The sequence below is a fragment of the Phyllostomus hastatus genome, unplaced genomic scaffold (genome assembly GCF_019186645.2).
Source record: "Phyllostomus hastatus isolate PE091 unplaced genomic scaffold, TTU_PhHast_1.1 phas_contig_40, whole genome shotgun sequence".
In the NCBI taxonomy this organism is placed as follows: Eukaryota; Metazoa; Chordata; class Mammalia; order Chiroptera; family Phyllostomidae; genus Phyllostomus; species Phyllostomus hastatus.
The window spans coordinates 55,501,169-56,052,453 of NW_025333872.1; the positions used below are offsets into that span (position 1 = coordinate 55,501,169).

Genomic DNA, 551,285 nt, shown 5'->3' on the forward strand with positions numbered 1-551,285 from the left:
TGTGTGAGTTCTTTATTGACTGATTTCCCTCTGATTATGGGTCTTATTTTTCTGCTTTTTTAAATCTATACAGTAATTTTATTGGACATTAGGTATTGTAAATTATATTTTGTTGAATGATGAATTTTGTTTTCTTCCTCCAAAAAGTTCTAGATTGTTTTTCTGGGTTGTGATAAAGTTTCTTATGGATTATTCTTTTTACAAACAGTGTTGGATTTTGTCTTGCTAAATTACTTGAGAATGAGTGTAATGCTTTTAAACTTGTTTATAAGCTTCTTTTTTTTAGAGTGGATTTTCAGCACACTTTGCTCTGGGTTAGGTAAGCCCTTCTCCTAAAGTGTGGCCTTACTTTGATCTCTACTGAATGCCTGAGTATTTAACGAGGGCTCATCATTTTGGCTAGTCAGAATCTTAACATCTTTCAACTTATGTGAGCTGTGGAAATTATTTAGCTTACTGGTTGCTGTTTGGTTTTGGCCCTCTCCTGTGGAATTTCACCTCACATGTGCAAAGATTGGTACTCAGCAACAGACTCAAGGGACCCTCCCACACATATATTCACACACACATATATTATATGATATGTAAGCATAAATTTTTTTTCTGTGCAGCAGCTTCTTTTATAATTCCCTGCCCTCAATATCAAGACATTTCAGCCTCTTCAAAATCCAGTCTCTGTCCCCTCAACTAAGCAAGGCTTCTTTGCTCCTCTTAGGATCACCCACCTTCTGATGCCTTTCAGAAAGTGTCTCAAGGCAGAAGGCAAGTGCAACTGCAGTGCTTACCACATTTGTTTTCTTTTCCTCTTGATTCATAGTCCTGTGCTACCCATCACCCCAATATCTCTTAATATTTACTTTTCCATTTATTTTGTTCTAGTTCTTAGTTGTTTATAGTGAAGGGTCAGTCCCGTTCCAGTTACTTTATTATGGCTAGAAGTAGAATTTTCTTCATTGTTTTATTTTTGAAACTCTTCTGTATGGAGGTTCTCCAATATGGTGGCCTAGGTAAACATGTCTTGTTGTCCTGTACAACCACATCAGAACTGCAACTAAACTATAGAACAACCCTCACTCAGAACTGTCAGAAATCAAGCTGAATGGAAGTCCTACAACCTGGGGTCCCCAACCCTGGGGCTATGGAGTAGTACCAGCCCATGGCCTATAAGGAATCAGGCTGCAAGAAAAGCTCACATGAGCTCCACCTCCTCATATACCTGCCTTCCACGAAACCAGCCCATGGTGCCAAAAAGGTTGGAGACCACTGCCAACTGCAGAATTAAAGAAGAAACCACATCTACCCAGACTAATAGGAGGTGTGGAGATGTGGAATGGGCTCATCTCACACCTACATGTGGTAAATAAAAATCAAGAAGGATATCTCAGGAGCAAGAGGTCCAAGCCCCATACCAAGCCCCCCAGTCCAGGGTTCCTGTGCCAGAAAGATAACTTCCCATAACTTCTGGCTGTAAAAACCAGTAGGGATTGAGTTGGGCAAGAAACTGCTGGCTTCCCAAGCAGTTCCTCTTAATGAGCCCATGCATGGGCTTATTCAGACTCATTCCCTCTGAGCTCCAGCACCACGACAGCAGCTTGATAGGCACAAGTGGCATATGGGGGGAAACTGAAGTATCTGTCATCAAGGGGAGAGCTGGGGAACAATTTTCTCCAAGACAGAACTGCTGGCAGAGGCCATTGTTTCTTTACTGACCCCCGTCCCCCACAGAATTACAGAGCCAGCAGGCAGGTGCCATATCTGAGACTCCATCATCCAGGCTAACACTGTTTGCCCCACCCTGATGATTTTCTTACGCCCTGCCCTATCCAAGTTATGGGCCCTCCCAACTATTAATAGTGGCATTTCCATCTGAATAGCTTGTCTTGGCTCTCACTTCAGATCTTCCTAAATCTTCTCATGCAAGCATCACCTGAACTGAGTGAGCCCCTGTATCTCTTGCCAAGGGGCCCTAGGCCTGGAACTAGCAGCGGCTATCCTTGGTTCACAGCTTGGCCACACTTGGGCATCTCCAAGCTCAGCACAAGTAGTAGCCGTCTGCAGGTCTCTTTATAACTTATGCCAAGTGGCCCCAGATAGAACACAGGTAGAGGCTGACCTTGGCTGTACCTCCTGGGAAACTCCAGAGCCTGCACACCCAGTGGAGAGCTACAGACCACATCAGAGCACCACCACCCAAACATCTCCACAAGCAATATACTCAAGGGGTAGACTTAGCAGGTACCAGAGCTCTGCTGAAGTAAGCCCTGATCTGTGAAGTGGGCTCTGGCACAGCTGACATCCACTAGGGCAGAGGTTGGTGTACAGTGTTCACAGCCAGTTCTTGCAGACCTGGCCTGGGTAAATCCCTCCCATTGAACTGCCAATAGCAATCAAGGCTCAACTGTAAGAGAAGGGTACACTCAACCCACACAGAAGGCAAACCTCAAATACCCAGCTTGGGTGATAGGGGAGGCTGTGATATTGGACTATATAGGGCACCTACTACATTAGGCCATGCTACCAAGACAGGGAGTCATAGTAGCTCTACCTAATACATACAAACAAACACAAGGAGCCTGCCAAAACGAGGAGACAAGGAAACATGGTCCAAATGAAAGAACAGATCAAAACTCCAGAAAAAGAACTAAACAAAATAAAGATAAAAATTTATCAGATGCAGAATTCAAAACATTGATTATAAGGATGCACAAGGAAGTTAGTGAGGACTTCAACAGCATAAAAAACAGGCAGTCAGATATGAAGGATACACTAACTGAAATAAATAACAATTTACAGGGATCAACAGTAAAGTGGGTGAAGCTGAGGATCAAATCAATGATTTGGAACACAAGGAAGCAAAAAAACAACTAATTGGAACAGCAAGAAGAAAAAATAATCCAAAAACAAACAAACAAAGATAGTGTAAGGAGCCTCTGAGACAACTTCAAGTGTACCAATATCGTGTCATATGGGGTGCCAGAAGGAGAAGAGAAAGAGCAAGAAATTGGAAACCTAATTGAAAAAATAACAAAAGAAATTTCCCCAATTTTCATGAAGAAAATAGATATGCAAGTCCAGGAGGCACAGAGAATCCCAAACAAGATGGATGCAAAGAAGCCCACACCAAGATACATCATAATAATGCCAAAGATTAAAGATAAAGAAAGAGTCTTAAAAGCAGCAAGAGAAAAGCAGTTAGTTGTCTATAAGGAGTACTGTAAGATTATCAGCTGATTTCTTAAAAGAAATTATGCAGGCTAGAAGAGATTGGCAAGAAATATTCAAAGTGGTAAAAAGCAAGGACCCACATTCAAGATTATTCTACCTAGCAAAGCTATCATTTAGAATTGAAGGGCAAATTAAGAGCTTCCCAAACAAGAAAAAACTAAAGGAGTTCATCATCACCAAGCCATTATATGAAATATTAAAAAGACTTATTTAAGAAAAGTAAGAAGATCAAAGCTATGAACAATAAAATGGCAACAAATATATATTTATCAGTGATGGAATAAAAAAACAAACTAAGCAAACAAACAAAGCAGAAATAGAAGCATAGATGCAGAGAATGTTTTAATGGTTGCCAGAAGGGAGGGGGTCTGGGGGAATGGATGAAAAGAAGAAGGGATTAAGAAGTAGAAATTGGTAGTTACAGAACAGTCATGGGAATGTAAAGTACAGCACAGGAAAGGGAGTAGCCAAAGAACTTTTATGCATGACCCGTGACAAACAACGGCGTGGGGATTGCCTGAGCGACTGAGGGTGCTGGATGGAGGGGGCAAAGGGAGAAAAATTGGGACACCCATCATGGCGTAAGCAATACAATATAATTTTAAAAAGAAACTCTTCTGTGTGTTGGAAATTTTTCAAAATAAAACATTTTAGGGGATAAAATATGTAGCTAAGGATAGAAGATCCAAACAACTGACATTCTAAGTCTGGTGGTCTTGGAGTTTGTTTGGTTCCCATGTCTGAAGATTCCATGCCAGAGGAGAGACCCTAGGTTCAAAGAAAAATGGACCGAATGTAGTCTCAGACCCTTCAGGATCCCAATTTGCATAGTCAACTCAGTCCTTCTGTCCTGTATGATGGGAAGAAGGTAAGGAGAATTAATTCCTGGCCTTACTGCATTCCTTTCTTTACTACTTGATACATTATCTCATACAAAGTGTTTACAAATGGTGGTGGCAGGCCCTTAGGCAAGGCCAAAGTCAGCAGTGTTAATAAGAGAATTATGTTTCCTGCCTTTCATTGAAAATAAAGTATTTAAGTTCCATTATATGTTAAATTGACTCTTCTGGGCTAGTTTATGAAGGGACTTCTAAATAAATCTGTTTTTATGAGACAATGTATTCCAAATTTCATCCAATTGACTTACAAAATACAGCTAGTTTGTACTTTGGGGGTTCAAGAATACGACTTGACTTTAATCATAGTTGAAGAGAACAGCCTTTAATTCTCTATTATCTATATCAGTTTTCTATTGTCTATTGCTGCATAATAAATGACACCAAAATTTAGTGGCTTAATTCAATACTATTGTTCTAATATAGTAAAAGTGTACTATAAAAATGGTTATGATATTAATACTAGTTCAAGAATCCCTATTCCACTTATTAAAATTATTTTAAAGTACATTTTAATTTATTTAATCCAACTAAACACTTTGCAACTGATTTTGTCTAAGATACAATTTCTTAGTTAGTATTTTGAGCGTAATTAAATTTGCGTATAGTGCTCCAGTATTTTCCATTGCCTCCATTTACTGAACATCATTGAAGTTAAGACACAAACAGAGTTGGCTATTTATTGACCTTATGCCAGGTCAATGCTTTTTTAAAAAATAAACATTTTTAGACAAAAAAATAGTGGTTTAAAAACAGTACTATTTAGCTGGGTCATGATTCTGCTTGGTGGTTCTGGTCTGGGACAGTCCTACTTGATCTCTGTGATCTCTTTTGAAATGTGTCAGGGAACAGTTGGTAGCTTAACTGAGGGCTGGCTGGTCTCAGATGGTCTCATTCATACTTATGACGGTTAGCTACCTGTTGGCTGGGGGTGATGTGGATGGCTTGGCCACGAATCTCTACTATTCAGAAGGGTAGTTTAGGGAGGTTCATAGAGTAAGAAAATTCCAAGAGAAGCAAGGAGATAAGCCCACTGTGCGAGTTCTTTTCAAGTCCTGCGCATATCACACATGCTAATGTGTCATGTGCCAAGGTACGGTAAGTCACATGGTCAACCCAGATATAGGCAGTGAGAAAATAGACTCAGCTTCTTTATGGGAAGGGCAGAAAATCTGGGCATTTTTACACTCTACCACAATGTCAAGTTAAATTCAGATAGAAGTGTAGCAGAAGGCTAGAAAGAGAAAGCAAATCAGTGTAAACTGGAGGCAATTGGCCTTTTGGAAGATGAGTGGAGATTGCAAATGGACCTCAAATTGCTGGACAGAAAGAGAGGAGTGCAAAGTGCATTATATGGTAGAGGACCCCACCTCTATCTATCTATTAAAATCTCAAAGATAGAAATTACATGACATTGCCCAAGGGCTACACTCTGCCCTAGATACTCTCCTACGTATTCAGCTGCTATATCTTGACTCTGTTGTATGTAGGTTCTCCCTTATCAGCAAAATTCATGAATGTTAGTGTTACTCAGAGTTTTGTCCTTGCTCCTCTTTTATTCTTATTCTACACATTTCCTCTGGGTTATCTCATCCATTGATGATGTCCCAATCTACATATGTAACCCTGACCCGAGACCTGCAGAATCATATTTTTCAGTGAATTAAACATCTCTGCCTATGTAGTATCCAAGCACTTCAGACTCAATATGTTCAAAACCAAATTTATTTTCATGCCCAGAGAACTAGATTTTTTTTGTTTTCATGTTTTTAGTTAGTACTTTCACCTCCATCCATTTACTTAAGCTGGAAACCTAACCTCATAGTTCTATTAGATTGCTCCTCTTTCATTCACTTCCATTCCTGGTGATTTCATCTCCTACATGTATTTCAGGGGTGTCAAACTCATTTCCACTGGGGGCCACATCAGCCTCACAGTTGCCTTCAGAGGGCCGAAAGTAATTTTAGGACTGTATAAATGTAAGTACTCCTTAACAGTTAAGTGAAAGCTCGCCACTGCCACTATGTAGAAACAAGGTGCCAGGCCAGATAAAACAAGGTAGAAGGCCAGATTTGGCCCGTGGGCCTTGGGTTTGCCACCTGTGTATTTTGTATTTATACCCTCCTCTCCATTCCTACCCCACTGCCTTCATGTGGGCTGTCATCACCTCTCACCTGACTTCTTGTAGCAACCTCTTGACTGGCCTTACTTAAAGAGTTTCTCTTATTTTTCTTGACTCTACTCCATTCAGGGTACACTTTATAAAACCCAAGTTTTGTTCGTGTCACTCCTCTACTTAAAAATATAAGATGAGTCCTGCCCCTATTGCCCACAAAACTAAGTCCCAATTCCTTAAAAGCATGGCTTACCAAGTGCTCAGCAATCTGGCCCCACCTGATTTTACCAACGTCATCTTCTGCCATGCTGCCCCACCCCACCCCCTTTTCTCCAGCCTCATTGAGGTTGGGCCATGTTGTGATGTTTTGTGCTCTTCCTGGATTACCAGCCCTCTCATTTCCATCTGGTAAATTCTTATTCATAAACACAGCTCATGAACCTGTCACCTCCCTGCTGATGATGTCCCTGAGCCATCCAGAGTTAATCACTTCTGTGTTCCTGTAACCTTTTGCTCTTCCTTTAGCAGTGACCATTTCTCATGCTTTGGCTGCCTAGACCTGTGTTATATGGCAAAACCACATGTATTCTATCCCTCTGAGATAGAATCCAGAAAATTTAAACTTCCCTTGCAGCTGTTAAATGACTGAGTCTCCCCCAGTAAGATGTACCTGCATGGAACTTTCCGGAACAGGCCTTTTATTCTTGGGGGAGAATAAAAAGTGCCTGTTGGGGTGATACTACACAGCACAGCTGCTTGTGTGTAGCTTCTACTGCAGGAAAATGGTGAGAGTGGTGTTTGCTAGGTCAGCTCTGTGGGGGCACTGGACATGTTCGGGCTTCAGGATCTGTCTCTCTGGCTCTTGGGATATTCTGTGAGACACCTAATATACTGTGGTAAATGATTTTATTGTTTAAACAAGCCTGAGTGAATCTGTTTTTGCAATGACTGAAGAAAAAAACCACCTGATTCAAACACTTACAAGTGTTATCATACAAGTTGTATCTTATTGTATCAAGTTCTATTATATTTGGGTGTTTGTTTTACTCACTAGACTAGTCACAAGCACTGTAATCTTCTGCTTTTATGCATACTTCTAATTTTTTACATAATTTATATAAAATATGTATTGAGTGCCATGAACTGTGTTAGTCAGAGATCACATGTGATCTTTGCTCTTACAAAGTATACAGAGTAAAAGATCTCTGTGCCTGAAACATTCTAGGTGTTCAATTAAGTTAGTGTATGAGTTCACTTGATCAATTATTTCTCTTGATGGGCATTTATGTCCTGAAAATACAAAAATAAATAAGAAATGTCCTTAAGTTTCTCTCAGGCTAATAGGAGACACGGATTTGTAAATAAATAGTCTATGCAATGTGAACTGAAATATGTCCCAGATTCACTGGTGGCATAATAAGCGGTGTCATGAAGAATTCTGCTTGGAGGATTCAGGAATGAAAGACTGAATTACTGAACTTGTAAATATTTGAGCAAGTGTGTATAAGATTTCCTTTTTTTCCTCTTCCCTGTTCCCCCTTTGCTTCTCTTTTCCCTTCTCTTCTCCTTTTCTTGCTATTCCCTTTGCCCTTTAACGTTCAAGTCAAGAACCAGTTTTGTAATAAACCTTTAATGACCACTCCTCTTCTTCCTTTCCAAATTCTCAGGCTCTGTTAGTAATGTTTCCAAACTCCCATAATGCCTCGTACATACCTCTATTAATTCTCTCACCCTTTGATGTATATCACCTATGTATCTGTCAGTCATCCTCCTCCCCCACCCAAGTCGGGGCCTGGCAAATAGTAAGTACTCAATAAATATTCCTTTTTTTCCTTGTATTTTTACTTTTTTGTTTCTTTTTGTTTTCATGTTTTCTTCCTTTTGTGCTTTTTTTCAATAAATGTTTCTCAAGGGAAAATAAATTAAAATTCCAATGAGATACCACTAGACTCCCATCAGAATGACCAAAATGATAAAGATTGGTAACATTAAATGTTGGTGAAGATGTAGAAAATTAGAAATTTCAAACATTGTTGAAAGGAGCATAAACTGATACAATCATTTTCTGTATTTATCTTTATTGATTTTTAGAGAGAGAAAGGGAGGGGTAGACAGTGAAAGAGAGAAGAGAGAGGGAGAGAGAAAGAAATATTGATTTGTTGTTCCACTTATTTATGCTTCATTGGTTGATTCTTGTGTGTGCCCTGACCGGGGATCAAACCTATAACTTGGCATATTGGGACAACACTCTAACCGAGTCACCTGGCCAGGGGCAAAATTTTCTGAAGCTGAACACATAGATATTCTACTAGCCAGAGATTGAACTCTTGGGTATATATCTAAAAGAAATGAATGCTTATGTCTAAGAATGTTCATCATATCAATCTTATTTATAATAGCCCCCAAATGGAAACAATCTAAATGTCCACCCACAGTAAAATGGATAGATGAATTGTGGTATATTTATATTATGAAATAATACACAATAACTTTTCTTAAAAATGAAAAACTACTACATGGAACAATATGGGTGATTCTCATAGACTAATACTAATCAAAAGAAAAAAACAAAAACAAACACAAAAATTTACATATTGTGATTACACTTAAATGAACTTCCAGAAGAGGCAAAATTAGTTATTGGTGCTAGAGGTTGAAACAATGGTTAACTTCTACGGAACAGGCGTGTGTGTGGCAGTGGGGGGCACACAGTAAGGCACTGAATCAGGATAGGAGAGAGACGTTTGAAGTTTGGAAATACTCCTTATTTTTATAATGGTACTTTTAAAAGCCACATACTAAGGATTTTCTGGGACATGTCAACTACCCTTCATTCAAATCATTTTACACCTCCAACCACATAAATATGTAAAAATTTGAGTTTTATACTGATGATCTGTGCAGTTTTTACTGTATGTGGGTTATACCTTGATAAAATAGAAATGTAAAAATAATTAATAAAAATAAATGTTCCTTGCCCTGGCTCATTTGGTTGGAGCGTCATCCCGCGCACTGAAAGGCTGTGGGTTGTATACCCAGGTTGCAGGTTTCATCCCGGTCAGGGGCATTCTGCAGGCAACCCGTGATGTTTTTCACATTCATGTTTCTCTCTCTCTCTCTCTCTCTCTCTCTCTCTCTCTCTCTCTCTCTCTGCCTCTCTCTCTTTCTCTCCTCCTTCCCCTCTCAAATCAATGAAAACATATTCTTGGCCGAGAATTAAAATAAACAAATAAATAAATGTTCCTTGAATGAATGAGTCAATGAATGAATGCACTGAATCTTTCAAGAGAAAACTAAGATGGTGTTTATTACAGTGTAAAAGGGACTTTGTGTTGTACTGAATTTTTAAGCTGGTTCTCGATCTTTTTATACCCTAATAATGCCCAAAATAATTGTTCATGTACTTTCATTGCTTAAATATTAGTTGCCTTTGCTATTTAATCACAATTGTGAAGTTAATAAAGAAAATCATTAACAGTAAAGCAGATGACGGAACCTTGTGGTACCGGCATTTAATTCACTGTGAGTGACCTATTAAGTCCTTTGGGAACTAGGTAATATGCTTAATTACCTTCTGGTTTTTATTCTTTTGTGTTTTATGAGATGCAAATGCAAATTAATTTATTTAGACTCTTGAAGGGAGAGATGAGAAGTTGGCACCCTTGTTTACAAACAGAAATGGAAACCACCCAGTATATGATATTGCCCAAGCCACCAAAGGCCTGAGTGGAATAGTCCTAATTGCCGGGTGGCCAGACCATGGGATGCGCCTCTCCCATCCTTTTTCAGGCGGGGCTCAGGGTTAAGCCACTTATCCTGACGGCTTGCTCTTACAGGTCGCAAGCGGCCAACAACTCCGCAGGCGACCGATGGCAGAGGTACCGGAGGCGTTTTCGAAATCAGACCCAGTTCTGGTTTTCAACCCAGAAAAGGGGATGAGGCGCCGGGAGACGCAGTTCCCAAGGGTTCCAGTAGGTGACGTTGCCCCACATTTGCCGCACGCGGGGAGGCGGAGAACTGTGTGTGCTTTACCTGGGGCTCCTGCCGTGAGCGCCTCACCTGGGCTGGCGCCCTGTGCCTCCCTCGCCACGCTGGGGCGCTGTGCAGCGGCCAGGCCACCACCTCCTCTCGGAGGGCACACGCTGTGGTGCTGCTCCTGCTCCACTCTGTCTGCCTCCTGTAACTCCCTGCCGAGGGGGCGGGGACCGACGGCGCGCTGGGAGAGACAGGCGAGTTGGAGGCCAGGTATGTTCTTCCACAAGGGCCGGGCGGCCGACAGAGCAGCGTCGGACCAGCGGGTGGAGGAGGCAGAGGAGAAGATGCCACTCTCGCTGCCACCTCGGGACGACCCCGGGGAGTCCAGCCGGTCCAGGACCTCCAAGAAGCACACCCCTTTCCATATCTGGCGCTCCAAGAAGAAGCAGCAGCCTCAGCCGTCTGATTGCGGGGTGTTCATTCCGCACCCGCCCCCAGGGCCCCTCGGAGAGGCCAGGTAAGTTGCTCGCCCACGACCTCCAGCCTCACCTCCTCCTCCTCTCCTCTACTCTCGCAACGCTGATCCTTGAGTCCTTTCCACCGTCAACCTCACTCGACCCCACTTGGAGGAGGGCAAAAGCCCGGGATCCATTTCACCTGGCACGAGTGTAACGGGGTGCAGAGGGGCGCAGTCTGGCCTCTGCGGGTGGGTCCCTCGCGGTTTCTGGCTCAGACCAAACACCAGCGAGGAAACTTGTGCCCACCGGATGTGTTCTTTATTTTGACTGTCAACGAAGTTATGCAAGAGGCTACACTATCAACCTGCTAACAAGAGCAGGAGGATAGTGAAGGGGTATTAGCATAATGAATGATGGTAGGAACTCTACCCTGGGGTTATATAATACTTTCGATAATGGTGCCTTCATTGTGAAGGCCCACCATCTTCATTCTTAAGAAGTATCTACTGAATGGGAAAGTGGCAGGAATGGTTATCCCCGTTTTATGGGCAGAGAACCTGAGACCAAGGTTTGTTCCTATTGGAATCAGGGGCAGAACCAGGCATCTAGTTATTCAAAATGTAATTGTCATTGTGTTTTTTAATATTTATTATTATCTTGTGGTGGCTTTATTCTGTCTGTAATTATTCAGTTATACTATCTAAATTGATACGTTATTGAACAAAAATCAGTTTGAAATGACAGTATATCTATGTGTGGTTTGGACGTATAAAATGTTTTTAATGAGGGACAGTTAAGTAAATCCTTCTGTGTATTTTTAAGACACACCGTTATGAACAATGAGGACTAGAATAAAATTGTGCAAGATGTGCACTTTAGACATTTTTCCTTTTATTTCTAAAAATGTCTTAATTTTGCAATATATTTTTATTCATTTAGTATAAATTTTATTGAGCGCCTTAACTAAGTGCTGGGATATAAACGAACAGTAAGAGTGTTCTCTGTCATCAAAGAATTCTTGGTTTCTTCTGGAGACCAAAAAGCAAAGAGTGGGATAAATGCTTTGATAGATGTTAGCTCAGAGGAGGGGATCCAGGGAGGCTTCCTGGAGGAGGATGGATGAAGTGGCTTAGTCAGGTGGGAAAAGGGGAAAAGCAAAAAGTTCCAGGCAGAGATTGCACTATGAACATCACCAAGCCTCGGAATAGCATGGTACTTCCTGAGAAGCACAAGTAGTTCAGGAAGGTCTATGCGTGAGGGTGTAGGCAGAGGAGTGTTATGAGAGAAGGCATTTTATTTTTTCTAATATTTTATCATATTTTTATTTATTTGAAGACTTACTGTGCTTAATTATGAACTGAAATTTCTGACAAAGTATATTAATTATGATGTCCTCAATGTAAAAGTACTTTTCCTACTACTTCAGTAAATGTTTTAAACATGTCCATAGTGGTTGTTCTTATCTGACCTAGCCTCATCATTTCCTGGCTATCAAAATGTAACCGTTCACAGCTATGGACAATTTATTCAAATACAAGTGCAGTTTAGAATAAAACTTTAATTAGGAGCTGTTGCTCCTCTCCTTGAGCTCCTTGTATTTTAGTTCTGTCTTGAAGCACTCTATTCATTCCTTCAGAACTATGATGAACTTTACACTAACAAATGTTCTGAAAACTAAACATACTGGTCTGCTTTGGGGATGTTTTTCTAGTTAGATCATCTTTATAAATATTTTATTTACTTCTGAGAGAGTGTACCTGTTTCAAGTCCAAGGAGAGTGGTTAGAGTGCACTGAGGGAGGCTTCTGGCCAGTCATTGACCAGTGTGGCTCCATTCATTTCTGTCCAGGACTTGGAGGTGGTGCAACTTGGCTAGAAGGTGCAGAGCATACTGGGGCCTTCATGTCTACATAAGGATGGGACAGGCAGGTGGCCACACATGTTTTCTGAACATAGACAATTAATATTATAGGGTTTTAGAGCTAACAAAAACAAAACGGCTGTATGACCTTGGGCACATATCTTCATCTTTCTGAGTTTCTTCATCTGAAAAATGGAGAAAATAGTAATACTGACTCTATAGGGCTGTAGTGAACATCAAATGAGTGTTTATGTCATTAAATGTAAAACCTTTACCACAGTTCTGGGCACAAAGTAGAAACTCAGTAAATGTAAAACCACCACCATCATCAGTGCTATAAATGCAAAGATCTAATGGAAGAAATGAAAAAAATAGAATCAGATGGGGGAAAATGCTTTTCTTCCTAGAAGAGCTTAAAACTCCAATGATGATTCAAAGTTTATTGATGACAGATTTCTGTACTCTGCAAATATTTGTGATTTTTAATGTAGATGTTCTAAAAATCAATGATGATTGCTTGCTTTCTCTACATAAAATAATTTGAACATGGCTCCCTCTCTTCCTAGAATATACCCTTCAAGGTTTCTTCAGCTTGGTTTTGGTAAATGTGTTAATGTTGTTTTTCATAGAAATAGAGCCATTGGCCTCTTGAGTCAGCCCCATTTCTTGTCTAGTCCATTGGTCTCATTCCACCAGAGGGCCCAGTGGTGTGTGTGGAGAGGGCATGGTGAGCTCTGGCCAGACTTTCCTTAGCAGCCATTGATGGCACTATCATTTATTGAGTTTTGAATTATGCTCCATTTTGTAAGCAATTTATTCAAGCGTGGGTTCTCTATCTGGGGTTAAGTCCCTGTTCTTCTACTTACTGTATCACATAGCTGTGTCATCCTGAGCAAGTTATTTACCTTGCTGTACCTTAGTGTTCTTATCTACAAAAGGGGCATAATAAGAGGTTGTTACAAAAATAAACAGGTTATTTCCAGTCAAGATGGAGCATAGGTAGACACACTTCTCCTTCTCGCACAACCACCAAAACAAATTACAACTAAATCTCAAAACAAATAACACCCAGAACTGTCAGAAAATCAAACTGTGTGGTGGCCCGACAACCAAGGATTTAAAGAAGCCATGTTCATGCAGATGTGTGGCTTTTACAGGGAGTCAAAGCAGTTCAACCTAAAACAAAGAAACAAATACAGGGAAGCTGCCAAATTGAGGAGATAAAGAAATATGGCCCAAATGAAAGAACTGAAGTAAACCCCAGAAAAAGAAGTAAATGAAATGGAGATAACCAACTTATCAGATGCAGAGTTCAAAACACTGATAAGGATGCTCAGAGAACTCACTGAGTATGGCAGCAACATAAATGAATAAATGAAGTTTACACTAAGTGAAATAAAGAAAAATCTACAGGGAACCAACAATGAAGGGAAGGAAGCCTGGATTCAAATCAATGATTTGGAGCATAAGGAGGAAATAAACATTCAACCAGTACAGAAAAAAGAAACAAGAGTTCAAAAAAAAAATGAGGATAGTATAAGAAAACCCTGGGATATCTCCAAACATGCCAGCATCCCAATCATAGGGGTGCCAGAAGGAGAAGAGGAGGAGCAAGAAATTGAAAACTTATTTGAAAAAAATATTAAAGAAAACTTCCCTAATTTGGTGAAGGAAATAGATATACAAGTCCAGGAAGCACCAAGAATCCCAAACAAGTTGGACCCAAAGACAACCACAGCAAGACACATCATAATTAAAATGCCAAACATTAAAGATAAAGAGAGAATCTTAAAAGCAGCAAGAGAAAAGTAAATAGTTACCTACAAAGGAGTTCCCATAAAACTATCATCTGATTTCTCAAAAGAAACTTTGCAGGCAAGAAGGGACTGGCAAGAAGTATTCAAAGTGATAAAAAGCAAGGACCTACATCCAAGATTACTCTATCCAGCAAAGCTATCATTTAGAATCAAAGGACAGATAAAGAGCTTCCCAGGCACAGTAAAACTAAAGGAGTTCATCATCACCAAGCCATTTTTATGTGAAATGTTAAAGGAACTTATCTAAGAAAAAGAAGAAGACCAAAACTATGAATATTAAAATGGCAACAAATTCACAACAACTATCAACAGCTTAATCTAAAACAACCAGAACAGGAACAGACTTATAGAAATGGAGATCATTTGGAGAGTTATCAGCTGGGAGGGAGAAGGGGGAGAGTGGGGGAATAGGTTCAGGGATTAAAAAGTATAATTGGTAGGTATAAAATAGACAGGGGGATGTTAAGAAAAGTATAGGAAATGGAGAAGCCAAAGAAGTTACAGACATGACCCATGTATATGAACTAAGTGGGGGGATTGCTGGAGGAATTGGACATACCGGGCAGAGGGGGGCAAATGGGGAAAAATTGGGACAATTGTAAAAACATAATCAAAATATATTTTAAAGAGAAATAAACAGGTTAATGCATGTCTAGTGCTCAAAACTGTGTCCAGCATATTGTAAACATTCAATAATTGGGAATTATTTCTCTTTTTTCTTGTTAGTATCTAGCCAAACCTCCTTTTGAGTAGTAATTTTGTGTTTATTTTCTGCTATATGATGGAAATGGTGCTTTCTTTTTACTTTCTCTAGTTAAGGCTCTCAGTGTTGTTTTGATTAGAAATGGGCACTTAACCAAAGGTCAATGCAATAAACTAAAAATGATCACTCTGGATTGGAATTGAACCCCAAACTTAGAAGTAAGCATTAATGCTTTCTTCAGAAAAGCCAAACTCAGGTAGTCCGTGGGCCTGATAACCCTCTGAAAATCAGCAGACCTGGTTTCATTTGGACAGAAAAAAACGCAGCTAGCGCCAGAGGGCAGAGGCTCCTCACTGGGCAGCTAGAGACCTACCTCCACGCCAGGCAGTCCCTCAGTTTTTCTGTATTTGAACTGGACCTTTCCCTTGTACAAAGGGAAACAACTTATTGTTTACATCACTACAGCAGCAACTTTCAACTGGTGTGCCACAAGATTTTTTAAAGCATGCAATACCTAACTTTATTCAGGGGCACTGGCCTCTTTTCCTTTAGATTGCCAAATAAAAAACAACATCAGCCAACATAACAATAGCCATATGGTGTGAGTGAATTTAGATTATACGTACTTTTTGATCAGATCAGCAAAAAACACAATGTATTTTTTGGTGTGCCGTAGAATTTCAGTAATTAGTTTGTGTGTGTCATGAGATGGAAAAGGTTGAAAAGTGCTGCATTAGTGTTGTGAGGATAAACTATTGTTTTATTCTTCAGAAAAAGAGCAATCGTTTATATTCTAAACAGGTTTAATTATTTCTAGCATAAAGGACATAGTGGTTAGTCTATATTAGTTTTATCTAATGTTACATCTAAACAGGTTAATACTGGGTTAGTTCTCTTATTTGGCTTATGCCAAAGGCAAGAGTTAGAAATTTCAGGTTTATTTTGTTTCCCCACTGATACATGAGGAATTTAAATTTTAGCTCTGCCACTTACTAGCTGTCAGTTCCTGGGAAGTTTCTTTACAGTTCTAACTGCAGTTGCATGATCCTCCTCGCACTGTTTTTGAGGGTTATAAGTGTGTGTCTAAAATGACTAGCCCAGTGCCTGGAAGATAACAGATGTCCAGTAAACAGTACCTCTGAGAGCATGCTGCAGTGAAAAACACACAGACTGTGGTGTTGGACAAACTCAGTTTCAGATCTGCCTCTGCCATGTGGATAAGCTTTGTTAAACCTGTAAAATGGAAATTGCTTTTTCCTTTTGGAGCGCTGTGAGGGTTTGATGTTATATATGTGTAAAACACTTGGCGTGGGGCCCAGCCCAAAGCAGGTGGAAACAGGAGTGATAGAGGCAATGATGGCTGTAACTGTCGTTGTCACAGTAATGGTAGTAGCATGAATAGATATGTTTTTACTCTGTAAGTGGAGTCAAACAAGTTCAGAAGCCCAGAAGAAGTTGTAATCAGGTCTGTCCAGCCTTGAAGTACTTTGAGTATCTGAGCGTGCATGTTCGTCTACACAGGGTGTCCCCTTATGCATTCAGGGACTTAAAAATCTTCATGTAGCTGACTTGGGAAGCCACAGAAAAACTTTATACTGTAAGTTAGATAAGTTTCTCCTGAAGTGATTTGGAAGTCTTTAGAGTGGGATGATTCTTTGCCACTTATCTCTGTCATCATATCACTTATCCACCCTCTGTTTCTGTGCTCTTAGTCACTGTCCTTGTAGCCCATATGCAAATAATGTAAATGCTTGTGGAAACCTTTAGTGGAACTTCTGAGCTTGGGTTCACTTTTTCCTTGTTTGTCTTTCAGTTATAAATCTTATTTGTAAAGGTGAGACAGTGATCACCGCTTTACTATTTGTCGATGATTAAAGCAATACAGCACAGATATTAGCTACTGAAACTCATTTTCTAACTCCTAATATTTATTCAAAATATCCAGTTACTATGAACAATAAAAACACATATATGACCCCTGGCTGGGTAGCTCAGTTGGTTAGTGTTGTCCTGATGATACACCAAGGTTGAAGGTTCAATCCAGGTCAGGGCACACAGAAGAATAAACCAATAAATGCATAAATAAGTAGGAAAACTAATCAATATTTATTTCTCTCTCTCTCTCTGCCCACCCCCTCACCTCCCTGCTTCCCCTCTCTCTCTCTCAAAAAAAAAAATCTGTCTTAAAATTTGAGTTTAACTAAGGGGTCAGTTGCATTTCAGGAATATCCATGTAGAAAAAAGTGATTATTTAATAACAAAATGTGTCTGGTGAGAAGATTATTTGAAGTGTGCATTTCTGCCTGCTTTGAAACACTTTATCCAATAACTGCTTAACCTCCATTTCATGTTATACTTATTATTTGGAAGATGTAGAGATCCTGTTCATGAAAAGCAACGCAGTCTAACCTATACAAAAGCTTTTCTAGGATTAATGATAGATCATTCCATGGCCCAAATTTCTCTTAGTGTCTTATTGAAATGATTATCAATCAAATTTACAAGAGAAGTTTTTTATTGTTCAACAAACACTTACTGAGCACTTACTCTGCATCATATACTGGGAAATAGAACAATGGAATCAGAGGTAATCCCTAGGAAACTTGCAGTATTTTGGAGGGTAGGGGACATGGATGAAGATGAATAAAGTAGCATATGATGCATTAAATTCAGACATAGAAGATTTAATCAAACACACTGAGGTTAGAAGGATTATCCTGAAGAAGCAGAAATTTTTTCTGTCCTAAAGAAGTATTACCCATGTTGAATAATTAATGAGCAATTTTATTCTCTACTATGGAGATCAACAGAGCTCCAGATCTCTTGAAGTTAAGGTCATCTTAGACTATATCCGACACTGGACCAAAAGGAAAATCATGGAAAGTTTTATTTTCACAGTGGCATTTAAAACAAATAAAAAAGAATCATTTACTCAGGATTATGCATAAATCATTTTCTCCAATTCTTAAAATCTAAAGCCTGAGATTGTTTTACTTTAATTCTTTTGTCATATTTTGGTACCTGAGAGGAATGACGGCCAGGAATGTGACACACTGGCTCGAACACCTTGGCTGAAACGATTAGTCAACATGGTGCTGACACTCTAAAATTATAGATTGAAAAAGAATGATTCTTGACATTCTTTGGATAGATTTAAAGATCCAGAGAGGATCGTTCTTTTGTGTGTGTGTGTGGCTAATTTGGTGTCTAATCACTATTTGTCAAAATGGGTTTGGAGTCTGTGTCCAGGAGAGTCCAGCATTGCCTATGTTCTCAAAGCAAGGGGATCTTCAAATCAACATATCTTTATTTTTATACCAAATCACCTGGCACATCCAACAGGTGTCTTTCCATAGGTTCACTTTAGAAAAATGAATTCTGAATGTGAATTCACTCTCTTTCCCTGAGCTGAGTTTTCAAGATAAGGGATGTATGAATATCTGACACTTGTGGGGACTTTGGCCAGAAAGGCCAGTCAATTGTTTATGAGTCTCATTAGCTCATTTATAGCTCCCTTAAAACACAGCTGCATTGCGCCAACCCAAATTCCTCATCAAAGTACCTCTGTGGATTCAGATTTATGAGAAGTCTTCATTCTAGAGAATGAGCACTTGCTTAGTGCTGCGTTTACAGCGCCGTGCGTCTTCCCGGATGGGCCTGTTCAGTGGGAGTGAAGCAAGGACAGGGACCCTCCAAAACAAGGGATCATTTTGACAACGTGCCAAGGGACCCCAGGGACATACATACAGGTGGGACAGAGAATTCAAAGTTCACTCACGGTGTCCCCAGCTTCTCTCATCACCAATTCTAGACAAAGTGAATACAAGCTGAATCTGTAGCTAACGCAGAAAAATGAAACAATTAACAAGTGCCTTTTGTTTTTAACCTTCCCATAGATGGCAATTAAATGAGTAAAAGTAAGTTGTTGTTAGGCTTGCCATAATATTCTGCGGTGGAAAGAGTTGGCTGCTGGCTGTATTTATTTCTGCTATGTGCCATTTCAAGCCAGTGACACTAGCTGAGTCTCATTTATTAGAAATTAGGGTTATGATATCCTGAAGGTAATTTCAGCAGCTCAAATAAGAGATTTGTTCAACAGTTACAGAAAGACACCATGCACAATTTACCTCTTTATTTTTTCAAAGTAGTTAATAAGCAGTAGTATAAGCTCTTATGTTTGGAGTGGGCGGGTTTCTACCTGGATAGTTTCTTATCTTATAATTGGTGTCAAGAGGCAAAATAATATGTGCTATGAACAGATAAGCAAATAGAGGACGCATTTAGTGTACAATAAGAACGTCAGACCATGTCCGTGAAAACATTGTTTTCCTCCAAGATTTGATTGAAAGATGCTGTTTTATTTAGCATACACTGTTCTAAGTGCTTTACAAATATTAACTCACTATAGTTAATTCGTTACATACCAAAGAAATAAGTACTATTGTTATCTTAAATTGAGGAAAATGAGACACAGAGAGGTATGGTAATTGACCATAAGGCTCATAGGGGCTGGGGCTGGATTTGCACCCCCACCCCACCCTGTGGTCTTGAGTCCTGCAGTTAATCACTGCAAATTGGCATCACTGTGGTTAATCTGCTTTTTTTATATTCCCACATCAAGTATATTTAGGGTCTAGATTTGACAAGCAGAAATTATGATATATAGAGAAAATCAAGATAATTTTTGGTCCAAAGCGTTTCTGCCTATGCCTCCATCTTGGTCAGAACTCCAGAAAAAAAAAAACAATTTTAAAGCAGAAATTCTAAAGTGTATGCTATATACAAAAGTATTGTGTCTATATCCCAAGTTTGGGGCTTCTGCTCAAGCTTTTTCAGGAAACAGCATAACAAGAGGTGGTCCTATTTTGCACCCCCTCCTTCCTTACCCACAGTCTTGGCATATACAGCAGAATGCAAAGTCAAAAATAAGTGGCCATACAGGTGGTCCTGAACATTCACAGTTTCTGCCTGGGCTAGGAACAGCTCTGACTTTAGGTCTCTAGGACCCCTGCTGCTTGCATCTTTTGGTTTTACTTCCTGAGTTATCACTGACAATTCCAGGGCAATGAATGCAAGTTTCACCTTACGTTGATCTTACACTTCACGGATTATAAACCATTGCCGATATTTTATCTCACTGGAGGCTCAGAACACTCTGCAGTAAGCCCACACCCTCGTTTTGTAGATAAGGAAATTGAAGTTCAAGGAAGGCAAAGCAGATGGAGGAAGCGCAACCAAAACTCAGGTTTTCTGGTTTCTGGTCAGCCGTTCTTTTGGGTTCTCTTAGATTGTAGACTGTGCCTCTCCATTCCCGGCCTATATCAGCCTTTGACAGGAGCCCAATTGACTCATCTAACTTCCTGATGACTATTCCTCTGGAAATCTCCCTCTAGTTTCATAAACCAACGTCTATGAAACTGTCTGATCCCTCTATTGAGTTGCTAGTTATTCAGCAGGTGAATACACTGCAGACTGGTTATGACATAGCGAATGCTCTCATGATTCCTGCTTAATTAGGACTTCACCTACTAACCAAAAACAAGCAAACAAACAAACAAACAAATAAAAAAACCCAAACTAAATTCATGTTTTCAGAAGTTTAAAGCTTATACATGCCCTATTTTATAATAACAGAATGTCATTTATAATTGTAGCATAGATCCACATCGTACACGTGTAAAAACTCTCTTTACAGGGCTTCAAGTAATGCTGGTGCTATGACATGCAATATATATTTTATCTATGATTAAAGTGTTTTGATAATACCGATGGATTCTTAAGTATCCTATGAAAGCACAGCTTGATTGTGCTTGCATCTGCTGTTTAAATAAGATATGACAGTTGAAGCAAACTGTTGACATTCAGGTTGAAATACAGTGTCTCTTTTATCATGAATGCCATGTGCAAACCCTTCTCAAACCTGTGCAATGGAGCCTCCCCCAGGCCTTGCCAGCCCTTCTTGGCTCTATTGCCTGGCAAATGTTGGCTTGCTTCTCCACTGGTTAGCTCCTATGAACTAAGTGGTTGTTATTATTTGCAAAGCAAGAAAATATAGTTGCTCTAAGGTAGGATTACAAAACTATTCTTTTTAGTATTTAGTCTATCCAAAACAATTTTTTCTGGGGTAGACTCAGTTATTGATCAGGAATCCTCCATTGGAGCATATTTTAGACAGAAACAAGAGTGTTCATATTCTCCAATGAGTCAGTAAACATGTTTAAACAAGCTAATCTAAAACTAGATTTTGGATTTGTTTCAAGAGAAAAGCAAGGTACAACTGAATGCCTGGCATTTATTCCAAGTTTTGAGTTTTACCAGTTTTCACTTTGTGATTGTCTAATCTCACTCTGTAAGAAGTTTCAAGTACTTTGACCTAGAAGTCTTGGTAGCCAGCGCATTGTTGGCATCTAATTGTACCCTCCCTGTGATTTCACTTTCATTAAAAGTTATTTTTTATGCTCATAAGGGAACAACAGTCTTGGGTCTGGGTGATACTGTTGAAGATGCAGGAAGACTTTGTCTCCTTCATCATCAGGTACTTTCTTGCTACAGAGAAGCTCCTCAGAGTTTATACATCGAGTTTATACATGGACCACCAATTTTTATGTTTATGACACTTGATAACTGATCAGTCAGCAAAAGTGACAGCCAGTTAGTTGAGTTGGGGCACATTTTGTGAGGAAAATGGGTGTGGCATAGGGGAATGGAGAAGGAGGGATCTTTTCAGAGAGATAATTCCCCACCTGTCCTATAAGTTAACATAAGAAAGTTTTATCAAGAATAAACAGGATAAAGGGTACAAGCAATTATGCAGTACCTAGTATGTGACAGTTGCTTTCATATTCGCTATTTCTCATTTATTCACAATAGCTCTGCTAGAGCCAGTTGGCATAGAGCTCTGCCCTCTCCGTTTTTACATTTGAGAAAACAGAACCTGAAAGTAGCTTGTCCAAGCTGATTTAAAGACTAGATGACAAAACAGTATTTGAACCCAGGTCTTTCTGACCCCAAGGTTCATAATATTTTCACTGCACTATGAGAAAACTGAAGGTCATTGAATGAGCCATTGGTAGAGTATGTATGTTTGAGGAGGTAACTAGCTAAAGATTAGACACCTCCAATAGAAATGTAGTCATCCATTTATTCTCAGAGCAATTACCCTCTCAAAACCAAGAGGGAAGCATTATCTGCACCCTACCTCGGTCCGCTGCAGAGAAAGAGAATATGCAGGAACAAAGAACTCATGTGCATTGGGAAGTCCACGGGGCACCTTGCTTTCCGGGGAATCATTGTCTTGAGATCATTCTGCTGAGAATCAGTGACTCAGTCTGTAAAGTGGTAACTGAACTTGTTACACCTGATTTTCAGTCTACTTTCAAAGTCATAAAGCCTTACTACCTGCTGCTGGGATGATTCACAGAGTATGCAAAGGAACCTAAGGTGAAAAATGTGAGGGTTTTTCACTCTGCATGAAGATTCATCACAGCCCTAAAAGAGGAAAGAAAATGCTAGTGACCAGCATTTCAAGTTTATAAGAGATACTGTTGGCTTGAAAGGTGTGGGTCTAGAGACTTGGATATAAAAGAATTATGAAAACACTTTAAATAATCTCTTTCTTTATAGGATCTAATAAATTTATTTTTAGTGCCCATTTCTCTCAAAATGGTATTTTATTTTCACTTTTATGTATTTAAAGGATTTAATAATTTAAATTTAAAAATACTCATAAATTTCTATGAGTATTATATGCACAGGACTAACTCACAATAGGTCATAGAAGAGAGTAAATGTCTTTTTCCATTATACTAGCCTAAAAATGTATATGCTCTGGTATTTAGATTTAATGTATTATTTTATTTTTTTTTAAATTAGGAAATTAAATTTTTTTTAAATTCTTTTTTTAGAAATTTTTTAAAATTTTATTTCTAGGGAGAGCAGAAGGGAGGGAGAAAGAGGGAGAAAAACATCAGTGTGTGGTTGTCCCTTGCACACCCACTACTGGGGACCTGGCTGGCAACCCAGGCATGTGCCCTGACTGGGAATCGAACCAGCAACCCTTTGGTTCTCAGCCCACACTGAGTCCATTGAGCTACAACAGCCAGAGTACACTGTTATAGTTATTAGTGCCACTCAGAGTACAACTGAAAATTTACTACTTTATCTTAAACTACACTTTCTGCTCAACTCTGCGTATTATTGACTTTCTCTCATTTTATTTATTTATTTATTTATTTATGTTTTTTACTTTCTCAAATTTTAAAAACAATTATTGAATGATAATGGTAATGGAAGGATCAGGTTTGCTTCTTTCATCTGGGACTCCAGTCACTGCACACAGGTTACCTTTCTCAAAAGCAATCGTGACCCGTGGTCTTCAGTAACTGTGTCTGTCACACCCAGGAAGGTAAGCACGTGTGAGAGTGGAACTGCTCTAGTGTAATTTATTTATTAAACGGACTTTACAGGCATCTGCTGTGTGTGAGGCCCTGGGCGGTGGGCTGGCAAACCAGTTCAAGCCTATTATTGGGAAACTGTATCTCACTATTCTGTCTTCTGGAGAAGCCCAATATCCACCATTAAAATATTGAAAAGTTTCCATATTTACTGTTATAATCAGGAAGAAGATAAAATATTCAAACATGTCCAAGACAGAGGCTGAGAGATACAGAGGATGGAGGGTTGATAATTCATTTATTTGTATTTAGTTTTTGTTGTTATTTTATTTTGTTTTTTGAGGATTGATAAGTCTTGAGAGCTTTCAACACTGTTACTGATGAACGAATCCCAGAGAACACTCGATGACATTCGTGTATGTGCAGATACACACAGTCCAGTTATGTGCATGCCAAGTCTCTGCACTGATGGTTATATTTGTATCGGAACCTAAAGATATGTCTTGCATGTATGTGTGTATGTATGTATGTGTGCATGTATGTATACACAAACATACACTCCAGCACCAGGTACTTTATGTACCTATGTACTCAGTGCTTGAGCACTTACTTGGTAAATTAAGCATGTGTTTACAATGTCAGCAACACAGGAATGAGGGAGAGAAAAAAATCCAGAATACATCTAGAATTTTATGTTATTTCATTATATTAAGATTTTGTTTTAGTGTTAAGAGTTGTTTTTATTTTAAATGATCTATTGGGATGGGAGAGGTGTAGTCTTTTAGTGGTTAGGAGGGTCATGACCTTTTCATACACTTTGTTTGAAGAGCTGCTGGGGGAAAGGGAGAAAGAGAGATGTGGACTGTGGAAAGGAGCACTGTGGAAAAGAGAAATGTGTCCAGGTTACTTTTATGTTCCTCACAAAAGTGACACTCCAGGCTTGAAAGTACCACTTTACCTTTGAGGAAGCTTAATTGGTTAATGTTACTTTTTAAATGTCCTGTCCAATTCTATGCAAGTGACCAGGGCAGTGAACCTGCAGGGGACTGGTTTTTTTTTAATGCTTGAAGATCTCACTTTATTTATTGATGTAGTCTATATTTGCCTTGGCAGATTTACCATTTAGTTATAATAATACATAATCTCACAATTTATGGATAACAGTATTAACATGCTATGCATATTTTCATATACCTTAGCAATAAAGATGAAACTACAAAGGCAGCAATTTAGAGCATTTTGTATCCTGTTTCATTTAACACTATATCACAAACATTTTCTCACTTCATTAAAATATATAAAATAATTTTCTTTGTGCTAGACATTTAGATTCTTTGTAGTTTGTCATTATTATAAATAATGCTGCTGTGAACATCTCTGTTCACAGTCTCTGTGTGAACACAGAGTCTCACACAAGAAAGAGAGAACCTCAGTCTCTGGATGTTCTCTCTTTGCCCTTCCAGATCCACTCCCCCCACCCTCCTCTGTACTCTAGGAGCTGTATTTACAGACTGTATGGACAAAGCTCTCTGCCCTCTAGTTTCTAATTAGGTTCACCCAGTGGGGAATATTGGAGGAGGGGACAGGAGTGGGAGGTCATGCTGAAGTGTGGTAGTGGTTTTGTTACTGCCCTGAAGGCCACAGTCTCTGACAAGTGAACAGCTCTCCTACAGCTTGGGTCTTGCTCATTCCAGCACTCCCTCCCTCCCCTTGTCTCTGTGTCTTCCCGCTGTTGGGAGCCCTGGGCTGCTCTACCATTTCTTATCAATTTCCCCTCATCTGCTCATGTCTTGGAAATGGCAGTCAGTTCCTGAAACACTTTTGTGTGTGCCACATCTCCTGCTGGGATTCTGACTGACCTCATCTAAATCTAAGTGGGATGCTCCTTTCATTATATTTTATGTTTGAGTAATGCAGAACTGAGTAGGGGAGTTAAATCAGGTCGGGTCTGAGCTGGTGTTGGTGGAAAATGAAGAGAGATTAAGTTAAAGTACTCTCATAGAGATGTAAGCAAATTGCTACTGGAACAGAGAGAAGGACGCAACAAATTCTTCTGTGCACCGTGTTTGACACCTTCACATAAAAGATAAGGAGGATACCTTAAATATTTCCAGTTCTCTTGTTTCACTTGTATATTATTGGTTCAATTGTATCATTTCTCTTTGTATTCAGGGATATTTATGACTCACCCCTTATATTTTTTTCTTATTCTTGGCAGTTTGCATATTCACATATACAGTCCCTAAATCCATTATGTATTCCTTCTTCATCCACCTGTGTGCTCATGACCTCATCCTTATAGAAAGCATATTCAGGATTTTGCTAGCTAAATGGATACCATGTTTTCAGCATTCCTCCATATATGAGTACTAATTTTCTAGCTTTTAAATGAAAAACAAAACATATGGCAAACAGTTAACCTCATCTGCTTTTGCTTCAGTTCTAAATATCAGAGTCTATAAATTTTCAGAATAAATGGCAAAGCAGTTAACCAACTTACCAGGGGCTATAAGTGCTTCTCAGATCTCTTAACTCAAAAGATAATGTACTCCATGGCTACTGTGTCATCGCCCACAAGATCTCTGACTAACAGAGAGTACTGAGACTTATCCAAGGACTCCCTGGGTTGTCAAAATGTCCTAATGCTTGTTTTCTTTTTTCTTTTTAAATAAACTTTATCTATTGTAGGAAGTGTCTTTGTTGATCTAATACTCAGATTATGAATTACTATGAGTTTATTCTACTACAGATGTAAAATAAAGAAAATGCACTTAAAATCCAGTATATAAACTTCTTACCATTTACCAATGACCCATCATGACAGAAAAAAAAGAAACAAAAATAAAAACCCTCTGATGGAGAAGTGAGAGGGCTTGGATTTTAAGCCTAGATTTCTTGGTTTTGAATTAGATGACTTGAGGCAAATCATCCAAACTCTTGGCTCCTCAAGGAATTTAATCATCAATAAAATGGGGATGATACCAATCTGCCTGGCCCCCCAACCAAGCAGTTGAGAGACACCTTTGAAACAGTGTGTGAAAGTGCCGTGAGAACCGTGAAAACTGTGATGCCTTAGGCAGAGGAAGCACCTTCACCCTGTGACTCATCCCGTGGTTCTCACCACTTCTTTTCTGGAAAGCCTTGTAAATTCTCTTCTCTTGTCCTGTCGTCTTTTCAGAAATAAGTGGATACATGCCAGTATTCGCTTTTCCCTATCTTTATTCCATCTTAGTCTCTTCTCTATTTCTCCCCATCCCTGGAATTCTGCACTGAAGCTGGTACGGAACACTCCCATCCATGTCTTTCTGCAGAGTGACAGTGTGTAAGTGGAGGGCTCGGTGGATCCTGTTGCTGCTACCCTGCATGGCCCCCACCTTCTCAGTGTTCTACCCCACGCATCTCAGTCTTTCAACACCCAAATGCCTGTGGGAATTGCTGCAGCTGGACAGACATGCCCATATTTCCTTCTCAGCTGCTGCTACTATGATGCCTTTCTCTTACAAACACAACATAGGAAGCTCAAATGGCCTTCAAGATGGTTCAGAGAGGTAGTCAGGTTTGGTCTTCTCCACTGTGCAGATTCAGCTACTGAGGCACGAAGTTGGTTGATGAGAGTTGACTGTGTCCTAGGACCCTGAAATTTAGCCAGTGCTCTCTTTGCTCGAGCACCACAAATATCCCAGCAGAGCGAACAGAGAAAAAAAAAGTATTTTGTAGCTTTACTGGCTTACTGCAATGTCCTTCCTTCTGCTTTTCTTTTTCTCTTTTTTTTAAAATAAATTTAACATGGTAAACTTCAAGAAGCAAAATTGATATTGAAGTAGAAGAAGAAATTGAAAACTGTTTATTTGATTAGTTGAGTAAGATATTGATCTTTACATTCTAGTTAAAGATCACACTATGACAAATATTAGATTTCTAACAAAAGATTTCTATGAAAATTCTACATGTAGAAAATAATGGAATTTTGATAGTAACAGATGGTTGTCTATTGAATCCTGAAGTTTGACTCTTAACCTACTTTACACTCTTTTGAAAGACACTTGTCCCTAGGGCATTTCATTGTTTGGAGTTTGATCACCAAAGACACTGTTCCGACTTGTACCACTTCAGTGGAGTAAATCCCCAGAAGTCGGTACCCCACCAGACAGAGCTCCTCATGTTCAGGTCCTAACATGCACCTTCAGTTTTTTTTCTTAGGTGGAAATTTGAGTAGCATGAAACACAATGTATTTAGGAAATTCAAGTATTGAACAATTTAAAATATCCTTGGAGTAATTTCACTTGGGAACTTGTGATTTGAAAAGGTCTGTGTAATGAATTCTCAAAAGATTCTGGAGCCCCAAAGCCAGCGCTGGGGCATGGGGCAGGAACCAGGGTGGGTGCCTCCAAGTTCCCTGAGGTGTAAAAGCTCGGTGGTGGGCCAGAGGGCTGACGGACCGCCACTTACATGCACCTGATGGTTTATTAGCATGGAGGAGACTGATCAGACGACACAGCTGTTTCTATCACAGTCTTTGGATGTTTCTGCCACTAATGTGGATGAACTCAGAAAAGAGGATGAATAATAACAATTTAGGAAAAGAACTAAACCAGAAATCTGAAGACTTGGATCTCTCTATACTTATTAGCTGTGTTATTCAGTAAAACCACCTGACTTTCCTGAGGCTTAGTTAGATTCCTGGTTTATAGTAGGAGCAGTGAACCTGGTCTTCCTTCAGAAGGTTTGGTCTTGACTAAGTCCTCTGAATCACATATTTGTGTTCATAATTTTTTCAGAAAAGTTGGTCAAGGCATAAATACAATAAACAGCCATGTCTAATACATACGGAAACTGAATTGTGTCTAATGATGAGTAATCACTATGTCCACCCTTTTCAGTGGGCATGTATGTGCCTTGGTGAAAAGTAGAGAGCCATCAAAGTCACGCGGTAGGCTGGCAAGCACAGAGTCTCTAAACCCCACTGAGTAAAAACTTTGTACATCTTGGACAATTACAACAGGGAAAAGAAGAAAAGGGCACGAGTTACTCATTTAACTTAGACATAGCATGAAGGGTGAATCACATGAATGCTATTTTGAGGACTCTCTTAAGATGTATACATCTGTGTCTTTATGTTTGGTCATCATTTTACTAATTCAGCATAGAATCACAAACTTTAAACTGAGGTATTTGAAGACACTCCTATTTGTAGCCTAGAGGGCCTTACTAATGATGATAATTTAGAAAAAAACAAAGACTTGGAAATTTTCTGTCTGGTTCTTATGTGGTCATAATGTGTCTTTTGATTTAATAAAATAGCATACCGTTTTCTTTATAGGTTTGAGGCATAGTGTTTTCAGTCTTGAGCTTATGACCAAACTAAATTCTGCAGCTGGTGCAGTCATTGGTTGTCTGTGTTACCTTCTTAGGTAAATCGTGTCACTTCTATGCAGCTCAGTTTCCTTAAATAAGAAAAAGAACCAGTGGGAGGATGAAGTGATCTTTATCGATCTTTTTCCAGGTTTTATATTCTATTTGTCTAGAGATTCCAACTTGCTGTTGAGAAGATTGAAAAATCTTAACAAACTACGATGTTACCCCCAGCATTCACATGCCAGCCAATTCTAATTGTTGAAAACCATATGTGGTGAAAGACAGTGTTACTGAAGGGAGGTTCTCTAGCATATGGAATATTAGGTGGGTTCTCGCAGAAGCAGCCCCCATGACAAGGATTCAAATACAGATGGGCCTCAGTGGATTGAGTACTGGCCTGTGAACCAAAGGGTCACCAGTTCAATTCCCAGTCAGGATGCATGCCTGGGTTGCAGTCCAGGTCCCCAGCAAGGGGTATGCAAGAGGCAACCACACATTGATGTTTCTCTCCCTCTTTTTTCTCCCTCATTTCCACTCTCTCTAAAAATGAATAAATAAAATCTTTAAAAAAAAACAAATACAGATTGAATTTAGGAAATACACGTCAGGCTTGATGAGGTGAGCAGGAAAGGGAAGCCAGCCAGTGGGGGAGGGGAATTATCATGCTGGTTTCCATTGTTGGTAAATGGAAGTTAATCCCCTTGGGAAATTCCAAATGTTAGTATAGAAGTCAGAGCTGTGGCATCCCTGAGGGAGAGAGATTGGAGCCTGAGAACTCCAAGTTCTGCCAGTCACTGGGGGAGAGCTGCTCCTATGGGGCACTGTTTCTCTGGGGCAGCAAGGACTGCTACTGGGCAGAAAGCCCCTAGGTAGTTGGAAGTCCACTGGTCCCAGACTACACTATCCTGAGGGGTGAGGGCCATTCCAGTGCCTGCCGTGACCTGGTCCCAGAGGCCCTGCCGGAGCAGTGCATCCAGACTACTGCACCGTGGGGCGCAGGTGAAGGGAGATCTGCGCTCACTTTAGAAGGAAATACCGCTAAGGGACCCTGAAGCTCCAGGAAGTAACAAGCAGTCCTTCTGGGCTGTAGCAATTTCCTGTCTATGTCTAAACACAATGACAGTAGCAGCCAGGGAGGGGCAGGCTCCTGAGTGCCTATCAGCCTCAGATCTAGAAGGCAGACTGTGGACATTGCATAGAAAGAGACCTGGTGACAGAACACGTGCAGCCAGTGTTGTCAAAGTCGCAGGGCCTAATTTCGGGCCATGCCTAGGACTTGGGCTCCAGAGGGAGCAGCATCCTGGAGGACTTTGTGATGCAGAGGGTGAAACCCTTTGTTTGATAGAAAAATCAAATTCTCTGATGTGCTATTAAATAAAGCATGTTAGGAGGTGCAGAATTTTCTATCAGTTTCTGTTGAGAATCAAACCAGCTCTTAGCAGCATCCTTGACTGGTTTTGAAATATCTGGGATTTGAAATAGAAGGTTTGGCATGAGAATTAATGTTTTATTCCTTCAGCATCACCCAAAGTGTTATAAAAACATTGTTTTCTAGGCAAATTTGTCATTTAAAAATCAATTTTTCTACATGTTGCTAATTATACAGTGGAAAAATATGTGTTAGAAATGTAACTTTACTTCATATTTTTATAATAATTTAGATTTTACTTTTAATATGTAGGCCAGAATTAAAAGTTAAGTGTTTAGAAATGGTTTCTGTACTAGTTGTATACAAAAGCTAACAGAAGATCTTTGATAATCTATGTACTTGTAATTATTTTAAAAATGTGTTATTAGCCCTGGCTGGTGTAGCTCAGTGGACTGAGCGCGGGCTGAGAACCAAAGTGTCACAGGTTTGATTCCCAGCCAGGGCACATACCTGGGTTGCATGCCACAGCCCCCAGCAATCGCACATTGATGTTTCTCTCTCTTTCGTCCTCCCTTTCCTCTCTAAAAATAAATAAATAAATCTTTTTAAAAAATGTGTTATTGACAATAATATGACCTGGTGAATCATTGTCTTTGAGTTAGCCACATTGCAAAAGAAAATTATAATTAAGTCATCATGACTATATTGCTATTAAGTAACCTGCTTAAATTATTGATATCAAAATAGGACTAATGGAAATTCCTACATTTATTTTCCATGTCTTATGTCTCCATGTCCATGAAAAGCAGACAAGATAACGAGAGGGAAGTGGGGAGGGTTGGGTGGGTGGGCTGGAACGGGAGTAAATGGGAGAAAACTATACTTGAACAATGATTAAAATAAAACTTAAAAAAAAAGCAGACAAGAAATCAAGAGGACATTTGGATTACTTAGGTAGCTTTTGGGGAAAGGATGTTGAAAATTCAACTTGACCTAATCCTGGAACCAGAATTTCATGTATTCTTAAAAGTTACATGAAGAGGTCTGTAGTCTAGTGTTTCTCAAAGTGTATCACTTGAATATCCAAGTCAAAATCAACTGGAGAATAAAGTAGATTCCTGTCTCTACCTCTGGAAATTCAAATTTGGCAGGTTTGGAGTGGGGACCAGGAGTCTGCCTGTTAACCAACCTCTTATTAAAGTCATTGAAATTGAAAACCACAGATCTAGCCCAATGGAGAGTGGAATACAGAAATCTTGAGAGGATCTTACCAAGGGCACTCCGCTGCCTGGTGAAAGAGCTGGGGCCAAACCCAGGTCTTTTGAGTATAAGGATCTTTTCTTTACATTGTTCAAAATTTTCATAAATATTTGGGCCCATACCCCAAACTTACTCTTTGCATAAGTAGTAATAAGTAATAATTTACTACAGAATCAGCCGTGGAAAGTCTCAATCCTTTTATATATGTCAACATGTAAATGAAATGTGTGCAGACTAGAATAAGAATAGTTTTGAAAGGCTGGGCTTTATATCCTAAAAACCCACAAAACACAACAAATGAAAAGTTCTGGAATGAATGGATTTCTAACAAGGCCCTGACATGAATGCATTACGTGGTTTGTCACACATGTTTTTCCTCAGATCCCTTCTTCATTTCCACATCTATTATTCATATTTGGCAACTTTGCCACAGATAACTTCCTGCTGCAGGTTTTCATATTCAAAACGCTACGTGTTCCAACCACTGCATAGAGCTTGATAGTTGATGACTGCCAGGCTGGTGAGTTTTCATGATTAGTACGTGGGGTTGGGGAAGCTATAATTGTGGTTCTCATTCCTGTATGTGGCCAGTCAGCCGTGCCCGTAGAGAACAAAATGCTTCCTCGTTCATAAACTGCATTTCTCACAAGGTGAGTCTTGCTAAAGGTGTGCAGCATTGGCCATGCCTGCGCCAGGTGAGAGCAAGTGCATAGCTCAGCTCATCACATCACCTCTGGGAGGAGACAGCTTACAGGGCACTTCCTGCTACTGGTGGGTGGTTAGTGTCACCTTTGTTTAGGAAAGGAAATAGCATGAGTTTAAACTCTGACCCAAAACAAGACTTCAGAGACTCCTCTGTGACCCACTCGTTCTCCAGCAGACTCTCACAGGACAGCTGGGCACTGTCCTCTTCTTTAGAGGAGACAGAGTTGAGACAGGGTGGATTTTGAAATAGGGTTGATTTTGACATTGATTAAAGTAAAAACAGAATTTGCAGACAATAGCTCTACTTTTTCCTTCTTGCTTCCCTTTCCTTCTTATTCTCATGAATGTATCTTAATCTAGTAAGGATTTTATGGGACTCACCAGGGAACCTAAAATATGACGAAGTAGCATGATTCACAACTACAGTAAAACCACAAAGAAAAAACAAAGGTGGGACCCAAGTTAATAAGAAATGAGGCTAACCCTGCTGATCATAATGACCCAGCCACTCCTATGACAGGGTCTCAGGCATAGTGCTACATTTTCTAACACTCTCAGCAAAACGACAAATGGTCTAAGTCACACAGTCTGTCCTTAAGATAAACAGACTCATTGAGAGAACTACACTACTTCTTTCTATTAAGATCAGAATTCTCTCTGTGGCATCCCTACAAAGAGAATTCTGTGAGCTCAGGAAAAATGTTATTGACAATTTCTTAAAACAGACCTAACGGTGATTTTCTTGAGGATGTGTCTGATGGCTCCTAATATTGACTTGGAGCATAATTCAGTTAAGGCAATTCTGCAGGGGGCCAATACAAAAACAATCTAGGAATTGATGTGCAAGTTAATAAAATGTCAGTATGAAGTTATAGGGATTTAACAGAATGTGTGGAGTTACCAGAATTTCACAGTGAGGTTAATTATTATCAGAATTGCAAAATATTTTGAACTCTAAATAGAAAGGAAAATTTTGATATGAATATAGAGAGAAGAGAAAAAGAGAAAAGAGGAAGATAAACCTGCCTTTCAGGTGCAGGAGAGACGAAGGAGCTTCACTTCCCAAATGAGGACCAGAGTGTAAGGTGACTGTACCTTCCTCCGTACTTGCAGCTGACCCTACAGGCGCCCTCCCTGCTCTGACCCCCTGGAAATGTTCGTTGAGCTGTCGGTGTGCCAGTCACTGACCAGGCACTAATGGAATGGCCACGTGTCCTGATTTATGCACGTTGCCCCAGTATAATTATTGCTAGCACCGGTTTTTACTCTGAAAAGATCCTCATTTAGATGATAAGTTGTAAGTTCATTCTACTGTGAACCTGACTGTTCACCATGGCTGCTTTTTCTCAGTTAAACTCAAGCCGCTGCTGCTACATTGGCAGAGCAATAAATCCCAGTGTTCTTCTCTGTGTACGCTGAAAAATGTCCCCGGAAGTCTGAAAATCACTTTGTGGATATTCTCACTCTCTCAATTTTTGCACCTCCAGATATTTCTGGGTCCTAAACTATCTTGGGGCTAATGCAAGAGCACTGAGTGTTTTCACCCGGCACCTAAATGTGAGAAAGGAGGGGGACACTCCATCCCCATTTCCATTCTGTCCTTAACCTCCATCCCAGCCCAGGGCCTAATCATTATTCATGAATTGTTGGCAAATGTTTAACTGAATTACCTGCTTTTAGCTCTATGATTGGCGATTTAAGGGCAAAGACTTTCATGGTTTAAAACTATCTTAAATATGTTTTATGTGTATTAAATGGTTTTATTTTAAGCAGAAGTCCCTTAAAATGGGGAATACACTTTAATTCTAGAGTAGAATAACAATTTCTGGTACCACCCATCAGAACAGAGAAAAATAACATCTGATATATGGCCTTGTGAATTACACTTTTCTCTTTATAGGTTCATTTTTTAAAAAAAATTTAATTGTTGTTCAAGTACAGTTTTCTGCCTTCTGCTCCCATCCCAGCTCACCCCCCAACCCTCCCCACCTCCCTCCTGTTTCCACCCCCCTAGTTTTTGTCCATGTGTTCTTTGTACTTGTCCTGTAAACCCTTCCCCTTTTCCCTTGAAATTCCCTACCCTCTCCCCTCTGGTCACTGTCAGGTTCAGATTGGCAAGTTTATTTTTCAAGCTATTTCTTTCTTCCTTCCATCTCCATCTCTCTCTCTCTCTCTCTTTCTATCTTTCTCACTTTCCTGACCATTAGAGTAGGATGTCATGATATAAAAGGTAGTTTTTGGGTTATAGCCCCAAAACTAGGTGACTAGGTAGGAGAAAAATCAGTACCATGTACAGTTATAGCCATGAGAAAAAGTTGAGTTCTGGCACAGGATCTGGCACAAATAACACCCCTTTATTATAAAACCTTTTTAAATATATTTTATTTTAATATATGTTATTACAGTTGTCCCATTTTTTTCTCCCCTTTATTCCTCTCCACCCTCTACCCCTCCTTCCACCATCATTCCCCCACCTTAGTTCATGTCCATGGGTCATACATATAAGTTCTTTGGCTTCTCAATTTCCTATAGTATTCTTAACCTCCCCCTGTCTATTTTGTACCTACCATTTAGGCTTCTTATTCCCTGTACCTTTTCCCCCATTCTCCTCCTTCCCACTCCCTGCTTATAACCTTCCATGTGGGGTTCTGCTCCTGTTCTAGTTGTGAATCTGTTTCAGTTGTTTGCTTAGTTTGTTTTTGCTTTTGTTTTTCTTAAGGTTCATTTGTTGATAATTGTGAGTTTGTTGTCGTTTTACTGTTCATAGTTTTAATCTTCTTCTTCTTCTTTTTAGAAAAGTCCCTTTAACATGTCATATAATAAGGGCTTGGTGATGATGAACCCCTTTAACCTGACCTTATCTGGGAAGCACTTTATCTGCCCTTCCATACTAAATGATAGCTTTGCTGGATAGAGTAATCTTGGATGTAGGTCCTTGCTTTTCATGACTTTGAATATTTCTTTCCAGCCCCTTCTTGCCTGCAAGGTTTCTTTTGAGAAACCAGCTGACAGTCTCATGGAAACTCCTTTGTAGGTAACCGTCTCCTTTTCTCTTGCTGCTTTTAATATTCTCTCCTTCTCTTTAATCTTGGCTAATGTAATTATGATGTGTCTTGGTGTGTGCTTCCTTGGGTCCAATTTCCTTGGGACTCTCTGAGTTTCCTGGACTTCCTGGAAGTCTATTTCCTTTGCCAGATTGGGGAAGTTCTCCTTCATTATGTTTTTTTAAGATTTTATTTATTTATTTTTAGAGAGGGAAGGGAGGGAGAAAGAGAGAGAAACATCAATGTGCGGTTGCTGGGGGTCATGGCCTGCAACCCAGGTATGTACCCTGACTGGGAATCGAACCTGCAATGCTTTGGTTCGCAGCCCGCGCTCAGTCCACTGAGCTACGCAAGCCAGGGCCTCCTTCATTATGTTTTCAAGTAAGTTTGCAATTTCTCTTCTTCTTCCCCTTCTGGCACCCTTATGAATCAGATGTTGGAATGTCTAAAGTTGCCCCAGAGGTTCCTAAACCTCTCCTCATTTGTTTGAATTCTTGTTTCTTCATTGTGTTCTGGTTGAATGTTTATTTCTTCCTTCTGCTCCAAACCGTTGATTTGAGTCCCATTTTTCTTCCCTTCACTGTTGGTTCCTTGTACATTTTCCTTTATTTCACTTTTCATAGCCTTCATTTCTTCCTTTATTTTGTGACCATACTCAATTATTTCTGTGAGCATTCTGATTACCAGTGTTTTGAACTCTGTATCTGATAGGTTGGCTATCTCTTTATTGCTTAGTTGTATTTTTTCTAGAGCTTTGATCTGTTCTTTCATTTGGATCATATTTTTTTGTCTTGGTGCACCTGTTACGTAGTAAGGGGTGGAGCCTTAGGTATTCACCAGGATGGGGCAACCCACATTGCTGCTGTTTGTGAGGGAGGGATCCAAGAGGGAACAATGCCACTTGCTCAGCTCTCAGCCAGATTTTAGTCACTTCCCCCCCACTACCCACAAGCAAATTGGGCCCTTCTGGTGCTGATTCCCAGGGTGGGGGTGATTTTGTGTATGTTCTAGGACCCTGTGTGTCTCTCCAACAAACTCTCCTGTGAGACTGGGAGTTTCTCCTACCACTGCAATCCCCACAGATTTTTACAGCCAGAGATTTTGAGGCTTTATTTCCCTGCACCGGAACCCTGGGTTGTATGGTTTGTCTCACTCCCCAGTTGTTCCTCCCAGTTTATTCACTTGCAAATGTGGGACTGCCCACTCTGCCAGCAGCTGCCTTGCCTGGTCTGCCAGCCACTGCCTCGCATGTCTCAGTCCTCCAGCTGCCACCTTGCCACAAGTCCTCTCCGCCCCGGCTGCCCGTCTCCGTCCTCCTACTGGTCTGGGTGTATATTTCCTCTTCAACTCCTTGGTTGTTGGACTTCCCTACAGTTTGATTTTCTGGCAGTTCTGGTTATTTTTTAGTTTTGAATTTGTTGTTGTCCTTCTTTTGGTTGTGCGAGGAGGCAAAGTGTATCTACCTACACATGCATCTTGGCTGGAAGTCCCAATTAATTTTTATATATGTATGCACACATGTAACCACAACCCAGATAGAAATACAGAACTTTGTCTTCACCCCAGATGGCTTTCTTCTGCTCTGTTCTCACCCCTCCCCCATCATGAAAATAACTACCTTTCTGACCTCTCTTCACCATGGATTAGTTTTCCTGTTTTTGTCTTCATATCATTGGAATCATACAGAATGTATCTGGCTTTGAGAGTCATCCACATTTTGCATGTCAACAGTTATTGATGTTAAATGTTCCATTGCACAACTGTCTCATAGTTTATTCATTCTATTGTTGCTGCATAGTTGGGTTGTTTCCAGTTTCTCAATATTATGAAGAAAGGTCCTATGGACATTTTTGTGTGTGCCTTTGGGAAACATAAATATATACCCATTTTGTGGAAACATTGCTGGAACTGGTGGTTGCAGTTATACACCAATGAGGTCAGCCCTATGGCCTGTTCGTCTCTCCCATTTGTTTAGTTCCACCTCCTACTAGTCTCCTTTCCCTGGAAGTTTTTCCAAATTCTGACTCATTTACTTGCGAGCTAGTATTTCCCAAACTTGACTGTGAATGCTGATTCTGAGATGCAGATGGTAATGATGGGAACGAGGAAGGGGAGGAACAGCTGAGCCTCCAGGCACTGCTGCTCACAGCCAGCACGCCCACCGCCAGCCCCCTGGGAGGGACGCAGCTCTCTTTACTGCTGCTTTGGAAAAGTCACGGGGGGAGTCAAGGACAGTTTTCCCCTCTATGACTTTGGGCCTGGGACAGGAGGGAGTCCTGGCTCATTTTAAAATAAAATTTCATTCTAAAGTCAGTTTAATTCCCATGCAGAAATGGGTATACAATATTCATAACAGCATTATTTATAATTGCCAAAAATATAGAAGAGTGCGATGCCCATCAACTGATGGGTGGGTAAACAAAAAGTGGCTCACCCACACAATGGAGTATTACTCGGCCACAAGAAGGAATGAAGTGCTGACACATGCTTCAACGGGACGGACCTCAAAAACATCGTTCTAGGTGAAACAAGCCAGTCGTAAAAGACCACACGTTATGGAAGTCCACTTATATGAATGTCCAGCATTAGAAAGTGGATTAGTGGTTGTTCAGGGCTGAAGGGAGAAGGGAACTGCTAATGGGCATGGGGCTTCTTTTGGGAATAATGAAAATGTTCTAAAATTGTGGCGATGGTGGCACAGCTGTGAAAACTAAATAATTCACTGCTAACACCATTGAATTATACACTTTAAGTAGGTGAATTATATGGTGTGTGAATTATATCTCAATAAGGCTGCTACAAAAGACCAGTGTAATTTTTGAGTTCCATGTCATGATCATCGTCTAGATCATCTCTTAGAAGTGACTGCCACTTTGGCCACATAAACAGAAGTGAGAGTTAGATGGCCAGGCTAGTCCCAGGCCTAGGAGAGAGAAATACACTGTTGCCTTGGTGCCTGATACGAACTGTGCTGAAGCCAAGGGGCAGGGCTCCCCTCAGTCCTGCGCGCACACTGCCCTTGTTTCATTCTTTCACTTCACATTCCCAGCATTGGAAGTCTAGTCACTCGACCACAAAGGTGGGGCTGTTTCTAGAAGCTGATTGTTAAAGCATGTGTGTGCGTGTTTGTGTGTGTGTGTGTGTGTGTTTCCCAGGAAGTGAAGGAAAGTGGGGGATCTTAGTACCTTCTTTCCTGAATGCAGCTGTGAGCATTCAGATTGATTCATCATAGTAGCTGACGGCCACCAGAGAAAATGCCAAGACTCTTGATGGGGTGGGAGTTAGCCCAGGCAATCGTGTGGTTCTGGAAGTTATGACGGGGAATCAGATAGGCTGAGGAACTGGACTACGCCTGGCTCCACACCCCACCCTTCCGCCTGTTCTTGTGGTGTACGGCATTTCCCTGCACTCCCCAAGCCGGCTGCTCCCCCTGCACGCACCCAAAGTAGTAACAGAGAAAACCTACCCACCCTCTTGAAAAAGGCAACACCATGAAACAGAAATCTACCATTCCCTTGGTACCACATTCTCCACGGTCTAGTCTCCCTTCCTCTGTCTCATCGCAGTACAGAAGCATACCGAGTGAGGAAGTAGGAGAACAGAGTCCTGAGAAGGCAAGTGAGCATCACAGAGGGAGGGCAGAGAAAGAGAGGGAGGGGGGACACAAGAAAGAAAGGGCACGAGGAGACAAGATGGGAAGGAAAGTATTCTGAAATGAAATCAAGCACAATGTGTTTATGTAAGATTAAATTCTCTCCCTTTAAAATAAAATAGGAAGATGAGGGTAAAGGGATTATGGCAGTGAGAACTTCCACAAATGAACGTCACCCTTGTGCAAAGGGTAGCCTTGCTAAGACCCGTCAGAATTTTTGGCTGTTTGAAAGAGAAAGAAATTAAGTGAAGTTTGTTTTTGTTTGGTTTTGTTTTGGCTCACCAGGGATGTCTCTTTGCCTTTCAGCATGAAGTCTTCATTTGAATGATATCCTAATGTCTCTCTAGCTGTGCTGAGTGTAACTAACACATACACATTTATGTTGTGCATTGAGTGACTGGAGACTGTGTACTGGTCTCCATCATCACTTGTGGGATTCTTATTATATCACTTCTTAGGTACCTCACAGGTGGTATTTTATATAAGAGAAAGAAAAATATTTTATTGGTATTATTTTATGTGAAGGATTGCATGGATGTTCAAATTCTATTTGTAGGATGTTTTTGTTTCTACAGTTTTATTGTTGTTCATTGTATTGATTAAAAAGAATTATTGTATCTCACATTTGTAAAGATTATCCTGTATTATTGAGAAAAGGTTAAGTTGTCCTTTTTGAGAAGGTTAGAAATTTTTATGGAACACTTGGGAAGGATTTTCTTTTAAAATATTTACATTGAAAAATATCTTAAATACTTAGCTAAAAAGCTGTTTAAAAATAGCTATTCAGAAATAATTCTAGCCCTGGAAACTCTGACTAGCTGAGTCTTCCATAGTATTTATGCAAAATGAGTATATAATCATCATTCTTTTATTTGCTGAACTCTAGTGGACAGTAGGTTTTTCCCCCATTTCTTTATTATTGACTAAACTGTTTATGTTCACTGGTAATACTGCCATAGTGCTATTTAATAATACCATGGTTGAATTTAAAAATTCAATTATTACAGTATTATTTAAACTACACCTACAATTTTTAGATTTCAAAGCAGCAAAATATCTGTACTAGAATCTTGTTCATTTACACATACTGTTTTAGTTCCAGAATATACATGTGGTTTCTAAATTGTAGACGTTGGCCCAGCTCCTCAGAGTTCTGAGAGGGAGCCCAGCAGAGCTGGGGTACCTCTGTCTACAAGGCAAGGCCTGGTGGTGTGATGCACCATGGAGAGTGCAGGAGGAATGGCTGAAGTGCTCCCTAAAGCCTTTTTCATCGAGGTAGGTAGCACTGACCTGTATGCACCTGTGTAGCCTCACTGATGTTAAAATATTATAACAGTAACATGCAGGTGAGCAAGCAGATGCTGTCTGGAGCCTTCTGGGTGTTCCTTCTGCACCCTGGTTGCCCTGGCCCCCTGACTTTCTCTGACTTGGCCTGCAGGGTGTTGCGCGTGGGTCACCGGCCGGCAGTGACCACGGAACGCTGTGGATGGCTCGACGATAAACACGCAAGAAATAACAACATGCACAGAGACAAACTAGTTTCTGTGGGGAAGTAGGGACGAAATGGCCACCCCCCCTAGTGGGGAGTGCGCCGATTTACAGTCCATACCTGCTTTTATTGGGCTCATGCTGCATAATAATTCAGGTAAAGTACAGTACTCATTAGGGGAAGTAAGGAACTATAGAAAACAAAGAACTCTGCCGGTCTAGTGAGTTGGGGTCAAAGAGCTGTAAGACTGAGGAACAAAACTAACTTCCTCCTAAGACCCTTCTCATTCAACTGAGAGCATTCTAAACAAAGAAGGTTTCACAGTAATTTACATGTTCTTTCTTAGGCCTGATCACCCCGGGAAATCCGCACTTCTCAGTACCAAGCTGTACCACCCTGTCATTGTTTCAGGCTTAGGTGGAGCAAGGGAACTAAGGCAACCGAGAGATAAGGAGATTTTCTTCCAGACGCTGAGAACTCAGACTTTGTCAAAGCCGAGGAGCGAGGGTCCATCACCCCCTTTTTGCTGCAGCCCCCCCAAGTCCTTCTTTTGGGGGGCCTCCCAAAGTGATCGTGCCTGGCTTAGGTCGTTCCCCCGTGGGGAATCTTACCCGTCTTTGGCTAACCGACCAAGCTTTTGGGGGTTCAGTCATGAATAAAGCAGCAGAAGCAGCATTCCTGCCAGGAAGACAAGCTTTTGTCTCCTTGCTGGCTTATGGTTCCAAGGGCGTTCCCTTAGCTTTAGCCTAGGTGGGGGTTTCAGCCTCTGATACCAGTCAGGGCGGTTCCCAACAGCAGGGGGCACCAGTGTTGGAGCCACACAGCAGGGACTGGATGGTGCTCACTCCCTACCTGTGCTCAATATTTTGACTATTACCCCTGCTCTCAGTTCTAAAGGTTTATGGTTCTTTATTGACTGCTTATTCCATTTGTGGATTCATAAGGCTGTGTAATACCTCCTTGTTCTGTGTCTCCTTTTCCTACCACTAGGATATTTGGCTACAGATTTTTAGCACTTTTATCACATATTGTACAGAAGAGTATCTGGCCAATAGTAGGTTTTAAAACTGCCTGGCATAGTCTCTCACCTCTCATCTGTGTACTAAAAATTCATGTGGGACACAAACCCTTAGATACACTTCATCCAGCCTTCCTGACACCATAGTTCTTTGGCATCTTCAAACACAGCTTGTCAATAAATGTCTTTAGCATCCTTTATCCTTCTCTTTGTCCTCTTTACTCATGCTTTCTGAAGGTTCCTTTTTTTCTGTCCTACACAGATTAAACAGTGTCTTACTTTAATGGGTGCTCATTACTCATCCAGTGCTTACTAAATATCAATGTGTTCTGTGCCATGTACATTTCCATTTATGATAGATAATTGAGAATATACTAGTAAACATTGTTTTTTGCTTTCAAACCTCCAAGCTTCTTTTATGTTCTTGTAAAATTATCTTAAAGTTTGTTAGCAAGGGATTGTTTTAGAGGCTAAATTATAAGAAAACTGGACATCAAGACACCTTAATTTTCATTCCTAACATTGTTAAGCACTTTATCTAGCAAAAAAGAAGTAAAGGGATTTTGAGTTGTTCCCAAAACATGAGCTTGTTTTTAAAAGCAAAGCAGTTTCTAAACAAGTAAGTTAAGTTTGTTTCATAATAGCGCATCCAAATTCAATGAACCATATAATTTCTGCTTTTGAATGTTAAGTTAAGAACAAACATTGTTTTAAAGAAACTTGACAGTCTTAATCTTTAAAGAAGAGGGAGAAAAGTCTATTTCTTCATTGGCAGTGCAATGCTTCACAGAGGTCAGAGCAGTTGTGCGTAAAGTGCGCACAGCAGAAATTGGTATTAATCACGTTTTACACTGTTCTTCCTGAAAATGCTTGGACTTCAGATGCAAAGTGCAGAAGCAGTTGAGATCTTATTTGGAAATATTTTAAAGCTCACAGAAAAGTTGGAAAAGTAGTGCAAACAACTCTCATATCCCCTTTACTCAGATTTACTGATTGTTAGCGTTTTGCCTCATTTGCTTTGGCATTCTCTGTGTATATTCTACCGAATCATTTTAGATTATGCTGTGTGTATTATGCCCCCAACACCTAAATATTTTAATGTATACTTCCTGAGAATAAGAATATCTCTTATATTATCCCAGTACAGTGATCACCTTAATGAAAATTAACACAAAATACTTTATTCTGCTTCCCATAATTTTGTCCATTGACTAATGATATCCGGTATAGCAGTGTGATCTTCCCTGCCCAGACCACATGTAGCATTTGATTGTCAGACGTCCTCAGTCTGCTTTCATCTGAATCAGATGCTCAGCCTTTGTTTTGAAGAATATGTATAGTCCTCATGTTTTACTATGTTCTCCATTTTTTAGTTTTAAAGTAGTTAAATCTACTTTTCTCTGTTGATAGCCTTTTATATGGGTATTGGTTGTTTAAATTTCCTCTTCTGTGAATTAATTATGCACATTCTTTGCCCATTTTTCTAGTGATTTTCCTTATTAAGCTTTTTCTATATTCTCAATATTAACTCTTTGCTTGTTCTACATATTGTAAATAGCTCCTCTCAACCTATAGCATTTTTGTTATCACTGTTTAATGATTCCTTCTGTAACACAAAAGTTAAAAAAGTTTTAATATCATAATATTTATTAATATCTCCTTGTAAGAATTCTTCTTACTCTTCTTCAAAATTGCTTTGGCTATTTTTGGCCTTTTGCTTGTCCATTATAAATTAAGATCAGCTTGGTAAGTTTGTTGAGATCTAATGACATCTTTATTAGGAAAGCAGTGGGTTTATAGAATAATTGGGAGGAAAATTGACATCTTTATCATGTGAGTTATCATGTGAGTAATTCATAATTACATCTCTTCATTTATTTAGGTCTTTATTTATGTCCTTTAGGAGACATTATAATTTTATATTTCAAGACTTCTGTACTTGAACAACAATTAAAAATAAAAATAAAAATAAAGGCTTTGACCAGCTTTTAAAAAATAACTAGGTACCTTTAGTTTTTGTTGTTGTGATTAGGATATAAACTTTTTGCATTCTGTAATTATAGTTTTTGGTATATAAGGATACTACTGATTTTTATACATTAATCTTAAGTGTGACAACCTTGATAAACTTTCTTATTATTTCTGATAATTTGTAGATTGCCTTGGATTTTCTTAGATAATCAGTTAACCCAAGAATAATGACAATTTTGTTTTTTTTTTTCATTTAATCTTTATACAACATTTCTTTTTCTAATCTTTTGCTCTGGCTAGAAACTCCAGTTCAGTGATGAATAGATACAGTGGTAGAAGGCATCATTGTCTTATTCTTGGCTTTAAAGACACTGTTTCTAACATTTCACTGTTGTCTAATGCTTGCTGTATGCTTCTTGTAGATCCTCTTTTTTCAGGGAAGAACTCCAACCCTGTTCAGAATTACAAAAGGTAATAAGACTCCGAAAGAGATGCAAGCGAGCAAGCTGTCTTGCCATAACTTCATAGATGCCGAAGCTAGATAATGAGACTCAATGGATCGGAGCAAGGCAGTTTATTATGCGAATAGCCGGAGCATCAGCATGGCAACACCAGTTGTCCTGACCCCAAGTCCCCTGGTGCAACGTGATGGCTCTATGTACCATAGCTGGGGAACCTAGCACTTATTGTATCAAGCAGTGAACAAGCCAGTTTCTCCTGCAGAGCAAGTAGTTGTACTGTATTCATGTTATAATTGCTTTGACCTACGTGGCTAGCTATCACGTGATTGACAATGTGACTAGCTTCAGAAATGACTCGAGGACAGGCTAGTTAAGGTCTTAGGTTGTGCATCCTCAGAAAGGACATGTAAGAATGTTTGGAAGCCATGGCAGACTGCCTCTCTCAACAAGAATTTCTTTATTCGATTTTCTAGGGGATTTTGACATGAATGGTCATTGAGTTTTATCAAGAGATTTTTCTGTGTGTATTGAGAATACCATATAGTTTTTCTCCTTTAATCTGTTACTCTCCTATGTTTTGTTAACAGTAACACCAATGGTTTAATGTTAAACCAGGCTGGAATTTCTGAGATAAATTCTTCTTGGCAAGATACATTGTATTTTTAATACATTAATCAATTTATTTTGCTAATTTTTTTTAGCATTTTTATGGCTATGACTGTAATTGAGGTTGTTCCACAGTTTTCCTTTACTTTATAACCCATGTTCATTGTAGATATCAAGGATACATGAGCCTTATAAAATTAATTGGTAGGGTTTTCTTCTTTCTATTTTTTCTGGAACAGTTTATATAAGAGAGATTATAATCCAGCAAAGATGGAGGCATAGGTAGACATGCTTTGTCTCCTTGAACAATCATAAGAAGGATCACAACTAACTTCCAAACCAAACAACCAGATCTGCCAGAAAATCCAACTGTAGGGAAGTCTGACAGCCAAGGATTTAAACAAGAAATATTCATCCAGTCCAATAGGAAGGGTGGAGACAGGGAGCCGGGGAAGGGAGGATGCAGTGTGGCGGTGGCAAGGCAGCAGCAGCTAGGTAGTGGCAGTGGTGACTGGTGATATAGGCAGTCCCACATTCACATGTGGTGGATAAAAACCAAATGGGGAGCAAGTAATCCCAGCCCCAGGCCAGACTGAGCAACCCAGGGTTCCAGCACTGAGGAAAATAAAGCCTCATAACTTCTGGCTATTAACATCTGCAGGGGTCGGAACAGCTGAAGAAACTGCCAGTCTCTGAGGAGGGTCTATTTAAAGGACCTGCATGGTCCTAGAATGTACGCAAACCCACCCACTCTGAGATTCAGGACCAGGGCAGCAACTAGAAGGGTGCCAGTCACATATGGGAAAGTGGAGGAAGTGACTGGAAAAAGGGGCGAGAGCCGAGCAAGCAGCACTATTCCCTCTCCAACCCCTCCTCCACATACAGCATCACAAAGCAGCCTTCGTGGGTTGCTCTATACTGGAGAATACCTAAGGCTCTACCTCTTACAATGTAACAGGTGCTCTAAGACAGGGAGTCAAAGCAGCGCTACCTGAATACACAGAAACACACACAGGGCAGCTGCCAAATTGAGGAGATAAGAGAAAAATGGCTCAATTGAAAGAACAGATCAAAACTCCAAAAAAAAAAAAACTAAGCTAAATGGAGATAGCCAACCTATCAGATGTTGAGTTCAAAACACTGGAGATAAGGATGCTCAGAGAACTCACTGAGTATAGCAAATGTGTAAGTGAAGAAATGAAGGTTACACTAAGTGAAATAAAGAAAAATCTGCAGGGAACCAACAGTGAAGTGAAGGAATCCAGGATTCAGATTAGTGATTTGAAACATAAGGAAGAAATAAACGGTCAACCAATACAGAATGAAGAAACAAGAATTCAAAAAAAAATGAGGAGAGAATAAGAAGACTCTGGGATATCTCCAGACAAGCCAACATCCAAATCATAGGGAAGCCAGAAGAAGAGGAAGAGGAAGAGATTGACTACTTACTTGAAAAAATAATAAAAGAGAATTTCCCTAGTTTGATGAAAGAAATAGACATACAAGTCCAGGAAGCACCAAGAGTCCCAAACAAGTTGGACCCAAAGACAACCACACCAAGACAAATCATAATTAAAATGCCAAATGTTAAAGATAAAGGGAGAATCTAAAGCAGCAGGAGAAAAGCAGAGCATTACCTATAAAGGAGTTCCCATAAAACCATCAGCTGATTTCTGAAAAGAAACTTTGCAGGCAAGAAGGGACTGGCAAGAAGTATTCAAAGTGATGAAAAGCAAGGAACTACACCCAAGATTACTCTATCCAGCAAAGTTGGATATCATTTAAAATGGAAGGGCAGATAAAGTGCTTCCCAAGCCATTATTATATGAAATGTTAAAGGGACCTATTTAAGAAAAAGAAGAAGATACAAACTATGAACATTAAAATGACAACAAACTCACAACTATCAACAACTGAACCTAAAAAAAACAAAAACACACTAAGCAAACAACTAAAACAGGAACAGAATCACAGAAATGGAGATCACATCGAGGGTTATCAGTGGGGAGAGACGGGGGAGCATGGGGGGGAAGTTATGGGGAATAAAAAGCATAATTGGTAGGTATGAGATAGACAGGTGGATGTTAAGAACAGTATAGGAAATGCAGAAGCCAAAGAATTTATATGCATGACCATGAACATGAACTAAAGCAGGGAGGATTGCTGGAGGGAAGGGGGGTACTGTTTGGAGGGGGGCAAAGCAGAAAAAATTGAGACAACTGTAATAGCATAATCAATAAAATATACTTAAATATATTAAAAAGAAGGATTATAAAATGGAGATTACCTGAAATTTTAGTAAAGATTACTTACTGTAAAAATATCAGGACCTAATAGTTTTTGAGTATTTTTGGAGTACTATTTCAACTTCCTTAACTTAGGAGAACTTTGAATCAGTGTTTCTGTTTTATCTTGAGTCGATTTTGGTAATTTATAAGTTTACAAACATACTAGTGTAATACTTTCATGATTTAAAAAACCATTTCTGTTTCTGTACTTAGATTTCTGTTCTTATTCCTAATGTTTTTACTTTTCTTCTTCCTCTCAATTATTTTTGTTTTCCATTTAATTAATTTCTGATATTATCTTTGTATTAACTTTTTTCTCATTTGAGTTTATCCTGTTATTTCCCTACCTTCTAGAGTGAATGCTTTTATTTATTAATTTTTGGTCTTTCATTTATATACATATATATTTAAATTATAAATTGTCTTCTAAATGCAGCTTTAGCTGTATATCTTTCATTTGTTGTATAGTGTTTTCATCATTGTTTAATTCTGTTTTATCATTTCAGTTACAATTTCTTGGGTTGTGATTATAAATTTTAAAGATATAAAGTTTTTTGTTTGTTTTCTTTAAGTGGTGGGTTTGCTTTGCCCTCCCACCAGGACTCTCATCTATTCAAGACTAGTTTTTATGTTAATGCCTCAGCTTGGCATTACAAAGATACAGTCAATTCAGACCCCACATCTGATGGATCACAGGCTTTGGCATTCTGGTTTTCATGGCAAACTTTTTCCCTGTCCTGAGCCCTGGGCACATGGCACACCTCCTCGTTTCTTCCCTGGACCATTGGGGACTGTTTCTGCTTCCATTTTCATGGATCCAGCTTGATGACAGGGTCTTATTACCAGTTCTCTGCCTCGCGTGATCCCACGGCTGTGTCCCTCATCTCCTCAGGGTGGTTGAAGGAGCAATGTGTAGATATTAGAGCTCATTTTCTGCTATGTGCAGTAGGATGCCAAGGTGCTAGTTTGTGCACTTACTGTTTTTACTTTGAATTCTTTATTTATTTCTGATGTTGAGGTATTTGTTTTTCTTTCTCTTGAGCTCTTTTGAATTGTAATCTATTAAATTTTCTCTTACATTTCTATGTGTTTATAGTGAAAGGGCATCAACCTTTGATTAGCCTCCCAGAGTCCTTTCCAAACAGAACTTTGATCCCTGTTTCCGAGTAAACACTAAATTAACTCATAAATTCAGTGGAAAGCAAAGAGCACATCACAATCATTCCATATTTAACATCGAGTAACTATAATATTATCATCTATGTGTATGACCTCACTAATGTCTAGCAAAGGGGAACTCTATAACATTTTGTTGAAATATGTAGTTTCGTTTCTAGCATTTCAACTAGAACATTTATCCTCTTTGACAACTTTAGCTTTGGAGTCAGAAAAATCAGCACCTAAAATCTCTGGCATGCTACTGTTAGCATGGGTAAGTGGAAAGGTCAAATTTAATGGTATGGCCTCTTGACCAAACGTCCAGACTGTGGATTTACTGACACCCTGTTCATCCAGAAAAACAAGACCTCCAGGCAACAACCACTATTTGAACACTGACATTTTCAATTGATTACATCATGATATACAAAGACATCAAAAGTAAAGTTTCTGTGATATTACATGAAGTCATACTGTTTAATTTTTTAATTGATTGCTTTTTAGACAGGGAGAGGAAGTGGGGAGAGAGAGATCAATTTGTTGTTCCACTTATTTATACACTCACTGGTTGATTCTTTCTTTAAAATATGTTTATTGATTTTAGAGAAAGAGGAAGGGGGAAGAGAGAGACAGGGAGACAGAGAGATAGAAAGAAACTTCGATTCGAGAGAGAAACATTGATAGACAGCCTCCCAAACACAACCTGACCAGGGATTGAACCCAGAACCTAGCTACGTGCCCTGACCGAGAATTGAACCCAGGAACTTTCGGTTTATTAGACAGTGCTCCCACCAACTGAGCCACACTGACCAGGGCTGCTGCTTGATTCTTGTAAATACCTGACCTGGGATCAAACCCACAACCTTAGCATATTGGGCCATCACTCTAACCAACTGAGCTACTCAGCCAGGGTCTGAAGTCATACATGTATTTAAAAGCTAGGTTTTTCCAAATATCTTTTAACTTAATTCATTTTAATATGTATGTGACTATAAATTCAAGAAAACTTGGAATCACCATTTTAGAAATTGCCTCAAATAAGACAAACCTCAGGTCAGAGTTTAGGAGTTATAAGGATTAGGTACTTTTAATCAGCTTGATTCATTTCACAGCCTGCAACACAATTCCTCTATAATCCTCAGCTTTAGACACTCAGCTCTGATAAAGGAGAGGGTGTGACCAAGGAACACAGTTCAGGGGTCGGGCATTATGCCCTGACTGGGATGGTTTGGGGTCAGGGGAAGGCTACTGCCATGCTTGCCTGTGTGAAATCAGCAGGGCGTATCACCACTAACTCCCTGACCACCCAGTGATAATCTCTCCGTTTGGAACATTTCTAACAAAGGATTAGGTAAAGATAAATTTTAATAGTCACCTACTTCCTGTATAATTCCAGGAAATTTCAAGGTTTACCTTTTGCCGGTATAAGTGGGAATTTGAGCTGTTGTATCTCTGTGTCAGCAGAGCCTTTGGGTATTGACCACCTCCACATCAGATTTATACGGGCCCCCATTCCCTGGAAATTGGTGTCATCACGAGAGGTACTCATCTTGTAGTTCATTGTTAAGTACTAAAATACTGAGTCATAGTGAGCTATTATACACAATATTTTTTTAATCAAGAAGTACAATATATAGATGAAATCTTTGGCCACTTTTCCTACTTTTAAATGTTTCCAGGTCTGGTAGACGTGGGCACACTGAGCTGAGAGTATAGAATAGCAACAGCAAAAATCCAATAAACCAATAATCAGGGAATTCAGAAGCCATTTTAACAATTGATGGCAAAACTCTATTTCCCATAAAATATACAGGAAGTACATTCTTTTGAATATGAAAATATCTAAATATTTAAAGACTTCTGACCTTTAAGCTGTCCTGAACTTTTATGTATTCATTTTCTTACCCACTTTTCAGTTGCTGCAGTGTTATTATTTCTCAGTGTTGCCTCTTCCATGAAATATTGGTTTCCTCCAAGCAAAATTCCTTCCTTTTTTATATTGTATCTTCTAAATTCCTCTGTCACAACTTCTAGAACGCTTTCTTGAATTTGTTTGTTTACATGCCTCTTTCTCTCTACTGGAACATAAGCTCCTAAAAGGCTAGTGCCACCTTTTTTCTCTAGTGCCCAGAATGATATGTGGCACATAGCACACACCCCATAAAGATTGGTTGAGTGAACTAATGAAGAATAAGTGTTAGTGTATTTTTACCTGGCTTCTGTTAAATTCAGCTTTCCATTAAACTTTCTCAGTAAGGAAGTTGGCCCAGACAGCTGAGTTTCTACTATTTTGCATAGTAGAAACATCTGACAGCTGTATATGAATGCTTAAAACTGTTCAATTTAATTCCAACCAGAGTCCATGCATTTAAAAAAATAACTGAAGAAGCCCAATGAATCATCCTACTACTTTCTGTCAAAACCTCTCTCACCTCCATAAAAGCTTTCTGGTCAGCACTCTGAAAATTTTGTATGTAGCAAAGCCTGGCGTGAGCCAATAGGTCAAACACTGTAGTCAGCTTTTGCAATCTGCTTAAGGGGAATTTGTTTTCCACCTTTAATTTTTAAGTTATCATTTGTTGCATGCTTTGGTTTGCCCTTCTAACTTTCTAGACCAGAAAATAATTTGCTGCCACCTTACAACTTATTTGGTATCCTCATTGCATCTCAATTATTAAATATCAAGAACTCAAACCGTTAATGTTTCTGTTAGACAGTTTTGAACTTGCTGAGAGCCTCCATTTGAATGACATTTTGGATGTTTAATATAGTCATGGTAAAATCTGTACAGACTGTGTAGGTCTGGGGGCATAAGCTTCAAGTAATCTCTAATGGTTTGAAAGTAAGTTTCCTGTGTGATTACTTAAGTTCAGGTTTTGCAGATCTGCCCTTTAGGACACCATTAAATATGTTCCCCTGAGTATATAACAACAGACATCACTGAATCTTAAGTCAATGCCCTTTTCTTTCATTTTTTATATTAGTGTAATTGTGCTTGTGTTTTTTCCACTTCTTATTTTACTTTATTTGATCCTAGTAATAGATGGGAAGTTTTTTCCAGAAGGATAGGAATAGAAACAAGTGCAACTGGAGGAGAAGCTTGATCCACAAGGAAGGAAGAATACTTTTAGGTAGTCATGAAAGGATTTGCCTTGGTGTTGAAAGAAAATGAATGATTTAGCAGAGCCGTATAAGAGAAGACTCTTATAAATATTCAATAAATATTTATAGAACAAAGAATAACTCCTGGTGATGGCCAAGGACTGTGCAAAGAACCAGAAGGATATAGAGAAGAATGAATGCAATGCAATTTCTGCCTATGGACCTCTGATCCAGTGGGATGGACAGACACTGACCAACTACCTAAAATGCTGTATGAAAATTACAACGGCTGTGGTGCTTATGAGGACATAGAGGAGAGTGATCAGTCCTTTGAAGGAAAGTCAAAGATTCACAATGGAAACATGTGAGCTAAATCTCAAAGTAAGAGCAGGATTTTGCTCTGCAGAGAAGCGTGAGAGGAAGAGCACTTTAAGCAAGGAAAGCAATGTGACCAGAGATATAAAAGTGCATGGTGTATTGAGGAGCTGCCTTTACTGTTAACTAATTGAGATGCCGGTCAGTGGTCCAGTGCTGTGCTCTGACTGTGCCCGGCAGGCACTACCTTCCTCCTCTAAGCTCCGAGTTCATCTAACAACATCCTGATCATAACTGAGTTTTCAGGTGAAAAGAGGTGCAAAGGGAGGATCAAATTTTTTGCTGATATGAAATCTAAAATTGTGAAGATACTCTTTTTTATTTTAAATATTTTATCTATTTATGTATGAGAGGGGAAAGAAAGAGAAAGAGAGGGAGAAAGACATCAATGTACGGTTGCCTCTTGTGCGCCCCCTACAACCCAGGTGTGCGCCCTAGACTGGGAATGGAATTGGTGACCGGCCCTCTGCTTCACAGGCCGGCACTCCAGTCCACTGAGCCACACCAGCCAGGGCTAAAACTGTGAAGATACTCTTAACTTCTTTTCAACCTGCAGACCAAGTAATGGAATTGGATTCATTTGTAACAAGTAACTTTTAAGTAAGAACTGGTGACTGTTTTGAACTTCACTAGTATTTCGTTTATGTTATCTACTACAAAGAGTTTAACCTCTATTTTGCTTCCCTTTAATAGCACATTAGATTTTGAGAAATTTTCAGTCACATTTTCTATCACTGGTGATGTCATCAGTGTCTTGTCTCCTGAACAAATCTTCAAGGCTCTCTCAGGATCATTCAATGAATGGTGGGGACATGTCAGGGAAGGTGACTCTGAGGACAGGACACCTGAATGGTTGATCTGTAGCCTGAAGGAGTAATCATTATATCACTAGCTCAACAGGGTGTGGCACGGGGGTAGGGGAGCAAGGAGTGGGAGAAGAGTGCGGGTAGTGTGACCAGCACACTCACATCCTTGGCAAGGGCTGGAATGTAGCCTCCATGAGAGCAAGAAACTGGTCTGTCTTGTTCACAGTGCTAGCTCATGCATCTAGAACATTGTCTGGCATGTGGTAGGTTCTTAACCAAAAAAAATGTTTGTTGAAGGAAGAATTGAAGAGGTCCCATTGTGGCTGGGACACAGACAGCAAGGGGTTGTATGGACTAAAGTGATGCTGAGAGCAAGGTGGGGCCGTGCCCGGCCCTGTAGCTCACGTTAAAGATGAGGGACTTTGGATTAAAGAATTTTAAGCAAAGAGGTGACATAATTAGACTTGCTCTACAGTGTAGAGCAATGCTTTCCAACTTTTTTTAATTTTTATTTTTATTAATTTATAGAGAGAGGGGAAGGGAGGGAGAAAAGGAGAGAAACATCAATATGAGAGGGAAGCATAGATTGGTTGCCTCCCACATGCCCCCGACCAGGGGACCAAACCCACAACCCAGGTATAGGCTGTGGCCGGGAATTGAACCAGCAACCTTTTGCTTTATGGAATGACACTCAAGTAACTGAGTCACACCAGCCAGGATGCTTTCCAACTTTTTGATTGTGACCAATAGTCAAAAACAGATTTTATATTGTAACCTAGTAAGACACACACGTATACACACATAACTGAAATAATTTTATAATGAGCAATGCTTAGCCTCAGCAAGTGGGATTTGCTCCATTATTTTACATTCTTTTCAGTATTTTTAAAAAATAGTGGTCAAACCTAGTATGTCTCATGGGTCCTAAGTATAGTCAGCAAAACACTTTGATGGGGAATGGATACTCTAATAATGGAGGGTATGTGCATAAAATTACAGAAACCAACAACTTTAGGTGAGCTAAAAAAGGTAGATAAGAGGGGGACCCCAAAAACCTGGATTTATTTGTTTATTTTTAAAAGATTTTATTTGTTTATTTTTAGAGAACAGAGTGGGGAAGTAATGGAGAAGGAGAGGGAAAGAAACATTGATGTGTGAGAGAAACATAGATTGGTTGCCTCTCATATGCCCCCAACTGAGGACCTGGCCTGCAAACCAGACATGTGCCCTGGCTGGGAATTGACCCAGTAACCTTTCAGTTTGCGGGCCAGCACTCAGTCCACTGCAGGCAGGGCTTATTTATAAAACAATGTGTGTATATTCTTACACATTTAAACTTCAGTCACCTTCATCCCTGGCTGATGTGGTTCAGTGGATTGAGCGCTGGCCTGTGAACGGAAAGGTCGCTGGTTTGATGCAATACACCTATCAAGACATTTTTTCCACTGCTCACAACAGTTTCTAAGCTCATTGATGTTGGTGCCTTTTAGAGCTTCTGCTGGTTTTTGTTTCACCTCTTCCACATGGGCAAAATTTTTCCCTTTGAGGACTTTTTTTTTTTTATCTGGGGAAACAAAGAAATGTCAGTTGCTCAGGGAAGACTGGGTGAATAGGGAGGGCCAAGCATGGAAATCATGCCATTTTTGGTCAAAAACTGCTGAACACTTAGCACAGTGTGAGCAGGTGCACTCGTAAATCACCCATCATGAAATGGGCAAACGTGCTGAAACATCATAGTTCATCTATTTCATGAAAAAAAAAAAAGATTGTATGAGAACATCCAAATCCCAGTCACATAATATCTTTATTGATATCTTGGCTGAAAGAGTAGGAGGGTAAATTAGGAAATGTATTTATCAGAAAAATGCTAATTGTAGGAAGTCCCTGGGAGATTGAGTCTTCAAAAAAAATTCACTGGAGCTGAACACAGCCTCTCACAACAACGCCAGCTGGCTCACCAATGTAGATGGGTTCCTAGAACACTCACCTAGCGGAAGAACACTGTACTACAAGGGGCCCACCCTCCAGAAGACATATGCAAAACACAAATCTGGAGAGATGATAGTTCAGGGGAGCTCAGCAGAATGTCAGATATGGGAAGGATTTTAGGAATTGGAGAATCCAGATGACAAGTATCAGAGTAGAGGAGACCTGCTGAGGGACAACACAGGAGAGCACCAGTAGAGGAGGACCAGCTCCTGGGTTTCTCTCCTGTCTGTGGCCTCTCAGGCTCCCCTATCTGTGCCTTCACAATAAGCCATGAGGCATGGAGGTTTGGTGATGTTACCACTATTTTCTAAATCTGTAAACTGGAGCTTAGGGAGGTTATGTGACTTGCTTCAAAGTTAGATGACTATTAAGAGGACAGAGCAGGGCTGGATCCCAGGCCTCCTTATCACTGGTTGGGCAGTCTTTCCTTTATACTGTACTGCTTTACACATGTGCATGAAAAAAGAATTAGGATTACAAAGTGACAGTGCAGCATTTTGACAGGTATATATTTCTGTGCTAGAACTATGAGTTCTGTCGCTAATACTGTTTAATCAGTTTGGTATTAAAAATGAAAATTGAGATGTAAAAACTGCTTCTTTGAAAGCCTAGGAGCATCATAGTTCATCTATTTCATGAAAAAAAAAATGATTATATGAGAACATCCAAATCCCAGTCACATAATATCTTTATTGATATCCTGGCTGAAAGAGTAGGAGGGTAAATTAGGAAATGTATTTATCAGAAAAATGCTAATTGTAGGAAGTCCCTGGGAGATTGAGTTTTATCTTTAAGAACTGGGTGAAAAGATGAAAGATAAAGTGTGGTTAATAAGTAATGTATATACATTAGAAGGCATTTTTGTATGTTGACATGAGATAAGATCAGTTTGAGATGCACTTTTCTACCAAAAGCTGATGGCTTTCGAGAGGAAATTGGTTTTTCGAGCTGTCATGGTGTACTTTGGGCTGTGACAAGGTGTTCAGCCAATATTGACCTCCTTTGACTGGGAAAGCATTTCTGAAATGAGCTCGTCTATAGCAGGGGTTGATGTCTGTGGGAGTCCCTGTGTGTCCTGGCCGGTGGGGTATACCCAGGAGGCCGCTCAGCGTTTGCCCACTGGTCTCTCCAGGACTGGACAATTTATTGTTCGTTTAGTGTGTTAGCACAGAGCTCCTGCCACCACATACTTGCAGCTACATAGATTTAGGATCTTGGAGTTTAAATTGTTTTTGAATGATTTTTCCCCCACCAGTAGTTCTTTTTGCATCTTGTCTCCAGGCCTGCAAGTCAAATTCTTCTATTCCTTGTTCCCAGATAGAAAGTTTTCTCAGCATTCATACCCAATTTCACCTTCCCCACTGTCAGGCCAGGGGCCTCCATGCCCATCCTGGTGCTGGCATTAAAGACCGGTGACAAGGAGTGTATTTTCGGTCCCAACACCCGCCCCCACCCCATGCCAGGCAGCTTCACACTGCTCACGCAGATGGTTTGAGTTACCTCTTCATTTGTGGCACCTTAAAATTCTCTCTCTTGCTTTTGAGTGTATTTTAAATATTTTATTATAATTTATCCAGATTTTCTGTGTATTTGGAGTGGGAGAGTGACTTCTCAAATTGTATCATTTCATCACCTGAACTAACGTCCTTTCTATTACTTTGGAATTTGACTTTGTTAGGAAAAAATATTTATGCATTATTGTTGGATCACACACATGTGTAGGGTGGCGGGGCCTGTTGTAAGTTGTCACTGCGAGTGAGGGGCTCCTTGTTGCTAGGTTATGCTGTCCAGAGTACTTTGTTGCTGACAGGTACGAAGCACTCACGCCCTGCTCTTATGATTAGGGACATCTGTCTTTCTTTACACTGGCCTGACACAAGCTGGGAAGTGTTAAAGCAAAGAAGATAAGACAAATGGCGTTATCCCTTGTTTTCACCTTCAACTCTGAACCTGACACATCTCCAGATTTCAGTTCTTGTGTGTGGCAAAGTTCTTACTAGTGGACACCTGAGACCAGCTAAGCTGAAGGGGCGCCTTCACCTGCCCATCTAAGAGTGTAAGAGTGAGCTGGACTTTTAATATTATACATGACTTGTAAATACAGAAATACTTTCTCAAAAAAAAAAAAAAAAGGAGCAAGAGTGAGAGAAAGGGCTTTACTGGCTCACACACCTGAAAACTCCAAGGTGGTCCTGGCTGTAGGAATGGCTGGGTCTGGAAGCTCAAGCCACGTCATCCTCTCCTGGCTCTGCTTTCTTCTGTGAGGGAAACATTCTCAGGTAACCATGCCCCCACCCCCCGCCATGAAGTGCCCACCTCAGCTTTAGCCTTTCATCGGCTCCCAGCAAAAAGAGAACCCCACTTGTTCTGCAACACTGGGTCTTGTGTCTCATTGGCCTGGTTTGGGTTATGTTATGTATCCATGTGTGTAAAGTCAGTATACTCTGTTTTCCTGGCCACAGTGGTTGTGCCCACCCAGCAAAGCCACTTAGTCAGTGCAGTGGTGGGGCGATCACTCTGAGAGTGATGAATGCGCTGTAGCTGGAAGAAACACAGATGAAATTCGGGGTCAGCAAAAACGAACAGATGCCCGCTACAGATGGAGCAGATCTACATGAAGAAAGAGTACATTTTAAAAGGGTTTAACTGAATCCAAATTTGGATTCACTCCATCGCAAAAGCCCTGTCTTCAAGCATGGCGAAGGTTTACGTTGCGCTGTCGGATAAAAGAAGCCACACTTAGTAAGAGAGACCGAGGTGAAGATCAGTAAGATTTACAGGCTGTTTTGGGCTTGCTGTAGAGGAAGAGTCTCTCTCGGATTATTTTAATTCTAGAATTCCTGATATTTCTTCTAGTTTTTAAAGCAGATTTTAGAGAGATTGGCAATTACCTCATTTCCTTTATCATCCAACCGAATGAAATTGGTGAAGCTGCTCTTTGTACAACCTGCTCCTGGTTTTCCTCCATCCTGTGTGTGCTCTCTCACTGGACAAGAATCTCTGTGGTGTGAGCCTCTTTTGGACACGTCAAAGACTTCCATTATCTTTAAAATAACAAAACATTACTTTTCTGCACAACACTCCACATGGTAGCAAATCATGACTTTCTGAGCACCTGTGGGCCTTCACTCACGCTTAGCGCCATAACCAGTGTGCTCCTTTGGTGAGGGAGAAACTCTGTAAACCACGGCGACTTGCTGATTTCTGCACTGCCGTGGGTTGTCCCCACACCGCCACACCCCTGGCCAAAGAAAGGCTCACCTACTATCATCTCCTCCCCTGACCCAGAGGCTGGAATTACTTCTTCTTTGAGAAGTTTTTGCCAAGAACTGGGAGAAGCAGACCAAGTCTTTCTGTTTTACCCAGAGGGCCCTGTTCTGGAAGACAAGTTTGAAGTGTTTAATTGACTTTCTTCAAAGGTTTCACTTCCCTTGAGAGAGAGAGAAGGAAAGCCCACTCTCAGGGCAAACTGACTGGGAGCAGTAAATGTTTGCCTTGGTCCACCTTGGTGTGTCATTTTGGCTTTATCAATCAGGTGAACCTCGTCATTCAAAACCTCGCAGGCCATGTGGAGGATGCTGCTGCTGCAGCAGAGGTGAACAGCGAGGAGCTGGAGGCACACAACCACGTGGACTTCCCAGGACTGGAGGTGGAGCTAAGGGCGGCTTTCATCACTTTCCCTGTAGGCAGAGATCCCCTGGAAATACTATTGACCTCACTTTTCAACCGACTTAAAACTGGATTTACAATCCCTTCCTTTCTGAAAGAAGCAGCATCAGGTATGGAGACCTGGCCAGAGATGGCATTAATGACTTCAGGACAAAAGAAAGAATGCAAGTGCATTCACCTGGCAGAAGTTTGAAGAAATCCCAATGGTTTTTTTCACATCAGTTTGTCTTTAATCTGACAAAGTGAGAGATGAGGGATTTTTTTAAATTCTTCCTAGTTTTATTATTATATAATTGACATACAAAAAAAGCTTTGATTTTACCCATTGCTACAAAACTTTATGAGTCCAGATTTTAAGATGTGGTTGCCATTAATATGCAAAGTCAAAATTGACGGAACATCAAAGACCACCTCATGATTTCAACTTCTTACTTGGGCTAAGTTACATCAAGTATTTCATTAAGATGTTTGTTTATAGATTTTAGATGTATTTGTTTTCAGGAAATAGCCATTTTTTTTGCATAAAAAATAGTGGATGACATAATTCTTTATTCAAAAATGTTTTTAAGAAGCCTGTGCATATGAAAGTAATCTCCAGGGCTCCTTCTCCAGCTCTGCTCTCAAGGTTGGGCAGGGGGCGGTGGGTTGGCGGAAGAGGGGCAAATTGTACAACTTAGCTGGTACACTTTGACTGTTTCCTCTTGGCCTCTGTATGTGTCAGGCATTCAAATGCTGGCTGTTTCTCTCTTGAGGTGTTATTGTGGATTTCTTGGCAACACCTGATAGGTGTTCCCATCCTGCAGCTTTCCCTGATGTGGACAACAATGGGACTCTCCTCTTAGCACCATAGCCTCTTATTGAAGACTTCCCTTTGCCAGAGCACACAGGTCTTAGGAGGCCCAATCAAGACAAACATAAGCCTGGCAACTTTGCAGCGCCCCCGTGTATTCCATAAAATACTGCAAACTGATGAGACTGTCCTCTCTGCTGCCCACTTTCTTGGCCTCTCTGTGAGAGTGACTTCACTTCTCCTGGCAAGAAGCTAGCACTGCCCTCTGTGACCATGTATGTCGCCAACTCCAGGGCATTCTACTGTGGACCCACAGCTGCTCCAGGGCCCAGAGTTCACAGTAAACATTCGTCAGGGGAAGAAGTATTGCCTTTCCTTCTTGCAGGCATTCCTAATTTCCATTTCTGGTTTTCTTGGGGCTTCCCTGGCTTGGTGTGCTGCAGTGGTGAGAAGCACTCTCTCCCCACTCTTGCCCCAGGGGAGGGGAAGGACACCCAAGCATAGACATTACTTGGATGGTGTTCCTCAGCCTCCTCAGATTTCCAGTCAGTCTTACACAAGCCAGAGGGAAAAGATGGGGGCTGATAGTTGCTGGACTGGTTCTGCTGCAGTTTTAGAAAGTCTGGCACAGGGTTTTCTGAACTTTCTTCAGAACGTGTTGCCCCTTGTTCTTAAGTGCAGAGCTTCAGCTGAAAGTTTGAGAGAAGGAGGAAAGTTATAAACACTGAATAAGAAAATATTTATCTTAGAATGTCTATAAAAGCAAAATTCAGGCATCATCCTAAAGGTTCCTCAGTCAAGGATTTACTAGACAGATGATGGCATTCATGAAGCATATTATGGTTTTAGGGACATAGGAGATATTCATGATACATTGTTAAGTAAATAAGAGTGTGTAATCTAATCTCACTTTGTTGAGAATATGTGTGTGTATGTGCACTGAAAACTCTTTATGATGGTTATCTGTAGGTGTGACATTATGGAGATTTTAATTTCCAACTCATTTCTGTTGCTTTTTTTCCCTTCAGTTTTATTGAAATTTAATTGGCATATCGCATTGTAGAAGTTTAAGGTATACAGCATAATAACTTGACTTACATGTATTGCAATATGGTTAGTTAACATGTATTATCTTATACTGATCAAAAGAGAAACTTAAAATCTGCTTTCTTAGCAACTTTCAAATATACCATATAGAAGTGTTAATTATAGTCCTCATGTTGTACATTACATTCCAGTACTTATTTATCTTACAACTGGAAGTTTGCGCATTTAAACTACCAACATCCACTTCCCCTTATGCCACCTCTGCTAACCACAAATATATCTTTTTCTATGAGATTTTGTTTTCAAATTCCATATGTGATACACTGTGTTTCTTGGGCTGTCTTACACTGAGCATGTTTTATTTTAATAAACAGAGAAAAAGCAATAATGGAATTTATATTTTTTAAAAGTTGATTTTTTAAAATTTTTAAAACATTTTGAAAGGAGAGCTACATACAGACTGGCAGCAGAGACAGTGAAGAGTTAGGGAGAAGATGGGGCAGCAGAGCCGAGACGAGGGTGAGCTGAGAGAGGCACCCAGGCGGGCGGGAAGCGAGAGGAGATGCTCGCTGTCCGGCTCGTGCCTCTCTCGCCTCACCCTCATCCTAGCCCTGTGTGTCGGAAACAAACCCAGAAGAGCCAACTGCGGGAGGTATTGCTCTGTTTGTCCTTCAGACTACCAGTCTATACATAGGGGAACAAATGTGTGTGCCCCCAAATCTAATTTCTGTAAAGGTAATCAAAGGCTCTCAGACTTTCTTTGCTGCTTTATCTTCCATCATTGGGGTAAGGATGAAATGGATATCTTACCAATTCTTTATCATTAACAACTCAAATTTAATTCTAAATTCCTTTCCCAAATTCCACTTTTGTTTCAGCCTGAACGACCTCACCAACTAACAGCTCTTCTCCCAACCTGTTAACTGCTGTAATGACAACAAGAGTTTGGCAGTGATTTGGGGTCATAATTATTGATTCAGTAGACATTTATCACATGTATACCGTAAATATAGTGCCATGAGAAAGATAAAGAAATATAAGGATGCACATAATGTTCCTTCCAAGTTTCAAAGTGACAAGACAGTCATACTAGAAAGTCAAACATAGAAATGTTGCTCCACTAACTCCAAACACAGCCTCTAGTAAGCTCAACTGTGATTTATACTTTAAAAAAATCCCAAGGCAGGAAAAAAATCCTCTGAGAAGAAAATAGAGCTGTTTGAGAAGTCTCTGTTCCTTTTTGAACAAGAAGCAGAAGCCATCCCTAAGGTCAGATCATATAGAATTAGAATTGTGTCTCTATGAGTGCGGATCTAAGATCTTTGCTCTCCGATTTACTCTGTAGTTCCTCTGAAGTCTAACAGATTGGACATGTTTAACATCAACTCACAACAAAAGTTAACATCATACAGAGTTCTCTCAGCCAGCTCAGACTGTATAGTGTAGTCATTTTGTTCATTTCAATATGATTCCAAGTATTGAAGGAAAAGGTGAACTACTTTCAGCATACACCAAGGGCAAAAAGCATGTATGCCCTTTGGCAAAAATTGCTGTCAAAAATGATTATGTTTTTGATAAAGTTAAATTTAGGGGAAGCATCCATTTTCTGGTACACTCACTTATGGGGAAAGCCCTATTCGCTGATAATGCCAGAGACCAGTGGCATTACGGTAAGAGAAGGATGTGCCCACACAGCAGCGAGAAGAGTGAGAACCATAGACATGAGCAGAAAGGATTGCTCTCTGAGGAGGCTTCCTGGCACTGTGGGGAGACTTCACCAAGGGATGAGTCTGAGTTGTGATGGAGGCAGGAAGCCATCCCATTGGGAAAACCGAGGAAGTCAGCACACCCAGAGAGAAGCCGCAAAGCAGACTGGCGGCCAGGAAGGTGAGCAGGAGAGAGGATGGTCACTATTCAGGCCTCGGAGTACAAGATCCTGCATTGGTGAGGCTACAGCAGCAATGGAAAATATGAGTTATGTATCAGCCCTGACTGGTGTGGCCCAGTGGGTTGGGCATCATCCTGCAAACCAAAAGGTCACTGATTTGATTCCTGGTCAGGGCACATGCCTGAGTTGAGGGCCAGGTCCCTAGTTGGGAGCATGAGAGAGGCAATCTATCCATGTTTCTCTCCCTTTCTTTCTACTCCCCTCCTCTCTCTCTAAAAATAAGTAAATAAAATATTTTTTTAAAAAGAGTCTTGTATCAGCAAATAATGAAGGGAGAATCATTACAAGTTAGCAGTTGACTAGACATGGATAATGAGAGCACAGAGAATTAGAAAATGATTTCAGGGTTTCAGGTTTGAGCAATGAAGTCACCCTTGCCATATCCTTAAGGGAACTTGATATAAAATCATTTTTGTCAGTGAGAGAGATGGGTGATGAAAACCACACATTTCTATATGTGATGACTTCAAGATGGTAGACACCCATATCTGTGGATGTGCTTTTTGGGAGTTTGGGTATCAATTGTCCTGAGGACCATTGGAGCTAAGCCTGAGAGAGTGGAACCTCTAGCCTTCATAAGAGGCCCTCCAAAGCAGGGAGCTATGCATAGGACATCATCAGATATGTCTTATCTGTCTAATGTCTTAGCTTATGTCTAATCTGTGGACTAGGATCTCAAAATTCTTTTTTAAAATATATTTTTATTGATTATGCTGTTACAGTTGTCCCATTTTTGCTCCCTTAATTCCTTTATGCCCTGTACCACCCCTCTCACCCACATTACCGCCCCCCCCCCTTAGTTCATGTCCATGGGTCATACATATAAGTTCTTTGGCTTCTCCATTTCCTATACTATTCTTAACCTCCCCCTGTCTATTTTGTACCTATCATTTCTGCTTCTTATTCTCTGTACCTTTTTCCCCATTCTCCCCCCCTTCCCCTTCCCACTGATGACCCTCCATGTGATCTCCATTTCTGTGATTCTGTTTCTGTTCTAGTTGTTTGCTTAGTTTGTTTTTGTTTTTTTTTAAGTTCAGTTATTGATAGTTGTGAGTTTAATGTTCATAGTTTTTTATTATATTCTTTTCTTAGATAAGTCCTTTTAACATTTCTTATAATACGGGCTTGGTGATGACAAACTCCTTTATCTTGACCTTATCTAGGAAGCACTTTATCTGCCCTTCCATTCTAAATGATAGCTTTCCTGGGTACAGTTGTCTTGGATGTAGGTCCTTGCCTTTCTTGACTTTGAATATTTCTTTCCAGTCCCTTCTTGCCTGCAAGGTTTCTTTTGAGAAATTAGCTCATAGTTTTATGGGAACTCTTTTGTAGGTAACTGTCTCCTTTTCTCTTGCTGCTTTTTAATATTCTCTCCTTATCTTTAATCTTAGGTAATGTAATTATGATGTGTCTTGGTGTGTTTCTTCTTGGATCCAACCTGTTTGTGACTCTCTAAGCTTCTTGGACTTCCTGGAAGTCTATTTCCTTTGCCAGATTGGGGAAGTTCTCCTTCATTATGTTTCAAATAAATTTGCAATTTCTCTCTCTTCCTCTTTTCCTTCTGGCACCCCTATGAATCAGATGTTGGAATGTTTAAAGTTGTCCCAGAGGTTCCTCAGACTCTCCTCATTGTTTTGAATTCTTGTTCTTAATTTTGTTCTGGTTGGATGTTTATTTCTTCCTTCTTCTCAAAATCATTGATTTGAGTCCCAGTTTCCTTTCCTTTGCTGTTGGTTCCCTGTATATTTGCCTTTATTTCACTTTTTACAGCCTTCATTTCTTCCTTTATTTTGTGACCATACTCAATTATTTCTGTGAGCATCCTCATTACCACTGTTTTGAACGCTGCATCTGATAAGTTAGCTACCTCCTCGTTGCTTAGTTCTTTTCCAGGAGTTTTGATCTGTTCTTGCATTTAGGCCATGTTTCTTTGGGCACACCTGTTATGCTATAAGGGGCAGAGCCTTAGGTATTCACCAGGATGGGGCAACCCAATTTGCTGTGTTGTGGTGTATATGGGGGAGAGGTCAGGGAGAGAACAATGCCACTTGCTAGGTTACTTGGCTCTTGCCCCACTTTCATCCCTTCTCTCACTTCCTACTAGTGGATTTTGTGCCTTTTCCTGTGCTGATTCCTGGGTGGGTGGGCTTGTGTACATTCTAGGATCCAGTGGGTCCCTCCAATGGACTCTCCTATGAGACTGGGAGTTTCTCCCACCACTGCAACCCCCACAGGGTTTTACAACCAGAGATTATGAGGCTTTATTTCCTCTGTGCTGGATCCTTGGGTTGTATGGTTTGTTCACTCCCCAGTTGTTCCTTCCAGCTTATCTGCTTGTCCACTTAACTGCAAGCAAATGTGGGGCTGCCTGTCTGCCAGCCAGTGCCTTGTCACATTCCTCTCCAGCTTCCATCTGTGCCCTCCTACAAGTCTGCATGAATGTTTCTTAACTCTTTGGTTGTTGGATTTCCATACAGTTTGATTTTCTGGCAGTTCTGGTTGTTTTTTGTTTTTAAATTGGTTGTTATCCTTCTTTTGGTTGTGTGAGGAAGCAAAGCATATCTACCTACACCTCCATCTTGGCTGAAACTCAGTTGGTAAACTCTTGAGGGCAAGAGCCTTGTTTTTGAATCTCCAGTGCCTAATGTATTTCCTGGCACCAGAAGATCTCAAAAGAGGTTTGATGAACAACAGAATGGCTGAATGGCATCTAATAAGTCCACCCCCTATTTCCCTGTTTACTGTTCATTTCTCCACACTTCCTTCTCAGAGGGGATATTTCAGGGTGAGGTGGTACAGAGGCTGGGCTAAACACATCAGGGAGAAGAGGGTGAAGAAGAGGAGGCCAGAGAGCCTTGAGGAGCCCAGTTTGGAGATGGGAAATAGAAGCAGGGCAAGAAACTGAAAAGCCTAATTATCAGCAAAAGCAGACCATAAGCTAGGACTCACAGCATCGTGGGAGCCATGGGAGGAAAGAATTCTGAGAATGAAGTAAAAAAATTGCAGTGAGTTCAAGAAGAATGAAGACTGAGCAAAGACTTGAATATAGTGATGAAGGGATCATTGGAAACACTTGAGAGTTGGGTTTTCATTGAGTGATAGTGCCAGAAACTGGCCAGTGAGGAGTTAAGATGTGAGTAGAAGCTGAGGAAATGCAGGCAGTATGTGTAAATGATGCATTGTACAAGTTTGGTAATCAAAAGAAGACAATAAGGACTTTGGAGTATAATATAGATTCTCTTGTTTTTGGTAGGGATGTGTTGGAAGCCCTAATGACAGATCTTTTTATTTCCGCTCTTTTACATTATATTTTCCCATTAAAAATAACATGTACTTATTTTTTTAATTTTATAAATGCACAGAGATGAAAAGAAGAAATTCCTATTCTTCAGAAATAGTTGTTGAATTATTTTCAACATTTTGATAGGGTTTTTTTTTTTAGTTTTTCCCCCTATGCATGTTATGTTGTATATTTTTGGAGGGAAATAGAATTATTCTCTATGAATATATGCATATATTAAAAGGCCCTTCACCTTTCACTTAAAATGTATTATGAGAATTTTCCAAGTGACTAATTATTTCTCAAAGAAAAGGTTGATGGCAGTATATTATTCCATTATGTGCAAAATTGATGTATAGAGATGCCCACCAATAAAATATACTGTTCAACTTCCTTTTGGATTGATTCCTTATTTTAATTAGTTGGTATCTCATTGGTTGTTAAATATTTTTTAATATTATCCTGATTATATAATTAATGTCTACTTCGAGAACATGAATTATAATAACTAAATTTTTAAAAAACTATATGACTTTTAAATTTTAGTATAATACCTATTTCTCCTATTTCTTTTTTTAAAAGATTTTATTTATTTATTTTTAGAGAGGGAAGGGAGGGAGATAGAGAGAGAGAGAAACATCAATGTGCAGTTGCTGGGGGTCATGGCCTGCAACCCAGGCATGTGCCCTTACTGGGAATCGAACCTGCAACACTTTGGTTCACAGCCTGCGCTCAGTCCACTGAGCTACGCCAGCCAGGGCTATTTCTCCTATTTCTAAGTGTATCCCTATTTTCATGGCTTTAGAAAATTGGTGTTTCATATTTAATATTTTTAAAAAGTTAGGTAGAGCACTGGCTGGTATACCCAGTGGATTGAGTGCTGGCCTGTGAACCAAAGGGCCACCAGTTTGATTCTCAGTCACCACACATGCCTGAGTTGCGGGCCAGGTCCCCAGTAGGGGGCGAGCAAGAGGCAACCACACATTGATGTTTTTCTCCCTCTCTTTCTCTCTCCACACCCTCTGTCTAAAAATAAATAAATAATATCTTTTTTAAAAAGTTAGGTAGAGTCATATAAATATCTTCATGATTTGGCCCTTCATTTGCTGTCCTGTCAACATTATTCTTACTAGTGTTGCAAACTGTATTTTTATGAATTCAAAATTGTAGTAGTATTTTTAAAAAGAATTTATTTATTTATTTTCAGAGATAGGGGAAGGGAAAGAGAGGTAGGGAAACACTGATGTGCAAGAGAAACATCAGCGTTTGCCTCTTGCATGCCTCTTGCAGGAACCTGGCCTGCAACCTAGCCATGTGTCTGGACCAGGAGTCAAACTGGCAACCTTTCAGTTCACAGGCCAGCACTCAATCCACTGACTCACATTAGCCAGAGCTAGAATAGTAGTAGTTTTTAAAAAATAATTTTCCTTTTTCCAGGTAATTGTGCTCCCTTTTTGTGGCTAATCTGACCTATTCCATTTTTCTTCCATCATACTCTCCCTTTTTAAAAAAATGTAATGTGGAAGCTTAGAATCCTGAGTCCCTGTTTAAAAAGTATGTTAAATATTATCTGGGCAACATTGGCAAATAAAGCTCTTTAGGTGGTAGCATTGTCAGGAATCTAGTAGATAGATTTTTGTTTCATCTTTTCAAGAACAGAAAGCACATATTTTCAGTCCTTCCGTCACTCTAACTTGGGAGAATTCATACACACCTTCGTTTACTGTCTCTTCCATAATGTTTAATGTGTGGACTGCTGCAGGTGACGAAAGATGGTCCTTGCCTTCGAGCGGTTCTTTTCAAGGAGTGGGACTGATTCAACAGGTAGATAAAGATGTGAAAATGCTATCAACAGGGTGGGGATTAAGTTTCTAAAAATAATATGACTCACAGGATCACCCTTTTCAGGAGCTTCATGTCTGTGTAGTGGTGTTGAAATGAATGGTGAAGGAGGGGGAAAGCAGGTAGGTGCTTTTTAAAGGGCTTTCAAGGTGAATGGTGACTAGCATACTCTCAAAGTTGTTCCTATGGACAAGTTCAACAAATTCTTGGAGACCACAATGCCACCAGTTGGTATTTTGCTGCCCTACTGTAATTCTTGGTGTGTGGGTAAAACTCATTGAACTTTTAATGATCCCTGGATCTGTGGAAAATAATGAACTGATCTTGGAGAATCACAGACTGGACTGAAATAGTAGAGGGTCTTGATTTCACCTACAGCCTAAAAGGAGCTAGACTCATCAAAGTAAGTGCTGTAGTTGATTGTCTTTATGAACAAGACATTTCCATAACAAATAGATTTTGCTAAGGTGTCTCCCAGCCATAGTTCATTCAACTTCTTCCTTTATCTTTTTGGGATTAATTCTGTAGGAAAAACGTTTTAAGTATTGAGCAATTTTCGTGTAAAGCTCTGTAACAGAAACAGCATGCACGCCTATTCATCAACATGAGAGATGCACAGAAGCACTACAGCGATCTAAGTGTGGCTCTAGTGAGTCTTTGCGTCTGACCTATGGCGGTGCTGTTTGTAAAAAACTGGGAGGTTTAATTCACTTTAACTTTTCTTCTTCTTCCTCCTTTCTCCTCCTTTCTCTCCCTCCTCCACCTCCCTCCCATGCGATATGATTTAAGATAATCTAACATATCAAAAGCAAAACTACAGAAACAAGGTGATCCAGGACCATTTGTATTACAAAGGATTCTCCACTTTGCAATATAACTTTACTTCCTTTAGCTAGCAAGCTATAAATAATATTTGGTTTATAAAATTCCTTGTCCAAACAACTTTTCTAGGGACACAAAGTACAAGCACAATAAAATATGGGTTTTTTCCTCCTACTTGGTACCCTCTTTAAAGGATAATTAATCAATCAACTGGCTTTTCCTGAACTTTCAAATAAAAATACAAAAGTTAACAATGCACATTTTAGTAAAACTCTAATGATGACACAGACTCACATGACCATTCTACTCTAGTGAAAAGCCAGAATCGTTTCTATTCTTTCACTCATTAAACACATTTTAACAGCGCACAGGGAGCATGCAGCAGTTCCCTGTCCTCCTGCCCCCAGCCCCACTGCAGGAGACCTAGATGACCAACCCCACAGGAGGCTGCAGTGAGGTCTGAACTGATTACCTGTCTCTCCTAAAGAGACCAATTACTACCAAACCTGTCAGGCCCCACCCACCTGTCAGCCTTAGTCACCAACAGAAACCCAGCCCCTCAGGTCATCCTTCGTCATCGGAGCTTTCTCTCCATGCTGTTTGAACTCCCCCCAAGTTCTTCCATCATGTCCTCTGCAACTTGGGGTGCATCATCAGGGGGATAAAGTGCTTTCACAAATACCATATCATCTAAATCTTATAACAACTTGGTGGCATGTCATATCATCATCCTTATTTTATAGGTGAAGAATCTGAAAGTCAGATTAAGCGCCTTGGCCAAAGAGATACTAGATGTGGCAGAGATGGTATTTTAAGTAAGGTCCTCTGATACCAAATCAGATTCTCCTATCACTTTAAAGACGCAATGACACACAAATGTTTGGCATGCAGCAAGTGTGTCAGCCTTTCAGATCACTGTCCTTTGCACACATCAAAGCATCATCCTAAATTCGAGTGCAATTTGGCAAAGCTGAGAGGCTGTGGGTTTCTTTGTGGATGTAACAGATACGGTGTTCTGAGGTGTGGTGGCTTCTCCTCCAACTTCTTATCAGACAAGTAAGAGTATCCTTTCCCTTGATCTTTTGTGAAGTTGCTCATTGAGGTTCTAGAAGCAACCAAAACTAGCCATTCACTTGGTTTTAGAACAACTCTCTTGGGGGACTTTTACAGTGTTTTAGACTTTTTGAAATTAAAAAAAAACACCTATTTTGTACGGCTGACAGCATTGATAACCTGAAAACTTTACCCTTTGACAAAAAAATGTTCTTTTTATTCCCTTTCATTTTCTGGCTCTGGGGAGCATATATTGCCATCTATAGATTTGCTAACTGGGGTCTTCTCTGAATAATAAATGGATGACATGTATTTGTGTGAGGGCAAGTATGTGTTTTTGAAAGAAGTAAGAAAATAGGTGTGGTGGGCAGGGTCAGCTAAAGCAGAGAGTGACTTAAATGCTGAAGTTCACGGGAGGGCTGGTCTGAATAAATCAGTGGAGTCAGATGGTTGTGCCTCCATTGTCCCTTTTACATACCAAAGATCTTTTATGAAATAACAACTAGCAAAAAGACTCTGCCCTTACTCTGGATTGGGACATTTTCTATCCCCTGCCAGAACTGTATAACATAAATCTGACCAAATACCACAGTTATGATATACAAGCATGTCAAATTGCATATAAAATATTTTGAGTCACCTATTTCAGTCCAAAATATGGCTTCTATTTGCAGCTCTGATTACTGTGGGACACATTCCTCTCTGAACATAAAAGTATCTGAATAATGAAACTATTTTACTGTTAAAGTAGAGGCTGTATAATACATTAGATAGTTAAATGGCTTTTGAGTTAGGCCATCTGAGTTCAAATCGCAGCTCCACAACTTCCTAGCTATGTGACATTTGTGTTAGGCAAATTGTTTAATCTCTTGGAGCATCAGTCTCCTCATCTGAATAAAATGTGGTAGTAACACCTATCTCAAAGGTTTGTAGTAAGGATTAAATGAGATAATAGATGTAAAGCACTTAGCACAGTGCTTGGGATATAGTGATCACCCAATGAAAGGTAGTTATTAATATTTAAACTGCAATTATCTTAAGTGCTTACTGTGGCTGATTCTCTGTTTGGCCTGCCCTACTGCTCTATTCACTTAAAATAAGGTAAAAATATTGAAATGTATGTATCATAGAAACATGGATTTTTCTATCCTTTCTATAGTGCACCTACTCAGACTCCAGGTTTTTCCTAATAAATTCTTAGAACAACTAAGTTTTCTCTGGATGATTTCAGGTAAAAAAATGACCAACTGGGACATTTTTTTGAAAAGTGATTATAGCAGAAGACTATGTGATGTTAGCCTGTTTTGATTGTCTATTGCTGTACAACATCCATGCCCAAATTTGGTGACTCACAGTAACAATAATTGTATTGCTTTCAATGATTGGAAATTGAATGGCACATGTGGGATCAGCGTGTCTCTGCTCTATGTGACATCTGCTGAGGCTGGTCCTTCTGTGATGGCCCTTTTAGCTACATGCCTGACAACTCAGCTAAAACAGCTGGGAGCTGGTAGGGGCAGTTCTATTGTGGCCATATGTCCAGGGCTTCAGTTCTAGCTGTTGGTTAGGTTCCAGGGTTCCCCCCACAACTCCTCTCCATGTGGCTTCTCCCCCAGGGGAGCTGCACCTTTCACAGGGCAGCTCAGAAGGGGAAAAGAAGTCCACCCCTTGATGTGAGAAGCAATGCAATACCTAGATGGGAGAATCCTTGGGGCGGTCTCTGGAGACTAGTTACCACAGCCTCCTAAAAATGTGTCCATCTAGCCCTCCCATTCAGTGTCTCAATCCCTACTTTGGAATACCTCAGTCTAAACGACCCACAACCTTCCTAAGTGATATATGAGCATATTCTTAGGTGGACACTTGAATCTTTCATCCTGTTCAGATACTTTCTTCACATAGGCTTTCTAAGCAAAAACATTCAGATTCCAAACCACCTTGGGAACTGTGCCCAAGAGGGACTGTAAGATGCGGAGATTATAAACCCATGTGGGCACAAAAATTTCTTGTTTCTGTTAAACAAATACACCAACCTGAACATGGCATTGGGTTCTATGTTATTGACTTAATATATCCTGCATACAGGTGGGAATATTATACCAGGAAGAGGGAAGGTCTATGTGGAAATGACCACATTGCTTTGTGGTTTGTTGTATTTTTGGTTTTGAACATTTTAAATGTTTGGTCATCGGGCTTGTCCCGTGAAGGTGCCCAGGCGCACTCGGAATACATCTGCACCCTGCAGCACCCACTGTCCCGAGGTTTGGCTGGCTTTCTGGGAATCCTGTCAGGGCAGAGAGCTGGTGTGGGGCCTCTCTGGACTCACGGCATCCGATGTTGTTATTGGGTGAGACGACATGCTGAGTTTGCCACCCACGGGCTGTGTTGACACGGAGGGGTTTCTTTACATTGTTTGTTTATGCATCAATTAGATTACAAATGCTTGTGGGCCTGGCCCTGTTTTATAGGTAACATTGCTATAAATACCAATTATATTCGTCCTGGACCAGAATATTAGCTTCAGTGTGGCAAAACCACTGCTGTCTTCTAGATGCCTCTTGTCTCCTGAAGCTCTTTGAGACTGAAATATTCCAATAAACATAGTCTCTTAATTGTACCTCATAACCTAGATTCCTTAGGAGATGAGTCACCATTAATTCAAATAGGACCTTTTCTCCCCTGCTTTATTCTTCCATGAATGATTCCTGCCTGATTTTGGTCACCACGGAAATGTTAAACAGAAGGAAGTTCAGCAAGAGAAATTATACAGCTTTTTAAAATATGCTTTGTAAGACAATAGGTCTTGTAGTCTGAAGAAAACCATTTTGTACTGCAAACCTCTTTATCCCCTTCCTGTTTTCCTCCCTCCTTCCCTTTATGGGATGCTGAGTGACTTCGATGTAAATTCACTGTGGGACAAGCTGTGGGGGCACAGAGATGAAGGACACACAGCACCCGCCCTGTAAGGACTGAGTATGTTCTCAGGGTAATTATCAGGTTATTGGAGGGCTTGAACAACTGTGGGTCAGGAATGTCACATTCCAGTACAAGCACAGAAGTTATTCCGGTGAGTGTACTCTGGGTACTGAACCAGTGGGGAAAACGGGGAGTTCTCATGTGGAATCCTAGTAATGAGGCCCTTAAACTGCTGGGCATTACATATTCTCTTTGAAACATCCCAATACTTCTCAGAAATAATTAGATGCTAGTTTTCTAATCTTATACCAATATTCTATTTCTTCTTTTACAAAAAATAAGGTGACTCTTACTTTAAACCTATGAGTCAGGTTGCTGTGAGGATTAAAGATATAATACACATAAAAACATTACTTTTCAAATTACAGAGTGCTACAGAAATGTAAGTATTTGTGGTATCACTCACTTCTTCTGGTAAAAGTGGAAAGGGGGCTGAAAGCTGCTTGGAAGCCTACACTGGTCTGAGACGTTTGAGCTCGGTTTCCCCGACACGTTGGGGGTCTGGCTGTTGACACATTCTGGTGGGTTTTCAGTCCTCCTGGTGTGAATGTTGTCTTGCTTTGGGGGCCCACACAGTACGATCTCAGTCGTTTCAATTTCTGGCGCACATCATTGTAGCCATAGAGTGGAAGAACCTGCTTTAATGGCTGGCATGGACCTGGAGCTTTTACAGTCTGCAGGAAAGCCTCCAGTTTGTTTGCAGCCCGTGACATTTATCACGTGGCCTGAGCCAGGTCTCAGTCATGCTTCACTTCTAGGACCACCCTTTGTGGCTGACAGTCTTTGTGCAGCTGACTCTTAACAGCTAGAAACTGGGATATGTAAATGGTAGCAGAGATAAGTGTATTTATTTCTAAAATACCCCTGCAGTTGGGGACTTAAAACAGCACACCTTTATCGTCTCCCAGTTTGGGCAGGTCAGGAGCTCAGGAGCAGCTTAGCTGGGTGGTTGCTGCTCAGGGTTTCTCACAGGTGGCAGTCAAGCTGTCCGCCAGGGCAGCAGCCTTTCGAAAGGTTGCCTGAGGCTGGAGGATTCATTTCCAAGCTCATTCCCATTGTTCTTGTCAGGAGCCCTCAGCTCCTCCCTGGTTATTGGCTAGAGGTCCTAGTCCCTTGCCACGTGGGCGTCTCCACAGGGTGACACAAAAGCTGCCTTTCTCTGGAGTGAGTGGTGAGAGAGCAGCCACAGGCTTGTGACCTCATCTTGGAATTGAGAGAGTGTCACCTGTGTGTATGCAAGGGAACTACACACAGGCATAGATACCTGGGGGAGAGGGTCACAGGGGACATCTTGGAGGAGAACCACAACAGTCCTGAAGATGAAGTAAATCGAAGAATAATTCAGATTTGGACCTACATCTAGGACTACGGTGAATTTTTCCTGGTTTTGAATTTATCCGCACTTGGATAAACTTGAGCTTATGTCGCATTATAATTATCTGTTAATATTTATTAGTGTTTTAAGAGTGCTTATTCCTCGTCAATGAAGGTGATACAAATGCTAAAAGAAGATACTCTGCCAAGCAAGCTTGTAGGAGTCTATGACCTACAACAGGGGTCAGCACATGCCATCTGTTTGGGCTGGACAGCAAGTATCTCAGGCAGCCAACCAGTGTGCATTGCAGCTGCTCGGTTCCGCCACTGTGGCTCAAAAGCAGCCGGAGACACTTCTGTATTACAGCGACCGTGTGGTGGTTCCAATAAAACTTTATAGAAACAGGCAGTGGGCCAGATGTGGCCTATATTGCCATGGCCTGCCTGTTCCTGATCTAAAAGAAAACTATAGAATACTAAACCGGAAGATTTTATCCAGAATCAGGGTGAAAAATAAAAGGTTTACTCGTAAATCCCTACCAGTTCCATTTTATGCATTTACTGATTTGTTCTATGAAATGTGTGTAGATTACAAAAAAAAGAAGCCAAAGCTATATGAGGACTGAAGGATACTGAGCCCTGAGAAAAGACACAATAAATGGACCTGGAAACCCTTCAGTTATTTGCACCCTGACCTCTGCTGGAGCAGAATAAATGATTGTGAAGTTGTGCATAAGAGGAAAGCGAACAGAATTATTCTTCGCTGTCTTGTTTCCATCTCAATCTAGCTGCCACCACCGCATAATTACCTTTCCAAGATTCCTTTTTAATTCTCTGACAAACATCAAAACAGATGTTGGTTGCCTTAAACAGGGTGAAGTTCCCTGCAAGTATGTTTTTTCCTTACAAATTTTAAAAACAAATGGTGTCTTGGAAGCTAGCCAAGAAAAAAAATGTGACTCCTGTGAGATAATTGACAATAACCTGGGGCGTCCCAGAACCTAGGTTGGGAATTATTGGCCTAAGGAATTGGGAAAAAGAAACTGAGACTGGCAGGTAGAATCTGTGCGTTAATATTTTATTAGATGATGTAAAAAGGTCTGTTCCATCACCTGGGTTTTACTTTCTGCTACTGCCACTCAAAATCCTAATTTAGACTTCCCCAAGGAGCCTATTAGCAGTTTTAAAACTTTTTAATTAAATACTGTTCTTATTATAGGAGAATGTATAACAGTTGTGAAAAATACAGAAGAGAATGTAAATTACTTATAATCCAATTAGCCAGAGGTGACCACTCTTAAGATTTTTGCGTATTTTCTTTCTGTACGTTCTTGGCTATTCAACATATTTGATACATAATTTTTTATTCTACTTTTCAACCTTTTATTATATCATAGGCTTTACCTCTGTGACTTAAAGGCATTTCATAATATGGATAGTCCATAATTTACTTAATTACCTGAATTGGTTGAGTTCTTTGCAAATTTAATCATAAATAACACTGCCATAAACATTTTTGTAAGTAAAGCTTTACTTCTTTAGTTATTGCTCTATAAACGTTTCCTAGAAGTAGAATCACAGGGTATAGGTATATTAACATTTTTAAGTCTTATTGTTAGTACTAGTAAATTACTTACTAAAAGGCTATAGCAATTAGTATGTCTCCCAGCAGTATGTAAAAGCACTGTGAATTATTAATTTAAATTTTTTATCTATTGTTACTTTAATTTGCATATTTTGATTAATACTGAATATGGAAAAATATCTTCATTAACTTTTTCTTTCTTCTATTTTCCTGAGTTTGCTAGTATTTTTCTTATACATTTGCATCGTTTCTTTACCCAGTGTGACTCTTCACCAATTGTTGGATATTTTTGCTGAAAATATATTTTTTGGCTTGTTATTACCATTTAACAAAGTATAAGAAATTTAAAGTTTTGCTTAGTAAAATTACCAGTATTTTTCTTTTTTATTTCCTTTATTATTATTCTTAGGAAGTTGTTTTGTGTCCTATATTATCTCCTAACATGCTATATTGTACTTTCTAAACTTTGTGATTTGATATTTTTGCATTTAATTCTTTCAGCCACCTGGGATTAATTTTGATGTGTGGTGTAACTTTGCTTGGATTTGAAAGAGTCATGTATAGGGATAAGCAGTTCTCTCGAACTCAGAGATTCCCTCTTGGTACTCCTGTTGCTCTTGGTTTTATGTCAGCGTTTCTTGTTAACTGGGGCAGCATTTTTCACCTCAGGGCTTCTGGTGTCTTTGGAGGGCCCTGGATGCCAAAGTGCATGCATTCTTTTCATTTCTTTTCTTCCCTCCAGAACGCTTAGTAAAGGGCTCCACTCTGCCCAGTCAGGCCCCCACCTCTGGCAGGGAGGCTGGCACACGCTGAGTTGCATTTGAAAGAAACTCAGAAGGCCCACTTCTCTAAAAAATCTCTTCTCTGGGTTTTTATTAATGCCAGATATACCTGTTATTTCTTCTCTTTGCATTAAACATTGCCCTCTCCTAGAAGTCTTTTTTTTTTTAATGCTTTCAGTTCAGCCCTAGCAAATTACCACACATGGGATAGATAGCTTACAAGCAACAGAAATGTATCCCTCACAGTTCCGGAAGCCAGACATCGGAAACCAAGGTGTTGACAGGGCCATGCTTCCTCTGCGGGCTCCAGGCAGGACCTGGTCTCTCCCTCCTGCCCTCTGGTTGTGGGGAGCAGCCCTCGAGTTCCTGGGCTAGCAGCTGCATCCCCCCATCTCTGCCTCCAGCATCACGTGGACTTCTTCCCCCGAGTCCCTGTGTATCACTGCCTCCATGTCCACCTCCCTCTTCTTGTAAGGACACCAGTCATGTATTAGTGCCCACCTGAGTCCATTATGACTTCACCTTAATTTAACTAATGATGTCTGCACAGACCCATTTTCAAATAAGGTCATATTCTGAAGTTCCAGGTGAATGTGAATTTTGGGGGCCACTGTTCATCCCAGCACATGCAGTAAGTGAATAGGTCTTTCATATTATTTACTTTTATTAGATCACCTTTCTGTCCAACTGTGGATATGGAACCACAAGAAAACCCTGGGATCTGCAGTGAGGAGGCAAAGAGAGAAAATGCAGAGAAAGCCACAGGGGAGGGGAGATGAGGGTTACTGTCAGATTTCACCCCTTCACCTATGGCTGGTCCTGTAACCAGATAAATAGTAAGCTCCAATGTGTTTTGGTTTCTCTGTACCTTGCTTGCCTTTTAAGTGGGGGATCCAATGTTTAATTAGGTTGACAAAAATCTTCCTTTTCTATCAGTAATGCCCATGAACTATTTGATGGGGAAGTAAAAGGATACAATGAGTGATTCATTGGAATGATTATGTAACATTTTCATGACACATCTTTTCTGTTTTCAAGAATATTTTATATAAATTAATAGTAATTGCAAGTATATGGTTTTCTCATATTTGAAGTCTAATGATGAGCTGTAACTGTTAAATTTGGTAACAAGAGAAAAAAATTCATTTCGATTAGTTCTTAAATGGAAGGAACCCTAAGATTCTATCATTTTAAAGGGAAACAAGAAGAGATGATAGATTAGAAAATTAATTTTGCTAATAACATTATTTTGATTCTTTTTAGTAAACAGCAATTGCTGAAGGTAGGAAAATGCCAATAGACATTTTCTTCCATTTTAACAATATGCTAAATGAAAAATTTTAATAACTGTATTTCTACTGTTGGATTTTATGAATTGCTCATTTTTAGAAGCATTTTGATGTGTCCTATTATCTGGCTTATAAAACCAAGTTCCTTTCCTTTTTGAAGTATTGGCAATATTAAAACATCTTTTATTACAAAAGCCAAATGAAGATATTTTGAGTAAAAAAAATGAATAAACTTCTTTGTGTTTCTGTGCCTATGCAGTGAAACAATAACAGTAATACAGTGAAACATTGTGAAACTTTCTACCTTCATCTTGAATACAAAAATAAAGATCTGTGTACATAGATCTTATTGACTCACAAATCTTCATCCTACCTGTTGAGATAACACTCCCTAATTTAAAATCCTGTTAAACAAAATAAATATTTTCTTGGAACAGAATGCACTGTGGTTTAGTGATTCAACTCTCAGTGCTGACAGCCCGGGTTCTCAGTCAGTGCCACAAGAAAAAACTTGTTTTATATCATCCCTGACCAAGAAAAAGCATTTATTTTATACTTACTGAGTTCAGGTTATAGGGATAGAAGATGATAACTCCCAAAAAGCCTATAACTGAATTGAAAAATGATATATATTCCCAGAAGATCTAATACGAACCCTTCATGAATAAAACTAGGTTAAACCATAAGAAATTGTCATATTTAACTGGTTTCGACTTAGAAAAATGGTCTTTCCCAACTTTCAACCTAAAAGTTGAAGACCAGTTACTGTCACTCACCTGATATTTGCACGCCCTTGGGTCCTGTAGGTGTGAAGAGCTGCAGGGCAGGAATGCCAGTCCATGGGCCTCGCGGCTCTGTGCTCAGCCTGGGGAGCCTGGGGCTGTGGAGTTTCTTTGGAGAACTGGGCGCAAGTTGCCTCTTTTCTTCTGCCTCTGCTCTCCTTCCTCAGCTCCGTGAATTCCACATGTGGGAATTCTCTGCCCTCCTAAGCACATCCCCCGCCTTTTTTTTTTAATACTTTCCTCTCCTTTTCCTTTTTAGTCTTGGCCAAAGAAACAATTTCCCCTCTCCCTCACTGCCCTTCCTCTTCTTTTTCTTTCCATCCCCCGTGTCTCTTTTCATGCCTCAATAACTTATGATCCCTCATTGATGGTTGTACAGCCCAAGGGCACAGGTAGGGATAAGTGTGTATGAAGGAAAGGGAAAACCATGTGTTTTGATGTGAGATTAGAAAAAAACAATCATCTAGGTCTGGTAACAGCAAAGCCCTGAAAAGCCTCTTTGTCAGCTCTGAAAATTTTTCTAGCCATCATTTCTTTCTAATTGAAGCTGCTCTTTCTCAAAAATTCTTATTCCAAACAGAGAATAATCTATATTTGAGAAAAAGCAATACTATTTATTGCTTTCTTAAGTTGAAATAATATTGAAATGTTATTCTGTGATTCATGTTGGCATTCTTCTCCTTTCCATTTTTTTTATCATAAAAAAGTTTTGGAACATGGTCCTGTTGTAAATTGGGATTTCCTTTAGTATAAACTGAATTGCCAAGGGGTAAAAGCACAAGATTCACCACGAGCAGTGAAGCCCTGGAGGGAGTGAATTTTGAAATTGAAGGATAGAATTTGATAGCCAGAGATTCCAAAGAGGAGAGGGGAAAGAATGAATAGGAAGCCCAAGCAGAGATATAGAAATAGTGAAGCACGATGTGCATGAGGGAAGGACAAACAAATCTCCCGACCACAACTGAAAGGCTGAGTTTGGAGAGAGGGGAGAAGGAGGTAAAGTGGTGTTGGAGTGGCCCCCACCCCGCCCCCATAGGGCATTTGAAGCTGACATTTGGAGCTTGTGACTAACATCCCTGCTAGGACAACTTTATGAAACTAGATGGAGAATGGAGACACAGTGATCATCTCTTTTTGCCTCACACACCTTAGGGGATTTCAGCTGATAAGAGCTGAGATGATAAATAACAGTCTATTCTCAGATTCAGCTTCATAACCCTTTCATTGTCTTCATTCGAAAAACCTGTATTCCTGATGTGTCTGTAGTATGTTCTGCATTATTCTCTTTTTTAATTGAGTTTATTGGGATGACATTGGTGAATAAAGATTATGTTTTGTTAGAAATGATTTTTAATTAGAGTTTTCTTTTGTAACATTAGCATCAATTAAAAACACTAAGTGAATTTATTCATTAAGTACAAGATGATAATTCTAGTCACTACTAAAGGATGTATCTAAGAGGCCCTTAAGCAACTCTGGTCCCTTGTGGAATTTACCCACCTGGTGCAGGTGGGTGGGGGAGGCCCTTTAAAGATCTGATTCAGACAATTATGTACTAATTACTGAGCATTTTACATTAATCATTGAACCATTGCCAGGTATTTGGAAATTGAGCAAGTCAAACATGATGAAATTGACAGTTATGAAAACTGCTATAAAAACAAGCTTTCATAAGAATTATCTTGACAAAGTGAAAACAATAAAGACTCTCGTATTTTAAAATAATTTCTCTAGTTTCACATTATCATCATGGGCATTTACTATCAGCACCATATATTATGTGTGGGAATGTTTTGGATGTCTCACAAGTAATGTTTAAAGAGTCAATGTTCACTTCTAGGTTTGTAAGATTTACAGACCACCATAAGGTAAGAATACATTAAGTAGGGCCATTAAATCTGTGAATTATAGCTCTGAGAAATTTGAGACTATTTGATTTGTAAGGAAAGTAGGTATTTGTAAGTTCAGCAAATATAATAAGTGCTAAAAACTTTGATACAAGAAATAATTATATAATTTCTCTGGAAGTATCACTGCATCTTGAAATGCCATGAAGCAGTATTTACAGCCATGCAGCATGATCAAAGCTCAGCGGTGAGGAAGCTAATACTTTGAGTGCCTAGAAGGAACTAACGAAGGCAGACAAGTTCGGTGGCAGGTTCTTAGGGACCCCAGAGTCTCACAGGCTTTTACTGATGGTTGTTGGCAGCACAGTCAGTTTGGACTGGTGAGCCAAGGTGGGGCAAAAGAAGACAAGGGAAGCAGATGGTGCACATTAAAGTTGCTATAAAGTAACTTCAAAGTGTGTGACATCACCATAGACATCTAGAAAATGATGATGGACAGGCCAGCCTAGCATGCAACGATCGTGATTAGGAAGAGGCATTTTGAACCAAAGCTTTATATTGAAGTTATTTGAAACAGTCATAAACAGCAGCAGGCCCACAGCAGCTGCTGTAGGCATGAGTCAGACCATCTTTGCAGAAGGAACTTTGCAGCCACTCACCCAGCAAACCCTCCTGAACATCTGTGATGTGACAGATGTGGTTATATGCTGTGGCTGAAATAGAGGGAATCATGCACATGAACCCCTTAAGGACCCTAATCTCAGAGATGAGAGAAAGGGTCACCAGTGATTATAATGAAGCTAAAATAGAGCACACCTGCTGTAACAAAGTGTGTGTAAGGGAACTGTGTTTGAAAAGGTAGACCAGGTTCAGAAGGTGGAGGAGCTTCAATAGGAGACTGTGAATTAGGACTTAGTTCTATAGAGTTCTATAGACAATGCTGAACATTGAATGGCTTTCAAGCTGGAGAGTACATGAGGGACATTGTTCTATTTGTAATGTTGGCATGGGTCAGAGGGTGCAGGAGAGACTAGATAGCAGAAAAGGGCTGGAAAACTCTAAATGGAAGGGGTAGTAAGGTTTGGAAATAGGACAATAGTAGTTGGAATGGACAAAGATAACCAGGATGTTATACTGGGGAGCTGGAAGCGACACATGTCACATTTATAACCAACACCCCATCACTTTTTCCTCCAAAGGATGTACAGTCATTTGCATCCAATTAATAGGTGTAAATAGGGAAAGCTCAGAAAACCAAAGGAATAATAGTGTGATAAGGCCAGAGAGACAATTCTTTATAGAAATGTACATTCATAAAGTTCTACGTAACTACTGAAATTGATTCATGATCAGGTACACAGTCCACATTGTCTGAAAGATAACAGCTGAAAATAAGAAAACTTTTTTAGTACTTAAGGATGATAGAAAGGTCTCCTTTCAGTACCCATAGAATACAGATGCTCTTTGACTAACCATGGGGTTACAACCGGGTAAGCTGATTGTAAGTTGAAAATACTGTAAGTCAGAAATGCATTTAATGCATATACCCTATTGAACATCTTAGCTTAGCCTGGCCTACCTTGTATGTGCTCTGAACACTTACATGAACCTACAGTTGGGCAAAATCATCTAATATAATAAATACACTGTAGAGTATCAGTTATTTGCACTCAGGATCTGGGAGCTGAGGCTCATATTGCCTATCACTAGCCAGGAAAAGATCAATATGCAAAATTCAAAGTGCAGTTTCTACTGAATATTTTTCACTTTTGCACCATTGTAAAGGTGAAAACCATAAACCATCTTAAGTCAGGGACCATCTGTATCAAGTAAGGTGGCTAACACCCTACTGGGCTTCCCTGCAGCATGTCCAACAAAAGCTTCTTATGCAAAGCAAGCTGGGATGCGATGACAAAGAGTCACTGGGTCAGTGATCAGAGGTGGGGTGATGGAAGCGAGAGGGCTCCAAGTTGGCACTTCTCTACCCTTGTACCTGTACCGTGCTCTGCCTGGCAACCTGCTCCTTGCCTGCTCCATGGCAGTATACTCACCATGGCTTTGCTTTGTGTTGCGAAGGAGAGTAATGTAAAATACCCTCTGTTGCATTATTAATGTGTTATCTATGAGCTAAGATAACAGCCAGTCTTTTTTTTTTTTTTTTTGGTGAATACATATGCCACCAAAAGAAAAGCTATATTCTCTCTTCTCTTCTATTAGATGATAGGAATTTGAGTAGCCTTAAAAGGAAAATACCAGCAATCAAGAAAACTTATATTTTACTGACTGAAAACTAAACTCGTCCAACTTGAATGTTATAAAGAATGCTGAAAATATGCCGTGACTGTAAACTGCCCCGAGTGGGTGCGTGCGCAGTCATGCCCAGAACACGAGACTCCCATGGACCTGGGCCCGTTCTTGAGTCCCAGACCTTAGCTCCCCAGTTCTCCCGGGGTTCCGGGCGGTGATTCCCTGAGTCTTGCTAGTCCCTGGTTCTCTTTGCTCTTGCCCAGAATGAGATCCTTCCTCCCTCTAGGACCAGCGCTAGCAAAGCCACATCTTGTTCTGGGTGGGCCTCATGGTTTGTGAGTCCTGTGCTGTGATTAACAGCTAAAATCTACACGTTATTCGTCCTAAGAGACCTTGGTAATTTTCACAGAATCCAGGGCACTCCAAGCTTTGATTTCACACAGTGGAATCATGGTGACAAAGGCTCAGCCTTTGCCGGAGAGGCGGTTTGCTATTCGGCGGGCGGGTCGCTGGACGTTTCTGCCCCACTCAGCTCGCTGGGAGACGGCCTCCAGCCTGCGCCGCTGCCTAAACCATCCAGATTAGACTCACACCGCACTGCGGTTAGACGGAAACGGAATTTTTTGGTCATTTTTAGTGGGGTTTCTATTCCACTTCTGAAATGGTAACTGGAAAATTGTTTTTATGGAAACATGAGATGTAGAAGAATGTTTTACCATTTGTTAGTGGCATCTGCCAGTCCACTAGGCAGTGAATGACAGTAAATACATTTCTTGCTTAAAAAAAAAAAAATAAGGAGGCTGGGGAAGATGGAGGCAGCCAGGAGTGGAGGCCAGTGGCACCAGAATGTTATTTTTCACAAAAACACCACTGAAAAGGATTGATGCTCCTATACAACCACTAGATGGCAGATTTTCTGCATTGAAAACTTCTATACCATTTGCAGCTGCTAAATACTTGTATTAATGATGTAGTATTCCTTACACAGGTAAAATTATAAAGATGTTTTGAATTTTTTAAACTTGATTAAGCATAAGGAATTTTATGTATTTCTCCATCTAACTGGGTATTTTCTAATTATGAAACTCATCTACAGAGAATTTGAAATTAGTCTCTGAACTGGGAATGAGGTGGGGTTTTTACCGCCTACTCTGCCCTTAATTAGCCCTGTGACTTTGAACAGCGAATGTCCTGGGCCTCAGTGAGCTCACCTGCAGAAGGAGATGCTGGATCACTGGATCATCTCTAGGTATCTTCCGACTCAGACATTCTCATTTCGATATCACTTTGTAATTGAGCCTGATAAATTCCCTAGTCAGACACAGGGTATCTAGCAAGTTACTATCTAGGAAATGTCAGCTGGCATCTGTATACATACATACTTAAAACAGCTGATACTTATTGAGCACTATACTACATGCCAGTGCTAGGTTAAGCATTTTAAGAGTATCACCTGACTGAATTCTCATGGCAATTTGATCATAATCCCCCTTTTGCAGATAAAGGAAACTGAGACTTAGAGAAGTTAAGTAATTAGCCCAAGATTGCATAGCTAATGGCCAGTTTGGTATGACTCTGAAATACATAGGTACACAATTGCCATAGTTCATTTCTTATTCAGCTGAGAAAAATATAAATTTGAATACAACATTGCTTCTGGAAAAAAATACCATTCTATAAATTGGAAACCCTTGATTTTTCCAGGGAAATAGATCTGGGTGGGGAGAGGGGGGCAGTTCTGCCCCTGGAGACAGGAGAGATTTACATGGCTCTGTTGTCACACTATCACTGGATGCCTCTTTGTGAGCCTGGCTTCCCACTCCACCCACATGGGTAACCAGCAGGCCCTCAGCTTGGTCAGTCTCTTGGTTTCTCAGAACCCACGTCTCTGCAGATCTGCACCAGGTCATCACTAGGGGCCTCTGCAGGCCTGGATTTATTTCATGGTGTATACCTGTAATTTTATGCAGGGTCCAATGTTAGCAGCATAGAAGTTGCTCAGTCAATGGTGGCTTTTTACTGTTTAATAGTTGCAACAAAGAAATTCTGCTCGCACAATCAATGCTGTTTGTTAGTGAATTAGGTTTTCTCCCTTCTTTGTGGCCAGGAAACTTATGGAGTCTTACAGCCACTGCCTTAACTCAGAAGCGTGTCTTTGGTATGCAATCTCTTCAGCTCTCTTGAGGGAATAATTCAGTGCAGATGAAGGCACCTTATGGCAAATTTCAAATCACAGCTCCAACTATTCAAACATGCTAATAATCATTTGAGCGGACAATAGGTGGCAGTGCAGCCTCAATTTACACCCGATAGGTAGCCCTGAACCTTTCCTTGGGTATCTCGCTTCAGCCTTTTACTGTACAATACCTCCGAAGCAAAGACCGTTAGATAGGAACACCCATCTCACTTGCTTTATCTTGAGCCCTAGATATAACAGTGCGGGAGGAACCACGGGATGGAGTAGACCAAAATAGGAAACCCCAGCGGGTGGATAGGAAGCAAAGGAGACCGAAACTTCAAGGGCCACTCCCAAGGCTGCAGAGAGGCCTTTGTGCTGTAAACACTGAAAAAGCAAGGTATTTATTTAGTTTTCTTTTTCTTAGAGAGAGCCACCCAAATTATGTAAGCTTCAGCCCCACAAAGCTTGGATTTGTTTGGAAATGGCTCTTTTTAACTTAGAAAGAGCAAACAATCTTTCCATTATTAATTTTCTACCAACTTCATCTCCAGGGAGAAAGGCAATCTGGTTTTTAAAAATGAAAAAGAAACATGGACTGTAATGGAGCGAGCTGGCCAATATTCCACTTAGTTAGGAGTCCGAGTCAAATAAAGTACCGAACACTGAAGCCCTTTCACTTCTGGCAATGTACCCTCTGTGCTCAAACGAAAAAAAGTACAGGTTGTAATTAGCAAATTAATAAACTATCCTCTACTGAAACTCCAGACCAGTAGGCAGTGTTTGGGGGATTTTATTTCATTCCGTCTTAGTTTTTGTTAACCCAAGAGGTGATGTCCTTAATAGAAGACCAGTAGTAACTATTCACAAAAGAAGCTGTATTTCCATTTTCAAATTTTAAATTTCTCACCAGGTAGCCAAGCTTAGCCTTGCTAGGGACCACCTATCTCCTCCCACTCATCGGGAGCTAAACTAACATTTGCTCTTTGGAATAGACAAAATGAACTTTGCAGTCAGCCTTTCCTGTTGGCGAACACTTATAAAGGTTGGTCTGCAGGTTAGGGAGACTGCTCCGTGTCTAGCTCCACATGGAACTATTATTTAGAATGAAGATGCCGCTGCCCTCTCGATAGGCCTTTATGCTTAAGAGGCCTAATGTCCTTGAGGGCAGGGAGTGGGGTTGCTCTCTGCTGCATCCTCTGACGTTTAGCACATAGTAGGAGATCTAAACACGCTTTCTGAAAAAATGAAAGCTGGTTAAAAGGTTAACGTAGGGCCTAGAGACCCTCTGGCAGATTCCAGGTCTGTTATTTCCATGTAACATTCTGTGAAGATTGTGCTTCAGGAGACAGACAAATCCGTGCAATACATTTGCTGTGAGCAGTTCTGCGTCTGACACGAGAGAGGAACTAGACGACGGCCCTCGGCTGGCCTGAGCATCTCTCCGGGCCTCTGGGCTCGGGTGGGAAGCTGTGCTGAAGTCAGGATCTGCTTGTAAAGCCCCCTTAGCCCTCCTGCTGCCTTTCTTTACCTCCCAACCAAATCCTGGAACAGACTTTGACATAATGGCACCTGTGACCAGGTGCCCAGCTGCAGGGCCTGGATGTGGGTCAGGAGGAAAGGGAAGTCAGCCAACACCTCCGGCTCCTTCTCCCCTCAGAGGGAGGTCAGAGGTTCTTGGCTGTACCACAGCTCAGCATTTCCTGTTTCAGAATTATGGGTGAAGCAAGGACCTTCCCTGGACGAACTGTAATAGTCTTCCCCTTTTTCTAGTGGTTGAGAAAAGAAATCTACCTTTCATCATGACCCCAAGCACATAAAACTGACCCTTGGATAGCATGCTGCCTTGTTAGTTTATCCCCCAAATCAGGAGGACGAGCAGGTTCCCTGGGTCCAACATGCTATGAGGCTAAAATCATGAATGTTTCTCCTTCGAGAACTCAAATTCAATCATATGTATCTGCTCTACTTCTACCAACAGTCTAGTAAGTGTGGCGGACATGTTTCAAGACGAAGTTAGGGAGGTGATGTAACACACACGAGCGTTCACTTCCACTCCCTCCCCTACAACTTTTTCCCTAAATGACCCATTTGTTCAGGTGCCCACTCTGCACAGTGATGTTTTTGATGCCCCAGCCTTGAGGGGGTCAGTGCAGTGATTGGTTTGGTATAGGGATGAAACATGCAGAGAAGTCAGCCAGGTGGCTTCTGGGAAGACCTCACCACTAAGCCAGGTGCACAGGAAGAGATCATCTTCTCATCTTCTGGAACTATCAGACCCATAGGTGATGACCAGAACTGCCACAACCACTGATTCAGCAGTAACTGAATAAACGGATTAAACCAACTCCGTTCACCCCTCCTGTTTTATACGCGGTCATGAAGTTCATTTTTGATGAAGCTTTTATGAATTGGCCTTTGTTACATGCAGGCAAAAGGATCCTATACTATAGGCAGGGATTGGATCACAAACAAAATGTATAGAAAGCACACCTTTGACAGCTTTTAATCACACAGCACCAGTATGTAAGTATCCAGCAGGAAGATTGAACTCCATGTGGGTGCCCACCTGCAATGACACGCGTAGCTGTGTTTATCTCTGCACTCCCTCAGTTCACTCAATGGGCACACGTATTGTTCCCCAGAGAGAACAAACATTAAAAGTGGCAGACTTCCTATGAATTTCTGGTTTACTTCTACAATTTATAAGACTGCAGTGGTTGGAATCAGTTTTCAAGTCTTACTGGTCTTTTTTCTTGCTTGCTGCCCCTCTTGGCTCATGTGTGAGTGGAGGACAGGTGAGCCCTGTGGTGCAGGGTCAGTGCAACAATTACTATAATAAAAATACATTTTGATGTATCCATGTTAAGGCTATAACACCTTCTCTACCTTTTCAGTGGTTGTCTAAATTTTTCTGAGGGCGTTTTTCTCTCCATTCATACATACTGACTCAAACTGGCTTACATGTGGCATAAAATGTTTCCTCACAAGAGGAAACTGTTCAGAGTGGTTAGCCATGCAGAATGAAATTGTGATGTGGCTAAAGAAGTTATTTTTCATTTCAGTTCCCTTTTTGATACTGACTGAATTACCTTCACTCTATACAAATATTACTTTTATGGTAATTGAAGGAAGACAAAAAGAAATTTTTGCTGCTAATACATCTTCACATTTTCTATAATACAGAGAATGTTTTCCAAAACAAAGATGTACACACTCAAGTTCTCCAAATTATGCCACACATCTCTCTCTAGCTGACATTACCCTATTGATTTATGTAGAGCAGCAGGGAGATACTGCTGCTAGTATTAGTATTAGTGTTATTAATTTTAGTATTAATACTAATACTAATACTAGTGTTAGTATTTCACCCTAGTTATCTTTTTATCATTGGCATATTGTAGAAATTCCACAGAATCTTGTATTTCTTCTGTGAAATATGAAAGCCCTGGATTTTTTAGTTCTTTTTCTACTTCATTAGCATTCTTCATTCAAAGCCCATATCTTGCTCTAGTATTTTTATCCCCAGCCTTAATAATATACTTAAGAGGTATACCGACCCTTGTATTAGTTAGGATGCTCAGTTGCAGATAACAGAGAACATCCAACTCAAAATGACTTAACAAATGGGGCATTTATTATGAAACATAACAAGACCTTCAGAGCTAGGACAGGTCTAGGATTGGTTAATTCAATTGCTCAGCAATATATTTAAAGACTCAAGTCACTCTTGTATTTCTGCCCTGCTCTCTCCTCCATCTGTTCTCCTTAAGGCAATGCCACTGATGGTCCCAAGGAAGCTGTCACCTTCATCACATGCTGGCAGGACCCAGGCCAACAGGGAAGAAGGGCTGCTTTCTGCAGTCCTTCTTCCCAGAGAAAGGCCTTCCACTGGCTCCTTCAGCAGACTTCCCCACATCCCGTTGGCTGAATTGCACCAGATAAATAGGGCAAAGGACAAACGCTCTAGAGGATCAGGGAGACCTCAATCAGTTGGGTATAGGTCTAAATCAGTTGCTGGCGAGGATAGGGGACACCTGGATTAGTTCGATCACAACTGACTCTCGGGCCAGAAGCTTCTTCCTCTGAGGCACGTGGAGGATGGACAGCTGAACAAAATCAGGGTCATCAGCGAAGGAAGTGTGGGGGATGGAGCATGGAAGCAAGGCTGGGGGTTTGGATAAAGGAAATGAGTTTTGAGTAAGCAACCATCCAAGTGCTAGAACGCTGTGGCTTGACTGGTTTTCATTTTTTTGTAAGTCTAATAAATATTATAATTCTGGGAACAGTTCCCTTTTCATGGCATTGCCTAGATTCCTCCCTAACTGAGATTTAATTTTCACTTTATTTTCAATTTTCGGGAAACTTAAAAATTTTTTTCACAAGATCAATGACAGAACAACCAAGACATCAAAAAATGAAATTGGACTGCTTGCATGCCAAAATCTATCTAGCTATTTACCTACCTGTCCCTAATTTGTTTTCTGCATAGGGTTTAAAAGAATTTTATTTAAAAAAATCAAATTTAAAAAATTTTGTTAGCCACATGGCGAAGTCATCAAGATTCATTTATAAATGTGTTACGAGAGTACCAAATTATCTATAATCTTTTGTAGGTTTTGAGGAATGATTCGTTATTTTGGTTGATTGGAAATATAGTTGACCCTTGAACAACACAAGGGCTATGCAGTCAAAAATTCGCATATAACTTTTGACACTCCCCCCAAAACTTAAGTACAGTTGGCCCTTGGTATCCACGCAGGATTGGTTCCAGGACCCCCACCCTTGGATACCAAAATCCATGGATAATCAGGTCCCTTATATAAAATAGCATAAAACAATGCATACAATTGGTCCTCCACATCCATGGACTCCCAGCTGCTGATTGAAATTATTGTTTTTGATTGGTGGTTGGTTGAATCCATGGATGCAAAACCAATGAGTACAGAAGGCTGACTGTATTGGAAAAAATCTGCATATTCAAATTCAACTTGAACTTGAACTGCAAGTTCAACTGTATTGTTCAAGGGTCAGCTGTACATACGAAGAAATATGAATTTGGATTTCATGACTTTCCAGCATTCTTGAAAGGTTGTTGACGTAACTGTTTCCACTCTTTCCAGAGCTCTGGTGGTAGATGGAGGACAGGTGGCTCAGGAATACCAGGAGTCCACACTGCACAGTGGGGAATCCCAGTTCTCTCAGACCACCAACGAAATGCCTGCCCCCTTACCTACAGAGGCTGGATTGCTTAAAAAGGTAATGTGTTATTTCCAATATTTGGGTGCTGGGAATAAACACTTTAATGAATTAAAACACTGTAAAGCAACTCCTCTGCTTGAAAAACACAGAAAGAATGGTAAAATAGTAGATGGTAAAAAGCATATCATGTAGCAAAGCGCCATGATAAGAAATAAGGAGTCTCAAGGGATAAGCATGCACCTTTGCTCTTTGCTGCCTTAGATGTTCTTCCCCATTGTCATAGCTGCCTCTTTCCTTTCTACACAGGCTGTGCTTTAATTTGAAGCTGTACAAAGTAAGATGACATCAATTGTTGGAACTAGTGGTTCTTTCCCATGAAAAGTATTTTTTAAAAAATTTTAGTTATTTTTTTTAAATCCTCATTTGAACGTATGTTTTTATTGATTTTTTAGAGAGAGGGAGACAGGGAGAGAGAAAGAAACATTGATCGTCTGCTTCCCGTGTGCATGCCAACCAGGGATTGAACATACAGCCTTTTTTTGTGATGCATGGGATGATGCTCCAATGAACCGAGCCACCTGGCCAGGGCTGAAAAGCATTTTTACTACTTCCTGCTATCAGGCATTTAGAGTTGTTATTATATCAGTAGTTACTTCTTAATATCTAGATGTTTGCACAGAAAGTCCTTACTTAACTATATTGCTTTAAAAGAAGAGTTCTCCCCAAACTGCTAGAAGGTAGTTAAGAAAGAAGAACATGATGAGATTATTAGCTCGTGTTGTGTATTTTATTAGAACATGATCAAAGTGGGTAGGGAAGTTTAACAGAGAATGCTTCCTAACTCAGAATAGTCTGACATCAGTCAGAGTACCCGAAATATAAAATTAAAGTTTGTAAAATGTCAAAATAAAAATTCAAATTTAAATTAAGAACAATTAAATAACCTGGCTTATTGTAATTTATACTTACTTTCAAATTGGTTTTGCATTTTGTTCTTTTTTCTTTCTAAGAAACAGTTTGTAACTGGAAACAAAACCTGGTAAATCGAGTCACTGTCCCTCGTTAGTTTCCAGCTGTTTCCCACATTTGTCCTTTAATAACTTAACATAAAAATAATTCTGTAAGTAACATGCCATTAAGTATCCTATAATGTTTACTGAAGTCCAGGTAACAATTGATGGCAGTATTTAGAGCTGGGGCCAAAATAAATTCCTCAAGAGAGATGGCAGTCAAGGGTCTCAGTGCCCCCTCCCTTAGTCTGCAGTCCAGCAATAGCTGTGTCTTCGTCACGCTGCTGACATCCTGTCTGGACACAGTCTCTCCACCCTGGCTCACTCTCCCAGAAGGCAGTCAAGGAGCCCTGGCCACTGAGTGCCTCACAGGAGAGGCCCCATGGCCAAGCCAGAGAGTCAGTCCTGCAAGAACTGGCAGGGGGAAGGAAGCCAGCTGGTACCCAGGGGGAAAAGCACAGCCTTGGAGCCAGAAACCAATAAACTGGGAGCCCAGTGTAGGATGCAGCCAGAGCAGGTAAAAGTAGGGCAGGAACTTGAAGGGAGCAAGCAGAGGCAGGATGTCATTCTGGCTACAGTGTCTCCAGGTGTCACCTGACATGGGTCAGCCAAGCACAGCTGTACTCTCTGCCTGTACTCCCCCTCCCCCTCAGAGACAGTCAAATACCACAACAGGAAAGACTGGCTCCAGGGTCTACTTCTATATCTGCCTGTTGCCTCAGTCTCATTCCTCCTCTCTCTGTTCCCCTTCTCCCCCATCACCCCTCTTTCACACTCCTGCTGTCTGGCCTCTGGCTCTAGATCATTCTCATCTGAACATTCTGCTGGGACTGGGAGAAGGGACGAGGCAGTGGAACAGTGGAACAGACCTTCTCTTCCCTACTGATGTGTTCTCACCTCCATGTCTGCTGAGATCCTGGCTGAGAGGATAAGTGGACCATTCCTGGAAGTGCGAGACTCCCCAACACCACCAGCCTGGCCGGTGTTACTGGGAAACAAAAGTTAACTCCACTTAGATTCTGGGTAGTCTGAACCTGCTGTGAGTGCTAGGGTGCCGCCCATATCTTCAGAAGTGCCCTTCTCTTGGTCCACTCTCCGCAATGAGCCCATCGTTTCCTGTGAGGTTTAGCAGATTTACTAGGTAGTTACAGCAGGAACACCCTTTGTTTCTTTCCCACGTAGAAGGCCATAAATTCTTCTTAAGATTCCTGAGTTGATCTAGCCCTCTAAGTCATATCTATTTTTTCAGATGAATGTTCAAAATTTTTATTTGCATTGAAGTTAAGCAATTTGCCTTTCCCTGGAAAACCAGAATTTATTCACACTCTATATTTGTTCTGTACATTCTGTGTTAGTATATTTGTTTATTTGTTTAACACGCTATTAAAATTCCCCAGACATTCCTTAAAGCTGACTGTACTATATTGAATCCTTCAATTAAAATAACACATTTACCATACCTGCTTGGATAAACAAAAATATGGACTTATAATGACAAAGACAGTATTGCCTCTCAAATGCATATATGCATCAACTAGGGAAAAAGTGTAACTATAAATCAAAGCAATATTACTAGAATTTAAATCTTAGAGGGAAAAAGATCACTAGGGATTTCATATTTATTTTATACGAAACAATTTGTTTTTTAAATGGCTACATAAAGTATTTAGTCAGTTTTAGAGTAGAAGATATGTTTCTGTAAAATATTTATATTTCTAACAAACCATTTTTCCACATGACAGAAAAGCATAAGGAAATGATATCATTTAAAAGAAACAGATACGTATATAATATGTGACAAACATGTTGAGTAATTATTTCTTTACATATGAGAGGACTAACATTGTAGATTCCATGTGTTTTGCTGTGTTTATTTCCATACATGTACTTATATTTATATTTATGGCTTAAATTATTTTGTAAGTAAAAATATCCTAATTCCAGCACATAGAAGTATTTCTACAACATGAAATAATAAACGATACTTTATTAACTAAAGTATTTCTTTCAAAACTAGAACAAGAATAGTGAATAATGTATTGCTAATCAAAATTAGCATCTTCAAAAAGGCAATCACCTTCATGCGCATTTCAATGATTTCTAGTATAAAAATTCCCCTTCAGGTCTAAAAATTTATTCTGATCTAGAAAATTTTATGTGACAAGTGATTAGAAGGGAAATTATCATGTTTTAATTATTCTGGAAATAAGCTTGAGAAGTTAAAATAGAATAAGCAGATATAGCAATTATTTTCTTAGTTCAAGCAAAACACAGTTTTGCTTTAACCATTTGGATTCTTTCATTCCTGATGACCTGGATGAAAGCTCTGTTCCCTATTGCCTACAAGTGTGTGTGAGTGTTCATATGTACAAGTGTGTGTGTATGTGTATTTCTAAAAGGAAAAATAAGCCTCCCCACCACCAAAAAAAACCCCTTCAAAACCAAATGTAACTGTAATCTATAGAGGAGAAGAAACCTTGCCATGTCAGTGTTGCTCCTTGTGAACTCAGTGATACAGATTTTGCTTCTTCTTCAAGCTTCTCTGCCCCATCATCCAGGAGACATGTGTGACTCTCTAGTTTCCCTCCCAAGATTGAAATGCTCCCAAATCATCCAACACAGACAAGTGTCCACTTTAGTGTCAACCATCCCAGAGATGTTGCTACCACAATCACTTCTGACAGCTTTTTTTGTCACCCAGGTAACCTCGTAATTGTCAAGGGGAGCGTTTCCTAGTTTCCTGCGTGGTTATTCTAGTTTAGTCAATGAGAATAACAATTCAACCTGGCAAGCATTTGTTGAGGTAGCAGAGAGGAAAAAACATTTTGTAACACTTTAATTTCCCAGGTTTCCTAGGTGGTTGGCCACCTGGAGTGGTGATGTGCCACTACTTCCCACTTTCATTATTTCCCCTTTTTTCTCTCTCTGTAGCTCTTACTCCACACAGGCCCACTGATTTTTCTCTGAATGCCCCGTTCACAGCCTTACCCATTTCCTAGATCAGACCAAGTTCAAAACATGAAGTGCTTTAGAGGCCTCAGACTCGTTCACACCCCACCCCAGCCCTGCCTCATCCATGGGGCACGGTGCTGTGTCTTCTCCGCTGCTGGGCTGGCGAGGACACAGGATGTGAACACTGATCGCTGAGCTGCATATTTTGTCTCAAGCCACCCAGGCTGCTAAACTCACCAAGGACAGTTGTAACAGCATCATTCAAGAAGTAGGACCTTCTAAATCCTGAAGTCTAGTGCCCAACCCTAGCCCTGAGACTGACGTGTCATTTACTAGCTAAGGTTGGACCATCCCAATAGTGAATTCCTTAATGGACTTACTAGTATCATCCATTCATTCCACCTTCCTATTGGTACTTTATCTTAAATTACTGGCATGGCGATTAGAGACCGCTGGGCTCTTAGACCTATCTTTTTGCAAATCTCCACCATAATCATTAGTCCAATCTTGCCATAATTTCACACAATGCTACACACACTCCCCACTGTCCCCCACCCCAACATCCCTCCTGCCCAGGACCTGTCCTATCCTCTTAGGTAGGTCTACCACCAAGCTGCAATTTCTCAGCCCTTTCCAGACCATCTGCATGGCAGAACTCTCTCTCTATGTTCTATCAATATCGACCTAAAAGACTATATAGTTAGGGGGAAAAGATCAGGATAGACAGTAGTAGGTATAGCACAGTACATTTTGTGTAAAAGTAGAGTGTTACAATATATAGATATATACTTGTAAATGCATTAAGAAACTGTAAAAGAATACATGGAAAACCAACAATTCATTGCCTGTGATGGGCAGGAGGAAATGAGGATATAGGGGACCAAGGTACCGTCATCACCAGATGTAGCAGGAAATCAAAGAGTGATTTATTTTTCTTTCCACCCCAAGCATATGTGTTGTCTTTCTTTGAGGTAGTGACTGTGGGTGCTGTTTATTTACATATTGTATAAATAAACAAATAAATAAATATCAGCTAGTTCATTTTTTGTATTAACCCAAACTAGGCGGCTTTGTCTTTAGTTGGGTTTTAAGAGTTTTTTAAAGAGTGTAGTAATACATTTATTAATTTTTCTTCCAAATGTCATTTGCTTGCTGTAAAAACTTCCAACAGTACTGAAACATACAAAATAAAGACAAATTTTCTCTTCACCCTTGGAGGTAACTAGTTTGGTATCTGTCCTTTCAGACTCTGTCCCTGTGCATCTGTACAAACAAGTCCACTGATGCTACCAACGGGACCATATGCTGCATGTAATTCTCCAACTTGGGTTTTTTTTTTTACCAATCTTTATGGACATTTAAGTTGTTTCCACTTTCTTTTATAAACAATGCTCTCTTTGTGGGGTTTTTTTTTTTTGGTCAGTATTTCTGTGTGATAATTTCCCTAGAAATTGAATTAACTGAATCAAAACTGAATCAAAAGCACATTTACTTCTCAGTGCTAGAGGGCTGAGTGCTACCACAAAAATTTTTTAATCAACCTAAGTTCACAAACACATTGAATGAATGTGCCTATTTTTCTACCACTTTAATGCGTGTTGTGTGTAATTAATATTTTTCATTTTGCCAATCTTTTGGTATGTTGCTTGTTAAATTCGCAGTTCTTTTTTTTTAAGATTTTATTTATTATTTATTTTTAGAGAGGGAAGGGAGGGAGAAAGAGAGAGAGAGAGAGAAACATCAATGTGCGGTTGCTGGGGGCTGTGGCCTGCAACCCAGGCATGTGCCCTGACTGGGAATCGAACCTGAAATGCTTTGGTTCGCAGCCCGTGCTCAATCCACTGAGCTACGCCAGCCAGGGCCAGATTTGCAGTTCTTTAAGTAAGAGTGAGGTTGAACTCTTTTTTTATGTTTATTGGCCATTTGTATTCCTTCAGTGAATTATCTTTTCATGCATTTTGCTCATTTTTTTGTTGGGTTGTTTGTCTAGTTGAAGATATTGTGACAAAGTGATAACCATTGGTATTCAGAATTGATAAAAAATGTGGTTTTCTATGGGACTTATAATCTTCTCTGTACTCTTTTTCTTTTTGAATGACTTAGTGTTCTGGTATTCAAGCAGGGGTAAATTTGCTGTGTGGTTGGGGTGGGGGGTGGGGGGCGGGGACTGTTAGGTAGTAGAAAACCGAAATGCTGCTCTGCCCTCACTACTGAGGAGTACCAGAGGAGGTGGGCGGGGAGCAGGAGAGGGACTTTGGGAATCACCGTTTTGGTCACTCATACAATGAGGTTAAATGAAGGGCTCAGAAGAGTAACCAGCATGCCCTTGCCTCTCACTCACCCCAGTTCTGTTCCTGCATATCTTTCAGTCCCTTTTTTCAAATAAATTTCTTGCACTTACTATTAAAAATATTTTCAACAGTCTCAGATTCAAAGCATCCAGGACTGAAAACATTTAAATGAAGTCCTGTGGGAGTCTGTTTCCAGCTCCAGTCAAGAGACATCCATTTCTTTCAGGAGTACTCAAGCGGTGACCATTATGACCAACACGCCTGTCTTGCTGGAAGGGATCACTTATGGTAGTAAAGCTCAGAGCATCTACAAAGCTCTATAGAAGTACTAATTACTGTTATTGTTCTTGGACATCCTTATATTCCAAGCTGAATTCCTACCAGCTAATGCGGTACAGGGGGAAATTAAAGCTCTTGTGACTTCATCCCCATAATAAAGAGGAGTCTCTGGCCAGTGATGCTCATTTGTTTTCCTGAGGACCTCAAGAGAGGATCACATCGTCATGTCAGCTGGAGGGATGAAAAATTAGGGGCTTGTCTTCCTTTGAATTGATGAAGGATTTTAAAAAATTATAATAGACTGTTGGCTTTGGTGAAATCCCTCATTGGGGATCCTTTTTTCTGCCAATAGCAAGGCCCCTGGCCGCACTCTGACGACATTTGAGCCCATTGGAACTGTATCTGGCTGTGTATGTAGCTCTGGACATTCCATTTCTTCTGCAGTATTGATCATTCTCTCTTGAGGAAAATTGGAAGACTTGTCCAACTCAGAACCTTGATGGGGGGTCAAACCTGCTGCAGATGTGGCTGTGGCAGGTGTCACGGCTGTGCCAACAACCGTAGCAGGAGTGTTGACCCTCGGAATAGGTGTCCTGACTCCCGGAACAGAAATGAAAACTCCAGAAACAGGTTCCATGATCGGGATTTTGAGGTAAATCCTTGCTGAGGGAATCCTTCTGAGTCACTGATTTGTCCAGTGTCTCTTTAAGAATGTTTGAGAATGAGGTACATTGCTGTGAATGAATCATTTTCTAGTACTATTATGCAAGGCTAATGCCATTTTAGTCTCATATATTTGAAAGTGTTCTGGGCACTACTTATAAATATATTCACTTACCTTTTTTCTGAGTGTTAAACAGGGTTTGGGGTTGTTTTTTCTTTTATTTTTTGTTTTGTTTGTTTATTTGTTTTTGTGTATGGTTAGAGCTTAACTAACAAAGTAAGTGACAGTGAAGGTAGCTCCTGCTAGGTACTGTGGAGCTCACAGGGTCCTCTGAGGCTGCAGCAGGGGGAAGGGATGAGTGGGAAGCTGGATGAAGCAGGAGTTCAGGCTCGTAAGTGTCACGCCATGTAGTCACTTAGAAAAGCTCACTTGTTTCTGTTTTCTACTTATGGCTGAACTGTGTACAATTTCCTTTGAAAAAAATGTTTTACTGCTGAAAAAATCATGAAAGTATCCAGACGAGATTTTGTATAACATTCTTTCACCTCTAACATCTATAATTTTATGTAACACTTTAATTAATTAATCTTATTGTCATAATGCCTTTAAAAAATAAACTTTAGCACTTGGCTCTCACTAACTTATCATTTGTATGTGACCCCCACCCCGCAGCAGGCTCTTCTCTTTGTTTTTGCCTAGCCGACTTGTCCAGTACATCTTGTAGTTAACCTGAATAAGCTGCTTGTCCCTATTGAATTTCCTTTGGTTTGTAGAATCACTCTTCACATTCATGAACTGTGTTGAAATTTAATTCATATTTTTCTGAGCATTAGCAACCTTGAACATCTGCTTTCATCCATAAATCTGGTGAGGATATTCTTGGTCACTTCCTCTAATCATTTATAAAGGTACTGAATGGAATGATAATCAAGTTGGAATTATTGGGGGTGGTGGTCAGAATATCAATAAACTGATATTCTGACTTTCCTATTTTGCTAGCAGATCTTGCAGTGAGTTGTCTTTTCCACCTTCATTTTTTTAAGGAGCAAATATTTGAAACAGCCGATATTTTCAAGGTTGTGAGTAAATATTTATTGACTGTCATCCAAAGTACTAAATGGAACATCACATATTTTGAAGCATCAATAGTATTGAAGGAATGAGTAGGTAGATTACAGGATAAAAGGAAGTACTAGAAGGTCAAAGTGCACAGAATAATGGAAGGAATTCAGATACCCATGTGCTCAGCATTTATCCAGAGCTCATTAGGTCCCTAGTGCTTCTGCAATTTTAATGCTAACATTCTGCCAGTGGCTTATCCTTTGTTCCTTATGTTTGGTATATGTGCTGTTTATTTTTTCATTTCATGTTTGCTAATGAGGTACCTTGGGAGTTTTTCTTTCAGCAAAAATAGAAGGCAATGAAAGCAGGCTTGTTGGCGGTACACTGACTAACTCAGCCACACAAGTACCAACTTGTGTGACCCGAAAACAAGCCTAAAAGTAACGACAAACTATTAAATAATTTTAGTTGAGACTAAAAAAGATACAGTATATCAGTTACTTTTGATTTTATGTTGTTGTAGCTTGTAATTAAGAAAGGCATCAGAATCAAGGTGATGGATACTCAAGGGGAGAACTCAAGGGGAGAAATTAACCAAAGTGGAATGTGTTTGGTTAGAAAGAATGGAACAAAAAGGAACCTTAGGAAGTAGAATTTCTTTCAGGAATAAATGTAAGGTGGGATTCAATTTTCAAATACAGACAGAGAAATTGTGAGGTCTTGAGCAAAGAAGCATTCATGATGAATGAAACATTTCAGAGGTTGTGGCACTGATAATCCTGGTGTGATGGAAGGTGGGCAGGGTATAAGGAAATAGAAAGCTCTGGGTGCAGATGGAGATCGGAGTCTCAGAATTGCCAAAAGGGCGATTAGAACAGTACGGGCTTGTGTTAAGGTAGAAGCTGTAGAATGGGCTGAAGTCACAGTTCTGATTATAGAGTACATTTAGAGGCAAAGTAAATGGAATGAAAATATTTTAACATTTTTAGTTTAGGAGGCTAGAAAAATGATGTTCCTGATGACAAATGAAATTTTTCAGAAAAAGAGACCTCTTGCAAGGAAAACTGATTTGTTCTTTTTAGAAAATGTTGACTTTGAAGTAGTAACTTGAAAACCGGGGGAAAGTTTCAGATGAACAGAGAGAGCAGTGTGGTGAAATAGATTTGAGATCGTATCAGAACCGAGCAGAATCTGAAAACGTCACAGGTTTTTCTTTTCTTTCCTTCCTTCTTTTCTTCTTTCCTTTTTTCTTTCTTGTAAATTGACATCAAAACTCATTTGACAACAAAACCTGATCTGAACTTTCATGAGGCAATTTACTCTCTTTAATTATCTCTCTCAGAGTGCATTATACATACTTGCTGAAGAACTGTGAATACATTATGGTATATGTGCCCATTACCTTTCCAAAATCTGAAGCTTCCTACTTTTAAAATACTTCTAGTCCCAATGGCTTTCCTAGGGATGGTAGACCTGTAGTGAGTTTAGAGGAGAATGCCAGGGAGAGGCCTTACACAATCATACATACCTGAGAGTCACCCACATGTACTCAGTGCCTGACGGGAGACATAACAAATGATTAAACTTAAAAAGACATAATTCACACAAGTAAAAGGTAAGAAATAAAAGAGGAAATTAGCAAGTAGGTAAGTTGACAAGGATACTGGATTTGACAAAAAGAACAATGTTGAATTTATACAGTTCCTGAAGGTCGTGGGAGTGGAGAAAGGTGGGCACTGGGAATCGGAGACGGGATGCAGGCTGGGTGGGGGAGAGGCAGAGACTTCCACAGAGGGAAGCGCTGCTCATTAAGATGGGACAAACGAGGCAGTTTCAGAAGTAGAAAAGACAAGCAAGGACAATCTAGAGTGCTTCAGAAGGGGGAGCCATCTGGGAGTATAAACTGGTTCACAGGCAGATCTTGAGCACAGGTGGACCATGGTTTCGGAGAAGAGGAGAGACACATATTCTCAAACGAAGAGAAAGTGCCAGAATGTGAAGTTGACACAAGAAGGAATTCACACCAAAGAGTTTTACTTTTCTTTGTAGAGAAAGAAATACAGTACTAACCAAAAAATGGGTCTGGGAGAGAATGGGCAACTGTTAAGAGCGAGTTTTGGAGTAACCACTGACAAAAGAAAGGCAGGAATTCAACAGGAAACTGAAGGATGTAGATAAGGACAGGATGAGTTAACAACCACCTTAAGTCTACCATCCAGATGTGGGCAAAGTCCTGTTCGGCCATGACTCTCTTGTTCTTGCTCTTGGGATATTATTTTACTCTCCCAGCAGACATGAAGATGTGGCACATAAAATGACGCACACAAAATGATCATTTGCCATTAGTTTTCCCAATAATGAGCAAGTAGTTATCCCAGGACTGTTTAAGGTTAGAACTGCCGTACTGTGATAGTCCCCTAATGGTCTGCCTCGTTTGCATTCTTACCCCTACAGTTCTTTCTGCATAGAACCATCTTTTAGACCTAAATCAGATGCTACTACTTCTCTGCTTGTACCTCTCCAATGGCTTCCCATCACACAAGAAAAACATGTAGTTTTTACATGGGTTTAAGGCCCTTTGTGAGCTGGCCCCTACCTACCTCACCACCTGCCCCCTGCTCTGCCTCAGCCACACCAGAGCAGTTACTTAAACATGCCAACTCTTTCTTGCCTCGAGAATTTTGCACTACCTGTTTACTGGCCTGGACTGCTGTTCCCCAGTCCTCATGGGACTGATTCTTTCTTGTCCTTCACATCTTAGCTTTAAGTCACCTCTGCAGAAAGGCCACTCAGTCACTATCATCTGAAACTGCATGAATTAGCTGCATGGTACATATTACTATATATTTTACTGCTTCTTTGTTTATTGTTTGTCTTTCTCCCCTACAATGTAAACTCCATGAAATGGAGATTTTTGTATTTTCGCTGCGGTATCACCATTCCTAGTACAGTGTCTGCCACATAGTAGGTGCTCAATAAATGTGTATTGAATGAATGAATGAATGTTTCTCTGTACCTTTTACTTTCAACTTAATTTCCTTAACCATTTTATTTCTCAATGACTACTTAGTATTTAGTAGGTATTCAGCAGTTCAATTTTTTAAAATTTGGTTTGACTTATTCATTTCAATTTGACACAGTAAGTACAGAACATTGCTGCTCTATTCTATAGTTTCATAAGTGATGGGATTAGCCATGCCTGCAATGTTGCCTAGGCAGCCAATCCCCAAACCTGCTTGTTCTCCTGTGCCATGACTCCCATCCACTGTCCCAATTAATGGCATTAAAAGAAAAAAAATTGTTTACATAACAGAAAGTCAGTATTTTGGGTTAGGAACCAGTTTTATAACAAACAGCTTAGGCAGCTCCACCTCCAGGCCCACGGAGCCCCCCTGTATTGCGATGGTAAGCTGTCCCTTTCATCGGTGGGGAAGGAGCAGCACCTCTGCTGGGCACTCACACTGTGAGGCCAAGTCCTGGACTGTTCCTCAAGGACAGGAAGCTCTTTCCCGGGTGTTGGTGCAGCCACTCCTTCCGGCCTGCCCAGCAACAGCCTGGCAAACACAATGCCCTGGAACACACACCCAGGGGAACTGAACTGACTAAAAGCTGGCCATAGGTAAGGAATTAAATTAAAAAATAATAATTCTGCAATATTAAAAAGATGAACCTAGATAGGGAATCCAAAAAGCAAGTGTATAATTATAAAAATGAAACAGTGTGGGTCTACTTAGACCACCTTCCTCAGAATGATCGACAGTTTAACTGGGCTCTCACAGAATAATTATGTGTCACTCCTAAAGGGACATATTACCTGCCTATACCATGAAGCGTCTTTATACTTAGCACTGTGTAATTATTAATTAGCGCAAGCATAAGCCCCTGAGTAGGTATCATTATCTCTGTTTTGCAAACAGGGAAAAAGCAAGGGTGTTGGTGCCCAGACTCCAAGCCATGTGCTGCTGGGCTCAATAAAGAATCCTGGAGTTCCTGACTCTCTGCCTGAACTTGGGTTTCCTGCACTGCTGAATCACTAGGTTATATTATTGACATGGCCAAATGCGAATGACCCGAATACGTGTTTGGGTTCTTCTGGCAGTATTTCAGTCCCACCCCTGTGGTTTTCTACATGAAAGGAGACTGCTCTCTGTTGGCAAGGTTGGAGGCTGGACGAGAGGAACTACAAAGGGGGAGGATGGCATGGTAAAATAGAAGGGAGATGCATCCCATGATTTCTAGTCTTTAGACAGAAGTTACCCGACCTTAGCTCTCTGAGACCGTCTCTTAAGTCTGAAGGATATGTGAGTCTTCAAGGAGCAGGGCTGAACTTGCAATTTGGCCTCCCCTTACAGAATGTTTCCAGTAAATCTAAAAGCAAAATTCAGACTAATCCTGTCCTTAAAGGAAGTATTCTAGCACCAGGAATGTCAGAACAAAGAGCTCTGAAAACAAAGAGAAGATCCATTAACGTGTGGGTCTTCTTTACTATTTACATTTCCACAAGATTATATCTATTTTACTCTTTACTATAATTGTTCATACCAACCCAGAAGCCTTTCTGCACCAGATGGGTAAAGAAGTACCTAGGGGTTAATTTCTGGAACATCATACCCCAAGAAGAGTCTTCCGAAAGAATGCGTGACACAATCTCTTAATGCAGGTTACTCTTTCAAGGAGTCTGTACACTAACAGCCAGGTGACAAGCAGGGTGTGGGTCCTCCTGGGAGTGAGGAGGCAGCCTCTGGGCTACTTCCATTCTCCTGGCCTCCTGCATTGCCAAAGCGTGTTAAAGCCCTATTAAGCACTCTTTCTGCCAGACACTCATAAAAGAAAAAGAGTCCTATTTATTTGCATGTCATTGACAAAAAGGATAGAATAAACAGAAATGGATCATTGAATAGACAAAAAAAAAAGACTCTCGCCCCCTGTCCCTTATCTTTGGTCTGGTTTAGGGAGAGAAGTTTAACTGTAATTCTCAAAACATTTATTTTCAACAGAGCGGGCTGATCAGTAAAAAGTTCACTGATTCAGGATATTTTTAAGAAAAACATTTACTCTCTGAACACTAGGCATATCAGTATGGCTTTGGCTTCTCTTTTGCAAGGAAGAAAAAAGATCACAGTATGCTATGAAAAATTTTGTAAATATAAACTGATACCTGCTTTACTCTTCTACTGAGAAGTGGAATTTGGAAAAAAATCTTTGAAGTAATATTTTTTCTTCAAAGATTAATTAGAATAAGAATTGATTTTTGTTGAATTATTTTTAAGTTAAATCAGAGAGTCTTGTGAACACTAAGTATATGTTTCTGTGGAAATATAAATCACTTAAAAATATTTAAGTGATTGGAGGACTGGATGTCTACAGTTGAATTGTAATACTTTGTTGTCTGGAACTTTGGAAAGTGAGTTGTTTAGGCAACTGAATTTTATAGATGAATTAATGTCTCCCGTGTAGGTAAGAAAGTTTAAAAATGTTACTGGTTTGAATTAAAAAGGCTATCTAAATACATGTTTATTTATTTTTCTATTTTTTTAAAAAATAGAATATGCTAAACATTATTTAGCTTCTTCTTGATGAAGCATGATTATTATGGATTACAGCTTTTTTATGGACATATAGTTATGTTCTCAGAGCTCATTAAAGTATATGTTCTATCTGCTATTACAGTAAATTATCACTTCTGTGTTATTCTTAATAGTTTTTTTCTAGAAGTTTCCTCCTCATTACCTGCCCCTTTATTTTTTTACTGTTTCACTGTATACTTTCAAAAAGTCTTTAAAAAATTTAGTGTTTCAATTAGCTCTATGTTTGGAAGTCAGCTAACAATGTTTGTTCAAATGCGTAAAGGAGGAGTAATGGGCTTGAAATGAGTCCAAAGGTATCCTCTCTAACCCTAACTGTCTTACACTTAAAATATTTGTAACATATGCATAAATAATAGCATAATGCACAAAAATAGAGTAATGGACCGCACCATTCCTGTTCACACTTATACGTCATTCCGTTTCAACAATTACCAACTTCTGTGCAGTCGTATTTCCTCTGTTCATCCTCTGCTATTTCACTTTTTAGCTGGATTAAAAGCCAGTCCCAACTTCAATATGAACTCATGTTTAGCTTAATATAGATACAGATGGCTACATACAGAAATATTCAGACATATTTGTATACACACCGCATAGTTATATTTCCTTGCTTTATCAGTTGAGGAAACCTAGAAGCAATGACAGCCCAGCAGGAATGAGGATACCTAGAAACTAGACCTTGGTTTCCAATACCATTCTCTATAAAATGAATCAGGGCTATTTGGAAAATGGCTGCTTTTAGGACTGGAGGGCAAAATGTACAAGATGAGCCTGGAGTGTCTTGTAGTGCCATATAGAAAAAAATGCCAAACATGCAAAAAAACACAATGATGGAGATATGCCAAAGGATCTGGGGGCTGACTGAAATAGCTCCCGACAGCCAAAACTAGGACAATTTGAGCAGCAATGTAAATAAAGAAGCACGTATAAAATAAATATCCTTGAGTCCACATCGACAGAAATAAATGATTGAATAGATAGACAGATAAACAGAGAAACAAATCTCCTATGCAGAAGAATTCCAAATAATTTATATAGATGCACCCTTAAGGAGAGAGGAGCATAACACCCCCACTCCTTAAGTATGAGCTCTACATAATAACTTCCTTCCAAAAAGTACAGTGTGGGAAGAGGATAAAAGAGTAACTTTACAGTGGAGATATTTGACAAACACTACCAAGGTCAACATCAACACCCATGAATCATGTTGATGGTGTGTAGCCTTGATGTAATAATATACTGTCATGAAAATCACATTGGCTTCTGTGCTCTTCTTCCCTAAAATCCATAATCCCTGTCAAGTCATGAGAACACAAGGCAAATTTCAATAGAAGCTCATTTTACAAAATATCTGATCCGTACTTCTCAAAACTGTGAAGGTCATCCAACTGGTGAAAGTCTAAGAAATGCTCACAGCCAAGAGGAGTCTAAAGAGGTATGACACTAAATGTCACATAGTATCCTGGAGGGATCCTGGGACAAAGAAGGAGTATTAGTTCATCTGAAGCTGAATAAAATATGCACTTCAGTTCATGATAATGTATCAATATGCGTTCATTCATTGTAATGTAAGATGTTAAATAATAAGAAAAACTGAATGTGGCATGTATGGAAAATTTCTTAATTGTTTTCTCAATATTTCTGTAAATCTAAAACTTTTCTAAAATACAAAATCTACTAGACTAAAAAAAGTGAATCCCAGGCATATCATTTTTTCCCATAAAAACATCACTATATATAGCTAATAAACTAAAAAAAAGAATGCCATTATCACACTAAATAAATCATTGATAATTATTTAATTTTATCAAATATCCTGTATTCTAATTTCTTTGATTATCTAAGTATATTTTCACAGTTGCTTCATTGAAATTGGCATCAAAACCAAATCTGCACATTTGGTTAATGTGTCTCGTAAGCCTCTTTTAATCTGTAAGTTCCTATTCCCTCTTATTTTTGTTGCCATTTATTTGTTGAAGAAATTAAGTCACTTTTCTGTAGAATTTTCCACTTTCTGACTTTGGTTTTATCTTCATGGTGACACTTAACACTTTCCTCCATCCTCAGTACAACTGGCATTTAAAAACCTGATAATTTGATCTTGATTAGATTATTTTGGCAAAAAATATTTCACAAGGTGGTGCTTTATACATATTTACACTTTGTACTATTACCCACATTACACATTGTATATGGTCTCTCTCTTTTATGATGTAAAGATTGATGTTCCCATCTTGACCCATCCTTATAAAGCCTTTCACCTGTGTTAGCGGCCTGGGTGCCTGTTGCCTGGATGCATGAACTCATTTCATTTATGGCCTGAAATTTTTCTGTTAGAACAACTTTCCCACATCAACTAGTTTGTTACTCTAAAAACAGTTCATAACAGAGACAGGATAAATGCTTGATACCCCCCTCCCCCATTATTCAACAGTTTTCAAAATAATGATTTGATACTTTAGAAACTTCTAAATGTGACTGACTAGTTTCATATTTGTTGTCTCTGCTGTGATTGGAACTATGTGAAAATTATGTTAAGAGAAAATGAAAAATGAAAAGCATGGATTTATTAGGTTTATGCCACAATGATGGACTTTGTATCTTTAGAAGTTTATGTAAAACTGTCAAGAAAGTCATTCCAGAGCAGGGAAGTACCAGGAAAGAATTACATATCCAGCAAGAGTGCCCATCCCCGGAGGATTTAAGGCACAGGTAAGAAAGAAGAGAGCTGAGAGAGAGGATCAGATCATGGATACAGCAGAAGTGAATTTTCAAGAACAGGGGAAAACAGGAAAAAGAAAGAGAGAGTGATACATACAGTGGAGAGAATGTCATAAATAGTATTTATGTAATTATTGTTACAGAATACTCCAGTAACATTGTTAATTGCTGACCGAGACAACCTCTATTGTGCTATTCCTTTCTTGGGTTCCTTATTTACTCTGAATTCTAACTAAAAATTATCAGAATAAGATTGGGTCTTTTTTCTTGACTTTTTTTTTTCACTTTTGTGCTACATAAGAAGACTTTTCTGGACATGTAACTTTAAAACTCATGTTGCTCTGTTGTCATCTTCTGCACCAACCAGGAAATAGGCTTCTCCTACATAAACTGAGATGAACACGTATTTACTTATTCACTAAGGAATCAAATTCATGAGGAGTTTACGTATGATTATATCTGTTTAAGAAGAGCACTGCTTACTTAGAAAAGATGGAGGATGTGATTACATTTGTCAAACTAACCATGACTCAGAAGCTAACTTGAACAAGGATTGAAAATTTGAAAGAAAAAAACACACAAAACAAAAAGACAAAAGAAACTATCTTGCTGTTCATTAAGTAACAGAAGTAATATATTTGTTGTCTTTTTTAAAAATATACATTCTGATGTTGTCGGTTTTAATGTTACACCTTTCCAATGTGTTTTTTAATAGTTTATTTTTTATTGTATTTTTCCATTACCACCATTTATCCACCTCATAGACTCTTCCATCTCCCCCCCCACCCCCAACTCCACAATCACCACACTGTTTTCTGTGTCCATGAGTCCTTTTCCATTTTGCTCAATCCCTCCACCCCCTAAACCAGCCCAAGAGCTGTCAGCCTCCTCTTTATTTATAAGTCTGTCTCTTTTTCACTTATTAGTTCAGTTTATTCATTAGATTCCACCTAAGAGTGAAAAATAGTAGGGTATTTTTCTTTCTGTGACTGGCTTATTTCACTTAGCATAATATTCTCCAGGTCCACCCATACTGTCTCAAAGAGTAAAATTTTCCTCTTTTTTATGGCTAAGTAGAATTCCATTGTGCAAATGTCCCATAGTTCTTTTACCCACTCATCTCCTGATGGACACTTGGGCTGTTTCCATATCTTGGCCTTTGTAAATAATGCTGTAATGAACATAGGGGTGCTTATGCTCTTTTGATTTAGTGTTTTGGGTTTCTTTGGATAAATCCCCAGAAGTGGAATCACTGGGTTATAAAAAAAAGCAGTTCCATTTTTAATTTTTTGAGGTAACTCCATATTGCTTTCCACAGTGGCTTTACCAATCAGCATTCCCACCAACAGTGCATAAGGGTTCCCCTTTCTCCCCATCCTCACCAGCACTTGTTTGTTGATTTATTAATGATAGCCATTTGGAGAGGTCCTAGGTGGCATCTCATTGTGGTTTTAATTTGCATTTCTCTGATGATAAATGACACTGGACGTCTTTTCATATGTCAATTGGCCGTCTCTATGTCCTCTTTGGAGAAGTGTCTATTCAGGTCCTTTGCCCATTTTTAAATTTGATTGTTTGTTTTCTTGGTGTTGAGTTTTATAAGTTCTTTTTTTTTTAAGGTTTTATTTATTTATTTTTAGACAGAGGGAATGGGAGGAAGAAAGAGGGAGAAAAACATCAATGTGTGGTTGCCTCTTGTGTACCCCCAACTGGGGACCTGGCCCACAACCCAGGTATGTGCCCTGATTGGGAATTGAACCAGTGACCTTTTGGTTTGCAGGCCAGTGTTCAATCCATTGAGTCACACCAGCCAGGGCTGAGTTTTGTAAGTTCTTTATAAATTTTGGATATTAACCCCTTATCAGATGTATCGGCGAATATGCTCTCCCATTCTGTGAGTTGTCTTTTTATTTTGTTGATGGTTTCCTTTGCTTTGCAAAAACACTTTAGTTTGATGTAGTCCCATTTGTTTATTTTTCCTTTGTTTCCTTTGTCTGAGGAGATATATCAGAAAAAAATATTGTTATAAGAAATGTTTGATATTTTACTTCCTATGTTTTCTTCCAGGATGTTTATGGTTTTGAGTCTAACATTTAATCCTTTAATCCATTTGAGTTTTTTTGTGTGTGTGGTGTAATAAGGTGGTCAACCTTCATTTTTCTGCATTTGTCTGTACAACTTTTCCAACACCATTTATTGAATAAACTGTCTTTAGCCCATTGTATGTGCTTGCCTCCTGTCAAATATTCATTGACAATAAGGATGTGGGTTTATTTCTGGGCTCTCTATTCTGTTCCATTGATCTATGTGTCTGTTTTTATGCCAGTACCATATGGTTTTGATTACTATGGCCTTATACTATAGTTTGATTTTAGGTAGCATTATTCCTCCAACTTTTTTTTTTTCTGAAGATTGCTGTTGCTATTTGAGGTCTTTTGTGGCTCCATATAAATATTTGGAATATTTGTACTAGTTCTGTGAAATATGTCATTAGTGTCTTGATAGGAATTGCATTGAATCTATAGATTGCTTTGGGCAGTATGGACATTTTAATGATGTTAGTTCTTCCTATGCATGAACACAATATTTGGATCTCCATTTATTTGTATCTTCCTCAGTTTCTTTCTTCAGTGTCTTATAATTTTCTGAATACAGATCTTTTATATTCTTGACTAAATTTACTCCTAGGTATTTTATTCTTTTTGAAGCAATTGTGAATGGGATTGTTTTCTTAATTTCCCTTTCTGTTAGTTCATTATTGGTATATTAAAATGCAACTGATTTCCAGATGTTAATTTTGTGTCCTACTTTACTGAAATCATTTATCAGTTCTAGTATTTTCTCAGTGGAATCTTTAGGATTCCCTGTATTTTCTATGAATAATGACAATTTTCCTTCCTTCTTTTCCAATTTGGATGCCTTTTATTTCTTCTTCTTGTCTGATCAGTATGGCTAGGACTTCCAATGCTATGTTGAATAAGAGAGGTGAAAGCAGATATCCCTGTTTTGTTCCCAATCTTAAAGGGAACATTTGTAGGTTTTACCCATTGAGTATGATGCTGGCAGTGGGTTTCTCATACATGAACTTTATTACATTTAGGTATGTTCCCTTTATTCCCACTTTACTGAGAGTTTTTATTATAAATGGTGCTAGATTTTATCAAGGGTTTTTTCTGCATCTGTTGATATAATCATGTGCTTTTTATCCCTCATTTTGTTTATGTGATGTATCATGTTTATTGATTTGAGAATGTTGTACCAACCTTACATCCCCAGAATACATCCCACTTGATCATGGTATAAGATCTTTTGATGTATTGCTGTATTCAGTTGGCTAATATTTTGTTGATGATTTATATTTATCAGGGATAGATTTAGCTGTACATTCTATAGCATCTATATTTATCAGGGATATTGGCTTATAATTATCTTTTTTCTGGAGTATTGTTATCTGGTTTTGGAATTAGGATAATGCTGGCCTCATAAAATTAGCATGGGAGGCTTCCTCCCTCTTGACTTTTTGGAATAGTTTGAGAAGGAGAGGTGTTAGTTCTTCTTGGAATGTTTGGTAAAGTTCACCTATGAAGTCATCCAGTCCAGGGCTTTTGTTTGTTGGTAGCTTTGTGATCACTGCTTCATTTTCACTAAGTGTAACCTATTTGTTCAGATTCTTTGCTTCTTCCTGATTTAGTTCTGGAAAACTGTACATTTCTAGGAATTTACCTACTTTGTCCAGGTTGTCCAATTTGTTGGCATATAGTTGTTCAAAATATTTTCTTACAATCCTTTATATTTCTTTGATGTTAGTTATTATTTCTCCTCTTTCATTTCTGATTTTATATATTTGGGTCCTCTCTCTTTTTTTTTTTGATAAGTCTGGTTAAACGTTTGTGAATCTTGTTTAAGTTTTCAAAGAACCAGCTCATTGTATTCATTAATCTTTTGTATCATTTTTTAGACTATTTCATTTTTCTCTGTTCTGATCTTTATTATTTTCATCTTTCTACTCACTTTGGGCTTTGTTGCTCTTTTTCAAGTTCCTTTAAGAGTGAAGTTAGATTGTTTATTTGAGCTTTCTCTTGATTATTGAGATAGGCCTATAATGCTATGAATTTCCCTTTTAGGATTGCTTTCCCAATGTCCCACAGGGTTTATATTGTGTTCTCAGTTTCATTTGTTTCAGTGTATCTTTTGATTTTTTCCTTGATCTTGTTATTGACCCATTCATTGTTTAATAATATGTTATTTAGCTTCCATGTCTTTGTGTATTTTTTCAGTTTTTATCTTGTGATTGATTTCTAGTTTCATAGCATTATGGTCAGAGAAGATGGTTGATATGATTGCAATCTTAAGTTTATTGAGACTCGTTTTATGTCCTAACATTTGATCTATTCTAGAAACTGCTCCGTGTGCACTTGAAAAGAATGTATATTCTGCTGCTTTGGGGTGAAATGCTCTGAAGATGTCAATTAAATCAATTTGATCTAGTGTGTGATTTAAGGCCGCTGTCTCCTTGTTGATTTCCTGACTGGAAGAGCTATCTACTGAAGTCAATGGGGTGTTAAAATCCCTGATTATGACTGTATTTCTTTTTTTTTTAAGATTTTATTTATTTATTTTTAGAGAAAGGGGAAGGGAGGAAGAAAAAGAGGAAGAACAACATCAGTGTGTGGTTGCCTCTCACGTGCCCCCTACTGGGGACCTGGCCCACAACCCAGACATGTACCCTGACTGAAGATCGAACCAGAAACCCTTTGGTTTGCAGGCCAGAGCTTAATCCACTGAGCCACACCAGCCAGGGCTATGACTGTATTTCTATCCACCTCTCCCTTTAAATCCATCAAGATTTGTTCACATATTTAGGTGCTCCTATGTTGGGTGTGTAAATATTTACTAGGGTTATATACTCTTTTTGGATTGTTCTCTTTATCATTATGTAATGTCCCTCTTTGTCTCTTCCTAGCCTTAGTTTTAAAGTCTATTTTGTCATAAGTATTGCTACCCCAACTTTTTTTCCCTTTCCATTTGTGTAGAATATCTTTTTCCATCCTTTTACTTTTAGTCTGTGTATATCTTTTGTTCTGAGATGGGTCTCTTGAAGACAACATATATATGGGTTTTGTTTTCTTATCCATTCAGCTACCATATTTTTTTTATTAAAGCATTTAAAACATTTACTTTTAAAGTGGTTATTGAAAAATACATATATTTATTGCTATTTTATTTTTAACTATTTTCCTCAGTCATTGTCTCCTTCTCCTCCCCCTCCCCTCCCCCTCCTCCTTCTTCTTCTTCTGTTTCGTCTTCTTCTTCTTCTTCTTCTTCTTCTTCTTCTTCTTCTTCTTCTTCTTCTTCTTCTTCTCCTTCTTCTTCTTCTCCTTCTTCTTCTTCTTCTTCTTCTTCTTCTTCTTCTTCTTCTTCTTCTTCTTCTTCTTCTTCTTCTTCTTCCCTCCTCCTCCTCCTCCTCCTTCTCATTTTTCTTCTTCAGCAAACCCTTTAGTATTTGTTGCATTATTGGTTTGGTGATAACAAACTCCTTTAGCTTTTTCTTGTCTAGGAAGCTCTTTATTTTTCCTTCAGTTTTAAATGATAGACTTGCTAGGTAAAGTAGCCTTGCTTGTAGGTCCTTGATTTTCATCACTTTGAATATTTCATGTCAATCCCTTCTGGCCTGAACAGTTTCTGTTGAGAAAGCAAATGATCATCTAATTAGAGCTCCCTTGTAGGTAACTAACTGATTTTCTCTTGTTGTCTTTAAGATTCTTTCCTTGTCTTTAGGCTTTGTGATTTTAATTATGATGTGTTTTGGTGTGGACCTCTTTGAGTCCATCTTGTTTGAGACTCTGCACTTTGTGGACTTGTGTGTCTTTTTTTTTTTCACCAGACTGGGGACATTTTCAGTCACTATCTCTTTGAAAAGGTTCTGGATCTCTTGCCTCTCTCTTCTCCTTTTGGTATCCCTATGATGCAAATGTTGTAATACTTTATGTTGTCCCAAAGGTCCTTTAAACTATCATTAAATTTTTTTTTTTTTTGCTGCTCTAATTGGGTATTTTTTCTACCTTATCTTCCAAATCACTGATTTTATTCTCTGCTTCATCTAACCAACTGTTTATTCCTTCCAGTCTATTATTTATTTCAGATATTCCCTTATTTTTATGACTGGTCCTTTTTTATTGTTCTTATATCTTTTTTCATACTGTTGAGCATCCTTATAATCATTACTTTGAACTCCATATCTGATCAATTGCTTGCCTCCATTTTATTTAGCTCCTCTTCTGGAGAATTCTCTTGTTCTTTCATTTCTCCTGTTTCTTTGTCTTCCCATTTTGGCTGCCTCGTAGTGTTTGTTTCTATGTATTAGGTAGGTCTGCAAAAACTCTGGTGAAGACCTATGTCAGACGTCGCCTGTCACTGGCCCTGGGCAACCTGTTTGGAGCTCTCAGCAATCCACAGCTTGTGGCTCCCTCTGTTGGGTGTTTTTATGTGCAGAAATAATGGGGCTGGTTTTTTACCAGCACCAGCACCTGGAGGAGAGTCAGCTGAAGTATCAAAGCTCCTAGGGATCCACCTCCACTTGCAGGCTAAATCACTGAAAGAGCCTCCAGGTGTACTCCTCAGCAGGGCTTAAGCTCAACAGGGTGGGGCAAGGATTCCTGTGGGTGGAGCTATTGCTTTCCCCCAGGCTGATGTCACATTGTGGGGAGTAACTGCCTGAGAAAGATGACTACTGCGGGATGGACAACGACTGAGCAGAGAGATCCTAGTGGCTGACCCTTCAGCTCTCTCCCCTGATCCACTAACCCCTGACTCTCCTCATGAGGTTCTCATTCACTCTATCTTCCCTCTGCCAGAGCCCAGGGTAAGTGGTTACAAATGAGGTTTTGTGCATTGTCCCTTTAAGAGGGTGTCTATGTCTCTAGCCATCTCTCCCTGTTGGACAGAAACCCTGATGCTTTTCACAGCCACATGTTATATGAGCATATTTCCTAGGTTTGGTATTCCAGGTTAGGAGCCTGGCTCGGGGTTTAGACCTCATACTTCATTGTGGAAACCCCCTAGCCACTGAAATATCCCTCCAGCCACTGAAATATCCCTCCAGAACTTAAGCTGCTACCTGTGGGAGCCCAGCCCACCCTCTCGTGCCTCCACACTTCCTTACCAGTCTCAATGTGGTGATGTGGTTTCTTCCATAAGTCCTTGGTTATAAGGTTTCTCTCCAGCTAGTTATTTAGGATGATTTTTCTATAATTTAGTTGTAATTCCAGTTTGGTCCTGGGAAGAGGTTAGTGTAGCTTCCACCTACTCTGCTGCCATCTTGGATCTTTGCCAATGTTTTTTTAATATAAAACCATCTTGCTAGTAAAATGTTGATGTGTTACCAGGACTAGTTATAGTGTGTAGTAACTTGAAAATGTTTATAATTGTACTATATGTTTTTTCTTTTATGTGTTTTTATATTTAAAAAGATGAAACTCCTTTTAACAATTTAACTGATTTTTTCAAGTCATAAAGGTTTTACTTTTTATTTGTTATTTTGAATGAAGCTAAAAATTCTGATTGAATTTATTTAAGAAGTAAAAAAAAATGTAGATTCGGTAAGTCCCTAGTCCTGGGCAAGAGTGACCCCATTTAAAAAGGACCTCTCCTTTGTCCCTGTGAGGCGGGTTCTGCTCCCAGGGTGGGTATTCCCAAGCTTGTGAGGTGGCAGGGAGTGTGTTCCGAATTGAATGTGCAAGCCTAGAACTCTGCTTGCAGACATGGGAAGCCACTTGTAGTGCCGAAAGGAGATGCGGAGGGAAGAGAAAGAGGCAAATCTGAGGTCGTTTTGAGGTATATTTTTCAAGTCAAGAAATGAAAATGTGCTTTAATAGTTTATCAGCTTGATTTATATCTTTGAAATATTTAAATATATGATATGTGAGACTCCATTAATATTCTTGTTCTTATATTTTTGTTCCCCTTTAACCACCAATGTTGTGGCAGACGAGTCAATTTTTAAAACAAAAACAAAAAAGGATTGAGTTTATCTGTTCTTATTTTCTTAGTTATCTTAAACTATTAATAAACACTTTAACAGGTTATCTTTGAATTTAACCATGAATTATAGGTAAAAGGCTCTACCTAAAGATACTTTTCATAGCTTTTAGATTCTTAGAATAAAATCACCCCAAATATTTTAACTGCTAACTCTTCAAGAAAAATATTGGCAAAAGGGGAAGATAATGGAAAGGCAATTAAATAATTAGCTAGTGATACTTACCTAGTTCTTTTATGTGTTTAAGGCACGTGGGAAATATTTTTAGTGTAAAAAATGTTCCTTGCTCTAAAGGAACTTATGAAAAGGCAAGAGAAATGTACATGGAAAATTAAAATGAAACAGCACAGCAAATATGAAATCAGTGTACTATAGGTACGAGAAGGCAAATGTGCTTGAAGGATGTATATAAACAGACTTGCAGTCTGTTTAGGGCTTCGAAACTTTGGGCTTTATCCTGGAGTAGATGGGTAGTTGCTGAAGGTTCCTGAGATGCAGATAATAGGACAAAGTCTGTGATTTGGAAGGAACAAAGGTTAAGCCCAGGGGTTCTGGCAGAAGGAACCAAGAGCAGGCAGACTGCAGAGGTCTTGAGCTCGTGGACCAGACTGGAGGCTGAGGAGCTAATATTTTGAAAAGGGACATGTTTTCTCTTTCATAAAGCTTATATTTTCTATGGTTTTCAAAGACATCATCAATTTCCATGGAGAAGAAATGATTGGTGATGAAATAGAATAGAATGCTAGGAAATAAGTATCCATGTGAGTAGGATGAAAAGTAATAACCTTTTTCACTTGCCACGTTCCTATTTCATCTCCTGCTAGCATTTTATGATGTTTACCTGTCTGCTTCTCTAAATGAAGAAATGGTAAACACCACCTAACTCGTATTTCAAGTAGATCAGGTATATTTCCAAAATTCAACGGGTGGAATATAATGATATTAAACTTGTCTGTACAGAGCATAGGGAAGTGTCTTTAGCCCCAGGCAATGAAAACATGTTACTCTTTCATATAAAACGTCACGTGGGGCAGGGCAGGCAGCACGGTAAAGTGAAGAAGGGCATTGGGACCTGGGAGTCTGTGAGCTGGTTCTCATGACAGTCCTTCCACTGCATGGCTCTAGGACCCGGGACAACTCACGTGTCCTCGGACAGCCTCATTTACGGAGCTTAAATTCTATAAACTCCAAGGCCCCTTTCAGCTCCAACATTCTGCAATTATGTGGGTTGGATCTAACACCAAAAGAGCATTTCATAAAATGGGTTTCAAATACACTTTGAGTCAGACTCCCTGGTTGAGTTTCCTGCTGGCTATGACAGAACTGAATGACGTGGCTATGGATTTATCTATGATTAATATTCGTGGGAAACTTAAGGAGGGGATTTTTAAAAATGCTGATCATGAATTAAGATTATGAGATCATTCAGTATATGAAATTACATTTTCCCAGATCCTTAAATCACCATTAAAAATGAATTAGCTTATAGATGGGATTTAATAGATTACATTCCTTCTGTGAATTTTTTTAGGGAACTGTCCACAAGAGACTTGAGGCGAGGCCAATTTCCTATGTAAAACAACAAGCACTTTTGAAAACATTGAGACATAGTGTGGTGATTGATTAAAAACGTGCATTCTGGAGTCACATCATTTTAGGTTCAAATCCAAGCTCTGCCGCTTGATAGCTGTATGAAGTGGGCTAAACATTTCTGTGCTTCAGTTAACTCATCTGCCTCATCAGGTTATAGGGATGAAGGGAGTTGATTACATATTAAGCACTCAGAACCCCCACAAGTACATTAGTGAAATTTACTATATTTGATAAAGTAGTAATATTATCCGACAAGACAACACCCTGGCATGTAGAGCTGGAGGTACAATAATGTGGACAACACATCTTCTTCTTCAGCTCAGCCACTTTTGAAATGTGTTTTGGAATTTCTCCAAAAGCCGAAAAAAATGGCATCGCTCTGATCATTGTTTCATCGTGCTTGTATCTTACTAAACACAATTATGTTTTGTCTGCACGGGGCACATGCTTTCCTTCAAGGAGGAATGTGCTAAGTGAACTGAAGTCCAGGAAGAAAAGGGTTCAGAGGCAGAAGTGAATGAAGAGAGTGGATCTTAGTCTCGCTCTGTGTTTTCAGTAGACAGTGAATATTCATTGAGATGGTGTTTATGAGGGGCAGTCTGCTGTAGTTCAAGGAACTAAAATGTCAAGTTCAGCTGAAGCAGTGAGTCATGGTTTCCAAGTTAGCCTATGGAGGCTACTTTATTTTAGATAAAAAATTGAGGTTGGTCTTCAACTAATAGTAACTGAATTACCTCAGAGTGTCTCAAATTAAGCTTCATTTGAGTTTTAGAAAACTCCTAGCAAAGCATCTCACTCTCAGACATCCCCGAAGATCAGAGGGATGACCCAATAACCAGCAAAGTGAAAAGACAGGGAGGGATGTGGCCATCGGGTCTTTTGTCACCCCCACTCTCCTTTCAGACTCTTGCCCTTCTGGCCCATGTTTTTCTGCCAGGGTCTTTCTGATGTCTCTCTGTTCCTCAGCTGAGAAAGATCCATTTTTTATGGGGCTCATCAGAAGCAGGCATGAAAGTATTGGATCTCAAGCCATGAAAAGGCTCTTTCATTTTCTCTTCATTTGATCCAGAGTGGGGCAGGGGACCCTTTGAAAGGGGTGTACCTCGGCCCCAGTTCCCTCCCCTTAGGGCAAGGGAAACTCTGCAGCATTGTCATCTGTCCCTACACAAAGGGGGAGGGCCCCGCTGTTCTCTCTGGCTGGGAGCCCAGCAGCAGCACCCGGGCCAGGACTGTGCCCTGAACGGGGAGGTAGCTGTCTGCCATGTGAGACACCCTGTGGAAGTACATCAGTGGTCCCCACTTCTCCCTGAGGTTGACAAGATCCCAGACCACCCCCTCACATGCTGCCATCTGGGTTAGGCACGTGCACCATGAAAGAGCACCCCAATAATGAGGGCACACAAAAATGAGGAAGAAAATAATGAGTGCGTATGTATGCATTGTCTTGGATGTCAAGAAAATTAGATCTATCTTATCTCTTCTTCTACACCTTAATTCCAGTTATTTGTAACCCAGTAAAGCCAGTTCAGCTGAAGTTTTGGCTGAGACCAGTGACAATCTATAAACTGGGTCACACACTGAATTCTAAAATCTTGTGCTGAAAGTAATTGGCATGTGGGGCAAGGCCGGAAGGTTTGGGCTGTGCTTCTCCTGCATCTGCTAAGGGCAGATGCTGTTTGGCAGAGCACAAACCAAGGGAAAGTGTCCCCATGGCAAATGTATTTTCTGCCCAAACATACCATTTCTACAGAACACATGTACGTTCCACATGCCTCCTACTTTGAATACCGACAACAGCTTTACTTTGGAATCATGCCTTTCCCAGCTTATTGTTAAGAGAGGCTTTTTCTAATCAGCAGGCACCTCAAATTAGACATAAACACAAGCCAAAAGAAACCTTGCCTAGATAAGATTGATGCTCAATAAACGTTTGAATGAATGAATGAACACAACTCTCGTGGGCCTTCACATCAAGAGCATATACTTTAATCAAATATCATTTCCACCAATTGAACATGCATATCCTTCATGATGTCTTACACATAGTCTATGATTTCACATTCATTCTCTTCCTCTCATTTTCAAAGAGCAAGGGGGCAGCATATGAGGGGCCGTAACATGTACAGACACTTTCCCTATAATCTAGAAGGTATTTCTATTATTGTTTGTGCATTCCTCGTGCCCAGCTCATCCCCTCACGTTGACACCCCCACCCAGGCTGACTTTCTGTATTGAGGGTGGTTCCTTACATGAGTGGCATTACTTGGAATGGGTGGAATTCAACATGTGAAACAGAAATCAGCCTTATTGTTTGCCATCGCTCTCCCTTCACACACGTGCTATGGACTATTTATTTTCCATCCCCTGGATTTATCACAAACTCTTAGAAAGTAGAAAGCTTTACTTCAGGGAGTAAAATGTCTAGTTGAATGCAGTAATTAAAACTCTAAATTTCATTCCAGTGAACATGTCTGCACTTGCCCGGGCTGTGTGGGTTTAGGTGGGCAGCCTGCCATGAGGAAGGGGTACAGTCAGCCTCTGTTCTGTTCCTCCCTGCTCTGTTCCTCCCTGCTCCATGGTTTTGCTCTTCGGCCCTTCAGTCCCAGCTCATGCAACTCATTTGTTGTGGGTTAGGCCCAGAAGGAGCGGAGAATGGGGGGGCATGTGTTTGGTTGAAGGTGTTTCCTGTAGTAAGTGGATATTATAGCTGCTTCTCTGCAGGGGCTTTTGTGGTTTTCTCTAGGGCTCCTGGGTTGGACAAAAATCTCCTTGTAATTTCCAGGATGGCCAGTGCCTTTGGCTGACTGTTCATAACTTTACCCTCAGCCCTTAGGCATTGAGTTCACCCACACCCACTACCCTATTAGAGTCCCATTGTCCCTGTTCTGCCTCCTTCTCAGCCAGGGTCTTTTAAGACTGCTCCAGGCTGGCTCTCTCCAGCTGGGTCCACGTCTGTTTCATGGTTTTCTCTCCCATGCTCTGGCCTTCACCATCACTTGAAGTACCAATACCTTCCTCTGTCTCTTTGCCTTAGTCCAGTAATCTCAGTCCTTGCCTTTAGATGTCTCAAGCATGAGTCAGAAACATGTCTTCTATGTCACCCAACCTCCTAGGGACACACATGAAGCTCTCCATTTGTCCCCCTAAATAAATGCCCCTCACTAAGCATGAGAAAGGGGAAGACCCTGTGCTCTTTCTTCCATGGGGGAAGTGAGAGTGGGGAAGAAAAATTCCACTTCCAGCTGCTTTCTCCAAATGATACCTCTTTCACAGCCTTTTCACTTCAGAGTTTCTTACCCTGGCCTTGAGACCCTGCCCAGGAAGTCCTTGCATACGTGGCCTGGCACCTCCCTTCGGAATGTGTGGGGATTTGGTGCCTATGGATTTGCTCTCAGATGTCCAGGCATGGCTGAAGCTGAGCAGAAAGCATTCCATTTTAACATCTTATCACATATGTGTATATAGAGATACTTTTATAATTCCTGCTCATTACCTTCTACTGTGTTGATTAGGAGAAACTATAGAAAACAATAATAGCACATTCTTACATAGCATAGCATTTACTACATGCCGGGCACTGTTCTCATTGTCATTGTTTAGTCCTTAAAAACATTTTTTTAGAAGTATTCACATTTTTATTGAAAGGCATGACATAGGTGTGGTCAGTGTTATTTTCATTTGCAAATGGAAGACTTGAGAAGTATGAAGACCTGCATTTGACTTTTTATAAACATTATCTGCCATCGAGTGACATATGCAGGCTTCTGCAGGTCTGGAATTCTCTGCCCACTGCATAGGGGTATGCAGTGGAAATCCCAGTTGATGATAACATTTTTTAAAAAACAATCAGCACAGTCAAGTTCCTTAGCCTTAAGGACTTCTGGATTTTGGATTTTATCTTTGGAGGAGGTTAGAATCCTCCCAAGGGCTGAGCTCTCGAATATTCTTCCAGGCATTGAAAGTGGAATCCTTTATTTTCACATACTCTGATTCCAATGATAATTTATTCTTTGCAGCTTTTCCCCAATTTAGGGTTAGTTAGATTACCAGCTTACTATAAAGGGATGTAAGTCAGGAACAGCCAGATGGAAGTGATGCGCAGGGCAAGGTTTGGGGAAGAGCATGAAGCTTCCACGCTTTCTTCTCTCTCCCTGGCCCTCCACATGTTTACCAACCCAGAAGCTCTGTTTAATCCTTATCAAACCCTATGAGGCAGATATAATTATTATTATCTTTCCATGTGAGAACACTGAAGAATAAGGGTCTCTCACCTTGCCCAAGGTTCCTCACTAGTAAGTGTCAGAGGTGGGATTTGAACTGGTATAGCAAAGCTCACATGTGCTCCTGACCACGGCATATGTTGCCTCACAGGCTATGGTAGGGGGAAGGGCATCCTCTCAGGAGTCAGGCAAACCTGGAATGACTTCTAGCCAGCTCTGCCTGCCATGTGACTGCGGCAAAGTTACACTTAGCACTAGTCCCTGGAAAATGAGGAAAATGCATTTGGGCTTTTATATTCATGTGGTGTGCATCTGGTGGCATTTGGCCCTGTCTGTTCCTTCTCTACACTACTCCCTCCACAATGCTCACCAGAGACAGAGTCTATTTACTTCCAGAACTCCAGATCCTGTAAAATCTGTCCAGCATGAAGACATTAAGCCCTGCTCTAGCTTAGCAAGCAAACTGAGGCAGCATTTCTGCTCTATTCAATGGGTGGTCCTCTCTTTAAAGGAGGCAGGGACGGTCTGCAAAGATATTTCTGTATTCCTGATCAAATGCAGGCCTTCGCTGAAGTTTCTCAGTTGTACCTTCTGTTTCAAAGCAGTCCTGATGCATTTGCATGAGCAGCAGTCTAGGGGAAGCGTTCCGCAGGCTATGAGTACTTCTGCCGCAGCCTGGCTGCAAGCAGGACTGTATCCAAAGACTCCATGTGGGACCTGGGACCCAGGCATAGGGGTTACTGTGGTGCATTAAGTGGAGATAAACCTACGTTTGCACCCTTCATCATCCTTACCACATAAAAGTGGCACCGTGAATTATATGTCACTTAGTAACTTCATGAGAAAGGTTAATTTAGTCTTGCTGAGCCTCACTTTTCTAATTTCTAAAATGGGACAATAATATTTACCTCTTAGGGTGGTCATAGGGATCAAATATAATCAGGACTTCTTAGAAATTAAGACAGGCCCATATCATTTTCATTTTAGAAAGTTCTAATATATTAGAACAACAAAAAAGAACAAATGCCAAAAACAGAGTTGTAAAAATAATGGTATGTTCTAAATGTTTACTTTTTTTAAAAAAGATTTTATTTATTTATTTTTAGAGAGGGAAGGGAAGGAGAAAGAGAGAGAGAGAAACATCAATGTGCGGTTGCTGGGGGCCATGGCCTGCAACCCAGGCATGTGCCCTGACTGGGAATCGAACCTGCGACACTTTGGTTCGCAACCCGAGCTCAATCCACTGAGCTACGCCAGCCAGGGCTAAAATGTTTACTTTTAATAAACTAATGTTCTTAGCCCACACAAATATACTGCAATATGATTCTGTAATTTGTAACATAAGGACTTATACTAAGTAAGGATTTATCGTCTAGTTTATATTTCATGAGGTGTAGTTTTATATGGTACGAAGATTCCTGCTATTGTTTCAAGTATACCAGAGTCTTGAATGTCATTTAGAAACACCATGCAAGTCTGCACCTGAGGCCCTTCAAGGATGTGAGGCCTGTGCTGAATGCGTCCCTCCTCTCCCCCAGGGTGGAGCCCTCAGGCTCTGCTGAAGCTCCCAGTTCACAGGAGGCACTCAGGGGCCTTAACTCCCATCTGCCCTTATTTCCATTTCCCTTTCTGCAAAGGCCACTAAAACAACCGTGAAAAAACTCACAGGGTGCCTTAATATATTTGATCTCAGCATTGTCCCAGGGCCCCATAACTCTTTTTCTTGTATTTTCAGATTTTTTATTACTTTCATTAACTTCCTTAGGCTGGTACCATAAGGAGAGTAGAAAGAGTCTCACTTCATTACTGTTCATCATCCATTTTTAAACATTGAGAAATTATTCACAAATGATAAAATATACTCTTTTAAATTAGACAGTGGCTCAGTAGCTTTTAGTACATTCCCAAGGTCATACTGCCATCACCACCATCCAGTTCCAGAACGTTCCCATTATTGCTAAAAGAAACCCCACAGGCCCTCCTCATCCTCTCTCTTTCCCAGTCCAGGAGACCAGGAACCTACTTTCTGTCTCAGTAGATTTGCCCATTCTGGGCATATGATATAAATAGAAGCATACAGTATGTGGTCTTTTGTGTCTGGCTTCTTTCATTTTGCATAATGTTTTCAAGGTTCTTCCATGAGGTAGCGTGTATCAGTGCTTCATTCCTTTCTATTGCCAAAAAACATTCCTTTGTTCCCTGGTATGGACATCCTGCATTTAGTTTATCCACTCATCAGTCAGTCAGCAGTGGGCTGTTTCCACTTTTGGGTTATTATGAATAATGCTGCCATGAACATTCGTGTGCAAGCTTTGGTGTGGACACATGTTTTCAATTCTCTTGGACATATACCTAAGAGTGAAAATGCTGAGTCACATGGTAACTCTATGTTTAACATTTTGAGAAACTAGCACACTGTTTTGCAAAGTGTCTACACTTGTTGCAATCCCACCAGCCACGTTTAAGTGTCCTAACTTATCCGTGTCCTGGCCAACACTGCTGCCACCGTTTTGGGGAGTCCTCCCAGTGGGTGTGGAGTATGCTGTGTCTTGTGGCTTTGGTTTGCATTTCCCTAAAGACTAATGATGTTGAATATGTTTGTGTGCTTGCTGGCCATTCGTATATCTTTTTGGGAGAAATAAGTCCTTTGCCCATTTTTATGTTGGGTTATTTGTAATTTTATTGTTGAATTATTAGAGTTCTGGATACCAGGCCCCTACCGGATGCATAATTTGCAAATATTTTCTCCCAATCTATGGGTTGTCTTTTCACTTTCCTGATAGTGTTTTCAGAGGCACAAAAGCTTTTACTTTTGATAAAGTCCAACTTACCTATTTTTTGGTTGCTTGTACTTTACATGTTATAAGAAACCATTGCCAAATTCAAAGTTGCCAAGATTTACACATATGTTTTCTCCTAAGAATTTTATAGTTTTTGCTCTTATATTTCATTTTTAGTTATACTTTGTGTGTAGAGTGAGGTAGGGAATCATCGCTCTTTTTCTTTTTTACTGCTAGAAAATCTGTACTCTCAGTGTTGTGATGTTGGGAAGATCTCATTGCAGAACCGATTGCCATGTCTTAAGGGGCGTGTAAAGCCGAACTAGGACTGCTCCCTGCTGCCTGCAGCTGTCAAGAAGATTCGGGCATTAAAAGATATGCAGCTGCTGCAATGGAGGTGAAAGTTTAGCCTAGATGAAAGAACTCTGTTCCTTTGACAAACTAAGTGTATGAAGAGAATAATTACAAAACATTTCCAGCTGGTAATTGTACTCAGCAGCCAGCAGAATGAAATCGTGACTCATAGGTCTGCAGGACTCCGTCCTGGTCTTGCAGGTGATGAGGCCTCCAACTCCTCCTTTGCCTGATGTCATCTGCATCTCCTTCGACACAGCAAGAGGCAGAGGCTCAGCTTACTGATGCCCTACAAGGTCCTTTGTCTTTTCTGCTGGAGACCCTCCATTTGGCCTTCTGGGTCACTCTCCCACCCTTCTCCACCCTGCTGTGTCTTGCTTTGGCCTTCTGGCTTTCCGATGGGTCAGTCGAAGGGTGTCCTAGAAGGAAATCGGAGGGAGGGAGGTGCAGTGGGCACTGATTCTCTGGGGTCCCTCGCTGCGAGGCTGCTGTGGGCTGGCGGTGCCGCTCAGCTCCTATCCGTGTCCTCTCAGCCCCGTGTCCCTGCATCTGCCAGTCCTGGTACTGCTCCCCTCCTTGCCCTTCACATCTATTTCTGCCCTGGAGTAGGGCACTACTTTCAGGGGTTCTCTGTGTCCTACACACATCAGACGCTAATCAAATCACCCCACTCTTCCTGTACTTTTTCACAGGACCTGCCTGACACGCCTTCTCCCCCAGTCAGGCACTTGCGTACAGGACAGGCCAGACTTTGAGCCTTTCACTTCAGAATGAATCTGTGAAATGCATTCATTCATTCATTCATTCAGCTAATGTCACTGCAGTTCGTATAAGTGTGAGGTGCCTAGTATGAGCCAGCTCTTCTAGGCTCTGGGTTTTTAGAGTGAAATAGACTGCTGAAGTCCCTGATCTGGAAGAGCTTATGTTCTAACAGGGAGACCGACATCAAGTCAAATAGATATATGTCATGTTGTTGGCCAGTGATAGGTGCTGGGGCGGGTGGGGAGAAACAGTGCCAGCAGAGGGAGCGGAAATGGGGCAGGCTTGCTATTTTAGGTGGGATGTGCAGTCCCAGAAAGCCTCTCTGAGGAGGCTTGAATTAACTGAAGGGGTCTCATGTGGCTGTCTGGGGGAAGGATGCTGCAGAAGAAAGAGCAGCATGCACGGAGGCCCTGGGCAGGTGGTAAAGACCACGGGCAGGGAGGAAGGGAATGAGGCTGAGACCAGCAGAGAGGCAGGCCGGGGCCAGCTCACGCAGGGGCTGGGGGCCATGGTAAGAGCTTTGAATTTCTTTCTCAATGTAATGGAAGCCATGGGAGGATTTTAAGCAAGGGGAAAATGTGGTCTGATTTATAGTTTTAAAAGGCTCACAATTCAGTATGGCCAGTGCAAAAGGGTCCCTAGGTAGCACCATCAAATAACAAAAATAACACAGTTTAGTAACCAGTTTGAAGTCCTTTATTAAAGGAAAACAGTTCACAGATTGGAGGAGTACAAGCCTCAACATCAGTGGAGCACTCTTCCCCGGGGACTCTGGGCTCCAGTGAGTTCTCCAGAGTGTTGGAAGAGGCACTGTGGAAGGGAGGCAGGATTGGCTAGGAGGCTGGGGATTTCCTGATAAGCCTGGCAGGTCCTGTTTTCTAGAGGAAGGTAAGCCAGCTGCAGCTGAGTTGGAAGATTGTGATTGGTGTATGTTAGGTTTCCCGGACAGGTTTCCCATAAGAGCAGGCTGACACAGGTTCTGATCTGTGGCATGGGTAGGGCCCCTGGGGCAGCCTCTACTTTGTGGGACCCAATATACAAACTAGCTTTATCAGTAACTAGCCTTGCCTTTTCCTGTGTGGCCTCAGCCATGTCCCCTAACATGTCCTAGAAGGCCGAGTCACTTCACAGTGAATGTGATGTGGTATCCATGGCATAGGAATGGACTGAGAGAGCAGCCCTCAAGAGGTGGCTGGGTGCCCTAAGAAACAGCAGAATTACATTGGCAGTGGAGGTGGGGACAACAAAGAAGACCAATAGGAGAACGATGAGCAAGAAGGTTGTGACACAGGAAACAGAGGAGGCTCTGAGAAGCAGAGTGGTTCATGGCAGAGCAGGGGAGTGGAAGCTGACACACAGGCGGGTATTCAGGAATGTGTGATTTGGAGTCCAGCAGCCCCGGGTTTGAATCTGGACACTGATGCTTTATTCCATGACTTGAACAAGTTACCTTCGTTCTCCTGAGGAACTGGCTTCCTCATTTAAACAGAGGGATAATAACAAGTACCTGTTTAGATTCAATGTGATTAGGTGTATAAAGTGCTTACTTAGCAAAATGTATGGTACATAGTTAACCGTTATGGTTGAAACTTATAAAAATATAATGGAAATATCTGCTATCCCCAAGATTTCCAGCTGTGTGAGGGCTTCTGTCCTTTAACATGCAAATAAAAAGAGGAAAGGTTCATTCCATGTTCCAGGGAAATCCAAAATTGCCCCTCCCCCATCCTTCTCCTGGTGGCCACGCCCTCTCTCGCCTCTCCTCCCTTCCTCTGGCCGCAAGTCAGCAGGTCCCTGGAATCCAGTCCCTCCTTCCTGGTTTCCCCAAAGCACTACTACCTCAGGCAGTTGTGTAGTAACTTGGTTTTAGTTCAGAGCTCTATCCACTAAAAATCACAGGAGATTTTGAAATTATGATCTTCTTTTTACCACGGTCAGGGGCCCAGGCATGGCACGGCTCTCCTGAGCGGAGCAGAGCGGTAGAGATGTATGGGTTGTGCCGCTGTGTGTCACCCCTCCACTGCCTGCAGAAATGGGCGCAGTTAGTGCCCTGTTGCAAAGAGTGGAAATTTCCTTTCTGTCGGTAAATAAGGCACCTGGGATATCGTAGGAAAAAAGAAACCCTAGTGTTTACTGAACAGCAAACAGGAAGCAGGGGAGATAGTACCAACATCTGAACAGCTGGGAGAAAGCAAAGGATCTCCCCTCCTCCTCTTCGGTACCAAGAAGGCAGTCACCCTTTTAGTCCAGAAGGAGCGCCCAACGCTTGCTACCTTAGCTAACACACAGACCTGCTTCTCCTGAGCCTTTCCACGGCTGCCCGTTGACCACCACGTGGAGTCTCAGCCACCCCCGTGGAAGCATGTGGCTCAGCCAGTGCTGCCCTGGCACCTCGTTGGAGACACAGCACTTCATCTCCGCTCTGCTCATGCGCTTCCTTTTGCCTGGAATATTGATACTTCCCATTTTTACCTGGCAAAATGATGCAAATCTTAGCTTGTGCCACCCCTTTCACAAAGCCTTCCCTGATTGTTCTCTTCCTTCACGTTCTTAAGAATTCCTTCGACTAATAAGGATACATGCTGCTTTATTTTGTCCTCACTTAGGTGCCTATATTATGGTCCCCAGTAGATGAAAGGCCCTCAAATAGATGCATTAATCCTTATACTTTTAAAACATCTATGGCAAAGTCCTCAGTGCTTAGAAAGTGGCCAATAGTCACTGAATATTAAACTACTTTTCTGTTGCTGAGCACAACAAATTATTACAATTTGAGCAGCTGAAAGGAGAACATACATCTATCATGAGTTTCCATGGGTCAGGAGTCTGAACAACGCTTAGCTGGGTCCTCTGCTCGGGGTCTCACAGTCCACAGTGAAGTACTGACTGGGGCTGCACTTTTATCTGAGGCTTGGCCCTCTTCCAAGTTCATGTGCTTTTTGGCAGAATCCACTTCCTTGCAGCCACAGAACTCGTGGCAACTTGCTCCTGTGAGGCCATCAGGAGAGACTCTTTGATGCTTCAAGTCTCTGACCTCTAGACCTCTTTTAAAGGGCTCACCTGATTGGGTCAGGCCTACCTGACAAAGGATAATCTCCGTTTTGAGTAACTCAAAGTCAGCCCATTATGGACCTTAATTACATCTGCAAAAATCCCTTCAGTTTTGCCTTGTAATGGACCTAGCTGTGGGAGGGCCATCCTTCATGTTAACAGGCCCTGCCCCCATGCAGGGAGGGGATGCACAGGGCAGGTAGGTACCCCAGGGGAAAGGGATTTGAGAGCCACCTAAGAATTCTTCCTACCATAAAGATATTTGGGACAATAGTCTTAATAGAATGTTTTTTATTTGATTGTCTTACAAGACCTAAAATTGCGTCAAAATAGTAAGAAAAACTTCAAATTAATTTCTATTTTAAATGTAAAGTCTTTAAATAATGTCTATGAAAGAAGATATAATCTCTCCATCATTTTTGGGGTGGTAGATGGAAAATGAAAACAATAATTGTTGCAAATCATTTTAGTTTATTGCGGTCTGTTGTTTAGAGTTAGTTTTAGGCCATTTTATTCTGTCTAGAAGCAGGAACAGAAAATATTCCTGTGTAGGTGACAGGGTTGAGTTTGTTAGTTAACAGACGGGGAAACAGGCTAAATGTCTGTCTGAAGAGCACGCAGCCTGCGGAGCAGGCGAAGCACTGTGGGAGGGTTTTTGTCTCCTGTGGAGAGGCTAGAGCCTCCAGTAGGGCAAGGAAAGTCCACGGAAAGGAGTCCTCAGTCTAAGGAGCTCATATTATAATTGTTGCTTGCCTCTCAGAAGTCTACCCAGCTTTTTGTGCAAATATAGGGCAGGGGAAAAGTAGATTTACAGCTTTTCATATGAAAAATCATAGGATAATTAAAAAATAATAATACAAGAATATACTGTATTTTGCGTACTCACAACCATAAACTTACCTTTGCCCCACCCTGTCTGTCCATGAAGCTGGGGTGGTGTGAGGCTGCCTCCAAACAGCCAGCGGAAGCCCTCCTTCCCCCATTTCTCCTATAAGGGCGTGAGCTTTGGGGCAGCATCAGCCATGACCCAACCATCTTCAAGCCAGATTTGTGCCTGGGCTGCGGTTCGCTAAGGGATGAAGGACAGAAAGAATACTCTGTAGTTCGGTTTATGAGGGGAATATCTCACCAGGGGGGTTACAAAAGGAGAACGAGTCCAAACCTAAAGTAACAGTAGATGGAGTACATGACAAACAATAAAGGATGGCAATTGAAAGATGGTTCCTTTCGGAAAATTTTTAAGATTAAATACTGAATATTTGCACTGGGAAGATTTGTTGGGCCCTGTGAACACATGATCTCTACTTATTTAGATGCACTTGTCAGTGACTAGTAGCTGAGGTATGTTTGCATGAATTTTTTCCAATGTGATATGGAAGGGCAGGGCCGGCAGATGTGGGAGGAAAGTCAGGCGCTGGCAGCCAGCTTTCTCTTGTGTCGAGCCCCACCTCTCTGCTCTGCAGAGACCCAGCCATGGAGTCGGGGCAGGACTTTTTCACCCATCCCTGCCTTCCTGCTCCAGAACATAGATTCACATGGGTAGAGAAGGAATGAGTGTGAGGCGAAAGTCCTCGAAGCTGAAATGACTCCTGGGGACTTGGACTGTGGGGTAGGCAGGAGAAGGTGTGCCGATTCTCATGCCTTCCCCCCACCCTGGGAAAAGTCCTGATGCTGGTAGTGAGCAGAGCACATGACCATTTTTCAGATTGCACTTTTAAAAATGATGTATACTAATGAAACTGTGCGCCTTTTTTTTTTTCAGTGTAAAAGGCTTTTAGATATAAAAAACACAACAAAAAATACCACCCAGCTAGCAGAAAGGACTGGGCAATGCCTTCAGCTTCCCTTTGCTCCAGAAATAGTGGTATCTCAGATGCAACCAGCCCCAAGCAGTAGGGCCAGGCTCCCCTGGAGAGGAGAGGCTGAGACTGCTGGGCCTGGAATTTAGGATCTCTGGCACTCGGCTTCTTTCTTGAGCCTCCACTTGTAGGGGTTGTGGAGCCGCCACTGCCCACTGCTACTGAGACCTCGAGTGAGCCTGAAAAATACATAAAACTGGCAGCTCTTCCTCTCATCTCTGTCTGATGTTAATTTAATGAAGTCCCCACTTGTGAGAGAATTTCATTGATTTGTTTAAAAACAAAACTACAGGCTTGCTATTTTTATTTCATTTATTATGATCATCACAAAATGTAACCTTTTAAAAAATATTTTATGTTAACAAAATGATGAAATGCCCACAAGTCAGAGTAGTTAGTACTTAGGCTTACTAATGACCTTCTTACTGCACAGGCGGCCCGGCACGACCCGCCTGTGGAGAGGCTGCAGGCAAAAGGGCTGACTCCTGCCCAAAACTTGGAGAGTGCTGATGGGAGCCAACGACAGATAAATGTGTCTTTTACAGAAAATAATAGCACGTATTGCCCTATAACAGAGCCAACAATGCCAGTAATAAACTTTCACTTCTATTTTTCTCACTAAGATGTGGTGTGATATGAGACTGAGTTAGAGTTCTGATAAAATGTAGATGTAGAGCTTTGAGAATGAAAATGGGTTCTAGGTCAACTTTACGTGGTTTGTGGACATTCCCATTTGGAAACATTAACTGTCCCCTGAGTTCAGTAGGACCCAAGTCAGACTCCCCACCCACCCATGGCGGTCCCCCAGCATTCGCATAGGCCTTGAGACTACACGGTGAGGTTCTCTGGATTCAGCATTCTGAAAGTAGTGTCTGCTTCCCTCAGTCCTTTATTCCCTTCTCTATTTCCACAACTGGGGGGTCAACTTCAGGCCCCTTAGCCCTTCGCATCTGAACTGCTGACTTCAGGTTCCTGTCCAGTGGGCCCACCAGAGGCGGCCATGCTCGCCTCCCTCCACCTCTGCTTACACCGTGTCACTTCCCTGCTCAGCGACCTGTTCCCACAGTACCACACCCGGGCTTCCCGACTTGCCTTGCAAGGCCCTCCCCAAACTAGATTAGTCTTTCTTACTCAGCCTTCCACTTACTTGCTCCACTGACTGGCATCATGTCCTGTAACTCTGTCACTCCAGTGAGCCACCTGTGCCTGTTGTCCCTTTGTGGCCTTTCTTCCGGCTCTTCCCCTCACCTGGAATGCCATTCCTCCACTCTTGTCTCATTAAATCTATCTCCCAAGGCTTGTCCTTTGTCCTTCCCACAGTCTTCTGGCACACCCTCACTGGCCTTTTACTCTTTGAACTCAAAGCATTACAGGTGTCTCCTCTACACATTTTAGCAAATTACACGCCTGTCTGTATATCGGTTGTTTTATAGACAAGTCTATAAGCTTCTGGAAGTCAAACTAAACCTTATAGTCTTTATTCCTGTCATAGTGACTATGTTGTAGGTACCAGGTTGGATCAGTAGAAGAATTCTTATTTTGAGGTTATGTTGTCAAGTATATGTATAACCATAGCACTAAATGTTTTCAATATAACTGATTGCCACAGAATTGATTAATACTAGATTATAAGGTTGTATCTGCTACCAGCAGATAGCTGATATTAAGCTATCAGCTTAATAATTCTTTAGAAAGAAAAAAAACAAAGAAAGAAGAAGCCAAGTGCCAGGATACGTGCATTTTAAGTGTTAATTCAAATGCTGCCCCTTCAATAAAGCAGTGCTTTTCTGCCCAGGCTGGCCAGAAATGGTGGCGATCGTCACATGCCCCCTGCACCCTACACATACCTCTGAATAGTGACATCACCATGTACTGTCTTCGCACATCCATCCTCCTTCCTTCCCCTTTACCTCAAACTGTGAGTTCCTTGATGGCAGAGACTGTGTCTTTCAATCCCTGAATCTTCAGAAACTGACATAAATCTGGCAACCAGTTAATGCTGCTGAATGAATAAGTGAATTACAAGAGCCCTCGTGTAACCATGGGTGAGACCTTCTGCCAGTACAGTTATGCTTGGTAAATGACCATTAAGTCTTTTCATAAATGCACATTTTAATATTTTATTTTTTTAAAATTTTATTTATTTATTTCTAGAGAGAGGGGAAGGGAGGGAGGAAGAGAGGGAGAGAAACATCAATGTGTGTTTGTCTCCTGTGTGTCCCCTACTGGGGCCCAGACCCGCAACCCAGGCATGTGCCCTGACTGGGAATCGAACAGACGACTCTTTAGTTCACAGGCTAGCACTCAAACCACTGATCTGCACTAGATAGGTCCCCTTTTAATATTTTAAGTGATTATTTAAGGTAACCTTTTTTCTTACTTTAGGAGATTTTAACTCTCAATGTATCCAAATTTTATCTTTTTATATAAACAATTTCAGAGGAAATTATTGGTAAGTTTAGACCAGGAGAAAGTGGATTGTTTCTCGCCAAGCCCAGAGAACTTTGTAATATATTTTTAAAATAGGTGTAGTTATCTAGTTCTTACTACTTTTCTTAAGAATAGCTCTCTTATTCAAAAACAAAAGAAACAAATAACCTGAGTTTTAAAATGGGCAAAGGACTTGAATTGACATTTCTCCAAAGAAGAGCTACAAATACAAGCATATGAAAAGATGCTCAACCTCACGAGTTATTACAGAAATGTGAATGAAAACCACAGTGAGATACCACCTCACACCCATTAGGATGGCCAACACCAAAAAACTACAAGTAGCCAGTGCCAGTGAAGATGGGGAGGAACTGGCACCACTGAGCACTGTTGATGGAAATGTAAACCGTGCAGCCACTCTGGAAAACAGTATGAAGGTTCCCCCAAAATTTAAGGATGAAATTACTATTTGATCCAGCATCCCCACTTCTGGGATGATAGCGAAAAGAATTGAAGGCAGGATCTTAAACAGATATTTGCATACCCACGTCCACTGCAGCATTATTCATAACAGACAAGGCCTGAAAACAAGCCAAATGTTCACCAATAGATGAATGAATAAACAAGGTGTGGTACAGACACGTACAAGGGAATATTATCTAACCTGAAACAGGAGGAAACCCTGTCTTATGCTACAACATGAACAAACCTTGAGACATTGAGCGTAGTGAAATGAGCTAGTCACAAAAAGACCGACGTTGTTTGTGTGGTACCTGAAGTAGTTCGACTCTCAGAGAGCGAAAGGAGACGGTGGTCCTCAGGGCCGGGAGGGCGAGGGAGGGGTTGTTGTGCGATAGGTACAGTTTCAGTTTGCAGGATTAGGAGGTTACAGCAGTGGCACAAGGCCAGCACGGTTAACATTACTGAACTGGACGCCTAAAAATGATCAAGATGGTAAATTTTGTTATATGCTTTTTACTGTAACTTAAACTAAAATTAAGATTATAAAAAAAAATAGCCCCTCACATATATACTCACTATCATCAGTAATACAAGTTTGTACATTGACATGAGCCGGTAGGAGCTGAACCTGTATTTCTAATCCTGGTTGTCATGATGGAAAACATAGGAGAGCGTTTTTTCTGATTTCCATCACCTAATAATATAGGCTTCAGTAATTAATAGGCCTACTAGCAGTGTGACTATTTTGTTGAAAAATGAAACTTGTTACCAAATACTGAATATTTTAATAAGACTTATGCAAACTAGAAACTCCCTTAACAAATGTTTTGATAATTACTAAATTATATGTATTGATGAATATAGGTGTCAAATATTTGGGTTTTAATGAAGTGAATATAATTTTTGCCTTTTTTATTATGTTGCGTGCTTACTTACATTTTTTGCAATATCACAATACATGGTATATGGCTTATGGGATATGATGTATCTTTTTAAAAAGCATAAGTATATAAAAGCTGGAATTAAAACAGACATGACAAAAAACTCAGCACTACAAAAGTTGACCTTTTTCACCAGAAAAAGAAAATTAAAACTAAAATATTCTTCTTGCTCTATTTTCTGTCTCCTATCATTGGGTTTTCCATGTAATTTAATGCATACACGGCAACTTTCTCCAAACTTTCTCTGTTGCCTTTTCAGCAGCTTTGGTTCAGTGTCACGCCCAAAACGGGGCACACCTCTTTAACCCTTTTAAGTCTTGAATCAAACACACCCTTGTTAAGAGTGCTTTTGACGTCATAAACAGGATCTGTCATTCAGCTCAGCCTCCGGCAGCCGTGCTGCAAGGGGAGCAGCTGAGTTAAACTGGGGAGGCTGGAAGGAGGCTAGACGGGGCTACTCTGAGAAGTAGGACGATTGATGCTGGTAATGCCTGCCCAGCTCCCCTGGATTCCTCATTTTCTCTGGGTGTTTCTCTAGGAAGCAAAAAAGAAGCAACACCATGGTAAGAAACAAACTGAACTTTTGTGATCTCTTCATTGACTGAGACTTTGTTTTGAACTTATGTTGTATTATTATTATTAATGACATCAATTAACTTCACAATGTGTATATTGTCTAGAGCTGGCATATTCTCTGGGCTTAAAAATTGTAAGCAGTTGTGAGTAGAAGGAGTATAATGGGAGGCTGAGAACCCTGGGGGCCCTTTGCTTGAAGTAGAAATGAAAATACCCAGTATGTGATCTTTAAAATATTGCAGATAAACTTTGACGAGCTAGTCTTGTTAAATATAGTTGAGTTAGTTCCATCAGCTAGTCTGACAACCATTGTTGAGTGTGCTATAAAGACTTTAGTTAATCCTTCCTAACCCCCAGTTAAAAAAAAAAAATCTTTTCTCCCCACCCCTTTTCCAAAAGTCAAGGGCAACTGATGTCCAGCCCCTTGGAAGACACTACTTGGGAAACACTGTGTTGACAGTAAGGAATGATCTTTATTTCTCTTCATGGTAAGAGAAGGTAGAACTCTATTACACATTCTTTTAAAATGTAGGTTATCTTTCACATGTGTTCTCCAGTGGGCGTTGTCCCCATAACAAGTTATTATGTATTGCACATACTTTCCCCAAACAAGATTTTTTATTAGGACACAGAAATTTATGGGGGAGATCCAGCTTCTTATAACCCTATCATTCGAAAAATGCTATGGCTTGAAATAAGTTATGAGGAAAAAACCAATCTTGTAAACCTTTAAGAAAAAGAAGTTGATGGAAGTCTGTTCAACTTTGCTCACTCTTTTGATGATGGAGGCAGAAACAGAAAGCCCCAAATAAGAGCTTAGCCCGGTCACCACTGTTTTCTTTGTCAATACTCGGCACTTCCCCCATTCTTTGCTCTTTTAGACACAGTGGCTTCATAACCACACTGTCAAATACCTTAGAGTTTTACACTAAGATATGAACTCCTAATCTTTGCATATTTAACAACTTGTTACAAGAAATGCCTTTTTAAAATGATTTGGCAAATTTTTAAAAAGGGAACATCTGAGTTTAAGAGCATCATGACTATGAACCTTCAAAAAAGAATTTTAAGTTTTTTAAAAATTTTTTAAGAGTAATTTTTTAAAAGATTTTATTTATTTATTTTTAGAGAGGGAAGGGAGGGAGAAAGGGAGAGAGAGAGAAACATCAATGTGAGGTTGCTGGGGGTCATGGCCTGCAACCCAGGCATGTGCCCTGACTGGGAATCGAACCTGCAATGCTTTGGTTCGCAGCCCGCTCTCAATGCACTGAGTTATGCCAGCCAGGGCTGCATTTTAAGTTTTCTAAGTGAAATTTATGATTTTGGGGTCAATCATTTTATTAAGTCTTAATTATAAATATCTAAGAAATGTACTAAGCAGATTAATTGAACCGTAGCCTATGTGCCTTGGTATTTACGCTTGTTTAAGCTTGGAGCAGAGTGGGTAGAGCTGCAGGAAGAGATATATTAGTCAGGCTGATAATTTGGAGGCTTGTTTCACCCTCGAGTTCCCTGCAATATGAGGTTAAGGTGCAGGGAAGGCAATGAAGGTACTAACAGCGTGGTGGCCAGTGAGACGACATCTTAATTTTCATTCAGATGTTGAAGTGGGCAGGAACCTGTGTCTCCAGGCATAGTCATAACTAGGGCAGGCTCAACCTGGGTGCACAGGCTTGTCTGCCTCAAGCCTGTACAGGAACAGTGTTTGCAAAATGCAATCCAGACATGCAAGCTGAGGCAGAGAGAAGGCATTCAGGGCTCGTGCTGCCTGCCAGGAACAGAGTGGTGAGAGGTGATGAAATGCTTTACTTTGCAAAACTGAAGGAGCAGCAACTTTCTCAGACTCCCCATCTGCAGAGCACACATGGCCCCAACACCTCCAGGTCAGTCTAATGGAAGAGTGAAGACTTGCAACAAATTCCATGGGAGGGAAACCAAGTGGACCTTCCTGTGGGCAGGAAGGAAGGAGGTGGGAGGGCCAGAAGATGCAGGGAGTGGAAAAAGATATTAGACACTGAATGGAAACCCATAACTGTATAGACCCCAGTGAGCTGAAGGGTGAGTTTCTCCCCAGCTGGATGGTTCCCATGCAGTTCTCTGGGCTTCCTTGGAGCTGCCCCTCCCAGCCCAACTCCAGGGTTTACACCACCCTGTTTCCCGTCCTTGTACTGGCTCCTCCTCCTTCCTGCCCTCCTTAGCAACACTGTTTGCATCTGGCCTCCTTCTGGTATTGTTCTACCTGCTTTCTCCCTGATTGTGTGTGTGTGTGTGTGTGTGAGAGAGAGAGAGAGAGAGAGAGAGAGAGAGAGAGAGAGAGGGAGAGATGGGGGTGGGGAGGTGGAATGCAGCCAAAAGGACCAGAGAGGAATGTGCATCTTCTGGTTCCACCTGCTATATGTAACCTTAGGCAAATCACTTAAATTACTTTTCACACTGCAGTTTCATGAAATGTGAGATGAGGATGACAGTTATCACCTTTCAGGACTGTTATGAGGTCCCTGGCATGTGGTAGGTTCTTAAGAATTGTTAGCTGAAATAAGTCGCAGAAGAATAAAAATAAAAAGCCAGTAAGTCTATAAGATGTGCCATTAGAAAGCAAAGCAGTGCTTTATGTAAAATATAGCATGCATAGGAAAGGGTATAACATGTAAATATATGAGTAAGATATAATGAGTAATTATAAAGCAACACCTGGATAACTAGACACAGGTCAACAAACAGCACGTGGCTGTTCATAAGTGTCCTGGCGTCCCTTTCTGATCACACCTCCCTGTGCTCCCTCATCATCAGGACCAGCACTAGGGCGAGGGGATTGGGCATTCACCTCAGACGCAAACATTAAGGGGGCACTGAACACCTCTGAAATCAGGATAAATAATCGATATTTTATTGTAATATTTTAAAAAATAACAGTTAATGAAAAACATCCATGGTGGATAAAACATTACAAATTTAAAGAGCCTCTGCACCACAAGAGAGAAGCACTGTGTAAACTGCTGTGATCATTGCCCTTCTGCATCTTTATCCAGTTGCCACCTGTAAATATATCCCACGACACTGCAGATCGGTTTTCCTGTCCTTCGATTTCATATCAATGGAATTATATGCCATGCTCTCACTCGTGTCTGGATTCTTTTGATCAACTTTATATTCATAAAATTCATCTGTCAATTGTGTGGGACTGAAGTCCCCTCATTTCTATTCTGTATCCTATTTCATGAATCACTGCAGTTAATTTATTTATCTTACCCTTGACGGGTCGGGGTCTGTTTCTTGCTGGGGGCTGTTACAAGCAACACTGCTATGAACGTTCTTGCGCACGTGCTCTGGAACGGTGTCTATGAGCTTCTGGCGGGCGGCGGTTCTCAAAGCGAGGCCTGGGAACCCTGGGGCTTCCTTAGGTCTTCCCGAGGTGTCCGTACGTCGAAACTATTTCCACAGTAACGCTGAGATATTATTTGCCTTTCACTCTCATGCTCTCACAAGCGTATAGCGGAGAGTCAGAGACAACGTGACAGGCAGTGATGTCTCGCTCCGATGGTTAATAGAATGGGTCCTGAGTATTGCTGAACTTTAAACATTGCTCAGTTTTAATTTGTAACCTGATCTCTGTTGGTGGATGTAACCTACATAAACAAAGGCTCTTGAGGTCTCCACGTTTTAAGGGTGTCCAGGGGTTCCGAAACCGAAATGTTGAGAACCGCTGTTCTAGGGAGCACACCGAGCAGAGGGATTGCTTGCTCACAGGACGTCTTTATCCTGCTAGACGCTGCCGATCCACACTCCGATCTCCCGTGTGTGGCAGTTCTGTTGCTGCACATCCTCTCTACTACTTGGTATTACTGTCCTTTTTAATTATTTTCCAATCTGGTGAATATGTAAAGATACCTCATGGTGGTTTCCCCTTTCCTTCCTTGATTACTAATTAGGAATGTATCCTATGCAAGTAATTAGGGATGTGTGCAGAGATAAGCTACAAATATGTTCCCTGCAGCCTGCAATGCATTGAAAAAAAACATAAAGGAACAACTGTAGGAATTGTGCTACATTAACATAATGGAATTCAATGCCGTGATTAAAATGCTGTTATAAAATATAGTTATTGGCATGGCTTCAGTGAAAGAACAATATATCGAACAGCATATACAAAGTGCGACCTTACACGATGCCATCCAAAAACACCCAGAAAGAAAAACATAGTAATAGAGGTGTTTGGGGATGGATAAATAAAGAACAATTTCTATGTTCTTCATTATACTGGTTTATATATATTCTGACTTTCAAGTATGGATATGTAGTTCTTTTATTTTCTTTTCAGATTTCCTTTTTCATTCTCTGTCTCTTCCCCAGATACTGTGCTAGGTGTTTCACAAACATCTCATTTGATCCTCAAAACAACCCAGAGGATGAGTATTTCAGAAACTGGATGTTGGGGGGATCGCTTGAGAAGGTTAGAGACAGCCTTTTGTTCCTGTCTGAGACTTGTTCACAACGAACTTCAGAAATAACCCAAGCCCCCAAGCCATGGGCTGGTTCCCTCCACGCTGCTGTCCGGCTCTTGCTGTCGGTGGGCGAGAGAGCGAAGGCCCTGAAATATACGGGTTGCTGTGCCCCACGGTACCATGCACTGGGGAGGGGGCAGGGACACAGTGGTGAACAAGACGACGTTCTTGTTCTCATGGAGCTGACATTCTGAAAGGAAAGACAGACAATAAAGCATACCAACAAATAGGAAAGATAGTTCAGGAACTGGTAAGTGCTGGGAAGAAAAAGAAAAGAGGAGGGTAAGATTATAGAAAGTGGAGTGCTGTGTCCTGTAGGGTGGTCCAGAGGGGTTCCCGCTGCCCAGCTGTGTATCTTCCATACATTGTGACTTGGGGGGGAAGTGTTTTAAAAGGTAGACTTTTGTTTGTTTCCTTTCTTCCAGTCCTGACACATTGAAGGTGCGTGCTCGCAAGCAATGACATGCCAAGTTCTGCAGACAGAGCTCTTTTAGGACTACGTCTAATAGAGTTATTTTCATCTTTACCTCAACAACTGAGAATTATAAATTAACCTTATGAGTTATTTACTTGGGCTATGAAACATCAGCAAAATATCAAGCTATTAATTACGCCAACCATCACTGTCTTGGGGCCCTTTGTGATTTTCAGAGCATATCTACATATATCATTTCATGTGAATTTCTCAATACTCTACGACAGAGGAAAAATTTTTGAGAGGATAAATGTTTTGGTCCCTATTTAGTAGCATTCCTGCATTCTCTTCAGGAAGGCAAGCATTCTGCTTGGAAAAATATTACAAGGAAGTCAATCACTCTCAGTAGAAAATTACAGAGAACTGAGATGTTTTTGGGAAGCATATATTAATTGAAAAGATAAAGATTGTACTGTTTTCTTGAAAAAAATCCACTGTTTTCTGCCATACTTTTTAATGGAATGTATTGGAGTTATACTGCTCAATGACATTGTAGAGGTTTCAAGTGTACAATTCTGCAATACACCATCTGCATGTGGCATTATGTGCTCACCACCCACAGCCTAGGTTCCTTCGGTCACTATTTATCCCCCATTCACCCTCTTCCACCTGCTCCCACCTGCTCCTTCCCTCTGGTAATTACCGTGCTGTTGTCTGTGTCCATGAATGAGGTGGCTGTTGTTTTGGGGTTTTTTTTGCTTAATGCCTTCACCTTTTTCACCCAGCCCCATAAACCCCTTCCCCTCTGACAACTGTCTGTCTGTTCTCTATCTTATGAATCTGTTTCTATTTTGTTTGTTTATTTTGTTCATCAAATTCCACATATGAGTGAAATCATATGGTATCTGTCCTTCTCTGACTGGCTTATTTCACTTAGCCCAATACCCTCTCGGCCTATCCATGCTGTTACAAAAGGTAAGATTTCCTTCTTTTCTATGGCCAAATAGTATTCCATTGTGTAAATGTACCACAACTTTTTTACCCATTCATCTACTAACGGGCACTTGGGCTGCTTTCAAATCTTGGCTATTGTAAATGACACTGCAGTGAGCACAGGAGTTCATATATTCTTTAGAATCTAGTGTTTTGGGTTTCTTTGGATAAATCCTCAGAAGTGGAATCACTGGGTTATAAGGCAGTTCCATTTTTAATTTTTTGAGGAAACTCTATATTGTTTTCCACAGTGGCTGCACCAATCTGCATTCCCACCAACAGTGCACAAGGGTTCTCTTTCTTCACATCCCCCCAACACCTGTCATTTGTGGATTTATTGAGAACAGCCATTCTGACAGGTGTAAGATGATATCTCATTGTGGTTTTATTTCTCAGTCCTCTGATGATTAGTGACACTGAGCATCTTTTCATATGCATATCAGACATTTGTATGTCCTCTTTGGAGAAGTGTCTACTCAGGTCCTTTGCCTATTTTTATTATTTTTTTATTTATTTTTTTCCTTTGCCCATTTTTAAATTGCATTGTTTGTTTTTATGGTGTTGAGTTTTATAATTTTTTAATAAATCTTGAATATTGACCCCTTATCAGATGTATCATTGGCAAATATGTTCTTCCATTCAGTGGGTTGTCTTTTCATTTTGTTAATGGCTTCCCTTGCTGTGCAAAACCATTTTAGTTTCATATAGCCCTATATGTTTTTTTTGTTTCCCTTGCCTAAAAAGATATATCAGAAAAAATATTGCTATGACAAATGTCTGAAATTTTACTGCCTTTGTTTTATTCTAGAATTTTTATGATTTCAAGTCTAACATTTAAGTCTTTAATTTATTTTGAGTTTATTCTTGTGTATGGTTTAAGGGGGTGGTCTAGTTTCATTTTTTTTGCACATATCTGTCCAATTTTCCCAACACCACTTACTGAATAGACTGTCATTACCCCATTGTATATTCTTGCCTTCTTTGTCAAATATTAACTGACCATAGGGCATATATCTACTTCTGGCTCTCTATTTTGTTTCATTAATCTATATTGACATGGACTCTGGCCCGCAGTGTCCTTGGCGTTATGAATGAGATATGAGACAAATGCACATGGACTACCGAGTCCTGTGGAGGAAAAGGGATGGCATGGCCACTCTCTCAAGGGGAGAGCGCCCCGATCCTTGCCTTGACAGGCTTTTATTGGACTCAATTTGCACAGAAATAAAGCTCATCAATCATTGTCAGGCAGAAATGATTAAACAATAGATAATATTCAAAGAACTCTGAGGGCCTATTTTGAGTCAAGGTCAGATAGCTAAAGGGCCATAAAACTTTGGGGAGGGAACAAACTCATTTCCTGCTTGGTCCCTTATTAATTAAATTAAGGGTATTATCATAGTAGGTTTCATAGGATTTTATGTATTCTTTGTTAGGCCTGATCGCCCTAGGGAACCTGCCCTTTCCAGCACAGGGCGGCACCCACCACCTGCATTGTTTCAGGCTTAAGTCAGGCAGGGAAAGTAAAGCAGCCAAGAGATTAGGAGACTTCTTGCAGACAGAATGAGGACTCAGACTATGTCAAAGCTGAGGGGTGAGGGCCCATCACCCCCTTTTTCTGTAGCCCCCAAGTCCTTCCCTGGGGCCCTCCGTGATCATGCCTGTCTTAGGTCGTTCCTTCCTTGAGGAATCTTACCCATCATTGGCTAACCGATCAAGCATTGGGGGCCAGGCAGGGTGAAGTAAAAGGAGCAGAGGTGGCACCCCTGTGAGGGAGACAAGCTTTGTCTCCTTAGTGGCTTATGGTCCCAAGGTCTCTCACTCAGTTTTAGCCATGGTGGGAGTTACAGCTTCTGAAACAGGCAGGGCGGTTCCCAACACTATATGTTTTTATGCTGATACTATGCTGTTTTGATTACTATGGCCTTGCAGTATAGTTTGATATCAGGTAGTATGATACCTTCAACTTTGTCCTTTTTTCTCAAGATTGCTTAGGTCACTCAGAATCTTTTGTGGTTCCATATGCATATTTGGAATATTTGTTCTAGTTCTGTGAAATACGCCATTGATATTTTAATAGGAAATGTGTTGACTCTATAGATTGCTTTTGGTAGTCTGGACATTTTAATGATGTTAATTCTTTCTATCCCTGAACACAATATATTCCACTTATTGCACCTTCCTTAATTTTTTTCTTCAGTATCTTCTAATTTTCTGAGTATAAGTCTTTTACTTCTTGGGTGAATTTATTCTTAGGTATCTTATTTTTTTATGCAATTGTAAATGAGAATTTTTCCTAGTTCTCTTTCTGATAGGTGATTAATGGTGTATAAAAATGCTGCTGATTTCTAAATATTAATTTTGTGTCCTTCTATTTTAGTGAATTCACTTATCAGTTATAGTAGTTTTTTGGTGGAGTCTTTAGGGTTTTTTTTTAAGATTTTATTTATTTATTTTTAGAGAGGGAAGGGAGGGAGATAGAGAGAGAGGGAAACATCAATGTGCAGTTGCTGGGGGTCATGGCCTGCAACCCAAGCATGTACCCTGACTGGGAATCAAACCTGCGACACTTTGGTTCGCAGCCCGCACTCAATCCACTGAGCTACGCCAGCCAGGGCTTAGGGTTTTCTATATAGAGTATCATGTTACCTGCAAATAATGACAGTTTTACTTCTCCCGTTACAATTTAAATGCCTTTTACTTCTTTTTCTTGTCTAATTGCTGTGGCTGAAACTTTCAGTACTATTATGGATAAGACTGGTGAAAGCAGATATATCTATCTTGTTCCTGATGTTAAGGGAAAGACTTTTTATTTTTGCCATTGAATAGGATGTAGGCTGGGAGTTTTTCATCTATGGCCATTATTATGTTAAGATATGTTTCCTCTATTCCCACTTTGCTGAGAGTTTATCATAAATGGGTGCTGGATTTTATCAAATGCCTTTTCTGAATCTATTGATATGCTTATCTGATTTTCATCCTTCATTTTGTTTACATGGTATATCGTGTTTATTGATTTGCAAATACTGTACCAACCTTGCATCCCTGGAAAAAATTCCACTTGATCATGGTGTATGAGCTTATTTGTGGATCCTCTGGATCTGGTTTGCTAATATTTTGTTGATTTTAGCATCTACATTCAATTAAGGGTATTGGCCTCTAATGTTCTTTTAATGTCCATCTGGTTTTGGAATTAGGATAATGCTGGTCTAATGAAAAGAACTTGGAAGTTTTTCCTCTTCTTGAATTTTCTGGAATAGTTTGAGAAGGATAGGTGTCAGTTCTCATTGAATGTTGGTTAAATTCCCCTGTAAGGCCATCTGGTCCAGGACTTTTGTTTGTTTGGAGTTTTTTCACTACTGATTCAATTTCATTAGTTGTAATCTCTTTATTCAGATTACCTGATTCTTCCTGATTCAGTTTTGAAAGATTGTATGTTTCTAGGAATTTATCCGTTTCATCCAGATTGCCCAATTTGTTAGCATATAGTTGTTCAAAATATTTTCTTACAATCTTTTGTATTTCTTTGGTGTCAGTTGTTACTTTTCCTTCTTCATTTCTCATTTTATTTGTTTGGGTCCTCTCTCTTTTTTTTCTTGATGAGTCTCATTAAACATTTGTCAATCTTGTTTATTTTTTCAAAGAACCATATAGTAATTCCATATTTCTTTGCATAAGAGGCCTCCCTACTACTAAATAGTGTTATAGTCCGTGGGTCTTACAGTGCAAGCCTTAGTCTTCACTTATTGTAACAGTCCTGGAAGAAATCACGGTTATAGCAGAAATGGAATAACAGAAATGCTCCATAGTCTGTCTCCAAAATCATTAAGAAATGGCTAAATTATATTGAGTATACTCCAAGAAAAGGAACCGTATAACATATAAGAAGAAAAAATTTAGTTAAGAAGTTAAAACAAAAAGTTTTAGTGTGTAATAGGTCAAGGTATACTTAGGTGAACAATTCTCCTTCACTTTGTGTGTGTGTGTCATGTATGTTTTTAGAGGGGGGCATGCATATGAGCACAAGCAGCACCAGAAAGGAAAACTCAAAATGGAGAGATGGCAAGGAGAGTAGATCATTTTAAATGCCAATTCCAAACCTAAGTCTGTAGTATCAGGGATCCATCCAGTTTCTCCATTAAATTTAACTTCATCTGTCTGAGGGTTCTGAGACTGAGACAATATTCTGCTGTACACTTATCATGGGAAAGTGTAATTTTAATTTTTATTCTAAAAGTCTTCAGCATGGATATCCTGGAAATTGTAATGAAAGAATGATGACTTCTTATGAAAGTCTTTCTTGCTTTTTGCAACCTAACTCTACATGAAGGTTTCTTGCAACCTAATTCTACATGAAATTTTCTATCCAGCTTTGAAGTATTTCACTTTTGTTCTCCCCTTCCCCCTTCCCTATGCCCTATCTTTGTTCATTTCTTGTCACTTATGTGTTCTTTATCGAAAGTCCTTCTTGCTTTTATTGAATAGAATTTTCTAACATTTATTTTTGCTTTTAAAAGTTGAAGGGTGGCCCTGATCAGTGTGGCTCAGTGGATTGGGTGTCGTCTCACAAAATAAAAGTTTGCCTGTTCAATTCCAGGTCAGGGTACATGCCTGGGTTGCAGGCCAGGTCCCAGATTCAGGTTGTAGAAGGCAGCCAATCAGTGTTTCTCTTACACATCCATGTTTCTCTCCCTCCCTTTCTGCTTCCCTTCCCCCTGTCTAAAAGTAAATAAAATATATTTTTTAAAAAATTTGAAGGGTGAAGTAGCTTTAAATCCCTATATTTTTGAAGCCATATACCTGAAGCTATTTTTTAGAAATCTGTACAGAAAAAAATTGTCCTTGCTAATGCAAGCACACATACACTGTGAACATGAAGTATTAGAAAGGTAGCATGGCCAATCACATCATTTGCAACACTGTAGACTGAACTCATTCATTCTTCATCATGGCTGAACTCTAGAAGTTAAGATCTCTCAGAAATCAACAAAGTAGGCTTTTGGAGAATCTTAATTTTTTAAAAGAAAGTTACTTTTGTACAATACATCGATGACCACATTTTAGCAGAAGACATAGGACATGTAGAGATATCTCGATCTGCTTTCTCAAATCAGATTCAGATTGGGAGATAGCAGTAAACCAGAAGTCTTCAAAACCTGTGAGCCAGCAACTGCATCACCATGCAGAATCTTCACTCAGGCCAAATAGAGCTGTAAATTCTTGAGCACGCTAAGTCTTGTGCAGAAAAGACTTCCATTCTCTTTTTGTTTTGTTGAGACCTAAACATGGTCATAGTCATCTCCAAGAGTTTGGTAACTCCCTTTGGAAGAGAGGATGAATGTTACTGCTTCTTTAGTAACAGCAAATACCTTATGTCTTGTTCTAGGTCCTTGTGCTAGGTGTGGGAAGCAGGCAGGGCATTTTTCCTGCTCTTGAGTGGCTTATATTCCACTGTACATTGAATAGGTGGTTAAACATGTGAATGACTTATTTTTAAACAATATTTTAGTTATATTTTCAAGTAATATGCTCAACATAGTTTTCTTCAACCTCCAAACATGATTTTATGTGAAATACTTCAAAATTTAAAGCAATGACTCCAGTCATTGCCTGTAGGCCTAGACATTTTGGTATATTAACAATCTGGTAGTATATTAACAATTTATCCTATATTTCCTGATTTTTTTGCTGCCCAGTCGTTGAGGAGGTAGCAGAGATCTCTGGAATTATACGAATGTATATAACAATACTAGTGCCAGCTACTGATGACAGGTGTGGCCACACCAAGAAAGCTGAGAATCACAGAACAGCACTGCAGCCAGTGGTGCCCGGGCCTCCACACCCTGCCTGGAATATGGTCTTGTCATAGCTGCTTATACATGTCCTGTAATGAACCACGTTTAATAGGAGCCAAAAAAAGCTCTCTAAAACAGATCCCCACATATAGCCCATGGTCCATTCCCCAAATAGCCCTGTTGTGGACTACATTCATCCCAACAGGATGTGGGTGACAGGAGGTTGCGCAGAGTGGGGAGGGCAAGCTGCATTAAGGAAGGTAGGCAGAAAGTACACGGTAAAAAGATAACTTCAGGGGAATTCCTGGGATTGCCTGGTTCTGCTGTAGTCTGAGAACCCTCAGGACCCTGCCCATCCCCGGAGGGGAGTCTGGGGAGGAGATTGGTGGAGCAGGAAGAAGACTGATGGGCCCTCATGGACTCTTTGGAAAAAACTCCCCTTCCTAACAGGTTATTGTCAAGGGAGGAAGAAGGTGTTGAGTCTGTGGACTCCTATCCTGGGTTTAGGACTCCAAGGGCAAAATCTCCTACTTAAGGAAGGGCCTACTGCCTATCTGGGCAACTCCCAGGCCATCAGGATTTTTGTTCTGTCATTCATTCTTCTTCTTTGAACACTGGAAAGAAACAATTCCTGGCTAAGCATTGCTCAGAGGATCCTGCATAGAGATTTAATGCTGGAGGTCTCAGGGACCCAGGCCTTTGGGGGAAGACTGCATTCTCCTATGAATGAGGACCTAGCCTTTGATGTGATTTGAGTTATTGACTAAGAACTATGAACTATGCACTTTTGCCATGTGAAGTGTATTTCTGCTCTTTATTTTCCAAGGAAAAGTTTTATTTTCAAATTAACTTTATTAAGATATAATTTATATATAAAAATTGTACCCATTTTAAGTGGACAGGTTGATGAGTGTGGAAAGATGTGTAGTGAGTGTAATCACCATGATCAAGATAGAAAACTCTGCCTTCACTCCCCAATGTTCCCACCCGCCTCTTTCCAGTCACACCTCTATCCACACCCTGCCCTCAGGCAAGCACTGATCTACTTTCCATGATTACGGATTAGACCTGCATTGTCTAGAACCTCATATAAATGGAGCCGAACAGGATGTCACCTTTGAGTCTGGCTTCTTTTACTGAGTACTGTATAATGCTTTTGAGACTTATCCATGTTGTTGCATTTCAGAAGTTCCATCCTTTTGGTTGCTCAGTAGCATCCTGTTGTATGGATGTACTACCATTTATCCATTCACCAGCTGGTGGACATAGAAGTTGTTTCCAGTGTTTACTCTTATGAATGAAGCTACTGTGAACATTCGTGTATAAACAAAATTCTGCAATTCTAGCAAGTTCAATAGACAGAGCATCTTGGCAGGTGATAAATTGCTAGCCCCTTTGCCCAGGGCGAGGGGAGGAGTGAGTATAGAGAGGAGTTAGGTAGTTTATAGAGCTGAGTTCCCAAGAGCAACTGGTTTTGTAGAGTGCAGTGATAGCCAATGTTGGAAAAAAAAAATGCCTGTACTGAGCAGAGAGGACTGCTGATCAGGCATCTCTCAGTTGTGTGGGAAAAGTGGATTGCTACATCACTGGCAGGACAGACTAACACATACGCTTAGTTGTTTTCTTTTGAACTGGAGCCAATAGACTCAAACCAATTTCTTCTGGCAACTTCTTCAGGGTATGTTTGAAGGCCTGTTCAGGGAGCAGGGACAAGAACTCTATCTCCAGAGTTAGAAAGACAATTTGTTGTGGGACCTTGGGCAGGGATAAGCAAATGAGCCTAAAAAGACTGCCTACCTTAAGGGCTGTTAGGAGGATTGGATGAAAATCTATATAAATCACTTAGCAAGTCTCTGCTGAATAAAGAGGGTTCTGTTGGCATAAATTAAAATGTTATGTTTAAAATCATGCAATACCTTTGGCTTATAGTAGAACCCAAATATATTTCTTAGGAAGTTGAAATACATTAATGCATTTTTAACAAGACGGTGAATTCTTCCTATATTATTTATATAACCATTGAAGGATTGCATTATTCATCAAGCTCTGGTTAGATTTTGGAAGTGCATCGTCTCAGTCACAAGACCTCCCAGTGGCTGCAACTTCAGTCCATTTCCTCATGCCCAGCTGTCTAGTTCCAAAGCTCCCACCAGGAGCTTCCCACACCAGAAGAATGGAGTTCGTCAGTAGATCTGGTTGGTGAACGCTTCCTCGGGACCCTGTCCTCCGTGTGGCCTGCCATCTTAGAGGTGCCCACTGCACCGCCACATCCTCTGAAAGGTGTCCCTGTGGTGGAGTGGAAGGAGCAGCGCTGGAAGCTGAGGATTTGGATTTGAATCTTGACTGTATTGCCCCCACCTCCATCCCCAACACACTTCAAGTCTCTTCCCTTTCGAAGCTTCGCTTTCCTCACTTCTATGGGCTAACAGCACCTCGCTAGGCTGTGGCAGGATCATGAAGTCGCAGTGTCAAGACCGCCTCAATGAATGTTTGTTAGTTCCATGCTTTGCCTTACAGTCTTCCTTACTTCCCACCGTGTCCAAAGTCCACTGGCTGCATAGAACTCAAACGAAATAGAGACGCTTTAAGGAGTGATTGAGGAATCTCCCTCTAAACAGTCAATATTGTAAAAGCTGCGGTGAATGTTCCAGAAAAGGTGGGGCTCAAGTTAGCTCCTGGGTTTTAAGTGGAAGAGGTAAATTCTTGTTACTGGAACCACGCGTCTGGTTTGGGTTTCAGCGCGGTCCTTACCAGGAATATACTTCCCACCGCTGGGACTCAGGGCTGGGCTCCCCGCTCTTGCTGCAATTCTTCATCCCCTTCCTGTCCGCCCACTCACTCCCAGAGCCCGGCAAACCCCGACCCGCCGCGGCGCCCATTGGTTGGTTGGCTTTTATTGATCTGGTTTGAGCATTCCAGGTTTCCCGCGCAGGCACCAGGTGCTGACCGTTTTGCCCTGGGCTATGCAAGAGAAACAGGTTTTTCCTCTTACAGGGACCGGTGTGGATTATTACTGGCTATGCAGGCCCTCTCCTTTGGGTGGGTGGGGTTCTGGGGCTCCCCTGTGCGCCGGGTGTCCGGTGGGCTGAGGTCTGCACCAGCAGAGCCCTGCACTTTACCGGACGTCCACCTGCGCTCCGGGCGCTCCCGGCGGGGATGTGCAGCCTGTCGCCCTAGACTTTTGCCCTCCTTTCTCCGTGTACTGCCGTATGGACACCCTGGGAACTTTTCTCGGGAAAAAGCCCACAGCGTGACTTGCAAAGTAGTCGGATCGGTTACATTTGGGGATCAGTGGGCGTTTGAATGCCCGCGTGCTACTCCCATTGGAAGAGCGCAGGCCCGACCCACCGTGAACTGCTGGTTTAGCCAAAGGCGGGCTCAGGTGCTCCAATCCCCGTTTTCTTATTTTCTTTGGCAATTGTGTCGAACCCAGGTGGCTTCTTAGTGTGCTAAAGGTGAACACTGCCAGTACTGTTTTTCCTCGTCTTCGTTACCTCAAAAAGAAAAAAACACATCGGTGTTTCATGAAAAAATCCTGCCTTAAGATATGTGTGTGTGTGTGTGTGTGTGTGTGTGCGCGCGCGCGCGCCTGCGTGCCTACTGCTGTGCCCTATACTCAAGCATGGCTATATGAGGAATTAAGCACTGCATTTTTACTGAGGAAGGAGGTAAAAAGCAAGAGCTAGAGAGATCTGGGAATTTTTTACTTTGTATGTGTGAGTGTTTGGACCTTGCAAATTTTCCTTCGAAACGCAAGAATACTTAAAATAGATGTTATTCTAAGTAGCACCAAACATAGATGGCTTTAAGGAAAAAAATTTAAAGTGAGATTAGTTTTTGTTGGGATGAATGTACAAACTCATATTTCATTTTCATGTAGAAACCCCGGCCCATTATCATTTTGGTCTGTAGTTCCATAATGTACTTACTACTAAAGAGGAAGAAAATAACACGGATTCTTATATTTTCTCTCCCCAATTCTGTTTTATTTTTCAGTCTAGAGCACAACCACCAGAAGAGAACAAAAGGAAGCCAGTTTTGGGAAAACTTGGCAATCTGTTCACGGCAGGAAGGAGAAGGAACACCAGAAACGGGTTAGAGAGTCCCACCCGCTCAAATGCCAAACCAGCCTCTCCCAAAGATGTAACCTCCCCGCAACTCCCTGAAAGAGAGGATGAGAAGAGGAAATCTCAGGGCAGCCAACCAGAGCAACCCGACGAGCGCCAGGACGGCTTCCCCCAGGAGAAGCCCCAGGAGGCAGAAGGCGAGCCCTCCGATACCTGTGTCCAAGTAGCCCGCCCTGTCGCCAAGCTGTCACCTTGCTCGAGCAGCAATGCAGCGGCGGCTGTGCAACTGTGCCGTGAAAGTGAATCACCGCAACTAGAACCTCTGGACTCAGCTGGAGAGCCCTTCCCAGATGCCATCGCCGCTGCCAAGCAGCTGCATTCCTCACTGGAGAGTTGCCCCAGGCAAGAGAACGCAGAGACGCTAGCCCGCATTCCCGGGGAGGACGCTTCCTTCTGCGCTGCTCCAGAAACGGAGCCAGCCCAGGGTGCAGGGGGTGTGCTGGGGTCACCTACTGGGGAGAGACCTGAGAGCGGTGCCGAAGGAGGCTCTCTGGGCCCCCAAGACACGCAAGGCCAGTCCCCGGGGGACGCAGTTGCTCCGCCAGGTGAGCCTTCTGCCGAGGGCTCGGAGAACTGGGCCGGCTCCGCACAAGCGAACGGCAGAGCCGGGCCCAGAGGACTAGAGTGCCGGCAGGGCGAGCGTGCCCATCCAGCTAAAGTGTTAACTTTGGACATCTTCTTGAGTAAGACTGAGGTGGCGCAGGTGGACGAGCCGGTGGTCATTACTCCCGGGGCAGACGATTGCAGCGACCAGGACGACATGGATAAGAGGGCCAGCGGCCGCAGATCGGGGAGGCGGAGGAAGTCGCAGAAATCCAGCGACTCCCCGGGCTCGGACACGGCCCCGCCAGACAGTGCGGCGCGAGACGACGCGGTGTTCGACTACGAGGTGGCGCCAAACGCCGCCACCGAGAACGGCTCTGCGGAAAAGAAAGTGAAATCTCCGCGAGCTGCCCGGGACGCGAGTCCGGAGTCCAAGACCGGCCCCGGATCCAAAGGGCAGCCCCGAGGGGAGTCGGACCGCAGCAAACAGCCTCTGCCGGCCACGTCCCCCACCAAAAAGAGGGGCAAGAGCCGCATCTCCGAAGCTGTGCCCATCCCGCCGGCTGCAGGCCCAAGGGCTCCTGCCAAGGAGTCCCCGCCCAAGAGGTCCCCGGGGCCCGACTCCAGCCCCGCCGCCAAGGCTGCGGCGGGGGAGAACGGGGAGGAGGCGTCCCGGGTCGTCCCCCGAGAGCTCACGGTCAAGAGCAGCTCTCTGCTGCCGGAGATCAAGCCGGAGCACAAGAGGGGACCGCTCCCCAACCACTTCGACAGCCGGGGAGAAGGAAGTCGGGGCAAAGAGCTGGGCAGATGGTCCGGAGTTGCCGACGCGGACGGCTCGAAGCCCAGGAACCATTTCGGGGTGGACAGGTCGACGGTGACCACCAAAGTAACCCTGTAAGTAGCTGCGCAACTGGTGCGGGCACGCGCGCGGCACACGTGCTGGGCGGCGGGTCGGAGAGGCGCGGGTCTTTGTGCTCGTGGAGGAACTGCCCGGCACCGAACTTTTCCTTCTGTGCTGCATTGAACGTTTGTGAAGATGGCACATTCGGGGCCATGGTTGGTTGTTATTTCCGGTTTCATGTAAGATTTAATTAAATGAATGTAAGAATGAGATCCCTGTTGAGGCTCTGTTAACATAAGCGATAGAGAGCACTAGGTGGCCTGACATCATAAGCTAATTCTGTTCTTTATTACAAATGTAATAAACTGGTGTTCTTGGATAGAACGTTCTTAAAAAGCGCATGCGGTGAATTTGAAAACACGGAGCGAGCACTAATGTGTTCACTGTGTCCCAATAGCTTTGACCTGTGTGAGTTTAAAGTACTTACAGAACCTTTTATGGAACTTAGTGCATTATTTGCCTAAGCATAAAAAACAAACTCTTACACAAGTATTTTGGTTGCTTCTTCCCCTTTATACTGTTAGGGAGTCTGGTAATACTTTTGCCTCCAAGTTGGAAAGTAATATTCAATTATTGAAATGAAGAAAGGTCAAAATAGGGGGAAAAGAGAGAAGAAAAGGAAAAAACAGCAACAAAAGAAAGAAAAGAAAAGTTAAGTTAGCGTTTTTTACCGGGAAGCCACTTGCTGAGGGAAAAGACAAGTTAGAAGAATCTAACTCAACAACAGACTGACTACTTGCTGTTAAGTTGATTGATTTTCAGATGTTTACTGAGCACCTTTGGTGCGTGGTACTGTGCTATGACTATTGGGGGGAAGTCACAAGTGTGATTCACTGTCTTACCCTGGAAGAGTCCATGTCCCAGTCTAGAACATGAGATGCTGGCAAGTCGAATAACAGTATGCAGAGATATCTGATTAAACTGCCAGTGGATATTGCTGTCCATAAAGGCCGGGGTGTGTAAAAGGAAGAAGAAAATCCCGGTTGGAGGACTTGTGCTTTGATGATGATGTGAATGGTATGGGTGGACCAGATAGGAGGTACTAGGAAACTCTCCAGATCTGCCCCCTTCCCACCCTCTCACTCTATCTCCTGATCAGCACTGGTGAAAAATGAGTACCGGTATCTAAACTACTGAAGTTTTTCCTGCATTCACACATGTATTGAAAGAGCTGGTATTTTCACAACATTACCATTCTTAAACCCAATGGTCCATTCTATTTGACTTCTTGAATAAGTAATCTTTAAAGTAGAAGCTCTGTTTGGTAAACACATGAGGGGATAATCTGTTCAATGAATAACTTGAGCTACCTCACTAGCTTCAGACCTGGAGACCTTTGATATAGTCGGCTGTTTATTCTACAAGGGCAGCACTAGAGAAATAAATAACCTGAGTAAATGATACCCATTATTTGGAGGAGGCCAGTGTGCCAACATTCAGACCTAAGTGTGAACCTTAGAGAAATGTTCCAGTGTACCTGGTTAAAGACTCTTCAGCTCCCCTGTCTCCAAAAGAAATACACCAGTGGAAAAACCAGAAATGTTACCTGTTAAGGGACAGGGCAGACAAACCTAGGGAAGCAGATCTCACAATGAAACTCTTCATGTGCTAATATTGGCAATAGAACTAAACCAAGTGTCTTTCTCAGCACTAATTACTTTCTATCTAAAGTTTTTCCTTTGCCAGGCACAATTTATTTTTGTTTTCCACAGGGCCTCACACTTAGTGAATTGGCAAACTACAGAAATGGAGAATTAATCATTCTTCCTAGTTCTTTTCTGTTTGATGGGGTTTTTCAAACCCTTTAATTTTCTTCTATTGCCTTTTAAGAAAAGATGTTATTCAGATTATTTTTAAAAAATTTGAATCTGAAGTTTTAGAGTTAAACTCTGTACATTTCCTCAAAAATAATGACTACGCAGCATCATGTTTCTTGAAGCTGTTAGAAAAATTGTCTTCAGTTCTCTACAACTGAATGTTGAGATTCCTAAAATGATGTATTTAAAATAAAGAGAATTTTCCTCTCATATTATAGCCATAGCTTTTTAGACTCCATTATTTTCCCCTCTCACATTATCATGAAGGCATTACAACAGAAATTATAGGAGTCTTTTAATCACTTTGAGCTAGGTAATTGTAGTGACTCTTGGTAGCAAGAAGTTAATAGCAGGAAAGTTTGGTTGTAAAATACATTTTGAGCTTGGTGTAAATCTTTAATGTGCAGATTTTCCTGTCTTTAAGGCAGCTTGTTGGCTAACCTATAGCGTTTTCCACTTACATCAAAAGATGCACTTTGATGTTTGACTGTCCTTAGAGATGATAGTGAGGATTTGTTAAAAGTATGGTCCCTGGTATGTGAACATCCCTCCCTCATTAACTGATAGCATTTGTAAGCATTCTACTTCTAATCATCTCCCTGGTTTTAACATTTTATCTTTAAGGAAATGCTGATAAGTTAATTTGCTTTTAAATTGAATATATGGGTCCACAATGTGGGAGCCTAGATACCTTGTGGAGATATTGAGGAAAGCAATGCCTGGGAGAAATGAATGAGACTGTATCAAATTTAGTATTTAAGTAAAGTTTTAAATAATGAAAATCTAAATTCTTAATGTTTCACATGGGAAGGACTTCTCAAGTTTTCTCATTTTATCCAGAGGGATAAGATGTCCCCCCAAAAGTCATACTGCCCATTCCTCCAAAAGGCTGCTGAGGCCCAACCTTCTCGAAGGGCGGGGAGTCCATGCGGGAGACAGCACTTCTCCCCTTGTGCTCTCGTTTTCGTGGTGGCCTCATTAAGTGTGATTACTTTATCTTATAGATGTCGTGATAAATTGTCCTTGAGTTCTTGAGTCATAAAGCTGGAAAGAGTCAGAGGAGGTCACTGAGGCACATCTTGTGGGACGGCCTCTGGGGAAGCAGAACAGGAGAGCGGTCCAGAGCACGGATCAGAAACAGAATACCTGGCTTCAAATCATGGCTCTGCCCTCACTCACTAGCTGTGCGACCTCAGGCAAATGATTTACCTTCTCTAAGCCTCAACTTTCTCATCTTAAAAGAGAAAGTATAAAATTGTACATTGGGCAAGACATGGAAGTGTGTCTCAAGTGTTTGGAAATCAGTGAATTTTAGTGTTTACTGTCTCCTCCATTTTATAAACCACTAGACCAATGGTTTGGACATTTTGGGTTTTGTTTGTTTTTTAGCTTTGGAGACCGTTCTTCTAGGAAAGCATATGTAAAAGTGATGTGTAAAACACATGAGTAAGAGTGATTCTTATTGAAAGGAGGGTGGCTGGCCAAGAGCCCCACGCCTCAGTCTCCACTGTCCCCAACTGCAGCCCTTGAAGGGAATTCCAACGATTACTTCAGCCATAACTGGGGGGGGGGGACGTTTAGGGGAGGGGGAACCAACTCTGTTCTAAACTCTCTAGTTTTTTTTTGTTTACAGATAGGGAAGGTAGAGTTCAGAGAGCTAAAGTGACTTGACCAAGTGCACACATATAGTTAGCGTAAAAGCCAGGACCAGAGCCTGCTAATGTCAAACAGAGAACGTTTTGTTTCTCAGAAAGAAAGAATGTGTACATTCGGAGACGTATGATTACCGCTGGGGGCAATTATACCCAAGACACAAGAGTGGGAGGGGAGACCCTCTGCCCAAGAAATGGTGACAAAACCAACAGTTGAGTAATTGATGAGTAAACTATGGTATGTTCAAATGATGGGCTCTTATGCAGACATTAAGAAAACTTTTCAGATGATTTTTCTGTTAAATATAGGGTTAAGCAATCTTATTTTTAAGGACAAGATACCAAATTCTATGAACAGAATGATCTTAATGCTATTGAAAATATTTAACTGCATATAAAAAGGCTACATATGCGCTACATTGTTAACAGAGATATTATATTTGAGTGGAAAATCATGAGTGATTTTTCATTTTTATATTTTCCAAATTTTCTGTAGTGAGCATACTTATATAATCAGAGAAAAATTTTATGGGAGGTGGATGAAGGGAATACAATATCCCAAGAGTAAATAATAAATAAATATTTTTTATAATCTAGCATTTTGAGATGATGTAAAAAAAGCTGTGGCAAAATAAAAATTACAGTTTATGTTTAGAGAAATCACTTACATATTTAAAATCTGGAAGCACGTTAAATATTTAAATTTGTTCTAATGTTCTTCAGACCCTAAAACATTTTCTAACTCTAGTGTCAAGCACTGTGTGAACCTACTAGGCACTTGAGAAACTTGGTAACCTCCTACCTCTAGACTTTCCTAGTTATGTAATTTTCTCATCCCTCATATGGGAGGCAGAAACATCAATTAAAAATAGTTAATAGTGTATTTAGGATTGTTTAAAATAGTTTCATATTTTACAAAGTTACATCTCAGAAAGATATTGGCTTTTTATGAGTTTTGTAATAAATCGGTATGTTCACTTTTTCAAACTAGGTCAGTAACTTTGTCATATTGCTTTTTTCTTGCAGCCCTGCCAAGCCCAAACACGTGGAACTAAATTTTAAAAACCCCAAGAATCCTGACAGTTTGGGAAATGAGCATAATCCATTCAGCCAGCCCGTTCACAAAGGAAACACTGCCACCAAAATCTCCTTATTCGAAAACAAACGGGCAAACAGTAGCCCAAGACACGCTGATATTCGAGGCACAAGGAGCACCCTTGCCTCTAACAAGACATTTGTCGGGAGGGCGAAGCTGAATTTAGCCAAAAAAGGCAAGGAAATGGACCAACCTGAAAAAAAAGTAATGCCAAATCGTCACCAGAATGGTGTCATGGGGAAGGAAACCTCTGCAGAAACCAAAGTTATTCTCCCTGAAGAGGAGATGCTCCCAGCGACCGGCAGCCCCGGGATAAGAGGCATGGAAGGTGAGCCTGCTCAGGATCCAGCTGCTCGTTCTGAGCTTAAACAGGGTGACCAGGCAGATGTTCACATAGATGCTGGCTGCCCGTCTGAACCGGAGGCTACTGCTCTGATTTCTGTCCAGGACCACAAGCTCTTAGGAGAGGGCGACTCAAAGGCTGCTGACAGCAAAAGACTTGTCCTTGAGAATATGACTGAAACAGCACAAGACATTCCTGCCATTCTTGATGCCAGAGATTCACCAGCAGCTGCACCAAGGCCACAGGATACACTTTCTGACTCACAGCCCCCAGCTGAATCATGTAATCAGCCTTGCTCACTGCCTGTGCCCGTTCCTGTGGCTGTTCCCGAAGACACATGTGCTGAAGCTCCCATCAGCAACTTCCCATGCACTGATCTAAAAGTGTCAGAAAACCATAGTAGAGGTATTTTGCCTGAGCCTCATCCAGATCATGAGAAAATGCCCCCCTCCACACTTGGAGGAGAGGGAGAAGCAACCCCTCCTTTGTCCACAGAGCACAGCCCAGAAGAGTTGGGAATTGAGAGTCTGTCCAAGGTCCTCGTCCAGGTCAGGTCCTTTGTTCTTCCCGTGGAGAGCACCCAGGATGTGAGCTCCCACATCATCTCCAATAGCACTGAAGTTAGAGAAGTGCAGTTGCCAAGTTGTCACAATAATGAACTTGAAGTGGTTTCCGTTTCAAGCTGTGCTCCCCAGAAAGAGGAAGTCCTGGGCAATAAGAGCACACCACCCAAACACATTCATAGCGAAGAGGAACATGTAGCAAAATCTGGCCCACCAGTCATGCCGCTGGAATCAGAGAAAACTCTGTCTATCCAGGTTCCAAGTCAGGAGAACAAAACACCCCTGGTGTTTGGTTCCAGTCCCACTCACTCCCCTTCCAGCAGAGATCATTTAGAGATTCCTCAAAGGCCAGATCAAAATGTTGTGAATGGCCAGAGCAGCCCTGCCTGTGTCTTGAACGTTTCTGCTGGTAGTGATGATAGTGTATTTGATTCTTCTTCGGATATGGAAAAATTCACTGAAATTATCAAAAACATGGACAGCACAGTTTGTGTGCCTCAGAAAAAAAAGAAAGCCAGAGTGCCAAACTCTCCTACCCCTCACTTTTTCATGCCTCCTATTCATGAGGACAATTTGGAAAAGGTGTTTGATCCCAACGTGTTTACCTTTGGTTTGGGGAAGAAGAAGGGTAGCCAGCCAGAAATGTCACCAGCCTTACAGCTGATGCAGAATCTAGACACAAAATCCACCCTGAGGCCCAAACGTACATCCACCGAGCAGAGTATCCTCTTCAAGTCCTCGCAGGCTCACACTAATGGGAAAGATGCCCCTCTGGTGACTCCAGAAATAAATGACAAAGAGAACAGGGATGTCACAAATGGCGGAGTGAAGAGGTCCAGGCTAGAAAAAAGTGCACTTTTCTCAAGCATGCTGTCTTCTTTACCGCAAGACAAAATCTTTTCTCCCTCGGTAACATCAGTCAGTACCATGACCACAACTTTCAGCTCTTCTCAGAACACTTCTCTTTCTCGGTCTTCTGCGTCACAGCCTGTGGCCGAGGGTGCCCCACCCTGCACTACAGATAGAGAACAGCCACACCTTCCACCCAACAGCTTCCTAAAGGTCTTCAATTTCGACTCGTCAAATGCATCTCATTCAGGCTTGAAAAGTCCAAGCTACATGGAAAAATACCTGCAGAAAGAGGAAACCCAAAAAGACCTGGATTCACGAAGCAACCTACACTTGCCAGAAACTAAGTTTTCTGAGTTATCAAAACTGAAGAACAGTGAAGATCCGGAAAAGGCGAACCACGTTGAAAGTACTCTTACATCAAGCTTGCCGAACTATGGGAATAGTGACACCGACTTCATGGGTCTTTTCAAGTCCAGAAGGTTTGACTCAAACCTTTCTTTCCCTGGAATGTCATTATCAGATCCAACAGTAAGTAGCAACATGTGATCATTTCTTTGGGGTGTTTATACAGTGAGAGGAGAGGGGTGATGAGCAATGCATGTTATTCTCTTAGAAATGGTTATGCTTGTCCTTTTTTAGTCATTGACCACATACTTGGAAACCTATGTACAAGGGTCCTGCTAAGGTCTAAGAAAAAGTTACTGAGATTCTGTTTTCAAGGTATTCATAGTCCAGCAGGGAAAATAACTTCCCGATATTTTAAGGTACTTGTGAATTTATATGCCATATTATAAAAGGTATAGATAAAGTACCTTGAGAGTTCAGAGACAGACAAGATGTTTTTTCTTACCTAGTTTTGCATAAAAATGCTAAGTACTATAGATACAATTTGGAAGATTTGCGAAGCAGCTTCCTTTATTTGAAAAAGCCCTACTTATTCCTAATCCCTTTTCTTGTGCTGTGAGGTTCACTCTCCTTTCCATAAGTAGCAAGAAATGTATATGTTATGCATTGGAGAAAGAATTTTCTCTTTATTTGGAATTAGTTTTCATCAGGGAAGTGTTTTCTCCTGCAAAGCCTGGGAGGAGTAAAAAATTTTGTTCACATTAGATCTTTCATTTAAAATTGTACACAGGGCAGCAAGATGTGATTTTGAGCAACAATGATGATTTCTGCATTTTCTTTTATCTGACCACTGACATGGTTTCCTTTATTCAGTTTTTGATGTGAATGTGTGCCTTTCTGTTACCAAGCTGGATGCTCAAGTTGAGAGAGGGCAATGAGAGAGGAAAACAGGCTACGAGGTTTAGAGGCCAGTGCCGTTAGCCCAGACACGTGGCGGGCCTCTCTGCTCCTGTGGTCCACCCTGTGAACAGGCCATCTGCCCTGTGCAGACCAGCATTCAGAAGAGTTCGCCCAAGCGGAAGACACCTTGCCCCCTTCCTCCTATGCACATGGCACTGGGACATGTTTCAGTCTGTTGTGTTGGCTTTGCTACCAGCCTATCATAGAAGATACTTCCGGAAGCTCTTTCAAAAAAACATAGTTGGGTTTCCAGTAGAGGTTCAGATCCTTCTTTTTAAAAGTTTTCAAATTTTTGATCTCAGGATGATTTTGTGTTTAAAAATTACTGAAGACTCCAAAGAGCTTTTGTTCACGTAGGTTATGCCTGTCAGAATTTATTGTATTAGAAATGAACACTAACAAAAATATAAAACTCAAGAACACACAAGTGTACATTTCATTAGCCATCATGGCAATGATGTTGTGGACCCTCTGGAAAATTCCACTGTGTACTGTGAGTTAATGAGAGTGAAAAAGGTAAATACCCTCCTCTTCTTACGAAAATAGTTTTGAAAGTACCTTGGGAACCCTCTGTGGGTCCTTGGACCACAGTTTGGGAACTGCTACTGCATGTGACCACCTACACAATCAGTCTGTAGCTCTCAGAAATCATAAAGCTGTTAAGTATTTCTGACAAGCACAAAATTTCCACTGGTCCACTTCCCATTCATCATGGCCTCACTCTCCCTTTCTGATTATCCTTGGATTGCTTCTGCTATTTGACAACACTCTGGTGAGCATGACAACAGAGTATACAGTTTCCCTGTGGAATCCCTTGAAAAACCAGGCCAAAGGGTAAAGAGGAGGAACAAAGTGCTCTCCACCTCCTTTGTTTTCCTTTAGGTTTTGGGCTTTGTTAATTATATTAACTATTCTATCTTCCATGTATTGCCCAATTTTGTTTTAAATTGTAGGCTTTTGCTTCAGCTTCTGTACTTCTAATGTGTACATATAAATAAGTAAATGCCATTGTGACTTCTACTGAGGCCTCTACTGAGGCCTTCCTCTGGTCTTTCGGGCATACTCCACTCTGCACGTCGGATCAAAGGCAGTCCTTAAAATAGGCATCCTGGTCAGCATTGAAAGTACTCAGTGTTTTATAATATTTTTACATGTATAATTACTATTTTTATAGTGTTATGCATTTCTGGTTTTACTGGTCTCATCACATGGCCTTGAAAATGATTAGTTTTGTAGCTATATAAAAACATATTTCATCTATCAAAAAGGGAGTGATTAAATATACTGTGTGTAATGTATATTGTGAAATAATCCATAAACAGGCTTTTATTTAGACTAGTAGTTATTAGGTGATGGTAGATGTTACTATTAAAAAACTATTTATAGATTCGAATAAGGTGTGTATATATGAATACATAAAATTAATTCAGCTCATTCTAGATAAGTGATTAATACATTGTAGTTTCTCTCCCTTTGAGATGACACCGAGATTATTTGAGTTATAATCTGCTGAGGTCTTACTCTGTAAATTCAGGTAAAACACAGGGCTGACCCTCGAGTCCTACATTTTCTAGATTGGTGAAACTGGCCCAGGCATTTAAATGTGGAGAAATTGGAACGGCAAATTCACTTGGGTAGGGGAAGCTCCTAATAGTATAGACTCAGAGAGTTTTAATACAATTTTGGCATAGATAAAGGTAGACTAGATTCAAAATTGATAAACTGTGAGGTGAATATGATCTTACTCAAAGGGTCACGGGAGGAGAAAAGAGGACTGTTATGCAAAGTTTAATTACTTGTTGCGCTTTTGTTCATCTGATTACAGATGCTTAGAGGCAGTGTCCAAAGTAAAATCAATCCCCGACCTGGAAAGGTAAGATTATTTTCTGTTTCTAGTCAGATTTTATTTTGGTTTGATGAGGCACGGTAAGAAATGCCCTCGCTCTCCTTCCCTGGCAGGTAGTGATCTACAGTCAGCCGGATGCCTCCGAGGAGTGTATCGAGGTCTTCAGCGACACCGAGGACTGCAGCTCATGGAGCCTCTCGCCCGTGGTCCTCCTGAAAGTCGTCCGAGGATGGTGAGGATGGCACTTCCAATTCCCGACTCACGGGGTCTCTATGTTTTACATTTTTAATTACCTTTTTGGTTCTTATTCCTTATTTAAAATTATTCCCTTTTTACTGTAAAGGGCAGAAAATACTAGTCACAATGAGTAATAAAAGGAATTCATAACAGAGAAATAAAATATGGTTTTTAGTCATGTTTCTGATTATGGGGGTGATACGTGTTCTTTGCTAGAAAAATCAGAAAAGTGGAGCAGTGTGGGTTTCTCTTCCCATATAACCCACATAACATTGGTCTGGACTAGTGAACATTGGAGTCCATAATATACTTTTGGTTTCTGAATTTTCAATAAGGCTGATAAGAATTGTACTAGTTACAGTGGTAGAATTTTTTAAATTCCATAAGAGAAAGACATTAGCAAAAGACATTTTGCTAACTTTTAAAATAAAGATTTAGTGAAAGACTAAGTTAAAAGCTACTTTCCAACTTTCTGATAACAGCTAGTAAAGACATTGGTAAAAAACCATTTTTACCAGCTTAATTGCTTCTAGCGCATACACAGGAAGTAGAATTAAGAAAAGCAGTAAAAAAGATTACTTATGTGGCATGAATGCTTATCTTTGGTACCAATTTATAAACTTGTTTGAAATAAAGAGATAGGGCCCTAGATATTTGTGTTTTAAAAAATTACTAAGCTTTTCTTTCAGTCTCCATTTGATTAAATATGCAGCATCTTTCTTATAAGGTTTTAGGTATTTTACTGGATTTTCCTATATAGTCATTATTTTCATTAGGAAAATTCAATTAGCTTTTGTTTTTAAATTTGAGGACTAAAAATAACATTAAGAGTTTTTGTTTTAAAAAAAATTTTTTAAAGATTTTATTTATTTATTTTTTAGAGAGGGAAGGAAGGGAGAAAGAGAGAGAGAGAGAAACATCAATGTGCAGTTGCTGGGGATCGTGGCCTGCAACCCAGGCATGTGCCCTGACTGGGAATCGAACCTGCGATACTTTGGTTCACAGCCCGTGCTCAATCCACTGAGCTATGCCAGCCAGGGCTTAAAAAGTTTTTTTTAATAAAATAGTGCTTCTTTTTTATTTTTTTGCAATTTTTGTTGTCTTTTCTCTTTTCTTGGAAGTGTAAGTATTTATGAACAGCACTGTTATATATAGGGTTTGACAAAGCAGGCTTACAGTTGTGAGTACACAAAATAGAGTTGATTCTTGTATTATTATTTATTACTTTTTCATACAAACAAATTTAAACCTACTTTTGCCCATGCATGTGTTGACATGAAGTTTTTCTTCAATGTTTGGATATTGTTGCGAAGGATATTTTAAAAATGCTTTCTATTAACATGCATGACTAGAAATAGTAAGTTTAAATCCTTCTAAGAGAAGTGATTTCTACACATATAAAGAGAAGGAATTACAGTAAAAGTCAATTTAGCTGATGTATTGTGGGGGGGGGCTCTAACCACAGGGCCCCCCTGGCTGCCACAGATGAGAATAAGTCTACCAAGACATGATCTGCTTGGGGAGGAAAGGTGGCTGATCACTCAAAGGAGAAGGGCCAGGAGCCTGTTCCTCAGTGTGTTTTTATTGGGTTCATTTGCACAGGAATACAGATAAAGCTCATTAATCATTGCCAGACAGTAAGGATCAAACAATAGATAACAAAGAACTCTGAGGGCCTATTTTGGCTCAGGATCAGATAGCTAAAGAGCTGTAAAACTTTGAGGAAGAAACTTCTTGTTTGGACCCCTATGATTTAATTGAGAGCATTCTAAACAAAGCAGGTTTCACAGGATTTTACTTATTCTTTCTTAAGCCTGATGGCCCCGGGAACCGGCCCTTTCCAGCACAGGGCTGCACCACCCTCTGTCATTGTTTCAGGGTTAGGTGGAACAAGGGAAGTAAGGCAGCCAAGAGATTAGGAGATTTCTCACAGACAGTGAGGACTCAGGCTTTGTCAAAGTCGAGGGGTGAAGGTCCATCAGCCCCTTTTGCTGTAGCTCCCAAAGTCCTTCCTTGGGGGCCTCCCACGTGGTCATGCCTGCCTTAGGTTGTTCCCCCCTTGGGGAATCTTACCCATCATTGGCTAATCGACCAAGCATTGGGGGGCCAGTTATGGATGAAGTAAAAGGATCAGAAGCAGTGCTCCTGCCAGGGAGATAAGCTTTTGTCTCCTTGTTGACTTATGGTCTAAGGTCTCTCCCTCAGCCTTAGCCTTGGCGGGGGTTACAGCCTCTGAAACCAGGCAGGGTGTTCCCAACAATGTATTACTATTTACAAGTCTCTACTGACTGGCAATTCTACTGACATTAGTATCTCTGTAACATTAATACTGATAGTGAAAAGTTCTCTAAGATCCTCATATAATTTTGGAACTGTGAGAGTCCAAATTTTAGTAAATTTTAGTTTTATGGAGAGATTATACACTTTCATTGTTAGAGAGTTGGCCATAATATATGATGTGTGTGTGTGTGTGTACATATAGTGGCTATTAGCCAGAATATTGAGTAAGCTAAACCTTTCTCACCAGAACTGGCTAACAATTGTGCTGTATTTTATGCTTAGTTGGATTTTGTACGAGAAACCAAATTTTGAGGGGCATTCCATCCCCTTAGAAGAAGGAGAATTGGAACTTACTGCTCTCTGGGGGACAGAAGATATTCTGGAAAGAAAAGAGGAGGAAGAGTCTGCTAAGCCTGTGGTGATTGGTTCATTGAGACATGTAGTCAAGGTAGGTCATGGGGAAATCCAGGGTCCGTCCATCTACCTACCCAATATATTTAGTTATTGAATGCCAGGAGAGAAAAGTTCATTTTATGAAATAAGTGATTGGGGAAAGAAATTGATGTTTATGGATTTACTTTCTACAATTAAAGTAGTTGTACACTTTAAATGAATTAGAAAAAGAACATTTTATTAGTTATTTTTTCCACAATAAATCTTGAAGGTTAATTTCTCACTCCTGGCCCCCACTCCCATCCAATTCTCCAAATGTATGTCATGTAATAACCTGGTTTTGATGAGTTCTGAATGAACATATTTTTCTTTTATTTTTAATTTAGTTTTTTTGGTTGAGTTCTGATTGCCTCAAGTGGCTTATAGGAGTTCTATTTTGGAAAAATAAATAATCCAAAAATAATTCAGTTGATAATTCAATCTGGAGTTTTATGTGGGTTTTAAAAACTAGGTATTGGAAGCAACATTAAGGATTGGGTAAAATTTCCTTGGTTCCTTTTCGTATCAGAGTCTTTCTTTGTGGCTGGGATTTGACAATTCTTAACCTTTTAAAAATATAGTTAGGGGTGTTTTCCAAGTGGAAAATTAAAACGCACTTTTGTGTATAGTAGGGATGGATATTGGGATGCAGTAGGGAGAAAGGGGATGTTCTAAACCGAGAAAGACTAAGGATGAGTAAGAGTTTTTAAGTAAGTGTGTGATGTGAGAACCCTAAGTAAGACATGAGAAAGCTCATTTTAAAATGTCAGAGTTAGTGGAATAATTTGCCTGCAGTTTTTATTTATTGCTCAAATAATATTGGTAATGCAGCCGTGTTTTAAAATATCATCCAAATCCCACCATCAATGAACTTTTCTGAATTCTGTATCTTAGTCATAATCTAATCTGTATTTTTGTGTAATTGTAATCTAAGTACAGGCATGATGCTGTTTTCCTTTTTTCCACCTAACACTTTAGTTTCCAGTCCTTTTCCTCTTTCCATACCATTTTTCTGAAGATCACACTGCCATCAGTAACATCCCTCATTGATTTGCAGCTGGGGGAGGTATCAGAATAGGTGTATTCAGAAAGGTGGGGAAGGGAAATGAATCATATTGGCAAAGAGGCCTCCGTTTTGCCTGAAAATAGCAGGCAAATGAATGCTTTTCATGTCACTACATCCTTTGGGCTTTCCAATGCAATGAAGTACCATTATTTATTTTTCTTTCTACTTTCTGTGGAACTTAAGGTTGCTTCTAGTTTTTTACTCTTTCAAATAACACTCCATGAACATTTTTGTGCAGAGAATAATTTATACATTTCTGATTTATTTCCTTGGGGTGATTTTCTGAGGGGTGTCATATTAAAAGGTAGGAACACTTTTATGGCTCCTGATATATCATAAATTATTGTTATCATTTTTACACATTATGTTTATGCCTTTTTTGAAACACAAACATAAGTTGCCATGTATATTTTTAAGAAGTTGATTGAATTTGCTTCTTTTGGTAATGTTTGAGAGAGCCTCCCCTGAACTAATATTCAAGTGCTATTGTTTCTTCTGTACATTAGTTCACCTAACTCAGCAATCAAATGTTAGAAAAGATTTGATTAGCACCTAGGCCCTCAGCCAGGAGAGGCTTTTGAAGAATGTTTGGTAGAGCGTGGTGGACATGCAGGGCACGGAACAGCGATCAAAGTGCAGAGATTTGTAATCACCCTAACTGTGCTTTTGCATTAACTTAGACCGAACCAACATCACAGAGGTTCAGTCATAGTCAGGGGAGTTTCCACAGGGGACTTCCGGGCACAGAACCACAGCCCAGGACGACTCCTGGCACAGCCACCCTGAAGACCAGATTCTTGGGGCTGGGTGGACCCATCAGAGCAAGTGACTGAAACTTTTGTCACCGAGGAAAGCCAAGCAGTCATTCAGTGAGGATGAAAGAAATAAATATGTTCCAGAACTCTAACAAAATACATTTTTGGTGATCTTTGCTTGAAAGTAAAACTTAGACACATGATGAAAACAGTGTGTCTTCCTCAAAAGAGCACATATCATTCTGTCGTGGGTGAAAACAGGAAAGGGACGAAATGACTGCCGCTCTGTGTGTAGGTAAAGCTTATGTTAGCTGTTTGAAAAGCTGAGCTCACTGTAGAGTTACATAAATGGTGTGATTATTATTATGTGTGTATATATGTGTTTCTTTTTCAGGATTACAGAGTTAGTCATATTGACTTATTTACGGAGCCAGAAGGGCTAGGAGTCCTGAATTCCTACTTTGATGACACCGAAGAAATGCAGGGGTTTGGGATAATGCAGAAGACATCTTCCATGAAAGTGCACTGGGGCACGTAAGTGCTTGTTTTACTTTAAACACGCTTTTAATGAAGCTTTTTTGGGCAGGTGTTGCACTGGAAAGAAGACTTAAAATGTTCTGTCTCTGATCTGTTTGTTCTTAAGAAGTTATTGACTAGAGGGTTGGTGTTTTTCTTTTTACTGAGGCACATAGCATGCTGATTCTTTCGTACAGCTCTGACAAACAGTAACAATGTCTTGGAGGAAGTGCAGGGGGAAAATCATGTTTAATGTAGGGATTTCCTTATCACGGGGGAGCCTGACTCATTCAAAGCTGAGTAATTCAAAGGGTAATTCTTAGCATGTGCCCCTGGTGTTTCAGGCGGGAGAGAGGCCAATACACGTGGTACTTCCTTTAACATTTGCACACAATGCTGTCCAAAGCCCCTAGGATGCTGAATTCACAAATCACAGGAAGCTGCAGGAGTATTTTGAAGGAAATGGGACTATCTCAGGTGGGGCAGAAATGAGGACAGAAAGGGCAGGCTGCCGCATGGCAGATCGGCGACTCTAACGTGGAGTGCACAGCGCAGGGCGTGTGAAAGGTGTCCATGTAGATGCGGGGAAAAGAAACCCGGACGCTAATGTTCCTTTATATTTTATTTAAAATCGTCTCCTTTTAAGATTTTTTGCATGTTTTCTAATAAATTCATAATATACATTCAGTGGTAATGTATAATCTATAAATACTCATGTATTCAGAGAATGCACAAAAATATTTATTAGTGGGATATGCATAGGACAATGCATATGTAATGTGTCAGATGGTAAGTGCTACAAGGAACATAAATTATAAAGAGGGACAGTGGTAGCGCTCTTTTACACAGGACGGTCAGGGGAAGGTCTAAAGTGGCGTAACACCTGGAGGAATGTCCTGGGGATGTTTGAGGGAGGAGGGGCAGGGGGTGGCCCAGGCAGGGAGCACAGCATTTGCAGAGCCCTACTGGGCATGTGCGTGTGTGGGGAGCAGGTAGGAGGTGCAATGGCTGGAGTTGAATGAGCTGGGAGGAAGCTGATGGGCAAGAGGCCTCAAGTCCTGTCAGGCCTTTTAGGCTTTGGGAAGGATTTTGGATTTCTCAGAGTGGCATGGGTAATCGTGAAGGAGTGTGATCTAACATGTGTTTTAGAAAGGTCACTCTAACTGCTATGTAGAAAATAAACTGTGATGAGGCGAGGGCAGAAGCAAAGAAACCAGTTAGGAGGTGGTTGTAGTTACATAGGCAAGAGGGTTTGGTGGCTCAGACAGCGCGATGGTGCTGGTGAGAAAAATCAGATTCTGGTACATTCTGAAGGTGGAACTGACACCACCTGTGACAGGCTGTACGTGAGGTGTGAGCAGCTGAGAAACGTCTAGGGTTTGGGCCCCTGGCCTTTGTTGGAATCTTGAAACATGAACGTAAGTCACAACGTTTATTGAAGGGGGTCACCTTTTTAGTTCATTAAATGTGTTCTTTTGGTTGATGTTTGAAAGAGCCCCTCCCCCCAACTAACCCAACTGTTACTGTCTCTTCTATATGTCAAAAACTCCGCAATCAAAAATCAATAGAGGTTCAAGAAGACTTGGAGGAGCAGGTTAGGAGGAAGAGGGCAATTCCAGAGGTCAGTCTTAGAGAAGTGAGGTCAGACGTGCCAGCTGGACATTGAAGTCAGAGGGCAGGGAAGAGACTGGGCCCCTGAGACTGGAGTTCCAGAGGGAGGCTGGAGGCATAAATTTAGGAGTTGTCAGCATGGAGAAGGCTTTAAATCATGAGCTGGGTGAGATGTCAAAGGGAGTGAGTGTAAAGAACAGAGCTGCGGGCAGTTTTATATTTAGTGGGTGGAAAGAAAAGGAGGAATCTAAACAAAAGAAAAAATGTCTTCATCTCTTACTGCCTTTAATTTTTTTGCCATCAGTGAGATTTAAAGTATGAGTGTTAAGAAATATGACTTTCCTTAGAAAAGAATGAACTAGGCATCTGCCATAATGTTTTAATCTCAATAAGCGGAAGGTGTCCTGACTCAGGCTTGGGCTGTGTGGAGCCTAATGAGCTTCACTTAACATTTCTTACCTTGAGGGTAAGTTTAACTTGTCTCGTGGGTGGTGGTCACACACTTGTCATAGCTTTCGTTTGTGATGGGCTTCATGGCACGGGCCTCTTCTTCCTGGCTGTTCACTGCTGCTGCCTTTAGGAGATGAGAGAGCTGTCTTGGATGTCAGTTCAAAGTTTGGGCACAGTGAACTTGCTTGGTCAGCAATGGGACCAGGTCATTAGTGCTTTTACAGATCTCGAAGGGGAGTCCTGATGGGTCAGGAGAAGTCACTGACAATAAGTACCTGAGCTCATTTTGCCCCCATCCGAGCACCAGTCCCTCAACCAGGTGTTAAAGAGCTCTTTGCTATGGGAGGCATTTTCAGCAATTCCATTAGGAGATTTATGCAAAACAAGGGTGTGACTTGTCAGATTTTTACTTAGGGAAATGAATAATTTCAAGATACAATTTTCTTTCCTATTCTGTTGAGCATAGGAAAAATGTACAGAGGCAAGGGTACATCTTTTGGGGGATATATTCCTCATAAGCAACAAAGAATTTTAAAACTTCAAAGGAAGCATAAAGAGCATCTGTTTAACCAAGGAAAACAGGCTTTGGTCATTTCCTCAACGTTAGGATTAGTTGTTAGCAGAACAGTTACTAGAATACAGGTTTTCTGAAGTCAAGGGACAGTTTTTTTCAGTAGCCAAATATGTTTTATCTATTTTATTATGAAGTAATTGATCATATAGAAGAATGTATGTGTATATATGAATGATGGAGCCTAGTGATGAAACAAACCCTTGTGTGCCCACCACCTGGCTCAGGCCCTCACCGCTGCCCACGCGGCCGCAGCGCCCTGTGCAGCCCACCCCGGTCCCATCCTCCAGACCCCTCCCCATGTATGTAAATGCTCTCTGGAATTTTGTGTTCTTCTTAAGCCTTTATTTTACAGAGTGGCCCTATAGCGTCTGTCCCTATAATATTTTAGTTGTGTTTGCTTTTGAACTTTATAAAAATATTTTCAAAGTTCCCTGTCGCTTGTTCCTTTTTCTCTGCATTGTTTCCAAGATTACCCATATCGATGAGGATATTTGTCTTTTATTTTTGTTACTATATAATATTCACTGGTTATATTTCCTTGTGGAGTGTACCATATCAGAGACCAGCTTCTTAGTATGAAAGTTTTCAGACATAACAAAAGTAGAAACAGTTCAGTGAACATCCATATACCCTCCACTTAGATTTAATAATTAATATTTTGTGCCCTGACCGGTGTGGCTCCATTGGTTGGAGCATCGTCTCATAACCGCAAGGCTGTGGGTGTGACTCTCCGTCAGGGCACATGCCTAGGTTGTAGGTGTGATCCGTAGTCTGGATGCATGTGGGAGGCAACCAGTCGATGTTTCACATCAGTGTTTCACTCTTTGTCTTTTCCTCTCTCTCTAAAAGTAATGAAAAAAACGTCCTGGGGTAGGGATTTTAAAAATTAATAATCTGCCATAGTTGCAGATGCCATGACCCTTCATCCCCATGTACTGCACCCTGCATCTCTTTGTGATGACATTCTCCTGCATAACTGTCTTCATCACATCAAATAGGACGAACAATGCGTTGGTGATGATATTTCACATGTAGCCCATAACCAAATTTTCCCAGTTGTCACAGGAATGTCTCTTATGGATATTATTTAGTAATCAAGAGCCAGTCAAAGTTCATAGAAACGTACTCTGTTGTCTGTCTCTTTAAGTCTCTTACTCTCTGAAAGACCCCCCTTCTTTGTTTCCCGTGACGCTGGCGTTTCGAGGCACTCGGGTCATCTGTCTTAGAGAACATGCCACACTCCGGGTTCGTCTCTATTTCCTCAGGATATCATTTAACTTGTAGGAGGTGGGCTCCACCCATAGGCCCCCCTCGACCACCACAGATGAGAATAAGCCTACCAAGACATGATCTGCTTGGGGAGGAAAGGTGGCCAATCTTTCAAAGGAGAAGGGCCAGGAGCCTGTTCCTCATGGGCTTTTATTGGGTTGTTTACACAGGAATTCAGGTAAAGCTCATTAATCATTGCAGTAAGGATCAAACAATAGATAACAAAGAGATAACAAAGCCTTTATTCTGAGGGCCTATTTTGAGTCAGGGTCAGATAGCTAAAGAGCTGTAAAAAACTTTAAGGAACAAACTTACTTCTTCCTTGGACCCTTATCATTTAATTGAGAGCATTCTAAACAAAGCAGGTTTCACAGGATTTTACATATTCTTTCTTAGGCCTGATCACCGGGGGAACCGGCCCTTTCCAGCACAGGGCTGCACCACCCTCTGTCATTGTTTCAGGGTTAGGTGGAGCAAGGGAAGTAAGGCAGCCAAGAGATTAGGAGATTTCTCACAGACAGTGAGGACTCAGGCTTTGTCAAAGCTGAGGGGTGAGAGTCCATCACCCCCTTTTGCTGTAGCCCCCAAAGTCCTTCCTTGGGGGCCTCCCACATGATCGTGCCTATCTTAGGTCGTTCCCCCCCTTGGGGAATCTTACCCATCATTGGCTAACCAACCAAGCATTGGGGGCCAGTTATGGATGAAGTAGCAGAAGCAGTGCTTCTGCCAGGGAGATAAGCTTGTGTCTCCTTGTTGGCTTATGGTCCAAGGTCTCTCCCTCAGCCTTAGCCTTGGCGGGGGTTATAGTTTCTGAAACCAGGCAGGGCAGTTCCCAAAAAACTTGTTCCTCTACTGCCTGAATTTTCTATGTTTCAGGGGTTGGGTCTAGACGTATGATCAGATGCAGGGTGAATGGTTTTGGAAAGGATACTTCATGAAGCTATGGCCACATACCACTTTTTGCCATATATATATATAATGCACACCTGCATTTCTGTGCACATTATACATGAGATTATCATACCCAGTAATATACCCGTGGTATGTAATCATTATACCCATGTATAAAGCACATCCCTATTTTCCCCTCAAATATTTGGGCAAAAGTGCCCATTACACATGACAAAATACGGTATTCATGTTGCATCACAAAGGTGGCATGCACTGACCAGCTCCCCACCCATGATACCAAGCTGGAGTGCTTGGTAAATGTAGTGCCTCCCTCACCTCTCCATTGTAAAGTATATTTTTCCCTTTGAGCTTCATAGGTCACCCTCTTCTGAACAACCTCAAAGTTGGCACATTCATATGTAAACTTTCGAGTCCCCTGTTGGTTTCTGTAAATAGCCAATGTTCACTGTAGCCACGTTTGGGGAATAACACTTGGGGTCCAGCTGGAAATTCTGTTTTTGGTTTAAGAGCTAGTGAACAAGATAAGACAAGTTTTTCTCCTGTGACTTAAAGGGCATTTCTAAAGCAGTAACTTCATGTGCTTATTTTAAAAAATAGATGAAGGGAAAGGGTTGTCAAGGAACATGTACAAAGGACCCAGGGACCAAGCCAAAGGGAGGAAGGACTGAGGGTGGGAGGTGGGGTGGGTGGGGAGGGGGGAAGTGGTGGCGGGAACATGGAGACAACTGTACTTGAACAAGAATAGAAAAAATAGATGTATAGATGGACATTGTTGTTACTTCAACAGTATTTATTTGCATGCATACATTTCTAGGTTTTTTTTTTAAGGAGCCCATACTTAATAGTTGTACTGCATATTTGTGATATAGGCAAAAACTCATTACCTGAGTACATAGGACAATAGAAGTGCACCTTTAGAAACAGAGTAACACTGCCTGGAGATAGTTTCCCCACTCCTGAAAGCCTCATGAATAATGCATCTTGTTGGAAGAGAATTTAGGAAAAATGAATCACTATCTTGTTGGAGTAGAATTTAGGAAAAATGAATCACACTCTGTAAATGAGTTTGCAAACTCCAGAGTCCACCCGACATTCAGAAGTGTGGCTCCCGGGAGGCCCTTGGTGCTCACTCCCCGAGGAGCGGTCTCAGGAGAGCGGCCTTTCCGAGTGTGTCAGTTCGTGCTGTCTGTCAGCACATCCCCCTTCACCCCAGTGATTTGCTTCTGCTGGTGTTAGGTGACTGAGTCACATGCTTCCAGGGCAGTGAAGCTATTAGCGTCGGGTGAATAAATCCCCTCTGAACTCAAACTATAAAAGGAAAGACTTAATGAGCTGGTACTTCGGTCAGCATCAGTTCAAAGCCTCAGAGTCACTTGTGTATGAGCCATCCATTGTGGTTATGGAAAACTGAGCCCATTCACTTGTGAGGAGTCAGACTTCGAGGCCCCGGGCTTGTTAGCCGACTAGCACCGCTGATGACAAACTGCCGTTGTTTACCTCAGGCGTGAAGTGTGTGGAGAGCACCGGGTTCTAAAATACATCTAATGCACCCTTCACTGTCGTGCTGAAATGTCAAGGAGGGCTACAAGACCCCACTCCTTCGGCTCCTGTTTTCGTGTGGTTCAGGGGAGTGGCAGTGGTAGTATAAGATAAGCCTCTTTTTTCCCTGGGGTTGATTTTTTTGTTGAAGTGTCTGTAACATTTGTACATCATAAGTGTATAAGCTGAGTGAATTTTCAAAGTGTAACCATCACCCAGATCAAGAAAGAGAACACAACCAGGACCCCAGAACCCCCTCACACGCCTCCTGGTTGTCCCCTTGCTGCCACTGTAACAGTCGCCCTGACTTCTGACACTGGAAGCATTTTGATCCTCCACACGTACACCACGCCCAGCCTGTCAAGTTCATGTGTGTGTGTGTGTGTGTGTGTGTGTGGACTAGTTTTCAGTAGGATTTTGATTGTAAATCCCTGTATAATTAGGGAATCCTTAACAAAAACTATCACCCCCCCCCCAAAAAAAATGGGCCTTTGGGCCAAAATTGGGAGCAAGAGAAAAGCAAAGAGCGGGGAGAATCAGACCCATCTGCTGGTGAGCAACCTCATTTTCAGCACCCTGCTTCTGGCCTAGTGTTCAGGAACACGGCCAGGACACTGGCAAGAACTGGAGAGCAGAAGTGATCGCAGAGAATTCTGAGTTCGTTTATGGAGAGGGATGTAATAGCCCTCATATAAAAATCACTTTTCCAGCCACCTGACCTTCTCAGAACCCTCCCAGGAAGCAGAAAACTGATAAGACTGTGTCCTATCTTTACAAACAGTCCTAACAGACGTGATTTCCTGGTTTCCTGGTTTCCTGGTTTCTAGCACATTGTGGGAGGGGAGGGCTGCTGGGTCCCTGACGCAGAAGTTACAGCTGACACGCCTAATGAAAGTGTGATATTGAAAAGCCATGAAAATCCAAGAGCTCACAAAGCTTTGCATTCTGGGGGTAAGTAGCCTCACAGACCTTCAAGAGCCCTCGAGGACAGCACTGTGCATTGTCATGCTCACAGTGGCGATCCTGAGTCATCCGGAGACTGATTACTCAGTGAACAGGGGAGATTACATGCACTCCCTGGAATGAGAGAAACTGCCATCCGAAAATGATTAGGAGCCCGGGTCTGGAGTCAGCGGGATCAGCCCTGCCTCTGGAGTTTACAGCAGTGTGGCCCCGGGCAGTTTACTTGACCTCCTCTGTAAAATGGGGACAACAGGGTTCTGTCCACATCGCGTTGTTGTGAGGGTTAGAGGGAATTCTGTGCGGCGTTCCTTATCCAGCTGTAGGTGAATGTTAGCTGTTGTTAATTTTTGACAATGTGACAAATGAGTAAATGCAGCATCTGTTCTTTGGTTACAAATGAGATGTTGCCTTTTAAAACACAGCCTGAGATTTCCCAGCGAGGGCCTCTCTACAGACACACAGAGCAATGAGGTAACTGCAGTTGCTCGAGGGTCAGCTGTGCTTTTATCACTTGGGAGTAATAGAGATGTTTACACTTTGAAGCAATTCATGATATACATTAAAATAAGGGGACAAAAGCAGCCACAGAGACACTCGAAGACTCTTAAGAACAGGCACATGTAAGGGTTTATTCCGCCTCAATGTCTAACATTGCTCTGCGTGTAACTGTACACCGTCCAGGTCCGTCCACATCCTCCCTATTCTTTTCCTTGCCCATCATTGGGTCCTGGGTACCACCAAAATAACGTCCAACTGTCTCTGTTTCTTTCCTCCTTGGTGCTTAGATGGCTGGTTTATGAAGAGCCTGGGTTTCAGGGTGTCCCCTTTATCCTGGAACCTGGCGAGTACCCTGACTTGTCCTTCTGGAACACGGACGTCGCATTCATTGGATCCATGAGGCCTCTGAAAATGGTAAAAGTGAAATGTAACTGTTCTCAGAGTCAGTGATTTTTTTTTTTTTTTGCCAGCCTGACATCAATAAGTCATAGGATGTGAGTCAGAAGCAATAAAGTAGACTTTTAAAAACAAATATGTATTAGGTAGAACTTAGTGCTAGATAGAAATAATAGAAAGGATAACTTGCTAGATGCTACAGTTGGAAAAATGTAGAGAGGCCCATGTCCTTTGTCTTCAAGGCATTCTCGGCCTCGCAGGGCCCCAGATGCCGGCACAGAGCTTACTTAAGCCCACAGCAGGTTTAGGGAGTACAGACAGCAAAGAGTTAAACCTTTATGGAAAAGGAGGAGAAAGGACAGATAAAGTCCAGCTTGTGGGAGATGTGACAGAGTAGGGGATACTTAAGAGGATAAATCAAGTTGGGTCTTAGATGAGTGATTTAATTTTATTTTTATCTTTTATTTTTTTTATCCTCACCTGAGGACATACTTGTTGATTTTAGAGAGGGGGGAAGGAAGGGAGGGAGGGAGAAGGAGGAGAGAGAGACAAAGACATGGATGTGAGAGAGAAGCATCGATTGAGACGTTGATCCATTTCCTCTCCTACACCCCTGACCGGTGACCGAACCCACCTCCAAGGGATGGAACCCACGACCTTTTGGTTCACAAGATGATGCTCCAACCGAGCCTCACCTGCCAGGGCTATTTTTTAAAATTTATTTATCTTTTAAATCCTCACTTGGGATATTTTTTTTTTTATTTTAGAGAGAGAAGGGAGAGAGAGAAGAGAAGGGAGAGAGGGAGAAAGAAAGAGAGAAACATCAATGTGAGAAAGAAACATTGATTGGTTTCCCCTGCACAGGGATTGAACCTGCAACCCTTTGCTGTATGGGACAATGCCCCAACTAACTGAGCCACCTGGCCAGGGCCTTAGATGGGCAACTTTAAGTGGAGATATCTGTCATAGAATCCACTGCATGAGCCAGGCAGGGCTGGGAAAGTGCAGGGCATGCTGTGGACCAGCCCAGTTGTAGCGACAGGAGGCTGGGCTGGGGGCAGCTCTGGGGGCACTGGGCTGGATGTCTAAATGAATGTTGTCTTCCCAAGCATGTGCCTTGGAAAGGACCCCGTGCTTCCTCTGCCCTACCCCTCCCTGTGTTGCGCCTTGTCCTCTGTCTGGTTCTTGTGTGAGACTCTGAGCCCCAGGAGGATCCAGGCTGCAACCGCCTGGCCCCGTGTGGAACACAGTGGGTGCTACAATGTGGTAGGCACTCCCCAAGCACTCGAGGCGCGAGGGAGTTCTCCTTTCAAATGTTTCTGAAATTCCACTTTGTGGTTGTCTTCTGAGTCAGTTTGAATACATTAGAAATTCAGGAAGATAACTTTTTATCTTAATTTTACCCTTCCCCCAAAGCTTGTGGCTTACTCTCCTGTGTGTTTACTGGTCTCACTGCACGTGATTTTGGGCTTTTTTTCTAAAACTACATCTACTTTCCAAGAACAAAGTTTTGTTGGTTTTGTGACTGTATCAGAGCATTCTCCCTGGTTTAGAAGGCAGTTTTTAGTGATAATTTACAAAACTGTGAAATGTATGGCATTCAAGTCAGATTACTTTTGAAAAGGGCACTTACTTGGTTGTAAAAGCTCAGGTTTGTTGACAAGATCAACCACATTCCTTTCTAATTACCGTTCATTTGAGCATCTTCTGCTGTGCTTCTTAAAAAGCTGCTAAATATATATTGGTGAAAAACATTCTTCTGACCTCTTACTCTGTTTAATATTTCTACATGATACCTTTTATATGTTTTGTTTTTAGTGAGTTTTGAGGAATTAAAAGAAAGTTTTTATTATAAAAGCGTAACAAGCACAGTAGATCCATCATTTGGGATGTTTCAAATTTTACCTAACAGTTTAATTATTTCAAGAGTCCTCCAGATCACATTGTGAACTTGGGTGAGCTCCAGCAGATTTGTAAGCCGTGGGTTGCAAAATCAAATGCCTCCGGGGCCAGGCAGCAAAGAGAGCCTGGCTGGGAGTGGAACTGTGGGAGGGTGGAGACAGGCAGACCCAAGCCGTGTCCGGCTGGAGGATGGGCACAGGGGAGAGTTAGTAAGTTTGGGAGGTGAAGGCTGCTGCCTGTGAGAATTTGCATCCAGAGATGTCAGATCTTAGGACTGCTTTTTAAGAGAAGTGAAACATAGTCATTTTGCTTTGAGAAATTTGCTCAGTTTTAAAAAAAATGTGATTTCGCTCATAGGTGGAACCTAATGAACAAACTGAACTACCAAGCAAAATAGAGACAGGCCCATAGATGGAGAGCAGGATGACAGCTCCAGGAAGGAGGGGTGGAGAGGGGTGGGGGATGGAGGGATTGAGCAAAGGAGGGAAAAAAGAGAAAGAACTCATGGACAACAGTGTAGTAACTGCTGGTGGTAGGGGGTGAGTGGAGATGGAAGAGGATATAGGGGGCATAAACAGTGAAGGAAAGAACATATAATAAAGTTAAATAAAAAACAACAACAACTAAAACTTATTGGGTCCAAAAACACAGCTAACATGTAGATGCAGCTTACACGCCACTTCTACGAGGCTCTGCTCTAGACTGTCTTTCTCATGTCTTCATCTGCCTTGTTGGCAATTTCAGAACTGTGTCAACGTAAATTCAAACACATCGAATGTAATCTCACTGTGAGGGTCTGTGGCTTACCCTGGACGGCCACGTGTAACATAGAAAGGTAATGTATCAGTGACAAGCCGTTTTTCTTACTGTGTTATTTTCTTTTCAGGGTGGCCGTAAAGTTGAATTCCCTGCAGATCCAAAGGTGAAATTATATATATTTTAAATTTTACTCCCAGTCCATCTCCATAAAGAGAATGCTTGTGTGGTTTTTATAGTACAGTCTCATGGCACAAAACTGCAGGCAAAGGGAGTTGTCCCAACTTGCACGTGCCGTCTTCCGGCCGGAAGTCTTCTGGTCGTCACCCACAGCACACGCAGCGGTGGCTCTCGGGCTCACGGTTGGACCACGTCTGTAATTTGTAGTTGTGCTTGCTCACGGCAGGGCATGTCGAGGCTCGCCAGTCAGCCAGGAAAGAACTCCCAGGACAAGTGCTCCCTGCTCCACAAATGCTCTTTTGCTTCCCACATCCAAGGCAGAGTATGATCTGTCGTTTCCCCGTTTTTAGAACAACTTAGAATCTTCCGGTTCTGTAGTTTGGCCTAAGCAAAATTCTAAATATCAGTTCTAGATGTTGAAACAAACACCAGTTATTTATAAACTGTCTTTTGCACCTGAGCTTTGGGCTCTAGCATATCAGGAAAAAGAATTCTGAGTTTTAAAATTGTAAGACTGTTATTTAGTTAATTTTCAAAACCACGATGAGAACATTTTAATTTGTGTTCCAGGACTTCGTGCTGTTAAAATGACTGGTTTAACGCTTAGCTATGGTGATATTTAGCTCCTTTGAAATTACTGGTGTATCTCATTTCTATTACAGGTAGTTATTTATGAAAAGCCTTTCTTTGAGGGAAAATGTATGGAGTTAGAAATGGAAATGTGTAGTTTTATCGCGGAAGGGAGTGAAACGGCAGAGACTGCTGACGAGCCTGGGCCACTCGATTCGGTGGGGTCCCTGAAGGTGCTCCGCGGCATGTGAGTACCTCCGCCCACCAGCCCACCAGCCCGGGTCTGTCGGGATTGCGCTTCTCCCTCTGCGATCAAGTAACACAACGTTCCCCTCCTCCGCCCCGTCCCGCCCCATCCCTCCCCCGGGACAATCCAGATTGCGCGGCGAAGAATTTCAAACATGTTTTTTCTCAGCCAGTTGCGACCTGGGCTTGTCAGCCGTGTGAGCGGCTGCTCTGGGGTGAGCAAGGCTGATATGTTGGCCCATCCAGATTGATCAGATCTGCAATCTTGTGTATTGATATTTTGGTCCAAACTATTATACTGTTAGTTTGCTTTTTATTTTTTATGATCGTATTTTGTACTTTATATATCTCATACATTTCCTTTGAAAGTGTACACTTCCAAGTGGCCTTGTAAATAGCCAAAAGTACAGATTTTGATTACTGTTTGAAAAACCCAGTTTTATTTGGTGATATCCTTTGGAGTCAGTTCTTATTAAACAAACACACGCGCATGCGCACACACATACACACACTCCCCCGGCCTCCTTTATAGAACATGGATGCGTGTTTCTTAGATTGTTTCCTTGGGACCATTCTGCTCCCCGGGGGCCCCACTCTAGGCCTTGGGGCCCAGTCTCTTTTCGAGAAAAAGTGCGATAGTCTTAATGCAGGAGTCCATTTCTAGCTTTATAACTATTTGTATTTGTCAGTGACACTGATGTCTGCACTGGGAACATTTTAACTCTCCAAGAACTACTACTCCTTCCTGTCTTTTCTGCTGCAGCTGGGTTGCCTATGAAAAGCCTGGATTCACCGGCCATCAGTATTTGCTTGAAGAAGGAGAGTACAAGGACTGGAAAGACTGGGGCGGTTACAGCGGGGACCTCCAGTCTTTACGACCTGTATTAGGTGTAAGTTGAAGAGAAGCTAATGGCTAATACTTGGTGTTTGGGGAAAATAAGTGGCTAGCCTTTGAATTTTGATTTTTTTTTTCCAACAGGATTTTTCCAATGCTCACATGATAATGTACAGTGAGAAGAACTTAGGATCCAAAGGTTCCAGTATTGACATATTAGGAATTGTTGCCAATTTAAAGGAGACCGGATACGGAGTGAAGACACAGTCCATTAATGTGCTGAGTGGAGTGTAAGTGGCATGACCAAGTCAGGATTTTAAAGATGAATTTTACCTTGGCTTGTGCCTGCAAACTTATACCTACTCTGACATAGAGAATTAAACTAAACATGAAATCAGTCATTTAATACCAATTGCCACAATATTTCCATAAACCACTTTTTAAACTCTTTCTCATATAATCTTTTTTCATGTGTAAGGTAACATTGGTGTAGGCTTTGGGGTTTTATGATGTAATTCTGTACAGCTCTACTTCCCTTGTCATTCTGTATGGAAAGGTGTCAAGTTTCTTATGGTGGAAATGAAATAATAATAGTGATTTGACATGAGAAGCCTGTGGTTGGGACCGAGTCCCGTCCCATTTTCCTCTGGCCCTGCCAACACCTGCCCCATTGTATTTCTTCACTCTTCTTTTAACATAAAAATAGTTGTTTCAGTGTACCTGGAGTTAGCAATTGGATGCTTTATTAATGCTAAGCTAAGTTTTTATTGAAGCATGATTAGTCAGGCCTCTTTGGGATGCAAGTGACAAAAACGGCATTTATTGGCCTACGTAATTGCAATGTCCTGGAGAAGATTTTGCTTCAGTGGTGGCTGGGTCCTGGGGCTCAGACCCTGTCTTCAGAACTTGGCCTCTTTCTGTGTTCTCTGTCCCTCGCCTGGGCTTTTTCTACGTTGGCTTCATGTCAGGCAGTCCCTTTCCATCTGGTGGCCGGTGGCATGTCACCTGGCCTCGGTTCTTCCACCTTACTTCTTCCGGTGAGGAGAGCTTCTTGTTCCCACAAGAGTTCCAGGCGTGACTCTCATTCTGTGGCCTTGAGTCGGGTGTGCCTGCCCGAATCAGCCACGACAGCCAGGGAGCTGGCCCTGGCTGTGTTACGTGGTCGTCACTGCAGCTGGGATACAGGTTCAGTCCCGAAGGTGCCTATATATGGTTGGGGTGAGCAGTTCTCAAAGAACATCAGAAAGAGTGGGCACAAATACTGAATAGCCACACACACAAAAGCAAGTCTATAAATGTCTATTAAAAGGAGTTTTACAATTATTCTTACGATCCAGAATCGTAAGAATAATCCAGGATGATGTCAGTTACAATATATTAAGAACAACAGTATTCTTATATGAAATCATTTGACCCTGATTCTGTTGAAAGTGCCTGATGTTAGGTTTTTTATGTCAGGAGTATTGACACAGGCCATTTGAGTCATTCTAACCTCAATGCTTTTGTGTTTCACGGGGCCTTCCACACGTACCCTGGAAGTTCGAGATGTGTCTGCAATGTGGTATGCCGGACCTGTGAGTCACATTCACCCAGTTCTTGTGTAGTTGTTGCTTGTGGACCCACCTTGGCAGCATGAATCAGGGACTTCTGGGCCTTCCAGTGTTGGCAGCAAATGCTTTCTACGGGGTCCTGTTCTGGAGCCCTAACATTTGAGAGTCTGCAGTGGGTAAAAGGACTGGGATGACAGGAGTCATCTGTGAATTTCAGATCGCCTTTAAAGATAATTATTTACAAGGAAAATTCAGTGACTAGGCTTGTGTGGGCAAACGCTTGTACATTTTGGTGCTCCCAGGTGTGTTGGTTCAGTTAGTCAGAGCCCCGCCCCGCCCCCTGGAGGAGGAAGCGCAGGGCGGGGCTGGGGGGCCCCCCCTCCCCCCCCCCCCGCCCCCCGCATTGCCCTGGGGCGTCTATGCAGACTCTGCTGTCAGAGCGGGAGCAATGCGGTACCGGAGCCCATCTTTCTTTTTTATCCAGCCCTTCTTCATTTGAAGTCACTTGCCCTTAAATAATGTTGCTTTTACATGTTTCTTCTATTTTTAGTCATTTCTAGTAGGGTTTCCTGGCGTTGGCTTTTTTCTGGTTGTAGCCGTGGAGTTTGGGTTTGGGGGACGTTGAAGGGAGTGTGTGTACGCACACCATTTCCTTTTCAGTTTTGTGGTTGTGGAAGGGCTTCTGTGTGTGCCAGGGCCACCTGCTTCCTCGCACTTCGTTGGTTATTTGACAAGTATTTATTGAGATGTAGTATGTGCACAGCATTATATTATGTTCTCAAAGAAGTTACAGTATTTATACGAAACATAATTATTGCTACAAAAGACATAGGGATTAAGTGCTTTGGGAACCCACAGCAGGGAGACTGATTGCCCGCGGGAACTCGGGGAAGGCTTGGGAGCCAGCCCTGAGCCGGGCCCTGTGGGACAGGAAGGTGGAGCTGTGCCAAGACTGAGGGAGAAATGCACACCTGTTCCTTTTTAATAGTGTCAAAGAAAAATTATTTTAATGACTTTAATCTTCCCAGTAACAAAGCATTTAGTTTGGTTCGTTTTTTTCTTAGTATACTCAAAGTCAGAAAAAAAAACAACTTTTTTCAGAGTCTTGTTCTGTGGGTTTTTGTTTAAGTCAAGCCCTTTAGATACTCAAATCATAATGTGTTCTCATTATGAAGTGTGGGGCCTGTTTGAAGTATAGCTGGAAAGGAAACTTTCTAGGGCAAGTAGCCATTCGGGTCATGAAGCGAAGAGAACCTGGTGAGCCTCAGGAGACTCAGTGCTGGGCTCCATCATCCCTGGCCACTAAGTGGCTGTGTCACCTCGGACAGGTCACTTCCCAGGCAGCACAAACACCAACAGGTAGTTCCACAAGATGCTCGTTACTCAACTGGAAGGTTCTGAGGGCAAGGATTTTGTCTTTTTCTTCTTTGCACATCTGGTGCCAGTTTAGTTCCTAGCACATGGTAAATGGCCAGTCATTGTTTACTGAATGAATAAATGAGTTAACTTTTCTGTGTCTTTATGTTCGCCCTTTTGTAAAATGGAAAAACTAGTACATCCCTAGAGCCCATCATTAATGCGATAATAGATGTGGAAGCATCTGGAAAGTTCTTAGTATGTGTACTAGCATATAGGTATTATTCCCTTAAGCGGTGAATTGCCTGAAGAGGAGACACTTGAATGTAACAGAACTGAAAAACTTTGTTCCTCTCGAAGATTTTATCTCTGGGTAGGAAATAGCATCCAGTAAGTTGGTTTTGTTGATTCCCCTCTCTGAGTGTAGACCACTTAAAAGATAAAGGATAACATTCCAAAGATAGTTAGATTTAGTGTTTCTGAGCATTTGTTCAATTTTGCTGTACACATAGTATACACATAGCTGTGTCATGTTGGAAATCCTGTTTAAAACAAAATTTTAGTTACTAAGCTGTAGTTTTGTTTTTAAATATTTGTCAACTTCTTTTTCCTAGTGTGGTTTGTTGAGCAATAGAGACATAGCTTCCTGTAATACAGGGCGGAGCAAAAGTAGGTTTGCAGTTGTTTGTATGGAAAGTGTTACAGTAATTAATAAATAATAACATGAGGAGAAACTCTGTGTTTCATGCACCCACAACTGTAAGCCTACTTTTGCCACACCCTGTACATTTCTGGGAAAAAAAATCTTAATGTTGATAACAAAAAGAAATCTCACTTGCCTATTAAAAGAACTTTGACCGCTACTTCTTGGAAGTCCGAATTGTCTCCTTAGAATAGAATTAGAAAGAAATACAGACACAGCCCCATTGGAGCTCCCTCAAGGTACAGGACTGGATAAGTGAGAACTCCAAAAAGTCCATATAGTCAAATATTCCAGACAAATCTCTCTGCCCCTAAAAGAGTAATGGAGAATCAGGAAAATTATTAAGGCTGCTGATTAATAAAACAAATGAAGGTTTCTGTATGACACATAGTTACTCAAAGGTGTGTGGTAGCTTTATTGTATATGTAAACTAGACACCATAACAAATCAGAGTTTTTGTTTTCTTTCCTTTCTGTAGGTGGGTAGCCTATGAAAACCCTGACTTCACAGGAGAGCAGTACATACTAGACAAAGGCATTTACACCAGTTTCGAGGACTGGGGAGGGAAAAATTGTAAGATCTCTTCTGTTCAGCCCATATGTTTGGTAAGGAGTTATATTTTTTGTATGAAAATGTTTAACCGGATTCTAGATTTCCTTAATGTGTGATTCTGGTTTGTGTAATAGCTAACACTATAGAAGCTATGCTGATACTATTTTTAACAGTAATTGCTAGTCTGGGAGAGAAATGTTTCTTAAGGTAGACTGCTCTACTCATTTTCTTTTCTCTTCCCTTCAAAACTTCTTAGGATGCTTTCACGGGCCCAAGGAGACGAAATCAGGTAACTTTTAAAAAGTCCTATTTTTTTTTATAAGTAGGGGCCATCCATTAAAAAGCTGAAGTTTCATGTAAAACTTCAGGCATTTGGGACATTTTGTTATTGTACCCATTTTTATGCCTGAAAGCATAACTGTATTTTTAAATTCGATTTAAATTTCTTAATGCTTGATAGCATCCACCCATATCTAAACACTTCTTATAAAATGCTTTCATTATATTATGTTGAATTGTATCTCATTATATTGAATCAGAGTTTACATGAATACACTAAAATTAATATTTCAAACACCACACAGTTACTGTGATACACAGTAAACGGGTTTTCATATTTGCTGTATTTGCATTCTCTGACCTCTCACTCAAGCCTCTGAACGCTGATGGTCTCCATCAGCCGAAGGGTTGCATTTGTTACTTGGGCTCTTTAATGGAGGTGTTCAGACAGCCATAATCACAGGCACAAACCCCAGTGTAGCCTCCTTTTACTGGCAGACACAAGATTCTAATACGTCAGCAAGTATCTTCCATGGAGAGGGAGGGGGCTGACTGTACTGCTTCCCAAATACAGCTTCTTGTCAGTGTTAGAACTGACGAGCCATTTTGCTGGCCACAGTGAAGCTTTGAAATGCCTCAGGCGCGTTAAGGCAGGCTGCTCCCTAGAATGCGGCCTCTATTGTTGGGTTGTCCTTTGATGTCTGTGAATTACATTGAACAGTCGTGAGTGGTGCAGCCGAAGTATTTCTAACTGATCATTAATGGAGAAATAGAAAATGAAAGGGTTTATAAAGTTCATATCACTTTACAGTTTTAAGAGTGAACTGGTCATGTTTGGGTCATCGTTTCCAATGCTGATTGCGTTGATGTGTTTGCAAAATAATTTTACGTATTTTTGTTTACTTTTTCAAAGATTCACTTGTTTTCGGAACCCCAGTTTCAAGGTCAGAGTCAAAGTTTTGAAGAAACAACAAGTCAAATTGATGATTCATTTACTACCAAGTCTTGCAGAGTTTTGGGAGGCAGGTAAGCAAAACAGCGGCCTGGCAGAACCTAATCACTGGCGGGGGTGGGGGAGAATTCACACATCAGCAAGCATTTAGCAGTACCTTCAGGTGCTTGGTCCTACATGAACCCACCCAGGAATACGAGACTGTGGAAGTACTACAGTGTACTTTGCAGCAGCTGAGTGCTGGACATCGCGCAAGGTGATCAGTGTGGGTTGGAGAAGTTCAAGATCATCTTGTGGGATTGGGACCAGGTTCTCTACTCGCTAGGCCTATACCATCGCCCATGAACGGACTCTGAATAATCTCCAAGGCATGTCCCAAGGTAGATTTTTTTCAGGTAGAGAGGAGAGAGAAGTAGGATAGACATTCTGCACAATAGGCGAGCACGTGGCTGCAGGGGAGTTGGCGTGTGTGCTGATCAGGGAACATTCCACCCTCTCTGGCTGGGAGAGGGAAGCGGGTTCGGGAGGGTGGGGTCTGGTCATGAAGGCGCCCTTGAGCACCTGAGTTCAGATGGATGCCACAGGAAACACACGGGAAAGGCAGCTAGCCCCAAGTGCCGTCCTGAAAACAGTGGTTTTATAAAAGCTGGAGAGAGGGGAGAGCCCAAAGTCAGGGAGAACTTGGTCAGGAAACCCTTGGAGCCACCCATGCCAGAGGCAATGAGGAATTCAATGATAATAACAGTAATAGTGCCATTGTTCATGTGGTTCTTTATGGTCTAAACTGTACCACCTTGTCACTTAGCATGACGAAGTCCAGAGCATGGGCCTTGCTTTCCAGTGTGGATTAACGGTAAAGCTTCACCATGTGTGAGTGCACACCTCCCCTCAGTCCAGGCTCCTCTTTGTCACCTCCTCTGCCTCATCCACTACCACCAGACACATATTTTTTGTTCATTTGTTGCCTGTCTCAGTTCACTTAGAATGTAAACTTCACAATAGCAGGGACTTCGTTTTGGCCCCTGTTCTATCCCCACCAGTGGAAAAATATCTGACACACTATCAGTCCTCAATAAGCATTTTTTTGGATTTTTTTAAAAGCCCAACTCTTCTAGTCAAGCTTGGTAAATCAACGTTTTATCAATAGTGCTGAAGCCCTGAGAGGCTGAGTGACTTCAGTCACGAGTGTATTTGACCTCTGACTCAGTGCAGAGGTGCAGGAAACGAGGATAAAGGAATGTGAGGGGCAGTTTGGGCAGAAATCCGCAGACCCGGGAGACTGACTAGCCGGGAGGGTTGAAGGATTGTTCCGAGAGGCTCCAGGGCCTGACAACACTGCACTGGCTGGGCGGACGTGGTGCCCAGGAGCGAGCGGAGCGAGGAAGGCCAGAAGGTGGGGAGGTAAAGGCATAAATCGTTTCATGGAGAGGGGTTTTATTTCCCAAAAGCAAGGCTAACAACTAACTTATAAGTAATTGTTTGCTGCATGGTTGAATGCAGAAAATATGTCCAGATATTTTTGAAGAAAGAATACTGTTAGCCACAAGCATTGTTATTTTATAGAAGGGCACCTCCAACAATCAGACGTCTTGAATAGAAATACTCAAAATGCATGCTGTACACGTGTATGTGGTTTTTCCTACTGTAGCTGGGTTGCGTATGATGGAGAAAATTTCTCTGGTAACCAGTATGTGCTGGAAGAAGGCCACTATCCGTGTCTCTCTGCAATGGGATGTTTGCCTGGAACAACTGTGAAGTGTCTTCGTTTTATAGATGTTGTAAGTATGTCCGTGTGAATATAGCGTCATGGAGATGCATGGCTCAGAGCTGATGGTCGGAGAAAGAAACCAGCAGGTGAACCTACTCGAGCTTAAAGTCAGAGGCAGAAAAAATAGTTGCAGTAGAACTTTTTTTTAAGTATATTTTATTGATTATGTTATTACAGTTTTCCCAATTTTTCCCCCTCTATCCTCCCTCTTCCCTGCACCCCCAACCGTCCAGCATATCCCTCTCTTAGTTCATGTCCATGGGTTGTACATCTAAGTTCTTTCACTTCTCCATTTCCTATACTATTCCTAACCTCCCTGGCTATTTTGTACTTACCAATTATGCTTCTTATTCCCTGTACCTTCCCCCATCCTTCCCCCTCTCCCCCCGCTGATAACCCTCCATGTGATCTCCATTTCTGTGATTCTGTTCCTGTTCTAGTTGTTTGCTTAGTTATTGTTTTCATTTTTTTTAGGTTCAGTTGTTGATAGTGGTGAGTTTGTTGTCATTTTACTGTTTCTAGTTTTGATCTTCTTTTTCTTAGATTAAGTCTCTTTAACATTTCATATAATAAGGACTTGGTGATGATGAACTCCTTTAACTTGACCTTATCTGGGAATCAGGTCTTTGCCTTTCATGACTTTGAATACTTCTTTCCAGCCCCTTCTTGCCTGCAAGGTTTCTTTTGAGAAATCAGCTGATAGCCTTATGGGCACTCCTTTGTAGGTAACTGTCTCCTTTTCTCTTGCTGCTTTTAAGATTTGCTCTTTATCTTTAATCTTGGGCAACTTAATTTTGATGTTCCTTGGTGTGTTCCTCTTTGGGTCCAATTCCTTTGGGACTCTCTGGGCTTCCTGGACTTCCTGGAAGTCTATTTCTTTGCCAGATTGGGAAAGTTTTCATTGTTTGTTCAAATAAGTTTTCAACTTCTTGCTCTTCCCCTTCTGGCACCCCTATATTTTTGATGTTAGAGTGTTTCAAGTTATCCTAGAGTTCCCTAAACCTCTCCTCATTGTTTTGAATTCTTGTTTCTTCATTCTGTTCTGGTTGGATGTTTATTTCTTCCTTTTGTTCCAAATCATTGATTTGAGTCCCGGTTTCCTTCCCTCCCCTGTTGGTTCCCTGTATATTTTCCTTTATTTCACGTTGGGTCGCCTTCATTGTTCCTTCGTTTTGTAACCAAGCTCAATCAGTTCTGTGAGCATCCTGATTACCAGGGTTTTGAACTCTGCATCAGACAGGTTGTCTATTTCCTTGTCACTTAGCTCTTTTTTCTGGAGTTTTGATCTGTTCTTTCATTTGGGCCATATTTCTGTTTTGATGCACCTGTTAAGTTGTAAGGGGAGGGAGTCTTAGGTATTCACCAGGGCGGGGCAGCCTTCCTTGCTGTGTTGTGGCACTCTGGGGGAGGGGCCAAAGAGGGAGCAACACAGCTCGCTTGCTCTGCTCTAGCCCTGCTTTCCAACAGACTCCCTCGTGTGAGACTGGGGGCTTCTCCCACCATGGCAGCCCTTGCAGTCGTTTACAGCTAGCTTTAGGTTTTAACTTTCCCATTCAGCCAGCCCTACCTCACCCACACAGTCCGCTGCCTTTCCAGGCGTCCTCTCCACTCAGCTGCCCATCTTCACCCCTCCTGCCCTTCTACCAGTGTATGTAAATGTTTCTTTAACACCTTGATTGTCGGAGTTCCATGCAGTTTGATTTTTCTGGCACTTCTGGTTGTTTGTTGATTTTAGATTGGTTGTTAATCCTTCTTTTGCTTGTGCAAGGAAACAAAGTGTTCCTACCTATGCCTCCATCTTGGCTGGAACTCAGAACTTTCCATTCTGTAACTTTTTCGTCTCTTTTTACCTCTTCAACATATAAACTGTTTTTGTTTGCTGTTTTCTTGGGCTTTGGGTGCAGTTTTAAATAATATGCACCCAAGGATATTTTAACTGATTCTAGAGAAAGGGAGAGAAAGAGAGAGATCGATTGCCTCCTATATGCACCCTCACTGGGGATCGAACACACAACCTAAGTATATGCCCTGACCAGGGATCGAACCTGCGACCTTTCAGTGTATGGGACGATGCTCCAACCAACTGAGCCACACCAGCCAGGGCTTCAGGTGCAGTTTTGACTCAGTCATGGCATACAGCCATCATGGTGTCAGTCCAAGGCCCCTCTCCTGTTTTTTTTCCATTTCATACCTGATCCCTATTTCCATTCCTCTCCCCTTTACAGACATCAATTCTAATGTGTGGGATACAGATTGGATATCCTTACAAAATGTACGTTTTCAAAACTGTGTATAGGCTTTTAATTTATGTACAGTATTATGCTGCAGTTCTCATTGTGTTATAAACATAAATTTGTACTTATATTAAATGTTTTAAGAGCTGTCCATTGTGTTGTATGTATGCCTAGTTTTTGATTCTAACTGGTGCAAGTATTCCATCACATGTTTTACTCCCTTCTCTTCTGTGTGTCCCTGTGGGCCCATGCGGGAGTCTCTTGGGCATACACAGTAATGGGTGGATTTGCCGGGATATGGGCATGAATGTGCAGCTTCACCGAGCGCTGCCAAACTCTGCCACTTCAGATTCTTGCTTGCAGTGCATGCGGGTTCGTTTCCTACCTCATCGCCATTACTGAGTATTCTGACTTTCTAACTTTCAAAGGAATTGGGTAGAGAGGATTATTTCATTGTTAATTTGTGTTTCACTGTTAGCTTGGTATCTCATGTACTTATTAGTCATTTGGGTTTTCTGTTCAGTGAATTGCTTGTTGATGCCCTTTGCTCAGCTCTTTATTTTCTAGTTTCTTGTATCTTTTGTTGTTACTGACTTGCAGAAATTCCATATAGTTTTAAAATCTAATACTTTGTTGTTTTAGAGATTTGCCATCAAAGACTTCTCCCGGTTTGCCACGCATGTGCTAATCCAGACACAGTGCCCCTTCCAGGACAGAAGTCTTTGACTTGGATGCGGTCAGAGCAACAGTCATTAGAACAGAAATGCGAGATGATGTTCGGATGTTCGTCTGAGTAGGCAGTTTTGGAAATAGTTTTCAGTGGCTGATCTCTCATAAAAAGCTTTAAACCTATGTAGTTGATTGTAGGGTTCGCTGTTGTTGATTTTAGTTTTAAAGGCAGAAGTAATATATATGAGTTGGCTTTATCGCATCCTTTCCTGACTGTTCAAATAATGACAATGTTGACCTTTCTGGAGATGTGAAAGTAGCAGCTGTGAAACGTGGAATGAAGTGGTCAGATTCAATAGCTTACAGATATGACACAAACCCCCTCTGCACACCAATCTGCTCTGTTTACTGGTCAACAGAATCCTCAAGTCAGAGCACAATAACACAAATGAAGCAGTAAGTCCCATACCTGCACCACAAAACTTTAAGCAGGTAGGGGATTTTTGATGTATCATTTATGATTTCAGGATTGTTATCATTAGCACTTTGTCTAGGGTCATAAGGTCATGACCCATAAGGTCATGATTTGAAAATAAATGACAGATTGAACATCTTGTATTTTTCTCTCCTCCTAACAATACTCCTCCAGGAAGGTTTAGGAGCATCAGTGCGCAGAACCGCTACCCACTGACGATTAAACACTCGGCCCCAAAGCCTGCAGTAGCCCTCGGACCCTTCCCATATGTGTCCATAGCTCTCCGGTCCCAGCCCCTCCTTATCCCACCAGAAAATGGCAGGACTGACAAGAAATCCATTAGACATGTCGATATTCCAGACATAGGTACCCATCCTTTGTGCCCGGGATATCCCCTACGCTGCATAACACTGTTTACACTCACCTGCCTTTCTGTGCAGTAGGGAGACCTCCAGCCCCTCCTGCCTTCCTCCGCCTGGCTTTGGACTGAACCGGCCCCCAGACTTCCTGGGAAGGGACCTGATGGCAGGCTGGACCTGTATGGCCAGGCCTCATGCTCTGTCCTCATAACAAGACGATTTTTGCCTAAGTTCAAACTGCAGTACTATCAAAGATGAGTAACAGGACATTATTTTTGTTCCTAAACAGGAATTGTCTGAGCCGACCATTATTCTTTTCGAAAGAGAAGACTTCAAAGGAAAAAAGATGGAACTCAGCGCAGAAACAGTGAACCTCCGATCCCTAGGATTCAACACGCAGATCCGCTCCATTCAGGTGCTAGGTGGCATGTGAGTGAGTTTTCTACTTGTCTATTCGATGAAAGAGTTGACTTTAAGAATTAAGTTGGGTCATCTTTCTTTCTCTCCTACATTACCTCAAACAAAGTGGCATACAACCCCCATTTTCTGTAGGGTTAATGATTAGGCACCTTCACAGTGTGCTCTCCGCCCTGTATGACGTGCCTCCCGCATCTCCCTCCGGACTCTGCCTTTATCAGGGCAAGGACTGTGTCTCTGATGCCTCTCAGAGTTCCGAGGGGACTGAGCAGCACAGTGGTGCGCTGCAAATTTATCGAGCACCTTTTTAGCAAGTAAGAGAGCACTCCTTTTTCTTTTCCCTTTGAAAGACCAAGCCCTTTGATTTTGGAGTAAGGGCTGGGACTCTCCTTCAACCCAGAGTGACCAGCAGACACTGTGCACAGTGATTAAAGGTCAGTACGGGGAGATTCTGCTCAACTTGGAGTAATTGTGAAATTAAGTAAGATGTAAAAACAAGTAAGGACTGTCAATGTAATAAATGTTTTTAAGAAAGTATTTTTCTTTCACTTAAAAACAATACGTATAGTCTAGCTGTATACATCGAATGTTGAGTGGACCATAGCTGTTTAGAAAATGATTATTTAGGTGCTACAATTATTGGTGATTTTTTTCAGCAGGTTTTAGTTTTAGAGTTCCAGGATTAAAAGTCAAGAACCTTCTCCCCTGACGTAACACGTCAGCCAGAGGGAGGCTGTTGGTTGCTTGCACACATGGGGTTCATACTTCCTCCCGTGGGGGAAGGTGGCATCTCTGGGAGACCCAAAGTACCTGTTGCAGTTTTCTGGATTGAGGAAGATTACTCTCATTTTAAACAAAACTTTGGGTTGTTTTTATTTAGCTAACCCTCACAATAGTACTTACCACATGCCACACACTAAGAACTTGACCAACATGAGCTATTTAAATACAAGATCCGTCCTGACAACTGGAAACACTGTGTGAACAGCTCACGGGAACACCGGGCTGCCCCACTAACACATTACCTCCATTTCATTGCCTTAATGCAGGAAAAACTTAGCTGTTTCTCTTCAAGAATGGATCTTCTTGGCATAAATATGTACCAAGAATGTGCTATTTGTCAACAAATGAGCACCTTAAGTATTTTAGAAAAAAAGGCAGCCCCCCCCGCATCCAATGTGTATTTAAAGTATAAAGCTCAGTCTAAACATTGGAATCTTTCTAAAAGTGTAATTGAGGCTCGTTGTCAAATGGATAGTGCTGTTTACTTGTGGTTATCTGCTTCCTTTTACAGATGGGTGACTTATGAGTATGCCAACTACAGGGGTCGGCAGTTCCTGCTGTCACCAGCAGAAGTACCTAACTGGTACGAATTCAGTGGCTGTCGCCAAATAGGTTCTCTACGACCTTTTAATCAGGTATTTTTTTTTTTCTTCTCCATGCTTCAAACAGATCCTCATCTGATTTTTTTTAAATGTAACTCAACATTTTAATTTCAAGTTTGAAATTTGTCTCTCCCTTCACCACCCTGCATTTCTGAGTTTGGGCTGTTTCTGGAGAGTGGTAGGAGATTGTGACTGCTTCCAGAAGTGCTATCACACCTGACATCAAAACATGGCGTGTCCCAAGACTGGGTTGTCCACAGGCAGGCTCCCTGCCCCAGGCACTTGTTTGACATTTCATCAGAATCTTCCTAAAGCCTGTGGGACTCGAGGGCATAGTAATTACCCCTAACCCACCCTCACCCTGGATCCTGCCCCTGCTATGGATACTTGTTCAATGCTCCCAACAGCACAGCTTACACGTGGTCATTGCTGGGGTTTTTGTCTTCTAGAAACGAATTTACTTCCGACTTCGAAACAAAGCAACAGGGTTATTCATGTCAACCAATGGAAACTTAGAGGATCTGAAGCTTCTCAGAATACAGGTCATGGAGGACGTGGGTGCTGATGATCAGATTTGGATTTATCAAGAAGGATGCATCAAATGCAGGGTGAGCTTTTAGTGTTAGACAAAGGTCTGTGACAGCATCTTTCACATTCATGCTACTTCATGATTCCTGGAGCACTTTCAGAAATAAATTAGGTTTTTCATAAAAATACTCCTTAGCTCTTATAGAACCAGTCTATTAACATATAATGAGAGGTAAATCTAACACTGATCCAAGGCAGAATATTTATATCTATACTTGATTTTTATAGAGTCATAGAACATTATTTAGTAATTTCAACTAGGTATGGAGATTTACTGTAAGCCCCGACATTACTGACACAAATGGCCCTGGGTTTGCTCACACTTTGGAGGACCTCAGACTAGAATGAAGGGTGAGGAGGGGCCACCCTGTGTGAGCCACAGTCCATTTCCTGACTGTCACCTTGTGAAATGGAAAATGCCCCTGCTCCTGGCTGGCGTAGCTCATGGATTGAGCTCGGGCTGCGAACCAAAGCATCATAGGTTCGATTCCCAGTCAGGGCACATTCCTGGGTTGCAGGCCAAGACCCCCAGCAACCGCACACTGATGTTTCTCTCTCTCTCGCTCTCTTTCTCCCTCCCCTCTCTAAAAATAAATAATAAAAATAAAATCTTTAAAAAAAAGAAAAGAAAATGCCCCCTCTCCCTCTCTCATCGTTCCTGCAGGAACACACGTTTAAGGGCTGAGTGCGGTAAGATTTTATGAGCGGACCTTCTGCTTCTGTTGTAGATACTCGTTTTAACTTCTTGATTTTATGGGCTTGACTGCTTGCTCTGGGTTTTTCCCTACACTCCATGTCCCGTGAGTCAGCAGAAGGCTGGGAGCCTGGGAGAGGCCTGCTGTTCCCTGGGTCTGCTGTGCCTGAGGGCGCACCGCCCTGCCAGGAAGCCGAGGTGCTGTTTAGACTTGCACAGAGAAAACAGCAAGGACCGTGAGAGAGAAGCGTAAAAAAGCCCATTTCTGCCTCTCCATGATCTTAAACAATTCAAGAAAATGGAACCTTTCATCAATTATTTCTAACAAATATTTTAATGATGTTTTTAACAACTTTGAATTCAATAGGCCAGTGAGAAAAGGAGGAGTGTCCTGGGCTATCCCAGCCTTTTTATCTCAGCGTGGAACAGCACACACACACGTGCGAGGTCCCTTGCACACGCGCCTGCCACACCTCGTCTGCATGGGAATGGGAGGCTCGCTTCAGAGGCCCCATAAAACTTTTGCGTGCAAACACACTTTACTGCATCTGTGTGTCCTTTATTGTTGGAGGGCATGCCTTTTCAGACAACTTGACATTTATCATGAAGGAAAGACGAGAGAAGTGAATAAATAGACTTTCAAGCTTTAAAATGACAACATGTCTGTTCAGCCATGTCAGTCCTGCAGCAGCCTTCGAAATTAGAGACATGGCCACATTCCAGAAGGCTCCGGCGGAGCAGAGGTGGTCAGCTCAGGGAGATTTAGCGACAGACCCAGCCTCATAGTCAGTCATTTCTGGGAGGGAAAAGTATCCTGATAGGCAGTTTGGATGTTCTCAGGCTTCTTTTACTAGTCAGATGGAGGCTCACAAAAGGCAGAGGTCTCTTCCAGTGGACAAGGACAGAGAACTCCCCATCACTCGTGTCATCAGAACCGAAGGGCATAAATATCTGCTGTCTGGTCCAGTCACCCTGGCTAAAAGCCGAAATGCCTCATGCCGCGCAAAGGAAACTGGGCTCTGTCTGGGATGACTTTGAAAATTAGTTTAACAGGGACGGACCACAGTGGTACTTGAGTGCCGTGTCTTTTGCACCACCAGATAGCGGAAGACTGCTGCCTGACCATCGTGGGGAGCCTCGTCACCTCGGGCTCCAAGCTGGGCCTGGCGCTCGACCAGAACGCCGACAGTCAGTTCTGGAGCATGAAGTCGGACGGCAGGATCTACAGCAAGTTGAAGCCAAATTTAGTTTTAGATGTCAAAGGTAAGGATCCTCTCCTTTATTTTCTTTCTTTAACTAAAAACCTAGTCTTTACTTCTGAAAATGCGAGCCTACTATCATGAGTAGTAAGATCCCTTGCTGTGTGTCGGCCGCTGTGCTACATACACACTCTGCGTTCTCACGTGATCCTCAGCAGCCGCGAGAGGCCTGTTACCCCTCCTTTCCCCTCCTTACAGCCCCAAATATGAGGCTCACAGGGGTTAATCCACCTGGCTGTAAGCGCTGAGGTGGAATCTGGACCTGGGAGGTCTTCAAACCTTTTATTTTATTGTACCAGTGTGAGCCTAAAAACCACACGTGAAAGGGCTGCGATCTCACTTAGGATAGTCGATGATTCTCATGTCCGTGCCTGTGGCCTTTCACTGGAAAGACCCAAGATCTAAGAGGAATTAAACAGCACAACCAAGAGGAATCCAACTGATCATGTGCTCACTGAAAATCCACAGCAAACTGATGGTGCTTGAGAAGAACAGATACTTTTAGGACAGTATTTCCCAAACTTTATCTGCAGGAGAATCACCTGGAAGACTTACAGAAACACAGACAGCTAGGCCCCACGCTCAGAGTTCCTGATACAGTAGATTTTGGGGCGGGGCCTGAGAATCTGCATTTCTAACAAGTTCTCTTTACTGCCAGGAGTCCCACTGATAATTTAAAAACAACCTAAAACAAAGCAAAACTTTCTAACATAGACATGGGAATACACTTAAATGTTGTTGCTGTCGACAGATAAGCAAATGAAGACGTGTTTTATTCACGTCATATGGGGTAATTTTGTTTTAAATTATTAATGGAGACTTTCTGTTTCCTATGAGGAAAGCCAACATGATTATGTTTATAAATTTAGTGAAATGGTTATGACATAGCCTTACTATTTCACATACTTCATTTTTAAAAGCTGCTAGAGAGTTGGCTTAATTTTACTTTAATCAGGGCTCTTGGCCAAAGCTGTCATTAAACATTGATAAAGGGGTAAAGAAACAGCTGCTATTTGGTTTTAAAGTATCTTTTCTGCATGTCGGAGAATAAGCCTGAACATTTCAATCAGGGGCTTTGGTGACTGCCTGGGGAGCAGGAGGGGCCGTCACTGTGGGTGACCTCCAGGTGGATCGAGTGGCCCACCCACGAAGGATGGGATAAGAATTCGCAAAGAACCTGAGAAGCTGGAAAGGGGCTCAGAGGCGAACTCGGTGTATGAGTTAAAGAGAGAGTACTTCACTTAGGGAGCACAAACTACACAGTACACAACAGGCAGGATGAAATGCCAAGATACAGGAACATAAATGTAACATTTGGAAAACAAGTATAATATACCTTCTTCACGTTACATCAGGTCCAGGATCTGCCATTTGTAGAGCCTGCAGATGATCAACCTGAGGTTCAAACTGGTCAAGAACCTCTGCGCCAGACCTTTCTTTACTCTTGTTCTCATCAAAGTGTAAATTGGAGCTTCTCCATCTATACAAGAAAGTTTCAAAACTTCCAGAGAAGCCACTGGAAATGTGAATTTTTTTCTTACAAATGTGGTTAGTTTCTGCTGTCTGGGGTTAAGGTCAGAGCAATCCCTATGAGCTAATTTCTTAGAGCAGTTCTTTCAGTTTTCCAACATGCATGTATCAGGCACCCCTCTATGTGGAAGGCTCAAAGTGGGGAAAAAGGGATACTACCTTGGCTTCAAAAAGCTTACTGTTTAGACATGCCAGGCCTGCAGGACTTCTTCCCACTTGCTACATTAACAGCTGGCCAGGAGTATGGATACCTGGCTTCTAGTTTTGACTCTGGCGGGTACTGTGGAACTCCAGGAGGTTCCTCCTTAGGGCTAAAGTCCCAAAGTCCCTTCCTAAGATGTGCTGAAATTAGTCAAATGCTTCTTGAGTAAAGATAACATCTGTATGTTTGTGAACTCTCAGTGTATCTAGTATGGTAGCCGATGTAGTGGCTTGTTAAACTGGATGTAAATTTGTCTCAGGATGTGGGAGAACGGTGCCACCTTGTGGACAGGAGTGAGTAGGGCCACATACCCCACACACTGTGCAGAGGAGATACAACCACACTCCTTCCCTTTGGTACACTGGATAGGAAGCCATGCGTGCAAAAACATCAGATGTCTGGGATGATTTTAATTCTCCCCAAGGGCAGAAGAATAAATCAGATTATTTCTCAGTAACTTTCTAATCGTCATGATGTTAATTAGAATTAAGCTGTAATATACACAATAAGTAAATTAAAATATGTACAATAATCTTGAAGAATGAAAAAGACATTGTGACCCTAAGATAAAAACACTTCCTGAAACCTCAGTGGAGTGTGTGTGTCTCAATGGACACAGCGGGGTTTCCAGGCGTTGGTATCTTTCCCATTTCCACTGCAAACTTACACAAACAAGGCCCAGGGTACACTGCCCCTGTATTCTGTCCTACACCCAACTGTGTGGACTCCAGATTATCGAGGACTGTAAGCCAAACTCGTACTAGAGGACTACTGGATAAGAGAGGATTTCCTTCCCCACCTACCAAGATCTGTGGTCTAAGTTATCAGATCTTCTGGGTACTTTCTAAAAAGAGAATGACATTTAATTCTTCTTACCTTGACGCTGCAGTATGATTTCCGTACCAGTCACACTGACCCTGAAACCAGATGAATAGATTTTTATTTTGATGGAGTCTTTGGTGCAAAGGCTAATGCTAGAAAAGGATAAGGTAGTTGCCCTGGCCGGGTGGCTCAGTTGGTTGGAGCGTTGTACAGTGTACCAAAAGTTCGTGGGTTGGTTTGATTCCCAGTCAAGGTGCATACCTAGGTTGTAGGTTCCATCCCCAGTTGGAGCGTGTATGGGAGGGCAGCCAATCTTGTGTCTCTCTTTTCCTCTCTGTCTCTCATCGATAAACATATCCTGGGCAGAGGGGGGTCGATTAAAATTTAAAAAGAACAAAGTATCCCTCTGAAAGGATGTTTGTTCCAACTGGCAGAAATACTCAGGTGACCCTTTTGTTAATGTTCCTCCACTGAAAGAAAGCCTCGAGGCTGTTTTTAACACTAAAGTATCTGAATGATCTACTAGGCACCCTTGGAAACTACCCTTACAAGCTTTCTGGTGAAAGGGAGTTTACAGAGACCATACCAGCAGGACCAGCATCCGAAATGCTATGGATTTTGATACGTCAAAGCCTGCATGTCGGGGTGTGGTTCAGACCTTCCCTCTTACCTGGTGGAGCCATTTTCATTGTTGGTGCAAAACCTGTGTCCCACCTGACAGCCACTCCACTACTGCCAGGTCTGCCTGCTTCTTTCCTCACTGGTATCTTGGATCCACGATCTCATCCCTGAATGTGTTCCAGTCTCTTTGCTCCTTTTTCATTCTTTACATTCTTCCCTGTCCCCCACAATTTCAGACATCTTAAGAAGGGCTGGGGACTAGGTATTAAGACTTGAGTAGGAAAAGGAGCCCCAGCAAGCAGGAAATTCCTTGTGGAGTTGCTGATGCCCTTGTCACGGGATCTTTGCACGTTTACCCACGGCGACTGACCCTCTCGGACCCAGGTGCATTTCAGGGTTCCCCCTGCCCACCTTGTCTCCTTGAGGCATCTTTACTTTCACTTCAGTTGTACTGGCGTTGGAGTAAACTCCACCTGCATTGGGATAAACTCCGTCTGCTGCAGCCCCTTCACTGTGGGCACGTTTCCTTTTATCATCTTTTCCTTTTCAGGGGGTGCACAGTATGATCAAAATCACATTATCCTCAACACCGCCAGCAAAGAGAAGCTAACCCAAGTGTGGGAGGCCATGGTCCTGTGAACCCAAGGAAGGACGCAGGAGGAGCGTCTGTGGAGGACTGGCAGCTCTGGAAGAACCGAGAGGAAAGCGGGCACGCTCCCTCAGCAGCTCTACACTCTGAACCACACAGCGGCCGGGACCATCTGGCCGGGACAGTCGTCTCGCCTCATCAGAAGGCTCTAGCAGTTCTAAACCGATGGCCTGACCTGTTCTTCCTTCATGTCTTGCCTTTCATTTCCTTTCAGCAGCTGCTTCAGCAGGTTGCCTCATTAGCAGCTTTTGGGTGGTTTGAAAAAATATCTCAAGACTTTAAGACTACATACATTTTAAATGATTTCCAAAGATAGTGGGAGAGAACAGGAACAAATTTTCTGACTTTGTGGACCTACAAATCCCTTACACTTTAAAGGGAAGTATAAAAGCTTAAGTTTGTAAGGTAGAAAACTGTTTAGCACCTGAGAAGAAATTATATATTAGGCCTATAGTTTTGGTCCTTGACCTTCTGTTTTCTGAATCATTAATGATGCTGTATAGCAAACTGGGGAATTATATTCAGGCATATTTTATGGAACTGAATGAGTATAAACAAAGAACTTGTTAATATTAATTATTAGTAGATTTAAAATTTCATGTCCATGTCTGCTTACACTTATTAGCAGGATTTGAATTATTTTAACTCACCCATGGGGTGCCCCAGAATGTCCCAAGAGTGTTTCATGCTTTTCTTGCAAATGCTACTGGAACAGCATCATCATGACCTAATTTATTAGCCCGTCCTCACACATCTGTAACTAGTTCTGAAGCAGTCTTATGCAATCCTTTGCTAAACTCAGGTCTCTCAGCCCAATTTCCTGTGCACTATGCAGGAGGTCTGCCTGGGGCTCCCTTGCCTGGAAGCTTCCACAGCCATGCTCCGAGGACAGCCTCGGGGCTCAGGGTCTGGCAGCCTCAGTGGTCGCTCACTCTGGGTAGCTGAGACCAGAGTGGGGAAGGCTCAGGAAGAGGAGCAGCAATGCTCTTCTGAAAGTGAAGGGAAGGAGGCCGTGAGTGATGCTTGTTGGTCAAATCTTAGAACTCTGAAAACCCTACAACCCAGCAAGCATTTCAATGAAAACAAAACGTTTAACTGCTGACAGCATACTGCCCAGATCATTCGGTGCTATTCAACTAGTACGCACTCTTTTTTGGGCAAAACTGCTAAAACAGTCCTTGAAAACACTCTTCCTCTTTCAGTCCTGATCTAGTTGTCCTTGTCACTGAATGCTGGTGCTCTTGTCACATGAAGAACAAACCTTATTTCCTTTTTATCTGTTCCAGTGTTTCCAATTCTAAAATGTCGATCCTCTCTCGAGGCTGTGGTAAGCATTATGGTCATCAGAGTAGTATCTTCAGTTTTAAAATAACGTTTGTACGTGTCCAGCAACAGCCAATGTGTGTCTTGTTCCTGGATGTGCAGCTCATCACCGTGTAGTGGGGCGACCATTCGACAGTGCCCTCTGTTGGATGAAGCTCTTCAATAAACTTGACTCTGGTTAACTGTACTGATAAAGTCCTTTCAGTAGCCCCCGTAACACTTCAAGGAGAGTCAGCCGGCAGACTGGAAACAGATGTCTGACTGGTTAGGACAAGGCACGCTTCAGGGGTGCTGGAGTAACGGCAGGGAGAGGTCCACTGATGCCCCACTTTCCAGGCTCAGCGGTGCAAGTGCGCACACCGGGGCGAGTGAGGTCTGGTTCGGTTCTGCCCCACGCTACCCCCGCCTGGGAGGGGGCCCACGAGGGAAAGGAGCGGAGACTGTTCACAACCAAAAGCACAGTCTTTCTTTTGGGAAAAATTTGTAGTGGTGAGAACAGCAATTCCAGAGAAAAGCCCTCATCCAAGACACGACTAAATGTGTGTCTAACAGGAACAGACCCAGTAGAAAGTTACTCAGAAGCCAAACCAAGCATCTGCGCTGCAGTGTCGATGAGCACAACGGGAGATAAGCACTCCCCGCCCAGGAGTGAAGGGCAGACAAGGGGTTCAGAAGCCACAGCGGGCCCTGGCTGGTGTGCTTGGCGGGCTGGGCGTTGCCCTGCACACCAAAGGCACCAGTTTGACTCCTGGTCAGGGCACACGTCGGTGCAGGCCAGATCCCCGGTTTGGGGGTGTGGAAGGCAACCAATACATATTTCTCTCCCTCTTCTTCTCCCTCCCTTCCCTTCTCCCTAAAAATATATAAATACAATCTTTAAAAAAAAACCCTCAGCAGGGTTATGGATGAAATATCTAAATGCAGACATTAAGGTCAAAAGTGGAGAACTCGGCCCCAATGGAATGGTGGTAATTTCCACGGAAAAGTCTTCAACGAAGCATGTTTCACTGGTTGAAGGAGCCCTTATACAAAATGTAAGGGTTTAAAAAAGTCAGAAATGTTAGCATCACTGTCCAATTTCCAAGAGAGCAAACAACCAAACCACCAGCCAGATTTTTGTATTTGACCCTGAGAGATGCAGAAGCCCGAGGGCTGTCACATTCCCAGCCGAGCAGAGGAATAAAAGTCCCGGGAAGCCTGGGCCAGATACTCGCGTGCTCACCAATGGCTCTAAGGATGAACTGGCTTCAGTGAGCTCTTCATGCTGCCACCCACCCGTGCCCCCCAAAATCTTAGCACCTCACTAACACTGTGACAAGGAAATCAGTTTTAGCCATTAGCACAGAGGTGTCACAACAATCTGCTAATCTGGTGTGAAAGAACAGCTTGAAAAAAACTATGCAGTTTCCACTGATTTACAGACAAGTCCAAGTGTGCCTATTTCCACATCACGTTTTCCCTGTGTGTCCCCTGTGCCTGGCACACAGCACAGACCTCTGGGCAACCCGGAGCGCAGGGCTGTGCAGTCAGGAAGTGCTGTGGGCGGGGCAGAGGGTGGCGCTCTGGCTATGAAACCGACCTGTGTGCTCAGTTTAGAAGACAGGAAATTACTGGCAAAAAGGTTTTTGGCGCTCACCAAATAAAAGAGCCAATAATCACCAAACTGAATATTTATTTAAATGACATTAATTACAGTCTTTCCTCGTGCGTGTCCTCCTTCCACCTTCAGAAAGGCTTCTGGAACTTTAGAAAAAGGGAAGGTTTTTTCAATAACTGGCTGAATCTGTAAAACACAAGGAGAGGTTAACTGGTAGATAAAAAAACCTACATCTAAGCAAGGCAGATAACTCTGTAATTGGCTTCTTCACTACGACAAACCCCACCTCTCTGGGGTTCCGCGTGCACCCAAGTTGGGAGCTCAACGCCCCCTCTCCCCTCCCCCTGCCAAGACTCAGTGACGGGCAGCCCTGGCCAGTTTCTCCTCTCTGTGAGGCAGCCCCACTGCACCGCTGCTCCAGCCAACTCCTGCTCTACGCTGCTCGCACCACTCTCCCACTCAGAACCCTTCTCGGGCTCCCAAACGCGCATTCAAATGCCGCTGCCAGCCCAACCTCAGCCCTCATGAGGACTACACGCTTCACCAAAAGTCTGCTTGTCAGTATGTGAAGGTGGTGTGTTTGCGCATCTCCTCTGTGAATTCTACCACCCTTCCTGACCAGGTCTCACGCTACCCTTCCTGACCTCCCGGTTTGCAGTGTTCTCTCTCTCAACTGCTGCCAGACCCGAGTGGGCCTCATCACACACTGCTTGTTACAGCTGAGTACACATCTCGCTCCCTCTGCTGTGTATGGTAAACACCAAAATGGGCATCCCTGGTTCTTACTGCACGCGGCCCGGTGCACAGGCAGTGCACAGAATAAGGACAGGTTTTTTTCTGTTTAAATTTGTTAAATGTTTGGATACCTACTTAGCCAGAGCTTAGAGTGTCTGTGGTATAGGCCACCTCTTTTGTATCCTCAACAACACCCAGAACAATGCTAGGCATGTGGTAGGAGCTTAATAAATATCCCTTATAATCTATGACAAAGGAAGAAAGAACATACACTGGGTAAAGACAGTGTCTTCAATAAATGGTGTTGGGAAAACTGGACAGATACATACCCTGCCCCCAAATGAAACGAGACCACTTTCTTATATCATATATAAGAATAAACCCGAAATGGAGTAGAGATTTAAATGTAAGACCAAAAATCATAAAACCCCTGGAAAAAAAACATCGCTCTTAGCAATATTTTTTTGGATATATCTCCTTGAGCAAAAGAAACAAAAGGAAAACAAACGGGACTGCACCAAACTAGAAAGATTTTGCACAGCAACAGAAACCATCAACAAAACAAAAAAACAACCCACTGAATGTGAGAAGATATTCACCAATGATACATCTAATAAGGGGTTAATATTCAAAATATATAAGGAACTCATACAACTCAACACCCCCAAAACCAAATAATCTGATTAAAAAATGGGCAGAGGACTCAAACAGCTATTTCTCCAAAGAGGACAACAGATGGCCAATAGGCAGATGAAAAGACGCTCGATGTCACTGATCATCACAGAAATGCGAGTTAAACCACAATGGGATGTCACCTCACACCTGTCACAATGGCCGTCACCAGGAAAGCAACACCAACAAATGCTGGTGAGGGCACAGGGAAAAGGGACCCTCGTGTGCTGCTGATGGGACTGTACATCGGTGCAGCCACTGTGGAAAACGGGATGGAGGTTCCTCAAAAAATTAAAAACTGAACTATCATATAACCCAGCAAATTCCACTTCTGGGTATTTACCTGAAGACAACCAAAACACTAATTCGAAAAGGTATGTGCATTCCTACGTTCTCAGCATTATCTACAATAGCCAAGACATGGAAGCAACCGAAGTGTCCATCAGTAGACAACTGACTAAAGCTGAAGTGCATACATACAATGGAAGATGACTCAGCCATAAAACAGAATGAAATCCTGCCCTTGTGACAGCACGGATGGAACTAGAAGGTATTATGAAAGACAGATACCATACAATGTCACTTTTGTGTGGAATCTAAAAACAAATGAATACACAAAAGAGAAACAAACTCAAAGACACAGAGAACGAAACTGATGGTCACCAGGTGGGATGGGGTTGGGAGGCGAGGCGAAAAGGGTAAGAGAGTAACGTGTACAAATTGGCAGTTACTAGAAAGAAAGTAAGGTACTTGCACAGGGAATCTAGTCAACAACACTGGAGTGCTATGCCTGGTGTCAGATGGGTGCTGGGAATATTAGGGTGGTTACTTCATAAGTTATATATGTTTAACCACTATGTTGTACACTTGAAACGAATATAGTATTATATGCCAACCAGAATTGAAAAATGAAAAAATATTTTTAAAATAAATACAGAAAAATAAAAGAAATGGTTAATAAAAAAAACCTTTTTTTAATGTCACTTACATGAAAACCAGTAAGATAACTGGGCAGCAAGTCACACGTGGGCCCCTCGGGCTGGAGGAGCACCCGCCCAGGCCAGAGGCGCCCTGGGAGACTCTGCTGAACAGTGGAGCTGTTGGTCAGAGTTTACGGAAAGCCGACTCGGCCAGTTCACAAATGTGTGATGCCATTCTTACCATATTATTCATTAGTGCTTGCCAAATGCCTCTTTCCACAACTAGGTCCCAGTTGGGCACCCTCTCCCCATGCCGCACTCTGCCTTTTCAAAGCTTCAAGCAAAATCAATGTCCACAGCAGACGAGCCCCACAGCCCCAAGGGCAGGGAGAAGTTGTCAGAAGGCACGACCCAAACAATGCACGTTTTCTGAGCCTTTTCCTTTCACAAGAAAGGGGAAGAGGTGTTCTTGTGGCATTCAGATACCCTGACGCACCTTTCTCTTGTGTGAATTTCACAGCTCAGGCACAGGAAGAGCACCTCAGACTCCAAGAGGTCCCTTCGTCAAAGAGCTGAGAATTCCTTTGTACCCATAAATCACAATACACACGTAATAAAAGTAACAGCTTGTTGTGTGGGTCACCGGCCAGCAGTGATCACGGAATGCTGTGGATGGCTCGACAAAAAACATGCGAGAAAAAACATGCACAGAGACAGGCTAGTTTCTGTGGGAAAGTAGGGACGAAATGGCCACCCCTAGTGGGGAGCGCGCTGATTTACCATCCATACCTGTTTTTATTGGGCTCATTTTGCATAATAATTCAGGTAAAGTACAGTACTCATTAGGGGGAAGTAAGGAACCATAGAAAACAAGGAACTCTGCCGGTCTATTTTGAGTGGGGGTAAAAGAGCTGTAAGACTTTGAGGAACAAACTAACTTCCTCCTTGGACCCCTCTCATTCAACTGAGAGCATTCTAAACAAAGCAGGTTTCACAGTAATTTACATATTCTTTCTTAGGCCTGATCACCTGGGGAATCCGCCCTTTTCAGCACAGAGCTGCACCACCCTGTCATTGTTTCAGGCTTAGGTGGAGCAAGGGAACTAAGGCAACCAAGAGATAAGGAGTTTTTCTCCCAGACATGAGAACTCAGGCTACGACAAAGCTGAGGAGCGAGGGTCCATCACCCCCTTTTGCTGCAGCCCCCCAAGTCCTTCTTTTGGGGGGCTCCCACGTGATCGTGCCTGTCTTAGGTCGTTCCCCCCGTGGGGAATCTTACCTGTCTTTGGCTAATCAACCAAGCTTTTTGGGGTTCAGTTATGAATAAAGCAGCAGAAGCAGCACTCCTGCCAGGGAGATAAGCTTTTGTCTCCTTGCTGGCTTACGGTTCCAGGGGCGTTCCCTTAGCCTTAGCCTAGGCGGGGGTTTTAGCTTCTGATACCGGTCAGGGTGGTTCCCAACAACAGCTGGTCTGTGTTGTCCTCACTGTGACAGGCACTCTTCTGAGTGCGCATATATAGTCTGCCTCCTTCAATCCCTACCACCACCTTATGAGGTAGGTACTATTCCTGTTTCACAGATGAAGAAATTAAGGCACAGAGTTAAGTAAGTTGCCCATCACATAACTGACAAATGATAAGGCAGATTCAACTAAGTACCAGCGTCTGCACACCCACTACTGCTTACTGAGCCTTTCATGTATCACCAGCAGCTTTCCACATCTACTCCTAAAACCTCAAGGCAGGAAGAAAGGCAGCCCAGGGTTGTAATGACCCATCACAGCCTGTATCTTGGCCAGCCTCATGCTAAGGGACCACGTTAGCTGAAGATTTGGTCTGTTAGCCCTGTGTCCAGGCAACTGAGGCGGCGGGTGGTACAGATGCTACCCCATCCACCTATGGAGGTGACCCTGATGAGTAATCATGGTCCTCCCTAGCAAGCTGAGGATGACCTCAGAATCTTCCTCAGCCACTGTGAACAGATTTGAGCTGGCTTGTGAGACAAAGCCTATTTGCCTTTTCTGCTAAAAGAATGGGATGCATTCAAGTTGTGTCCTGCATGTCCTGCATGAAACCTCCTGAACCCACCATTCTCTTTAAAGTTCCTGGGACATTGTTTTCTGGATGCTGATCACCTGAAAAGGAATCACCTGACTGAATGCTTAAAATACGGAATGCCTGGCCCCTGGTTAGATCTAAATCAGAACCTCTAGGGATGAGGTGTAGGCAGTACATTTACTAAGCTTCCCAGGTGAGTTTTCTGCACACTAGCGTGGGAATCACTGTAGCCTCCTGCCCTATTCTTAGGGTCCCTGACTCATATCACACACACATTTATCCGTTCCACCAAGACTGACCGTGTGTCAAGTGCTAGGCACTAATCCAAAGCAGGTACACGGACCAAACACCTGAGACAAGTCAAGGGAAGAAAGGAGGCAATAACGTCAACTTGTCATTGAGCACTGGACAGCAGTGTCACAAAACCAACAGCCGTGTCACCAGAGGCCACAAAGGCCCCCTGGATCACCTGCTCGACTGCAGAGTGAACTGCCCAGCTCATCTAGCTGTGTTCGCTTCGGAACTCTGACGGGAGCCCCGGGTCCAGAACTGATGACACAGGCAGCCTGCAGTGACTATGCCCTTTAATCTGGCCGGCCAGGCCTATTGTGGCGAAGAACCCCAGAAGGCTGACTGTGGCATAATGAGTCATTCAGCTCTTCCCATAAGGGACAATGAAAAAAGGGCTTTCTATTACCAGGCAGGCAAATGCCAATGTTGGCTGAACCTGTGACAGCAAACGGAGATTAACTGGATAATGAGGCAGTGTCTGCGCGCAGCCTCGCGTCAGACCCACAACGCTTGTTTGTTACGGACAAAGGATCAGGGAAAAACCCAGAGAGGGGAAAGAAAGGTGACTCCCAGTGAGGCAGGGACATCTATGTGAGGACACTGACCCTGTGCAGGGAGCCCTGTTATAAAGCGGGTGGGCTCCACACCACACTTCCCGCTGCTCACGGGGCTCAAGGCTGACCAGGAGACAGACGCTGGTGGCAGCGGTGCTCATTCCAGCCTTGGGCCAAATTCGGGGCCTCCTGACTGCGCCTTATCTTCCAGAACAGAGACTGTGGAAAGCCAAGCCCCAGGTTTGGCACTTGTTGCCTGACATCCCTTCTAAGGAGACAGGGACAGTGGGAACCTCAGCCTCTTGTGTGTGGCCTGGGAACGCTGATGCTTCTGGGCAAGCCTCTTTGCCTCCCAGGCAAAACTCGCTCTGCCCCTTGAGGGCAGAGGAAAGAAAAACCCTTTCACACAGAGCACGGCCAAGCTGGTGGGGCAAGGACATCATCCAGACAGGTGGGCAGAAGGCAGAGAGGCTTCCCTCAATTCCCATTTTCTAAGAGAGAATTACAGAACAGTACAATGTAAAAAGCATCTAAATACTAAGTGAGCCTATTAGATAGATTGGGAAAACAAACTGCAAGTGGTTAAGTGCTAAGTGCAAGGTCAGAGCCACCAGCAGAGGAGCCAGTTAGGGTCTAGGACTCCCAACTGCACAACTGCATGGCCAGTGCGTGTGGGCAGGGAAGCTCAGTTCCAGTCCACCCACTTCCTCCCCGGGCCCTCCAGCCTCCATGTCTACCTCCACCAGACTCGGAAACCACAGATCTCCGAGGGCGGGGTGTGTGAGGAGAGTCAGATGAATGACAGACACCAAGGGTGACCTGAGGGCTCCTGGCATGTGTCCAAGTCCACAGGCCTGTGGACAGACACCAGGGACCCAGGGCAGGGGCAACAGGACCAGAGTTCCAGCACTGCCTCTTGAATAGGAGGGCACTGACCTCTGAAATAGGTTCACTATTTCCAGGGTCGGGATAAAGGGGACTTAAACTAAGAAGCTCTAAATAAGACAAAAGAAAGGCAAATTTTGTTTGAATTTGTTATTTCTGGAACTCCCTGCCCTGGACAGAAAACAGACCAGGAAGATAGATGGTGAGATACAGGGGTGGGGATGGGGATACTGTCCAAGGGAGTACATGTGTCCATTTTGGAAAGCATCCAGGACTTGTCCCTGGGTTCCCCTGAAAAAAGGCACTCCTTCCAGCCAGAAGATAGGAAAAGAAACTCCACCTACATCTCCCCACAGAAACAATTTCAGTAGCATCGGAAAAACGTCTGTGGCACCAAGCCTTGAGATCCATGAGGTACCAGCCCTATCTTGCAAGATAACCCTCTTCTAGTGGGCCGAGGATTCAATCCCTAATCACGACTTTCTTTCTACGGACAAGAAAATCCAGTTGCAAATAAGGAGTCTACAGTTTTAGAAAGTAATTCACTGCTTAAACTAGGGCCTGGCTGTCCCAGCAGGGGTCTGGGAAATCACATGACTCAGAACTTAGTATTTTTCTTTAAAGCTATGCTGTCTAATATGGTAACATCTAGCCACTACTAATTAATTTGATTTTACATTAATCAAGAGTATTGATAAATGAAAGGAAAATTCGGTCCCTCAGTTGCACCAGCCGCACTTCAAGTTCCCACAGCCGCCTGGCACAGGGCGAGAACGCTACCGCCTCGCCGTAGAGCGTGCTCGTGTGCAGTGCTGCTCGTGGGGCAGCTCAGACTCGTCGCCACAGCTCTCCACAACCTCTGGGGCAAAACAGAGTGCTAGTGGCCCTCAGTACATATTTTGAATTAAATTCAAATTAGTACAGGGAAACAATTCTGATGTTGGCTAAAATAAAGAAATAAACAGAGATATCTCTGTCACTGCTCAACCAGGAAGCTTGGCTGGTCACCTGGGGTCTCCAGCAGACCTGTGGACATGAAATACATCATATCAAAGGTCTTTAAGAATGACACGAGGAATGTGTGCAAAGAAACATACTCAGAAGGATGAAAGGGAGCAAAGTCAAATCTCCCTCCCACACTCAATCCCCAGCCATCTACTTCCCCTCCTCAAAGGTAACCAATATTTCAAACTTCTTTTGTATCTTTTGAGGTATTTCATGCTTGTGGTAGCCAGAGTTGCAGCCCCCAGAGATGCCCACAGCCTAACCCCCACAATCTGGGAATATCATAACTTATTTTGCAAAAGGGTCTCTGCAGATCACAGCTGGTGGCCACAACGTAATCATGGGGGTGGTTATATGGCGGCGGGGGGGGGGGGGGGCAGGAGGATTAGTCAGATAGAGGGAACTGTGATCACGGAAGCAGAGGTCCGAGTGATGTAAGGCCATGAGCCAAGGAAAGAAGGCAGCCTCTGTCTAGAAGCTGGAGAAGGAAACGCACCCCCACCCCAGCCTGCCTCCAGGGAATGCAGTCCTGCGGACCCAGTTTGGACTTTTGACCTCCACAGCTGTCAGACAGCAAGTGTATTGTTTTAAGCCACAACACTTACGGTAATTTGTAACAGCAGCAATAGGAAACTAATACATGCATACAAAGGTAAATATGCGTAAATATTTTCCCTCAAAGCATAGTCATTTTCATCAGTGGTTGACTAGTGCAGAGACTCTGCCTCACCATCTTCTCTCAGTTCTCAAAGATCCTGAGAAATTCAAGAAGATTTTGTAGACAGAATTCAAACTCCACCTAGCTAGTGTCTGGATGACTAAGCAAGCATTTAAAAAAAAAAAACAATGAAGATTCAAGGAGAGATTTGCTGTTTAACTGTTATTGTCCCAATCTTAAAGGCGGCAAAGGGTAGTAGAAGGAACTATCCCTGAGGTCATGAGACCTGGTCCCTGCCTAGCTCTGTGACCTTGAACATGGGATTTAATCCTTTAGAGCCTCGATCTCCCAAATAGGGCAGGATGGGGAGTAGAGGGAGGTGAGGACAGTAAACTAGATCCGTGCTAGCTTTTCCCATTTTTAATCTCTGACTGTACTAGCCAATGTCATATGTTTGGCCCAAATATATTATTTGCTATGGCCCTCCCACTCCCATCAATTGCTAAATAGTATAAAAACAGGAAATGTTTACGGTGTTAGCAAAACATGGCAATAAACTGCAGGCACAAGGCACGATTTTGGCAGCAGCCCATCATACTCAGTGCGCTCACGACCGACCACTCTGTCCCAGCCTGCGCACTCACAGGACGCCTCGGGAGCACCCGGGAAACTGGTAACACTGGCTGTGTCTGACAGGGAGAGCCTCGGTGACTGGGGGACAGCAATCAGAGGAGGATTTCTTGAAATTATTTTCCTACCTTTTAAATGTTGAACTTTGTCAATGTGTATCTATTTAAAAACTTAAAGTAATTTAAAAGAGTAGGCTCTTTTGGTTCATGGCTTCCAGTTTCAAAAAACAACTATAGCTCCTGTATCAGATACCTGCTAATGAGAGTTACCATCACTCAGCCGAAGCATGGAAGAATGTGATGCCTTGTCCACGTTCACAGTGTTTAGGAACCACACGACCTGTAAGTAGACCTGTCACTCGATCCTTTCCAGTTTCCAGGTGCAGGCAGGCAATGACCTATTGCACCCACAAAGCAGCAGGATGCACCACAGGAAGATGACCTCATCGTGACATCCGACGTCACATGTCAACTTCCACAGTCCCACAGCCCTTCCCTGTCAGAAGTTACTCCCTAGTGCAAACAGCCCTCGTCAGAAGAAGGCTGAAAGAACATTTCCTCACTCCCCCTCATTTGAGCATACTTCAAGGGCATCTTTATTTCTACCGTGTCCTTTTTTAGTCATCCTCCCAGTTATTGGCCAATTTCAATAGGTACATATACACAAGTTGCCTCTCTTCTCTGTTTCCTAAATAACAGTTTCCAGGTAGAGAGAAAGAGACAGTATTTTGAATACAAAACAGCAGTGGTAAGCATGTCAGCAGCCTGCGGCTGGTATCAGGACAAGCAGGATTGTGTGGGGGCTTCAGCAGGACAGGGACCTCCCTAATAATGGGGCTCCAACCACATGAGCGCTGTGTAGATCTGTGGGCCAAGTGATGTGACAACAGTTTGTTCCATTCCTCCTAGAAATAAAGTAAGCATCCCATGTGGGAATGTGGGAAGAATCCTACAAAGAGGCACCTACACAGTCATAAGGCTGAGTCCTGCCTACCTCGTACACATCAGGACTCAGAAGTCCAAGGAAAGGCATGCAAATTTGGAACCAACAAATCTGGAAAAGGGTAGTAGGTCTTTACTATCATATAGTTAGTTGCTTGGCTATAATAAAATAAAAAAAAAAAAACTAAATGCACAAAAAGCAGTAGTTCCTAAAAAATGTTCCATTCCAAAACTGAAATGGAAAGATGAAATGGGCCAGCAAGGGGCAGGTGCCAATGGATGCAAGCCCATCTCAAAACATTCTTTGCAAGTGACTTAGCATGGATCAGGCGGTGGTAATGCTGGCCCTGCTCCATCCCTGTCCCTGCTCCATCCCTGTCCCTGCTCATTGTAACATGATGAGGAAAAGACAACGTAAGGTGAAGTCCAAGATGAGTCTTAAGCACTAAGAATGTGGCTGGAGAAGCAGCAGCAGCACAGGACCAGGAGTCAGGAGTACAGCTCTGGTCCCAGCCTGCACAGAGAGTGTCCCGTTATCTCTTTGAGCCCGTTTTCTCTCTGTGAAATGAGCAGGATTTATCTACGCCCTAATGCAACCCTCTGGGTGGACAGGGTTCTCCACCTTGTAATTCCATATAATTTCTCAATAAAGTCATAAATATCAGCACAAAAATATGAGCTCTCCTTCTGGGTTATCCTCCAGAGATGGAATAGAGGGGCCATTAAGAACATGTAAGAACCCAAATAAATGGGGAGTAGCCAAGGAGCCTTTCAACCCTCAACAGCCCTGACAGGCCTTTCCACACAAGACACGATATGACCGGACTATAAGCTGCCATCCTCCCCCACAACGCCCACTGCAGGCCAGACAGGAGGAGTCAGAAAACCAACCAGGTGTCCCCGCAAAGTCTCCACCCATCCTCACCCACGTCCTGCCCTTTGACCCTCTCTGGCAGACCACTTATTGGCCCTTGATTTTATTACACCCTTGATTTTATTAGGGACCAGAGGACCCGGGCCCTGACTTCTAGTCCAGTTCTGGTGGAGTTTAGATTCCACAGTGTTTGGTCTCCTTGCCCACTTGGAAATCTGCTCACCTCCAGAGCAGTGTCATCTGCGGACTGAAGAAGCTCCGGGGACAGTCTTATTGTAAACTCACAAGCATGCCCCCACCTCTGTGCAGGCTGCCTTCAAGGGGCCTTCTTTCCAGGACCGTCACCAAAATATAAGCAATCCAGCTATAGATCCCAGCTCTGCTGACCACCAGCAAACTGTCCATGGGAAAAATCACATAACCTCTCTGGGCCTGCCTCGCCATCTACAAACCAACAGGGTTACACTGGACGGTGTAAGCTCTTTTCAGACGCAGCAGTCTATGCCTATGATTCCCATGGAGACAGAAACAAAAGCGAAGCACTTAAACTTGGCCATGTGAGGCAGCATGTATGTTGCTTGAACCTACCTCTGCAGAATCCCCACTGACCAGGCTTGCTGGGCAGGTCACCGACATGACAAGGAACCCTCTAGCAATACAATGGGCTGCACTTACCTTTCCCTTGTCCACCAGTTGTGCAATGTCATCTAGGTATGCACCATTGGCCATGAAAAAGGCCCAGCGATAATGGACTCCTTGCCAGAAATGCTACAAAGAAAAAGAAAAGAAGGCATGTCACATATAGGAAAGGAAAACACCTGACTAAATGCCAATCCAGACAGAAGTAGTTTCCGGGTGACTAGGACAGACAAACTGATTCCCCACCGCTGCTACCACGATGCGTTGCGGGCACGGCACCGCAGCACAGTGGCTGATGGGGAGTGGGTGCTGCACAAATGTTCAGTGAATGAGTGAACCAAGAAACACCCACGTGAACTCAGGCTTCTTCACCAGTTTGTGACTGACAAGCAAGCAGGCACCGGACGCTCTCCTTAAAATGACAGTCTGGATATTCGTACCCTCTCAATTTCCCTGTGAGGGGTCAGGGCTGAGGCCCCCAGGCCTTCTCTACGAAAGTTTGAAGAAAGCCCAGAGGCACCAGAAAACAGCTTTTTACCTAATTCAAGAATTCTTTGGGGGGCAATAAGGCACCAAAATATGACATTAGATAAATCCAATCACAATTTTTTTTCTGGCTCTGATAGTAGTAAGTTTTAAAGGCAAAACAAAGTATAGAATTTTTTATGTATCAGGGCTGGGTCTTTCCCTATCATTACAGCAAGTCTGAAGCCACCCAACTTATTAGGGGACAAAATGTCCCCTTAGAACAAGGTGGTTCATGACCACTCCACTGCCATACCTACTTTGAATTCTTATTACTTATTATTACTAGTTTCTCCACAACACCTTAACGACCTGACCAAACACATTTCGTCAGGTGCGAGCTTTCCAGAGGCAGCCAGGACCATGCTGCCTTCCTCCCTGCACCTGCCCGCAACTGCAGGGACAGTGCAGCCTTCTGCTCCCTAAGCTCCCCCTCCCCACCCTCAGCATGACGTAAGCTACTGCGATGGCTCGAAGCCAGCAGGTGCAAGGGAACGCCCCCGCTGCTCGCTGCTGCTCGAGCTCAGGCACTCTAGAGCCGTGTTATTTAGGTCACGCTGCTTCTTTCAGCCTGTTTCCTGGCCTGCAGGATGGTGGTACCACAGCTAGCACACAGGCTTGCTGGAAGAATTGCATGAGAAGGTATGTAAAGCACCTGACACGTGAAAAGTATGCATAAATATTTATTTGGCGTTAACTGTAACGCTTACTGAGGATGGGTTGGGACAATATCAAATCAGAGTTTAAGACTAGAATAAAAGACTAAACCAAGCTATTGTCTAGGCAGAGCTTCGCAATGGCATGCCAAGAATCACTTACTGAGTGACCCTGTAGTTTATTGTCTGACCTGGAACAATTGTGAAAATTAAAGGGGTCACCATCAGTAATTATCCCAAGGCCACAGGTGCAAACCAAGCTTACTCTAGAATAGGCATGTTGAGACCTGGATTCCCATCAGCCCTCGGGGTAGCAAGGCAAAGCCTGGTTGGCAGGTAGTTTGCTCTTGACCCAGAGCACCCTCAATAATACTATCGTTTTCTATGTGTGTCAGAGCATAAAAGAGGTTGGAAAACACTGGCCTGGATAACTAAAAAAAGAAAAGCAAAAAAAAAAAACCAAAAAAAAAAAAAACAACCAACAATACAGTTTGAAGCACTGAGACTGTCCCAAGCTTAGAGGGGGCCTAGTTAATTACAATTGCAGACCTGCTCATGTACTTCCTGCTAAAATTTCGCCTTATAAACTGCAATTAGGACATTCTCGTAATCGTTTAGGTTGTTTAGGTTTTTAAAGATGGAACAATAATAATCACAACCACCACATCTATATTTCTTTACAGCAGTTGCTCTGTAAAGTGAAACTTTTGGTCTGCAATAACAGAATTTTTATATTTTTCTCTAAGGGATCTGTGTATTTTTTCCAGGCCATTACAGGAGAGAGAGAGCCAAAGCAGGCAGGAGAGCCTGGAGCACTACAATAAGGCTTTAACTGTGCACATTCTCAGAAAGACATCAGAAACTACTTAAAAGGTTTTCACATGAGATTACCACGATCATCTTTCAGGTGGGGGGAGGGCGAATGAAGAGAGCTGTGCCTGTTACACTCTCCGAGGACGGCTCCGACGGTTCCACTGTAAGTGGTCTCACTGGAGTACAAACTGTAAAATCTTACAGAACACTTAAACTTATATTTTAAAGCTCTTGGAAAGCCTGGATTTTGTGAAAAGGGAAAGAAGAGACAAAGGACAGTTTAAGGTTCTTTTCTCTACCACAGAGCACCCTGTGGGCCCTGTTCCTGGCTGCCGTGTGGATCCTGAAAATAAGGCAGCCCGGAGCACAGCGCTGTGTGGTCACCTCTGCTGCCCCGCATGGCCCTGAGAACAGTAGTGGCCTCCTCTATCCTAACTCTTCTTCACTACTGCTAAGTGCTTAGTTCGTACACAGAATTTGAGAGACCAAAGTCCTAAATTTAACTCCCCAAAAGGTCCCCAATTAATTCCTAGAATAAAAAAAAAGATAATTATCAAGCTAGTTGTCTCACAACTATGGGTCAGTGGTGGCAGGCTTGACACACTGACCCACAACTTCTCACTGTAAAGGGCTTTCTACTGCCTTTTCCTCGGGTCTAAAGCATTTTGTCTAGTTAATTGAATAGAGTTTACTTTCATTTTTTGTGTCACTTACTCCATTTTATCACTAATTCAGATTTTAAGCCAATGATCTATAATTACCAACAGTGTACACCGTGAAATTATATGAGCCTCTGCCCGCTTCATCAGTCCTGTAACGAAGGCCAGCCCCGATCTATGCCAGTCTCCAGGGTCCACCACACACTGGGTGTGCTTGGCTGGGGTGTCGGAGTGCCTCACGGTTCTGGTAAAGGTCATAGTCAGGCTGACTAAGGAGTCTCTGGAACTCCCAGAACGCCATCAATAGCTAGAGTTTCCAATGCACGTGGGATAAGCAGTGTAAGGACAGGTCAGCACAATCCCAGAAAAAGCGTAAGGGTACTACTAGTCTCTGTAGTCTCACTCAAGTAAGGATACAATTTCCTTCAAGTTTCTGAAATTCAAAAATTGCCCACGGACTTCTACAGGTCTGAAGGCCCCAGTCTGGGAAGCACTGGCATATTCCAATCCTAACAACACAGAAACACTCAGCTGCGCATTGTCTTCAAGTTTTCACCTTCCTGTATGAGACTGTACGTGTTACCACTGGTGAAGAGAGAAGGCCATCGGGTATAGGCAAGAGAAAAGCAGATGTATCAGACGGCAATGAGAAAGGCTAATGTTTAATAGGGGTTTGTTATGTACTACATATTGTGCCAAGTTCTTCGAATGGATTTCCTCATTTAATCCTTACAACGTGAAGTGAGGTGGATATCCTATCAGCCCCATTTTACAGGGAAAGACATTGGGGTTTAGTGACTTTGACCTGCAAGGGATTACACAACTACCAAATGAGGCCAGAATTTGAACCCCTGGGTGACTCCAGAGCCCATGCTGGTTGGTAGTGCATGCTTGCAGCCCCCAAGCTGAAAGACACTGGCGAGGTGGAAACCAATTTCCAGAAGCGTGAGGCACCTGCTTGCTCTCACAAACCAAGGCTCTAGTCCCTACCTTTAATGTCTTAGAGCCCACGGTGACGCCCGTCTGCAGCATGCCGTCCGCGATGCCCAGTCGGTCCATGTTCAGGAGAAAAGGAGTCACTAAAGTCACATATGTGGCTCCGGACCATTTCTTGAGTAAATTCAGGGCCCATGTTTCAGTGGCTCCACCAACATTATCAAGGATAAAATCAAACCTGGAGAGAAAGAATCAAATCAAAATATCCTTGTCGATCTCCACCCAGGGCTCCAACCCCCCCACCCCCACCCCTTCACTCCCATCACCAGTCAGCCACAGGGTCTCTTCCAGTGACAGCTCACCGACTAAGCTCTGCTGGGCCATCCAGCAAGGGGCACACCCACTCATGGGGGCTCTGGCTTTTCTCCAAGATAAGTCAAATGTGACTGACTTTTTGTCATAAAATTGCATTTTCCAGGGGACATATCAGGTAATGTCTAGAGACATGTTTAGTTGTCATGACTATAGAAGGCAGTGAGAAGAGGCCACTAGCATCCCGAGGCCAGGGATGACAACAAACATCCACCCTACAGTGCACAGAACCGCGTCTCACAACAAAAACAACCCAGCCCCAAAAGTCAGCACTTGAGAAACTAAGGTTGCCAAGGTTGAGAAACCCTGACTCAAGCTTTATAGGAAACTACAAAGCTATCCATTCAATACAAGTCAAAGTAGTCTTTAGTGCACACAAATACTGGACTGACAAGTATATAAGGTTTTCACCCCCAAGAATTATTTTCCTTTAATCTCTCTAACAGTTCAGAACTGCTTAATAGAAGCACCCTCTTCATCGAGAAAGTTCTAGTTTTGTTTGTTTCATGCATGGCATCAGGACAACGTACAAAGAGAAATCAGTAGCCTGCTCTCAGTCTTCAGTTCTGCTCTAACTGCCAAGAAAACCCAGTCATAACAGAATCCACAGGAAGTGACAGGTATTCAACTCCTTAAATCTAATCTAAAACTCCTATAATCACTACATTCTCCCTAAAGGAGAAAAAAATCAATGAAGCTTTTAAAATGCTTTTTAAAACAGAAGCAACGATCTATTTAGAAAATACATGCTTATAAATTAAACAAATTGATAGATAAATTCCTTTTTGGTAAATCTATTTTCTCTTCTAAATTCATCTGGATTAAGTCAACCATCAAAGCTTCTGAAACCAGCTCTGACAACCTTTCTGGATACTGAGTCTTTCATGAGACTAAACGGAAGAAGGGCAAATAACAATGGAAGGATATGCGTGCAGGAGAACGGCCTTACTAGAAGACTATTCTTTCCATTAGAAAAAATAAAAAATTCATTTTATGAGTTTAAGTTTCTAAAGTTTCTGCTTTTAATTTTCTACCCCGTTCCCAGATTTTAAGGGCAACCTGGTACAACAGAACAGGCACCATCTGGAAGAAAGGTCCAGAGACCAGGCTGTGGACACAGCTCTCCCACCAAGGGTTCAATGGCATGACCTTGAGCACGCAAAACCTACAAACCCTCTACCACTGACTTTCTCAGCTGTAATGTGACATGGTAGGACTTAAGAATTTCAAAGCCCTTTCCTGCTATAAGATTCTAAGATTCAAATCCAAAAAACTGTGATTTAGGAGGAACAAATTTATTCTAGGTGGATTCAGAGGCCAAACTCTAGGTAGAAGTTACAAAGATCGATTTTAACTGAAGCCATCAAAAAAAAAAGTAATGGCCTGCACCTGTGAGCTAGTGCGGTCCCTCTACTGGAACAGAGCACGCCGAAGGAGTGAGACCACTCGCCAGGGGAGTGGAGGAGCGAAGTGCAGCACAGGCATGCAAGGCTACTCTGAGTGCTGCAGCCTTCCGTTTGTCAGGTTCTCTGTTCCCTGGTGACCTACTCCAGACATGGGTAAAACTTAGGATAGACAGAGGGGCATGGGTTGGCCTTGACCTCAACCTCTTACTGCTATTCCTACAGGCAGAAGAAGGTAGGAGATCAACCAAAACTACCACTATCTAGAAGTCATGAAAATATACTCCTACACAAAGTGGGTAAGAACAACTGATTTCTGAAATATAATCAAAAAGAGAAAAGCCTTTGAAAAAGCAGTAACAGTTTTCCAAATACTCCCAGATCAGCAATTTTCAGCCAGTATGCCACGGCAGGCACACTGGTGTGCCGCGAGAATTTTAAAACACGCAATACCTGACTATTGAGTCAGGGGCACTGACTCTTTTCCCTTAGATTGTCAAATGAAAAAATGACAACAGCCAACACAACAATAGCCATCTGCTGTGAATGAATCAAAATTACACCTATTTTTTGTCAGATCAGCAAAAAACATAATACATTTTTGGAGTGCTGCAGAATTTTAGCATTTAGTTTATGTGGGCCATGAGATGAAAAAGGGTCAAAATCACTGTCCTAGATTATGCTCTCAGCTTCAGCTTTGTCCTGGCCCGATGAAGACCAGATCAGTAAGCACCGCCCTCTCTTTCAGTCCCGGCCACAGTCAGGTCGACGGGGGCCTGAGAGAACCCCTAAATCTGCTCCTGTTGGTACATTAGGCAAAACCATAGCTTGGTGCTGAAACGCACCAGAACCTTCCCAAGGCTCCCACTACCGATACTCAAGTTGCCTTTGTTTCTGTGAAGCCCTCATTAAGCCAAAACACCAAGAGTGTTTAGTGCTAATTGTAAATTTTCATGTGCCGCTCTAAGTTCTTCCTGTGGTGACAGATGCCACCAAAAGGAAAACGCTTCCAGTTTTGCCTTCAGACCTGTTACAAACCAGCAATAGAAGTTAACTTAAAAACTGGCAAAAGATCACATAAGCAAAATATCTCCATCAGCACCTATCTCATTGTGTTACTGTGCAGTACTGACATCTGGAATTAAAACCAACCTAAATGACTTCAAATGAAACGGCGTGTTTCCCTAGATCCCGGCATGACCACAGCAGCGCCAAACCACCCCAGGCTTGCATTAGCAATGTCCCACCCCCACCTTCCCCGTGTGACACTGTTCCGATACATACGGTTTCAAAGATTTTAACTGCTCTTCCACATTTCCTGATTTGTAATCAATTACGTCATCCGCCCCAAGCTTCTTTACAAGTTCACTGGCATCCTGAGAGCAAACTGCTGTCACATGAGCATCCCATGCTTTCATCACCTGTCAAAAAAGGTGAGGAGGGGAAAGTAGAAAATGGACTGAATTTTTTTTAAATAGCTGGTACCACATGTACACATATCAGCCTGATCTCTAGAGAACTCTGCGTGCTTTGTCTTAACAAGAACTACAGGAAGCCATCTGTCAGATTAGTAAAAATGACTCAACTTTGGCTCACTTAAAAAATTCCAAGAAATAGATCTCACTTTCCCTGGACGAGACAGCCAGTTGTGTTGTCATGAAGTCATAACCACTCCCATTAGAGAAGCGATCGATGCCTCGCCGGCATTAGAAAAGACAGGAGCTGGGAGCCTCAATGTTAGTGCTTTTAATGATGCCAGAGGTAAGTGCCCCCTACCCAATCACATGTCCTCAGAAAACAACAATTTCAAACATATTCAGAACATAAAAATGCAACATTTCTTCATTTGCATCTCCAATAAGTTAGTATAGTCTTTGGTCAGACAGTTACGCCAAAGCAATCAGCTCTCAGTAATAGGTGATAAATGAAAAGGCGCTTTTAAAAGGAAATGAAGAAAATGTAGCCATTTATTTTCAAAAATGGATTACCTTTGAAGTAAAAAAAACCCCAACTATGTATTCCCAAAATATAAAATGAGAATGTCTTATATTTTTTAAATAAGGAGTAATTAGACTTAAATTTAAGAAAAAGTAAATTATTCAGGATTAAGGATCCAGAAAGCATCCTACTCCAAAATTGCCATAATTCTTTTCTATGACAATTTCACAGAATTAAAATGGGCCATTATCAGCCTAATTTGAGAACAGTTACTTGAAGTTCACCAAGAAATGTTTGTGCTGATAGTTACAGGTCATAGAGACCAGCTGTTTTCTCCACCCTGCCCAGAGTGTCGATTTCCTGAGCTTCCTTAATGCAAGCTGCAAAGGTTCACGGACACAGAACAGACCTGTGTTTTGTAATAACCACTATCAGGACTTTCATAAATCCTTTTTTTAAAGTCCTGCTATCTAGGTAGGCATCCTTAAACACTATTGTTCAGTTTCACCTATTCCTGAATATCATTCGGTTGTATTCTTTTGTATCTGACTTCTCTCACTAACATTCTGCTTGTGAGATTCATCTACTTCATTGTGAGGGACTATACTTTGTTTTCATGACTGTGCAACATTCCAATGTAAACTGTATCACAATTTACTTATCTATTTTACTGCTGGTGGACACTGAGTTGTTTCCCGTTAGGGATAATATATGTATTAACTCTGATAACATCTTTTGGTGAGTATGCATGTATATTCATATCTACAGCATGTATCTCTAAGAGTGGAATTGTGGGTTGCCATAAGGCAATTATTTTTCCTTTTCATTGAAATTACTGGGGTGACACTGGTTAACAAAATCATACAGGTGTCAGGCGCACAGTTCCATAACACATCCTCTGTACACTGTGCTGTGTGTTCACCACCCCCAGTCAAGTCTCCTTCCATCACCATTTATTGCCCCTTCTCCACTTGCCCCACTCCCCTCCTCCTGGCAATCACCACACTGTAGTCCATGTCTATGAGCATTTTTTCTTTTTTTTCTTTTCTGCTCAATCCCTCCAGGACCCCCAACACAAACCCCCTCTCTCTCCCACCACCGACAGCTGTCAGCTTGCTCTCTATGAGTTTGTCTTTATATTGTTTATTAGTTCATTTTAAAAAATGGTCAAAGGACTTGACTGGACACTTCTCCAAAGAGGACATGCAGATGGCCAACAGACACATGAAAAGATGCTCAGCATCACTAATCATCAAAGGAATGCAAATTAAAACCACAGTGAGATATCATCTCATGCCTGTCAGAATGGCCATCATCAATAAATCCACAAATGGCCAGTGTGGCCAGGATGTGGAGTAAAGGGAACCCTTGTCAATGTTAGTGGAAAGCAGTATGGAGCTACCTCAAAAAATTAAATATGTACCTGCCTTTGGACCCAGCAATCCCATTTCTGTCAATTTACCCAAAGAAACCCAAAACACTAATTCAAAAGAATATATTCACCCCTATGTTCACTGCAGCATTCTTTACAATCACCAAGATTTGGAAGCAGCGCAAGTGTCCATCAGTGGATGAGCGGATGAAAAAACTGTGGTACCTTGGACAGTGGAATGCTATACTGTACAGTGAAAAAGAAGGAACTCTTACCCTTTGCAACACCAGGGATGGACCTGGAGAGCAATATGCTTAATGATATAAGCCAGTCAGAGAAAGACAAATACTATATGATTTCACTCATATGTGAAATCTAATGAACAAAATGAACTAACAAGTCATAAGGCAACTTATATTTAGATTCAGTTGGTGAATATAATGATTTTCCTATGTGGTTGTACCAATTTAAACTCTATCCAACAGGGTTTTTGACATTTCTCTTTTCCTCCTACTCCACCCGCCCCTTTTTTCTTTCTTCCATTTACTTCTTCATTAACCCACATTTATTAACAATCTCTGGAGTAGGCACTGGGTATCTGTCTTTGCCTATTCAGGCTTCTATAAAAACATTCCACAGACTGGGTGGCTTATAAACAACAGAAGTATATTTCTCATAATTCTGGAGGCTTAACATCTGAGATCAAGGCATCAGCAAGGGTGCTTTCTGCAGAGAGTCTTCTTCCTGCTTCATGGGCAGCACCTGCTCTGTGTCCTCACCTGGTGGAGGGGCTAGGGGGCTCTGCTGGGCCCCTTTTACATATAAGGGTGTTCATCTCATTCATGAAGGCTCTGCCTGCATGACCTAATAACCTCCCAAAGGTCCTGCTTCCTAAAGCCATCACATTGGGCATCAAAACTTCAACATATGAATTTTGGAGGGACACAAATATTCAGACCATAGCAGTTTCTAATGGTGAATTAAAAAGAAGTCAAAGTGTGCATCTCCTAGGAGTGCTCCCCACTTCCCCAGTTCAGGAAGCAGATGGACAGGAAACTCCAGCACTATCTGGGTCCTCAAGAGGTCTGAAGCAGGGTATGGGGAGGAGCATTAGGACTCCATTTCTCCCTCCTGGAAAGCAATGTGGCAGAGCCTCTGAGTATGCCCAGTAGCCCATATTGGGGAAGGGGCCTCTCACCTCATACTAAGTAAGGGAGACTCCATCAAGCCCCCACCCCCAGGAGCCAGCCAGTGAACAGCTGCCCACCACGGTAAGGGCCATTAGGTGCCGTCCTATTCTGGGGGCTCAGGGCACTGTTTGATTTTTCTGTTTTGAGGTATAATTCACACAACACAAAATTCATCATTTTAACAATTTTAAAGTATACAATTCAGTGGCTTTTTGCACACTGACAATGCTGTGGCAACCAGCAACACTGTCTATTTCCAGAACATCTTCTTCACCCCCAAAATAAACCCATGCCTATCAAGTAGTCACTCCCCATTCCCTCCTCCCTCAGCCCCTGGCAACCACTGATCTGCTTCCTGTCTCGATAGATTTGCCTCTTCTGGATATGATATAAATGGAATCATACAAAATGTGACCTTTTGTGTCTCGAGTCTTTCACTTGGCAAAATGTTTTGAAGGTTTATCCATGTTGTATCACGCATCAGAACTTCATCCCTTTTTATGGCTGAATAATATGCTACGGTGCACACACATTCTGTGCATCCATTCATCAGATGATAGACACTAGGGCCGCTTTCACTTTTTGGCTATTATGAATGTTGATGCTGCTATGAACACCTGTGTGCAAGTTTTTGTTTGAATATGTATTTTCATTTCTTTTAGGTATATACTTAGGAATGGAATTTCCAGGTCATACGTTAATTTATGTTTAACATTTTTAAAAAACTGCAAAGCTGTTTTCCATAGCAGCTGCACCATTTGACATTACCACTAGCAATACACAAATTTCAATTTCTCTACATCCTTGACAACCTTATTTTCTGTTTTTCTTTTTTTTAAGATTTTATTTATTTATTTTTAGAGAGGGAAGGGAGGGAGAAAGAGAGAGAGAGAGAGAAACATCAATCTGTGGTTGCTGGGGGTCATGGCCTGCAACCCAGGCATGTACCCTGACTGGGAATCGAATCTGCGACACTTTGGTTCACAGCCCGTGCTCAATCCACTGAGCTATGCCAGCCAGGGCTATTTTCTGTTTTTCTTAAAAGCCACTCTAGTACGTGTGAAGTGATACCTCACTGCAGCTCTCATCTGCACTTCCCTAATGACCAGTGATGTTGAACACCTTTCCATGGGCTTACTGGCCATTTGCATTCCTTTAAGGAAATGTCTATTCCAGTCATTTCTAATTATTTAATTGGGCTGTCTTTTTGTTGTTGAGTTGTAAGAGGTCTGCACATATTCTCGACACTATACCCTATTTAGAGAAACAATTTGCAAATATTTGCTTCTGTTTTGTGTATTGTCTTTTTACTTTCTTAATAATGTCCCTTGATGTACAAAAATTAATTCTAATGAAGTTCAATTATCTATTTTTTTCTTCCACTGCTTGTGCTTTTGGTATCATATTTAAGATTCTGTTGCCAAATCCATGATGATTTATTCCTATGTTTTCTTTTAAGAGTTTTATGGTTTGGGCTCTTACAATAGATCTTTGACCCAGTTTGTTAGTTTTCAAATATGATGTGAGAAAGGGGTCCGATTATTCTTTTGCATGTGGTTATCCCAGCGCCATTCACTGAAAAGACTACTGTTTCCCCCTTTTAATGGCCTTGCCACCTCAGTAAAAAATCAATTAACCACACAGGTATTGATTTATTTCTGGATGTTCAATTCTATTCTACTTATCTCTATCCTTATGCCAGTACTACATTGTTTTGATTAGAGCACTTTTGTAGCCAGTTTTAAAATCAAGATGTGTGTCTTCCATTTTGTCCTTTTTCAAGATTGGCAATTTTGGGGTCCCTTGCAATTTCATATACATTTCAGGATCAGTTTATCCATTTATGCAAAATAAACAGCCATCATTTTGATAGGATTATATTGAATTTGTAGATCACTTTAGGAGAGTACTGTCAACATTACAGTATTTGGCTATGACCCTCTATATACATTTTAGTATCAACTTACCAATTTCTACCAAATGCAAACTCCCACCCATCTGCACTGCCCATGATCTTCCTCCCCAAAGCCTTTCACATAGGAGATCCCCATGTGGATTTCCTATACAGGACGTCCACAAAGAAACTCATATGTTAACCCCTGGAAAGATGAACGCTTCCTTCTCATTAGAAAATTTGCTTCTTAGAAGAGGAAGCTGAAATTACAGTGAACTTACTAAACTTACCTTTCCCTCAGCTTTTAAGAAAAAATAATTTATGTTAATTTACAAATTTATGAATATAATAATCTTTCTATTAACAAGATCAAAAACTGCCTTATTTTTTAAAGAAACTGAAGATGGCACAGATAAATAGAGAGATAGTCCATCTCATGGATTAGAATTAACATTGTTTAAGTTCCATATTCTCTAAAGCAATCTACCATTCCATGCAGCCCTTATCAAAATCCCAGTGGCATTTTCCACAGAAATAGAACAAAAAAATCCTACCGTTTGTGTGGAACCACAACAGACCCCTAAAAGCCAAAGCAATCCTGAGGAAAAGAACACACCTGGAGGTATCAGATCCCCCAGTTGCAAACTATACAATAAAGCTATAGTAATTAAAAACAAAACAAAACAGTAAAGTACCAGCAGAAAAACAAACACACAGACCAATGGAACAGAACTGAGAGCCCCAAAATCAACCCACACATGTGTGGACAACTAATGTATGACAAAGGAGCCAAAAATATGCTTGTACAATGGAGAAAGAAAAGCCTCTTCAATAAATGGTGCTGAGAAAACTGGATAGCCCCATGCAAAATAATATAATTAGACCACTATCTTACACCGTACACAAAAATTAGCTCAAAGGTGGAGTAAAGACTTAAATATAAAGTCCTGAAACCATAAAATACGTAGAAGAAAACATAGGTGTTGAGCTTCTGGACACTGATCTTAGTGATATTTTTGTGGATTTGACTCTAATGACAAGGGAAACAAAAACAAAGATAAACAAATGGGACTACATCAAATAACAAAGCTTCTGCACAGCAATGAAAACTATCAATAAAACAAAAAAAAGCAAGTAACTGAATGGGAGAAATATTTGCAAATTATATTTCTGGTAAGTTAATATCCACCCTGGCCAGTGGCTCAGTTGGTTGGAGCATCATTCCATACACTTAAAAAGGCTGTGGGTTCAATTTCCTGTCCGGGCACATCCTGTGTTGTGGCATCAGTTCCTGGTCAGGGAGCATACAGGAGGGAACCAATCAATGCTTCTCTCTCCCGTCACTGTTTCTCTGTCTCTCTCCCCCCCCGTCTCCCTCTGCTCCCCAAATCAATAAACATATCTTCAGGTGAGGATTAAAAATAAAGTTAATATCCAAACTATATAAAGAACTCACACAACTCAGTAACAAAAATAACAAAAACAACAGAATAAAAATATACATTGAATTTGCATATATGTACCATGCAATACTACTCAGCCATAAAAAATGACAAAATACTGCCACTTGTAACAACATGGATGGATCTTGAAGGTATTTTGCTAAGTGAAACAAGTCAGACAAAAAAAGGACAAAAACTGTATTGTTTCACTCACATGTGCAATATCAAACAAAAAAGAACCAAACAAAAGCAAACTCACAGATGGGGACAACAGAACAGTGATGCCCAGAAGGGAAGGGGCAGGAGGGTGAAATGGGTCAACAGGGCCAGATACGTGGTGATGGATGGAAACTAGACTTTCAGTGATGAGCACACTACAGTGCATATAGGTACTAAATTATAATGTTGCACACCTGAAACTTAGTGTGTTATTAACCAATGTTATCTCAAAAAAATTAGCAGGGTTAAATAGCTAATGTTTATAAAGTGTTAGCATACAACATGTGGCTCAAAATAAGTCTTAAGCTATCATCATCACCACCACCACCACCAGTCTTATTATTTTTACATTTATGTAATTACTTCTGCTACAAGAAGCCCTGGAACAGCATGGATAAATCACTTTTCAAAATTAAAGGAAAAAAATTGTTTACCTGTATGGCAAAAGTACCAACGCCACCTGAAGCACCCAAGATCAAAACACTGCAATGCAAAAGAAACAATTAATGAAAATATTAAGCCAGTATAGCTTAAGCCAACATAAACAAGATGTTTTCAACATGCAACTGGCTCAAAGATAAACAATCCCAAAAGCAAATAAAATCATTCAGCTTCCCAAGATTCTATTACACAATGATTTTTATTTTAAATTCACCAATAAGCTGTAAGTGCTTAAAGTTAAGACATTCTATGAACTCTACTAAGAATACCAAATGCCAAAAATACCAACACTGTATTTTTTAAAGAAGCTCAGACGGTTCTTGGTAACACCTGCCTCACATTTTTTCTCTGTAATAGTGCACTCTGGGATCCTTTTTAACACGTTAAAGTAGATTTAGTTGCTCTCTAAGAAAAATCACATTCCTGACCACATTCCTGCCAAAGCGCAATAAACATCTTTTGTTAATATTTGTCCCGTCAAGCTCATCGACTTTCATAAATAGAAATCAATCTCAGCCTCACGTTGGTGCCTCTTAAACCAGATGACTCTGTTTTATCTGCTCGAACATCCTTGCTGCACTCCAGGTTTTTACCGTGTTTCACTGCTGCAGTCCTCCCGCAACTCTAGCCCAAGGGTGCACGTCAGGAAGTATATGGAGGCGTGAGGGTGAAAGGCGTGAGGGGTGAACTCTGTGACACCGTGAACAGACTGAAATAACACACAAAATCTGGTGTGATTATGTGTGTATGCACTGGGCAGGAGAGGGGCCCGGGCCTATTACCAATTTCCCAAAGGCACATGTGACCCAAAACAGAATCTCAATAGTCACTGCTTTACGTGCTCTCACTAAATTTTATTCTTGACTTACACCAGAGCTCCAGTGAGTTGCCTGCCTTAGGGTGCCCAGTCTCAGGTCCCCAGACCACTGCTTGTACATAACTGCATTTGGTGTTATGCTACCAATATAGGCTGAGGGACATTATGGTGACCGTTTGCTACTGGATACATTAGCTAAGAAAGATTGTTGAGAGAATTCTCTTTACTATGAGCACATACAGAAAAACATTTTTTTTCTGAGACAAATAGCAGCATGGCTACTCCTATTTGTCACTACAGATTGTATAACTGCTAGTTGTGGGTTCCTCTTTTGACTTGGCTGCTATAAAGTACAGAGAACTTTGTCACCTGTCTCTAGCAAGTACACCAGAGCTTGGAAAGGTATTCTGCCTATAGTCTTAACCGTAGTTCCATTTCATTTTTTTCTCTCAATCTTGAAAGGCTGGTTGTTACTCTTTAGATCTTAAAAATTGCTAGTGAAGTTTCTGAGCCAACTGTTCCCTCTGAAATTAATATCATTAAACTTAATTTTAAAAGTCTCCTTGCAAAGCTTTCCTTCTAGAAGAGTTATGTTTAATTTCACAAAATTATACAGTGTAAACAGAAGAAACCTTAAAGATCAACTCTTCCAAAATCCTTCAGTTCACACACTTAATTGCTTAGTACTTCCTAAGTGAAGGGAAAAAGCATTAAAACTGCCTCATATACAGCCAAAGATGAATTCTTCCGTATTTACCGTCTTACTGTGGCCCATTCTTATAGAAGGGTAACCAGTCAAACTCTCATTTGAGTTCTTCACAATCTAATCTTCATCTCAACTCTAACCCCTCTCACTATTTCCTGAACAGGCCCTCAGGCCCTTCTTGCCCCCACGTCCCACGCACGCTGGCCCACTCCTCAGCTCTTATGCCTTCACACTGAGGTCTCCCTTCCCCTGAAGGCTCAAGTCCCAGTCTTCTTGCACAATAAACACCCTTGCAACAGCCCTGCACCTGACATCCATGCCCCTGCATTTGGGATTTGTCACATTGTTCATTTTCACTCCTTCTCATCTCCTAAGCTATTCTGCAAGGCTTTGAGGGCAGAGACTCGCATAATGCCTATCCCTGGGCATACCACCCTGGATATGGATGTGGCAGGTATCTGGTCAAAGTTTCTTGACTGTAACCATCAGCCAAATCAGCACTATATCCTACAGGAAAGGCCACAATTACTATTACTGCAAATGAGGAAATCACCTGACTTTTTGAAAGACTGAATTCAAGTTTTTTTCAAGGAAAGCAAAGGGCTTTAAATTGACTTTTAATTCTCCATCTGAGAATGCTGGATTTAAGAGGATGACAAACATAATGGGTGCTTAAGGATCCAATTGCCAGACTTGTCTTCGACCTCATTACTGTCATTTCATCGCTTCTCTATAACTCTTGATCCAAAGCAGCCTCATTCCTCTAAACAAAAAGGCAAAAATGTTTCTCAGCCGTGCATGGCAGAAGAGGGAGTGCTACAACAGCAGCTTCAGTTCCCAGTGTTGCCACTTGATGGACCCCTACTACAAAACAGGCAAGGAGCAAGCCCGCTGAAGTTGCCACACACCATTACTCAAAGCTCCTAAAAAAAAACCCTGGGGACACACCATTCTCTGGCCCTGCAAATTCCATGTTTTGTGCAGGTTCAGCCAGGGCCTGTACTATGCTTCCAACAAAGAAAGTCCCACAAAGGGACAGCAGGCAAAATAAATTTCCAAGCCAGCACTAAGTCAGTTAGTTCTCTCCAGTTTGAAGTCCTGTGGCTGAACTAACTATTCTTGTTTTGTACTCTTCAAAGCACTTTCACTACAAAGGGAAAACACTGCTGTGCTCACCCCCAGCGGCCCTTCACTTACGTGCTGTACAGCAGGAATACTTTCTACCTAGTTGCTCTAACGGTAACAACATACTCAAACCTCATTAAGTAGAAGTCTATTAGTTTAAAGAAAGCTGTGCTCTATTGCTTATTGGTTTACATAAAGCAAATGCATAGGAAATAACTTATTTGCAAAGAGCACTATAATTCAAAATTACCAGGATTTTTTATCACATTTCTGTCTTACTTCCTAAGTGCACAAATCGAGCTTCTTTTGAAGTCAGTGGGAATTATTACACTGTGGTTATATAGAGTATGGGTGAAAAGTATGAATAAATTATTATATTGCTTATGTACTCTTAAACCTTAAAATTTAATTTTATGTCATTCCTGCCCATGAGTTATATGAATTCTCCCTAAAATATGTTAAGGTATTAAAGCAATGTTGGCTTTTTTTTCTGACTGAATCACTTTTTATTTAGCATTTGGGCATCCACATCCTCTACCATCACATTTTTCAGTATTATGATCTTATGAGGCAAGGGTCTTAACACCCTAATTGCCTTATGAATAAAAAATATTTAAAATATATTACAAAATAGCAAGAGATCCAGAAGCAGGGAATCATCTTTCTAATTTCTATATTCTGGCTTAGCCTCAGAAGTCTCAATGCCAGTGCTGGGCACCTAGAAACCTGCGTTCTAGCCCCAACTCTCCCACTGGGCTCCAGGGTATCCAAGCCTCAGACTCATCACCTACGAAATGATGACCAGGAACATACGCTCTAGGAGTCTGTGAAAAAGGAACTGGCATTTTCATTCTCATTTAGGCTTATGTTTAGTTTCTCCACCTTTCCAACCTAGAAGTAAAATGACCTGCATAATTCCCCTCGGACCACACACGTGTGGGGGGAAAACAGCCACATCATAAGAGATGAGTGCTCTTTGTTAAGTCCTAATGGCTCGGAAAGGAAGATGATTTAAATAGGGCTAGCTCTTCCAACAGTAGAAACAATTGGTCTTTAAAAAATGAGGATGATGTTGAAAACGTATAATCTGTTTTCAGTTTCCAACAATACTTCTGAATGGGGGGGTGCGGAAAATGAGTGAACAGTCCACCCCTGAGGTGAGTGGCAAACTCCATCTGCATCAGTGGAGCACAGCTACAAACAAATCGGCCAAACATGACCAAGAACAGCCGGACTTGTGTGTCCTTCTTTTACGCCTCAGGAATTCATGTCGACATTCCCCAATTTATAGAACAGTTCATGTGTGGATTCGTTGTTCAGAACTTTAAACACATTTTCCCATGAAAACAAAGCTATTTATACATCTTGGCAAAGAGCCCAGGGTAGCTGTTTGAAAAGGTTCAGTTAACCTGTACTGGACCAGGACCCTCAGGCACAATGTAACAATGGCACTGTGGGAAATGCATGCAGAACTTCAGCCCAGGGTACTGGGAACACATCCCCCCAGATGAGACAGGCAGTGGGAACCAGTCCTTCAGTCTGGCGCAGGGCGGGTGGAAGGCAGAGAGACAGAAGGAAGGATCATTTAGGATGGCAGCAACAGGGTGGATGAGAGACGGAAGGAGTGTGGTCACAGAAGGATTAACCACAGAGCTGATGGGGTTCAGGACATGGGACCTCAAAATATGATACCCTGGCACACTGAATATTTTCAGCTGAAGGAAACTTTTCCCCAGATATACATGCTAATAAACTTCTATTTGGTTTTCTCCTGTTCATCTTTTATTTCAGGGCTCTCAGCAGAAAACTCAGAAGGGCTGAGTGAAAATTATTTTTCCTCCTCCACCAACCACAATCTGTCGAGTGTTGTCTCTTCCCACTCCTAGACTCCACTATGCTCCCCTCTTCTCAGTGACACTAGATTGACTAGCTGAAGGGAAGCTGATTTCAGAGTGCATTTGCTTTGCATCGGTGGGAAACACTGATGTGTCCACTGTACTTTCTGAGTAGAATTGTTACAGGCTGCCCCGGTACAAGGATGTGGAAAGGGTTCAGAACAGTCTTCCTTAAAGTGTGCCCCTTTGGCCTGTGGATTAGTTTGAGCTGAAAGCAACCAAGACACTGTGGGCTTAAGGGAAATGTTTATCTCCCCCTTAAAGAACTTAAATTAGGGATCTTGCCCAAAATGGTATCATCAGAAATAACTTCGTATGACCTATCTGTGAGGCAGGGTAAACTTCTAACTACTAAACATCTGAATGACCTCCCTCCCTTTTGAGGCCCCAGGCACCTCACCTCATCCCTAGCTCAGAGTGCCACCTACATCTCCTTTTAACTTCTTCCCCCTGACCCTCTTGTGCACGTGGGGTCTCTGACCCTCTCGTGCATGTGGTGTTCCCATACATGCACATATAATTAAATTTGCTTATTTTCTCTTGTTAATCTGTCTTATGTCGATTTGATTACTACATCAGCCAGAAGAACCCAGAATGGTAAAGTTTCTGCCTCCCCCCCAATGGCTTCCAGGAATATTCCTGCTTCCTACTAATATGTCACACAAATATATTACTGGGGCTCCCCTTTTCCCACTATTCTTCGAAGCTCTTGGCCTGGGCCCCTATAACAAAGGACAACACAATAAGGCATCATGAAGTGTTACTGGGATAAGGTTGAGTATCATTGAATCTAGCACTGGATTATGAGAGTGATGGAGAAGAAACACAGTTAAAGTCTGAGATGTACAGAACCAGAAGCTATTCTCGACAAAATTCTCCCAGTTAAAAGGCATATAAAAACCTACAATACACCACTGATCAAGTTAATTCATACACCAGGACTCACAAAATGGTGCCGCCCCAGTGGCCCAGCCCACGTCAAAACTCTAAACCTAAGTCACCCTGCATTTACGGGAAATGCCTCACTGTCCCGCCACAATTCTCCAACTCAACTTTCACTAGCTTACCTTACCCCAGAAAATAGGACCCCTTAGCCTCATAAGAAAATCACTGACCTCCTAGCCAATCATGCCTTGTTTCCATGTTGCCTTTTCTAACATTCTATAAAACCTGCTCTTGTCCAAAAGCCCTTGGGAAGAGTGCTCCAATGCTAGTGAGTCGTTGCACTCCCCAATTCACAGACTGTTTTCCCTTCAGCAAAGAACATCACACTGGTTACTAAATTATGTGACTTTTGTCATCTGACACCACTGTAGGGAAGACATCAACAACAAAGGAGTTAATGAGGGTTGTCGATTAAAATGCAAAGGTATTTAGGCTTATTCACGGTAGGAGAAAACTTCAAATGCCTTGCAATCTGTATAGTAAGGAAACTTTGAAGATATGTTTCCAAATTTGACAACGATCCTAAACTATACATGACATGAACAATAAGGAGTTGCACAGCGGAATGAGAAGGAGCGGGCTGGGGGAACAATTACCAGATTTTGGCTTAAGGTAAATCATAGTTAACTGACATGAGGAATCTACGTAGCAGTCAGGGTGGAAAGTCAGTCTTGTTTTGCACAAGTAGAGTTTCAGATGCAAAGGGGATATGACTAGAGAGGTTGGGGGTCAGAAACATAAATCTGCCAGTTACTAAAATATACAGAAGCTGGGAGAAGATGAGATGACCTGGGATAACACAGAGGAGTGATGGAGTAGGGCACTGGGAAGAGTAACAGGAAGAAGGGGGTCACTTTAGAAATAATGAGAACTGGTAAAAAGGCAAGAGGAAAACTAAAGGAGTCTGGTGTCCCTGAAACCATGGGAAAGTGAGTGTTAAGGGCGTGGTCACCAGTGCCAGATACTTCAGAGAGTTCAAATTTAAAGAACTGAAAAATCATTGGGAGGGCAACTTAGTCAGCCATGACCCCGTGACAACAGCTGCAGCTGAGTGGCAAGGCTGGGAGCTAATTTCAGTGCACTGAAGAGTAAAGGACTTCTAAGCTTCACAAGACAGTTACCCTGTCACCTAGAAAACTAACTTGTAAAACACAAATTGCCAGGAAAGAGCGTTCCACTCATTTCTTTAACTGAGTCTTCCAGGAGCTCCTAGGAAAACAGGCCCAGAGGAGGTCACATTTGTTTGCATCACACTAGCCAAGCCAAAGCCTTCATCCTCTTCCCAACCCCCAGTTCTTCAAACAAGTAAAATGTAGTGGTTTCTTTCTCCTCCACATTACTCCTCTAATCAAACAACCTAGTCAAGTGCAAATGAAAACCCAAAGTCTACAGGGGTAGCGGGGTAGAGGAGACACAGGTGGGTGGCGGGTGAAGAACAGGCAGGCAAAGGCATCTGAAAAAAGGAAGCTGTTATAATTGCCGAAATAAGCAAATTGGGGAAAGATGGAGTAATGCCAATGTTTTTAAGTTTGAGCTTTTCTAATTGTATAAACAGAATTAATCAGTTATCTAATTTACTGTTATTTGACAAAAGTTTACTGTCATAAAGCCTGATCTCAAAAAGGCAACAATGAAAAGCATTCCTAAATTGACTGCACTGAGTTTCAAGTACACGCAATTTAAAAGTAAAATTTATTTTATGCTTCAATTTCTAACATTTTCTAATACGTCTGTCTAACAGAGTCAAGTACAATTTCCCCAGTGAGAGATGAATTTCAGGCAGACCATGAAATATTCAAGGTGGTCCATGACACAGCTAATAAATATAACCATCAGATCAACTGCTTTAAAAAATGTATCTGGTGTAACCACTTTTAAATAAACTTCTATTCACTTTGAGACCCCCAAGTTATCTATGTGTTCCTGCTGAATAAATCATGCAGAAACTATGGATAGACAGGTAATAAGGAAACGATTTGATCTGACATTTCCTAGTGATACCAAAGTGTGGGCGAAATGACATTTTATATAACATCAATATTAAATTATTCCCTTGGCTCACTGATGCTCAGTTTGTTGCAAAAATTAATTATGTAACAAAAAGGAAAAAGCAAAACACCATCGAACTCTTAGAAGCTTTGTCTTAATTTCAAAACACGTTTTGTTATTAAAAAAATCCTACAAAATCTTCTAAGGTGCTGATGGGTGTTTTTATAATTGCTCGTTTTTTTTTAATTAACTGGTTAGAAAAACAGAATTTAAGTCCTTATTAACAAACACTGCCCTGCTTTGTAGACTAAAGAGTGCCCTAATGCCAACCACTAACAGAAAGAGAATAATTATTGATTAGAGAAGCCAAAATATGCTCCACCAATCACATTAAATAGTCAAGCTGAAAAAAGCCACTTTGGACACTGGAACCTCTGAGTTTATGTATAATAAAATCCCACTATACTAGTAATTTGTTCACATAAAAGTATTTTGCACAGTATTTTAAGCTACTCGCCTCTCTCCTGTGACTCTCACAAGTAAGCAGTTGGAAGGGTAGACCATCATTACCACCTACATGTAGTGGTTCCAGTAAACTGAAATTTCTTAGAGCACCAAGGGCCAAGGTCTGCCTCAGTGCCAGTGGGAACAGAGGCATCCTAAGGCCACCATGCGCGCAGGACTGTGGCAGGCATCTATGATGTGAGCTAGTGAGGCTCTTCACAACGAAGTCGCTGCAGTTTGGTTAGCATGTAGCCACATCAATGAACGGACCAAATCAATATAATATATAACTGCCTTACAAGGTATGAGATTTTCCATTTCTCAAAGCTCTTCTGACAACCAACACTATCCTACACTCAGTACCTTGGAGGAAACTACTAAGAGACTATAAATAGTGTGCATGTGGTCACCTGATCAGTTAGTAGCAGAGTGGAGACTAGAACACAAGTTCCCCAGTTCCAAACCATTACTGCTTAATAAAAGATAACACAGTACCTAAAAATCACCCAATAAGCCAACAATAAAATGGGGCACACATCTATGTATCTGAGAAGAAACAACTAGATAGACTTGCTTCTAAATTGTTTTCTTCAGGGTACAAAAAAAAAAAGAGAGCGAGAGAGAGCAAGCGAGTGAGCGAGAATGGCTGAAGAGCCCTGAACTGGCAGAAGGAATGGCAGACCTCTAACTACACACAGTCATGCAGGCACAGAAAGTCTAATGTTTCTAAGGAAAAACAAAACAATGAAGCATCAATGCTAATGCAGAGCCTACAGGAATAATAAAGTTCTAAAAGTCTTGAATAAGGTTTTTGAGTCATTAGAAAAATCTATGTGGTCAAACTAATTTAATTTAAACAAAGTGTTTGACCAAAGTGGCAACTTCAAGAAAGATAAGCCTCAAAGCTTAAAAAATAAATAGTGTTGACCTTTAGAATAAATATTTGCTTTGAAATCTACGATAAAGGGTAGCACCTCATTAGATGAATAGCCTTCACACTGCTTTCAGAAACACAGCTATTAAGCTTTCATTAAATGCACTGCTCTATAACTCAACACATTAAATGTAAGGTACGATATTTCATAACAACAGGAGTATAAAATGACACAGACTTTAGTTATTTTACCTGCATAATCCTTAGCAATAAAAAGCCAAGTTATTGTAATTTATTAAAATTTGACCTATAGGTCTCTCCCTCATCACAATCATTAAACGGTTCTTAGCACGTGGTTTTCTCACCAAAAAAAATCACCAGTTTTCCCTATGACACCAACTTTCTAAAATACGAGGAATATAATCTCACAGCTAGTAATAAGAGCCACCATTTATTGAGTACCTCCCATGTGCCACAACCCATGCCACTAGTTTTGCTTGTACTATCTCATTGAAAACAAAACTCACAGAAGAGAAGCAACTGAATGGGCTAGCCACCTAGAAAGCAGCAGAATCTGAATATGAACTCAAGTCCATCAAGACATTTCTTCTCACTGTGTTGTTGCTAACTCAAAAAAGCATATATTCAAGGCCTTGAAGCACCAGAACTAACCTAAAGAATACCAAGCATGGAGCCGAAGAGACCTCAAGATCATTCAGCAGTGATCTGCAGTCCCTTTATATTTGGTTTTCAGAGAAATCTGCAACTATGAGAGCAATGCCTAGTAGAGGTAGGAAAAAAACGACCGCACTTCGACATCATTCAAACTTGACATCATTCATTAGAAACTATGTAGTGGGATTCCTAAAGATTAAAAAGATTCTTAATCTTTTTAGGAATCTGATAAAAGCTAGGAGCTTCCTCCCAGAGAGTCACATAAAATTTTGCATTATTTTGGAAGGTTCAGACTCCTAAAGTCCATCTACACGTTTCAATTTTTAAATCTGCATTTGATTGGACTAAGAATCCATAGAATGAGGTTAAGAAAGTGCAAAATGATACAAATGAGTTCTTTGGAAATTGTTTTAAATGTCAGCACAACTCTGATCATGTAAATGATCCTAGTTTTACTGCTTCTGGTAATCTATGGCAAAGACCTTACAGAAGAAAGAGAGAGAAGGTGTAGATACCACCATTGATACTCACCGTTTTCCTGCACAGTTTTTGTCATTCAGGCCGCCAACCTTATTTATGGCAGACCAGGCTGTGAGGGCCACATATGGCAAAGAGGCAGCTTGAGTATGAGTGAGTGATCTGGGCTTGTGAGAGACCTAGATTTGAAGACAACAGTCAAAAATAAGCAATGACTTACAAAACCTATGAACACAATTAAGTACATTTACCTTCATAGGAGTCCAGCCATTTTCATAGATAAGTCTATAACATTCTGCCAGTTCAGTATTTATTACATGCCCTACTTTAAGATTATCCCTTAGGGATACTCTACAAGTGACTCAACCTGCCCTCCCGGGGTCAGAGGTCCAGTAATGTTTTACAGGCTACATGAATCAGATATAGCTACTTAATTCACAAAGACCACACTCAATAATCTCATTAGTTCTGACTATACCCAGAAACAAATCCAAATACTCCTTGAGCTCTCACAAACACATTCTAGTTTCATTTTTAGGTCAGCTGTTTCCTTTACTCCCATGTACTGGAAGGTGATCTTTCCAGACTTTCTCTAATCTCAGTAAAATCCCTTCTTCCCTTACCATCCTCCTTTTGGTGGACAAATTCCTCAATGTTAACTTCTTTCCCTCCATTCAAATTGTCAGACCTCTTGACTGTATTTAATTAGACTCCTGTTTCTAAAGTGATTTGAAACAGCTAATACTTCCACACTTCTGGTTATAATTAATCGGTACGTTCCATTTGGAGTATTTGGTTTCCACTGTTTACACTGGGCAAAACCAAGAAACAAGCAGGGTTTCTAGATCTCACTCAAATCCCTGCTCCACAAAACAAGGATACCACTTTGGCAGGCGGTGTTATTAAATGACATCAAATTATTTTTCTAAGCTTTCAAAAATTTCTACTCTTTATCTTAGCTTAAACATGAGCCTGATCTGAGGAAAAAACCACAATTATTTCAGAGATATTTGTCATCTTTGTTTATACTTTCTAATGGCATTTCAACACAGAATTGGTGAGTTACCTCATTCCCACTGACAACAACAAACTCTGAGAGAGTGCCCTGTTTCCAAGGAGGAACTGCAGCCCAAACCTGAAACACACACACACACACAACTTCATTAGAACCAGATCTTTTTTAACCAAAGCTAAGCATGAGAGAATTCCCAATACATTCCCCACCCTGTGAAAAAAGAACAAGTCAGCAATACATCAATCAAAAGTTACTGCCGCATGATATAAATGTACTACTTAGTATGATTCTGGATTTATGAAGTCGAGCCGCACTGGAAGCAGATGCCAGGAGATACTGCTGGCGACATACTTAGAATAGCAGTGGGAGCACAGTGTCTGGGGTTTGAATCCTGGCTCTACCACTTAGTAGCTCTGGGACCTCTGTATAGTTTGCCTTCCCTATCTGGAAACTGGGCCTAACTGTACTTACTTCATAGAGATTAAGAGTTATTTCATGAAAATCAACCATAACAGTGTTAGCTATTATTATTAACTCATTTTATTTTCTTGGTGAAAAAAATCAAAGTGACAAGTGATGTGATTATTCCAAACCAGCTATTTTAAAACCATCTAGCCCATAAGGTAGAAATTGTCAGTTAAAGGCTCTTTCAAGAAAGATATTCCCAATCTTTCACACACACTTTAAAGTCTTGCAATTCTTAAGCACTAGATTTAGAACACTTGTGTATAGTCAAGCTATTCTGACAGAACCAAGAACAGAACCAAGAAAATGAGAGTTCCAGCCAAAGCCCAGTACTATATTTGTTAGAAAGAGGTCAATGACAAGGAATATACTTCTAAAAACAGCAGCAATATGAAATTTGCATATTTAGAAAAGGAATACTGGCATTTCATAACTCACCTCATCTCCGGGCTTGAAGTACGTCACATCAAGTCCACATTCCATCACCACACCGGAGACATCCCGACCCAGAGTCAGGGGAAATTCGTCTCCTCTGGTTTTAATATGCAAAGGGTCGCGTTTCATATTTAAAGCTGTAGCTCCATAACCACCTATAAAATACAGTTTCATCTGTTTCCTCCAAAAGAATGGAATGATTTAACAACTATTACAGGGCCCTGACCCATGCAGCTCAGTTGGTTGGGCATCATCCTGCAAAGCAAAGGTTTGCTGGTTCGGTTCCCCATTAGGGCATGTGCCTGGGTTGGGGGTCAGTCCTCAGTTGTGATGCATATGAGACAACTGATGGATGTTTCTCTCCTCTTTCTCCCTCTCCCTTTTTCTAAAAATAAAATAAATTTTAAAAATTATTTTAAGATTTTATTTACTTATTTCAGAGAGGGGAAGGGAGGAAGAGAAGTAAAGAAACGTCAATGTGTGAAACATCCATCAGTTGCAGCCTGCACATGTCCCCAGCAGGGACCAGGCCCACGTGCAACCCAGGCATGAGCCCTAAGTGGGAATCAAAGCCATGACCCTTTGTCTTGTGGAGCAGTGCCCAACCAACTAAGCCATGCCTGCCAGGGCATAAATAGGATTTTTTAAAATAAATAAACGAATAAAATAAAAAATACTACAGGATTATGGGCCAGGTACAATTCTAGATCCTCAAGATATAAATTATAAAGTAATCAACCTTATAACATTTTTTGTACCATCACACAGGAAAGCATAAAAACAATGAATGCTGTTCCTTTCAAAGAAAATTACTTGGAAATTACAATCACTTACTAAACTGAAGCTACCATTGCTCAAAATGTTTAAATTCCAATTTTGAAACTGTCCTCAGAACATTCAGTATTTTCTTTTATAATTTTACTTTGTTCTTTGAAGATAGTTTAAGTTATTCATTCATAAACTTTTCAAATAACAATGTCATTTGGTGCCCAGTCTGGTGGAGAAGGTAAGTGTTAAAGGTGTTTGAAGTTAATAAACCAGTAAATGAGGCAGAGTTATATCTGACACTGACACAGTCTGTAAGTAACAGTCCCCACCTCCCAAAAAAGGTTTCTAGGATGTCTTTGAATTAAGTGCATAGATTGATTCTGCTCTGATAAAGAATCACTTGACCGCACCTGTTCTGATATGTTAACTCAAGTTAATTGCTTTATTATACATATCCTTCTATTTTAAGAATATTTACATAAATATCAGCTAAGTAGAGCCGAAAACATTCTTCTGATCATATTTTTGGTTCAAATAAATTGACTACTCTATGTGCAACAACCCAAAGTAGTTTATTACACAACTTCAAATTATAAAATGGCTTTTCCAAGACACAAAATTATCTGTAATTGTCTCTTCTGTTTGACATCTTTCTGAGAACATTTCTGCTACGTGAACTTCTCCAAGATTAGCACCCTGCTTACCTTTCTAGCGTCCTGTACCACAATTTATGTTCCCAAACCACTAAACCAGTCTGTAAGTCCCATTTCCCCCACCCACTCTCAGGGGCATTAGATCTTAAGAATGAGGAGAAACCAGCAAAGGAGCCTGAGAAGGCTTAGCCAGTGAAGAGGCAGGTGCCCAGCAAGTCAAATGAAGAGGATGAAAGGAGTCAAATGCTGCTGAGGAGCAAGACACTTTTTCAAATAAAGTCAAAAGCTGCCAATGAGCCATTAAAAAACAAAAATAAACAAACAAAAAACCACCACCATCAAAAACCCAAAACAAAAGACTGGGTCCAACAACAGAGATCTTTGGTGACCTTGATAGCAGTTGCTGTGGCATGGAGTGACAGAAAATGGGAAGTGAGCTATTGGAGACAGTGAGAACATTCAAGTCTTTCAAATAGTCTTGCTATAAAGGAGAGCAGAGAAGCAGTGGGAGGCAACTGAAATGGAGAGAGGATTTTTGAGTGTTTCCCCCCCCCACTTTAAGACGGAAGAAATCACAGCTGGTCTGTATGCCAATGGAAATGACCCACAGAGAGGAAAAGACTGAAGACGCAGGAGAGAACCGCTAAACAATGCTCCCCAGTAGCTGAGAGCAGACGGAGTCTGGAGCCTAAGTGGAAAGACAGCTGCAGACAGAACAGTGACAGTCCACATGGCAGGAGGGAATACAGAAGACACACTGAGATGCTGACAAGTGGGTACTCACAGAAGTTTTGTTTTTTTTTTCTTAGAAGTTGTTTTTCTAATTTAAAAAATCAAGACACAGAGGAGAAAGTGTTTGGAAGTTGGGATAGTCCCCCAAAATCTAAGCTGATGGTCATCATTACCAGTATTACACATTTGCCACCTAACTGGTTAGGGATACCCTCTATCAGGGCAAGAAAAGAATTTTTTCACATGTAATACAAAAGTCATGTTTTACTCTTCCTGTCTTACATTCCAGTCCCACAATTAAACACAATTAAACAATTATTCCCTGAAATTCCTATGTGGTTTGAGCACGAGAAGTGGGCAGTTACCCATATCAAATTTTAGTTGCTGTTTCAGAGCTGTAAAAAGGCTTCCGTCCTCTCTGAGGTACAGACCTGTAGGGCAAGGCTGTTTACAAAGTTTTCTTGGTCATTCGGATATGCTAATGTTATCAATTGATTAGCCCTGGCTCACTGGTTCAAACTAAACTGTCCCCAAATACAAAATGCAGCAGGTAGTTAGTAACTGAGAACCTGCTTGAAGACGCAGATGAATGGGGGCCCTTAGGAACTTTATCCCGTTGTGTGACTTGGTCAGTTTGACTGAGTTAGACTTGAAACAACTTGGAAAGTCAAAAATCTGGTGTCGATTTCAAAGACTTTAATCCCATCGAAAGAAACTGAACTGTTGGTATGTCGTCATCAGCTAAATTTTTTTAATTTTAAAATTATTCTATGTTCATTGCACATTACTAGTAATAGCCAAGATATGGAAGCAACCTAGATATATATATATACATACATATACATATACACACACACACATACATATACACACATAATGAAATATTATTCAACAATAAAAAAGAATGAAATCTTGCCATTTGTGACAATATGAGCGGACCTAGAAGGTGTTGTGCTAAGTCAGACAAAGACAAATACTGTACAGTTTCACTTATTTGTGGAATTAAACAAAACAAATGAATAAACAAAACAGAAACAGACCCAGAGATATAGAGAACAAGTTGATCATTGCCAAAGGGATAGGGGATGAGAATAAAAGTTCTTAATAAAATAATTTCTTTAGCCATTTATATAATGTATGATTTTCTGTCTAACAATAGTGGCCATCACGACAGAGCCTACTTTACCTTTCAAAATAAAGTAGCCATGCCCTTGCTTTCTCATCAAGGGAAATCACTTCCTACAGTTTACAATCTTCTTTTCTACTCATTATTTATTTTCCCAAGCTACCATTTCAGGTATCTTCTGCAACAACAATTACACGTTCTTAAAAGAGAATCCACGAGCAGGGACTGAAGAGGGTAACTTGCAAATAGCATTACCCAGTCATATCATAAGAAACTAAGATGTTTTAAGAATACTACATGAAGGTTAAGTGTGTTACAGTATTTTACTATTAAATAGCAGCAAAGAAAGTCCAGATCCACCATTCTACTAAAATTGAAATGTACATAATTCCAATTATGCATGTGCAATGAAAGAAATGAAAGTTAACAGATCTAAATGAAGACAAACATAAAAACTACTCATGGATAAAATATGGCTAATTTTAGTTTGCAATCTTAAATTAGAATGAAAATATAAAATGCCATAAAATAATGGGTGCATGACAACTACATATGTGAAGTACTGAAACAAGTAGTAGTTGACAAAGCACACGCTCTACCTTCGGAGTTTATACTCATTGATCCCTGGGTATAAACACTGATCATTGGATATAAAGCAACCACTTAAAGAGACACATCCAGCCCTGGCTGGCATAGTTCAGTGGATTGAGCGTGGGCTGTGAACCAAAGCATTGCAGGTTCGATTCCCAGTCAGGGTACATGCCTGGGTTGCAGGCCACGGCCCCCAGGAACCGCACATTGATGTTTCTCTCTCTCTCTCTCTCTTTCTTCCTCCATTCCCTCTCTAAAAAATAAATAAATAAAATCTTTAAAATATATTAAAAAAGTACAGGTCTTTAAAAAAAAAAGAGACACATCCTATAAAAACTAAATTATCTTCCTGCCCAATGTAAATAGAATAAAACAACAAACTAAGTAGCAATTACTACGTCAAAGCAAACAAAAAGAATACAGTAAGTCCTCACTTTAAATCGTGAATATATTCTGCAACTTTAAGCAAAATGATGTACAATAAAACCAATTTTCCCATAGGCTAAATGATATAAACAAGAGCTAAGTTTCTAGTACGTCTCATCAACTTTATAATGAAACAGTGTTAACCTAAACTATGGTATTTGAGAACATGCTGTAGAAATGTTGATTTCATGAGACATTCATAGCAAACCATTTCATTTCCTTCTTAATTGAGTGTTCTAGTCACAAACACATTAGGAGCCCAATTTCCCCCAAACGCTTCCCCCTAGAGTTACTCATCACATTGTCTAGACCAGCACTGTCCAAAAGAAATATAATGCAAGCCACATATGTAATTTAAAATTTTCTAGTGGCCACTAAAGAGTAAAAGGAAACAAGTGCAATTCATTTTTAATATTTTATTTAATATATCCAAAATACAATCAGATCTCTATATAATCAATATAAAATTATTAAAGAGAATTTTACATTCTTTTTTCTCACTGTCTTTTAAATTCAGTGTGTATTTTACACTAACTGCATATTGCAATTCAACTAGCCATATTTCAATTGCTCAATAGCCACATGTGGCTAGTGGCTACTATATTGGGACAGCTAGTGGCTACCAGATATATTCAGTAAGATAAAAATGGCAGCATTAAAAATCGAAGTGAAAAGAACTAAAGACAGTGAAACTGGAAAAGTCCCTAATCCAGCTGTTCATGTTCTATGTCCCCAAATCTTTTTGAGGAGTCTTTAAAAGGTCCTCTCTTTCCTAACTACCTATATGAGGCTGGTTTTCCTCACTTCAAATAACATTGCAACAGACTGAATACAGAAATACATATGAAGATCCAGCTATCTTATTAAACTAGAAAGAAAAGAAATATGTACAAGTGTAAAACAATATGACTCAGCACAATTTTTTTGCTTAATTTGAAAAACACAATCATTTATCACTGTAAGCATTTTGAGGGTAGATCCTACCCATGCTCTGTCAACTACAATCTGTTTTCAGTGCTTCACAATGTAGTTGTCTCTCAGTCATTATTTTTGCATTTTATATTTTAACTTGATTTAATTTTGTAATGTTAACACAAAAGGATTTTACTCCATTTTTAAATGAATTAATAAGCAGTCTAACATTTCTATTCTAATTTCTAACAAGGTGGATATACTCATAGCTATAACTCACATAAACAAAAGCCCAATAATTATTAAGCATATAATAAGATCTTAAGACCAAAAAGTTTGAGAGTTGCTATTCTAATCTATCACACAACTCCCAAAAAACAGAGGAAGAAATAAAAAGTCAAAGTTTCAACACTTTTACTATTTCTCTATAAATTCCACTAAAATGACTCATTCTATCATTAACCTTCATTTTGTTATTAGGTATATAAATAAATTTAGTTCATCACAGATAGTTCACACACAGGGTGGGGTAAAAGTAGGTTTAGAGTTGTTCATATGGAATACAATGGTTAATAAATAATATAAGAATGAACTCTGTGTTTCATGTACTCACAACTGTGAACCTACATTTGCCCCACCCCGTACAACTGTTGAGGTAATCTGATGAGCAGAACTGTCGACGTACACAAAGGCCTTCAAAACACAGATACATGATTAAATTAAAACTCTCATGGAAGTTTACTTAGAACACTTAGGTTAACTGACCAACCATCCCAAATGTTTTTGACTTTTTCAGAAGACATAAATGAGTTCCCATAAGCAATATTTTTCTCATTTTCGGAAGTGAAAGCCATTCACAGATAGTAATCAATTTTTTCAGCACTAGTAATTGCATAGTACATATTAAGGAATCACAGTGCTCTTCAATCTTTTTCATTATATCTCAAAAGAAATTAAGATAGCATTATTCCCACTTAGGGTTACAGAAAAAGTGTATTTTAACTGCTGTGACAGAACGCAACAGCAGAAAGGAGGAAAGTACTGTGTCCATATTCAGGCATCCAGTTCTGATTTGTCCACTGGACCAATAAAGAAAGCTGTGAACAGTGAGAGAACAAAGGATTATTATAAAAATACAAATTCTGTCCTGGCTGGTGTGGCTCAATGGATTGAGCACTGATGTGCAAACCAAGAGGTTGCTGGTTCAATTCCCAGTCACGGCACATGCCTGGGTTGCAGACCAGGTGCCCAGTTGGAGGCGTGCAGAGGCAAACAGATCAACGTATGTCTGGACATATTGATGTGTGTCTCACACACCTGTTTCTCTCCCTCTCTTTCTCCCTCCCTTCCCCTCTCTCTAAAAATAAAATATTTTTTTAAAATTTTTAAAATGCAAATTCTAAACTTTTGTGAAAACAACCATACCTCTAAAACCTGTGATGGACCTTAGAATACCACAAATTCACCTCAGGTCCCAATTAACATTTTAAGGAAGCATAAGAGCCATTCAACCTTATATTTTGTAAAAGATTAAAGTATACCCTGGGTATTGTAATTTCAACACTTTTGGAAATATCTGCTGAGGTACTGTCAAAAACCTAAACAATTCCTTTGTGTTAACCAAACAAGTGTAGTCAAATAACAATTTATCTTTGAAAACTTATCCCAGATGAAATTCTCTGAAGAAAAAAATATGTAACGAGGGATTTCTTTCCAACTTACTTCTCATATTAACATCTATAGGATTTACACTTGCAGCGTGAACTTTGATAATGACTTCATTTGGATAGTGTATGATAGGTAACATCATGTCCCGAGTAAAGCGAAGCACATCATTCTTCCCATATTTATCTATCACCCAAGCAGGCATAACAGTGTTCCTTGGAGAAGTAGTACTAATCCTTCTAACTGAAGGCTTTTGTATAGCTTGGTTTCTCCAGAAGCAAACCGTAGTACATGCTTTTCTTCTAAGTACACAATTCAGAAATTCCATCGTAAACACGTGGTTGAATTGCATGCCCTAATTAAATTGCACTTGGATTGGATTAAACTGTCACCCCTGAAATCGGTCAGATTCTGCCAAACACACACGCCGATCTCAAAATTGAGAATTCAGAAATAAAGGTAACATAAAGGAGCAGATGAAATTAGAAGAATATGGAATTAGGTGGCTCCTCACATCTGAAATGCTCCAATTAACGTTCCAATCTGTACTCTGTCCATTCTCCTCCCCGCTTACACCCCCTTCCCTTGAAAACGAAACTAAAATCAAAAGCTCTAAAATTGTGCTCCGTCCCAGGAGCACCAAAAGAGACCAACTGGCTCCGCTCAGGATCCCGACGCCACAACCAGAGGGTCCCGGCTCCCCGCCGCGACCCTAGTCTGGAATCTCCGTGCCACCAGCTCTCCGTCGCCGCGGGTCTCGCCTTGCAGTGCCAGCCAATCGCATGCAAAGATCATTTCCTCGGGCTGCAATCCGACCAATGGAAGTACTCCGTGCTGAAAGGTTCAATGACAAGCAAAGATGGCTGCGCCCATGTGGTACCGGTAGCAGCTTGACCTTTTTTTTCCTTCTTGTCACCTGGCCCCGGTAGTGGCAGGCTGGACACCAGGACCATGCTGGGTCGGACCCTCCGAGAAGTGAGTGAAATTAGCTGCGGAGGGCCCAGGGAGGTCGGAAACATTCGCGGAGTCCGTGGACTTGGAGTCCCAGGGCCTGACCACCTAACTCGGTCAGCCTGGTCGCCTCCTTCCCTGGAACTGTTTGGGGTTTTGACCTGTGGTTCTTTAGGTTGTGTTGCTCATACCGGTTCTGGAGTTACAACCTCAGCAGGGGAGACTTCTGTACCGCGGAGCTGTAGGGTGGAAGTGTACACCGGCTTCTCAATTACGTTTGCTCAAGCTGGTTCAGGCCCCGATGCTCTTAAAGGGGTTCTGTCGTATAAGAGGGATTGTGCTGATTCCCTTCCGCCTCTCTTCTATTCTCGACACTCATTTAATGCAGTTGTAAGGAGCCCAGACACTTTGTCCCTTGCAAAAATCAAATTAGTGATTTTGGCTCCGTCTCTCCCCCCTAAAATACTAATTTTCTAGGCTTCAACTATCACTAAGATACCAGTGAATCTTTTACACTCGTCTCACTTTCCTGTCATTTTGTAATTCTAGGCGATGTTTGTGAATTTCTTCTGGACATCTCTTACAAATGTCCCATAAGCACTTCAAACTCAATTTAACCAAAGTTGACTTCATCATTTTAACAGGACCACCTCTTACCCCCTAACCTTCATCTTAAAACAAAATCTGACTTCTCAATTCTTAATGGTCTCTTGTTAATGGGACATCTGTTATCCTACTTGCGCTTAGATTATTCTTCAACTATAATATCCAATAAATCACTAACCCTTGTTAACTCTGTCTTGAAATTATGTCTGGAATGTGTCTGGCAGCTTTAGCGCTGCTGTTAGGGTTTTTAACTCACGTCTTTGTGCTTCCTGGCCTCCATCTCTCAACTTTTATAACTGTCTGAAAGCCCACTGCTCTCAGTATCACCTCTGGCCCTTGTTGAAACTAAGCTGTGTCCCACTGAGGCAGATCTGTGTGGGAGGGCCCAGAGTATATGGTTTAACCAAGGCTCCAGGTGATTCTGCTGTTAAGAAGAGGTTGAGGACCTACCCTGCCTTCTATATTCCCCTGGAGAGTCTTTTCTCCCACCTGGCAACCTTTTAGAAAGCTATTAATTTTGAGAACTTTTGAAGTCCACTAGCTTTAAATAATAAACAGTTCTTTCCCCAAATAATTGTTGTTTTACCATTTTAATTGCATCTGGCCTTTACTGTCAGTAAGGAATTCTATTTGTTCTTTTTTTAAAAAACTGAGAACTTGTCTTAAAATGAAATACAACGGAAAAAACATGGTATTTTCTTTTTCTATTCTTTTTCCCTTCAGCTCCGCCTTTTTTTTGTGCCACCTCTTCCTCATGTTATTGAGTGAGCCATCATGAGAAACAACTTTCAGGGGAACTGACCCCACAGGCAGTCAAGAGGTTGCCTTGGCATGATTGCTTTCACTTAATCACCCTAACAATTATTTGTTTGTTGATATGTGCAAAACATTATTTTGTGGTTATATTCCGAACCCAGAATATATCTTATGCCCATACTGTATTTTCTCCACATCATTGTATCATTGCCCCAAATTCTACCAATTAGAGAATAATTTGGTACACATTCTATTTTAAATATGTAAAGATGCCTGGAAGGCTGAAAGATTTATTCATTCATTGTTGTAAATGATAATAGTTCAGTCAAATTACTCTCTTTCATCACACTCTAGTTGAGATAAACGATTGAAGAAAGGAAACATTTGCTGGAGAGGAAATTAAAGGGAAGGGCTAGAAATTGAGTTTTTTAAGCAATTTGGGAAACCTAGGTGGAGGAATCCTTGGGAGGAAGAACTAAAAAGAGTTGTAGTGCCAAATAGGAGGTAAAACTCCTATTTGTGAATTTCACCCAGGTGCATTGAGGAAGGGGAGGAGTCTACTTCTACCTTCCTTTTTTTGACACAACCACACTGTTTCTAGGAACCAGACACCAGGCCAATATTATTAATCCAGTGCACTTCTTTGGGGGGGGGGGGGGGGGGATAGGGATCTAGCCTAACATTTCATTATTGTTCTGTTGGAAAATTGATTCCAGATTTTAAATAACTCAGTTATTCATTCATTCAGCTAGTATTTGTTGAACACCTCTGTGTTGCAGACCCTGAGGATTAGCGTTAAAGACAGACAGAAGCTCCTGCCCTTGTGATACCTACACTATTGTGGGATTTCAGGCATTAAATAAGCTTTTTTAAGTAAACAATACAATTTCATGTAGTATTAAGTACTATGAAGAGAGATTAAGCAGGCTACAGTGTGAGAACTAATTGAAGGAGGTGGATGTTTTAGCTAGGAGTTGGGGTACTGGTCAGGGAAGGTTTCTCTGACTTTTGGGTGATATTTAATAGAACCCCAAAGGATATGAAGTGTGAGCCCTGGGAAGATCTGGGAGAACAGTGTTTCAGGCAGAGAAAACAATATGTGCAAATACTCTGAAGCAAGAGCAGGACTGACATGTTCAAGGTATAGTAAGAAATCCAACATACCCAGAGGGGTAGAGATGAGGTTAGAGAGATTAGCAGGAGCCAGATCATGGAGAACCTTTTAGGCCACAGTAAGAAGTATGGGTTTCACTCTGAAAAGTTATGAGTTAGTAGACATGATCTTGTTTAAAATGTAAAAAGCTCCTCAGGCTACTGTTAAAGATTATGGCCTATAGGAAAGCAAGTGAGGAAGAATGAAGACCAATTAGAAGGCTCTTGCATTGGCAGATGAGTGCAGCATGAATATGGTGGTGGGAGTAGAAGTAATGTGAAGTGGATATTGCTTTTTAATTTAGGGCTTACCAACAGATTGGGATACAGAGTTTAAGGGAAGGAGAAGAATTAAGGAAGATGCTTCAGTTTTGGGCCTGGGCAATTGGGAAAATGGTAACATTTATCAAGATTGGAGAGACTAATGGGAGCATGTTTGAGATTAGATGGTTATCAAAATTTCTCTTCTGGACATGGTAATTTTGAGATGCTTTCTAGGTAGTCCACGTGAAGATGTCAGTTAAGCAGGTGGATGTAGGAGTATGGAGATCTAGAAAGAGGCTAGGTATGAGGCTATAAATTATCCAGCATATAGAAGATAATTAAAGATACATGACTAGATGAGATCACCTGGGAAGTTGAGTAGAAGGTCTAAAACTTTCCAACATTTAGAGGTCAGCATTTAGGGAGCAGAACCAGCAGAAGACACTTGAGGGAATGTCCAGTAAGGCAAGAGGAAAACCAGGAGGGCTTGGTGTCCTGAAATACACCAAGAAGTGCTTCAAGGAGAGAGTAATCTCTTACATAGAGTACTGTGCTGAACTGAGCAGTAACTACTGGATTTAGGAAGGTGCAGGTTGCTGGTGACCTTGGCATGCTGCTTTTTGGAACAGTGGAGACAGGAGCATGAATGTTAAATGAGCTTGTTAAAGACAGTACCAGTCAACTGCACACTCAGCTTTCAAGGGCTCTTCTATACTTTGAGCATTTATCCAGACATCTTTTTAAAGGTTTTGTTTATTTATTTTTAGAGAGAGAGGGAGATAAACATTGATATGAGAGAGAAACATCAATCGGTTGCCTCTCTTACATGCCCACCCAGGGCCAAAGCTGCATTCCAGGCATATAGCCTGACCAGGAATTGAGCTGGAGGCCTTTCGGTTTGTGGGATGACACCCAACCAACTGAGCCACACTGGTCAGGGCAAAACCTTTATTTATTTATTTATTTGTTTGTTTATTTATTTATTTATTTATTTTTATTATTATTATTTTTTACAAATGTTTGAGACCAAGTATCTCTGTCTTGTTATGAAATTGTGCTAGACAGAGATAGTTATGCATCAATTGTTTTAAGCATGGGGAACAACAATAAAACACTTCAGTTGTATCATAACAGTACCTGCATGCAAAACCTTTTTTTAAAGACAGTTCTCCAACGTGCTCTTTGTAAAGTTAATAAAATATGTTCTCCACTTTGTTAAGGAGGAGTAAATGCCATCACCCCTGCGTAGAGAATTGTGGAGTATAGTGGTCCAAAGCACGGGCTCTGGAAACAAGATCAGTCTTTGGTTGAATTCCAGCTCTGCCATTTTCTAGCTATGTGACTTTAAGCTGAAACTTTATTAATTTATCTTGAAAATAGAAATAATAATATCAGCCCCTTAGTGTAGAGGTAAAGAGTAAATGAAATATAAAGCATCTAGGATAATACTTAGGATTAAATGCTATTATTAACACTAATTTTGTTACAGGGACAAAATTACTAGGTTATATGTATTTATAATTTTCTTTGCCTTTGGTTTCAAGAAGAGTGGTTTCCTGAGGAAGATTTCTTAATTTTTCCAAGAAAGTATGTTACTACTTTTTATTGCTGCACAATTTGTATCCAGGGGTGTCCAACCTTTTGGCATCTCTGGGCCACACTGGAGGAAGAATTGTCTTGGGCCACACATTAAATACACTGCAACATGTAGTCACAAATACAATCTCATGATGTTTTAAGTAAATTTACAATTTTGTGTTAGGTCGCATAGCCATCCTGAGATGCACATAGCCCATGAGCCACAGGCTGGACACCCCCCAGTACTATAAACTTTTCAACTAAAATTAACACAGTCTTACACACACATACACACACAATCTTAACATCTCAGTTTTGTGAGTCAGGAGTCCAGGAAGGTAGTAGCTGGGGTCTCTGCTTAGAGTCTCCCAAGACTGAAACCAAAGTGTCAGCCAGGACTGTGGTTTCATCTTAAGTCTCAGGGTCCTCACTGGTTGTTGGCAGAATCTGTTTCCTTGCTGTTTTAGAATGAAGGTTTCCATTTTCTTGCTGACTATGGGGGCAGTAGAGTAAATGAGCTTAAGGGACAGGAACTGTGGGATAACCAGAATTGAGGTTCAGAGGTAAGACAGATACCGGTAATGATGTAGTCAGCTGTGACCATGTGAGTTGGTCACGAGTGAGGTGAAGGAAAAGCTTATGTGAAGTGCAGTCAAGAACTGGAAGGCCAGGTGTCAGTGCACATGACTTGAGTTTGAATTAGTCAAAAATAGCAACAGGAGCCATAGTAAAGCTATGCTGCTGAAATCTTCAATGAATGAAAAGGAGTAGTAGGGAGACTTGGTGTAGGTCTGTGCTACATCAATGAGGGGACTATAATCACCTCCAAGGTCTGTGCTTCAGGTGAGCTGAGGTGTTGACAGTAGAAGGAAGAGAAAGGCATTAGGACATAGGAGGATGTCTGACTGCACATTCTTTGCTCTTCTGGACTCTGGTACATGGTAGGTAGGAGCTGAAACAGCCATCCCTTGAGAAAGTTGCAGGAGAAGCAATGGCCTCAAGGAAAAGCCTAGTTTCCTTTAGAGGAAAGAAGTACCAGAGAGAATTCTTTTTTTAACAGAAAGTTTTATATTGGGTTGGCCAAAAAATCCATTACATTTTTTTTCTGTACAATAGCCCTACTAGTGCTTAGTTATCTTCATCTTCATTCCACACAATTTTGTTAGATTGTATTGTGACATCTGCATTGTATGCATATATCAACATGCATTTTTTTAAAAAAACTAATCAAAATTGGTAAATTTTTGTGCAGCCATTTTATTATTGAAGATGGAAGAAAACATGCAACGTTTTTGGCTATTTATGCATTATTATTTCCATTAAGGTAAAAAGGCAACTGAAACTCAAAAAAGACTTGTGCAGTGTATGGAGAAGGTGCTGTTACTGATCGAACGTGTCAAAAGTGGTTTGTGAAGTTTCTTGGTACTACTGACATTTTGGCCAAATAATTCTTTGCTGTGGGGCTGTCTTATGCATTAGAAGATGTTTAGCAGCACCCTTGGCATCTACCAACTAGAAGCCAATAGTGGAAGATGGCTGACATACTCAAAATATCCAAATCAATAGTTATTGATGAAAATGAAAAATGTCTCTTTTATTTTATGGAAAAAATATAATGGATTTTTGACCAACACAATATTTGATTTCATCCTGTATTCAGATATGACATCTTTAGTTTTGTCTTAGGAGAGCTGAACTATTTATATCTCATATTCCTTATGCTCAATCCATTCTAGCTCATTAGCATCTTTGTTTACATTTCTCCTCTCCAGTTCCCTTGCTGATTTTCTCAAATCTGGATTTCCTAAAAATGGCCCTAACGAAGATTAGCACCATGTCAAGTGAGTGCTTCTAGGCGATCTCACTTCCTTCAGCTGTCACTCCTTTCCTCTTATTCTCATACTAGCTGACTAGTCAGAAAGTGGCTTAGGGATAGTGGGCATTAGGGTAGTTGGGGCAAAGAAGGAGAGGAAGTGGCAGACATAATTTCCCTAATTTTTACAACTTTTCCACGGGATAGGCCTGCCTATATAGATAGTTCTCTGTCTCTAGCTTTGAGTGTTTGATTCTTCTGACTCTCTTGTACCCAGCCTACCACTTTCTCCCTTCTTCTCACTCCATGTTTATAGTGCTTGAGTACACTGCTGTCTTTTTATTTCTCTCCAGCTCTTTTCTTAGAGTTCATATTTCCTACAAACCATTGAACAGAAATCTCTCTTCTTGCTTGTCACTAGCTTACCTCCTTTAAGTCAAGCCCTGCTGCTTCTTCCCATCCCTGTGTCACTCCCCCGACTTCCACATGGCAGTCCCTTCCTCCTCTTGTCCATCAGCATTAGGCCCTCTCAGTGGCCTATTCCCACAGCCTGTCTCATGTAAAACCCTCAGCCCTAAGTACACTACTGCTTTGATGATTTATTCAACAGCTGAGAGCAGATCATTTGCAGATTTTCCTTCAAATGCAAACTCCTGTTGCTTGATGTATTTAGGACATGTGAAAATAGAGCCAACTTAGAGGACAAATTAAGCTTCTACTAGTGCAGACAGAAATGGTGAAGGAGCTTATGTTAAAAAATTATCTCTGCCCTTTACTATTTGTGTGACTTTAGACAAATCCCTTAACCTCTCTGATTTTCAGTTTTTTCCTCTCTAAAATAAGGTTAATAATACCTAACTTCTGTGGTGTTTTAAGGGTTAAGTGAAAAAATAATGCATGTAAAGCCAACAACAGTGCCTGGCTCTTGATAAATACTCAATAAAGATTCTTTCCCATCCCCCTCATCTCTGAACTCCCATTTTATCCAACAATTTTTTTCATATCATCCCCAAAGATTTGGTATTGTCTTTGACTCTTTGTCATTCCTTTATCTTACCTGGTAACTATGCATAGTGACTGCTACTCCAGGAAGTATTAAATAATTATCACTTCACCTCGGGCTTCACTTACTATTATTATACAGGTTCTGGTCACTTGAGTACAGTTTATTTTAATGCTTTCTTTACCAGTCTTCATAATACAGCAAAGACAGGATTTCAGAAAAGTTTGTTTGCCTTTGAATCCATATTTTCTAAACATTTCTCTCAATGTATAATGGCTTTTGCTTAATTTCTACAATAGACATAAAGATCTATTTAATAAAGAGTATTTATTCAGAGCCATAAAATCCTGCATTGCCTTGTCTAGTTCATTTCTCCTCTTTACTGACTGCCTGTGTTGCAGCTAAGCTGCTCTCTGTGCACACAGTCTACCTTCGCCCGTGCTGGACCTGTCTATCCCCTGGCCAGGGCGGTCTGCCTAAACCATTGCTCTCATGTATTCAAGCCTGACTCAGAAACGAAGTTGCTTAGCTTGGCCTGTGACTGTGTATCCTCCAACCCATCCTCAAGCTGATGGAGTCGTTGCCCTGGCTCACTGCACTAAGTGTAGAGTCAATAGGTTCTTTTGGTTTTGAATCCAAGCCTTATTTCAAAATCTTATTCTTAACCACTCTGTTTGCCTACCTCAGTGTAATATTTGAAACTGGTGCTGACTCAGCAAAGGGTTTTTTGAATTGTGTATATTACAGGTTTCTGCGGCACTGAAACAAGGCCAAATTACTCCAACTGAACTCTGTCAGAAATGTCTCGCCCTTATCAAGAAGACCAAGTTTCTAAATGCGTACATTACTGTATCAGAGGAGGTGGCCTTAAGGCAAGCTGAAGAATCAGAGGAAAGGTATAAGAAAGGTAAATTACTTTGAATTATAGTTAATTGTTATATCCTCAGAGAAAGAGGTTAATTGAATGTAGCAGTCTCCATTTAGCAAGTAAATCTTTTCACATTAGACATTCCCTTATTTAAAGAACTTGCCATGAGGTATAATGAAAATGAAGCGATTTGACATATGATGCTTTATGGTGTCCAACTGCAATAATTTTTAACATGGATTTTATTTCTGAAGAAGTATCTTACCAAGAACCTCTAGTTATTATAACAACTAGTATTAATGTGTTATTATATCTTGAACTAAATACATCTTCTGTTCTTTTGACCTTTTAACACAGGTCACTCACTGGGGGAGTTAGATGGGATTCCTGTCGCGGTAAAAGACAACTTCAGTACATCTGGCATTGAGACCACCTGTGCATCAAACATGCTGAAAGGTAAATTTTAACTGCTCACAGCATCAATAGTCTTATAAAAATAAGAATTCTTTCAGTTTCAATTAAAGATAAGATACTAAAGCACCAAGATATTCTCAGACTAATTATATTATCTCAGACTAACCTCAGACTAGCAAAGGAGATGCTTAGAGTAGAACATTACCTTTTCACTGTTTGCTCTTTCAGAATGCAAAATTATCCTCTAGAGGTAAGCCAGCTTAGTGGGTGGGTCTTATTTGGGAAGCTTTAGACTCAGCAGATCGCCACCAACACACTAAGTCCTTCTAACTCCCACTCACTGATGATACGGGAGTAAGGACAAGGTGGCTGTCGTCCACCCTCTCTGGAGGACGGAGTGAGGGTTCGTTAGCGTCTGCTGTCCTGCTTTTCATTTTCTGACTCCTCTACCTCTTGTGTTGTTATACTTCCCTGAGCTGAGTATTGTATTGCTTGGTTTTATTCTTCACAGTTTAGTAAATCAAAAAGGAATCGTGTTTATCAAGATGTTTGGATCCCAGGAAGAAAATGAGATGGGAAAGGGTTATTTGGAAAACTGCAGACTAAGAGCAGTGTTCTGAGGGGTGTGCCTCGGGCTCCTCAGACAGGGGCACTGCTTTTCATTGTTTTGGAATATACACTAGATAGAGAAAATTTATTACGTATAAGTCAATAAAAATGTATTTCTGACTGGAAATGGATAGAGATTACTGTGTTATAGCTTTATCTGAGAAGAAAAAGTCAAGTACAATGAGCAGAAACAGGATTTGTGATTAGTTTCAAATGAACTGGGTACCTCTCTGACTGTAATACAGTATTTTGCAATATTAACTGTTAAAATCAATGCTTTTAGATTATAAAATAGTGAATATATAACCTGTCTTTGGAAAACATAACAGTTATCAGTACAAAAGATTAACTTTTGGAATAAAGTACAACCTACCAGTCAAATTAGGAATAATTAGCATGTGTTAATACAAATTGCTTAATTGAAAAGTAAAATCATATTTCTTTAATACAATTTACGTGTTCACTGTTTCCTTTCCTATAATAAAAATAACTGAATTTTTCTTTAGGTTACATACCACCTTATAATGCCACAGTAGTTCAGAAGTTGTTAGACCAGGGAGCTCTGCTCATGGGGAAAACAAACTTAGATGAGTTTGCCATGGGGTAAGTAAAATTGGAATTCTCTTTCCTTGTATCTTTCATCTGTGTCTTTAATTTCTTCTGTAGAAAAGTAGTGGGATGATTTTTTTAAGATTCTAATGCCAGTTTCTCAGTCCCTCTGTGAGATTATGTTCTGCTGTCTAATAACTATATGGTCATATCTTGTTTTGGTTTTAGTTTATATTTCCCTGATAACTGATAATGTTAAACATCACATATTTTGTCACCTGTATGTCTAAAGAACCTATTCAAATCTTTTGCCTTCCACCCATTTTTTTAATTGGGTGGTTTGTCTTATTAAGTTGTAAGAGTTCTTTTATATATCCTGGGTTCAAGTCCATTACCATACAGATGATTTGAAACTATTTTCTCCAAATCTCTGGCTTGTCTTTTCATTGCCTTGGCACTTAGTAAATACATGTTGAATGGATTAATCCATGGACGTAAGCTCAAACATAGGTTGTATGGACATTGCCTTGAATAGCTGATCAAAATGAGTGTCATCGGTGAGGGTGAAGTGAACATTGTGTACCTCCAGATGGGGTCCCGGAGAGGAACACACCATCATCTGTGCGATTTTCCAGCGGAGGCTATATAACTGAAAGTAATAACAAGAAAACAAAAGACAAATCTGAAAGGAGAACCCTTCTATTAAATGTCAATTTCAAGAAACAAAGAAAGGCCGTGAAAATGTTCCAGATTAAAAGAGGCTAAAAAACATAAAACCTAAAATTTACAGAAGAAAACAGGAGAAAATCTTTGTGACCTTAAGTTAGGTAAAGATTTCTTAGGACATATAAGGTACAGTTTGTAAAATGAAAAATTGATAGATTGTACTTCGTTAAAATTAGTAACTTCTGTATTTTGAAATATACTGTTTAAAAATAGAATAACAAGCTACAGACTGAGAGAAAATATTTGCAACACATGTATCTGAGAAAGAACTGGTACCCAGTATATACAGAACCTTTCCCAACTTAGGAATAAGAAGACAGCTCATTTTTTTTATCCTTACCCAAGGATATATTTATTGATTTTAGAGAGAGAGGAAGAGGGTAGAGAGTAAAAGAGAGACAGAAACATCACTATGAGAGAGAACCATTGATTGGTTGCCTCCCATATGCGCCCCAACCAGGGATCAAACCCACAACCCTGGGTGCATGGGATGACACTCCAAACAACTGAGCCACCTGTCCAGGAAACAGTTTAGTTTTTTTTAATAGGTGAAATATGTAAGCAGACATTTCATTAAAGAAGATATACAGTTGGCAAATATACACATAAAAAATGCTTGGCATTAATCATTAGGGAAATGCAAATTAAAAGCACAATAAGATGCACCTATTAAAATGGCTTAAAAGATGACAGTATCAAGTGCTGAGAAGGATGCAGAGTGATTGGGTTTCTTATACCGTGCTGGTAGGGAATTCAAAATGGAATAGCCACTTTGGAAAATGGTTTGGCGGTGACTTCTAAAGGTAAACATGCACCTACCATATGACCCAGCAGTCTCAGTCCCTGGTATTTGCCCAAGAGATGAAGACGCATGTTTACACAACAGAACTGGCTAGGGCCTTTCAGTGCAATACTTACTGAGGTTTTATTAAAATTGCTGAGAGCCAGAAATAACTCAATGTTCATTGGCTGGTGAATGATTTAAAAAGTGAAAAAAAAAGAGGCTTAAGAGACGATGATAACTAAATGCAGTACTTGACTCTAGACCTGAGAGGGCATAAAGCGCTATAAAGGACATTATTGGATCAGCTGACAAGATTGGGTTATGTGCATTACATTAGGTAAACATTTCCTATTTATGTTAAATTCACTGAGATTGATAACTGTACTTGGACTGTATAAGAGATTATCCTTAGCCTTAGGAAATACATACTGAACACATACTGGAGTGTTTAGGGGTAAAGAGCCATGACAATATAATGTACCCGTAAATGGTTCAGGAGAAAAATAAAACAGTGTGTGAGCACACAAATGATACAACAGATGAGGTAGGATGTTAACAATAAGCAAATATGGGTAAAGGGTGCAAGTGCTTTCTATACTATTTTTATTTTTGTAATTTTTCTATAAGATTGAAATTATTTCAAAGTTTTAATGTTATTAGCGTTCCACTTACCATGCTTTTCTTAAAACTTCTGATTAAAAGAGAGATTCCTTCAAAAGACCTTTTACTATTAACTGTTCAAATGTTTGTGACAGTCTTCAACTAGAAGTCCTTAATTTACAAAGAAAATCATCTTAAGCTGAATTAGGTGATCAGTTGGGATAAAACCTTCGTTTCTCAGCAGACTAGTTTTCTCTACTTTCTATCATAAATGCTCTTACTCTCCACCTTCCACCTCCTCACCCATCTAATTAAAGAAGGCTATATCTAAGCAGGTTTCCTACCTATTCCAATTCAGTTTACAGTGGATTATACAGTGTCAGAAGCAAAATAATCAGGAGATGAAATTTTCACATAAAATGAAAGCTTCATTAAGTATATTGTTTCACTTCTTCATCTCAGGTCTGGGAGCACAGATGGTATATTCGGACCAGTTAAAAACCCGTGGAGTTATTCAAAGCAGTACAGAGAAAAGAGAAAGCAGAAGCCCCATGGTGAGACTGAGGATTCAAATTGGCTTATAACGGGAGGAAGCTCAGGAGGGAGTGCAGCAGCGGTATCAGCGTTCACATGCTTTGCGTAAGATGTTTTTTCCATCTGTGCTTCGAAACCCAACCTAATACAAATGGTCATAAACTATAGGCAAAACCCAACAATTGATAAGTTCACACCTTGGTATTTTTGTTTCTTTTTAGTGAGTCATTTGTGTTCATTGGTATATCAAAATTTTATCTTAAGAATACACTCAGCTATACACTTATGTGCATTTTATAGATAAGCCTTAAGATAACATTTAAAGTCTTCCTGTTCTCTTAAAAACCAAGATTTCTGGGTCTGCAGAATAAACCAGTCAGCATAAGTGGACTTCATTGAATTTCATTTTTTAAATAATTTATTTGGGTGTCTGCTTACTGATTGTACAAATATTTAGAGACTAACAGTACCATGGCTTTAGCTGAATGCTACTGAGTTAAATTGTTAACTGTGGTTTACCCTTCAGCTAATTCTGACTTTAGTCAAAAAGAAAAAGAAAAAAGAAAAGGTGCTCCTAATATGTATCAATAGGATATTTAAAATAGTGTTTTCACAATCAGCAACTAAAAATGTGTATCAGTAAGTAAAGGTTTTTCAAGTTTGTGGAGAGCTGATCTGTAAACTGTCATACTTTATATTTTGAAAAGCATCAATCATGCTTCATGTCTGCAGTCCCATTTGTAAAGCATTTCTTAACCACCTACAGAAGAGTAAATAAATACTGCTGTTATTACATTTATCTCTCCTTAATTATCCACTGAAAGTAAACTCTTTTAGTGGCATTGCAGGCAATAAATTATTTATGATTTTTAAAGCTACGGAGGTTTAGACTCTACAGATTTTTTTTTTGTTTCCCTGAAATCTTGTTAACAAGTAAAACCATTTCATCTCTGTGAGGTTTTGTAGTGCTGCATTAATATTAATGAGAGTTCCGGTAAGTTAGGACTGCCAGATTAGGTGCTCTTTCCTATCTGCATCACCCCACGTAGTGCTCATCTTTCTGCATGGGCTTTGAGAAGATGGCATTTTGACACGTAATTCCCATGGAAATGTAAGTTTTACTTGTACATAGCCATCAGTGAGTCCTAATAAGAAAATGTATCCTTTTAGAAATTGTAAAAGCAACAGTCTGATTTTGTGGCTCAGATGGACTTGGTAAGAAAAGCAATCTGATTTGCATTTTCTGTACAACACAAGGGCCACGTGACTGGTAGGAGCCTTGTCCAAGCCAGAGCTTCCCTCTGGGTGCAGTCAGGAGCAGCACAGACCCAGAGCAACTCCAGATTGAGTGGGTCCCCAACTGTCAAGTGCTCTGCTTTGTTCCCCGCCACCCACCTTTTGATTCAGTCCTTCTAGAACAGTTGGGAAAATGGGAAAATTCTTGGAATACTCTGCATCACTAAAAAGAATGAGCTAGAGCACTAATGGCATGGAAAGATGTCCCAGATACACTGTTAAGTGGAAAACAAGTTGGAAAATAGTATGTGTAGTATGCCCTTATTTTTATTAAAAGTAATAATTGTATAGGTATATACAGGGTGGGGAAAAATAAGTTTAAAGTTGTGAATACACAAAACAGATTTTCTTTTATTATTTATTAATTATTATATTATTTTCCATATGAACAACTGTAAACCTACTTTTGTCCCACCCTGTATGTTAGTTGCATCGAAATGTCTGGATGAATGTATATCAAAATTAATCACTAGATTTTTATGGGGGTAATAATTATGAGAGAAATTTTACTTTATAAATATTATATAGTCATAGAATATTTTAACTTTTGTAGTAAGCATGTGCACCTTTCTAATCAGAAAAACCTTTTTTTCTGAAACAGTTTTTTAAATGTTTTTAATTTTTAGTTGTAAAACATACATAACATAATTTACCTTCTTAACCATTTTAAAAATATACATGTTTATTGATTTGAGAGAGAGAGAGAGAGAGAAGCATCAGTTGGTTGCCTCCTGTGTACACCATGACCAGGAATCGAACCCCCAGCCAGGGCCATCTTAACTTTTTTTTTTAATTAAATATCTTTTTAAAATAAAGATTTTTATTGATCGATTTGACAGAGAGGAGAAAGGAGGGAGAAAGAAAGGGAGAGAAATATGGATGTGAGAGAGAACCATCGACTGGTTGCCTCTTGTAAGCACCCAGACCAGGGAACAGAGCCACAACCCAGGCAGACGTCCTGACTGGGATTCAAGCCAACCACCTTTTGCTTTGCAGGACAACGCCCAACCGAGTTACACCGGCCAAGGCCATCTTAACCGTTTCTAAGTATACAGTTCAGTAGTATTAAATACATTCACACTGTTGTGCAGCGAATCTCCAGAACTTTTTCATTGGCAAAACCAAAACTCTGTGCTTATTAAACAACAGCTTCCCATTTGCCTGCCCCCCTCCAGCCCCACCAAAAGCTCCTCGTAATCACTCTTCTGCTTTCTGTCTCTATAAATGTCACTGCTCTAAGTGTCCAGTGTAAGTGAAATTGGGCAGTTTTTGTTATTGACTTATTTCACGTAGCATCAAGTCCTCAAGGTTAGTTTTGGTGGTGGTTTTTGTTTGTTTGTTTGTTTTGTTTTTTTAAAGAAAAATATATACTCAGTGGGTAACTGGACAAAGCAATGAACAGATACTTCATAGTGGGTAATGCAAATGCAAATACAAATTAATGTGAAAATTGTTTTAAAATACACACTAACAAAGCTTTTTAGTTATCACTTTAACTGTATTTAAGAACTGCTAATACTCAGTGAAACATAATGAAACATTAAACACAATCTGATTGACTTTAGTTGGCAATATAAATTGACATAACCTTTTTGATGAGTAATTTGACAGTGTATATTAAGAACTTATAATAATAGGCAGACTCTTTGGCCATTAACTCTGCTGCTTAGAAGCTAACCTAAAAAATAAGCAGACATATGGGCAAAGATTTATGTTTAAAGGTGTTTATTACAAAGTAATTTATTATGCAATATTATCCTAGTTGGCAACAACATGATGTTTCAGTAAATTAAAATACATTTCTATCCGTGATTCAAAATGGGATAGCAGAAGGTCCATATCTGAATTTCTGGGAAGGGTGTGCTTAGTTGGTAAAAGCAGAATATAAAATTGCCATTTAAGGAAGGTATAAGATTTGTATGTATATTGATAAGAGAATGTACTTTAAAATATTTGATAGAGTGTAATACATATTTCAAATTTTCAGTAATTTTAATGACATAATAAAAGGCTCATGATAAGCCAAAAAGAAATTGAAATGTGTGATTATACAACAACCTGAACTATGAAAGAGAAATGCATTTTAAAAAAGACTGGATGTTAAATGCCAAATGTTAACAGTGTTTGCCTCAGGATGGTGGGATATTTTGTTACCTCTTACCCTTTTCTATATCTTAAGAATTCTCTGAGATGAGTATGTTTTACTTTTGCATAATCAGGGGAAAATACATTTTAAAGATATTCATTTAAAAAGGTAGATTCCAAATGTAATTAGAGATGATGTCATTCTTCTAAAGAAAATTCCATTTAAATTTCAGGGCTTTAGGATCTGATACAGGAGGATCGACCAGAAACCCAGCTGCCCACTGTGGGGTGGTCGGTTTAAAACCAAGCTACGGCCTGGTCTCTCGTCATGGTCTCATTCCCCTGGTGAATTCAATGGATGTGCCTGGAATCTTAACCAGATGCGTGGATGATGCCGCAGTTGTGTTGGGTATTTATACAATTCCATGCAGTTTTAAAATATTACAGTTTCGCTGTAAAACAATGTGTCTGTCACTCACAAGTATTTTTCTTTACAGGTGTACTGGCTGGGCATGACTGCAGAGACTCGACCACTGTACAAGATCCTGTTACACCACTTACGCTGCCCAACCTGACGGATGTGAGCAAACTCTGCATAGGAATTCCAAAGGTAGCTCTTCCCTTTCACTACTTTACAAAAAATACTGTCAAGTCAAATACAGAGCATCGATTTGGGAAACAGACTGGTTGGGTTTGAATCCCTGCTCTGCCACTTCTGTTAGCTGTGTGACCTGAGCACGTGGTCTAATCTCTCTAAGCTCAGTTTCCAATCTGTAAAATGGGGATAATAACAGTGTTGATTTCAGAGAGTGCTGAGGTTTGAATTTAGATAATCATCATGGGCATGTAGCATGTGTTGTACAGCATGGTGACTCTAGTTAATAATACTGTACTGCATATTTGAAAGTAGCTAAGAGAGTAGATCTTAAAAGTTCTCACCACAAGAAAAAACTAGTGTGACAGATGTTAACTAGACTTACTGTGTTCATCATTTCTTAACACATACAAGTATTGAATCATGTTGTACACCTGGAACTAGTATAATAACATTGTGTGGTATATCAGTTACAACTCAATAAAAATAATTAGACAGTCATGCTAAGCAAGGGTCTGTAAGAGTCTTCTGTAAAGGTTCAATTACTAAATATTTTAGGCTTTGTGGGCCATGCAGTCTTTGTCATAACTACGTAACTCTGCCACAGCATTGTGAAACAGCCATAGACCATATGTAAACAAAATAATGTGGCTGTGTTCTAATAAAACTTTATTTTCAAAAATAGCTGGCAAGTCACATCTGACTGATGGGCCATAGTTCATTAATCCCTGCTGTAAAAGGCATAGCTCTGAGATGTATTTTGCATAGTAAAGGATCAATAAATGTCACCGATATTATTATTATGATTAGTATTACTATTACCTTTATTACAGTAGCAAATGAGTAATTCATACATGAAAGTAAATATATTAAATTACTGACCTTTCCTTTTTTTTTTAATTTTAAGCTTGGCAGTAATTTTTCGGGTAATTTTTTGTTATGGGAGACTGTCCTATACATTGTCAGATGTTCAGCAGCATTACTGCCTCTACCCCTAGAGGTAGCAACCCCACCACACCATGCCCCCACCACACCACACCCCCATAACCAGAAATGTCTGCACACGCTATCAGTGTCCCCTGGTTAAGAGGAAGAGCATATAAATGCCCTCAGTTGAGACCATTGCTTTAGAGAAATACTACTTTCTTTAAAATCTTCTATTAAGGTAATAGCTGTGTCTTCTTTTAAGAATTTAGAGAGAGCATAGGTTGTAGAAACAGACCACAGACCTACTTTGGAATCCTAGATCCTCTGTTTCCCTGCTATGTAATATTAGTAAAGTCACTTTACTTCTCTACTCTCAATATTTTGCATTAATAAATGAAAGATAATGCCTACATCATAGGATTGTTAAAAGCATTAAAGTAGAAAACCTTCGAAAAAGCGTCCAGCAGAGTGCCTGGTATATAGTGAACATTTAACAAATACAGGGTCTGGCAGAAGCAAGGCATGCTTGAGTGTGGTTGTAGGGTAATAATATGGGTGTAATAATTTATAGTTTTAATTTGAACGTTTCACCTAAAATGTCATATGCTGTGCTTGAGTGTGGTATTGTTATGTTACAGAATTGCATGCTTATGATGTTGTAATAAAAAAGGGGCGTTATTTGTGCCAGACCCTGTATAATTTCCTGAACCAAGTCTGTAACACTGTTACGTCTGGCCCGTACCTAGTACGGTGTTTGTCATGCCGTGAACACTCTGAAATTGGTTCAGTCTTCCTGGCAACCTCCTGGCAGCTTAATCACATTTGCTAATGTATTGCCGACGGTCCTGGAGTACAATTTTTTGTAAGTTGTCTATACAGATATTCTAATTCCTGTTTTTTTAACTTTTTCCAATAAGGAATACCTTGTACCAGAATTATCAAGTGAAGTACAATCTCTTTGGTCCAAAGCTGCTAAACTCTTTGAGTCCGAGGGGGCCAAAGTAATTGAAGTGTCCCTGCCCCACACCAGGTATTCGATTGTCTGCTACCACGTGTTGTGTACATCGGAAGTGGCGTCGAACATGGCAAGATTTGACGGGCTAGAATATGGTAAGATGGCTGTGTTTTGGATTTTTAAGGTAGTTGTCTCAACATTTAAAAGATTCCCTTATTAGTGGGGAAAAAATGATTACCCAAGATAATAATAATAATGATTTAAAGAAGTAAATCAGTGAATCTTTTGTTATTTTAGCATTATACTTACACTATTCATCACTGATACCTCTGTTTGGTTCAGCTTTCTAGACCAAATATCTTGAAGGGACAGTAGCTTATCTTTGTATTCTGTGTCTAATATAGTGCTTAGCACATAGTAAATGCTCAGTAAACATTTCAATGAATGAACGAACGAATGAACAGATGAAGGAATGAACAAATGACGTTTCCCTCTTGGTTGTTTTCTTCTCTCTCCTTGATTCCTGACTGGTCAGTCTGTCACAAGGAAAATAAAGAAGTAAAGGCAGTCTCCCACAATTTGAGCATTGGTCAGAAATGTGAATCTAAGTGTGCTTTTCAGCCAAACTTCCTTTTCAAGTAATGTTGATCTCTTTTTTGTTTTCAGGTCACAGGTGTGACATTAACGTGTCTACTGAAGCCATGTATGCCGCAACCAGGCGAGAAGGCTTTAATGATGTGGTGAGAGGAAGAATTCTCTCAGGAAACTTTTTCTTATTAAAAGAGTAAGACAATTAGTTTAGGAATTTTCCCCTTTCTTAAAAACTCAATGGTAAAGTAGTAGCAGGTCCTGTGACCTGCTAAACTTTAGATATTTGCTAAAGAAGCAAAATCCTATGACTTGAATTAGAAATCATAATTTAAGGTCTATTTATGGTACTTTTGGTTCCTGATTATTCAGAAACAAACAAAAAATAATTGATGTTCTATTTAAATGATTAATACAGACTAAGTAGGAAGCCCTGAAGGGCTTTGGCCTCATTAAGTGTCCTCTATTATTGCCACATTGGCTTATTGCTGTTAGAGCCTTAAGTAGGAGCTTACATTGAAAAATTTAGTAAATCAACTTACTTTTTCCTTTTATTTTATTTATACACGTGTGTGTATGTGTGTGTGTGTGTGTGTGTGTGTGTGTGTGTGTCTGTCTGTTTGCTCCCAGAAAGAGTCTGACTGGCAAACTATGGTTGTCAGAGCTGGGGGGAACGGGGAGATATTGGTCAAAGGTACAGATTTCCAGTGATAAGACGCCTAAGTTCTGGGATCTAATGTACAGCATAGTTACTGCAGTTAACAATACTGTATTATATACCTGAAAGATGCTGAGGGAGTGGATCTAAAATGTTCTCACCACACTCAAGCAAACCCTCGAGGTCTGTGTGCTGCTTTCTCCCATTCAATACTCTGCACTGGCAAATTGTGGCCCTGAACTTCTGATCTAGTTCTCTTTAACTGAGGACCCCCTCCCCTCACCCCTAAACTCTGTTTAGTTTCCTCCTCTCAAGGCTGAGGCCTGAAAACTGCCTCCAGGCATTGGTCTGCCGCAGTCAGTTGAAGGGCTTCACTTGCTTCCCTTCTCTCAGAGCTCCCTCTCCTGAAAGCCTGTTGTCTAAGGCCTGAAAGTATTGGTTTCATTTTGTCTTGTTTTCTAGGTGTTTCATATGGCAGGGTAAGTCCCATTCCTATTACTGCACCATTGATGGAAGCACAAGTACTGCTTTTGAACCATTTTTAAAGGAGGAAGAAATTTAATAGAAAACAGAAGTATTTGACCCTGGCTGGTGTGGCTCAGTGGATTGAGTCCCAGCCTGCAAAGCAAAGGGTGGCCAGTTCCATTCTCAGTCAGGGCACATGCCTGGGTTGCGGGCCAGCTCCCCAGTAACGGGTGCGTGAGAGGTAACCACACACTGATGTTTCTCTCCCTCTCCTTCTCCCTCCCTCCCTTCCCCTCTCTCTATAAATAAATAAAAATATATATTTTTTAAAAAAGAAAGAAAAATACAAGTATTTGTTCTTTTATAAAATTCAGGTTTGGGAAATTCTGTTAATATGTTATTTAAGCTATAAACTTTTATTATTGTTTCAATTACAGATATGCCTGCATTCATCTCTGTATTTAGAATCTGTGGTTAAATGATAGTAAGGATATCTCTTATTTCTATAGTATTCTTTTAGAGTAAAAAAGAATCCACATTTTTAATTTATTATATTTGGTCTGCAGTAAGCCTGGAGTTGTGACACTCATTTTTACCCATGAGGAAATTGAAGTTAGAATAGATAGTACTTTTGCTAGCCTTCATTAGTAGCTTCAGGAGGATTGAAAGAGCATTTTATTTTTCTCTTTCTTTGCATGATTGACTTATAGTAACACCTACATCTGGCTAATTCATTAATCTTTTCAGTAAAGTATCTTTTCTTGAATTACGTGTTTCCATCCTGGGCCATGCCTGTCCATAAACACAGGGTTGCAAAAACAGCATACTTCCCCCACTTTCTTTTTTTATCTTTTTCTTTTTAAATCTTTGTTGTATTTTTTTCCCATTACCATTTAGTTCCCTTATACCCCTCTCCCCCCAGCAGTCACCACACTGTTGCCCATGTCCATGAGTTCTTTTTCCTTTTTGCTCAGTCCCTCTACCCACTGACCTCCCCCCATCCAACAGCTGTCATTCTGCTCTCCATCTATGAGTCTGTCTCTATTTTCCTTGTTAGTTCAGTTTGTTCATTAGATTCCACATACAAATGAAACCATATAGTATTTTTCTTTCTCTGACTGGCTTGTTTCACTCAGCATAATGTGCTTCAGCCCCATCCATACTGTCACAGAGGGTAAAATTTTTTTCTTTTTTATGGTGGAGTAGTATTCCATTACGTAAATGTCCCATAGTTGTTTTATCCACTCATTTACTGATAGGCACTTGGGCTGCTTCCATATCTTGGCAATTGTAAATAACACTGCATTGAACATAGGGGTGGTTATGTTCTTTCAAATTAGTCTTCTGGGTCCCTTCAGATATAATCCCAGAAGAGGGATCACTGAGATGAAAGGCAGATCCATTTTTAATTTTTTCAGGTGTCTCCATACTGCTTTCCACAGTAGCTGCACCAGTCTGCATTCCCACCGGCAGTGGAAAAGGGCTCCCCTTTCTCCCCATCCTCGACAGCACTTGCTGTTTGTTGTTTCCAGAGCCTGTTTCCTAGTGTTTAATTCTGATGGCATGTTAGAATTTTGCAAAACTTCAGAATCCTTATAATAACTAGTTATAGTATAGATGAAATAAGACATTATAATAGAAAGAGGATTGGAATGAGCCTGCAGGGGCCCAGGTCTAGTCCTTCCTCTATCCACTGCCAGTCTCTGTAACCTTTGCAAAATCATTTACTTACTATACTTGGCATTCCTCACCTGAAAATGAATGTTCTGGTTTAATGGTGTCCCTAGAAGTGTTAATATTTTGTGATTATATATTCAGAATTGTGTCAAGTAGTGAGTTCTGATTGATTAAATTCCAGATCTATAAATTTTGTATAACATCGCAGTTGAAGAAAAGTCATTTTTATGTGTCATGAGGTATCTACGTGGTGCCTGCTCATGAAGGCTGAGAACCCAGTGAGTCTTTAGCAAGCCTTATGTATGAGAATCGTTCAAATAAATAATAAAAAGCCCTTAAAATAGCACCTGTTTTTTTTCCCACAGAAACTATGAGAATTACTTTGTCAAAGCACAAAAAGTGAGACGACTCATTGCTAATGATTTTGTGAACGTTTTTAACTCCGGAGTGGATGTCTTGCTCACTCCCACCACTCTGAGTGAGGCGGTGCCGTACGTGGAGTTCATCAAAGAGGACAACAGAACCCGAAGTGCCCAGGATGACATTTTCACTCAGGCTGTAAACATGGCAGGTGAGGATTCCTCCAGACCATTCTGGTCTTCTTCTACCTCTTAGGTAGGCACCCTGGTCTTCAAGTTAGGTTCTAGCTAGATCGTTTCCTAAAAGCAATTGCTGGTCCTTCTGGAATGCTTAGAAAAGTGTGTGCCCATGTGTCAGTGTGTGTGGTAGGCCCCCACATGCTTGTATTCACTACACACATGTATTCAGAATCAGTCCACTAAGCAGCGTATTTTTTAACTTTTATTTAAAAATTTTTCAAGCCTACAGAAAAGTTGAAAAGTAGTATAATGAATACCTGTATGCCCTTTGCCTGGATTCATCCCTTTTAACATTTTGTCTCATTTGCTGTTTCCTTTATTCCTTTTTTCTCTCTCCATCTTTCTCTGCACATACACACACATATGCACACATGTGCACACATATATATGCACACCCACACTCACTGTTTTTTAGCTGAAAATTTGAAAGTTTCAACATCATGACACTTCACCTTTATCATGAATCTTTTAAGAATACATTCTCCTATATAATGACAATTCCTTGATCACTCCTCAGAAAACTAATATAAATACAGCACTTTGACAAATATAGTCCACATTTAAATGTTCCCATTTTTAATTTAAATAATTAAATTTTCTGAATTTAAATTCTCAGTTATACCAAAAATATCTTTTATAAGTTGTTTTTCCCCTGATATATATATATATATATATATATTTTTTTATAATATCTTCTTGAATACCCCCAGTTCTCTATGTTTTCTTAGAACTGCATCAGACTGTATTATAATTTTTATTCCAATCATCAAACTTAATGTAGACCACCCAAGAGGAAATGGAAGGTCTATTGTACTCACCTCTACTTTTGCTTACTGTGTTTCTCTCTTCCTGACGCATCAGGATTCTTTGTTTTATTATATCCTTTCTGTTCAAAGAAATTCCCTTAGCCATTCCTTCATGGTAGGTCTGCTGGCAACTAATTCTCTTTGCTTGCTTGCTTTTCATTTTTAAAGATTGTTTTTACTACATACAGGATTCTGTTTTGACATTTCTTTTATTTAGACTTAAAAATTGTTGCGCTACTTTCTTCTGGCCTGCTTAGTTTCTGATCAGAAACCACCCCCCCACACACACACCTTTTAAGGTTTTTGTTTTAGTGACATTGACTTTCTGGAAGAGTGTAGTTCACTTGTCCTGTAGGATGTCCCACCCATAGTCTGGATTGTCAGGTTGCTTCCTCGTGATTGAGTTGAGTTAAACATGTATGACAGAAATACTGCATACCTTCCTATCACAAAACAGTAACACTAATTTGTTCCACTTTTGGAAATTAAGTTGAACCCTTGGTTAGGAAGTGACTGCAGATGTTCTCCTTGTAAAGTTACGGTTTTTCCTTTTATCAGTTATAAGCTATAAGTTGAGACCATGTGAATATTTATTCCCCAATAAACTTGAACCCAGTGTTAGCATCCATTGATGCTTCTTGCCTGAATTATCACCTAGAGAATTATAATATGCTGCTTTTATATCATTCCTTCTATACATATTAGCTAGCAGTCTTCTCTAAATAATAGCTTTCCTTTTTGAATTCAATGTATTATAAGCAATTGCTATCATTATTGTTTTGGGGGACCAAATTGTCCCAGGTTTTGTCAACAGAAGCCCCTTCAGATTGCATGTGTCCTTTAGACCTGTCCCCATTAATTTTGAAAAACTTCTTTATTTTATGGCATCATAGTACGTCCCAAGACCTTATACATTTCCTGCCCCAAACCAGGAATTAAAACTGCCATGAGCAGCCCTGGCTGGCATAGCTCAGTGGATTGAGCACAGGCTACAAACCAAAGCATTGCAGGTTCGATTCCCAGTCAGGGCTCATTCCTGGGTTGCAGGCCAGGTCCCCAGTGGGGGCCACATGAGAAGCAACCACACATTGATGTTACACTCTCTCTTTTGCTCCCTCCCTTCCCCTCCCTAATAAATAAATAAATAAAATCTTTTAAAAAACTGCCATGAGCTACTATTTTATCTAACAAATTGGAGAAATTCATAAGTTCAACATTTACACTCTATTGGCAAGGCTGTAAAAAAGAAAAACAACTCATTTTGCTGATGGGAGTTCAAAATAATACAACTATTTTGGAGGGGAATTTGGCATTATCTAATTACATATTTATTTATCCTTTGATGAAGCAATCCTCTTTGTCTGAGAAACTTTCAAGAATACCAAAAAACAAGGTGATTCACTAGGGCATAGTGTGAAGTGGCTAAGTACTGAAAATAGCCTAAATGCCCAACCGTAGAAGAATGGTTGGACAAGTTATGGTAAACCCACATAATGAAATAATATGCAGCTATAAAAAGGAAGGAAGACATTCCTGATCACAGTGATTTTCAACATACACTTAACAAAGGAAGGTACAGAAGCATGTATATCATATAATTTTTGTAGTTTTTTAAACCTTTTTCTGTCATGGACCTACTAGCACTGGAAAGTGGAAGGGGTCTCAGCTTCTTAGGATGGAAAATTAATCAACTAATGGGTTTCTTTCCTTCACTCAGGATTGCCAGCAGTGAGTGTCCCTATGGCCCTCTCAAACCAAGGGTTGCCAATAGGACTACAGTTTATTGGACGTGCATTTTGTGACCAGCAGCTTCTTACAATTGCCAAATGGTTTGAAAAACAAGTACAATTTCCTGTTATTCAACTTCAAGAAACAATGGATGATTGTTCATCAGTCTTTGAAAATGAAAAGTTAACTTCTGTTTCTCTAAAACAGTAGTGATAAATGTATCATGCAAATTAAAATGACTTAAAGGTTTTATATTCTAGAAAAGTCAAGTGATATTGCTAAATTCTTGTAACTTGGTTCATTGTCAACATAATCATTCCTTGGAATCACTTTTTAAAATTCTTGTGATATAGTTAATTATAAATAACTTGCCAGCATTTATTAAGCATCTGCTAAGCACCAAGTACAGGATTTCTACAATAGCACAAGACACATGTTCCTGAAAAACGATACATTTTGCAAAAATGTTCACCAAAAAGAACAGAACTAAACAAGACAAGCCCAAAGAGGCTGAAACTAAGCTACACCATAATTAAAATGCAAAAGGTTAAAGACAGAGAATCTTAAAAGCAGCAAGAGAAAAGCAGTTAGTTACCTACAATGGAGCATCCATAAGACTGTCAGCTGATTTCTCAAAAGAAACTTTGCAGGTTAAAAGGGACTGGCAAGAAATATTCAAAGTGATGACAAGCAAGGACCTACAACCAAGATTACCCAGCAAAGCTATCATTTAGAATCAAAGGGCAGATAAAGAGCTTCCCAGACAAGAAAAAGCTAAAGGAGTTCACCACCAAACCAGTATTATATGAAATGTTCCAGGATCATCTTTAAGAAGATGATCAAAAATATGAACAATAAAAATTGCAATAAATATTTATCTATCAATAATTGAATCTAAAAAGCAAAATAAATAAGCAAAATAGAAACAGAATCATAGATACAGAGAATGTTTTGATTGTTGCCAGATGGGAGGGGGTCGGAGGGATAGGCAAAAAAGGTGAAGGGATTAAGAAGTACAAATTTGTATTTACAGAATAGTCATGGAGATATAAAGTACAGTATAGGGAATAAAGTAGCCAAAGAACGTACATGCATGACCCATGGACATGGACAATGGGGTGGGGGGAGCAAAGGGGAAAAAACTGGGGCAATTGTAATAGCATAAATGAAATAAAATTTTAAAAAATAAAAACAGCTTTATTAGATATATTAATTGTTGAATAACTATGTTGGACACCTGAAACTAATATAATATTTTATATTAACTATATTTTAATTTTTTTAAAAAACAAGCTAGAGTAAAAATAAGTTTAAGGATAAACATCTCAAAACTTACACCTTTGTAACCAAAACATTAACAAAAACAATAATTGGGACCTCCAGTGATAATCTGAACAGGCAACTCAACACATGACAGAGGCTGCCTTCGGGGATGTGGCCAGTTGCACAAAAATAATCAAAGGAATATTTGCCTTTGCTGAGCAAAGCAGGTGTCAGAGCAGCTCTGCTCACTGGAGGAAGTGTGACTTGCCGGGGCCCAGAGCCGTGCATGCCTGGGAGTGTGCTTTGCTGGGGAGGAGTCCCAGGTGCAGGCACTCTTATTTCTCTAAAAATAGGTGTGCACTGATGGAGAACTTTCATGTGAAAGGTTACTTGCAAAAATTTTACTTCTGCTAGTCCAGAGCCCTGTGCTAAGGAACCAAAACAACTCTGTGTTACACTAAATTCATTCTCATTAACCAATTGCAGTTGAGCTCATTGATGTCATAGAAACATTGGTTATAACCTAACAGACCATACTAGACTTAAAACTTGGTGGCTTATGAAACATGATTTTAGTGAGAAAGTTTCAACATACAGTAGTCTCCCCTTTTCTGAGGGAAGTATATTCCAAGACCCCCAGTGGGTGACTGAAACCATAGATAGTTCCAAGCCCTACATACACTATAGGGTTTTTTCCTTATAAATTAGGCACAGTAAAAGATGAACAACAAAAATGAATAATAAAATAGAATGATTATAATATACTATAATAAAAGTTATGCGAATGCAGCATTATTAAGTAAAATAAGCCTTACCTGGACACAAGCACTGCGACCCCATATCGGTCACTCAGATAACCAAAAGGGCTACTAACTAACTGAGGGGCAGGTGGTGGACACAGTGTGAATATGCTGGACAAAGGGATGCCTTCTGCCCCCACCTGGTCAGATGTGGATGGCTCAAGATTTCATCATGCTACTCAGAACTGCACACACTTTAAAATGTATGAATTGTTTATTTCTACAATTTTCCACCTAATATTTTCAGACTACCGTTAACTAAAATGACAGAAGGCAAAACCACAGATAAGTGGGGACTACTGTACACAAGCAATACAGCAGGAGAAACCTATAGATGATTTGGTGCAGATGCCAAAGAGAGGAAGCCTGGGGCCTCCTTGACCCCGGTTCTCTGTATGATTCCCTTACCCTCTTGACTTTCTTTATAAGTTCTCTTTATTTGGGCCCCTTGGGCCCAAAGTGACTTTTAATAGCCACCTTATTCAAAATTCTAAAAAAACACGTCAGATGAGTATCATACTACTCCCTGTAAAGTTTCATCGTTGACTTCTCTGTCTTCTCGAGAACACTGCTGTCATCACACGTTGACCAGGAACCCTAACTGGGCATGTGCATATTGCTGAGAAGTCTAAGTAGGAAGCTGAATTATTATTTAACAAATTCACTTTGTTCAGCAAGCAAAAATTTTTTCTATGTAGGAAGTACACAGAAAAATATGAGAGGTGGAACCACTGGAGTGTTGCATGGGAGGAATTTAACCTGCCTGTTAGTTTTCATTCTTGTTTTCTCTGCTCACTGGGATTCTCCCACTCCCAAATACTCAATCAGAAAACTTCACATAAAAACTTCCTGTGCAGGCCCTCATAAAGTTTGACTGAATCCCTGAAAGGGAGAAATTCATGAGACAGAATAGTATTACCGTATTTTTTGGACCATAAGATGCACCTAGGTTTTAGAGGAAAATAGGGAAAAAAATTTTGGAGCAAAAAATGTGGTAAAATATTTAATAACATAAATAGCACAATAGTTCACTAATGTAAATGTAAACAGAACTCAACAGCAGCATTAACAACTATTATTCCTCCCAAATTTGGAGGGGGTGCATCTTATTGTCCAAAAATACGGTGCTTTATAAACCACCTTGGTTGAAGGAGCTAATGTGATGTAAAAAGCAAGCAAATAAAATCTTTGCCCCAGTCTTTTTCTTTTACATGAGTATAATTTGAAATTACAATTTTTCTAACACCATTTATGTAATTTTTCTTATTCTTACAGCTCTCATTCCTGTATCTCTACTTGAACTGCACTATCTGGAAACAGGGAAGTGAAACACATTGATTGTTCTCACATAATAATACCCAACGAGCATGAAACAGTCCCTAATTTGTTTTTCTTTCTCCTCCACCTTTATGCTAACTCTAGCAGATCTCATTTTGCCAAATCACTGCCTGGGAATTTAAGGGGGAAATGGTTTCTGCGTCTCAGCTAATTAAACGCAGAAACTGTTAGCAGCGGGGCTGCTAGAGCAGAGCCCTTCTGAAAGGCCAAGGGGGCTGGCTACCAACGGAAGATGAGTTCCTTGGTAACACACAGCACAACTAAGGAAAAGCTGGAGTGGATGAAAGCATTGCTCGAGTGAGAAAACGTGATGATTAAGCACCCTGACGCCACAAAAGAGAGCCAAGGGAGCAAGCAGTAGGCGAACAGGTGTTCCCTGTTGGCCCGCACTCAGCGTGACCAAGAAAATCACTTGAAACCCGGGAGGTAGAATGTTCTCTTTGAATGGCCTGTTGACACCAGCTCATCAGGAACAAAAAGGACCTTGTACAGAAGAGCTTCTAGAAATTACAAAGACTGGTGACTCATATTAGGAAATCGTCTATACCTTCTAATGTAGACAAACGCCTTTCAGGATTTTAGAACAGAATCTGAAGGACAGTAATGAGAGCTGGTTGCAGGGCACCAGTGAGTAGATTGTCGGGAATTCTGCAAACTGTGTCACGCCCTGCTCCGCCCCGAGCAAGGGAGCAGACTAATGGAATTTTCCTGATGGCTTTTATGACAAACATTTCACTCTATTTTTAATTTCCCTTTCCTCAATCATCTGATGGTGCACACCAAGGCTAAATGTGTGTTGACTGTGGGAGCCTGGGATAAAATGTGTGTGGAAGCACCAGAGGACAGTTTAAAATGCAAGGCTTTCCTCAGTCATTTCGCAGCATAAGCAGTGTGTACACTAAACATAAACCTGAAAATTTCATGAAGGCAAGTAACACAAGAAAAACCCAGACAACATTAAATACAAGTAAAAAATTGCATGATTTCAGAGGAGCTTTTTATTTTTCTTTATACCTTAATGGAATATAAGTCCAGAAGGATCTTAGGGAGTTTATTAAAAGTACGTTATTACAATGGTATAAAAGTAAATAGTTGAGGAAACTCAGTGAAGTGATCAAAGTAGGGAGAGAGGATAAAACCAGGATAAGATTAAAAATGTTACTCAAGGCATTTATACAGATGCTTAAGGCTGTATAGTGTGTTATCTTTCTCAGTAGCTTTCCTAGTGAGACCATCAGATTTAAAAATCAGATAAACCTAGGTTTGAATCGTATCACTGACCTTTCTGAGCTGTGTGTCCTGTCTGAGTTTTAGCATGCTGAGCTGTAAAATGGAGATAATGTCCACTCCAAGGGATGGTTGGGAGGATTAAATTTAAATGATGCACTGATTGTACCTAGGAGGATACCTGACAGAATAAGCACTCAATAATTTGTAGCTGTAAATAAATGTATACAGTCATGAATTTAAGTTATTTTTAATAGATACATGGTAACTAATAGTATAAGACCAAATTGCAATTTACTGAAAACTTGGGCTAGAGATGGGTTATATAGCTCTCTCATGACTTGGCTTCCTCTGAGGATAAAGTTTAATATATCTGGAAGAACTAATGGAGTGCATATTTTTAAAACAATTTCCATGTTAAAGAGCTGGCTAACACAGGGTTCAAAGACGTGGAGGTCTTCAAAAGGCCCCTCTACTCTCCCATTCAAATAAGGAGTGAGACCAACATGTTCTTTTAAGAATGAAGCCTCCCAAAATATGTTTCTGCGGGGAAAATGCTTTTGATAGAGACCAGTTCATCGTAAAACTGAACTCCACTTCAGTATATAGATACACAGATCATTTAGGCCCCAAGTTACAACACCTTAGCTGCAATTATTTTAACATGGGCAAATTTTAAGACTGATATTCCCAATGGCCAGCTAGTATAGCCGTCAGGGAAAATAAGGTTAACGAAATAACCATGGGGCATCTGATGGTAAGCAATTTCACTCCCTGGTGAATCTTCCAAGATAAATCAGTTGCAAACTAGACTGCAGAATAACATGATAGAATTGGTGTTAGGTATCTGCCAAGATGATAACTGACAATTTTAGCATAGTTCATTTAGCAGGACCAGTTCTTAAAGAGACCAGTCACAGTATAGAGTTCTTGTCTGTCATCTGTGATAGGGGTGAATGCATCTAAATCATCCCAAACTGGTTTCAAGTCATTAACAGGCAAGCTGAAAGAACTGACACTAGAATTCAAGAGTTTAAAGACAATAACCAAGGAGATTCTAATATTGGGTTGGCCAAAAAGTAAGGGTTTTTTTTTCTGTAAAAACGGCTCCAGTAGCGCTTAGTTATCTTTAACATCATTCAGAACAATTTTGTCAGGTTGTATTGTGATAGCTGTCACATCAGCGTGCATTTAAAAAAAAATCACAATTCATGAATTTTTGTGTTGCCATTTTAATATTGAATATAGAAGAAAATGTGCAACATTTTCAGCATATCATTCTTTATTATTTCAAGAAAGGTAAAAATGCAACTGGAAACATGAAAAGAGATTTGTGCAGTGTATGGAGAAGGTGCTGAGACTGATCAAATGTTTCCAAGTGGTTTGTGAAGTTTGTGCTGGAGATTTCTCACTGGATGATGCTCCATAGTTGGGGAGACCAGTTGAAGTTAATTGAGACATTAATTGAGAATAATCAACATTACACCACACAGAAGATAGCCAAATTGCTCAAAATATCCAAATCAATGAAGCTATTGGTGAAAATGAAAAATGTGTCTTTTATTTTATGGAAAAAACTGAACAGATGTTTTGGCCAACCCAATACAATATTCTATCAGAAACCATTCTAGAGCAAGCATGTAAAAAGATATAGAGCACCAAATAATGATGGAAATTATTTTCTTAGCTAGACCAGTCTATTTTTCCATAGAAATGGCCACTAGGATGCAGGTAATTGGTGCAGAATTAAGGTGGAGCTAAAGAGAAAAGAAGTAAAATAGTATAAAGTGAAAATTGGGAGAATTTGAAGCTTCATTGGGTTAGAGGGCTTGAAAGAAGGGAAGAAAAGAAACATGACTTTTATCCTGAGAAACATTTACCACTAGGAGAATAGTATTACCCTTAACAAAAACAAAGAAAGCAAAAATGATTTGTATGGGCTGGAGATGAGTTCCACAATCAATTGGAAATACCTAACAGGTAGTAGGAAAAGAGACAGGTAAGATGGAGTTTGGAGGTCAGAAGGATAGATGGTGAAATTGTCATATTGGGTCCCTTCTTTCCCCATGTTTTATTATGAAAAATTTTAAATATAAATCAGTGCATACTCACATAACCAACTATCAATATTCTACCACTGACATTTTACTGTATTACATATCTATCCCTCCATTACCCGTATTCGTCCATTAATCCACCTTATTTTTAGAATATATGTTTCAAAGTGTACTTTGCCCTGAATACTTAAGCATACTTATTGAGTTCAATATTTGTTATGCATTTTAATGTAAAACATAGGTAATGAAATGCACAAATCTCAAGTGTACACTTCCTGAGTGTTGACAAACGCGTGCAACTGTGTGACCACACTGCTACCAACATGCAGACCATCGCTGCAATCTCCACTGCCCCAGAACATGGCCGCGTGCCCTTTGCTAGTCAGTCGCTGCTCCCACCCGTCTGGGGGCAGCCCTTCTACTGATTTTTCCCCCAACACAATTTAGTGTTGCTTATTCTAGAATTTCGTATGAATGTAATCAGCACTGGGCCACTCAAAAGATTACTAAAGAAATGCAAGCTTATGAACTTGATTTGAACTAATTTTAAGAGGTTTTCTTTTTCAAGTTACACACACAATGCATGTTCTCGGACTGAGGCATGGGGGGAACAACAGAAAAGTCCATGCACACACATGAAGAGAAAAGTCACTTGTTACTTCATCCAGATATATGTATGTGTATGTACATATGCAGATATACATATTTTGTCAATAACACTTGTGTCAGAAATTTTTATTAATAAAACTTACATCACACAGTTGTGCAACCATCACCACTAGATTCCAGAGCCTTTTTGGTATTCTGCAAAGAAACCCCACACCCATTAGCAGTGATTTCCCATTCCACTCTCCTCCCAGCCCCTGACATAACTCATTAACTTTTTGTCTCTATGAACTCGTCTTTTCTGGACATTTCATAGAAATGGAATCATATAGTATGTGACTTTTTGTGTCTGGCTTCTTTTCCTTAGCATGTTTTCAAGGTTCATCCATGTTGAAGAAGTATGTATCAGCATCTCATTGCCTTTTATGGCTGAATAATATTCCCGTGTGTAGATAAATCATATTTTGTGATTCATCAGTTGATACACATTTGCATTGTTATCATTTCTGGAATGAGTATTACTGCTATGAACATTCATGTACAAGTATTTGCAGGAATGTGTTTTTATTTTGCTTGGACATATACCTAGGTATGAAATAGATGGCTCATATGGAACCTCTGTGTTTAAATTTTTGAGGAACTGCCAAATTGTTTGCCAACGTGGCTATGCCATTTTACATTCCTACGAGCAATGTATGAGAGTTCCAATTTTCCACATCCTTGCCAACTCCTGTTAATGTCTTTTTTGTTATAGCCATATTAGTGAGTGTGAAGTGGCATCTCATTGTGGTTTTGATTTGCATTTCTCTATTGACCAGTAATACAATACTCTATTTTCATGTGCTTAGTGGATAATTATATATACATATATATTTTTGGAGAAATGTCTATCAAATCATTTGCTCATTTTTAAATAGGGTTGTCTTTATTGTTGAGTAGAAGAGGTTTTTAAACATAAATCTTGAAGCCCTGATTTGTGTGGCTCAGTTGGTTGGGCATCACCCCACAAAGCGAAAGGTCACCAGTTCAGTTTCGCCCAGGGCTCAGCTGGGCACATATGAGAGGCAGCCAACCAATGTTTCCTCCCTCTCTTTCCCCCTCCTTTCCCCTCTCTCTAAAAGTAAATAATAAAATCTGTTTTAAAAAATATACACACACACACACTTGGGATGTAAGTCCCTCATGAGGTATATGATTTGCAAATAGTTTCCCCCATTCTGTGAGTTGCCTTTTCACTTTCTTGATGGTTTTCTTAGAAGCAGTTACATTTTTTACTTTGATGAAGTCTAATGTAGCTATTTTTGCTTTTGTGGCTTTTGCCTTTAGTGTCATGTGTCAAATGTATCTATCAATATATTTTAATAAATGGTATGAAGAAGAGATCTAATCTTTAGAAAAGAAAACTAACTAACTCAGTTCCTGCCCACACCATTATTATCAGCAAAACACGTATGTAGAGTTAGGTCTGATTTAGGCTCATTGTCAAAGCTTTGTTAATATTTCTTAAGATGGTCTCCAAAGTAGCCTGTGTGCAGAATTCAAAAGAGATTGTGATACCTACAGTTTTGCTTCTATCCACATTTGCATAACCAGGTATTTCACACTCTCAGGCTTTTATTGAATGCTTATTAGACTGGATTGCATTGGACTGCATTGGATTGAATTGGATTGGATTGGATTGGATTGCACTGGATTGGATTGGATTGGATTGCATTGCATTGCATTGCATTGCACTGGACTGGACTAGATTGGATTGGACTGGATTGCATTGGATTGCATTGGATTGCATTGGATTGCACTGGATTGCATTGGATTATACTGGACTGGATTAGATTGAATTGGATTGGACTGGACTGGACTGGAAAACAGTTTTAGGAAGAAAAGCAAACAATCATGGAATAGCCAGTGCTGCGATCTAGCACCGTTCATGTTTTTCTTTCTGTACAGGTCACCTCTGCTCTTGCCAAAACTGCTCCACAACACATTTTCAATACAGTCGTGGTAATCCTTAGTGTCGTCTGTCAAATATTTCCGGTTCTCTCCACTTTCAGACCCTCTTACTGTTAGGTGTGGCCACGTGCCAAGTTCCAGCCAATGCATTGTGAGTGGAGCGTCGGGTCTGGGACAGAGTTTGCTGGCTTGGTACTCTCCAGTTGCCTGCTCCAGCAGCCAGAGTCTCTAAGTGACTCGGTTCACAGAGCTCCTCTGTCCACCCAGTGAGTAAGTAGCATGAGCAAGAAATAAAACTTTAAAAAACTTTTGTTGTTTTACCAGGGGTGTCAATCTCGTTTTCACCAGGGGCCACATCAGCCTCGCAGTTGCCTTCAAAGGGCTGAATATAATTTTAGGACTGTATAAATGTAACTACTCTTTAACGAACGGCAAGGAGCTCAGTGCTGCTGACAAGTAGAAACAAGGTGCCAGGCAGGATAAAACAAGGTGGAGGGCTGGATTCAGCTCTCAGGCCTTGTGTTTGCCACCTGTGTTTTAGGCCATTGAAAAGTTCCATAGAAACTTAATGAAGCATAACAGCCTCTCCCCAACCAATACACCAATACACCAGTCACTGTCCTCCTCTTAACTCAATGGTCCGCTTTCTTGAGTGTGAGATAAAAGGAGGGTTTCAGGTAGAGCCTGAAGAACTTGGGCCTGAAGTGATTTCTCACATCTTCATTCACTCTTCTCATATGCATACCAACTGTAACTACATTTTAGGGCAAGCTCACCATTGGTGTGTTAAAGCTGAGTGTTCCAAAAGTGCTCCAATGTTCAAAAGTAAAAGGTCTAGAAATTTAGCATTTCCATAAAAAGGAAAAGAAACATTTATGTAGATAACATTGAATAGGTAATGATTTACAAAGGGGAAAAAACAGTTTTCATTACAAGGCAAAAACTTTAACACAGATAAAAAGATTACTCTAAAGAAATGTGAAATTAATTCACCAAATTTGATACATATTTACCATTTTCAATCTATTGCATGGCTGTTTGTGCTTCTATTTAGTGGGAATTTCCAAAATGTTTGACATTCATGTTGTGCCCATTCTCCAAATACCCTGAACATTAAGCCTCAGCAAAATGTAAATTGGCATAAACTACGAGCAATTAATATAAACAAAGTGGGTGTATATATAATTTGATACATTGATTGTTTGGCAAGGTCTTGTCCTGACCTAGAGCTTTTATAATACTGGAGCTATCATGATCATATCCAGATTAGAGAAAGAGATATTAGCATTATGTATCAAAGAGTTTAGATACAGAGGATGATGATGATGATGATTTTGCTTAATGATGATTAATTAGAATTTCAACATTTCCAGAAGAAACAGTCTAGCTAAGAGGTTCAGAGGAAATTTAAGTTTATCCCTTTGGCTCTGTATAGAACATAAAACCTCCTGGTGTATGAGAACATCCACTAAGAAAGGGTTCTATATTTTAAGACCTAATGAATTACCAGTATAAAATAATAACTAGCAAAGAAACTGGGACTACTATAAAATTAATTTTGTAACTGGAATTGACTTTGAAATTAGTTAGTCTACCAGCTAAATTGTTCTGCCACCATTATAGGCAGGCAACTTAAACATTTGTCAAAAATAACACTTTTATTTTTATCATGCATTTTTTAATAAGACCATCACACTTTCCAAATGTAAATGTAGTTTCAAAGTATGCCTGATCAATATGTTATATAAATATTTGATCAAATGTCTATAACCATATCTAAAAAACAAACACTTTTAAAAAGTAAAAAAAAACTCTAAAGTATTTACTTTATAGATGTTACTGTCTTCTTAGTCTGAAATCCATATGTCCTCCTCCATCTTTCATCTGATTAATTCTATCTCATTTTTTAAGACTTGGCCCAAGCACCCTCTTTCTAAAAGTCTTCCCTTGCCTGCAGACACCCCCAACTTGAAGTACGTTGATGCCATTACCACCCTCAAAACTCTTGCATATTTCTAGCAGGGGGGTTAATATACTGTATGATGCTTCTCTGTAAGGTAGTCTTATCCACATTCTACAAACTCTTGAAGGCAACATAGTGTCTCAATTATTCTGTATCCTCTAAGACCTAATATTTAGAAGACAATGTTTCTGAATGATGAATTAATAAAAATCATGAAATTGTCAATGTACCACTGTTGCCATAAGACTAAAGACAAAAATGAATAGATATTTTTAACTGAAAGGAAAGTGATAAAATTATCATCTTTATATTATATTTTTTATTCTTGGAAAACCCAAGAGGATCAACTGAAAAATTATTCTAAATAATAAAAGTGTAAGGTGGCTGGGTACAAAAATTTGTGTTCAGAAATCAATAATCTTTCTATTTACTAATAAAAATCTTTTAGAAATTCCCTGTTCAACATAGTAGCTACATGTAACTATTTAAATTTTAGCAAAATGTATATAAAACTGAAAATTTGGCTCACTAGTAACAGCCATATTCCAAGTCCTCAGAAGTCACTTGAAACTTGGGGGGAAATGGGTAATCTGGAACTATTTTCCATAGGTTTTGTGAAAAAAATAAAGAAGCAATAAAGGCAAGGAAAATTTTGAAAATGAATAGTAAGGTGAATGAATAGCCCTATAAGATATGAAAACAGATTACAAGGTTATAGTAATTAAAATGTTTGAACATTCAGGGCAAGGGCATATAATAGATATAAATAAAACAATAGAAATTCCAGAAACTTACTCCAACATCTATAAAAAAGGAGGCATTTCAAGTCAATGGTTAGAGACAAATTAGTCAATAGATATGTTGGGACTAGGTAGCCACTTAGAAAAAAATTGTATTGCTATTCACTTCTTACTCCACAATAAATTCCAAGTGTAGCAAAGATATAAGTATAAAAGAAAACTACATTCCAGCGTTCCTTATAATAGCAGATAAATAAAAGATTTTCCAATAAAAGATTGGAAACAACCTAAATGCCCTCTAATAGTTAAATCCATTGTGGTATATCCATTTAATACTATTTAGCCATTGGGAAAGAAAATTTATAGTTCTGTTCTGTCCTCACTTGGGTTGCAGAAGTGTGTATGTAAGAAGCACGTAGCAAGCCACCACTTGGGTAGAGTCTATGTACCGGCTTGTGCGTGTAGGAAGTGCCGCCGGGAGGGGGCACAAGAAATCGGTTTCCTCCAGAGAGATGGGCAGGCAGCTCTGGGGCAGGGGCGAGACTCATTCCACTGATGACTCTTCTGTAACATTCACTTTTGCACATTAACTAACTATAATGGAAATAAACCAAATAATTTGTCATAAAAACTAAAACCTAAAGTGTAAAAAGACTGGACCTCCCCTACCTCCCACCCCATCCCAAGTTATTTTAAATTCTTGTATAAGCACTGCAGAAAGGTCTCTGGGCAGTCATTTCGGGCTACAGTGCAGTGAACTGTTGTCTAGAAGGTTAGAATTTGGCAACCTGCTTAGTAAGTGTTTAGCAAGCAAGGAGGACCTGATATTAATGCACTTAGTAGGTACTTGTTCAGATGGAATTCTATTTTCTTTAAGAAGACTTTCTTTAAAGGAGGTACTTTGACTTATAGCAAAAGTGAAGGGCCAAAGTGGTCTGCAGTCACCCTACAATGTAAAGATACATGTATAAGTGGGCTAAATGATGAGCAATGGAATGAGTTCAGAGAATCCTACCTAGAAGAGCGCTCATACAGTGGAACTAAGACCGTCCTCAACGCCCTCGCCAGCACCCCAAGTGTGTATTCCACTGGGGCGACCACACTGCGACGAGCCTGCTCTGCCACACCTGAGCTGCACCTCAGGAGCCTCCTCTGCCCGCCCAGACACTTGTCTCGCTTCACAGCTTCTGAACTTACACCCAGCGATCTCCTGCACAAATTGTCCTGTTTCATTTGCCCATAGGTGTGGAGTTACTAATTGCTCCATTTGTTGTTGACAGCTCAGACCATTTAGCTCCTTTAAAAGGCAGAGTGGGGTTTTCTGGGTATAGACACCATGTTCTTGCAGGCTGAAGAAATTATTCTAGAAGTTTATCCGTCAAAGACTACCCTAGAAAACCCCGGGTAGAAAAAAATCTGTCAGGTTATACAATTTAACATATAACACTCTCTTTTTTATCAGCAGTTGTTTTAAAATTCAAGACAACCAATTGAAACATAAAGTAAATCTATTGCTTATTAAATGTATTGTCCAGTCTTTATATACAGATTTCATCCATAAAACACAGCCCCTCGGAGCCTTAATTTTCTCATCCATCAAATGGGGATAGTCACATCTGCTCCACTGAGACTGAAGGCCGACTGTGGGAACTGGAGCTGTGGAAGCACTGGGATAGACGTTGAAGACTTTCCAATCACCCAGTATCACTCCTTGTTAAGAGAGCGGCAACTAATCCCTTCTAAATTTGACACATTTGTTTAACTTTTCCTCTTCCATGCCATCAAAATTGCCAAGTGTCCAACACTGAAATTGTGGTTTAACTTCCTGTCCAGCAAAACAAAACTTTAGAAACTAGATGTAAAATGTCTTTCTTTATCATTAATAAAATCTTGGAAAAAATTTTTAGAAACATGACATTATTTTGGCAGGTAGCTAAAGCAGCAACCTTAATACACAGAAGATAGGAATACCTGAATAAATTACACCACCTATGTGCAGCCGTTTTCATTGTAGATTTTTTGTTTTCATTTTTTAAACAAAATGTAAATCTAATCTGTTGATTTCCTATCATGTAAAGAGAGAATTTCCCTTCTCACATTCCTCAACCTTGTACACACATACACAAAAAGCACACACATTTCCTCTATCACTATTGCATGATTTTTGGTTAGACCAAAATTTAGTGTTTACATTATTACAAAAGTAAGCTGCAGTGGATGCTGTGATGAGCCACCCAGCCCCCTCTTCAGTACAGAATTTCTCCCCCTGTTGTTGGAAGAGGCCTCTCTGCTGGCAACCCGCTTTGGAATGAGCTCAGCTTTTGAGAGATGCTTCACCCATGGCCAAGACCCCTTCCCAGAGCAGCTGTCAATCAGTGACTGTTCAACGTTGGGGCAAGAGGCCCTTGCTGCAACTTGGACAATTCTCAAAGGCCATCCCAGCTTTCGAGCTCCCTGTGAGGTCCGCTAAGGCTTTTCTCACGGTCTGATTCTCTCTCTGCCCAATCCTGCTTCCTTGCTTTTCTTCCCTCCCACCGGTATGGATGCCGAGAGTACTTTCAATAAACCTCCTGCCTGCCCATCTCTGTCTTTGTGTCTCCTGCTGAGGAATACAACATGGGGCAGGTGATACAAGAAATGGTCTGAGAAAGCAGATGCTCAAATGAGAGTTTTGGAACTGGATCATCTGCCATCTGGTTGGAAGAACCCCATTGTTGGTGGAAGGGGGAGTCCAGACCGCACAATCCAAGTGCGCAGTTGTTAAACTTTCATGTGGTGGCAAACGCACTTGCTGGTGTGTTGTTTCAGGCATTGGAGCTACGTGGGGGAAATGGTTACTAGAAGGACAGTGAAGGTGGCTATTGCTAAACTCAATGCTTTGCAAAGAGATAATGAATGACGAAAAATGATTAATTGACTTTAAAAAGTGTGAAAATGTGACAGCCGGAAGGCTTCCGGGGTAGCATATCTCCTACAACAGAGATACAGAGAATGCTTCTGACCATAAAGGTAGCAGAGCTCCAAAAAAAGTTAATCTCTTGGACTAGGCAGGTTTGCTATGCCAAGGTCAGGGGCCCGGTGGAAAAAGAACAGGAGCCTGACCACGGAATGAGGACATCTGATTGAGGCACCTGCAGAACTGGTGGATCCCTCCGTATTATGGACTAGTACTCCCCTCTTCTCGAAAACAGTATAGAGGCCACTCCCCTACAAAATAGGATGTGCCTCCTCAGATCTGCCCCAGCAACCTGGCCTGGCTAGATTTAAGTCACAACATAACTCAGCTAAGGAGCACACAGCAAAGGAACTGGAGGACCCAGCCCCACAGATACTGGCAGGAGCCAGGAGAGAATCCATAGGGCGGAATTCAGAGGCTATTAGAGCAAAGCAGGCAAAACATTAGTTTGGATAAGGAAGGGTTTATTGGGCCACTGTCTTGGAATACAGAACTTACCACCCAGGTACTGATGTAAGCATGCAGTTAGGAGGGCCCCAAGAAGATGGCAAGGGAGAAGCAATATTACACACTAAGTGAGGTTGAAATGCCAGAAGTGCCCAGGCAGGTGGTGGAAGAGGAGATTAAAAGAGGAGTGAGCATTGGTAGAGTAGATATACTACGTAAGGCCTAGATGACCGTGCTCCATAGGAGGGTTCAGAGCACACATGATTTACCAAAGCAAGAGCAATGTGGGGGTGAGAGGGGCAACAGAAGCGCTAGGAATTCAGTGGCAGCTCCTCTACATAGACCAGAGATGACTTTCTATCTTCACAGAACTAGGCTCATTGACAGCAATGAGAATGGTACGACAACTCCTCCCTTTCACCTCCAAACCCCGCCCCAGAGAGGCCGAGTAGTAGTACTTAAATCAGCTAGCAGAGGGCAAGTGGATGTAATCACTGTAATGAGCAATAGGGTTGGAGTGGCAGCCAAGTGGTCTGACCTACACAGAGTCATGGAGATCATTAATAAATGTAGTGTTCTAGGGGCAAACACACGAGTAGCCAAAAAAGGTATAGACTAAAGAAATCAAGAACAGAGGATAAAGGCAGTTATCCCAATGAAAAGTCAGGATGCCTTTCCCATTTTCCAGAACTGAGCCAGAACCCATCAGCTGAGAGAGGCTAGGGGCCCAGGAAGGCACAACAAGTATTTGATTTCCTGGTCCCTCCCCACAGGAATCCCATGGCCATTTACTGGGGTGACTACACTAGAAAAAGAGGAAGGTCTAAACATTATGAGGACTAATGATGACCACACCTCTGAAACATCATTATAGAACCCTGTCAGAGTGGAGGGGTACAGACATTGTTAACTGATCAACTTTACTTGAGGGTTTGGGGTGATCTGGCCACGTCAATTCACTAACGCTGGATAACAATTGATGTTTTTTTTTTGTTTTGTGGCTTGATGAGTTTTTCATCAGAAGACTTCTCCAGTGTCCTACCTGGAAAATATATACCTGGATACCAGTGTGCTTAGAGCTGAGTTGAGCAAGGGCCCACAATCCCATGTGCTACTTAGATTTTCACATGATACCCATGTTCAGTATGGAACCTCACCCTCCGCTGTGCCTGACGTCTCCGAGCTGGGAGTCTCCCAGACCTGGCCTCTCCAAAGAAGGAGTCCCTAGCAGATGGGATATGTTGGGGCGAACCTACCTCTTACACAGATCTTCAGCTAGTCCTGTTTTCTGCCTGTGCCTCTACTTCCTTGGCCTTTGCAGGGTTCTCTGGCCAAAATAAGCCTGCTCCTGGACTGTCCCTAGAGATACTTTTATATTTTTTTCATTCCCTCAATCAGTGTTTCTCAACCAGGGACAATTTTGCTCCCCCGCCCAAGGAGATATTTGACAATTACTGGAGATATTTTCTGGTGTTACAACTGGGGAGAGGGTGCTAGTGGCATCTTATGGGTAGAAGCCAGAGATGTGGCTAAGTATCTTACAACGCACAGGACAGACCTATACAACAAAAAATTATTTGGTTCAAAACATCAGCAGGACTGGGATTGAGAAACTCTGCCCTAAACTATGTAGTGCAAGTACTTCCAGTTTCTACCGCATTTTTCAGACTATAAGACTCACCCCCCCAAATTTGGGAGCAATAATGGTTGTTAATACTGCTGTTGAGTTCTGTTTACATTTACATTGGTGAAATATTATGTTATTTATGTTATTAAATATTTTACCATATTTTTTGCTCAAATTTTTTTTCCTATTTTCCTCTAAAACCTAGGTGAGTGTTATGGTCCAAAAAATACAGTATTTTTTTATGCTACCTCATTATTTTTTCTATTCTCTTTGTTTTTGTGTTTTTTATGCCTTTGTATCCTCTACTATTATCTAACAGTTATTTCTAGATGGAATGACAGTAAAGTCATTGTTAAGTTGACACATTTAACCAGAACTCCCATGGCGGCATTAAATTTATATTTGTTGAAAATATTTCAATCCCTGTTCCAAATACTGGTGGTGTAGGCTAATGTTTAGTGTTAACAAGAATGTACGAGCCAAAGAGTGAAACAGTGTATGTGGGATCACCTGGGAATGGACTTCGGGCCCTTTACAACGTTCTGTACAGTCGTTCTGAAGGTAGGCAGTTTTTTTTTTTTAGTTAAAAAAGAAAGAATAAAAGCTGCAGACAAAAATAACTATACATTATAAGTTGAAATGTATAAATACTTTTTAAAGAATGTATTTATTTATTTTTAGAGGGAGGGGAAAAGAGGGAGAAAGAGAGGGAGAGAAACACCAATGGGTGAGAAGAGAAAAAAAATGAGTGGGTTGCGTCCCCTACGTGCCCTGACCCTGAAATCCTAGGCATGTGCCTAGCCATGTGCCCGCACCAGGAATCAAACTGGTGACAACACCCAACCAACTGACAAAAACCTATCAGGACAAAATGTATAAATATTTTTTAATCTTCACAGGAGTTGACCAGAATTTTTGTGAAGGACATTTGGTACTCCCTGACATTCCACGCATCATTATTTAAACTTACAATGCTTTTCTAGGACTCATTGCCGCTTCCCATGAGTTGTTTTGGTCAATGAAGCTTGCTTGCACTGAAGCCAGACTATGTAGAACTTACTGCATTTACTCTGAATCTTAAGATAGGAGCCCAGGAAGCCAGCAATAAAGAAGTTTTTAAGGAACTGAGTCTACAAAGACTGAAGGAGGCCCTAGCTTGTACTCAGGGCCTCAGTTTCCTCTGTGAGGGTGAACTCATCCTTCTCTATAAGCTTCATGTGTCAACAGGAGATTTGGGGGCATATTGGTGTATTTTGGTCTTTATTATGCTTCTCACTGAAAAGTATAACATTTTCACGGAGTCCTTGACACATTAATAAACCCATGTTTAAATTTTTTGTGGAATCAAAACTGTTTTTGCAGAGTGTAATTAGAAATTGCTCTGGACTAAAAAATAGGTTTTAAAACACAGTTCTATCAATGTTACTTTTCCAATGGACTTTGGGAAAATTATACATTCCTATGTAGGAAAAAGAATCAAATTATGTGTGTGGGGATGGGGAGAATCAAACACCGTGGTAACAAGAATAAATTTTGCAAACTTCTGCAGGATAAGCTTGGCAAGTTCTTGTGGAAGCAAATGTATAAAATATAGGTTAAAATGAAGCTTTAAGGAACAGGTTGTAAATTTATTCTTTAAGATATTTTAAACTTTAAGCTTTTTTCTTATTTTTAGACATATATATATATAACTGTCCTTTATAAAAGTTAAGTATTTCATAGAAAATCATACACACACTCCCTGAAACATTTTTGGATGTATCCTTTTCTATGAAAAACTTCCATGGTTCTTAAAAGCACAAGAGAAATACCTCAATAAGTAAATCTTAATATATTTATATGTTCATTATTAAATAATTGCATCAATTATATAAATAATTCCATTTGCTATTATTTGAAGAGAAAATTATTTAAGTGGTCTGGAAAGAAAATGTAAGACTCAGTCATATAGTGTTTAATTATAAATAAAATTATTCCAAAACAAAATTATTTTAGTAGTTCTTGATGTACTAAAGACAAAAACATACTCTATCATTTCTCCCTGATGCCATTTTTTTATTCTCATAAAGAAAGAAAGTAGAAACAATTGCATTTCTAATAAAGTATATTGGTTTGGTAAGATCTGATCAGTTTTTAAACCAGCAGAAAATTCCTTCCTTTCAAGAAATGAGAAAGTCTAGCTATAACCTGGAAGTGAAATCAAGTGTTCCTGTAACCACAGCAACGCCAGAAGTCCATCTTCCAGAGCTGTGCCAAAGTCATTCCTTCCCATCACTCCCATCTGAGACACAGATAGTTCATTGAATTTCTAATCTATAGCACTAATGAGCAAACTCATTAAGCAAAGGTAATATTTCTATCCTATCAAGTGCTACTGGAGAAAATGAGAGACTACAATAAACTGAAAACACTCCCATCCTTGAAAAAAACAAATTTCTATTATTACTCAAGAAAATCAATCTCTCTGTAGAAAAATTAGAAAACACGGGTGAATAAAAGAAGAAATCTGAAATACCACCATCCAGAGAAAATGGTGATGATTTGTTACTTTAATGTATATTTTTCTAGGCTATTGTATAATCCTGTGCACATTGAAAAAAGTTACATATATAATATAGGGGGAAACTAACAAAAATAGTGTTATATTCTATCCTTTTAAAATTATCTAAGTTTTGTTAAAGATTTTATTTATTTTTAGAAAGAGAGGAAGGGAGGGAGAAAGAGAGAAAAAACATCAACATGAGAGAGAAATATTGATCCACTGCCCCTTGTTTACTCACCCCATCTGGGGACCGAACCTATAACCCAGGCATGTGCCCTGACCAGGAAGCAAACTGGCGACCTTTCACTTTGAGGACAATGCCCAACCAACTGAGCCACATTGGTCAGGGCATAAATGATCTGAGTTTTAATTCCAGCTCCCCAGTGTGATCTCTTTTCTTTGAAAAACAAAGCCTGTTGTCTGATTTCTGCATGTCAATGAGGATAGCCTTTCTGTGGGAGGTCATCCTGGGGGGAAGCTGGCTGGGCAGTGGGAGCCACAGCAGAGTAACCCAGCCAGTCCTGACACAGCAGGCTGGCAGGATCCCTCAAGAACTTCCTCCAGCCTCTCCTTTGTTCACAGCTCTGGCTTTCAATGCTACACAAGACACTCCTCAAGACAAAAGACTACAAAGGTTATGCATCCCAAGACTTGTAGAGAAACTGTACCTAGCAAGTCAATTCCTTGTCCTACACTCAAAAGAAAATATTGTAATGTAACCTCCCATGGGGTTTCCACAGGAGTAAACCTACAGGACTTCTGTAATGATGGTTCATAATTAAGTAATTGTTTTCTTGCACATCCCAACAAATGACTCTGAAATCTAATTCCTTTTGCTCTGACAAACAGAGCAATGAAAGAGGCCAAGGATCTCAAGGTCAACCGAGGCAAAACAGAGACAAGACCAAGGACCCCTGGCCTGGCATAAATATTCACACGTTCCCACTTGGAGCCCCCTCTCCCCTGTTTATCCCCTTTTTCTGTTGCAACGGTCTTAGGAACTGCCGGAAAGCATGGGCAATGGAGAAAGGATGTTGTTTTTCATCTAACAAAAAGTATTTAGCAAGCCTCTGTAGGGGAAGCAAAATTTTTCTTCTATGCTCTTATAGTCTCCAACTGGGAATGAGTATTAAGTTGATATAAGATAGATTAACAGAAGAAAAGCATAAAATTTTATTTATTATTCCTACGTGTACATAGGAGCCTTCGCAGGAAAATGAAATTGCAAAAAGCAGTTGGGCCTAAGTGCTAATATAGTAGATTGAACAAAAAGTAGTAATTATGGAAAAGTATCTGGAACGTGTGAGGAGAGTAAAGGAAGATAAGGGTTATTTCAACAAGGTCTGTTTACAAGATTTCTCTCAGCCTCAACTCCCCCCCATCTTTGGTAATAAGAATATTATTTCCTCCTGGTATAGAAAAGGTGCCTTTGACATGGGAGTTTTATCTCCTGCTTTCAGGAAGAAAAGGAGAGGTCAGTGTGCCTTTCTCGCATATGCTGTTTTTCAGTGCCTTTAACTCAAAATAATGCTTATGCCAAAGTGGTATATTTTGGGGTGACATATTCTGCTACTTTTCACCTCCACTAGCAAACAAGGTGTTATAGGCTGAAATGTGTCCCTCCGAAATTCGGATGTTGAAGTCACAACCCCTCGTACCTTAGGATAAGACTGTATTTGATGACAGGACCTTTAAAGAGGTAATTAAAAGTTGAATGTGGACAGGACCTTTAAAGAGGTAATTAAAAGTTGAATGTGGACAGGACCTAATCCAATATGACTGGTGTCCTGATAAAAACATACCAGGGGCACACAGAGGGGCAGCCATGTGAGGACACAGTGAGAAGGTTCCACTGCAAGGCCAAGGACAGAGGCCACGGAAGAGCCCAGCCCTGCCTGCATCTTGATCTCCAGCCCAGAACCGAGAAAATACATTTCTGTTGCATGAGCCACTCAGTCTGTGGTTATTTTTTAATGGCAACCCAAGCATATTCATATATAAGGCAAAAGTATATCACATCAAACATTGCCCTGAGGAATTATCTAGATGTTCCCCTTGATCAGTCCCCTCCGTCCGGCAATCCTACAAAGCACAAGAAGATACATGGAAAATGTTCAGTTACTAATGAATGATTTGACTTAGACTCTGACTGTTTACAATCAAGGCTGCTTTCCAAAAGGTTACATCTTAAATGTTCCTGTCTAATATGCCTGTGTTCTCCCTCCTGGCCCTCAGATAATGCTCTCCTGAGTCACTTCACAGCTCCCTAATTGGTTTTCTCTTTTCCAAGTGCCTGTTTTCTGATGAAAGCTGTTTACAGCCTCACCCCTCGGGCAGAGGAGGGGGCAGGAGGGAGACCAACTGTTGACAGAAGCTGTTTCTAAGAAGCTCATCTCTTGTTTTCCCTGGATACAGTCTGTGATGGGAGAAGAGTCCAAAGGGCTCTTCTTAGGAAGCAAAATACAAAATCCTAAGGAGAGTGTGACTTTTTGCAGGGTGCTATTCACGCATGATTCAATGCCTGGGACTTGGGTTCCTACTCCGAGTCAGGTTCTGTGCCAGACACTGGGGACTTGGCCAAGAATGAATTAACATTCTAGTTAGGTGTGATGTCAAAATTCATGAACCCTGAGATTAATGCTACTTTAAAATAAATTTGTGTGCATTTTCTTAAAATCTCACATTTCGAAGGCACCGTAAAGAAGTCTGGAGACCAGAATGAAGAAAGGGGGAGATGGGGTCTAATCTCTGAAGAACTAAGCGGCGGGAGCAGAGTGGGGAGGTGGAGACGAGGGCAGATGGAGAGAAGGGGCTGAGGAAGAGGCAGCCTTGGTGAATGGAAGAGGCCTTGACCTCTCAGCTGTAACCTCAGGGCAGGCCCCCACTCAGTACAAATGCTGGTGCCTTCTCTGTGGTGGGAACACCTTGCCGGGCTGCACCAGGCCCCTCGGGAAGAGAGGCCACTTTAGAAGGAGGGCGGGAGCTCTGTTTTGGGGGCAGGCAAGAGAAACACAGGTGTATAAATTTCAAGTCCCAGCTAAACAACCACACTGAGCGCCATGGAAGTCACCTGACACCACCCTCAGACTCTCTTCCAACCCCACTGCACCGCCAACCATGCAGGCAGAAAGAAGATCCCCCCAAAATACCCAGGACCAACCAAACCAAGAGTTGGTTCTTTGGGAAAATTACCACCCTCATAGAAGATAATCAGCCCACAGAAAAGTAAGAAAACAGAGAAATAAATCTGCCTTAGAAAACAGAGAAATAAAAGGGGAAATGGAGAGGAAAACTACTCATGGTGAGTTGAGTGTCTCACTGGAGGCCCCACCCAGACAGAGCCTTTCTCGCTGTCGGGCTCTGCTGGCCTGTGCGCAGGACTTAAAACCTTCCACTGGGCTTGAGTGGATTTGGCCTGGGGTTGGAAGGAAGAAATTATTCAAATTCCCCAAAGACGACAGCTGCCAGGGACACTTGGAGGTGGGGGTGGGATGAGGGGGACTATTACTTACCAGTTTGAACCTTTGAATCAGCATAGATGATCCAGTAGAACTGAGACCCAAATAAATCCTCAGATTCTATTCCTACCCTTCAGGCCAGTCTCTTTCGTAATTCTCGTTCTCGTCATGGCCTACCCTGGGTTTTTTGTTTACTTTGTTTTTTGCATTTACTGTCTCCTGCACCTAAGCTTCTGTGTTCCTCCCTGTCACAGTCTCTTTCCTCTGCAGCCCCAGTGAATCACGCCTCCTGGTAGTATTGCCCTGTGCAGTCCCCCTCCCCTGGAATCTGAGCTGACCTGTGACTTCTTTGATAAAACATGGAGGCAGTGACATCCTGCAAAGTCTAAGCCCAGGTACTAAGAAGATCTGGAAGCTTCTGCTTTTGCATTTAGGGGAAACTGGGCACACTGTAAACCCTTTGAGGCCACCACCATGATGAGAAGCCCAGGCTGGCCACCTGGGAAGGCCATGGAGAGAAAAGATGACAGCTGCTCAGCCCGCCTGATGTGCCAGGCAGATGGGCAAGGAGGCCGTGTAGGATGGTCCAGCCAGTGGAGGCCGTTTGGAGCAGAGACGGGCCATTTCTGCCAAACTTGGGCCAAATTGCAGAATGCAAATAAGTAAATAATTATTGTTTTAAACCACCATGTTCTGGTATGGTTTGTTATATAGTCATTGAAAATCAAAGTCATTACAATCACTTCCTTCAAGTCATCTTCTCTGAAAACATACCTGATGAACTCAGTGTTTGCTACACCTTATTTTAGAACATGACACAGTGCTTGGATTGTGCAATCCTTGGCCTGGTTTTGGTCAGTTTCATAGATTAACTTCTTAAAATTAATGATAATGGCTGATGTTGAGCATCATGGGCCAGGCACTATGGTTGAGAATAAATATTATTATCCCTACTTTTCAGATGAGGAAACTGAGGCACAATGTGGTTAAGTAACTTGCCCAAAGGTGGTTCTGTAAAAAGTACATTTCCAAATTCTCTTGTCATTCTATAACATTGGTAATATGCACTCTGAGCTTTGCTAAAAAGGAAGCTGATGTGGAGAGAAGAGCATTGCATCCACACTCCAGGCAAGAAGAAGGAAGAAGGAGAGATTAAACTAAGAGACACAGAAACTGTTGTCCCTGGGTTGAACCAATAAGGCCGTATAGACTGGGGGGTGTCAGTTTTGTGGTGGGTGGGTTTGTGGCATGTATAAGAGAAGACTACACCACAAAGCCGTTGAAAAAAAGAAACAGCCCACTCTGATTCTGGGTTTCCAAACCCGTTGGATGAGTAGCGGCTCTGCTTCAATTGGGATGCACATAGAGAGCCTGCTGGGTTTTGGCTTTTGTGTTTGTGCTTTGTTATTTGAACTAACTCTGTCCCCTGCAATAAAGAAATCTCTGACTAAGAGCCCCTACCAAAGACCACATCTAGGTGACCAAAGAGATGGCCATAAAATAAGACATGTTAAAATCTATTTACTGGCTATGCAATTTTCTGCTCTGTGAAACATAGGTTTCCTCACAAATTTTACATTAGAAGAGACATGAAAGACCATGCCAGGGAACATGAAGTTCTCAGGAAGTAATCTGGTTATAAACATATTTCCTTAATAGGATACAATTTGATTGTAACTCTCATTAACTTTTGACAAGAGCAGTAAGACACTGGCTGTTCAGTCAACAATTGAAGGAGCTTTCTCAAGCGTTCACAGCCCAGTGGGTACACAGCAGATGCCAGCATCCATCTTCATTTCACCGACGGGGCTGAACTCCAAAGGGCTGAAGAAAGGCTGGGGTCACAGGACAGGAAACAGGAAGCTGGCTTGGTCTTCGGGTGCCTGGTCTTTGGGAGCCAAGTCCCGTGCTCTTTCGCCACCATGCATTATTCCGCGCTGCCTTTCTCACTCACGTGAGTGTCAGGGAGACTTCCTTCTGACGGACAGACCTCCAGGTCCCACCAGCACCTCTCGGAAGGTAAGTGTTTTGTAGAGACCATGATCACATCAGGTCAGTTGGGGAGCTCTTCAAACTGTAATGGTCATTGTAAAGTCATCTGCTTGCAGACATTTCCTTCTATGGCCAACAGTGTTGGTGCTCTGAGGAGCATTCTAGCTTGGAAGTGTTTTATTGCATACACTGCTAGCAACATTATTAAGATTACTCAAACTTCCTTCTTGCTACAAAGCTGACTGTGTAATCAAACTTTTTGGCGCTCCTAACAAAGGGCTAGCATTCAAATGGGATGACAAGGTCATCTTTATTCACTTTCGGTAGCTGTTCTGGAACACCATTTTGTAAGTCCACACCTGTCCGTCAGGTGGCAAGGTCAGTGTCACCCCTCCCCAAACCAAGAGGCTTGTTCAATTTTTGTACCCTTTTGAACTGTTTTCAACTTTGTTGCTGTTAGAGAAGTTATACATTTGGTTAAGCTCCAACAGAAATTTAAATGTGAGAAAAATTTCCAGAGGTTTTCATAAAAAGGAATAAGCCCCAACGGCAGTTCTTGTGGTGACTGACCTCCCAAGTCTAACATGGGAAGGTCATGTGCCATTTCACAGAGGCTTTTGCCTCTGCTTTTCTGGTCAGACATGCTGTCTGCCACCCTCCCTGTCACTAGCCCTGGGATTGTCCCAGCTCATGCAAATGCCACTGTAGCCTGACGTCCTGCTGGTCCTGCCACGTCTGCCAACCTGCACCCAAGAGGTTCTGCTGCTGCCTGGTCTCCTCTCTGCTAGACAAGAGCAAGGAGTGACTCTGAAGTACATAGGCTTGCACTTCATAGACACAGAACAGTCCACTGTCCACTGTCCACTGCCTCTGGGGAGATAACTAGGGTAGACAGTCAGACCCACACGCAGTGACGTGTCTCATTGCTCTGGACAATAAAATTGATAAGTTAGGATCCATAACATTGGGCAAATGCCCACTCATTTCTCAGCTCCTGTCTCTGCTTCCTCTTATTATGTTTGATCACAAATAGAACATTGGATATAATCAAAACATGAAGATACATTTTCCTTTTGAGGGCTATTGTCAACAATAATCTAGAAAGTCTTTGGGTCGATTTGTGCAAATCTGGCAGAGTCACACACCGTTTAGTGTATTTGTTTGAATCAGAACAAGGACACACCTGGATTTATATTTACTTTAAAGTAGGTCTAAGGAGCCCCAGCTGCTGTGGCTCAGTGGATTGAGCACTGGCCTGAAAAGCAAAGGGCTGCTGGTTTGATTCCCAGTCAGGACACATGCCTGGGTTGGAAACCAGGTCCCCAGGAGGGGGCATGTGAGGCAACCACACATTGATGTTTCTCTCCCTTTCTTTCTCTCTCTCTTGCCCTCTCTCTAAAAATAAATAGAAAATCTTTAAAAAATGTAGGTCTAAGGAATTATTGGTTAAGATACTCCCCTTAGATTCATCATGCCTGCACTTTAATCTCAGGACCCAGGTGAACATCAAAATTTTCTCTGGCCACCAAACTAAATTCTTCAAAGTGAGTCCATGCTCTTATTGGTCTAACTCTCCCCATGGGCTTCTGGGCTCCCACCAACTCACCTTGATATTGAAAGCTTGGAGCAGTCATAGCTAAATACCAGGGTTCTGTCTCCAGCATTAATTACCAGACTAAAATCTGCATTTTCTAATTCCGCTCCCACTCTTAGCCAATGGCAACTAAGAGCTTTCTTTTTTTCTCTTGAGATAATTTACAACTTTTTTTTTTTTTTTTTAGCCATGAAGGAATGTATAGCTCCTGGACCTAAAATGTTAAAGGAGCTGTGCTAGGTCAGGTTTTTTGTTTTTTTTTTTTTAAACCTTGGCATGATTGGCATTTGGGGCCAGATAACCCTTTGTTGTGTGGGTTGTCCCGTGCACTGCAGGGCATTAAGCAGTGTCTCTGGTCTCAGCCCGCTACATGCCAGTAGCTCTGCAACCCCCGCCCCCCCCCCCACACACACACACAGCACTGTGATGACCAAAAATGTCTCCGGACATTGAAAGTGTCCCCTGAAGGGCAAATTGCTCCTCATTGAAACCTGCTGTTCTTGGTAGATGGAGCTACAGGCTGACATGACTTCTCTTCCATGGCTTTCATGGAACTCTGCCAATGACTGAAGCTTGGTTTACTTGCAGTAACTCTATTAATGTAGAGTTTCATAACAAAATTCATTAGGCATTCACCACATGACAGACTTTTTAGAAGTGTCTTCCACACACCACTTCATTAAATCTTGATGACAACCCGAAATGCTAAGTACAATTTTGAGTGATCTGCATTTAAATAGGAGGAACTGGAGACTCAGTGAGGGGAAGTGACTTGCCCAAGGTCACACAGTGATCAGTGACAGAGTCCCCTTTCGAACACCTCTATGGTTTCTTTGCTTCAGGCAGTAAAATTGTTAAGTTGGGATTCATAACACTGGGCAAAAACAAAACAGACTTTGTGGATATAATGGCTTTTAAAAAACTTTATTTATTTATTTTTAGGGAGAGGGGAAGGGAGGGAGAGAGGGAGAGAAACATCCACGTAAGAGAGATAGATCAGTCGGTTGCCTCTCACACATACCCCAACCAGGGACCGAACTCGCAGACTCGCAGCCCAGGCATGTGCCCTGACTGGGAATCAAACCGGCGACCTTTTGCTTTGTGGGACAATGCCCAACCAACTGAACCACACCAGTCACAGCTGGATATAATGGTTTCTGAAAACTCTTTTAAGTATATGTGATTCTGTCTCCTTGTATTTCATATCTTTTTAAAACACCAGGGGAGCAGTAACCATTTGAACAGTTAAATTGATTCAGCATGGTAAAATCCACTTTTTCTCAGTCTTGTAATTACAGTGAATCATTTGCCATTGTGTCTGGACTATGGTTCACTTCTTTCCTGCTGTTCCTCAGACCCCATTGTCAGCACTCCTATTTTTCTTTTAATTTCCCAAACAACAAGATTGTATTTTATACTTCAGGTATTACTCCAGGGGACAATAATGGTGAACTCGCCGCCAAATCACTGAGAAGAAAATCAAGCAAATCAAGAGCAGAAGAAAGAGAGTGGAAAAAAGAAACTGAACACAAATATTTTCTAGATGCCTACTAATTAAAGCTTGAAAAACCACAGTGCTTTGCAAAATATCACATTCAATTGTTAGCTGAAGGAAAAAAAATGGCTGGAGGCACACTTGGTCTCCCACAGTGTGGGAATGGAAGCTCTGGCTGGCCTGGGAAGCTGTACCTTGGGGTCCTGGCCAGGGCCTGGAGGCTTAGGCCTTTCTGACATGGCAGAACAGTATCAAGAAGATCTTTCAAAAATTACTATTTCATACCTTTCTCAAGGCACCGTGGGACTGGGGTCCTGAGTTCAGTCTGGTTCATTAGGTTGGCTCTCCCTCAGATACTGAGCCCTGGCTGGGTGTCAGAGACCCAAATTAAGACTCCAATGGTGAGATGAAGGAAAGAAAGCATGTCTGTAGGTTGGGCCGCCTGCCCTGGGATGGCCTGGGAGCCGCCAGCACAGTGCAGACCGAGGTGCACATCGTCCCCGTCCATTATCTGGGCACTCACTGGCAATCTCACTTAAAACAACTAGCCGTGTGTTTTTTACAGAATAGCTTTGCATTGTTTACAGAATAAGAGTAGAACATGGAATTGCATTTAATATTTGAAAGCACCCTCTGAACAACAGTGTCAAGCACAATTCTCATGGTTGTTTTCCAAAAGCAGGGGCCTAGTCAAGATCTTGCATTGCACGATGAAGGTATTAGGTGCCACCTTCCCGGAAGGGTAAGCCTGGCCCTGTGGCCTTTCCAGCCCCTTCTTACCCCGTGAGGTGATGAGCATGGAATTATTTAGTGCAAGAGGTATAAAACTTTTAATATGCTAAAGTTTAGATAGAAATTTGCATTTTTTAAACTGCAAATCGCAACCCTTTAGAGATTAATAAAATCAATTCGGTGAGTTGCAAACAGCCTTTTAAAAAAAACAACTTGACTCCGAGGGGCAGTGCAGTTTGAAGCTGTGCAGTGTGACAGCGAATCAGGAAAGGCCCACCCTGAGTTCTCCTGTCTGGAGGGAAGTCACACTCTGGTTTTGTCCAAGTCAGGTCTGGGATCCTGAGAAAGCTTCCAACGCGTTCCAAGAATTCACTAAAACAGTGGCAACCCAACCTTTCCCTTCTGATCCAATAGAACCTGCTTATAAACTCTCATGCTTAGCCCATAGCCTTCTTCCCAGCATAGGTGATGAGGGATAATGGGCTTAGAGTGTTTTTTTTCTAATGCGGGTTCTTTGAAAAAAAGCTACTAGAGTCTAATATTTGAGAAACACTCCGTGCTGCGGTCCTCTCGCAGATTCCCAGTGCACAGAAGCCTATTGAAGGATATAGTAAAGAGACTGGTTTAACTCTTGCATGTCCCACACATCTGTGGCCTTGGGCTCTTCATTAAACAACCTCCAATGACAGCTGCACTACCCCAGACCAAGCCCGTAGCCTGACAGCTGCTCCCGTTGGCTCCACTCAGCCCACTGCGTCTTTGCACCGGGACTGCAGTCACTCCCAGCCTTTACTCTGCGGTCCACTGAAAGCTTTCAGCGCCATCCTCATGGAGGCAGCTTGGCCAAATTATCTGCTCTACGGTTGGAGGACTTTAAATAATGGGGGCCCGATCATCACTATCGCACTTTGGTTTTATTTTAAAAAGGCCTTTTCACTTGAAGTTGATTTCTACAATAACTGTTTATGGGACTACATTGAATTGAATCTAATTGTGGGTCAATTGATCACTGTGGGTGAAGTCTGTTCATTGGCTTTAAAATTATTATATATTTTTTCCTCTTTCTTCACTTGAATGCTATGCTGTGAAGCATGACTCAGGCACCTGCTTGTGTGCATTGCAAACTCAACCGTTCAAGCACTTGCGTGTTTTTTTCCATGTTCAAATCTGAGACAAGCCACGCTGGCCAGGGCAAGTGGACTGTCCCTGGAGCTGATTAAGGAACTGAATTTATACTCGTAGATTGTCACAAAATAGTCAACACTGCATCCTGTCCGTTAGAAACAGGTGCCGAAAGAGGAAATGATCAATATTTTCTGCGTGGCACGGACTCTATCAGATGGAGCCCCAAATCTGACTGAGTCTGCTTCTGCAGGAAATCACAGGACTCGAGCCCTCCTTCTGCCCAGAGTCTACCTTGTTGCTGGCTCGTGCCAACTGCTCTTGAACTCTGCATCTTCCCTGTGGCCTCGCTGCTGTGCCAGCTGCTACTTCTGGATGAAAACCTAGTTCCAATTTCCTCCAGTGTCAGCTGATGTGACTATTTAAAAGCTACTCTTCAATTAACCCTTCTTTGTCATTCTAGAAACCAACTCTGCAGTCCAGCCAATGGGTGGGGCAGGGTTTTCCACACTGGCTAACAGCAGTAGTTATCTCCTGCCCCAGGTAGAGCCAGGGGGACACACTCTCCCATTCACAGCCAAAGTTGGCAGGAGACTGGAGGGATGACCGCCCCCAGGGCCGAGAACAGGGATGCCACTGCCCGGGCTTCTCCTCAGCCCAGTCTGTTCCCTCCCCCGATCCCCAGCTCCCACCCTCTCTTTGTTTTAATTTCCACTCGTTTTCTTCCCTCACATTTAAACAGCACCAATTCAATAATGCCAGATGTGAATGCTTTTTCATTGATGGATTCTAATCATCTCAAATTCTCGAATTCAGACCAAATTCTGCAGGTCCCTGAAAAGTAAGGCTTGCATTTCTGAAAGCACCATGCGTTCATATTACTACGTCCCAGATAGTTCTAGGCTTGATCCCTGCTTTGTGCTTAGCTGCTAATGAGGGAAACAGATAATCAACAAAACAAGCAAACGTATGGAACGTTAATGATAAGTGTTCAGGAGAAAAACTAAAACCCTGAAGGTGGGAATAGACGGTTTGGGACAGGAGTGGAGGCTGAAATTCTAGAGGTAGCAGCCAGGGAAGGTCTGTCTGACAAGATGGTGTGAAAGTAGGAGGGAGCTGTATGGGGGGAGCACATTCCAGGCACAGGGGCCAGGCTCCACCAAGGCCCTGAGGTAGGATGTATCTGGCAAGGTCAGTGTGGAGGAAGTCGTAGGGCTGCCGCGAAGGTTAAATGTTTGTGAGGTGCCTGGCACACAGAGAATGAGAAGGATAGTAAGAAGCCAGGAAAATTCCCCTGCGAGTGGAACAGGGAAACTGAGACAGATAGCTATCACAATGGCCAAGCAACTGACAGGCAGGTGCAGATGGTTAGGAGTGCGGAAGCCAAGGGGCAAAACTGGGAAAACAAGGACCTCACCCCCAGAGTAACCTCTTCTCCCACCCCACAGCCACCCCACCCCCCTCCCTGCCTTTCCTCCCTGGAGACAACCTCTAGGCCTCAGTTGCATTTCAACTCCAGGTCCAGAAAAGCAGCAAAACCAGGTGGGCGGTGCCTCATCCCACTGCAACAACTATAGACCCCTGCCCTGTCACTGACCAGTCTACAGAGACCATGACCCTGAAAGGGCCCACCTGGAGACCTGATGAGTATTCTGCTGGAATCCTCCCCTAAGAACTCCCTTAAGATTCCCGATTGCAAGAGAGAAAGGTAGATGAAAGCCTTAGGACAAAGGACCCAGCCAAATTCTCCCTCTGGGAAGTAGCCTGGCATATGTGTCATTCCCTTCTTCTTCCATTTCTTTTTGCAGGTACCATCCCCTAAACTCTAAGGCAGTGGGCAGCTGGCAGCTTGCCCCAGGCTAAACCCTGAACCTGTCCCCAGAGCCCCCTTTTCTCTGACTTCCCAGTGAGCTAAGGCAGCCCTCCTGGTGCTGTCTTAGCTCTCCTGGTGCTTCCTCTATGCCAAGTCATTCCTTGTTTCACTCTCCCCGGCCTGAAGAAACGTACCCTCATAGTCACCTGGGTCCATGTTGTGAAATCTTCCCTACACCAAGTCAAGAACCCACACACTATAGCTGGCTCTAGGAAGACCCACTCAGGGTCAGGCCCCTGTCTGGCAATAATAGCACACAATAAATGGTAGCTATAATTATGATAGTCACTGATCAAATGTTTGTGGATTGATTGATATAACCAGGTGCATAGTTATCTGGCCAAGTAGACCCAAGTCTGTTCCTTGGCCTCAAGAGGAGAATTTTAATACAGCTCTGCAGACTTCTAAGTATGACCCCAGCGTACAACCCCTCAGCACCCCTAGGTTTTCTCCTTCAGCACAGGCAGGCATAAGGCCATTGCCCAAGCAAAGTTGCTGAGTGGATGTTCTTTGCTTACGACAGGGCAGTAGTTCTGGAAGTGGGGTCCCCAGAGCAGCAGCAGCTGCAGCGGCAACTTGGAGCTTATTAGAAATCCAAATCTCAAGCTGCACCCAGGTCTGCTGAATCAGAAACTCTGGGATGGGGCTCAGCAACCTCTTTTAACAAGCCCTCCAGGTGTTCTGATGCGTGCAAAAGTTTCAGAGCCAGAGATCCTGTTCAGAAAGTCTCCCAGGGCTGGGGAAGGTTTCTAGTCACCTGGGTCATTTCCTTTGCTGTCCATGGAACGGCTTTATCAAAAAGACAGTTTGTGATTGTTGTTGCCATTCGTTTCCTGAGATGCCCTGGGGCTCTCTGCGGCTGTTTCTCCCCTGGTCTCTAGGGATAGCCCATCCATCTTCCTACACTGGTGTCACTGAATTCCGAATTCGGCCTGGCCTCTGAGACCCACCCTGAGGACTTCCTCTGCCCTGGTTACTTCCTCCAGCATTTGTAAAAATGGCACAGACTACCTCTGAGAACTATTTTAAGCTTTGTTATTATGAAATTAAAAAAAAAACTTTCAAAACCAAGATAAACCAGCTTCAGATTTTCAGACAAGACACAGCATTCATATCCCTGTCCCAGGAAGATGTTACCTTGCTGTTCACTGTGAATCAGATAAAGCACGATGCTCCAGGAACCAAGGCCACTTCCAGTGAACGTTTCCAGCATTGAATGGCCACACAGCCCAACTTGTCCATAGGAAATGGAGTGGGTAACTTAGGGTAACAACCCTAGTGGTCCTCAGTGTAATGACAGAGAGATGGGTGGGCCCAGGGAGGGTCAGGGAAGAACAGGAAGGAGGGGGTCTTTGAAAATCTGATTGTCTTGCTTCTCAACTTGAACCCTTTGGAAACCTCTGTTGGCCTAAGTAATGATTCTCAAAATTAATCCAAGAATTACCTGGGGCTTTTGTTTAAAATGTAGACCCCCAGGGACCCTAAAACAAGTGCTTCTAATGCAGGTGGTCCTTCACATTTTGGAGACTGCAGGAAAGATATAGCTTAAGCTTCTTAACTTCATAGAAAACAAGTTTCTTTACAATATGAAAGCTGCTACCTCTCAGGAATAATCTCCTACCTTTTCCTTTTGCCATTTAGGATAACATTTACTCTTATTTTGTAGTTTAATCTATTTCATAATTTATATATTAATCATCCTCTTTTGAGAGTCTAATTTACTTTGAAATTTTATTAGGAATGTCTGTTAAATTTTATAAACAATATTTTTATTGATATGATCATTTAAAAATTCAGTTTGTTGCCCTGGCTGGTGTGGATCAGTGGATTGAGCACCAGACTGCAAACCAAAGGGCTACCAGTTCACTTCCCAGTCAGGGCACATGCCTGGGTTGCAGACCAAGGGCCCAGTAGGAGGTGCTCGAGAGACAACCACACATTGATGTTTCTCTCTCTTTCTTATTCCCTTCCCCTCTCTAAAAATAAATATAATCTTAAAAAAATAAAATAAAATAAAAATTCAGTTTGTTCATATAATAGATTATGATAGATTTCCTGATTTTGACTCACCTTTGAATTCCTAGGATATATCCTGCATAGCCAAGGATGCTGTCCTTTAAATATATTGCTAGATTCCTTGTAAAATAAAATTTGATAAATTAAAAATTTTTAAAAATATTTTATTTATTTATTTTTAGAGAGGGAAGGGAGGGAGAAAGAGAGAGAGAGAGAAACATCAATGTGCGGTTGCTGGGGGCCATGGTCTGCAACCCAGGAATGTGTCCTGACTGGGAATCGAACCTGCGATGCTTTGGTTCGCAGCCTGCACTCAATCCACTGAGCTATGCCAGCCAGGGCTAAATTAAAATTTTTTTAATTTTATTTTTATCAAAGTAGTTTTAAAAGGTTAAATAGTTCCATACACTTATAATAAAAAATAGTAGCCCTTGCCTTGCCCCTACATGTCCCTCAATTCACACTCTCTAGAAGACAACCACTAACAACTGTTTATATCTGTATGACTGGTATTTGCTTTTCTATTTTTAAATACAATGCTTAGTATTTAGTTTTTGATTATCATGTGGAGACTGCCAACTGTTGTGTTATGGAATTTAGCTTTTTTACTCACACAAACTCTGTAACACACACACCAACCCTTCGTCTGCCCACACATAGGCATGCTTACACATACATACACACTCTTCCCTATGCCATAATATTGGTTGATTAATACTTAGTTTACATTTTTATGCTTATGTGAAAAATATTCCCAACTAAGTTATGAAATGAACTACAATTAAATTTCCTTCTTGTACAACTTTTAGTTTTGTCTTATGTTAATACTTTTTTCACTTTCTTCATTTTCCTATGTACCAATTACTAATTCATACCCAAAGTCTTTGACAGAATTAAAATTTCATCTCAGTACTTTCAAACATCAAGTATTCTATAACATTGCTCTTTGGCAAATATTTATTTGATCTGGAGCATTTTGTCCTGGTCCAATTAGAACTGATCATTCTCTAGGCCTGTTGCGCAGCTCTTGTCCTAAGATCCCCCTACGATCATCTGAGATGTTTCCTGCCTCTCCTTCCTGGGGTCTTCATCTTTTTTCTTGGTTCATGCTCACATTTTGATGGAGCACATCCTCCAATAGCTTTGTGAGCCAGGTACATGAAAGTTAAGTCTGTTAAGATCGTAAAGGTCTCGAAAAAGTTTTTTATTCTACCTTTAGATTTGGTGGTCTGTTTAGCTGGGTATAGAATTCTAAACTGGAAATAAAATTTCTCTGAGAATTTAGAAGACATTGATCCACTGATTTACAGAAAATTTCACCATTCTCATTCCTGATTCTCTGTATTATGGCTTGCTCTCTCAGTGTTGTCCCCAGTGCTGTGCAATTTCCTAATGACATGCTTTGTGGGAGACTTTTTATCGTTTGTGCTTAGCTCTGGGGCAGACTCTCTAAATCAGTTCTGGGAAATCTTGCTGATGAATCGTTCCCTCTGTTTTCTCTGTTCTCCCTTTCTGGAACTGTTTATCATTCAGATAAGGAGATATTGCACTTCCTCAGTTTTCTTCCTCTCTCTCAATTTATATTCTTGGACATTTCATCCACTTTGTCTTCCAACTGTAGTTACTAGATAAAATACAGGTAAAATTTAATTTCAGACAAGAATTGCATGGAACATAGTCATACTAAAAAATAATTTGTTATCAAAAGTTCAGATTCGAATACAGGACCGGGAGTCTAATTTAGCTAAATTCGACAACACTTCTTTCTACTCTTCTCTTGCAATGTTCCTTTATGATAGCTATTTTTGATCTTGAAGATGTCTTTGAATTGTTCTCTAAGTGTTTTTTTTTTCTAACTACTTCTTTCATTTCTTGAATATGATGTCTTCTCTTTTCTCTCTGGGGACATTGATGGATTTTTAAGTTTCCTTTTGCTGTCTACACTTTTTCTCTTTTGTTCCTCAAAACCATGTTAGATTTTTAGATTTTCTCATGTGTCTGCTGATCCTTGGTTGTCTACTCATATGTAAGAATGATACACTAAATGGAAGTTTAGTGGATGTGGAATTCAGTGGGTGTGGGTAGAATCTGTTGATTGGTGGGCTTCCCAATAGCTCCTGTTTCATTGGGGATTTCTACCTGTCAATATCTTGAGGTCTTCTCCCCTGAGCTGATCAGTTCCACAGAGAGGAAATCTCTAATTCCCTTCCTGGGATGAGCAGGCATGCTGCTAGCATTCTGGGAGGTGAAGTACTGAAGATCAGAGCCTGGGAGTCCCAGTTTTTTGTTACTAATATTCTTCCTAATCCCCATTATTAATGTGGTAAGCCTGTCTCAGTGTGCCTGGCGTCCTTGAGTCAAGAATCCCTCTGGTTCAACCTCTCAAAAAGCCTTCTGTTAGGAGGCCATAGATGGCCACTCATCTTGTATAAGGTAAGAGAGGTGACCTAAGAACCTAACTGTGTCTTATATAGGTCTTTCTATCTGTAAATGTTTTCCCTGTAAACAAGATACTGTTATCTCACTAATGTGCATTGTTTCTTCACAGAGATGCTTCAGCAGTCTTCTGATTCCTCCTCACTCCAATAAGATGAGAGCTTTAGAATAATCTTACTTTCTCTCTGTCTTCCCTTCTTCGGACCTTGGGAATCTTGTTTCTTTCTCTCTCTCTTTCTACCACCAACGTTTGCTATTTTTTATTTAAGCTCCTATCCCTGCCATCCCCCACTCAGACACTCCTGTTAGAGCTTCATTTTGCTGGGAATGTGTTTTGCTTTTTCTAAGCAATTATCCTCTTTCTGGTTGTGGGCCCCTTTTAAATGGTATATTTTTCTGTGTGGGCTCTTTAAGTTTTGGGGTGTTGTAGCTTATGAGTCCCCAAAAAGTGAGAGTCCCACAGATAGCAGACAATGAAGAAATCTCAGTCCCCCAAACTAAAACTGAGATGATTCCCAGGACTTGCTGCCTTTCATTCTTACTCCTGGCCTTTGACGTTTTTCTCTAGGCGCTTGCCCAGCCCACAATTCCTCTGTGATTGGGACCCAGCAGAGCCCACAGCCTCTACGCAACCACTCATAGGAGTTAGCCACTGTTTGGCTCTTAAGAGGAAGAAGTTTGGGTTTGGGAGTGGGAAAGATGAAAATTGCATCCAGGTTGTCATATTCCCAGAACCCCCTTTCAGCCACCGTAAGTTATTTCCATACCCATTAATTACACAGGGTAGGGAGCCCAGATTAAAAGACCAGAGTTGGGATGAATTACCATCATCTTGGTTCAACATGTGAATACAAGCTCATGCCTTTCTTGAACTTCAGGTTGGTCCATCTCAGAGACAAATGCCAACTACCATGGTCCTACACCATGATTTTAGCACCACTGCATACACAGATAAGAGAATTACTGCACTTGCACTATGGAAAAAAGCAATAAAAGTATCTCAGAGTGAAAATGTAAGTCTTTCCTAATCCTGCTTTATCTGATGAGATAGCCACCTGCAATGACGAATAACCACCAGTCTCCCCTCAGAAAGTTTAAAGATCAGGCTGGTTCTGGAATAGAAGATTGAGTGGGCATATTATTAACCTAAATGGAATTAAGTTTCTGTTTCAATAAAGATTCCCATTAAAGCTGAAAGCAATACAGCTACAGCAATGCAGCCATAACCACCCACCGCCTGTAGAAAGATACACTTAAATTACACCTGGCTATACACTCCATTATCACTTTGCAAAAGGCAGTAACTTGAGGTGGACCTCTGTGGCCACAGTGTCCTTCAGGTGACAGCTTCAAAGGAATCCTGGCTTGAATGCAATCGATACTGGGAACCTACGTTACTCGTGTATCAGCACACGACAAGAGGCTGACAATAATTAATGAACTACTTATGATAGGCTCTTTTCATCATATAATATACAACTTATTGACTGTTTTGTAGTTTTGTATTTGTTTGCCAACTATATAGTATGGTAACCATATTTCATTTCCAAGCATGTCCATCTGAAAGGGTAAATAAGCATCTCCACCCTCCTAGGACCTGCCACACCGGGGCAAGCAGCAAACCAAGAGTCTTTGTCTCATCTGCCTGTTTCCAGTTGAATTAAAATGTTTATTTTTCTCTTTTAAATGACTTAGGAAGGAGGTCACACACTGGTAGCCTGTAGGTTGCATCTAGCTCTCAGATATGTTTCGTATGAGAAGCAAGGTTTTATTTTTCCTTAAAAGAATTCACTAACTGCCTTTAAAGTAAAAAATGAACATAAACGTCTGATCACCCTGGGTCTGGACAATCAGGACTGAGTGGAGACTGCCTCTGTTTTGATGGGGCAAGTGTTCTCCCGTTGACCTCTTTCAGACCGAACACTTTCTTAATTTATACCCTGAAACTTCTCTCATTTTCATCACCTGCCTGGCCGCTAACTTAGGAGTGTAGTCTGGTCTGAAGAGTCACCAGCAGGCCACAGTTGTTGTCCCCGCTGCACTGGAAACTGCTGGGCACCTAACATCATAATGTTAAGCCTTTATTACATATAAGGGAACAAGGTACAAGAAAGTGAAAGGCCATTCTGAGGTCATTAGTCCAGGGTTCTTTCTCATGCACTGGTGGTAAAGACCCTGAATGCAGGGCACAGACAAAAGTGCTTTCATTGTTCAGAGTCAAGGAAGTCAACAGGAAGTGAAGGGGCAGATGGTGGGATGTCTCTCAGGTAGGGTGCCTCTCTGGTTACCAGATATGCCTACAGGGCAATCCTTTTTCCTCAGAAAAACATTATCACACCACTTCCCAGTTCTTCCACACCTGTTACTTTAGATCCAGTCAAGAGATTCTAAGAATCCCTCGGAGCCTCCAGGCTGGCTCTGGCTTGAAGAACCTCTGTCCAAATCAGAGAGCCAAGGAGACTGACACATCCTAAACCCCGTCATTTAGTTGGGAAGTCTCCCTGATAACTTCAGAGATATCACAAAACCCCAGTGCCTGCCAGTGGATTTGAATCTGCTCAACTCCCAGCACATAAAAATGACATCAACAGATTTAATGGATATAGGAATCACCTGCGGATCTTACAAAAGTATCAATTCTGATTCAGAAGGTCTGGGGAGGGGCATGAGACTCTGCATGTCTAACAAACTCCCAGGCAAGGCCAATGCTGCTGGGCCCAGGACCACACTTTCAGTAGAGGTGGGCTCTGGGAAACTTCTTCTATTACTGCTCATGGCCATGTCTTGCTCTTCTTTCTGAAGATCTTGCCTATTTTCTCCACATTGTTCTTCTTTATTTCCCATCCTTTTCTTCTCTCCATCCATTCTTCTTCTTGGCCAACTCATTATTCCTACCAGCCATCCCTACCAATTCCCAGCCCTCCTCCATTCAAAGATAAAGACACTTCTGTTCTTTTTTCCTCAGAATCATCTCCCTTCCTCCTTTCCTCAGTAGTGCCAGAAAAATAAAGGTCACATGCCAAGCACTGTTCCAAGTGTGTTGCCTATGTTGTTTAATTGTCACAACAGTCCTACCAAGTATATATTGTTATTGTCATTTTAGAAATGAGAAAATTGAGACTTGGGCAGTTAAACCTTTTCTTCAATTAAGAAGTAATGAGTTGAGATTAGAATTTGGATCTAATGCCAAAATCTAGAGTCTTTACACTACATTATGTTCATACAAGGTAAAATGGCCTGGAAGTCAGCTGGTAGGGGTGAATTGAAAAAAAGAAGAAAAAGAAGAAGAAGTACCCCTTGCATCACTCCAGTTGTGCATCCTATGTAGTTCTGAACCCTTCTGAAGCAGATGCCCTGTGGGTCAGCTTGGCACATTGATAATAAGAACTACTTTAGGAATGCCCAGATTAGCTGGGGTGGGGCAGAGTTCCAAATAGCAGAGTATTAAAACCCTAACTTGCCAATATGCCCAAGTTTTCGATGTAACTCTTTAATTAGGCCCATAACTGTACATATAGAGCCTATTACCAAAAAAAAGAGAGTCCTGCCATTAGCCAATCATGCAACCAACCACATAGAGTCTGAAGGATAGTGCCAAGTTTTCCATAAGTCCACAGAGAGTCCTCCTTGGATGTGCAGCCAGTTCCCTTCTCTCTCTCTCTCTCATTTCTCTTCCTTGACATCACCTCTAGCACACCCTTAGTCTGATTTATTCTCTACTCTGTCCTCAAGATCCTGAGTATTCTGTCTTCCAACCTGAGACTTTGTACCTGATCTTAAAACCTTTGTATCTTTCAGATTCCTCAAATTACAGCACACAGAAGACAGACAGATACTGCTTGTGCTGGCTAGCTTCCTCCCTTGGTTTTTATTAGGTATACCCAAAAAACTAAAATGAAATAAAATTCTTTTTAAAATTCTTCCCAAAGATTCCACAAGATATGTGGAGAGGAAAAAAGACAAGGAGTAGAGATGAGGAAAATTCTATCTTGACAGAAAAATGTTAAAAATGTCGCCCTGATTGGTGTGGCTCAGTTGGTTGGGCGTCATCCCACAAAGTGAAAGGTTGCAGGCTTGATTCCTGGTCAGGACACATGCCTGGGTTGCAGGTTTGGTCTCTGGTAGGAGCATGTGTGAGAGGCAACCAGTCAATGTTTCTCTCTCACATCAATGTTCTCTCCCTCTTGAAAGAAAGAAAGAAAGAAAGAAAGAAAGAAAGAAAGAAAGAAAGAAAGAAAGAAAGAAAGAAAGAGAAAGAAAGAAAGAGAGAAAGAAAGAAACATTTACTCAAAGAGGGAAAGTCAGAATTTTAAAACGTGGGAACACAGAATGGACAGGGAAATTGGGGGCAGTGCGGCGTAGGCCAAGGGGCCCTGGCCCAGGTGTCATGAGATTTGGGCTCTAAATCCATGTTTGCCACTAACCTGCTACACAACCTGGAATAAGCTACCTCATTTTTCTCAACCCCAGTTTCTTCTCCTTTAAAGTGAGAGATCTGGATTGAATGATTACTAAAATTCCTCTGATCTCTTTTTACTGTCTTCCCTAGAACCTAAAATAAAATGAACCAGAAAGGTTTTATGAAGTAATGTTGCATCTAACTAGAAATTTAGATACAAATTAGGTTGAGTCAGTGCATGAAAACAGGAAGGTAAAAAAACAGTGATGAATAATGATAAGAATATTGGACTAAAAATTAAACAAAGGCAAAAATACTGATCATATAGGTTTTCTTTTCAAAGAGACTTAAAATTATCTACCAAGTGGCCACCCACAATCCACAATTATCAGTTAATTGTAAAATATATAATTGGAGCAAAACATGTTCCATTTTGTAGTATATTGCCATTTAAAAGTTGTTTTCCAATAATAACATTGAATTAAAAAGTCAACCACCAACATTTTTATTCTTAACAATGGTAGGTAGATCAGAAATCAAATTAGGTCAACATGAATAACTTCCTTCCTGGCAGGTTATAGAATTTGATTACATGGTATATTCCATCTTTAAAGTTAACATGTAATTATGTTTTCTTCGTGTACACTCCTCTGCTCCTGAATGTTTCAAACTGAAAAAGTCAAAAACAAAGCCTACCTTTGGCTGCCTCCCCCTCCAAGCACTTACCAGGCCAGAAGAGACTGCTGCTGGGGCGTAACCCCACACTGGACTCTGAGTGCATGTTTCAGGGGAGGCCCACCCGCAGTAATATAAGGGAAAAGATGACAGCTCTCCATTTGAGAGTCATGTGGATCAATAAAAATATTCCAGTCACTCTGCATGGAAAGTATCTTCCTCAGTCCTATCTGTATCTGGCTCTTAGAAACCTGACCTCCCCTAAAAGGTAATCACTTATCTTCTGTGAATTTTCCGTCATTGGCCCAAACCATTTGTACAGAAGGATGCCTTAGCCACTCTACTCAGGGGGCACGTGGGCCAAAAGGAACATTTTCTGAGATGATGCACTGGTTTAAGGTTCGTCCCACCCTGGCTGGATGGTTCTGTTGGTTGGAGCATTGTCCCACACACCAAAAGGTTGTGGGTTTGATCCCCAGTTGGTGCGTGTATGGGAGGCAACCAATTGATGTCTCTCTCTCACATCAATGTTTCTCTCTCTCCTGTCTTCCCTCTCTCTAAAATCAATAAACATATTTTTGGGCAATAATTAAAAAAAAAGATTTATTTCATCTTTCTCTGTAGCCCTATCCTGGCCTCAGGTACCAATGGTCTCTATGCCAAAAATCACAATTGAAAAAAATACTTTGATTCTTTGTCCTGGATTCCCCAGGCCTGACTTTCATTTACCATTGAGAGAATTCTTTATTCAAAATCAGTTATTACTTTAGAAAATTCGAGTCTCACCATTTTGTACCCATAATGTTCCCAGATAAGGGAAATGAAAGGCAACAGAAGTCTGGAAAGTCAAAATCCTTCAGTAGATCAAAAGACAAATTTGAGGGAAAATCTGACCTCTCGCCATCCTCCACTAGCTACTCGAATCTATTTATACATTTTTATTTCTTTATTTATATATTTGTATCTTCAGCAAGAACAGTAATAAAACATGGCTGAAGACGTGGGTTACAGATTGACCCGAGCCATTCAGTAACCAAATGTGACCATTCAGCAACGATTGGTTCCTGCGGTGAACAGCTGGGTTCAGGAGCAGGTGGCACCTCCGTGTCCTTGTCCTGCACCACCTCACCCCCAGAAAGTTAGTTACGATGAAGCTAGTGTGGGGACAATTTCTGCCACACATAGGAAACTTTATTCAGCAAGCAAACATGAAACCCATCATCGAACCCTTCCTTTAACCCTGGTCAAGTCCCCACGTTCAGATGCTAAGAAGCACCTTACGTGAGAAGAAGGAATCACCCCAATATTCTGACAGCAGCCAGTTGGGCTTGTGGAAGGAGGCAGGGCCCGATGGTTTCTTACACCTGGGGTACTGCCCCAATGTGTAAGGTTCATGGGCTTGCGAGAAAAGTCCACTTCCCGTGCAAGGATAGCAGGAACCAGTGTGTCTTCTATCCACATTCATAGCTTGAAGATTGTTTAGGCCAGCAACAGCAAAAGTCTGTCTTTCTTCAGTTACGATAACTGACGTACCCTCTGGAATAGATTTCTATAATAATATTTACAATGCTTGCTTAACCACTTCTACATAGTGGTTTCCTGATTAGTTTCCTTCGAATGCTACCCATGATCCCTAGAGTGAAGATTAGTGTTAACGTGCATATATGTACATCAGATTATTTACAATAATTATTTTATTTTATTTTTTAAAGATTTTATTTACTTAGTTTTAGAGAGAGAGGAAAGGAAGGAAAAAGTGAGAGAAACATCAATGGGTTGCCTCTCATAAGCATTCCACTGGGAACCAAACCTGCAACCCAGGCACGTGCCCTGAGCAGGAATCAAGACAATAACTTTTCACTTTGAGGGACACAAGTCAGGACTACAATGAGTTATTTTAAATTAGCAAAGAGACAACTTTCCGACATATCCTACCTGCAAATTTGACATCTGAAATCCCTCTACCACCCCCATCCATCATATTGCTGGCGACATTATGGAAATATGCAAATAAAATAATACCATTCTTTTTAGTTTGCATCTCAGCTCCGCGTCCAATCATTACAGAAAATACATTTGAATAGAGTACAGAGAAAGGGAAGCACATGAAAACAAGGTGAGAAAAGAAATGACCTGGGGACCTAGGGAGTTGTTTTCACTTAATTAAATGGTCTTAGCAACGCAGAGTTTGCTAAAAAAGACAGCAAGAGGTGGGGCAGAGGAAAGGATGGGAGGAAAAGGGCCTTCTTCTCCACATGCAACCTCTCTGCAAAAGGATCCCAAGTCACTTCATAGAGGAGGGATTCCCTTTCTGTGCTTTGCAAGGTAGACACTGAGCTTAGTAACAGCAGCTCACGGAGCCATCACTCAGGTGAAGCACAGAGTGAATGGGGCCATTGAGCAGACACTTCCCTCACTGCTCATCAAAGGGGAAAATCCAGTTCTTTACCAGACTCCTTTACCTTCGCAGACAACTAAGGCCACTGTTCACTGGGGCAGGACAATGACTCACTTGATCAGCAACCTGCCACGTCATCAGTCATGATAATCCATGTGTCGTCTCCTTTTACTCGCTGTTGACTTTTGCTTTGGACAAGTTACTAGATTAAAAGAGCAGCATAGTTTTATTTGGCAAAACATTTAGGAACACATTCAGTACTATCCCCTACTATTTTAGTCATCAGTTTTTAGTACTGAGCTTCCATGAATAAGTAGAGAGTAGTAGAATAGGAAGAGTAATGGGACAGAAAAGAGACTTGGGTTTTTGTCCAGCTCTACTACCATCGAATGTCCAGAAGACTGGCCCCTTCTGTGAATTGAGACCAGGCCAGATAACCTCTAAGGTCTCTTTGGGGTGTAGCATTCACTCCTTTAACAATTATTATTATTGAGCACCTCCTACACATGGAGCACTGTTCTAGGCTATATCTTGAGGATGTAATAGTGAATAAGATAGACAAAGTCCTTATTTTACGGAGACAAGAAGTAATAAATAAATACACCATATGTCACATTCTGTGGTAACTGCAATGGAGGGAAATGAAGTGGAGTAAGGGGGCTACTGTATGTACAGTGGTAAAGGAAGGCTTTACTAGTGAAGGGGACATTTAAGCAGAGTCCAGGAGCTCAGAGAGTCAACCATGTGTTTATTGAGATAAGGACTATTCTATCAGAGGGAAAAACAAGTGCAAAGACCCTGAGGTAAGAATGTACTCGGCATGATCAGAGCACAGCCAGGCAGCCAGTGTGGCTGGAGTTGTGTGAACAGGGGAGATTGATGGGGTGGGCCAGAGGGGTTGGGATTAGGGTGCATGAAGAGTTTGTGGCCACGTAAAGTCTTTGGTCTGTACTCTGGGAAACTTGGGCAATCTGGTCCAAGTCATCCTTATCTCTGGCCTGTTTCTAGACTTTCAACCTTATAGTCAGCAGCTAGAGAGATTCTGTTTCAATTTGTCAAAACATAGCAGTTCTCAAGTTAAAAATTTCCCAATGATTTCCCAAGTTCCACTCCCCTTCCTTGGCTTCCACAAAACCAGTCCGTGGTGCCAAAACAGTTGGGGAATGTTGTTCTAGGAGGTAAGAGTGGCTTCTGGCCAATAACCAACCAAAAACTGAAGCTCTCAGCTCTGAAACCACAAGGAACTATATGCCGCCAACAGCCATGTGATTGGGGAAACAAATCCTTTCCCTGGGCATAGGACTGGTTTTGGCTTATGTATGAAGCGGTGCAGAAGTGTTATGGAATTAATATCCCCAGAAGCAATCTTTAGCCAGTGAGATTTGAAGTTGGTGGACAAATACCCCAGCTTCTTTAGCTCTGGGTGGGACAAATCTAGAGAATGTGACAAAGATCTAGGGACAAATAGACCAAGGGAACAGAAGAGACAGTGTCCAGGCAGAGGCACACTTGAATGGGCAGTTGATTGTGACAAAGTTGGCACTGATGAGTACAAAAAGGGTGGACACTTTTTTAAAAAATGCTGTTAGTTGGGCTACTTATAGGCAAAAGTGAAACTTGACCCCATCTCACTCCACACACAAAAATCAATTCCACATGGATTGAAGATCTAAATTTGAAAATGAAAACAATAACGATTCTTGATGATAACATAAGAGAATAACTTTATATCTTTGGAGTTGGCAAAGATTTCTTAATTACAAATTGTAAAGCACTAACTATAAAGGAAAATACTGACTAGTTGGACAACATAAAATTAGGACTGTCTCTTCATCAAGACACCACTAAGAAAACCTACCATAGAGATGCAGAAATTATTTATGAGGTATCTAACAACAAGCTGGTATCCAAGCTATATAAAGTTCTACAAATAAGTAAGTAAAAACTGAAAACACAATAGAAAAAGGGGCAAAACTCTTGAGTAGGCACTTCACAAAGCAGAAATTAAAATGTTTGAAAATATGTAAAAAAATGCCCTGGCTGGTGTAGCTCAGTGGATTGAGGGCGGGCTGCGAACCAAAGCATCACAGGTTCGATTCCCAGTCAGGGCACATGCTTGGGTTGCAGGCCATGGCCCCCAGCAACCGCACATTGATGTTTCTCTCTCTCTTTCTCTTTCTCTCTCCCTTCCCTCTCTAAAAATAAATAAATAAAATCTAAAAAAAAAAGAGTGAAATCTTACATTTAAAAAAAGAAAGAAAATATGTAAAAAAAAGCCACTTTAACCTCATTGGTCATCAAGTAAGTACACATAAGACATCACTATGTAGCCACCAAAGGACTAAAATTGTAAAAGATGTAAAACACTGACTGTTAGCTAGGATGTGGAACAATAGGTCCAACCACCTCAAGAAACCGGCAGTATCTGCTATAGCTGAAAAGATACACACACTGTGATACAACAGTCTCACTGCAAGGTATAAACCTAAGAGGAATCAGTGTATTTGGTCATTCTTTTGGTCACCAAGACATGTGCAAGTATGATCTTAGCAGGATTATTTTCAATAGCCAGAAGAAGAAGGAGGAGGAGTAGGAGGAGGGGGAGGGGGAGGGGGAGGAGGAGGGAAGGAGGAAGAAGAAAGCAACACGTGTCCATTAATAGCAGAATGGATAAAATTGTTCTGTTCGTACAATGGAATATTACTTAGCACTGAAAATGGACAAATACCATAGGCACTGAAGGGTCCACAAGTACAAAGCAGAGCAAAAGAAGACTTTGAGGGAGAGGAAAGGGAGTGAAACAAAGAACCTCAACTTTATCTAAAAAGTTTTTGTCCTCACTATATAAAACTATGTCTGAAACAAAATTAAAAATTGCCAACATTTGTTAATTCTGGAAAATAGGAACACAAATGCTTGTTACATTAATCTTTGTACTTTCTACCATTAAAAAAAAGTACTCTTTTCAAAAAACAAAACCAAGCCAATATGTGGTATATGAGCAGAAGCAGTGAGAATGTCTACCAAGGCCTATTTTTCCTCTCTGCTAAAGCCCTTATTTTTTATACCACACAGTTTAATACCTAATTTCTGATGTGTTTTGCCTCACTGGTGAATTGCTTCACATACATTATTTTTGCAACCCAAACTAGATTGTAAATTCAAGTCATAGACTGAGTTACATTTCTCCAGTATTTCCCCAGGGTTCTTTGTATAGTGAAAGACATGTCTTAAAATAATCATTAAGTACTTGAGTGACTTATAAATTGATTGGCAAAGGTAAATTTGGTAATCTCGGGCAAAACGTGTATTTAAGTCTCCATGCCACATTTTTACCATTTACATGATTTTTTTCCTGTGTCCTTTTACATCCATCTCTATATTTCCCTAAGGCTTTGCTTTAACAGGCATCAGAATAATATTTATTGAACAATAAATTAATTTTAGGGGGAATTCACACACAAACTTAGATATTTTCCCATCTGATAGGCATAAAACACTTTAAGCTACATCTCTTCCACTGGCTATGGAGAGTGGGTAAATGCCAACTTCTCCATAGAAATAACACTTTAAAGTGTTGTTAGTTATTTACACCATACTGTGAACAAAGAAATGGAAATTAAGTCCTGAGAGGAATAATTTTGAGCCCTTGGAATCTGACAGAGGACAATTGTCAGAGACCAGAGCAGGAAACTTGAAGATATCGAAGAATAAAACTAGCTCTTTTGCAATTTGCCTAAAGCTCCGGAATGTTGGTAAACGAAATAATAAACTTAAGCAACTGAATTTACTCTCATTGTTTGCATTATTCTACAGGATTGATCTGAAAAGCAGCCAATCAATCATCACTAAAGCTCTTTCCCATCCGCAGGTTTGCTGGGGGTTCTGCACTCAGAGCCTTGACTCTGGGAGTATTTGTCCTGCACCTACAGGACCTGCTGTAATGGTGCCTGACTTGCTTCCTTCTTGTTCAGCCTTTTCGGGGCTGGGGCTGGGAGCTACCAGGCAGAGAGAAGGCAGAGTCAAGAGAGCCTTTGAGGTTGCATGCTGAGCCTCTGCCAAATCCTTGGAAAGCTTGTATGAAAGGATGTGGCAATTTGGCCACATCCACCTGGCCACATCCATCCTGGCCACCTCCACCCATGACAGTCCCCTGGCAGCAGCTCCAGCTCGGCTCCTGAGTGCAAGGTTCAGGCACTGTATGGATGGTGTAGGATTGTTAAGGATCTGGAGAAATATGGGTCTGTCTTGACACAAGAAGCTTCACCAATTTGGACAAGAAACACAAAAACCACAGGATCCTCAAAGCTGGTATGCAGTATTTGGGGAACTCATAAACAAGATAACCCCAAGAATGTAGATTCTGTGTCACCCCCCCACACTTTAAAGTACATATATATGAGTTACCTTCTTTTTTAATCAAGAGTGAATTACCTATATTCCTGCCAAAAATTGTTTAACTTTTAACTAATCCTGAGGAAATGATAAGGCAAATCCAAAAGGGGAGAGTAAATAAGGGTATTCTACAAATTAACAGCTTGAATGATACCAGTTGCCTGCCCAGGTCCTGGAGTGAGGGAGGGTGGCAGGAAATGCCCAAGGCAGCAGGGATGGGGGAAAGCCACACTGCAAAGACAGATCTCACTGGCTCCAGGCAGGGGCGCCCCTGGAGGAGGCCTTGCACAACCAGCTGCAGTGGTTAGCAGTGGCCCGGTGGCGTGGAAAGCTGCAGAGGGGTGAATGTGGTGCTGGCCCATCACAGAATCCAGGGAACCGGAAGCCAGAGAGAGTGGTCTGCCTAGCAGCCTTGTGCTCCAAAGGACAGACAAGGATGGAGCAGCATTTCCAGGCATGGTTTTGGGTTTTAGTCTTTTGGGCGGTGCTTTGTGGAAGAAAGGAGCCTGTAGCTGCAGAGTCTCCTGTTCTCCCAAATTATGCAACATCTTAATAAAGACCTTTCTCCTTCCCCACCAAACTTGGTCTTCAGAATATGCTTGTGTTTGGTGGTGGGCAGCCAAACCCCACTTTTGTTTGGTAACATGAACTCTTTAAAAATGCCATTGTTATGAAAAATAATGACTGTTCTAGATGAATGAAGAGAGAGGTGACAACTAAATGGCATGTACAACTGTTGATGATCCTGGCTCAGGAGAAACATGTACAAAGGACTTTATTAATTGCATAAATTTGAACTTGAACTGTATATTAAATATTAACATTTCAATGATGCTAACCCTTCTGAGTTAACAGTGTACTGATTGTATTATTGTTATGTAGGAATATATGGAGTATGAATCTCTTAAGAGATACACACTGAAGACAGTGGGGGTGTGTCTGCACCTTACTCTCAACCTCTCTGGGCCTGTTTTCCCATCTGCCAAGTAGGGAATATGATTCCCACTTTACAGGCTTGGTGAGGATTAAATGTGGGGATAGACTGTGTGAGTGGATGGTGTATATCACTGGGACTTTGCTGTTGGTGAATACAGGACAGGCAGAGAGAGCTTCCTTTTTAGCCAGTTTTAGGTGTAGTCTCTTCCACAGTTTCTAGAACCACCCTGCCTCCCCTCCCCGCCACTTTTCTAGCTGGAGTGTGACATTTCAAAGTATGTAGGTCTGGACTCTGGTCTTGGCCTGGGGGAGTTGTGAATCCCATCCATAGCTATATAAAAAGGGGTGTTGGCTTTAGTTCTAAGGAAGACCTCTTTCTCCTTACCTACCTAAAGTGAGAAGTTGAAATTTTTTCCTGCACATCTCAGCGTCCAGCTTCCACATTCATGATCCTAAACAATGAGCTTTTGTTCAATTATAACTCATTTTGGTCTAGGGAAATTCAAAAGCCTTTTGAGTTTGCAAATCAGATGAAGGAAAACTAGAACCTCTGTGGACCTTGCTGACTGATGTCACAAAAGAGACAACCCTGCCTTTCTTGCCACTTCCCTCCGAGTCACATGCAGGGGCAAAGTCAACTCAGCCAGCATTTAGTGGGCATCTACCGCATGGCTGGGGTGTGCCAGTACTACTGGGCACAAGGAAATGGATACCAATGGATACTGTCTGCCCTCAAAGAGCCTTCAGGAGGAGGAGATCCAATCTACATAAACAGTACAACACAAAGCATCATTCATGGGAAAAACAAATAATTTAAAATCCCGAGTTGACTAGAACCATTTTCTAACATGATTGGCACTGCAATATGAATCTCGATGGAAAAATGCCAAAACCACTTTGACTCCCGGGGAATGCTATTGCCATCACTTTCTTTTTAGCAGTGTTGTGCCATGGACCCTTTGGCCATCTGGGTGAGCCTGTGGACCCCTCTCAGAATATATTTTTAAATGCAGAAACATTAAATACATATGAGTATGTGTTAATATGTCAATTATATTGAAATAAAGCTGTCAACATATTTTAAAAATCAGTTAATGCATTAAATAATGAGATCTAGCAGTGGGTCTGACAACTACCAACACTTTGAAGTAGTGAGAACATTAATGGTATTTGAGGTCAGACCTGACCTATCCTATATAGTCCCTGTAGGCACAGGGCTTAAGGGCCCACATAATTTCAGGGGGCCTAAAAATGTTTTGAATTTTTAAAATTCAAATAAAACATGAATTTTAGGTTGGATAAAATGTTTATTTGTGTGTGTGTGTGTGTGTGTCTATCTTTATACTGATGCTGTAGCGAAGTTTGATCTTAATGGAGCAAGGTACCCACAAAGGCACAGGTGCTAGAGACCATGAAAATCACAGTGCTGCAATACTGTGATTGAAGTTATACTGAAAATAACTGCAACAACTAACATGTGATATAAAATTGTCCATGACTGCTATTAGGGCTGAGTCACAGGTTCTGCTAATATTGCTGAGGTTTGCTGCCTACATTCATAACTGAAGGAAACACTAAATTGAGTGGAAGAGAGCCAGACCCCTAAAAGGGTTTGAAGGCCATGTTGCCCAGGAAAAGGGGGGCATAGACATGTGGGGGCCACCAGTACAGTCAGTTTTGGAAGGGCTGGGTCCAAAGCTGAATCTTGACATATTTGGGCAGGTGGAGAAGAAGGGAGGCAGCTGGGAAAAGCTGCATGAACAAGAATGCAAAATTGAATGCAAGGGTAGAAATGCATTCTATTTTACATTCTCTTAGGTTGCAAAAAATGCATCCTAATAGAGTGCAAAAATAGAAACAAGCACGTGCCCAGTGTCTGGGGGCGTCAGTGAGGTGATGGGCTGGGCTAGAATATATGGCAGAAGTTCACAGAAGTGGGAGGCAAAACTGAAGAAACAGCTTATGGAGAGCCTTGCAGACCAAAGAGAATCCGAACACCGACAGACAGTCACTGTGGGTTCCTCGGCAGTGGAACGGTGAGTAAGATCAATACTTAGAGAAAAGCCAATCCAAACCAAGCCAGCAATTTTAATGTTTTAAAAAGTTCAAATCTTATTTTAATTTTATTTCTTTTTTTGGCAAGGCTGGGACACAGAACCTGCAGATGAAGCAATTTCTCTTCAAATGCGTTATTGCCAAGTGAGGCTGGGCTGCCAGAGAGAATGCAACCTACAGTGTGAAAGGAACCAGCACATGCATTCTAATTGCTGGTGGAATGCGGCGTCTATGTGAAATTTGCTAAAGCCATGCCAAGGTTATTTCCCTTTCAGTGAGTTTGAGTTTCAACTGTGAGCTAGAAAATTTATTTTTCAACCATCACTGCAGAACCAGCTGGAAATAAGCCTCATTCATCCCATTTCTTGTACTTTCAAGCTTTCCTACAATTGGCCCCCTGTGGGAACCTTTGCCCTCTGAGAGCCCAGAGAGCCTCGGCCCTAGTTGGAGCAGCACAGCCCCGAGCTCCTCCCACGAGCCACCGCGCTCCTCAGCCTTGGCTTAGAACCCCACCAGCCAGGGACTTAGTTCACGTCAAGTTCAGCACATCCTGAGACCCTCTGAGGGTGGGGGCTGTCAGGACAGAAACAGTTTAAAGGTTATTCTCCCCATGCAATTTGCTCCACAGAGCAGATTAATTTCAGAATAGCAAGATCTATAAATTCAATAATTATTTAGACTGGGGGAAGTACCAGTAAATCAACTGCCACATAAAATAGATTTAAAAAATAGAGCCCAGAGAGAAATCTGGTAGGTTCCCTCCCCTCCCCCAGCCTCCCTCCCCACCCCAGCCAGCTATTCTAAACCAGCGTTTGCTTATGTGGGGGTCTAGACAATTCATGCCAAGATTGCCTCTGTGGTATGCAGATTGTTTTGAGCTAAAGGCAATTTTAGCTTCAGGTTCAAAGAGAACCCCCCCCTCCCTTTAACTACCTAGAAGAACTTAAATTAGAGGCCTTGCCCATAATAAGAAATTATCAGCACTAAACTTTTTGAACCACCTATATGGCAGGGGAAATTTTATTTACTAAACTTCTGTTCTTCCCTTCATCCTACAAGGACCCTTTGAAGCCTTCAAGGTGCATTACGTCATCTCTGACTCAGGATGTCTTATCCAGGGTCCAGCACAAATAATGCCCCTTTTTTATTATAAAATCTTTTATTATAAAATCATAAGCATGGAATTCTGTAGCATAACAGTATCGCACTGAAGCACACCTTATGCCATTTTAGGTGAACTGTTCAAATTAAAACTACAAATTACTACACCCATATTATTACTCCACCAACCACACCCAAGCAGGCCTTACTTCCGCTGGACCCTGTCTACCTCAATCCCCCTTTCTGGCTCTGAACTTCTCTTGGGGTCTCTGGGGTCTCTGGGGTCTCTGACTGTCTCACGTGTGTGAGGTTCCCATACGTAAGTATGTAGCAAATGTGGTTTTTTCCTCTTGGTAATCCATCTCATGTCTACTTGATCATTAGATCAGCCGGAAGGACCTTGAGAGCAGAGGAGATCTTGTCCCTCACCCACACACTTCACTGCAGTGATCCTTGGATCTCTCTTTCACCCCAATCTGTGTTGTCAGCTCCAGCCCCTATTTCAGCTGCAACCTTCAGTGGCTCTTGTGTGTCCTCTGTAAATCATTCAACGTGGGGGTGCAAGCCCTCTGTGAGCCAGCCCCACCGAAATTCCCTCCTCACACCCCATGCACCCGCTGCACACAGCAAACCCCTCACAGTTCCCCAAAGGGCCCATGTTCTCTTGGGCCTCAGGGTCTTGACACGTGCTGTTCCTCCTGCCTGGGATGCCTGCCACTGAGCCCTCCCACCTGACTCACTCAACCCTTCTCCAGAGCACAGCTCCTGTGCCATCGCTTTACAGTGTTCCCAACCACCATGCTTGGTGAGGTGCTTGACTATGCCTTGTCGCAGCTCCCATGGCTCTGCCTGACTATTATACTTACCTGTTTTCTCATCTTTTCCACACCAGGTTTGGTGGAAACTTGGCCCTTTCATCCTTGGACCACTAGCTCAGGTCCTTATTATCTCTTCCAGGTACTTTGGTAGCTACTTTCATAATAGGTCTTGCTGTTTCCAATAGGCCTCTCTCCCCTTGCACTGTCTCTATCTTCCCACCTCCTGAGTTTCAGTTCTAAAAAATTTAATTCCCTCTTTCTTTTCTTTAAAAAGTGCTCTATTATTCCCCATTGCCCCATCTCTGTGGCCCACAAGCACTCAAAGCCCTTGCTAACCTGACCTCAAACGTATCCTCCACGTTTTTCTTCCACCATGTTGAGCCGTACAGCCATGGCCAGGAGTTCCCCAGAGGGGTCACGGAATGTGTCTCCTCCCCTCTGGCTCATGGGATTTCCCGCTTCTCCATATCTGATAGGTAAATGCCAAGTGCACTGTTGCCAGTTCATGCCCTCAATGTCTAAGCCAGAATTCAGCCCTTCTCCAGGGTGTGGTAACTCAGTCCAGTTCTGCTCAGCTGCTCCTTTGTTAGAGGCTGAGCTCCTGACCAGAAGCCTCAGCTGCACCAGCAGGTAGCAGCTGGAATTTGCTGAGCTGTCTTTGTCCTTGTGCACTGAGCTTGAGGTGAACCCTGGATGCTGAACACACACACACACACACACACACACACGCGCGCACACATAACATTGATTCACAATACATCGTAACTTCCCTTAACAAGGGCGGGCAATCTGTCCTGAGCACAAGCCAAGCACTTCCTTTCTCATGTCACTGGGTGTCTGTCCTGCATCCCATCCAGAATGGTCAGGGCAGAGTCCTTGGAGCTCTGTTACATGCTCTATTACAACCCCTGTTGGCCCCAGGGCATGGCTGACCCAGGTCCACTAAAGGTAGCCTTCATGGACACTTCTTTCTAGGGTGGTTTCTTAGTCCATTCGGGCTGCTGTAACAAAACACTGTAGACCGGGTGGCTTACACAGGTGGCTTACAGTAGTGCACATTCAGTTCCAGACCACCACGACAAAGTGAGTACTGCAATAAAGTTGAGTGGTAATCTTTTTGCTGGCGGTGGGTCTTGCCTTCCGTGTATAAAAAAACACATTTGTGAAGTGCAATAATGCAAAGCACAGTAAAACAAAGTATACCTATGAACAGCAAAAATGCTATTGTTCACAGAGCCCGGAAGTCCAAGGTCAGGGTGCCAGCATGGTCGGGTTCTGGGGAGGGCCCTCTTCCGGGCTACAGACTGTTGTCTTCTCATTGTGTCCTCACATGGCAGGAGTGGTGAGGGAGCTTTCTTGGGCCTATTTTCTAAGGGCTCCACCCTCGTGACCTGATCACCACACAGAGGCCTCACAGTAGCATCTCTTAATCCAGCTCTACTTAGGAGAAGCCGACAATCATCTAGCTTCTTCCTATTCTCTACCTCACAGGTGAGCTCAGTACTTCCAGCTTCACTGCCCTTCCAAGAAAGCTGCCGGGGCGGATGAGCCTAGCATGCTGTCCAGGGCCACGTCCCAGTCCTTCAGTCTACAGAGCAGAATAAACTCTGGCACCACGCAGGGAATGTCATGGAGCCTCGAGCACTCTCCTTGACAGAAGGCATTTCTAAAAATCAATAAATGGAAGTATTGCAAAATATATTCTTCTAGTACAACTAAATGTTCCTGTCATGCTGGAGGCCTGGGGATTTCCTCACGATGTCTCTGTGGATCCATTTGCGTACTTACACCTGGAGGCCTTAGTAATAGATTATTTGAACTGGTTTGGAGTCTAGATGCCCATTATTGGAAGATCACACTTTTAAAAAAGTTTAGGTGGATGTTTTACTATTAAAGAAAATGCTGATATATTATCATCCATTATTTACTCCAAGGAACTCAATAGGTGTGATAACCAAGTTGGCTTAGAAGCTTTCAACTCTCTGCTATGCAAACAACGTTGCAGTGAACTTCATGAACAGAGACAAATTCACAGAGGCTGATAAAGCCTAAGCTTTATGGCTTCTTGCGTACACAAGGCCTATCCAAAGCTTTGTACCCAATGTAACATACATAATTTGTACTCCTTTTCTTAAATAGGGTTCTCCAAATTACATAAATTTCAAGCCCCATAAGTCCTCGATCAACCCTTGCTTCTACATGTCCCTTTAAAGGAGCTGTGTGAGAATTTTTAAAGGACCTATGCCGTGAATGGAATGGTTGGGCCATAAGACATTCACATGCTTCATATAATAGCTGGTGTCGGATAATTAATTCTTCAACCTGTGCTCTCACCAGCAGCCAAAGGCATCTTTATCCCCATGTCCCTGCCAGCACTATCCAGCTGGCATTGTCCAGCTTTCTAACCTTACCAAGCTAATAGCTGTAAGCCTTACAGCCTATCACGCCCTTAGAATGTAAGGCGATCTCTCATCATTGCTTTAATTTGCATTTCTCTGATTACTAACAAGCAGTTTCTTTCATATCCTTGTAAGTCTTTTCAGTTTCCTCTTTTGTAAGTTGTCTATTTATATATTTAACCTATTTTTCTTTTGGTGTACTAACTTCTCTTGTTGGATTTCAGAAGTCCTTTGTATATTTTAGATGTCCATCCTTTGTCATTGTAAATTTTAGACACTGTAAATCTTGTTTCCCAATCTGCCATCTATCTCAGATTCAACTCAATTGTGGTGTCACTTGTTAACGGAAACCCTTCATTTTGATGTAATCAGATCTACCATTCTTACCCTGTGGTTTTCACTTTTGAAGTCTGGTTTAAGCAATTTTTACCCGTCCCAGGTTACAATGCTTTTCTTCTGTTAACTTTACAGTTTTACCTTGAGTATTTAGGTCTCTAATCTGTTGGAAATCTCCTTTGTGTGGGGGGTTCAATAGGGATCCAATTTTTTCTCCATCCTTTCTCTGTCTCTTTTCCCATTATCTTCATAAGAACCCATCCTTCCCCTGTTGATCTGTGGTGCTAATTCTATGGTGGATGAAGCGCACATCTAAACACAGGGCTGCCTAGAGCTCTCAGTTCCACTCCACTGCCACATTAAAAACAACTGTGTAGGTGTCTCAGTATCTGGTAGGTAATTTCCCCTCCTTTCATTCTTCCATTTCAAGAATAGCTATCTGTGGAACTTATTTTTCCCTATACATTTTAGAATAAATATATCATTTGTAAAAAAAATACAGCTAGAATCTTTATAAATTTATAAATTAATTGGGGGGATATTTGACATCTTTATACTTGAAGTCATGCAATCCAAGACCCGCTGTGCCTGAGGAGAGAGCCCTGTGAGAAGAGAGTAAAACAGATGCTGATGGATGTCTTTGAGAGGCCTCCAAACCCTGTCCTCACCAATGTCCTTATTATTGGAGTCTGGGGAGGCGGAGCAATAAACACCCCATGTTGGGCAGGAAGGACCAAGGAACAGAGGGCACTAGGCTTCATTTCCTGCGGAGTGGGCCCAGAGGCTCCACCAGCCCCCACCTAGCATGGCACCAGCAATGACTGAGCAAGGGGCTGAAGGAATGACTCAGTGGCCTCTACTCCTCAGCAAGGGTAAAGCAGCCAAGTGTGCCCAGGCAGCCAAGCACTGCAGGCTTCAAGACTGAGACTGGGATCAGGAGAATGCAAATATGAGAGCCTGCTGACTGGAGCCCGTGGTAAGATTGGGGACACAAAGAGGAGGTGCCAACCCCCTGACTATGAGAACAAGACAGGATGAATTCCAGCTGAGTGGATGCCAGTGGAGGCCTGAGGATCGTGTTGAGACAGAAACTTCTCCCACCAATGCTTTGGTGCTGCATGCCTCTCTCCTTCTGCACAAGAACTAGATGACAAGGTGGCCCAGGGAGAAGGGACAATCCAGAAGTTAACTATGCACAGGAGTCTGAGTTTTAAACCAAAGTGATCTTGAACCTATAAGTTTAGTTTTGTGGAAATAAATACTTGCACTTTCTTCACCCCTGAGATACCAAATTATGGTGGTTATATAAAGTTCATATCCACTCTACAATTTTTTACTTTCTGCAGACTGGATTTCAGCAGTAGAAAAAAGTGTGGTAAGACAGGGCTGGGAGAATTAAACGAATAAATATGATACAACACCAATAAAGCTGGTAAAGAAATTGAGACATAAAGAAACCAAAAGTGTTGCTTCTCATCAAAGCGAATTAATGGCAGACAATTGTGGGTGATTGTATCATTTCCAGGGCTCATTCTGGCTCTGAATTTAAACAGTACCTTGAGGGGATTCTGGGATTACCCCCTGGGGCTATGGCCCTACTCTTGAAAACTCTGGTAGGTCTATGATGCTGAATTACAGAATGGGGAGCTTGTGGTTTGGCCTCCTATCTCTGGGGTGATGTCACTGCCCCAAGGGAATCACCCAGCATATCAGGGCTGGCTGAGTTTCCTGCCACTGCCAGGTGACGCCATGTCACAGACACAAGGCACAGCCTGTTGGGTGGTCAGCCATCCTGCAGCTGGTCTGGGAAGCATCCCTTGCTCTGTGGTAAGAGATGGGTGTGGCTTTTAAATATGCCTCCATGTGTGGATAAAAATACTCCCTAAGGAAAGGCAGATGCTGCTGCTAAGAAGACACACTCAATCTTACATGTTTCATTTCTGGCACTGAAGGAACTGAGAGTGTGCTGTGTGTGCAATCCCCCGGTTCCTCGAGCACAAGTAGTCGAGGAGCCCTTCTTCTGTCCCCTGACCAGCTCTAGAGAGCCTGGAGGAGTGGAGGCAGGCTTCTGCTCCTCTGAGGACAGCCTCATCCCACCACATCTTTGGGCAGCAGCCTCTGCCGCTGCCAAGGGGACCCTGTGCTCCCATGGCCTCTGGTTATGGGTCTGGGCAGGTTGCTCTTCCCAACCCTTCTTTTACAATAACGCCCTGGCTGCTGGTCAGCCTTTGCCACACTCCCTTGAATGGGGGTTCCAGAGCTTTGACTGCTTGGCTCTCACCACTCTGGGTGCTTGTCACAGAGCTGGCTCAGCCCCTCCTTTGGCCACCACTGCTCCACTGATCCTGTGCCATTGGGGACCCAAAGCTCTTCCAGGAGGCTCACCATCTTCCCTGAACTCGCCCTGGAAGGGAGTTCCCAGTCTTTTCCACCCTGGGGCTCCCACATTTATCTAAGGCATTGATTCTATACCCTGAATCCCCAGCACTCAGGTGGGTCAGGAGGCTGGGACCTCGACCCTGCATCCATGTCCTCATCCTGTTTTGGTGCAGCTTGAAAGATAAGGATAGCTCTTCCATTTTCTCATGGCCAAAAATAAATCAAAAGAAGAATATTTTATGATATGTGAAAGTTATATAGAATTCAAATTTTAGTGACCATAAAGTTTTGTTGGAACACAGCTGTACTCACCGATTTACGTGTTGCCTACAGCTGCTTTTGTGGTGTACCAGCAGATCTCAGTAGCTGTGCCAGTGGCTGGGAGGTCCACAAAACCTGAAATATTTACCATCTGGCCCTTTACCGTAAGCATTTGCTGACCGCAAACAAACCCTCCCTCTCCTTCCTCTCCTGATGCCCTTGTGTAGTGAAAGCGATCAGTGCTCTCAGGATGGTGGGGAAACGCAGACCCACAGCCACCAGAGTGGGGACCATTGTGTTAGGGGATCAATATGCATTTGTTTTTTGGTAAATAACTTTCAGCAGCTCAAGTTCAAAAGTTCTCTTCATAACCAAACTAATTTTTATATATCTTTGGGGGAAAAAGGTTACTGCTTTCTTATATCGAATTAACTTTTTTCAAAGTTTCGAAAGAGTGAATTGATAAATAACTTGCAAGCAGGAAGATGGTCCCAGACCAGTGCCAGTGCACTTTAGAGAACTGGACAACTGGAGCCACAAACTCAGGTACTAAAGATATGGAGGACTGTCCAAGACTCCAAGTAATGAACTCCTCTGTGTGTATTTATCAGTTTAACAAACTGGATTGAAAATGGGAATAAGAGCATTTACCTTCTTGAGGGAAATTTTTGAATCTGATTGAGGATTCATATTTTTAAAAATCAGCAATGTGTCTCTAATTTCATGAAATAGAAAAGGCTTAGGATAAGGCTTAGGAAATGCTAAAAAATATGGCCACTCTGTTCAGCTTTGAGAGAATCAAACTGAAGACATTACAATATAAGATAATAAATGTGTGGACTTATCTGTTCACTTGAGCTTTAAAAAATGCATTTCATTCATTTACCAAAAATCCATTACTCACAATGTGTTGTATTAGGGGTGAAAAGCTGCAGAGACACATGCTACCACCTCTGCACACAGAGCAAAGACAGTCAAATGGGAGTGTCTTCCTGGTCGTGAGGAGCAGATTCAGGCAGGCTAGCTCAGGAGGGGGAATTTTTTTTTTTTAACTAAACATGGAGCATTAATGGATCTTCCATAGGCAGCCAGAAATAGGCATTAGAGCGGCAGGCTCACAGCACTGGGTCTGGAGAGATATCTGCTTTGGGGAGACTCCAGGCTGTGGCAGGCATTACAGGCCATGCCCGCTGAACTAGCTCAGTCCCCTCTGAGCGTCTTCTTTCCCTTGGCCTGAAGCACTTCTCCATCACTTCTGCTTGCTCATCGTTTCATTATTTGTCATTTGACCCATGGAGCCTCAACTCTTACTTTTTTGTTTCTAAACATCCTACCAAGTCTTTTTTTAAAAGATTTCTCTGTCTAAATTTCCAAGAAATGGGTTTAACCCAGCTTTTCTGTGTTTATGTGTGCAGTGCCAGGTTATAAAATGAATTGCCAAACAGCCCATTGATTGGCTGCCTGTTGGTTAGGTACCCACCCTGAACCAATCAGCCCTAGGGATGGGGTTAGATGGGGCAAAGCATAACCACTTAAAGTTGCTCCTTCAGGTTTCCCCTGGCAGGATTAGTGGAAATGACAGATAATGTGAATAACTTGTTTATCATAGAGTAAGACGCGTATAAAATTAACCCTGTGCTGTGGTAAGACTAAGAGCCTAATTCACTGGGCAAACTTGGTAGCACAGATGGTGGGAAAAGAAAAGAACCCATAACCAGGTAGTATTAGGGCCGGGGAGCCTCTTGTCAGCAGGGCTCATTGTCCCAGGGGTAGCCAGGTGGCAATATCCGGAGCTGCTGGCAGCTTCCACTGTGCATTGTACCCAAAGGGGTTTGCGGAAGCCAGCCTGGCAGGATGGCATGGTTCCAGGTGATGGGATATACTGTACCGGGGTGGCTCTAGTCCTACATGGGAGCTAGACAGGATCTCTACACTGTCTGAAATTCAGAGCAAAGCACTATATTCCAGTGGGGAAATGGATTGCTAAGCAGATGCCAAGGAGAGAGACTCACTCTTACACGTGTCCATGTAGGGGAGAACATTGATAAAATGCAGCAGCCACAACACAAAGGAACAGTAGTGGTATGAATAACTTGAGACCTCCACCTGTAACACAGCTTAGGCTCCTGGCCACTGTGGAGCGGGTCAGCAGTGCAGGCATCTATGTCCAGAGTGGAGAGGCTAGAGAAGGTGGGAGCAGAGAGGAGTTTGTGAGGATCAGGGAAGCCATCACAGATGACTTTTCAGCTGACTTTGATATAAGTATTTCTCAGAAACAAAGGAAGGGAGATAAAGAACCTTCCTTGGTCAACAGAATCAAAACATCCTGGAACCTATCTGATATCTTTCCCTCGGGCTCAAAATTACCTACACAGCTAAGCAGGTTGAAAGGGAACCCAGAAGGTAAGTTACTCCCAGTTACAACCCCCAGACTGAGGTTCACCTGAGGAAGCTAACAGACCAAATCCCTCTGAGGGTTGCTAAGAACATGTGAGGAGGAAAGCTCTGTAGATTTCCAGAGAGGAGAGCCTCATGGGCATTTTAAATTGCTCTTTAAAAGCCTGAGCTACTTCTGTGACTTCCCATAGATCACATTAAAAAAATTACTCAGGTGATTGTTCCAAGTGCTTTAATTATTTTTTTGAGTCAATAACAGAAGCTTGGCTAATTAGCACAAAGAATGACAGAAATGGCTTCTGTTGGCAAAATTAGCAATCTGTTAATTAACATAAAAGACATTTAAAATGGGCTTCTACTGTTGAACTTAATGGCGTTCAAGACAAGCAAGATGACTAAAACATTAGGGACCATCTCTACTCTTACGTAGGCTGAGTACATTCTAGTCAGCCCCTCACAGGTCACCTTTCAGAGGCATGACTCAGACCCTGTCCTGTGTTTAACCACAAATTTCAATAATTCTGGGGCCCTGATGATAATGAAAATCTGGTCTTTGGAATATTGTCCTGTCACTTCCAAGAGAACCTTCCATACACAGTGTGGACAGAGCCTCTGAAAGGTCAGAGGCCTGGGACTTCACTGAGCTTATAGAGAACCAGCAGCTCGAGCATTTTGGGGTCTTCTTACTAATTACTACGTGTCGCAGCACTTGGTCTGAGACCTGATTTCATGATCACATCACTGTGGGCTGCAGGGAGACGAGATCAGTCAGATCCCACCATGTCTTGGCCAGGAAGAGGCAACCTCAGTGACAGAGCTGGTATGTTCCATGGAGGCCAGGCAGCACTCACCCATCTGTCCCTTCAGCAAATGTTTCTCACATAACTTCTGTCTGTCCGGCATGGCGTGGGCCAGACGCGATCCCCTCCCTCAGACAGCTGTCAGTCCAGGAGATGAGAGATCGAACAAGTAGTTACAGTCAGTGGTCATTGTCATGGCAGGGGGAGCCGAGGAGGCGTGGGGACAGGGAGCAGATAGAATATAAAGGACTGGGAGGTTAAGCAGTTCCTACTTTTTTTTTCTGGAAAAATTCGAGTGCTAGCGTTGACCCCACAGGCAACTGGATAAATGCCTGAGGGCACTGGCATGGCTCAACCCTTCCACAGAGTCTGCAGCTCAAGGACATTTTTGAGGTCTCGTGGTCATGCTCCTCCTATCAGTGTGGGGCCACCTGGGCACCTGCCCCCTCCTATTTTTATCCCAGAGGGCAGGAAGGTTCAAATCCACTTCACGCAGTGGACAGGTTTTCTCCCCAGAGACCACAGTGTGAAGAGGCTCAGTGGCTGGCCCAAGGGCATTTATTGAGTCAAGTGTAGAAATGGGAACAAAACTCAGTCACCTGACGCTGAGGGCAGCTCCCCTTCCCTTGACACATCACCTAACGGAGAAAATAATCTTCTGAAGTATCAAATAGCATTGGTCTTTTGATGAGTAAGTAAGCTGATGAGCAAATAATGAGAAAAGTGGGTGTTAAATTTCCTTTGACATAACCTCTTCAGAAAATGCAGCAATGGAAGCAAGTTAGAATGTGATTTCCGTTATTATAAAAGCAAAAATATTTTTAAATAGCCCAAACAGCTGATCAACATGCGAACTGGCTGTAACTGTCAGGCTAAAGAAGAGCAGAGAAAGAGTCAAATGTGTAATATGCCGGAGATCTCAGGCAAGCAGGATGGCTGCTCACGATTCTCGGTGTATATACAGGTGATCGAGTGGCCCTCCTGCATCCTCTTAGCTGTGGAGGGATAGGGGAGGTGTACTTTCAAAACACAGATCACTTGAGAGTGGTCCCACTTGAGACTTTGATAAGATGATTAATAACATACGCCTGATGGAATCACAGTTGCCTGATTTCTTGTTGACATGAAAGGAAACAGTACCTGCCTTTGGGACCAGAGGAGCTGTGGTTCGCTTTCCTCTGTGGCAAGGAAAGGGACCCAGGACATGCCTGGCCTGTGCACTAGGAACCCACCGTCCACTCACACCCACCTCTAAGGGAACTACAGAGGAATGGGCTTTTACATTTTAGGCTGTGAATTTTGTGAGAAGAATGAAATTGTCCACATAACTTCACATTCATTTTCTTTCAGTTGGAATTTCTATTCATTTCTTAAAGGATTGTGGCTTCTCTTGGCCTCAGTGACAATATAGTTTTCCCTCCAAATAGCTCTTCCCCACACAGCCCCTCATTGCCCTAGTGGCAGCGCCTAGGATTAGGTTTCTGCAAAACAACAAAAATGGAATGAGTTTCCTTAGTTACCCTCCTTCAATTTGAAAGAGAAAAAGAGGCTGGATGCAAAGGGTTTCCTTGGACCGTTTAATCCACTTATCATCTCTGTTCATTGAAACTCATCTGCGGGCTTCATTTTCTTGACCCAATCAAATACAATCTATCAGCTTCATTGAACACATAACATCCAGGCCCCCAGGCAATTTAAGATTCCAAAGCTCAGGCAGGACTGGCTTTGCTTCACTCCATTTTTGTTTCCTCATCTAAGAGATACTCAAGTGTTGATAGATGGGTCGTACCGGGAAAGGGGAAGGGAGAAAATATCACTGAAAGTTAGTAATACTTTCCCAGCTTCTCAAAGGTTTGTAACACAGGAACAAATCTCCCTAGATGTAACTACACAAAAAGCAAATTCTATTCATATGAAAAAAATGTTCCACTTGACAGGATAAATGCTTTGGTCTACTGCCAGTCAGTTCTGTGGAAGAGGCCAGAAGCAAGTTTACGGTGAGTGGAGAAGAGTAAGCTCACTGGAGATCTCTTACCTGACTCTAGATCCACACATCCATCTGCAGGCATCATCTTCCTCGATGCCTTCACACTCAAAGTGTCCAGAGCAGGACCCATTGTCTCCTCTGCCCTCTCCTCCTCCTGGTCACCAACAGTACGACCTATCTCAGTGAATGCCACCGTCTTCCTAGAGGGGGTAGAAGCTGGAAACCAAGGAATCTTCCTTGATGCCTCTCTCTCTCACTCTCTCCACTTGAAAGTTATTTAGTCCTGTTACTTCTGCCTCCTAAATCTCTCTCACATTTATCTACTTCTCTTCCTTCCCACCATCTGCCACTACCCTCGCCCAATTTACTAGCACTTCTTAGCTGGAACCCAGCTCCAGCCTCTTAATCAGGGCTCTGCCCCCTGCCTTGCCCTCCGTGTTTTCCACATGCAGGGAGAGTGATCCTTCCAAAATGCAGATCTGGTCCCCTCAGATCTTTCCTGCGTATGATCTTTCAGTGGCTCCCCACTCTGCAAATAATGGCCAAACAAGGCTTATCAAGACCTTCAGCGTTTGAACAAGTTTATCTCCTCAGATTATTGACTTGCCACTCCTACCCCCTCATACTCCATCCTTGAGCCTGCCTGGCACTTGTGGAGAGCAGGACCAGTAAAATGGCATTGCTCCAGTCAAGACAGGATAAAGTATATAAAGCAAAATAAAGTCACTCGGGTCAACCAAGATGGCTGCTAATCAGCCATGACAATTTGGTTCAACCTCAGACACATCTAGCAAGGAAGCCCGCCTAAGACATCTGCAAACGTGACCAGAACGGACATGTCTGCAGAGCAGGACCACCCACAGATATGTTCCTGGGGAAATTCCCCAGTTTCCATCAGGGGTGCCAAGACACTTAGCTAGAGACCCAGAAGGGTGGAGTGCCCCACGCTCAAGGGTATAACTGAGGCAGACTTCAGACCACTGCCGAGACAGTTGGGCCCCATGCACCAGAGTGCTGCTCCACACCACGTTCTCTCTTGGCATCTGCCTCTGAAGGCTCTGCTGCACTAGATGGAGACTGACCTATGAGACTGGTTCTTTGCACTGTGCAAGGCAGAGTCTTGCTGCTGGGCTCACTGTGCCATGGGATTTTCCTTGCAAGGTAGTGATGACTTCCTTTCCTACCGTGCTGTCTCTCAGACCTGTTGGCTGAGACACTGGGGCTCAGGTTCATTACCTGCCATTGACTGCTGTGTGTGTTACCTTCCTCCTAGATTGTTAGAGTGTGGGTAGAATACTAATTAATATATGTAGATGTTCCATCTTGAGTGAACCTGCATTCAATAAAAGCTAAATGAATAGCAACCCGGTTACCTTGTGTGACTCTTGTCTACTCCTTGGTGCCAGGTTGCTCTGTAGGCAGCTCACAGAGCAGTTGCCCGGCTGACTTACAGAAAATACTATAACACAACCCCTTCTCAAGGAGCCATTGAGGGAGCACTTAGGGAATCTCTGGGGGTGTTCATGACAATGCTGTCTCTCCTTTTGACCTTTGTATTCTATCCCTACCACTTGGAACACTCCCTACTCTCGATCCTCTTCAGCTGATTAATTGCTATTAATCTTCCAGATTGCAGAAGTCCTGTCTTAATATCACTATGTGCTCCAATAAAACAGTCTCTGTGTCCCATTTCAAAGCTCTTGCCTCACTTAGGAAAGCAAATGCCTATTTATTTTTTTAGCTGTATTCTCTACTATAAGGTATGCTCTTTATAAGATTCTCTAAAAGGCAAAACTGCAGTGACAAAAAGCAGACTGGTGATTGTCAGGGTTGCGGATCGGGGGAAGGGATTGACTATGAAGCAGTCAAGCAAATTCTTTGGGGTGAAGGATATGTTCTGTATCTCAATTGTAGTGGGGAGTGTATATGAACCTACGCATTTGTCTAAACACATCAAACTGTACACTTAAAATGAGCAAATTATTATATAGCAACTATGCCTCAATAAATCTGATTACAAAAAAAATAAACGGCCCTGGCCAGATGGCTCAGTAGGTTGGAGCATTGTCCCATACACCAAAGGTTCCGGGTTTGATTGCCAGTTGGGGCGAGTACAGGAGGCAGCCTGTCTCGCGCTCTCTCTCTCTCTCTCTCTCTCTCTCTCTCTCTCTCGCTCTCTCCACCCCTTCCTCTCTCTCAAATCAACAAATATATCCTTGGGTGAGGATTTAAAAAGAAAAGAAAAATATATATATCCTCTCTGAGGACAGGTTTGTTCTTAGAACAGTTCTGTCACATGTGCCTACGCCATCATTGTTAAATGAATGGATGGATGGACAAATAACTATTATTTCCCTTTTACCTACTGTTTTGTACATTTGGCATATAATTTTTTTTTAGAAAATAGATGTGCTTTAAAATAAAAGTGTTGCTATGACCTACCCTAGCATTCCATGAATTAGACTCAAATTTCCTCTAGTGAAACATGAGACGTAACAGCTGTGCATGCCCTTTGGAGACAATTGGTTCCAGGACAAACCTAGGACATTACAATGACACGAGACAGCAGTGCTGTCCGCCTGGGGTACAGGAAGAAATAAAAGGCTTCAGGGGGATGGCTCAGGGCCTGCCTGCCAAGAAGCCTCTTTTCTGGAGTCTCAGCTAATCTAGGTTCCTGACGCACCGTGTCCTGAGGCCACTGTGTCCTCTTCCGTTCCTTAGCTGCACACTCCATCTTTGCTCCCAAATAGTAGGAGGCTCAGAATAAGCGGGGCCGTCTCAGACTGCCTTGTAAATGCCCGGACAGTGAGGCAGGGGACTGTAAATGAGTGCCTGCCTCGGCCTGAGACATCTTGGACCAGAGGCACAGGTCGTATTTGGTTAACAACGACCTCGACCAGGGTTAACCGTTGCTTAGCTGTCCAAGGTTAGGAGTCCTTTCTGTTTATGGAAACACACATTTATACTCTCTACCGAGAACCAAAGAATACTTAGAACTGGGGAGGACCCGCTTGCTCATAACTTCATTTTCAGATGAGGAAACTAAGGTCAGAAAGGGTGAGACTTGGCTGGACTATGACGAGAGACCAAGGGTGAGATCTCTCTTTCTGGACCCGAGAGCCAGCTCCTGGCAGCCTCGTCCTCGAACCACGTGCCTCCCCAGTCAGCTTGTTCATCTCAGGGCACAGCCGTGGGGACTGTGCCTTCACAACCCAGCACAATGAACACAATTGCTTAGATGGTTTTAAAGAGTTGGTGAAACGAAATAATGAATCTCAGATTTAAATTTTCTCCCAGAATTTATGACTGAATAAATGAAAAGCACAAAAAGAAAAAACACAAACAGACTCATTTTCTGTAGATCACACAGCTCATTGGGCTGAGAGATTGGCGATGCCACCTCTTGTAATTTACTGCTTCCTCCAGAAGGTGCCTGCTTCTCTCCCACCTGTCAAAGCACATACAACATACATCAATTCCACTCTCTGGGGCTCTCAACACCACTCTTTCCCTCTCGCACACCTGGTGGGGACTGTTGAATGAATAAACAGATAACCTCATTTGTAAGTAGGTGGCTTGAAATCCAGAATACATTTTCCAAAGGAAGCCACGTCATACGGGTTTGGGTTTCCTGGACCTGCCCACAAAGCTGAATTAATCTATCACACCACTGAAAGGCTATATATTTTGGGGAGGAAATAAGGGGGGAAAGAAGTACAGTGCCCATGCTAATACACAAAAATAACCTGAACAAAAAATGCTTGCTGGGGCAGACCTCACCCTCACTGCCCGGCTCCACTCGAGCACGAGAGGAAGGGGGGCCGTCTCTCTCTTAAGTGAGTGATCATGCCTTGAAATTAGTGACTTCCTTTACTAACAGCCGAGTCTCTCTCTGACAGCTGCTCAGATCAGCCAGGCATACATTACTTTCATCTTTAATAAACAGGCACTCTGAAGTCAGTGGCTGGTCTCCATAGCAACCAGAGCAAATTTTTCCACTGATGTTGGGGGCAGAAAGGAAGAAAGAATGGATCGCTTTTGCTGAGGATGAACCTTGAGATGACAGAGGAAGATGGTGCCTGGTACATGTACTGTCTTCAGTTTCCGTACGGGTCCCAGCCACTTCCCAGCAAGGATGGGGAGTGCCCGTTCCCACCCTTTACTAGACATGCAGGAAGAGGGGTCCTGACCAGTGATGTAAGAAATACAGAAAAGGGCTGGTTTAGAGACACACACCAAGGCCTGCACTGCCAAGGAGGTAAAGGCAATTCGATCCAACCTAATTCTCATGTACTGAGTATGTCAGGCCCTCTGCTACATGCTGCAAAGCTTATTTACAGTAGGAGCATATAGACAAAGGGAGGCGAGGTGCCAGCAAATGTCACTGTGAGGGGTGGGGGGAGGACAGGGCAGGTTCCCAGAGGAAGTGGAGCGAGACCCTGCCTCCCCCAGCCCAGAGCAGCTGCTCCTCACAGTCCTCTTCACCTTCCAGCTCGGCCAGATCTAGTTTTGAGCTCTAGCTGGGTGACGAGCAGCTGGTCAGGCTGGAATCAATAATTTGTTGATAGTTCGTTGATGCAGAGTGCACTGGGCCTTGAACACAGAATTTCCACCTTCCCTGAGCTCTCCCTGGGGGCAGACGTGGTCTGCATGACTGGGATCTGATTCACGTTCCTACTCCAGACTGGGGCCCTGGCTTCCTGCTTTGTCCTTGCCTACCTCTTCCCTCAGGCACCTAAATTAGAGTTCTGCTTAAACAAACTGGTCACCTAGAACCACACAAACAGGCCTCTCACTTAATTTCAGTCTATTATCTCCTCCTAGAGCTGTCTGCTTCTATATCCCTGCAGGAGGCTGGACCCTTGATGTTACTGATTGACTGATGGATGCTTGCAGACACTAAGGCTGTTCCTTGGGCTACCTTCTCATTCACAATGACTGTCAGCTTGTGGTTCCTAGTTCTCCTCTCTGTAAACCAGGGCTGCAGCCAAAATACCAGAAAGCCTCATTCTGAGCCGTAGCAGGCTCATACCAAAGGTGGTATGTGAGATGGATCTGGACTTGGACAGTAGAAGAGAGACTTTCTATGTCAAGGTCAGAGCCTTGATATGATCCTAGAGGGATGGTGTCTACTCTTTCTTCAAATCTTAATTAGGTAATCCCAACTTCCTGCTCCTACCCAACAGGTAAGGCTGCAGGTAGTTCTGCCCAGAAGAACCAAGCGCTGCCAGGGCCCCATTGCAATGGACAGTTATTCTCTCACAGTGTTTTCCTGGAGCCGGGTTGTGTACATGCATCCGATACCTTCCTAGGGTTCTCAAAGAGGATCGCGACGGTAAAAGTCCATGATAGGATTATAACAAAAATTCATTAATTATTCGATCCTTCTTCACAAAATCAATGAGTCTGGAGGAGCAAGCAGGGGCCAGTCATGAAAGGCCCTGCAGGCCCCATTAAGGAGCTTGGCCTTTTTAAGGAGATAATGTTGAGCTATTAAACAATTTTAAGTAGGGAATAGTGGGATCAGATGAGGCTATATGTAAACTACTGTGCTATTATAGGCATCGGTGAGAGAGTGAAGAGCTTGGAGACTGCAAGGTGGGAGCCAGGACGTCATTTAGCCTGCCCAGCTGTTCCACGAGGGACGAGGGAACTCACAGGCTGCAGGGGCCAACTGCACAGTGGCCTTTGTTTCTGACTCTCCCGTTTTCATTTTACTTCTGAGCTCTCCTTCCCTCTCCTTGTCTCTGCTGTGTCTTCTGTCTGTTCCCCATGGGTGCAGCCCCATATTCACTTCCTCCTGTGCTTTTCCGCCTTCACCTGCCACTTCAGCGTCCCCTGTCCCTGCCTCTCTTTTTCCTGCTTCCTGTCTCATTCTCAGTGTGGAGGGAGAGCTGCCTAGGAAACGCCCCCTTCCTCCAGCTTTGGAGGAAAAGACTGGCCCCAGGAGACAAACCCTTCCTCTTGTCTATGGAAACAAGTAGGCTGTTTTTTCCATCACAGGAGCAGAACACCAAAGGCTATTGGCCAAACCAATAGATCAGCAGAATGTCTGTTAGAAGTTTATTGTTCATTTCTATCCATTCAGTGTGGAATACTAAGGGAGCTTCTCTTGACCCTCCCTTGACCTGAAATACCTCCTCCACTGATGCCTGAAAGCCCACCATTAAGCCAATCATTCCTTTGTGTTAATCATTCCTTTCTCCCCATGGTTTTCCTTTGTACGTTAAAATGCTCCTGGAAGGGGAAACACATTTGTTTCCTAATGCCTTGATATAAACAAAGAATGGAGGGGAAGAGTCCAAAAGTTTACCAAAGCCTCCCCAACATCATATATAGGATCAGGTTATAAATCTAATTTGACTGGGTACAGAATTAACAAAGCAAATTTAAGTTATAGAACTGCTAATGTCCATATAATCATTTTCTTATTTTATCTGTCTAAATCTTTTTCACTGAAGTATGTAGCATCCACACAATAAAGCATCCATATCTAAAGTGTGCAGCTTAGTTAATTTTTATACCCATGTGACTACCACCTACACTGAACATATTCTCAAACTCCAAAAGGTTCCATGTGCCGCTTCCTGGTCAATACTCCCCCAGAGATAGCCACTGTTCTGATTTCTATTGGTTAGTTCTGCCTGTTCTCCAGCTTCATGTAAATGGAGTCATGTGGATCCCTGTCTTCTTCGGCTCAATATAATTTTGTGAGGTCCACATATGCTGCTCCATGTACGAGTCATTGGATCTCTTCTGTTGGTGCCTAGTATTCCCTTATGTGAAGACACCATGATTTTTTTTACCACCTGCTATTTATTTATTTTAATTATAGTTTATTGATTATGCTATTACAGTTGTCCTGATTTTTCCTCCTTTGCCACCCTCTACTCAGTGCCCCCTCTACTCCCTGAGGCAATCCCCCCACCATGGTTCATGTCCGTGAGTCATGCGTGTAAGTTCTTTGTCTACTCAGTTTCCTATACTGTACATCCCCATGACTATTCTGTAACTACCTATTTGTACTTCTTACTCCCCTCACCTCTTCACCCATTCTCCTGTCCCCGCTCCCATCTGGCAATCATCTGGTAACTAACTTGTTTTCTCTTGCTTTTAAGAGTCTCTCTTTATCTTTAAACTTGGCCTTTTAATTATGATGTATCTTAGAGTGGGCCTCTTTGTATCCATCATAATTGTGACTCTCTGTGCTTCCTGGACTTGCATGTCTATTTCCTTCATCAAATTAGGGAAGTTTTCTTTCACTATTTTTTTTTCAGATAGATTTTCAATTTCTTGATCTTTCTCTTCTCCTTCTGGCACCCCTTTAATGTGAATGTTGGAACTCTTAAAGTAATCCAGAGGCTGCTTATACTATTCTCATTTTCTTGGATTCTTTTTTCTTTTTGTTGTTCTGTGTGGTTGTTTTTTGGTTTCTTATGTTCCAAATCATTGATTTGATTCTTGACTTTATCCACTCTATTCTTGTTTCCCTGTAAATTGTTCATTATTTTAATTAGTGTATCCTTCATTCCTGACTGGGTCTTTTTTAATGCTACTGAGCTCCTCACTAAGTTCCTTGAGCATCCTTATAACTAGTGTTTTGAACTCTGCATCTGATAGATTGCTTATCTCCATTTTGTTTAGCTTCTTTTCTAGAGTTTTGATCTGTTCTTTCATTTGGGCCATGTTTCTTTGTCTCCTCGTTTTGGCAGCCTCCCTGTGTTTGTTTCCATGTATTAGGTAGAGCTGTTTTGACTCAGTGTCCTGGTAGTATGGCCTAATGTAGTAGGTGTCCTGTAAGGTGCAGTGGCACAGCCTCCCCTATCATCCAAGCTAGGTACTCAGTGTGCACCTTGTGTGTGCACCTTGTCTGAATACATTCTCCTTTTGTAACTGAGCCTTGATTGCTGTTGGCAGATGGATGGGAGGGATTTACCCAGGCCAGTCACTGCAAAGACTAGCTGTGACCACTGACCACCAACCTCCTGTGCACAGCACCAGCTGTGCAGGGACAGGGTGGTGGTGCTCCAATGTGATCTGTAGCTGTCCACTGGGTGTGCTGGCCCTGGGGTTTCCAGGGTGGTGCAGGCCAAGGTCAGCCTCCACCTGCATTTTACCTGGGGCACCCTGCCTGAGCTATAAAGCAATCTGAGATGGATGCTACTTGTACTGGGTTTAGAGATTCCCAGACTGAAGCCAGGTTGTGAATCTAATCTGGCTATCACTAGGTCTCATTGAAGCCAGCTGTTGCTTGTTGGATAGAATTTAGGAGCCAAGACCAGCGATTCCTATGGAAAAGCAGCTTGAGTGGGCCCATAATTTGGGTGGGGCAATGCCTCTGGGGATCTGCAGGGCAGGTCAAATAGCTCTTAGCCAGGTTGATGGAGTCTCAGATATACACCAGTTTACCAGCTCTGTTGGGGGAGGGTTTAGCAAACAGAAAATGACCTCTGCTTGTCTTGATGCCAGACATTTCAGTTTTTCCCTATATACCACTGGTGCCTTTCGAGCTGCCGTCCCGGTGCTGGAGCTCAGAGGGAGTGAGTCTGAGTAGGTGAGTCCATGTGTGGGTTCTTTAAGAGGAACTGCTTGGGGCTCCAGCAGTTTCTTCCATTGACTCAATCCTTGACGGTTTTTGCAGCCAGAAGTTATAGGCACTTATCTTCCTGGCACTGGAATCCTGGGCTGGGGGGCCTGGTATGGGTCTCAGACTCCTCACTCCCAAGATATCCCTCCCATATTTTTATCCATGTGGGTATTGGCCCAGTCCATTCCGCATCTGCGCCCCTCCTACCATTCTGGATGGATGTGTTTTCTTTAATTCCGTAGTTGTCAGACTTCCATTCAGTGCAATTTCTGACATTCCTGAGTGATGGTTGTTCTATATTTTAGTTGTAATTTTTATGTAGTTGTGAGAAGAGGTGAGCCCTGTCTGCTTAGGCTGCCATCTTGACCAGAAGTATAACTCTATGATTTCTTTATCCACTTTCCTGTTCATGGAACTGGGGTTGTTTCCAGTTTTTAGCTATTATGAAGAAAGCTGCTGTGAACATTCTTGTACAAGTTTTTTGTTTGTTTGTTTTTGAACTTATGCACTCATTTTTCTTGGAAACATACCTAAAAGTGGGACTGTTAGGTCAAAGGGTACGCATATATTTAGCTTTACTAGACACAGTCACACAGATTTCTAAAGGGATTTACCATTTTGCATTCCCACCAACAAGCATGTTTGACTTGTAGTTGTTTAACATCCTTGTAAACACTGAGCATTGCCAGTCTTTTCCATTTTAGCTACTGCGGTAGAGAAACCTGTGCAATAAGTTTGCCTGAGAGGTGCCTTCCTGAGCTGGGATCCCAAGCAGGAAAATGAAGCCTTCACACTTCTAGCAGCTGTGGAAGTGGAGTTCTGATGGGTTTTGTTTGTATTTGATTTAATAACAAGAAACTGTAAGGGCTAGAAAGCTAGAGGGAAATTTTCTATCCATACCAGCTGAAAGAAAGCCGACCTTTGGGGCTATGTCACCAGTGGATCCCAGAACTAATTTAGGCTAATTCTGGAAAACTTCGGATGAGGTAGACTGGAAGACAGCACTGCGGACCCGTTGTGATGGTCCAGCCAGAAAGGAATCTTATACCAGGACCTTGGTTGCAAGTCACAGAGACCAGCTCAAACTAACATAATCAAGTGATTATGTGTTGAAAGGTATCTGGGTACTCACAAAATTAGTAGGAGAGTAAAGGGCCAGGCGTAGAGATGGGCAAGAACAGAGTAGGGTCTAGAAGGTCAGGAACAGGCAATTCAGTCTCCTCAGTGTGGATCCCTAACAACTGTTCCTGAGGTCCTTGTGTCGCTTGACCAAGGTTAGAAGTTCTAGAGGAGTTTATCAAAGTGGTTGCGTTTATACCATATGTCACCTCTCAAGGATGAGAGAGGTAAAATCTAGTTTCTTCATGAGCTTCCATGGTGAGGAGCAGGCCCCTGGACTTATACCCCTCGAAGACTGTATACATGGGAGGAGAAATCAGGTGTCATTTGGAAGGTGGAATGGATGTTGAGTAGCCAAAGAAATGCCACATGTTCCCTGAAGCCTTGCCTTCAACAGCATGCCACTTAAAGGATGATGTTAATAAAAATAGAGGGATAAAGAAAGCTGGCCTGAGCCTACCCGGTGAGCAAGGAAAAGGAATTTGATGTGACAATAAATCCCGGCTGATTTGCTAACTTATTTTTAAGTGGACTTGAATAAAAAGAGACTGTCTTACTCCAAGTTTCTTAATTTTTCATTTGCAGCAAATCTGAGTCCCTCCAGGATCCCCTTGCAGTGTAGTCACACCTGAACAAGAGAATCCTGGGGGGTGTGGTGAGGGGTAGGGGTGGTAGAAACTGAGGAAGAAAGTCACAGGGCAAGAATATCACTCCTTTCCAGGTCCTTTATCCCACAGATGCTAGAAGCACAGTGCCTAACCCTGTGAGTTTCTCAGAGGCCTAAGAAACTATCTGAGACTTAGGGAAAATTACAGGCTCCAAAATACATAAAGAAAATTGCAATTTAAAAAATTCTGATGTTCAGTTAGCATTTAGGCACCTCTTTCTCTTACTTAGTGATGCTCCTACCCTAAAGATCAGAGGTTCCCCAACATTCAACCCAGTGTGCATTTTTCAAATTACAAAGGCACTAACAAAAGAAAGCAAGCAAAGAGAGCTGGAACAGGTGACCTGGCTTCTCCACAATGAATGACCATGTTTCAATATTCATCTGAAGCAAAGAACCAAACTCAACTCTTAAAAGAAAAAAAATGCTAAAGCCCGAACCTCAGGTTCAGAGACCTAGTTTCTGGATCCCCCTTTTAATCCTCCAATCGTTCAATGGAATTAACTCAACATAGCTTTATATCTAGGAGAGACTATGAAGGTGTCTGAGTTACCTGAAATAGGCCGGAGGCCCCATCCAGCCTCAACTTTTGGAGCACGCAGTTTCCTACAGTGGAAAGAATGCTGGTCTGGGTGTCTACTCCAAGCTTTGTCATGAACTCAGACAAGTTATGCATAACCTGAGACAAGTCATAACTTTTATTCTTCTCTTTCTTCTTCTGTAAAATGAAGAGCATTGACAAAATGAGCACTGAAGCTTGTTCAAGTTCCACCATCACTTAACCTTAAGTAGATACCCCAATATAGGAAGTGAAAAAAGGAGCCATGTTAGCTTTGCTGACACGTCTTCCCTCATATGCCACGGGAGACCAGAGGATATAATAAAAGCATCTTTGTCCCAGAAACCATGCTCAGTCTCCTAGTTATGCAGCCTGTGATCAGGAAAACCTATTTTGCTGTAATTGAGCGGGGTAGTTCTAGGAAAAAATTATATCGAATTTCACTAAATGTGCATTCATTTGGTTAACCAGACCGCTAGAACTGACATACTGTACCGATTACATAATGTGAGTGCCTTCAACATCCTTCCATTTTCGGTGAATTGGCTTTTTAGCTATCCGTCTAAAGGCCACTATAATTTATTTTCTTTGTGGTAGTGGCAAACATGTCTAAATTAGTTAAATTACTTTAATATGTGGTTGCTGTAAGGATCAAAAATTCTCAACCACTCCTTCCAAGGAAACATCAACCCACAACATGTGGAATAAATCTTCATTTTCATTTCTTTGTTTCATTTTTGGTTCTTCTGAATGATTTCATTTTTGTTGCTAAATCAACTTAAATTTTGGATCTGACTAAATTATCTAATATCTGTGTTAATCTTGGGCCAAATAATACTTTCCTTCATTTTGCACCCCACAATAAGGCAACATAATTGTGATCAATTACAATGGCTGGATGGTGAGCTCCTCACTCTGTCCACCGAGAGATAAATGCCTTCCTTGCCTACACAGCCTCTTACAGAATAATATTCTGACCTCTCATTCTCCATCCTTCTCAGAGGAGCCCATGTAAGTCATGCTGCTGATCCACATGGATGTAATTTGAGCAGTTTGAAAAATGTGCACACACATTATTAGCAATGTCTGTAAACAGGACCTTTCCCTTAGGTGTTCATAATTCTTTAAAGTTATAGAATAATTACTACTCCTTCTGGCACCACTCTAAAATGTATATGGCACAGCAAGTATTATATTTGCCAAGGAACATGACAATTATAAATAAATAAAAATTATTTTCCATGTCTCATATAGTACTTTATTTATGGGATCTATGTATCCCTTATCTCTTTCAAAATGGATTTGAGACAACTTACAAACTAATATGTACAACATAATTTCAGTAAAATAGGAAGAAAATCAGGATAGAAGGTAAGACAGCTCTCCCCAAATAAGATAAAAAGGCTTAAAGGAAAATGTGACAGGTTTGATTACATAGAAATCTAAAAGTTCTATGTTGAAAGGTCAAGACCAACAGATAAGGGGCTTAATACACATGATATCAGCTGTATAAAAAATGCCTAAAAGTCAGTAAACAACCAACCACTAATATATGTATTTTGTGCAAAGAACATGGTAATTAGATCCAGAATAAGAAATATAAATAATCAAAAATCTTGTGAAAAAAAATAAATTCTAATTTTTACAGAAGGTGTTTCAAATTTAAACAAGGTAATAATTTGCATGCAACTCAATGCCAAAAATAAAAAGAATAAAAATAGCCATAGCATGCAGTATTGCATGGCCATTTTGGTGGTTTTAAATGTTTTTTTCTAGTGCAAATAATGCTGCAATGCATGATGGTGAGCTCTTCATTCTGTCCATAGTAAGATAAATGCCTTCCTTGGTACATATATTTTTTAGTAAATATGCAAACATTTCTATAAGATAGGTTCCAAAGCAAAATTGTGTTAAAATTTATATGCATTGTTAAAACATGATAAACACTGCCAATTTGCTCTCCTAAAATATTGTACTAGTTTACACGTGCATCTGTAGAATCTGAATATGCCCATTTTCCCTAAACATGCAATTACCATACAACCCAGCAATTATACTCTTGGCCATTTATCCCAGAGAAATATAAGCTTATGTTCTAACAAAAATTTTACATGAATATTCATAACAACTTTATTTATAACAGCCCAAAATTGGAAACAATCCAATGTCCTTCAATGGCTGAGTATTTAAACAAATGGTACATCCATATCACAGACTACTTACTACTCAGCAACAAAAAGTTGATATTTGCAACAACTTGACATCCCTCGAGAGTTACGCTGAATGACAAAGACAATTCTGAAAGGTTATAACGTACATGATTCTATGACTGTAACATTTCTGAAGTGATCAAAAGATAAAACTGGAGAACGGATGAGGGGTTATCAGGAGTCGGGGGTTGGGGGAGGAGCCAGAGGGAGGCAGGTGTAGTGCAGAAGGGCAACACAAGAAGTCCTCATCGTTACTGAACTGCTCTCTAACTTCACTGTGATGGTATTTACATGAACTACACACATGATAAAATTGCACAGAACACACACACAAATTAGCACAGACAAAGCTGGGAACATCTGAATAAAATCAATGGATTGTATCAATATGCTAATATGCTAATATCAATATACTAATATGCTGTCGTACTATAATTCTCTAAGATGTTCCCATGGGGGAAATTGGGCAAAGGGTACAGGGGATCTGTCTGTATTACTTCTTACCACTGCATGTGAATCTACCATTATCTCAAAATAGAAAGTTCAATTTAAAAATATGTCTCAGGTGGATCTACATGATGTAATGTGAGGTTTACGATGTAGCATTGAATGAAAAAAGCAAGTCACAAAATAGTAAAGACAGTCTTATTCTGTATGTGATGTACAAAGCCATACATCAGATTGTGTGTGTGTGTGTGTGTGTGTGTGTGTGTGTGTGTGTGAAAGAGAGAGAGAATAACTAGAAAACTTAACTCTGGTTACCTCTGGAGAAGGGGACGGGAAAAGAGCGTTAGTTTATAGTCTGTATTCTCCTGTATTGTAGTGCTTTACAGCCAACACGTCTGACTTTTGTGATTTAAATATTATTTTAAAGCCCTGGCTGGCATAGCTCACTGGATTGAGCACGGGCTGGGAACCAAAGTGTCCCAGGTTCGATTCCCAGCCAGGGTACATTCCTGGGTTGCAGGCCATAACCCCCAGCAACCGCACATTGATGTTTCTCTCTCTCTCCCTCCCTTCCCTCCCTAAAAATAAATAAATAAAAAATCTTTAAAAAGTCAAAACTATCACTAAATATATATATATATATATATATATATATATATATATATTATTTTAAATTGTAGGGCGAGGTTAAGTCTATTAATAATGAGCATTGACTAATGAGTATGAGCAGTGTCTCCTCAAGCAAATGGGGACCAAGGAGGTGTCTGGGCAGAGTCAAGTTTCTGCAAAGGCAACAAAGCAGAAAGCGCCCGAGAGAGGAACAGGAGGATATAGGCAGGGGCGTGATCTGCAGGGCACTGAAGGGTTGAGGGAGGGAAGAGTATCCTAGGAAGACTAGTGTGGGGAAGAAATGCAGAGAGTAGAAAATAAGAGGGAAGCTGGAGGTATATGCTTTTAAGGTTACTCACTGAGGACAGGAATAAAACATTGCTTTTGGTTTGACATTTGGGCTGAGGTATTTATCAAGGAGGTGGTGGCTTGCTTGTACCAGGAGATCCCACTTAGCTCTTCTGGCCAAAATAACCCTCAGGGAGCCAACATGAGGATTCTGCCAACAACTGAGTATGTATACTGGAATCTTACATTCTGGGACAGTGGATCATGTGGATCTGTGGTCTCACTGGAGCCATTTGCCAGGTAAATTTGATTCAAGACTCGATCATCTGATCTTCATAGCCCTGATTGTGAAAGTGAACCTGGGAGGCATTTCTGGTCTAGGGATCAGCATAAGATAACAACCCTCACCTCTCTTCCCACCCCCAAGAGCTTTCCCCAGTGATGGGGCATGTTTAGAAACAATGAAAAGAGGGGAACAGATCAAAGACAGAAAGGAGGGATAATTGGTAACATACTTTTTCTGAGAAAATTGGAATCCATGACAAGAGGAAGAGAGATGACCTCTCTGGGAGGAGGGACATCACTTCCATTTTGTTAGAAGGAAAGAACAAAGGATGGGCACAGGTGCAGATGGTGGAAAGTAAGGTAATTCCCACCCAAGGGCCTCTATTTCCTCTGTGAAGCAGGAGCAAAGACATCTGCCACAAGTGAGGGATGAGATGGGGATTCGAGGTCCTGAGAAAAAAGTTTAAAATGCTTGTTTCACAAGACTGAAGCATGAGTGGACACAAGAACAGAGGGGTCCCACAGGGGTGAGGGTGGTTTGAGAGCTGATGGTTCAAGAGTCAGTGGCACTGGTGACGGGGAAGACTTGGCTAAGTGGAGGGATTTTTTCTCCAGTAGTGCTTTGCTGCCGAGGAGGAGGTGAGAAGAGGGTACATTGTTGAGTTCTTCCAGGATTGTTTTTCCCCCCAGGCTAGTGTGATGAAAGAACAAAATAGGCCAGTAAGTATGAAATACTGGCAAGATAGTGATTGATATAATGGACCATGCATCTAACGTGGCTTCAAAGCAAACAAAGACAGAGTAGATCGATGGATATGGAAAAGGAGAGGGGCGAAGGGGCTAAGAGTCTCAGTCAGATGAGGTACAGGGTGGGTAAGTAAGCAGACTAGACTAGATGGAATGAGGGAGAGAGTCAGAGTGGGAGGTTTGAGAGATGACAAGGTCCAGGGTCTGACAGGAAAGTGGGTGCTGGAGGTGCTGGAGTAGATTAAGGGATTCAGAAGGCCAGAGTATTGACTAAGTAATTCATGAGTACAGTAACATCTCCTGGAATGATGGTTGATTGAGGTGGGAGTATTGTGAGCTAGAAGGAAAATCCCTGGGGAGTGAGAGGAAATGTCTGGGAGGCCAGTGGATGGAGACACCACCAGAACCTCCGAGGAGCAGCCGTTTCTCCAGGAAGTTTGGGTACTGCAGCAGGACGCAGGGAGCGGGCTGTTTCCGTCAACTCACCGAGCGTGTGTAGGGTTTAGAAGAATAGTTAGGAGAGCTGCAAAAGAAGCAACAGAGATAGGTTTCAGTTCAGGCAAGGAGAGGGAAGTCATCCGCGGGTCTGAGGGACCAAGAACCCTGTTGTGAGCATAGGTAGCAGAAGTGGCCAGTGTGAAGAGGAGAGGAGTCAGCTTGAGTGTGTTTGGGTCACAGCTTGTGAAAAGAGTCGCCATTAGAAAGATTTCAAAATAAGTGTCTGTGCCCAGAAAGCATTATGCCTGCTTTTCAAAGACATACACATATGTCAACTCCAATTGTCCTTCGTTTTCAATGGTGACCCTCTGTGTGTGGTCTGGCTCTAGAGGACAATGCCTAACAGCAGTATTTTCTCCATGGTTTCTTGGGTTTCTTGGGTTCCTTGGGTTCCAGCTGCTGTTGGCTGAGTCTGGCATGATTTTACTTTTGTCTCCTTATTTCCTGGTCTGCTAAACATCATGGTTTGAAAAGAATTCTCCCACCAAGGATTGCTTTGGGCCAGTGTTCTCAGAATGGTTTTCCATACCTGCCTTTCACGGCATCTTTCAGCCTTGTTCTTGCTATTGTCTTCCAGTAATTTCTCTGTGTTGTTCTATTTCCACTTCACTTCTGCTTGGATATCCACCCTTTGCCTTTACCATTTGCAGGGCAATAAATGGAGTTATAGGGTAGACGGTGTATCTGTAAGATCACCACGTGGATGCCAGTGTAACCAATGCCTGCAACTAATAAAATAATTGATGTGAGACCTAACTTTCAGGATTCACTGGTTGCACCTTAGATAGCTAAACAAATTCTGCAGGCATTATTAAGTAAAACAAAAGTCGGTATGTAAACAATGAAACTGCACTTACCAATTTTCCCTTTCACCAAAGGAAAAAGCCTGTTTAATTCCATTGTGACTTGATTACTAATTCTTAGAATGCAAGCTATGACCTCATCTTGACAAGCAGATCACTAGTGTTTGTCATTGTTTTTCTCACTCCCCAGAAGCGTATCATGCACCATAGTGGACAGGCCAACCTGAAACACAAATCCGGATGTGTTGGAAAACATACTTAGCAAACTGGTTTCCCTATGCACCAGGATGACTTAGAGTAGCCATGTAAGCTATTGCCATTTGGATATTTTTGATCAAAACTCTCCCCATAATTTTCAATTCAATGTTCTCTTTCATTTTGTTTTGTTCTTATTGTTTTACATTTTGTTGTGAGAGCCCTCAATATTTTCTGGGTGGTGCTGTGAGTGATTGACTCCATTATTGCCCCTATTTGATTATCACCTATCACTTAAAATGCTCACACACCGTCTCAAACTCTGACCTTGCTGCCTATCAGACCCACCATGAAGGGCTAGAGAAACATATTATACTAGAGAGAGCCCCCTGGTGCAGGTCCTCAGACAGAGTTGCAACAGCAAATTCATGGGCTCATTGGTTTGCTCATTAGTAATATAAAATAAACAAAAATGTAATTTATTGCTGTATGGAAGACTTAATCCAAAATTATCAAGGTATATAACTCCAGAACCTCCCTGATATCAGAGGCCTTTTTAAGGAACCTGGGTAGGAACTCAAGTTTAAAGTTACCCTACATATATCTGTTGTAAAATCTTATTGCTAGCAGCAAATATAAATGCATTTTTTAAAATAGAGACAACTTGAGTTGGCTGAATTGGACCAAGTGAAGGACTTCTATCCCTTCCTTGAGGAGTTTTCTTGCCTTTTATTTCTCTGTATATGTCAACAAGTCTACACACATAGCCCATGCCCCAGCAGCCTTTTGAAACCCAAGGGAGAGCCAACCCTATGATGAAAACTCTGTGGAGAAGAGAGGAACAGGGAAGGAGAGAACACGGGTCCTTGTTGAGAAAATTACCCTTCACCCATTTTTCTAGCTCTCAGAAGCCCTTGTTATTTTCCATCTAAATACAGTATTTCTCTCAAATTGAGTTGAATCTGTAGTCAAATCCACCCAGTACTTTCAAAATGTATGAAGAACCTATTGCAAATGGCCTGAGAGAGAATGTCCATTGCGTAGGAAAGTGTGCCCTAGAGTTTTGCTGGAGTAAACACAATTCTGAGAAGAAAGCTCTGGAATTTTGTCAGCACCAGTACTGCTTCTGAATGTTTGTTTCCTTAACTCAGGCCCTATTGCACTTACAGAAGTTTCCCTGTATCTTGTCCATAAGTGGGTGAGGCTGGGTTTGGGGTCAAAGACATCTAAATGGCTGCAATTATGCTATTTGGGGTTTGCTGATATTACTGGTTTTGACAAAATTTGAAAAATTTCCAGCCAATATTTCTGCAAATAATTTTTCTTTTTCATGCTCTCTCTTCTCTCCTTCTGGAACTCTAATTACGTGTATTTTAGATTGCTTGATGCTATCTGACAGATTACTGAGGCCCTGTTCTTTTTTTTTTTATCTTTTTTCCTCCATGTTTGGATAATACCCATTGTCTTCAAGTTCACTGATAATTTCATATGTTGTGTCCATTGTGCTGTTAATGCCTAACCAATGAGTTTTCAATTTTGGGTATTTTATTTTTTAGTTCTAGGATTTTCATTTTTTTAAGGTTTTCATATCTCTCTTGAAATTTCCCATCTCTTCACCCATTATATGCATATTTTACTATAGATTCCTCAATGTATTTATCATAGTTATTAAGTTTGTGTTAATTCTAACATCTGGGTCACATGTGGGTATGTATTTATTGACTATTGTTGCTCTTTACTGTGGGTGGCATTTTCCTGCTTCTTTGCACATTTAGTAATTTTTTATTGTATACTCAGCTTGATGGATAATAAATTAAGGAGACTTTAGATTCTGCTATCTTCCTCAGAAGAAAGTTGAGATGTGTTCTGGCAAGCAGTTAAGTTAAATTATTTGCAGCCTATCCAATAGCATTTCTATGATGATAGACATGTTCTACAACCTAAGTTCAATACAATAGCCATTTACCACTACAAGCATTTGAAATGTGGCTTGAAAACTACATTTTAAATTTTATTTAATTTTAATTGAGTTTCAAAGGCCACATGTGCCTAGACGTTACTATATTGAATAGTATAGCTGTGATGACTTGGTTCTAGGCTTTGATAGAGCAGATCTATGTTGGTTTTGCCTGTATTCCCAGGGCACAGCTGTTAGTCCTGGGAAGTAATCCTTACTCTTAAGGTATGCCCTTTTGTGATCTCAGTGGAAAGTATTAAATGTTTACCATGCTGCTCTAACTTGGTAGACAGACATTGCACTCTAAACTCCATCTCCCAGGACAAGGCAGCAGCTCCGCCAGTCCTCCAGCTGCTCCCTTCCCCTGTTCCTTGAGTTTCCTCTGCGCTTCCCTTTGCCCATGCAAAGATCAGGAGTCAGCTGAGGATTTGAAGGACATTTGAAACCGATTTGGAAGCTTCCCATCTGAGGCTCTCTCCTTTCTGGGATGCTCTCCTCCCCAATTTCCAGTTGCTATGGAAACCCTAAACTCCAGCTTCTGACTCCTCAGCTCAATAGGACCTCCGCTTTCTGTCTGAGCTCTGTCTCCATCCACCATGGGAAGTAGTTAGTGCTGTCAGAGGAAAAGCCTGATCAATGGAAGTCTCACCCAGTGGGATTCCCTTTTTTTCAAGGGTCACATCTTCTCCAGTTTTTGTCTGCAGAACCAAACCATTTTAACTGAAAATTCTTTTGAAGTAGTCATACTTTGAAGCATTATCAGCCATCCACATTTTGGAATGGATGATCTGTTCCTGAAAGTAGATTTTGATTTGGGTTAATGAGACCAAACTAGAGGTTCTCGGGTGTTTCCATCTTCTGACTTTAAGTGGAAGAAAACTTGTCACAATTTTGGCTTAAGTAAACGGAGGATTTAGTGACAGGCCTGGGTTAAAATTCCACAGTAAGGCTGGCTCTAGGCATAGCTGGGTTTGGGGCTCACATAGTATCACCAGAACATACTTTTTTGCTTTTTGACCTCCAATTTTCAGACCTGCCTATTGCATTGATAGAATTAATCCCAGCTTCCTGGGACTACAAGGAGATGGTAGCAGCTTCAGCCCTGCACCCTCTCAGGCATCCAGTATGAAGGAGAAAATGAGAGCCTATTTTCCAGAAGCTCCCACGAAAATTTCACTGTTTCTCATAGGTTTGCCTGGGTGGTATGCTCATCTCTGTACCAATCGCATGGCCACAAAATAGGATAAAATAAGTGGCTTAAGGGTGGCTCATCTACTTAACCCCACAGTCAAGAGGGCTGTCAGTTTCACCAGCTCCTCACTGACTGAAAATGTGGGTGGGGCAAGCCCCCTGATAAATATCTGGGTTCTTGTTCACTGGAAGAGCAGACACACACTGGGACAGAAACAACAGAAGCCCACTAAGACGGTCATTGGAAGAGACTGAGACCAAGGTACCCACAGGGAGTTACAAGGTTCCAGACTAGGGAGGCTGGGAGCCGGAAAGAGAGACGCTGCCTCTTACTCCACTTCGCCCCTCTGCTCAGGGCTTATGGAAGCAGGAACTGTGCTGTATCATGGCTTCACAGTTAGGTAGGTGCTTGGGGACCTGCAATGAGTGAAATCCATGAAATTTAGATACCACAGCGGTATCTTAAAAAGGTATCGGGTGGAGAATGGTTTTTAATGTGGAATCCAGGCCTCCAATTAGAGGCTTGTTCCACTTGCTAAATTTGGTATGGGTTAAATACCCAGTGACCTCTTGTCGCTATAGCATTTCATCACTGTGGTGAATGCTCGGGAACAAACCCTCCTCTCCCAGCCTTTCCAATGGCACACAATCTCTATACCATTAGCAGTATGAATTCTTTTTCCAGATAAATTGCCCAGCCCTCTCAATCTGCTCCATTAGTGAGGAAGCAATCCAAGGGAAAAAAGGAGGCCGTGCCAAACACAGCAATGCTTCTGCATGTTCACTGGGCTTGGAAAAGGCCTGACCAGCATCCCACGTGGCTCCAAACTATCTAGCAGCATTGGGTGGGGGAGGAGGGGATGTTTTTTCCCTTCTCCTCCAGAAAAATCAAAGAAAATATAGAGGACCCCGGAGACCACTGAAAAATACCTTGGGAGTCTCCCAATTCACTCCAGCCTCATTGGTTGCTCCTATGCACCTTCTAATTTGAACTTGATCTTTTTAAGATAGCCCAGTGAAATTCAGAGGACTGCCTCTGACTTTTCAAAAAATGTCTGTACTTTTCAGTACCTTACATTTTTCTACAATAAGCATGCCTCACCTTTGCCATGAAAGATTAAAGTAAGTATGGATATTCAAAACCGAAGGATTCCCACAAAGCTTTCCTCCCTAAGGGGCCCTCCTCGATAACCAGTAACTGACGGGGAAGTCGCTGCCCCCAGCACTGCAGGCGTTTTCTGTCACTACAATTACAAAAAACAATAAAGAAAGGAATATGCTCTTGACAAATTAAAAAATGCAGTATGGCAGATGCCTCTGGAAAGGAGAATTCCCACCAGCTCTTTCCATACTTATATTCCCTTTGCGACAAACTCCTCGTCTTTTGAGGACATCGGTCCATTCTTTATTTGTTTTATGAAACCACCCAGCTTATGTCCCTCAGTTTCACCTTCCCGATGAGCTGGTCTTTTCAGAGGCAGAGGTATTCTGGTGCGTCCTTCCTGCCTCCAGCCCTCCCACCACACACCTTGCTTCTTCACTTTGCGTCCCATCCCGCCTCCCTGAGGACACCTGCTGCTGAGCTCATTCTCAGCTTTGTTTGTTTCCCAATAAGATTACTGGCCAGGTGCTGTAATCTTGGGTTTGCTGGGCCATTGCCTGGCAGTCCCTGTGACCTACACTCTGGACAGAGCAGACTTCTTCATTATTCATGACGTGCTGGAGTTCCAGTTACCAGTGCTGTCCACCTCTGAGGCCAGACAGAAACTTGTTTAGCCAGTTTCCTCCTTTCGCTGGGTTGTTCCAAGACTGACACACGCAGATTGAGAAAAACACTGAGGGTTTCTGTGTTCCCAGGAATAAATCCCACCAGAACAAGCCTCGGTCTGTTGCTAAACTATGATTGTCATTTCCTCTCCCGGCTTGTTCTCCCCCTTCACCCCCCTACCCTCCCTTTGCTACAAAGCTATGGACCATCAAGTTTTAATGCAGTGTTGAGCTGTTGATTAAAACAGCGTGCTATTTTCTGAATGTCAAACAACATATGACAATAAAGCAGGCCTAGCATATCAGGAAAATAAATGTGTGCTGCTTCGGTGCTGGATGCAAATGCACAAATGGCTGATCTTTAAAAGCTTCCATGCTCATGAGAAGTCTTGAAGCATTAAAATTGATGATGGTGATTAGGTTGCCTTTCAGAGGAGCAAAATCTGTAAAACTGAATCCTCCGGGGCTTAGCCACTTTCAGTCCAGGCATATTAACTTGGCTCACTACGAGTCTGCTTTTGTGTACACACGCGCAGTATTTAACCATGAGTGCAGTGGGCCCCAAATTAAAACCATATTTTGTTAGCACCACATGTTCCAGGCTTGACAGTATTTATCAAAGGGGAAGCTGCTGGATTTATTGAAAGAAATGAACTCCACCGGGGTCTGGCAGACCCAGCCCCTATAGGGAGTTGTTAATGTTACCCTGCCTGTCACCGGGGCTGCCGCTGCTGGCTCGAGGCCGTTTGCTCACGTTGGGCATTGTTTGCTACTGTGACCTCTCCAGTGTCTATCGCCCCACTGCCTGGGCCTCCTGGGTGTCATCAGCTTTACATCCATTTATTCTTTAAGGTCCTCTTTGTGTTCCTTCTTTTCGGTGAAGTGTTTGCCGCCTAAATCCAAGGTCGTTTCTTCCTCCTCTGATCTCTCCAGCCTTGGTCTGGGCATCACTTGGGGCCGTAGTGGAAATGCAGAGTCTCAGGCTCTGTGCCAGCCCCCCTGAATCTGCATTCGAGCAAAATCCCCAGGGGATTCCTGTCCACACTGAAGTTTGAGGAGCATTGCCCTACGCACACTCACCTTTTCTACCACTCACTCTCAAAGGGAGTCATGTCACCCCCACAGGTGTTTTGGAATTGTTGAGGGGATGTGGGGGTTGTTGCAATGACGGGTATGTATGGCGTCACAGGCAAGGACTGTGCCGGGCTGCCTGCAGTGCGGATCGCATCTGCACCCAAAGGAGATTTGGATCATAAGTCATGTGATTTTCTAAAGGTCTGCCAGGCAGTTGGGTAGGTGAAAAACCTATTTTTAATTATCTGAGCCTCGAGCCTAAATCCTTTTTATGTATAAACACAAACTACTGCTTGCACAGCCATAATATACACTGAATATTTTAAGAGTTCAACTTCTGTGAAAATTCAGGGACAACTGTGCTTTGTTTTGTTCAAAACTTTACCTTTGTTTGTGTGTTTTGGAACTGTACATTACCCATAGTGTCAGCTAAAGTTCACTACCACCAATCTAATGCCAACAGGAGTCCCCAATCTTAGATGCAATAAAAGAAGAAACTTCACTCAGGTAAACAGTTTGCCAAGAAGGAAGCATACCTTTTGGTACGAACATAAAGTACCTACCACAGAGACAAAGGAGAAACTCTGATCGGTCCATTTTCATACAAGTGAAAAATCCAAATTTACACAGTCCGGTCTATATAGCACTGCCTGTCCCAATTGCTCAGCCTCATGTGACCTGACTGGTTGTAATGGAGCTGCTTTGATTGGTCAATATAGATGCAAATGAGGATATAGCTGTGAAGCTTTAATTGGACAGGGCAGGTCTCAGCCCATTGGTTAAAATACAATCCCAGGCTCTCCCTTATAAAGGTTGACTCAGCCAGCAGGAACACAGTGCAGGAGGCTGAAGGTTCAGTCTGTATGTAGCTTGATCCTGAAACCCAGCATGCCTGAGAGACCTCTGTCCGTTAGACTTAGGTTATGATTTTGTGCCCAGTTAACCATGCTGCTTCTTGGCAGATATTTTCCTTCTCAAGGTCCACGATGGTGATGCCAATCACAGTATTTCAGTCTCCAGGACAATATATCTGTATTAGTTGTGTTTGTAGCTATCCCAATAATAGTGATTTTATATCTGACTACTTCACTATGCTTTTTGGCGTAAATGTACCTGAGCATTTATATGTTAAAATATATTATTTTATCACAATTTGCTTTCATTTCATTTCTTTATATCAGAGTTAAGGAAGGAATTTATTAGACTGATTTTAAGTTAGTTATATTATTCATGTGTGAATTCATTATATTATTCATGGATTCTATTTCAGGAAAATAAAGAAGCCATTTAAAACTATTTGCTACAGATAAAGAATGTTGGTTCTGACACAGTTGGGAACCTCTAACTGGCCCTTATTACATATTGTCTTGTAATCTTGGGTAGGACTACGTTTTATAAACTTGGTTTTCTAGTCATTACTCAGTTCATTGTAATGCACAATGACTTAAGTCATTGATCACATGGCTACTTCAAGGACAGCCCCCTTCCCATGTTCTATTCCTCAAATGCTACTGAGTTTCTACTGTGTGCAGAGTGCTGGATGCCTGCCTACACCCATCATTAAGAAAGGATTTGGATCCAAGTGTCCATCAGTGAGCGAGTGAATAAAAAGATATATATATAATGGACTATTACTTAGCCATAAAAAAGACAGCTATCTTACCATTTGCAGCAGCATGGGTGGACTTCAAGGGTACTACGCTAAGTAAAATAATTCTGTCCGAGAAAAACCAATACCCTATGATTTCACTTCCATGGGAAATCTAAAAGACAAAATAAATGAACAAACAAAATAGAAACAGAGTCAGAGATGCAGAGAACAGACTGATGGTTGTCAGAGGGGAGGGTGGGTGGGGGCTGAGTGAAAAGGGTGAAGGGATTAGGAAGCACAGACTGGTAGCCGTAAAACAGTCACAGGGACATAAATGTGCACCATAGGGAATACAGTCAGTAATATCATAATAACTCTGTATGGCGCCAGGTGTGTACTGAAATATCAGGGGTGGGGATCACTTAGCAAAGTCCATAACTGTCTAAAACATGAACTAACACAAAATAATGTTGAATGCCAACAGTAACTGAAAAATAAAATTAAAAAAAGAAAACAAAAGAAGGAGGTTCACACTCTGCTGCTCATGGGCCAGGTACAAAGTTTTAACACAAAGAATTCTGGAATAGTGGAGCTAGAAGTGGTCTACTAGGGCAACAAAAGCAAAATACTGTGGGATGGTGGAAGAGGAAACAATTCCAACATACACATGCACAGTCTGGAGGGGCAAATGCACTGATAAATCCCTTTCCTTGTATGTGCGTGTATCTACAGGCTTGGCCACCATCTCCTTTGCCTCATTGAATTATTCAATAGAACCTTCTTGAGAACTAGTCTCAAGTCTTCTGACTCCTTTGTATTGCTGCCAAGCTTTAGTGTTGTGCCAAGAAAATCCCTTCTATTTCTTGAGACAAATTCCACAAGCATATATTCTTTTCAGTGTTGTGTGATAATGTGATGTTCCTGGTGCAGGCTAGATTGGCCTGGCAGTCAGGGGATCTGGGCTGTGATCTGCCAGTGATCTGCATGGGTTACCTCACCTCTCTGGGCCCCATTCTCCTCGTGAGAACAGAAAATGCGCCATGCTGATGCTTCCCAAACTTGGCTGTTGCTGGGGATATTTTAAAAAATACAGAGATCACTGGGGTCTGCTCCAGACACACTGAAACAGACTTCAGGGGTGGACCCCAGGTATCTGTAGATTTTAGAGGATATCTGGTCATTCTGGTAGATGGCCAAGTTTGCTTCTTAAACTTTATTGTGCATACAAATCACCTGGGAGGACTCGGTAAGATTTGGATGCCAATGCTGCTCATCCACGAGCCACACTCCAGCAGCCACAAACAAAGGGCTTTCATGTCTCTTTCAGCTAAATATTCTCCATTAGATCAATTACTAGTACATAATGTCATACAAGATGACCCATTAAAAATAGTCCATTTAGTGTTAGATGACCTAGCTAAATTGTGAAGGTAGAGTATAGAATTATTTCCCTTGTTTATAAGTTTTAAGTGATATTTTAAAATAATCCATGGAGGATTATTCCCTTGTAGTTAGCATCCCAGAGTATAGTGTCGAAAAAGAATTCTCAAAAATCCTTAGGCTAGAACAATTTTTGACCTATCAGCCAACCTTGAGCTGACCTTTTGCGGCACAGGAGGCTCAACGCCAGGTGTGATCTGAATGTTGCAGGGGACACTCTCCATTTCTGAGTTCTCCCCATGGGCTGGCTCATGCCTGAAATTCCTTTAAACAGGGGACAGAGCTTTTCACTCACTCGATAATTAGTGATGAGACTTAAAATACAAAATCCCTGAGGAAAGGGAAGCACTGACTTTAAATCTCAGCAGAATAAAGAAATAATGGGGGAGGTTTTCATGGAAGGAGGTTTCCATAGGAAACGGTTGGGTTTGGGGCTATGAGTGGAGCAAGGAATGAGACAGATGTCTCAGAAAGGGAAGCCAGGTGCTGAAGCACACTTGAGCTTCTTCATAACTTGGTCCAAAGGAGGTTGTCTCTATTAACTAATAAACAATCCCACCTCACTGTCTTCCTGAAAAACAAACACCACCCCCCACCCCGCCACCCCAATTCCTTGGTCTGCTCACTTCCTGTGTTCAGGAGAGAGGGAGGCCCTTAGGCAACTTCCTCCACCAGTCTTTCTGCAAACAGCTGCTCACATACTCCCCAGCGGTCCCAGAGAGGAGAAGGGTTTGGTGGAGAGATGCATCTGGGGCCTGAGGGTGGGGCAGGAGAACTGATGCGGACCCCAGAAAAAGAGGAAGGTGGGGCGTGTCCCCCACACCCTCCTCCCACCCCGGCAGAGAAGGCTTGCCTCTGCCCTGAACAGCTGCGCAGGCTCAACCACTTGGCAGCACAACCTACTCCTAATCTCCTGTAACTCACTTCAAAGCCATTACTGCCAGTTGGAGACACATCGTAAACAAGGTTGAGGAAATTTATCTTTCTTCCCACAATTAAGACAGTCTCCCCCACAAACTGTGAACCTCGTGACACCCCCATTCAAGGAGCAGAAGGCAGTGGGAAGATCTTTTCAGAGGCTGCTACTCAGGCATAATTTGCCTCTGGGAATAGTGGCTGAGTGTCTAAGATCTGGAACAATCTCTAAAAGCAGGGAACAGACTGGGTGCCTAATAGGACATTAAAGCCTGGAAGAGCTTGCTTTAGCAACTTTCTCATCAATGTGTTTTCTTTTACCTCTTAATCGCTTTTCCTCAAAAGAGGGGTGGCAGAGCTGAAGATAGGCGTACAGATTATCTGGGGTATTGAGGCCGGAGGACAGGATTCAAATGATATCTACGCCACTATAAACCACATGATTCACTGAGTATCAGTGACACTCGGACACAAAGTGAATGCTCAATTAAACTAATGTGAAGGGAAAGGAAATTGTTCTGTTCCGCTGAAGCCTGCAGCAGCGCTGCCTGGCTGAGCAGGGCAGCCTGGGCCTCTGACAGAGAGATGGGTGGACGGTCTCTCACCCGAGCTGACTCAGAGCAAGTAGACGTGGCCGCCTTCAACCACTGAGCGCACATGACTTAAGAAGATTGGCACTAGAAGGGACTTTAGATCATTTAATTCACAATCATTTTAAAAATAGGGAAACTGAGCCCTGGCCAGCGTGGCTCCGTGGGTTGGGCATCATCCCCAAAGCAAAAGGTCTCCGTTCAATTCCCTGTCAGGGCATATGCCTGGGTTGGGGACCAGGTCCCTAGCTGGAGGTGTGCGAGAGGCAACCAATCAGTGCTTTTCTCCCACATCGTGTTTCTCTCTCTCTTTCTCCTTCCCTTCCCTTCTCTCTAAAAATAAATAAATAAATAAAATCTTTTGAAGATAGGGAAACTAAGGTCCAAAAAAGGGAAAGAAATATATACAAGTTCAGTGGTAAATTCTTGGCAAGGTTGAGCCTACGATGCAGGTGCCCCCTAGACCCACTCAGCTCGCTCTCTTCCCGGTGCTGCCTTCCCAGAGAACGTGCAGCCCTCCTGTCTTGTTGCAGTTTTCCAAAAATCCCAGGATTCCCAGAGCTGACATTCACCTACCCTTATTTCCTCAGCTCCCTAACTGGGGTTGAATGAGGCAACATTCACACTACCCCATGAGGTTCGAAGACCAGTGGGAAGGGGGGTTCTTAGCCAAAGGTCCATGGGAGACTGGAAAAGAAGGGCCTTAGGTTTATGAATTTGTAATATACCACCCCCCTGAGAACTCCATTTTCAAATTTAGGGGGAGAAATGAAAGCTCTTACTGGACCAATTAATTCAACAGGTACTAAATCCAGCAGGGGCATGGACAGGTGAAAAGGGAACTCTTGAACCATGGTTGGTTCTACATTCAGAAGTTAGGATACCCCCGGAGAAAACAGCAGTAGCCTCCTGTGGTTGGACACAACTGGGGGCCGTCCACCTCCACCCAACAAGCTCACTGCCAAGTGGGGCTATTGCCATAAAAGCAAGTCTCAGCTCACATGCAGTTTCATCAAATGGAGAGACCTTTGTTAAATGCAGACAAAATTAATGTAAAAATTCATTTGTGGTTCAGAAAATGTTTCTCTCTCTCTCTTCTGCTTACAACCCTCCTCACCCCTAAACAAACAAACAAACAGCAAAAACACCCAGGCAAGAAGCCTTGCTGTCCTAGGCCCTGTCCTTAAAGGGTACCTCTCTGCCTCTCCTCATGCATCTTCTCCCCACAAGGTCATGAGTCACAGGGCCCAAGGAAATGGTCCACTCAAAGCCCGCACCTCACCTTCTAGGCCACTCCCCGGTACACAGAACCCCAGAATTCCCTACCTAAGAGTCCTGAACCCATCTTCAGGATCTTCATAGGCTCTGCTTCGAAACTGAGCCCTGAGGATGGCCTGGCCCATGGCTGTGCTCAGCCCTAGGTCTCAGGAATGTCCAGGGCACAGCTCCTCGCAGAGTTGGGCATTCAGGCTGAGGTGTCTTTAATGGGTGAGGCAGAGCAGAGGGTGGGCAGAGAAGAGGGGCTTGGAGGGAGCAGGTGAAACTCTGAGGGGCCCAAGAATCTGTACACAGGCATGTCACTCTGGGTCCTTCTGAAGACATATTTTTGAAGGCAAGAGGATAGAAGATATTCTGTAGCAGCGATTTTTCAACTGGTGTGCTGCAAGCATTTTTAAAATATGCCATACCTGACTGTTTAGTCAGGGACACTGACCTCTTTTCCCTGAGAGTCTCAAATAGAAAAAATGACAACAGCCAACACATCAATAACCTTCTGGTATGAATGAATCAAAATTATACCTATTTTTTTGGTCAGATCAGCAGAAAATATGATATTTGGGGGTGGGGTGGATACAGAATTTTAGTAATTAATTTATGTGCACCATAAGATTAAAAAGTTTGAAAAATGCTGTTCTGTAGCATAGTTTCCAGGCTGGATTTATAGCTTTTAAATATTTCAACACATGATACATGAGTCTCCATTTGTTCTCCTGTCCAGTCTTTGAACAGCTAGGGAGGCAGTCTTTTTGAAGCAAACTCAAACGACTGGATTCCTATGGTTAGATGGTAGGAAGAGGGGAGTCAGGTCTTACCTGGAGAAACATCACACCAGAGGTCTCTAATCCCAGCCCTCCGCTGCTGGCATAATTATTGGGCTTGCTGATGTTCATCCGTTATTCATACAAGGCAGCCCTGGCTGATGTGGCTCAGTGGATTGGGCACCGGCTTGCGAACCAAAGGATCACCAGTTCAATTCCCAGTCAGGACACCTGCCTGGGTTGTGGGCCAGGTCCCCAGTAGGAGGCACACAAGAAACAACCACACATTGTTGTTTCTCTCCTTCTCTTTCTTTCTCCCTCCCTTCCCCTCTCTCTAAAAATAAATAAATAAAATCTTTTTTAAAACTACAAGGCAGTTAGTTAGCCTTATTATATTACTCCTAACCACACACAGACCAGGAAATCTGCAGGTTCTACTAAATCAAGAATTATTTCTAACATTTTTGATACAAACAAAGCAAACTAAATTATTGACAGAGGCAACAACTGACTTGTTGGTTTTATCCAATAATTAACCCACCACCCAAAAGTTTGAGCGGATTAACTTCTTGACACACAAATCATATTATTCATGCTAAAATATTTAAAAACAAATGATCACAAATACAGTATTCACGGTCCCCATTTTGTTCCCCAGATGGACACACCTCAGATGGCACTGTGGGCAGCAGCCCTTGGGGTGAGAAATCAGTCCAGCCCAGGAGCCTAGGACAAAAGGGCTCCAGATTCATATCCTCTCCCCTCTGGAAGGGCCAGACCAGCACAAAAAGCCAATTTATGTCACTGTATTGGGCCATAATTCTACTGAGCATGCCACATCCACAAGCCTATATCCAGATTTGGGGATCAAAAGTACTTATTGCACAAGATACGTGTAATCTCTCTCTCTTTTTAAACCTGTGCAAGCACTACACATTAAGCAACTTTACCTGCACCTATATTACAAGACCTAAGAATTTTCTATTTACATCCAGTTAGGGTCTTTCTATGGAGAGGCCTGGCCACAGTCCACCACGTGCTGATTTTCCAACTCTTTGCTGTGATTGTTCTTCACATAAACTTGGGAAAGTCTGATCATTGTTTGTAAACATTCTTACCAGTTGTAGGAATGCAACAGTAAGCTCAAAAAGCAGGATCAGAACTAAAACCTATGACATTAAAACTCCTGACATGCTGTCCAAAATCCTCCAGAAAGTCAACTAGAACCCCGAGTAAATTAACTGGAAGGAAATCTTTACCACTTAGCAACAGACAGTACCAGGTACAAACCTTGGTTTATAGACACGTAATTTTCTTTATTTTTCTATAACACCATTTAACTTCTAGGTTAGCCTCCATCTCACCGAAACTTGATCTCAGTGAATTCTGGATTCCACCTTTGTCTAGGGCATGAAGAGGGGGAGTGTTTAAGGGCCCCTAGTCTTTTCCTTTTCTGTATTTTTTAATGGAAGTATAATTGACATACAACATTACATGAGTTTCAGGGGTGCCGTGTAATGATTGTGAAATGATCACCACAATAAGATTAGTTAACATCTGTCACCACACAGTTACAGAATTGTTTTCTTGTGGTGAGAACTTTTAAGATCTATTCTCTTAGCAACTTTCAAACAAACAATACAGCATTGTTAACGGTGGTCACCATGCTGTGCATTACAGCCCGTGGTTCATTTTGTTTATTTTTTTATAACTGCAAGTTTGGACCTTCGGACTGCCTTCACCCACTCTGCCCAGCCCTCACCACCCACCTCTGGCAAGCACCAGTCTCTTTTCTTGCATGAATGAACTTGGTGGTTGTTGTTTTTGTTTGTTCGTTCGTTCGTTCGTTCTATCCTTGGGTTCCATTCCCATAGACCTGGGATAACCCTACTTTTAGAAATCCCTTAATGACTATAAATTCTTACTTTCCCTTTGAGCCACTTCCTCCTCCAGAGTCCCCAGGCACCGGGGACAGGTACCTTCCCGTAGAACGTCATGTACTCCCAGATCTCTGGTATACATCAGGGTCCTTCCTTCATCACTGTGGCTTTGGCCTAAAAAACTCAAAAGCCAGGAAAACGGGCCCTTCATGTCCATGTTCTCTGTTGTTTACTGTGATAATGAGCACAGACTAACCTCAATCAAAGCAGCAAAGAGAAGACAGGTGGGGGAGAGCATTAAGGAAGAAGTAGCAGGAGGACAAAGACTCTACAGTGTCCAAAAGTAACACCCAACCATAAAACTTAGGGAGTTTTACTTGTTTTCATTTAGCCTGTTAGTAGAGTTATGGTTCGAAAACACAAACAGGATTCTCTAACTGCTCTGCCTCACATCCCCCCGTGGTTCCACCAGCCCACAGCGGCAGCACAAGATCACTCCACGAGAAGCGAGGCCCTGGGACCACTGGGCTGTTTGGGAGAGCTACTGCGTGCAGCAGCAGAGAAAGCAAACATTCACATGGGCTATCCGATCCCTGAAACATCAGGTCCTGGGAACAAAACGAACAATTTTTCAAACATTTCCAAAATCCAGCTTCAACCTCTACTCAAGCAAAACTTCTGACCTAATGCTAAAAGATCCTGTTTCATTTCTTAAATATCCTTAGCCCCCTTGCACTATAACTTCTCTAAATCGACCAATAAGAACAAGTGAAACATTTAAAATACTTTGAGAGTGGTTTCAATAGTGGTGTGCTCACTTCCTCTCTCCCTGACAAACCCTGGGTTTTCTTTTCCAAAACGGGGCTCGAGCCTTCAGAAAGTCTCCCCCTGCGCGTTTCGATCACACCACGGCTGGCGTGAGCCGCAGACGTCTTGACGGTCACCACTGTAGGCGTTCGTGCTGCTTTTCTTGTCTTTTTTTTTAACGTAAGCCTATGAATTCTACTGGACAAGGCCTGCACCCCGCATCCTTTGCGGCACCCCGACCTCTTGGCACAATGGTCTGCATTCAGGGAGATCTTACTATATTATTTTTACAGTTTTGATTTCTGGGTCTCCACTCCAGCTCCTGGGTAATTGTTTATCAGCAAACAAATTAGTTATCGGTAAAGCAGCCAATGTTTCCAGAGTGAATCATTTGTATTTCCACTGCTGGAAAAACAGCACGTGCCACTTACCTTGCAAGAGGAATTTCAACAGAGGTGTGAGGTCATGACACCACTGAGAGAGCTTGCCTGAGGATTTTGACACTTTTCTCAGTGTCAAAGATGAGTCAACTTTTATTCTGAATCATGTGTTCCCTTAGGTTCCTTTGCCTAAGGACATAAAAGTCAGGGAATATGATCCCCCATAGTACTGATAACATGACAAATAAATACACATACAGTCCTTGGCTTAGCACTGGCATAATTCCTGAGAGCCCAGTACCACCTCACCCCCTGCAGCATCCAGCATTAGCTCACAGATGACTCAGAGGCTGTGCCTGCCTTGGTCCACACCAGGCAGGGCTGCACCCAGGTGCCAAGGCTGCTTCTCTCTTGCAATGTCTGATGCTCTCGCTGATGCCCTCTTTGGTGGAGCTGGCCCATGGCTGGCTCCCAGCTCTAAGCTTGGGGACAGATAGGAATGGAGAAAGGACCTTCCTTGGTCCGCTACATCCTGGGTAAGCGGCTTCATGAGGCAGCCCAGCCATGGGGTTCTTTTTGAGGGAGTGGGCTCCTTTCCCTCTTCTCTGCCTCCCCACTCCTCCTTCCACACTATGCTGGCCTTTACCCACACCAGCGGTCCCCTTGCCAGGCACATCTCCCTGCCACAGGGTTTGGAGTCCAACAGGTTGTGCCTAAATTTTGACTTCACCTACACCAAACACTTTTCTTTGCTGAACTTCAATTTTGCCATCTATAAAACAGAGATAATAATACCTACCTATGGCATTGTCCTGAGGATGAAGCCATAGTGTCAATAGTAATGATATAGACTCAATGACTGAGGGACTTCTGTGTGCCCCAGCTATGCCAAGTTTCATGCTTTTACTTAAAGCCCAGCATGGTGACCGGCCCCAAACAGGTGGTCAGCAAGTTCCTTCTCCTTCCTCTTCCTTCTTTTCTGCTCCTTCCTCCCCTCCCCAAGTCAGGTAGGACCTGAGGGTGATGTGTCTGGTGCTGTGGGTGGAGGGGCAGAGGGAAGACGTTATCCTCTCTGCAGCATCTTTCCTTCTCCCACAAGCCGCCTGGGAGCAGCCTGCCCCCCCCCCCCCCCGCCCCATTAAAGGCACTCTCTTGTCTCCTCTGTCCAAGTCCCCTGCCCAACAGGGCAGATTCATTTCTGTTCCCAGACAAGTTTCCAAGCTCCGTCCGCACATGGGACCCCAACACCTGGTGCTCCATTCCTCCAGGGACACAGATGGCCATTTGTTAGAGATAAGGTCGCTCCATGTTCTCCACTCAGGGACACAGGCAGGCCTTCTGCGCCAGGCCCGCTGTGAAACAGTGGCTGGACACGGACAACCAGCTGTGAGGAGCACAGTCTCCAGTGGAACAGAAGGTCAGGGACCAGCTGGACGGGCTGCCCCCTTATCCTGGGAGGAGAGGGGTCGAACCCCAGCATCAGGGGAGAGGTGAGTAGGGGGCTGTGACTTCACCAGACTCCAAGGAGCCATCTCATTGTGGAGTTTGACCAACTCTGAACGACTTTCAGCAGTTTCTACTGCCCTTTACCCTGCTGCTAGTGCATATGCTTGACATTGTCTGAACAAGGCCGCTGAACTTTCCCATTCAAGAATTTGTTCTGGCCCTGGCCAGGTGACTCAGTCGGTTGGAGCATTGTCCCGTACACTACGAGGTTGAGGGTTCGATTCCCAGTTAAGGCATATACCTAGATGGCAGGTTCAATCCCCAGTCAGTATGCATATGGGAGGCAACCAATCTATGTTTCTCTCTCACATTGATATTTCTCTCTCTCCCCCCCTTCCTCCCTAAAATCAATAAACATATTTTTTAAAAATTTGTTCTGAGTGGCAACAGGAGTGGGTAGTCATGGAATGTTACCTGGGCATCTTTGAAAATGCTGAGAGGAAGCCAGATTCTCCATGCAATTTGGGATGGAGGCTTGAGCTGTTTGATAGGATTTGAAAGAGGAGGCTGAAGGATTTGGAAACTTTCTGTTGTACTACATGCAATTCTAACAGCCACCCAAGGAGGTAAGTAACTCATTTCTCCTTTGTGCAGGTAAGTAAGCCCAAGGCATCTGGGAGGTGGAGCTCATTTGGAACCCAAAGCCAGGGCCCTGGCGCAGACAGTGTCTGCCCAGCTCAGCTCTGAGAGCTGCTGTCACTCAGGGAACTCAGCCCGCCCTCAGGCTCCATCCGTTCCTGCACAGGCCTCCGCTGGAAGCTCTTCACTCTCAGTTTCAGTTCTGTCCTATCTCCCCCGCCTATGCAGTCGAAACCTCTTGCCCTAGGGACTGCTGAGCTGGAAGTTCTGATGTGACTCTGAAGTCTGACAGCTTAGCTGCCTGAATTTTGCCAGGACACAGTTTCATTATCTGCAAAATAGATAACATATCATCATTTCACAGGGCTGACATGGAGACTGAAGGAAAAAAGGAAAGTACCAGCATATAGTTGGCTTGCAATAAAAATTAAATACATTACTATTATGGTTTTGTCTCACTTAATAGATATGGGGTTTTTTTTTCCTTAAATTCTAGAAACGCGGAAGGAAAACTTTGATATACATCACATAGGTCAAACTGAAGTCATCACAAGAAAAGTACGTGGACTTCGGAAGGACTAATAAATCCTAATAGGTTATTTTCTCTATTGCTGTCATGTTAGTAGACTTATACTGTTAGGTAGTGCTCTCAAATACTTTTATAGCCTATTAATTAAATACTTTGATAGCTATAAGACATAACTTTAGGCATACTACAATTTCTTGGCATATTATTAATTTAAAAACATATACTTCATTCTAGTGATAAAAGTCAACCTAGTTATTGTAGAATATTTTAAAATAAAAAGTATAAAAGAGAAAATAGAGATTACCTGTACTCCATCATTTAGACATACTCGCTAATCATACTTTGATTTGATTTATTACCATCTTATCTTTTTAAAAGCTATTTTACTTACCAAAATAACCTCATTCTCACTGAATATTATATGGGAATTTTCCATATTATTATTCTTTTGAAACACAATATTTATACTTGTATAATATTCTGCAATAAATCTAAAAGATTGTTTACATAACCATTTTAACATAGTTGTATATTTAGATTGTTTCTAATTTCTCCCAGCTTTATTGTGGACATATGTAAATCTGTATGCACTTCTCTCATTAGTTTCCATATTTCTTCAGGTCTCATAACAACCTGTGAAGCAAATAAGATCAATGAACACTTCTGTGCAGACGATAGTGGTACAGCTTCCTGCCCCTCCCCCAGCACACGGGGAAAAACTGGGCACGGTCTTCAAAGTCTCCACCAGTTTTTATGTTGTAGTTGTTTATGTCACTTGGCGTGGATATTCATATATTTTTCTGAAGAAATATTAGTACACTTGGCTACAGAGTGCTGCCCCAGAACCACCTAACGATGTTACATAACAGATGGTATATGCACTGTATGTCTTTACTAAAATTCAAAAACAACCCTGACCCCCAAGGTTTCAGGTTAAGTGATGAGTCTCACTCCTGGTTCAATTAAATTCATCTGGTAGGCTTCAAGAAAAACACTGATGCCCAGGCCCAGACCTCAAGATTCAGATAAAATGATTTCTCCAGAATTTTTTAAGATATACTTTTGAAATAATATTTTGAAATAATTAGATTCATAGGAAATTGTAAAACTAGTTCAGAAAAGACCTGTGTACCATTAGTTTCTTTCACTGGTAACATCTTGTACAAAACCAGAACATTGACCTTCGGTATACCCAGATTTCACTAGTTTCCAATGCACTGTGTGTGTGCATGTGTGTGTGTGCAACGTTATCACATGTGTAGATTCATATAACCACCCCCACAATCGGCATACAGACCTGCTCCATCACCACAAGGACACTTCAGCTATCCCACCTTCCTTCTTGCATCACCCTCAACCGCAGCCCCCTCCTTATTTTTGAGTCCCCAGCAGGTGTCCCTGAGAGAAGTCCCAGACAGTTCCTCACTCCAGCTTGCTTGATGCTGCAGCCCCCAGAGAAAGGCCCGTGCTGTCCCTCTGCCATTGCTGTCCCCATGCTCATGCCCTGTTGCCCGTGATGCTGCCTCCAGGACCCCCCGAAGCTGACAAACTTTAGATATGCCGAATGGGGCTGTGACGTGTGTCAGTTACCCAGGATGGTCTCTAAGAAATGAAGAGACTGCCTACCCTCCAGCTCTGCCACACCCCCTCACTTGGGTCCCAGAGCAGCATGGCATCTGCCCTCATACACTCTATACTCCCTACCCCCTACCTGTTCTGGCCATAGTTCCCTTATCTGCGGAGTCAGAGAGAAGTGCTGGAGCTGGGCTGGGCACACACTGCCCTTCCTCCTTATCTCAAAAACTTTGGCCCCAGGGGGCCTCTAATCAAAGCTTCCTAGACAGAGTCTTTTTGTCCTTTATGTAAATAGCTGCCCAGGGGTTCGCTGCACACACGTTTATCAGATATGGCTGGCGAAGGTCGAAGAAGCGCAGTTGAGACTGGCCTGGAAGACCCCTGCTCTCGGGGTAAGTCGACGGTGTGAAAAAAGATGCAGTAACCAACTGAAGCCCAGGGACTAAGCCATCGGTTTAGTACATTCATACTCATTCAAAATAAAGGCTTTACCGATCCAGCTTGATCAAAGATGTTTGTCTACAGGAGGTATTACCTTCTCTCATTCCCCTCTCACCTAACATGAGACATGTTTATGGTAATGGTGGTCATGCCTCGGTATTTAAGTTGCAAATCGTACACTCCCCACTAGGGGTGGGGAGTCTGACTCAGCTAAGAGAGGAATTGACACAGACCAAGGTAGATACAAGGTAGATACTCTAGAACATCTTTGCAGGAGACGGTAGCATGTTTTAGGTAGTTATTCCAATACACTTGGAATAATCCCATCACATCATGTTGAGCAAAAGCACAATGTTGCCATTGTCTTTATTTGGAAGTTAAGCATGAGTAAAAGAAGGGTGTGTGATTCCCAAGTTGACAAAGGAGAGACTGTGGTGGCTTTGTACCATGGGAACTGAGCTAAAACTGTAACTACGTTTCTAAGAATTTCCCTTACTGTAGAGTTCCAGGCTAGCCTTGGCCATATGAGATGTTTTGCATCAGATTTGGAAGATGGAAGTGACAGAGCAGCCAACATTTTACTTCCTGAAGGTACTTGCAGGGCATCAGGTGCTGTGGCAGCTGGTGAACATCTCACGGACCTGCTCGCTTGGCTTGTTAACCTGAGGCAACACCCAGCCCGCAGGTCCTCCAGCTCCTGCCAGATCTCTTCCATCAGTTTCTCTGAGTCCTGGGCTGGACACAAGTGTAGCTCCATGGCACAGAGCAGCAGCTGCTCTGCCATCCAGGCTGGAGTTAATGAAAGGGAGACGCTGGTTCCAGTTTGTCTTTGCAGTATCTGTCTGCCCTTGTTCTTATCCGTTCCCAGCTCCCTTCTCAACGGCCCCTCCCGCTGACCCACAGTGATTTCAGGCTCAACGCTAGATGCAGAGCCAACAGCGCCCATAGGCCTCCTCCCCCCACCTCATACAAGTGCAAAGGTAGGGCCCTGGCACCCCTTACGTATTCACTCACAGTTCTGCATCTCTGACTGAACCCCAGCTGATAGAGAATCATGTATTGGGAGCATCTCAGAGAAGCAATACCTGACTGAACTTGGATGGAATATGTAGACTGAACAGGTCAAGTCTTAACTGTATATTGATTGGAATGGTGGAAGACGAGCAAAAAAATTTAAATGCCCTGTGGACACACATGAAAATATATGTTCTCTACCCTGAAAAACAAATCCTAGGTAACATTAGACCCTTCTACTCTGACACGCAAACATCCTGCTTATTCTTCACACAGGAAGCATCCTTACAAATGCTTACTCATTCATTTATTTGACAAATTATGTACTGTTAGCCTCTCAGATATGTACACCCCACACCCTATGTCCCAATGGGATTCAAACATATTGTAGCTATGGTTTAGAAAAAATTACTTAGGCATTTTCATTCCTCCCACCTTAGCCTTGACTCCAAACTTCTTTCACTTTAATTTTATCTCCCAAACTCCAAACTCTGGGTTCTGAGGCTCTGACTCAGATCTCTGCCTCAGGACCCCCTGGGTTTCACATTCAGTCATGTGCACCCTGGTCTGGACTTCAGATTTCCAATGGACTCTGGCTTGCCTTGGTTTTCAGGCCCTGCCACCTCCAGTGTGCTTGGCAGGAGCTCACAGTCCAGCTCCCACCAAAGTCAGCTTCTACCTTTGACTACCTGGGTGGTGCTTCCTTCCTTCCTGGAAGGAAAGATTTGGTGTCTAGACACTGGACTCAGGAGCCAACAGCTGGAGGAAAGAAGGTAACATATTCAAAAATACAAAGTAAGCATCCTAGAAGCTCTGAAGAGAACACACACTTCCTTCCACCCGACCCGAGGTAATCGGGGCAGTCCTCCTGGGTTAAGTGGCCTTTGTACAGCTGATAAAAATTTAGTTTAACCTCAGCTATATTTCATGGTCTAAGAGATACGTTTGGAAGGAAGTAAGGGAAAAATGCTTCAGATAATGGAGAAAGCCAGAGATACGGAGCATGAGGCTTTGTGTAGACAAAACTCAGTTAAATGATTAACATAGGGGAGAAGAGAAAGTTACAAAATGCAGGGAGGTTTCGATTTTCTGTTCTTAAAAGAACCAGAGAAACTAAAGAAACCGATAATGAGTGTCCAGTTTGTTAACCACTTAAAACTTGTCTTTCACAAACTTCCTGCTGGGGTGAGAAACACCCAAATAGTGCAAAAGAAGGAAAACTAGATGAACATAAAATGTGGCTCCGTTTCCCCCAAGTTAAGAGCGTACCATTCCCATGAGATGAGAGAGCCGTCCCAACTCCCCAACTCCGAGGCTTCTGGGGGGGGCGGGGGGCGGGGGGCGGTGCACAGCCTACTTCCAGGGCGCTGCGAGCACTCCTGCTGGGCTGAGCTGCGGGACGTGGCCTAAGGTGCGTTCTTGAGCCCAGTAAGTACTATAGTTAAAACACACAGGGAAAAATTTGCTGAAAATGTTTCTGTTTCAATAAATACAGCACCATATCTCTCAGACAGTTGATGGCAGTGGGATTTCTCTAATTTTAAAAAAGATACACAATTTTAAAAGACACCAACAGAATCACCATTCTCCTTTAAAAAAAAATGGTTTTGACTACTCTCTACGAGACGGGTGTGTTCCTCAAGGGATCCGCCAGACAGGGAAGGTGGAGCAACTGTTCTGAGGCTTATCTGAAAAAACATTATTCTAGTCAATACACTTGGAATAAGTTCCACACATTCTCACCGCTTAAATAAACTCTGACTAGCGAGTTTCTCATTTGTGGTGATGAAAGAGTTTTTCTCAGATTCATTGGATTAACTAAAGTAAGGGTGAGTTATTAAAGCCCCATCCAGAGGACTGTGATCAGCCCCAGGACAGCCAAATCATGACGCTGTGTGACCATAATACTGTGCCTCTGAACTGGAGCAAAGTAGTAGAAAGCCCTGGAAATGGGACCTGATAAAGCCAGAATCCACGTGGTTCAGTCTCATAGTAGTTTGGTGATCAAAGAAATACAGTCCAGCACAAAAAGGAATTTCAAAGCCTCACATTCTTTATTTGAGGTTCTTGGAAACCATAAAGAGAAGGCAAGTATAGGGTGCATAGCAACATTTATGAAATCTCCTTCCTTCTCCCCCCATTTCACTCATTTCTCTTGCATTTGGTCTCAAGCATGTCTCTCCACAATCCCCCCAGGCCTTTTCCGAACAGAGTTCCGTGCCTGTCTCTTTCCTCTCCTCACTTCCTCTCTTCTTTCTGTCTCTTGATTGTGTACAATGCTACAACCCTTATCTGAGTGATTAAAAAATAATAAAAACACTCCCTTTTTTGGGGGGAAGAACAGAGGAAATTGGACTGGCCATCACAGTGTTACTGTTGGTTGTCTGGGGAAGGGTGGGATGCTGCCCACATTCCCACATAACGATGTTTGTTCCACTGAGCCCCCTCCCTGACAGGCAGATAAGGAAATAATTAATTTATACTGAGACCAGTGTAGGAAAACCAACTCAGAGATAGAAAGGAGTCCGGGGCCACACATTCAAAAAAGGGTATCTTTCAACCAGTTCTCGTTGGATTTTTTAAAATGTATTATTTCTTGATTTTAAGAGAGTAAATATAAAACATTAAATAGCATATGCTTTGAAAATTAAAATGAGGCAATATAAAACTTGATTTAATAAATGCAACAAATAAAAATAACAATAACAAATTATAAATGGTGGTATGTATTCAATTATTTCCCTTACTAGTGTGAGTAATAGAGACTTAATGTGAGATAATTTGCAGGGAGGGGGGTCAGATAGAACAATGACCTCCCTCATGTAAAGGTTACACCCTAACTCCAGCATGGGAAAACATTGTATAGCTCATTTCTCACGAACCCCAGGTACTATGCTATCTCTTAGGGTCACACCAATGTTCCAATATCTGGGAAGCCAGATATATAATCTTTTTAAGCAAATTTTAAAATAAACTCCTATAGTACATGCACTCTGGGGCTTTTACATTTAGCAGGTTCTTATTTCCCTGACCTGAGCGGGACCCCCTGAGGAATCAGAGGGCTGCTGGGCTCCCCTCCTCCCCTTGGCAGGGGCCGTAAACCCAGCAGAGGAGAGAGGCCTGAGAAGGGCCTGGGGGTTGGAGCCTCCACAGATTACTCCAAGCCAGAAAGGTGTGGAGAGGAGCCCAGCAGCCTGAAGTGGCCTTTCGGGTGTGCGTTCAGGCAGCTTTTCTCATCTGTGTTTCAGTGAAGACCTCCCTCACGTAAGAGCTCACACATCCTCTGTGAACTGGCTAGGCAGGAAAGGGTAGATGCCCAGACTCTGGCAGTGAACAAGATCCCCCCAACCTGCCCCCAAAGCAAGTCAGCAAGCAGTGTGTTTCAAGGGCCCCCAGCTCTGGCACAGATGAAGAGGCATATATGTAGTTTTAGTCTCTCTGAGGTGCCATAACAAATTACCATAGACTAGGTGTCTTAAACAATAGAAGGGCTTATTTCTCACAGATCTGGAAGTTCAAGGTCAAGGTGCCAACATGGCCGGGTTCTGATGAGAGCCGTCCTCCTGGTTTATACCCACTCTCTCCCTGTGTCTCACATGGCAGAGTGAAAGAAGCAAGTTCTCTCATGTCTCTTCTTCAAAGGGTACGGATTCCATTCACAAGGGCTCCACCCTCACGACCTAATCACTTCCCAAAGACCCTACCTCCTCACACCAATGCATTGGTATTAGGATTTCACCATGGACTTGGGGGGGTGGGGACACAAACATTCAGTGCATGACATGCACACACAGTTTGCAGGCACAGGGCTAAAATCACACAGTAGAATTCTCTTGATGGTCAGCAACATTCTCTGGTTGTATGTTTATCTAAGCAGAATTTTTGTTGTTGTTGTTGTTTTTGTACTATATTTTTTCCATTACTGTTTAACCCACTTTTACCCTCCTAGCCCCTGCAATCACCACATTGTTGTCCATGCCCATGAGTCCTTCTTCCTTTTTGTTCAATCTCTCCCTCCCTAACCTCCTCCTATCCCTGGGATAACTGTCATCTGCTCTCCATCTATGAGTCTGTCTCTGTTTTGCTTGTTAGTTCAGTTTGTCCATTAGATTCCACATAGGAGTGAAATCATATGATATTTGTCTCTCTCTGACTGGCTTATTTCACTCAGCGTAATGTTCTCCAGGCCCATCCATACTGTCACAAAGGGTAAAATTTTCTTCTTTTTTACAGCCAAGTAGTATTCCATTGTGTAAATGTCTCATCGTTTTTTTACCCACTCGTCTACTGATGAGCACTTGGGTTACTTCCATATCTTGCCTCTTGTAAACAATGCTGCAGTAAACATAGGGGTGGTTGTGTTCTTTCAAATTACTCTTTTGGGTTTCTTCGGATATATTCCCAGAAGTGAGACAGCTGGGTCAAAAGGCAGATCTGTTTTTAATTTTTTGAGGTTATCAGCACACTGCTTTTCACAGTGGCTGCACCAGTCTGCACTCTGACCAATGGTGCAAAAGGGATCCCTTTTCTCCACATCCTCACCAACACTTGTTGTTTGTTGATTTATTGATGATAGCCATTCTGACAGTTTTACGATATCACATTGTGCTTTTAATTTGCATTTCTCTGATGATTAATGACATTAAGCAACTTTTCATGTGTCTATTGGCCATCTGTATGTCCTCTTTGGAGAAGTATCTATTCAGGTCCTTTGCCCATTTTTTTAATTGGATTGTTTGTTATTTTGGTGTAGAGTTATGTAAATTCTTTATAAATTTTGGATATTAACCCCTTATCAGATATATTGGCAAATGTGTTCTCCTATTCTGGGGGTTGTCTTTTTATTTTGTTGATGGTCTCCTTTGCTGTGCAAAAACTTTTTAGTTTGATGTAGTCCCATTTGCTTATTTTTTTTTCTTTTATTTCCCTTGCCTGGGGAGATATATCAGATAAAATATTGCTATGAGCAATGTCCAAGATTTTACTGCCTGTGTTTTCTTCTAGGATTTGTATGGTTTCAGGTCTAATATTTAAGTCTTTAATCCATTTTGAATTTGTTCTTTTGTGTAGTGTAAAAATGTGATCTAGTTTCATTTTTCTGCACATATCTATCAGATTTTCCCAACACCATTTATTGAGCTATCTTTTGCCCATTCGTTGTATGTGCTTGCTTCCTCTGTCAAATATTAATTAACTATAAAGGGGTGGGTTTATTTCTGGGCTCCTTATTCTTTTCCACTGATCTATGTGTCTGTTTTTATGCCAGTACTATGCTGTTTTGATAACTATGGCCTTATTAGTTTGATATTAGGTAGAGTGATTCCTCCAACTTCATTCTTCTTTCTCACGATCACTGTTGCTATGTGGAGCCTTTTGTGGTTCCATATAAATTTTTGAGATATTCCAGTTCTGTGAGATATGACATTGGAATCTTGATAGGAATTACCTTGAATCCATAGATTGGTTTGGGTAGTATGGACATTTTAATGATGTTAATTCTTCCTATCCATGAACACAGTATGTGCTTCCACTTATTTGTATCTTCTTTAATTTCTTTCTTCAGTGTCATAATTTTCCAAGTACAGGTCTTTTACATACTTTGTTAGGTTTATTCCTAGGTATTTTATTCTTCTCAAAGCAATTGTAAATGGGATCATTTTCTTAACTTCCCTTTCCTGGTTCATTATTGGTATATAAATATGCAACTGATTTATAGATATTAATTTTGTATCCTGCTACTTTACTGAAATTATTTATCAGTTCTAGCACTTTCTTAGTGGAACTTTTAGGGTTCTCTATGTCATCTATGAATAATGACAGTTTTACTTCTTCCTTTCCAATTTGGATGTCTTTTATTTCTTCTTCTTGTCTGGTTGCTGTGGATAGGACTTCCAGTACTGTGTTGAATAAGAGAGGTGAAAGCCAACATCCCTGTCTTATTCCTGATCGTAAGAGGAATGCTTGTAGTTTTTGCCTGTTGGGTATGATGCTGACAGTGGGTTTGTCATATATGGCCTTTATTATGTTTCACTCTGTTCCCTCTATTCCCATTTTGCTGAGAGTTTTTATATGAAGGTCAATGGAGGTTTTTGGTTTGTTTGTTTTTAATTTTAGGATACCGTAATTTGCTGAAGAGGCACCATGGCATGAAGACCACTCTAGTGATACTACTAATTACATGAACTTGAGGAAGCCACCTAACCTACTCAGTTTTTATGATAAACCCACCTTGCAGGATTTTCATCAATACTAAATGAGTACATTAATATATAAAAATCAACTGGCCAGAGCAATAACAAGCAAGAATAGAATTCAGAAGAAAGATTTGCTTGGCTCTAACAGCTGTTTTCAAAGGGTGAAGAGTGGGGCTGGTGAGCAGGCAGCCGCTGGTCGATGCGAGGCTACCCGCCTTCGAAGTCTGATCCTGTAACCTCGGGCTCTCTGGGGCTTCTGCAAGGGGGCAGGCAGTCACAATGCTACGTTTTGTAGCGCAGCCTGCAAGGATGCTTGTAAAACACTTAAAGCTTATTAAAAATTCCCAGCAGATCTCTTCTCCTGGATGCTTCCCCGCCCCACACCAATGAGCCCCTGCACGTGCAAGGGAAACAAAGAAGCATTGCTAAAGCACAAAGGGGCCGCCCAACTCTTCCAGTAGTTTTCCCCAGGGGAGGAAATGTGCTTCCAGACACGCTTGGCTGGAACTAACTGGAAACCAGGCCGTGTTCACTGAACACGTTGAGAATGATTTGTCTCTGGCTTTGGGAAATTATGACATCATCTTTTGGCATTCCACATATTTAATTGTTTACCTTAAAAAAAATCTTGCCATTAGTTTCTAGGTTGATTAAAGTAGGCCTATTTCTACCTTGTATCCATTTAAACTGCTGAGTTAAAAAGCCTTACGAAGACCCATTTTGGAAAAACAATGGTTGGTTCAGTGGAAAGAAAGCACCGGACCGGGAGGCTGCAGCCCCAGGTTCCCGGTCCCTTGTTAGAGTTGACCAAAGCCAAGTCGTGAACGGGGCCAGCCCCCATCTCCTGGTCAGTAAGGTGGGCTGAGACGTCTTGGAGACGCCTTTCAGTTCGAGAACTGCAGGACTCAGGGACAAATGAACCAAGCGGCTGATTCTGCTAAGTGCTTCGCTCTCACCTGTGGTTTCTGCTCCTTCACAGGAGTGGGGATTAGCTGCCATTTAGACACAGGAATGCAGCGCTTTGATTATTTCGGTGTCTGTTTTCACAGGCATTGAAGCTGAACCCCTCCGCCAGCCTGGAGACCTGACCGGACCTCTCCTCTCACTTGAAAGTAAGCAGGCCTGGCTGATACGAGACACCGTGGAGGTGCCAGTCCCCCACCAGACCCAACTACGATTAAGCCCCGTCTCCTCGCTTACTGGGTGTGTGGCCTCGGTTAACCACAAGCCCGCCTCAACGCTTCACTGGCAGGCCAGCTGAAAGCCGTTGCTTCTTATCCAGTCCCCAAGGGATATGATTAAGAGTTACTTGAACTGTTAAAATGTTACCTTCCTGAAGTTCTGGCTGTAACCCAGAGGACTGCTAGGCAAGATGGCTGGTCCTAGCTACTTCACTCCTAGGTGAAATAAAAGTCACCTGGTTTCCTTGGGGTGGCATGGCATGGAGAATGCTAGGTGAAACTTTTTTGGGGGGGGGCAGTTAGCTGGGCTTCTCTGCACAGGTGGCAAAGGAAGAAAGCATTGGCTTTCTTTAAAGGAAGGGGCAATTAAAGTTCAGGGAGGAAAGGAAGCGTTGTTATTCTTAATTTTTCACACTTTCCCTGACCCCAACCTCCATTCCACAAATAGCCCAGGGTACCAGTTTATTGCCAGCAGAAGTATATGGATACTCTGGAAGGCTATGAATGATTTACAAGCTGGGTCAATAATTAAGTTGCCGGGGAATGTGTACAATACATAACCAGCCTTAACTCTTTGTATTTCAGATGACATGTTCCAAGAGCTGGCAAGGAAATAATGGTCAGAAACAAAACAAAATCCACACAGATCTGAAATGCTTTGAAGTAGTAATATGTGTCAATCCATTATGTGGGGATGTGCTGATGAGTAGACCGTGTTTCTCATTTTGGTCTGAGATCACCTCCAGAAAAAAGGAAAAGATTTCTTGGTCAAAGTACCCACACTCACAGTGTCTGTTCTAGCTCTGCTGCGCGAAGCCGGGTGAGTTTGAGTGAACCCTTTCCCTGGACCTAGCTGGAGCTCCCTCAAGAACTCCACAGAACTCTTTGAATTGTGGTGGACCCAGGTCATTTCCTTAGGGTCCATTCCCTAAGGGGAAATCACCCACACATTTGTTCGGGGGCAGGGAGTGTGCTTTAGAGCAGCTTCTCCGTGGCTGATCCCCATCATCCACTCCAGGTAATGGGTCAAGGCTAGAATCTCTGAAAGAGTCACCATGTGCCTGTGCCTAAGTGTAGGCCAGTAAAGTTCAGAGGAAAAAGTCAGCCAGGACTTGGGAAGTCCTCTCAGGTTGGGCAGGGCTGGACGGGGCCTCAAATAATGAGGGATGAGGGTCAGGATGCTTCAGGGAGAGTCAGTAGCTCCTTCCACACAATCATGCCAGCAACAAACCCCTGCTGAGTCCTGCCTTCCATGAGCTAGACACAGGACTAGATGCCAGGGATACCTTAGTGAGGGGGAAGACAGTGCCAGTTATGGACTGCACTGCGTCTCCATAAATTCATACATTGAGGCCCTAGCCCCCAGCACCTCAGAATGGGACTATATTTGGAGATAAGGCCTTCAAAGCAGTGATTACATTAGGGTGGGGCCTAAGCCAATCTGACAGCTTGTGTTCTTATAAGAAGCGGAAATTTGGACACAGAAAGAGACACCAGGGATGCATGTGCAGCACAGAGGGGCAGCCATGTGAGGCTACAACAAGGAGGCCATCTGCAAGCCAAGGAACAAAGCTTTGAGAATACTCAAAATATGAAACTGGGCAGAGGGAGCACCCCTGAGGCCCAGAGACCAGCCTCGGAGGGGCAGAGAGCTTGGAGAGGCTGACCTGGGCCCCACTGTGCCGCCGTGAGAGAATGAGGCTGACAGCCCGGGAACTCCAGATTGCAGAGCTCCTCGAAATGGGCAGAAGAATTTGTGCTCAATCTCCAAGGCAATGCAGAGCTATTTTAGGTTTCTAAGTGGAGGAACCCACGAGAGAGCAGTACTGAGGGAGGTTTTTCTTGCAAGCATGTGCTAAGAGGTTGCAGACTTCAAGGCCCAGGGAGGGTGTTGCAGGGAGGAGGGCTGCACCCTGGTGGGCACTGTCGGTGCAAACGGAGGAGAGAGCCTGTGCGCAGAAAGCATTTTGAAGTGACAGGTCTTGGTAATTGACAGAAAACTCTTTTTTAATTATCTTGTCCCTGTAGCGGCCCATCAGTGATGCTGGCTGACATACAGGAAAGCCCTCTGCAGACCCATCTCCAAGGTCAAGTGGTTGCCATGGCACCCAGCTTTGTGCCCCGGGCATAAAGGCCAAATGGAGAGTTCACCTCACCCCTTCCTTCTCCATCCCTGCCTTGTGCACTACAGAGACCCACAAAGCTTCTCGAATCCACACCATGGGTATGGCAGAATGATGGCAGGAAAGCATTTGATTATGGCTTTGAGACTCGGTAAGAAAGTACGGCCTGGATAATGTTCACAAAACCATGTTGCCAATGATTTCTCTCTGAGGGTCTTCCAACTTCTTGCTGTGTTTTCAGCTGTTCACAGCTGGAGTGGGAGGGGAGAGGATGTGATTAAAAGAAGTGATTGAAGTAGCTGAACTTCCCATACCTCCTCCAGAAGGATGTTCCTGTCTCGCTGGCAGAAGCAGGCCAGTAGTCCCTTAGATGTGCTGGGAAGGAAATGAAAATGTGAAGAACACTGGGGCTAGTGTTGCAGAGCACCTGCTGACAGCCAAAGCTTGTTGACTCGCAGAAACAACCAGACAGAGAACGCTGGAAGTAAGGAGACCCCAGGCTGTGAAGGGCTGATGGAGCCTGCCACCGTATTATAGAGGGGACGCCAAGCCCTGGTCAGGGCACCGTGGTTCCAGGAGCCCAAGTTGGCCTCTGCAGACAGCTGCCAAGGCTAGAGCTACATGTAAGGCATGCAGGGGAATGTCAGTCCCGTTTACCATCCGCCAGCAGCCTATGGTTAACTTAGAGATCAAATTAGAGGCACTGCTCTCTGAGAAACCCACATTTGAAGCACAAGGTAAAGGCTAATATAAGCACATGAGGACATAAAACACAGGTGAGAGTCCAGCAAAAAAAAAAAAAAAGAAAAAAAAGCTTTACATACCAGCTGACTCAAATACTAGCAGGGGGCAGTATTTTTAAAATGCAAACTGTTTTAGTAAACTATTTTGCGCACAGTTACAGCCTATTAATTTATTATATTTTTTTAAAACCCCTATAGAACTATATGGCTTTAGGATGCTCCAGTATGGCCCAGCCAGAAAAGCCAGGAATTGTTTGTAATCAGAGTGGGGTCTGAGGACCAGCTGCGTTAGCGCCTCTCAGGAGCCTGGTACAATCTGCGAGGCTCAGACTCCAACCCTGAGCTATCAAATCAGAATCTGCTTTAGAACAAGGTCCCTAGAAGCTTTGTGTGCACGTTAAAATTGTAAAAACACTGCTTTGGAGCAAGTTAGACAAAAAGAGCAGGGAGGGTTGGGTACTGGCTCACTTTAAGCTAGGAGTAATATTATAGCCAGCTCACTGCTCCCTGCCACGCACTGGGCAGGAGAACTAGCAGCAGTCCCTGGGCCACAGCAAGACGGTGCATGTGCAGCAGTAACGCAGAGGCAGAGGACAAGGGCCAGCTTCCACTTGGGGACTGAAAGAACAACACAGGCACCTCTCCCCCTAGTGCTGTCGCACATTCTCAGCCTTTATCCAGAGAAAGCCATGGCCCATATGGATATAGATCATGCAAAAGGAGCCTAAGCAATGTAAAAGGGGAAAAGGATTTATTTTTCCAATTCACAGAAGGTAATGGGCACCTTCTAAAAATTGTGCTCCATAGTAATTGCCCCTAAGTAATTTTCCCTTTGCTTACTTTTCCACAGAGGCTGCACCAGGACTCTCCAAGACAATTACTTTGCTTTCAGCCTGACTGAACAGCAACTCTTCATGGTACTTATAACCCCAACCCCTAAGATCAGTGAGATGTACTGAACTGAGAAAGGGATTTTGTTCATTCAAAGTTATGTTTAAATCCAGGCTATTCCACTCTCCAGGTGACCATAGTCAAGTCTCTTCTTTCCTGAAATGGGAATAGTAAACTATAGAATGCTGAGTGATCATTATAATTAATGTCTCATTATTGAATGGAAGCACAGCAACCTGGCCTGCCTAGGAACCGCACCACTATCCGCTGTGAGTTGCAGTTGAGAAGACTGAAGTGTTGAGAGTTAACGGCTCACTGTCCTACTAGAAAGTGGCAGAGCCCAGTCTGGTAGACGCCAGGTCTGTCTCTCAAAATCCCAGTACATGGTTAAACCTGATAGCATCGCCTTGATACACCGAAGGTGCACTCTCCCTCCCCGTTCCTTCTACTCTGCCCTGTAATTAATGCTCCCACACCTGAAGATGGAATTACAAGTGAAGCAGAATCACCACTGGTATTCATGGACGACTCACGTTAGGGGAGTAATCAACGTTTACATAATTTCTCTTACTACCCTTTTGACTGCAAAAGTCAAAGTTGATATTTTTACTTTGGGACCTGTTTAATCTTTGCTCTCCTTTGCTTCTGAATCATATGATTTTTTTTACCCCTGAAAAATCTAACTCTTCAGGTCAGCAAAAGAAATCTCAAAATAAGCCCTGGCTGGTGTGACTCAGTGGATTGAGTGCCAGCCTGCAAACAAAAGGGTCATTGGTTTGATTCCCAGTCAGGGCACTGCCTGGGTTGCTGGCCAGGACCCCAGCAGGGTAGCGGGTGAGAGGTAACCACATGTTGATGTTTCTCTCCCTCCCTTCCACTCTCTCTCTAAAAATGAATAAATGCAATCTTTAAAAAAAAAATCTCAAAATGAGATGACAAATCAAATATCCCATTGACTCTGAGACAATAAAATAACTTTCTCCCTCTCTATCCCCATCCCCATTCCTCCTCCTCCCTACTTTTTTGTGTTGTTGGGTTTTTTCAGTGCAAATGAAACCCAGGGAGGTTGAGCCTCCCTCCCAGTTTAGAGAAGAGGTACACTCTTAGCTTGAGTGAAATGGAGAAGGTTGAAACCGAAAGATGGAATAGATTTGAATTAAAACAACTTTGTCTCAAACAAAAGCATTTAAGAGAGTTCGGCAAAGGTTAGGCACGCTGAGAATGCTGTATTTCCTGGTATCTTCTGATTAGCTCTTAAGATAGTTAGTGGAAATGGGAGTATTGCCTGAGCAACGACCACATTCCTGGAGAGAAGCAAGAAAGAGAGAGCTGAGAATCCTGAGAGTAAGCCCGCTGGCTCAGTGGCTTCTTTTGCATCTGTACATTCCCTCTCTGGCTTGGTGACATCTGGGTGACCCTAGGGGCAAGACTTTGATGTATGGGTTTTGCTGGCACTCAAGCTCCTAGCACTTTGTATGCTTCACCTTTAACTATGCATCATACCTTTCCTGGGAGAGAAATTTAATATCCCCATTTCAGGAAGGGGGAAACTGTGTGTGCGCACACACAGTCCTCATCACCATCCAACGTGGCACCTGCTATTATTACCCTCATTTTGCAAATAAGGAACCTGAGGTCCAGACAGATTTGCTTTCCCACTGCTGTTCAATAAAAATTGGAGCTGGAATTAAATCCAAATCTTTCTAACTCCAGAGCCTGAACTACGACAAGAGGTAACATTTCCGCCTTATCTCACTTCCTTGTTTCACATTCCACAACTGCATGAGAGCAGAGAGAGAAAAAAATAATCACAACAAAAATGTCATGTATGTTCCCAATAACCACTAGGCTTCTTCTTCTTTTTTTTTTAATCCTCTGGCTGGCCAAGCAGCCAAGCAGGTGCCACCAGAAGAAATACTCAGCCAACTCTGGTTTCTTTCTATCTTTTCTCAGACTGTGAACTAGTTCTGAGTAATGATCATAATTTTCTACTTTTATATCCCTCGCAGCATTGCCACGTCGTACAACAGGAAAATTGGCAGTTGCTGAGTGTTTAGAATGGGCTATGTCAGCACACAGGCTGCCACTCAATACCTCCTCCCCTGCCCCCCACACACCCCTCATCAGAAATCATTAATCAGTTGTGGGACTCTTCCCTATTAAGGCTGGAAAGAGCTTCAGGATCCTTCTTACTACAGTATTTCAGACAATTACTGGCCGTCACAGTTGGCACACTATTTGCTTTTCCTTGTCCAAATGCTTGGCTGAATGTTTTCCCATGTCCTTGTTCTGTGAGCATTTACCACCCCAGTGTCAGTTACGAGGTTGCAGAGAGAAAGAAAAGTCATTATGACACAAAAGTGGTCACTAAAGGAACTGGTCACTTTTCTATTTCACACCTCTTCAGCCATCACCCACCTTTTCACACTAGGCAGCTCCCCTGAGGTCAGAATGTCCCGCTCTTTGTACACTGTGTCTGCATTACTGGGCAGCCAAAAATGCAAAGAGATGGCACATATTGGAAAATACAAACTTCTGTGAAGAGGCTGAAAGTGTTATTGGCAAACTGCTCAAATCAGACACTCGAAGCTGTGAACAAATGAGAATCTGAGAGAGCTGCACCAGCTCACAAATGAAGAAGAGAAAATCTGAGGATGACCAGAGATACGTGCTTCAAAGAGACCATTTGAATATCAAAGGATTGAGCTGAAGCTCTTGGGAAAACTGATAAAGTCCTGGAATATTTGCGGGGGGCAGGGGGAGAAAACCTACCTTGTTGGTGCATGGACTGTGAAAACCCAACATCAAGTGCAGGACGTGTCAGCAGGTCTGGCAGAAAACAATGATACTGACCAAACGGCCAACACCCCACTGGTCAACATTGGATCCCTGGTAGTTATTTCGCTGGTAATTCTTGACAAACTGAATCAGAGCCAGTCTCACCACTCATATTAAATTTTGAATTTAATAATATGGAGTGTGGAATTCGCTAGAGGAATTTTTTGTTTTGGTTTAAGGAGAAAACCTCTTAATCCAAACCATTTTATTTATTTATTTTCAGAGAGAAGGAGAGAAACATCAAATGGTTGCCTCTCACATGACCCCAACTGGGGACCTAGCCTGCAACCCAGGCATGTGCCCTGGCTGGGAATTGAACCAGTGACCTTTAGGTTTGCAAGCCAGCATTCAATCCATTGAACCACACCAGCCAGGGCCCATTTTATACATGAACTAACTAAAGTCACAGAAAGAGTCAGTGATTTGCTGAGGTTACGCAGCAAACTCCAGACAAGGCATAGTCCCAGGGACCCAGAGGGTCAGTTGCTTTACCTGTTGTATCTCTCACTCGTGTCTCTGAGCCGAACGGCAGATCCACATCTAATAAAGAGCTAAAGTCCTTAGTTCCCCAGAGAGGATATTGGGAGTGGTGAGACTAGGTCTGATTCATTTTGTATAAAATTACCTGCAAAAAAACTTCATCAAGTATTCAAAGAAAGACATATGTCTTATTTCCTGCCTCATCACATAGTTAAGGTGTTTCTGGTTGGTTTCTTCCAAAACTGGGTGGCGCAAGGATGCAAAATGTAAAGAGAACCTTCTAGGTGAAGGCTCCTGGGCAGTATTGCTGAGTGGTTAAGACCGTGGGCATAAAGTCAGACAGAAACAGAGTGTGGCTCAACAACTTACTAGCTGTGTGACCACGGGCAGGTGAACTAACCTCTCTATGCCTCAGTTACGTTGTCTGTACAGTGGGGATGATAATAATAGCCACCCCACAGTGTGGTTGTGAGGTTTAAGTCAGCAAATGCATGAGAAGTACCCAGAGTAAGATTTGGTCAAAGATGGGCTTCTTTCCATCCCATCTCCCTAGGGTCTTATTCCTCCACACCTTGCTCCAGACCTTTAGGGATCGCTCCTCCTTCCCTGTTGTAACACTGCCAACTGGAGGCAGAAACTGTGATGGTGGAGTTAAGAGGCAAGATGCAGAAGGAGCCTAGCTGGGCTCTTGCTAACCCCAGCGCCTATGAGCCCTCGTGACAGGCAGCAGCTGAGCCCTTCTGTGAATGGAGCAGGGTGTTCCCCTAAACTCTACTACTGTCCAGGCTGCTGAGTGGAACCTCTCAAAAGTTTCAGGCCCCAAATGCCATTTCCAGATAAGCTCCGGTCTAGAGCCAGCTCCCACAAATCCTGTCAACATCACCTGAGGAGGTGGCGGAGGCCGGGCTGTCAGGCCAGGTGACCACACATTTGCCTCCAAGTCCAGGAAACAAGACACCTGGGTGAAACCACATTCCTAGACTGCTGCTCACAGTCACATGCAAGCACTCAGCCAAGGGAGGTGGTAGGTGACCAGAGAGGGTCAAGAGTGCCCTTTGTTCTTTGTCATCGGTGAGGGGGAGGGGAGACATCAGGCTACAGCATTTAACTGGGACACTGGTGTCAAGAGACCTTGTTTGCTTGGTGTTGTCACCATCTACCAAGTATCTGTTTCATTATGCCTAACAGTGGTTTTTAAACTGTGGTCCAGGAACCCCCTGGAGTGGGGCTTATCATGACGTCAAAACTGTCTTCCTAAGAATACTAAGATGTCACTTGTTCTTCTCACCCTTAATCTCCCGCTAGTGTACAGTGGCGTCTCCCAGAGGCTGCACTATGCTCGGACATCATCCGTGTTCTAGCAGATGATGGAATGTGTTTGTATTTTCTTGTGGTTTCAAAATTTTGAGCTTCAGTTAATATGGTAAGTATTAATAAAATGAACCCATATAGGCTAAAGTTCTTTGGGATCAGCGAGAATTTTTAAGACCATTACATACAGGCCCCAAGTACAAATGAGTAGACAACAAAAAGTAGGTCTTCCTTTTCTACCCTTTCCCCAGTCACCGCGCTCTTCTCCCCTGAGGCAGGCACATCACCACCTCCCTGTGACTTCTTCCTGAAATGGTCAAAGCATGTACCAATATGTCTGTGTCCCCGTCATTGCCACACTAATAGCACAGCCCTGTACACCTGCTTTCATCCTTCTTCCGAGTCATCTTGGCAATGGCTCTTATCACTGCAGGCCTGCACCGCCGTCTCTGCAGCCTGAGCCCTGTTGAACAACACCTGGGTTGTCCTCCCCATCTCTTGCAAGTTACAAACAGTACTGGGATCACTCTGCCCACGTAAATATCATTTCACATGTGGGGCAGTGTGTGTCTATACCCTGCATACTCTTCCATCGTGGGAAGGTACATAATTTACTTGGCCAACTTGCTATTGAAAATCATTGAGGTGATTTCCAACTTTTTGTATAACAGATGGTAATAAACATCCCTGTACATAAATCTCTTAGAATGATTCCTTACAAAGAAATTGCCAGGTTAAAATGTATTTGAATTTTAAATTTTGGTCAATATTGTCGATATTTCCTCTAAAGAGTTTGCGCCAACCTCTGCAACTCCCAACTATGTTTGAGAGCCTTTTCCCTGCAGCCTCGCCCGCGCCGCTTGTTATAAAGTCTCTCTGATCTTTGACACCCTAATAGGTGAAAAATATTATCTCGCTGTTGTTTCAGTTAGCATTTACTTAATTATTCATTTGCTTGCCATTTATCTTTATATTTATGAATCACTTGTATTTCTTTTGTCTGCCTCTAAATGTCCTTTGCCCATTTCTCTGTTGAGTTGTAGGCCCTTTCCTTACTGAGTTGGAAAACTTTTAAAAAATGCATTCAGTAAATTAGCTCTTTGCATTGTGTGTGTGTGTGTGTGTGTGTGTGTGTGTGTGTGTATCTTAAACATTTTCCTAAATTTTTATTTGTATTTTAAATCTTTGGTGGTGATTCTTTGCTATGCAGATATATAACGTTTTTATGCAGTCAAACTTACTAGTGTTTTCTTTTATGGCTTCTAGGTTCTGTAACACACACAGCCTCAGAAAGTCTGGCCCCAGTGTGAAATTATTAAATGTTACATTTCTTTCATGTTTTTTTTCTACAATTTTTATGATTTCACTTTCTTACACTTAAGTTTGCGACCCATCTGGAATTTATTTTGGTATAAGGAATAAGAAGGCAGCAATACATTCAAACTAAATGGTTAGTCATTTAACCCAAGACTGTTTATTGAATAATCGATCTTTTCCCTACTGATTTGAAGCGAGTTTTGATAGGAGCTGCCACAATTCCAAAACAGCATCACCCTGGCTGGTGTGGCTCAGTGGACTGAGTGCCAGCCTGGGAACCAAAAGGTCACCGGTTCAATTCCTGGTCAGGGCACATGCCTGGGTTTCTGGCCAGGTCCCCAGTAGGGGGCATGCGAGAGGCAACCACACATTGATGTTTCTCTCCCTCTCTTTTTCCCTCCCATTCTATGAAAATAAATCAATAAAATCTTTAAAAATCAAAAAAAACCCAGCATCAACACGAGGGCCTAGAACTTAAGGAGCGCACACTGCAGCCTGGACAGGAAGCACGTTCCTCCGCAAGGCGAGCTGGCGGTCGGCGCACCCCTTCTGAAGGAGCCTGCCTCTGGGACGTCCCGCACCCTCCTCTCAGGGTGTCTTAAGGTGTCTCCAGGTACTACTTGTCAGCTACCAACAAAAATCTTGACAAACATGTCACTTCCCAAATGAACACAGTGAATGAAGCAGGAAAAGCAATATATACAACGTTATTCACAATTCTGAAGGAAAAAAAACTTAAAGGACAAGGAATTGGGAGGTATCATAAACACAGGGCAGGCAAATCTAATATGAAATGTCCTGGGCAGAAAGCAACGGGGCTTTTGACAAGTTTCCTCTCCTCCGTGCCCTCCTTTTCTCATCTATAAAATATGGAGATGTATGCCAGGAAAGCCTGAGTTTCCTTCGGCAGTAACACTTGAGATTCCAAAACTGCCGTGGGACCTCTGTCCAAGGTTCTTTTTTTCAATTCCCATAAAATTCTTGCTGAGTTTTCAGGAAATTACTGTCGTGCTTCGAGGGTCCCTGGACTCTGCTTCACCCTGGAAGCCTCAGAGCTTGACTCCAGAATAAAGCCTCTCCTTTGTGTCATCATTATTTTCAAAATCCTTTTCAAAAACTTCTCACCCTAACCTTCACGAGCTTCTCTCTTCAGCCAAAATGCTGGAACCGAGAGACACCAAAATGTGTGGCCCCTGAAGAACATCTGACCCTCAGGAAGAGGAAGTGCTGAACTTATCTCATGGTAATAAGAAGGGGCCTCCTCTGAGAGACCTTTGATGCAGGCTGTGTGACCCAGCAAAGGACACAGGACACGGGTTACAGCTGTTACTACCCTGAAGCAACCAAATCAGGAAGTTCTCAAAGAGGTTATTTCAAAATAAGTGTTAGAAATTGGGAGCATGGGGAAGATTGCTGCTTTTTTTTTTTTAAATAATTAGGATTGTTTTCTAGACTTCCAGAAGTATACATTTCACAAACAGGCAGGCTGACATTAGAAGCCAGAACCTCCCTTTAATGGGCCCAGCTGAGAGCTTATTTCTACAGCGAGCGGACACAGATGAGGTTGCAGAGGGCGGGTGAGAAGCATTAAATACTGTGAATTTGATGTACATGAGTTTCAGAGCAAGTGAAGCTTCTCTTCAGACATATTCTTCAGGACTTTACATTTTTAGATAGGATGGAGAAGTACAAAAAAAAAAAAAGAAAAGCACTGAGCCTGTGTGGAGGAGGAAGAAGTTTTCCTCTATACTTCTAGGCTCTTCTGGCTGGTTTAATGATTAAATTGACATGAGATAGATTAAAAAGAGGAAATAACGAAAGTTAATTGTATGCATATATATGGAAATAAATCCCATGTACGTGGGAGAGTCAGAAACGGAAAGGGAAAGTGAACTACACACAGCGCCCTGAGCTCAGTGAGGGAAGAAAGAGCCTTGGGGCTTCGGTGTGGGGGAGGGTGATAAGAAGATCAGGAAGTCAGTACCTGGACTTTGCTCTGCCCTATAGCTATCTCATAAAATGGTTGTGGTGATAACTTATTATAGAGAAGGGCCCAAATTAGAATCTTTAAGGGAAAGGTAAAAGTCTCTCTTGAGCCCACAAGGTCTCTATTGCCTTCTGAGGCCCATTGTGGGACCTTTCACCTCCAATGTCTTGGTAATACCTTGGTATTAATAACACAACGGCAGCCCTGACCTGCATGGTTCAGTTGGTTGGGCATTGTTCCGCAAAGCCAAAAGTCGCCAGTTCGATTCCCCATCAAGGCAAATGCCTAGGTTGCGGGTTCAGTCCCTGCTCAGGGCATGTGTGAGAGGCAACCCATGGTTGTTTCTCTCCTCTTTCTCCCTGACTTCCTCTCTCTCTAAAAACAACATCCTTTTAAAAATAATGCAATGGCATATTATGATTGTCCAAGAAACTTCTGGATTCCACGACTGTGGATATAACAGTTCAGCACTCAAAGACCTAATTGCTATTGATTCATATACACAGAATAAGACCTGGAAAGACTCTTTTTAAATGCCAGCAGTGTTTTCCTCAGGGGAAAAGGTGAATGGAAACTTTCATTTCTTACTTATCTGCTTCCACGTGCTTTAATTTTTATAACAGATGCTTATTTCCCTTAAGTGTTTCAAAAACATTTTTTAAAGTTTTCATTGAGTCATTCTACTCCATGAAACAAATAGGTGCCGTGACAATGCATTGGGGAGGAGGGTTTGGTCAGAATTAGTTGTCTCCAGTTTTCCAACCAGAGCTCTAGTGTCTGCTGAAGCCGCCCTTGGGCTTTTACATCACCTGCTCCGTCCCCTCTCTTCCACAAAGATAATTTGCAAATGAAGTTCCTTTGTTGACCACCCTTGAAGTGGAGGTATGTGTGGGAGGCCAGAAAGTGGCCCTGGTGGGCTGGGCAGGGAGCCCAGGGCTGAGGCAGCCAAGGGTGGCCAAAGACAGCATGCCTTTGCTGGGACTCTGCGCCTGTGTCTTCTACCAGATTCTAGAAAGTAAAGCACTTTCAAGGCAGAAACCCTGCCTGCTCAAGGCAGTCCTGAGCATACTGACCTGGCAGGTAGGCCATGGGAGCTGGCTGCAGGGGGGTGAGGACCCATGGGGCTGAGAGGGGTGCCGGGAAGGGAGTGGGTGGCAATTGGGAGGACTTGCTCTTCCAGGAGGCCAGAGAAGCTCAAGATGCAGCAGATTTCTTCCTAAGAGAAACTGCAAGAGAAGGTCTAGACAGCAGCCCTAGCCCAGAGCATTGGGAGGACAAGATAAATCTCTGAGTCCAGGCTCCAGTGACTGGGCAAGTGAGCAGTGTTCTCTATTCTCAGGGACCCTGCTGTCCAGGTGATGGGTGTCGATTTTTTTAAATTTCCCTAAGTGTCTTTTTTAAAATTCTGAGTTAAAATGTGCTCTCCATGTAATTTTTCACTGGCTGGGGGTAGGGGCGGGTAGAGGGGAGTAGAATTTATGTGGTTTAAATCCCATGTAATTAACTTGTGCCTTTCTCCCTCCTCCAAATAAAAGTTACATCATCCTTGGATGTTCCCAGCACGTACATTTTACATGCACAAATATGCAGAAATATCCTCTGGGTTAGGCTTCCTTGTGCTTCTAGTGCCCTGAGAACCCCACTTCTTATCAAAGTTTACCTATGATCCCTTCCTCCTGCTTCCTATCTTTAACCTCAAATCCCATACCCGAAGACTGAGTATGAAATTTTTAGATAGTTCTGTAACTCAATATCCAATCCCTCAGTGTTGCTTTAAAACTGGAATCTGCAGTCACACCCTTCACCTTCAGCAAGGCTCTGAAGCAGACTCTGGAGCACGGAGCACATGGCTGTTGGCTTTGTCAGCATCATCAGATGGATGGCATTGACCGTCCTTGTTCATGGGTTTAGGTGGTCTTGAGATTTTCAGACAGTTTCCAATATAAACTCATGAGTCCTTCCCTGCAACATTTACCTCTGACTGCTTCCTACAGGCAAAAAAAAATTGAACTAGTGTTTCACGTCTGGCATCACCTCTGTAGAACCTTTATGGGGCTGGGGGATCCTGAGGACCAGTGCCCTCACCAGACAGACTCCCAGCGGGAGGATGCTGGAGGGGGTTTCACCTTGGTGAAAAGCCGAAGAGCTGCTGCCCAGACCTATCCCATTCTGCCCAGGTCCCAGTCCCATGTCTGCTGTGTCTCTCCCTGCCACACCCCATACAAGCAGCAATTGAACCACAAGCAGATATGAAAATGAAATTCAAAACATCAGAATCTTCAGCCCCCAACCCAGTGTCACTGTAGCATCTTATCCTGGACAAATAGGTGACAAAGAAAGATTATTTTTTTCTGTCTCCTTTTGCATCTCTCTCAGGAAAGCTGAGCTGATTAAAAAATAAAAGTAACCAGCTGGTAGAAATCTTGGATCTGTGCTTTGAAGCTGAGGTAATAAGCCTTTTGAATAAATTGCAAAATAAAGGACAAGAGGAAAATTGAAGGGGACTTTCATACAGATTCTTTCTTATCATTTCATGACACGGTTTTCACATCAGATATTTAACAGCCCATCAATCTGATTATGGTACAATTAGTCCGACTTCCAAACCTGATTAACCACTCTGGTCTTGTTTCTCACTCAGATTAATTTTAGATATTTCCCAATTAGGACTAAATGTCAACTAAAATGTAATACATGAAAAGTGTTATTAACATTATCATGATAACAACTTATGCTCCCTCCACATTAAAGCATATAATACATTTGCCTAAAATGTGTGGTTGAATCCTTTTTCTTCCCAACCTCAGAAGAAAAGCAAAAGATGCTGGAACTGAATGTGAATGAAACATTCTGTCAAGAGCTTTGCAAATGCTGCCCTAATTCATGCAAAATCAAATTTATCTCCATTAGATTAAATCTAACTGGTTCAGCTCCACACGATTAGCAAAGATGGGGTGTGAAACTCTTTTAAGAAATGATAACTTTGGAAATATCCACTTATTCACACTTTTCTATTTGAACAATCAGAGGCCCTTTGTGAATCAGCAGTGAGATTGGACAGGACTGATTTTCCTTGGGAGTTATATGAGATATTTTATTTTTTTTCCCAGGAATTTAAAAAGTGTGATGAAATGAATGCCTTAAATTAAGTCTGCTTAAGACCTCAGGAAAAAGTTTTCATCAAAGGAACCAGTGCAATTGCAAAGATGGGGGGCAGATTGAGGAAGTCCTGGCTAAAATTCTTCTCCACGAAAGTCTGGTGCCTGTACCACGGCTTAAGAAAAGAAACGAGAAACACAACTTCCACAGGCTGGGCCAGGGACGCGCAGAAATCCCTCGTCCCTGGTGCTGAAGCTAACCTTGGCAGTTCTAGGAAAGAAATCTCAAAGGCAAAGCCTAGGGTTTTCTCTGATGGAAAAATTAATTAGAAACATCTGCAATTTACATTTGGAAAATGAATAAAAGTATCAAAAAAAATAAAACCATGCTATATCCAAAAACCCATGAACCTACATGTAATAACTACTAAGAATTCAGGTGTTTCCAGCCAATATTTCCAAGAAAGAGAGCTGGATCCATGGGTGTCTGTGTGTGAGAGGGAGATCTTGTTTTAAACACAATTTGAATCCTACCACATATACATTTTACAATTTAAAGATTTTTATTTATTTATTTTTAGAGAAAGGGGAAAAGAGGGAGAAAGAGAGGGAGAGAAACATCGATGTATGACAGAAACATCTATGGGCTGCCCCTCACATGCCCCCAACTGGGCACCTGGCCCACGTCCAGGCACGTGCCCTAACCAGGAACTAAACCAGTGACCTTTCAGTTCGCAAGCTGGCATTCAGTCCACTGAGACACATAAGCCAGGGCTAAATTTTACAATTTATATTACAAAACATTAATGTGTTCAGGAAACTACGTGGCTGATGCAAGAGGAAATGGCCCCACGGAGGAAAGCCTTCCTGCCTCTACTGTGAGCCCTAGGACCACGAATGGGGGAGGGAAAAGAGCCAGGCTGAGCACCACTCCCCAGGTGCTGAGCCGGCCACTCTGTTGCTAGCGTTCCCTGCAGCCCTTACGACAACCTTGGAAAGTCAGAATTTATTTTGCTATTAACGAAACTGAAGTTTGAGGCCCAAAGTCACCAGCTAAAAGCGACAGAGCCATGGTTTAAATCCAGATCTCTCCATCACTGAACCTTCCCAGTCCTCAACTCCATCACCAGAACTTCGATCCTTTTGTCTCCTCAGTTACACACAGGACGGAAAAGTAACTCCAACTATCTACATATCCTCATAATCCATCACCTGAGCCATCCATCATTCAATAACCACTATGTGCCAGGCACTGTTCTAGATGCTGGTGCTATAACTGAACCAAAACAAAGCCTTGTTTTACACTCGAGATAGAGAATAAATTATATATGTGTATATACACACACACACACACATATGTGTGGATAGGCAGACAGGCAGGTGGAATAAGGTATCAGAGGCTGAGAAGAAGGTAAGGGTTAATGGGGTAGAGAGTGACAGGAATGAGGTGGTGCATAAGTTTCCTGTGCTGCTAGAACAAATTACCACAAACCTGATGACTTAAAATCACCAAAATTTAATCTCTCACAGTCAAGGAGGCCAGGGTCCAAAACGGACATCATTAAGAGGGCCGCACTTCCTCCAGAAGTTCCCGGGGAGATCCCTTCCTGTGCCCCCCACCCCCAGCTTCTGGGCTGTCAGCGCTCACTGCGGCCGCACCACGCCCATCCGCCTCCATCTGCACGCGGCTTTCTCGGGGTTCCTCTCACGTCTCTCTCTGACTTTCTCTTATAAGCCTACTTGTCATTGGATTCAGGGTCCACCCAAATAACCCAGGAGGATATCTTCATCTCCAAACCCTCAATTACATCTGCAAGGACCCTTTTTCCAGATAAGGTCACGTTCACAGGTTCTGGAGATTTGAATGCAGACTATCTTTCGGGAGACCACCATCCAACCCACTAAACATTGCTGCTCCTCTTTCTCATACGGTGTCAGGAAAGCCCTCTCTATTACAAGGATATTTGAGCAGAGACCTGAATAAAGTGAGGGCGTATGGGGACACCTAAGCCAGTGACAAAAGGAGGAACAAGTTCCAGGGCCCCGAGGGGGAGTGCGTGCGGTGTGTCTGAGTCAGAGGAGGGCGGGGGCGGCCTGGGGGCCGTGGAGTGGTGTGAACGGAGGGAGCTGACAAGAGAAGAGGCGATGAATTACCTCGTTGCCACGGGTGATGCACCAAAGCTGAAGGCTACAAGCTGCTTCCCTTGTGTGGCCCACAAGTGGCCAACATATCTTAACACCTGGCAATTTAATCTGCACCAGGACAGCTCACTGTCAAGTTTCTTTAAAACAATTCAAGAACTCTGGCAGAATAAACTTTATTATACAAAGATAAATTCCAGTCTACCAACTATATCCCTACTTTTTTATAAATTGACACCTCTAAAATATTTTTCCTGACCCACATGCCTATCAGAGTTAAATACTGTATTTTTAGAACTATAAGCTGCACCAGACCATAAGATGCACCTAGGTTTTAGAGGAGAAAAATAGAAAAAAAATTTTTGAAGCAAAAAATGTGGTAAAATATTTAATAACCTGTGACCCCACTCCACTGCCCCCCCATCCCCAACAGCAAGCCAGGTAGACTACATTCACACTATAAGACACACCCCTCTTTCCCTCCCAAATTTGAGGGGGTTGCGTCTCATAGCCTGAAAAATACGGTAACCTGCTCTTGTCTTTCTCTAGAACCCTGCCCCACGATCACTGTGATGTGCCGAGATGGATCGCCACCCACTCTGGTAAGCTGGTATGTCTCCCAGTCTAATCTCCACATTTCTTGACTGCAGGGAAAAAGCAATCTTCATATTCTCCACATTTACCTAGTTTCTGGTATACAGTAGGCAAGCAATTAATGCCCATTGTTCGAGTGAGTGAAGGAATGAATGAAATGTAAAGATCTCATTTTATCCATGTTTGAAATACTATCCAATTACAACTCCGAAGAAATTTTCAGCTCTGAAGGATTTGTTTTAACCTAGGAGTAAATGTCACAAACAACATTTATCCTCCAACCCAGAGCCTCGTAGAAGAAGACACAGAGCTTTGCTTCTTATTACCACAGTTAGGCAATAGGAGGCAGGAGACCTTGGTTGTAGCTCCAGCTTTGCCAATTGCTGTGTGACCTCAGGCAAATCATTAAACTTCTCTGGGCTCTGGGTCCTCACCAGTAATAAGAGGAAGTTAGACTTGACGGAATATAAGGACCTTTTTTCACCGTAAGTGCTCCAGGCCTCACATGAAATCCTAGGAGGTAACCCAGCATTGTAAATATTCATTTAAATTCAAAACTTGCTTGATGGGAAGTCTTTGCTCCTGTCAGTGATCTCAGCCAGATGTCTGCAAAAATCCAGGCCAGACTGAGCCTGAGAACTTCCTTCTCCGTGATTCTCACCGTTAATGCCCGTTTCTCAAACTTTTTCTGCTGAAACACCCTCAGAAACAGAAGAGAGTGAATGACTTGGCTTCTCCAAGAGAGCCTAGGAAGCAGGTCTGGAATGTGCCTTCCAGAAGCTAAAATTTTATTAAAACTTTTAAAATTTCTTTTAAAAAATTGTTTTAAATGAAATGTGCTGAGTATTTTAAATTTCTATGAATTTTGTATTTTGCTCTACAATGTATCTGCTTGTTTTTAAAATGCATTTTTCCCCCCAAAACCCTTAAGGGAAATCCTTGCTCACTGTTGATCCTGGGTTGGCACTGGGTGGCACAGCACCCAGGAACCCCAAGGAAGGCATTCCCCAGGGTGAGGCGTGAGCTGGAATAACACCTCCCTTCCCAAGAATAGCGCCAGAGGAGCATCTGTGGGCAGGAAGAGCTGGTAGGACCAACGAGCCTCAATTAGGCCTCTGTTCCCTTACTTCTGCCATGACCCAACACCCCATTCTTTATTGCTCTGTTAAACTGAAATTGGGTGGGACTTTGGGAAAACTTTACTGAATGTTAGAGGCAGTAAAAGGAAAATAAACAGAGAACAAGAAGTACAGACAAGGCTGACTTGGAGGTGCTGGCCCCACCTACCCACAGCTGGCTCCTTCCCAGGCCTTGGTCTGGCCCATTCTCAATGGCTGTCCATGGCCAGCCTCAGTCAGACCTCTTCATTGGCTGTGTCTTCTCATCTTCCCAGACGGAAGCCAACATATGAGCCTCCTCAGCTCAGTCCTGGCAGGCCCCACCGAACAGCGTAGCCTCCGGATTTTCACTCCCAGCAGTCCCTCCTCACTTCCCTGCTCCACGCTCAGGCTGCCCAGGGCAAAATTGCTCCCCTTCAGTGACCTCTCTTGGTTCTTTCCAGCTCTCTCCCAAAGCACAGGACAGGCCTAAAACTGGTTCACATTGAAGTGGAAAAGACTGGCAGCTTCCTGTTGAACCTCTCTCCTGAACCACAAGGGGTGAATCTGAAAGCTCTGCAGAAAGGGACGCCCCTGCCCACCCAGCCACGGCCCCTGCTAGATGCGCCATCACCTCCATACTAGGATGCCCGCAGAGGTGCCACTTGCTGACTTGTGCAAAAAGATGCCCTGCAGAGTGGGATGGCCCTTTCTTTATGGATTGACTTGTCAGGAGTTGAAGAACATGGAAGGAATTAGGAAAAGATGTCTCCTCTGGTGCACACGGCTCCCCTGGCAAGGATTTCCTCCCTCTTTCTCCTTCATCATGCTGGTGTCTACCCAACTCGGCCCACAGATGCAGGCCTTCGTGCAGCTCACAAAGAACAACTGAGGCATTTGGGGGCAGTTAACTTCCCTGGTGCCTCTGCCACCACTGCCACCACACCCTCACCCCCTGTGACAGGTGTCTTCTCTGGCCACCTACAGTAGATCTTGTTCTAACCATTCCTGGACCCAAATTTTTTGTCGGTTTTGTTTAGTCCTTACCCTAAAGCAAGCTTACTTTTATTTCTTCTACTTCACAGGGCACTTGCAGAACATACTTTCGGACAAGATTGGGTGCATTCAGGGTTGTATGGCCACAGACAGAAAATACTTTGCCTCTTATCTGAAGTCTTTTATCTTATCCAAAATCTTTTATGGTCTCACAGTTCCCCTTTCATTTCCTCCTAGAAACTTCTTATCTCTTGCTACCCCCCATGCCCCCTCCAAAGGAAAAGAGCTAGCCCTCCCCTTTGAGTATTTATGGAAAGTCTGAGTCACCAGGATGTCTAGTGACAAGGATGTCTCACCTTGGGAAGGAAGGTGCCTTGGGCAGGGGCTGGTCCTTCCCAGACAAAGGTCCTGAGGAGAGCCAGCCTAGAGCAATTGGGTTTGTGAAGATAGAAGCCCTAGAAAGTCCTTCCAGATAGTTCTCCCATTGTCACAGTAGATGTCAGAAACAATTTCTTCAGCACTGAACTGCAGAAGACTCTGTCAAGTGCTATTTTGAATTACAAATGAAGAGGCACATTCTCATACACCTTACCAAACACACATGTTAAAAATAGCAAAGAGTGGAGATCATTTAGAAATTTCTGTGACAATTTAGGAACAATGTATTACTATCGGTTGGGCTGAGGGGAAAAGGTCCATTGAATACACCACCGCAGCACAAAAATTATTTTGAGCAGAAGACATTTGAATTCCTGAAATTTCTTATCTGCCTAAAACACATGGCCTCCTCCCAAACTGCCAAAAATTCAATTGTCATAAATTCCCTCTAGGGGGGCAACTAGAGGTAACAGTCTCCATCCACATCACACCTAAACAGCCATTGTCACAAAGCTATGGTATCTCCCATCTGCGCACCCAAGAGCTCGTTTATATTTCCAGAAAGTCATTTGTGTTGCTGTAAGAGCCCTTCTCCTCACCCCTCTCCCCTTTTAAGATGGTATCTAAGCCCCACATTTTAACCATCTTTTCAAGTCACATTTTTCTGTGAACTCTTATACATACATTAATTAAAATGTGTGGTTAAATTTTGTCTTGCCTCTTGCTGATCTGTCTTTTGCCAATTTAAATCACAAGCATTCAAGTACCAAACCTAGGAGTTTAGAGGAAATGGCTTTTCCTCTTCATTAAGAGTCTATGATAGACTAAGAGGAGAGAAAATGCTGGATGCTTAGCTACTCAAAGACACCCATGATAGTGCTGGATGCTTAGCTACTCGAGGACACTTTGCAGAGCATACATAAGTGGAAAGTTGAAAGGTCCTTGCTGTCTTTAAAATGTAAACGTTAAACAAATTATGCAAACGATAACATTTTTATATGGCCCTTCTAGTTATTTCTGGCATGTTAAATTTTACATAGTGCCTCCAAATAAGCTCAACGACTTGATTACATAGCAGCACGAGAGAGAAAGGAGAACACTGAGGTGTTACGGCTGCACATCCAACATGCAGGATCGGAAAAGACTGAACAGAGTGCGTTCAGAGAACGGGGCACCACAACCTTTGTGGGGGAGGGGAAATCCTTTTTCCTCCTTCTCCTCTCAGGTCTGCTGACTACCCTAAGAATTACATTAACAGGAGACACATTAACAGGAGAAAATAACCAAACTTAGTTGCATAAGTACACACGGGGGTGGGGGGAGTGTTCGGTGAGACTATGGGGCCCTAGGACAAATCAGACAATTAAGGCTTATGTGTCATCTTGAGCTAATGACTAGTGGTTGGGACTTCAAAAGGAGAGAAAGACAATTCGAAAGGACATGGAGAAACACGTGTCTGGAATCCAAAGTTTGCTGGGCCATCTTTAAAAATGGGACACAGAGGACTTTAAGAGGACTTTAAGCCCCTCAAAGGGGCTTTCCTCGGCCTCTCCCTGTCTACAACCTAGCTCATATTAAACTACATTTATGATGGTGATCGCTCCCTTCCAGGAGCAGGTCCTGTATCTAAGTTCTCTTAGAGAATAAGGGGAAAGGTCCAGGTTTCTTCCTGAGTCTTTTGTTTCTTAAAAATAACCAGTTAAAAATAATCATTATCCCAGAAAAAGCATATTTTGGGGTGGCAAACTCTGTTCTCCCTCCCTTCCCACTGAAAGGTTCTATAGATACTATTGTTTAACCTACTAATATACATAATAGTCCTTTTTTTTTTAAGATTTTATTTATTTATTTTTAGAGAGGGAAGGGAGGGAGATAGAGAGAGAGAGAAACATCAATGTGCGGTTGCTGGGGGTTATGGCCTGCAACCCAGGAGTGTACCCTGGCTGGGAATCAAACCTGGGACACTTTGGTTCCCAGCCCGCGCTCAATCCACTGAGCTATGCCAGCCAGGGCTATAATATTCCTTTTTGATAATTACATTACTTTTTAAAGAATTTAAACTACTCGTTATCAAAAAATGTATAAAATACTCTTGGTGAAACATTTAGACAGCAAACAAAATGAATGAACCAAACAATTGGATGAATCTTAACAATTTAGTAAATATTAATGGGGAAACTTGTTAAAATTTTATCTAAAACATAGAATTTTATAAAAATTTCACAAAACTTAAGACAACCACAATGAGAATATATAATTTTAGGAATTCATTTGCTACGATAAAACTATTAAAAGGAGAGCAAGAGAACGACGAACTCAGGATGAAGATTATCATAGGGAGGAGATGGGAGTGAGGGAACCGATGGTTAGATGTAAATTATTAGAAAGGCTTTAACTTTTCACAGGCACTTAGTACAGTATTTGAAATGACTAAATAATCAAGGAAATAAAAGTGGAAAAGGAATTGAAAGTGTTTAGAGATATATAATATATAAAACATATTTAATCTCCAATACAAAACACCAGAAGTGTCAATGGTATTAGTTTCTGGCATATACTTCCAATTTTTTTAACTTAGTACTTGAAAGCATATTCTAATTCCACATTTGAAAAGCAATGAATAGCCTTCAAGCACACCCCAGGGAAAACAGGTGAGGCCAGGAGTAAAGGTGCTGGTGTTAACATGATTACAGGAAGAGCCTCTTGAGTAATTGACACTGTAGACAATACAATAAAGTCTTTGAAAAGCAGAGTTAACTCTTCAGCAAAAAGCTTTACAACTATTAGTAATGGAAGCCCACTGCTTCCTCCTAGCTCCCCCCAGGCTGCTCTCCCTTCAGAACTGCTGGATGAAACACAGAAGCCCTTCCTCTTTTCCCCAAACCCCTAACACTAGACTAGAGTGATCAGAGAGGCAGGGGAAGGCATAGGGCTGTGAACAGTCATGCACCTCTCCACCCTCTAGAACACACGGGCTTCCCAGGGTCTAGAATCTAGCAGGAGAGTGTTTAGATTGTCTTTTTTTATAAGAGGACTGGGTATAAAAATTTTATACTATTTGTAAGTCTAGGCCCCAGATGGGAAGAACATGGTAGCTCCTATTCATAATCTCTTCCTAGGACAAAAGTCCCACTTAGTACTTTCAAATGAAGACCACAGCTGTCAATCCCCAACCCAACTACTGCTTTAAGTCCTCCTAAGGAAAGGTTCCCGGCCTGCTCCCCAGACAGTCCACTTCCTCAAACTCCCCCCAAGGAAGTCACACATTTCACACACCTCCTCGACCTGCATTTGCACACAGTGGGCAGAAAGCAGAGGTGAAAGAGGAAATTACATGACCCCATGTCGTTGACTAATTCAGGCTGTTGGGCTTCCGCACCATCCCCGTGGGCTCTCTGTGCCGACCGAGTCACTGCCATTTCTTCAATGTGCCTTTAGATTTAATGAACTGCACCCATTTTATCTGCAACCAGTAGTGTGCTGGTAAATGTTGAACAACTGTCTATGGAGAAAAGCAGTAACATTTGTTGCTTTCTATGGTGTAAATCAGAGGTGTCAAACTCATTTTCACTGGGGGCCACATCAGCCTCACAGTTGCCTTCAAAGGGCCGAATGTAATTTCAACTCCTTAACTGTTAAGAAGTAGTTACATTTATACAGTCCTAAAATTATTTTGGCCCTTTGAAGGAAATCGCGAGGCTGATGTGGCGCCCAGTGAAAATGAGTTTGATGCCCCTGGTAAATACTCAAACTATGGCCTATTTCAACTTACCAGTCTGATGTCACTGAGTGCTGAGGTGGGAAATGAGAAGCACAATCAGATCTCATGAGCTAGTTTGAGCAGTGTCCCTCACACCACTAACTGTAATGCCTCCATTACAGCTTATTATTATTATTTTGGTAAGTAGCTCTACAATGACCAATATTTTACAGCCATACCTCAGTTTCCTCATTTTTAAAAGATTTTGTTTGTTTGTTTGTTTGTTTGTTTGTTTGTTTGTTTGTTTAGAGAGAGAGGAAGGGATGGAGACAGAGAGGGAGAGAAACATCGATCAGTCACCTCTTGAACATGTCCCAACCGCACACCAAACCCACAACCCAGGCCTGTGCTCTGACTGGGAATCGAACTGGTGACCTTTTGTCTCTCAGTATGACACCCAACCAACTGAGCCACATGGGTCAGGACCCTCAGTTTCTTCATTTTTTATAATAAATGGTAAAATAAGACTTACTTCTCCAGAATATTGTAAGAATCCAAGTGACGGGCACATAAAGTTTTGAGTTCATGTTAGTCCTGCTTCCCTCACCTCCTTTCCTTCTTCTCATATTGGACCTTCATCTTTCTTGCTCATTGCAAAGGTACAGTCCCCACAGGGACCAAAGCCACGTGGAGCCTGGGTGATGGAGAAATGCTCTAGTGAATGACAAGCTGGAATGCCAAGAAAATACTTTCCCAGAGAAAGATATTGGCAGACTCTATATAACAGTGAGGTCTGCATGATAAATAATTTCACCTGCACGTGTTCTGTTCATGTTTGGTGTTCCCCACAGTGGGGCCTTGGGAGATCCTGTGGAAACGTGCAATGGTTCCTACGTGCTGACAGATCCTACACAGCTGAGAGTCGCAGATGGTGGTGGACCCTACAACAGCACTGGCACCAGACTATACCACAGATGCATCATGGGTTAAATAGGTTTTTGTGGGGTTGCCCATTTCCTGTGGAAGGCATTCCTGTGGGAAAGTGCACTACCAATTCCAAACCTACTTAACCCATATTGAATTCAGCCTGTTAATGTTTGGGGGGCCATAAATATATAAAAATACAGATTCTGTGCTAACAAATAGATTTTATAGGAGGTTTAGAAATCCTTTCTCCTACAACAACAAAGTTATACCTCTCTTTCTTTATAACCAAGTTTCTAGAAAGAATAGTATTACCTTCACCTCATTCAGTAGTCCGTCCACTCAGTCAGGTTTTCTCTCCATCCACTTCTCTGACACAGCTCTGGCAGAACTCACCCAAGCCTTTTGAAGTCGTTTTGAAGATGTATCCGCAATTCTTTGATACTTGTTTCCTAGAGAGGTAGAGTGTAAGCCCCCTCCTCTTGAGGAAAGGACTGTGCTTAGTAACTCACTTCCAGTGGCTAGAATATGGCACAAATGATGGGCTGCCACGTCCAGGGTTAGGTTGTTAAAAGACTACAGTTTGTCTTGGATCACATGCTATGGAGAAAGCTGTGTCTTGAGCAGTCCCTTAGAGAGGCCCACATGGGACGGGGTGGGGCCTGAAGCCTCCAGCCAAGAACCATGTGAGTGGTCACCTTGGAAGCCAGTCCTCCTCCCCAGCCAAACCTTTGGAGACTGCAGCCCTGACAACTGGACTGCAGGCCCACAAGAGTCTCTGAGCCAGACCACTCAGCCAAGCCACTTCTGGATTCCTGATCCTTAGAAATTGGGTGGGATAATAAATGTTTGTCGTTTTAAGCTGCTCAGATTTGGGTTGATTACTGTACATCATTATACAGTAATAGATAACCAATACAGCTTTCTAGGGGATAGATCTCACGACTGTGTTTTTACCTTTTCCTTGATTCAAGTTCTGTTATATGTGACACTTCTTTTTCTTTTCCATATTCTCTTCCTGAGTCATGAAGCACTCTTGCCCCTTATCCCCTGTATGGTCCCACTTTTCTTATCAATCTTTCTTGGCTTCATTCTCTCTGGGGTTCACACAGTTAAGTCTTTACCATATTCTCTTTTTCATTCTACAAACACTGTCTCATTTACTCTCCTGATTTTAATTAACATTTATATTCTTTTGAAGGCAGGTGGCAACTCAGACTCTTAGACGCAGAAGGACGTGCTGCCTTACATGGGTGGGGAAGACAGGGCTAAAGTAGCTCACAGAATGCCTAGAAGATCTGTATGAATTTGGGCCCCAGGGGCTGAAACCCAGGACTCAATATTTCATCTCTGACCATGTCTCTGCTTGCTTTGGTTTTCCTTTGAGTGTTTGCTGTGCTCTTTTCCTGATACAGACAGACTCTGTCTTCCTGCTGGAGAAGATGATATTGTGATGGTCAGTCCCACTGAGACCACATGGAGTGGTAGAGAAGTATCTCTGCCAAAGAAGGGGTGATGCCAGATAAAAATGCCCTATGTCCACCCCACTGTCTACGGATGGATCAGCACTCCATCACTGATCTATTGCTATGTCCTGGACCCTGGATCTGTACATCAACTGGCTCCTAGACATCTCCAGTTGGGTGGGCACTGGCATAGTATTAGTTTGGTAGGACAGCCATAACTACCAAAAACTGTGCGGCTTAGAACAATGAAATTTATTGTCTCACAGTTCTGGAGGCTAGAAGTCCAAAATCAGGGCGTTAACAGAACCATGCTCCCTTGGGAGGTGTTAGGGAAGAATCTGTTACAGGTCTCCCCGAGCTTCTGGTAATTCCTCAGCTTGAGGATGCATCACCCCGATCTCTGCCTTCATCTCCGTATGGCGTTCTCCTTGTGTGCATGTCTAGCTCTGTGTCCAATTTTCCTCTTTTAATAAAGGCACAGTCATATTGGATTAAGGCCCACCCTGGTGACCTCATCTTAACTTGCTTACACCTGCACAGACTTTATTGCCAAATAAGACCACATTCTGAGGTACTGGGGGTAAGGACTTCAATACATGAATGTAACAGGTAGTTAAAAACTTCAATAGAGTATTTATTCTTTGCTTGTTGTATCTCCCTCCCTATTCCTTAAATCGGTGTCTTTCTTCGTACATCATGTCCTGATGAGAGACATCATCACATGCCCTGCCATCCCATCGGGAAACAGGGGAGTCACTTTTGTCTTCTTTTTTTCTTCTATATTTAATCATTCATTAACTTCTGCCAGGACTACACCTGAAAAGTCTCTTAAATGGGTCCCTTCCTCTCCAGTCCCAGGGTGACCTACATATTATGCTCAGATTCTTAATATTTCACATGTGCATGTTAAAGACACCTCGTAAATGGTTTCTTTACCACCCGTTCTGCCTCTCCTCTGCCCACTCCACTCCCTCTTCTACCCAATCCATCCAATATTCGGAAGACTATGTGATCTGTCAGAAATACAAAGGTATTTTTTTTTACCACTTTAGAGCTCTTTCAGTAAGTTCGAATAAATACAAGACAAAGCACAAAGTTCTTAGTCAGACCTACCAGGTGGTCTCTTCCTAGGCTCACCTCTGGCCATTCGTGTCCTCACCAATTCCCCAGACTGGTGAATTAGGGAATGCTTGCCGTTTCCCTAAGATTTGGCCTCTGTTCCGCCCGACCATCTGCCTTTCAATGCCTACTTATTCTTTAAGGCTTGACTCAAGAACTTCCTCTGGGAAGCCTTTTTTCTTAGTCCATCCAGGCTGTTATAACAGAACTACCATGGACTGGGTAGTTTAAACAACAAACTTGTATTTCTCACAAGTCTGGAGACTGGGAAGCCCAAGATCAAGGAGACAGCAGAGTCAGTGTCTGGCGAGAACGTGCTTCCTGGCTTGTAGACAGCCTCACAAGGGAGATAGAGAGAACGGCTCTCGCTAGTCCCTTCTAATTCCATCACAAGGGCTCTACCTTCCTGACCTAATTCCCTCCAAGGCCCACCTCCAAACACCATCACAATGGGATTAGGGCTTCAGCTATAAACACATTCAGTCCATAGCACCTTCTGTGCCTGCACCCTCAGCTGTCTTGCTCAGTCCCTCTTTGTAGCGATCTCTGTACAAGCCTGTGCCTCTATCTTGGCTCATCCTAGCAAGGCTATTAAAAACCACTGTCCCATATCAGCAACCACAACTGAACAAAGCTCCCTTCCAGACCTCCACTGAGTTGTGAGGCTCGCTCCCAGCTTTGGGGGAGCTTCTGAGTGCCCAGTAGATCCTGCAAAAAGGGTGCCAATCAGAGTAACCACTTAGACCACAAACCAAGTCTTGGACACAGATGGCCTTTGTGATATTGTGATTCATAATAAGAATAGAAGTGTGTGTGTGTGTGTGTGTGTGTGTGTGTGTGTGTGTGAGAGATCTTCATCCATTTTTCTGGGATGAAGCTCCTAAAATCCTTGGAATTTTCTAAATAAAGAGACATAAATGAGTCTTTTGTTATGTTAATGAGGTGACTTTTGGGCTTCCTATAAGAATGGGACCTGGTTGCCAGGAGAACCAATCATGTAATTAGAGGGTGAGAAGGTTCAGTACCACCCCTTAAGGGACGAGAGAGGCACTGAAGGTTGAATCAGTCACCGATGGCTGATCATTTAATTGATTGTGCCTATGTAACGAGGCCTCCACAGAACCCCTAAAGGATGGGGTTCAGAGAGCTGCTGGGTTCGTGAACATGAGCAGGTGTGGGGAGAGTGAAGAGGGCATGGACACTTCATGCCGCTTCCCACATACCTTGCCCTATGCATCTCTTTCATCTGGCTAGGTCTGAATTGCATCTTTTAATCATAAACCAGTAATATGGTGAGTAAAATGTCTCTCTGAGTTTTCTGACTACTTTAGCAAAGAAGTTGTACCCAGGGAGAGGGTCGTGGGAACCTCTAATGTATATATAGCCAGTTGGTCAGAAACACAGGTGACAACCTGGGCTTGCAGTTGCTATCTGAAGTGGGAGGTGGCAATCTTATAAGATTGAGTCCTTAACCTGTGGGATCTAATGCTATCTCCAGGAAGATAGTGTCAGGATTGAGTTAAATTTTAGGACACCTATCTAGAGACCAAGAACTGTTTGTTGATGTGCAGAAACTCACCCTCCATGTCCAAACTGGAGTCAGAATTCTTTGAGGCACCAATCCCTCTGGGCAACAATGGCTGAAATGCTAGACGATGTCCAAGCGACTCCTCTCTGGCACCACGGTGGGCACCAGCTGGCAGGGGCCCTGCTGCAGGCAAAGGGAGGCTGGGCAGTTGGCAGGCCATGATGACTCAGCTCCCATGGGGCTCCTGGACCTGGACAGTGTCCTGGCTGAAGCCCTTTGCTGAGTCCTCTTGCCCAGCTCCTCCCAGTAGCAGGCCCTCACCCATAGCAACTACAAAACAATCCAGCTAAGTGCCAGTAATAGAGGAATTAGAACATTCAGTTTCTACCATATGACAATGGAGTGGTGGTCTCTCCTTTAGCCCATACGCTCTGGAAAAAGAAGGACTCTGTCTTCAGCTTTGTGGACCCAGCACAAAGCACAGGAAGAAACATGCAGAGGTGCCAGTACCAGCAGCCGTTACTAATGAGCTCTATCCATGTGTCAGACATGTGCTAAGAGCTGTACATATACTCAGTCTTTTAAATGTCATGACAATTTTATGAGGTTAGGGCTATGGATAATCCATTGCACAGATGGGGGTACTGAGGCACAGAGAAGTCAAGAAATGTTCCCTGAGGTTGCACGTCTAGTAAGAGGCAGACCAGGGATCTGAACCCGGGCTATCTGGCATCAACAACCACACTCTTCACTTATATACTCCATGTCCTATCAAGTAATTTTGATTCATCTTTATAAATAAAATTAAGATGCTAATACCCTCATTTTATTCAAGTACACAAAAAGTTACTTTTGGGGTCCCAGAGAGGTCCCCTCAGAGCTGTAGGTTTCCATACTCCAAAGCAAGTGAAACATGAAACCACTGTCCAGGCAGCAAAGGCCATGGGTACCAGGAAGCCAGAGAGAGAGGCCTACAATATTTTTTTAACCCTAAAAAAACCCTAAACGAAAAGTATAAATCACCGTGGGCAGGAGAGGGTTTCATATGGTCTGGGGCTTAACCTACCATCTTCAAAGATGGATAAGGTCAGAAAGGAGAGGATTCTAGGAAGAGGACCCCACATGAGCAAAGGGATGAAGGCGAGTGTGCATGGGTGTCCAGAGAGCGACAAGTATGTAGTATGCCTTCAGTGCAGGGGTCCGGATGAGTGGAACTTCTGCAGAAATTACTTATAAAATGAAAATCTTAAAGAGAGGCATGATTCCACATGTCAGAGATCAGCAGAGAATGTCTATAGAAAGCTTTTGTTCATTAAACATGTGCTCTGGAATGCTGATTGTGTTTGTGATACTATGCCAAGTGTGGGAATTCATGAAACCTCAAGACAAAATAAATGCATGGAACTCCACACTTTGCTTGGTTTTAAGTGTGTCTGGAATGTTATGGCAGGACATAGTAGTGGTGGTGGTCAGACAAATGGAAATAGCGGGGAGACAAACATATACATGTGAAGTCAACTCCGTATTTTAATAAAGAAAAAAAGACAAAATAAATGCAGAGATTTCCACCAGCCTTCATCTTTGATGACAGCAGCAGCCACTTTGGTTTTCCAACTTACTGTCAACTTTTAATTCAGTTGATTGGTTCCTTTAAATAGTCACAGTACTAAGCATCTCCAAGTACTTTGAATAGGAAACAAGGTTTTTATTAAGAGACCCCAGAAATGTGTATGACAAAAGTTGTCTAACTTCATAAATATGTGAGTACTAAACATATTTACCATATCTAATGCTGTCAACTAGAGGATTTCGAAAGGAAATCCATCTTTTCACTCAAGGCTTCCTGACATCCTCTTTCTGGTAAGTGAAACCAGGAATGAAACTCAGTCCTCTAAAAAGACATTTTTAAAAATTAATGGATGTCAATTCTCAGGTTAGAGGTATATTAAATTTCTTCTTATGTACTTTTCAATCTTTCTCTAATCACCATCTATTTTATTCAGATCTTATGACTGCCATAATCTAAATTATATTTACCTTAGCTTTAGTCAATATTTGACATTTTTTGTAAATGTTCACTATTATACTGCTTAAACATTTATTGAGTCTTTACCTCATTTAGTATTTAGGTTTTAATGCACCAGGTACAGCACAGATGTCCTAGAACAGCTTGGAACGTGTATGGAGTGGCTTGACCAAAAGGCATTCTGCAGACCTGCAAATGTGTGTGGCCAAAGCGGGTCACCCAAGAGGAACAGCCTGTGCGAGAACCAGGAAGCCTGCTTATTAGGGACCTCCCCAACTCCAACCCTTGTTGGAAGAAGCTAGCCAAACAAATCAAAATTACAAGTTAACCTTTAACTGATCTTGAAGCATCTGCTGAGAGTGTCACTATGCTCACAGCAATTTAATACCTTGAACGGTTCCTCATATTCTACATTTCTTTTTCATCGGTGAAGTTCTTTAAATACAGTATTCTTCCTCCTATAGTCACAGTGAGTCAGCTTCTGGGCGGCCAAAGCAAACTCATAAAAGGTGGGAATGTAGAGGGAACACCGTGACACCGGCCAGTGCTGTGAGTCCCACCCAGAAAGAAGGGAGAAGGAAGACCCTCGTTTGAACAGCCTGTGGATCTAGAACTCAAGCGCATTCTTCCTGCAAATATTTGGAGCATCTACTATGTGCTACTCTGTGCCAGGCACTCTGCCAGAGGCTGAGGCCAGGATGTTGAACAAAACAGACCAGACCTCTGCTGCTTTGGGGAGAGACAGAAAATGACAAGTACACAAGAAAAACTCATAACTGATCATTGTAAGAAAATTTAAATAGGATAATTTGATAGAGCTGACAGGTGTCCCTCTGGACTACCCATCATAGAAGACCCCTGGGAGGTGGTGACAGCTAAGTCTGAAAGACTAGAAGGCTCCGGCCATGGAAAACCAGGCGGAGGAGCAGCCCCTCCCCTGCATTGCAGAGGACAGAGTCGTGCAAAGGCCCGGAGGCAGGAAGGAGTCCAGCAAGTTCTGGGACTAGACAGTTAACTTACTTTTTTCTTAAATGTTCACATTGATCAGGCATTATTTTAGAATACATGGGAAAAAGTGGTATCTTTTAACATATGTGGGCACAAATCTTAATGAAATTCTGAGTGAAGAGAAAAACTGTAGACACACTGACATTCACGGCAACATCACTGATATTAGCGAAATAATAGCAACAACCAGACGCCCGCCACTAGCTGAGTGGTTATATAAATTGCAGCACATCCATTTGTTGGAGAGGATATACTCGTTAAAGCTAACAAGACTTTGGAATAATAGTAAAAAAAAAAAAAGCAGAATATAAAATTGATGATCTCAACCTTGTAGAAATAAAAATAAAAAAATAAAGATTTATAAAAATGTTTACAATAATTGTACTTGTGGGTAGAATTATTTTTCTATCTATTCTGTTTTCCAAATTTTCTTCAATAAATATGAATTACTTTTATGAGTCAAAACAACAATTTGAGCCTTTAAATAAAATAGTCTTTTCTCTCCTCTCTGCTTTGGCACCCCCAAAATGTTTTACCCCTTCCCATCCTCCTTTCCAACCTTCATTCAAGAGTCCACACATGCATGCTTCTGTCCCACTGCAACTGACAGACTGACCTGCGGATGGGAACATGTATGTGTGAGTGACTACATAAACATTAATGAACCCCCTGCTATGTAAACCAGTGGCTGTGAATGCTGACTTACAGTGGGCTGTGCCATCAGCCCAGCATCTGCCCTGCTCAGTTATGACCTGGAAAATACATGAAAGGATAGAGGCGGGCAGTGGTGGAAGGGGAGAGGAGACTTTGATACTCTGGAGGAAGCAGAATGTCCCAGCGGGGTGGAGCACTAAAGGGGTGGGGGCGGGGGGGGGGGAGGTTCTAAAGGTTAGCCGTAAAGCTCCCGGAGAGAACAACTGGTGGTCTGGAACTCAGGATCATAAGAACACTAGGGTGTGGGCAGTGTCACAGTTCAGATTTCTTGGAAAATAAATTCTGAAATAAAGATTTACAAGCAGGTAATCTTTGGTGTTATGGGTCGAATTGTACTCCTCACTCCTGCCAAACTGCCAAAATAAATCGAAGCCCTAACCGCGTACTTGGGTATATGACTTCATTTGGAAAGACAGTCTTTGCCGATGTAATTGGTTAAAATTAGATCATATGGATTAGGGTGGGCCCTTAATCCAAAATAACGGGTGTCCCTAGAAGACGAGGGAGATTTAGACACAGACAGGGAGAACACCCATGACAATGCCGGCAGACATTGGAGTGATGCAGCTACAAGGAACACCAAGGACTGCCAGCAACACCAGGAGCCAAGAAAATGGCATGGGAAGATTCTCTCCTAGATCCTGCAGGAGGGAGCATGGCCCTGCCGACAACCTGACTTCCAACTTCTAACCTGCAGAACCAAAACAGAGCTGGAAGGTTGTGACCCGTTGTTATGGCAGGGTTAGGAAAGGGATACAGAGGGGAGTGCCTCAGGAACTACACGTGTTAGGGAGCAACGGAAGCAGGACCCGGCAGAGAGAGATGCTGAACTGCGATACAGCTGAGAAAGTGCCCTTGGTCCAAAGGCAGCTCTGAAGTTGGGAACATCCGACATAAATGTTTCAAATTAAGGCCAAGAGCCTTTGTATCTCCAGGATAGCTCTGCCATTGGATTGGGGCTGCCCCGGGGAAGGGGTGAAGCCTGGGGTGAGGCAGCTCCATTGTGCTAAGGACAAGTCCCAGAGAGGGACTCAGCTTTGAGCCATCAGCTTCTAACAATCAGCAGCTAGGGGCCTGGGGCGGGAAGAGCCTCTGACCAGAAGAGAGAGCTGGGTGGACCACCACAGTGCCCACTGCCAGTGGCCCACTTTGTCTGAGCTTGACAAAGGCTCAAGGGCCCAGAGACAAGGGGGTCTGTTTTTTTTTAGGGGACAACTGACCAAAGAGAGAATCAGAGGCAGAGAACAGAGAAGACAGAGGGGCTCTGAGAGCTTGGAGAGACTTAGAAACCTTTGGTCCAACCCCAAACCCAGCACAAGACACTATCCAAAAGCAAGGAAGAGAAAAGAACAGCCTGCCTTCTGTACAGTGGCCCTTTCCCTGCACAGAGGAGAAGTCCTTCCTTACTGTCAGCGAAGATCAGCCTTCCTGGGACTCAGTTTATCCACCTTGCCAAGCCAAACCTTTTTTCACACAGTCACCTATGGATTCCAGCAGACAAAAGATTGGCTGAGTTCTATTTTTCGTAGTTTCCTGTGGAACGTTTTTCTAGCTACACGCCTTCCCTCCCACCCCATTCCCAGACCGCTGCTGAGGCTCGCTGCTCAGGAGCACCGGGGAGCGCGTCTCCCTGCCTCCATGAGGCAGCTCTGCAAATATTTGAAGACGCTTTTTCTATCCTCCCTAAATCTTCTTTACTCCAGGCCAAATACCCCGGGACTGCATAAACTCTAAGTTTCTGTCCAGCTGTACAGGTCAATTATATAAAGAGGTCCCTTGATCTTTGCATGATATTGTTTCAAACATTTATTTAATCATTATATATTTCTTAAGTGTCTCTTTGGGGCCAGTTCTTCACTAGATTTTGGGGATACAACAATAGACAAGAAAATTCCTGTTATACGAGTTTATGCTCCATGGAAGAAAAAATAAAGAAAAATCTCTCCGATATGACTCGACCATCAGTTGAGTGAAGAGAAGAGCCCGAGACACAGAGCTGCACTGCCTAGATTTGAATCTGCTCTCGCCCACTCACGGGCGGTATGTCTTTGAATCACTTAATCTCTTGACCTTGGTTTCTTCATCATAGAAGGTATTAAAAACAATGCCTACCTCATTGCATTGTCATGGGAATTAGATGAATTATTACATGTGAAACCCTTAAAACAGTGCCTGGCACATAGTCAGGGTTCAATGAAAGTTACCCCTGACTGCTGCCATTGTTAGTACTAGGAAGTTAGTACTAGGGCATCAAGGATGATGTTTGGGTTTCTGCCTGATGAACCAAGCCGGGGGTGGAACCATTTACTGAGACAGGAATACAGGAAAAGGAACAGACCTGGCATAAAGTATTGGGTTTATATTTGCTCATCTTAGGTTCAAGGGATGGTAGGACATTCAAAAACAGTCATCCACACCATGGCTGGTGTGTCTCAGTGGACTGAGCGCCAGCCTGAAAACCAAAGGGTCACCAGTTTGATTTCCAGTCAGGGCATGTGTCTGGGTTGCAGGCCAGGTTGCAGTCCAGGTCCCTAGTAGGGAGTACACATGAGGGGCAACCACACATTGATGTTTCTCTCCCTCTCTTTCTCCATCCCTTCCCCTCTCTAAAATAAATAAATAAAATCTTTTTAAAAAAAAAACAGTCATCCAAAAGACAGTGGAGATGAATTTCTGGAGCTCAGTGGATAGGCGTGGGTTGGACTTAGGAATGTCCATGACCTCACAGTAGCCTAACCATCTTTTTTGAACACAGTCCCTGTTCTCAGCCTCTAGAAACTGGGTATCCAAAGCTGGCAATAGCGCTTCAGATGCACCACTCCAGACCAGCCTAGAGCACATTTATGTCTAGGAATGCAGGGCAATTCTTGACATATGGTCAAAGACAGCAATCACCTACATTTGCCAATAGTGTGCTGGGTGCTGGGCACGTGAAGAGGAGTAATGTGCATGCTCTGCCTCTCAAGTAGCTTCCTACCAGTAAATCAATGATTTCTCAGGTGGGCATAAAGCTCTGTTCATAATAAAAGGAAGAAAATGTTCTTTGGTGTTTTTTTAGAGATCTCACTTTAATTTCCTGTAGGAGCCCCCATTCTGTTGGCTGGCAGAAACTCAGTTTCAGTCGATTTGGATTTCCCTTGCCCTTTCCCAGGGCTCTGTCTAGGTTCCAGGGAGTCTCCAAAGTCATCCAGGAAGAGGTCTTGGAATTTCGCTGTCACCTGTGCATTCTTGCATCTATGAGATGGCTGGCAGCCTCTCTGGTTGACACAGCACCTGCTGAGCCATCCTTCCTTCTGTTCCACTTCTCCCACAGGGCTCTCAGACCTAGAATCTACCTCCTCCCTACCTCCTCCTCCCCATCTTTTAGCCCTACCCCCTCTCCCTGTCTCCTTAAGGTGGTCTCCTTAAGGTGGTCATGGGAAATGCTGGGAAGTTAACTGAGCCCCTGTCTAGCACGATGCAGGGGTGGACAAAAGTAGGTTTATAGTTGTGAGTACATGAAACAGCTTATTCTTGTATTATTATTTATTTATTAACTATTGTGTGTTTATTTGTATTATTTGTTTGATTATTATTGCTATTATTTCATATCTGTACTTATGACTTATCTTTCAGGTAAATGATGGCTGGTAATTTAACCAACTTTTGCTGGCCTCTTACAGCTCAAAGCCCTCCCTATCCTAGGTCCTCTAGGGAGAGCTGATCTCCAGAGAGGACAGGCTGAAGGGTGCCCCTTTGCCAGCGACCCATACTGTCCACTCACTCACCAATTCCTCTCCAAAGCAGGTCCCACAGATAAAAGAAACCTGAAAAATAAAAACATGTTACTATCTCTAAATATTACCATCCCCCAGAGTTAATCCCATCTCTGCCCCTTGGAGCTAGGTGGGTCCACCTGCAAGGCCAGACTCCAGGAACCTTTTGATTCTCTGATCCCCTCTCTCCACTGCCAGACACATGGGTCCACAATTTTTCTCCCATTTGGTTTATGGCCGATACTCAGAATTTGGGGATCCAGCTCAGTTGGCTTCTCCACCCCCTGGTGTTTCAGGCAGAAGAGTGATGCGATCAAAATCAGAGGCAGGCAGAAAGATCAGAGTCTATTTGCTATAACCTAGACAAGATGGAATGAGGGCCTAAATTTCCCTTCCCTTGGGGGCTGCCAAGGTCACCCCAAGTTGCTGGGGGGAAGGTGCAGTGCCACAATCAAGGCTGAGAGGTCAGAGGAATCAGAAAAGCAGGAAGCAGGTCAAGAAGGACCCTAAAAGCAGTCCAGAGATGCTCTTAGTAGCTTTTGGTGAGATCCTCCAGCAGGCTGGGCAGGTGCATCAGTCACATTTAAAGGGTTAACATAAGATAGTCATAGAATGGAGACAATGGAAATAAAGCTATCTAAAGAATTGGGCAACCAGCTGTTGTGATGAGGAAATGACCTGATAAACTCCAATTTCATATGGTAGGGGAGGAAAAAAGGTTTTCCTCTACCCTCTAGTTCAGTGACTGGGGCCTGTCAATTAATTGACCAAAGACAGATAAATAGGAGAAAGACATACAAATTTTATTTGATGTTTATATTTTAATTTTAAAATATGCATGGGCCCTGGCTGGTGTGGCTCAGTGGATTGAGTGTGGGTCTGCAAAGCAAGGGGTCGCTGGTTTGATTCCGTCAGGGCACATGCCTGGGTTGCAGGCCAGGTCCCCAGCCAGGGGGAACGCAAGAGGCAACCCACACACTGATGTTTCTCTCCCTCTCTTTCTCCCTTCCTTCCCCTCTAAAAATAAATAAGTAAAATCTTTTTTTAAATATGCAAGGAAAGCCTTAATAGAAAGGAATTAAAGACTAACAGCCAAAGAGGCAGACACACGAGCTTATATACCATTTTAACAAACAGTAATAAATTTGTGGGGAATTTATAAGACAAAAGGAAAGGGGGTGGGCTTCTAGAGGCAGTAAATTGTGGGAAGATAAACATATGGGGAAAACTAATGAGAGATCAGGGTGGTTTTAGTAAGGTACATCTGTGCAGCCTTGTCTTAGTGCCGCCTTTCTGTCTCCAGTGATAAGGGTAGCTCTCCTCTTATGTGGGCAGGTGAGGGGAACATCTTCACAAAGGGAAATTTATGACCTGCTCTTAGGCTAATAGGAGGAGGCTGGAGAGCTCTTTCTGGAGTTGCTCATCTTAATTATCTTCAGCTACAAACAATTCTTACGTCATAATGGCATATTTGAGAGTAGCAAATTCTGACTCCCTTTAATATTCAAGCCTGGGGTGGTTCTGACTTGAGCCTGAGTGGAAAATGGTAGCATTCACTAATTCAGAAGAGAAACAAAGTGCGTAAGAATAGGGAGAGAATGGGTTCAGAGCAGGTTTAGTGGGAGAGGCAGAAAGCAAGAGCTGGACTTACTGAAGACAGTGCCTTGAGGGCGTGATGCTGGCAGCCTCCAAGGTGGAGCAGTCCTGAGGAATAGCAAGGTCCAGGGTACTGTTGAAGAAGATGAAACTTCTTGGAAATGGACAGGTCCAGGACCTGAGGGCTGTGGATGTTGGGTAAGTTGTCCACATGGACGCGGAAGCCGCCTGAGATGTGAGCCACCGTCCCTGGCGTGGCGGCTTCGCCTCTCTGTCACGACGCCCAGCAAGTAGCTCTCCCTCCCAGCTTTTGTCACTTGAACAATCTGTGAAACTTTAACATTACCCTTCACATCACTGATAGAAATACTAAACAGGCCTGAGCCAAATGCTTACCTTGAGCATGCCTGGGGAGTTCCAAACATGCTTTTACAGTTAAGAAGGGTTTTGTTTTTTATCATTAGAAAGAAATGTCAAGATAACGTTCTATGTATTCAGTTTACTAATCCCTCACCTCCAGTTACTTTCCCATGATAGCTTGATCATAAGGGATGGCAGAGGAAAAAGGGTGAGGTATTTATCTTGTTCATTTCTTGGATTTTATCATGTATAGGTAAGTCAGATCTCCTGGAATGTATTGAGTCCTTGTTCTATAAATAATAAAAGCTACACTTCTCTCAGTAAGATACAAAATGCAAGACATAAAATGAAAAAAGGCTCTTGGACTTTCTAGCAGTGATATGTTTTCTGTTGTACCCGGACCTGAAAAATTCAAGTTTAATATTCAACTCTAGGATAAGAGGGGGCAGAGAGGAAGAAGGAGGGGCTGCTGCTGGGCGCGAGCAGACTGGATGACAAGGAGCCCAGCGGAGAGAGACAAACTGAGTCAGAGGAATTGGTTTCTCACCCAGGCCTTGCCCTCCTCCGCCCTGGGCAGTGGGCCGAGCACTGACTGCATTTTGGTTTCATCTCTTCTAAGTGGGGATCACTCTAGTTTACTGTGCCTGGATTAGTAGGTTAGCAGGGGAATAAAGGCAACACAATGAATGGGAAAACGCTTTTCAAACTCTTAGCCATTGGAGGTATGCATTGTTTTTATTAGGGAAGAAACTGCAGGGCTTGCATTTCAAATATTTAGTCTTTGTTGCTATTTATTAACTCTTTGCCCATCACTATGCATAACCCTTCCCGTGGGCAAGATCCTTTGAAAACAGAGAGATGAATGAGGAGCTGTCTGACTCTGGTTGCAGAGGAAAGTTTCTCCTGCGTCTCTAACATAAACCTCTAGGCCCATCACAGCACCAATGGCAACAAATTATATCTGCATGTAAAACATATTAAAGAACAATTTTAAATTTCCTGAAGGCAGAGGGTGCAGCCTGGGAGGGATCACACTCCTTCAACACAAAGGGGAACACCCTGGAATCCCCATTGGACAACCCTCTCACCCAGGCCTGCTGTTCTTACTGGCATTTTTCATTCTTACAGGGATAATTTTCTGGTGCTTCTCTCTACCCATAAGCCAGACAGCCCAACGTAGCCCAGCAGCTCAGCCCTGCAGGTGCATCATAGGAAAGTGTGAATATGTATTCCCCTCCACACTGCCCCACCCTGTGGTAATTGTCCACGCGGCCACTGCCTCTGCCCTAAAGCTATGTATACGTTGTATAGGAAGGACTAAGAAGGGTGGCAAAGAGGAAGGATAAAGATCAAGACTTCACCTCCCACTCTCCTTCAGCTCTTGGGGAGAGCTTGGTAATCCTGGACAGCCACCTGCTCCCAGAAGCTGGAGACCCTGGGTGAGCAGCTGGGACCACCTTATGGCCTACTCCCTCCCTTCTGTCCCCGTAATGACCACTGCTCAACAAGTTTGAGTCCGCAGGCTCTCAGTGGCTCATAAATTGTTCGGAAAAGGGTAACTCTTAAGATTACTAACAGTATGCTCTATGCTGTGGGATGTTGAAGGGAAATATGACCCAACTTGCCTTGGAGAAGTTTAAGATTTATTGATCCAGGTGGTTAGTGTTTCTTATGTTCTAATACAGAACGTTGTGTCTGGCAATAGCCTGGAAAACACAGGTCTAGTGCCCTGCCTTTCAGCAGGAAAACAGCTTCAGTTTGCATGTGAAGCCCTTGAGGCTTGGATAGGTCAAGTGATTTTCTCAAGGTCGTCCAGTTCATTTGGCTGGGCCGAGCACCAGGACTTCCCCCTAGCCTCCTGGTTCTCTGTAAGACAATGCTCATATGCCTTCAGGCCACTTGCCATCCAAAAGTGTCGCATACAAAGTTGTGAAAATTGATTACTGTATTGTTTTGACTCACGTTAAGAAATTTGGGTCATCTCAGACTGAATACCCAGAGCTGTCTCCAAACCAGTGACGGGCCAGGAGCAGAGGATGAGGTGGATGCCACCCACCCAGAGGAACACAGGTGTGCACGAAGAGGGAGGGGCAAAAAGCTACACACAGTGTAACAGCACGGTGATAACAAAGGAAAGAGCTTGAATATATTAACAGCATTTTCTTTTTTAAAAATGTGGCAGGGTGGAAAAAGGAAGGAGCAGGAATGGCCTCAAGAAATGTAAGTACAAAGACATGTTGATTAAGAAATGAGGGTAGTTGCCTGAAAGAAATACAAAAGAGAAGCCAAATGAGGATAGGCTCTGCCGCTACAGGAAATTAGAGAAAATGAAGATCCTTCCTTCCTTTACATCTGTCTGGCTCTCTCAAACAGGTGCTCTCTCTCATACACACACACACACACACACACGAGCGAGGCAGGGCTAATCATTGTGAACGCAGCACAAACCACCACATCATAGCTCACGATCATCCTGTTTCAAGGTTGCCACAACTCCAGAACTTGAGACTATTTATTCAAAGAGCTTTTCAAATGTTGTGGGCTACAAAAGCCTCTTGACTTTTCTATTTCTTGCCTTTAAACTCAGTTGAAAGTCCTTTTCTTCTTCCCCTACCTCCCTGAGATGGGAGTCTGTGATATCATTAGGAGTTCTGAGATGGTGAACAGTGGAGCGCTGTCTGGTTGACCGGAAACTTAAATCCACTGGCAGCACTTCCAGCAGTAAACGCAGCACATCAGAGCTCTGCCCTCGTGGTGGCTCAGAAAAACTCCTGTCTGCACTGGCCATACTTTCCTTGAGCCCCTTGGCATGCTTCTTCACAAACTCTTTTCAGATTCATCTTTCTATTTTCTTTTAATTAGTAGACTACTTTCAAAACAGCTTTAGGTTTACAAAAAAAAATGAGCAGAAAGTACAGAGTTCCCAGGTACCCTGTCCTCCCCCAGGTCCCCTGTTATGAACATCTCACGGGGCGTGGTGCCGTGGTTATAGCTGATGAGCTAATGTTACCACTTTCTTATTAACTGAAGTCCAAGTTGACATTAGAGCTCACTCTGCGTGGGACATGCTGTGGATTTGGACAAATGTATACAGATGATGTGTATCCAGTATCATACAGGGTGGTTTTACTGCCTGAAAACTCCCCGTGTGCTCGGCCTGTTTATCACTCCCTTCCCCACCCCCTGGCAACCACCGATCTGTTTTATTATCTCTATAATTTTCCTTTTCCAGAATGTTACATAGCTGGAATCATGCAGTATGTATGTTGACTCTTCAGATTCTTTCACTTAGCAATCAAAAGAATCAGGTTAAGGTTCCTCGATGTCTTTTCATGGTTTGGTAGCTCATTTCTTTCAAGCGCTGAATAATATTTCATTATCTGGATATCCCACAGTTTACTCATGCATTCACCTACAGGAGGCTACTGTGTGTGGTTGTTTCCAAGTGTTGGCAATTATGAATAAAACTGATATAAATACCTGTGGGCAGGTTTTTGTGTGGACATAACTTTTTATCTCCTTTGGGTAAATACCCAGGAGCATAACGGCTGAATCATATGGTAAGAGTATGTTGACTTTTGTGAGAAACTGCCGAGCTGTCTCCTAAGGTGACAGTACCATTTTGCATTCTCACCAGCAATGAGTGAGACTTCCTATTGCTCCTCATCCTTGCTAGCTCTTGGTTTTGTCAGTGTTTGGGATTTTTAACCACTCTAATAGATATGCAGTGGTACCTCATTGTTGTTTTAGTTTGCAACTCCCTAATGATATATGATGTTGCGCACCTTTTCATATTCTCATTTACCATCTGCACATCTTCTTTGGTGAGGTGTCTGTTGAGATCTTGGGCCCATTTTTCAAGAGGGTTGTTTGTTTCCTTACTGCTGAGTTTTAAGAGTGCTTTGTGTAACCCTAACTGGTACGGCTCAGTGGGTTTGGCATCGTCCCTTGGACTGAAATGTTGCCAGTTTGATCCCCAGTCAGGGCACGTGCCTGGGTCGTGTGCCAGGTCCCCAGTTGGGGCGTGTGTGGGAGGCAACTGATTGATGTTTCTCTCACAATCAATATTTCTCTCCCTCTCTTCCCTTCTCTCTAAAAATTAATTAATTAGTTAATTAATTTTAAGAGTTCTTTATGTATTTGAGATATCAGTCCTTTATCGGGTATGTCTTTTGGAAATATTTTCTTCCAGCTGGTGGCTTGTCTTTTCAGACTCTTAAAGGTCCATTTATTTCTCTGAATCACTGTGTTCTCTATACTTTTCCTCCCTCTTTCCTTGGAAAGGTCTTCAATGTTTGTCTGAAAACTGGGGGAAAGGAAGGCTCTATACGTAAACTCTCAAAGTCCTAGGAGGGAAGTCAGACAAACCCGAGTCCTGAAACCGGAGAGTCAACTACTAGCAGCTACAGCTCTGAGCTTGAGAACTAAAGCCTGGTCCTGGCCCTGCGGAGCCTGGAACACAACACCAGGAAAGAATCCGTGTGCTGTGACAGACTGTCAGCTCTCACAGGGAGTGCCCCGAGCACAGTGGTGTGTACAGTAGTCCTCAGTTGCTATCCCCTCCTTTCTCAGGGTCGAGGAAATCTGTGGCTAATAAGTGGACGGACCAGCTGGCTTTCATCAGCTCATGAACAATGCATGCAAAACGAACTAATAAATCAAATCTAAAAGAGTTAGAAAGGGCTACAGTACATCTTACTAGTAAGTTTATTATTTTCCACATTGGCTCAGCTCTGGACTACATCAGAGAAATTGATGGTGTTTTCTAACACAGCCCAGACCACCAGAAGAGACGGCATGGGCGGGGTCACGTTCAGGCACACATGCACAGAAGCACAGAGAATTCAGAAAGACCAAGAAAGTCATCTGCGGGACAGAGAGGCCCAAGGACTGGCGATCTCGGGAGGAAGTCTGAAGTACCTTCCCTAAACTTCTGCCTCACGTTTGCCCTGATTACCCTGTGCAAACAGGATGAACTCGTTGGGTCGGTTTGCTGGCTTTTCACTACTGCCAAACACAGGTCCCAGGAATGGTGTTTGATCACTCACTCTACTTCCTTTTTGAGGCTCTCTCTCTGTTAGGCACCGTGGGATAGAAGAAAATAACCCGTTCTACAGAGAAACAAGAGGCACCTAGAAAATCAGCTGTAATGGACCCAGGCTGACTGGGCCATGCATGAGCAAGCCCACAAAGATTTATCTAAAAATGAACTGTTTCCCACCCACATAATTAATTCCAAATAAACATAAAATAAATTCTGGAGAGTTAAAAATATTCTGTTGCTTATGATGACTTCATCTACCCTTTTATGTATGTATATCAAGTAATTTACCAAAATCTATTTCTTTCTCTCTCTGCCTCAACTGCTGCTGACCTCAACATGGGTGGTGTAGCTGACTCGAGTGATCCCATGCGATAGGGCCCAGCTACCCCTGGGTTTCACTAGACAACTACCCCAAACCCAAGACTGGGCCCGCCATCCTGGGGTCATCACAAAGTCTGAAGAAGATCACTGATTGGCAAACATCATTCATTCTTAGCTATTTTTCATGGTCTGCCTTATCTTTTCTATCAAACTTAGACATATCGTGGTGACATGAGTTTGGTACGGTGGTGGCTGAAGGAAGAAGGGCGTCTCAAACTCCCGTTGAGTTTTCTTTGCCAGTTACTTGGATACTCCTTCCAGGCAGCTGACAAATCTGTAAAAATTAGACATTCATATCTATCAATAATAAATACTGCTGAACCGTTACCTGTCCTGGCTTCTTTGTCATGTGACCAGTAACATGTGAAATTAAAAATAAATAAATACATTTTTAGACACTTTCAAGATTGGAAAATACTAATTTTCTACCCAACCTTGAAATTGTAATTTCTGTTTTCTGGCAAGATTTAACCTTTACATTGCTTTTCAACTTAATCCGACTTTGCTTCCTGCCATCCCCTCCCTCACCCTTCCCTCCTGCTTCTCTGGTCCTTTTCACTATTCTTCCATTGTGAACTGACAGTTTTTATCCTGGGACCCATGGACACCCAGCACTCTGGGTCTCTCAGCCATCCCAGCAGGAAGCAAAGTGTGGCCCTAACTCCTGAGAACTGAATGTACAATGTATAGGGAAAAGGGTATTCCTTTCCTTGAAGTTTCTTTCAGAAATAATTCTCCTGCCTGACAAGCAGATCAGTTGGAGTACTGCTCTGCCTAAATTCTGAGGAAGACGAGGTAGGAGACTTCTGCCAGAAGAATGTGTTATTGGCAAATATGGACAATTCTTCTGATCAGAGTCTGAATGCAGGGCAACTTCCCCATCACAGATGACAGTCCTACACCTCTCACTTCAAGGAAAAAGACTTAAGCTTGTTGCTCCTGATATAAAATATATTTACGACTACTACTTACTAGCATTGTTGAAGAAGAGGGGCAATTCTACCCAAAGCTATAGAGCAACATAATCAGACTCAGTCCAAGGTGAATATGCTCATTCTCGTCAGTTCGCTTCCTAAAATTCTGATCTCGTGACAGTAATTACTTCATGGAGGATCTATTTATTACAGCTGACACCGTGATAAAACAATTAGGTGGGGGAGGCAGGGGGAGCTAATCTGCCTGTGTTATTGGGTAAATAATTACAAGTTGAAGCAAAATTATGAATAAATGTCCTACTGTTCTTACACAGGGTGACTATACTAAAATTAATGACTAGGACCTGGAGATGCAATTCATTTTGATAGAATGCCCAGCATAGAGTGTGGGCTTTCGTGTCCTACAGCAGACAGGGGGCTCAGGACTTAGAGCCTGAGGCACTGGACCCCTGCGCTGGGATTTATCTCTCAGCTAACTTCCCCCAGCTTGTCTGGAATGTAACTGCAGGACTCAAAAGTGTTCACCAAGTCTGTACTTAGGGGATAAAAGGTTCTTTTTCATGTTGAGGCATTTAAGGGATCACTAAACAAATGCAAATTCCACCCTAAATGCCTGGGCTAACTAGCCACCGCCACAAAGGGGAGCGTTTGGGCATTCATTCAAGGAAAGGTTTAATGTTTCTAGAACAGGGATGGCATTTTTTAAAATATTGTTGATACTTTATTTTTATAATGGAAATTGTGAATATATACAAAAGAGAAGAAAATATTAGAATGAGCCCTTGTATAGTCTTCAAATTTCAATAATTACTAACATTCTGCATTAACATTTCATCTATGCCCTCCAGCCTTTATTTTTAGAATACAGATGGCATTTTAAAACAACCATTCCCCCTGTTAAAATTTTTTTTTAATTAATAAAAATGCCATCCCCCACCATACATCAAAATGTAATTTTGTATAAGATATGATTATGTATAAAATGTGGACTTTTTTCATTTGTGTTTGTGTCTCCACAAGGACTCAGTAGCTGTTCAAGTATAATTCAAAAATTATTTTCAATGACCCTTTTTGCTGTCCCCTTGTACCGCATCAAAGCAGCTGAAACCCTGTATTTAATTTGAAAAATGCATTCTAAAATGCCCAAGTTCTTAAGCCCCAGAGGAGAATAAGGCAAAGCTAAGCCCTTCACAAACAGTAACAGAAATGATCTCATTAAGCATCACTGTCCGAACACGCCTTCTCTTCAAACAGACCAGGCAGTGAGCGGTGGAAGGGCAGCGCTGGCTCCTATTTCACCTCCACCTAAAGGTTTGTCTCTCTAGCGGAAGCTGAAGCTGAGGTTCTTCTCAGACCTTGCTTGTTTTAGAAGAAAAGAAAAACATTCCAAAGGAGTTACTTTGAAAACTAAAATGTACGGTTTAAATAATGCTATTGCCATTAGTCATAACCTGAAACACAAATTCCGCAGCACAGTAAGGCTAATGTTCACACTGATCTCCCCCCTAGTTTTGACGGCCCTGCTGCACCGCACCCAGCCCCAGTCATTTAGGGCAGCGACCGATCATCCACTTTTCACCTCGGGCACACATAAACTAGTTACTGAAATTCTGTGGCACACCTAAAAATATAGTTTTTGCTGATCTGAAAAAAAGTAAGTGCAGTCTTGATTGCTTTACAAAAATAATGTTAATTACCTATCCTTTCTGCTCCAAAGTAACTTTTTAAAAAATCTATACCTGCAAGTATATACTTGCATAGAAAGATTTCTGGTACCAAGAATTAATCAATCACATATAACCTTATTATGTGGTGTGACCAATAAGATACAACTCTATTATATGACCTATATATTTATGGTACATGATATTCACAACAGATGGCTATTGTGTTAGCTATTGTCATTTTTTAATTGAACAATCTAAGAGAAAAGAGGTCAGTGCCACTGACTAAATAGTCAGGTATTGCATGTTTTAAAAATTCTCTCTGATTTAAGGCAACACAAGCACTTTCTGTTCACAGCAGCTATTTGAAGGGAAAACAAAGCTTTATGCCACTTAATAGATCAGGAGCTAGTTAATAATTGGTGTGATTGGTACAATTCAACAAAATATTTTTTTACATTTACTGTGTGCTTGGGGGAAATCAGTGAAAAAATAACCATAAAGAGTCTCTGCCCTTGTGGACTTCCATTCCAGTGTGCGGAAATAAATAATAAACATTATAAAAAGTCAGCATTTCCTATGCATGAAGGTATTAAATAGAGTGAGAAGGTGAGGGAATAAGCAGAGTGGACCGCACATGGCAGGGAAGAGCATTCTAGGCTGAAAGAAGAGCTAGAGAGGGTCCCAGGAGGCTGGAGAACAGCCAGATTAGTGGAGGAACAGAGAATGTCTGGTGTGGCTGGAGTAGGGTGAGCGAGGGTGGTGGTAAAAGAAACTCAGAGAAGTCAAGGGGGAATATGTAAGAAAATGATAGCAGAATGTATCACCCCAAAATACGCCTCTTTGGCATAAGGAGTATTTTGAGCTGATAATTTTGAGAAACAGCAGACAGAAGAGAGCTCTGAGAACAGTTACCGCTCTGTAAAGGACTATCACATTTATAAAGGCAATTTATAAAGGGACTATCACATTTGTGTGGGTCTCTCCTTCTTTGGTACCAAGAAGGAAGGTTGACTAAATCACAAGAGACTCTTATTAATGGAGAAGGCGCCACTTAAAACTGCACAATAAGCCTTACCCTTGTTTTCCATGCTTTTCTGGGTAATCTCCTGATAACTGACCTCCCCACACCCTTCTGCCTTTTCTCTTCAGTGGAATGTGGTGTTTAAGCTGGAGCTCTAAACCATCTAAGGGAGTTCTTCATTTTTCCATGTGTCTCCCATGTACTAAACTTCTCTTTGTTTTTCTCTTGTTAATTGGTCTTTTGCTATAGGGGGTTCAGCAGAGAACTAAAAGGGTTAAAAGAAAAGTTATTTTTCCTCCCCTACATAAGGACCCCCATTTATTGTTCTTGAAGACTCCTTGCTGAGAGGGTTTTGTCTTAGAAAAGTGACACATTTCATGGCAGAACCTTTGTCCCCAGAGCATTTGTTCCACATCTTGAAACATCAGAAGATAAGACATGGTTTAATTTTTCTAACTTGCATGAGTCACTCTGCAAATCTCCATTTATTGCCATTTTTTCCCCTAACATTTAACTTGCAAATGCCTTGTGCATAGCTCTTTCTTTTTATTTGCAGAAAAGGTCTTCCTTTTGGAACCGTTTGTCCTCAGATAAGTGTTGTAAATCTTACCTTTTTGTTGGCTACAAAATTGTTAGCTCTTCAAAATGACATTTGATTTTAATTCAGACATAAAATTTTCTTTCCAGCCACACTTTCATTACAATTATGAACTTTACCAACTAAGACATTTTATCTCTTTCCAATTCCCAATCCCTAAACCTTCCATCTTCTGTTCCCACTCTCACTCCTCGGGTCTGTTTTCAGTGCCCTTTTAAAAGCTGTTATCTCCCTATTATTCAGAAGAGCATTATCCATCTTGTGCCTCAAACATACCCTTCGCATATTGACTTTTTCCCTCCATTTTAGTCATTTCAAAGCATCATTACAAGAGAAAAGCTAGAAGTAATATTTTATAAAACACATTTATCTATATGTGTTAGAGATAATGCCATTTCATTATTTTACCAAATCTCATCTTACTGTTTTTTTCTTTCCAGATAGTTGACATTTTCCAGCTTACCTTGCAGGTTTATTGGGGCCATGTGACTCAGTGCTAGCTAATGGAGGATGGGTGGAAGTGACATAAGCCACTCCCAAGTCTAAACATTAAAAATATATAATTCTCAGTTTCCAGTCAAGATGGTGACATAGGCAGACATGGCTTGCCTCTTCACACAACCACATCAAAATTACAACTAAATTATAAAACAACCATCATTCAGGGAAGTCAGAAATTGAGTTGAATAGAAGTGTGACAACTATGGAATTGAAGAAACCACATCCATCCAGACTGGTAGGAGGGGCACGGACACAGAACAGGCTGGCCCCATAACCACACAGATAAAATTAGGGAGGTTATCTTGGGATTGAGAAGTCCTAGACCCACACGAGGCCCCTGAGTCCACGGTTCTAGTACCAGGAAGATAAGTCATCACAACTTCTGGCTGCAAAAAGCAGCAGGGATTGAGTCAGTGGAGGAAGCTACTGGAGCTTTAAGCAGTTCCTCTGGGGAACCCACACATGGACTCAACTACTCAGACTTGTTCCCTCTGACCTTCAGCACTAGGGTAGCAACTTGAAGGGCACCAGTGGTATACAGGGAGAGACTGAAGTGTCTGGTGTTGGGGGAGCAGAGGCCATTGTCCCTTCACTGAGCCCTCCCTGCACAGACCTAATAGGCTGATGCCATATCTGAGACTCCATCAACCTGGCTAACATAGTTTGACTCATCTTGGAGATCCCCAGAGACTCGGGCCCACCCAAGCTGCCTTCCCATAAGAACGGCTGGTCTTAGCTCCTAAATCCTATCAAACAATCAACAGCTGGCTTCAGAAAGTCCTGTCAGCAGCCAGATTAGAGACACAGCTTAGTTTCTCCTGGTAATCTCCAAGCCCAGCATAAGTAGCAGCCCTCTCAGATTGCTTTACAGTTCAGGCAGGGTGCCCCAAGCAAAACACAGCCAGAGGCTGACCTTGGACAGAACCTGGGTGGATAACTACAATTGGCCAACCCACCCATTGGACAAGTACATATCACGTCAGAGCACCACCACTGTGCCCCTGCTCAGCTGATCCTCTGTGAAGGGTGGAAGTTGGTGGTCAGTGGTCACAGTCAATCCTCGAAGCTGACTAGCCTGGGTAAATCCCTTGCATTGATCTGTCAACAGCAACCAAGGCTCAACTACAAGACCAGGGTGTACTCAGCCCACATGAAGGGCGCACCACAAGAACCCAGCTTGGGTGATAGGGAAAGCTGTGCCACTGCACCCTACAGGACACCTGCTACATTAGGCCATGCTACCAAGAAATGGAATCATAGCAGCTCTGCCTAACACATAGAAACAAACACACAAGGCTGCCAAAATGAGGAGACAAAGAAACATGGCCCAAATGAAAGAAGAGATCAAAACTCCAGAAAAAGAACAAAACAAAATGGAGATGAGCAATCTATCAGACACAGAGTTCAAAACACTGGTTATAAAGATGCTCAAGGAACTTAGTGAGGACCTAAGCAGCATAAAAAAGACCTAGTCAGAAATGAAGGATGCACTAATTGAAATAATGAACAATTTACAGGGAAACAAGAATAGAGTGGATGAAGTCAAGAATCAAATCAATGATTTGGAACATAAGGAACCAAAAAACAACCACACAGAACAACAAAAAGAAAAAAGAATCCAAGAAAATGAGAATAGTATAAGCAGCCTCTGGATAACTTTAAGAGTTCCAACATTCACATTAGAGGGGTGCCAGAAGGAGAAGAGAAAGATCAAGAAATTGAAAATCTATCTGAAAAAAAATAGTGAAAGAAAACTTCCCTAATTTGATGAAGGAAATAGACATGCAAGTCCAGGAAGCACAGAGAGTCCCAATTATGATAGATGCAGAGAGGTTCACTCCCAGACATATCATAATTAAAAGGCCAAAGGTTAAAGATAAAGAGAGAATCTTAAAAGCAAGAGAAAACAAGTTAGTTGCCAGATGGGAGCAGGGACGGGAGAATGGGTGAAGAGGTGAGAGGATTAAGTAGTACAAGTAGGTAGTTACAGAATAGTCATCAGTATGTAAAGTACAGTATAGGAAATGGAGTAGCCAAAGAACTTATACGTATAACCCATGGACATGAACAATGGTGGGGTGATTGCCTGAAGTAATGGGGGGATGCTGGGTGGAGGGGGACAAAAGAGGAAAAATCAGGACAACTGTAATAGCATAATCAATAAAATATAATTTAAAATATATATACATATATATAATTCTTTCTTTCTTCAGTAATCTTGGAGGCCACATGTTGAGGTTATATGACCAGATGATGGAAATATGGATCCCAAAATTTCCAGAAGGAAGAGGATCCCCACTAACCCTCATCTGAATCCACTTTACTTGTGTTAAGCCACCGATATCACTGAGGTCAGGCATTATTTTTTATTGTAACACAATCTCTAGAGTATTCTATTACCATATCTTTTTTTACTTAATTCTTGTTTCACTCCCCCATTTCCCCAAAAATCATTTTACTGGAGAAACCAGAGCTCAGCTAAGCCTATGGCCTGGCTAAGCAAGTCAGTGCAGCTAGTAAAAGAGGCAACCAATTATGCTAAGCGAAATAAGCCAGGCAGTGAAAGACAAATACCATATGATCTCACCTTTCACAGGAACCTAAACAACAAAACAAAGAAACAAGCAAAATATAGTCAAAGACACTGAAATAGAGGACAGGTTGACAGTGACCAGAGGGGAAAGGGGAGGGAATTTCAGGGGAAAAGGGGAAGGGTTTGCAGGAACAAGTATAAAGGACATATGGACAAAAACTAGGGGGGGTGGAAATGGGAGGGAGGCGGGGAGGGATGGGTGGGTAGACTGGAATGGGAGTAAAGGACAGAAAAATGTACTTGAACAATGATTAAAATAAATTTAAAAAATTGGTACAATCTAAAAAAAAGAGGCAACCAGCTTTTGGCCCTCTCTATGTCAGAACTACCCCACTTCTGGGGCTCTCAGTGTGCACTTCCTGTCCTTTGTCATGTAAGGAAGGAAACATATCTCTCCCTCTACCTTTCTAGGATCTCTGGCTGGACCTTGTCATTTAGACTGATGAAATACAGATTATAAGAGGAAAAAACCCAGAAGTTTATTAACATGTGCATTGTGCATACACATGGGAGCACTCAGAAATTAGTCACTCAAAGGGGTGCTTAGAACGTGGGCTTATGTGACATCTTAGCAAAGGAAAAGAATTTAGAGAAATGACAAGACAAAGAAAAAGGACTTTGAGTTTCTAATACAGCAAACTGTGGGAAGGCAAATATATGAAAGGTCCAGGCAAGTTAGTAAAATCTGTTATGCAGATTGCTTTGGTACCACCTTTGGGCTGATACAAGTCTGGAGTTGTCTCTAGTGATTAACTTCTGTCCTGGTAGACAGGGGAGAAGGGACACTTTTACAAATTTGTCCTGCCTTTAGGAAAATAGGGGAAGAGCAGAGAGCTTTTCCTGCATTTGCTTTTTCTCACTTGCCTTCAGCTTAAAATAATTTTTATTCCATATTGGTACATTTTGGGGTGGCATTTTCTGCCACCCTTCAGTAGTGGTCTACAACTCTCTTTGAGCCATTCATCCCTAATTATCTTCCAGTTAATCTCTTCAAAAAGGGCATTACTCTCTCTCTAATATGCAAGAAGATACAGAATGGACATTCTGCAACTGTGACCTACAGAGGGATAATGGCAAACGTCTGTGATACTTAGCTTAAACAACCAGAATAGCCACAGTTTCATGCGTCTAAACAGTAAGGCAAAACAAACAAACAAAAAAAGAGACCCATGTATCAAAACAGGCACTGTAAGGGAAAACCAAAACAAAAATCACCAGGCGTAAGGGGCTGGAGCAAATCATAGTTCAGGCTTCTCCGGTACCATGTTGTATGAAACCTCGATCCCATCCAGTCATTCTGCAGTCATGCTACCATTTATGATTAATGACACCTCCTAAAAGACAGGGGGGACGTAATTCTTCATGTATGTGTATTTGTGTGTGTGTGTACCCAGACTTTTGAGATAACTCTATAAACATCCTTTTACCTACTCTGGTCTCCCAGCTTCCAGCCGAAATCTCCAGTAGCCCAATCTCCTGAGCAAAAGATCTGAACATGTAAATTAGGTCATGGCAGCCCTCCATTGAAAATTCTTAGTTTCTTGTAGCACTGAGACCAGTCTGCAGATGGAACTATGGCCTCCAAGATTCTGCATGGCCGTGACCTGCCTATCTCTCACCTCATCTCAAAGGTCCTCCCCACTCCCCACTCTCCAACCACTGTCCTTCCAGCAGCTCCCTCACCTTCGCTCTTGCCTTGGCCTGCAAGGCTTTGCCCCGACTCCCTTCATGTCTGGCTTATTTTCATTCTTCATGTTTATTTTTAGATGATACCTCCCCAGGAAGGTCACCTTGACCTTGCTCATGAAGAAGGTCCTCTCCCTATTGTTTTCTATCCTGCTACCTAATCTCTTCTGAAAACTTATTATAGCTTACAGTGATCTTATCCATCTTTTGTTTACTTGCCTGCCTTCACCCCCCAAGAATGTTGGGTTCATAAAGGTGAAATAATAATAGCTAATACTTTCTTCATGCCAAGCACTGGCTTAAGCTTGCAATCACACCCTGCCAAATATCTCTCAGAAGCAATACTTTTGCTGGTTTAATACCCACACTTCATATACTACATATATCTCTTCATAGCGTTTGTTTGTTTGCTTGCATGTTTTAAACTGATGGAAAATTTTATATTTCTATCTCCAAAAGTTTAATATGTTTTACCCAAACAATGTGAGGGAAAGTTTTTCCATTATCTTCCCAATTCAAGCAGTAGGGCAGTAACAACAGTACTAGACATTTCAAAGAGTGCAGCGAGCGCCCACAGATACAGTCTTTGGAAACTGCTAATGCACAGAGTGAGCTCTCAGAGTACCATGCTCAGAGTGAGTCATGCCTTGTCACTGGCACTTGTCCTGAATGCATTTACCAGTGCCTTCTGAGATGAGCCATTGTTTTTGCTGAGAGCTATACAATAAGTACCAGGAAAGTTGAGAAAGTTTTGAAGAAAATTGTGGATAAGGAATTAAAGGAACAAAAATAGTAATTACAGTGGGAGAGATGTTACTGTACACAAAGTAACTACTAAAATTTTCTGGTGATCAATGTATTAAACATTTTGTATCCATCCTAAATGTGATCACTGTTACTCATACATATGTATGTCAGAGAGAAAAATGCTCTTTCTCTACCTGCCTAGGGTTTTGTGGCAGTGTGTGGGGGCGGTTCATACAAATTAAACTGACAAAAGACAGAGTAGCAAGAAAAAGGACAAATTTTTATTTACATGTATGTGGGAGTTCACCAAAAAAATGCAGCTTAAAGGGGTGGAGATGGTCAGAATTTAGTTTTGATACCATCTTCACAGGGATCGGGAGAAGCAGAGCAGCACTTCCGCGAGAACAAACGACTTCGTGACAGGAGAGGAGAAGCACACGTGTGCAAACACATCTTTCTAATGACACATGTGTGTGCCTGAGAACAGACGAGAGGTGTGATAGTTTGGAGATTAGAGTTGCTTCTGGGGAGACGATTTATGAACATTAGGCGGTGGCTTATCTCTTCAGATGTTCTGGTGTAGTTTAGTTGTGCCTTCGGAAATTGGTTGAGACTTTGGGGTTGATGGGGTTGATGTGTGATGTGTTATAATTTTTCACTTTTAAAATAACATGAAATAAAACCCAAACAGCATCTTCACACAGAAACTTAATTTGAAGATGCAGATTACTGATATTTACTAAGATGCCAGTATTAACTCATTTCAAACCAATGCCTGTCTTATGTGGTAGGCATTTTATTCACCTTCCTATTTATGCAAGGCATGTAGATGTTAGGTAAGCATGTCCAAGATTTTAATGGAAGTAAGTAATAGGGCTGGGACTTGAACCCAGGTAACCTGAATTTAAACCTGGCTTCTCAACCACTGCAGAAGCTGTGGAGGCCTCTCCCAAGGGAAGGCCCACATTCATTCAATGCACTATACAGTCCAGTGACTGATAGGCTCAGCCCAGAGCAGATGATCAATTACTTGTCCCAAATAGATGAATAGATTTGACATAAGAATTATTTTGAGCTAAAGGTAATTAAGAAGCAGAAAATGAGGGAAAAGTTCTCTCTATCTGTCCCTGTTCTGCCTCAAAACAGGATATAAAGTCTCCTCTGGAAACAGACTCTTATCAGGTGGCCCCAGAGGAATCTGCAAACAAATATTACGTTCTTGGTTTCATCCCATATATCTGCTTTCCCACAGTTTGCCACCCTTGACAACAGCGTCCTATTGTTTCTCTGCAAATCTAATTTTGTTTATTGAAGACATAAGCCAGAGTTCTAAGCCACCTCCCTGAGTTCCTCTTTCCTTGAGTTTCTCCCATGAACTTTAGTTATCTTTTCTCTCATTAATCTGTCTTTTGTTACAATGGCCCCAGGCAAAAATTTAGAGGGTATAAAGACAAGATTTTTTTCCTCCCTTACAGATGATGAATTGGCAGATTAAAAGAAAAAAAAACACTGATTAAATTTTACTAAAATAACCGGCATGTAATCTTCATGAAGATCTTGAAGGAGTTCCTGAGGAACTCTTCTAGACTGAAGAAAATCAAAGAGATATGAGAGCTAAGTGCAATGGCTGATCCTAGATTGGGGTTTTTTGTTTTTCTCTGAAAAAAATGCTATTGGAGCAGTTGGTAAAACTTAAAAGGGGCTGTGAATTACAGCGTAGTAACTGACAGGAATGACAAGCCACCTGTATGTTACAAAGATTATTTCAGTGGAAACCTCTGAGCTACCACAGATGCAGGAAGAACTCTTATCTGAACTTCCCTTACCAGACTAAAGAGAACTTCATGAGATTCAGCTGCCATAGTTGCCCCCAGGGAGGCCTGACCTTGGACACAAGGGCATTCCAAAAGATTGTGTAAACAAGCCTCATCCCGACCTCCGACCTCCGAAGCTCTAAACACCACTAACCCCTGCTCCCTGCTTGAGAAGTTGGTATATAAACCATTACCTGTAGCTGTTCAGGTTTCCTCTTCATCTGAAAGCTCCTACATCTATAAACAAATGTTTCTTCTGTTAATATGTCTATTATTAGTTCGTTCACAGGCCCCCAGTATTTGATTATTGAAATGGTAGAAGAAAAATTTCCTCCCAACATAAGCGATCACTATTCACTTCCTGATTTTGACGGTGGTAATATGGTTATGTAAGAGGGGGGCTTTGTCAGGAGGAAAATCAGCTTCTGTGAACATTGTTTGCCATGATGGCTACAGGAATTTCTTTGAAGTTATGAGGTGAATTAAGTTTGCACTCCCTTACAGGGAGGACCAGGCACGTCACATGGGAGTGGAGGGATGGGAGATGGTGGCCACGTACACCAAGGCTATTGCCATGCCTGTCAACAGAGGCCAGAGTCCGTGGAATCCAAAGAAACTCCCTCCAGACTCAGCCACCCGAACGTCAGGGGCTTTAGGCACCTGTGGAAAAACCAATCAGGACAAGAGCGAAGGGTAGAACTCTCAGTGGTTCTCTTATGCATGCCTTGACTTACTCGCACCCCATGGGGGCCTTTACCATCAGTTACCTTGTGCACCCAGTTTACAGCCCACTTACACTGCCTGGAGTGATACTGTGGGTAATGCAAGGCAGAGCAAGTGGGTTCAGAACATAGCACCCCAAAATATGCCAGTTTGACACATGGACTATTTTGAACATAAACAAGGGCACTTGAAAAACCAGTAGAAGCAAGGTACTCTGTCTTCCATTTTTCTTCCTTTAAACAGGAAATAATACTCCCAAATGAAAGAGACCTTCGAGATATCTGGAAAAAAGAACATTGTGGTAACCAGAGATAGGGAGTCAAGGCCAAGAAGAATTTTTACAGACAAACACTATCAAAATAACCCTTACTTTGCTTTAGTCTCTCCATGTACAGGGTGGGGCAAAAGTGGGTTTACAGTTGTTCGTATGGAAAATGATACAATAATTAATAAATAGTATGAGAAAAAACTCTGTGTTTCACGTACTCACAACTGTACCTGTGCTTTTGCCCCACCCTGTATTTTAGTTACTTCTCACAATTACTACCCTGTTCAACTTGGTATAGAAACACTCAGGCCTAACTGCTTTTTTGGTCTTCATTTTCCTGCGAAGGCGTACATACAAAACTAAAATAAAATTTGTATGTCTTCTCCCATTAATTTGTCCTGTGCCAACCTAATGCTCAGGCCCAGTGGGAATGCCCAAGAGGGAAGCAGGGAAGCCTTGGCTCCCCGCAGCCCAGCGGAGTGCACTGGCAGGGGAAGGAGGACTCTCAAGCTAATTGCCACCGAAACAGATTTTTCTTTTGCTTTTCCAGATTTGCTACCATATACTTACCTGGGTTATTCTCGATATTGACTAACAAAGGAAGGTGGAGCACTGACCACGTTTACAACATAATCTGACAAAAGACTTCATGGGAAGGGCGGTTCAGGTTCTGGGCTCTCGGATTCCCCGCTGACACCAGGATGAATGCCACCAGTCTTAAGGAAGTATTTTAGCTCACTTTCATACACTCAATTGAGGCAAAGGAATTACTCGCTCCTTCACCACACCTTTGTGCCCCTGACGCCTCCCCTCCCTGCCTGGGAACCCGGCTGACTCACACAAGTTAGTGAGGGTGGCTCTCGACTTTGATACACTTAGAAGTGGGGCCTCTAGTTTCTTCTTCCCCTCTCAGCACCAGCCATAACTGCCTAAGTTTATGTTCTGTTTGTTCAGTATCACTTCAGGCTTTAGTTTTAGGGTGGAGGGTTTATCACCCTGAATTCACCCGGTCACTGTACCCATTGCATCACACTGCCTCACTTTCTCTTCTGGATAAATCTTTCAAAATCTGAAGAAGGCATTTCAGAAAGCAGTCAGACTGCTTCCCAAGGTTTGACTTTTCACACTTAAGAATTTTATTTAAAATGAGTATGGGTGAAGAAACAAACCTAGACATTAAAAAATTATTGAAAAAAAAACTTCAAAATGTTTTGTCTTTTTAAAAAATTTCTACATGAGTTTATATAATATTTATGACAGGAAAATTTAATTACTTTGTTAAATAAAATAAACAGAACATCATCTTTTTTTACAAAAAATCATATATATATATATATCATCATCATCATCATCTTTGGATCAAGGTAAAAATAGGGTAGCCCTGGTTTGACAGAATATTTTCCCCCAAATAGCCATAAAAGACATTTCTCTGACACAAAACTTATATGCGTCTTGTTGACTTTCACCATACAATTAATGATGTGGTTTCACTAAAAAGATTCCCCTAAATTGAGCTTTAAAGATGTTGAATAAGAAAGATTACTCTCACTAGTGATCATGAAGCACGTTTAAAACTTGTAGATGTACTCAGAACAGTGAAAAATGTACTTTTTGTTAATAAAAGATTCATCTGTCTTTCCATCCATTCATTCAACCAGCCATCCAATTCCTGAGCCCCTGAGGTCTTAGGGAAGCAGTGGTGGATAGGCAAGTTCATCCTTGCCTCTCCGAAGTCAGCTGGTAGTGGAGAATAGAGCAATGAAATGGGCCACTGGGAACAACTACACCAGGGGAGTCACAGGGCCCTGAGAGCAGAGAAGGGGTGTGGCTAGGAATAGTGAATAACGCCTTTGGACAATGTCATGGTGAATTTGCTTAGAATTTCCTAGACTTAAGTCATATTTTTAGATGCAAATCCCTGGGGAGATCTTATGGGCCCATCCCTTACTGTGGGGGGCAACAGCCTCAGAGGTGGATCGAGTCCTTCCATCACAGGCCTAACTATTGGATAATGACATTATCCGCCCCCTACTCTTGCCCCAAGAGCTGAGACTAAGTCCAATTCACTTAATCTTCTTGGTTCCTGGCTCAGGACCCTGACCATATAATACACATAGTAAATGCTGAATGAACTGTTGCATGAGGAGTAACAGCACTGCACGTCCCTGTCGTCGGTGAGGGTAGGTGGGACTCACTGTATGAACCTAAGTAATGAGGAATTAGTAAGAATTGTCACACATTGCTAGAGGAGAATAGAAGTGGGGAAGCTGAAATGTATTATTTGTTAAGTACAAACATGTGAAATCATTCACATTTATGAAACCTTGTGAGGGTTTCTCCTTCTCTGATCCAGATGTAGCTACAATGGTGCACTGAGCTGGCCCAGACACAAGGACAGACTCGCCAGGCCGAGAGCTACCATGTGCCCACGTGTGCACACAGGGCAGGGCCACATGGATTAAAACTGTGAGTTCGCCAATTTCTGTGCTCCCTTAATCCGCCAGTGAGGATCCCAGCGTTTCTGGGCCAGTTCCCTTCTCCCCAGATGTACTCCAGATTCTGAGGACAGGCCACCTTGTGGCATTTCTTCCTGGACCTTGTGTGATGGGAAGCCACAGGAGCAGGGAAAGAGTTTATAAGGGAGGAAAAAAATGTCTTTCCTCTACTGTCCTCGGTTCTCCAGCTGAGCCTTGTAAATTCAGCTGGCAACAGAGAGATTACTGAAAGTGTATGTGTGTCATCCATACACGTGGAAGTGCTCAGTGATGAGTAGCTCAAAGGGGTGGCTACAGCTGAGGCTTATTAATAAAAGAACATTTTTAGAGAAACGACAAACCAAGAAAAGGGCTTTGGGTTTTTAGGGTTGGAAAATTGTAGGAAGGCAAATATATGGGGAAACTAATGGTAGATGAGAACTAATATTAGAAAGATTTATCAAGTAAACTCCTTTGGTGTCATCTCTGGGCTGATATGGGTCTAGAGTTGTCTCTGGTGAGGAATGTCTGTCCTTCCTGGTGAAGGGGAGAAGAGGGATACCTTTGCAAATCAATGTCTTGCTTTCAGGCCAATAGGGGGAGGCCAAAGAACTTTTCCTGTATCTGCTTCTCAACTGCCTTAAACTCAGAAATATTCTTTATACCAAAATGGTATATGTTGGGATGGCTTATTCTACTACCCTTCAAGTTTAAAGAGATTTAGTCAATCTGCATCCTGAAGAGACCCCAGAGTAGGAATCAGCTCACTGAGGCTGAGAGAAATGATTTTGAGGGAATGTGATGTCCAATGAGAAGCTTCTGAGAGCATGGATTACAAGAGCACTTGTAGAGGTAAGAAGAGGAGACATGAGAAGTCCTGCTAGGGGTTTTGGATCTTCTTTAATGTCTTTGAAGGGATCAGAATAAAGAAAATAATTTATTGTTTATCTATGCATCTGTCTTAGTCCATTCAGGCTGCTATAACAAAATACCACAGACTGGATGGTTTATAAAGAGCAGAAATGCTATTGCTCACAATTCTGGAGTCTGAAAGTCCAAGACTAAGTGCCAGCACAGTAGGTGAGGGCCCTCTTCCCTACGGTATACTGCTTGTATCCTCACATGGCCGAGGGGGCTAGGGAGCTCTGTGGGTTCTCTTTTGTAAGAGAATTAATCCCAATTCTAAGGGTTTCACCCTATGACCAAAGCACCTCCAAAAGGCCCTACCTTCTAACACCATCATCTTCAGAAGATTAGGATTTCAACATATGAATTGGGGGCGGGGGACACAAACATTCAGACCATAGCACCATCTATCGCTCTACTTTGCCTTTGGGAACCATAGCTATATATTGTGACACCTTTCCAGGACTAAGTGATGAGGTCACAGCACACCTAGACATCTCTACTTGGTTCTGATAAGAACTGATAGACATCTTGCACTTACCATGTCCAGCACTGAACATCTGATCCTCCTCCTACAAACTGCTCTCCCCACAGCCCACTCCTTTTCAGCCGATGGCAACTCCATTCTTCCAGATACTCAGTCCAAACCCTTGGTGTCTCCTCCATGACTTCTTCCCTCTATTTCCAGCATCCAGTTAGGCTCTGCCTTCCAAATCCATCAAGAATGTGAACACTTGCCATGGCTCCACCCATTTTGAGCATTTATCATCTAAAGTAACAATAGTGATTTCCAACCTTTTTCATCTCATGACACACATAAACTACTAAAACTGTGCAGTGCACCAAAAATATATATTACATACTTTGCTGATCTGACAAAAAAGATGTATAATACTGATTGATTTACAATAATAACAGTAATAGTAATAGTAATTACCCACCCTGTTTGCTCCAAAGTGACTTTTTAAAAAATCATGTGCCTGTACTTGTATATAAGGATTTCTATACCAAGAATTAACCAATCAGACACAACCTTATTATGTGGCATGACCAGTAAGATGCAACTCTATTATATGACCTATATATTTATGGTTCATGACAGGGCACTCACACCAGATGGTTATTGTTGTGTTGGCTGTTGTCATTTTTTTGTTTGATGATCTAAGGGAAAAGAGGTCAGTGCCCCTGACAAAATCAGTCAGGTACTGCACGTTTTAAAAATTCTTGTGGCACACTGATTGAAAATCACTGAGTTACAGCAATGGTCTCCTACCTGGTCTCCCTGCTTCCACTCTTACCTTCCTACAATCTGTTCTTAACAGAGCAGCCAGAATAATCTTTATGCACATTTAGTAAAGGTGCATAATTCAGCTCATTTATTTCCTATGCTTAAAATGCTGCAATGATTTTCACCTCCATTAAGATAGAAGCCAAAGTCCTTTTAATGGCCTAAAAGGAAGTATTCCGCCCCACCTACCACATCAACTCTTCTCCCAAGATAACTCTGCTTTGGATGCAATGGCATCCTCACTCTTCTACAGGCTCACCGCGTACACTCCAGCTTAGGGACCATGGCTGCTCTCTACTGAAACACTCCCTCCAATAACCACAAGGCTGACTTTCTCCCCTCTTTCAAGTCTTTGTTCACCTGTCACCTTCTTAACAAGACCTACTCCATTAAAAAGGTGCAGCTCGGCCCTGAGCCCCACACTCCTGATCCTCTTACCCTGTTTCATTATTTTTTAGCATTTCTGACCTTACCTATGATGCTAACTGTTAGTTTGACCAGATTATAAACTCTGTAAGTCCATGAGGACAGGTGTCTTTGGATTGATCCCTACTGTATCCTTTCATCCGAAAAAGTGACTAGCACAGAGAAGCTGTTCAATGAATATATACGAAATGAATGAATGGTATCAGTTCACACTAACAAGCAATCAAGGATGGCTTCTACACTAGGGGACCTACCCATGCCAGGCACAGCCCGCGTGAGCTGGGAGTGAGAAGCTAGTCTAGCCATATTGACAGATAGAAGCTGAGGTTCAGAGTTAAGCTCTAGGGCACCCTGCCATCTGGTACACAGATTTTTATCTTCATTATCAGCATGCTTTGCTGCAGGACAAAGGCAAAAACATTATTACTGACACAATTCAAAGACAACTCCTACAGTGCCTATGCTTCATTCTGTCCCAAGCTCCAGGCCAGAGAGGACAGCCAGACGGTTTCAACTAAAATTTTGGACATATGCGATACACTTATAAATGGATACACTTCATAAATTCCTTTCAGAGGTGCCAATGAACAATTGGTGTCAGGCAATATCTGGCAGCCCTAAGCCCGGTGGAAAGAGAAGCCAAGGGGGGACTCATAGGTCTTTTCATCTTTTCCAAGGAGAAATGTTTACCTCCTCATCAGAAGAACAACCCGTCTTTGCCCCCTTCAACAAGCACCAAACAGGAAACACGCACCTGGGCAGCAATTACAGGTGCCACCTGTGAACAGAAATGCAGCACTGGGAGTAGCTCCCTGAGAACTGTGAGAAAGATGCTGTGGAGAAGCCCTGGGGCTGGGGCGGGGAAGGTTGTGCTGTACACCTAAATACGGTGATTGTTTTTTTTTTTTTTAAGATAGTCAAGTGTTATGGGTTGAATTTTGTGGCCCCCAAATTCATATGCTGGTGTCCAGGGACGCTACCTCAGCTTGTGATCTTATTTGGAGACAGGGTCCTTACAGAGGTCATCAAGATAAAGTGGGATCAGTAGGGTGGGCCCTAATCCAATATGACTGGTGTGCTTATAAAAAGGAGAAACTTGGACAGATGTGTGTCTGGGGACAATGATGTGACAGATACATGGGGAAAAGATGACCACCTACAAAACAAGGAGAGAGACCTTGGAAGGGATCCTTCCCTTAAAGCTGATGGAGGGAACCAACCCCGCCGACACCTTGACCTCTAGCTCTCAGGACTGTAAGACAATCAATTTCTGTGGTTCAAGCCGCCCAGTTGAGGGACTTTGTTATGGCAGCTCTGGCAAACTAATACAATAAGAAATGTCTATTTTGATGTGTAATTTAATATGATAATCCTGCCTCTCCTTGCTTCGCTGACATTTTAGAGCCTGTTAGAACCCGATCATTCAAGTTATATAGCACTGGGCCATGGGTACCACCGAATCACCAACATCCACGTTAGTGTTTGTGTGTCACAGAAGTCTGTCACTTCACCAGGGCAGATTGTTGGTGTTACCTTTGGCTGCCTTCCCTGGCCCTCCATTTCCCTGCCATCCAAGCTCTTCACTGGAACCCTGAAAAGTTGACCTTTCTCTTCCCAGTGAGGACATGTCCAACGCCACCACCGCAACACATTCAGTTTCCTTCCAAGAACAATCTTGGCTAGTGATTCCTTTTGGCCAAACCAGATGACTCTTTTTCTCAGTTCTCTCTGAACCATCAATTCACGCCTTTCGGGGTGGGCCTTGCACAGCCCATTCCACAGGAGATTTATTGCTCACTCCATCTTCCTTTTGCACAATTTAATCTGCTGCATTTTAATTGGGTAATAAAACTCTGTGTGCCACCCAGCAAAATTCCAGGGTAAGCAATCACCAGGGACATTCTCTCAGCAGCCAGTTTCTAATTATTTATTCAGGCCCAAAGCCTAATTCCACCCCTGAGTGCAGTAGTTCTGAGCTGCTGAGCTCCTTGTTTGTGAAGGGGGAGGGGCTGGATGGACAACTGGGGATTCCTGTGAGCCTGTGACATCACTGGACAGCAGGGTATCGCTGGGTCAGGAGGGCCTTAGTACCTGGGAGAAACCTCTGGTGCCACAGCAAATGGGAGGCTTGTCCTGAGGGCTTTGCTTTGTTAGCATTCGCATGCCACACACAAACACACACACTGGCTTTACTGGGAATGAGATTGCCACAATTGTTGAGGGATGCCCCACCCTTAAGGAAAAACAGGAACTAGTCAATTCATGGTGTCATGGTGTCAGAACAACTGATAGCCATCTGGAAGCAAATTGACACACAGTAAATTCTGTGTAAATAAAGACATTGAAAGACTGCAGAATATGCCACCCTAAAATATGACTGTAGGAGTTCAGGTCATGCCACTCCCAAATATGTCACTTTGTTAAAATGTGACTCTTTGTTATGTTATTTTGAGCTGTGAGCCCTTGAAAAATAGCACATGCAGGAGGAGGCTTTCTCTGAGCTCCCTTTTCCACCTAAAGACAGATCCTCCAAAAAGGATTCAGTTGTCGTGCATCCCCCCTCCAGGAGTTCCATCAACCAGGAAAGATCGACCCTTATCACAGGAGAGAATAGATGCTGGCACTGTGCTCAGATAAACTTTGTCACACGCTAGCATAATTTTCATCTATTCTTCTATGGGCTCATACATGTTTTGTTTTGTTTTTTTTAAATTTTATTTAGCCCTGGCTGGTATAGCTCAGTGGATTGAGCGTGGGCTGTGAACCAAAGGGTCACAGGTTCAATTCCCAGTTAGGGCACATGCCTGGGTCACAGGCCAGGTCCCCAGTGGGGACCATGTGAGAGGCAACAATACATTGATGTTTCTCTCTCTCTCTTTCTCCCTCCCTTCCCCTCTCTCTAAAAATAAATAAATATCAATATCAATAATATTTTTTATTTATTTTTAGAGAGAGGGGAAGGGAGAAAGAAAGTGAGGAGAGAAACATCAGTGTATTCTCTCTCAATGTATTCTCATCAATGTGTGAGAGAGAGATGGTTGCCTCTCGTAAGTGCCCCAACTGGGGACCAAACGTGCAACCCAGGCATGTGCCCTGACCTGGACTGCAATTTGGAACTGGGAATGGAACTGGCGACCTTTTGCTTTGTGGGATGATGCCCAACTAACTGAGCCACACAGGTCAGGGCTCATTCATCTTTTTTAAAAAATCATTGACTGTCCTCTAAAGCGGCCTCCATTTACCTTCCCCTTTCCCTATGAAGATGATACTTAATTCTGAATTCTAAGACACTTCAGGGAGTTACTCGTTTTTCCCTGGATGTCTCCCATGTATACATGAGGTACACATATTGATAAACTTCTGTTTGTCTTTCTCTTGTTAATCCCTCTTTTATTATAGGAGTCAAGAAATCAGAAAGGTGACAGCGAAATTATTTGCCTTCCTCTACAACATCAATATAAATATAAATTTATTAAAGTGTATGGAAAAATTTTTTATAACCTCAAAATAGATTAGGTCTACCTAACAAAGTTAGAAATGTACAAAATCCAAAAATCTTAAAATAGTGACATATTTGACTATACAAAAAATAAAATTTGTTAATAAACTATTAGAAGTACATTATCAAAAATTTCGTTAAAATTATGCATTCCTTTCCAAAAAAATTTAAAAAGTCAGAAGATAAATGACAAAATGGGAAAAATATTCACAACTTATATCACCCTAATATATAAAGATGTACCCTATAAATCAGTAAGAAATTATCAACAACCAATAGAAAAAGTTTCAAATGTCTACACAATGGTTTTATTAAAGGAAAGCAATGAGTAGGTCTGAAAAATTTTTAATGTCAATTATAAAAGGAATTAAAATTATACTGAAACACCATTTTTCACTTAATCTGACTAGCAAAAACTCAATCTCATGCATTGCTGGTGGGATTATAAACTGGTTCAATTTCTATTAAGAGCAATTTGGTGGTATTTATCCAAATTACAAATATATTCGTATATATCCTTTGATATATCTTCCAGATATGTATACATATGGAAATGGCACATTGTATAAGGGTTATTTCTGAGCATACAAGGGGTATGCTCAGATATGTATACATATGGAATTTATCTTCCAGATATGTATACATATGGAAATGGCACATTGTATAAGGGTTATTTCTGAGCATACAAGGGGTATTTATGAGATATTGTCTGTAATACCCAAAGATTAGAAGCCACTTAAATGTTATCAAAAAGGGACTGATTTAATTAACTGTGGTAAATCCATACAATGAAATACACTTTAGCTGTAAAAAAGAATAAATTTCTTACTGAATCAATATGGAAAAATCATGAAGAAAAATGCAAATATACATACCATACCTGTGTGTAAAGCAGGCTGTCATACATGTAAAAAAAAGTGAGAGTGAATAAAATGTGTTTATAAGACTTCCTTCTGCATAACAAATACCTGGAAAAATTAACAAGAAAAAAATAATAGTAATTTGTTAAGTAGGATGGAAACTGAATGATGAGTGAAAAGGTATGAAGGAAACTTTTGTTTTATGACTTTTTGTGTGTTTTAGTGTTTGAAATGTGAATATGTTGCCTATTCAAAAAACTAATGAAATAAAATCTGCTGTGGGAGAGGGTAGGGAAGAAGAGAATACCCAGATTGTGCATGTAGTGTGGTTTCCTAACAACCAAACCACACCCAATCTTGCTTCCCCGCCTTCCAGAGCCTATTGGATGATGCACTGGAAGGTGGGACAGGGCAGGGAAGAGGAGGGGAGTGGAATTGCCTGACCTCACACTGATGCAGTTCTGTTTTTCACATTGTCGCCAAATGAAGCTATACATATACCATTGTGTTTGTATGTGTGCAAATGTTCTTCTGTTAAATATAAACATTTGACAACCTTTGCTTCATCATTTTTCATGTTTAAAAATATGTTACCAGTAGGCTAAAGGAAAGGAAGTGGCCTGGCCTCTTTTCACCCATTGAGCTTTTGTTACATCTCCTTTTTTCTTCTTAAACTTCCCCCCAGGTATTCTAAACTTCCCCCCAGATATTCTAATAAATGTGTGTCCAAACTTCACTTGGACACAAACATGAGGTGCAGACACTCTCAATGACTCGCCCTAGGCACCACACTCTCTCCAGGAGGCTCCAGTCCCTGTGGTTCCATCTTAAGGAAGAAATCAGAGGCCAAATGACAGCCAAGATGGAGGTGTAGGTAGATATGCATCACCTCCTCACACAACCATAAGGATTACAACTGACTTCAAAACAGAAAACAATGAGAAAATCTAACTGTATGTAAGTTGACAACCAAGGAATTAAAGAGGAAATATTCATCCAGATGGGTGGGAGGGGCAGAGCCAGGGAGCCGGGGCAGTGCCAGGGAGCTAGAGCAGAGAGGACACAGTGTGGAACCTGTGGTGTAAGTGGCAGTGGGGAGTAGAATGGGCAGTCGCACATTCACATGTGGCAGATAAAAACTGTGAGGGACACCTGGAGAGCAAGTGACCCCAGCTCCAGGCTGGACCACACAGCCCAGGGTTCCAGTACTGGGAAATAAGGCCTTATAACTTCTGGCTGTAAAAACCAGTGGGCATTGGGGTGGTGTAAGAAACTGCTGGTCTCTTAGGAGAGTCCATTTAAAGAACCCGCATGGTCCTAGAATGTAGGCAAACCAACCCACTCTGGGATTCAGCACCAAGACAGTAGCTAGAAGGCTGATGGCCACATAGGGAAGTGGGGGAAGTGGATGGAAATGGGGCAAGAGCAGAACAAGTGTCATTGTTCCCTCTCAAACACCTCCCCCACATATAACACCACAAAGTGAAGTGAATTGCCCCAGGCACTGCCCCTTACAATGTAACACGTACACCAAGACAGGGAGTCAAAGCAGCTCTACCTAATACACAGAAACAAACACAGGGAGGCTGCCAAATTGAGGAGACAAAAAAATATGGCCCAAATGAAAGAACAGATTAAAACTCCAGAAAAAAAACTAAACAAAATGGAGATAGCCAATCTATCAGATGCAGAGTTCAAAACACTGGTAATAAAGATGCTCAGGGAATTCATTTAGTATGGCAAATACATAAGGAAAACAATGAAGGCTACATTAAGTGAAATGAACAAAAGTCCATAGGGAACCAACAGTGAAGGGAAGGAAGCCAAGATTCAAATCAACAATCTGGAACATAAGGAAGAAATAAACAGTCAACCAATACAAAATGAAGAAACAAGAATTCAAAAAAATGAGGTGAGAATAAGAAGACTCTGGGACATCTCCAAACGTGCCAACAACTGAATCACAGAGATGCCAGAAGAGAAAGAAGAGCAAGAAATTGAAAAGATTTAAAAAAATAGAGAAAGAAAACTTTCTTAATTTGTTAAATAAAATAGATATACCAGCCCAGGAAGCTCAGAGAGTCCCAAACAAGTTGAACCCAAAGAGAGCCATACCAAATCACATCATAATTAAAATGCCAAGGTTAAAGATAAAGAGAGAATCTTAAAAGCAGCAAGAGAAAAGCAGAGAGTTACCTACAAAGGAGTATCCATAAGACTATCAGCTGATTTCTGAAAAAGAAACCTTGTAGACAAGAGGGACTGGCAAGGAGTATTCAAAGTCATGAAAAGCAAGGACTTCGGCCCTGGCTGGCATAGCTCAGTGGATTGAGCACAGGCTGCGAACCAAAGTGTTGCAGGTTCGATTCCCAGCCAGGGTACATGCTTGGGTTGCAGGCCATAACCCCCAGCAACCGCACATTGATGTTTCTTTCCCTCTCTCTCTCTCTCTCTCTCTCTCTCTCTCTTACCTCTCTAAAAGTGAATAAATAAAAAATCTTAAAAAAGAAAAGAAAAGAAAAGCAAGGACTTCAACCAAGATTATTCTATCCAGCAAAACTATCATTTAGAATGGAAGGGCAGATAAAGTGCTTCCTAGACAAGATAAAACTAAAGGAGTTCATCATAACCAAGCCCTTATTATATGAAATGTTAAAGGGACTTATTTAAGAAAAAGATCAAAACTATAAACAGTAAAATGACAATAAACTCACAGCTATCAACAACTGAATCTTAAAAAAAAACACACACTAAGCAAACGACTAGAATAGGAACAGAAGCATAGAAATGTAGATCACATGGAGGATTATCATTGTGGAGGGGGAAGGGGAAGAATGGGAGGAAAGGCACAGGGATTAGAAGCATAATTGATAGGTACAAAATAGACAGGGGGGTGTTAAGAACAGTATGGAAAATGGAGAAGCCAAAGAATTTACATGCATGACCCATGGACACGACCTAAGTTGTGTGTGGCTGAGGGGTGGGGGAATTGCTGAGGAGCAGGAGTGTACCAGGCAGAGAGGAACAAAAGGGAAAAAAAATTAGAACAACTGTAATAGCATAATCAATAAAATGTATACTTAAATATAAAAAAATAGAGGCCAGATGGGGCTATTCCAAGGTACACATGCTCCTTCTTAGTGATTCAATACTCAACAGATATTTAGTAAGGGACTCGAGGTAGGTATCTTAATATAATGGGATTCTTACCCACAGGGTTTTGAGGCAAAGTCTCCATTTTCATTTCAATTTTAGTCATTATTTAAAGGCAATAGATAGGAATTTGTTGGCAAAGAAAAGGAATTGAGTATTAAAAATGGTATGAAGAGGGAATAATGAACTCAGAATTCCTCTGGGGAACTCACTTCCACGGGCAATGTAAACTATTTCTTCAGAGTGTCACACAGCACAAAGATTATCCAGGAACTGATGGAAAGATTCAGTTTTCCAAAGGTGGGGTTTCTCCAAGGTTAATATAAGATTCTATGAAGAATCATCGGAGAAAGACTCATTCTGCTTTCCTTGGGTGGAGTCACTGATCACATATCTTTACAAGCCTGGAATAAAACTGCTTTAAAGCCACTTTTGCAGCATGATTTGAATAGAAGGAGCCATATCCGGGTACGGATTGGTTTGGGGAGGAGGACTGAGGTTAAAGAAGAAGAGTCCAACATGTCCTAAGACAGGGGTGTCAAACTCATTTTCACTGGGGGCCACATCAGCCTCATGGTTGCCTTCAAAGGGACGAATGTCATTTTAGGACTGTATAAATGTAACTACTCCTTAACTAGGGGCAAGGAGCTCAGTGCTGCTGCTGGGTAGAAACCAGGTGCCAGGCCAGAAAAAACAAGGTAGAGGGCCAGATTTGGCCCACAGGCCTTGTGTTCGCCACCTGTGTCCTAAGAGAAAGGGGCTGGACACAGAAACTAAGTCAGTCCAACCATGACCCTGAACTCCTGGAAAATGAGGTTCTCCATGTAAATATGTACCAAAGCTCCCAGCAATGCGGGCATCATCCTCCCCAGCCTCCCTGCTGTCCCACCTCAGCTCCCTCTCCAGATTCTAGCACTGCTCCTTTGCGGACAACGGCTTCCAGAGGCCATCACAGTGAAACTACAATCATTTTACACCTAGGATTTAGTGCCTGACTCTTGGGAGGCAAAGAGAATAGATGAGAGGTATAAATAAACTACAGGAAGATGCCCAGTGGGGCTCATTCCTGTATGGGGAACCCAAGCCCTGAGGCCTTCATCAAAGCAGGTTACTTTAAAGATAGGAGAGACCCACTGTACAGCCCTGGCTGTCCTCCAGTGCCTCTGGGAGAGAAGGTGGGCTTTTAAAGGGGCTAAGATCTAATGGCAAAGACATTTGTAAATATCACACCCTGGTGATGAAAATGCTGAATGGAAATTTAAAGGGGACTTTCAAATGCCATATTAAAAAGAAGTCAGAAAGCACAGGTCAAAACCAGGAACAAGCAAGTCCAGGAACCTTAATAATTTCCTCATGTTTGCTTCTTCTATTATCTTTCTATTTTCTTTCCTAGTAGGACAACTTTAAAACCCTTAAAGCAAAAATGTCCAATGTCAACATGTTTGCTTTGAGAGGGACAGTTAATCTCATGGGTGGACAACCTGAAAGAAGGAAACTGGGGAGAAACTGCGTGAGTAGGGCGGTTTCAGAGAGAGCAGACGGTATCATGAGAAGGAGGAGGGAGCAGTAACTTGGGATGTTAGGTGTCCCAGAACCTTAGTCATTAAGGAGTAGTTTCTTTAAAACTTCTTATACTGTTGTGCATTTTTATTACTTTATAATCTACTTTTTTCTTTAAAATATTTAAGTAGCTAATAGTATATAAGAAATGTATGCAATGAAATATAAAATCATGAGCAAGAAAATGTACATTTTTAAAAGAGGTCATGACTAGGAGAAAGAAGACATGTTCACGTAAGACCCTACTCAGTTACTGAAGGAGAGACTGAGATCTGTCTCTGAGTTTTCAGGCACCTGAAGAGGAAAGGGAAATCAGATCGGTTACCTGATTTTCATTGTCGTGAGAAGACAAACATACAATTGCTGAGATGAAGTTCTTGTGGTTCTTATCTCTAAAAGGTCATTCTCTTATGGTACTTCATAGAGTGGCAAAGGAGTGATATAATAAACAACATCTCACCAAGAGAAAAAAAAACAGTTTCTCTTATAATAAGAGTCCAAGAGGATGACTCCAAAGCAAACCTCACAGGTGGCATTTCTGTAGGACTTCTCTCTGCCTCACTTAACCAGAGCAGCAGAATCAGAATTGGAACTCAGGTCATACAATGTCAACTTCTATTTGCTCTCCACTGCTTTCTTACCTATGGATTCTCTTACTCCTCTATTTCAGTCTCAGTTCAACTTTGCTTCCTGAAAAAGACTTTCTCTGACCTTAGGCTGAGCAAAGTTTCTAGATTTTCCCTCCCTTTCACCCATCACATTGCTTAAGTTATTTGATGCCTATCTTTACCAACATACTAGAAGATCATGGGAGCAGGGACCATCAATCATCCCAGTAGATGCTGAAAGCATTTGACAAAATTCAACACCCATTCATGATAAAATCTCTCAGCAAACTAGGACTAGAAGTGAGTTTCCTCAACCTGATAAAGGGCATCTAAGGAGAACCTACAACTAACACCATACTTAATGAAGAAAAACGAAATGCTTTCCTCCAAAGATCAGGAACAGGCCAAGACTATACACTCTCATCACTTACATTCAGCATTGTAGTAGAGGTTCTAGCCAGGGGAATAATGCAAGAAAAAAATAAATTGTGTCCAGATTTGGAAGGAAAATAATAACACTACTTTTATTGTCATAATCTTCTATGTAAAAATCCTAAAAGATTGATTTTTCTATACCTTTTAGTAACTATAGCAGAGGTGGAAGATTCAAGTTTAATATATAAAAATTAATTGTATTTCTATATAATAGGAATGAACAACTGGAAATGAAATTAATAAGCCATAAAATAAAATAGCATAAAAATATAAATACTGCCCTGGCTGGTGTGGGTCAGTGGACTGAGTGCAGGCCTGCTAACGAAAGGGTTACTGGTTCGATTCCAAGTCAGGGCACATGCCTAGGTTTCAGGCCAGGTCCCCAGTGTGGGGAACACGAGAGGCAATTATACATTGACATTTCTCTCCTTCTCTTTCTCCTGCCTTTACCCTCTCTCTAAAAATAAATAAAATCTTTAAAAATATATATAAATACTTATATATAATTCAATACCAGAAAGACAAACAATCCAATTAAAAAATGGGCAAAGGGCCTCAACAGACACTTCTCTAGGCAGGATATACAGAGGGCCCATAAACATATAAAAGGATGCTCAGCATCACTAGCCATCAGAAAGATGCAAATTAAAACACAATGAGATACCACCTCGCACCAGTCAGAATGGCCATCATTAAAAAATCAATAACAAGTAGTGGTGAGGATGTAAAGAAAAGGGACCCCTAATACACTTTCAGTAGGAATGCAGACTGGTGCAGCCACTGTGGAAAACAGTATGGAATTTCCTCAAAAAACTAAAAATGGAACTGCCTTTTGACCCAGTGATTCCACTGCTGGAATTATACCCTAAGAATCCTGAAACACCAATTCAAAAGAACCTATGCACCCCAATGTTCATAGCAGTGTCATTTACAATCGCCAAGTGTTAGAAACAGCCTAAGTGCCTACCTGTAAATGAGTAGATCAAAAAACTGTAGCACATTTACATAGTGGAATACTACATAGCAGAAAGAAGGAAGGAGCTCCCACCTTTCATGATAGCATGAATGGAACTGGAGAATATTATCCTAAGTGAAATAAGCCAGGTGGCAAAAGCCAAATACCATATGATCTCACCTATAAGAGGTGCCTAATGAACAAAACAAACAAACAAACAAGCCAAACAGAACCAGAGGCATGGAAACAAGGGTAGACTGACAGTGAACAGAGGGTAGGAGAGAGGAGGATGAGGGTAGAAAGAAGGGGAAGGAACTAGTGAAGGAACATGTATGAATGACCCATGGGCATGGACAACAGGGTGGGGACTGACTGTGGGAGTAGGGGTCACAATGGAGAGCAATGGGGGGAAAATGAGGACAACTATAATAGAACAACAATAAAATATTCAATAAAAACACAAATATATAAGTATTTATGGGTACATTTAACAAAAATGTGCAAGATACATAAACCAAAAACTTCAAAACATCTCTGTGAAAAAAATTAAAGATGACATAAATAAAGGGAGAGATGTCTCATGTTCATGAATTAGAAGATTTCGTTGTTGTTAAGATGTCAGTTATCCTCAAATTAATCTATAGATCAAAATAATCCCAAGTAAAATTCTGTAAGACTTTTTTTGTAGAAATTGACAAGTTAATTTCAAAACTCATATAGAAAGGCAAAGGGCATAGAAGAACCAAACAATTTTGAAAAACAAGAACGAAGTTGTAAAAGTTATACCACCTAATTTCAAGACTTCCTGTAAAGTTACAGTAATCTAGATGGTGTGATATTGCAGAAGGATAAACATTACACCAGGAGTCATCAAACTTTTCCTGTAAAGGAAGAGATAGTAAATATTTTTGGCTTTGTAGTCTGTTTCAACTCTGCCTTTATGAAACTGTCGTAAACAATATTTAAAGGGGTGAATGGGCTTGACTGAGTTCCGATAAAACTTCACTTACAAAACAGGTTGGAGCCAGATTTGGCGCTCAGGCCATAGTTTATGCCTCTGTTGTAGACCAATGGAATAGAAAGAATCCAGAAATAGACCCACAAATATATACAGTCTAGTGACTATCAACAAACATACCAATATACTTACGTGGAGAAAAGATAATACTGACAATGATTTTTGAACATTGGTATTAGAACAATTGGACAATTGTATGAGAAAAAAGGAACCTGAACATTTTATATCACATCATTTACCAAAAAAAAAACCTCAAAATGAATTATAAAGCAAAATGCAAGAGCTACAACTATAAAACATCTAGAAGGAAATGTAAGATAAAATATTTGTGTCTTTGGATATGACACCAAAGTTCTATACATGAAAAAATGAACATTATCAAAATGAATCTTTATACCCAACTTGAAAAGACTCCAGTGCTGAATATGCAATAAGCTGTGACTGACCGACTCAAACTCACTCCTGGCAGTCAAGGTTGCCTTAGAGGTCAATGCTCTTCCTGTATGAGAGATCTTCAGTTCTCAAATTTAATTCATTCTGGAAGGCTGTTCAAAAAGCGATTTGTTGAAAAACCAAATTAGACATGTGACTAATCACACAGGTGTCAGCAAGAAAGGGTTGTCGGGTTAAGAGACAAAGTTTTGTTCAACAACCAAGACATTTCTTCCATGAATGAGTTGGTTGAGAACTGAATTGTGTGAGATGGGAGACATTTGAGAACTGAGGTTTGACTGTATTTCAGTTTCTGAGTTTGCAAAAGAAAAGCTGAGGAACATGCCTGAGTGAAATCTTTACAAAGGCCCTCGTGTAAGTAATATGAAATAGAAGAGACCTCAAGATGAATGGGTTAATGAAAGGACCCACATGACCAGGAACCGGAATTGAAAATACCATTGAGACAGGCTGGTAAGCCAGGACAAGTGGAATTGGAAAACTGGGACAGAAAATTAAACAGCTAAGATCCAAGCCCGGTACCTAGTTGGTTAGTGTTGTACCAATACACCAGGACTGCAGATTCAATCCCTGGTCAGAGCACATGCAAGAATCAATCAATGAATGCATAAATAAGGGGAACAACAAATAATGTCTCTCTCTCTTTCTCTCTCTCTCTCTCTCTCACACACACACACACACACACACACACACACATCAATAAATTTTTAAAAAATGGAAATTAGGGGAAAAAACAGCCAGTTTATAGCCATCTAGTAAATTATAAAATCCTATCTTCTTTAACCAAAGACACTTAAGGGTACATGGTTTATACTTCTCTTCCCCAAATGGAGGTGTAAATAGCTTAAACTCCCCTACTTGGGGTGATAAATAGCAGAAATCCAATTAGTGCCATTTGTGCCAACCACTCCAAGAACAGATGAAGGGAATAAATTTCAGTGTGGTGTATCAGCATAAAGCTGGTGACTATTCTATTGAGATCCTTCCCCTAAGACAACCTTGAAACGCCCAGCCTTCAAAACCCTCAAGACGAAGGACCCAGGGTGCATGCACTCTCCCTCTGGGGGAGCACGCCCACACTGTCACATCTGGATTGCCAAAGCCATTACTGAACCAAAGTGGGGGTTCGGATACCTGCCTTCACCAATAGGCAATTCCAGAGGCAGAGATTGGTGAGAAAGGAAAGAGGTCTTTATTCAAATGCTGCACAGTCTTGGAGAATGGCAAACTCTTGTCTCAAAAGCCCATCCCCTATGGCACAGGTGGCAAGCACAAGGCCCACAGGCCAAATCCGGCCCTCCACCTTGTTTTATCCAGCCTGACACCTTGTTTCTACCCGGTGGCAGCACCGAGCTCCTTGCTCCTAGTTAAGGAGTAGTTACATTTATAGTCATAAAATTGCATTCATCCCTTTGAAGGCAACCGTGAGGCTAATGTGGCCCCCAGTGAAACTGAGTTTGACACCCCTGCCCTATGGAAACCCAGAGGAAAACAGAGCTATCCTCAGCCAGACCAAGACCAAAAGCCACATCCAGAGTTCCATTTTCCATTCAAAATATATACCTCGAGAGCCACAGGCGGTCACTGAGTGGTCATCCAGGCAGGCCTCAGGCTCTCTCCTCAAAACCTATATGTGGGGCCAGTGCCTCCATTGGCCATGTGGCTTCCAGGGCCAGAAGGTCCCACAAATGCACCAGCCAGTACATTTGAAAGGTGGGCAAGAGAGCACCCCTTCTTTCCCCTGGGCTTATGTTAGTTTCCCACATGGGATGGCTTCCCCAGCCCAAAATTGTGGGTGCTCAGGTAGGGTTTGCCTTCTGACCAAATCCTGTTTTCCCCAGGCTACACTGACAGGTTTCTTTGATAGAGCACCTCCCCCTCAACCATGTTTATCTCTATGGCACACGTGTCTGCCTTTCCCTGGTCCCATTCCCAGTCAGGTACTGGAAGGCAGTAGGAGGGCTTTCCCCCCATCCAATTCCCTTGCTATCCTTGCTTGTGCTCAGTGTAATGCTCCCCCCTGTCACCATCTTGCCTGGGGCCAGGGGTTCTACCACCAATCTATGAGTTTCAAGAACAGAACTGCCACTCTTTTTCCCAGTCAGGTACTGACGCTAATTTATGAAGGAGTAGTTTAGGGGAGAATGAAGGTCCTGTGGCTTCAACAGAACACGTAGTGAGTTCCTATAATTATACTTTGTAGTAAATTCAATACTTACATAATATGACTGTGACAGTTAATTTTATGTGTCCACATTAGTGGACTATGGGCTGCCCAGGCAAGATATGTTGTTAAAAATTCTTGTGGGATTGTCTGTGAAAGCACTTTGAGATTACCATTTGAATCAATGGACTGAGTAAAGCAGCTGGCCCTCCCCAGTGTGAATGGGCTTTGTCCAATCCGTTGACGCCTGAACAGAACCAAAGGCTGAGTAAGAAAGAATTCATTCTTTCTGCATGACTGTCTTTGAGCTGGGACATCTGTCTCCTTCAGACTGGGGCTGGAACTTATACCATAGGCTCTCCTGCTTCTCAGAACTTTGACCTTGAACAGGAGCTATACCATTGATTCTCCCAGGTCTCCAGCTTACGGATCTTGGGACTTCTCAGACTCCTTATTTGTTTGAACCAATTCTTTATAATAAACATATGCATCCCATACATCCAGTTGGTTTGATTCTGTGTCTCTGGTGAATCCTGATTAATACGATGAGTCAAATGTACAAAAGTCAATTCAACACAAACAAAACCAAGTGAAAATTTCATTTCAGACTTTGTGATTCTCCATGCAGAGCTATGAAACCCAGTTCTGCTAAGATATCTTATGCCCTGGTCTTTAGCAAGATGGTGAATGAGAATCTGGCAATGTCTGAATTAGCTGTACATTCATCCCATTTCTCTCATCTGTCACAAATCCATCCCATCAACTCCCCACAGTATAAAATCCTCATAACAGTTAATCCTCCTCAGCCCAAAGAGGAGCTCATGAGCCATAAGTAAAATAGAGTCTCATTTCCCTTTTCTTTCCCCTGTTTAATTACTCACTTCACTTAGTTTTATTTTTCTCCTACTCATTGAGCAAAGACAACTATGGACTTGCATACATTAATCTAAGGTCTAATAATAAAGGAGGAATGTTTCTCTGACATTTATTACCATGATGAAAATGCCCAAATGTGCCCTGAATTGCTAATATTTACTTCTTGCTACAAACAAGCTCAGATCTTTTCTCTCATTAAGCACCTAAGATGATCTCTCTTTCTGCCAAAATGATTCCTGTTGATTTTCCATTTAAGCTATTGCTGGGAGAAGCAGCTGCTGGTGTCAAAAGGAAATAGTTGGCCTTGGGAACTTGCTCGCTTCGAGCAAGTAGGTGGTATGTGTTATTCCAAAGCAACTCCTTGGCATTGCACTCGGCTGTTACTAGTTGTACATTTTCACATATTTTTCCAGGATGTCCCGTCTTATCCAGACTCACAGCTGGATTTCAGTCCATGGCACTGCACTTCAAATCTGAAAGTACCTCCTGGGGTTTTTCCTAATAGGAACTACTAATGGTTTTTCTTTCCAGGTAAGTTTTGATAACCAAATGAAAGCAGTGTCAATGAGGGTGTGGAAATACATCTTCTCAAAGGCCTCATAAACCACTTCATTCAGAGCATCAGACCTGGCTCTACCCCTGTTGAAGGGGCAGGAAAGATTCCATTCTCGTCTTGCAAGAATTAAACAAAAGCTCTGAGGTCGCGTGTGATCTTTTAAAGCAGTCGATCATTTTCTTTCCATTCCTCTTCTTTTTTTTAACGTCTGCTGATATCTACTTCAACTATGGACTTGTTCTATTATGAAGACATTTTCAATGTTTATATATAAATACATGTGCTTGCTATAGTGCACTTTGGAAATGGAAGTGTTTTTCATGAATTAAGAGTCAGCTAATAGTAACGTGGGGCTCTCACCAGACTAATGTGGTCTCGTGGATCTTGTGCCCTCACAGGGGTAGCAAACCATAAATCCTGTCACTCTGAACTGGTTTTCTGGCAAAGTCTAGACAACTAATGACATTTAATATGTTGTAGCTCACATGGGCATTTTAGGGATCACCACCAGCTTGTGAAACGGTTATAAAATTAAAGTTTATCTAATGTGTCAGCTGCTTTCAATAGCCACTTATTGCCCACTGTTTGCATTAGCTGTAAGCTCCTAAATATGATCCAGACATGGTTGGTGGTAATTAACAAAAGCTGTTAGCCATTTTATGTTTCCCGTGCAATTCTTTATCCCGAGGCCGTCTCTCCAGTCAGGAAAAGTGAGGGGCTGTCCCTAGAGACCATCCAGTCCAGGGTCCGCATGTCACAGGGGTACGGTGGGGGCCTGAAGGAAGCTTAATTTTGAAAGATCAAATAAACATTTGTGTAGAGCCTTACTGTTTTCTTTCATCTGATCCTCAAAAAAAAAACCCATAAAACCATGAAGTAGATAATACAGTTGCTATGATCGTACTGTGTTAGGGCAAAGGCTAAGCTATTTATCACAGAGACTAAAAATGCAGTGGCTTAACCAGCAAATTCTGGGTCCTTCCCCTGTGTGGCTCTGCCATCCCCTCAGGCATTTCTGTGGTCACAGCTGGGTGGCTGAAGATCCATCCCCGGCAGGGACGGGAAGTTGGCACGTATGGAGTACACCCGCTATCCTGAGACTCAGCCCGGAGTGGCACACATCCCTTTTACTCATATTCCACTGGAAACCACACAGTCACACGACCACCTTGACTGCTCGGAGGCTGGGAAATGTAGGATAATGTGCCTATGAAGAAGAGAAGAATGGACTTTAGTAGATGACTAACCACTTCCACCATGCTGTTCTCATTTTACAGATGAGAAAATTGAAACTCAGAGAGGTAGCTCATAAAAGAGAATTAAGTAATTAAGCAGTTTCACTTGCAACATGTTATATAATTTCAAATAACAGTTATAACCTCCCCAAATGAGCATGGTTAATGCATTACCAGCGTTCTCCAGAGAAACAGACTGATATTATATATATATCATATATATATCATTCATATATATCATATATATATAAAGAGAGAGAGAGAAACTTAAGGAACTGGCTTGCATGATTGTGGAGGCCAGCACAGTCCAAAACCTTCAGGGTAAGCTGGCAGGCTGGAGACCCAGAGAAGAACTAATGTTGCAGTTCAGCTCATAGGGCAGGTCCCTGTTTGTTCTCCTAAGGCCTTTGACTGATTGGATGAGGCCCACTCACATTATAGAGAGCAATCTGCTTTACTCAAACACCGCCAATTTAAATGTTAATCTCATCCAGAAAACACCCTCACAGACACATTCAGAATAATGGCAGACCAGATAACTGGGCAGCAAGGCCCAGCCAAGTTGACACATAAAATTAACCATCACAGTTAATAATTCCATAACCCCTCCAAAATCTCCTTTGGCTCCCTGACTACACGAAATGTATCTGGTATCTAATTGCAACTCTGCCAGTAACTTTAAGATCTCTGTGTATCAGCTTACCCCACAATATCAACAGAGGAAAGTATCATTATTCCCTTCCAATTGTGAGCATTGCCGGAAGAACAATACATGCAACTATGTGAAGCTTTTAAAAGTTTTGAGTGCCACTAGTGCACTATTTCCCAGACTACTCAGTCTTTTCCTCAGGAGACATGCAGACATAACTTTTAAAACAGGGAAAGGGAAAGAGATGAAGTACAAAAAGGAAAGAAGGTGGGGGTGGGTTACTCAGCACTCATTTGCCATACCTCTGTCATCTTTGCACATGCTCTCTGTGAGAACACTGCATTTCATCCAGCATGATTCTCATCAAAAATTTACTGCCTGGTACTGTACAAGATGCTCTATCCGGCTGAGGTATGAACATCAGCTAAAGCAGACTCCCAATTAGAGTGCTCGAAAGCATTAGCTACCAGTTGTTTCATGAGCCAAACAAACAGGGATAATTTGAAAAATCAATGTCAGTAATTTCCAGGCATTTCTGAAAAAATGACTTCCCATCTGCACATCGCACAGTGTTCTAGAAAGCAATGCATTGTGGAGTGCTCCGTTCTGCCAGCGAAACACTGAGGCCTGAGCCTCCCTCCTCTACCGGGGCTGTTTAGCTTGATGTGAGTTTCTGCACATCCCTGGGGTCAGGCCCTCATCCTAACCTGCCTTGGGCCTCTGCACACTCCACCCCCCAAATCCCTGGTTCTCTTCCCATCATGGTTACTTTCTCTGCAATCCTCAAATTAGTTTCTAAAGTGAATAAATCTCTACACTTTTTTTCCCCAAAGAGTCTTACCACTTATGATAAAATGTAGGGCGTTCATGTTACCCTTTTTCTTTTAATTATAGATCCTCAGAATTGAAATCGAGAAACTGACTTGGAGTTTTTATCCTTTCTACGGTAGCCCCCAAGTACCACAAGTGTCTGAAGGACCCATCAAGGAGGACTCTCTGCTTCCCAAGGCAGCCCCGGCCCCTCTTCACACCATGCTGACCATTAAAACCGTGTCTGTCGTGTCTACTCTGATTGATTAGTTAGGAGCCACACAGAATGACAGTGTATCCTTTTAGTTCATCCTCTTTCCACACAGGAAGTAGAAAACTTTTTCAAGATTTTCAAGATCCAGATTTTATTATTAGCATACCCAAAATAACATAATATCTATGAATCTAATATCTTTGTTATACACATAACAAAGTGATGTGTATGTGTAGGGCTAAATTACTTGGGTGATTACTACTGAATTTATATTTTTAATATTAATAATGGTGTCAAATCATTTAAAAATGAAAAAGAATAAAAAAGGCACAGAATGAAAAGCCTCCTTTGTTGCCTTTGTCATCCTTTCCATTTTTCCCACCCCCCTTTCAAACAGGAAGCCGTTGTTACTAGTTTCTTGTGCATCCTTCCCAAGATTTTTTATGCAAATTGATGCAAATATGTATTCTGCCCTCCTTTTGTACCATTGGAAGCACATAAAGCACACTGTTCTCTTTTTTTTTAAATGAAATTTACTCTTTTTTTCAAAGTATATATTTTTTAAAGATTTTTTAAATTTATTTTTAGAAAGGGAAGGGAGGGAGAAAGAGAGAGAGAAACATCAATGTGCGGTTGCTGGGGGCCATGGCCTGCAACCCAAGCATGTGCCCTGACTGGGAATCGAACCTGCGATGCTTTGGTTCCCAGCCCACGCTCAATCCACTGAGCTATGCCAGCCAGGTCTTGTTCTTCTCTTTAATAATATAATAGAGAAAATAATGTATTTTAAAACATAAAACAAAGAGTTTTTTACTTCTTTATAGCTGCAGAGCATTCCATGGTATGGATAGGGCATAACAGATGTAGCCAGTCTGGTGTGCCCTTGGTGGACATATAAGTCATTTCCTTTTCTTCTGTTTTACCTTTTTAAATACAACCATAACTAACATTGTATAGATATCATTTGCATATACCCAGGTATATCTATAGGCAAAATGCTTTAAAATGAATTGCTAAGTTAAAAAAGATGTGCCCTTCACATTTTGACAGATATTGCTAAATTGCCCTCCATAGATGTACCACATTTTTAGCTCTCAACAGTATGAAAAGTGCTTTCACAGCCCAGTGTTTTATCAAAAATCCAAAATTTTGCCTATCTGATACATGAAAAGTAGTAAGTATAAATTTGTGTATCTCTATTATAAATAATTCATTTCTTAAAAATATTTAACAACTCTTTGTATTTCCTTCTTCTGTGAATTCTAGTCATAACATCCCCACCTTTCCATTGGGTGCGTGTTTATTTTTCGTATTGATTTGTAGAAATCAGTGTGTTAAGGAGGTTATCCCATTATCTGTGAAATGAGTTACAAATATTTTTTCCAGCTTCTTGTTTGTCTTGTTACCAACATTTTGGTAACATACAATACTTTTTATGCAAAAGTGATAGTGTAGTAGAATCTATTATTTTAAAATAAGTTTATTTAATAATTAGAAAGGTTTTGCCCTATTTGGAGGTGTTAAAATAATTTTCCCATATTTAAAAAGTTATTCTTTAATTTTTTAACATTTGAATCTTTGACCTTGTTAAAGAAGTATGAGGTATGGCTACCCATCTTGTTTCTTCCAGATAACTACCCTGTTGTCTCAAGCACTTACTGATGACTAGATCTCTTCTGTGAAATTTATTTAAACTATGACAACATAGAACAGGGAGGGAGAACCTACAACCTGTGGGCCAATCTGGCCCAGAGCCTGTTTTTTGAAATAAAAAAACACAGCCACGCCCACTCATTTCTGCACCCGGTCATTTCTGTAACATCCGTGGCTGCTTTTGCCCAATGGCAGAATAGTTGCAATAGAGACTGGGTGGCCTGCGAAGCCTAAAACATTTAACTTTCTGGCTCTTCACAGAAAAAGTTTGCTAACTCATGATATAGAAGGAAGATAAGGAGAAGGGGAGAAGAAAGAAGAGGAGAGGAGAAAGAGGAAAAGGAGGAAGAGAAGGATGAAAAAAGAAGATGAAAAAATAGTCTATTTTTAGATTATTCTAAAAATAATCTTTTAGTTAACTGTACAGAGAAAAATTATTGATTAGGAGGGAAAAATTAGGAGGGGATATTGTGGGTTTATTTCTCTCTATTATAGTCTTGGTCAAAGCTGAGGAACTTTATTTTGGTTTTATACTGTGGTCCACATCACAAAGACCCTCAAGTCTATCACCTTTCTGCCAAGCGACACCAGAAGTCCCTACAGAGATTCCAAGTCTCATGAGTGCTCACATATTTAATGAGATGTGTGGGAGGTCCAGGGGACCCCTTGGAATGTGGACAGCTGAGGTCCCTTTTTTTAACACATCCTTTTGGAGTATTATGTGCTACAGCCTTTCCAATCTCCTTTCTTATAGGACTGACAAGAAATCTTTCTAGATTGGCTTTTAGTATTATTTCTTAAATGTGTTATACAGTACCCAAAGGATTTTTTTTCCAGAAGGTATACTGTTCCTTCCTTCTAAATATTAAACAAATGAATTTACACTCCAGTGTCTCAGTGGATTACACTGGACTTTTAATGCTCTGGCTGTTTCCCCTTTTCTTAGTCACCCAAGTCTTCTACAAGTTACCCACTAATCTCATCAGGTTCTTTCCAGCCATCCTAAGCACACTTCACCCTCTCTGAGGCAGTTATGAAGTATTAATTATTAGAAGGCAAAAATTATATTAACCTGCATGAAGAGAAAAATCTTTATACATCATCCTATTTGAGTCTTGGAATAACCAATGGGTGTGGCTATCTCCATTTCATATGGGAGAAAACCGAGTCACATAATTTATTTCATTTTATTTAAAATTATTCTTTTATATATACTTAAAACATTCACATTACTCAAAATTCAAAAAGTACCTCTCACCCTGGCTGGCATAGCTCAGTGGATTGAGCGCAGGCTGGGAACCAAAGTGTCCCAGGTTCAATTCCCAGCCAGGGTACATTCCTGGGTTGCAGGCCAGAACCCCCAGCAACCGCACATTGATGTTTCTCTCTCTCTCTCTATCTTGCTCCCTTCCCTCTCTAAAAATAAATAAATAAAATCTTTAAAAAAAAGAATACAAATAGCCGTTCATTTAAAAAAAAAAAGTACCTCTCACGTCCAGCTACCCAGGTTCCCTTCTTGAAGGCAATTGCTATTCCCTACATATCATTTTGGAGATATTATGTACATTGGCCTGAACCTAGCTTTTTTTCATTTAAAGATAAATTCTGGAGATTATTCATATCAGTACATAATGAACTTTCTCTTTTTTATGGTTTCCTACTATTTGAATGCATAAATTTATACTATATTTAAACAGCTTTTTATATCAGTTAATTTTAGGTAGCTCCCAATCTTTGTTTTTAATGAGTAACCTTATGCATGTGTTGTTTGCACATGTGCAAATGTATCTGTTGGATAACTTCTATGTTGGAATTGTTGGGTGAGAAAATACATACATTAAAAATTTTGAGAAGTACTATGTGCTTTTCCTCCATAATGTTGGACAGAGAGTTTAGGTGACTTAGCCAAGACTGCAGAGTTAATATTTAATGGGCTTAAAATTGGAGCAAATGTTTCCTAACCAGACAGTAGGAGCTATGAAGAAAGGCACTTTTGGGGACACTGACTCTTTGGGAAATATAATTAATTGGGCCATTTGCAAGAAGAGAAAGGGAGGAGTTACCTCTCTTCCCTAATCTATGTTTCTCCATTGCTTTTTTGTACTGGGTCACTAAACCCAAGGGCCCAGTGATGAACTAACCCCAGCAAACCTAAATTGGTTTACCTACTGTTAGCCTGGACCCATCAGTTTCATAGATTACTGAGATGCAGGCTCCTCTGCCTGTACTGAAAAGTAGAAAAAGTTAAAATGGTTGACCTTAAAAAGTAGAAAGCTAGGAAGAAAAGAGGAATAGATTGATAAAGGCCTTCAAAGATACTGTTCTCCTGGCAAGATGCACCCTCACTTAAAAGACTGACCTTGTGAGTCACTGTCCGTGGTGCTGACAACAGCCCTGTGGCCTTTTCTTATTCTAGGGGCATTAAAGAATCCAGTGCAAACTGTCCCATGCAATTCTAAAGAGGAGAGAAAGGGGGCAATTGAGGGAAACAAGAGAAGCAAAAAGGACAAGGGCTACTTACACAGGGAGAATGTGAAGTTGGATAAAGAAGGAAGAGGGATTGAGATAATTTAATATTGTTTACAAATCATTGTAGATACTGAAAGATAACCCTACCCCCTTTGTGATGGGGGAAGGGACATATGTACATTGCCTTATTCATTTCATTATTTTGCACATATATCTCCTGAGAACACACACACACAAAAGTAAGGTTAGAGAAAAGATCATGGGAAGAATTATCATGTGGAATTCCTTGAGTGGGCAATTTTAGAAGTAAAATGGATTGTCATCTGCCAGAGCTGATTTGACTATAATCTTGCCAAAGATTGGGAATATACTAGATAACCTCCTGAGACCCTCACAATATTTGAAGTTTCAACTGCAATGAAAACATTCATCCTATTCTTGCTCTCTATCTCTGTTTGAGCATTAGGGCAGCCTAGATTTAAACTAAAGTAACATCACAGGCTATCAGTGGGCTATACTGATTATTTTTATCTTATCTAAAGTCAGTTGCCTTCAAGTATTAATAATTTTCTCAACCTGTCAGTTTTTTCCCTAGCATGCAAGTATAATACAGAACATAAATTCAATAAATTCTATTCATTCCTCAGTGTTAAACAATCTTCATTCATATGATTAAGCCTGAAAAACATTTATGCCTTGATACAAAAAGAAAATGAAATCCTTGCATTTATGGGAAATTTGAGTGTAAATATATAAAGTCTTTATATTTTTATACTTTTTTCTTTTTCATTTTTATTTTTAATTATATTTTATTGATTATACTATTACAGTTGTCCTGGTTTTTCCCCCTGTAGAGGGGAAATGCTCCCCCAAAAAGGGGAGGTGCCCCCCCACTTGGCACCAGGCACTCCCTCAGGCAATCCTCCCACCATTCTTCACATCCATGGGTCATGCAGATAAGTTCTCTGGATACTCCATTTCCTATACTGTACTTTACAGCCCCATGGCTATTCTGTAACTACCTATTTGTACTTAATTCCCTCACCTCTTCATCATTCCCCCACCACCCTGTCCATCTGGCAGCCATCAAAATACTCTCCATATCCATGATTCTGTCTCTATTCTTGTTTCCTTAGTTGCTTTTTAGATTCAATTGTTGATAGATAGGTATTTATTGTCATTTCATTGTTCATAGTTTTTATCTTCTTTCTCTTAAATAAGTCCTTTTAACATTTAATGTAATAATATTTGGTGGTGATGATCTCTTTCAGGTTTTTCTTGTCTGCAAAGCTCTTTTTCTGCCCTTCAATTCTGAATCATAGCTTTTCTGGGTAGCATAATCTTGGCTATAGTTCCCCACCTTTCATGACTTTGAATATTTCTTGCCAATTCCTTCTAGCCTGCAAAGTTTCTTTTAAGAAATCAGCTGACAGTCTTATGGGAACTCCCCTGTAGGTAACTAACTGCTTTTCTCTTGATGCTTTTAAGAGTCTCTCTTTATCTTTAACCTCTGGCATTTTCATTATGATGTGTCTTGGAGTGGGCCTCTTTGCATTCATCTTGTTTGGAACTCTCTGTGCTTCCTAGGCTTGCATGTCTATTTCCTGTTCCAAATTAGAAAAGTTTTCTTTCATTATTTTTTCAAATTGACTTCTCATTTCTTGCTCCCCCTCTTCTCCTTCTGGCACCTGTATGATATGAATGTTGGACCTCTTCTTGAACTTTTCCTAGAGGCTGCTTTCATTATCCTTATTTCTTTTTTAATTCTTTTTTCTTCTTGTTGTTCTGTATGGTTGTGTTTTGCTTCCTTAGGTTCCAAATCATTGATTTGATTCTTGGCTTCATCCACTCTGCTGTTGTTTCCTTGTAAATTGTTCTTTATTTCAATTAGTGTACCCTTTGTTTCTGACATCTTTTTCTTTCTGGATCTTTTTTATGCTGTTGAGGTCCTCACTGAGTTATAACCAGTGCATCTGATAGATTGCTTATCTCCATTTTGTTTAGCTCTTTTTCCAGAGTTTTGATCTGTTCTTTTATTTGGACCATGTTTCTTTGTCTCTTTGTTTTGGCAGCCTCCCTATGTTTGTTTCTATGTATTAGGGAGAGCTTCTCTGACTCTGTTTCTTAATAGTGTGGCCTAATGTAGTAGGTGTCCTGTAGGTCCCAGTAGCACAGCCTCCCCTATCACCTAAGCTGGGTGCTTGAGGTGTGCCCTTTGTGGGGGCTGAGTACACCCTCCTCTTATTGAGACTTGCTTGCTGTTGGCAGATCAATGGGAGGGATTTACCCAGGCCAATCAGCTGCAAGGATTGGCTGTGACCACTTATCATTAACTTCTGCCCTCTATAAAAGATCAGCTGTGCAGGGACAGGGTGGTGGTGCTCCAATGTAGTCTGTAGTTGTCCACTGGGTGTGAAGACTCTGGGATTTCCCAAGTGGTGCAGTCCAAGGTCAGCCCTCACCTGTGTGCTGCCTGGGGCCACCCAACATGAGCTGTAGAGTATTCTGAGATGGCTGCTCCCTGTGCTGCAATTGGAGATTCCCAGGCAAATCCAAGCTGTGAACCTAACCTGGTTGCTGCTAGTGATGGCCCTGGGGCTCACTGAGGCCAGCTGTTGCTTGTTTAAGAGGATCTAAGAAGTTGTGATGCATGAGCCAAGACCAGCCAATCATATGGAAAAGCAGCTTGGGTGGGCCTGTAAACTGAGTGGGGCAGAGTCTCTTGGAATCTCCAGGGCAGGTCAAACAGTGTTAGTGAGGTTGATGGAGTCTCAGATATGGCACCAGTTTGCCAGCTCTGTGGGGGCAAGGTTTAGAAAAGGGACAATGGCCTCTGCTTACCTTGATGCCAGGCACTTCATTTTCTCCCTGGATGCCACTGGTGCCTTTCAAGTTGCTACCCCAGTGCTAGAGCTCAGAGGGAGTGAATCTGAGTACATAAGTCCATGTGTGGGTTCTTTAAGAGGAACCACTTGGAACTCCAGAAGTTTCTTCCATCAACTGAATCCTTGCTGGTTTATGCAGCCAAAAGTTGTAGGGACTTATCTTCCTGGCACTGGAACCCTGGGTTGGGGGGTGCTGGTGTGGGGCTGGGGTTCTCCACTTCCAAGATATCCTTTCTAAATTTTTATCCACCACACGTGGATGTGGGACCAGTTCATTCCGTGTCTGTGCCCCTCCTACCAGTCTGGATGGATGTAGTTTCTTTAATTCCATAGTTGTCAGACTTCCATTCAACTCAATATCTGATGGTGCTGAGTGATGGTTGTTCTATATTTTAGTTGTAATTTTGATGTGGTTGTGAAAAGAGGTGAGCCATGTCTGCCTACACCACCATCTTGGCCTGAAGATTTATTTTAATTTTTAAGTGCTGGATTTCTAAATTGGAGGGAATACATAATATTGGGGATTAAGCCAGAGAGTCCAAAAATGCTAGAATGTATTTTCCAGTATTTTAATGGCCTCATTGGCAGGCAGTTGGCTTTGTGTGCTTTGCTGCAGTATGATCGTTGCTACTGTAGGAACATGCAGGTTTGGGCTCTCCGAATCTGGGTAACCCTTGCCTATGAGTAGTCAAAGCAACATCCAGATGGCAGGTCACTGAACAGAGTCACCATGGTCTTCGATAAGTATATCAGTCTCTACAAGGCATGAGAGTTCCCCAGAGGTCACTGTAAAAGTAACTTGTTCTCTCTCTCCAAAGGATATCCGATTCTGCCTGTGGGCATGGACTCTTCTAACTCATCTTATACTCCAAGCTTAGAGACTGTCCTCATGTTCTACATTAAATTTCTCTATTCAAGGATGTGGCTCAGCTCTGATCTAAATCCATTTGAAAAAAGAAAACATTAAAAGGGAAGACTATCACTGATTTTCAACATTTTCTTTTCCTTACACACAGCTCACACAATGATCATTTCTCATCACACTTCAGTGATTCTCTGCCAAGGTGTGGGTGACAGGCAGAAGGGCAGGCCCCTCCTGCTCTGCCCAGAGGAACTTACCAAAATGGAGCCTGGGGTGGGTGGTGAACTTTATAAAGCTCCCCAAGTTTCTATCGTCTTGGCTGGATAACTTCCATGAGCAATTCAGCAACGTCTATAAAACTAGTAAAGGAATATGAACAGATGATCTTGGGAGGGGTGGAGGATTCAATGACGATGCTAAATTAAGAAATGTGGAAGATTACATTTTGATAGTTATAAAACTACAACTATTTAGAGAAACATTGAAATAAGAATGCTCCATGAAAGTTTTCTTGAAATGAAAGTATAAATTAAATACTACTTAATGTTCGTTCTGCTTTATAAAATTTAAAGATAGAAACAGTTTAAAGAATAAGAATAAAATGAACATTCTCATACTCCAAACCCACTTTGGAAGCTTCCTGCATGTCTCCCCCCTCCAGGGGTTACCATATCTGCATTTTATAATAATAATTCTCCCATTGTTCTTAATAGTTTAATCACATGTTGTATAATTTTGCCTGGCTATAAATTTTGTCTCTGACACTTTTTTCACCTTAATCTCACATTCAGGGGACTCGTTGCATGCATCCACTGTACCTTTGTCTCCATCACTGCATAGTATTCCAGAGAAGAATGAAACATACATTTGATTCTTTTTCTTTAAATGTGTAGTGGCTATTTTTAGTGATTGGCTATCCACTTCCAATTTAGAATCAGTTGTCAAGTTCCCAATTAAAAAAAAACCTATTGAGATTTTGATCAGGATGGGATTGAATCTACAGATCAAGTATGATGAATTTGATGTCTTTGCACTATTGAACATTGTTACCTGTGAACATAATATATCTCCCCCTTTACTTAGGTTTTAATATCTTTCAGGAAATGTTTGTGATCTGGTACATAAGACTTTAGTGACTATGTAGATATTCCCTACCTTTTATTTATAATTGCAATGTTAAATGCCTTCTCATGCTGCATTTTCTAACTGCTGCTGGCGGTAGTAACAACCGTAGTAATAATATTGATGATGGCAATAACCCAGCACGTATTCCATGCTCACTAATGCCAGAGACAGGTCCACATGAGCTGCCTTTACACTGCATGCTCTACAGCCCTGCGATGCTAAATAACATGCTCAGCAGTACACAGCTCGTAACTGGTGAAGTCAGGGTTTAAGAAGGAAAGTCTGGCTCCAGAGCACATGCGCTTAATCATAAGCTATGTTCTTTTGTATGTTCTTTTTTTTTAAAGATTTTTATTTATTTATTTTTAGAGAGGGAAGGGAGGGAGATAGAGAGAGAGAGAAACATCAATGTGTGGTTGCTGGGGGTCATGGCCTATAACCCAGGCATGTACCCTGACGGGGAATCAAACCTGCAACACTTGTTCTTTTTTTTTTTTAATTAATTGTTGTTATAGCAGGCTCAGGAAACTAATATAAGAATACATTCCTGTATTAGTTTCCTGAGCCTGCTATAACAAATCATCACACATTTGGTGGCTTTAAAACAACACGAATTTATTCTCTCATGTCATGGAAATCTAGAAATGCAAACTCCAGCAGTGTCTGCTCCCTCTGGAGGCTTTAAGAAAGGATTCTTCCTCGCTTCTTTCAGCTTCTGGTGACTGCCCAGCAATTCTAGGCTCATGGCTTCCTCCCTCCAATCTCGCCTCCATCGTCCTCTTGCCCCCTCTCCTGTATGTCCATTCTCCTTCCACTTTCCTCTCATGGTTGGATTATGGCCCATCTGGACAGCCCAAGGTCAACTTCTCCTCTCAAAAACCTTAACTTAATCACATCTTTTACCATGTGATATAATGTTTCATCTTGAACTGTATGAACTAATATTGACAGGTTCTGTGTATAAGGACGTGGACATATCTTTTGGACCACTATTGAGCTCTCAACAATGCTGACTCTTATATAGAAATCTACCAACTTGGTGGTATTTTCTGATCAATTCTAACAAATATTTGTCAATTCTTTTGCAAACAATCATGTCATCTGTGAATTATCTGACTTTTTTATGTTCCATATCGTGTAATACATGCCACCCTGTTGTTATGATTATGATTACAAACAACGTTTTCTGAGTGTTAGACATGGTACCAGGTGATACAGGTATCAAAAGTTTGAATAAGACATAGCTGTTGCCTCTCAAAAGCATAATAACTGGGACATGGTTTGCCTATGTGAAAAATGGAACCATAAACAAAACGGAACAAGGTAATGATTATCTTTGCAGACTCAACCTTGGTTCAGAAGAATCGCTTTTTTTCTGCCCCTAAAATGTGGACATGCTGCGTCCTGGGCATTGGCCAGATGGGGCATTAGGTCACCAGTCCCCACTCTCCTCTTTGTTTTTCTTATTTTGAGCCCCTATTCAGTGTCCAGGCTCTGGCCTGAGTCGTGAGCATAATGATATCGGAGGTAAACGGAAAAGGACCAGCCGCGCAGAAGCTCGCAGCGCGACAGCTGTGGCTCACTCTGCCACGCTCTCCATCAGGCAGGACTTCCTGGCTCCTCCTAACCAGAGACTACTGTGGCAGCAACAGGCTCGGAAACCTTCCCAGACACTGATGGCCAGACTGAGAATCCTGATGGAACATAAGACAATTAAATAATACATCATTTTCTTCTGCAAGAAAATTAATTTTTAGAAAATACAGCATGAAATTTGAATTAAAGAAAAAATTATAGCCTGAATCACGACAAAATTGTTTACAGACAATTTTGAAGTACCATAAATTGAGCTAATGCATAACGTGGATGTTTTCAGAGGTTTACAAATAGAATGTATAACAAAATCTCCTTTTGTAAAAAAGAAATAAAAGTATACTTATAACTGGAAAAGACTTGGCTGTGATTATCGCCAAATACTGTGATTTTAGTTCAGTGGTATTTTTCCCTTTTCGAGTAACTGCATTTTCTATAATATATATATTACTTTTAGTAACAATTTTAAAATACAATATTTAGTCTAATTTAAAAATATATTAACATGAGACCACTCTGTCAATGTCATGGCACTTGACGGAAAGTGTGTTACCAAATGATGCTAGTCACACCTGCGAACAGGCAAGAGGGGCACCCAGAACTGTGGGGGATGTCTGATAAGGTCAGTCTCTGAAACTGAAAACAGTAATGTCATATACAGAAAGTGAATACAATAATAATGTCATATACACAAATATCACTGGTGGGGTATTGATGGGGAGATTTTATCTCCCTAGCTGTTTCTTAAATTATAGGAAGTTATGTCTCCAGGAGACATGAGCTGACAAAGAGCTCAGACAAGGAGGAGAGCCCTCCCCCAAACCTCCTCCACCCTGCTATTCTCACGCCTTCCTGAGCTCGCCTTGCCAGCACTATCTTCAACCACAGTTTCTTCACAGGGATCTTCTTTAGCCATTCATCCCTGAACCAAGTGGACATTTGGCTAAATTAGAAAGCATAATCTGTAAACCCATGACATTGTGCCTATGTGAACTGACCAAAATGCAGTGGAGAGCAAGGAGAGGATGCTACCAGAGAGGATGCTCTGTGTCGGGGCCCACCTGGCAGGGGTGCTCTTTCCTGCAGATGCCCAGTGACAAGGGGCACCATTTCTCTAACTCCACATGAGTGAGAGTGACCAGCAAGGCATAATTCCTTTATACTTTTAGATAAAAATAAACGTAAATAAATATTGTAATATTTTTTTCTCATCCTCTGAAGAACTATCTGGCACCCCACCCCCACCTTATGCCCCATTCATCTTATGCTAAGGCTAAAGTTGTGAAATGGAAAAGGAAAATGCAAGGAAATTTGAAGGGAGGAGGGAGCTGAAGGGAGCCAACAGAGACTCATGTACATGTAATAATATAGACAGCCACCCACTGCTGCAGAAAATCGTTGGCCAAACAGAGCCTAAAATAAACAGGCCACACATCAACACACATAACATAACTTCAACTGTATCAGCCATAGAAAAAATGCATAAGCCTATTAATTCATTCAGGTTCCCTACACAGAATCACATCACCACTGTGGATTTTTATTACATAATGAAAAAAGAATATTCAGTAGTGAAAAATCACTAGTAGCAAAAAAGATTACATACAACAACAGCACTGAGTTAAAACCCTACCAAAGAACAGCTGCATCTGAAACCCCAAACTACGTAGCAATCATTACAGGGACACAGGCCCTTACTGGCTGAGATGTCACGGATTCTGCATTTCTCCGGGAAGAGGGTATGGACCCCGAGGCCAACGCAGCTCAGTGGAGGGTGCCGTGTTCCCAGGGCAGACGGGTGTGTTCACTCGCCCAGTTCTCATGACCACACCTAAACAAAGATCCTGGACGGACTGAAGAGCTGGTGTTTTGGTTTAAATTCATGACTCTGAAAGCACCCCAGGTCTTAGAGGCCTAAACTTGGGACATCAGGAAATGTTTTGGACTTTTGGGGCTTACTAGTTTATTATGATACAGTCAGCTGGGGTCAGAGCCCCAGAGCATGTATGAATTGGGGATACCAGACCTTTTTCTGTCATGGTATTTGAAATGCCACCATTGTAAGGTCTTCTTCTGGCTCTGGAGACTTGTGCTGCTGTCTTGTCCTATATTGCAACACTGCATCTTAATTACATACAGCTTTCCAACTGAACTTGGTAAGAGCAAGATCTGATGGAAAGAATGTCTATGGGACTTGAATGTAAGATAAACACCCACAATGGTAAAGCACAGGGAAATAGAAAGACAAACCCTGAGTGGGAAACTGGGAGGGCCTCATAGCAAACTCCTACACACAGTTCTCCTTGGGATTAGATAATGGTTATTTTTGGCTAATGGGTTTACCCTATAGCTTATAACTAGGGCAAACTTCCATTTGTTAGTAGACCATGTCAACTCCTTGATAAAAGACTCAGGTCAGAGAGAGGTTGTGGCAAGGGTGGAGAAGGGTGGTGGTTCTTGTAGCAGAGCTAAAATCAGGCAGTCTCACCCAGCCAGGGAGATCCTAGAGAGAGCCAACCTCTTGTGTATTATTCATGTTAGCTTGTAACCTGCTTTTTAATGTGGTTGATGGGTTAGTCTCTGGGTTCCTTCCTCTTTCTCACTCCCTTCCCTTTGCCCGCCTTCTCCTCTTCATCCCTGGGTGTAACCTTGGAGGAAGTGCCTTCCAGGTTCTGAGTATCTGAGGAAGAAATGAACATTACTGGGAATTGATTGGTTTTGTTTTGAGTCCTAAAGTCTCTGAGGTTTCTTCTAGAGACAGAACTTACCTCTACCAGGTGTGGCTTTCGTGTGATTTGGTTCAGCTTCCAGAGATTTGAAGGAGACTCACTAAAACCAGGAAATGTGTGTGTTACTTAGCAGACAGCTTAAAATGCACCTGTACTTTGTTGGACTTTGTTGGAAACTGTGCCAGCACTGAAAGTTAATTGCTAGATGTTTGGATATTAAATGTAGATGCTGCTTAACAACACAAACATTTAGCTCTCCAAATATGTAATTTGGGATATACTTACTGGGCTGTAAACATCCTAGAGAACAACGGGATATATGTTGTAAATCAAAATCAACATAGGAAGCTATAATAAATATACTTAATGAATCTTAAAGTCAAAATTTGTTTTTTTATTTAGTGGAATAGGAAGCAGAGATCTTAGATTCCAGTTTTTACCTTTCAAAGAGTTGTTATGAACTCACAAGAGGCTACTTGCTGCCACGAAAAGGCATTGACTTGGTGTTGGATCAGGTACCAAATCCTGCTCTGTGACATACTAATTGCCAGACTTTGGGCAAGTCACTTGACTGGTCTGAACCCACTCATTCCCCATCTTTAGAATGGATTGGTGAGAGGATTAAACAGACGATGTAACTAAAATGCCTAATGACCTATTCCAATAGGTGCTTGCTACAGGCTGAATGTTTGTGTCCCTGCAAATGTGTATGTTGAACTCCTGATCCCTGGTGTGGTGGTACTTGGAGATGGAGGCCTTCGAGAGGTGAGTAGGTCACGGGAGTGGAGCCCTCCGAATGGGATTAGTGTCTGCAGGAGGAGGTCATCAAGAGGCCATGATCACCAGTTAGTTGTTCCTTGAGCTGGTCCTGGGCCATCAGATGTCCCTCACCTGCCCACTGTCCTTGAAATGTTTGCCTTGCTCACTGTTCCCACAGTGGGAGCTGTGCTGAGGACACAACTTTGAAAGAGCAAAGTGTTGTTGAGACCATCTGGGTGGTGTGCATGACTGAACGCAGTTGAGGCTTCTTTGTAAATGTTCAAGATTTGGCAGGTGGGTGCGAAGGTCTACTTGTCTTGTGGCCACCCAGGACAAGCCCCATAAGTAAGTTCCCTTGTTTGTTAAAACTGCCACCTCCCACTCTGGAGTGTCTGCCCTTTTCTTCAGTCCTTCATTGCCCTCCGTGCGTGGAGGCCAGTCTGCTAACCAACAGTGCCCTTATAAGAAAGATAACAGGGCAGATGACCGCTCTCTCCACCATGTGAGGACACAGTGAGAGGGCAGCTGTCCTCAAACCAGCAAGAGGGATCAAACTAGGAAGCAAATTGGCCGGCACTTTAATATTGGACTCCCAGTCTCTAGAACTATGAGAAATAAATTTCTGTCATTCAAACCATCCAGTTTATGATATTTCCTAATAGAAGCCTAAGTTGCCTAAGACACTACCATCTAACAATAATGCAGTAGAATAATATTTTTTGAAATCTTAACATCCTAAGTATAAAAGTTGATGTAAACATCTTGTGTAAAACATTATCAATTAGAATCCAGGATTAAATTAACAGAAGAGTATACCAGCCCAAGTAGAGTTAATTTTTAAAATGTAAAGATGTTTCAATATATGAATTATATTAATAAAATTCATCATCAAAATTTTTAAAGGTGAAAAATTACATCATCTCAAGAGATTCTAAAAAGGCACTTCAAAAAACTCCACAGAGATTGCCAACTTAAAACCCAGGTTCATTAAATAGTGATACAAAAATATCCTAAACATGACAGATTATGTATTTATAATAGTGTGACATTTAAAAATAAAATATAAGAATCATTTCCATAAATACAATGAATAAACAAGGTGATTTATTGTTTAATCTTGCAGAAGTACTAACCAAAACAATTAGAAAAGAGAAAAAAAGTGTAAAATATTGCAAATAAAGAGACAATACCTGAAAAATACGACAGGCTGAAATGCAAAGGTTTTAGAGCCATTAGAGAATTCTGTTAGGTGTTCAGATTAATATAAAAATAAAGTTTCTCAATAATACTTCAGTAAAGCTGAATTTTTTTAAAAATGAAACTTTTTATATGCTGAAAGTAACTAGGTGAAAAATAAAAAAAAGATACTATTCACAATAGAAACAAAATGCATAAAACACTGAAAAATAAGCTAAATAAGTAATATGCAAATGAAAGAAGAAAACTATAAAACACCAAGCAACACTGAGGAAAATAGAAGCAATGAAGAGAAGTGCGGTGCTCACACATGTGTACAGCAGATGTAATTTTGTCATACTTGTTGGCATTGTTACTGCCTGTGCCCACCCCCCACCCCGGCCTCCACGTCAGAGCCCCAGTTTCTGACACAGTTACTCCTCTCCTTCCTCTGCCTTCTGTGCCCCACTGCATGTGGGCCTGTTGGGACTGCCAGCCAAAGTAACCTGCCCTCCTCCAGCCAAGGGGCAAACAAGCTACCAGAGACAGGTTCGTGAAAATTTTTTCAGATTCTAAAAATTGAGCAAAATGCCTCAAAGATGGAAAGCTGGTAGAGCTGGGGGATGTGAAGACAGTTGCATTTGGCTGATCCCCGGTGCCTGTATCTGCTTTTGGGGTTCTTTTCACCCCAAGTCTAGTCTTTCAGCTTCCCTTCACATCCATGAGCCACCCCAGATCTTTTCAGAAATGCCTTTATTTTATCTTTTTCCTTAAGTCAACCAAAGAATATTTCTAATTTTTTTCAAAGAACTGTAACTGAATCATGTAGAAGGACATAGTATTATAAAGATGTCAATTACCTCTAAATTAATCTATAAATCAGTACAATATAACGCAAAACCATAAGAGAAATTAAACGAAATGGTTTCAAAGTCCATCTTGTAAAATGACACTCAACATTGGCTGTACATGAGCATCATCTGGGGAGCTTTTAAAACTCCCTGCTCCTAGGCTGCACCTCAGAACACTTACACCAGGGCCTCCGGGAGTGGCACGAGGTTGTTGGTGTTTATTACAGTTCCTTGAGTGATTATGATGTGCTGCCAAGGTTGAGAATTACTTCTCTAGAAGAATAAACACATAAGAACAGCAAGAAATTTCTGGGAAAAAGAAAAAAGAGGAAGAAAAACAAACAGGTTTATTCCACCAGCAATCAAAATATATTATGAAGCTACAGTAATTAAAACAATGCTGTGCTAGTGCAAGAACTGATAGACAAACAAATGGTACAAAATACATTCTCCAAAAAAAGAGTTAATAATGTATAATCTAAGATGTAATTAAAGTGGCATTTAGGTTCTAGCCAAGATGGAGGCATAGGTGGAAACCGTTCACTTCCTCACACAACCAAAAGGAGGATAACAACCAATCTAAAATCAATAAACAACCAGAAGTACCAGAAAATCTAACTGCATGGAACTCCAACAACCAAGGAATTAAACAAACAATCAATCAGACCAACCAGACCAGTAAGACAGGTGGACAGAGACAGCCCACTGTGAGGCAGCAGACTGGGCAGACAGGGCTGGCTGAATGGGAAACTGAGACTCTGACCTGACTGTGGACTATAGCAGGGTTGCCACGGTGAGAGAAACTCCCAGACTCACATGAGAGTGCCTTGGAAAGTGGGGCTAGAGCCTGGTAGGCAAGCTGCATTGTTCCCTCTCTGGCCCCTCCCCCACAGGCAGTGCCACAGCACAGCAAGGAGGGCTGCCCTGCCCTGGTGACACCTAAGGCCCCACCCCCTTGCAACTTAACAGGTGTGCCAAGACAAAGAAATAGGGGCCAAATGAAAGAACAGAGCAAAACTTCAGAAAGAGCTAAGCAATGAGGAGATCTGAAAGAGAGCCAACCTATCTGATGGAGAATTTAAAGCCCTGGTAATCAAAATGGTCACAGAACTGCTTGAGCTTGGTTGCAAAATGAAAGTTACCCAAAGTTAAATAAAGCAAACTATTCAGGGAACCAACAGTGACAGGAAGGAATTCAGGATTCAAATCAATGATTTGGAACAAAAGGGAGAAATAAACATCTAACCGGAACAGAATGAAGAAATAAGAATTCAAAAAACTGAAGAGAGGCTTAGGAGCCTCTGGGACAACTTTAATTGTCTCAACATCTGAATCATAGAAGTGCCAGGAGAGGAACAAGAGCAAGAAATTGAAAACTTATTTGAACAAATAATGAAGGAAAACTTCCCCCATCTGGTGAAGGAAATAGACTTCGAGGAAGTCCTGGAAGCCCAGAGAGTCCCAAAGAAGTTGGACCCAAAGAGGAACACACCAAGGCACATCATCATTAAATTACCCAAGATTAAAGATAAAGAGAGAATCTTAAAAGCAGCAAGAGATAAGGGGACCCTTACTTACGAAGGAGTTCCCATAAGACTGTCAGCTGATTTCTCAATAGAAACCTCGCAGGCAAGAAGGGGCTGGAAAGAAGTATTCCAAGTCAAGAAAGGCAAGGACCTACATCCAAGATTGCTCTATCCAGCAAAGCTATCATTTAGAATGGAAGGGCAGATAAAGTGCTTCACAGATAAGGTCAAGTTAAAGGAGTCCATCATCACCAAGCCCTTATTATATGAAATATTAAAGGGACTAATCTAAGAAATTGAAGAAGATAAAATATATGAACAGTAAAATGACAACAAACTCACAACTATTAACAAATGAACCTAAAAAAAAAAGGGAAACAAAAACTAAGCAAACAACTAGAACAGGAACAGAATCAGAGAAATGGACATCACATGGAGGGTTTTCAGTGGGAAAGGGAGACAAGAAATAGGGGGGAAAAGGTACAGGGAAGAGGAAGCATAATTGGTAGGCATAAAATAGATGGGGAGAGGTCAAAAATGGTATAGGAAACAGAGAATTCAAAGAACTTATATGTACAACCCATGGACATGAAATGAGGTCGGGGGGAATGCTGGAGGATTGGGGGTGCAGGGAAGAGGGGGGATAAAAGGGGAAAAATTGGGAAAACTGTAATAGCATAATCAATAAAATATACTTAAAAAAATAAATAAAGGTGGCATTTAAAATCAGGTAGGGTAAGATGGACTACTCCATAATCCTGTGACAACTAGCTAACCATCTGAAAGAAAATAAAGCCATTAAAATAAATTCCAGACAAACTAAATGTTAAAACATAAAAATGAAAACTATAAAAATATATTGCCTTTGCCCATGTAGTATATATTAACCCTTCTTTTGGTAATAGAACCCCAGTTTTCCTTGGGGAAACCTCATCTGCAATTTTCAATCCATTTAATGGGAGTTGAAGTAAAATGATGCAAAAATACATGAGTAGAAACTAAAGGATACAATAAAAACAATGAGATGTCACTTGTTGACAATCATATTGACAAAGTAAATTTTGTTTGGTAATATCTGGTCTTGCTTAGTGTGTGGGGATTAGAAACTCTCAGAGCATAAATCAGGAAATGTTGCAAACGTCTATTCTTTTAAACCAGCAATTCAACATTTGATGATATGATGTAAGCTTATTATCAGCCACCATCAGAAAGACGTGCATATAAGGACTTTATTGGTCACAACTTCGTACAGCGAAGAACTGAAAGGCCACATGTCTTCCAAGAGGGTAATACCTATACATGTGCCAACATTGAAGGTTTTTATGACTGTTCATGTTCATTAGAATAGCTGTTATTAGAGAGAGAGAGAGAGAGAACAAGTGCCGGCAATGACGTGGAAAAACTGGAACTCTTGCACACAGTGGGAATGGGAAAATCATGCAGCCACTGTGGAACACAGTATGGCTATTCCTCACAAAAATTAAACATAGAATTTCCACATAAACCAGCATGTCCCCAAAAGAAGTGAAAGCAGCAACTTTAACAAATATTTGTATACCATGTTTATAGCTTTACAATGATCAAAAGGTGGAAACAACTCAAGTGTCCACTGATGGATAAGCAAAATGTGGTATGTTCGAACACTGTGATATTATTCAGCTGTCCCAAGGAAGGATATTCTGAAACATGTACAACATGGATAAGCCTCGAGAACATTACGTTGAATAAAACAAGCCAGTCTCAAAAAGGACGATATTATATAATTCCACTTACGTGAGGTGCCTAGAATAGTCAAATTGATAGAGACAGAGATCGAATGGTGATTGCTAGGGACTTGAGGACTGAAGAGTGAAGAGTTATTGTTTAATTAGTAGAGCTTTGGTTTTGCAAATGAAAAAATTCTGGAGATGGATGATGGTGGTACTGCAGGACAATGTTAAGGTACTAAATGCCACAGAACCATATGCTTAAAAAGGACTAACACAGTAAATTTTATGTTACACATATTTCAACACAATGAAATTGTTTTCTCTGAAAAAAGAGAGGTTGTTCATTCATTTTGATTTCTTCAATATTTCTTTTTATGATTGTTGTCTAAGAAATTTGCTCTAATGATAAGTCATTCAAGAGTGACTAGAAGACACAAATTTTGAGAATTTGCAGCAAGGTTTCCTAGATGTTCTTCTTCATAGTTACTTTTACAATGTGTGATTATCAATCATTTTTATTTTAATCACTGGTTATAGGGAAGGAAGAGTATTTTTAAAAAAAAGGAGCACAGCCCTTAAAAGCATTGGAGAGGATCCTCACAGTGCATCAATCGCAAATGCGATCATAGGACATCCAGTGGTGACATCATATCCTGTTACAAGTCGCTTCTTTGTGGGATAATTTTCCATATTGGCATTCAGTTTCACATTTTCTCGGCAGCTCCATTTCACTCCCAGAAGCTAGCTGCTCATAAAGAAGCTAGTGGCCCAATCATGCGTGCTAGGGACCCAAAATCTGAGAGGATTCACTTGACTAGCCAAGAACCCTTAACTAGAAGTGATCTGGTTTCTTTCTCAGGGCTGAAACAAAACAGTGAAAATATTTCCACTCAAAATAGAAACTGCAATCTAAAAGAAATCTTGTTCCTTTTCTTTTAAAATAAGAACACAAACATAAATGTGGAGTGTGACTTTGGATTGCCGTACACTGGGTTTAAGAAAGGAACGACAGCGTGTGGAAAACAAAATCTTCACGGACACTAGACCGACGGCATGACAAATACTTCATTGACAAAGTGTATGCAGCGCAGCTGCATGGTATAGGACATGATCAGGACAAAAGAAATCAGGCTGACTTCTTGGTAGAAATTCAAAACACTAAACCATCTGAAAGCAGGTAAATACCTTTCCTTAATGTCTGTTTAAATATGTGCTGAGGTTTATAGACACAAAAGCACCATTGTGGACACAGGATAGGACTTTACGTCATCTGATCCCAGGAACTAGCTGACTTTGATAAAGATCCTATTTGCAAACAAATGCAGCAAAGTTGTTCAAAAGCGATACTAGAAGAGCAGGAAAACCCTTCTTACTGACACCACTTGTGACCGTCTGCTCTCTGCCCTGTGGTGCTTCCGTTCCGATACGAAGTCACTCTTCTGAGGGACTTCACATCATCTGCTTTTGAGGATTAGAGTACTTTTGATGATTTCAGGCAAAAAATGCACAAAACTGTTGTTTAACTCTGATATTTGTTGAGAGGTTTTTTTTTGGAATAACTTACAAGGGCCTGACACATTCCTATTTCCGTGATTTCAAAATTATTTTCAAATACGACACCAAAGAACTACATCAAGAAAATACTATCAAAGCTCTGTCTATTCTCATTCTCACAGGTAATTATAAATTATTCATTCCAGTCATTCCACTGGATGTGAGCATGTAGTTAGAACTGAAGCAGCACACTGACTCTAACAAATGCCAGTCCTTGCCAGGAAATCTCAGACGTCCGTCCAACAGCAATCTGGAGGCTCGGCAAAGGCGATGCTATAAATCTGTTGACTGAAACAACCAGTTCTGGCTACCTAGGATAGCTGAAAATAAGCATGGCCTCATGACCCAGCGACTCCGCGACTCATGATAAATCCTGAAAATACACCCACAATGAGACAGGCAGGTACTGGGAGGTTCACTGCAACATGGTTTGTAGTAGCATAATTAGGAAAACTTTAAAGTCCACCAACAAGAAATTTGAGGCATAAATTGTGATGTAATGATAGAATAAAAAATACTAATAGGTGTTGAGTAAATAATTACTATATATACTGACTTAGCTCTTGAAAACACTTTTGTGTTTTCACAAAAGCAAGTTGCAGACTATTTCATTTAGTATAATGTCATTTATATAAATTTTTAAGTCACATAGACAAAACAATTAAAATTTAGAAATGACTTAAGTGTCCATAAAGAAGAGATTGGATAAGTGAAGACTGTATGTTTATATAATGAAAGAGACCATTATTTTTTGAATGACAGTGTAAAGCTCTATTGATTGACATTGAAATGATCAGTGATATTTTTCTAAATGGAGAAGCAATACGTGTACTATGATATGGTTTTTATTTTCAAAAAAAGTATATGTGTGTCAAACATGTTAACTCTGTTTCTGAATAGTAGAATAATCGGTAGGCTTTATTTTCTTCTTTATACTTATCTGAATTTTTGTTTGTAATTAGTAGTATTACTTTTTTTAATTACTTATTTATTTTTAGAGGGGGGAGGAAGAAAGAGAGGGAGGCAAACATCAATGCACGAGAGAGACATCAATCGGTTACCTCTCACATGTCCCCAACCAGGGACCCAGCCCAAAACCCAGGCGTGTGCCCTGACCAAGAATGGAACTGATGATCTCTTGGTTTGTGGGGTGACACTGAACCCACTGAACCACACCAGTCAGGGTAGTAGTATAAGTTTTATAATCAGAATAAATGTACTGGAAAAAAAGAAAGTACAAAATCACAGTGTGGCAGATTTTATTTCCAAAGATGACTGCACCAACACATATTTCATCCCACACACTTCCGTTGTGTGTGACAGTGACACTGCTGCTCAGAGAGGTGGAGCCTCCATCCCTGCCCCTTGAACATGGGCCAGCCTTTTGGACTTGCCCCTAGTGAACAGGACACAATCAAAGTAACTGTATTAATTCCAAGGGTAGTGCTTACAAGACAACACAGCTTCTACCTAGTTTGTGTGTGTGTGTGTGTGTGTGTGTGTGTGTGTGTCTCTCTCCCTCCCTCCCCCCACTCCTCCCCAACAACCCCCCACCCCTCTGCCACCCCAATCACCCTTGGAACCCAGCCACAATGTCATGAATTAGCCCAGGCCACATGCAGAGATTTCATGGAGATATTCTGGCCAACAGCCCAGCCAAGGCCTCAGCTGAGAGCCAGCTTCAGCCACCAGACTTGGGAGTGAACTAGCTTTCAAATGATTCTACTTCCAGCCTTTGAGTTTTCAGGCCGAGGCCCCAGACACCTCTGTGCCTTGCCCAGAATCTGTGAGCATAATAAATTGTTCTGTGCCACTGAATTTTGGGGTAATTTGCTACACAGTCCCAGAAAGTAGAATACACAAACGAGCAATATTACATATTGTTTAAAGCTATGTATGTGGTAAGAGTAAATCAATTGACCAAAATAATCCGTTCTTGGGAAATAAATGGTGATAGAAAAAAGAAAAAAAATTAAAAATAGTAACATTCAGTTCTAGCTATCTAGCATAGCTGCAAATGAGTGTTGCACGTGGGTCACCGGCCAGCAGTGACCATGGAACGCTGTGGATGGCTCGACAATATGCGAGAAAAAACACCACATGCACAGAGACAGACTAGTTTCTGTGGGGAAGTAGGGACAGAATGGCCACCCCCCCTAGTGGGGAGCGCGCTGCTTTACCGTCCATACCTGCTTTTATTAGGCTCATGCTGCATAATAATTCAGGTAAAGTACAGTACTCATTAGGGGAAGTAAGGAACTATAGAAAACAAAGAACTCTGCCGGTCTATTGAGTTGGGGTCAAAGAGCTGTAAGACTGAGGAACAAAATAACTTCCTCCTAAGACCCTTCTCATTCAACTGAGAGCATTCTAAACAAAGAAGGTTTCACAGTAATTTACATATTCTTTCTTAGGCCTGATCACCCTGGGGAATCCGCACTTCTCAGTACCGAGCTGTACCACCGTCATTGTTTCAGGCTTAGGTGGAGCAAGGGAACTAGGTAACTAAGAGATAAGGAGATTTTCTCCCAGACGATGAGAACTCAGACTTTGTCAAAGCCGAGGAGCGAGGGTCCATCACCCCCCTCTTGCTGCAGCCCCCCCCCCAAGTCCTTCTTTTGGGGGGCCTCCCAAAGTGATCGTGCCTGGCTTAGGTCGTTCCCCCGTGGGGAATCTTACCCGTCTTTGGCTAACCGACCAAGCTTTTGGGGGGTTCAGTCATGAATAAAGCAGCAGAAGCAGCATTCCTGCCAGGAAGATAAGCTTTTGTCTCCTTGCTGGCTTACGGTTCCAAGGGCGTTCCCTTAGCCTTAGCCTAGGCGGGGGTTTCAGCCTCTGATACCAGTCAGGGCGGTTCCCAACAAATGAGCATACTCCAAAACCCAGGAAATCCATGTCTAGGTCTAAACCCTGAAAAATAAATGTACGATGGGATATGCACTAGGGTGTTATTGTGACCCTATTTGTGGTAGGATAATTGGAGAATACCTAAAAGTTTATCAGCAGTAAATCTGATACGTAAATTGTGATATAATTATATAGTAGAATACTCATAGAAGCTAAAATAAATTAATTATTATGTATACTAACTGAGTACAGCTTGTGTGCATACCAAATTCTTTATACTAATTGCTTCTGGGAGAATGGGAGGAGAATGGGACCAGAGAGAGGACCCCCAGGGACTTCAACAGTAGGTGTTATTTTTAAAGGTCAGAAGGTGTAAAAAACTTTTATAATTTAAATATTTATTTGAAGCACATATGACAAAACATTAGCATTTATTCTCATTATGAAAGCCTTGTGATTATACTTACCCAGCTATTTCTCTATACTCACTTTCTCCCTATGACAACAAAAATAAAGCTATTTCTTTAAATTTTAAGGGTTGTTCTGTTCTCTCTCTCTATCAGAAACAACAAAGCCCCTTACTAAAAATCCCTCCACACAAAACTAGTCATTTATGGATCCAACTTAAAATCCTTTAGAATGTTAGGGGGATTTTTGTTTTGTTTTACTTTGTTTTTCAGAAAGTTACTTAAGAAGTCAAGATGTGTTGCAATAATTATTTGTGAAGACCTGTCTGGATAATAATAATAAACCACATTAACTTAAAATCAATTAAGGCTTTAAGTTAATTAAGCTAAAACTCTTTCATGGTAAACTGAAAACCTGTTTCTCAGGTCTACATTCTATACGACAGGCTAGTTATTTTTAAAACGAGTTGCTTCACTGCAGACCATGGTTGTGGATGTATCATGTTGGAGAGAAATCTTCCAGGAGTTCATTAGGTTGTCTGTCACCCTCCTGGTCTAATTCTGGGCAGGAAGCAGCCTCGGGGAACACGAAATCACAGTGATTCAATGCAGGCTACTGAGGCTTATCGGGAGCCTGTCCCCAAACATGGCCTCCACTCAGGACCATTGGAGACATTCTATAATTGAGAGGGACCTGATATGATGCTGTGAAAGGGTAAACTAGGATGCCTTGAAGAACCCCTCACCTTTTATCTTTAGCTTTGATCTCTGGGATGAGCCAAATGCAGATTTCCTGTAATAGGTGGGCCCTGAAAACAGATGGTTTAAGTGAGTGAACCAAATGAAAAGGTTTAAGTGAGTGAACCAAATGAATGAAATACGTAAAACCTGCCAATGCCCTGACCAGTGTGGCTCAGATCTTGGGTGATGACTCACAGAGTGAAAGATCGCCTGTTCAATTCCCAGTCAGGGCACATACCTGGGTTGCCGGTTTGTCCCCGACGGGGTGCACGGGAGAGGCAACCAGCCAACCCACCAATGTTTCTCTCTTTCCATGGATGTTCCTCTCCCTCTTTCCCTCCCTGCCCCTCTCCCCCTCTCTCTCCCTTCCCCTCTCTCTAAATTAATTAATTAATTTAAAAAAAAAAAAACCATTTTGGCAGAGGGCCCTGGCTGGGTAGCTCAGTTGGTTGGGGTGTCATCCCATATGCCAGAATGTTGTGGGATGGATCCCAGGTCAAGGCGTATATATGGGAAGCAACCGATTGATGTTTCTCTTTCACACCGATGTTTCTCTCTCTCTCTCTCTCTCCCCTCCCCCTTCCTCTCTCTCTAAAGTCAATGAACATATCTTCAGGTGAGGATTTTTTTAAAAAAAGAACATGTTGGAAGGGTGAAGGGAATTAGCAAGTTAGGTGAAGCACACAGTCCAGCAACAGTGAGAATCGCTGACCTGCCTCCGCTCCCTGGTGTTACAGGAGTAGAGAGAGAACTGAGCGGTGGGTGAGGGGCCCTCCCACGGGAAACGTCCACATGGAGAGAGGCAGCCACTACCAAACTGAAGCCAGTGGCCAAAGAGGCAAATACCCCAGTCCTCTCCTCCCACCTTCCAATCTCCCAGGGCCTCCCATCAACTGACCCAACCAGCAGCCAGAAGTCAAGGGCACGGTGGGGGGTTGGGGGGGGCAGGGGTGGTGAGGGTGGGATATGCAGTCCCTCCAGGGCAGTATGACAGGACACAGAAGGCAGAGAAAGGCAGAGAATCAACCTTGAAACCAAACCAAAAACTAACCATCACATTCGCCCCTTCAGAAAAAAAAAAGAAAGAAGGTTATCCTCTATGTTAGTGATATATAGTTTCCTTGCCAAAAAGTGCACACAGCAGAGAAAATGGATGAAGGTCAAATATCCTAAAACCCCAAACTCCATATTCTGTAGAAAACCTACAAAACAATTCATGTCTAGTAAGACCTAGTTACTTAGGAAAACATTTGAAATACTTTTTAGAGGTATACTATAAGTTAAATTACTTAATGTCAGCCATTCTATTGATCATGATTCTATAGATTATGCTATATGATTGATTGATAGATAAATATAGATAATAGGTACATAGAGCTATAGACATAGAACATACAGAGATTATAGAATTCACTTTATATAAGAAGAATACATAGAGTTACAGATTATATGTTTTATATATGTATTCTCATAAAGAGAGAGAACGCCATATATGTATGTATATTTCTATAGATAAAAACACTAATGGCTGTAGATGAGCAATTGGTAACTTCTGCTTCACAAAATATCCAATCTAAAATTACTGCATACTGGAAATTGATATGACATTTCTGTCAGATAGTGGGGCAATGTATTATCAAAAGCCTTAGAAATGTGGACATTAAAAATTTTTTAAATTGATAATGTCCAATGCAAGCACTCTTATGAGCTGTTAAAGGAAGCATACATTGGTACACCTGCTTTGGATGTCAATTTAGCAGTATCTATTAAAATTTTCCATGAACACATACTTTGACCTAGTAATTTCACTCCTAGGGAATTGAATACATGTACAAAATACATGTATAAGAATAATGTTTACTGTATCATTGATTATATAGCACTAAATATGTGTATATGCATGAATGTGTATACATGTTTATATATATACATATGAATACATTTGAAAACCATTTAAATACCCATCAGTAAGAGAATAGTTGAAAACCTGACCTTCTTTGAGGGTCTCCCATTTCAGAGATTACCATCCATGCATTTGTGCACCCGAAAACTTAGGAGACAACCTGGACCCCTCAGTGTCTAGAAGAGAGAGTGGCTGACATAGAGTAGGCATTCAATCAACATTTGATCAATATTTTTAAGACTCCTTATCCCTCACCCATTATGAAGATGTGTTGATCTTCCTAAATATCTCTTAAATCCATCCACTTCTCTTTCTCCACTGCTAGAGTGGAGTCTATTTATTTCTCACCCAGCTTATTAAATAGCCTTCTATTTGGTGTCTCAACTTCTACTCTGCCCGCCCCCCCCCCATCTAATCAAGTCTCAGCTGTGGCCAGCTATCTTTCCAAAACGGAGGTCTGGTCATGTCACCCCACCCCCAGCCCTTTATGACTATCCATGTGTGTTAGTTTGCCAGGGCTGCCACAACAAAATACCACAGACTGAATGGCTTCAGGGGTGTCCAACCCACTGCCCGAGGACCGCATGCAGCCCAGGATGGCTATGAATGCAGCCCAGCACAAAACTGTAAATTTACTTAAAACATCATGATATTGTGTTTGTGACTACATGTCACAGTGTATTTAATGTGTGGCCCAAGACAACCCTTCTTCCAGTGTGGCCCAGAGATGCCAAAAGTTTGGACACACCTGGACAGAAATTAATTTTCTCACAATTCTGGAGGCTAGATGTCCAAAAAAAAGTTCTTGTCAGCGTTGATTTCTTCTGAGATCTCTCCCCTTGGCTTGTCGATGGACACCATCTCTCTGTCCTCACCTGGTCTTTCCTCTGTAAATGTCTGTGCCCTGATCTCTTCGTATAAGAACACCTGTCATATTGAATCAGGGCCTACCCATATAACTTCATTTTACCTTAATTACCTCTTTAAGGGCCCTATTTCCTAATATGGTCACATTCTGATGTACCAGCACTTAGGACTTCAACATATGAATGGGGAGGTGGGGTGCCCCACTCAGCCCATAACACCATGCTCTTTGGATAAAACCAAAACTGTGCCTATAGCTGTGCCTGAGATCTTTACTTTGTCCCTTCAAGTTCACTCTTCACCTGGCTTCGGCCTGATCTGCTGTGTTCCCGGAGGCTGACCTCTATGGACAGCATCCAACGTTCCCATGCTCTTTGGCTTCTAGGAGGGTTAGGCAAGTGGCAGGTACCCATTAGGAGAAGGAGATCTGGAAGGTGGAAGGAAAGTAAAGTTGAGGTCTCTTCCCCTGCTTCCTCTTTGCCAAATCACCTCAGGTTGACCTTTGCATCTACTGAAGCCACAGCTACAGCTAGGCAGCCCTCTCCACACCACGCCTGCCTGGATTCCAGTAACTGCCCCTCAAGCTTTGGTTGTTAAGGGCTCCCTGCTGGTTCAAGCCCCAAGGTAATATTTACCCTTATTGGCTTATACTAAACTCTACCCACAGCTTTGCAAATAGTCTCTTCATTAAACTGTCCTCAAATTACCCAATTGCTTGTGTTATCTGCTTCCTGCCATGCCGTTCATACAATAGGTTGCAAAGTCCTTTATGGTCTGGTCCTTGCAAAACACTCCACATTTGTCTTACTGTTTTCTGCTCACTCTCTCTGCTACAACCACTCTAGCCTTCTTACACTTAGTTCTTCAGATGGGCCCACCGGTTTGAAATATTAATAAGCATGCATTCCAGTTATTTTAAAACTACATAAAATTGCTCTCACAGAGTAGCTCAGTTGGTTACACCATCATCCCAATATGCCAAGGTTGTGGGTTCAATCTCCAGTCAGGGCACCTACAAGAAGCAACCAATGAATGCATAAATGGGTGGAACAACAAATTGATGCTTCTCTTCTCTCTTTCTCTTGCCCTTTCTCTCTCTCTAAAATCAATTTTCAAAAAAATTAATTAAAAATAAAACTATGTAAAATTTTATTAAAATGTACGTAACATTTTGTGTTGGGTCAGGTTCCCCGGGGAGCAGGTGCTGAGAGGAGATCTGTGCGCAGGAAGTGCAGTGGGGAATGCTCTGCAGATCAACACCTGTGAGGGTGTGGGAGGCAGAGCTCAGCAGAAGCAGCAGCATGGTTGTGATGCGTCGGAAACAGCTCTCACCTGTCCCATGGAACTGAAGCCGGGTGGCCCTGCAGAGCTCACCGGGATGGGGCCAAGGAGGGTGGGCCTTTGGACCTCCCCAAGCGACAATCACCGAAAGTGAGCTGGCCCTGGGAGGGGCCATAACCCAAAGTGGCCCTGAGGAGTGAATCAACTGTGAGCTGTCCGCAATCAACACCCCAGGAAGTGGGGGGATGAGTCCCAGGCCTGCAGGGAGGATCTAGGTAGCATGCAACACCCACCAAAAAATTCTACACCTAATAAGTTATCAGAAGGAAATACAAATAAAGGGAAAGAGCTAGGTACAATGATGTTTGGAAAATATTATTTATAATTGGGAGAACATTAGGTGCCATCTAAATATCCAATAATAGGAGACTGATTAAATTAAGTATAGTACATTGGAGAACTATAACACCTTGTAGCTATTTTAAACCATGTTGCAGAAATGAATAATCACATGATATATTATCAAATGAAAAAATTTATTAAACAACTTTGTCTAAATATACATGTTTGCATGCACAAGCATGCATATAAATGCATGAATGGAAAAGACAAAAATATACATCAAAATGCAAATTGTTGTCATTGCCAAGCAATAAGACTATAGGTGACTTGTAATTTCTTTTTTGTACTCCCTTTTCCCCCATATTTTTAGCAATGAGCATGTATTGCTTACATAATCAGAAACAGTAAATTTGGGGATTTGAAAATTATTGTGGTCATAATGACACAGAACAGTAACTAATTTGTTTTCCCTTGGAAATTTTGCTTAATTAAAATTTACTTGTGAGCCCCCAAAGTGAGACAGATCACGCTGGCAGTGCTCTGCATGGACGGGGTGTGTGGGGCGGGGGGGGGGGGGGGTACTGGGGGAGATAGGGCTGTGGCCGAGCCTGCTCAGGCCTCTCCTGCACTGTCCGCCCCACCCCCACAGGCCTGGCTGGGTCTGCTCACATCCTGCTTGAAAACCACAGACTTCTGTGACCCACATCACAGCTTGGTTTGACACTCCAATGTAGGCATGCCATGGCTGCTATTCAGCCCTGAGCAGGTTCTTTATTTCCATGACATGATGTCAGTTTTACTGCATGTTTAAGTGTAAAACTTTTATGCATTTGTTCTTTTTTTTAAGATTTTATTTATTTATTTTTAGAGAGGGAAGGGAGGGAGAAAGAGAGAGAGAGAGAGAAATGTCAATGTGTAGTTGCTGGGAGCCATGGCCCGCAACCCAGGTAAGTGCCCTGGCTGGGAATCAAACCTGTGATGCTTTGGTTCGCAGCCCGCGCTCAATCCACTGAGCTATGCCAGCCAGGTGCTGTGCATTTGTTCTTAAACAGCAAACGGAAAAGCCCAAATCCACGAACCTGTCAAAGGAGGCAAGCCCAGATTCTCAGAGACACTAGGACAAGGCCATGGCCAAGAGCAAGGAGCCACATGATGTGGCTCAAATAGCAGTCTGCCAAGGGGCGACCTTGGGCAAGCTACTAACATCTTTCTGTTCTGTTTTGTTTTTTTCTGATCTGTAAAAAAGGTGATGGTGATGACTGTGGCACTGACCACACAGAAATACTTCAACTACTGAATGAGCAAATATATGGAAAAGTATTTTTTAAATATTTTATTTAGTTAGTTTTAGAGAGAGGGGCAGGGAGGGAGAAAGAGAGGGAGAGAGAGAAGCATCTATTTGAGAGAGAAACATCGATGGCCTGCAACCCAGGCATGTGCCCTGACCCAGAATCAAACCTGCAACCTTTGGCTGTACAGGATAACGCCCAACCAACTGAGCCACACCAGTCAGGGCATATATGTAAAAGTGTTTAAAATGGTGACTCTGTGTGGTGTTTGCCATTATTTTCTGCTCAATCCATATCTAAAAAATCAGTTACAAAAACTAATACTCATGGAAGATATTGTCCATACAGTTGTCTAAATACTGAGGTTTTTACATATAAATATTCAGTTTCAAAGCTGCATATTTGGTTAACATTATTTTAACTGCTAGTAAAGTTACTTCTGCTAAATTATGCCTTGCCATGTCACTGGTCTTGACGAAAAATGACAAGAAATAGGTATAAGAAACTTGCTGTCACACTCATTGCAAGGATGCTGCCAATGACATTGACCATACTCACCTGGAAGCCCCTCCTATGGACCCATAAATACAATTTTCCCCCAGACCTCAATACTTCTGGTTTAGTCACATGTTTCAAATGCAGAGACAATTTAGTTTCTGTTTCTAATCACAGTCCCTTCCTTCCACGAGCCATAGCAGCAGCTCAGGACCCCCGGACAAGTGCACTCAAATCTTCTTCATGAATTCATGGGTTTAGTGCCTCATCTATTCGTGACCTGGTATATAACGCATATTTGCCTAAACTGACTCAAAATCTCTTTTTTTACTGGAATGAAACATAGAATAATAAAGTAAGTGAGCAAATAATAAGTAAGTGCAAAATCAAAAGCATATGATGAGCACAGTATTCATGAAGAGGCTACAAAGGGAAACTCTTTTCCGATTGTCTTCACGCTCTAGTCTCCACAAGGGTTGTGTCACCAGTTGTGTTTCACAAACCCCACCAAATAGTTCAAGGTTGTTCCAATTCACTTAAGCTGACCAGCAACCATCAATTAGGCTGTTCTACTCTATGAGAAGAGGAACCCTTCCCAAGCCTTCATAAAATGCAGTAGAGTGCAAAAAGACAAGCAAATAGCCGGACAAATGAATATGATGAGTGTCCAATACCTTCTAGAGTAATAACAATGAAATTGCATTAATTTTTGTAGGCTCAGCATGGAATACTGAGCCCAATTTTGCATGGATGGGACAGCAAGCTCACCAATACTCACAGAAAAAAAATATATAATGTTCTGAATCACAAACTTTTTAAAGTTTGGATAGAATATTAGTATTTAAAACTGGAGGACTGGTGGTCAAGATGGAAACACAGATAAACACGGCTCATCTCACACAACCACATCAAAATTACAATTAAAGTATAGAACCACCATCACTTAGAACCATCAGAAATCAAGTTAAATAGAAGTCCAACAACTACGGGATTAAAGAAACTACATCTATCCAGGCTGGTAGGAGGGGCTAAGATGCAGAACAGGCTGGTCCCACATCCACGTATGGTGGAAAAAATTGGGGAGGGATATCTTGAGAGTGAGGAGTCCCAGCCCAACACAAGGCCCCTCAGCCCAGGGTTCCAGTACCAGGAAGGTAAGTCCCCACAACTTCTGGCTGCAAAAACCAGTGGGAATTGAGTTGCTGGAAGAAATTTCTAGTTTCCCAAGCAATTCCTCTTAAAGAACCCACACACAGACTTACTCAGACCCACTTCCTCTGAGCCCCAGCACCAGGGTAGCTGCTTGAAAGGCACCAGTGACATAAAGGGAGGAACTGAAGTGTCTGGCACCAAGGCGAGAGCTGGGAAACAGCTTTCTCCCAGACAGAAAAGCAGGCAGAGGCCATTGTCCCTTTTCTGACCCCTTCCCACACAGAGCCACAGAGCCGGCAGGTGGGTGCCATATCTGAGACTCCATCAACCTTGCTAACACTATTTGTCCCACACTGGAGATCCACTGAGGCTCTGTCCCACCTAACTTATGGGCCCACCCAAGCTTTACTAGGCACTTTTTCATAGAAATGACTGATCCTGGCTCATGCTTCACAACTTCCTAAATCCTCTCAAACAAACCTCAGTGAGCCCCTAGCCTCCAAACCTACTGTTAAGTTACCCCAGACCCAGCACTAGCAGCAGCCAGCCTAGGTTCACAGCTTGGTTTCAACTGGGAACCTCCAAGCCCAGCATAAGTAGCAGCCCTCTCAGATTGCTTTATAGCTCAGACAGGGTGGCCCCAGGCAGAACACAGAAAAGCCCAGTACCTGCTCATCCAGTGGACAACTACAGACCATGTCAGAGCACCACCACCCTGCCCCTGCACAGCTGATCCTCCACAGAGGACAGAGGTTAATGGTAAATGATCACAGCCAGTCCTTACAGCTGGCTGGCCTAAGTAAATCCCTCCCATTGACCTTCTAATAGCAACCAAGGTTCAGTTACAAGAAGAGGGTATACTCAGCCCACATGGAGGATACAACTCAAGAACCCAGCTTGGGTCATAAGGGAGGCTGTGCCACTGCACCCTGCAGGACACCTACTACATTACACCATGCTACCAAGACAAGGAGTCATAGCAGCTATACCTAACACATAGAAACAAACACAGGAAGGCTGCCAAAATGAGGAGACAAAGAAACAAGTCCCAAATGAAAGGACAGATCAAAACTCCAGAAAAAGAACTGAATAAAATGGAGATAAGCAATCTATCAGAGGAAGAGTTTAAAATACTAGTTATAAAGATGCCCTAGGAACCTAGTGAGGAGCTCAGTAGCATAAAAAAGATCCAGCCATGCCCTGGCTGGTGTGGTTCAGTGGATTGAGTGCCAGCCTGCGAATCAGAGGGTCACCAGTTCAATTCCCAGTCAAGAAATATGCCTGGGTTATGGGCCAGATCCCCATTGGGGAGCACACCAGAGACAACCACACACTGATGTTTCTCTCCCTCTCTTTCTCCCTACCTTCCCCTCTGTCTAAAGTAAATAAACAAAATCTTTTCAGAAAATAGCTTCCCAAGTGATTCTAATATGCAATCAGAGTTGAAAACCATCGCTGTGGATAGATAAGCAGATTGCCTATCTGTTAGAAACTGAGCATCCCCAAGAGATCAGCCTGTTTAGAAATAGTCCTAACCACCTTTTCATTCTTCCCCCCATGACCTAATATAGTATCAAAGGTCTGCCCTCCTCCTCCCCCAGTTACCTTGGTGCTAAGTGTTGCTGCTGGCTCCTCTACTTACTCAGCATTAATGGAGCACCAATTGTCAGTCAGACATTGGGAATTTAGAAATGAATATGGCACAGTTCCTGATTCAAGGAGGTCATAGACAGGTCAACACAATCTTCATATGTTAATAGAAAAGAATGCTGACCAATGTTTATCAAGTACTAGCAATGCACCAGACTTTGTTCTAAAACTTTTTGTATTAACTCATTTATTCTCCCAATGACCTTACAAGGTAGGTACCATTACTATGAAACCCATTTACAGACAAGACTCCTGGGCCGCAGAGAACTTATATAACAGCCTAAGCTCCTTTAGCTAGTCATAGCTGGGCTGAGAGTCAAACTCACTCTAGCATCCATGCCTTTAACCACTACACTGGCTTGGATGAGTAGATGTACTAAAAGGTGTGGTGGCGTGACAAGACATTGTGGATTCAGAGAAGAGTGAGCAACCCGGTCTGACTGAAAATGGGGCAGAAAAGTTGGGTTAGAGCCAGACTGGGAAAAGCCTTATGGGGCCTGAAGGGGAGTTTCTATTTTATCTCCTATAAGTAAAGGGTAGCCACCCAAACTTTTAAAGTGAGGAACAAATAATCAGATCTACATTTTAGAGAATTACCATAAGGTAGAAAGACTAAGGGCAAAAAAGCAGAGCGTGGACAGATGATGCAAGTCAGAGGAAGGCATGGGGAGGGGAAGAGAAGCAGGGTGCCTAGATGTGTCTGATGTACGAGTGACAGGGATTTGTGGCTGATTGGAGAGAGGGAGACAAGAGGACGGCGGCTTCCAGATTTGCAATGAGAGAGACTTGGCAGGCAGGTGCTCTGAACAGAGAAGCTGGTTCTGTGGAGGGAAGGTAATGAGTTCAGTTTTAGACATGTTAAGTTTTCCCCAAACCTTAGCATCTGCCAGTTGCTAAGAGGCATGACAGTTAAACCACTTTGGGCACACAGAGATAATTCTATGCAAAATCACAAATATGGAAACTTCCTAAAGTGTCTTACAAATGCATTGATTTTAAGATTTATGTGTAATTTGACGAGGAACTGAGAAGCAAACTGTGATGGTGATTTGGTTGTTTCAAAAAATGCCATCCTACCAAAATTAGGAAAAATATACTCTCTTTATACTAAGGGAGGAATCCAAAAATAATCAAGCCAATCCCAAATGAGGCCTATGAGAAATGAAAAACCCATACTTTTTGAGTTCTATTTTAAGGACAGTGGTGGCATTGGGTGTATGTGTTTAGAATATGTTTAGTTCTAAATAGATCTTTCTCATCTCAACCTATGGCATAGTGCTTCACCTATCTATCTTCTTGTCTCCAAATTGTTTGCTTTCTCTATTAAAGCTCCCCTTAGTTCAAGGGGCACCCATACAATGGCTACTCATTACTATATTTAGCCTTAAATTTTATAACTAATATTTAAGTGTGAATATTTAGAGTAGAAGTCTGAAATAGAATGTTGAGCATCTTTCTGATAGATGAAACAGCCCAGATTCATTTAAAATCATGTTCAAAGAGTAGTTAAAAAAGTAATTACCACTGTTTCTTCCTCCATGAGCATAGATGACTACTTTTTAACAGACATACCCAAATATTTTATTGCTTTTTAATAAATTTATATTAGATCAAGTGTTGCCATGATAGTCAGCTTTAGGATTTCAGAGCAAAGCCCTGCCAGCCACTGCCAGCAGCAACTGTTCTTTGAGAAACAGGCTTTGGCTCGTTGCTCAGTTTTTGTAAGGAGGAAATGTTTAACCACAGACCATGCAGCCTGAATGCCCAACACAAACTGGGTGTGGCCTAGCCCACCGAGCCACAGAGGTGGCTGTGCACAGCAGCACTCCACTGTCAACTGACAGTGGCATGTCTGATCCTGGGCGCCAGTGGGTCTTAAAGATACCAGTAAGTTACATGAGGAAGTGGCCCAAATGCCCATGGTCTCTATTCTTGCTGCATTTCTTTCTCTACCCCAGACTGCATGTATAGCTTCACAGGGAGTTCTCTATGATCAATTGACTGAGTAAAGAAAATTTGGGCCTGGTTTATAGAAAGTTCTGCACAATACACAGGCACCACCCCAAAGTGGACAGGTACAGTACCTGTCCCTTCTGGGACATCCCTCAAGGACAGTGGTGAAGGAAAATCCTCCCAGTGAGCAGAATTACAGGCAGTGAACTTGGCTGTTCATTTCACTAGGAAGGAAAAGTGGTCAGAGCTATGAGTCTATCCAATTCATGGGCTGTGGCCAAGTTTGGCTGGATGGACTTGCAAGATACATGATTGGAAAATTGGTGACAATGGGGCTGGGAAGAAGCATATGGATAGATCTCTTTGAACTGGAAAAGAACATTAAGGCATTTGTATCCATGTGAATGGTCATCAAAAGGTGACCTCAGCAGAGGAATTTAATAATCAAGTGGGTAAAATGGCCCATTCTGTGCATGTCAGTCAACTTCTTTCCCTGGCCATCACTGCTGTCACCCAATGAGCTTGCAAATAAAGTGGCCATAGTGGCAGGAAGGTTATGCAGGGGCCCAGCAACATGGACACGTATGAAGTTCATGGACTCCACGGCCACTGCTGAGCACCCAGCCTGCTATAGCAGAGACCGACACTGAGTTGCCAGTGTGGCACCATTCCATGGACTCATCAGCTGGGTGAAATGCTTACACTGGACCGCATACATCATGGAAGAGGCATTTCATTCTTACTGGAATAGACACATATTCTACATACGGATTTGCATCCCCTGTATTCAATGCTTCCACCAAGCTATCATCCGTGAACTGAAACACCTTACCCACCATTATGGTGACCCACACATTGTTTCTGATCAAAGATGGTGCATGGCAGTGGGCCCACGCCCACTGAGCTCACTGCTCGTACCGCGTTCCCCACCACCCTTAGACACCTGGCTTGATATGACAGTGGCCTTTTGAACTCAGCAATACCCTGTGGGGCTAAGGCATTGTGAACTTCAGGAGGCTGTCTATAGTCTAAGTGGTGCTGTTTCTCCCACAGCCAGGATTCACAGGGGGTAGATGGGGGTGGTAAAGATGAGGGAAGCACCACTATTACCCCTAATCAGTGACCTGCTAGCAGGAATTTTATTTTTTAAATCGTGTGAGGATATGTTCATTGACCTCAGAGAGAAAAATTGATGTGAAACATCAATCAGCTGCACCCCACCCCCCGCCTCCGCCCCAGCACATGCCAAGCAAGGCCAAGGGCAAAAAAAAATTTCCTATCACTGAAATCTTACATTCTGCTGGTCTAATCTGAGCTCCAAAGGGAGGAATGCTTCCACCAGCACGCACAGCACAAACTCCATTCAACTGAGGAGTCTACTGCCACCCAACCACTGCAGCTCAAACCTCTGCGACTGTGTGGGGAGCTGGAATGCTGATGGAAGTGACTGATTACACCAAGGGGACACTGGGCTGCTACTGCTGTGGGGGCTGTGAGGCTGGATATCTGGAGCACATATCTGTTAGCAAGTCTCTTAGCACCATCGAGGCCTGTGATTCAAGTCAGTAAAAAAACTACCATGAGTTGCTTTTTCAGCCATTTCTTTTTATTTACGGTTTGTGTTCAATGCAAATCAACTCCATAACATGAGAAATTACTATGAATCAAGGCATAAATACACAAACACAATATACAATCCAAAATAGATGTACAGCATTCAGGTTTGAAACAAAAGGGAATGTTCATTCACACACACAATAGCTTGAGATCTGCTGGGTATGGTGTTCCTGGGTAGGTTTCTAAAGATGGAGAACAATGACTTCGGTTATCCAGACTACCGTGGCCATATCAGATACTGGAACATCTAAGCCTCAGTGTGTGACCATGCGAACAAAAGACTTCAGGGAATGTCTATTTTTAAAAAGGTTCTGTGCATCGAGGCAGTTGTGGAAAGATTTGCTTTCCAGAATCAAGCCTACATTAGGCTTTGGATCAGGTTTTAACTATCTAAAAATATTGGCCAACAACAGAAAGTGTTCCGACGCTACTTTGATTCATAGTTTTAAAAAAAGTATGTACAGAAAGAGTACAAAAGTTTTTCTGAATTTAATGCAAGCCTCCAGTCTTCACTTCCCAAATAACCTAATTTACAGTTTTGGCTTCTTCATATTATCTGCCTTTTCAATTTTAAAATTTATCAAAACTGATCATCATTTTTTCAATTGTAAAAATTATTCAACTTAAGCAGAAATAAAAAGCATTTTGACATTAGTTGAGGTCAGTGTACTTCTACTCTTTGGAATTTGTTTAGCTAAATGAATCTAGCGCTCTTGTTGAATATAAGCAAAATTTACTAATTATGCTTGGGTTTGGGGTAGATTCCAATCCATCATTGCCCTGCCACATATCAATTATTACACAAAACGTCAAATGCTATGTCAAATCCAAAGCCTCAGAGGAAAGAGTTCAGTCCCCAAGAGACCAGTGATAACTTAACAATGTAAAACTTTATCTAGAGTTACATCCTCATTAAATTAGCACTGTGAAACAATACATTGAGGATTTACAGGAACACCTGGAAGTTCCTTCTAATGTACATATAAATAGCTTTTTGCATTTCCTAATTATTTTATGGCCTTATAACTGTAATGAACCAAAAGAAAACTGACTCTGTTCCAACTTCCATCTTTTATCTCTACATAACACAAAATCTATTCATTTTCAAGGTAGCATTTTATGTGTCCATACTTCTTAAGCCACATTTAAGGAAATCACCTCTCAACTAATTTTGGATGTTTCTCTTCATCTTGTATGTGAAAGTCCAACAGATTTAATATCGGCATTCATCATCTAGTCAAACCTTGAACATGCTCTTCAAGCCAATCAAATTGGAGATCCTCAACATTTTCCATGTCAATAAAATCAGGTGTGGAATACGATTCAAAGATCTGATTTTTCCTTGTCACGCTGGACGCCATTTGGATTGGGTTTAGAAGATAAAGAAGTATAGACGTTTCTTGGCCCAAGTCTTTCAACAGTAGAGATGTAGAAGAGAGAAGGAGATCACCAACAGGCTGGCGGTTGACTGCAGGGCACCATCACTTGCCTTGGTGGTGGTGGTGTTCGTCGGACTTGGGTTGGTCGTGGCATTAGTGTGGAGGGCGGTATTTGCAGATGTGACAGTGGATGAATCTGAATAAATCTAAAAAATATAAAAATATATAAAAAGTTACCCTGAAGCCCTGGCTGGCGTAGCTCAGTGGATTGAGCACGGGCTGGGACCCAAAGTGTCCCAGGTTCAATTCCCAGCCAGGGTACATGCCTGGGTTGCAGGCCAGAACCCCCAGCAACCGCACATTGATGTCTCTCTCTCTCTCTCTCTCTCTCTCTCTGTCTCCCTCCCTTCCCTCTCTAAAAATAAATAAATTCTTTAAAGAAAAAAAAAGTTACCCTGATACATTTCCACTTGTCAAGAGTTGCCTCCACATACACTTAATGTGCAATGAAGATAGATTTCTTAGGTTGCTCTTTGCCCATTGTTCCCTTGCCACATGGGTTTAATTCTGAATTCTTGCTTAGCATCACACCAAAATCATTCCCTGCAGTTTCAAAGCAAACTACCTAGAGATGCCAAGTCACTACAACAACCCAAAACAAGCAAAATGCTCTCCACTTTACTCTTAATTATTTATAAAGCAATATAGGAGTTTCTGTGACTATACTGACTTACTGGCATCACAAAAGGTCTCCTTTATTTTCCCAGGAAGAGAGGAGATATTACAAGTGCACAAATAATTTGGAACCTAAAACGCTGCAGTTTGAGACTTGCGGTACTAGAACTGAGTCGCCATCTACACAGGGATTGGCTAGGTAACTTTCACATGCCCGTTTCATACCACCTTGGTTTTAACTTGAATGGACATGGAGTACCTGCTCACTTGAAATCCTGAAATTATAATCCTTCTCAAAAATGGCCAGTGTATTTGTTTTAAATTTGAAAATACAATGAGCCCTTTCCTTAAGGCAAAATGATTTCACCCAAAACCCCAAGTAGTTGAAATGACACCCAGAGGATTTAGAGTTTAATTTTCACCAGCAACAGCCTCCCTGCCTGGTCACTGAGCCCAGTGCTGTGGCCTAGAACTGCGGTTCCCCCAGTGTCCCAGTGCCTGAGTGGCGTCACTCAACACAGATTTTTCGAGTCACAAAATGCACAGTCCAGTGGGGCACGTGATAATCTCTCCTTTGTCCCGGAACAAAGGCAAACGGGAGATTTCAGCTCTCGCTGCAAGGGAGGGTTTACAAGGGCTTCTAATTACAGGCAATCGGAGGATGTGGCACCAGACAGGTCTGGTCCACAGGTACATTTGGCTGCCTGTTAATCCAAAAATAAAACTGGTCTACATTAGCACCAGCTCCTTTTGTTGTAAAACCCATAAGCTCATTAAGCAAATATTGACCAAAATGATGTAATTGACAAATCCTATCCAAAATAGACTAATAAAAAAAATCCTGAGCAAATCAAATATAATTTTGGGCACCTACTGTGTGCAAGATTCAGCTCGTCCTACCAGGAAATAGCACTGCCACTAAAAGAAAAGCATTAATAACGTAGGAAATTATGTTACACAGGGCGCTCTGTTTGGGGGCAAGACCTGGCTCGGGATCCCTGAAGGTAACCCGTTTTCACTCATACAAGTATCTCACTGCAGCAGGTGACTTCTTTTAATAGAGCTCAGTGCATCCCAACCAAGGGCCCTCTGCACCGCCGACAATTCTAATACGTTAAATTGGCATTAAACAAAAAATTCCCTACCAAACTAGATTTATTTGCTTATCTAGAACCTTCCTTTTAAACATTTTTGGGGAAAAACTCTGGTTGTGAAGAAAATGGAATGGGGGTGGGGGAGACCAGTAGGTTTCTCGCGGCCGCGCCCCTCCCCCACCGAGGACTCGTGAAAGCTTCCAGAGCGCAGCCGACCCGTAAGACAACAATAGGGTACAGTTACCCGCCCGCGGAGGGGAAGCCGCCGAGCAGCGCTCCACTCTCAGGCTGTGCTGCCAGGTGAGTCGGGAGGCTGGCTGTTGGGGGGCCAAGGACCCGGAGCACCCAACTTTTCGAAAAAGCTCAGGAGACACTCCTCAGAAAGCCCCAGTCGAAGGCGATGAAGGGCCACTCCTGCCCTCCCGGCCCAAGCTGCTAGAGAAATGCCCCTTCATGCCACCCTCCTCCCACCCCGGAACCTCCCACCGGGGTCTCCCAGGTTCTGCCCCTGGCCTGCCTCGAGGCCGAGGCTGCCGCACACCCACCCGCCAGGGCAGCGTAGTTCCCAGTAACTGCGCTGATCGAGGTCGGATCCTGGGACAGAGGACTGGGGGGTGGGGGGATGGGGACACAAAGCCTGGCAGGGAGTTGGGACAGAAACGCGCCGCCTGCTCGGAGAGAGCCCATCTGTGCTAACCCGGGGCTCCGAGGTGACAAGAGATGAACATGTAAGGTGGGACCGGGAGAGCACAGGGTCGGGAGAGGGTCCCCGCCCAGGCTTCAGCCGCCAACCAGCAGGGACTGGGGTGGGTTAATAGGGCCAGGTAATAAGGGTTTCCTCTGGATCCCCAAGCCAGCTGAATGGAGAATGGTAGAGAGTGGCGCCCCCCACCCCGCCCCCCGCGCAATGGGGATCGTCCCCTCTCTTTGTGTGGTGCGCTGGGGGAGCAAATACTCCTAGAGGAAAGCGGGGCGCTCAGGGACAATCTCCCCAAAGAGTCTGAGGTTTCTGGGCGCTCCAGGGGTGCGCATTCTCCTACCGTCTAGTGCCTTGGACCCGAGTGAAAGGGGGTGGTAGGCGCCAACAGCCTAGGAATGGGCGGCACGGAACCTGGGGTGGGGCAGGGTCCTCCCAGCCCACGCGCAGACCAGCATTGTTCCCGGGGCGCAGGACGAGTGGGGATGGCACGCAAGGGACTGGAAAGTGGGCTCCGCAAAACCCTCCCCCCAGGTCAGGTTATGTTCGAGTCCCAGTCGGCGGCCCAAGGTAGGAGCATAGGCTAATCCCTGGGAGAGTCTCCAACCCCTTGGGAGCATCACCCCCCCCCTCCCGCGCCCAGCGGAGCACCAGGGCCTCACCTGCGTGGGTAGGAGCAGCGCAAGAAGCAGCAGCCCCAGTCCGAGCCTAGCGACCATGGCTCTGCCCATGTCCGCTCCGTCGGTGCGCCGCGAGTCTCGCTGATAGCCAGGTGCGTAAAGAACCGCTGGTTCCGGGCGGGGCGCAGGCAAAGTGGGGAGCACAGCCCGCCGGCAGGACCTTATATACCCGGACAGCTACAATAGCCGTGACGTGGCGCCTCCCGCCCACCCACCCACTCTCCCTCCTCCGCTGCCGCCGGCCCCGCCCTGCCGGGCTCCCCAGGGCCCCAGACCTCCGCAGCAGCCAGGGCCGTCGCGCCCCGGGAGACCCGCGACCCGTTGGCTCGCGGCAGGTGGGCGTCCCGGCGCCGCCTGCTTGTGGCTGGGTGCTTTATGTTTCCCCGAGTGGGCTGCGTGCAGGCTGCATAGGCGTCTGGCGACTCCCACACAGGACCCGGGGCGAACTCGCTAACCACGCACGCCACTCTCGCGGCCCGGCCCGAGTTCCCTTTGTTTCCCAGACCAGCCATCTTAATGCCCAAAAGAAAAGTCTAAGCCTCCCGCGAGGCAGACAGCCTCCAGTCCGGGCTGGGACCGCGGCGCCGGCTGCTGGGCTGGGGGCGGGGAGCTCCCTGGGCTTAGGTTATCTCAGATCCCCGCCTCAGAGAAGGGGAGCTGTGCGGGCTTTGTGGGTACCCCGCGCGTGGCAACAGGAACTTGGCGCCGCCACACGCGCGCCCTTCGCGAGCTGATCCGTGGGGCTCGCAGGCAGCGCCTAGGCTCAGAGCCATTTGTGTGTTCAGCCCCGCGCAGATAGCGCCCGCCCCTTCTCCCACTCCCTGGCTTTGTGTTTGGAGCTCCTCACTTTCGCCAGGCTGTACGAGTGCAATGGGACACCCGCGGTCCGCATCTTCTGGAGAGTTGGGGAGCCGCCCGCTGGGCGCGGACCAGCGGCCGAGGCGCTGCGAGCGAGCGGGTTTTGGTCTCCCAGCGCTCAACCTGCGGCTGAGACGAGGAAGAGACAATCCCCTCCGAGGGGTGGCCCCAGTCCCCAAGACGGCTTTGCTCTCAGGTGCCACCCAGGGAGCAGGAACCTCTTTGGCGGTCCCACTGGAATTCGCAGCCCCTCTGGAATTTCTGGGGACACTCGCCATTGGTCTCTATTGCAATGCACTTGTTCATCACTGGTTTAAAGAGCAAAAGCTTAAGTGATAAGGCATTTACTTTTCCATGGCTGCCATTAGGCAATTTAATGAACTGGCGCAAATAGAAAATTAGTCATCATTCTGCAGATTTTAGTGAAATATCTTTTCCAACCATTAAATTGTGAAAACTTTCCAGCATACCCCAAAAGTAGAAATAATTTTGCTGGTAGAGTGTTTTTGGTTTAATTTTCCATTGCTGGGCATAATCCTTTTACTTGGGTTTCACCCTAGTGTTTTCCAGTCTTGAAAGCAAAAAGAGACGGAATCTAATAGGGTTGTAAATTTGTTTAAATTTCACTTTTGCAGAACAGCCTTGTTAAAAAAAAAAAAAAAAAGAAAAAGAAAAAGTTTTATGGGAGCAAAGTAGCAATGGAATTCCCAGAGCTGGTCTGTGGCTGAGTGGACCTGTGCCCCTAATGGTCAGCCACTTTACCTCTGTAATTTTCCACGTTTAGCATATGCTGGGAAAACAGCAATTTCTGTCGTGCATGGGATGGATCACATTGTATAGAGATAACCTGTTCATGTTCAACTTCTCCCCTCCTCTTCCAGGGCATGCAGGGACTGGGGCTCGGGAGTGCCTAGTTCCAAGAAAGAGCCTACGGTAGGCTCTTCTGAAGCTGCTTAGAGGATCCATTTATGTGGTCCTGTATCTGTTTGTTCTATTCCTCCTCCTCCCTCCTCCTTACTAGTTTAAGGAGATGGACTGCTGGGATGGAAAAGAATACAGACTCTAGAGCCAGACTGCCTGAGTCCAAATCCTGGTTGTGTGATTACGCTTTAGGCAAAAAGACTGTTTTTTCATCTGTAAAATGGACATAACACAACCATTATAAATTAGTTATTAAAGGTTTACTGTATATAAAGTGTTAGAACAGTACCTGCCTCATACTGGGAGCTCTCAGGTGATATGTGCTCTTGAGACTAAGGGTCCCAGAACAAGACCTTCTTTGAAGCTGTATGATTCATGAAAGAAATGTCAAGCACTCCAAATTGGCAAAGCCCTTGGGATCTATGCTTTGTGAGCCACCACCAGCTGATGAGACTGCGTAATTCACAAAGCAAGGTCCTTTACTTCTGCCTAGCAGTTCCCAGGGCATCCAAAAGGGATGTGGCTCAGGGTTTGGTAATTCTGTTCCCTGGAGGCTTAGCCTGGCAGTCAAACCCACTCCCTTCTATTTCTTTCATGGCAAGAAACTCAAGAAACCTGCCCTGACTGGTGTGGCTCAGCTGGTTGGGCATTGCCCCCCAAAAATGAAGAGTATCTGATTAAATTCCCAGTCAGAGCCTTCGAAAGGCAACCAATTGATGTCTCTCTCCCTTTGTTTTTCCCTTCCTTCCCCTCTCTCTAAGAATACATAAATAAAATCATTTAAAAAAAACTGCCTTGGCCAGGTGGCTCAGTACATTGGAACACCACCCCAGTGCGCCAGGGTTACAGTTTCCATCCCCAGTTAGGGCACATGTGAGAGTCAACCAGTGAATACACAAATAAATGGAATAACAAATTGATGTTTCTGTCTGTCTGTCTCTCAAATCAGTAATAGTAATAAAATAAAATAATAAAGTAAAGACACATGGCCAGTTTCCATGTTTACAGAGAAATTATTTCATGGAATAATCTTGAAATCAAGTCTATAAAATAATGTATGCATGGACAGGCCTCCCCAGGATGCGCCACTTGGGCATGTGGGTTGTCTTCAGCTGAAGGCAACCAAAAGCCTGAGGGCTCATGAGCAACCTTTACTTGTCCCTTAAAGAATTTAAATTAGGGGCCCTGCCCATAATAAGAGCTACACCAGATATACCTTCTATGACCTATCTATAGGGCAGAGCAGACTTCTAACTACTGGACAGCTAAATGACCTTTGTCTCCTCTGAAGTCCCAAGGCACTTTCCTCATCCTTAGCTCAGGGTGCATATGGTCTAGCTTTTTGATGCTAATTATCTTATGAGTAAAATTAAGGGAGTGATACCTACATTTTTTTAAGTGTGGAACTGTGAGGATGATGAAGAACCAGGCTGACATACCTTGTAGTAGACTCTGGAGTCAGACCTGAACTTGAATCCTGCTCCACCACTTCTAACAGTCTGACTTTGGGCAGGTTTCACAACCTCGATGTCTTCATCTGGAGAACGGGTGAGGGGAACCTACCCTGAACCTACATTTTAGGATAATGATTCTCAGCTGTCTTTGGGATTTGCCTGCGTATGTGAATTCCCCATGCATATGTATTAATCTTCTTATTTTCTCCTGGTAATCTGTCTCTGTTAATTTGACTATTAGCTCACAGCTAGAAGAACTTATAAGGTGGGAGGAAAAATACTAATTGTTTCAGCTCCCCATTGGACTAGTAATACCTACCTCAGAGGCCTGTGACCCTCACCACGATAACGTGTGTGTTTAGCACAGTTCCTGGTGCGTGGTGAGGACTCACTGGGCTGCCACTCCTGTCACTACAGGATACCTTCATTCTAGTGTGGCTTTTAAAATCTTTCATTTGTGTAACTCTAGTTCTTCTCTTCAAGCATCTTTGCATGTGGTATTTCAGATGTGCACTCATGAGGTCAGTAAGGCAGATGGCATTTTTCTTTTTTTCGTTTCTAAGGCAGAAAGAAGCAACCTGCCCAAGGCCACAGAGCCAGTGATGGTGCCTCCCCCTGTGAAGGGTGCCACAGTTGCCTCCCCTAAAGCTAGAACCAAAGCTTCCTGACCAGGCCCCAAGTGTTTCCTGCTTTGCCCACTCGGGCTGAGGCCAAGACTTCCCCAACCCACATCCTTTGCACGTGGCACTCAATCAATATCGCCAGTTGAATGCATGAATATTAAGAGAACAGGTCAATTTCCTTTTTGAGGTAAAATAAAACATACTATTTCTAGGGAAATAGATATTATTTGACACTTTTAGCACTTTCCAGGAAAATGGATATGAAATATAATATTAATCAGGTAATGGATATTCCTTTTGTGCTTTACAGCAGAAATGGTGGCTGGAATAATCAGATATTTCATTTAAATTCTATTCTACAATTCGGTGCTATTCTTATGTATGTTCACAATACTCTTTCCCTTAGTCTATGCCATCCTAGATTTGGCTGGTATTTAATATTTTAATTTATTCTGGTTCTTAAACTAAGCTTTGTTCTGCACTCCAGCCAACTCCACTCTTGCGATGGCAGTGAATTCGCATTTCTGACTGAATACTCGGTTCTAAGTCTCAGAGCCCGGGCGAGTTGCAACCTGACTCCATGTGGGGACGTGCTGCCCCCTGCTGGCCATAGGAACCCCTCTGCTCTCACTCAAAAAATAAAAATTCCTTTGTGCTGACTGTACTTGAAGTCTTATAAAGCTAATAAACCACAATAAGCTTCTTTGACTTTTAGTCCCTTTATCTCCTCTAAGAGTCTCTCAGATAAATTCTCTCAGGTTTTAAGCTTCATCCAAGTAAGAAAACAAATGTAAAGTGAGTGAACTGTGACTATTTTCAGATGCAAATTGAGTAGTGGGATTCCTACGTCCGAACATCCTGGGGATTTTTTCCTTAAGAAAATCAAAGAAGAAGAAGTAACTCTTAATCCCCTTGGCCAGAATTTAAATGCGGTGTCTCCACTGTGCTGGCGAGGAAGTGAGAAAGCAGACACTCTCCTCCAGGCCCGTGGGATTAGGGGAGGAACCCGACATCTCAATATCTACAACACCTGTCCCCTTAGAGTTTGTAGTTCTAACTTTAGGAATTTAGCCTACAGACATGCTTCGGAAATCAAAAGAACATGCACCTAAGGGTTTGGCGCAGCACTGTTTTCACAGTGAAGGATTGGAAATCGCCGAATTAGTCAAAGAAATGATAGCATGCCAATATAGTGAAGTATCATACATCATTAAAAAGAGCATGACATGTGCTGCAAAGAGAAATCTCCAAGATAATTTCTTCAATAAAAAGAAATATGGTACCAAATAGTGTGCACAGTATGGTACTCGCTGTGTTTAACAAAACAAAACAAAACAAAAACCCTAGACAGAAGAAGCGTATTACCCAAGGGACCCACTGGAAATTGATGGCAGTGCTGGCCCCTGAGAAGGGGCATCCGCTGGCTAGGGCACGGACAGCGTATGACCTTTTTGTTACATACTGATGCGTACTCTGAATTTTCTTTCACAAAGAACCATTATTCATCCACAAATAGATAAAATCTCATCACTAGATTAACAAATCAGCATGTCCTGTGGCCTTCCCTCCCTGACTCCCCCCAAGCAGGTTTGTGCAAAGCCAACTTTCTCTGGGACCCAGGGCCTCAGAATTGCCCTCCCCCAACTCAGAAGCTGCCTTCAGAGATTCACAGGTTCTTGAACAGAATTCATAGTTTTGCCTCAGTTCATCCATCCCATGACAACTGTGAGACCAATTGTCTTGAGTCCAGATGGCGCACACACACACACACACAAGCTTTCAGGGAAAATGAGGAAAAATGAAAAGCCAACCTGTGGGAAAAAAATGAGAAATCACTTGGCAAAGCATCAGTTTCCTCGTTTTGCTTCCCTGGGTGAGGGAGGCTGTGGGGGTGGAAAGCTTGGGGCTGGGTGCAGTTTGCCTCGGAAGAAGGCTGGAGCTAGGTGTGCTCATTGCCTTTGAGGGATCTTTTTAAGATTCCCCCTTCACTCCTGGGCAGGAGGTGGAATCAGGGCCTAATGGGGTAATGAATTCCTGGTGTAAATGAAATCTCACTTCTCCCTCACAGAAATGAATCCCCGTGTGGACCCTGTCAATGTAAGAAACACCCAAAACTGGAGAGAATTTTTATGAGTTTATTTGAGCCAAACTGACAAATTGCTGGGAAGCAAAATCTCAATGGATTGAGAAAACGCTCCGGAGAATAGCAGTTTTGCAGCCTGTTTTACACATCAGAGTCAAAGGTGGAAACCGAAGGGGATGTTACATGAAATCCATTGGTTATAGATTTAGGCGAGGCAGGAGAAAGCAAAGCAGGAAAACCTCTGGGATTCGATAAAAGGTAAAACAGATAGACACATACTTCTTTCACAAGGATGGGTACAGCCTAGTTAACGAGGGACGAGGGACGTGGACAGCACGTAGAGATGGTGGGTGGAGTACAAAGTAACAACTACGGTTTCTGCAGTCTCACTCCCGTGTGGTGGGTGTAGGGGCGGGGTACGGTGAGGGGTCCAGACAAAGGAGATTACTCTGACATTCCAAGGGCGTGTTATCTTAGATGCAAAAAGACAATGGACCGGTCTACTTAAGATAAAGATTGACCTGTTGCCCTAACTGGACGTGGCTCAGTGAGCTGGCTCCTGTCCCACAAATGGGAGTTTGATTTCTGGGCTGGCACACAAGGGAGGCAGCCTCGCAGAGATTTCTCTCTCTCTCTCTTTCTTCCTCCCTTCCCCTTTCTCTAGAAATAAAGATTGACCTTTGTCACTGAAGCCTCAGGCCTAGGATGTGACTGTCCACCATGACCCATCTTTACTTAGAAATTTTTATGTTCAGGCCATCCTGTGTGATTATTTTAGGTCTCTGAGTTTGTAAGGTCGCCGTGCAGGCCTCCTCTGAGCTTGCCAGGGTTAGTATGTGGTCCCTTTTCATCTATAACCTAAATGATCCTTGGTCCTTGGCTTGGAAAGTATGTGTCATTTTTTTTTAAGATTTTATTTATTTAATTTTAGAGAGATGGGAAGGGAGGGAGAAAGAGAAACATCAATGTATGGTTGCTCCTTGCACTCCCCCTACTGGGGACCTGGCCCTCAACCCAGGCATGTGCCCTGACTGGGAATCAAACTGGTGACCCTTTGGTTCGCAGGCCCGTGCTCAGTCCACTGAGCCACACCAGCCAGGTCTGTATGTGTATTTTTTTGTGATGGTCTGATTTTTAGTCTTACTTCCATGTCCCTTTGTTTTCCCAGGTCTTTCACTTTATGTTAAGCTTAAAGCAAGGAAAGTTCCTTATGCTAGTAGAGATTAATAAAATTTTAAGTGGCCAAGAAAATTGGATTAAATTTTTACAAACCAAAAGGAAGTTATGAACACATCACACAGTGGTACATATAATGAAATGTTATGTTGAGCCAGAAGCAGGCCCACATTTTCAGATGTCATGAAATCCTTTCTAAATCTGACTGCGGTTGTTAAAGATTCCACTCAGTAATATCTAAAGCAGATGCTGCTGACATCTTATCCAATATAGTTTTAAGATTGATGGGGGGCTCAAATGTTGGAAAAAAATTAGCTTCAGGTAATGGCTAATAAGCTTAGTAATCAATGTGTGTAAAAAGCTATTGTTTCAGGAACTGAAGGTATAACCCACCCTGAGTCCAGGAGACCAGAAGCAGGTCCACCAAAAGGTATGACCACCTCAGGGGACTCAAGCAATCAAGATGGTCCCTAAGCCATTGTGCTCCAGGATGAGACGCCCACCACTCAGGACACAGATAAAGACCATGACCCGGGACACAGATGAAAGAATGCTGGGGCTTTTATCTGATTAACTTTTCCCCTGAATTCCAATCCCCTTACAACACTTTTCTTCTCCCTATAAAAAGGGTTGGTTGAAAATGGAATTTAAGCCAGTCCGTTAGGGTCCAAACCCACTGTCTGCTCAGATCCTCGGCCATGTGAATAAAGCACCCGTAAAGATGCAACCCCTGTCTCTGCTTCTGGGGTCGGGTGGGTCCCAGGCAGCACGAGGCTGGCTTTCCTGCTGTCACGACGTCACCCCCAGGAAGAAGCACTCTATTAAAATAAGACCAGGTGAATTTAATTAGCTACAGGTTGATAAGGGATTTCTCTATTGAGAGCCATGTATTTGTATATAGATCTGTGGTTAAAAACAAAGTTCCTCTCAACATTCTTTTACATTTTTCCAGAGTTTAAGAGTAATACATGTTTTATATTTTAAAATATTGGAAAATATAGAAAAGAATACTAAAATTACCCATAGCCCACTCACCAGAAGTAACCACTAATAAATTTTTAATATTCCTTTTTTTAAATATATCTATATATTTAAAGTTTGCTTATTTGTTTTGCTGGATTAGAAACAAATGTACATGAAGTTTTATCTTGCTTTTTTCACTCAATAAAAATTGTTTAAATTAATTACAAAATTTGAGATCACTGTACCACAAGTTTCATAAAATATAGTAAGTGTGTTGAAGCAGAGTGAAATGCTCAGTCTCTCTGACTCCACCCTGTTCAAGTCTGCTTTGCTCCCATGGCCTCAAGGCTAATAGCTTCTGGTAGTCTTGCATATAGACATGCAGATCATTAGAGGAATTCTGCTTGTGGCTCGAGGAGATAAGAAAAGTATGTACCATTTAGCAAATGTTCGCAGGAACCTCACGACCAAACTCACATCAAATAGCACCAAGCGTCTTCTGGCGCCCAGGTGTCTGCAGAAGTCACTTACCTCCTGCCCCCACCACCTTTTCCCCTTTTCTTGACATTAAAGAAAGCCTAAAGGTGGCCAGCCAGGATTTTTGCAAGATATAAATCCACCCACATCCTGGCTCCAGTTTGATGCACATGGTGGCCTTTATCTGCTCCAAATCTCAATGCAGATGGTTCTGGGTACAAGGGTGGGCAGGTCTTCCAGGACAGCGGTGGCCATTCCCAGAGTCCTTTGGAGCTGGAAGAACACTCAGACATAATTCTCCACTTCCCTACTTCCCAAGAAGAGATGCCTGTTTTTCCCTACCTAGCCTTATTTTCCCTCTACACTTCCAACTCCCCTGAAAATAGGACTTTAGTACACCCCTATTAGAGAAGGGAAGCTGATGAGAATAAGAGCCAAGTGTTTTATGTCTGAATTGATGTTATCTCAGGATGTTTTTGGTACGTTTTACCATATTTTTCTTTGTCATTACATATTCTTCAAAAACATTCATAATGACACTACAATATTCTTTCTTTAAAAAAAAGATTTTATTTGTTTATTTTAGACAGAGGGGAAGGGTAGGAGAAAGAGAGGGAGAGAAACATTACTGAGTGGTTGCTTCTCATGTACCTTCTACTGGGGGCCTGACCTGGCTTGCAACCCAGGCATGTGCTGGGATTCCCTGACTGGGAATCGAACCTTCCACCCTTTGGTTCACAGGCCAGCACTCAATCCACTGAACCACACCAGCCAAGGCACAATATTCTTTCTAATTGAACACTCCTTCCTATTATATAGACGACCTCATAAACCTTCTTTTATGCAGGGAACCGCTTCACTGGACATGGAAATATAGCTCAGCACTCACGTGGAAAAACAGTGAGGGGTGAGTCAGCACACAGGACCACACCCCTAAAGAAGTTCCCCCGTGGGAAATCAGGCTTGCATTATACCTAGGCTGTCTTGTGACTTGCATTTGCTGCATTATCTTTAAAGTAACTTCCTGAAGTCTGTTAATTCTCCCAAAGATTGAAATGTAACCAGGCCTGTTACTCGTGTCATTCCCTTGCATTGCAACATTTTTTAATGAACTGAATTTACAAGTTTGGATCATGGCAGCCGTTGGGTGCCTCCTTGTCTTATTTGTGCTTTACAATGTATATGGAAGTTGTTTTTTCCTGATCGCATTCGAAAACAGCAAATAGTAGGTTTCACAGGCTTAACAACTACAATTGACTTTACAAACAAAAAAGGTGGAGATGTTGAGAACCGCCCTGCCTGGTTTCAGAAGCTGTAACTCCCACCATGGCTAAGGCTGAGTAAGTGACCTTCTGACCATAAGCCACTAAGGAGACAAAGCTTATCACCCTGGGGCACCGCTTCTGCTTCTTTTACGGCACCCTGCCTGGCCCCCTATGCTTGATTGGTTAGCCAATGATGGGTAAGATTCCCCAAGGGGAGAACGACCTAAGGCACGTGGAGTCCCCAGGGAAGGACTTGGGGGGCTATAACAAAAGGGGATGATGGACCCTCGCCCCTTGGCTTTGACATAGCCTGAGTCCTCATTGTCTGGGAGAAAATCTCCTAATCTCTTGGCTGCCTTACTTCCCCTGCCTGACTTAAGCCTGAAACAATGCTGGTGGTAGGTGTGCCTTGTGCTGGAAAGGGAGGGTTCCCTAGGGCGATCAGACCTAAGAAAGAATATGTAAAATCCTGTGAAACCTGCTTTGTTTAGAATGCTCTCAATTAAATGATAAGGGTCCAAGTGAGAAGTGAGCTGGTTCCTCAAAGTTTTATGGCTCTTTAGCTATCTGACCCTGACTCAAAATAGGCCCTCAGACTTCTTTGTATGTTTGATTCTTACTGCCTGATCATGATTAATGAGCTTTACCTGTATTCTTGCAAAACGAACCCAATAAAAGCTTGTCCAGGCAAGGGTCGGGGCACTCTCCTCTTAAGAGAGTGGCCAGGCCACTCCAAGGCACCCTCCCCCTGAGAGAGTGGCCATGCTGTCCCTTTTCCGCCACAGGACTCAGTAGTCCATGTGAATTTGTCCCGTGTCATCCATAACGACACTGTGGGCTGGTGTCCGCGTCATTTTTAAAAAAACTTTATTGATTGGTTTTAAAGAAAGAGATTGAGAGAGAAATATCAGTTTGCTTTTCTACCTATTTTTGCATTCATCGGTTGATTCTTGTATGTGCCCTGAACCAGGATCAAACCCAAAACCCTGGTGTATAGGGACAATGCTCTAACCATCTGAGCTACCCAGCCAGGGCCAACATTCTTATGCACATGTTTTGTTTTTGTTTCTGGCTATTTCCTTTTCTTTTTTCCTTTCTTTCTTACTTTTTTTTCTAAAGAGGGTGGGAAACACCAACGTGTGGTTGCCCCTCATGCACCCTCACTGGGGATCTGGCTCACAACCCAGGCATGTGCCCTGGCCAGGAATCCAACCCTTTGGTTCTCAGGCCAGCACTCAGTCCACTGAACCACACCAGCCAGGGCATGATTTCTGGCTATTTTCTTATGATACTTTCCTAAAAATTGAAGTTTGGGTATTGAAACAAACTGCCAAATGGTCCCCTAGAAATGCAGACCCTCAATAGCACCCTGTAAGATTGCCTAAATCGCAAACCTTTGTTAAATGTGAGAATTATAGCTTGATATTTTTTTTAACTTTTAAAACTATTTTATTTATTTATTTTTAGAGAGAGGGGAAGGGAAGGAGAAAGGGAGAGAAACATCACATGGATTGGTTGCCTCTCGTATGTACCCCAACTAGGGACCAAATCTACAACCCAGGCATGTGCCTGGGAATGTACAACCAGCAGCCTTTGTGTTCTGTGGTATGACACCCAACCCACCGAGTCACGCCAGTCAGGGCATAAAATATTCTTAAAGTTTTATCAGAGAAAAGTATCTCATTTTTATTTGCATTTGCACAATCAAGGGGATTAAACTTTTTTTCTCAGCTATTTATTAGCCATTTGGGGTCTTCTTTCATGAACTGTTCGTCATAAACTTTGCCTGTCCACAGCAGTGACACAGGTCAAGAGCGTGCTCAGGGTGAGGGGACACTGGACTCAGATAGCACTTGATTTAGATCACATAGAGCATCCTTATCGAAAGGGTCAGAAGCAACTCAATGCATAGTCAGGCTTCAAACTAGTGTTTACCAGGATAGTAAGAACATATCTTTAGATTCTGAAATCCTCCTTGCAGGCACACAATTGCAGATGATAAAACCTGGGTATATGCAGATGAGATAAGGTTAATGGTCTCTCTCGACACCCATCTTTATATACGCAAGTCTCAGACAGTCAGCACGTAACCCCTTCTGAATGGCCACCTCCACTGGGCCTAGGGCGCCTCACTGATCTTGGAGTTGCACTGCACACAGTGTGATGGCAGGACACAGTGGGGGGAACTTAGTCCTCTTAGCCACCATCAGCCCCAGCAGGGCAACACATCCTGGCTCAAGTGCATTTTTGAAGTTGGGATATTTACGATAAGTTAGTTTTCCACATATCTTTGGGTTCAAGTTAAGGAGTCCTTGAACCAGCTGAAAGGCTCACCCTGTTTAGGTCTTATGTTATTGTGAGAATTCTTTATATATTAAGAAACATTTGCTGCCCTGACTGGTGTAATTCAGTGGGTTGGGCATCATCCTGCAAACAGAAAGGTTGCCTTTAATTCATGGTAGGGGCACATGCCGGGGTTGCCGGCCAGGCCCCCAGTCAGGCACGGGCAGGAGCCAATCGATCGATGTTTCTCTCCCTTTCTTTCTCTCTCCCTCCCCCTCTCTCTAACAAATAAATAAATGAAATCTTTAAAAAACATTTACTGACTTGGGGTGGTATACACATAATACAATATACAGATAATATATTATAGAGTTAAATACCTGAAACCTATATAATTTTATTAACCAATGTCACCCCAATAAATTCATTTTTTTAAAAAAAGCAAAAAAGAAAGAAAGAAGGAAAAAGTTTGCTCGTTAGAGACATTTGAGTGAGGCTCCTGTAGGTACACTTACGACTGACCAGAGTCAATCTCAGGGTGAGGACCGGCAGGTGGTGCGCAGGGTGCCATTCACAGCAGACCCAACAGCTCCATTAGCAGTAAAATAAGAAAGAAAGTATTTTCTTGACAACCCTCCTCTCTGAAGAATTCTGTATGTGGTTTGAAGAAATGTTGGTACACACTTGAGGAAATATTTGATGAAGAATATCAAACCTTTTAACCTGTTTTGTTGTTTGTTTTGTTTTGCTGGCTAATTTGCTTAAGATAATATAGGACTGTGTTGAATGATGCTACCACTGGGAATCCCCCATTCTTCCTTAAATTTCAAACCTCACTTCTGTAAAAAGGTACAAATATTGCCCTGGCTGGTGTGGCTCAGTGGACTGAGCACTGGCCTGCCAACTGAAAGGCTGCCAGTTCGATTCCCTGTCAAGGCACATGCCTGGGCTGTGGGCCAGGTACCATGTTGGGGGTGAGCAAGAGACAACGAATCATTTTGAAATATTAGTTTAAAGGCTCAAAAATCACCCTTCCCAGGATATCCAAATGTCTTGGTTACTTTTTAGTTACTCTCAGCACTTTTTTCTGTCCCCAAACACTGGAGGGTTGTGGCAGCTACTAGCATCAGCAGCTCAGGACAGCAGCAAGTCCCAGGGTGGACAGTTTTAAAGAGCCTCCTAGAGTTCAGAATTCACTAGTCATGGCACTAGAGGTTCATTAACTAACAATAAAGGATGTAGCGTAAGTTGTGAAGCATTAATCAGTAAAGGCACATATTTGATACAATGAATAAACAAATAATTCAAAATAATTAGCATTTATTCCCTGAATGTGTAGCTGTCGTTGCAAATATGGAAGTTTAAAATATCATGCTTAATTTGCCATTTTTTCCCCTTTAATTGCATCTGCCACCTCCTGTTAATTTGAAACAAATTAAACCCCGAAGGCAGCATTCAAAAATAAGGCGACTAAGCAGATTTCTCTTTTGGGAAAAAATAATGCAAACAGCTTCCTCCATCTTCATAAAGGGTGAATCACTCCTTTTCAGAAGTGACAAACTGTTTTCCGTCTCAACGGCATGCCGCAGTAAGTGACAGGGTAATGCCAAGGCTGTTACAACGGCCTGCTCCAGCACGCTGGGCTCCAGGAGCTGCGTGAAATCCTCGTCTCCTTGGAGGTATAGCCGAGTGCTACCCAATATAATGGAAACATAATGCAAACCATATATTTTGATTTTTCAAGGTTTTACTAGCCATTAAAACAGAAAGAGGTAAAATTTTGGTAAGATATTCCATTTACCTCAATATATCCAAAATATTATCATTTCAGTATTAATTATTGATGAGATATCTTACATTCTTTTTTGGTTCTGTATTATTGACTGCAGCATAATTTACTACCAACATAGCAGCTTACAAGAACACATTCATTGTCTCATAGCTTCTGTGGGTCAGTCAGGAATCTGGGTGTTGCTTAGTGGGTCCTCTGTTTCAGCATCTCTCACATGGCTGTAATCATGGCGTCAGCCAAGGCTGGGGCTCATCTGAGGCTCAGCTAGCAAGGATCCACTTCCAAGTTCGTTGAAGGGATTCAGTTCTGTGTGGATTCTCAGAGTAGGGGCTCACCTTGCTGCTGGCTATCAGCTGGAATCCACTCTCAGTTCCTTGCCATGTGGGTTTCTCCATATGGCAGGTTATTTCCTCAAAGCCAGCAAAGGACACTGGGCTATCGAGATGGGAATTACAACCTAGGTAACATGATTATGACATCGGTAGTCACATCCTGTTACGTTTGCCATAGTCTATTGTTTAGAAGCAAGTCACAGGTCCCACATACATTTGAGGAGATTCCACAAAGGTGTAAGGCAAGGATTTTGGGAAGTGTATACTTTTCCTCCTGTCTTCTAAGTTCTTCTAGCCGGGTTAATAAATCAAATTAGCAGAGACAGATTAAAAAGAGAAAATCAAAATGTTTATACATGCTTCTGGGGAATTCCCATAAGCATGGTAATTCCAAAGACACAGAATTGGTGTATGTGACATTTTGGACAAATAAGAAAAGTGGAGTGAGTGGGTATGGGTGTCTTAGATTTTAAAAGTGAAAATGGGTACTTTGAATATTTCTTTTTAAGTTTTTATCTTGTATTGATTCTAGAGAAAGAGGAAGGAAGGGAGAAAGAGAGGGAGAGAAACATCAATGTGAAAGAGAAACAGCGATTGGTCACCTCTTGAACAAACTGCAACTGGGGACCAAGCCTGCAACCCAGACATGCACCCTGACCGGGAATCGAACCAGCGACCTTTCAGTTCACTGGATGTGACAGTCAACCAACTGAGCCAAAGTAGCCAGTACTGAGTCTTATTTCTTAATAACCAGTTTAAAATTGATATCCCAAAGGCAAAACTTTTGGTTCCCTTCAGGAGCCATCTTAGAATCTGTCTACCCAGTCTTTGAGATCTCTGAGAGTATTTTACACTTACCATACATCTCCAGTCGGGCCAGCCACATTTCAAGGGCTCAACAGCCACCAACTAGTAGCTATCATATTGAACAGCACTACTCTGGAGCAACTGAACCCAGAGATCTGGGAATCGCGGGGTACCAAACACTGGTGGAAGCAATCATGTGTTTGTGTAGAAAATTCAAGCTCAAAAGGATTGGAAACATAAAGGTACAGAAGCTTAAAAACATGTTGTTGTTTTCTAGGTAAAGAATTTATTACCTTCATTTAAAATACATTTTAAGTGTCAGTTAAAATCTGGATCCTCAAAGCAAATAGAGGTTGGAAAGGAAAGTAAGCTTTGCATTTGTTTTTATTTCATGCTTACCCTGCCTAATCGGGCAAGCGCTACAGGCTGAGAGAGAGTTAAGCAGAGACAATTTACAGAAGAGTTAGGTGACCATAATATCAAAAGATTCCTAGGAAGATATCTTGGTAAGTAATCTTATATTCTTCCCCTGGATTCCTAGCAGGACCACTTTAGCCAGTCAACACAGAAATTGATCCCTTCCTTGCATGACATTTTACCAGAAACACAAGGTTCAGAGGAGGGATGAAGATGGAGGTATCTTGCAAGCAATTCTCCAATTTCCCACTAGGCTGCTACACGAGGGACCCCTGTATAAAGAGGATCCGATTCCTGTTAAATTAATTAAACAAGGAGGCCATTAGACCGCATCGATTCTAAAGCCTTGGCAGCTTACATCGAGCCAAAACCTAAGCTTGCAAATGCCCCCAGGGTCATAAAACTAAAACCTAAGGTTAGTGGATCACAGACAGCCAACTAGGCTTTTCCAAATAACACAGGTATTGAAGCTATAGCCAATCAAATGATTTCCTTGCTTTGCTTATGCATCTGTTCTATGAAAGTCTTAACCCTAGCTCCTGTCTGTGGAGCTCTCCTAACAGCTTCTGGTTTGGAGTTGCCCACCTGGAACAGGTGCTTGCTCGAATAAACTGTTCACAATTCTAATGTGCCTCAGTTTATTGTGTAACACCACTGAGAGTGAGCTGGCATTCTGAAGAGGAGTCTGCAGACGGACTGTTTCTTTACCAACCCTACACATCCCACATGCAAGCCAATGGGCTCACTCCAGCTCCTCCCAGCTCCTCCAGCACCACACAGCACTCAGTTCAAACCTTCATTATATGTGCAAATGTGCACTAGTTTGGGCTCACAGGATATGTTCATGTATCTGCTCTTGTGCCTTGCTCCTCACCTCCCTAAGAACAGCCAGAGACCTAGCCCAATGTCTTGTTGGAATTCCTAGTCCTACTTCCCCACCTGTCTCCTTGATGTTTCTCTCTGTATACACCCCTTTCATATTCAGCACAATGTACCTAACTACCTAACAACAAATTTTAAGGACCTTGCCTTGGCCTATCAGCCTCAACAGGGGCTCAGGCATTCTGCAGAGCGGACTCTGAGGTACATCAGAAGCAACGCAGGGGCACTGTCCAAGTCTGGGCTGTTTACACACCAAAAGTGAAGTTCGGTCTTCTCAATGTGCATAATCATATACGTAGACATGAATGGATCAGAGTTGTTTTCTCCTTCTGTGTCCTAGAAAACCCTTGGCTCTACTTCCTTTACAATGCTTTTGTGCAGCCTAGGTAACCCTTCACCCCATTCCACTACAAGGCTGTAGGGTGTTAAAAAACAAAATTCAACTGAGTGAATTTAAAAGATCTTATTGGTTTTATTTAAGAATTCATGAATTGGGCAGCAGTGCATCTAGCACACAGAAAGGCGCTCCAAAGAACTGTACAAAGGAGGTTTCTAACAAAGAGTGGATGGTTTCAGGCGAGGTCAGCTTTGGTCTTGACCTGTGTGGAACCAAAGGGGTCTTTTGGGTGGACCAGGGATTACGGCACCGGTGCTGACCAGGAAGTTCAAGATTGACTGGTTATTTCTGAAACTGAAATTAGGTGAGGCCTTAAATCGTGGTTTGGTGATGTGGGCTTAGCCCAAGTGACTTCATTGTGGGCCTGTTGTTTCTTTTTTTAACAAGAGACATCCAAGTCCTTCCAGAATAGAATAAAAAAACTCCTTAGTCATGGTTCCCCCAGTGGCTATAACTGGTAGTATGAAAATTGTCCTCCTAAGTCTTTTTTTTATCCTCAACCGAGGACATACTTTCTATTTTAGAGAGAAAGGGAGGGAGAAAGAGAGGCACAGAAACATCTACACGAGAAACATCAATCAGTTGCCCCTTGCACCCACGCCAACTGGGGACCAAACCTGCAACCTAAGTATGTACCCTGACCAGGAATCGAACCTCCAACCTTTCAGTTTACAGGACGAAGCTCCAACCAGCTGAGCCACACCGGCCAGGGCTCATCTCCTAATCTTTATCAGTGACTCACAACGGGATGAAATATGTGACTCATAAAATGTAGATTGGAACCAGGGTAGAGAAATGAGAGTGCCCAATTCAATTTTATGTGACCTGGAGGTAATGGGAAAGACAATGTGCTTGTAAAAATATCCTCGCTCATTAAATTCTTGTAGTAGAAAGAATAACATCATTTTTTAAACTGTGTCATTCAAAGAGTATCGAGATTGTTGATATCATCATTCTCCCCCAGTAATTCATGTTTTACCAAAGAATTCTAAGAGGCTAAGATGTTATTTATTGCCTAGATCTAAGGTAATATATTTATAAGAAATAAAATTCCAGACCCAGAGTGTTATAGCCTGAAAGTGTCTCCCCAAAATCTCACATTGGAGGAGAGGGAAAATATTTGTTCTAAGTTTCTGGCTGAGGCTCCTGCAACAAGAGACAGATAAACAAGAGAAAAACAAAAAGAAATTTTTTAATAATATGTATACTTCATGTACACACAGGAGATACCCAGGGAAAAATCAGTAACTTTCAAGGAGGTGGCTTAGAATTCAGGCTTAAATACCATCTTCAACTAAATTTTTTTTTAAAAGGCTGGGCGTGGGGGAGGTTTCTCCACTGGTAAGAGTCTCCTGTGATTTAAGAAGCAGGCAGGCTTCTCTTCCTGGAATAGGACAGAGGCCTCCTTACAAATGGAAATTTTCTTTATAAATGCAGATTTCCCTTAAGAAGAGCTAACTCCTCTGTTTTCAGCGCTCCTCCTGTGTCTGCTGTTTTCCAAAACAATCCTTATGCCAAAGAGGCATGTTTTGGGGTGGCATGTCTTCCCATCCTGGACGAGGCTGAACCCTAGCCCCAAGGTGAGAGAGGATTTGGAAGTGGGCCTTGGCAGGTGTTTAGGTGATTAGAGATTCATTCCCTTACAAAGGAGACCCCACAGAGTTCCCACAGCCCTTCTGCTTTTGTGAGGACACAGTGAAAAGTGGGCTGGTAGGACCCAGGAAGCAGGCCTCCCCGACACCGAATCTGCTGGCATTCTGATATTGGCCTTCCGAAAGAAACTGTAAGCAGTAAATTTGTTGTTTATAAGCCACCAGTCCATCGTAAACTGTTTTGGCACCACGAATGGACTAGGACACAGGTGTGGGCATGTCCAGGCCTGCCCTTAGACCCAGGTTAGGGGGTGCCCTGTCCCGTGCCCTCGTGATTGCGCCTCTAGGATGCATCCACTCTATGACTAACAGGGCCCAGGGAAACACTTCTCCACATTCTCCTACCCCGTGTCCTCAAAACAAAAGGCACCTAAGTACAAATGAGGCAGGAGATAGTCAGGAAGGAAGCTCCAGAGGCCCCGCAGGGCTGACGTAGAAAACATCTATACATGACAAAGACCCCCTAAGACAGGTTGTTCCTGTTTTCTGGGATAACTCTGAATCATAGAATGCGCCTGCGTGCTACCCCTGATTCATTATAATATCATTATAATGAAATAACATTGTGGGACTCCCTTCTCCAGTAGCCAATCAAGAAAATCATGGGAAACCACACCTGCCCAGTAGCTTTGAAATCCAACTCCTTGTACCTGCGCAGGAAAAGCCCGCCAAAGACTAGCGAAGGTGCTTCTGCCCCTATAAGAATAGAATCCCCCAGCCCACGTGCCCCTTCTCTGCTCAGAGTTGGCCCACTCCCGTGTCCTGTGGAGTGTACTATCACTTAATAAATCCTTCCTCTTTCTTTATGCTAAAAACTTTGTGTGTTCGGTTCAATTCTTTGTCCTCGATCACTAAGAACCTGGTTACCTGTGCACACCTGTGACACAAATGCCAGGATAGTTGGTGGGTCGTACCACTGTCAGATTCGAAGATGGACATTACTGTGGGTTTTGGGAAAGACGTGGGTTTTCTCTTACTTTAGGTAACAGAAAAACAGAATAAATTAACTTGTCAATACTTCTGAGTTATAGTGAATACAGTAGCTTCTTGCATGACACATTATAATTTCTCAGGGGACTGAAGGTCCGTTTTCTTGCTTCTTCATGTTCTAATTTGTGGTTCTGGAGCTTCTCGTGTCTTAGGGTGATATTCAACACTATTGCCCAGGATTATTTTGCAATATTAAATATAAATTTTTATTCTCATGAATTTGTTGTAACAGGCATGAAGCATGATACCAATTATTTACACTGGAAACAGGATGGACACTGAACACAAGAATTTAAATTGCTTTGTTTTCATCAAACTATTTATAGTGTTTTAATTAAATTTTTTTTAAATTAAAAAAAAAAAAGCCCTGGCTGGCATAGCTCAGTGGATTGAGCACGGGCTGGGAACCAAAGTGTCCCAGGTTCAATTCCCAGCCAGGGTACATTCCTGAGTTGCAGGCCATAACCCCCAGCAACCGCACACTGATGTTTCTCTCTCTCTCTCTCTATCTCCCTCCCTTCCCTCTCTAAAAAATAAATAAAATATTTTTTAAAAATAAATAAATAAATAAATTTAGCCCTGACTGGTGTGGCTTAGTTGGTTGGGCATTGTTCTGCAAAACAAAAGGTTGCTGGTTCACTTAGTAGTCAGGGTCCTTGGCTGGGTTGTGGGTTCAATTCCCAGTTCAGGCATGTGGGAGAGGAAACCAATCAGTGTTTCTCTCCTTCTCTTTCTCCCTTCTTTCTCCTCTCTCCAAAAATAAGTAAATAAAGTCTAAAAATAAATAAATAAAAAATAAATGTAAAATGTCAGTTTTAAAGAATTCTTGTTCTTTAAAACTTAAAGAATTCTTATTCTTTAAAACTAGCCCTGGCTGGTGTAGCTCAGTGGGTTGAGCGCGGGCTGCAAACCAAAGCATTGCAGGTTCAATTCCCAGTCAGGGCACATGCCTGGGTTGCAGGCCAGGTCCCCAGTGGGGGTCATGTGAGAGGCAACTGGTCGATGTATCTCTTGCACATTGATGTTCCTCTCCCTCCTTCTCCCTCCCTTACCCTCTCTCTGAAAATAAATAAATAAAATCTAAAAAAAACCTTAGACACTTGGACTCTACTTCCATTTGTATGCTCAGCCCACATGTCAGTGAGGTAGAATGAATTAGGTGCCTGTTATCAATCCATGAGAATTAAGAGCGATACCTGCCTGGCACATCCACTCACAATGGGAATCCCTGCAGTCATTCAGAAATAAGAGAGGCCCTTTTAAAAATGAAGCTATTCCTGAAAACTGTCCATTTATAATGCTGTCTTATGAGAGTATGCTTTAGACAGTAATGGATAGGCCAGAGTTGTCTTTTATAAAGTTATATGTGGAAAGGTCATATATCACAAAGGAAAAAGAAGAACTCAGCAGGAGAAGGAAAGCAGATAAATTAAAGTAGACATTTTAACTGTTGTTGAAAAGACCCTATCAATGAGCCTGTGATAGATAAGAGGGTGAGACTTTGTCAGACTTAATAGCCAGGAAAATGAGAAGAGGAATCAGTCACTCCTAGAGACTCAGATATACGCTGATGAGGAGCCAGTAAGAAGCAGCAACGTGTTAGGGGAAAAGAGGAGCAAACGCACAAGGAAAAGGGCAGGAATCAAGGTTTGTTGAGCACACACCATGTGCCAGGCCCAGTGCCAAACACATAACATACTTTGATGCCTTCAACTACATGAAGCACCCGAGCTTTCAACAGGATTTAACATGTGAAAGCTGAAAGCTGTGTGAGGGAGACTCCTTAACTCCCGACGCATAGAGGGCAAAATCCAAACTTGTTAACAAGGCACCCACCACCTGACCCCGGTCTCCCCCACCACCCAGCTCATGGTACCTTTCACTGACCCCAGCACAGCAGCCATTTCCCACCTCCGTGCCTCCGCACACTGTTCGTGCGGCCGGGGGTGCCTTAGTCCGCTGGCAAACTGCCACCCATCCTTCAGCCTCAGCTCAAATGTCACCTCTGTGGAGTCTCACCAAATTCTGCCTGGCCAGCAAGTTTTTTCTCTTTCTGCTTCCACAAAACTCTCCATATCCTCATACATATTGAAACATCATTTTGCACCATAATGGGGTTCTGGTGTCCAGCTCCCCATTCAGTAGCCCTCCATGGGCAGTGCAGTATTCCAGCACCTACACTACACCTGGAACATAGTAGCAATGTAATAAAGGCACATTGACTAACAGCATAATTGCACGAATGAATGTACAGAGACACTATTCATAGACATATGAATGACATATAAACAACAGACATGTAAGCAACCAGCTAGACTACTGTAGTATATGCTACTTTCGTCTTAGTTCAGTCTGCTGAATAAGATCTGGGTGTGACCCCCCTTGGCACTGTTTGAGGCACTGAGACATAGAAACAAGTGGATGATTCAAATGACATGAGACATATAACATGACGACAGTAGATCACTTGAAAGTAGTTCATCCAAGAGCCTTCTACAGTGATGGAAGTATTGTTCTATTTTATTCTATTTATTTTATTAATGCATTTTCTGATATAGTAGCCAGTGGCCACATGCAGCTACTGAGCACTTGAAATGTGGTTAAGTGCAAACGAGAAACTAGATTTTTTAACTTTGTCACTACTAGATTGGACAGCACAGCTCTAGACAATCATTAACCCACAACATAAGAAAGTCCTACCACGTTTTAAGTTTTCTATACAAAAAAAACTCAGCCACTGACAAGCTGATTAGCCTTAAGAACTTCCTTCACCTTTCTGTTTCTTATTTTATTCACCTGTAAACCTAGCAAGAGGGGCTAGATGATAAAAAAAGACTGACAGTTCAAAGCTCCTCGAATGTGTATAACTTTGGGCTCAGTTCTCTTTGCCACAGATTCCCTAGTGGGACAGCTGAAGGGACCACCCCTTCACCACTTCCCAGAGTGGGAGGGCAGACATACATTACTAATGCACCCATGTGGAGTCCAGGGGTTTCCTCCAGAGAATTTTAGATGATGAGTTCCTTTCAACTCGAGTCAGAGAATCACACCAAAACCAGCTAAGGTCAGGGGAAATCCTACATTCTAGATCTCAAAGGAGCATGGGAAAGTGTCTCTCTCACTAGTCAAAGCAATGTGTCCTCAGGCCCTTTCAGTTCTTGGGGTTGGCGCAGTCTAGGGTAGTTTCCTGTGTTGGGAGTAAATCACTCGGCTTCTTTCCCTTAGGACTTTTTGTGCCTATAGAGAGTGAGGCTTGTAAAGCCAGGTAGGCATAGAATCAGGTTTACTAAGCCTGATGTTCTCATTTTCACCAGTGGAGGGGTACAAAACACTTGGCAATTCCTGAACTTCCAGGAGAGAAAATCCCCTTCCCAGGTTCTCTGAGTCAACTGGGCTCTTGTGTTCATGAGTTGGAAAAACCTATCCATTACTTTTTCTTAAAGGGGTAAGAGAAAGAGAGAGGAAGAGAGGGAGATGGAGAGGCAGGAGGGAAAGAAAGAGGGGAGAGAGGGAGGGCAGAGGAGGAAGAAGAGAGGGGGAGGGGAGGAGGAAGAAAGAGGAAGACAGCAGCTGTAGCTCAAGGTCAGTGGTTCCCAAACTTGAGTTTGCATATGAATCACCTGAGGGCTTGTTAACCCCGGGCCCTACTCCAGAGTTTCTGACCTGGTGGGTCAGGAACAGGACCCCAGTTTGTGCATTTCTAAGTCTCCAAGTGATGCAAATGCAGACCATGATCCTGGCATCAGACTTTGAGAACCACTGCTCCTGGTCATTGATTGCTTCGCCCCTCTGCTACTTTTCTTGCAGTTCCAGACAGGATTGGAGTCGGTTCCTCAAAGTGAAAAGATGTATGAGAGCATGCACCTACAGAGAGGAGGCTTAGTTACAGGCTTCCCCGTTGTCCTCCCCCTGGAGGTCAGCACTGCAAACTGGATGTGTGGTGGCTGCTGCCAGTGACATGATCCAGCGGGGACGTCTGGAAGACCTTCCAGCTGCTTCCAGCCACCTGGCCAGGGAGAGCACGCTGGCCAGAGCACAGCTGCACACAGAGGGGCAGGCTTTTCCTCAAAGGGTCTCAGCCCCCTGGCAGCATACTCAGTTCACCGCCATAACTTGTTGGAGGCCATTCTGCAAAACAACATTACCATTTCCTACCAAGAAGAAGAAAATCTATACATATATAAGCACTTTTGACAAAGGTCTGTCTTGGTCATTTACAAGACAAAAGTTTGTATTCTCATGGAGAGGCCATAGCTAAGGATGACTGAAGTATCCAATTCATTGAAGAGTGTTTGAAGGATACTCTGCTGTCAGCAAAGATCCGGAGCTCATCCTTTTATTTTTGTGAGCTAACATTTATATATTCCACAGCACATGCTATGCACTGTTCTAAGGACTTATTAACTCATTTAATTCTCACTATCCTTTAGGATAGATAATTATCCCTATTTTACAGTTGAAAGAACTGAGGCAGAAAGGTTCAATGACATGGGGAAAGTCACACTGCTAATAAGTGGTAAAACCAAGAATTCAAACCCAAGATACCCAGCTTCAGAATTCATGCTCATTACCAGTCTATAGAATTTTAGCGGGTTGTGTTTTTTTTTTTTTCCACCCACTTACTCATTTATCTTGAGAAAGATTACTGACAAGAATGGAATACTGGTATGGAATATAGGCCGGTGTGTACATGTCCCAAGAGTAGAGTCTAGTTGAGAAACAGCCTCAAGATATCAGTTGCTGGGTGAAAATAAAGTCAAGGTTAAGTGAACTAGAAGAACTCAGTGGCCCTTGAGAGCCAGCCTTATGCCCCAGCTCCTCTCACTGAGTGGACAGGAAAACTTGTGTTGACCAGCCAGCCAGTGCTGAAGACAGCCAACCACTTAACTTGGCTCTTTCCTGAGTTTCTTTCTAACAAGCACTTATTCTGTCACTGGCACATGCAGAACACACTGTGGATACTAGGCAGTAGGGTAGGAAAAGAGGAATAAAACATGGTTTCCACCCTCCAGAAGCAGACAAGCTAGAAGTGGGTAGAGAGGTAAACAGCCAGCTGTAACTTACAGTTTATCCTATACTAGTGACAATTTCATCTGCTGGATGAGATTTGTGAGAGCTGCCTTTCTATTTTGACAACATCCTGGGTGGAGACATAGAGAATAGCTCTTATTTATCTGTGCCAGGCAGCGTGATAAGCATGTGACACCGGTAGGGTTGCCAGATAAAACAGAAACCACTCAGTCAAATTTCAGTGTGCATGTCCATTGCAATATTTGGACATACTTATACTAAAAAAGGATTTGTTCATCTGAAATTCAAATTTAACTGGGCATGCTGTTCTTTTATTTGCTAAATCTTGCAGCCCGGAACACAGATTATCTTTAATGCTCACATGAAGTCTTTGGGGTAGGCACTATTATTATCACCATTTCCCAGATCCAGAAACAAAATCAGCAACTTGTCCAACGTCATGCATCAGAAACTAAATTCTTAGGCTGCTTTGTTTCCACTAATGGCCAATTTTGCGCATTTATGTTGAAAACTACTGTGACCTATCTCACTGAATCTTGTTTTCTGAATTTGTTCTCAAATTACCATAGTATACTCCATTTACTGGTCGATATGCAAAGCTCTGGGTCCTAATTTTCAGAGTTAAAAAAGAGATTTAAATATCACATCAATGAAGGGTAGAACTAGCACTCATTTTGGCAAAAATCAGATCTGTGATTTCTACGAATGTGTTCTTTTGCCATAACACACACACAGGGAAGGGACAGAAAGGCCAGATGCTGGAACCGCGCGGCGTCAGAGAGCGGCAACTCAGCACCAAGGCTGCTCTGGGTGGCAGACGCATTAACAGCGTGTAAGTCTGCACACTGGAATGTCTGAGATTACCCAGACAGCAATAGTCTTGGTTCTTATGATCATTAAGACTGCCTGACACCAAATAAGTAAATTTTACTTTTTTGTGGTATTGATTTGTTCTGTACTTCTTCTCCCCATATTAATCATTTTTTCTCCAACTGGTTTTAAAAGAAAAAGAGCTCATTAATATGTGCCACACATTTGAAATGCTACTGTCTTCCTTTAGACTCAAAGCAAAGCAAAGGCTTATTTCCTGATCAGACTTACAGGCTTATCCAAAGGTCAACATTAAATTAGTAAGTAGCCTTGAACTTTACGGTTTACCAACATATGATACAGTTGCTTATGGTGGCTCTTTAATTTTCTCCAAATTTTTCCCTTAGTAGAAAAGAGAGTTTTCATGACCATGCCATGGGATTTTCTATTGCAGCTTTCAAATATACAGGGTTGAGCCACATGAAACTGTTATCTTTATAGGTTAAAAACTGGTCAAATATCAGCAATGTCATATGATTCAACTTAATGTAAATACACACAATATATCTGCCCTTTGCAACAACATGGATGGACCTAGAGACACTACACTAAGTGAAATAAGCCAGATACAAATTTTCTTTTTAAAAAGCTGCATGATCTTGTTCATGGATAGGGACCTTGTTAACGGAGGAAGTCTGCCTCCGGCCGGTTTGTAGTGCAGGGATTCTTGACTTTGAGCAGGAGAGATTTTACACCTTCGTCTAGGTGGTTTAGCCCTGGCTGACATGGCTCAGTAAGCACTGGGCTGTGAATTTAAGGTTGCATTTCAGTTCCCGGTCAGGGTAAATGCCAGTCCCCAGTTGAGGGCATGCAAGAGGCAACCAATCCACGTCTCTGACATCGATATTTCCTTCTTTATGGGGGAAAAAAAAAAAGCCGGAACAGTGGAACAAAGGGAGGGCTTAGGGCAGAAGTCACAGGAGAGCACCTAGGCGGAGTTGCTTTGGCTCTCAAGAAACATTCCCGGACAGAAGTGAGCTTAGGAGGCTGCTGTCAGCTCACGGGAAAATCAGAGAGAAGGGGGCCCTGGGGACAGGATCAGGGGTAAGCTCAGGATGAGCTACTGCTGCCTACTGGTTGCAAGTCTCCTGGGGACCCTTAGGGTTTAGGAGATGCATGCCTGAGAGGGAAGAAGACGGGAAAGTGCAGGCATGCTCCCGGGAGGGAGAGCAAGAGCTGGATCCTTCATCTTACTGGTTTTAAAGGCTGGGAGTTTAGGGGAGGTTTTAGGGGAGGATCTCAGTAGATCCTCAGGTTTATGCTGCTCCTCCAAAAATGAGAGTTATTCCCTTAACTTCATCCGTCCTTGGGTGTGATTGAACAATGGTACTAATTGGATTTCTGCCATTTATCTCCCTGACTAAGGTGATTTAAAGGTATTTACCCTCTGGTTGGGGAAGAGAAGTGTCCTCAGTCAGGGAAGATTAGGATTTTGTGATTTACTGTCTCAGTTTCCCTACTCACTGGTCCTGGCCTCCCAGCTTGTCTCAATCTCACCTGTATGTGGAATCTGAAAAAACCAAATGCACAGAAATGGAGAGTAGCCCCATGTTTCCCAGGGGTAGGGGGAATGGGGAGATGTCGGTGGAAGGGTACAAAGTTGCAGTTACATAGGGTGAAGAGTGAAGGCGTAAGGTGCAGCATATGGCTCCAGTCAATAACCCGGTTCCGAATGCTGGGAATTTACGGAGGCAGTCAGGTGCTTTCACTGCCCACGCAAACACAATTGCTACCTCAGGAGATGGTGCGACTGTAGTAATCACCTCTATATTTTTTCTCTCTATATATTTTACTATATGTATCAAACCATCTCATTGTACACCTTAAATACGTACACTTTTTGTTAAAAATAAAATTTTAATGATAAGAATACAGATGATGTATAAATCAATGCAACCGTCCTTTATTCTACCTGGTCATTGTAACAATGACATTAAAAAAAAATTCTCTAGAAGTTCCTGCTTGTCTGTATAATATGCACCAAACATGGACGTTAGAAATTGTGAGATAGCAGAAAATAAATAGTGGCTGGGGAAGTGTTTATGGAAAATTAGAACAAATTACAGATTCAGAGCTTGAGCAAAATTACACTAAACATGAGAAACTGCCCCAGAGAATATTCCAAACCACATAGTTTGAAGAACTGGGGATACTTTTGACCGAAGAACTTTTCTTTTTTCATTTTACTAGTAAGCTATAATTTTTGGTTTATCCTTCAGGCTAGGGTTGCGAATAAATAAAAAGCACATTTCTTTTTAAAAAGTGCCATTTCCCCCAACATAATCTTTGATACTTAAATATATATTTTTGGGCCGAGACTTTTTTTTTCATTGTTTCATGTTTTGGGTAACTTCCTTACTTATTATTGGCATTGTTTTATCATTCCTATGGACTCTAAGATCTTTATATAACACAGAACAGTATTAGGTTTGTACACTTTTGGTAGTGTGGGGGGTCCAGAATGAGTCACCCCAAGATGTGTCTCCATGGCATACAGATTGTCTTGAGCCAAAGGCAACTTTTGTAGAGTAGCCTCAGGCTAAAGAGAAACTTCTGCCCCTCCCTTTAAGTAACTAGTCAAACTTGAACAGGGGCCTTGCCCATAATGAGGGCTTATCAGCTATAACACTTTTGACCCACCTATAAGGCAGGGAAAGGTATTTACTAAGCATTGCTCTTCCTATCATCCTGTGATGACCCTTTGAAGTCCCCAAGGTGCATTACCTATCCCTAGCTCAGAGTGCCTTCTATAACTGAGTCCCCCTTTTCATTTCTGAAACTTCCCTGCATGTGGGGTCTCTGACTCTCTCATGCATACGGGGCTTCCATACATACGTATGGATTAAATTTGACTATTTTCTCTTGGTCATCTGTCTCATGTCTCTTGTTTGATTACTAGACCAGCCAGAAGAACCTTGAGGGTAGAAGAAAAGTTTGTTCCTTCCTCACAAGGGAATGAGTCATAACTAAAATATGCAATAGATCACTTAGCATTTGGGTAAAATGCAGCGAACAGTATCGCTTGCAGGTTTTTCATATCCTAAGGTGATTACCATAATGACCTATACTTAGTGCTCAACAAATCAGCAAATTTAATATATTATGCTAGTAATCCCAAATGTAGTCCAAAGAATGGCATTGAAAATACCTGTGGGGGCCTGGCTGGTGTGGCTCAGTGGACTGAGTGCCAGCCTGCAGACCAAAAGGTTGCCAGTTCGATTCCCTGTCAGGGCACATGCTTGGGTTGCAGGCCAGATCCCTAGTTGGGGGCTTGTGAGAGGCAACAGATCAATGTATCTCTCATGCATTGATGTTTCTCTTCCTCCCCTCCTCTAAAAATAAATAAATAAAATGTTTAAAAAATAAACACAATACTTGTGGGATGCAGTTAAAGCAGTCCTTAAAGATGCATACTCTTAAATGCTTATCTTAGAAATTAAGAGTCTGAAAGTTGTTGAGTTAAGCATTTAGCTAAAGAAATTAGAAAAAGACAAAAAAAAAACAAACAATAAAAGTAAAAGGAAGGAAATGATTAAGAAAAAAAAAAATTGTCCCTGATCAGTGCGTCTCAGTTGGTTGGGCATTGTCCTGCAAAGGAAAAGGTCACTGGTTTAATTCCTGGTCAGGGCACATGCCTGGGTTGTAGGTTTGATCCCCAGTTGGGGCACATACCTGTACAAGAGGCAAATGATTGATGTTTCTCTCTCTCATTGATCTTTCCCTCTCTTTCTTCCTCTCTTCCTCTCTCTAAAAATAAATAAAGTCTTTAAAATTAAAAAAAATTAATCTACTAGAAAATAAAGATAAGAGGAAAAGAATTTTTTAAAAGCCCTAAGTCAAGTATTTAAAACACTATTAAAAATGACAACCTCTGGCAAGATGGATCAAAAAATAAGAAATAAAGAAGGATGCAAACAAATACATTAGAAATTTAAAAGACAATAAAATATTAGAAACAATCTTATGCCATTTAATTGGGAAGCATACAATGAAATAATTCATTGAAATTTTAACTTGAAACTAATTCAAGAATATAAGCTGAAATAGTCATTTTATTTTTTTTATATATTTTTAAGATGTTTATTTTTAGAGAGGGAAGGGAGGGAGAAAGAGAGAGAGAGAAACATCAATGTGTGGTTGCGGGGGGCTGTGGCCTGCAACCCAGGCATGTGCCCTGACTGGGAATCGAACCTGAGACACTTTGGTTCGATTGAGTTCAATCCACTGAGCTACACCAGCCAGGGCTGAAATAGTCATTTTAAATAACAATTGAATTCAATTCCCAGCCAGGGTACATTCCTGGGTTGCAGGCCAGAACTCCCAGCAACCGCACATTGATATTTCTCTCTCTCTCTCTCTCTCTCTCTCTCTCTCTCCCTCCCTCCCTTCCTTCTCTAAAATAAATAAATAAATAAATCTTTAAAAAACAAAAAAACAATTGAATCAGAAGATAAATATGTTCATACTCATACCAAGATAAATGCAGATAGAGTCTTCCAGACTTTAAAGAAATAAGGTTATTTCAATCTTATACAAATTATTCCAGAGTATTAAAAAAGGCAAAATTCCCTTATCCATTCAATGATGCTCAAATAATTAATGTTCTAAAACTATAAGAAAGGAAATATAAGAGACTAATCTTGCCCATAAATAGGGATACAAAAATCCTAACCAAAGAATTAGCAAACAGAATTCATAGGAGTGCCAGTGGACAAAAAACACAATCCAATTATGTTGTCTGCAAGAAACTCACTTTAAATATAAATTTCATAATGGAAGTTTTTTTTTAAATGAGCAAGATGAGTTTATACAAAATGGTTTAATACTAGAAAATGGGTACACACACTTTATCACATTAACATACTAAAATAGAGAACAACATGATCCTCTCAATGCACACAAAAATTTATTTGATAAGGTTAAAAATTCATTAATGATTAAAGTTTATAAAATTTTTATAGCAAAATAGGTACAGAAGGGTGTTTCTTAACCTGAAAAAAAGTATATACCAAAAACTTTTAGCAAATATCACTTTTAATGATGAAAAAAATTAGGAGCAAATATCACTTTTAATGATGAAAAAAATTAAGAAAGTACCAACTTTCTTAATTCTTTGGCCTGGGCTGGGTAGCTCAGCTGGTTAGAGCATCCTTCCCCACACACCGAGGCTTCAGTTTCGTCCCAGTCAGGGCACATACAAGAATCAATGATGAATGCCTGAATGAGTGGAACAACAAACGGATGTTTCTCTCTCTCCCCTGCCCCCATTCCTCTCTCTGTATCTAAAATTGATCAATCAAAAGAAATAAATCAATTGGCAAATTAAAGAAGAGAACATCTGAAAATCTGAATATAAAAAGATATAAAAATCTCACTACCAGTCAGGGAAAGTTTACAAATTAAAACAAGTTACCATTTCCATCCAGGAGGTCAGCAACAGGAAGTATTAAGAAAAACGGGGTGATATATACTGTTATGAGCTTCTGCAAGTGTAAATTAGCATAACTAGGCCTTTTTTTGTAAGATCGAAGATAAACATACTTGCTCTAGGACCCAGAGATTCCTATTCCAAGAAAACACCCTCAAGAAACTTTCACTGTGACACCTCTGTAAGTGCCCATTGCTGCAGTGTTTGGAAGAACCTACCTGTTCTTTAGGGAGGAAAAAAACTTGGAGTAATTTATATATGAATTCTGTAAAGGAGCCCAAATGTATGTATAAATATAGAATAAGTCTCAAAAATAAAGTGGAGTGAAAAAAGTATCAGTTATTTCTTTTAAACTTTAAAAATTAAAAATATCTCATATCTAAGATAACTTGTTATATGTTTGTGTTGTTTCTGTGTGGACAGGAATGGTCTCGAAAAGTGAGAAAGATTCAGGAAAGAGGAGACTCGACAGAGTAAGCGCCTTGAGAAGGTGAGTAGGAATGGGGTTCAGAGTGGAGGGTTAGAGCTTGCTCTTAAAACATCTTTGGTGATTAGCTAACCTTGAGATTTGGGATAAGTAAGGTGAGGCAGTGGAAGGGAACTGTTTTCTCCAAATAACTTTTTGCCACTTAAACAAGCAAACAAATAAGTAGTAAATAAATTGTAAGAGAAAATATACAAAAATAAAATCCAGCCCATAATAATGTTCAAAGAATTGAAAGTGAGGCTGTCCCTTTTCCATTAAAAAAACAACAACAACTTTAAACGCATTTAAAAGTCCCAACTAAAGCGCAGTCTGATTTACTCATCTCTTTAGGTAAGTATTTAAGCTAAATTAAAAGCTGGAGCCTAGCCCTGGTTGGTGTGGCTCAATGGATAGATTGATGGCCTGCAAACCAAAAGGTTGCTGGTTCCCAGTTGGGGGCATGCAAGAGGCAACTGATCAATGTATCACATATTGATGTTTCTCTACCCCTTTTTCTCTCTCCCTTACCCCTCTCTAAAAACAAATAAATAAAAATCTTAAAAAAAGGAAAAAAGCCCTGGCTGGTGTGGCTCAGTGGATTGAGTACCGGCCTGCAAACCAAAGGGTCGCCAGTTCAATTCCTAGTTAGAGCACATGCCTGGGTTGTGGGCCAGGTCTCCCGTTGGGGGCCTGTGAGAGGCAACCATACATTGTTGTTTCTCTCCTCTTTCTCTCTCTCTTCCCCTCTCTCTAAAAATAAATACATAAAATCTTTTTAAAAAATAAAAATAAATAAATAAAAGCTGGAGCCCAGATGCGTAGGCTCAACTCCGACCTTAATTCTGTGTCTGTGGTGTTCACTAGTGCAGCCCTGATGAGTGAGAGGAGAGCTTAATACACTAGGTGTTCTAAGCCTCTAAAAACTACAGTCCCAATAATGCACTACAACAGGAGTTGCTTCCAATGAGGAAAAGAAACGGGAGTTTCTGGGGGTGGGGGGGGAGTTAAACATCATAAGTAAGAAATAAAATAGCATTGCTTTAGTCGAGCTGTGAAATTACTAACATAAGTATATTGAGAAAAGAGGAAACAATTCTATTCCTGTTTTAGGTAGCTTGGGAACTTAAACTTCTGAGCTTTTTTGTTCTGCATCAATGCCTGGGTATACATCAAACCTCCAGATAACCCTCTGACTAGCCCTTGAAGGACTAAGGAAAGAGTGTTCATGTATCCAGACCACTGGTCATCAAGAGAGGACTATCTCAGACCAATCCAGGGGCTAAGAATGCAGGGCTGATTCTCCTTAAGGATGTACTTTTCACCATAAGAACCCTTTGCTTTTCTTCTTCAGAAGTTGAAAGTATTTCTTACTGCTCTTTCTGGCTGCACAAATGCAGTCAAGTACCGTAGTCACTGGGTGAAGCAGTGAAACGGATGTGTGTAGGGTGAGAAAAAAGGACAAGAAGTTGCTCTGAAAACAGGAACAAAAGGCTTTCCAATTAAGAGCAAGTATCTTCACAAGCATTAATGTAAATATGTTTGAAACTTCATGCAACAGGTTGTTCTTTGGAAGTTCTTTAATTTCTGGTTCATCTTTTTACATCACAAACGGGCTGTTTCCACAATATCCACTGCTAAGCAGTATTTTCAGAGTATTTTTTTTGTTTTGTTTTGTTTTATGCCATCTAATTCACAGGGAAATTCGAGTTAAAGACTTTAGCCTTAGTTGATGGGCTTAAGTGACCAATGTGTGGAAAGCTGTGACTCCAGGAGGTGGACCTTTGTGCCCCAGGGGGTCTGCCAGCCCCCGGAGAGGGTATCTGAACCATTGTGTCCTCTGGAGGGAATGACCGAGATGCAGACTAAGAACTGTGGATCAACACCTAAAGAAGTACTAGGAAAATCGCCACCAAGACTACTACTCTTACCCGATTAACCTTTTTCCAAATCCCTTACTTCTTATAAAAAGGTCAGCTTGAATTGGGACATTGAAACAGTTTGAGGATACAGAACCTGCCATTTTTGCAGATAGCCAGCATCTGAACAAAGCACCCATATTCAACCCTTGTCTCTACTTATAGGTTTTGATAGTGACAGCTCGATAGATGATTTTCCAGTTTCATAGTCACCTACTGCTGGGTGGTGGGCTGGAGAGGTATGGCCCAGTTGATCTTTTAACCGCTTTACTCTTGAAAAGATGTTCTGAACTTCGTTTACAGTGTCAGCAAATTCTGGCAGGTATATATATTTTTCTGGAGACAGTCTATAACTCTCAAAGGTGTTCCAAAGGGTTAATGGTTCCAGAGAATCCAAGACCCACAGCATTAAGATAAGCTTCTCTTCAACCTCGCAAGAACTCTGAGCTGGTTTCCGCTCTCGGCTCAGAACTGGCGGTGTCCTCCGGGCAGGGCGGCCCAACGGGGCAGTCATCCGAGGCGCGACTTCCAGCAGGGGTCGCTGCGACCCCGCCCCGCATCCAAGCTCTCAGCTCCGCCGCTCTCGCCGCGACGGCGCTGACGGAAGGGGCGGGGCACGGGTAGGGCGGTCCCTGGAGGCCGAGGTCGGCGCCACTACCGGGAGGGAGGGGGAGGAGCGGCTCTGACGTACAGGTAACTGCGCCCCTGCCGGGCGCGCTGCGCCCCCAGTCCGAACCCCCTTTCCGTTGCTTCACGGCTCGCACTTGTGGAGTAGGGGCTTAGCGAGCGCCTTTGCCCTGTCCGCGCTTCTGCCACACTCAGCGTGAGTCTCCCAGGTCCTGTCCCGGCCGGGTCAGCTTCGGGACGCCTGGGGGTTCGAGATCGTCTACCCTGGGCCCGGCACCTACTGCTGTCCCCAGGCACAGACCGGGAGCTCAAGGACGCAGGTGTCCAGTTTCCCTTAACCTTGAGGACCCGGAAAGGTGCGCAGCCCGCGGGGGTGAGCAGGGAGCGAAGGGAACCCTACCCGGTCTCTGCAGTGAGTCCGCCTCTGAGGGCAGCAGAAGGGAGGATTTTTAATTGCAGTAGACCTAGAAGCATTTAGACCGGGTTCTCCTTACGGAGTAGTGAGTAGGCTCGGGGAACCTTGATTGATTCCCGCAGGTCAAGGACAGCGTTGCCTCCTACAGCCTTCGATTTGTTCACAGACTCTGTATCTCTCCTATACATCTCACCCAAAACTGGCGTAGGGCTTCCCGCCCCGGTTACCCCTAGGCTCCTGTACGCCTTTTCGCCAAGGAAACCTTTTAAAATGCACTCTTATCACTTCCCTACTTAAGACCTTTTATGGCTTGCATGCCCTCCGAGTCAAGTCTAAGGACATTTTAGGTATGCAAGGCCCTTGGAAATCTAGCTTCTTGCCCATCAATCTAGCCCCATCTTTGTTCTTTTCCGGATTCATCCCAGTGCTCCAGTTCTGATGTACTTCCATTCCACAGTAATTAAGCACTTACCATGTGCGATTCTGCAGAGGATATAATACAGGTGGAGATCCCTGCTCTTGTGGAGTTTATATTCTAGTAGGGGAGAGAGGCAAAAAATAAAAACCACCAGTAAGTTATCAGTTATATAACCTTATAACAGAAAATATGAGCTATGGGGGAAGAAAGTAGAGCAGAGTAAGGGGAGACTGGGAGAGGGAGATGCCTATTAAATAGAGTCAGAACGAGTAGTCCTCATTGAAGTGTAGATGAGCTATCCATGCAGATACCTGGGGTAAGAGTATTCTCCCTGCAGCTGGAACAGAGGACTCTGCCCAGAAAGATGCCTGTTGTAATGAGGAGCATCAGGAAGGCCAGTGTGGCTGGACCTGAGTGTGCAAGGGTGAGAGGAGAATGGAGGGGCCAGATCACAGAGTTTAGGCCATAGTAGGGATTTTGCTGTTCTCGGTTTTGAGGGAAATAGTGAGATGGTGTAAATTACTTTTTAAAAGAGTCACTCCAACACTCTGTGGAGAACAGGTTCTAACAGTCTTTGTAGCAACCCTGGTGATAGATGATAGTGGCCTGAATCTGCTGTGGTGGCAGTGGAAGTGGCGGGATACTGGGCTTGGTTTCCTGACATAATGCATGTGGGTATGAGGGAAGGGAAAGAGTGGAGAATGACTGGAAGCTTTTGTTCTCGGCTACTAGAAGGGTGGTGTTATCGTTGACTCAGGTGGGGAGGGTTGCAGATAAAGATTTGAGACTGGGAATATATATATCGGGAGTTTGGTTTTGGACCAGTTGTTTGAGTTGCCTGTTACTCAAATGGAGACTGAATAAATAGGCAGTTGGTTGTTCTGTCAGGGGTCCCCAAGGCCACCTCCAATTTATTAGGAAGACGTAACAGGACTCAGCTGTGGGTCCCCACAGCGGTGGGTCCACGGCAAAGGCATACAAAGCACAGTCAGCCGTGGAGAAGACGCACGGGACAGTCTGGAGGAAGCAGCCTTCCAAACCAAGAGTCCTCTCCAAGCGCAGTCATACAGGACATGCTCAGTTCCTCCAGCAACAAATTGTGGCCACACATGTGAAATGTCTATCAGGAAAGCTTATTGGAGACTCGGGGCCCAGGGTTTTTATTAGGATTCAGTCACATAGTCACCGTCTTGGAGAATGTGCCAGAATTCCAGATTCCTAGAGGGAAAGCAGGTATTCAGCCTCAATCAAATGGTTTGTACAAGCAGTTTGGGCACAGTGCACCACTCCTGTCAGCTCTGGGAGTGGTGAGAACCCTCCTGAAATCCCAGTTCCCAGACACCAGCCAAGGGCCACCTTGCAAGCAGATCTTTGTAAGGATAGCAGCGTCAGGCCTACTAAATTAACTCTTCTGCACAGATACACAAGTCTGAAATTTGGAAGGGTGGTCTGGAGTAATGATGGAGATCAGGGAGTTGTTGGCATGTAAGTGGCATTTCAAGCTGTGGAAATGTCTGATGTCTTGATATACATTTGTCAAAACTGAAACTGAGCTGGACGAAGTGAATGGAGAAGAGGGTCAGACTGAGCCCTGTTGCCCTCTGACACTAAGATGTCAGGGAAAAGAGAAGGAAGCAGCAAAGAAGTCTTGAATAGCAGCAGTGGGTGAGGTCAGAGGTGAACCAAGACTGAGGTGTCCTGAAAGCCAAGTGGAAAAGGAAAGTGATTAGTTGTTTCAGATGATGCTGAGAAGTCAGATGCGATGGAGACTAACAAATGCACCTTTGGATTTAGAAAACAGGAGGCACTGAGTGTACAGACGACTGTTTGGTGGAATTTCACTGTGAAGAGGAGCAGGAAAGGGGCAGCAGTTTGGGGGTAGTGGGGTCTTAGGAGAATTGCCCATTTGTTTTTGAATGAGAAATAATGGTGTGCTGATGAGGATGGTCCACCAGAAAGTAAAAAGTCACTGTTGTAACTTGCTGTTCCCCACCTCCCCAGCTTCAATTCAGGCCACTTTTGCCCTTAGGCCTGCCTGCGCTGTGCTGCGCTGGCCTCTGGCCTGGGCAGGGCAGGGCTCCTCGGGACCTTAGCTTTCGGGTCCCTCTCTCTGCCAGCCAGCTCACTCACCCATGCTCCACTTCAGCGGGCAGTTTCTTGAGGACAAGGACTGTGTTTGATACGTGGACTTAGCTGGCCACTTGGCATATGCAGGCAAATGAGTGATGTGGATGTATTAATAGGTGGGATGCTCATTTCATTTCTTAAAAGTGGCTCTTCAAGTATGCACTGGTTTCTGTATGTGTTGAGCAGATCGGGGATGGGAGTGAGGGATGGAACACAGTTCCCGCCCTGTCACTACTCTTGGACATAAGAACGGTACAAAAGACAGCGTTGGCACAACATGGGTTTGGAAAAGGGCACGGGGAGTGTGGGCAGGGGAGGGTGAGGAGGATGGAAGATTTTGCGTGGGGCCTAGAAGACAGGAGGCCATGTTAAAAGGACAAACTTTTTTTTCAGTGGTAGAATCCTTATTTTCCAATGAAATACAAGGAACCCCTATATTCACCACCACTGCAGTTCTGGTTGGAGAGGGTCCAGCCTGTGTGGCCCGCCCCTCTGGCTCTCGCGCTCCTCGGGCCAGTTCCAAAGCTCTGAGGCAGAATCTGGGTTCTCACACTCCACCCCGTGGCCCTGGGTGTCCACTGCTAACGTCTGCAGTGGTCATCTCCAGCAAAAATTGACATTACTGTTTCCTCAATTTTATGTGTATAAATTTTATCTAAGCTTCAGCATTTACCAATGTATCTCTGCTAGGGAGCAAAGCAGATTAGAGAGGGAGTGAGTAACTAATTACAGGTAATGCTTGGCTTGCCGTTTTGGTTGTGTTAATAGTAATTACATGTGAGTGTGATTTTAAAGCCATTTTGTGCTAGTAAAAGTTTCCTAGTGTAGGTAAAGATAACTATTCGTGGTGGATGTGGAGAGGACCATAACATCCAGGCATTCCTCACAGAGACCCCAGTGTGGTGCGAAGGCAGGGAGGGGGTGTGGGGAGTCCAGGGACTGACCTGGAGACAGAGCTCCCCCCACCCCGCACCGCCCCACAGGATGTCTGAGTAGGGCCACATTTCCAGTCCTCTGCTCCTGAAACTCTTTGTTCTCTCTAGTATTACAGTCAATGAAGGTAGGCGTTTGCTCAAAAGAAAATGAGAAGTGTCATGGAGTGGCAGAAAGAGCAGTGGGTTTGGAGTCAGAAGACTAGTGGGAGGTTCAGCATGGTGGTAAAGAACCTCGATTAGGAGCCAGGAAGCCTGGGGCTGAGTCTCCTTAGCATCTGTGTGATTCTGTAACTTAGATGGGCTTGTGGAAGGAATGAGTTAATATGTGGAGCGATGCCTGACCCATAGTAATCAGTGCGCGTTAAGAAGACTTGGCATTGGAGTCCTGGCTGTATCACTTACCAGCTGCATGACTGAGCCACTTGTCAAACTGCTCCAAGTCTCATTTGTACTCTTCTGTAAAACGAGGGACCCGCAGAGAATTACTCCAGAGAGGCGGCCGCCTTCGTCATCTCAGCAGACTCGGTCAGCCCTGGTAGTGTTGTTCATGGGGGTGGAACACGCCGCCAGGTCCTGGGCTCCAAGGCATCCATGTGGCCTTTGACATTATACCTGATAGCAAAAGAATTGGCTAAAGTCACTTAGACCCCTGTTTCCAAACTCTGTGTTTATTGTGATCCATAGTATGTACATTTACTTGATGACTCTGTGTGTTTGTGTATGTATATGTATATATGTATGTATGTAAATGTAACAAAAGTTTCATAAAGCAGTGTTTACTCTTATTATATGTGATGCATTGTAATATTTTCTATACCTTTCTGTTCTAGTTCTTGAAAAGTAAAAATTTTAATAATGGCTCTTAAAACAGTTTGAGAAACACTGACCCTAAAGATAGGCCAGCCATCATTACTGTCTTCCTCCTGTGTGACCTGGGCATCTTACAAAACCGGTCTGGTCGGCCCACCAGCAGGGGGTGTTTCGCCAGGGCTGTGGTGCCCTGAGCTCAGACATCGCCTGCATCGTGCAGTGAGTCTAGAATCAAGGTCCCACACCGAATTCCTGGCATGGATGACAGCGAGCTCTGGCCTCTTTAGGTGAATCTGCTGTCAGCCTTATGATGAGTGGGAAGGAGGAAGGAAAAGTCACGTGAATCATTATCAAATCAGTCTGAAAGTATAGCCTTCATGCAAAGGACAGTTGTTCGCAGACTTGAAGTATGAGATGCTGACCATGTGGCAACCCTTCTTGCATTACTAATCGTGGTAAAACCATCCTGACGGACTGGGGAAAGTCTGCCACTATAATAATAAGAGTTTCTGCTGCCTTTGCAGTAACGTCGGAATTGATTGCTCTCTGGCACATCAGCACCTCAGTGCCTCGGGAAGCAATTTCGTAGATTGTGGGTCTCCGAGCCTCTTCCTTTGCTAGTTAATGCCTCTGCTAAGCAGTGGGAAGAAGATGTAAAAGGAAATAAAGTGCACATATGTCCAGTTGGTTCATCCAGCTTCAATTTGCTGGGATTGGAGGTTGAAATAAAGTTTAGAGATTCACTCTGGGTTTTGTGAAGTCATGATCTAGTGTCTTTCCTTGGCCAGGTCAGTGTTGTAAGGGTGTGGCACGTGTCAGTAGATGGTCTTTCCATGAGATGTTTTTTAAAGATTTTATATATTTATTATTAGAGAGAGGGGAAGGGAAGGAGAAAGAAAAGGAGAGAAACATGCAAGAGAAACATCAGTTGGTTGCCTCTCACACATCCCAAACGAGAGCTGGCCCACAACCCAGACATGCGCCCTGATTGGAGATCAAACCTTTGACCTTCTAGTTCACATGCTGGTACTCAACCCACTCAACCAGGGCAAGATTTTTTTTAAAACAAATTATCTAAAGCTATTATTAATATTTTTCAGTAGCAATCAGTACCAAGCTAACCTGGGGGTTGGAAAGAAGAGAACCAGTGTTCTCACATGTGTTAGTATCTAGCTCGACCCTCATGACCAGCCTGTGAGGTCAGCATGTTAGGTGCAGCTTGCAGACTCACTGCGGTATGGTGCATGGCCTCTGTACATGCAAACCACTGTGGCATAGCGGATGTGATGTGTGTGTGGTGTATGTTGTGAGAATGCCGGGACACTGCACTCGTGAAGTGACACTGAACTACTGTCTTGCAGGGTGTGCACCATGGCCATGGCTAGTGTCAGGTTGCCCACCAGTATTTTAAGAAAACCAGATGCCTGGATTGGACTCTGGGGAGCAATACAAGGGACACCTTCACACAAGCTCTGTGCTTCCTGGAATCGATACTTATATTTTTCTAGTACCAAATTAAATGCATCAAATTATAAAACACTTTTCCATAACATTTTCTCACTGAGATTCCCAGGACTTTTACTACCTCCAGAATATATTTTCCCATTTTCCATAAGACTCAAAAGTAATGTAACCTCTAAAAAATCCACTAAGAAGACTCTGCAGAAAGTTGAGGATGAAGAGGACTCTGGTGAAGAGAGTGGCCATGACGAGCTGAGTGAGCAGGAAGAGGGGCCAGAGGACGACCCCAGCGTGGTCAGAGACTACAAAGACCTGGAAAAGGCCGTGCAGTCTTTTCGGTATGACGTTATCCTGAAGACAGGCCTGGATATTGGAAGAAAGTAAGTATGATGTGCATTTTATTACAAAGCCACTTTTCTTGTTGGCTGTTTTAATGTAGCATTATGAATCACTAGGCCCATATAATGGTGAAGAGCAACCATAGATAAGACCTTGTAGGAGACCTGTTTCAATCATTTCATTTTATATACGAGAATATTGATTCCAAAGAAGTCAAGTGACAGCCTGAAAATCTCATGTGCTTCTTGTTTCTGAACCTCCCTTAAGACTATAAAATGAACTATTGATTTTATGTTAATAGCATCTTTAAGGAGAAGAGGGATCACCATGTAAGATGTATATAGCAAGCATAAAATGCATCTGGATTTTACAATCTGGAAAACAGTGTGAAAAAATATCTCTTAGAATCAATGGAAGCTGTATAACATAGAGGTTAAGAATGCAGCCTCTCCTGACTGGTGTGGCAGAGCACCGACCTGCAAACCAAAGTGTCGCCAGTTCGATTCCCAGTCAGGGCACATGCCTCTGTTGTAGGCCAGGTTCCCAGTGGGGGCCACATGAGAGGCAACCACACATTGATGTTTCTCTCCCTTTCTGCTTCCCTTCCCCTCTCTCTAAAAATAAATAAATAAAAAGAAAGAAAATAAATTCATTCTTTTATTTAAAATAAAATATACTTTCCATACTTAAAAAAAAAAAAAAAAGAATGCAGCCTCTGCAGCCAAACTACTGACATTCTTATCCTGATCGTGTGTATGACCTTGGACATAAATTCTCTGTGCTCCATTTTCCTTATCTATAAAATGGGAATAATAGAACCTACTTCAGAAGGTAGTTGGTAGGACTGAATATTTCTCTAAAGTATTTATAACAGTACCTGACACACAGTAGGTAGTCAGTATGTGTTACTTATGATGATGAAAGTCCGTCCAGGCCAGGTGGTTCCATCAGCTGGAGCGTCCATCCTGCGCACCAAAGGGTTGCACATTTGATCCCCGGTCAGGGCACGTGGGGGGGCGAGTGGGCAAGGGATCAGTGCTTCTCTCACATCTGTCTGTCTGTCTGTCTGTCTGTCTGTGTCTCTCCCTACCTCTCCCTTCCTGTCTCCCTAAAATCAACAAATACATCCTCGTGTGAGGATTAAAAGGAAGAAAAGGAAGAACATAACTGTGTATGTTCATATAGAGTGCACAGAGATATTAAGTGTAACTTTGAAGATCCTCAATTTTAGAGGGATAGAGAGAGAGAAACATCCACTTGAGAGAGAAACATTGATCCTTTGCCTCCCATACACACAGGGACAGAGATCAAACCCGCAGCCCAGGTATGTGCCCTGACCAGGAATCAAACCCACAAGCTTTGGGGTTTGGGTTTGGAACGCATGCATGGGACAAGGCTCTAACCAATTGAGCCACCTGACCAGGGCTCAAGATTTCTTTAATATTCCCATTCTCTCCTAGACTAATTGTATAAGAATAGTGAGCCTCATCTCATTGTTCATTCATTCCTGTAGCAATCATTATGCACATACTGTGTGCAAGGTAAAAATTATGGTATGAACGATAAGTTCAGAAAGATTTCTTTGTGTAATGGGTACCTTTATGACCTAATTTAATGGCATAGTTTAATTTTTCAATCTGTGAAGCCTAAGGGCCCATAAAAGTGACTCTGAGCCCATCGGCACCCTGATTGGGCTTCGTTAATACTCTCTAAAATCTGGCAAACTCGGAAGGAGTGCTGTCCCTCCCTCAGAGTAATTGCTGCTGCTGCTGCTATTATTAAGGGGAACTCATTTGTCAATTGCCCGGAATCAGCTTCAGGAAGAAAGGGCACTGATTTTTGTCTGGATCCTCCCCGGGTCTAGTTGCCCCAGAGATTAAATTCAGGGAGATCAGCAGCCTCTGGACTGGAGTTTCCCCAACTGGCAGTGCAGACTAGTAGAGGATTTCTTAATGACCCCACCATACGTGTGGTGCCTGGTTTTTCTGTCAGAGCCCAGAGCAGGTATGTGAGGGAAAGGGAGTGATCACTCACTTTTGAGTCACAGGAACTACCACGTTGCAGGGAGCCGCTGCACCAGGAGTCAGGTGGGGGACCTGCCCTGTCCTGAGTGGGGCAGGTGCACGTGCTGAGCCCTCTCAGAAAGCCCCATCAAGGGACTGCTTACCTGCCTGAGAGTTACTAGCAAACCTTTGCAGCAGGTCAGCATCTGTTCAAAAGTCCCCTTTGGTCTCCCTGTTTTAGATTATACAGGAGCAGCTGACTTCACTTTCCCAGAACCCAAGCTGAAGATTTTGTGGGGAGGTAGGTCACTGTCAGAGTAAGCATTAATGGCAGGTGTGTTTCACAGACTTGTATAATGGATTTGAATATATTTCTATTTTAAAGCACTTTGACTTTTTTTTTTTTTTAAAGCAAAGTGGAAGATGCATTCTACAAAGGTGAACTCAGGCTGAACGGGGAAAAATTATGGAAGAAAAGCAGAACGGTGAGATGTTAAGACAGCCAGATATTTTTGTTGCTTTGCCAATGCTCAGTCAGTGCTGCTCCCAGGTTCCCTCGGGCTGCCTCCTCGCAGCATGACCCCTTCGGAGGTCTCCCTGGGGCCTGGTCACGCTAGAATCACCAGCCCGCTTCAGTCACACAGATCACTTGCTCTTTTGCAGCCATAATGACTTTGAGATGAAGCTTCCCCTTTCTTCTTTAAAGTTTTAAGATGACAATCAGAACTGGCAAAAATCTAATATTTAAACTTCTCAGTCCTTAATGTTAGTCCCTGTGAAATCATAATAATCAGACTAAAAAGAAACATTCAGTTTGTGCAGAGGGTCTTTGACCTGTGGCTCCCTGAGCTGAGCTGAGGTGTAGCCCTGCAGCCCGGCAGTTCCTCCCCCAGCGCCTGTAGGCACAGGGGCTGGCTGTCAGTGCAGGAAGTCTCTCAGAAGTGTTATAAGAAAATGTATTTGCACTGTCCAGTGTTGGTACAATAAATCATATATATAGGTTCTGTTAAATATATGTATTTTTGTAAAAGTAAATCACATAAATACATCTCAAATTAAAATGTTACTATTACTAGTATTTTTTGAATGGGGAATTATGGGTTATATTTTCTTCATGCTTTTTATTTTCATAATTTTGTACAAGTATGGATCACTTTCATAATTGGAAAAAAACAATGATGAAGGTAAAAGTTAATGAAAATAAAGTCTGGAGGATGCAGACCTATGAGGCATTGGCAGATGTAGTCTCACTCTGAGTCACTGTCTGGGGACAAGTGTCCCAGGGAAGGCAGACACACTTTTGGAGGTGGTTTTTATTTTGGCTTCTCTCGTGTTTCAAAATACCCCTGAGACAGAGGGCCCCGTGAGCCAATGGCGTGGGCCTGGGTGAGCACCAAGGCTTTCTCCAGAGTCCTTTCTCCCAGGATCCAAGTGGACAGGATGGGGACCTCTGCACTTGGGTCAGCTGTCAAGTCTCAAGGCCCATTATCCCTCTGGTGGCACCTGACCTGGCTGGTTCACACTGTGGGTGTCAGTCATTGCTTGGTGCTCTGCGGGAAATCAGGCACTCCAGACATGCTTCTGGAGATCAGGCCCTTCCTGCCCCTTAATTGCTTTTCCGTCGTTGTGGCTCAGCCCCCTTCTAGCCAGCCACAGTGTCCAAAGGTGAGACCTGCTCTTGGTGCCGGATGCCCCTGTGCAGGGTCTCGTTTACAAACACCACCAGGCTGTTTCTGCCCCTCTGCTTTGATATGTTGTTCACTACAGCCTAATTGCTGCATCTGCATTCTACCTTGGGTGTTCTGTCTTCTCAGCTGCCTTCCAGATTTCCTCTGAGGGTCAGCAAAGGAAGGGGCCAGTATTAACACTGGGCTGCCTTGTTACTAGGCGACCTGGTAGCCATAGTAACTGCAGCTAAGGGGAGATTGGATTGGAAATGTAGATATTTGGAACAGCCCCTAATCCCAGCCAGTTTTGCTTTGTGTCTGCTGTGCCATCTCCCACATTAGGAAGGACAGGGCTTTGCAGGGAGTAAAGAACACCTGCCCTTGCGTGGTCTGCACCGTGGGGCCTGTGCCTGGCTGCTGGCCCTAAGGGGCCAGGCGCTTGCCTGATGCTGTAGCTGTAACCCTGGCTGTCTGCAGCTGAGCAAAGTTTTTCTGTGAGCTGCAAACCAGTTGGGGCCCAGAGTGCTATAGGTGCTGGTAACTGTTGACTCAAGTGTTTGGAGCCCAGATGTGGGGACTGAAGGCTTCCTAAACCACCTCTCCCTGGGATCAGCTGGGGAAAGGAAAAGAGTTCCTTCCCTGTTCTGTGCCCTCGAAGTAAGCTGCTGAAGGGACCCACTTGTCAGGCTCCTGTGAGCCTGCCCTTCTCTAAAGGGGCAGACATCGCCCCCGGTGTTCTGGAAAAGGGTACACAAGAAGGGTTGCCTTTCCTCCACATGCCTTTGTACTTTTTAAATTTCCTGTCAGGTACATATATTAAAAATGAATTTTAGTGGAAGAGTTACGCCAGAAAAGGTAAAGCAGAGATGCCAAGCCTTGTGTTTTTGGACATTAATTTTAAGTGTCCACAGTTGGAGCTGCATGGTCATTATTTTTTTATTGGAGCCAGCAGAACTACACACAGGACGATCCCCACCCTCCCCACCCCGCGCAGATGATTCCTAGGTTAGTCCATCCTTCAAACCTAAGGGGAGAAGCAGCCTTCGTGCCCAGCTGTGGTGTGAGCCTTTGCTTCTCAGCCTCAGAGGGGGAAGTCAGTGGTTTAGAATAGGCCCCCGTGTGAGTGTCCATCTGGCGCTGTGGGCTGCCTGGATTGGCCAGGTGGCATCGTGACGAGCAGCTGTGCACTCCCCATTTTGTAGACCAAGTACTGGGCCCACAAAAGCCTTGTGTGGGTGGAAGAACAGATGTTCGTTCCGAAGGCATGACATGAGTGCCTCAGACAGCACTGGTTGGGACATAAGGTGAAAGCCATCACTTGGCACCATGCCTCTTAAACAGCCTACCATCCAGTAGGCTTTTGAGTGGTTACATGTCCCCACATAGAGTCCATGGCCCACGTATGGGGCTCCCCTCCCCCTTGGAAGAGTGCCTCTGGTCATCCCTGGCTTGTCTTCTAGTAGAAGTTGCTTTAGCCCCTTCCTGAGTTGCTGGGAAGCTCCCCTGGGATCCAGAATTGCCAGGACCAGGTATCCATGTGGCCACAATGGCATGACTGTCCCAAGGCATGCCCTGCCCTCTCAACCCAGAGCTCCCATCTGGGCAAGAATGGGTTTGACCTCAGTCCCTCCAACCCACTGCATCAGCATCCAGCTTGACCCTCTTTTCCATGGCATTCCATCTTTGTGAGTTGAGTCCTCTCTCTTTTTTCAAGTGTAGTCGGTATATAATTTCCAACTTGTTACATTAGTTTTAGGTGTACAATGTGGGGAGTATTTGAGCCACACCACACAGGGACTGTCCACAAGTTGCCAGCCGTCCAAGGAAGGACCCTGACTGGTGCTGAGCTGCGCTTAATCTAAGGCGCCTCCGAGCCTGGCCCTGGGAGTGAGTGACCGCTACAGAGGAGTCCTACAGAGGAGTTGGGACCTTTTCTCACCTACCCCCCAGGTGACAGGCACCTAGTGAAAACTCCAAGCAGAGATGTTTGTATTGGCCTGCATTTCCCAAGCTATAATAAAGTCTCGGTTTTCTTTTAATTTTCAGGTGAAAGTGGGAGATACATTGGATCTTCTAATCGGAGAAGATAAAGAAACAGAAACAGAGATAATGATGCGGATTCTCCTGAAAAAAGTGTTTGAAGAGAAGACCCAAAGTGAAAAATACAGAGTAGTCTTACGACGCTGGAAAACGTTAAAATTGCCTAAAAAGAGTATGATTAAATAAATGAATTGCTTTTTTTTTTAAGTGATAAAGCTGCTGTCTAATGGTGGGGAAAGGAGCTAGCTAAAAAAACAGACATTTTTATTTAAATGCTCGTATCCTTTGTGCAATCTACTGGGCCATCCTATGGAAATTGGAATCCGTATCTCAGAGACACTCCTGGTGGCCTGGGTTTTCCTCCTGGACTTAACTTGTGCTTGTTTGGGCCTCCTGGGCAGGAGTGAGGTGTGCCCCGAGTGCCGGAAGCCCAAGCAGGGTTTTAGGGACCGGCCTGCTGTCTCCGTGTTGGCCGCCTCACGAGGCGGTGTGGAGTGCACTGGCCTGGGTGTCCGTGTTCTCATTCCAGCTTCATCCCTGCTGGCCCGCTTCCCTGGCTTCCCTGGCTTCCCTGGCTTCCCTGGCTTCTTAAAGGAAAACCGAGCCAAGTGAAGGTCGCCCTTCACAGCCCAGGGGAGCATCGGGAGCCCCCATCCACCACTGGCCTTTCTGAATCACCCACATGCTGGCCTTAGTTCCCCTTTCCGTTTGTCTTTACGAGTCTGGGTGAGTGAAGGTCCACTGGATTCCAAGTGGGAAGTCAGTTAGGGCTCATTTAAAATTAATTGTCTGGGGCAGGGGTTGATAAACTAAGGCCACCAGAGGCCTTTCGTATGGCACTCAAAAATGGTTTTTACATTTTTAAAAGGTTAAGAAACAAAAAGGAATGTATGACATAGACCTTGTGTGGCTCACAGGGCCTAAAATATTTACTATCTTACCCTTTACAGAAAAAATCTGATGACCCCCCAGTGTAGGGTAATAGGCTGAGGGTTTAATTTTCAGGTGAAAGTAGAAAATAGATTTTTATCAACGAAGAGAATAAAGACTCAGAAGTTAAGTATTCTAATTCTTAAGAGTTACAAAAGGGACAAAGCTTACAAACATAGAGTAGTATTAGAGGGTACACCTGCAAATATAGGCCATTTAAGGAAAGGCCGCCTGCATAAATACACTAGTCTTTAGACTCCTGGGGGCTATTCCTTAGCACTGGCAGGGGCGGCTCGAGTGGAGCATGAGGCTGGTGGCGGCTCGGGGAGAGCTCTGAGCCTGAAGCAGTGGGCTGTTTGGGCCCATGACTCTGGAAGGCTTTTACCAGCTCAGCTTTCAGAAGGCCAGGGAACATCAGTTTTTATTTGAAAGCTTAAATAAGTTCTCAGGAAGAAATGATAGTGTATCCTGTGCGCTGAGACAGGGAATTTTTCTATTTTACCACTTATTAATCGGGCTCTACTGTCATCAGTGAAAATAATATGTTTAATTTTGACATGTTATGAATTGTAATTTAGATTATATTGATATCCATACTTTTTCTCATTTCCTTCACCTGTCCCTTTTTCACCCTCCCTGTTTCTTGCTGCCTCCCCCTCCTTTCTTGCTTCTCTTGACTTTATGAAAAGCAACAGTACGCCCAAGAAGCCTTGGATGGTGAGGGATAGCATGTGACATGTTGGGGGTCCTGGTTATTAGGCTCAGTCTTGCCATTAGCAAGTTGGGTGACCTTGGTCATAGTTCGGCCTCAACCTCTCTGAGCTTCAGCTGCCCCCTTGGTCAGATGGGGATCAGGATACTGATGGCCTGCCCTGTGTCTTTGAAGGAGCAAGAAAGTGGGAATGTACAAAGGCTGATGAGAGGTGGTAGGCAGAGAGCAGGAAGGGCCACGTGAAAGGCTTTTTGAAGCTGCTGGTAATTCGTACCTAACTTAGCTGCCTGGCAGGGTGTGACCCATTCCAGATGTTTCCGTTTTTAAAAATCAAACTAAGAAAGAAGATATCTGATGATGGAGAATGTTGGTCTGATCACAGCATGTGGCAAAAACTGATCAGAAACAAAAGCAGTTCATAAAGATATATGAAATTCTTGCAGCTCGCTCATTCATTACTTGGCCCAAATGACAAGCTGCTGTTATTTATAGCGCTGTCCTGGCAAAGCCTCCTCAGTGAAGAGGTGGCCAACGCGGTGAAAACATAAGAGATTTGGATGTTTCTCATGCACTGGTTCTGAACTGGGGGTGATTTTGCTGCCTGGGTACATTTGGTGAGGTCTAGAGAACTTTTGGGTTGTCACAGCCGAGGAGGTGACGTGGGCATCAAGTGGACAGAGACCAAGGACACTAGTGAACACCATACGTACGGCATCCCGCCAGCCCCCACCACACAGAGGGCCCTACCCAGCACGTCCACAGTGGTGAGGCTGAGACACCCTCCTCCAGCAGGGCGGCAAGGAAGATTTTTGATGGTAGTTCTCGTTTTCCCAGAAAGGTATGAAAAGGCTGCTAGTGTTATGTTTGTACTTTTTAAAGAACCAGCAGTTTCAAAGTTATGCTTTGGTAGAGGCCCACCTAGCCCTTTTACCAGTAACAGTTAATCCTTCCAAAGAAAGGACGCTCTTCTAGGAAATATGGTGCTAATTGCATTTCTCTGCTAATAGCATTTACAGCTTTCCTGGAAAACTATATAGATGGCTAGGCAATAGTTTCATCATCATTTTAGCATTTGGGGGACAAGTCATGGTTTATTTGGTTGATAATGATTGGGGAGGTAGAAACATAACTACCATTTTTCAAGAAACTAAGAAGAAAACAGATTTCAGTTGGGGTGGCAGTGTGTGTTCCGTGAGCCTTGAAGGGTGAGCAGTGTATATCAAAACATTCTAGTAAAGTTCTGCTTACTTTTGTTTGTTTAAGACAGAGGGGAAGGGAGGGAGAAGGGGAGAGAAACATTGATTGGTTGCCTCTCATACATGCCCTATCGGGGACCCAACCTGCAAACCTAGGTGTGTACCTTGACCAGGAATGGAACAAACATTTTGCAGGAAGCCTCCCAACCAACTGAGCCACACTGGTCAAGGCTCTGCCTTATCTTGGTCATATATTTTTTGGCTTTCAAAAAGTTACTGTCAGAATTACCGGACAATTTACTGATGATCTCAGGGAGTAGTGAAGGAATTGATATAAAGTGATATAAAGTCCATCAAGCAGACTCAGAACAGAATTCGTGTCTCCCAAACTTCTATCTTTCTCTTGATTTTTGGAGAGAAATATCAATCTGTTGTTCCACTTAATTAGGCATTGATTGCTTGAGTCTCGTATGTACCCTTACTGGGGGTTGAACCCACAACCCTGGTGTACCTGGATGATGCTCTAACCAACTGAGCTACCTGGTCAGGGCCAAACTGCATTCTTTCAGTGAGTCACATCAGTTGCTTGAAATCAGCCTTCATGCCCAGCCTCCACCTTCTGTCATTTCTCTCTCTCTCGTCTTCCTGTATTTCCACAGGTCCTCTGTGACTTTAGCCCACTATTCTCGTGTGTGATGCATATCTTTTTGTATGTATTCTTGTAAAATGTGTTTGCTGTTCTGTGTCCATATATTTAAATTTCATAAATGATATTACTATACATTTCTTTTTGTATTTTCTTCATTCAGAATAGTTTTAAGATCCATCCATGGCACTGTAGGTACATCTAATCCATTGCTTCTCTCTGCTGCGCAGTAAGACCCAGTGTGCATCCCCCACGTTTTGCCTGCCCACTCTCCCGGTGACTTTCTCCCAGACTGCAGTACGCACAACTGCTTGCATACTCTGCACAAGGCTGCACCAGGCTGCCCTCCCACCAGCAACACACACAGCCCCTGGCACGACCAGCTTTCTGGCTTTTGCCAGTCTAATATAGGTCTGAAGAGGTATAGTAACTTTAACATGCACTCTTCATTAGTTCTCCTCCCTCTCCACACGTGCGCCCCCAGCTTGCTGCTTGGGATTTCTCTGAGGGCTCTGAGATGGGGTGCAGCCGTCTGTGACTGCCACTCTCCTGTTGCTCTCGAAGACATGCTTGCTGGTCTTTAAAAATTTTTTTGTTCATCATCATTGCTTAACACACCAAGTATGTCAAAAGCAGGTTAGTGAAAAGCCTACAACTTGCAGGGTCCTGAGGACACGGGTCGCTCACTAGGCACTTGTTGACGCCGTTGTAGAGATGTCAGTGGTGCCCAGCGGGCCTTCCCTCTGGGGACTACATGTTGAAAGCTGGAGAGACCTTCCCCATGGGAGACGAGAGAAGCCCAAAGACTGTGGTCAGGGCTCAACAGTGAGGGTCTCAAATGGGCAGTTTCTGTTTAGAGGTCTGGACTGGCCGTAGCCACTTGTGCAGCCCCGCTCAAAGGGGTTAGATACTGGGAGATACCTCCCCACAGGGTATGTGGAGAATTTCCTTTAGGGTTGCAGGGGAAATCCCGTAACTCTTGATTCTGGGACAAAGGTGGGGCCACAGTGACAGCAGCCAGCTCGGATCTGAGCCCCACAGTGACTGTTAGTAACCCGAAGACAAGGCCCCATCACTGGGGGCCTAACAGACGCTGAAGCGTGTGCCTCATCCCACCTGGAACCGTGCCTGTGCTGAGATTTCAGCTCGTCAGATCCAAGGGGACTCAGGTGTAGTACCTTGTGTCAGAAACAGCAGAAACGGAACCCAGAAAGAACGGATTTCTGCAGCCCGTACTCAACAGGAGGGTCGGGAAACTGCGCGGACCTGCAGGTGTGCCTCCAGGCAGCGCCCAGCCCAGTTCCACCTGCGACGTGGCTTCGGCTGTCTGCGCCGAGGGGGAGTGCCAAGGTCTCAGCCTGCGGATACCACATGCATCTGGAAAATCAGTTTCAGGCAAGAGATGTCAGGTTTTGTGCCATTTACCATCAGAACCATCCCTCCAAGCTAAACGGGCTTAGCTGCCAACTAGTGAGGGTGGGACTTGTGAGAATTATGGAACAGTGCCCAGGAGGTAGCAGGCGTGACAAACACTTTTGCTGAGTGAGCTTCCTTTAGAGGCAGAGATGAGTCTTTCTGTGTTCCTTGTTCTATTTCCTGTGGCATTTAAAGCTTCCGTGGGTCAAATACTCTCTCACTTGGATGGATCCAGAAGCTCAGAGACTGGACAGTTAGCAAAAGTTAAATGGTGGGGGACCACTAGGTAGAGAGATGGAGAAGTTCACTGCACACAGCTACACAAATGGCAGCTCAGAAACCACAAGCACAGACTTTGGCGTCAGCCTGGCCAGCATTAGAGGCTCCCAGCTCTGCTACCTGCCTGACCTTGACCAAGTTACTTAACCTCCGGAAGCATCCCCTTTTGTAAGGGGATACAAATATCTAGCCCACGGGGTTTCTGCGAGGATTAAAGGAGATAATGCTTGTCAGGTCCCAGCACATTCTTGACTCATTACAGGACAGGGGCTCAGAAGATGAGCACTCTCACGAAAAACAGAACTCCCTGTAATTTAGGAACCTATCGTCACTTCTGAATACACAGCTGTCACACTGCAGGAGCTTCTGGAAGGAGCAGCAGCAGCATTACATGCTCTCAACCTCCGTCAAGAACACAGTTCACCATTTGGACTACCAACTCCATTTAGAAGAACAAATGAATTCTTACCCCTTAAATAAAAT

General features: G+C 42.1%; 4 protein-coding genes, 1 long non-coding RNA gene and 1 other non-coding gene across 13 annotated transcripts; 3 read left to right on the forward strand and 3 right to left on the reverse strand.

The window, feature by feature from the left end:
* Positions 1–10,424: 10,424 nt before the first annotated feature.
* On the forward strand, positions 10,425–197,687 carry CRYBG1 (crystallin beta-gamma domain containing 1). 2 transcript variants are annotated; one of them, XM_045843749.1, is made up of 22 exons: positions 10,425–10,729; positions 88,665–88,800; positions 148,078–149,645; positions 154,148–156,503; positions 159,106–159,153; positions 159,240–159,358; positions 161,926–162,091; positions 164,291–164,430; positions 172,516–172,642; positions 175,413–175,448; positions 176,125–176,279; positions 177,042–177,168; positions 177,258–177,403; positions 181,201–181,327; positions 181,531–181,563; positions 182,467–182,579; positions 184,154–184,283; positions 188,300–188,439; positions 189,722–189,845; positions 190,262–190,420; positions 192,195–192,357; positions 196,079–197,687. In XM_045843749.1, the coding sequence occupies exons 1-22, from the start codon at positions 10,485–10,487 to the stop codon at positions 196,165–196,167; spliced, it is 6,447 nt and encodes a 2,148-aa protein (XP_045699705.1). In that variant the 5' UTR covers positions 10,425–10,484; the 3' UTR covers positions 196,168–197,687. The 2 variants fall into 2 exon arrangements, with proteins under 2 accessions (XP_045699705.1, XP_045699706.1); XM_045843750.1 differs by lacking the exons at positions 10,425–10,729; positions 88,665–88,800 and adding an exon at positions 132,214–132,363.
* A 1,468-nt stretch (positions 197,688–199,155) lies between these two features.
* Positions 199,156–243,389, reverse strand: RTN4IP1 (reticulon 4 interacting protein 1). Of its 4 annotated transcripts, none has more exons than XM_045843755.1 (9): positions 243,268–243,389; positions 235,744–235,895; positions 234,892–234,960; positions 233,880–234,004; positions 223,812–223,860; positions 216,607–216,743; positions 213,602–213,785; positions 209,995–210,087; positions 199,156–199,283 (listed from the first exon to the last, which is right to left on the reverse strand). In XM_045843755.1, exons 2-9 carry the CDS (start codon positions 235,867–235,869, stop codon positions 199,176–199,178), a joined length of 891 nt encoding a protein of 296 aa, XP_045699711.1. In that variant the 5' UTR covers positions 235,870–235,895; positions 243,268–243,389; the 3' UTR covers positions 199,156–199,175. The 4 variants fall into 4 exon arrangements, with proteins under 4 accessions (XP_045699711.1, XP_045699712.1, XP_045699708.1 ...); XM_045843756.1 differs by having other exon boundaries at positions 243,264–243,368; XM_045843752.1 differs by having other exon boundaries at positions 242,671–243,366.
* Positions 243,390–243,451: 62 nt separating this feature from the next.
* On the forward strand, positions 243,452–268,435 carry QRSL1 (glutaminyl-tRNA amidotransferase subunit QRSL1). Its single transcript, XM_045843751.1, has 11 exons — positions 243,452–243,588; positions 251,484–251,643; positions 251,962–252,060; positions 253,134–253,230; positions 255,749–255,925; positions 259,435–259,610; positions 259,699–259,811; positions 261,641–261,833; positions 262,345–262,462; positions 265,432–265,637; positions 268,189–268,435. The coding sequence occupies exons 1-11, from the start codon at positions 243,565–243,567 to the stop codon at positions 268,407–268,409; spliced, it is 1,584 nt and encodes a 527-aa protein (XP_045699707.1). The 5' UTR covers positions 243,452–243,564; the 3' UTR covers positions 268,410–268,435.
* LOC123822295 lies at positions 247,359–247,485 on the reverse strand. The gene has a single exon (XR_006786266.1). It is a non-coding gene; the product is annotated as a small nucleolar RNA SNORA63 (small nucleolar RNA).
* Positions 268,436–495,140: 226,705 nt separating the features above from the next.
* LOC123822199 lies at positions 495,141–499,893 on the reverse strand. The gene is made up of 2 exons (XR_006786235.1): positions 499,681–499,893; positions 495,141–496,758 (listed from the first exon to the last, which is right to left on the reverse strand). It is a non-coding gene; the product is annotated as an uncharacterized LOC123822199 (long non-coding RNA).
* A 33,518-nt stretch (positions 499,894–533,411) lies between these two features.
* On the forward strand, positions 533,412–545,830 carry MTRES1 (mitochondrial transcription rescue factor 1). 4 transcript variants are annotated; one of them, XM_045842696.1, is made up of 4 exons: positions 533,412–533,474; positions 539,475–539,954; positions 542,329–542,401; positions 545,630–545,830. In XM_045842696.1, the coding sequence occupies exons 2-4, from the start codon at positions 539,485–539,487 to the stop codon at positions 545,807–545,809; spliced, it is 723 nt and encodes a 240-aa protein (XP_045698652.1). In that variant the 5' UTR covers positions 533,412–533,474; positions 539,475–539,484; the 3' UTR covers positions 545,810–545,830. The 4 variants fall into 4 exon arrangements, with proteins under 4 accessions (XP_045698652.1, XP_045698653.1, XP_045698651.1 ...); XM_045842697.1 differs by lacking the exon at positions 533,412–533,474 and adding an exon at positions 533,475–533,604; XM_045842695.1 differs by lacking the exon at positions 533,412–533,474 and adding an exon at positions 533,481–533,781.
* Positions 545,831–551,285: the final 5,455 nt, after the last annotated feature.

Excerpts from the sequence above, each read along its gene's own strand:
- CRYBG1 (XM_045843749.1), top strand. The coding sequence starts at position 10,485 with ATGTTCTTCCACAAGGGCCGGGCGGCCGACAGAGCAGCGTCGGACCAG. Across the intron at positions 181,328-181,530 it reads CTGTTCAGCCCATATGTTTG|GATGCTTTCACGGGCCCAAG; the intron begins GTAAGGAGTTAT and ends AAAACTTCTTAG. Across the intron at positions 181,564-182,466 it reads GCCCAAGGAGACGAAATCAG|ATTCACTTGTTTTCGGAACC; the intron begins GTAACTTTTAAA and ends ACTTTTTCAAAG.
- RTN4IP1 (XM_045843752.1), bottom strand. The coding sequence starts at position 242,965 with ATGCAATTCAACCACGTGTTTACGATGGAATTTCTGAATTGTGTACTT. Across the intron at positions 234,961-235,743 it reads ACTTCAAGCCCGGAGATGAG|GTTTGGGCTGCAGTTCCTCC; the intron begins GTGAGTTATGAA and ends TGTGTGTTTCAG. Across the intron at positions 199,284-209,994 it reads AACTGGTGGACAAGGGAAAG|ATTCAGCCAGTTATTGAAAA; the intron begins GTAAGTGCAGCC and ends TGTGTTTTACAG.
- QRSL1 (XM_045843751.1), top strand. The coding sequence starts at position 243,565 with ATGCTGGGTCGGACCCTCCGAGAA. Across the intron at positions 251,644-251,961 it reads AGAGGAAAGGTATAAGAAAG|GTCACTCACTGGGGGAGTTA; the intron begins GTAAATTACTTT and ends CTTTTAACACAG. Across the intron at positions 261,834-262,344 it reads ATTTGACGGGCTAGAATATG|GTCACAGGTGTGACATTAAC; the intron begins GTAAGATGGCTG and ends TTTTGTTTTCAG.
- MTRES1 (XM_045842696.1), top strand. The coding sequence starts at position 539,485 with ATGGCCATGGCTAGTGTCAGGTTGCCCACCAGTATTTTAAGAAAACCA. Across the intron at positions 539,955-542,328 it reads GGCCTGGATATTGGAAGAAA|CAAAGTGGAAGATGCATTCT; the intron begins GTAAGTATGATG and ends TTTTTTTTAAAG. Across the intron at positions 542,402-545,629 it reads TATGGAAGAAAAGCAGAACG|GTGAAAGTGGGAGATACATT; the intron begins GTGAGATGTTAA and ends TTTAATTTTCAG.